Here is a 465,911-nt window from a genome sequence, read left to right as displayed (position 1 = left end):
CCTTTTTAAAATGTAAAAGCTGTACATTTCTGGGAAGTTCTGAATTTCTTTATTTCCTTTTTTCCTTCAAGCATTTTGCAGTGAGCTTCTTTTATATATAGCAAACAATTTGAAAGAATACAAAAAAATATGTGAAGTTCAATAAAAAAACTACAGTATAGCGCTGGTACAGTACACTAAAAGACTTTGATAAAAAGAAACAATAATAAAAGGCCTCCATTTTAAATGTCATTCATATATACCTTGTGGATGAGAGCTATATACTTTTACACACTTTTTTAGAGGAATAAATTATTGAATTACTGAAACTTTTGAGTGGCTTTTTTCCCTCCCATCCTACCTTTGTAATAAAATTATCAATGCTTATTTCAAATGTTTATGTATTCTGGATTGAACAAGATTTACCTTCCTTAGTAAAATGAGTAGATTTTTACTGCCCTAATCACCCCCAGATGTTCTGAAGTGATATTCTCATACTCAGAGGATCAAGTGCATTCCTTTTATAGATGGCAAGATTAATACTCTGCTAAAACATTACCACAACATTGAATTAAGAGCCCTGGTTTACAGTTCCTTAACTAATTTGAGATCAGATCCACTGGTGCCTCCCAACTCTTGGACTGTAGTTAAGCCTAGGACTAATTACAAGTTTGTACTTATTCCACTTCCCTTCTCTTTACAGCCCCAATGGTTTCTTTTTGGTGTTCCTCAGAAAAAGACCATCTCTCTTTGCTGGTTTCCTGGTTCAAAGGCAACCCCTCGAGTTGCTGACACTTAACAGCGTGCCATGTAGGACATCACCTAGAAACAGGCCCTCATCGGCTGCTTCACATCCACTGTGTTTTCTTCTTCTTGTGTCCATCTGATTGGAAAGATGACATGTGTGAGGGGGAGTCTCAAGGGTTTACTGTACTCACCTGGCAGATTTGACAGTGCATACAGTAATTATGTGAATAACTTGGAAGACCCTGCTTTTAATCTCCTCCCATCTATTAAGATATATACATTGTTCTGAGTATAACACTGTGTGATAACTACTGAGAGAACTCAGCCTTGGTTGTTTCCTATGTAAACTGGGAATGATGATCATACCATGACAGCTGCTTTGCAGACTAAACAACTAGTCTGTTTTATTGTACTGTTGCAGAAAGGATGAAAAAAGTGAGGCCAAATTTTCTGTTAAAAGATAATACTGATCTCTGTCTTGTCTGCTTACCACCACTGCTTTGTTTTATTAGAGAGGTTGTAGGTTTACAGAATAATAATGCAGAAAATAAAGATACATATATCTCCCACTCACCCACAGTTCTTTCTAATGCTTGCATTAGTGTGGTACCTTCATCACAACTGACTGGACAGTATTATAATTATATGATTTATCACAATCTAGTTTACATTAGGGTTCACTGTTTACATAACTATGTTTTTTTAAAGAGAGTTCATGGCATTGTAAATCTGCTTGCCAAAAGTACTTATTAAAGAACCATGCATTTCCCAGATCCTGTAACTGGGCTAGTCTGACCATTCATGTGTGCCTTACATAATCAGAATTAGGTGCACTTTTTACAAGCATTCAATTAGCTCATACATTGGGTGCTTTATCCAGCAATTAGCAAATGTTGGTTTTACTTAGCATAAGAATGTCAATTTTATAACCACCACTAGCGTACCAATTTGGCAACTATAGCTAAATCTCTGAGTAGAAAAAATTATTTGTTGGATCATTTAAATGTTTTGCAAATTAGGTATAGATAAATCTGACCTGGCATAAGAGAAATCATCTATGTGCATTGTTAAGATTCTGCTTAACACCAATTCATTCCCTTCAACAATGCCAGAGCATAGTTTTATGTTTCTGCTGTTCAGGAAGTCATAGTGGCAAGGGATTTGTTACCAACTGGTATCAAAGAACCAGTAAAAAAAAAAAAAAAAAAAAAACTTCATAAAAATGCAGTTTGTCAATAGAAGAGCATACCTTATAACTTAAATGCCGAAGTATGAGCCACAGACTGAAAACAATCATTGCTGCTTGTCATTTACACAACGCTTAAGTCACTACCTAAAGAAAATTTCTTAAAGCTTCTGAGTCCACCACATGCTAAAATCCTATCAAAATGCAATTTTTTTTGTTTTATTTTTATTGACAAAACTAAACAGACAAACACAAACATTCTTAACATATGAACATTCCATACTTGGTGTACCATCAGTGTGGCTCACAATGTCATCACATAGTTGTATATTCATCAGAATGATCATTCCTTAGAACATCTGCATCACTCCAGAAAAAGAAATAAAAAAACTCATACATACCATACCTCTTACCCCTCCCTCTCACTGACCACTAGTATTTCCCTCATTTACCCAATATATTTTAACCTTTATCCCTATTTTTTTTCTATACCCCTTCACTCCCTTTCATTGATCACTAATATTTCAAGTCACGATGCAAGTTTAATGTATCACCATGTTAGCCTGGTGTTACACAGTTCTCTTGCTTATATCCCCTTAACAAAAAGCTCACTTTCCCAGTAATCATTTCATGTCATCAATGCCTAATGAGACACCATTAGAAAATTCTGTTGTGCCGGGTAATTAATTACGTGGTTGTAATGTTTGCCCTGGGTATCTTACTCTACTTGGAACCAGATTACCAATCTTCCTCCACTTCATTTCAAATTGTCAGATCAAGTTTAAAAATGATTTTTGACACTTAGTGCTTCTGGTTAGAATGCCAAAGTAATGATGCATGTGAGAAGTAGAAGCTGATGAAGAAGTAGGTTTAATCTTCAAGAAGGAAGTTGGATAAAACTATGAAGTACTGATTTCCCTAGTAAAAGTTATTTCCTCGAAGAGCATAAGTTAACAGATGACAGGCAAACACAGAGACACACTTGGGTGAAGCCAACTTTTTTTTTTTAATCAAGCACAGAGGTGAGAAAAAGCACATATTATAATAATCAGCTGAAAAATGGCATTTATCTGGGCTGTGAATCAATGCTCTATTCATTGGTTTGGGTCAAAGCCAGTCTGTCACAGGGAGTACTCAGAACGGGCCAACATTCTGAAACTGGCTGCACTCAGCATTTTTTTCTGGTTGTTGCTAGCAGATTAGGCATGTTTCACCGTTTATCCTAAAACCCCACTGATATTCAGTGAAACTGGCCATCCTGGAGATAAGATTAGAGGGCTAATCAGTATATTTTTTGCAGTGGGGGGAAATCAATTTAAAATTTTTAACACGTAAAATAGTAACTGTCTTTTTTTAAAATTTGACCTCGGATGTTTTTCATAAGTGTTAACAATTTAGCCCCTCTAAATTGGCTGTGGAGGCACAGTTTAGGGGAGAAATCAAAAATTCTGTTTTGTACATGTTTGAGATTTTTTATTTGCCAACCACATAGAAAAGGTAATGGAAGACCCTTCAAGGCTCTTCTGGAAAAAAACAAGAATGGACATTTATTGAGGGTCGCCTGCATTCCATGTACTATATTTCCTGCCGTACATGTATTATTTTTTAAAATCTTCACAACAGATGAAGGTAAGTACCATCAGCATCCCCGTTTTACACATGAGGAAATGGAGACAAAGGGAGAGCAAATGATGGAAGCGAAAGTTGAACCTAGGAAGTTGATGGCAGAGCTGGGCTCAAAACCACATATTCTCTAAGTGTTAGGGAATTTGGAGAAAGCATAAAAGGTTCTTGAAAACTGGCCAGATAAGACAGTAGAAAGGGACCTATCTTACCATGGCTCAAAGCCTGCAGCCATGAGTTCTCCACCATGTCTAGTCATCAGTGTCTGGCTGGCTGTGTTTGTGCTACATAATGCTGGCAGGGTCCATGTAGAATCAGTCAGCCGACAGTACAGCATGGCCAAGGCCATGATGGATCCATAGGCTTCTCTGAGAGTAATGCTCTGAGAGTAAAGCTAGGGAAGGCTCCCCAGAAGCTGTGGAGACCAGAAAGCTAAGGCCTTATCTGTCAAGACTGGGATCAGAGTACCTCAAGCAGAGAGAACTTCCCTCATTGACCTATGAAGTGGAGACAAGGAGAGCAAGACTCAGGGTTTTCCAAGGTTTGCTTCCCAGTGTGACCCCGTGGAAAGAATTCCCTGTTTATTTCTGTGCACACCTCCTCTCTCCACAAGTGGCTTCGGCCTTGGTGTAAGTACAAAGAGATTGGACTAGGTTCTAGGCCTGCCCAGGCTCTGCATTGCCTTAAATAACTTGCTTCCCTTTCTGAGCCTCAGTGGACTGGACTGTTTTCCCTGACTCATCAGTGAAAACCTGAAATGGCTGCTCTGTGCCAGGGCAAGATGCACCTGTCCTTTCCAGGTACACTCAGCCAAGTGAGGGAGAGGTGAGGGGAAAAGCCAGACTACCAAGCCAGGCCTGACATGCAAAAAGAACTTCAAGTATGGCTTGGGAGAAGAGTCTGTAAGGTTGCCCAAGACCAGACCACGATGAACCTTGTTCTCTGCTGAGGAATTTGGATTTCATGATAACCACTACATAATTGGGAGAATGGATTGAAGAAGGGACAAGCTTGAGGCAGGAGGATGAGCAGGGAGGCTCTTGAGAGGTTCAAGTAAGAGGTAAGGGACTATATTGGAGAGGAATCTAGGTGTTGGCACCAGCAGCATTTGGTGATGGAGAAAATAGGTGTCCGGGATGTCATTGGGGCAGCTGGAGTCATATAGGGATCATTTGGGTCCTAGACCCATAAAGTCTGGGACAGAACCCAAATTCATGCCTGTCTGGTACTTTGAACTGTAAACCAGCTCCACAGTTTTCTCCTAACCTCCATCCTGGTTTCTAAATGCTGTTTGAACTATTCTCTGACCTCTTCCACATGCCCATTCCCTACCTTCTGGGCTATGTGCTCTCACTCTGTCTCAGGCCCTGGGAGACAGGCCAAATCCTCCTGGAGGATTTGAAATTTTCTGTCGTGTAGTTTATCCCCACCCCCCTCCACACACACACACAGTGAGGCTGAGGACTCCCCCTGACAAGTTCCTTTGAGATATTGGGAGCAGGCTAAAAGATGTCCATTTCCAGCCCTAGAATCAGCAACTTCTGAATGTCTAATTCAGTGTTCTAATTCAAGGAAATATGGGATTGAGGACTTTCTTCTCTATTCCAATCCCAGGGCAGGGGAGAAGATAGCATAACTATGCAGATCAGTGCCACTATAAATTGAGAATCCCAGGCCCATCCATGTTTCTCTTAACAGTTCCTATCCCCAATCTGCACCAAGGCTATTTCCCATCTTCTCAAACCTTCTATTCTGCCATTTCCAAATTAACATGCTTTGGCTGCCTCCTTCATAAGTACCCCCCCTCCCAATTCAGGCTCTCATCCACCACTCTGGACCTGTTGGTCCTTCACTCTGTCACTTACTGCCTCTCTGTTCTGCCAGTTCAACATGTCCAAGAATCTCCAAATTAAACCAACCAGCCCAGCTCCCTCACAGCCCCAGGCCCTTGTCTGGTTACCAGCTCGTTCCCTCTGCATTCCCCTTTTCACTCAGTCTAGCCTCTGTCCCTGCTCTTCCACTAAGATTGCTCTCAGGAGGATCACGAATAGCCTCCTTGGTACTACATCCATTGCACTGACATCTACCCAGTTGCCCAAGCCAGAAACCTTGGACCACCCCCAAGCCTACTTAATCACCTAATTCAGTTCATTCTCCTTTTTAAAAATAGCCCTTGAACCTGTCACCCTCTCTCCCTCCCCACTGCCAATACTGGGTGAGGGCCAATGTCACTGCTTGCCAGTACCTTTATCTTCTGCCAGTGGCCACAATCATTCTACACAGCAAATCAGACCATGTGTTGGACATGCTTAAAACCCAGTTTTCCTTAGAAGAGTCTTAATTCTTTCGTCTGGTTTACATCTCACTTCAGAAGTTGGCATTTGTTTTATATACACAATTTCATCCTTCACAACTGCCACCTTCCTTGCGATCTGAATTACTTTCAATTCCCTCTGGCCTCGAACTTTCTGCTTCTACAGACGCTACCTGGAACATACTTCCCCTCCCCACCTCTGATGGCTGCATCTAAGGTCTGGTTCTCCAGATCTCATTTGAAATATGACTTTTCCAAAAAGCTTTTCCTGAACCCATAAGCACACTGCACCTAACCTGACATAGAAGTTACCACACCGTGTTGTAATTGCCTTTTTCTCACCTATGTATCTCAGTAGACTAAGCTACATAAGACCAGGTATGGTGTCTGTCCTATTTATTGGGGTTTCACAATGCCTGGCCCAGGAGACCTGGTGACTTTCGGTGAGTGACAGGATGTAGGGGATGAGGGAAAGAGGGAGCGAGCGAGAAGTCCCAGACGACACTGATTTCTGGATTGATGAAGAGGAGGATGAACAGAATTTGAAAGAGGAGGAACTCAGTTCTGTGTGGACTGTCTGCAGACTTCCAAGTTGAGGTGTCTTGTAGGTCAATGGAAAATGGAATCTACAGCTATGATTTGGGTGTCATGGGGGAGGATGAAATTATCTAGCAGAATACATAGGAGGAGAAGGAATATCCCCAATGTTAACATAGTAATGGCAGTATGTACCTTGCATGTAACAAGATATCATTTGTAACTGCCTGCCCTATTACCATAGTAAATGTTGAGCTGAATTGGACAAATGTTTTTCAAAGCATAGTCTACTGACCCCCAGATCAATTACCTGGGGAAGGGAGGCATTTAATACAGATCCTGGGCCCCACCCTGATCCCAGATGGCCTGGAACAGAATCTAGGGGTAGCCTGGGAATCTGCGAGCTGTATGCTAATAAGGTCCCATGAGAGCAAGGATTCAGACTTTGCCAAGTGTGAAGAATGACTTACTGGTGAGAAATTGAAGAGCTGACTGCAGATGACTCAGTTGTGGTGACAGAAGGTAACATAGGAAGCAATTCTGCCCTTTGACAGAGGCAAGCTGATGGGAACTTGAGGGGGCAGAGCCCGTAGGACTCCAAGTTGAAGGAATGCGTTCACTCATCCTCTAGGCTGGTGTGGAAAGCCAGTTAATTTGAGTAGCTCTCCTAGAGGATAGTCCACTTTGTGGTAGGGATGCTAATTGAAGGAAGGTAGGCTCACGGTGGGTGTTTTCTCTCTGTATTGTCAAGCAATGGGGTCTGACACCTTAGGGGCACACAATCTCTGTTGACAGGATCATTGCATTTTGCAAACCTTTTATAGTTTTATTATAATAAAACTTATTATAAATTTTAGGTTGAGGTACCTGTCGGTAAAAGTGGCTTCTAGATTTATTGGGAATAAATGAATTCCCTTATAACAGGGAAGCTACCTTAAACTGAAGAGCAGTGTCCAAGGAAAAGGATGACAGCAGATGGACAGAATGCTCTGATTTCAGGTATTTCACTCTGGGCTTAGGAAGTGAAGGCAGCAGTTTGATTTCACATTATAAAATCATGAGAGAATGGGAATGGAGTTAGGGCTGGTGAATAAGAGGTCATTTTTTTTATTAGAATAGGTACATTATAAAGAAGAAAATAATTGTGAAATTTTGTGAAGTTTTTTTTAAGGTAATCACTAATAGAATTAGGAAATAGAGGTTTCTTTCAAAAATGTTGTAAAAAATAAAGCAAATAGGAAAGTCCATACACAAAAAGGCAAGACTGAAGAGTAAATAGAAGCAAATAAATATATGCATATATATATTTATAAAAAGTGGCTGACAAGTCAAAGTATAAAAGAACAGAAAATGCAAATGGCAAAAACTGTCCCATTCAAATGAAAATATTATTACTCTATTGAGAAATAAAATGCAGCAATTTGAAAATAAATGGTTGGTCAAACCTTAAACCTAAAGCAAGAGTACTGAAGAAAGAAAGAAAGAAATGGGAGCTCCTCAAAATTAAACACTTTTGTGCATCAAAGAACTTCATCAAGAAAGTAGAAAGACAGCCTACACAATGGGAGACAATATTTGGAAACGACATATCAGATAAAGGTCTGGTATCCAGAATTTATAAAGAGATTGTTCAATTCAACAACAAAAAGACAGCCAACCTAATTACAAAATGGGAAAAAGATTTGATCAGACACCTCTCAGAAGAGGAAATACAAATGGCCAAAAGGCACATGAAGAGATGCTCAATGTCCCTGGCCATTAGAGAAATGCAAATCAAAACCACAATGAGATATCATCTCACACCCACCAGAATGGCCATTATCAACAAAACAGAAAATGACAGGTGCTGGAGAGGATGTGGAGAAAGAGGCACACTTATTCACTGTTGGTGGGAATGTCAAATGGTGCAACCACTGTGGAAGGCAGTTTGGCGGTTCCTCAATAAACTGAATATAGAATTGCCATATGACCCAGCAATACCATTGCTAGGTATCTACTCAAAGGACTTAAGGGCAAAGACACAAACCGGCATTTGCACACCAATGTTTATAGCAGCATTAGTTACAATTGCAAAGAGATGGAAACAGCCAAAATGTCCATCAACAGACGAGTGGCTAAACAAACTGTGGTATATACATACGATGGAATATTACGCAGCTTTAAGACAGAATAAACTTATGAAGCATGTAATAACATGGATGGACCTTGAGAACATTATGCTGAGTGAGACTAGCCAAAAACTAAAGGACAAATACTGTATGGTCCCACTGATGTGAACCGACATTCGAGAATAAACTTGGAATATGTCATTGGTAACAGAGACCACCAGGAGTTAGAAATAGGGTAAGATAATGGGTAATTGGAGCTGAAGGGATACAGACTGTGCAACAGGACTGGATACAAAAACTCAAAAATGGACAGCACAGTACTACCTAATTGTAATGTAATTATGTTAAAACACTGAATGAAGCTGTATCTGAGCTATAGTTTTTTTTGTTTTGTTTGTTTTGTTTTGTTTTATATATTTTTTTATTTTTTATTTTTATTTTTTCTCTCTATTATCATTTTATTTCTTTTTCTGTTGTCTTGTTAGTTCTTTTTCAAAATCGATGCAAATGTACTAAGAAATGATGATCATACATCTATGTGATGATATTAAGAATTACTGATTGTATATGTAGAATGGAATGATTTCTAAATGTTGTGTTAGTTAATTTTTTTTTTAATTAATAAAAAAAAATGGTTGGTCAAAGATATAGCATTAAAATTCTAGTCAGAGGGGCCAAGATGGTGGCTTAGCAATGTGCGCGTTTTAGTTCGTCCTCCAGAACAACTACTAAATAACCAGAAACAGTACAGAACAGCTCCCGGAGCCACGATAGTGACCGGACACACAGCGTACCCCAGTCTGGACCAGCTGGACCGGCTGCGAGTCTCTGGAACCGTGAGTTCCCCAGGCCGCGGTGGCCCCACAGGCGGCTTCCCAGAGGGAAACGAAAGAGACTCTAACAGTAGCAGGGACTGAGTCCAACCAAGCACCAATTGTGGCATTAATAAACAAATTCTGACTACTAAAAATAGGCCCCCAGCTCAGGCAAACCTGGTCAAGGCAGAGGTCGCTTATTGGGCTAACTGAAAAAGAGGAAAGGGGATGAAATGGACGGTTTCTTGGCTGTTTCTATGGAGGCTTGGCTGCCTCTGGATTCAGCAGTGCGACTACTCAGGCTGCAACTGCCCCAGGCATAGGCAGAAACAGACTGCTTTCAGGGCTGTCTCCCACCTGTGCCTTCCCCAGGGGAGGGGTGAAGCCAAACTTAGGTGGAACCCCACTCTCAAGAAATTCAGACCCCAGGGCTTGGCAATTTGAAGCCATTAAAACCAGCCTACAACCTCTACTCTGTCTCTTCCACGCCCCCAGCAGGGAGAGCCTTCCAAAGTTAAAGGAGCCACAACATCTTTTGCTGGTGGGACCCGCAGGCAGACAAGTGCCACATACTGGGCAGGCTAAGAAAAACAGAGCCCAGAGACTTCATAGGAAAGTCTTTCAACCTGCTGAGTCTCACCCTCAGGGAAAACTGATGCAGGTGACTCCTTACCCATGATAGGAGGCCAGTTTTAGTCTGGGAAAACCCGGGTGGAGTCTGTAATACCTATGTAGACCCTCCTAAGGGTGGGGAGGGAAAAGGCACCTTACAAGCAGGACAAGAAAGAAGAAAACAAGAACTGAAAAATTACCCTCTGTTAAACAAACTTAAGCTAGAGACCCAGAAAAGGCTGAACTGAAGGCCAAAGAACAGATAGACAATAAACTCATCTAGCAAGAAAACCCTAGGTAAGATAAGTGAAAGCAATGTCCAGAATAAACTAATTAAGGTAATTAAATGTCTAGACGCCAGCAAAAAATAACAAATCACACCAGGAAAATTAAAGATATGGCCCAGTCAAAGGAACAAACCAATAGTTCAAATGAGATACAGGAGCTGAAACAACTAATTCAGAATATACGAACAGAAATGGAAAATCTCATAAAAAACCAAATCAATGAATTGAGGGAGGACATGAAGAAGGCAAGGAATGAACAAAAAGAAGAAATGGAAAGTCTGAAAAAACAAATCACAGAACTTATGGGAATGAAAGATACAGTAGAAGAGATGAAAAAAAACAATGGAAACCTACAAGGTAGATTTCAAGAGACAGAGGTTAGGATTAGTGAACTGGAGGATGGAACATCTGAAATCCAAAAAGAAACAGAAACTATAGGGAAAAGAATGGAAAAATATGAGCAGGGACTCAGGGAATTGAATGATAATATCAAGCACATGAATATACATGTTGTGGGTGTCCCAGAAGGAGAAGAGAAGGGAAAAGGAGGAGAAAAACTAATGGAAGAAATTATCACTGAAAATTTCCCAACTCTTCTGAAAGACCTAAAATTACAGATCCAAGAAGTGCAGCACACCACAAAGAGAACAGATTCAAATAAGACGTTCTGCAAGACACTTACTAGTCAGAATGTCAGAGGTCAAAGAGAAAGGGAGGATCTTGAAAGCAGTAAGAGAAAAACAATCCATCACATACAAGGGAAACCCAATAAGATTATGTATAGATTTCTCAGCAGAAACCATGGAGGCAAGAAGACAGTGGGATGATATATTTAAATTACTAAAGGAGAAAAACTGCCAACCAAGAATTCTATACCCAGCAAAATTGTCCTTCAAAAATGAGGGAGAAATTAAAACATTTTCAGACAAAAAGTCACTGAGAAAATTTGTGACCAAGAGACCAGCTCTGCAAGAAATACTAAAGGGAGCACTAGAGACAGATATGAAAAGACAGAAGAGAGAGGTGTGGAGGAGAGTGTAGAAAGAAGGAAAATTAGATATGACATATAAAATACAAAAGGCAAAATGGTAGACGAAAGTACTACCCAAACAGTAATAACACTAAATGTTAATGGATTGAACTCCCCAATCAAAAGACATAGACTGGCAGAATGGATTAAAAAACAGGATCCTTCTTTATGCTGTGTATAGGAAACACATCTTAGACCCAAAGAAAAACATAAGTTGAAAGTGAAAGGTTGGGAAAAGATATTTCATGCAAATAACAGTCAGAAAAGAGCAGGAGTAGCTATACTAATATCCAACAAATTAGACTTCAAATGTAAAACAGTTAAAAGAGACAAAGAAGGATATTATCTACTAATAAAAGGAGCAATTAAACAAGAAGACATAACAATCATAAATATTTACACACCGAACCAGAATGCCCCGAAATACATGAGACTCACACTGCAAACACTGAAGAGGGAAATAGACACATCTACCATAATAGTTGGGGACTTCAATTCCCCACTCTCATCAGTGGACAGAACATCTAGACAGAGGATCAATAAAGAAACAGAGAATTTGAATAGTACAATAAATGAACTAGACTTAACAGACATTTATAGAACATTACACCCCACAACAGCAGGATACACCTTTTTCTCAAGTGCTCATAGATCATTCTCAAAGATAGACAATATGCTGGGTCACAAAGCAAGTCTCAACAAATTTAAAAAGGTTGAAATCATACAAAACACTTTCTCAGATCATAAAGGAATGAAGTTGGAAATCAATAACAGGCAGAGTGCCAGAAAATTCACAAATACGTGGAGGCTCAACAACACACTCTTAAACAACCAATGGGTCAAGGAAGAAATTACAAGAGAAATCAGTAAATATCTCGAGGCAAATGAAAATGAAAACACAACATATCAAAACTTGTGGGACGCAGCAAAGGCAGTACTAAGAGGGAAATTTATTGCCGTAAACATCTATATCAAAAAAGAAGAAAGGGCAAAAATTCGGGAATTAACTGTCCACTTGGAAGAACTGGAGAAAGAACAGCAAACTAACCCCAAAGCAAGCAAAAGGAAAGAAATAACAAAGAGCAGAAATAAATGAAATTGAGAACATGAAAACAACTGAGAAAACCAGTAAAACCAGAAGCTGGTTCTATGAGAAAATCAGTAAGATTGATGGGCCCTTAGCAAGACTGACAAAAAGAAGAAGAGAGAGGATGCAAATAAATAAGATCAGAAATGGAAGAGGAGACATAACAACTGACCCCACAGAAATAAAGGAGGTAAAAACAGGATACTATGAACAACTTTATGCTGATAACACAACAATGTAGATGAATGGACAACTTCCTAGAAAGGCATGAACAACCAACTTTGACTCAAGAAGAAATAGATGACCTCAACAAACCAATCACAAGTAAAGAAATTGAATCAGTCATTAAAAAACTTCCCAAAAAGAAAAGTCCAGGACCAGACGGCTTCTAATGTGAATTCTACCAAACATTCAAGAAAGAATTAGTACCAACCCTGCTCAAACTCTTCAAGAAAATTGAGGTGGAGGGAAAGCTACCTAATTCAATCTATGAAGATCACCCTCATACCAAAACCAGGCAAAGATATTACAAAAAAAGAAAACTACAGACCAATCTCTTTAATGAATATTGATGCAAAAATCCTCAACAAAATTCTAGCAAATCGAATCCAGCAACACATTAAAAGAATTATACATCGTGACCAAGTAGGATTCATCCCAGGTATGCAAGGATGGTTCAACATAAGAAAATCAATTAATGTAATACACCATATCAACAAATCAAAGCAGAAAAATCACATGATCATCTCAATTGATGCAGAGAAGGCATTTGACAAAATTCAACATCCTTTCCTATTGAAAACACTTCAAAGGATAGGAATACAAGGGAATTTTCTTAAAATGATAAAGGGAATATATGAAAAACCCACAGCCAATATCATCCTCAATGGGAAAAACTGAACTTTCCCCCTAAGATCTGGAATAAGACAAGGATGTCCACTATCACCACTGTTATTCAACATTGTGTTGGAAGTTCTAGCCAGGGCAATTAACAAGAAAAAGAAATACAAGGCATCAAAATTGGAAAAGAAGAAGCAAAACTATCACTGTTAGCAGATGATATGATACTATACGTCGAAAACCCTGAAAAGTCCACAGCAGAACTACTAGAGCTAATAAATGAGTAGAGCAAAATGGCAGGTTACAAGATCAACATTCAAAAATCTGTAGTGTATCTATACACTAGTAATGAACAATCGGAGGGGGAAATCAAGAAACGAATTCCATTTACAATTGCAACTAAAAGAATAAAATACTTAGGAATAAATTTAACTAAAGACACAAAAAAAGTCAAGCTACACAAAGAAAACTGCAAGAAACTGTTAAATCACAGAAGGCCTAGATAGATGGAAGGGCATACCGTGTTCATGGATTGGAAGACTAAATATAGTTAAGATGTCAATTCTACCTAAATTGATTTACAGATTCAATGCAATACCAATCAAAATCCCAACAACTTACTTTTCAGAAATAGAAAAACCAATAAGCAAATTTATCTGGAAGGGCAGGGTGCCCCAAATTGCTAAAACTATCTTGAGGAAAAAACCCCGAAGCTGGAGGTCTCACGCTGCCTGCCTTTAAGGCATATTATGAAGACACAGTGGACAAAACAGCATGGTACTGGCATAAAGATAGATACACTGACCAATGGAATAGAAGAGAGTGTTCAGATATAGACCCTCACATCTATGGACATTTGATCTTTGATAAGGCAGTCAAGCTAAATCACCTGGGGCAGAATAGTCTCTTTAATAAATGGTGCCTAGAGAACTGGATATCCATATGCAAAAGAATGAAAGAGGACCCATATCTCACACCCTATACAAAAGTTAACTCAAAATGGATCAAAGGTCTAAACATTAGATCTAAGACCATAAAACAGTTAGAGGAAAATGTAGGAAAATATCTCATAAATCTTATAATTGGAGGCGGTTTTATAGACCTTACACCTAAAGCAAGAGCACTGAAGAAAGAAAGAAAGAAATGGAAACTCCTCAAAATTAAACACTTTTGTGCATCAAAGAACTTCATCAAGAAAGTAAAAAGAGAGCCTATACAATGGGAGACAATATTTGGAAACAACATATCAGATAAAGGTCTAGTATCCAGAATTTACAAAGGGATTGTTCAACTCAACAACAAAAAGACAGTCAATCCAATTACAAAATGGGAAAAAGACTTGAACAGACACCTCTCAGAAGAGGAAATACAAATGGCCAAAAAGGCACATAAAGAGATGCTCAACGTCCCTGGCCACTAGAGAAATGCAAATCAAAACCACAATGAGATATCATCTCACACCCACCAGAATGGCCATTATCAACAAAACAGAAAATGACAGGTGCTGGAGAGGATGTGGAGAAAGAGGAACACTTATTCACTGTTGGTGGGAATGTCAAATGGTGCAACCACTGTGGAAAGCAGTTTGGCGGTTCCTCAAAAAGCTGAATATAGAATTGCCATATGACCCAGCAATACCATTGCTAGGTATCTATTCAGAGGACTTAAGGGCAAAGACACAAACGGACATTTGCACACCAATGTTTATAGCAGCGTTATTTACAATTGCAAAGAGATGTAAACAGCCAAAATGTCCATCAACAGACGAGTGGCTAAACAAACTGTGGTATATACATATGATGGAATATTATGCAGCTTTAAGACAGAATGAACTTATGAAGTATGTGACAACATGGATGGACCTTGAGAACATTATGCTGAGTGAGACTAGCCAAAAACTAAAGGACAAATACTGTATGGTCTCACTGATATGAACTGACATTAGTGAATAAACTTGGAATATTTCGTTGGTAACAGAGACCATCAGGAGATAGAAATAGGGTAAGATATTGGGTAACTGGAGCTGAAGTGCAACAGGACTGGATACAAAAACTCAGAAATGGACAGCACAATACTACCTAACTGTAATGTAATTATGTTAAAACACTAAATGAAGCTGCATGTGAGAATGATAGAGGGAGGAGGGCAGGGGACATAAATGAAATCAGAAAGAAAGATAGATGTTAAAGATAGAGATGGTATAATCTAGGAATGCCTAGAGTGTATAATAATAGTGAAATGCACAATGTACAAATTTTAAAAATGTTTTTGCATGAGGAAGAACAAAGGAATGTCATTATTGCAGGGTGCTGAAAATAGATGATAATTAATACTTTAAAATGTCACCTTCTGTGTGAGACTAAAGCAAAAAATGTTTATCGGTTACAAAATTTATATTTTGACTACAGCATTTCCTAATATAACTCATATAGATAGTTTGATTGAATGTCATAAGAACTTGGAATCTCAGGTAGGACATGAGATTTTGTTGGTTTGTCCAGAGTGATGCCCCGATGAATCCCAGAGTGATTTGATCAGTGACTGGAAAAGTATTTGCAAGCCCCCTTCGGGGAATGGTGAGAACGGGGTAAAACTCAACTTCCCCAAGTTGAATTCTTGATGTTCTCACAAGCAGTGTGGACAACCAAAGCTATAGGCTGAGGCCCCAGTCTTGGGGGTTGTTCATATGAAACTTAACCCCACAAAGGATAGGTCAAGTCTACTTAAAATTTAGGCCTAAGAGTCACCCCCAAGAGAGCCTCTTTTGTTGCTCAGATGTGGCCTCTCTCTCCAGCCAACACGACGAGCAGTCTCACCACCCTCCCCCTCTCTGCGTGGGACATGACTCCCAGGGGTGTGGACCTTCCTGGCAACGTGGGACAGAGATCCTGGAATGAGCTGAGACTCAGCATCAAGGGATTGAGAAAAACCCTACCATGAGCTGAGACTTAACATCGAGGGATTGAGAGAACATTCTTGACCAAAAGGGGGAAGAGTGAAATGAGACAAAATGTCAACGGCTGAGAGATTCCAAACAGAGTCGAGAGGTTACCCTGGAAGTTATTCTTACGCATTAAGTAGATATCACCTTGTTGTTCAAGATGTAGTGGAGAGGCTGGAGGGAATTGCCTGAAAATGTAGAGCTGTGTTCCAGTAGCCATGTTTCTTGATGATGATTGAACAATGATATAGCTTTCACAGTGAGACTCTGTGAATGTGAAAACCTTGTGTCTGATGCTCCTTTTAGCTACTATATCAACAGAAGAGTAGAACATATGGAATAAAAATAAATAATAGGGGGAACAAATGTTAAAATAAATTTAGTTTGAAATGCTAGTGGTAAATGAAAGCAAGGGGTAAGGAGTATGGTATGTATAATCTTTTTTTCTCTATTATCGTTTTATTTCTTTTTCTGTTGTCTTTTTATTTCTTTTTCTAAATCGATGCAAATGTTGTAAGAAATGATGAATATGCAACTATGTGATGATATTAAGAATTACTGATTATATATGTAGAATGGAATGAAATGTTAATGTTTTTGTTTGTTGTTAATAAAAAAAAGTAAAAAAAAAAAAAAAAAGAATCCTCCAAAGGTTCCTCATAACAATGGGGATAAAACCCAAACTGCAGCCTATGTGGTTTGGCCCCCTCACAACCCTTCACTGCATTTCCTGCCTCTTCCTCCCTCTTGCCAAGTTGTAGCTTCTTTAGTCTTCCTGCCGACCCTGGAGGTATGCTCTTCTACCCGTGGGCCTTTGCACATCCTAAGCCTGCCACCAGAAATAATCACTTCTTCCCCACCTTCAGGCCTCCATCTGCCTATCACGTGCTCAGCAAGGCCTGCCTTACACATACAGTTTGAAAAGTGCACCTTCCCAGTTCCCATGTTGCCCAGTCCTTCCTCTGCTTTCTGTCCATCATGATTTAAATTTTCTTTTTGCATGGACAGGCAGTGAAGTCAAATCTGGGTCTCCAGCACGGCAGGCAAGAACTCTGCCTGCTGAGCCACGGTGGCCTGCCCTATCCATCATGATCTTAGCACACAATGCAGTCTACATATTAACTCAATTTCTTTCTTTCCCCTCTTGGACTTTAACTGTCAGGGATTCCCTGGACATGACCCAGGGATTTGGGTCTCTTCTTCACTGCTGTATCCCAAACATGTAGTAGACTCTGGAACAACATCTGGTGAATATGTGAATAAATTTGCAGTCCTTGCATCACACTTCATTCTGGTCCCTACTGCAAAGGCATCTTTACAGTGTGCTTATCTCTGTCCCTCCAGCCACCAGTTCTCACCGAGAGAGCTCTCTCTCCTACTAGAACATAAGCTCCCTGAGAATGAGGACTATACTTTCAACATATAGACCAGGGCCTGGAGAAAAGTCCTCAATTATTTTAATTAACTTCTTACTTTTAAATAATTTTAAGCAACCAAAAGTTTCATACATAGACTCCTGTGTACCCATTTATCCAGCTTCCCTATTGTTAATATCTTACACAACCATAGTTCAAGTCTTAGAACTAAGAAATTAACATTGCTAGCACATAAATATTACATAACTCCAAAATAAGAAACACTGGTACACTTACTATTCACTGAACTCCAGATTGTTTTTCAGAATCACCACTTTCCCTCTAATGTCTTTTTTCGGTTCTAAGATCCAATCTAGGTCCTACATTACATTCCTTGTCATGACTATTTAGTCTCCTCTGGTCTTCCTTTTTCTTTCCTATGTATGACACTACTGAAATACAATGGTCATCTATTTTGTACAGTATTCCTCAATTTGGATCAATCTAATGTTTTCTGGTAGTTAAACTGAAGTTATACATTTTGGGGCAGGAATACCACCAACATGATGTGTCCTTTTCAGGGCATTTGCATCAGGGGTATGTGAGGTCTCTGTGTCTTATGACAGGTGATGTTTACCTTGACTGCTTGGTTAAGGTGGTGTCTGCTGGTTTCTCCACTGTAATGTTTTAATTACCCCCCCCCAAACATTCTGGAGTGACTGAATGAATATCAAATACTACAGAAGCACAGATACATTTTTGCTACATCCCAGATTTTCCACCAGGGGGAAATCTTTACTGACAAATCTCTACGGGCATCTGGCTATGGTTTTGAAAGTAAAAGGTCCAAGACTCATTTGGAGGGCTGCTCTGAGTCCATTCTCCCAGGTGAGTCCCTCACTTGTGTGACAGCCCCAGGTGACAGACTCCTGGCGAGGCATTGGTACAGGTATGGGACAGTTCTTTTGAGGAATCTGCCTATTTTAGAGGAACACTGCAAATTTACAGTGTACAGAAGAGCGTACAGGGTCTCAGCAGCTGCCATGGTGAATGTGTATGTGTGTGTGTGTTGGGTGTGGAGAGTAAATGATGTTGTTTTCAATACCTGACCAGTCAGTTAGAAATTAAAAAGTCAATGCAAATGTCCTTCCTTTCATACCTCTTACTCCTTCCTACAGACATCATGATAAAGGTATGGGGAGGGATCCCTAAGTATGAAATGGTTCTTACAGCCAGGGAGATTTTAAGATTGAATCAGACCCCAGGGAAGTAGGGATATCATTCCTAATTAATTACATTTTAATTTAGCAGAATGCTTAAAAAAAAAAAACAGTGAAGGCTGCAGAGGGGCAAAGAAGAACTTTCTGGAGTGAAGGAAATGTCTATATTTTGACTGAGGTAGTTGTTATACAGGTGTATGTTTGCCAAAGCATAACAAATTTTACCCATAAAACTGATGTACTGTTTGAATATAAATCTAACCTCAATAAAGTTGACTTTTAAAAAGCAGATTAAAAAATTGGATACATTTGATAGCTCTCATGGAATAGTGATGGAAGACACCTCCCCAAACAAATCACAATGGCAGAGCTTTAAATATCCTTCCTAATTCTGTGTAGCTCCGGAACTCAATTCTGGCTTTAATTTTGCTCTGAGATCAAGAAGAAGATTAATAGGCACTTTTTAATGGTTCCCAGACTTATATCCCCTCTTTCAAATAAAAACAAACATCCCTGTCCTGCACTAGCCCCACACAGCCTTCCTACTCTAGTAACTGCCTTTCTGCAGCCATTTTTGGAATTGGACATTTGGGTTAGGTGTAGTCGTAGAGACAGCTGACAATGAAACCCTGACTAGCTGGTTATCCTTTTCCCGTCCATCCCAGCCAGGGAGACGGGGCTTAAAAGAACTCCTCTTGCCTTCCAGGGAACTTGACTCAAAGGAACACAGCCTCCAGGAGCTGAGATGGTTTGGCCATCACACCTGGCTAGAGGGACATTCATGCTGCCTTCCTTCTAGAAGGGAGAAGCCTCATGTCCCCACTGTTCCAGACATAGAACTGACAGTTCTCTTGTTCCAACCTACAGGGGCCAGAGGCAAAACTGCTCACTAAGAGGGGAATTCTTTGTCCAAGGCCTCTAAAGTTAATGAAGCCTGATAAGCTGAGGCTGGGATCAGCTCCTCCCTCTTCTTTCCTTGTTCATCAGTCCGTGGACTTTCACAGCCTGGAAATGAACCAGTCAACTGAGGGCAAGATATCAAACAGATTTGGTGCTTTCGCAATTTACTAACATGGTTTCTGCAGGAAAAACAATATTTGCTTAATGTGGGGTGCAGTTTGCAAATGTGTGGCCCTTGGGCCTAATATGGCCTGTGGCCACATGTGATGGGATTTTGACCACAGGGTATTTTTAAAAATGTCGGAGTTAGTAGCCAACACTTCAAAATTGGGATTGAACCAGACCCCATTTTTAAAAAAGCAGATTTCCAGCTTCACTTGAACAATCATAAAGCTAAATCATTCCTCCCTGCTTTAAGTGAAGACTTACAGTCTCCAGTTTGCCGCAATCCTTATCACTCCCTAATACTTTATTTTATTTACTTTATTCATTCACACTGTCTGCCTGCCCGTGGAAGTATATTAGTTTGTGAATTCCAATATAGGGCTACTTTTCCATGCATTTTCAGAGCTCACAGAGCCTTTAATGACAATCTAAGCCAGGGGTCGACAATCTACAGCCCACAGGTCAAATCTAGCACGCCACCTGTTTTTATAATTAAAGTTTTACTGGCACACAGCCTCACCCACTTGTGGCTGCTTCTGCATTATAACAGATTTGAGCAGGTGCCAAAGCAACTGTGTGGACCATGAAACAGAAAATAGTTACTATCTGGCCCTTTAAGAAAAAAGCCTTGCTGACCCCTAATCTAATTCAACCTTCTCCTTTTATAGATGAGGAAACTGAGGTCGAGAGAGGGGACAAAATGAGCTGAGTTCAGACTTAGGGGCTAGGTCATGGGCCTGAGTCGAGACCTCTTTCCACTAGATCCACCTTCAAGGGGTTCGGTCATTCCTCCCACACACCCTCCCTGTACCACCAGGGCCACCTGAGACGAACAGGCAACACCTGTGCTCTCTCACCTGGTAGGTATTCCTGATTCTGTTGGCTGCTCCAGCATTCAGAAGTACCCCTTCCCCAGCCCCCAGCCCCCAACACCTTCTTCACCCCTGAGCACCACAGGGCAGAAGTATCTGGTTTACATCACCGCTGACAATAGGCCCTCCACACCCGGCCCAGGCTTGGAGTTGTCTCTAAACCCTGACATCATTAACACCCCATCAATCGTGGGACGGCGGGGGCCCGAGTGGACTGGTGAGGCCTCCATCTGGAATTTGGTTCTGGCAGGGATCAAAGTCTGGCTGTCTGGAGCCCCGTGTTAGGGAAGAGGAGGAAGGCTGACCCCAGAACCGAGAGCTCTGTGCCCCCATGGGCTTGGTTTGTGTTCCAGTTGAAGGCAATAGGGGTGTCTTCAGGGCCTGGGGATCTTGGGCAGCTCTGCAGCTCACTCTGCCACTTTGGACAAGAACTTCACCTCTCTGAGCCTCAGTTTCCACATTTATCAAATAGGGATTATAATACCCACCACCCAGGGAGGGATCCAGAGGATGTGCAAACCCCTTAAAAGTTGAGTTGGATATGATGATATGATGTCTGAAATTTGTTTTAAAATACTCATGTTGGGGAAATACGTGTATATGGTGGGGGCAGTGTGTGAGGATACAGATGAAACAAGGATGGCAAAACACTGATAACTGTTTATGGGTGACTGAAACCTAGGAGTTCATTATACTCTTCTCTATTTTTGTGGATGTTTAAAATTGTTCAAAATACATAGTTGATTAAAAAGTCCATAAATTTCTGTAGAAATGTGTGGGGCAGTTATCTTGCTTTGTTTTTCCATTTTGGAAGACAGCGGTGTTGCCTGATTATAAACCACTAAAATGCCTCATACTCGTACTATCTTTCCACACTTGTGCTTACCTTGGGGTAGACACAGTAGAACTTGCCGGACAGTGTGTATGTGTGTGCACGAGTTTATTTAGCAAGAGAGTCAATAGTGAGTGAAACTTTGAAGTAAAGAGGACAGATGAAGAGCACCTTAGTAAACTGGAAGAAAGAGCTGAGGAAATACTCAAAACACCACCCAAAGAGAACAAGAGACAGAAAAGAGAAAAAAGGGGTGAGGAGATCTTGATGCTAGAATGAGAAGGCCTGTCAGCATCTGATAGAAATTTTAGCAAAAATGAACAGAGAAATTTGGACCGAGGCATTATTCAAATTGATGAAAGACATCAATTCGCAGGTTCAGGGTATACATATAATTCTATGTCATAATAAAATTGCAGAACACAAAAGCCAAAGAAAATTTCTCAATCCACTAAAGACAAAGACTGCCAACAAAGGTCTGATTATCAAACTTCTTGACAGCAATTACAGAAGATAAAACTTACTATCTTTAAAGTGCTGAGAAAATAGTAAATGATGACCCAGACTTCTATACTCAGTGAAACTATCACTCAAGACTAAGGGCCCAAACATACATTTGCAAATTCCCACAAATTCCCCCAAATATTCCCCCTTGTCCTCCTTTAGTCTACTCCTGCCCAAGCTTATCACCAAAAGACTTGTTAAAATAAATACTAATGTATACACTTTGGGAAGAGGGGAACTGAATCCAGGAGGAAGCAGTGAGAGATAGGAAGAAGTGGTGAAAAGGAACTGGTAAATAGGCAAACCTAAATGCACTAATGGTATAAAACAACAATTTGAGTGTTTTTGAGGATATAAACCACATGACAGGATAATCCAAATAAAAGTGTAAAAGTATTCTAGTCTTCATACTACCAGAAAGGAAGGTATAAAAGTTGATTAATTTTAGCATGAAGTCAAGAGGACATACTAAAATTGTAATACACACTAAAATAACAGGACCAGGATGTGTATCTTCTAACCCTATAAACTGGTGAAAGGGGAAATAAAGAAAACTTGAGTAAGGGAGGGGAGCTTAGAAAAAGCTTGGTAAATACTGCAAAAATAAGATGTTAGAAATAGAGCCAAATACATCCGCAACCACAATAAATTTATCAGAAATATCAATAAAAGGTATTGTTTTGTTGAATTAATAACAAAAATAAAAATAGTTATATACTGTTTACAAAAGAAAAACTATCAGTAAGGGCACAGAAAGACTAGAAGTACACGGGTAGAAAAATATAAGCCAGGCAAATACAAGCAGAGAGCTTGTATGACTATATTAATATCAAAAAAGAAAGTCTAGATGCGAATAGCACTGTCAGAAATAAAGAGGCTACAATATAATGCTAAATATTTAATTCATAGGAAGCACTAATAATCTTAAACTTGCATGCACTTAGTATATCCCAGATCCACAGTTATAGTGGAAGATTTTAACACTCCTCTCTTGAAATTGAGAGTAGAGACGGATTAAAAGAAAGAAAGAACACAGAATATAGGAGCAATACAATTAACCGCCTAGATCTAATGGACGTACATAGAACCCCACAATTACAGATTACACATTCTTCTGAAGAAGACATTTACAAAAATCAGCCAAAAAACCAGGCTGCAAAACAGGCGTCAACAGATGTCAAGGAGTAGGTGTCAGAGAGGAAGAACAAAGGAATCTAAGAACATGGCAACTTGAAAGTAGCCTCCTTTCCCTCAACTCCCAACTCCATTCTACAGAATTTGCCCCTCCTGGACTTCAACAACCGTTCACATCTAAAAGTTCACTGGGTGTGAATGAGGCCTGGGGCTCCTCTGGGATTCATCAGACAAGAATAATTTGGGACTTTTTCCTCCTATGGACCAGGCAAACACCAAGAGGACAGAGTCACAATACAGGAGCAAGACCAAGACAGCCTGAGATCCCAGGGGTCTCTACAGGGGAATGACAATCTGCAGGCTTCTGAGTAAACGGGAAAGGGGCTGAAAGGTCTCTGCCATACAGGAAACTCAACAAATCTGAGCCCTAACGTCCCAATGAATAATAAAAAAAAAAAACTCACCTAAGGAGCCCAGCAACGAGGGCTGGACAATCAGATCAGGGTCAAAAAATTCTGGCCTACAGGCCAAATCTGGCCCAACATCTGTTTTTGTAAATAAAATTTTATTGGAACACAGTCACATTTTGTTTTTGTGCTACAGAGATTATATGGCCTACAAGTTTAACCTGGCCCTTGACAGAAAAAGTTTGCTAACCCCTGAAATAGAACACATGGGGGAGACAGATGAATACTTGAACAAAAAACACCACCAAAAAAACCAAATAAACAAACAAACAAAAAACCCCACATAAATGACTTTTTAAACTAATATAATTTACAATTTTGGAAAATAGTTTTTATACCACCTAGGCAAGTTGAATATGGTAGACTATAAAAATGTCCACAGAATTCCTTCCATCCCTATATTATGATTTGCAATGTGATTTTTGCAGCTCTTCCTGAATCAATTTCCCTTCCCTTGAACCTGAACTGGCCTTGGGTGCTAGGTAAAATGCAGTGAGAATTCTAGCCTAGGCTTCAAGAAGCCCTGTAGCTTACTCTCTTGCTGCCCTGAGATAGCCATGTGGACAAATCTAGACTAGCCTTTTGGAGAGGTCATGCAGAGAATCAACATGTCCCAGCAAATATCTGTTAACAACTGCAGACCTCAAGGAGGCCTCCTTGACCATCTAGTCCCATTTGCAGTACCAGAGAACTGCTGCTCCTTCTGTGACCCCAGGTGAGAGCAGCCCAAAATGCTGACCTACCGAACTGTAAGTAAACATAATTGTTGTATGCCATTAGGTTTTGGGATGGTTTATTACATGGCAAAGTCTAACTGAAATACTGCCCATGTGGACTTCTACTTCTAGAGATATATTCTAGAGAAATTAAACTCAAGGACCAAGAAGTTTCTTTAAACATTTCATAGCATTCTTATTTATAATGGCTCCAAAGTAGAAGTAACCCAAATATCCATCAACAATAAGCTGTGTCATACAAAGAAATGTTATGTAGCTCTGAACATGGATGGGCTATGGCTAAATTCACCAACATGGCTAAATATAAAAAACAATTATTTAGCCCAAGTACTAAAGTCATTGGAGAATACATAAAATATGATTATATTCATACGAAATTCAATACTGTGATAATTCATAACACATAGTTTAAGGATAAGATACCATTCACATACATAAATATTTGTGTGTGTGTATGAGTATATATGTGTACATACGCATACATACACATACACCCACATTTATATATATATACAAACTATAATGAAAAATAAGAGGATGATTAACACAAAAATAAGAACACCTGGTAGCCATGTTTCTTCAAGATGGTTGTATAATGATACAGCTTTCACAGTGTGACTGTGTTATTATGAAAACCTTGTCTGATGTTTCTCTTATCTACGGTATGGGCAGATGAGTAAAAAATATGGATTAAAAATAAACAAATAATAGGGGGAACAAAGGTTAAAATAAATTGAGTAGACTGAAATACTAGTTAGTGGTCAATGAAAGGGAGTGGTAAGGGGTATAGCATGTATGAATTTTTTCTTTTTTTTTTCTTTTGCTGGAGAGATGCAAATGTTCAAAAAAAAGGATCATGGTGATGAATGCACAACTATGTGATGATATTGTGAACCACTGATTGTAACCATGTCAAGAATGCTTGTATGTCTGTTTGTTGTTTATAACAAAAATATTTTTTTAAAAATCAGAACACTCACAAAAGCCTTGTGGAGGTGCAGGTAGGAAGAAGATGGTATTGATGAAGAGACCAGAAAACGTCCAATATGATGGTATTATGAATTTCTTAAACTGAGTAATAAGTATATGATGGTTCATTTTATTATTCTTTAAACTCTACCTATATATTTTACACACTGTAATGAAGACCAATTAGTTATTCTCCAACTGTGTCCCTTGCCTCCTGAGCATGCACCTGACCCAGCTTCAAGCTATTGACTTTAAGATGGTACCCAGGTATCCCGACTTCCTGGGATTTCACTCTTGTGTTGTCCCCTCCTATGAATGTAGGCTGTGTAGTGATTTGCTTCTAATCAATAGAATTCTGTGATGACATCATACAAGATTGTAACCTCCATCTTGTGACCGTACTTTTTCCCTTCCTGGCTCTGATAAAGTGGGTTTCCATATTGGGAGGCCTGCATGCAAAAGAACTGAAGGCAGTCTCTGGCTAACAGCCAGCCAGGAAATGAGGCTCTCTGTCCCAGAACTGGCAGGAAACAATTCATTCTGCCAAAAACCTCATGAGCTTGGAAGGGGATCTTTCTCCAATCAAACCTTTATACATGACACCTTAACTGTGGCCTTGTGAGAGACCCTGCAAGAAGGGCCAGTTAAGCTGTGTCTGGATTCCTCATGCCTGGAGACTTTGTGATAATAACTTGCGTGCTGTATTAAGCCGCTAACTGTGGTAATTTGTTATGCAGCAATGGATAACTAATATAACAGCCTTCCTTGCAATTTAGTAAGGAAGGTTTGGACCATGGAATGCCGGTAGAATTTACAAATATCACCTCCAACTGTAGTCTATAAAACCACCCACATGCAACCCCACACATGCTCCTTCTCTGCTCACCTTCCAGCCAGGTGCAAAGGATCTAGGAGAATAATTTGAGGCCCTTGGGGAGGTAGAGCACAGGCTAGAAGGAACTCAAGGCCCTGAGTGACTCAACTTCAACTCTGATAAACACAAGAACCTTCGTTGGATTAAGCCACTGTAGCTTGGGGACTGTTATAGCAAGCTAATCAACTTGACAAGTTCACACACCCTTTAGTATGTGTGATATAGTATTTCAGTTTGCAAGCTGCCGGAATGCAATAATACCAGAAATGGAACAGCTTTTAAAAAGGGGTATTTAATAAGTTGTAAGTTTACAGTTCTAAGCCTATAAAAATGTCCTAATTAAGGCATTCAGGAAAAGATACCTTAATCCAAGGAAGACCAATGGGTCAGGAACACCTCTGTCATCTGGGAAGTCTGCTGGTCCCTTGCTCCTGGGCTCTATTACTTTCATCCTCTGTTCCTGTAGGGGTTCTTCACTTTGTTTCTCTAGAACTGGCTTCCATCTCTTGGCTATCTCCAGATCCTGGCTTTCTTAACATCTCTGGTGACATCTGCTGGGCTCCAAGCATCTCCAAACATCCGTGTCTCCGTTCTCCAACTGTCGGTATCTGTGTCAGCTCTGCTCTGAAGTTTCTGTTGGCTCTGTCATTTCTGTCATTTTTGGCTCTCTACAAAATGTTTTCTCTTTTAAAGGATTCCAGTAAACTAATCAAGACCCACCTGGAATGGATAGAGTCACATCTCTATCTAATCAAAGGCCACACCCACAACTGGGCAGGTCACATCTCCGTGGAGATAACCTAATCAAAAATTTCCAACCTACAGCACTGAATCAGGAGTCAGATTCAGTCTGTAGTCAACAGAAGACAGGAAAACACACAGTAAATACAGTATACACACAGTAAATATAGTATACAGTAAAACATGACTTTTCTGGAGTACATATTTTCAAACCAGCATGTATAGCCCAAGAGATGAAAGAACTAGAATTAATAAATCAATAATATAAATTTAAAAAGAAACTTTTTGGAGTCAAGATACCTTGACTACCATAATAAATACTTCTACAGATTATTTATAGGAAAGGATGATCATAGTTAATCCAAAATTAGTGGTTGGAAATGAAATGAAAGAAATGTTTCAAAGCACAGAGCAGTAAAGGGATAGGCGGCATGAAGGAGGATGTTAGGGGACTGGAGGTTAACTCTAGAAGACTGAATTTGTCAAGAGTTTCAGAAGGAGAAAAACAAATACATAAAATGGAGGAAATAATTAAATGATATTACAAGAAAACTATATCTGAACTGAAGAAGTACTTGAGTCTACAGATTGAAAGAATGATGAATTCCAGGTTGGATTGCTAAGAGAAAACAAAACACCCTAGGCATATACTGATAAAATTTCTAAACATTAAGGGTAAAGAGAAGAATCTTCTAAGCTTCCAGGCAGAAAGGAAAAGTTAGCTAAAGGTAATGAAAAAACATTGAGACTGGCATCAGACAGAAATAGATCTACCCATATCTGTGGAATTCTACATATGATGGAGGCAACTAGGCAATGAAGTGAAGATGGGGAAGGGGAATTTAATAAATTATGTTGAGAATATTGGCTTAACATATTGGGAATAAATGAAAGTGGATCACATTTACACCAGACATAAAAAGCCAAATATAGAAAGACCAAGCTCTTACCTGTGAAATGCAAAACCTGGTAACTTTCAGAAGACTGAAGACTCCTAAACTGGCTAAGCATAAAAAATTAATCAATCTTAACCACCTGTTTGATTTTAAAAAGACTTCATAGAAAAAGTGGAAGACAACTCTTTTACTGGAAGAAGATACTTGTAAGAAACAAAACGACAATAATAGTTTAGGATCCAGAATATACAAAGTAAACCCACATATCAATGAGACAAAGGCAAACAATGCAATGAAAAACTGGGCAAAATATATGAGCAGATATTTCAAAAGAGACGACACACTTTACAAAAGTAACAAAATTCACAAATTAAGACCAAATGTATACGCCATTTTACAACCACTAAATTGTCAAAAATTAAGAATTATGATAATACCAAATATTGGGGACTATATGGGTCAGGAGAAACACATATTTTTGGTAGAAACATAAATTGGACAACTGCTTTGGAAAAATAAGTGTAACTCTGATAAACTAGAAAGCTACAAGACAGCAATTGACAGTCTGGATAAAAAAGCAGAATATAATTTATGAAGCATCTAAACATCATGAGGACACAGGCTGAAGGTAAAAAGATGAAAAAAATATGCCAAGCAAATGCTAATCAAAAGAAAGCTAGTGAAAAATATACTTACATCAGATTTTAGAGCAAAAAGTATTTTTAATACTGATAAGGGTTGCCAAATAAAGACACTGTTTGACTCAGCAGAAATATATGAGAATTTTAAATTTATAAATATACCTAATAACAAAGCATCTAAGTATATAAAGCAAAAATTTGTGGAATAATAATGAGAAATTAAATAAATTTACAATGCAGAAATTTTAACCCATCTTTCTCAGTAATGGATAGCTCAATCAGATAATTAATAAAAAGATAGGGAATCTTACTTTAACATGCTTGCTTTAATGAACACAAAAAGAACCTTCCCGTCAATTATGAAAGGAAGCATATTTTTCCTAAGCACACATGAAGCAATTAGGAAAATTAATCACAAGACAGACCTCAAATCAAGTCTCAACACATTTCAAAGACTCAGTATTACACACAAGTCATTGACCACAGTACAATTAACTAAGTAATTAATAACGATAAAAAAATCCACAATGTAGAAAATAAATTCTATTTTTCAAATAACTAATGATCAAAGAAGAAATAATGGAGATTGAAACATTTCAAAATGAAAGATTATGGAAACACTGCATAGAAAAAAATGTGGTATACATTCAAAGAGAAATTTACAGGGCAATTTTACCCTTAAAAATCTGTTTTCAAAGATACTAATTGTCTAGCTTAAGAGATGAGAAAGGAAAAAAACCCACAATAGGACAATCCCCAAAATGGACAGAAGGAAGGAATTATAAATGGGAGCAGAAATTAATGAAACACAAAATAATGCTACTGGAAAGGAAAAAAAGATTCTACAAAGGTGAAATTGGTCAAGAAAATAAAAGAATGCATAAACAAAAATTATTTGGAATGTAAAGGAGGCTCAACGCCAGCTATAGCAGAGATTTTAAAAATAAAATTATACTATAAATAATTTTATGTTAATAAAATTGAAAAGTCAGATGGAAATAACAATTTGTTTAAAGAGATTACAACCATAACTGACTCAGGAAGGAAAAGGACCCTACAAATAAACCGAATCATTAAAAGATCTACCCCACAAGAAACACATACACAAGTTGTGGAGAGAATTACTGATTAGTTTCCGGAAATCTGTTTATTCAAAAGAAGATAATTCCTGGGTTTAGGAAAAGAGAGGTAATAGTCCCCAAACTATTTTATGAGTTTGTATAATTCTGATACCCAAGTCAAATAAAGTCAACAGAAGACAGGAAAATGTAGACACTCTTAGATAGGAAATTCTAAACCCAGTATTAATAAACCAAATATGTAAATACATACATACATGTATACATACACACATATATAGGTGTGTAGGTACATACAGAGAGAGAAAAAGGCTTTTCTTAGGAATGCAAGAAAGACAACGTTTTGAAAATCTATTAGTGAAATGAACATAGATTAAAAGAGAAAAATAAAATGATCATGTCAATAGTTACAGAAAAAGCATTTTAAAAATGCAATACATATTACTGACAGAACTCATAGCAAACTAGGAATAGAAGGGAAAGGGAACTTCCTTAAGCTGATAAAAGATGATGACCAAAAAGCTAGAAGAAATTCAGGCTTATGGAACACTAGAAACATTCAAGTTAGCTCAGACATAAATCCAGGATGCCTGCCATCACCATTCTCCCCTATACTGTATCGGAAGTCCTAGCCAGCACACTAAAACAAGAAAGAGAAATAAAAAATAAAATAAAATAAAAGACTTGGAAAGAAAGAAAGAAAACTCCCTTTAGTCAGAGACAACATGATTGTTTACATAGAAACTCCAAGCTACTTAAGACATATTGTTTGAATATTAAGTTATTTGCTACTTAAGACACACTGTTTGAATATTAAGTTATTTTAACAAGGGTGTAAACAAAAGATAAACATATAAAAACACTGCATATAAGCAAAACCTCTTAAAAATTAAACATTTAAAAAGATGATGTTTGCAACAGCTGTAAAAAATGTATCCAGAAATACATTTAACAAACGATGTGCATGACTTTTATGGAGCAAATTATTAGCTCTCATAAAAGACACTAAATAAGACCTAAATAAATGAAAGATGGACAATGTTCCTGCAAAAGACCACTTTATAACAAACTGTGTCAATTAACCCTATAATAATCTTCCATCACAATACAATTCCCCACCCCCTAAAAAGTCTCAGTGAGATTTTCTTTTAACTGACAAATGGAGTCTAAAAGTTATAGGATATTTTAAAATTGTGGGGCAGAGGGTCAAGAATATTCAAGACAAATTTTAAAGAAGAAACAGTATAGGGAGGACTTGCCCTAGCAGATATCAAAACATAAACAGAGTGACTATGGCCAATGGATAGACAGAAGCCAACGGATGAAAACAGCAATACCCCAAATTATTTCATTCGCATGCACATTCAGCAGAGGAACCGGTGCAGGAGATTTACTTTGGGGGTTGTCAGTATATTGATGGCATCTGAAGCCAAGCTGCTGGGTGTAATCACCCAGGGATGGACTGCAGATACAGAAGACAGCTGAGAGGTGGCCTCTTTTTGAAGAATATTAAGAGTTTGAGGAGATGAATAGTAAAGTACTCAAGAGAATGAAGAATTACAGGCTGCTTTTACTTAGAACACCATGGAGAAATCCTAGGTTTTTTTTTTTTTTTTTTTTTTTTACTAGCACACAGAATCTAAAATGGTGTTAAAAAAAAATACATCACCGCCAACTGAACTGATTGCAAGGATGATATAACGTTGGAAAATCTATTAACGTAATTCAATTTATCATTATCAAGAGACTCAAAACAGTAACTTGTAAAACTCGACATACACTTATGATTAAAACAAAATCCTCCTTAGCAAGCTAATATAGATAAAAAACTTCCTTAACCTGCTAAAGAACATTTACTCCGATCCTTATCACGGACAGAATACTGGTAAAATTACCAACGATAATTGTTTTAACCACTTTACATATACTAACAAAACCCTTCGAGTAGGTGCTATCATTATATCTACATTTTATAAATGAGGCAACCGAGGCACAGAGAGGTTAGGTAACTTGGTAAAGTGTTAAATGCAAAATCCTTTCGAAGCCACACAAGTAAAATCAGATGCAGGTGTTCAAGTTGGTGCTGGCGGTTTTAGCCAGCGCCATTTTAAATGTATGAAGATTCGAAAAGAAAAAAATACGCATTTCTCATAATTTTTTAGCTACATAAAAAATGCCAAAATAACCCACAAAAAATTATTAGGATAAAATATTTCAGTCAGGCTACGACATAACCAAATCGACATCACAAAACTCTATACTGCCTCTATACACCAGCAGTAAGTGATAAGAAAACACAACTAACAGAGACATTTACGGCAGCAATTAAAAATCGATAGTAACTTAAGATTTAAAAACCTGCAGATACAGATAACGCTCAAGGGAGACGCGAGAGACACCGGTAACTTACCTCAGACAGTCGGCGGGCTCGGAGCCATTTCCCAGCCTCCCTAGCAGGTACGCCGGGGTCACGTGACTAGTTCTGGCCAATGGGTTGTGCGCAGACGCAGCACGTTTCACTTTCTGTGCGCGGCAGTCGGGCGCTGGTGGGCGTCGTCTCCTGCCCTCTCTTCACCTGCGTTTAAAGCCACGTGTGCTGCAAAGTGTGACCTGCACTGTGGGGAGGGCAGTCTTACCTGCAGCGGACTTTCGGAGAGCCTGAGGGAGGAGTGTGTGAAGTCATCCATCTGTGAGGGTCTATTATTACCCTTCTGACACCCGCGAGAATTTCTGATATTAAACCAATTATTTTCTAAATTAAATGCATTTCCAGTAACAACTCAGCAGAGAGAGAGACTTTTCACTGTGATTCCAAAATTCTTTGGAAGGGTGTGGAATCAAGCCCAGTCAAGACAAGTTTTGAGGAGGAAGTCGAGAAGGAGGCCCTGACCGACCAACCAGGGTTCCGTGAAAACGCTGTGGCGTTGGTGCGGGGATAGACAAATGGACAATGGCACAGAACCCAGAGCCCAGCGCCAGACGCACAGGGGACGCGGTATATGACAGCAGCAGCCGTGGAATCACTGCTTAACCAAATCCATGCAGCCCCACATCCAGGCACACGCACATAAACGCAGATGGGAGAATTGGTTGTCCACGTGTACAAAAGGTAAATCTTCATCCTCGCCTTACATTGTGCGCTGCGACAAATCCCACGAGGAGAAAAGGCCTAAATGTGAAAAGCATTATCTTAAAACTGTTAGAAGAAAACAGAATATGTTTATGACCTTGGGATGGATTTCTTTAAAAATAACACCAGAAGTCAAGTCTGTATACTGACACTAACAATTAAAAATTTCTATAGAAAAAAAAACACTCCATAAAATGTGAAAATATCAGCGATAGAGAGAAAAATATTTGCAACTCACAGAATGGACTAAAAATTAACCTCTAGAATATGTGAAGAACTGAAAATCGTAAGAAAAAGTTAAAAAAAAAAAAAAAAGGTCAGTAGAAAAATAGGCAAAGGTTGTAAATAGCCAGTTCAGAGTGAGTAGCCTGATCTGTGAATATAAAAAGATGCTCAGTACATTAAAGACATGCAAATTAAAATATGATATCGTTTTACCTCCACCCGATTGGCAAAAATTAATAAATCTATTTATCCTGAAGTGTTAGGTAGTATGTGGGCAAACAGGAACTCTTAGAATAGTGGGAGGGTATATTGGTTTAATTGCCTTGAAAAGAATAATTTGACAATTTCCAGTTGCCTTGAAGATAATAGGGTTATAGGGGATGTGCAATTCACTTTTTTTAGGTCTTGCTAAAAGAAGACCCCACAGAGACATATGAACAAGGCTGTTTATTGCAACATGATCAGTAATAGTTGATCTAGCCACATAAGCAGAAAGAGATTTAAGAAGCATTAATTAGATTCACATACATTAACATATATAATTTTTAAAGTACGATGCTGAGTAAAAACAAACTGCAATGAAAATATGTATTCTGATGCCATGTCTTTGGATAAAATTTCAGAATGCACGAAACAATTATACATGCAGTTTATGGTTATTTGTATATGAAGCAAATTTACAAAAATGTATGTGAGATTGATACACACCCAAATTAGAAGACTTAGTACCTCTGGAAAAGAGGGAGGGTTAGAACTTGAAAAAAATAGAGCAAAATGTTCAACCTCAATTGTAAATGAATAATTGTCCATTCATCTGAGCCTGTGTTCAAAAAAAATATTTTTTAACTAAAAAAAATCAGAATATGACCCAGTATCCACCAGGAAGTGAATGGTTAAAGGATGGTACATGGAAAATTATGCAATCATGAAACGTGTTATTGTTATACATTGTAACATTGGAATATTCTTTAATTGCATATATGTGTGTATATATATATATATATATCACACTATATTTATGTATGTGTAGTAGGTAAAAACCTCATGCCTGTAAGAAGAAAAAGTCTAAAAGGAAATACACCAACAAATTGTCATCATTTCTGTCTGCAGGGTGGGATTACAACTGAATTTTGTTCCTTACTATCTCTTAGTATTTTCTGAATTAAAAACATAAGAAAAGAACACACTTTACCTCTGTAATTAGCAAAGGTAAAGGACAGAGCCTCCTACCCTCAAGGATTCTGTGATCTGATTGAGTACTCCCTCTTTGTCTTTCTCTCTCACACATATACCCTATTCTTTCCCAGAATCGACCCTGGGCCCTAGGTAACTCAGAAGTTGCTAACTCAGTCTGGGGAGAAGCACACTCCTTCACCTGTGTCTTGAGTAGCCTGTGGCATTTTGTGGGACAGAAGGAATCTGTGTGTTCCCTTTCTTCTCCAAATGGCCTCCTGTGTGCCCCGTGGATCAGAGGTAATGATCAGAGCATGGCGGAAGGAGTGTGGTGTGGAGATGGGATTGGTGGGACATGCTTGAAAGGCGGGCCGGTGCTATCTGTGCCTGGGGAGGTGACTGTTACGGCCCAGTGTGCCTGCCAAGTGCGCTCTGCCCACCCCCTCTAGGTGTGACTTCAGAGCCAAAGAAGGGAGCCCTCTACCAGGTATTAATGGGTTTAATGTTTTCCTCATTTCAAGTGCACATGACATGGAGTCCTTTATTTTCCAAAGGAGATGGTAGTGAGGCGAGAAGATATGAAGAAGGAGAAGGGAAGGAACTAAGGGGAGAGAAAAGGAAAAGGAAGTGGAGGAGGAAAGGCAGTGGAAAGGAAGAGAAGAATGAGGGAGGAAGAGAAGGAAGGGGTGGCTGGATGGGGCAGGATTGGCAGAGAAGGCTGGAAGAGAAGGAGGCTGAGACCTTCCTCTGGATAGTCTCCTCCCCAAGGGCACTTCATATTTGCTTTAAGTTGAGTGAGAATTTAGTTAGAAGTAAAGAAAACTCTGAAGAATTTAGGAATAGCAGATAAAAGGAGCAGCTACTACCTCTAGGACTGAGATAGAGTGCCCAAGGGAGCCTCCACCCTGCCGCCACCAACAGAGCTGAGATCCAGACCTTGTTGGTAGGGCACACCATTGCTCACAGGATGGCAGAGAAGCTGCTGTAATGCTGCCCCAATGCTGTGGGGCAGAACTTGCTGGAAAACCCCCTTTAGGGTGCCAGGGAAAGCTGTTATTGAAGGGTGTCTCATGGAGGCACTTTGGTACAAATCTGCCTGGAGGGGGATGATAGAAGTTACTGGCCACTGGCTTTTGCTGGTTAGCCTTGTATTGCAGTAGCTGGGAGCTGGAGAAAGTGCTTGTCCTGCCGGAGGTGGGCAGCAGGGGCACTCTAGAGAAGCCTGCTGAGCCAGCCAACGGCATGGGAAGCAAAACCTTTTCCTTACGAGGTCTCTCCAGCCCCTTCTACTGATGAAACAACATCATGACATCAGGCAAAGAAAAAATGTTTAAAGGACCCAGATCCTCTTTTCACGTAATAGGTAAAAAGGTGAATTTGGAGCCTAAAAAGTAAGTCAGTAACTGGCACAGACCATTTCTTTGACTTCTCAGCTTCCATATATTCCCTTCAGCACGTTGTTAGTGCACCTACAACCACAAAACGACTTTGTATTTCTACCTCACAAGATATGCAGCTCTGCTTTTTACAAGGATAATGCTCACCTTTTATTCCAAAGTGAGACAGTCCCAAGAGCCGTGGTATCTACAGGTGGCTATTTAAATTACACTTTCAATTCGGTCACAGTGCCACTGAACTTTCTGCTACCTAAAGGCTGGGTTGTACAGGTAACTTCCAACAACTTGTATATAAAATAAAAATAGGAAGGAAAGAAACGAAGAAAATGATTACCATAAAAGAAATAAATATGCATAACAAGCAAAGAGGAAATGTGCAAAGCCACTGCAGTGCTCATTTCTGAAATTTTGATCACGAGGCCATAATTAATATCAGTGGCGTCCTCCTCCCGCTATGCATTCTGCATTTCTTCTGCCTTCAGTCAGAACTTTGACTGGTTGGTTCTTCACCTGGTGGAGTGACCCAAACCTTCAACTGCTATAAAATAGTTTCCCATTAATCCTTACTATTGGGAATAAAAGTACAAAGAGGCACTGCAGAGAATCCTCTGGACTCCAGATACAGTCATGCTTGCCTCCATTGTGTGGAAGTAACATGGTTTCCCCTTGGTGATCACCACCAATTGCTCCATCTAGTAAATTAGCTCTCCCTCCATTTTTCATGTTTGCTTGGTGGCATAAGGAGTCCAGGATGTCCAGGTGGCAGTGTAGTCTTTTGGTTCACTGGAAGCACTGTGGTGTCATTGTATCTGCTGGATCATAAGGCCCAAGTTGTTGAGCTACTTGTACTACAGCCTGGACAGGTGCCCTCTCTTGTTCTGGTCCCCACAGGAAACTGGCAGCTTTGTGTGCATTCCTGTAGATGGGCCAAAGTACCACACTTAGATGTGTTCTATGCTGCCTCCAGAATCTACAAAGGCCTACCAAGGATTGTGTCTCTTTTGTAGCTGTAGGTGGTGTGAAATAGAGCTTGTTTTTCACCTTGGAGGGGATGTTATGGTCAGGAAGCTTTGTGGGGTTTCTCTGCATCTGCACAGCTTGTCACTTCTTTCCCAGCAGACTATTATCAAGGTGGGGAACACAGGAGATCAAGGTGAAGACCTCTCTGGACTATCTTATGACAGAGACCTGGAGCATTGATGTAGCTCGGGGGTAGCACTGGGAAGGTGGGAAGTTGGGCTGTTGGCCTTGCTGGGTTCTAGTGTCTGGTTCTCCTTCTACTTCAGTATCTAGTTTGGGATAAGCCATTTCACTTCTAAGCCTCAATTTCATCATCTATGAAGTGAAGGGTTTTATTCAATATTTGATTCATTTTTCAAACATTTATTGAGGACTTGTGAGGTGCCAGGCCTTCTACTAGGCATGGGGAATTCAGTGATTAACAAGAAAGACACAGAGCCTTTCTTTAAGAAAACGTATAGACCCAATATAGCCGAAGAAACCCCTGTTTGGCTTGGACAGCCTGGAAGTCTTCATATTTTAGCAGGTCATGGAGACTTTATCTGTTCAAAACAGCATGGATCCCTACCTAAGCCATAAATTATACAAAACATTTATTGTGAAATATTTCAGACCTACCAAAAAGTATGGAATATTATATACTGATTACTCATGACCACCAATACAGTTAAATCCTTCTCTCAGGTCCCATCTTCTCTATCCTCTCCTCTTTGCCTCTGAAGGTAACTATTACCCTATTTGTCTTATCTCTATACTTTCATTATATCTAATGCACCCATAAAAATTTCTACAGCACTGTTCTAAGTCATTATACTTTATATGAGTGGTAAATATACTAGGTATAGCCTTCTGCAGCTTGATTTCTTCACACAACACTAAGTTCCGTAGATATCCTTGTCGATATGTGTGGCTCCGGTTCATTTAGTTTTTAGTACCATGTGGTGTTGTGTTGTTTTAAGGTATCCAAATATATTTATCCATTCTCCTCTTTATTATGTTGTTTCCACATTTCAAGACTATTTCAAACAATGTAGCCATAAACTTTCTTCTACCTAACTTCTCTGGAAGTTTCTCCTAGATTATCTACCTAAGAATGGAATGGCTGAATCATAGAATGTTCATTTCCAGTTCACACGGTTGAGTTTTAAGGCTGTTCATGACAAATGACCATAAAAATGAGATGTGTAGCATCTTGCCCATGAATTTTGTTAATTAAAGTAGATCAGATATATTAAATCATCAAGATGATGATTACAAAATTTGGGTTAGAATTTGTACCGTCACTATAAGATTGTAGAAACTATAATTCAAAACCCTCTCTTAGCAGTTCGTGTTGCTTCTTATTTGGGTCACAGTAAAGCACCTATATAAATGTTCACCCAAGGTGACTAACCTGGTTTGCCCAGGACTGAAGGATTTTCTGAGATACTGGACTTTCAGTGCTAAAACTTGGACAGTCCCAGAGGAACAAGGAGGGATGGCCTCTCTATCTTTAGTTAACCACGTTGTTCTCTGCTTTTTGGCATGGTCCATGACTGTCTTTGAGGATAAATACACTTATAGAATGAAGATGAGGCACTAATCCTACTATAAAAGAAAAGAAAAAAGAATCTACAAGTTGGGTGAAAAGATCAGCGTGTTCAACTAAAATACTGTTCCTAGGCACTCCCATCGTGGAAAATCACCTTCTTTCTCAACAGAGAAATCTTGTTTAAAAAAAAACAGACTTACAGGCTCTTTCAGACCTTCCCTACCCAAACTTTAACAAGCATCAGAATCACCCGGAGGAAAGGCTGGTCAAACAGAGATTGCAGGGCCCCACCCTGGTGTTTCTGATTCAGAATTTGCGTTTGTAATGAGGCCCCAAGTGATGCTGACGTGCCTGGTTCAGGGACCCCAGTTGAAAACCCATGGACTAGAGATTCATTAAAGAATCTTGTGATGGGTTCTGGGATCCATATCTAGATTCATGCATTTCCTTCACCCTAAAGACCCCTTTTCCAAGTAGGAATCTCACAACCTACTGTGCTGCTTCAGAATTGCAATTTCTCTTCATTTCATCATCTAATCACACCCAGTTGAAATTATTTTAACTGCTAATCTCCCTCTTCCAAAAGCTGTCAAGGGAGATCATTAGCTTTGGGTCCCAGACCCAAACTGCAATGACTGGTGCTTAAAAAACCTTTGGTTTAATGAATCAGTGACTGTGGGGTCTGGTTCAGAGCAAGTTCTGAATGAGGATGATAAAAAAAATGATTATGGTGGTGGATAACTGCTAGCCCCACTCACTTGACCTAGGCAGGTGTGTCATGAGGATACTCTTGGAGAAAACTGGTCTAAGGACTGGGGTGAACCCTATGACAAAGGCGTATTCTCTCAGATTAATCTGCCACCAGGATTGTGGCATCTCAGTAGAGGTCCAGCTCAATATCCTGACTCATTCCCTCTGTGACTTGGCTTTTCTCTTCTACAAAAGTTGGAGTTAGGGATTGATTAGAACAGGTAATCTGTGGTGTGCTTTAAAGGATGCTCAAATATTTCCTTTACATTCCACCATTAGAGATTTATTCCTTTGGTTTTATCTTTTGGGAAGAATGGGAAGAGGGGGAGCAGCAGAGATTTGTACAAGTTTCTAGAAGCCTTTTCCAACCTTCCTAGTCTGGTTGGATGCTCTCATTTAATTAGGAGTGTTTAAAAGAATATGTCTCATTTGTTCCCCATGCCTAACACATCCTTGGCACATAATATATGTTCAGTAAATGTTTCTTGCGTGAATGAATGGATTCTTGTACACCAGTAGCAGATGCAGTTGATATGGTGAGGTGGAGAGAGTCCTGGACCCAGAGCCCAAAGACCTGGTTGTCTCACTCTGTAACCTAGAGCAAGACTCTCATCCCTCCAGGTCTCAGATTCCCTGTGCGATCAGTAAGGCTGTAGATGGTCTCATCTGGCCTTTGTTTGCTTTGTTGTTGTACCCCATTATGTTCCAGCCTGCTGGGCTTTTTTACTTCCTTTAATTAGTTAGGCACTTTTCCACCCAGGGCCTTTGCATGTGCTCCTTCTGCCGCTTGGATTATCCCCACCCCCACTCCACCCCTTCCCTGGAGGGTTTCTTCACTTCTTTTAAGTCTTCCAGAGCTGTCGTCTGCCTCGACCTCCCCAACCAAAGTCTTTCTGTGTCTGATCAAAGACTGATACAACTTGCATCTTTTTCTTTATTTGTCTGTCTACTTAACTGCTTATCGATTGACTTTTCCGGTGGTTTGTAAATTGCAGGAGAGCGGGGACAGGTTGTATATCAGAACCCTAGCGCGGCACCTGGCACATAGTAGGCGCTCAGTAATTCGTTGGATTGAACCATGGGGTGGAAGCAGAGGTTGTGTCCTTTCGCGGACAGCCAGCAGGTGTCGCCCCAGACTGGGAGGAGAAGAAGCGGGCTCGGACTGGCCGGCGGGTGAGTCTCCCGCCCGGCGGCCTCACCTGGCGGCGGCCCCACCTGGCGGCGGCCGCGCCCTGCCCGCGGAAGCCGGGAGCCCAGGCCCTGGCGTCACCTGGGCTATTGGCAAAGTAGTGCCCGGGGCCACGGAGAGGGGAGATGACAGGCGGGTGGCGACCTGCAGTGCCAGGTGAGGACCGGGAGTCCCGCCCCGCGCCTGGGCTGAGTCAGGCCTCCTGGCTCACGAGGGACGGAGGGAGGAGGCCAGGGCCTGGAACCCGAGGCTGGCGCTGGTTTCGCCTCTATCCAGCGGGGTGACTGTGCCCAAGCCCTTTTCCTTTCTGGGCCTGGCTTTCTGAATTTCCACAAAGTCTTCCTGCGAGCTGAGAGTAAAAACAGCTTTAACTCATCAAGCAGATTTTGACAAGCGTGTCCTCTTTGAGCCTCAGGATAACTCCCGAGGTTGGTAGCTTTACCATCTCCATTTTACAGAGGCAGGGAGAGAGGCTCGGAGAGGTGAGGCCACTGCCCCTGGGGCACACAGCATCCGGATAGCAAGCTGCAGAATGTGGAGCTGAACCCAGAGTTGCCTCCGGGGCCAAACTGTCACCCCTGCTCCTTCTGCTTGACTTCAATGTTCTTACTCTTGGAAGGCCAAATCCTTTTTAAAACTGAGTAGATATGACTAATTAATTATATTTATACCTTTAGTTTTTTTTCTACATTTTTTTTTTTTTTTTTTTTTTTTTACATAGGCATGCTCCAGGAATCGAACTCGGGTCTCCGGCATGGCAGGTGAGAACTCTGCCACTGAGCGACCATTGCCCACTAGCTTTTAAATTGTGGCAAAATATGCATAACACAAAGTTTACCATTTTAAAGTGTACAGTTCACTGACATTTAATATATTCACAATGTTGTCCAGCCATCACCGCTATCTAGTTGCTCAACTTTTTCATCAGCCCACAAGGAAACCTTGGATCCATTAAGCCATCACTCTCCATGCCCCCATCCTCTCAGCCCCTGGCAACCACCAATCTGTTGTCTGTCTCTACTGATTTACCTATTATGGTAAATTTAATTTAATTTAATTTTTGGTCCAAGACTTTCATTCTGTTCTAGGCCATTCTCGCGTCCTCAGGAGGCCAGAGAATTGGAATCCTCGGTTTGCAATCTCACCAAAGCATCAATAATTTTAAAAGCTCCGTAGATGTTTCTAATGTGCTGTAGTGTTTGAGAATCCCAGCCTTAGGGGCTTGTAGCTCACACAGGTCCTTGCATCCCTTTTAGAGATGGGAGAATTGAGGCCCAGAAGGAAAAAGAACTTGCCCGGTGACACTGGGATACTTGTTTGGAACCCAGCTGAAGTACCCCCCCCCCCCCATCCTATTGCTTCTCCAGGCATTTAACCTCCCTATGCCCCAGAGTCCTCATTTGTAAAATTGGGGGCAAGGTTGGAGGAACGTTTAATGGTGTCTACCTGCTAGGGTTGCTGTGCCAGTCAAAGGAGATTAGGTCTGTGAAGTGCTTAGCACCGTACTTGGTTTACAGCAAATGGCATCCCTGTATTGTGGCTATTTTGTACAGGGCAGGGGGGGACACCCAATGAATGGGACACCCAAATAACCATGAGTGCCTTGAGAATGGATTCTGGGATTCCTCTCTCTGTACCTGGCATTCAGCACTGACCCTGACATTTCATAAAGTTGTTTTCGATGTGGAAAAAGAGGCTTTTGACCAGGATCACTGCCTTTGTACAGGCTGGACCCCTTGCCTGGAATGGCCTCCCCTTTTCCACCTGCGCCAGCCCTGCCCAGGGTATTGAGACTCACTCCATCGAGCCAGCCAGGAGCAGTTGAGGGTTCTACCTTTAGACAGCTGCACGTGTGTACAGGGGCATGTTGTACCTGTGACTTGACTGCACTGTCCTTTCAGGGGCAGTGGCCGCGTCTTGTGTACCTTCCCTGGCATCAGGCACAGTGTGTGGCACATGGTAGTCAGCTGACAAATGCCACCTGAAGCGTTGCTTAACTTTAGCTCCTGGGGGCGGTTGGGGAAGGGAACTCTCTCTGCTCCTTGCCTTTCATTCTTCTTCCAAGTGTGCATCCCAGGGAAGAAAATAGTGGTGAGCAATCCCCTAGCTATCCTCTTGGTTGTTCTTGCTAATAAAAATCTCATTTTTAAATGAGAACCGGGTGGCAGTCCCTGGTCCCCAGGGAATTGTGATTGATCTCCACTTAGTTTTGGTAAACTTTTCCCCTTTTGTATACTTGGTTTGTGGGTAGATACGTGACCCCATTCTGGACAATGGGAGCACTGCTGGAGAATTCTGGAAAATATGCCACCTCTCCTCTCTTTTCTCTTCCTGGTGCTGAGCCAGGAAGCAGAGGTTGAGAGAATTGCGAAGATGTCCATCCAGAGCCCTGGCTTCCCTGAGTTGCTGACCAGCCCCTGACAGCCTGCTCTGAGTTTCTTATGTGGGAAAATCAAATCCCTATGGTTTCAGTCACCAATGGTGAGATAGCCTGTAATTTGCAGCTGAACACATTCCTAACCAATACAACCATTCCCAACAATTTAAAGACAGTTTAAATATTTAAACAATTCCCAAGTGTAAAGACAGAAGGAAGGACAGAGGCCTAGATCTTTTAATTGACCCCTTTTCTCCAAGGAGCTTGAGGCACATCATATCCCCTTGGAGTTTATTATCACTAGTAATAATAATATTGATAAAGGCTAATGATGTTGAAATGTCCTATGTGCTAGTGTATGTGGATTGTCTTATTGAATACTCATCCAATCCTGTAACATGAAAACCATTTGCCTACTCATTTTTACTAATGAGGAAATCGAGACTCAGGGAAGTCCAGTAACTTGATGGTAGGGGAGCTTTTTCCTCCTTCCTGTAGCAGATAAAGCCTTGCTCCCTGTGCAAATTGGTTCTCTGCTCCCATCCAGAACACTCCAGGCTGCCCCTTTATCACCCTTTTTCCCCCCTAATGTAATATTCTTGCACATGGTAGGTGCTTGACAAATGCCTTTGAGACAAAGTGCACTGCCACGCCTGTGGACATGCTACCCCCTGCATTTAGCTCTGCTGTCTCCATCACCCAGTCCTCCATTAACCAATATATGCTGAATAGCCCCTATATTTAAAGGTCTCTTCTAAACACCGTGTGTGTGTATGTGGGGGGGGGGGCCTTGGGGAGAGAGTGTGTTAGTGGTGTAGAAAATGTCCTCAATAAAAATAACGTCGTTTTCTGAGGGCTCGCTGAATGGCAGGCATTATGCTTTACATGCGTTTTGTTTGTTGAAGCCCTGTAACACCTCTGTATTTGGACCCAGGTCTGTCTGGCTGCAACCTGTGCTTTATCCAACAGCAGAGGGGTCAACATGCAAACCGTCGGTGGGCCCCCTAACCAAAGCAGAGATTCCTTTGTCCTACAGGGAAGATTCACTCTTCCCTGGGGAGGAGATACTTGAGCTGAGCTGCAAAGGCTGATGGGGGGGGTGGGGAAGGGACGCTCCCCAGGTAGAAGGAAAAGCATGGGCAAAGGCACAGAGATGGGACCACGGGTGGCTTCTTTGGGGAATAGGTATTAAAACTGGAAAGACAGACCAGTTATAAGAGTTTCTGATGAGAATGGTGGCTTAGGCCCAGTGAGGGCTACAGGTCTTTGTATGCCAGTCCCATTGGCTCCCCTCAAAGGGGCAAGCTATTGGCAGCACAGCTCCGTAGATGGAACTTGGTGGCCTCTTCACAGAGTGGAAATAAGAAGGGGCAGCTGTTAATTCCAGGTGATTGATAACATTTTTAAGAATTTACTGAGCACCTATTAGGTCCCAGGCACAGACTTTGATTTTGTAAAACTCACATTCCAATGCTGATAATGGGCATGAAATGGATCTCCAATGTCAACATCATCATAAGTGATACCAATTATTTAGTGCCTGCTGCGTGCTTTGGTGCTCTGTGCTTTACAAACATTTATCTCATTTTGTATTCCCAGCAGCCTGACAGGTAGATTATCCTCTCCTGCTTTTGCTCATAAGGAAAAGTTTCAGGGAAATCATATAACCTGCCCATGATCCTGCAGCTACTAAGTGGTAGAGACACTGGGACCCCTTCCTAGGACTTTCTGGCTCTAGAATTCAATTCTTTCTGTTACCTAGCTCTGCTATAGTATCAGGATATGCGAGTTTGTGGAGTTTCTAAGGGAAGGGACACCTGTGATCTGAGCAGTAAAAAGACATTGCTGAAAGAAGGAGATTATTGAACATGTTATTTCAGTTGCAATGAAAGTTAACAATATGTGCCAGCTAGGCTTGTGCATGCATTTCATCCATCCTATTTAATTCTTGCCTACCCTATGATATGGGTGCTAGTAGCAGCCCCATCTTACAGATAAGGAAACAGAGGCCCTGAGGGATAAATAACTTGTCAAGGTCACAAGCTTGTTGCGGAAGATCCAGGATGTAAACCCAAGTCTTTGTGGCTTCAATCCTGAAGCATTTTTATCGGGTGGGGGAGGAGGATAGCATTGATTTTTGTGTTTGCCAATTTCTGTGGTGTAAAGACTCCCACTCCAGTCCATTTCAATCTGTAAAGGTTCAATAACCAGTTCACAGAATTCCTGAAATCATGCTCCAGCACACTCCCAGATCATCTTTTGGATTGGAGGGGACCTCATGGGCGGTCAGCCTACCATGCTGTCTGTGCTTTACACACGGAAGCCCTAGCTGACTTAATGAGCATTTGGGAGTACTGTCTCATATGCTGCCCTTGGAGACACAAACTCCATCTGTGAAACAGGTCGACCATCCCTTCCTCTCCCATGTTTGCAGCTCTGGGCTTTGTAGCTGCTGTAGGCAAGGAGTCAAGTGTTCCCACAGGTGAACTCATTGCCTCATTTGGGTCACTTTGGGAAATTAGGCCAGGCTGGTTGGAGTCCTCTCTCAGCAACTCTCTTCCTCTCCACCCTTAAAAGCTTTCACCATGATTAGTTCCCTGTGTGCAGAATCTTGTTACTGTTCCACCAAGAGGACCTGTTCTGAATCTCCTACCTGAGATAAGAAGGCCCCTCTCGTTTAATCTCCCAGCTTAGCGGCCACATTTTAGTATTTATGAAAAGGTTTCCAGGCTTGGAGGTGGGCTGGGAGGAGCAGCTGACAAGGCTTGGCCTAGCTGGATTTTGAACAGTTTATCGTTGAAAGGCCCTTCCTGCCCATCAACACTGTGGGGCCTGGCATTATTTCTGTAGGTTGGGCTTCTCTTGTGTCTACCCCATGGGAGCCTGACAGGGGTCTTTATTTATGGAGAAACCCAGCTGGACATGGGGCTGATGGCTGGAAGTGGCACCATGACCAAAGACTGGCTGGTGCACGTCCCCACCCCCAACCTCAATTTACAAGAACATTTTCATACCTGTATCTATTGGCTATTTTCCTTTTCCTTTGGCAGGATCCATTGAGAATAGAACTGGGAGAAGGGAACCAGTGCTTCTTGAACCCCTATCGTGTGCCATTTTCTGGGTGAGTGAGGTTGGCTATCTGGCTGAGCTGGGTTTTAATTTTGTCATTGCTCCTTACATGCTGTGTGTTCCTGGTCAAGTCACTTAACTGCTCTGATGTCAGTATTCCCCTTTGTAAAGTGGGGAATGTAGGGTCTATATCAGGCTGTTCCAAGGCCTTAATGGGTCCTTAAAGTGCCAGGTAGTAGGTTAGTTCTCTTTCTTTAAATAAATTAATTCAACAAATATGTATTCATTATAACACTTGCTGGCTGGAATCAAGCCTTCTCTGTATCCAGGCCTGTAGGGAGAAGGCAGGAGAAATGGGCAGAGGCCTCCAGGCTCAGTTCTTGAATTCTTCTGGCTTTGCCCAGAATTGTCTAGATTTTGTGAAAGATCTATGAGAATATTGATTTCCTCTACATTCATAGCTGAAAGTGGGTTTTCAGACAATGATGTGATAATAGTAATGTGCCAGAATAAAGGAGATGAGTTCTTTTTCAAGCTATAGCACCTAGGATTTCTCCAAAATTACAAACTTCTATTAGGAAAACAATCGTACAATTTGATATTGCAAAATAAATGCTATTTTTCTACATTTGAAGATAGACTGCAAGTTCAGCTTTTTATCTGGTGTAAGGTTGCCAATTCTTCTCTGTGGAGAAAGATGGCTTTTATTCTGAGGCAGTGAATGTCCATTTTACTTTTCCTTTGGTGTTAAGAAATGCCCATTTTCTTATGAAATGGTGGTGATGACAGTTTGATTTTTTAAAATATATTTTTGAATAGGCAGGATATGTACATAGTTCAAAAGGGTAAACAGTTCAAGGTGAGTTTCCTGTTCTGTCTGCCCAGCTTCTCAGTCATCCAGTATCCTTCCCAGAAACTGACCGCTATGGCCAATTTCCTTTAAACCATTCTTGTGAGAGTCTAACCCATGCGATTTCATGGGTACAGGAGGAAATCACCCCCAAGGGCCCAAAATTGGCTCTAGGGCAGGGTGGAGTGGTAATTAAATGTCAATGTTATGTAGATTTTATAATTGTTATATGAACAGTGCCACTTAATGTTATATTTTGATCAGCTTAAGACCCAGATGTTGGCCAGGTACACCAAATATAACATTGTTCCAATGGGAAAACAGAATCTATGTTACAATAAAATGATCACTTCTGGTTTTGATGTCACCCATGAAGTCCTTAAACTGAGCTGCTTTTCTGTAGTGGGTATATGGGTGGGTGTGTGTTTGCACCAGTCACCCGTGATTCCTTTCTGGTCACCTTGGGACATTTTTGTGCATAGGCTGTCTTCATAGTGTGCTCAGTAACTGTGGAACTGCCTGGATTTTGACCTCAGGCCCATAACTGTGAATTTGCCAATGGTGATGCGCATTAGGGGTGGCATATACATGGCTTCCAAAGCTCCACGCTCAACTTCTTGCACCCAGCAGACACCACTAATCAATCATTGCACACTCTTTGTATGTGTGAGGACAGGGACGCAGATACCTACTCAACGTAGGGCTCCAAGGTTTGGGCAAGGGAGGTGAATGCCATTTGACATCACTACTATAATACTTAGTATTCTGATATCCAGACTTTGGGAGTTTATAGACCAGTATATTTTTCTTTAATTAGGGGAGCTACCTAAAAACAAAAAAGTTGTCAGCTCTTTGTTTTATTTGGAGACTGTATTAGCTAGGGTTCTCTAGAGAAAAATTTCAGAATAAAGGACAATAGGAATGTTTGGCTTTATTAAATTTTTTTTTCTCATCATTTTCATTTTGTAAATAAAATCTTCATTCTGAGTTGACCCCACTTGGTGGACCTCAGTGGGAAAAAAGGGAAAGACCATCACGGTGGAAATTATTTTCCATCGTAGGATTTTGTAAAGACTCATTTTTTATGAATGCATAGAAATTAAAAATCAACACCCTTACTGGGTGGACTGAGAACACATGTATCCCAGCTTCTACTAGAAGCTCACTAAAACACACTGTACAATAAGCTTTAAAACCACAAACCTCCAAGTTTAAAGAGAATGAGAGAAAACATTAGGTTATAAGACTAACTTCCACGGGGATGCCATTGCTCCAGGCTAGCCACCTTCTTGTGAGCTGCCCTATATGGAAGCCTAGCAATATATAAGATTCTACAAAGGTTCCATGCCCTAGGGTAACTTCGCAGAAACCTACAGCCTCCAGATAGGTCCCTATACCAGATAAGTCCTGAAACCTAGAGGGCCCAGCCTCACAAAAACATCAGCTAATTCTCTCTTCCTACCCCATGTTATTGACAGCTCCTTCCACCATGAAAAAGTTAGAATGGACATAGCCCAAATACCTCTAAAGAGTGAGATAGAAAGGTCAAAGATGATAGTGGAGTTACACAGAGAAGGTAGGGTTTAACAAACGAATATGATTGCTGAATTATTAAATCGATATTTCTTTTGGTCTCCGGTATCTTGGAGCAACTAGTAGTAAAAATCTAAAATTGTAGAATTATAACCCATGCCAAACTCTGAAATCTGTTCTACAACTAATTGCTGTGCTGTGCATTGTATATATGTTATTTTTCACAAAAAGGAAAAAGAAAGTCGATTGTGCTGATAAAAACATATTTATTCTTTTTAGCCTGCTATGTTCTGGAGCAGCTAGAAGGAAAAATCTGAGATGATGGTAGCCCATGACAAACTCTGGGATCTGTCCTGTAACTAACTACTTGTTGAAGAGTGCTTTGTAAATGATTACTTTTTTCTTTCTTTGCCTTGTATATGTGTTACATTATACAACAAAAAAAGTTAATAAAAAAAAAGCCTAGGAGGCCAGAAACTGGGTGTGACTTCCCACTAAAAGCCAGGGAGAAACTGAGGTCCTGAATATAGTGGCCCTTGAGGAATTGAATCCTGCCCTCAGCCACATGAGTGAAGGTGAAGTGGATTCTTTCCCAGTGGAGCTTGGGTGGGCCACAGCCTCTGTCAGCATGTTAGATTGCAGCCTTGTGAGAGACCCTGAGTAGAAGACCCTGACATAGGAACTGTGAGTCAGGACACTGTGAGATAGAAAATGTTTTAAGCCATTAAGGTTTGCGCAACTTTGTCATGTCGCAATAGATATCCAGTAAAAGAAGAGTGGGTAGGAGCTGACAGTATGCAAGCATTTGTACTGCAAGTTTTCAGAGTGGCTCTGAATTTGAGGCACCAGGAACTTCTGAATATGGGGATTTGGGATGGGACTGAAAAGAGAGAAATTAAAAGTTATATAAGGAGCAGTCAGACCTTCCTGATCCTCTCTCTAACCCTGCAAATCTAAGCGACTGCCCGTCTTCCACTTTGGCTAAAAAAGGAGAGGTACGCATATTGAGTTTGAGAGAGAGAAATCGAGCTGAAAGCATGAAACTTTGGTGAAAGTCTCAATGGTGAACTCTGAGTCCTTTGTCCTCTCCTTTCATTTAACCTTCCTTCCAGTAGCCAGAAATTCTCCTTGAGGAGACTGGGCTTACTAAGAGAAAAAACCTACAGAAAATGACTTTTGGGTATCCCCTAATAAAAGAATTAGCTTGTCACCTTATTACCTTTCTGTGAAACCCTCATGTTAAAGTCCTGTCTAAACATACTGAACTTCCAATCAACCTTTTAGTGCCTCATTCTTAAAATGACATGAAAGGATCAAAACTAACAAGTCAAAAAAAAAAAGGAACTTAGGGGATATAGATTATCCAGGAGACAGAGGAAATCTTCTGTAAACATCATCATTAACACCTTTAAAATCATGAAACAGGGACTGGATCTTGTAAAAAGAATCTTGGGACAGTGGGGAAACCAATTCAGTATGCTGAGCCCTTGTTCTTGGGGTTCATTTCTATGGAACTTATTTCTGCAAAGGAGAAGCTATGCCTACTTATGCTTGTGCCTAAGAGTCACCCCCAGAGAACCTCTTCTGTTGTTCAGATGTGTTTTTTTTCTCTCTCTCTCTAAACCAAATTGGCAGATGAACTCACTGTTCTCCCCGCTATGTGGGGCATGACTCCCAGGGGTGTAAATCTCCCTGGCAACGTGGGACAGAATTTCTAGGATGAGCTGGGACCCAGCATCATGGAATTGAGAAAACTTTCTTGACCAAAAGGGGCAAGAGAGAACTGAGACAAAATAGAGTTTCAGTGACTGAGAGATTTCAAACAGAGTTGAGAGGTTATTGTGGAGGTTATTCTTATGCATTATTATAGCTATCCCTTTTTAGTTTATGGTGTATTGGAGTGGCTAGAGGGAAGTACCTGAAACTGTTGAGCTGTTGCAGTAGCCTTGATTCTCAAAGATGATTGTAAGAGGATATAGCTTTTACCATGTGACCATGTTATTCTGAAAACCTTGTGTCTGATGCTCCTTTTATCCAGGGTATGAACAGATGAGTTAAAAAAAAAGGGATTAAAAAATAAATAAGTAATAAGGGGGATAAAGAGTAAAAACATTAGGTAGATTGAAATACTAGTGGTCAATGAGAGGGAGGGGTAAGGGGTATAGGATATATGAGTTTTTTCTTTTTATTTCTTGTTCTGGAGTGATGCAAATGTTCTAAAAATGATCATGGTCTTGAATACACAACTGTGTGATGATATTGTGAGCCATTGATTGTATATCATATATGGACTGCATGTGTGCGAAGAATTCTCAAAAATATTTCTTTAAAGAAAGGATCTTGGGAGAAGGAAAGTGAGGATAATAAGGTACAATAGAATACTGCTCAGAAATAAAAAAGAAAGAACTGCTGGTTCAGAGTAATCCAAAAATATGTTGAGTGAAAGAAGGTAGACACAAAAGAGTCTACACTGCACGAATCCAAGAATATGTTTTTATTATATTCGAGAATATATAAAATTAATCTGTGGTGATAAAAACCAAAAAAGCCACAGTGTAAAGGGGGTGGGATTGACTGAAAGGGGACAGGAGGTGGTGATGGAAATCTTCTGAATCTTGATTGGGTTTTGCTTATGTTGAAACAGTTTGTCAAAACTCATTGAAAAATTATACAGTAAAATACCTTTCTATTTTACTGTATGTAAATTTTTATCCCAATTAAATAACAGGCATAAAAACTGTGATTTCAGCTGGAGACAGCTTCAGTCTGATCCCATGGGGAGCTTTGGAGCATACATTGTACCATGGTGTCGGTCCCTCTTTGAGCAAGGAGGTAGCTGTTTGTACTCCGTGTCAGTGAGTTGGTCTTCTCCAGGGGCATGTTGTCTCCCATTTGGCTGAGGGCTATTATCTGGAGAAGGAGTCAGCTCTAAGTTTTTATCAGCCAACCATGTAGGAAGGATCTGGTGTATAGGATCTGTTGGCCCATCCACTACAGTCCACACCTTGCCCCGCCTGTTACATCATTCACTTTATCTGGGCATGGCTTCTCCAGGGTTCTGGTTGGTCACAACTTCAGAAAAACTTACAAGAGGAGGCTTAGTGGGAAGAACTGCAGCTTCTATTGCTATTGCTGATCCTAGGTCATCACTATTCGCCATCATCCCCCCTCCACCACTCGTTCTAGGTCCCCTCCCTCTCAGCTAGCACTTCTGCTAGTCTAAGTGACTGGCCTGATGGGATAACCCAGACCCCCATCCTGGAAGTGTCTGAGCCTCTGGTTCCCATGCCCTTCTCAGGCAATGGATACTGTATTGCCTGTTTACAATTATAGCCAGGCATGGGGGTACAAGAGATGTTCCAGTGAACCACTGAGTACCAGATTCCTCCCAGCTTCCAATTTGGAACTGCAGCCTTGCCTCCTTTTGATGATCAGAGTAATTTACTTCTGCCAATAGTGACAACTTCCTTGCCTTCTGGACTACTGGTGTGAGGTGCCTGCAGTGCCCAGAAGGAAGCCATACCTTTGAGTTTAAGTGGGATTATTATCATATCCTGTGGTGAAAGCGTCTTCTCACTGGGTACTAGGGCCTCTAGACCACAGAGCTCCATGTCACAGGGATGGAAAGTGAGCTGCCAGAGAGTGGAGGTGAGGAGAGCTGCCACTATAATGTCAGGTCCTGGAGGTTGGGTTCTGTCCGTCTTGCATGACACTGTATCTTAGATGCCTGGATTAGCACCTGGTACATATTTAGCACTTGATAAATATTTATTGACTGATTGCCAGAAACTTGTTTGTTTCTTTACAGGGTGTGTTTAAGGGATATCAAACAATATTCGTTTTCTTTATGACATCCAATTTATTTTATGATTGCAAATATTATACATGGTTGTCATAGAGTATTTAAAATACAGAGAAAGCAGAAGAAAAATAAACATCAACTGCAGATAGCCCATGTTAACCAAAACTATACCATAAACTTGGTGCATAACAAGGTTTTCAGACAGCTTTGAGCGGCACTGGTATTTCACAGAAGGTGCCCTGGGGGCTTTCTTGTCCATAAGGGGAAGAGTGTATCTCCCCAAGAACAGAAATCTTTATCAAAGCTATCTTTGAATAAAGTTTGAAAGAAAGCGTTTTGCAACTAATACAATGAAAAGATTGAAAACCACTCGTCTACACTGCAGAACTGACAGCTCTCATTGAACTGACATCCAATTTCATTTCACCATCAATAAATAGAGCAGATGGTCTGGAACCTACAATTGTGTTTGGCAGCTGCTGGCATTTGACCAGCCTCTGGTGTAGACCTCCTTTCTCCTCAGAATATCATGGGGCCATGTGACAGACAAAAGGAACTTTTTATTGCAAAAAGCCAGATGTGGCCGACTGGAAGAGACCAGTGGTGGTTGAAAAGAGAACCATGAATGAGTCATGTTCAATCATCTCAGACAAACATAAAAGTATATAAAAGATTAGTGCAGAAGAGAATTTATACTAGTCTCTGTGCTGTCTGGGAACATGATTTAGAATAAAAGAAGAAGAAGAAAATATCCCTAAGCCACCTGGAGCACTATAGTCAGAAGGCTTTTAGGATTTGGATTTCAATATCCATCACCATAACCTCTTAGATTATTTTTATTTTTTGAAAGCCATTTGGATGCCTATCAAAACAACCAGACTTGAGCACAACTTTACATGGTTCTGTTTCAGGCCATATATCAAAGACTGTGACTGTCCACATACTTACCAGCTCTGCAGCCACAGGAGTCAAATGTGTAGCTGTGTCTAAGACAGCACAACCATTCTCTATCCCTTTGGGTGTGCTGCAGTAAAAATGTATGTCCCTATTCCACTGAGCTTGGGTTTATTATCTTAACTGGGAAAACCCAGCTGGGCAAGGGGCCGAGGAGGTAGAATGGAGGGTTGACAAATTTGCCTGGTGTCGGTGTTTGTAATAAAGAGCTACTTTGTCGATTTGAAGGGTCTGAGCAATTGCTGCTGTTCTTGGCTTCCTTTGGGTTTGGCCAGTGCATCTTGACTTGGCAAAAAGTGAAACGCTGCTGCCCCACATCCTCATCAACACTTGGTATTGTCTGACTTTTTAGTTCTAGCTATTCTGGTGAGTATGTAGTGGTATCTCATTGTGGTTTTGATGGACATTTCTCTGATAACTAAAGAGCTTGAACATCTTTTCATTTGTCTATTGGCTTCTTGAAGAAATCTTTTGTGATATACCTATTGACCCAAATGTCCATTAAAGTAGAATGGGGAAAGGTGGTGGATTTGTGCACCAATGAAGTGAACCAAAATATAGCCACTCAACAGCAACATGAATGAGTCACATGCATATAAAGTTGCGGGAAAGAAGTCAAACTGAAAAATATATGCTCTATGTCCAAAAGTACATGAACCCCAGAAACAGGAAAAACTAAACAAGAGTGTTTGAACTCAGGATGGACAAAAGATTTCCTTGGTGGAGAAGGGAGAAGATTGTGATTGGAAGGTGGAATGAGGGGTGGGGATGTTTCAGAGTTGTGTGGATGTTCCATTTCCTGACCCGGGTGGTGGTTTGATTTGGAAGAATCTACTGAGCTGTAGACTTATGATTTGTACAGTTTTCTGTATGTGTGTTATATTTAGTAATAAAAGGAGAGAGAGAGAGAGAGAGAGAGATGGAGAGATAGTAAGAGAGACAGAAGGGAGAGACTAAAAGAGATGGAGCAGAGATATAGAGTCAGAGAAAGACAGAGAGAGAGTGAGAGAGCCAGAGAGAGAGAGAGCACAGAACTGTGGCTAGGGAGAGAGACCCTGGGGATGGAGCCTGACTGGGGAGGGGCTGGGGGGCCATTTTCCCTATCTTTCTGGCCATCCCATGGCCTGAGCACTGATGTTTTGATCCCATGTTTGACACCCCTTTCCCTCATGTTGTCCCAGTTTGGGCTCCCCAGGAAGCAGACTCTGAGATGTTTAGTATGCAGGAGGTTTATTTGGAAGCAGCTTTGGGATCAACACTTGTAGGAGGAGGGGAAGGAAGCAGGAGCAGCAGAGAGAGAGAAGGCAAACTGAGAGGCAGGCCCAATACCAGCCTCAGCCTCAAAATCCCCAAGTTGCTCTGGATCTAAAATGGCCTGTTGGCGTTTCCCAGCATAGATGGGACTGCTGGGCCTTCCTGCCCCAGCAGCTGTCATGCACTGGACGTGGGCTACCCAGGGAAGGAGCAGGGCCGGGGCGAGGTGGCCTTCTGCAGCTGAGAGCCCTCTGCAGACAGAACTCCCTGGAGGGGGGCCGGACTGTGTCCTCCACATGTGTCTTTATATGAAGGTCTACAAAACTCTTCATCCAGGACTGGGACTGGGTCAAGGGAAATGAGACAGGGAAGGCCTAAAATTTAAGAAGGCTTTTACTCTATGGGTTGTGCAAGCGCAGGGTGGACCCTGAGAGCGAGCACCTCCTTACACTTATCTCTTTGTTGCCTCATTTGCCTCACCCTAGCCCGAGCCCTGCTTCTGTCTGTTCTCTCCCTGGCACCTAGACTGATCCTGTGTCCCTCTTCTGTCCCAAACCATCCACAACTCCCATCTTATTCAGAATAAGAGCCAGAGACCATCCTGAGCCTCACAGGACCCTGGGCCTCCCCTACCTGTCTGCACTCATCTCTCTCTGGCCTCCTGCCTGTCTCTCTTCCAGCCACACAGGCCTCCTGGTCACTCCACCCTTCACCAAGAGTGCCCTCTCTCTTCTACTCCCCTGCTCTCTGCCTCAGATCTTCTTTCCTCAGATCTGCCCAGGGCTCACTCCTTCACTCCTTCAGGTCTTTGCTCAAATATCACCTCCTCTTTGGCCCCTTGATCTAAACTTCCAATCCCCACTCCCATCCCTGACATTAAATTTTTCTACACAATTTACCGTGTATTTTTCTCACTGTTTTATTTAATGTCTGCTTTCCCCACTTGGGTGTAAACTGCAGGGAGGAGGGGAGGAAATTTTATATACTTTTTACTTTGCTGGATTCCCATTGCCTAAAACAGTGCCAAGCACATAGTAACAACAACAAACAAACTCTGTTGAGTGAATGCAAAAGCACGCCTTTTGATGAAGGTGTTGTGTACTGCTCTTCTCCCCTCCCCTGGATAAATTCTGGCCCAACACCTAGAACTTAGGGTTTAATGAAAGATGCATCTTAATGTCCCCCTGTCTGCTCACACAGGCCCATCTTTCATGTCTCGACCCACCCCCCACCCCCAACCCCTTTCATATCCATTTTCTTCCTTTCTTCCATTCCTTCCCGCTTTTTGGTACTTGATGGAATCGCATTAAACTAATAAACCTTTCATTACTTGATTGTGCCGTAATTACACACACTAAGAGCCCCAGCTTGTTTTGATTTTCTGGGGACTTTTGGCCCGTGATGCTTTTGAACATTTGCTTTTATTCCATGGTTGCCACTTGACCCCCTGTTTTAAAAAGGATGAAAAGCTTAGGAAAACATCAGAAATATCCTTTTATTTTTCCTGCAATTGATTTGAAGGGTTTTATTTTGATTTTCCTTTTGGAGGGGGTGGGTGTTAAAAAGAATCACACGTTTCTAAACTGGCCACCAGGCCTTCTTAGATGGGAAGGAGATAAAGTAACCATTTACTGGGGCCTCTGGAAGAATCCTCACTAATGGGGAAGTTTATTAAAATCCCCCGAGCCACCACTGAGACTGGGGAGGTTGGGTAAGTGTTCCTTCACTTTGTTTCTATTGACACGGAGGTTGGATAAATTTCATGGTGGAGGCTGGCCTGTGCAGGTGTTTAGCAGCATTCCCAGATGCTACCCACCAGATGCCAGTAGCAGCTTCCCCTATTTGTGTCATAAAAAATGTCTCCAGACATTGCTGAATGGGCCCTGGGGTGCACAATCACCCCTGGCTGATAAGCACTTGGATTACATCAAAACTTGTGTGACAATTACAAAATGGGAAAAAGACTTGAACAGACACCTCTCAGAAGGAGAAATACAAATGGCCAAAAGGCACATGAAGAGATGCTCAATGTCCCTGGCCATTAGAGAAATGCAAATCAAAACCACAATGAGATATCATCTCACACCCACCAGAATGGCCATTATCAACAAAACAGAAAAATGACAAGTGCTGGAGAGGATGCGGAGAAAGAGGCACACTTATCCACTGTTGGTGGGAATGTCAAATGGTGCAACCACTGTGGAAGGCAGTTTGGCGGTTCCTCAAAAAGCTGAATATAGAATTGCCATACGACCCAGCAATACCATTGCTAGGTATCTACTCAAAGGACTTAAGGGCAAAGACACAAACGGACATTTGCACACCAATGTTTATAGCAGCGTTATTTACAATTGCAAAGAAATGGAAACAGCCAAAATGTCCATCAACAGACGAGTGGCTAAACAAACTGTGGTATATACATATGATGGAATATTATGCAGCTTTAAGACAGGATAAACTTATGAAGCATGTAATAACATGGATGGACCTAGAGAACATTATGCTGAGTGAGTCTAGCCAAAAACTAAAAGACAAATACTGTATGGTCCCACTGATGTGAACCGACATTTGAGAATAAACTTGGAATATGTCATTGGTAACAGAGACCATCAGGAGTTAGAAACAGGGTAAGATAATGGGTAATTGGAGCTGAAGGGATACAGACTGTGCAACAGGACTAGATACAAAAACTCAAAAATGGACAGCACAATACTACCTAATTGTAATGTAATTATGTTAAAACACTGAATGAAGCTACATCTGAGCTATAGTTTTTTGTTTGTTTGTTTGTTTTTTGTTTTTTTCTTTTTCCTTTTTTTCCTTTTTATATATTTTTTTATTTATTATTTTTATTATTATTTTTATTTTTTCTCTATATTAACATTCTATATCTTTTTCTGTTGTTTTGCTAGTTCTTTTTCAAAATCGATGCAAATGTACTAAGAAATGATGATCATACATCTATGTGATGATATTAAGAATTACTGATTGCATATGTAGAATGGAATGATTTCTAAATGTTGTGTTAGTTAATTTTTTTTTAATTAATAAAAAAAAATTGACTAAATAAATGATGAATGAATTGTTCCAAAAAAAAAAAACAACAAAACTTGCGTGACAAATGTTCACAGCAGCTCTATTCACAGTAGCTAAAAGATGGAGACAAATGTCCATCATCAGATGCACAGATAAACAAAATGTGGTATCTCCATGCCATGGAATATTATTCAGTCATAAAAAGGAATGAAATTCTGATCCATGCTGCAACATGGATGGATCTTGAAAACATGGTGCCAAGTGAAAGAAGTCAAGCATGAGAGGCCACATACTGTGTGATTCCATTTCCATGAAATATCCAGAATAGGTAAATCCATACAGAAAGAAAGTAGTTTAGGGGTTGCCAGGGGCTGGGAGGAGAGGGGAAAGGGAGGGTGTATGCTCAATGGGTAGGCATTTCTGTTTAGGGTGATGAACCAGATGAACCAGCGTTGATGTTCGAACATCATCATGAATAGACTTAGTACCACTAAATTGTACCCTTTAAAATGGTAAATTTTGTTATATATATTTTACCACAAGAATAACAATGAAAAGAACTCAAGTGAGCCACTTTTACTGGCAAGTTGAATAGCCATCCTCCAAGGCCCCTCCAAGGTAAAAGGTTTGTCCCTTGTGTCCCCTCTAGGGGAAGAAGTTTCTTCCCCTCTCCACACCCTGCTCCACCCCAGGGATAAGGATCACTGATTTGCATGAATCAAATTCTAATACACTGACTAAGGAACTCTTTCTCGGGCATGGGTATTGAACTGGGGAACTCTTTCTTGGTGATGGATACTTAAGGGGCTAATTTCAGTTATCTCTTTTTGTGACAAGAACTAGTGGCTTAAACGACACCAGCCATTTATTGGCTCATGAATGCATGATTTGGGCAGGGCTGGGCTGGGACCCCTCATTTCTGCTCTGCATGGTGTGGCTAGGTCCCCCCGTGAGGCCTTATCAGCTGGGAGCTTTGCTCGGGCTGGAATGTGTCCAAGATGGCATCCCTCTCATGTCTTACAGTTGGTTCTGTCTCTTGGCTGGGGGCCTTACCTGTTCCTTCACGTATTCTCTCTTTCTCTAGTAGTCCAGACCAGCTTCCTCACAGCATGATGACAAGGTTCCAGGACGGTGACCATGGACACCTCAGGCTTAGGCGCTGTAATTCTGACAGTGCCACTTCCACAACATTTTAGTCAAAGCACTTTCACCACAAGGCAAGACCAAATTCAGGGTGCAGGATTATAGATACCAAATCTCAGTGGGAAATGTTACAAAATACTGCTTGCATGACTTCCAATCCTACACAGGGATTAAAGATATCAGTGGGTGTGATGTATTTAGAAGAGCCCAGAACTTTTGGGCTAGATGAGATTGCTTGGAGGTAGGTCTTAAAATTAAATCCTCTGCTTCTTCCCCTGCGCCCCATCATATGCATCTTTAGTTCCTTCCTTGAGAAAGAAATAATGAGTTCTCTGCTTTTATTCAGCAAATATTTACTGAACACCAACTGTGCATCAGGTACTGGTCTAAGATTTGAAGGGGTGCAATAACGAACAAGTCGAACAAGGTCCCTGGCCTCAGAGCTTCTGTTTTAGCAAGGAGAGTCAGCCCATCAGCAAGTAAACCAGTCAGTCAGCAGAGTAATTAGAGAAGGTGGTAAAGGCTCTTCTGGAAATGGTGAGAGGCCGAGCTTGGGGACATCTGGAGGTAAAATACTCCAGATATGCGCAAAGACCTGAAGGGGAGAAGGAGCCTGGAATATTTCAGAAATAGCAAGAAGGCCAGTGGGTGAGAGGGGGAAATTAAGTTGGGGATAGGGAGGAAAAGTCTGAATCTCTGCTTAAGAGTCACATGGGAGGGAATCTGTTGAAATGCAGATTCCATTTCAGTAGTGCCTTACTTTCTCAGCTGCTAAAACAAATACCGAACAATGGGTTGGCTTAACAACAGGAAATTTGGCTCACAGTTTCAGAAGCTTCAAGGCTTGCTTCCTAGCCCAGGGGTCAGTATCTTCTGGCAGGCTGACGATCTTTGGGGCTCCTTGGTTTTTCTGTTCCATAACAATGAGCATGGCTGTGCCTCCTCCTTTCTCTTTCAGTTTGTATTGACTTCTAGCTTCTGGCTGTTCCCTGGCCTATTTTTCCACATCCAGATTCCTTTGCTTTAGGACTTTAGCCATATTGGATTGCAGCCATCCAGTTTGGGCACACCTTAACCAACAACATCTCTAAAGGTCCTGTTTACAGATGGACTCACACCCACAGGATCAGGGGATGGGACCTGAACAAGCCTTTTGTAGGGAACATGACTCAATCTCCAACAAGTAGGACAAGGCGGGGGAAGGCAAGACTCTTCGTTTCCAAGTCTCAAGGCTAATGCCAAGGCTGCTGGTCCCTGGACTGTACTTTGAGTAGCCAAGAACCTACTATGGGTCAGCAAACGATAGCTTTTGAGCCTGTCTGATCTGCCACCTGTTGTTCAGAATGCTGTTTGATTGTGCATAGCCACACCCATCCATTTATGTGTTATCTGGCTGTTTCTGTGATAACAGCAGAGACCACATAGCCCACAGAGCCAAAATATTTATTATCTGACCCTTTAGAAGATCATATAGGGTCTTGAAGGAGTTTGAATTTTATCCTAAATTTGAGGACAAATCACTGGAGGGCTCTAAGCAGAGGTGATGTGCTTCAAGAAGACCTCTCTGGCTGCAGTGTGGAAAGTGAACGCAGGAGGCAAGAGTCAAAGGAGGGGGGCCATTTGGAAGCAGGGAGTCTCCTGGGAACAACACAATAGCGGTATCATTTATAGTATATTCTGCCCAAACCCCATCTGTTTCAGATTTGCCTCACTTCCTTAGGTGGTTCTACTTCTTAAATTATGGAAATGTGAATAATTGCCATTCTTCGTATGAAGATTATGGAAGATTTTATATGGATTTATACAGATTGCCTATTTTTGTTTCAAGGATGATAAGCCTTTTTAAATTTGGAAATAAAATGTAATTATTATTGAACAACATTGGGGAATGTTTAGGAAAAGAAGGAGGATTCCAGTGAGAAATCTGCTGCAGTCAGTTGTCCTTGGGAAAGGAATGCAGGCTTGGACCAGTGTGGCTGCAGTGGAGGGGAAGATCAGATGAGTGCTCTTACGTCAAAGGTACCAAGTACTAAGTTACTGAGACTTAGGCTTGGGTTAGGGGATGAAATAAACAGAAAAGGCTTCACTTTTGCTTTTGGTCTAAGGCTCTTTCTACATGTCCCAGTCCTGTTAACTCGAGTTCTGCATTGGAGTTTATGGTCAGCTCCGCAGCCTTACCTTCCATGTGTCCATCCCATGCCTATAATCAGATGGTCCTCAAGGACCTCTGACTGGGACAGGATTCCAGTATTCCAGAATCCTGTGGCTAGAATATCATCTAGAAGTATCCCCACTTTCTCTCAATTTCCAGCACAGCTCATATAAATTCATGGGAGACACAATGATGAGCAAAATGACTCAAATAACAAAATGGTCTGTCTAAACCAGCAACTGTGGTGAGGAGAACTGGATAAAAAAGGTGGCACTATTATTGCTATTCTTCTCCTTGAGGAGTTTTACTGATAGCTTTTGCTTAACCTTGATTCTCAAGGAAAAATAGGAGCAAGGGATCACAGCAGGAGGTTATACAGTCGTTAGGAGGAGGAACTGTGAAAAGCAGCTCTTCCAGGTAATGATGGGAAGTTCTCAGAAATGACTGTGCAGCTGAATAGCTTCTCTTCTGAGGAAAACATGTCAAACCATGTAGCAAAGTTCTGGAAGAGGGTCTTTGAGACTGCCATCTTCCAGTCTGCTCAGAGAAACTAATGAGGAGGCTGGGGACTTGAGAGGGGACAGGACGTGCTCAAGGACACACAGGAAATTGGCTTCGGGGTCAGAAACAAAACCCATTTCCTCTGAGTCTTTGGCCAAGACCCTTACTACCTGGCTTGAGGTCATGGCTGGCTTTGCCTCCTGTGAAGATTGCAAACCAGTGGCCTTCAGATATGTTTTATTTGCCCCCTACAGTGGTGTTTTTGATTTGTGTGTTTTGATGTTGTTCATTGAGTTAGTTGCCTTTATTTTAAAAGGGGATGATTCTGCATAAGAATGTGGATTTATGGGTTCTCTTGGAAATCTGAAGGAGCTAGCACGTAGGTCCTCCACAGTCAGGTGGAGCTGAGCAGTGGCTGTACCCTTTAGAAGGGACATGCACTCTAATAACCACAGTCCCCCTTGGCTCCCTTCTCTCTTGTATGCAACTTCTCTGGTTCCTGAAGTCCCCTGAGTTTGCAGCCTCTAGTCTCTGTGGGATGCCAAAAGGACATGCTCTCTCACCAGACAGTTGGGCAAAACAGCTGCCCAATTTAGAAGAAAGAAAAACATTCATCCTGTTAGATATTTTCCTTGGTGTCGTGAGGAAAAAAAATTAGATCTCCATTGGCTTATTTCCTCGCACATTTCCTTACTTTTGAAAAGTTGTATCTTTCTGCATAGGGCAAGATGACAGATATTTCAGCATTGTGGGCCATGTGATCTCTATCACAAGTACTCAACTCTGCTGTTATATCATGAAAGTAGCCATAAAGAATATGTAAATGAATGGACTTGACTGAGTTCCAATAAAACTTTATTTACAAAAACAGGTGGTGTACTGGATTGCCCCTGTGATTGTGGCTTGCCAATCCCTGACCTAGACTCTCGCTACTCAAATTGTAGTCCAGGGACCAGCAGCGTTGGATTACTTGGGCTTGTTGGAGATGCAGCATCTTAGGCTGCCCCCCAAACCTACTGAACCAGAAACTGCATTTTAACAGACTCTGGGGTAACACATGTGTATATATCGAGCTTTTCTTCTCCATCCCTTACTTAATCTTACCACACTTTCCCTTTGATTTCTTCTATCCAGGCCCACTGGCCTTATGGCTAATTCCAGACAATTTGAGGAGAGAAAATAGTTTGGGTCAGTGTAGCTTTGGTCTCATGGGAGGAAGGGATGGCCATGACCATCTTCCTAAGGCCCCATTTGATCATATGATCCTCTGTGGTTGAGTCCCCTTCTACTGCTGACAGTGCTGCACCTGTTATTTGTGATCCTATTGGAGACAGATGCCCCCTATTCATGTGTTCTTGGACTGGTATTGATCAGAGTTGCTCCAGTGGACTGGTCTTGGAGCACCAGCCATAGAATGGCCAGAGATGCTTATTAATAACATAATTCCCAACCCCCACTCTCTGAGCTACCTAGTCAGGATCTTTGGATATGGGGCCTGAGAGGTTGCACTTTAACAAGCTCCTCAGGTAACCCTTGTTCTGCCTAAAGTGGAAAACCACTGTCCCAGCACCTCCTCTCATGGGGGTGTCATGTGTGATGGGCTTTAATGTCAGGCAGATGCATATTCACATTTTCGCTCCAGCATTTGCTGGCAGAGTAACTCTGGTTAGTTTTTCCTAGCTTGGGCAATCAATATCTTGGTCTGGGAAATGGAGACAGTAATGTGCTTGTTTTCTCCTGGTTGCTTCTGTACCCCCAAATCCATTCTCCACCCTGCACCCCCTGATCCCCTGCTCTGAGCTCCATTGGGGGAGGGGGTCCAATGTGGACTGTCTCAGCATCCCTTGCCCTCTGGCTTCTTGCTGGGATTGGCCAATGGAGAGCACTGGTGAAAGATGGGAGGTTAGAGGGGAGGAAGATTAGGGTGCTCTGTCTTCCAGCTGTCTCTCTCTGCGCCATGTGGTTTTGGGAACAGCTGCGTTCCTCCATGGGCCGTCACTCCTGGTATGTGGCTCATCTCCATGGGCTCCAGACCCCCTGGGACACTGTCCCTCCTTTTCAGCTAAGGGGTGGGAGAGGCTCCCCACTGTTGCTGACCCCAGGAACTTTAACCCCCTTACTGGTTCTTTTTGCCCTGCCCATGCCTGGGTAAAGAGACCCTTTATTAAACCCTCTTCCCTGAAATCATTTGAGCATGCTAACTGTTTCCTGTTGGAACTCCAACTGACATAAATGTACCACAAGTGTAATGTTCTTAACGTATGACCTGGCACTTAGCAGGTGCTCAATACACTTGTGGCTGTTAATATTATTATTAATATCAATAGTATCTTTAGTACTGTTATCTGGGTGTAACCATGACAATAGACTTTTCTAGTTGGAAAGGTCCATGGAAATAATTTCTTACCCAGTACTAAAAGAATAGCCCCTGGTCCATTTTCTTGAATAACTAGCTAACTAACTAACTAACTAAATTCTTGAATTGATAACCTGTCTCCTTAATATCTCCTATGGTAGGGTATTCACTAATAGATAAGGTAGCTTCTTATTTGACTGGATAACCTTAATTCTACCAGGAAGGTCTGCAAACATGGGGCAAGTTATGGAATGTTTTGCTGCTGAAGGCTTGTGTTCATGTGTGTGTGTAGTCCAAGACAAGAGTATCCAGGGAACAGTTCATAACAGAAGGTTGTGAACCAAAGACAACTTCTCACCCAAATAATCAACTCTCCCAGGGACCTCACAGAGCCCAGGAGAAAGCTCTCCATCCCGTGCAACTAGGAGCCTCAGAGTTAGTGAGATGGGAAAAGAGCTGGAGATTTGTATATCCCCCATGTCCCGAATTTTGTTTTCCAAATGAATGCTCTACTGTTGCTCTCACAAGATCTACACGGTGGATGATGGGCTGAGAAGGGGAAGTAAATAAAGAAACACACATATAAAATAAAACAACAGTGCGCCCAGCTGCTGGCTTCTGTGCCCCAGGTGCAAGGCCCCAGTGCTTCATCTTGCCTTAGGACTGCAATCAATGGAGTAGGCAGGAAATGAGAGGAAATTAATTTTTCCCCCCTCTTCTCTTTCCCTCCCCTGCCATCCCTCCTGTTTTTACACAAGGGCCTTTTAAGATGTTGGTGACTCTCTGATTACAGTGCAATAGAGGTTCGCAACAGCCTCTTCTTGGCTAAACTCCCTCTGCCCTTAACCAGGATGATTGGCTGGTTGCCTTGGTAATTGTCCTCATTCACTGGGTAGAAGCCACAATTATGGAGGTTTTTTTCTGGGTACTGATCCTCTTAGTGCCTTTTTCTTAGAAGTTCACGACAAGAAGGGACAAAGGATACCTAATAGATTTTATTGCTCTACTCCTTGGAGCTCAGGACATACGGATGTGAGCGGTGAGTGCCATTTAAATTGGTTGGTTCTGCCCAGAGAGAAAGCTTTAAGCTCAGGAGAGTGGCTGAGGTTCTATTAGCTGGAGGGCCAGGGCCAGAGAATGAACCCACAGACCCAATCCCTCTACCTCGGCTCATAATGGAAACCCTAGATGGGCCGGCTGGGTGGCACCTGGGGCCGAGGACTGGGGCACTTAACCTTTTGCTGATAGTCGAAGGAAATGGACATGTAACTGCTCTCTTGAAACTCCAGCATGATTCACGTTCAAGGCAGGAGAGCTCCGTGGGTTGTTGAAAAACCCATGATGGAAATGTTTTGGGCAGAGGCGGCTTTCCATCCTCTAAAGGAAAGCGGGACTCCATTAGGTGGGGTAATTGGAAAGAAGAAAAAGGGAAAAAGATGATAATTATGATGACGTCAATAACGATGGTCACAATAACCATTAATTTATCTGTAAAGGGTACAAAGCACTCACATTCCTTACTTCGGCTGGTCCTCACAATAGCTGGGGGGTTGTTAGTCCCTTTTTAGAGATGGAAAACCTATGTACAGAAAGACAAAGCAACTTGCCTATGTTAGAAGTGGCAGAGCTGGGATTCAAATACAAAGATGTCTGACTACTAGAAACTTCCTACCATGTGGCAACTCCTTTTCCTTAAAAAAAAAAAAAGAGTTAATTCTACGTTTGGTAGGGTAAAATGTGGAGGACTTTGAGCTGTGATTTTAAGAGTGTCTACCTCATTGTTGCAGGGGCTGAAGTGTCTTCAGTAGAAAGGCTCTGATCTTTCCTGCAAGGGGTCATGTCCATGGCTCTTTCATCCAGCCGACCAACTCTGTGTGATTGGTAGTAACTGTGTTCAGAAGGATTCTGATGCTGTGTCTGGATTTACTGAGAAAGGATGCCACTTGATTAGTAATGTCTACTATGAGGAACGTGTTTGCCTCCTTTGCAGGCTTATCGCCAGATTCCTTACTGTATATTGGTTCACCAGATTGCTTTTCAGGCATAACTATGATTAGAACACTCAGACCTACAACACAAGGTGGCTCCATTCTCATAACACAATTTGCAAAGTTCTTTTTATTTTGAGAGAATTTCAAACTTAGAAAAAAATTTCAAGAATGAGACTAGTTCTGAGAACATCCAATATGCCTTTTACCCAGGTTCACCTCTTCTTAACATTGAACTCCATTTGCTTTAACCCTTTTTTCCATCATATGTATATATAATTTTTTTTTCTGAACAATTTGAGGGTAAATTACATATAACATGTTTTTTTATCCCTAAATATTTTAGTGTATATTTTCTCAGAATAAGGATAGCCTTTTATGTAACCACATTATAGTTATCAACTTCAGTAAAGTTAACATTTATATGGTACTTTCAGCTTATCTACAATCTGTAGTCTATTTTGTCAGTGGGCCCAATAATGACCTTTTTCACATTCTTCCAGGATCCAGTCCTGCATCAGGTACTGCATTTAGCTATTGTGTCTCTTTAGCCTCCTTTTACGACATAGCCATATTTCACCATCCTGTAAATTTGAACAGTCCTAGCAGAGAGATTTAAAATAGCCACTTATTCTCAGAGAGGTTAAGCAATTTGGCAGAAGCCACACAGTAAGGATTTTAATCCTGAATTATCTGACCCTGGAATACTTCTTCTTTTTTTTATTTTAAACTTTTTTTATTAATTAAAAAAAATTAACAAACAAAACATTAAGATATCATTCCATTCTACATATACAATCAGTAATTCTTAATATCATCACATAGTTGCATATTCATCATTTCTTAGAACATTTGCATCGATTTAGAAAAAGAAATAAAAAAACAACAGAAAAAGAAATAAAACGATAATAGAGAAAAGAAAGATTATACATACCATACCCCTTACCCCTTGCTTTCATTTACCACTAGCATTTCAAACCAAATTTATTTTAACATTTGTTCCCCCCTGGAATACTTCTTAACCATGTATGCTAAATAATTCACATTTATATGGTACTCCAGGCAGATCCAGGTTTGGTGGGCTCGGAGCTTATACCATTTGGAGGCCCTTGTTAAGGGGAAGGATAAAGAATTATAAATATAGAAATAGGTACAGGAAAAAGATTTTTAAAAATGACCATTTATTTATTCAATATTTTTGAGAACCAAAAGGTGCTGGGGCTTAGAGAGATAAATGTGACAATTTTTGCCCTAAGTAAGGTGACATCAGAACAACAAAAGCTGCTGTTTATTGAGTACTTATGAACACTGTACATGCATTATCTCATTTGAACCCACAATAGTCCTATGAGATATGTCTTCATTCTTGTTTAGAGTTCTGGAAATTGGTGCTCAAAGATATTAAGCAGCTTGTCTAAGATCACACACCTGGAAAACAGTCAATATTTGCTTCCAAACATCCTATCTCTAGAAACCACACTTTCAACCACTGCATTATTTTGTCTTTGAGAAATAAATTGAACAGCATGGTAGAGATTGGATAAATAGCATATAAATGATTCACTGGTTCACTCATTTATTTACTTATTCATTCATCCACTTATTGATTAATTAATCAATCAATCAATTACTGGATTCATTCAGTCATTCATTGTTTGATTGATTCATCCATCCATCCATTTATTCATGCCCACTGTGGGCAAGACACTCTGCTAGGTGCTGGGGATATAATGGTGCAGGGCGAATAGAGTCTCCGCCTCATGAAACTTAACTGTCCATAGTAGGAAGACAGATAATAAATAAAGTATAATCAGTGTAATGAAAATAAAAGCATAGGGAATAGGAAACTCAGACCTCATTCAGCAGGTCAGGGTTAAATGCCCTGCGAAGTAGCATTTAAACAAAGTCCCAGAGGCTGTGTGGTAGTTAGCTTAAAGAGTGAAGGACTGCTTCTGTATAGGAGAAAGCCAAGCTCCCTGAAAGAGATTGCATGCAACCTGTTGCTTCACATTTGGGTGGGGTATGAAGATTCAGATTATAGGTGGGTGAAGTGTTTCCCACATAGAAGTAATGGCATCAGCAAAGGTAGGGCAGCTGGGGGAGTCCATCAAAGAGTGCCCCAAGAGTTCATCATCTCTGCTGCCTCAGCAGAGTTCACAGAGGTCGTCATGTCTCTGGGGTTGGTGATAGAGAGGCTGTGAGGTTAATACAGACAAAATGCCCAGAACATTTAGATCTTCAGCTTTTATGACTCAGTCCCTAAAGGTCTGGGTACCATTTTGGGCACGGAGCCTTCCTAACCCTCTGTTGACCCAGGTGCTCTTTTGAGTCCAGGGACAAATGCTCCGGTAAACTCATTCCATGAGAATATACTGAATATCTACTATGTGCCAGATGCTGTTCTAGGTGCTGGGATTACAGCAGGAAACAAAACAGAAAAAATCCATGCCATCTTGGAACTTGCCTTCTGCAAATTTAGTTTGTAATTTTCATTGCAAAAATGTGTTTGTGATTTACAAATGAAAGTCATTTGGAATCTGAAGCACACTCTGGTTTTTCCAGATTAAGCAGTAAAATCTTTGCCTGGCATGCAGGCAGCCTATAATCTAATCCAGAGGTAGGTCAGGTTACTACTACTCGGAGCCTCAGTTTCTTCATAGGTCAAATTATTGGGCCAGTTAAACCTTTAAGACCTTCCCAGCACTGAAAATCCTGGATTCTAGGAACCAGAAGAGCTGACGCACACAGGCGTCCGTGTTTACTGCTTTTGTTCCGTGTTTTCACAAGGGGCTCCGTGGCCCTTCCTGACAGTTCTGCCCGCTAAGACTAATCAGAATTCTCGTTCTGTCTGCCTTGGTTTTCTGCACTTTGACTTGCATCATAAATTATTCTTTCTCTAAATGGCAGGCGTAGGTAAGTTACCAAAAGGTCAACCAGAATCCCAATCAATCCCAGCTGCTTTAATTACTTTAGTGCTGTTTGGACTTTCGTGTGTAAATGTTGTGTCAAGCCAGAGGAGAGGCTCAAAAACCATTTGCTGCAAAGGTGATTGAATTTCCTTTAATGAAAGTTAATTGCATTGGCTTCTGTGTGTGTTAGGAGAACACCCATCCATGCAGACCTTAATATATGTATTAATCAAAAAAAGGTGATGTATTTGCGGAGGCATCACAGGTCTTCGACAAGCTGATGGCAAAGCATGAACCAATGCAGAACCAACGTACAACTAAGATTAAAACCAGATAAAAATCATCTCTTTGTTAAAATTGATCAGGTGTTTTTGTTCTCTACTCCCCCTTTTTCAAAGCTTCAGTGACGTTCTGGACATCGTGTTTCATCTCCAGTAAAACTTCAGAGATAAAGCTAAGTCTGGTGAATGTAATTCAACTTCTGTCCTACTTGTCTCAGTGTTGGCTGACTACAAGCTGGCTGGCGAGTGCAGAGAAGGAGGCTTCCACTGTCTTTGGCAAAGGGCCCAAGTCTTAACAGGTTTTGGGAAAGGTGAAGTTTCAAGTGGTGTTTTCTTTGCTCGTGAAACTGGGATTCTCACCCTCACTCTGTTGCTCCAACCTCTCTGTGAGAAACTGTGTCATATAATAAGAACAAAACAATAATTTATAATCATGTAATAATAACAAAAATAATCTAAGCTAACTTTTACAGCATTTTCACATGCCAGGCAGTTTTCTAAGCACTTCACATTTATTATCTTATTTAGTTCTCATAATAACCCCATGGGTTATGGATTTTTATTTTCCTTACTTTGCAGAAGGGAAAACTGAGGCACAGAGTGGCTACATCACATGTTTAATGTGTCCCAGCTCACAACAGGGCCCTAATAGGAACCTAGACAGTCTGCATTAGATGCTGGTAATAGTTGACTCATATTGAAATTTACTGAGTTCTAGGTACTGTAGTAAAGCACTTTATATTCAACAACCCTCACAGCAATGAAATGAAACTGGTTCTACTATTTTTCTGAATTGGTGCATGAGAAAATTGAGGCTCAGAGAAGTTAGGTCACTTATGCAAGGACACATAGCACAGCAGAGCTGGGGTTTCACTGCCATTTTGTCTGACTCTAAACTAGGGGTTTGCAAGCTACAGTCCTGGGGCCAAATGTGTCCTGCCGCCTGTTTTTGTAAGTAAAGTTTTATTGAAACGCAGCCACACACATTTTTAATTTTTTTACATTTTATTTATGGCTGCTTCCATGGCAGGGTTCAGTAGTTGTGGCAGAGATAGTCTGGCCCACGAGGTAAAAAATATTTACTATTTGGTCTGTGACAGAAAAAGTTGGCCAACCCCTGCTACAGATTTAGTGCTCTCTTGTCTCTGGCGATTCCTAAAATCTGGTGGTGAAGTCTGTCCTAACCCGAGTTGAAGAAGAAGGTCTCCTGGGAACCCCTGCCCCTCCTAGGGAATGCAGAGGCCCGGGCGGTTCTATCTGATCACATTGTGAGTGTTTGAATGCGCAAGAAGAAGGTGGCTTGAGTTAGAGCACGAGAAGGACTGGAATCCTTGGGATTGCTCTAAATGAGATGCTTATTAAAAATTCAGATTTTGGGTCCTGTCCTCATACTTGCTGAATCAGAATTTCTCGGGGTGGATCCTGGGGACTTGCATTTTAACAAGCTCCCTGGCTGCTGCCTGTGCTGCTGCTGTCCCCTGTCCCCAAGTGTGTGTGGTCTTGTGAGAATCACATATTGCAGGAGCCTCCTCTGAACAGTAGGAGAGCTGACCCCAATTAGTTCACAAGCCGTCATCCCTCCAGCTGCCAGGCCTCATCCGGCTTTCCCACTTTTCTGACTTTCTATCTCTGCCTTGGATTCAAATTCAACCCAACATCATTCCTGCTTCTCTAAACCCTTTGCCGCCCAGATTTGCTCTACCACAAACACCCAAAAGGAATTCTCTTCAAATAAGGGCATGAGACTTTCTTGTTTCCCCCAAAACACAAGTAATAGGGAATATATTGTAAGGGTTGATTCCCTGGGACCAGTACTAACTAGTTTACAGACCATTATCCCATTTATTTCTCCCAGCATCCCTATGAAGTTTATTCTGCTGTCAGAAGCATTTTATAGGTGGGGTAACTGAGTGGTGACTTCCCAGCCCCTGTCACACAGCCAAATCTGAACTCAGTCATGTTTGTGGCTTGACTTCCAGCCGCTATCCTTTGTCACCCTTAGAGGTGGACATGGAGTGATTTTTCAGGTTTGCCCTTCATTTTTGTGAGGCCCAGAACAAAAGAACAAAGGAAGACCCACATGCTAAATATCTGCAAATTTAAATGTTAAAGCTCAGGCTAATAAACTACATGCATCTTGTTCTGCTCTTATGATGTATTCACCTTTAAAATGACAAAATAAGTTCGATGAGTATAATGACGTGATTTTTCTATAACTGAAAATCAGCAAAATATCAAAGATGACTAAATTTAATTATTATTGTGCAACTCCAGGTGTTGTGTTGGTGAGCTGATGATGTTTGGATGAGCAATAAAATAAGGACATACATAATTCACAAATCTCCTTATTCACATCATAGAATCTATTTTCTCATTTCGTTTCAGTGCAGTGACTAATTAATTATACATTTATAATAAATATTTTCATATAATTTGTGATCTATTGATAATACCAAATTGAGAAAATCTTTCTTCAAGCATTATAGTTTTTCAGTAGTTTTTTCTTGAAATAATTATGTACTGATTTATTTTTTGGGTGTATAATTTACATGCAATAATACACACACATTCTAAATGTAACATTTCAGTGAGTTGTGACAATTAAGATTTTTTGGGGGGGGGAGTGGTGCATGGTCCAGGAATCGAACCCAGGTCTCCTTTATGGCAGGCAAACATTCTACTACTGAACCACCCATGTAACCAAGGCAATTAAGATTTTAATAGTTATTTAAAAATTAAAGGCAGGGCCATTAGAATGTGAGCTCCCTGAGGGAGCTGCTTTCAATGCTTGCTCGCCACAGTATCCACAGTGCCTTAGACAGTGTCTGGCATTCAGTAGATGTTGCTAAATGACTAAATGAAAGTTGGGCTCCAAGATGTTCTGCATTCTATGTGGTTCTCCATAATCTCAAATAGGGCAACTTCATTTTATAAAGTATTTCTAAGCAAAGTTCAGTCTCCTTTTTAGGAGAGAGAACGCATCCCATTAGGTCATGAAGTACCTGCTCATTTGCATTACAGAATGCAAATCCACACCTTTGCTCAGTGCCACCCAAAGACAGGGCATTGGGATTGATGGAGCTTCCCAGGTGGTGACAACTTGGAGGAGGATGCGATGCTATAGCCCTCCTGGACTGAAGAGCAAATACATCCTGTATGATGCACCAATGTAGAAGGCTCTGATGAAGAAATAGCATCCAATATGGCAGACAGACTCTAAAATGGCCCTCAATGATGCCTACCTCCTGGTATTCACACGCTTGTGTAACCTCCTCCCCTGAAGTGTAGGCAAGACTTGCGACTTGCTTATAACCAATGAAACATAGTGAGGTGATGGGATGTCGCTCCTGTTATTAAGTGACATAAGACTATAACTTCTGTCTTGTAAATAGGCTCCCCCATGCTGGTTTTGATGGAGCAGGCCATGTTGGGGAGGCCCACATGATGAAGAACTGAAAGTGGCTTCTGCCTAACGGCCAGTAAAGAACTCAGTTTTACAGCCCAAAAAGAATTGAATCCTGCCAACAACCACTTAAGTGAATTTTGGAAGTGGAACCTTCCCTAGTGAAGTGAACCTCCCCCCAATCCTGGCCAATGTCTTGATTGTAACTGTGTGAGAGACCCTGAAGTAGAGGTAGCAGATCTAAGTCATCCCTGAATTCCTGAGCCACAGATGTAGTTACTATGCATTATTTTAAGGCATTAAGTTTGTGGTGACTTGATACGCAGCTACAGAGAACGGATAGAGCCAAGGTGAGGGAAAATTACATAATAAGAGGTTTCATTTATGTTGATAGAGACCATACACTTTATGCACAATATTGTATGAAATCTGTACAACTCCAAGAAATAGCTGTTCCTATCCCCATTTTATAGATAGGTAACCAATACTCAGATAATTTAAGAGATTTGTCCAAGATCATACAGCTGGAAAGTAGAAGAGCTGGGATTTGAACAAAGTTCTGTCTGACACCAAAACTCTACCAGATTCAAATCTTCTCTAACATGTTTTATCCAGTTCCAGAAAGACAGGGCCCACAGTCTTTTTCTTGGAGTAGAGACCTAGAGTAATGAAAATATTATGGTGCCATTTAAATCCTGAGGTTTGCTGTTATGGTTACTTGTATGGTGTATTAAGGAGAGAATATACAATATCAAAATTAAAAAAAAAATTTTTTCCAAAAGTTTTTTGTGCCCTTGCTTTGCTGATTACTCTAAGTACTGCCCTTAATAATGTTTGTATTTACCAGTGTCTAACACAATTCTTGGCATATAGTCAGCAGTTAATAACACTTGCTGAATGAATACATGGAGGAAGTGTCTTCAGGACAGGTTGTTGCTAACTATATACAGGACTGGGCCATATATAATGGGCAGGAAATTGATTTAAGTAGAGGTGAATCTGTTCAGAGAACCAGGTCCAAATTTGGCCCTGAGGAATCCTTTCCAGATTGTTCAAATAAATGAGTCTGAAGATGGCCTGGAATTTATAAACTTCTAGAGAGCAGAGAACCTTTCTTTTAAAACTGAGTATACTGAGGCAGCCAACTCAATGGGAGAAAATATTTGGAAATCATGTATTGGATAAAGGTTTAATATCCTGTCTACATAAAGAAGTCATACAATTCAACAACAAAAGAACAAACAACCCAATTATAGAATGGACTAAAGATATGAATAGACATTTTTCCAAAGAGCAGATACAGATGACTAAAAAGCACATGAAGAAATGTTCATTTTCGTTAGCTATAAGGGAAATGCACATCAAGACTACAATGAGATATCACCTCATACCTCTAAGAATGGCTGCTATGAAACAAACAGGAAACTGCAAATGTTGGAGAGTTTGTGGAGGAACTGGGACACTTATGTACTGCTGCTGGGAATGTATAATGGTACCGCTGCTGTGGAAGAAGTTTGACTGTTCCTTAGAAAGCTAAATATCGAGTTGCCCTATAACTTGGCAATACTACTACTTGTTATATATCCAGAAAAGCTGAAAGCAGTGACACAAATAGACATTTTCACAGTGATGCTCATGGCATTATTCATGTAATTGCCAAAAGATGGAAACAATCCAAGTGTCCATCAACAGACAAGTGGATAAACAAAATGTGGTATATACGTGCGATAGAATATTATGCAGCAGTAAAATGAAATGAGGTCCTGAAGCATATGATAATATGGATGAACCTTGAGAACAGGATGCTGAGTAAAATAAGCTGGACACAAAAGGATAGATACTGTATGATTTAGCTATTATGACCTTGGTAAAGGTAAACTCAGAGGCTTATTGTATAATGTAGGGGACCTAGAGATACACAGAAGCTAGAGGTGGTGAATCGTTAGCTAATGAGATTGAACTTAAATGTAAGCGAATGGATAGAAGGGATGGTAGTTCATTAGTGGATTTATAAGTAATATCGCCATATTGAAGGTGAACATGATTGAAAGGCAGTGTTTAGAGCCATGTATCCCACTGATTAACACTACAAATATAAATAAGTTCTTTCATGAACTACTTCAATGGTATGAATCTTGTACAAAGAGTAAGTAATAGAGGGGTATGGGGGGAACCTACTATTATATGCTATGGGCTATGTTTAACAGGAAGACATCAGTAGTACCACAGCAATACCAGGGGTAGATAATTGTGGGGGAAGGACAAGAGTTACGGAGAGGTTTGAATTTTCTATTTGGTGAGGGTGTGTTTATCAGTTTTTTCTCTTGGGAGCAATGAAAACCGTCTAAAATTGAGTGTTGACGATTGTACAATTAAGTGAGGATAATGTGAAACATAGGTTATTTACTTTGGACATTATCCATGATGTCCAATAGGTGGAGATGGCTGAAGGATTCATTGAATGAGAAGTAGAATGGTAAACTGTGGTATGTACGTATGACAGAATAATGTGCAGCTACAGAAAGGAATGAAGTCATGAGGCATGCAATGAGGTGAATGAACCTTGGGGACATTATGTGGTGCAAAATAAGCCAGAAACAAAAGAACAAATATTATATAGTCTCTTTTAGAAAATACGTATAAGAAAATGGGGCCTAGATTCTAAGCTCTTTTAGCAGTCCCGTTTTAGTTCAGAGCTGTAAATGTTATTTCTAGATTTTGAGATGCTGTGCTATATATGTATAACCTGGAATCTCCCTGGAACTTTGGCTACCTGTGTGACACCTAAGACTCAGAGTAGGTGTTCTGCAGCTCTGAAAGTCAGCATTGCTGCATAGAAAAACTGTTACAGAAACTGAAAAAGAGATCAGGCTTCAATTAGAGATGAGAATGAAGCCCATCTGGTCAGATAAAAGGTAAATTAGAATACAGGGGTAAAGATGACATTGTATTTTAGAATTTCACATACTGTATGAGACCAAAGGAAGAGAGGTATTTTTGGTCCAAAACCTAAATTTTCTATAGCACACAATCTAACTCAACCTGTCTGGATAGATCATTTTAAAAAGCCAAACAATGAAGCCCAGAATGGAATGATGGTTTGCAATGCTGTATAGCTTAATGTAATAGCCAGATACATCCCAGAGTATATTGGACAGATAATGGAAAAGTATTGGCAAAGCCCTTGTGGGACTGGAGAAAAACTATGGAACTATTAAGCTTTATCACTGGGGAAACCCCTGATACTGTCTCAAACATTAAGGACACCCAAATCAATAGGCCACACCCTTGATCTTGAGGCTTGCTCTTATGAAACTTATTTCTATAGCGGAGAAGCTAAGCCTACTTATAGGTTTGCCTAATAGTTACTTCCAGAAAACTTCTTTTGTTGCTCAGATGTGGCCTCTCTCTCTCTAAGCCCAATTCTGCAAGGAAAATCATTACCCCCTGCCACCCCCCGCCATGTGAGACAGGACATCCAGGGGTGAAAGTCTCTCTGGCAGCATGGGACTTGACTCCCAGGGATGAGCCTGGCCTTGGTACCATAGGATTGACAACACCTTCCTGACCAGAAAAGGGGAAAAGAAATATAACAAAATAAGGTATCAGTGGCTAAGAGAGTTCAGATAGGGTTGAGAGGCTACTCTGGAGGCTACTCTTTCCGCCAGCTTTAGCTAGAGATTGCTAATTACCATGGTTTGCCAAACCCCAACCAAAACCATTCCTGTTAATCCTAAAAGAACACCTAGGACTTTATCTGAGATTCTATAAAAGTTTCATGTACTAAGATTACTTTCCAGAAACCTACAACCTCCAGATGGTTCCTAGGCCAGAAGTCCTGAAACCCAGAGGAGCTAGCCTCTCCAGAACATCAGCTAGTTCCATCCCTTATCCCATGTTGTTGACACCCCTTTTCAACATGAAAAAGTTAGAATGGGTAGAGTCCAAATACCCGTAAAGAGTGGGAGAAGTATTAAAGGAGAAGGAGGAGTTATAACCAAAAATAAAGATTTAACAAATGAGTATGACTGCTGAATCATGATATTGGTATTTTTTTAGTCTCCAGTGTCTTGGAGCAGCTGGAAGGAAAAATCTAAAGTTGTGGAACTATAACCCATACCAGACTCTGAAATCTGTACTGTAACTACTTGTTACAATGTGTACTTTGAAATTTATTGCTTATACATATATATAGGTTATATTTCACAACAAAAAACATTTTTTAAAGATAAACTGAATGTACTCTGAAGCCTATGTTCCTTAATTAGGCTTTGTATATTTGAATTGCTTTATATAGGCAAACATGATCCTGAGGCAACAAAGCTGTGAGCCAGTAGAGGGTTGGCTAAGTTTGATGGACACTCACCTGTAGGGCTCCTATAAATTCTTGTGTGTGGTGGACAAGAACTTTTACCAGAACTGGGGTTAGTTGGCCTGAGTTTGAATTCTGGCTTCACTCGTTACCAATTGAACAACTTTGAGCCACTCATGCAACTTTCTATGGGTATATTGTCCTCAGGGGCCGTTGAGAGGATTAAAAGTAGTAAGGCATGTCAAACACAGGAAATGCATACTCAGTGGTAACTTTTATGACTTGCTGCCACCCTGCTTCATGACTCTCTCTCTCTCCAATTTCCCTTATCCATCTGTCCTCATGAGCATATCCCCTCCACGTCCCATCAGCCCCTCAAGCTCACCAAGTGTAAACCTGAACTCACTTCTTCATCCCCAAACCTGTCCCTTTTTTTTTCCTTGAAAATTTTCCATCTTTATTAAGGATACTGACATTGATCTGGTCACCCAGAAGCCACAGAATCATCCATAACCCTTCCCTGCCTCCGCCTTCCACATGCTGTTTGCTTTTACAATTCAGCCTCTTGAATGTCCCCATTCCTTCTTCTCTATCACCATGGCAACTGTCCTGGCTGAATTTCTAGCCATCTCTTGGATAACACTCTTCTGATTATCTTTACCCAGCTTGCTATTCTACTTTGGGGCCCAGAGTTATCATTCTGAAGCTCAAGTCATGTTATATTATTCTTCTGCTTAAATATCTCAGCGACTTCCCTCCTGCCCTGTAGAGTTCAATAATCCTAGCAAGGGATGTGTGGTCCTTCACACTTATATCTCAGTTAAACTTCTCTCTCCCTCTCCCTCTCGTCCTCCCTCCTCCCTCTTTCTTTCTTCTGTTCCCTCTCTTAATTTGGTGTATTTTATATATAATTAAATGCATACATCTTATAACTTTGACTTAATGATTTTTGACAAATTTATACACCTATAACCCCTACTCCAATGAAGAAATAGAACATTTCCATCACCCCAAATGTTTCTTCATGCCCTTTTCCAGTCAACCCCACACCCACAGATTTCCATCACTATTGCTTTGTTTTGTCTGTTCTAAAATTTCATTTAAATGGAATCATACATTTTAAACTGTTTTGTGTCTGATTTCTTTCACACAACCTAAAATTTTGGAGACTCATCTATGTCATTGCCTGTATCAGTAGTTTCTTTTTACTGCTGAACACTATTTCATTGTATCATAATACAACAATTTGTTTATTCATTCACCTGCTATATTTGGGCTGTTTCCTCAGACTCAACTCTTTCTGTTCCATCCCCTCTAGTCAAGTAGAGTTTATTGCTATTCTCTAGAGATGTACTATGTTTCAAAGTTCCTCTCTCATGCCTGGCTGCTCCCTCTATTGGATTGCCTTTCCCTTCTTCATTTGGAAAACTACTTATTCCTCAAAACTCAGCTCAGATAACATCTAATAATAGTCTTTGCCTAAGTCATTTAGACTGTTACTTGCTTCCCCCTCTGCTAAAATATTTTTACATTGTTGTAAATGATCTGTGTATGCGGCTGTCTGTTTGATGAAGTAGTGAGCTCCTGGAGGGTAGACAGGATCTCTTTCATCCAGAACATTGTGGGTGCTTAATCAAGCTTGCTGAATGAATGCTATTCCATAGAGGGAGACTGGCATAGGAGTTATGAGTTCAGATTCCAGAGTCAGGCTGTCCAGGTTTTCTAATCCTATCTCTTCCATTTATGAGTTGTGTGATTTAGGCGAGTGACCCAACCTCTTTGAGCCTTAGAACTTAACCAATAAGGCTTTTGTGAAGGTTGAACAGTATTATTTGTATATAATGCTTAGCACAGAGCTTGACACTTGAAAGCACTCCGGAAAATATTGGTTGCTATTATAATTGTTATTTAAAAAAGTGGTGTTCAAGGACCGAGGAAACCAGTAATCCTAGTCTAAATTTAGGTAGGACACTTTCCACCTAGGTTCCTCGGTTTCTACATTTGTAAAATGAAGAGAATTTCTTCTTTTAAGATGCTAATCATCAAATTTCTTTCTGTGTTTTCTACCAGCTATAAAATATCCAGGTGCATTGCTTCTTAGCCTTTTGGCTAAGATCAAGTGTAAAATATCCAGGTGGTGAGTCATCAATCTTCTCTAAGTTCACCACAGTATTACTCCAGTCTGGCCAGTTTGGCCTGTCAGGGCACCCTCTCCCTTGAACTGTGCTGGGAAAAACAAACAACAAGCAAAATACTCTTTCCCTCTGTTCTAGTTTCCTGGCTGCTAAAACAAATACCATGTAATGTGTTGGCTTAATGGGAAGTTATTACCTCATGGTTTTGAGGCTAGGAGAAGTCCAAAATTGAGGCACCAACGAGGCAATACTTTCTCCCCAAAGACTGACATTCTGGGGTCAGCTGCAGATGATCCTCAGTCCATGGCTTTTGTGTCACATGGCAATGCATATGGCGGCATCTTCTCCTTTCTCTTCCAGATTCCCTAGACATCCAGCTTCTGGCTGCTCTCTGTGGCTTCTCTCTCCTTTTGATTTTAACACTGGAAGCCCACCTGATTCAGTGCAGCCACACCTTATCTGAAATAATTTATTTATTTATTTATACATGGGCAGGCACTGGGAATCGAACCCGGGTCCTCTGGCATGGTAGGCAAGCATTCTTGCCTGCTGAGCCACTGTGGCCCACCCTGAAGTAATTTCTTGATGAGATCTTATTTATAGTGGGTCTGAACCCATTAAAATGTGGACCAAGGCAAGAACATACCCAAATTTGGGTACCTAGTTCAACCTACCATGCCCTCCAAGCTGGGCTTCACCAAGCCCTCTACCACAGTACCTTTATAATTCCCAACTGCTAGTTTGCAGCTATTTCATCCCAGTATAGTGGACCAGAGAGACCTGGGTTCAAATCCCAGCTCCACCACTTAACAATTTGGATTACTTGGGGTGAATGATTTAACCTTTCTACATTTCATCTGTAAGGTGGGGATAAAAGTAGGTAACTTGAGTTGCTACATTAAATGAATTAATGCATGCTGATCGTTTAGCAGGAATGCCTGATGTGTGTAAGTGATTTTAAAAGGCTCTGCTTGTTTTAGTCATTACTATTCCATCTTGTTGGGTCCAAATCTCTCTTGAGGATTGTGTGGCTTCCAGGATTATGGCAGAATTTCATTTTGTTTTACTGCATCTGTTTCTCCAAAGTTTTTTCCAAGAAAATTTCCCCAGGACTGCCTCAGTTCCACTAAGGCCACAGTGGTTCAGGCAAGGCTTCTGATGGCGGGCTGTGGGCCAAGGATTATTAACCTTCTTGGGAAGGAGAGAGCATTTCCTAGAGAGGCTGACCTCTGAGCCACTGGGTCTCATTCTTTTGTAGGACAAAGCACATTGTTGGTGCACTTAGAAAACAACCCTCAGCTCTAGGTACTCTATTGGTGAGAATCCCAGCTGATCTACCTTTCTGGGCCCCAGTTTCTTGACCTTTTAAATGTCCTGGAGCCAGCCTGTCTGCTGCTAATGTCCAGAGCTCTGCTAATGGGTAAACAAGGCATTCTGATATAAGAATGATTGGGCAGATCCCATCAGAGAAGACTTTATATGCTTCGGTGGTCACCTCTGCCCCAAATAATGCTGATCGTTTTTAATTTAAAGGGGGACAGTTAGTTACCACCTCAAGAATAGGTAGTTGGAGCTTGAAAAAGATGCAGAGAATGTAAGGTCTATAAGAATGAGGAATAATTGTGGATGCGGAATGCTGGGAAATGAGGATACCTGCTTTCTCTAATTTACCTGGCTATTTTCTGAGCCACAAAATAGCAGATTGCAACCATTAATTCTGCAGGCAGTGACTAGCATCTTTGCATTAGGTGAGGAAACCATTTCCTGCCCAATTAATTTGACCTTCCTAGGGAGTCATCACTTTGATTCTTCCTGTATTTTCTATGGTGCCTATAGTAGACTATTATGTTCAGAAGGGCACAATAGATGTTTGGTGGATCTGGGTACTTATGTGTGGGGTCTGCCACAAAAGTTGGTCTATTAGGGTTCTCTAGGGAAACAGAACCATCAGGAGATATCTGTAAATATTATGAGATTTTACAAAAGTGTTTCATGCAGACTGTGGGATACACAAGTCCAAATTCCATAAGGCAGGCTGCAAGCTGACAACTCTGATGAAGGTTTTCGATAAATTCCCCAGGAGAGGTTGCCTGGCTGAAGTAGAAATGAAAATTCTCTCTTCTGACTGTTGAAGTCATCACTTCTCCTTGTAACGCCTTCAACTGATTGGGTTAAACATCTCTCATTGCTGAAGATATTCTCCTTAGTTGATTATAGATGTAATCAGTCATAGATGTAATCAACTTACTGATGATTTAAGTCCACAAAATGTCCTTGCAGTAATGGTTAGGTCAGTGCCTGCTTAACCAGACAACTAGACACCAATACCTGGCCAAGTTGACACATAAACCTAACCATCACATTTGGGTTTGGAGAGATGTCTTCAGAAATTGGTATGCTGAAAATGGCTAGCTTGATTTTCTTTTTTTTACCCTCTTCACTTTCTTCATCAAAGTCCTTTAACACTCTCCAAGGTTGAGGGACCTATTTTTCTTTTCATGTTTGTCCTACTACTCCCCAGCATAGATGCATCCAAGTGGAGTAAGTTGGGTTAGAATCCAGCAGATACATTTCTCTGAATGCCAGGTCAGAATTTAAGAATTCCCTCCTCATTGGGAGTGATGACAGCCCTTCTCAGAAGCTACTGTAGGTCAGAGCAGAACAGGTTTCTGGTGTTTGGTAAGAGGGAGATCCATAGAATACAGTACTTAAGACTGTGTGTGCTCAGAAGTCCAGGAACCCCGTGTTCCATTTCTGCTTTCATCACTTAATGTTCTCTGAATCTCATTATCATCATTTGGAAGATGAGGACAATATTACCCTCCTCACAGGGTTTTTGGGGGGATTGAATGAGGTCATCTACACTAAGTGCCTTGACAAGTACCAGCCACAAAATCTGTGCTCAAAAAGTGGTAGCTTGGTATAAAGAGTTGAGAAAAATATTGATAAAAAATAAATAATAGGGGGAACAAATGTTAAAATAAATTGAGTAGATTGAAATGCTAGTGACCAGTGAAAGGGAGTGGCCAGGGGTAAGGAAAAAAATAGGAGTAACAAAAGTTAAAATATTTGGGTAGATGGAAATATAATGGTCGATGAAGAGGAAGGTGTAAGGGGTATGGTAAGTGTGAGTTTTTTCTTTTTCTTTCTTTTTCTGGAGTGATGCAAATGTTCTAATAAATGATCATGGTGATGAATATACAACTATGTGATGATATTGTGAGCCATTGATTGTACACCAAGTATGGTAAGAGTGTTCATGTTTGAGTGTCGTTTTGTCAATAAAAATATTTTTTAAAAAGGTGGTAGCTAATATTACTTCATTATTATTTCTATTATTATCAGTCATTATTAATGCCTCTTTATTACTATTATTGTCACTTTGAATAATCTTCCTAGGTTAACAATCATGGTGGGTACATGAGAGTCATACCATTGGGCCCTTCTCTGCCATGTGGCAGCCCTGGGCCAGTAGTTGATAGAGGCGATGCTGCTTGAGTTCCAGGCAGCAGATGCCAGGAAAAGGGTGCTGACATGAATGGGGCAAACAGCCTATTGCTGGGGCTTAGTCTAATTATACCTAGCAGCTCTTTGATCCCCCTCCCCCAGTGCTTGCCCAAGGGACGACAGATCACCTTCCTGTCTTCTCAGTAATCTGTGTTGTGTCATCTCCAGAATCCTAAAATGTTTTCACCTCCATCCACTGCATTTTAGCAGCCCCAGGCGATCCCCCCCCACCTCTCAACACTGTTGGACTCGGAAAGGTGAGTGGTGGTATTTGGAAGATTATGACTGTGGATGGACTTAGAAGGAGAAGAGTTACTGAGCTCCTGGAAATATCCTCTGGGTTGGAAATAGAAAGATCAGGAATGTTCAGCTGTTCTTGGGTCACTTTGACCTCCTCCCAGGTCAGGTTGCACATGTGCTTCTCCCGGCCACACACGCCAGCAGAAATTAGATACCAGACACACTCCCCCACAATCTCTGAGTTCCAGACAAAACTCCATGCATGCTCACTTGATCCCTCCCAACACGTGTGTGTGCTCTTTCTCTCTCTCACTCACTTTCCTAGGTTTGGAGTCTTTTATATGTGGCACTTAGAACACTTAGAATCTGAAGATAATACCACTCATCTGCTTAAAAGTCTTCGCTGGCTGCCTATTGCCCATAGGCTCTTGTCCAAGTCCATTTCCATGGTCTACGGTCCCTGCATGAGCTGACCCCAGCCGTCCTCCTCGCCTCATCTCTCATCACTCTCACCTCACACAGGACACTCCAGCCAGAGGAGCTCTTTAAAGTTATTTTAATGTCCCATTCCATCTTGCCCCCAGAATGCTGACTCTGTTTTTTTGACTTCCTCATGTTTACTTCTTTCTTCTTTCCCATCCCATCTCTTTTTCCAAGAAGCATACCCTGATGCCCCACAGCTGGGAGAATAAGCCCTTCCTGCACGCTTCCATGACCCCAGGGGCTTTCTCTGCCCCTATGGTCTTGTCATTGCTAGGGAACTTGTGTATGTCTGCATCTGCATACCACCGAGGGTGTGCAGGAGGGGAGGGACACTGTCTGGCTTGTTCATTGGGGCCCAGTGTGGAGCAGATGCACCATAAATATCACTTAAAGGGTCTTGCACAACTCTCTTTACTTTTACATGCCCAATTTTTGCTGTCATCAAAACTTTCAGTATTGTTCACAAACCTGAGAGCACATAGTGGCATGGAGGTCCCAGGTTTTGAGGTTCCCCCAGCAGCTGCAGTCACCTAGTTGACTTTGATTTAGGACTTGGGCTGAGTGTCTTTTGTTTACCTTTCTAGTTCCCCTCTCTACTCTTCTCCAGTTTGCCATCCATGCTGGACAAGCTCCTGTGTCCCCTGGCTTTCTGTTGGGTTTAGCCAGTGGGAGCATCTGAGGAGGTTAGTGGAAGGCAGGAAAGTAGGTAGGGCATTTATTCTCCAGCTCCCTTTGTGTGGGGGTCACTGGGGTTGCTATGCCCCTCAACCTAGCATCGTAGCTCCTGTAGGACAGCCTTCTCTAGAAGGCTTCAGGGTCCACTCCCCCACTACCCTTGCTGTTTGGGCCTTGGGATTGTAATAGTTCCTCAGTGGTGTCAGCTCTGAGCTACTGAACTCTCCTTTGTGTTTCCCCATGCTCTGCCTGCAAAGCGTTCCTTAAATTATCCAGTTTGATTCTGTTACCTGTTTCCAAATAGGACGTTGACATAATAAAGAAGATAAACCCAATTGAACTTTGATGCCCTTAGATGGCCCATTTGGCCCAAATAGATGATTCATGCAACACCCTTTTGAGGCGTAATTCCTTTGGTTATTGTTTATAGCCTCAATATAATAATAGTAGCCATGTGCCAGTTTCTGTGCTCATTGATTAATATACATGATCTCATCCCATCTTCATGGCATTTCTGTAAGGTGGGTACCCTCTCATTTCCTTTTTGTGAGAAATGAGATTTTAAATGCCATTGTAGGGTAAATTCGGCAGAGGGGATAGGCTCAGGGTTAAGAACTTTGCAGATTGATCTTGTTTAGTCTTTGCGACCACCCTGGGAGGTGGCATCTTCTTGAGCTCATTTTACAGATGAGCAAACTGAGGCTCAAAAAGTGTTTTGATCTTTGTTCCGCTACCTATGTGGTCAGGAATGGAGGTGAGGATTCACCTATCTGTCACAAAGCCTGAGCCTTTGACCACTAGCATAATTGACCTCACTTCAAGCTGAGCTCTATGGAGACACAGGCTGGCCTCACCATGCATACCAGCTACACCAAGCATGAGAGAAGCACCCTGTTGACAGGGAGATTTGCTCATTTAGGTCAATTTGGCTGTAGGGTCCAGCAAGACCTCTTCTCTTCCTTTTATTTCCTCTCCTCCTTCCATGCCCAAGCCAAGCCCCCTCTAGTGCAAACTGCCCATTGCAATGGTAGCCCACAGTCCCCCAGATGGAGGGTCTCATCCCCCCTTATCTCCCCTGGAAGCCAGGGGAAATTTTTCTAGATCCCAAGACAGGTGGATTGAAGTGTCACCCCAGCAAGGAGGGCAGAGGCTGCATGGGGGCAGGCCTGGAAATGCTTGCCTGCTTTGAATTTCTGTAAATCTTCATGATGTTTGTGGATGCACCACAGATGCACCTCTCAGACCTCCAGCTACAGGGAGTGTGACTGTCCAAGGGCCTCAGCATTGCTCTGACATCTGTGCCGAGCTGGTGCCAGGCCTGGGTTCCCACGGCTGCCTGGCCGATGCCCTAGCCCATAGTGAAACCTAGTGCTCCTCTGACTGTGACTTTGGCTTGAGGACTCCCCAAGGGCCTTGATGATCTTTAGATTGCATTGCAGCCTAGATGCTTCCCCCAACCTTCCCTCCCTTCACCTTTACCCTGGGTCAGACCTGCACTGCCATCTCCAAGTCCCCCTGACTTACCCATTTTCCTTCCCATTTTCTCTTCCGCAAGCACCTCCCCTAATAAAATCCTTGCATGGGCATTCCCACTCTGGTGTCTGCTTCTCAGAGACCTTGGGCTAACGCACACAAACACAACACCTCAGATCCACTGGGGTTTTCAGAGTTCCTAGGAGACTCAACAGCAGCTGGGTTGGGGGCCAAAGGATCAGGGGTTGAAACTCTTTTGGAATACCTGGGACTTTCCAAGTTCCTATTTCCCATTTCCCCAGGAATAAAAGCTCCTTCCAGATTTCACCAGGTGAGGGGAGTGGTTTGAAGGGACATCTCAAAGGTACCCAAGGTCCCTTCAAAGAGGTAGGATAGCATGATACTGAATCCTGGTTTTGTTGTATACCAGCTAATTCAACCTCTCTGACACCCAGATCCCCTCTATGAAACAATGGTGACCCCTCCCGCTGCATAGGGATGTTAGGAAGATTAAATAGGAGCAGGTGTGTGATGTGCTTTGCATAATGTCTGGCAAATAGGAAGCTCCCAATATATGATGGCAATTTAGAGCCCTGACTCTTTTAATCACATTCCTAAAACATCTGTAGTTTCATAGTTTGGTTTGGTTTTTTTTCTTAGTGAGCTACTAACTTGATGGCGGAAGCTTCTTGAATTTCCTGGACCCATTACAAGGCCCCAGATACATAATCATAGATAGACGGTGAGAAAGCACAGGTTCAAGTCCTGATTCTGTGACGTTGGGGAACCCTGAGCAAGTTGCATTGATCTCTGTGCCTCAGTTTACTCATATGCAAGATGGGTTAATAATATCTACCTCACAGAGTTCTGGAGTATCAAAGAGGTGGTGTATTAGTTTCTCGTGTCTGCTGTAATACACTACCCCAAACTAGATGTCTTAAAACAACAGAAATCTATTCTCTCTGTCCAGGAGCCAGAAGTCCAAAATCAGGTTCCCTTTGAAGGCTCTAGGAGAGGATCCTTCCTGGTCTCTTCTTTTTTTTTCCCTACTATTTTTATTAATAAAACAACATACAAACACACAAACTTTCTTAACAGTCCCTACATGGTATACAATCAGTGGCTCTCAGTATCATCACATAGTTGTGTATTCATTGCCATGATCATTTTTTTTGAACATTGGCATCATTCCAGAAAAAGAAGTAAAAACGAAAAAACTCATACATGCCGTACCCCTCACCCCTTCCTTTATTTTAACCTTTGTTCCCCCTATTATTTGTTTTTTTAATCCATATTTTTTACTCATCTGTCCATACACTAATTAAAAGGAGCATCGGATCTAAGGTTTTCACAATCACACAGTCACATTATAAAAGCCACATCATTATACAATCATCTTCAAGAAACAGGGCTATTGGAACACAGCTCTATAGTTCAGGTACTTCCCTCCAGCCACTCCAATACACCGTAAACTAAAAAGGGATACATCTGTATAATGCATAAGAATAACTTCCAGGATAACTTCTTAACTCTGTTTGAAATCTCTCAGCCACTGATACTTTATTTTGCCTCATTTCTCTCTTCCCCATTTTGGTCAAGAAGGTTTGCTTAATCCCTTGATGCTGGGTTCTGTCTCATCCTGGGATTTCTGTCCCACATTGCCAGGGAGGTCTACAACCCTGGAAGTCATGTTCCATGTAGGAGGGGAGGGCAGTGAGTTCTCCTGCCATTGGCTTAGAGAGTGAGACCTCATTTGAGCAACAAAAGAAATTCTCTGGGGGTAGCTCTTAGGCCTAATTTTAAGTAGGTTTAGCCTATCTTTTGCAGGAATGTCTCATAGGAGCGAACCCCAAGATCAAGGGCTTGGCCTATTGATTTGGTTGTCCCCACTGCTTGTGAGAATATCAGAAATTCTCCAAATGAGAAAGTTGAATATTGTCCCCTTTCTCCTCATTCCCCCAAGGGGACTTTGCAAATACTTCTTTATTCACTGTCCAAATCTCTCCAGGATTTATTGCGGCATGACACTAACCTGGACAAACCAACAAAATCTCATGCCCTATTCAAGATTCCATGTACTTGTGTTATTAACTAAACTAACCATACAAGTTAAATTACTTCCTGGGCTCTTCTAGCTTCCTCTGGAAGGTTCCAGACATTCCTTAACTGGTGCACTATCTCTCTCCACTCTCCACCTCTATCTTCACACAGCTGTTTCTGTGTCTTTGTGTCTTCTTTTCTGTTTCTTATGGGGCACTATTGTTGGATTCAGGACCCACCCAATTAATCTGGAATGATCTCATTTTAAGATCCTTAACTTAATTACATTTTCAAAGACTCTATTTCCACATGAGGTCATGTTTGTGGGAATGGGGGGATGGGGAGTTGGTCATTTCTTTTCAGATGCCTCCTTTCAACCTACTGCAGGCAGAGGCTACAAAGTAATTATTCCAGTGCCTGGAGCACAGTGAGGGTTTAGTGAGAAACTATAGTTGCTATTATTAACCCTCCAAGATTAAGGAAACTTGGATCCCTGGGCAGTACTGCCTGAGTCCTGATCCCTGGCAGTACTGCCATAGAAATTATGGGTTTGCCGTCTTGGTTGATTTCGGGCAAGACTACCCACATTTGCCTCTATTTCCCAATTAGTCCTGCTCTCCTCTTAGCTGATAAACACGAGTAAACCAGGTCTTGCTTTAATTTGTGGAGAAATGGGGATGTTCTCCTTGCCTCCTCCTCTTTATCTGTAAAATGGGAGTACTTGCACATTCCAAGCACTGGAAGTTGCCTGTCTGTCAGTAAGGGACTCAGAAAAAAATTGACGAGTAATGTGTGGTCAGGTGTACGTAGAGCCAGAGGATAGTTCAGCCCTTTGCAAATATAATTGCTAAATAATAAATGCCTTTTATTTGTTTGCTTAACTCCTTTTATTGACTTGGTTCAGCGAGACCAGAGAGTTCCACATTCTTTAAGATATATGTTCCCTGTTCCATACCTTTAGAAATGTCTTCGTTGTTCAGCCTCAAAACAGGCAGAAAGTCTTTGAGTATAATTTCTGTTTCACCTAACTACTGTTGTTTTCACAAGATCTGGTAGCAGTTTTGTTTTCCTTATTTTGAATTGAACTTCTTGTCACTTTTTTTTTGACTTTTTTTATTAATTAAAAAAATTAACAAACAAAACATTTAGAAATCATTCCATTCTACATATATAATCAGTAATTCTTAATATCATCACATAGTTGCATATTCATCATTTCTTAGTACATTTGCATCGATTTAGAAAAAGAAATAAAAAGACAACAGAGAAAGAAATAAAATGATAATAGAGAAAAAAAAGACTATACATACCAAACCCCTTACCCCTCGCTTTCATTTACCACCATTTCAAACTGAATTTAACATTTGTTCCCCCTATTATTTTTATTCCATATGTTCTACTCTTCTGTTGATATAGTAGCTAAAAGGAGCATCAGACATAAGGTTTTCACATTCACAGAGTCTCATTGTGAAAGCTATATCATTGTTCAATCATCATTAAGAAACATGGCTACTGGAACACAGCACTACATTTTCAGGCAATTCCCTCCAGCCTCTCCACTACATCTTGAACAACAAGGTGATATTTACTTAATGCGTTAAGAATAACCTCCAGGATAACCTCTCGACTCTGTTTGGAAATCTCAGCCATTGACCCTTTGTCTCATTTTACTCTTCCCCCTTTTGGTCAAGAAGGTTCTCTCAGTGTCTTGATGTTAATTCTCAGCTCATTCTAGGGTTTTTCTCAGTTCTTTGATGCTGAGTCTCAGCTCGTTCCAGGATCTTTGTCCCACGTTGCCAGGAAGGTCCACACCCCTGGGAATCATGTCCCATGCAGAGAGGGGGAGGGTGGTGAGACTGCTCGTCATATTGGCTGGAGAGAGAGGTCACATCTGAGCAACAAAAGAGGCTCTCTTGGGGGTGACTCTTAGGCCTAAATTTTAAGTAGACTTGACCTATCTTTTGTGGGGTTAAGTTTCATGTGAACAAACCCCAAGACTGGGGGCTCAGCCTATAGCTTTAGTTGTCCACACTGCTTGTGAGAATATCAAGAATTCAACTTGGAGAAGTTGAATTTCTCCCCACTCTCACCATTCCCCGAAGGGGGCTTGCAAATACTTTTCCAGTCACTGATCAAATCATTCTGGGATTCATCGGGGCATCACTCTGGACAAACCAACAAAACCTCATGTGCTACCTGAGATTCCAAGTACTTATGACATTCAATCAAACTATCTACATGAGTTATATTAGGAAATGCTCTAGTCAAAATATAAATTTTGTAACAAATAAACATTTTTTGCTTTAGTCTCACACGTAAGGTGACTTCTCATCACTTTTTGATTTACATCTTTTTTTTTTGTAGGTGGTTAGATGTTAGCCTATGTGCTTCTTGGTTTGCGTAGAAAGGAAGATAAAGGAATGAATGTGCTGGTTTTCTTTGATCCCCGAGATCTCAAAGCAGCTATAAATATGGATTTGCTGGCCTGGCTGAGTTCAAAGACTTCCCAGTCCAAGACAACTCAGAAGGAAGACCAGATGAAACTCAGGAACTCAGAATTTGAAAAATAGTTACAATTTATCAAACACATTCTGTGTGCTAGGCAGGGAGCTAACTTCTCCCCATTGATCATTTTATCATCCCCAATTATCTGCATAAGTGAGAACACTGAGGCTCTCAGGGAGTTTAACATCGGCTTTGGGGGGAAAGTGTAAGAGACAAGTTAAGGTTCATACCCTACTTCTCCCATTTACCAGTCCTGGGAACTCAGGTCAGTAAATGTCCTGTTCTTTCTCTCTGTTACATGGGGTTAGGCCACCACCAGTGGTTGTGTGGTTAAAATGCTCAGTGTGGGGTGCACGGCTGGTTCACTGGTAGAATGCTTGCCTTCCATGCGGGAGACCTGGGTTCGATTCCCGGGCCATGCACCACGTACCTACCCCCCAAAAAAATGCTCAGTGTTCTGTATAGCACATAGTACATGCCCAGCAACTACCTATTTTTATTAGTGTCCATCTGCTATTAACTGGCATGATGGATAGTTGACCCATATCTGATTTGGAGGCTTATGACTGCAGTCATGATCCTGATCATATCTAACCTAAATTAGGTCCTCCTGCCTCCTCATGGCATCCCATATTTCTGTCTTCATGGCACTTGTTAAAGCCATGGTATATTGCAGTATATTTGCTTATTTGATGATTTATTTGCCTCCTTAGACTATATGTTCTTTGAGGGTAGGTACAGTGTGTCCTTTGCTCAACAAATATCCATTGGATGGATAGACGGTGCCAAGTTGCCTTTCCGTGTATCAGTGTGGGGTCTATGAATTGGGGAAAATATCCTTTCCTCAGAATAGTCCAGTGAGATTTATACACTCCACTTATATACCAAGCTAGGAATCTGACTGCCAGCCACACTGAATTCTGTCAGCATATCTTTACGGCGACTGCCTTATTGATCTCATATTTCATAAAGCCTTGTAAAGATAGCTAGGGGTCATTCACAACATATCAGAGTTGTCAGTTCCCCTTCAAGAAATTATTGGTATCACATTGCTATTGTTTTTGCTTCATTTGGTTCTTTTCTTCTGTTTCCTGGTTCATCTCCCTTTGATCACCGAGGTTGTACTCATGTCTGGATTGAAGAGTAGGGCAGTTGCCTACCTCATATCCATTGCCTGGCTCCCTTGCTAAGAGGATCCAGGTTTTTTTTTCAGGGAGGCAGTGAGCCTAGCCCCAAGCTATGGGTCATGATTGATCTAAGCTCTGTTTCCTAATTCTCTAGTCTCCCTTGCGGTGGGGAGGGTGTGTGACCTAATTTTGTCCAAATGTCTGTTGCAAAAGATCTGGGAAACATTTTATTCTTCTGGTACAAGGGGACAGATGTGGCACTCTTTTTTTTTTCTGTCTTAGATGTGGATATGATGACTGCAGCTGCAGAAGCCATTTTGTCAAAACTTAAGTCAGGCTACTGAACTAGATCATGCAGCTTACCACCTCCGGGTTTCTATTATGTAAGAAAAGCGAATCTCTATTCATTTAAGACTGTACTAAAATAATCAACTACTTGAAGCTAAAGGTATTGCTCATGAATAAAGGGGCTATTTCTAAACTTTTTGTCTCAAATGCAAAACAGAGTCCCAATATTTGTAGGCTTTTTTCCCTGACCTACTTCTTCTCCCTGCAAAGATTTGAAGGCTTTTTATTCTGTGCCAGGAATAAATTGCTGAACCCATTTCTAAGATAATATTGCAGAGGAATAAGGAGCAGAGATTCACCACTCAGAGTCTCAAAGCAGATCCAAGAGCCTTGAAATACACATGGTGTCTTCTGTTCAAAAACCACACATTTTCTCTCATTGATTTAGCACACCATCCATAACCCTTGGAAGGATGAAAGGGCCATATCGGTGCTGCCAGAACCGAGGCAGTGGTTCCAGAGAGTCCAGAGGGTTGAACTTAAGGCTTCCATCCCGTTCTTCAGGCTCAGAAATTTATGCCACAGTTTTGCAATACTGGAGTTTATTGAAGGCTGATTTGTGATTGCATGTAAGGAATCTCTAAGCAGTAGAGTTGTCTGCGTCTTTGACTGAGATGATGGACACAACTCTGAGCCTCTGAACTGCTGATACTCAATTCTTGTCTGTACACACCTTCATCACAGCTTAAGCACTGACATGGAATGATATGGAGTGTCGTGGGCAGAGAGGGGGTAAGAAGGAAGAACAGGAACTGTCAAGATATTTTCTGTCCCAAAGGAAACTGTCAAGTCATTAATTCTAAATGTTGAATACAGTGGAGCTTTCTCTAACAGAGTGGCTGACTTATGTCCTCTTTCCAGCCTAACTCCTTCATGCATTTCAGCATTTTTGCACATAATCAAACCCATTTAAACTCAGTTTTGTAGCTATAAATATTTGCTCCAAAACATAATCCTGTAATCCTAAAATATTTTCAGATTTCCTTCCCCCGCCCCAACACTGTTTCCTTTTATTTCAATGGAGATGGCACTTAGCATTGCTCTTTTTTCAGACTCCGTTTGCCATCCCATTTCTCCTTTGTACCATTTCAAGAAGTTTCTTGCTCCTTATCGTCCTTAAAAAATAATAGCAGCTAATTCTTATATATTCTTTACCTTACACCAGGCACTGTTGTAATTTCAATATATATATTAACTCATCTAATCCTCACAATGACATATGAGATTAGCACTATTATTTATCCCCACTTTGCAGAAAAGGAAACTGAGGCACAGAGAGGCTGAGTAACTCACCCAAGATCACTCAGCATGTAAGTGCCCAGGTCAGGATTCAAACCTGGCAGTTTGGTTGCAACTGAAGACAGCAATAACGACAGAAACAATAATTAGCAAGTTTGAGTACTTCATCCGTATCAGACCCTGTGTGAATCCTTTATGTATGTTTCCCCCTTAATCGTTCTGTAACCTTATGGACTATTAACTATTATTGCCACCATTTTACAGATGAGGCACCCGAGGCTGAATAATGTGTCTGAGCTGTTCACTTAGCTGGTCAATGCAGACAGTTTCCTGCTACCTGTTGACAGGAATGCTCTCTCTCCTTCACCCTCACAGCTTTGCCTGGGCTCATGCTTGCTCATTTGTCCCCTCTCTGGGGACCCTTCCACAGCGCCCTCCCTCACCCCAGATCTGTGTGTACATTACCATGTACCACAGCTACTAATTTCCTTGTCTGTCCCTGTCACTAGACTGTGAGCTTTCAATATAGCATATAGTCACAGAAAAACACATTATTAGAAACACCAAGAAGCATAAAGAAGAAAACAGAAATCATGCCAGGGCCCTGCTAACATCTCTGTATCTCTCTCTATTAAAAATATTTTTAAAATCAGTGTACAATTTAAATAGAGTAACCCTTACCTTTTTTTAGTGAATGGTTCTAGAACAAATGCATACCGTTTAGTAACCACTCTTCCAATCAAGATATCATATAATTCCATAATTTTTTTCAGTTAAAAATGATCAGAATGCAATCAAGGTACAGAATATTCCATCACTCCTAAAAAACTCCTTTGTTTTCAAACCTTGCCCCACCCTTAAGCCCTGATGATCACTGATCTGTGCTCCAGGTCATATAGATAGAACCGTGTAGTGTGTAACCTTTTGAGTCTGGCTTCTTTCGCTTAGCATGGTGCATTTGAGAATTATCCATGCTGTAGTATGTATTAGGAGCTCATTCTTTTTGATTGCTAAGTAGTATTCCTCTATCCACTCACCAAAAGGACATTTGGGTCATTACCAGTTTTCAGTGATTCCGAGTAGGCAGATGTGAGCTTTGTGTACAGATTTTTGTGTGAGCATAAGTTTTCATTTCTTCTGGGCAGACGCCTGGAAGTTAAGATTGCCGAGTCATATGGTAAGTGTATGTTTAAGTACAAGAGGGATTGCTCAGCCTTTTCCGTGGTGGTGTATCATTTTATATTCCCACTGGAGCTATGAGTGTTCCAGCTGCTTGGCTTCCATGTCTGCACTTGGTATTACTAGTCTTTTTTGTTTTTGTTTTTAGGCATGCTAAAAAGAGTATAATGCGATTTCATTGAGGTTTTGCATTTTCCTAATGCTGAGCTTGTTTGCCCTCCTTTTAATTTAAGTGTTTGTTCAGATCTTTTGTCCATTTTAAAAATTGGGTTGTTCTCTTATTGTTGAGTTTGAGAGTTCTTTATGTATTTATCCAGGCAAATTTTTAATGCTTTGCACACACCAGGTATACACATAATCTATATGTTGTGATGTATTAGTTCTATATTTGTAAAAAAACAGAAAAAAACAAAACAAAAACTTGATTTCCATGTACAATAAAATTTTGGTCTATGGTAACTTTCCTATTTAAAGTTGAAAAAAAAATTATCAGAATGGAACCATAACATATTTACTGTTTCATAACCTACCTCATATTTATACACATTATGATATGTATAATGATGGATTATACACATCATTTACCTGTCAATAAATTCCAGTCAAAGTGCTCCACCATCATTAAAGTGAATTTCTTGAATTTCTTGAAGGACTAACATGCATCCTACTCGACTTGAACCTTCAGGGTTCAATGTCTGGCACATAGGAAGTGCCTCCTAAATGTTTGTTGAATGAATAAATGAGTAAATGAATTTCCAGTGGACTGTAGGATGCTGCCTTTACCTTCTGCACACCTGGGCTCTTAGCACCCCTTGCCCTTTCCAGGTGCAATTTGCATTGTCCAGTTCTACACTTGCCACAATGACTAACTCTCCTTGCGTTTCTCTGAAAACCTGCAGTGACTTTGAAGCCGGTAGCCTGCAGGGTCAGAGGTGTGTTTCTCCCCACTTTGGACTCCTTCTCTCAAGGGCTTTCATTCCAGAGTGGGCTAAGTCAACTCTCTCCAGGTTTTATAAGCTGATAGAACAGGGCTGTCAAATGCTTTTTATGGGAGAAGAAACAGGAAGATGGTTTGTTTTGCAGACAGCAGATTATTGGGTAATTACATTTTTATAGAGCTGTTGTGGGACAAATCACGGCCCTGCTCACTTCTTTGATGCTAAAAGGCAGACGGCCCATAAAGATCAGAACAAGGGAAGGTGAAAGGGGTCAGGGACAGAAATGCCCCTTGGGGGTCAGCTTCTGCCTGGAAGCCCCCCACCAGGTGCCCCTTCAGGAAGTGTCCTCTTGCCTTATATTTTAGTCTGAGTCATATTCTTGTCATCTTCTCCTACCTTTTTTTCTGACTGCCAATTAGAAAAAGGGAATGAAGAGAGAAAAAAGGTAGGAATTGATAGGGCCACCCCTAAGGTAGCTATCACTCATTCACTCACTCACTTATTCACTCATTCACGCACTTGCACATTCATTTACTTATCCACTCATTCATCCATGCACACACTTATTCTCATGCATGCATTTAAGTGTTTGGCCTCTTGCCTAGGAGGATCCATTTTTTCATTCAATCAGCACATTAGTTGAGAGACTATTATATGCCATGTGCTGTGACCATAATGGTGAGCACAATGGATGTAGTGGAGAAGGTGGGCAATAAATAAAATGCAAAATGTCAGCTGTGATAAGTACTGGATGGGCGAGTGGGTGGGTGCATGAGAACCCATAACAAGGCAACTGGGCTTGTCAGAGCAATCAGAGATGGCTTCCCAGCCTGAGCCAAGGTCTTAAAAATGAGAGAGAGTTGGCTGAGCCGAAGGGTGGTGCTGCTGGTGTTGATGAGAAGAAGATATTCCAGGCAATGGGAGAAAGCCTTGCACAGGCTCCACAGAAGGAGAGAGCATAAAGCTTTCAGGAAAGGAGACAGCCAGGTCTAAGCCACCTTTGCTTTTGGGGAGGCCCCATCTTGGATGTTTTGCTCAGAGGTATGAACAAGAAATCCCTGTTTAGACCTCACTGTGGCTCTATTTCAAAGACAGTCTTCTTTTGCAGAAACAAAACTGCTCTTGGCCCCGGCAGAAAATTCAGAGAAAACCGTGTGGGTAAAAGTTCAGGGAAGAGCCAGGTGTAGCGGCCAGGAGTTAGTCTGGAGAGGGTCTTTTATTTCCTCTCCTGTTTTGGGGGCCCTGGAAGGTTCTAGTAAACTGTTCACTGTTATTCCTTTTGCTGGGAGGTTTAGAAACGGGCTTAGAGCCTCTATTTTTACTGTTCCCAGCTAGAGACAGGTGTTTCAACTGAAGCACTTTTTCTGTTTTTTAAAGATGACTGCTGTTTTCAAGGAGGCTCTGCCCATTGCTGATTTCCTGCTCTGCAGACAAGTACCTTTTGCAAGTTTGGTTTCTTGCTGGGACCCCCAGGCAGTCCCAATATGTCTTTCTTAGAGGCCCTTTCTAGTTTTTCTTTTGTTTATTTGCTGTGAGCTGCCAAGGCTCCACAAGGCAGCTTCCTCAAAGAAGGTTTTATCTCACAAAGTCTTTCCTTAATTCTTTTAGATACAGGCCTTCCAAAGGCCTCCAGAACTGCTGGGTCTGAGGTAGGCCCATAGTTCTTGCTGTCTTTACCTGTAGCTTTGGGGTTAGACATTAATGCAGCAGAGGTGCCACAATAGGATGAGGGGGAGCATATAGAGCAGGGGTTGAGGCGGGGTTCCCATGAAGTGTCAGCCCAAAGGGTATAAGCTGGGCTAGGAAATCAATGCATTGGCCATCTTTGGGGGGTAAGCAGAGGCCATTTCCCATACTTGAGGGAGTGGGACTAGGCCTGCTTATTTTTCCCTGCAGGGATCCATGCTCTATTCCCATGGCTCACGCTGTCCCCATCACCTGAAACACCCTCTCCTCCTCCCTCTCATCATAGCTGACATTCAGAGAGGGCACACGGGGTATGAGATGCTAATTATTGGGGATGTAGTGATGCATATCAAGGTTGCTTTTATCAAGCTTACATTTAAGAATGAGGGAGATGGACCAGCGAAGAATACACAATTAGCAGATGTGAGGGGCATTGGGTGGGGATAAGTGCTAGTGAGAAAAATCAGCAGGACAGGGAGGTGTAGGGGGTGATGGGGAGGGTGCAGTTTTATACAGTGTGGTTGGAAAGGGCTGGCTTGATAGGTGGCACTTCTGCATGCAAGATCTTTAGATAGCAAGAGGACATTCCTGGCAGAGGGAGCAAAATGTCCAAAGACTGGAAGCAGGACCCAGCCTAGTGCATTGGAGGCACAACCCAGAGGCCAGTGGACAGGGGTGAGGAGTGAGTGAGAGTGAAAGCATGAAAACAGAGAGGTAGCTGGACAGCCAGGCCGCCAGTCCTCCTGGGCCACTTGCAGTAATGATTTGGATTTTATTCCAACTGAAATAAGAGTTAATGGAAGGTTTTGAGCCAAAGTACGATGTGATTTGTTCATGTTCTAAAGGGATTACTGATTGCCGTAATTAGCATGCATTAGCTTACCTTTACAACAATTCTAGGAAGTGGTACTTTTATTGTTCCCATCTTATAGATACAAAAACTGAGGCACAGACTAAGTCACTTGCTTAGGGGGTGCAACTGTCAATGAGTGGCAGAGCCAGGCTCCAAACCTAGCTGTCTACTTCCAGGGAGCCTCCCCTGTATTCTCCAAGGCTGGGTGAGGAAACCCTATAAACTGAAACTTTCTGAGCCTCAGTTTTCTGTAAAATGATATCATCATCTTTGCCTTATTTAATGCATAGAGCAGATAGCAAAACCTAATGACATAATTTGCAAAATATATGATACTACTACTAAGTATTGTTATTAAAGCTACCTCCCATTTATTGCATACTCAAGGGGAGCCAATTCCTGCTTCTAGAATTTCATTTAATCTCTAAATCACTCTATGGCCAAGGTGCTATTATCATCCCATAGAGCCTGGTGCAGAGATAATGCTCAAGAAACTTTGAGTGAATTAAAAGAGATGATCCTATTTGATTCTTTTTGCTCCACTGTGCTTCAGAAGTGATCTGTTCTCAGTTTCTTCATCTCTAATAGATGTAATAACAGTACATGCTTCATAAACATCATCTGAGGTTGCCAGATAATTTACATATCTCTCTATATTTTCAGTGTGAGTGTTAGCATATAAAACCCTCTTGTTGTTTTCACTTAACAATGTACTCAGAAATTATTTCGTTTTACTACATAGGGACTACTTCATTCTTTTTCAGAGCTCCATAGTATTCTGTTTTACAGCTGTTTCATAATTTTATCTTTTGCTATTAAACAGTGCCTCAATGGACATTATCATGTACATGTCACTTAGCATGGATATGAGTGTCATGGTTGGGTAAATTTCTCAAAAAGGAGTTGCTGGGTCAAATTATATGTATGTTTAAGCTTTTGATAGACATTGACAAATTGCACTCCATAGAGGCTGTACCCGTTTACAGCCTCTACCAACAATGAGTCTTTGTCTTCCTGCTTGCCAAAATAATGTTTTATCAAAGTTTAAAAAAATATGATACCATGGGGTCTTAATATATGTATTGCTTTTTTACATACATTTTTTTACTCAATATTAAGTTGCAAACCTTCCTGTTTCAGTAAATATTTTTGGCAGAATCATTTTAATAATTAGACAATATTCCATTGTATGGATGCACATAGTTTATTTGATTAGTTCCCCATTGTCAAATATTTTGATTTTTAAAAACTGACTGAAAAAGAAAAGATTGATGAACCTGACTGTTAAAATTAATAATTTAATTCTATTCCTAAAATTAATTTTAAATTTACTCAATAAACACTTAAAAAGCTGAAAGACAAGTTATAGATGAGCAGAAAATAATTATAATACATATACATATTTATGATACATATAACTAACATAGCAGAGCATTTTCCAGCGTATGTAAAGAACTCCTAGAAATCAATAATAAAGCTCTGTGCCTACATACTGGGTGGCATCCAACTGCCAGCACCTGCACTTCTTTGCCTGAGGACTTTCTCTTACCACTAGAGTTTGCTTTGCCATCTGCATAGCAGGCTGAAAGTGTCAGGGAATTAACACTACTTGGAACAGTTCTTAACACTGGCCACTGGGAGTTGGTAAATTAACACCTAGCTCCCTCACTGCTTGGGTGGGTAACACTAAAGTGTGTGTGAGACGTTCTGAATTTCCCTGGAGTGATTAAGATCCGGTTATCCCCAGTGGTGGCTGGCTTGAAAATATACTTTAAAAAAAACATTTTTTTTTTGTATACTGTATGGTGGGGTCACCTTTCATTATTTTTTCCATGTAAATATTCCATCATTGCAGCATCATTTCTTGAATTTTTGTTTGCTTGTTTGTTTTGCTTATTTGTTTGTTTTTTGGGAAGTTCATGGACTGGGAATTGAACCTGGGTCGCCCACATGGCAGGCAAGAATTCTACCCCTGAACTAGCCTTGCACTCTCTGATGATACACTTTTTTTTTCTTCAATAATACACTTTTATTAGTTGTCTTTCTTCCCCACCTCCCCCCCAAACCACATATCTGATAAGGGTTTGCTATCTGGAATATATAAAGAAATCTTACAACTCAGCAACAAAAAGCTAAACATTTATTCAGTTTGAAAATGGGCAAAAGACTTGAGACATTTCTCCAAGTAGATATACAAATGGCCAATAAGTACATGAAAAGATGTTCAACATTATTAACCATTAGGAAATGAAAATAAAAATCACAATGAGAACTATGGTTAATAGTAGAATTATAAAAAATATTCTTTTATGAATTATAACAAATGTTATCACAGTAATACAAGGTATTTATAGTAGGATGGTATATGGGAACTCTGTATTTTATGCATGATTTTTCTGTAAACCTCTAACTTCTCTAACTAAAAGAAAAATCACAATGAAATTCCATTTCACATCCACTAGAATTGCTGTTGGTAAAAAAAAACTGGAAAATAACAAGTGTTGGTGAGGATGTAGAGATATAGGACACTCATTCACTTTTGGTGAAACTGTAAAATGAGGCAACCCTGTGGAAAAGTTTGGTGGTTCCTTAGGAAGAGATGTAGAAATGCCATGTGACCCAGCAATCCCACTTCTAGGTTTACACCTCTAAGAATTGAAAGTAGAGACTATAGTAGATATTTTCACATAGACATTTATAGCAGCATTATTCACAGTTGCCAAAAATGGAAGCATACTGAGAGTCTATCAACGGATGGATAAACAAAATGTGACAGGTACACACGATGGCTTATTATTCATCTGTAAAAAGGGATGGAAATACATGCAACAACATGGATGGACCTTGAAGACAGGGAGTTGAGTGATAAAAGCCAGACACAAAAGGACAAGTATTGCAGATCTCACTGATATGAAATAATTAGATTAAGTAAATTCACAGAGTGAGAAACTAGAGTACAGGTTATCAGGGACCAGAGTGGAAGTAGGAAATGGGGAGTTAATGTTTAATTGGAGCTGAGTTTCTATTTGGGGTGATGGAAAAGCTTTGGTAATGGATGGTGGTGATGGTTGCACAGCATTGTGACTGAAGTTAACCGACTGAATTGTATGTTTGAATTTGACTAATAGGGGACATTTTAGGGTATATATAAGATACTAGAATAAAAAAAAAAAACAGAACCATACATCACAGTGAACCCTAATATAAACTATGAACTCTAGTTAATGCTGTAAATATAATATTATTTTAACAGTTGTGACAAAGGTATCGTACTAATGTAAAGGGTTAATAATAGGCAAACCTGTAACCATGTTATGGGGGAGTGGGGGAGCAGATAGGGAAACTGTACTTTCTGCATGATTTTTCTGTAAACCTACAACTTCTCTAATAAAAAAAAAAAGGAATAAGATCGTTAAACGAAAACACTGACCAATGATAAGAATTTATCTTGAACCAATGATTATAATTCATCCTATTCTGTTCAAACAAGCAAGGAAAACTGACCCCAAGAGCACCCATGTTCAGAGACAATGGTGTTTACATTGTCTGAGTTCTATATCATAGCCTGAAGAGAGAGGATTTAAAAAAAATTATTTTATGTTGCTTTTAGTTGAGAAGGAATTTAACTCACAAATTTTTCCTTCCCTGGAAGAAAAAAGTCAAAACCCAAATGCCCATTAATGGGAAATAAACTATATGAGTGAGCATTGCTCTTCAATGCAAATTATGTAGCTGTTCAGAACAGCAAGTTAGATGTATATACATTGATATGCAAAGATGTCTATGATTCATTGTTAAATTAAAGAAGCAAAGTGAAAGATAGTACAGTTTATATGATCCCACTTTTGAAGAAAATTTTTTTGTCATTTAAAATTTGAGATATAATGTATTTAATATATTATATATGATTATATATGTATAAGTAACCATTTTTATTACATATACACAAACGTATATGATTATATATTTCTCTGCATGGGAAAAAAGCCTTGAAAGAACTTCACTCATATTGCAAGCAGTGTTTTCTCTATGTGATAGAATAAGGAAAATTTTCCATATTCCAAGTTATGTATATCTACATGAATTGAGTACTTTAACCAGAAAAAAACAATAAAGACGAAGAGCCAAAAAATTATATAATGATTTTACATTTATAAATAAATGTAATGTAGTAAATTGTTTTACTTCTGTAATCGTTTTAGACTCTGCAAAGTACATTCTCAATCATTTTCTTCTCAGTCCCTCGGTATGAATAAATCCACACTGCCTTTTAAAGTGTGTGGCTTTCATCCCGTAAAATTCACATTTGATCACCAATGATTCTTACACTTAAAAGCTCTTTGAACAGCATTTTTCTCCCTTTCTCCTTGCTTCTTTTTCCAGTCCCTTGGCCAAATCTGTATATTGCAGACTCAAGTGGCCCAAAGTTGTCTTTTGTTTTAAGATCACTTGCCGTGACATCCGATGTTCATCTGTGGCATAGATAAATGTCAACAGACCTGCTGATCAATTTGTAATATGCTGACAGGGTTCTGTCATATACTGTATGGTGAGAAACCTTCTGCCTCTGACATTTGAAAATCTGGTGATGTAGCAATTTTAGAAAACTGAAAACATGGATAACAGCAACAGGAAACTTCAAAACCAAAAATAACTCTATGTCTTGGACTATATCCTTCCTTGCCTTGTCTTGGCTGGAATGATTGCTTCTTACATGTCCCCTGGCAAATGGTTTTCCTGCTGACTTGATTTTGAGAGTAGGATTTTTCCAGGGGCTGAAATGGTGAGGAAAGCATGCTGGAGTCCTTTCTTCCTGTGAGCTGTGGTTTTGTGTGTCTCCCAGAGAGCTTGGCAAACCTTGGTGCTTAGAAAAATTGTTACAGATAAAATATGCTTTTGGAACCCCTCATCAGAGTGTGCCAGGTAGGCAAATTTCTGACTTTGTTTTGTAAGTTCTTTTTTCTCTACTCTAAACCATACAAAACATTTTAAAAAATCTCTTTATTGATTCTTTTTTCTCCTACCAGTTGGAACAGAAATGACTGTTTCCCACAAAGAGATGAAAAGAAATGTATGTCTCTGATTTCCTGGTGGTGTCCTTTTTTGAAAGTTTCTCCTGGTCCTGCAAATTCTCCTATAAATTGCAAAGGCAGAGCTGATTATTATTTATTATTATTTGGGGGGATGCATGGTCCAGGAATCGAACCCAGGTCTCCCACCTGTCAGGCGAACATTCTACCACTGAATCATCTGTGCACCCAGGAAGAGCTGGTTATGAGCCATAGTAAATCCTTAGTCTATTGAGCATATATATAAGTGTGCCTAATCCTGAGAAATAAGCTAATATTTTTTTTATTCATTTATTTTATTTTTATTATTATTATTTTGGGGGTGCATGGGCTGGGAATTGAACCCAGGTCTTCCACATGGCAGGCAAGCATTCTACCACCAAGCTACCCCGTGCACTAAAGCTAATTCTTTTAAACTTATACACTCATAACACTACTTAAAATTCAGTTATGCCCCAAATAAATCAAACCTGAATTAATTCTCTAAAACCAACTGTCAATTTATAGAAAATACAGTGGACAGAAGAACATGTTGAATGGCACCATGAGGATGCAGCAGCAAACTCCAGACAGTGGGATAGTCTAAAGGACAAATGACCTGTATAGGCAGAACAGTGGCCCCCCAAAGATGTCCATACTCTAATCCCTGGAACCTGTGAATATGCTATGTTACAAGGTATGGTAGATTGAAAAATGCCCCCCATAAAGACATGTTCAAGTCCTAAGTCCCAGACCTGTGGGTGGGAGCTCTTTTGTAAATAGAACCTTTGAAGAGTCTGTTTGGATGAGGCCAGATTGAATCGAGGTGGACTTTAATCAATATGACCAAATCCTTATAAACAGAGAGAATTAGGATATAATCAGGAGAAACCAGAGAAGGACAGAGAGAGAGAGAGAGAGCACCATGTGATGGAGACAGAGATGCAGCTGTAAGAAACCAAGGAACCCCATGGACTGTGGTGAGCCAGCACTAGAATGCTACAGATTCCAAGAGAAAGCATGACCAGGAGGGACCTTGATTTTGCACTTCTAGCCTCCAAAACTGTGAGCTAATAAGTTCCTGTTGTTTAAGCCCAACAGAGTGTATTTATCTCAGCAGTTCTTGCAAACTAAGACACATGGCAAGAGGGAATTAGGGTAGCAGACGGAATTAGATTGCTAATCGGCTGCCCTTGAGATGGGGAGACTATTCTGGATTGTTTGGGTGAGCCCATTATAATCACAGGGGTCTTTTTAAGTGAAAGAGGGAGGCAGAGGAGTCAGGATCAAGGACAAGTCAGGGTCTTGAGCCAAATGGCTTCTAGAACCTGAAAAGGCAAAAACAGAAAACAAGAACAGATTCTCCCCGGAATCTCCAGAAAGGAATACATCTGCACCAATGCCTTGACTTCAGCCCAGTGAGATCCATTTTGGACTCCTAACTTCCAGAGGTGTAAGATAATACATCTGTGTTGCTCTAAGCCCTCAAGTTTGTGATCATCTGTTACAGCAGCAATAGGAAACAAAGACGTGGCCTCATACTTCCACAAAGAGCACGTACACTCAATGTGGAGAATGGGGGTGGCACCGTCAGGGCCCCACCCATGCCCCTGGGCACCACCATGGCTTCTTCTGTCTCTCTGCCTGAGGCTGCCCTGTGGCTGCTGAAGTGGACTGGCGTGCATTCTGGGTAGGCCAGACGTGCTGGGGTGTTACTATCCCAGGAGCAGACTTCAGTGGACAAGGGTGGAAGTTGTTGGGTAAGTATGCCGGTCCCTGCCGCTTGGTGGGACAGCCCTGAAGTCTGTGCTATTCAGGGTCTCAGAAGTCCCGAGTGGGAGTAAGCCCTAATGGTCCAGATGGCCACTCTGGCTTTACTGGCGCCTGTTTCTTCTCTGTGACACTTCTCTACTCCCTCACTGTGCTACCTGGGATCACCTCCAAATTAAACTGTTTGCACTGAACACTGAACTGGATATTTGATAATTTTAAGAAATTGTTAATTTGGGGGGTATGGTGATATTATGAGTCTGGGTGAATGTATGTGAGTGTGTGTTTTTGTGTGTTTCATTTGAGGAGGATCAGGAGCGAGGGATCTGAGCAGGTGACATATGGCTGAGACCTGAGAAGGAGGTGACCATGCAAAGAGCTGGGAGAAGAATTCCAGGCAGGGGCATAGGCAGTGCAGAGGCTTTGAGGCAGCATGGAGCGAGCCTGGCATGTTTGAGAACAGAGAACAGACTGGTATAGATTGAGAAAAATGAATGAGGCAGAGTGTGGCTGGAGAAGACTGAGAGGCAGACAGGGCCAGAATATGATAGGGCTTGAAGCCACAGTGAGGAGTTGGATTTTATACAGAAATTTATAACACACTTAGTTGGTACCTCAACAGATGGCCAAATTGAATTAAAATGAACTCATAATATTCTTAGTTCTCATAATATGAACATTCATCAGTGTTCCCTATCTGAGTGAATACATTGATTAATTATGTGTGAAACAGGCACGTATATTCCAGGCACTGTTTTAGGCACTGGGAATACATTGGCAAGCAAAGCTGATTGTCCCCGCCATTATGGATTTCCATTCTAATAGGGCAGGGCCAGGCAGTAAACATGCGTGCAAGGGAGCATGTATCATCAGGACAGTGATGGTTATGGAGAAGAAGAAAGCAGGGCAAGGCAGGTGGCATGTGCAGAGTGGCACGTTGCTAATTGATAGCAGGAGGCCAGGGAAGGACTCCTGGATAAGGAGGCATTTGGGGCCTGAGGAAGGGATTGAGCCTTGAGAATATCTGGGGGTAGAGGCTTACAGGGAGGGGAGCTGGAACAGCCAGTGCAAAGGCCGAGGCATGGCTGGAGGGGAGTGAGCAGGGGGAAAGCCAAGGGCATTGAAACCAGAGGGTTTATGGAGGGCCTTGTAAGTTATGGAGGGAACTTGGGCCTTGACTCTGAGAAGGATGGGAGATGACTGTAGGTTGGAGGAGAGGAGTGACGAGATCTCAGGCTTACCAGGATCCCTCTGGCTGCCTGGCAGAAAAGACTGGAGTGGCCAGGTTGGAAGCAGGGAGACCAGCAAGGAGGCTGCTGCAGCGTCCTGGGCAGAGGTGATGGTGTCTCTGAAGGTGTGGCAAATAGTACCAACAGTAGCCCTGTCCCTGCCTGCATTCGTTTCTTGTGGCTGCTGTAACAAATTATCACAAACAAATTATCATAAACAAATTATCATAAACTTAAAACATTTGTTGTCTCACACTTATGGAGTCAGAAGTCCAAAATCAAAATGAGAGCAGGGCCAATGCTTTCTCCAAAGACTCTAGGGGAGAATCCTTTCTTATCTCTTCCAGCTTAAGGTGTCTGCCAGCAATCCCTAGCATTTTTTGGCTTGTAGCTGCATCACTTCAATCTCTGCCTCCTCTTATGGTCTTCTTCCCTAAGTGTCTCTTAGGGAAGAGACACTTCTCTTCTCATAAGGACAAATCATCTTGACTAATTATAACTGCAAAGAACCTGTTTCCAAATCAGGTCACCTTCTGAGGTGCTGGGGGTTAGGAGTTAACCATATCTGTCTGGGAGACACAATTCATCTCACTTCATTGCCTGAGTCAGAATCCCAGGATTCTGAGGAATTGGCTGCCCTTCCTCTCTTCCCACTCTGGCTTCTAATCAATCCTTAGATCCTGCCAGTGCTACCTCCTAGGTTCGCTCAGCTTCTCCACCCCTGGCTGCACCGTTCTAGGCCAGCAACCATTACTTTGTGCCTGGAAAACTTCAACAGCTTCCTGCCCCATCTCTCCCCCTCCACTGTGGCCTCCCATTTCAGCAGTAGGGCAGTTGTTTCCTAGTTAATATCTGACTGCCCCTTTCCCTTGCTTGAAACCCTTCTCTGTGTTCCTACTGCTTGGAGGAAAAAACTCCAAAGCCTTCACTTGACCTTCCAAGCTCTGCCAACTTCCAAGGTTTTATGCTTTCTATCCATGTTCATGTTGAGCTAACTCTCCCCCTCTTTCTCCATCCCAGTCCACTTGTTTCTCCTACAGGTTAGTAGACTTCCCCTACAAGTCTTCCCAGACTCTCTTAGAATTAGGTCAGACCCCTCTGCTTTATGCCTTATCATTTCAAGGAAATTTGTGAATATCTGTTTATTGTCTGTTTTCCCCACTAAACTGTTAGCTCTGTGAAGGCAGGGATCTCTTGTTTATCTAGGTATCCTCAGAGCCCAGCACCTCACCTGGCACATAGTAGGTGCTCAGGAAATGCTTGAATGAATGAATGGGCATCCCTACTTGATACAGTGTTCTCAGTGACTTATTGCCTTTTGGCCCTAGAAATGGAGATCATTCTTACATATTGATTGGTCCAGTATTTTGGCAGAAGTTTTCCCATTTTATGGATCCAATATACAATTACAGTTGCATTATTAGTTATATGATTATTTGTTCAATGACAGTTTCCCTCACTAGAATGTAAATTTTATAAGGGCAGGGGCTGTACAAGTCTGTTCATCATTATATCCCTAGCACACAGTGTAATGCCTGGCACCTTGGACGTTATCAACCAGACTGGGTAAATGAATGAATGAATGAATGAATGAACTATGCCAAAATCTAAGCAGGCAAGGTGCAATTTTGCCCACACCCTTATATATTTTTACATCCAAATCTTCCGCCTTGTATTAGTTACCTACAGCTGTTGTAATAAATGACCACACATTTATTGGCTTAAAGCAGCAAAAATATATTATCTCTCAGTTCTGAAGGTCAGAAGTGCAACGTGGTCTCACTGGGCTAAACTCAAGGTGACGGCAGGGCTGGTTTCTTCTGTATGGTTCCAGGGGAGAACCTATTTCCTTGCCTTTCTAGCTTTTAGGGGCCACCTGCATTCCTTGGCTCGTGACCCCTTCTCACTTCAAAGTCAGCCAGGGCTGGTCAAGTCTTTCTCACAGTACACCTCACTCTGACACTGACTCCCCTACCTCCTTCTCCCACTTTTACAGACCCTTGTGATCACATAGGGATCACTTTGATAATACAGGATAATCTCCCCATCTCAAGGTGACTGATTAGCAACCTAATTCCATCTGCTACCTTAAACAGTCCTCCTTTCCATGTAACATTACATGTTCATAGGTTCTGGGGATTGGGACATGGATTTCTTTTGGCAGGGGCATAAACCTGCCTATCACATTCCTCTACTTCTCCTAATTGGTCAGCAATTAGGAGCCTGCAGTCCTGGTGAGAGCAGTGCTTAGAGAGCAGGAGAAGAGGGGAAGAACCTTCGTCAGTAGGTCCATAGAAAGGTGGGGACACTGCTAGAGCCTTATACTCAGCTTGAAGAGTACCTTACTCCTTGCTTTGCCAACCCAGGATGCCTACTCCTTGAAGAGGACTGACAATATGTATGAATCGATGGCTGGGATTTATTTTCCCGCTTGATCCATCAGCTGGTCTCTCGTCCAGAGGTCACGTGGGCTCGCCTCCCCCACTCCCTACCTGAAATAAATGGAGCCTAATGGCCACTCAATTTGAGTCCCTTTTCCTTGATCCTCCCTTACCCACGCATCTTCTCGTTCAAAAATCAGAAGGGAGGAGGAAGAGGAGGGCAGAGTGAGTGGTGGGTGGGTCTGAGCTTCATGTCTGAGCTTCCCGCCCAGATGCCTGTTACCTCCTATGCTGCTCGCTCTACAGCTACATGACCATCTGCCTGTCACCTCCCCCTGGCCTGGCCCCCTCACCTGTAACTTGGGCACCACAGCAGCACCCACATCGTAGGCTTCTCGGGCCGAGTGAACAAGGGAGCCATTTGCAAAGTGCTTTGCCCAGTGAGCACTGCACATAGTAGGTGCTCAGTAAATGTTTGTCCTAGTTCTTATTGGTGTTCTTGGTATTGTAGTGACCTGGTTCACACCCCAGCTCAAAATTTCCCCCTCTCTCCAAAGTTCTTTCCCGGCACCCCTACCCTCTTCTGACCACAGCTTCACCTGCAGTTCCCCACAGCTGTCTGTACTTTCTGATTGCAGGCTGATGCAATTTTTGCATTGTCTCCATGCACATTGTACAGAGTGTACAAGGCATTGCCCCCCAATGAAGTGACATGTTCTCGGAAAGCAGGGACAGAGCCTTCAGATGCTGTTCTGGGATGCGAACCAAGAAGGTGTATGGCAAACACTGAACGACTGCCCTACTGCACTTCCTGCAGATGCCCTGGGCCCATCTCTAGGCAACTTCCCAACTCTGCTTGCTTTCTGTTTCTACTGAAGAGGGGCCTGGACCTGACTCACATTTACAGAGCACCCACTACTCTGGGGGTCCCGTGGTGGCTGTGATGTGGTCCTCCTGGGGAGGATGTGTGGTCAGTGTGGACAGCTTGGGAACCTTCCTAACAGGAGACCTGTTCCCATTTTAGGACTGTGAGGTGATGGGAAGGGAAGCGTTGGACCTCTCAGTCCTTAATAGGGAGAATCATGCAGCAGTGTTTACTTTATCCTAGGGCACCTCCAGGCATAGTCAGTGTCCTTCCAATCAACACAGCATCCAAATAATCTTCAAAACACAACCCTGACTCTATCACCTGGCCCAGTGGTGGCTCCTGTTTGCCCGTAGGATAAACCCGAGCTCATTAACCCTGATTTACAGGGCCCTCCTCCACCAGTCTCCTATCCAGCCCCATCTCTCTTGGCTCCATTGCTTCCTCTCTTTCTCCATGCCTCTCAACCTTAAATTCTGTCCACTCCTCAAGTGCACACTTTTCTTTCTCACCTCTGGACCCTCTTGTCTCTCTGCTTTTAGCATGGTTCTCTTCTGCTCTTTGTCTGGCCAACTCCCATTCATCTTTCAGGTATCAGCATAAACCTCACCTCCTCTTGGAAGTCCTCCCCATTACCTCCATGCCCGATGCCCCTCCTCTGTCCTCTGGATGCTCTGAATTCTCTTTATCCCAGAACTCACTATATCCATGTGATTGCCTCATCCTTGTCCATCTCCCCAAGAGACTGGGAGTCTCCTGTAGGCAATTTTACTTACTGCTGCATCCGTGGTGCCTAATGCATCTATCAGTTCATCATGCATACTTATAAACAAATGAATGAATGTGGAAATAAGGGAGTAAATGGATCCTCTGGGAGTCTCTGATTCTCCAGGAAATGCCAAGTCAATGTTGGCACATAAAAGGGAGAACGGGAAGAAGATATGTACAGGAGAGTTTACATTTAAAAACAAATAAACAAAACACATTCATCTTCCCTGCCCAGCACAGCTCTGGGCTGGAGGGGGACACAGTGGGCCTGGGAGGGACCCTGGCAGGCATTCTGCTGTTCTTGCCTGCACCCCCCTCTCCCTGGGGTCCACACTGTGGTGGGGCCCAGGCACCATTTTATTAGTCAAGACCTGCTGTGGTTAATCCCCTTAATCTAGACTTGCTTACCCATAAAGCCCAGACCTCAAGTATTGGATTTCCCTGATCAAAGGGCTGTGTGTGGGGGGCGCTGCCCAGGAGGGCTTGGCAGTCTCCTAAACAAGGTCAGGATGCACATATGTACCCCACAAAGATAGGCCGATCGATGGCTGGAGCAACCTGGAGTGAAATATGCCTGCTGCTTAAATGCTGCTTCTGGGATTTATAGCCGGGTATTAATCTGGCCTGCTTAATGCATTGACCTTTGCCCTCCAGCAATTCAGGGGATGGTGCTGGTGGGGCCAGAAGCTAATTCTGTGGATTAAAGCAGAAGGAGCCCCCAGCATTTGGAAGTGTTGGGACAGTTTAAGTGCTAACAAAATCTCTTTGCGTCTCTCCATCACTGTACTGGGAAAGGATGGGTTTTTCCAGCAGGCTGTTGCAAAAGGATCTAAGGGGAAAGTGCCGAATTATGGTTAAGAACATGCTTTTGCGAAGTGAAATCTGTTTCCCAGGACTTCTTCCTGGAATGCTCTTCCCTCCATGTGTCTTTCAGGTCTCATCTCGGATGTCACCTCCTTCTGGTTGTGCTTAATGCCCCTCATTGTGCTCCCCAGGTAGTGCTCACTTCATTGTCATCGTGATTTCTCCAGCCTTGTTCATCCACACAACTGTAGGTTGCTTGAGGGCAGGAGCTGGGTTGTCATTCAGCAACTTCTGCAGGTGCCAGCGTTTTATTATGATGCAGAGAGCTCAGCGCCTTGGTGGATAGACTTCAGGCTGTTGCTTAATCTCTGGGGAAAGCCATGGGGTGGCTCTCTTCAGCAGTCACTTCATCTTTCCCTTGCTGTGTAGCCGCCTTGAGAGAGACAGCTCTAGGGTTGGACCCTGGATGGCCAAAGTCACGTGTGTAATCCCATCCTTCTTGCCATTGCTGAGATTAGGCTGGGCGTGTAGCTCCACTGATCAAGTGTGAGTGAGTCTTGGGACTTTCTTGTGACTACAAGCCTATCTAGCCTTAGGATGAAGGTGGCATTGTGCAGGGCAGAGTCTGAGAAAGGAAGGGACTGGATCCTTGATGACACCATTGAGTCTCTTGACTAAGCTTTCCCTGAATCTTTCCCTTCACCTTTTTTTTTTTTTTTTTTGATGGAGGCTTTTTTTTTTTTTTTTTGATGGAGGCAAATGCATCTTTATTGTTTTCTGTTATTTGCAACCCAAAGATTCCTGAATGATACAGCTTGGAAACTGAGGTTCAGAATGTGGAACAGTGACAATCTCCTTCTATTTCTCAATTGCTAAGGGAAACCATTCTGGACCTGGAGTCTGGGACTTGAGTTCTTGTCCCACTGATGCTACTACCTCACTGTGTGAACACAGCATATCATATCTTCTCGTGGCCCTCTAAGGGAGGCCTCATTTCTCAAATACAGGGTGAAGAGAGAGGGGCTCTTAAAGACAGCATTTTATGACTCTCTAAATCTCCAAGGGCTTCATGGAACATATTGACATTAACATGCAAACAGAAGACCTCCTGAGGTCAAGGTAGAACCTAAGATGGGGCTGGAAAAAGCCCAAACTCTGCTTTTTGATTGGACATAAGGAGCTGTCTCCCTAAGTCTTCTGTAGGACTGGCCAGGCTCAAAGATGAGCTGGGACCTGCCTGTTGGTGGATGCGGTGTATGTCTGTGATGACCTTCTCTATGCAGTTCTCCAACAGTGAGGTTTTAATTGTGTGTTCCAATTGCTTCTGTAATGCCATTTTATCAGAGCTTCATACCTTGGAAAAGGCAGGATCTTTCAAGAAGGAGCTCAGTGGCTCAATAACTCTATCCTTTCTATTGCCCTTTCTCGCCGGGTGGTAGTAGTAGCTCTTTTTCAGTTGAGCTTAAGATGGGTCTACCATTTCAGATGCACTTGAGCTTATCTGGTGAAGGGAGTGGAGTGGCAGCTAAGAAGTCTGTTGGCTTGAGTGGCAGGTGCATTCTGGGAAAGGCTGGGAAGGACTGTGGTGCAATGCCTCGTGGGAGGGCGGAGCTGAATCTCACCTGGAAAGACAAGGCTATAGTGAATAATGGCAGGGGCCCTTTTCTCTAAAAATACCATCAGTTGGAGTACTCCCGTGACAAAGTATAGCACGATACCAACAATGACAACACAACTTTCTACATGAAACACAACCTCGACTCTACACATTGAATGCTCCAGAGCAGTGATCTACAAATGTTTTTGATTCTCTAACGCTGTCAGTAAAATTGTTTTGGCACTTGCACTACCAGTGCATGTGTATTGATATATGTTTAATTGTATACAGGAACGACTACTAATTAACTAAGCACTGTCTTAGTTTGCGGCCCCCTAATAGCAGAATCTGTGACAAAGACTTGCCTTCGGGCAGTTTGCTTGGAGGTGATCCCAGCAGGAGCAAGGGAGGTGGGAAGAGGGAGCAGAGAGGCAGAGTCATATTCAAATGGACCACGGGGTTTGATTGTGTCCTCCGGAATTGCCCATCCAGAGTCTGGGAGGCTAGGGCATTTGTCCACCTGCTTCTGCTTCCTGCCAATTGAGGGGCCATCAGTGCCCCCGCCCCATGCTTCCAGTCACACTGCTGTGGTTGAGCAAGTTCAACTGAAGTCAGGGTAGGTCCTGGGGTAGGAAGCAGAAAGTGGAAGTGTGTGAGTTTGGAGTGGGACACCGTCAACCAGAGCCTCAGCTCCCACACCATCACCCACCACAGTTGCAGCTGAAATCAGTGAGCTGAAATCAAAGATTAGTGATGCCAGCACATCTAGCACGTTACAAATGTATAGTATCGACGTTACAACACATATGTACAACTAGACATTTACAAAGCAGGACAGAAAAAGACAAATGTGCATGCTAGCTGTAACCCTTTCCCTGCTCCCCCATGGCCCGTCTCCCATACCCTCAGAGACTGTACACTGCAGCTTGGAGATCTGCTCTGAAGAACACTGTCCACTTTTGCTATTCTTGAACAGAGGCCCTGCCTATTTAAAAGTAGAGATATTTTTAAATTCTTTTTTGGGGGGCCCATAGAATGTTTAAAATATTTACCAAGCCAACACTCCATATCAGGGGATTTCATGGAACAATTCCAGTTGCCCAGTTAGCTTGAAAAAGTGGAAGGTCTACCCACACAGCTCCCACATATTGACTGGCAATAGTGGGGGGGAGGTGAGTTGAAGTGGCCCCTTTCAGATGGGGCACGTGGCTCCATCACTCCACTGTGTGTGCCTACGCATTTACACCCACATACCTGCTTCATTTGTTGGTGTTCCTTGACTGGTTTCTTGAGACAAAGGGATGGGACATGGAATACGGGAAGAGCAGTCTCACTGGGGGAGTACAGGCTCACCCTCCCCACGCTCTCATCACCTGGTGGAGAGGTGTGCTTGGGATAGGCATAGCTGGCTCCAGCATAGGTAGAGCTCCAGGACAGGAACTCTGCCCCCCTGTCATTCTACAAAGTATAGGGTACAGCTGGCTGTGGACAGATAGAAACTTTCTAGATGGAGGGAAGGGTTTGCTGGGGGAAGAAGCACCGTGATCTCAGATGACAATCACTTTGTGTAGTCTGCATTCAGGCCTGTAGCTGCTAGACCTGCACTGTCCAGTATGGTAATCACTAGCCACCGTGGCTATTGAGTCCTTGAAGGGTGGGAAATTCAAATTGTGATGTGCTATAAGTAGGAAAGACTGGATTTCAAACACACAATGGATTTCAAAGACTGACCAATGACGAAGATGTAAAGCATCTCATTGATTGTTTTCATATTGATTGCATGTTGAAATGATACCATTTCTCCTCTATGTAGAAGATGCTTTGGGACAGAAAGCCATTCATGGAGTCAGGCTACATAAGGAACTCCAAGAATAGAATAAGACAATATTGTCGAAAACCCACACAGTTTAGGTACTCAAAACTGATTACTCATTTTGAAAAAGAACACCACATCCCATGGATTAAAACAATTAAACCTTAATTTTTTAAAAACACTTAGTATGTGCCAAGTGCTTTAAAAAGACTCTCATTTAATCCTCCCAATAATCCTGTGAGACAAGAACTATCCCCATTTTATGGATGAGGCACAGAGAGGTTAAGTAAATTGTCCAAGGATGCACAGCTGTTTAGTGCCAGAGATAGGATTTGAACCATGGTCTGTACAGCCTCCCTAGAACTCATTGCTGGTGCCCCTATGCATCTTGGGCATAATGATACATTGGGAGACAATGTATAGTTTCTTTTTTTCAGGCTTTAAATGGTTTTAAAGTGCCAGGCAATATAATCCAGATGAATTTAGAGAAACCTTTACAAAACAATTTATAACTACTCTTCTCCATTCTGGGTCTGTGATGGTAAGGCTCCTGATGAGAGGCCCAGGGGTCCTGGGAGTGTAAACCCTCTTGGTTCCTGGAGGACAGCGTTGACAGCCAGCGCCGACTTCTAACCTCCTATCAGGCCCAGAATGGAGCAGTGGGAAGGCCTCAGGCTTTCAGGTCGCAAGGACAGGGCAGAAGGGGGCTGGGGAGGTGGGGGTGAAATGCCTGTTCTGCTGCTTAGTAACTTGGCAGGTTTGTAACATGAGCTAATAACTTGGTCCTCAACCCACATTCCTTATCTGTACATTGGGTTAGTAGTAATTTTTATTTATGGAAAGGATTTTTCTTTTAAAAAGTAAAGATTATATTTTCTTCATTCACTATTGATGAATCATTCCTCCAAAAATTATTTGAGAGTCCAGTATAGCTGGGGCACTATTTAGGTGTTAAAGATATAGCAGTGAACAAGGCAGACAAGTCCTTCATCTCAGGGAGTGTATCTTCTGATCTGGGGGGTTAGAAAATAAACAAGTCATAGATTCTATAGTGTAAATTAGAACAGGACAAGGAGGCTGGGGTAGGGTGCTTTATAAAAGAGGGTGGTCATGGAATTCCTCTCACATAAAGGTGACATCTGAGCAGAGATATGGAGGAAGTAAGAAGTAAGACATGCAAATCTTGGAGCAAGGGTATTCCAGGCACAGAGAATTGCGAGTGCAAAGGCCCTGGAGTGGGATGTGCTTGGCGTATTCAAAGACCAACAAGGAGGTCCAGCATGGCTGGAGCAGAGTGAGTGTTGCGAAGAGTGGGGAGATGGGCTTAGAGAAATCACTGGGACCCAATCATGCAAGGCGTTGGACACCGCTATAGGCACTGTTCTGGTTTGCTAAGCTGCCAGAAGCAGATGCCATAAAATGCATTGGCTTTAACTATGGGAATTTGTTAGCTTACAAACTTATAGTTCTGAGGCCATGAAAATATCCAAATCAAGACATCATCGAGACAATACTTTCTTCTTGAAGTAAAGGTTGCCAGAGACAAGAGACTCTTCTGTTTCATGGCAAGGCACGTGGCAGTGTCTGCTGGTCCCTGTCTTCCAGATTTTGTTGCTTTCAGCTTCTTACTTCTGTGGCTTTCTCTCTCTGTCTCTCTGAATGAAAAAGAGTTTCATTCTTTTATAAAGGACTGCAGTAAGAGGATTAAGACTCACCCTGAATGAGGTGGATCACATTTTAAGTTAAAATCCCGCTCGCCAAAAGATCCTATTTATAATAGGTCCGCACCCACAGAAATGGATTAACTTTAAGAACATGCTTTTCTGGGGGTACATACAGCTTCAAGCCATCACAAGGACTTTGGGTTCTATTCTGAGTGAGATGGGAGCTGTGGGAGGGTTTGTGTAGAGAGGGGACCTGATCTGACTTCCATGTTAGGGTGGCTGTGCTGAGAATAGACTGCAGAGGGTGAAAATGGAGGCAGGGAGGCCAGTTAAGCAATTATTGCAAATTCATGTACACTGAGTTATTAGTGATTTTTCAGGAAAACAGAAAGCAAAACACTATATTAACTGTATGCATCAATTTGCAGACATTTGGATTTCAGATTTTTAAAATATGATTAAGAAAATATGAGACTTTAAGTGCTGAATGGATTGGGTCCGTAGCAAACTTAATGTTTGCTCCCTTCATTTCTTTGCCGTGGAACCTATTGTAAGTCAATACTAATAACCATGTATCTGTAACATCGTAAGAGTTACATTTGCGTTATATGTATTAACTCTTTAGATTGAAAAAGAGAAATTATGAAGACCAGTTCACTGGAAGTAGAGTGCTCTGTGATGCATTCGTGATCATGGAATTCTGATTACTCTGATGTCCCAAACATTTGTGATGACACTTAACCCTAATGATGCTGAGATTGGAGTACAGATTACATCTTAAAAAGTCTGTTTTGACCCTATGACATTCCCTAGATCTTTCTACTCAAAGTGTAGTGTGAAAATCACTGGCATTGGTGTCACCTGGGATTTTGTTAGCGGTGCATGTTCTCAGGCTCCAGCATAAATCTACTGAGTCAGAATCTGCATCTCAGCAGGAGCTCCTGGAAATTTATGTGCTCAGTAAAGCCTGAGATGGGATGGCTTTGTCTGAAGGATTTCAGAACCATTGTTCTAGATTGATGCTTTTCAGTGCTGACTGCACGTTAGCATCACTGTGGCAGACAGATTCTAAGATGTGTTCCCCAGTGATTCTTGTCTCCTAGGATTTGCCTTGAAAGTTGGTGGGACCTGTGACTTGCTTGTAACGTAAGACTGTGGCTTCTGTCTTACTAGCAGACTCTCTCTATTCCTGGCATTAATGAAGAAAGTTACTTAATTGAGAATGCCCTGGTGGCAAAGAACTAATGGTGGCCTCCAACCAACAAGCCAGTAAGGAACTGAGGACTGCCAGAAATTGAATCCTGCTAACAACTGAAGCAGCTTGGGGACAGATCCTTCCCCATTTGAGCCTATAGATGAGACCTCAGCCTTGGCTGACATCTTGATTACAGTCTTGTGAGAGGTCCCAAAACAGCGGACCCAGCTCAGCTATACCTAATTCCTGACCTGCAGAAACTATGGGATAATAATTTCATGTTGTTTTAAGCTGCTAAATTGTGGTACTTTTTTATGCAGCAATAGATTACTATCAGAATCACCCAAGGAACTTAAACAAAGAAATATAATAACAGCTATCAACATCCATGACCAGTTCCAGCAGATTAAACCAGAATCTCCAAAGGTGAGTCCAGGCAATAGCATTTAAAAGCCCTCTCCAGCTGAGGTTGATGTGCAGCTGGGATTAAGTAGCCCAGTCTCAGATGCTGCTCTTGAAAAGCAATTTCCAGTGATTACAGGTTTACTGGCCACCCTCCCCTGGCACCCCCACCCCAACTTGTAGTCGTTCAAGCTTCCCAATGGCTTATCCCAGGTTAGCAGGCATTTAATCTTTTCTCTAGCTTTTTACAGTTGCCTCACTCTGGGGGTGGGGTGAAGGTTCCTGGTGCCCTTTCTGTCAAAAAGATAAAGGCCTTTGAGAAGATGGCGCCACTGCAGTGACGTGTGGTGGAGCCATCTATCCATGGGGCGGGACACCTTGGTGCAGTACCCAAGGCCCAAGAGGCTGGAGACAGTCCAGAGGGGCTTTGAAATTGGAGCTTTCATATCATATTCACACATCTGAAACGAATCAGAGGGCGAAGGACAACCTCGTGGTAATGGCCGAGAGTGTATCTGGCAAGAATGGCTGTCTTGGGGCCTGATGAAAGAAGACCTATGGCTACTTTCCTGTGGCATCTCTCTGGGTCTGGCCATTTGGGGGGTGGGTAGAAGTAAGTGGGCTGCGCTACTGACATCACTCATTCGGAATGTCAGGAGCATAACCCTGGAAACCAGATGTCCCCTGGCTGGCTGCTTTATTACTCAGCCTGCCATCCCCCTAGCTTATCCTGTGTCATGCTTCTCAAAGACAAGCAGTTAAGGGGCATGTTGGAGATAGGGGATTTATGGCTTGTGAAACTCAGCTTTCCTGGCCTGGATGTCCCCTGACCCTGCCTGTGGCTGTCAAGACTGACCTGTGGAAGGATAATGTTTACAAGAAGATTTCAGGGAGCAGGGCAAAGAAGATTTCCAGGAAGCAGGGCAAAGTTGGGTTTACACCTGACAACTCTGCAACCTTTAGAGCTGAAAAGGACTTGGAGCTCAACCAAGGGGATTGTTGAGTGAAGTGGTTTAAGAGTATAAGGTCAAACAACCAAGGGTTCAAAACCTTTCTCTGTCACTTGGGCAAGTGGCTTAACTTCTCTGAGTCTCAGTGTTCTTTCCTGTGTAACATGGGGGGTAACCAGATTGGGGATTTACGATGCTTGAGTGGGATGTAATATCTGCAGTGCATGGTATCTGGAAAGAATAAGTCACTATTAATGCGACTTTTTGTTTCACACCTAGAAGAGCTGAGGTGTTGAAGGGGGATACGATTTACAACACAATGAATGGACCTTAATGCAACATCTGGACCATTGTTAATAGTATAATTATACTAATATTGCTTCATCATTTGTAACAAAGTTACACACAAATACAATTGTTAATAACAGGGAAAACTGTGGTGTGTGTGTGTCTGTGGAGTGGTGATTCAGTAACTCTGTACTTGCAGCATGCTTCTTCTGTAAGCCTACAATCGCTCTAAATGAAAATTAATTTTAGAAAAAGAGGATATGACATCCTTGGGATATTTTTTGGGGGTGGGGAGCACATAAAATATCCCAGCAGAAGTCTGTCTGTCTGCCAGCTTATACCCTCTGTGAACAAACTGCTCTCACAGATTTAGGTTCATATACAGTTTTTCCCTTCCTGTTTAACCAAAGATCATCAGGTTATTTATTTCCTTCTGCTGTTCCGAAGCTATAAAAGTCTTCCCAGAATGTCCTGAGGCGTTGTCCCCCAAAGAATATGTCCAAGTAGTAACCCCCAGCACCTATGAATGTGGAAGTAAGGTCTTAGCAGATGTAATTAAGTTAAAACTCTTGTGATGAAATCATCCTGGATTTAAAACAGGCGCTGAACCTAAAGACTGGTATCTTTATAAGAGGAAGGAGAGGAGGATTTGGGACACAGAAGTACACACGGGGAGGCCACGTGACGATGAAGGCAGAGATTGGAGAGCTGCATTTACAAGCCAAGGATTGTTGGCCACCACCAGAAATGAGGAGAGAGGCATGGAATGAATTCTTACTCAGAACCTCCAGAAAGAATCAATCCTGCCAACAATTTGATTTCAGCCTGCTGGTCTCCAGAATTGTGAGAGAAAAAATTTCTGTTGTTCTAAGCCACCAAGTGCATGGTAATTTGTTATGGCAGCCACAGGAAACTAAGATAGTGTATAAGACATAATCCCTGCCTCTCGGGGTGGGAGAGCAGGTTGACACATAAACATGTGACAGTATGATAAGTGTTTCTGTAGACATGTCAACCCAGTACTGAGGGAGCAGAGGAAGGATACAAAACCTTCCTAGAGACAGGGCAGGAAGACTGCAAGGAGGAGGTGACTTTGAGCTACATTCCCAGAGGATGAGTTTTTCATATAGAGGAAAAGAAAAATGGCTCTAGAGGCTGGCCAGGGAAGAACACCATCCTAAGGCATGGAGGTTCTAAAGGGCATGACAGTTTCTTTGTGACTGAACAGCAGGGTACTAGGAGAAGGTGAGGCGGAGGAAAGGATTTCAGGCTGGCAAGGTAATTTGGATTTGATCTAGGTCCTAAAGAATGTTCCAAGGGAGTTTTTGTGGGTCTGTGGCAACAGTGAACCATAGAAGATTTTTAAACAGAGGAGTGATCATTCAGGTTTAATAGTTTCGATAGAAAAGTACTTTGTTAAAGGGTGTCAGGAAGTTTACAGAATTTCTAAGACAGAGGATCAGGCTTAGAAGTTGTGCAGTTTGAATTATATATGGCTGGGTTGCTCCTATATGCCACCATATTGAAATATGACCCACCATCTCTACCCAAAACACCTTAGCTGACAACATCTTCAGAGACCCTATTTACAAACCTATGGGTTTGATTCCATAGAAACAGGGTTGGGACCCAAACATGCCTTTTGTGGGGGACGTGATCCAATCCCCAGCAGGATCTTAGAATCTTTCCTTTTATTGACGCCCTCCCCCCTCCTCACCAGCTACCCAGAAAGAAGATAGAAAAATGGGTTTAGAGTGAGGAAGAGAAGCCGAGCCTGGGGTTCAAGCAGGGTATTCAAAATCAAGAATAAATATCAGATAGGCTGATTCTCAAACACTTAAGAGCACACCTAAACCAAATTCTTTACCTCTTTGAAAAGGAGGTCAAAACTTGTCTTGTGCCTTTTCTAACTTCCCCAAAGTAGTATCACACTATGGTTAAAAATTAGGCTGAGGAAGTCAGGCAGACCTGAGTTGGAATCCAGCCTTTCTACTTACTGGTTGTGCAATTTTATACAAGTGACTTAACTTGTTTGAGCCTCAGATTTTTAATCTGCTTAAAGAGAACATTAGCATTTGGCTTATTGCAGAGATTAAATGACCTGGCATCGAGAGTGTACCCAAAACAGTGCCTGGTGCACAAAGCACTCATAAAATGTTAGCCATGGCTGCCTTACACGCTTCTTATCCAAATCACTTCATTTCTTTTCTCCTTGGCGTGGGGGTGAGAAGGTGATTCATGCTCTTTCTCCCACCTGAATAGAACAGCTGGCCCTAGATCCTGGTACTCAGTGTTCTTTTATTCTGATCCCATCATGAGCCACTGCCATCCGTCCCCATCTCACGTGTAGCAGGCAGCTTCTTTCTCTGCTTGTTTGTTCTTTCCTGTTTGCCGAGAGTCGATGTCATTAGTTTAGTGCCGGCTCCCAGACTTCAGGACTGCGTTTCTGTAATTTGCTTTGTATCTATGCTACATGGATGCTTACTCGTGTTTGGTGACCGTGGTCTATTATAAATGACAGCTGAGTCAAGAGTATGCCCCCACTGACCTGAATCAGCCAAGGGAGGGTTTGAACCATCATTCTTTCCATAAATAGATGCTGAGCACATACAAAGTCTAGGAAGGAGGGGCATAAAGCTGACTGGGATAGGTCTCTGTCTTGTTTATTTACCTGCATAATTTGAGCTCTTTTTAAGGGCAGGGTTCACATTTAAAGTCCTGTCACAAAATCCAGTGCTTAGTGCAGTGTTAAGCATATAGTAGATATTTAATATGAATTTGTTTTATTCATTGTTAATTCAAGAATTATTTTGTAACTTACCTGCTGATTGCTAGGCTCTGTGCTAGTCATTGGGAATGTGGTGGTGAATAAAACAGGCATGTAAATCAGTAATTAAATTCAAAATGATAAGTACTGGAGGAGAGGTGAAATGGGACCATAAAGAACAGATTGGCCAACTCTATCTGGAGAAGCAGCAGAATACTTCAAGCATTTGAGTGCAGGTCTTGATGGAGGAGTGGAAGTCCATCTTGCAGAGAATGATAACAAGGTTTTCCAAGCAGACAGAACATGTGCAGAGTCTTAGAAGAGAGAAAGCACATGGTGCTTTGAGGAATAGCAAGTGGGTTCTTATAACCAGTCTTGAAAGGATAAGAAGGGGAATGAATCTGGAAAGGTAATCTAAAGGCAGTGGATAGCAATGGAAAGGCTTTCAGGGTATCAGGGTCAGATTTGTGCTATCTAAAGATAACTCTGGAGGTAGAATGGTGAATGGTAAATGGACTATTCTTTGACCCTCTTAATGGATGTAGTGGAAAATCTCAGAGACAGAAGAGCTTCTGTACATCCAGCAGTGTGCTGGTAAACTGGCTTTCCAAAAGATATAACAAAAGGACCCTGATTCATAGTGTTTGCCAATTTCCATGGTGTAAATACTCTCACCATGGCTGATTTCAAGCTGCCAACATGATGTCACTCAGTATGGCGTTGGGAAGAGTTGCATACCTTCTTGGTGAACATGGATGAAAATCTAAGAGCCAGAAACATTCACTACATTGCCTACAAAGCTTTTTTAAGGGTCCATAGGGATAGTATATGAGAATGGAATTTGGAAAGTTTGAAAAGGTAACCCAAATGTGATATGGTGCTGGGTGGTGGGTTCCCTAGCATTCAGTTTACTCTTTTTCCATTTTCCCACCAGTTTTACCCAGTGTTCCTCTGGGACATGTGCCCCCTCAGCCTCATTGTGTGGATGGAGTATGCCCCAACACCCAGCTCCAAGACACAACTGGTACAAGGCAATGACTGAATCAGAGCCTATAAAATGCAAGAAGACATTTTGGGAGGGGTGAGAAAGAGAGGCTTCCTTTCCCTTCTTAGGGGGGCACTAAAGGAGACCCTTCTTCCTCAGGATGGTGAGAAACCCTGTGGCAACCACATTGCCAACCTAAAGGGAGTTCCCGGAACCATCAGAAGGCCTTGTACAGAGTCCAAAGGTGAACCATAATTGTCCAAAGCTAACATTTTCCATGATGGAACAGAGAGTTAGAGAGGAATTGTTGGATCCTTGTTTTAAATGTTTGATCCTTATTTTAACTTGCCTGCCCTGGTATGGAATATTTGGTTGTGTGAACCAATCCCTTTTGGTTATGTGAATTTGAGTTGGGTTTCCATCCTTTATAGTTCATGGTATGAGAGTCTCCATCATCAGCACAACCACAATCACCATCGTGACCCAGTTCCATTTATGAATTGACCAATTCTGAACGCACAGCATGTCTTATAAGACCAGCCCAATTGCTACAAACATTTTAGTCCCTACAGTCCACCCCATTATTGGGCAGAAAAGGCTGTGAATCCACCCCACTGAGGTTCTAGAAGACATTGTTTGGGTTTAAATTTCAATCTTTACTTACACAAATAAAGTATTAGGATCTACTATGTGTTAGGCTCTGTTCTAGGGGTTGTAGATATAGCAGGGAACAAAATAGATGAATAAATCTGCTTTCATAAAGTACATAAGCTTTCCTACCTGTTGGATCCTTTGAGCTTCAGGCAACCATCTGAGGTGAGCAGGACAAGAATTAGTAGGAGTTAGTGATTTGATAGGGTATGGAGGGAGAAGAAGGAATTAAAAAAAAACACACAACAGGTGGTTTGATTGGATTCTTTATAACTCTGAAAGTCTTGTTACAAATTCAGAGCCTTGCCCTGGCTTCCTGGTGGGTGGGGTGTACCTCCTGCCCCTTGACTCTGGGCTTGGCCATGTGACTTGCTTTGGCCAACGGGATGCCAGTAGAAGAGCTGCATGTGGAGGTGTGAAGTGTGCTTGTGCACGTGGCCTTGCCCTCCTCCACTCTGGTGATTTGCCACGTGAAGATGAACCAGTCTAGGCAGACACAGATGATCTTGTCAAAGGAATGCAGTTTAGGACTGATGGCTTCCTGGTTAGGTACTAGCCATTAGACTATTTGTACCCATTAGGTTTTTCAATTCTTAAATCATGAGCTAAAGAGAACAAGAATCAGTGCAGTACATAAGTCTTTGTATCTGAGAAACAACTGCGACCTGGGCTGCAGAATGTGCCATCTGGAGCAGACCACAGGGCCTGGATGGACCTCAAGGAGGATGAAAAAAGGCTGGAACAGACCTGAACCCAGTTTACAGCCCAGAGTTAGAGTCTGGGGCCTGGACTGCATCCTAACTTGGCTAGTGGTAGTCACCTCACAAATCTTTGACCATGAGAATAAATGATTGATTGACCTTACAATCCACTGAAGTTTGGGATGGTTTGTTATGCAGCATTGTTGTGGTATAGCTAATGTATAGAGGTGGTTTGGGTCACTTGGGCAGTGGCTCTCATAAGCGGCACTGTTTGTTCACCATCCCTTGTGTGTTTGCTAAAACCCTCCACTCACCCACTCCGATTTTGCAATCGTGTGCCTGACGATGAACTTCGTAGAAGCTTAGCTCTCTTATTTCTTTTCCTGATAACCTCTGTACCCATGGTGAATGGGGCTTGTGATCATGACGTTGGAAACAGGACCTGTGGGATAGTGCCTTAGAAAAGCAGGAAGTTCTTTCCCTTACCACCTTTCACCCCACTTTTCTGCTTCCCATTAAGCCAAGTGATTTAGGGTACCTCAGAGCTTTGAGTGAATCAACATTTATTTGAGAGAAGGACACATGGATGGTGACATGTGGAAGAAGTTACTCTAACCAGACGTCCAGCATCGATGATGTCATTGAAATAGAGGAAGACAGAAGCCCACCAAACCAGCATGGGACGTTTCCTTTAGGAAACAGCATGCCCTGATGTATTGAGTGTCTGACTGTGTTCGGCATAAACACAGCTCTGCTTTCCTTTTTTATGAAAGCAATAAGCATTTATAAAATTCCACCCTCTCTACCCTTCACCTCACTTATGAGCCCTTTAGCTATAACCTTCTTGTGACCCGCAGCTTATATAGACCCGAGTCATTTTAAACTCAATCCAAAGTGAAACACGTTTTGGTCATGGTAAAATTAATTCCCTCCCTGCTCATTGGTCTGGGACCTCGTGGGGGAATCTGTGGCTTAAGAGGGGGGGCTCTGGGAAAGGAAAAGAAGGAGAGTTTTGTGAATAGAAAGAGGCTTCTAACAGGAAAGATTTTTATAAAGCTGCATTTGGGTACTGTTCAGTTTGGAAGGAATTTGTTGTAATGGCGATATAGAAATCTTTGAATGGTCACATAAATCATAGCTTCATGCCCAGCCAATCAACCTGGCGCTTTGGAGCACTCATTCGTTACTAGAAAGATCCTGTGTGGCTCCTTGGAAGTGAAATTGGAAAATCTGGCCACATTTGGGGGTGTGTGGAATGTCTTGAATTACTTCTCAAACATTTTAGATTTGATAAAACCCAAGACACGGCTTTTCCAGGCCCATTTCCCTTCTCCCCCACCTCCAGTAATTATTAAACCCATGTGTACATCAAGAGAAGTTTAATCCATGTGTTTCTGATTCATTTACACTTAACTCATCAAAATATTGTTTTTAAAGGGCTGTTTGTTGTCCAAAAAGCCTTTTCCCCTAAGCTTGAAAGCTTAACTTCGCAGAAGCAGGAAGCTGCTTTTTTGCCAAGAGTAAATGGGTGAGAAGTCCAAGGGACTCAAGCCTGAAGTATGTGCAACGAATGTTCAAACAAGTTTTAAACAGAGCCAAATCTACTTCTCTATCTCTGAGAGATCTCAAGAGAGCCATGGGGCGGAAGTTTCAAGGACCATCATCTTTTCCCAAACCGCATGAAATTGCATTCCAGTGAGAAGCATGGACAAACCAACAAGAAATACAAAATACAGGATGGAAGGGGGCTGAGGACAACGACCTTGTGAAATGAGAGAGAACTGCGTTCAAAGTTAGTAAAAGCCACATGTTTTATGTCCTAGTAAAATCGCTAATAGTGCTTATTTCAGCATTCCCTGCCTGAAGAGCTCACAGTATTGCATTCTGGCACCACACCTGGCACGGATGTCCATACTTCACATGTGTATTAACTCACTTGACACCCTGATGAAGTAGTGACATTGTTATCCTTATTTTACATAGGGTGAAACTGAAACATGAAGAAGTTGAGGAACTGGACCAAGACCATACAGCTAAGAAGTAAGCTGAGATTGGATTTGAGCCCAGTTCTCTTTGCCTCCAAAACCTGAGCCTTTAAGCGTCAGCTATACCATTGATGTCTAGTTTGGGACTAGCTCATTTGCTGCACAAATATGGATTCAGTCCTAACAGGCGCCAGTCACTGGGCTAGCCATGGAGATGTTTTTTGAAGGAGATGATGCATGGAACTTTTTCTGGTAGGAGAGGACCAATATAAAACAAATAATTAGTTTCAGCTCTGAGAAGTGCTGCAGTGGAAAAACACAGGTGTAATGAGTGAGGTGGGATACTTTCTAGTCTGGGGAACCAGGAAAACCATCATGGGCATGCAATCTTCTATCTCAGACCTGAAGGTTGGGAAGGTGTCAGCCAGGTGAAGGAGTGGGGAGTAGGAAGGCAGGTGGGGGAGGTGAAATCAGGCAGAAGCAGCAGCATGTACAGAAGCTTTAAGGGGGGGGTGGGGAGGAAGGAGCTTCACATTTTTGAAGAAGTGGAATCAGGGTATGAGGGGAGAGAAGAGGTTGAAGATGAGGCAAATTGAAACCAGACTCCAGAATCTCTAACATTTTAAAATTTTAGAAACATTGGCCTTGGGAGGTGGTGGGAAAGAATGGGTGAAGAACAGTTTGGAACCTACTGCAGTCATGCTGGATTACAGCTTAATTCTTCAGAGAGCCAATTATTCTTCTTAACAGGCCGCTTGTATCAAGTCAGTCCTCCACTCAGCAGTATTTGTTCATTCATTAAATCTTCCATTCTTTACAGTGTGCCGGGTTCTGAAACTCACTGTCCCACATGGTAGCCACTAGCCACGTGCAGCTGTTTACATTAAAACTAAACACAATAAAAAATTCAGTTCTTCAGGCTCACCAGCCACAGAAGCCGATAGGACAACCTATTGAAAAATGAGCAAGAGACTTGAAATGTATTAAATGACCAATACCTTTATGAAAAGTGTGCGATCTCGTTAGCAGCCAGAGAAATGTCAATTAAATCCTACTCACAGTGAAATCCTACTCACATTCGCCAGTGTGGCTCAAGTCAAAAAGACTGACAATACCAAGTGTTGGTGAGGATGTGGAACAACTAGCACCCTCCTGTACCGGTGGTGAGAGTGTGAATTGACGCAGTCTCTTTGGAAAGCAAAGATAGGTTGGTCATAGAATGTATTGTGCAAGCCAGTTAACTTTTGAGAATGAACGAGGGAGCCATTAGCTGGGTCAGCAGGCATTAACTAATACTATTGTGGGCCATATGGTTAATCTGACCAATGTTGACCATATTCATACATATGATCCAGCTATGTATGTGTGTATGTGTGTGTGGGTATGGAGATATTGCCAACCGAAGTGAGTGGGCAAATGATAAAATGCATGCATAATATGATCCCAGCAGGATAATTTGTAATAGCTCCAAACTGGCAGCAACTAGCAAAAATGAATGACCAGCAAAAGCGAATGACCCTTTGCTACATGTAACAACATGGATGAATATCAGGTACACACTGAACAAATACAACCACCACAAAACAAACAAACAAACAAAAAAAATCAAAGAATATAGAACTTATGATTCCATTTATCAAACGAAAGACAGGACTATTGTATTAGAAATTAGGGTGCTGGCTTCCTTTGGGGTGGGAGGAGAAGGTAATGATGGGGAAGAGGCTCTGAGGGCCTTCTGGGAGGGCTGGAAATATTTTATTTTTTGACTTGAATTGTGATTACACTGGTATCTGTTTTATGATAGTTGAGATATTCACCTGCATCTTTTGCTCTCTTCTGTATTTTTGCTGTGTTTCACAACTAGAAGTTAACATGGATATATTATCTGAAGAATGTCATGGGGTTACCAGGTTGTTACTTTGTCTAATAAGTAAATTTAAAATTTAAGAAGATAGTTATCTTCTTTCAAACCATCACTTCATAAGAGAAAAAAAATTAAGCATCAAAGGAGAAAGGACATAATCTCAACATTAAGAACAGCTCTTTAAACTGAATGAATTTCAGGCTTTGTAAAACTTTCTAGATGGACATTACTTTAATAATTTCACAGAGGAACTGGGAAAACTACCATAAGTAGGCACAGGGTCCCAGTGTGGCTTTTGGAAACCCCTGCTTTCATGGAGCCTGTTCACTGGCTCCTTATAACTAACAGCAGGGTTTCCAAAGTGTCTTCTCTGGAACTAAAGGAATCTTGAAAAATATGCAGGAAAGTTCTGGGGCTTAAACACGATCCAAGAGGTTCTTTGGTGCAGGACTTATCAGACCCCTTACTATGCTAAAGTATACTGTGACTGTTTAAGAGATGGATAGAAAATGCAGTATTTCTCAACTTTGCTGACAGAAGGGTATTTCTGTTGAACCTTATATAGGGACTGCTGGTCAAGGGAGCACAATTTGGGGGTCTTAGGTCTATTGCAGGAGTTGGGAAGCCCTGGGCCAGCCACCTGGTTTTGTAAATAAAATTTTGCTGAAACGCAGTTATGGCCATTCATTGCCTATTGTCTGTGGTTGCTTTTGCCCAATAAAAGCAGAGTTGTACAAATGTTAAAATAAATTTAGTTTGAAATGCTAGTGATCAGTGAAAGGGAGGGATAAAGGGTATGGTATGTATATATATTTTTTCTGTTCTCGTTTTATTTCTTTTTCTGTTGTCTTTTTATTTCTTTTACTGAGTTAATGCAAATGTTCTAAGAAATGATCATGATGATGAATATGCAGCTATGTGATGATATTGTGAATTACTGATTATATATGTAGAACAGGATGATCTATGTTAAGAATGTGTGTGTTTCTTTCTTGTCATATCTTTTTAAAAAATTTAAAAATTAATAAAAAAAAAAGCAGAGTTGTGTAGTTGTGATAGAGACCATATGTGGCCTGCAATGCCTAAAATATTTACTATCTGCCCATTTTCAGAAATAGTTTGCTGACCTCTGGCCCCTTTGACTGGACTGATGGACCCACTTCTAAATCATCATTTTTCTAGTCTACAAATGTATCCTCTTCTATGAAGCCATTCCTGATTATCCATATCTCTGCAGCTCAGGGGGTTTGCTTCCTGGATCCCCCATTGATTTTGCTTTGAGTCTCTTTGATGGTGGTAACTGCAAATGGACTCTGTATTACTTGGGACTAGATTGGTTGTGAATAACAGAAAAACCCATATTTTGCTTGTTCAAACAAGCTAGATATTTCTGTCTTTCACTGTTAAAAGTCCAGAGGTGAGCAGTCAAGTTTGAACTTGCTGCTTTGCCATAAAGGTTTCCTTTTTCAAAGTTACCTCACAGTCCAAAAACAGCTATTCTGGCTCAAGCCATCAAGCCATCATTCCGGCCAGCAAAGAAAACAAAACCACTTTTGCTTACATCACTTTGATCTTAATCAGAACTTAATTACATAGTCACACCTAGCTGGAAGGGAAGCTGAGAGATGTAGTTTTCTCTACCAGATATAATGTGCCTTAGGAATAAAGGAGACTAGGCTTTGACTGTGTCTGTTTCAACCCTGAACCTTAGCACATTACCTTTGGCAACAGACATCTGTGATTCCCACCTGCTTACCATCTGTTCCCTCTTCTGGTAAAAGTGCCCCAGTTTTACTTTGGGGGATCTACTCCTCTCCCATGAATGGAGATGTTAATCAATGTGCCATCTTCCTTTCTTCAAGGACTACACTTTTTCTAGGGATTTAGGTCTAGAGTGGAGTGATGCAAGGGCTAAAAATAGCTAGAGCTGACTGAGGGTGCCTTGAAAAGTGTGCATCATTCGTTCCTGTCCCCTGGCCACAGTGCTCTGACTCCTCTCTTTTCTGAGTCCATTCTTCAGGGTTTGTGAGCTAGCCAGGAATCTCCCACAAATGTCCTGTTTTACTTACGTTATCTAGAGTTGGCATCTGTTACTTAGAACAGAGAAAATCCTAATGAATATACTTGTACAGCCAGGGCTCAACAATGGGTGGATGGAATTAATCAGTTTGGAGCATTCGGCCCTCCCCTTGCTAGCTTCAGAAAATGGTCATGTTTGAACTGGGTCAGCACATAGATGATTTACACACATGAGGCATTGTTCAAAGGGCCAACTTCGGTGGAGGGAAAAGCTGAGCTCATGGGGTTTTAGATGTCACAACCCTGGTTCCACCAGCCTAAAAGGGTCTCAGGTTTTACTTGCTTGTCAGATTCATAAATCTGAGATGAAGACGGTCAGAAAACTCAGCCTGCTCCCTCGGGGCTCATGCAAAATATTTCCCTGAGATGGATTATTTATCTTTGGGTGCTCATCAGTCTGTGTCTCTGTAACGGCTGTCTCGCTAATGGTGGCATGCTTATTTCTGGACCATCAGAAGTCATCCTAAAAAGTGAGACCATTAGGCAAACCTGTTAAAAAATTTAATGCTTTCAAGGATTAGACTGCTACCTCTACTTTCCCTAATGTGAAACTGTAGCAGCTCCGTAATTTTTACCAGCCTCCTCCCAGCCACTACCAACACCACTTCATCTTAGACACTATGGGCTCTCTAGAAATTCAGCCAAATGCCAACTCATGAGCAGGCTGGGTTGCAAAAGTTTACTTTTGGAATGAAGATGCATTTTACCATTTAGACAGTATTCTACCTGGACCCGAGTAGCATGCATAGAAGGATCCCATTTTTGTTAAACCCACCCTCCCCAAACATACTTGCACTCACATGCACACTGCCACCCTCCCACACACATACCTTCACATATATCCATATATATGTGGTATATGTCTATGTATAGACATGGGGAAAATTAGAAGCGAGTCCACCAGATTGCTCATAGTAGGTAGCTTTGGGTAATGGAATAATGGGCTATTTCTCTCTCCATTTCTTATCTATGTTTTTAATTTTCCCTACAGTGAGCATTATTTGTGGTATATTTAATCAACAAGCAATGACATATTTATGAAAAGAGAATCTATGTTATCATGGGTGGTACACATCTGAGGACAATAGTATTCTAATAATTTAATTACAGTTAGTTTAAAAATATTAATATTTACAAAACCAATCAAATGTAGTGCTTGCTCTTTAGTAAAGTTCATTTAAAAATTGGTTAAATTTAAAATGGTTTCTGATATAGCCCTAGAATTGACGCTTCATGAATGTGGGGACTGGGTCTGGGTGTGGTATTCCCAGTATTTTCCATGTAATAGATATTTGGTTATGCAGGAAAGGAAGGGAGGAAGGGGCAGTGTGGTGTGAGTGCTTTAGATAAAAGGATTTTGATCTGAGCTCTGTCTTGACCAATCTGTGAGAACTTGGGCACTTGTTTCCCACTCAAACCATTTTTTTTGGTCTATAAAATGAGAAGACAGGACTACATTTTTTTCAGGTAGGTGTGGACAAACTCTGACTCTCAGGTCATATCTGGCCCACTCCTTATTTTTGTGAGTGAAATTTTATTGGAACATTCCATGCTCACACTTTTACATATTGTGTATGGCTGCTTTCCTGTTACCCCGGCAGAGATGAGTACTTGTAATAGAGAACTTATAATTTGCCAAGTCTGACATATTTACTGGCTGGCTTATTATGGGAAAATGTTTGGTGACTTCTGGTCCAGATGACTCTCTTTGGTGAATCTGTTTTGCCTTGGGTTTGGTTTTCATTTGCTGTGACTCTGTAACTTTTTATTCCCCCACCCCCAACCCCACCCTGTGCACCTCCATCCCAAGCCTGGTGGGGGTCAGGGAGGTCTTTGAATTTTCATGGGCCACCCCAGTGCATGTGCCATCTCCTTACTCTTTTGATCTGCTGCTGGAGGGTAGGCAGAATCAACCCATCTGAAGGGAAGAAAGAGTTCAAGGGGTGGGGCATGGAAAAATCCAACGTTTAGTGTGATACCACTAAAGTTAGAAAATTGCCCGAGTAATTGGTTGCCCCGTCAGCACCTTTGATTTGTAAAATACTCAAGCACTTCCTGTCCTGTCTCATATGCCACTTATGGATGTCTCTGAACTTATGGATGTCCTTCATCGATTCTTGGGAGCATTTTTCCTTCCTGTGCAAAATAATCATAATCATTTTCCTGAAGATGTTCAGGCGACAAGAATCCACCCTGCGTGTGTGTATATGTTTTTCCTTCTGATGTAGCATCCTGCCCTTGTTGGGCTCCTGAATTATAGATTATACCCTACTCTCTCCCTTTTAATTTGACCCATGGATGCTGAAACCATTTCAACTGACCCTGCACTTTTCCCACTTAGGGCTTTGTAGGCAAGACAGCCCTAATTTTCCAGACAGATGACCCCTTTCTGCACCAGCTGTGTCTAGTCCAATTCCAGGCCCTCCTCCCCACCAAAGATAACACTGATTTAGAAGTGTCCACAGCCTGGTTCCTCGGGGAAGAAACAGGTCCAAGGAGAACAAGCTGGTAATTTCCCCGCCTTCTGGTACATTATAAGGGCTTATTACAAAGTACTCTCCTCCTGCCCCCATTACAGCACATGAGCCATGACTCAGATCTAGCTGGTGGGGCTTAGTTTTCCTTGGAGGAGTAAGACCCTATTTGACTTTCATTTCTGGGATGAGCTGATCAGGAAATGAAGACTAAACATTTTTTAGTTTCATCCCTTCTGTGTCCTCCTGACTGATTAGCTCTTTCTAGATCCTCTTCTTTCTCCTAAAAATCTTGCCTTATAACCCACAAAGTCATTTTATTTCTCTGGAGCTATTAAAATAAGTTGGCATGACCTTGGCTGCAGTGAGGTTTGGAGGGTCCAGATGAAGAGGCAGGGAGGCCTCCTAGCAGGACATTGAGCTGCTGGGGCTTGACAAGGCAGAGGCATGGGGCTCTGCAAGGACAGGTGGTGACTGAAGTGTTGGTTATACAGTTTTGCTCCCCTGTTATAGGATGGATAATCCACGCCCTTGCCCTGGTAGGCAGAGACTTTCCTGCATTTTGTCTTTGTGATTGGCCATGAGACTTGCTCCGGCCAACTGAATGGTTGTGGGCCTGACCTGAGAAGCTTTGCTCAGCCAGACATGACCTCCTGTGCTCCAGTAATCTGCCATGATAAAGACAGGCCCAGATAGTTACTTCTTATTTAGCCTGGGTCCCAGGATGAGTCTCAGGAACAGATCATATGCCGGGAATGCCACAGGTCCAAGGAGAACAAGCAATATGTAGAGTAGAACTTAACCTACAGCTTGGAGCCTGAAGCTTAGAGACCAGCCTCATCAGCCAGCGTACAGCTGACCCACAACCCATGAGCAGGAACATAAATGATTGTTGTTTTTAAAGTTGGTATGAGTCTAAGATGACGAAGAAGATAACGTACCAATATTTTGCAACATCAGTTCAAAGCTTTTAATCTTTCTTGCAAGTATGAAATAAAATAATGGGTAGAAAGTATCTTGTAGAATGATGAATGTCAAGCTATAATATTCATGTGAATCTGTTAAAATGCAGATTCTGACTCAGTAGTCTAGGTGGGGCCAAGGATTCTGAATTTCCAGCAACCTCACAGTTGATGCTGCTACTGCTGATCTGTGGACCCCACTTTGAATAACAAGGATGACTCCCCTCTCTGAGAACACTAGACCCTCACTAGCCTCTGATCATGACAAGAGATAGACCAGGAATCCAAACCCAGGTATGCCAGGCCAGCCTCCATAGAGCGCTGGAAACTTCTGCTAGAGAGTGGGTTGAGGATGGCATATGACTGACCAGGTCAATGGTTCTTCTGTTCAAGCCACAGAAATCATTGAGCACTCACTGCATCTTTCAAGTCCTGTGATGATTCTACGTTTTGGCTGCAGGAGCTTTTGCATGACTTTGTTCCTGCTTGGGCTGTTTGCACTTGGACTCCTTGTCTGGAAGGCTCTTTCTTCAGATCTTCCTGTTGGCTAAACACTCACTAGTACTTTAGGTCCCAGCTCAAGTGTCACATCCTTTTAGAGATCTTCTGTATCGGTTGGCATTCTCTAGAGAAACAGAACAAATAGAGTATATGTAATATATTTTTTATTACATTTATATAATATTATATATATATGTTTTATTTTAAGACATTGGCTCAGATGATTGTGGGAGCCAGTAAATGTGAAATTGGTAGGCAGGAAACTTGAGGATTTCTAGGTTGCTGTCTTGAGGCAGAATTCATTTTCCTTGGGGAAACCTCAGTTTTTGCTTTTTAGCCTGCAGTGATCATATGAGGCCCACCCACATTATTGAGGGAAATTAGTCTCTTTTACTTAAAGATGTCATCCATCTACAAAATACCTTCACAGCAGCATTTAGACCAGTGTTTTTTTAGACCAGTTTTTAACTGGACGCCATAGCCTGGCCAAGTTGACACATAAAATTAACCATCATACCTCCCCTAATCATCCAGTCAAAAGTGTTCCCTACCCCATGCCCAGTTGCTGTCAACCACATCAGCTTGTTTTGTTTTCTTTGGAGCACTTTTTAAATCTTTGATATCATCTTGTTTATTTGATTATTTCCTGCTTTCTTCACTAGAGCACCTTCCCCACAAAAGCAGGTCTTTGTATGACCTATTCAGTATTGTTCCCCAGGGCATAATACAGGGCTGTGGGTGATGCTCAGTAAACGTTTGTTAGATGAATGAATGACCTAGAAGAAGGGTGTGCTGTACAGCTTAACATGGTAGTGTTTGAAGTATTTCCAATACTGTCTTTTGGCCACCCTTACCAACAGGACTTATATAGTGTGATGGTTAGGTTCTGGTGTCAGCTTGGCCAAGTGGTGATGCCCAGTTGTCTGGTCAGGCAAGCACTGGCCTGACAGTTGCTGCAAGGATATTTCATGGTTGGTTAATAAACCAGAAGGCTGGCGTATTAAATAATCAGTCAGTTGATTGCATCTGTGGCTGATTACATCTGTCATCAAGTAAAGCTTATCTCCCACAGATGACATAATCCAATCAGGTGAAGACGTTTAAGGGAGGAGAGACTTTTCCTCTGCTTCTTCAGCCAGTGAGCCTCTCCTGTAGAGTTCATCCAGGCCCTTCATTGGAGTTGCCAGTTTCACAGCCTGCCCTGCAGATTGCAGATTTTGGACTTTTCTATTCCCACAGTTACATGAGACACCTTTATAAACCTCATATTTACAGATCTCTCCTGTTGGTTCTGTTTCTCTAGAGAACCCTGACTAATACATATAGTATCTACTCATTTTCTGATGATGAATTATTGTTATTGGGCCAATAAAAGCTGTTTCCGTAAAGACCTTTGTGGTACAACAGAAGTGGCCGAGTCCAAGCTAATAGATATAATTGACAGCCAGGAAATCAGACAGGTATGCTTGGTTTCAATAGACTCTGACTTACTCAGGCTGACCCCGGATAAATAGGTTTATGATAGAGAACCTGTGGAATCCAGGAGGGCTTCTTGAGGAGGGGTGTAAGGTCTTCACAAGCTAGCGTTTACATTCTAGATTTCTACCATCAAGGTAGAAGGGGCCTCTTCGCTGAGCATCGTCTTCTTTCTGTCTCACTTCCAACTGGATTCTTCCTGATCTCTAGCAACACTTTATTTCCACCTTTTCACAAGCCTTATCTCCTGCTACTGTAATTGATTTTTTTCAACTGTAAGTTCCCTGGGGAGGAGAGTGGCTCACAGGACTATTTTCTGCTCTGCTCACCACTGCATTTCCAGAGCCTGGAAGATGCACAGTGATATCTTTTTGCTTAAGATGATCACCGGATCAAGTGCAGCAGTAGAGGTTCACATTTTGAAACTGAAGAGCCTAGGGCGCTACCTCCATTACCTTCATCTGTGAAACTAATAAATATTTCTTGAGTGTTTACTATGTGCCAGATAACAAGAAAGATAAGGACCCCGCCCTCATGAGGGTGCATTCTATTGGGGGAGACACAGAATATACCACAAACAAATAAAGCACATAGTTTACAAGATGAGATACTGACAAATGCTCTGAAGAAAATAAAACAGAATCATGTGGAATGAACATAGACATACATGGTTTGCTGAATGAATGAACGAATGAACAAATCCAAACTATTTGTTCTTAAGTGGCGTTTTCACTTTCAAGCAGTCTGTAAGTATGATGCAGAATACTCTGACATACCCATTGATTCAAAAATCTAGTGCTGCTTTTTTTTTAAAATATATTTTAAACTTGTTGAATAACAAATATCAGAAAAGTGCAAGTCCTAAGTGTAAAGCTTGATAAAATTTCACAAACTGAACACATCCAGCTCAAGACACAAAATGTTAACCAGTCCTTTGAACTCTTCACTTAGGCTCCCTTCCAGCCCTTATTAACACTGTCCTGCCATCTAACTCTTTAAACCGAAAGGGCAAATATTATATAGTAGAATGCTAAAATAACATGACCTCTTATTTACAGAGCACATTTTTGCAAACACTGGATCTTCCACTGTGACATTTCACCAAATAACATAGCTTGGTTCTGTCCCAGCAAACTTGTTAAAGTGGTCCTGTCCCCTCTCCTAACACTGGCTTCTAAAGGTCTTTTACTCTCTCTGGGCTAGAGCAGATAAGGAATTCTAAAGATACATTAAATACCAAATGCCTTGGCATTCTTCGTTAACCCTCTCTACCAGAGGAGAGCTGATTAGGATACTTAGTGGATTTCACTGAATGCCTTTCCCCCTTCAGTGTTTTTATGTTTTGTTTTTGCTTTTTAATCTTGGCTCTTAACCCTGCTTTGCCAAATTTTAGTAGAGATTGGTTGATATAGAAAGAATTTCAAATCAAATTCCCTACCTATCCAGAATCTAGGGAAAATTCTGAAGGATGTTTTGTTAAAAGCTGTGGGCTCATTGGTTTCCGTGGAGGGTTGGAAAAGCATGGAGGAGGAGCACTTATCCTGGAATCTACTTTCCTTCCCAAGCAGACTTGAGCCCTGCCATCAAGTCTTAGCCAGAAACCCCAGGGTTAATCTTCCTAAATGACAATTAGCAGGTGGGATGCTTTGAAATTCGCCCACCATCCCCATCCCCCTCGGCCAGACCTCTAGGTCTATAAATCTGCATTGGTACCTAAGGCTCTGAATATTCTTAATCAAGCTTGTTTCCTTTTTTAATCTCCAGGAGCGGCAATGATTTATAAGTAAGACTTCCAATTGGTACAGGAAATGAAATTCATCTCCCAAACCCGTAAGTGTGGTCCAAATCAATTGGCCACAACACTTTCCTATTTCATGCTCTGCCGTCACACTGATCTTTTAACTTGATTGTTCTGTTACCAAGTATTCACTTAAAAGCCTCTATTGGGTTCCTGGTCCTCATGAAAATAATATTAGTCCCAGCATAATGATTGTTATGGATAGGCAGACTGGGCTTTCAGATGGCAGCTATTGGAAATGGACAATTGGAGGTCTGAGAAAAGAGAGGGAGCTAGTGGAAACTTGAATCCTCCCAGGCAGAGGTTTCTAACCTGATGGATCACAGAGAAGATGTTCAAATATAGGTCTCTGGGTTCTACCCAAGCCCTGCCAAATCAATACCTCTGGGTATAGGAGACCAGAGTCTTGAGAGTCCTATAGCTAAAGCTAAAGGGTCTAGGGATACAGAGAGCTTCTCCATCAGTCCAGCGAAACCAGCGTGTTTGTTCCTTCTGCCAATATTTATAGAGCACCTGGTACGTGCCAGCAAACAGACAGACAAGAATCCCCAGCTTTGTGGATATGGCGGTGATCATTTACTGGGGAGAAAATAGTAATTATTATTAGCACTCAGTGAACACATGGTAGAATATTTTATTTAATCCTTACCATTGCCATGAGAAGGAGCTGCACACTCCTGCTTTTGGAGATGGGAAAACCATCTAGTTAAACTAGTTGGTCTAGTTAAAGTTGAGTTACCCAAAGTTGCTGGCTGATAAGAGATGGAGCAGGAGCAGAATCCAAACTCAGGTCTGCTGAACCATCCTGTTCTCTGAGAGAGTGAGCTGAGACTGCCCTATGACTAAATGCATGAGTAGTTCTTCTATGCAAGTAACAAGAGGTTACTAAGCATCTACTAGGAGCAAACCCCTTCCTCGGACAGAGACCTGAGGGTGAATGACATCTCACATGTGGCAGGTGAGAGAGGCTCGAGAAGCAGTACACAACAGTAAGAGCTGCGATGGGGTATAGACAGGTTGAAAGGTGGACATGGCAGGGGGGATGTCTACAAAGGCACTGGGGAGGAGGTGGACGAGGCTCAGTGGAAGGACTTGTGGAGCTGGACAATGAGGACTCAAGTGCACAGCAGCTCCCAGGTGCTTAGCCTGGCTGGAGGTAAAAGGTGCTGGTGAGAGGTGAAGTTGGAGAGGAGGCAAGGACCAGGCCATGGAGAGCCTTGTCGGGCCATGGTGTTCTAAGGTATATGGACTTTCCTGAGGGCATTAGGAAGGCATGGGATAGTCTGACAGCACCATACTTAAGTTTCAGAAAGGGCCTTCCCGCTGCAAGGGATTTGGCAAATGAGTTTAGAAATAGCGAGGGGGCCACTTCAGAGCAAGGGACACCCATCTAGGTCAGAGATGATGGATAGAGAGGCATGCTTAGAGCTATCGGTAACTCAGAAGCCTCACATGCACTGGACAAGTTTGGGAAGCCCCTCTTGGGAGAAGTGGGGATATGGTGGCACTCAGCTGGGCAGTGGCCTTGTGGGAAGACTTAGTTATGCTTGAGGGTCGCTTTTAGGAGTCCTGTGCCAGGGTGAGGTGAGCGGCTAGCTTGATGGTGTCAATAGCGATATCCTGGAGCCTTGCAATTGGTGTTAAAATCATATCCAGATAATTTGGAACCATGTACCACACATTACCCAGGCAATGGCTCCACTTGATGTGGGCAAACGGCCATGCACGAGGGACACACAGATTCCAAGGACCAGATATGTGGCACTCAGGGATTCCTGCTGCTATCAGGAGGAAGTGAAGTACAGGGTCATGTAAGCAGAAGAGCAGGTGTTAGCCCTGCTAATGGGTGCCACCTGTTGACCTTTGGGTGATAATGGTGTTAGACACGTGATAAAGACTTGCCAGGGCAGGAAACACCCTATGTTTACAGAGGGTTTTCTCAGCAGGGGTTCAAAGTGCAAATTGATTGTGTTAATTTGGAAATCCTCTGAGCAGCTCAGAAAGGTGAGGGCACTGCTGCATGAGCCCATATGCTATTGTTGGAGTGCTGGATGCCACATAATATCACATTATTGTCATATCACCATCGTCATCATCATCACCATCACTGTCTTCATCATCAGCTGCAGCTTCCTCACTGTCATTACACATCTTGAAGACTTCCATGGGCCTGGCTGTGCGAACCACTTCTCAGGCCGATATCCTTATGATGGCCACAAGCCTCACATTATCTGGCCCCTGTTTCCTCTCTGACCCCTTCCTTGCTCACTCTGCTACAACCACCATGGCCTTCTTGCTGCTTTTGACTAAGTTCCCAGCTCAGGACCTTTGCACTGGCTGTTCTCTCCGACTCGAATGCTCTTCCCTCACCTCCGCACCCCCTCAGCTTCTTCAAGTTTCTTTTCAAATATCACCTTCTCAGTGATACCCTGATCATCCTATTTAATATGGAAAATTCTCTCCCTCATACACACTCTTAATTTCCACTCTGCTCTTTTTCTCTCATAGTACTTATCGTCTTTGAACACTCAAAATAAGTTACTCATTTCTTAATGTCTGTTGTCTTTTCCCTCTGCTAGACTATACACTCCACAATGGAGGAGAATTTTATTGATTTTGTCTTCTTGTGTTCCCCATTGTGCAGCATTGTGCCTCGCAGAGAGTAGATGCACAATTATTATTTGTTGAATGTATAATGAATCTAATCCTCACAACAATGTTATACTGTTGAAGTTATTTAACCTTCTTTTATAGATAAAGAAATGGAAGTTCAGAGAGGTTAGGTCACTAGCCCCAGGCCACACAGAACTGCCAATTTGAGCACAGATCAGATTCCACAGAAGTTCTCACCCACCACTCTTCATTGCTCTGAATGGGTTGAATTGAGTGAGAGGCTTAGAGAGGTCACTTGGCCTATTTAAGATTACTCTTTAAGATAAAGAAAGAGATCCATGTTCCTGGAACCAAACCTCACCCATTTCTGTGGGCCCAAGTCTCTTCTCATTAGTAGCTTGTCTTTGTTGCACCATTTAAGCCATGGGTAAGCCAGCTGAACTGGAAATCCAAAAGGATCAGCAGATTTCAGGATATTAGGAAATGGGACACACTTCAGAGGAATATTAACCTGCCTTAATGATGCTTTATAGGGGTCACTGATCTTAGTCTCGCATCTTACTCACTTCATTGGACTCTAGAATTTTCCATCTGGAAGTCCCATACACTTTACTGCATTAATCTATTTATAAACCTTATAGATATGCTGTTGTTTTCCCTGCCAGTGGTGTTCTGTTCTTGACCTGGAAGCAGCCTTCTGATTTCTTTTAGAGGAGAGGGCACTCCTTTCTATTGCAGGTCATGTGATGTGGGGGGATTGACCCCCATTAAATCAAGGGCTGGGCATGAGACTTAGTCTGGTGAGTCCCTGGCTCCCAGCTATGGTTAAGTCGTGGGTTTGAGACATGAATGGTGCCAATGACAGTCAACTTTGGGACTCTGGCTGGAGCTCCCAGGAAAGAGTTTTCTCTTTCCTATGGATTTAGAAATTGGCAGAATGTGAGTCTGGAGCTGTTGGTGGCCTTTTTTTATTTTTTATTTTTGGAACCACATGTGGACAGCCTGTCTGAGAAGAAAGTCAACAGAGTGGGAGGAGGATTTCTGAGAGCTGGAAAGACAGATTGCCAACAACATCAAGATCCTGGATCCAGCCGTGCCTGTAACCAGACCTCTAAACTTTAAAGTGACGCTAGTCAACAAATTCTTTCTTCTGCTCAGACTGTTTTCACTTTGCTTTTTGTCACTTGCAATCAAAAGATTTCTACTTAATAAGAATGGGCGTGGGTTTTAAGCTGGAGTAATTATCAAGTAGAATTGTTTATGTACTAATACAGTTCAAATAGGAGAGGCCACTAAAAGAAAATAGGATGTTTCAGACCCTCTTTGATGGAAGTGACTGATATGCTGAGTCACTTTATTACCACTTATTTGAGCATGTGCTTTTATTCCTTTAAATGGGGCAGGAATGTGGTTAGCTGGAGCATTTATATTTCTTTGCATATAGGAATCCCTATCAGCAGGACTGGTAGTACAATGAGTTTGTTACCTGGGTCCTCTTTCCTCTTTTAGTACCTTCATTTCCCCTCCATTTAAACCTGCTATGTTCCATCTGTGCAGAGAACAGAATGTGTTCCCCAATCCTCCTTGCTTTGGACTGGCCTTTGTCTTCTGAACTTATTCTCTGTTCAGGAGCTTTAACTAATTCATGCTAAAGTGAAAATGACTATAAATCCAGTGTTTTAAGTATGACATCTGGATAGGGCAGTGCTTTAATCCAAAAAGAGGGGGAATTATAGGAAATGTTAGAGGATACTTGGGGAGAATTTTAAGGAGATGCCTTCTGGGAGGTGGGGAGTGGGGAGACTCCCAGCATGTTTACCCAGTCCACCTGAATGTGAATTTAACCCTTCTGTGGAGGAGGAGGATGGGGCATTTCCTAAACCTTGTATATAAAACAAGGGGATAAAGGGGCAACGGCATTCCAACCTGGCTCCCTACATCCCTTCCCATCCCATAGGACTGGGCACCAACATGCTTCTGACCAGGAGCCAAGAATAACCTGGCACATTGCCTAAAGGCTGTCCTCCCACCCCTACCCTGCAAGGACTCAGAGTACAGAACAATCCATGCCCTATCGCAGTTGTTTCCACCTAGCACCCGATAAGCTGGAGCTGAGTTTAATGAAAGCCCATCAGATGGGGACAGGTTTTCAGGAATGAGACGCCCCTATCGGTCCCAAGTGGGGGGGAGGGAGGGTGGTGGAGACAGTAGCAGAGTTAATGCATTGCTGGCCTAGACCCAGGTCCTGGCGGCCCATTCCTCTCAAATTCCTCTGTAATCAGCTAAATTAGCCCATTGATAGAACAGCTCATCAAGGGGCAGTTCTGAGCAGGGATTGATGGATGGTCACCTTTTCAAGGAGCTCCAGACTGGGGATAAATGGCCCATTTACTCATGAGGTTGCAATTGAGTGTTCTCCCTAAGTCAATATTTTTTCCTTTCTTGCCCTCACTCTTCCTGGTCTTGGGCAGAAAGAGGGCATTGCCACATCAGGTCCGATTCCTCTCTGAGCTTGAGGGCAAAGCTGGTGCTTAACCTGCTCCTCGCTGACCCAGCACAGGCATCCTCTCAGCAATGAAATCTGTCCTTCATAACTATCAAACATGCCCACATATAACATGAGAGGCACCTCCACATAATTATCCCTCAAGAAAGAAGGAGTTGCTCATACTTGGGTCTCGAGACAGTCTGGGGGGCACAGATGACGTCCATCTGATTTTTTTTTATTATTTTAACATTTGTTCCCCCTATTATTTATTTACTTTTAATCCATATGTTTTATTTATTTGTCCATAAGGTAGATAAAAGGAACATCAGACACGAGGTTTTCACAATCACACAGTCACATTGCGAAAGCTGTATCATTATACAATCATCTTCAAGAAACATGGCTACTGGAACATGACTCTACATTTTCAGGCAGTTCCCTCCAGCCTCTCTGTTAGGCCTTAACTAAAAATGTGTAAGAATAATCTCCAGGATAACCTCTCAACTTTGTTTGGAATTTCTCAGCCATTGACACTTCATTTTGTCTCATTTTGCTCTTACCCCTTTCGGTCGGGAAGGTTTTCTCAATCCCTTGGTCCTGAGTCCCAGCTCATTCTAGGATTTCTGTCCCATGTTGCCAGGAAGGTCCACACCCCTGGGAGTCATGTCCCACGTAGACAGGGGGGAGGGCAGTGAGTTTGCTTGTTGTATTGACTGAGAGAGAGAGGCCAGATCTGAGCGACAAAAGAGATTCTCTTGGGGGTGACTCTTAGGCCTAATTTTAAGTAGGCTTGGCTTATCCTTTGCAGAGTTAAGTTTCATATGAACAAACCCCAAGATTGGGGGCTCAGTCTGTTGCTTTGGTTGTCCCCACTGCTTGTGAGACTATCAAGAATTCTCCACTTGGGGAAGCAGAATATTCCCTCTTTCTTACCATTCCCCCAAGGGGACTTTGCAAATACTTTTGTATTCACTGTTCAAATCCTTCTGGGATTTATCAAGGCATCACTCTGGACAAACCTACAAAATCTCATGCCCTACTCAAGGTTCCATGTATTTATGGTGTTCAATTAAGCTATCCACATAAGTTACATTAGGAAATACATTAGTCAAAATATAAATTTTTTACAAAATAAACATTTTTTGCTTTACTCTCACACATAAGTTAAAGTTATAAAATATTAATTACCATCTCTTTTCAACACTCTGCATTATTGACATTCCTTTGTGCTTCCTCATGCAGAACATTTTTAAATTTGTACATTTAGTCACTATCATTATATTCTCTAGGCATTACTAGATTATACCATCTCAGTCTTTATCGTATATCTTTTCTTCTTATTTCATTTTTTCTCCCAGGCCTGCTCCCTCTATCATTCTCACATTCAGCTTCATTCAGTGTTCTAACATTATTGTATTACAGTTAGGTAGTATTGTGCTATCCATTTCTGAATTTTTACAATCAGTCCTTTATGTACAGTCTTTTTCCCTTCAGTTCCAATTACCCAATATCTACCCTATTTCTATCTCCTGATGACCTCTGTTTTTAACTGAATTATCCAAGTTCATTCATTAATGTTAGTTCATATCAGTGAGACCATACAGTTTTTGTCCTTTTGTTTCTGGCTAATCTCACTCAGCATAATGTCCTTAAGGTCCATCCATGTTGTTACATACTTCATAACTTTATTTTGTCTTACAGCTGCATAATATTCCATCATATGTATATACCATAGCTTGTTTAGCAACTCATCTGTTGATGTACATTTGGGCTGTGTCCATCTCTTGGCAATTGTAAATAATGCTGCTATAAACATTGGTGTGCAAATGTCCGTTTGTGTCTTTGCCCTCATGTCCTCTGAGTAGCTACCTAGCAATGGTATAGCCGGGTCATATGGCAATTCCATACTTAGCTTCCTGAGGAACCACCAAACTGCCTTCCACAGCAGTTATACCATTTGACATTCCCACTGACAGTGGATAAGTATGCCTCTTTCTCTACATCCTCTCCAGTTTTCTGTTTTATTGATCATGGCCATTCTGTTGGGTGTGAGATGATATCTCATTGTGGTTTTGATTTGCATTTCCCTACTAGTCAGGGAAGTGGAGCATCTTTTCATGTGCCTTTTGGCCATTTGTAGTTCCTCTTCTGAGAAGTGTCTGTTCAAGTCTTTTGCCCATTTTGTAATTGGGTTGTCTGTCTTTTTGTTGTTGAGTTGAACAATCTCTTTATGTATTCTGGGCACTTTATCTGATTTATTGTTTCCAGATATAGTCTCCCATTGTGTAGACTGTCTTTTTACTTCCTTGACGAAGTTCTCTGATGCACAAAAGTGTTTAATTTTGAGGAGTTTCCATTTCTTTCTTTCTTCAATGCTCATGCTTTGGGGTAAGGTCTAGAAAACTGCCTCCTATTATAAGATTTATAAGATATTTCCTTATGTTTTCTTCTAACAGTTTTATGGTCTTAGATCTAATGGTTAGGTCTTTGATCTATTTTGAGTTAATTTTTGTATAGAGTGTGAGATATGGATCCTCTTTCATTCTTTTGCATGTGGATATCCAGTTCTCTAGGCACCAATTATTGAAGAGATTCTTCTGTCCCAGGTGAGTTGGCTTCACTACCTTATCAAAGATCAGTTGTCCATAGATGAGAGGATCTATATCTGACCATCTATTCAATTCCATTGGTCAGTATATCTATATTTATGCCAGTACCATGCTATTCTGACCACTGTAGCTTCGTAATATGCCTTAAAGTCAGGCAGTGTGAGACCTCCGACTTCATTTTTCTTTCTCAGGATACTTTTAGTTATTCAGGGCACCCTGCCCTTCCAGATAAATTCGGTTATTGGTTTTTCTATTTCTGAAAAGTAAGTTTTTGGGATTTTAATTGGTATTGCATTGAATCTGTAAATCAGTTTTGGGTAGAATTGACATCTTAACTATATTTAGTCTTCCAATCCATGAACACAGTATGCCCTTCCATTTATTTAAGTCTCCTGTGATTTCTTTCAACAACTTCTTATAGTTTTCTCTGTATAGGTCTTTTGTCTCTTTAGTTAAATTTATTCCTAAATATTCTATTCTTTTGGTTACAATTGTAAATGGAATTTTTTTTCATGATTTCCCCCTCAGATTGTTCATTACTAGTGTATAGAAACACTACAGAGTTTTGAGTGTTGATTTTGTAACCTGCCACTTTGCTGTACTCATTTATTAGCTCAAGTGATTTTGCCGTGAATTTTTCAGGGTTTTCGACATATAATATCATATCATCAGCAAACAATGAGAATTTTACTTCTTCCTTTCCAATTTTGATGTCTTGTATTGCTTTTCCTTGACTAATTGCTCTGGCTAGAACTTCCAATACAATTTTGAATAACAATGGTGATAGTGAATATCCTTGTCTTGTTCCTGATCTTAGGGGGAAAGTTTTCAGTTTTTCCCGATTGAGCATGATGTTAGCTGTGGGTTTTTCATTATTCCCTTTATCATGTTGAGCAAGTTCCCTTCTATTCCTATCCTTTGAAGTGTTTTCAACAGGAAAGGATGTTGAATTTTGTCAAATGCCTTTTCTGCATCAATCGAGATGATCATATGGTTTTTCTACTTTGATTTGTTGATACGGTGTATTACATTAATTGATTTTCTTATGTTGAACCATCCTTGCATACCTGGGATGAATCCTACTTAGTCATGGTGTATAATTCTTTTAACGTGCTGCTGGATTCGATTTGCAAGAATTTTGTTGAGGATTTTTGCATCTGTATTCATAAGAGAGATTGGTCTGTAGTTTTCTTTTTTTGTAATATCTTTGTCTGGCTTTGGTATGAGGGTGATGTTGGCTTTGTAGAATAACTTAGGTAGCTTTCCCTCCTCTTCAATTTTTTTAAAGAGTTTGAGTACTAGTTATTTCTTGAATGTTTGGCAGAATTCACATGTGAAGCCATATGGTCCTGGACTTTTCTTTTGGGGGAGCTTCTTAATGACTGATTCAGTTTTTTTACTTGTGATTGGTTTGTTGAGGTCATCTGTTTCTTCTTGATTCAATATTGGTTGCTCAAGCCTTTCTAGGAAGTTGTCCATTTCATCTACATTGTCAAGTTTATTAGCATTAAGTTGTTCATAGTATCCTCTCATTACTTCCTTTATTTCTGTGGGGTCAGTGGTTATGGCTCCTCTTCCATTTCTCATTTTATATATTTGCATCCTCTCTCTTCTTCTTTTTGTCAGCCTTGCTAAGGGTTCATTAATCTTATTTATTTTCTCATAGAACCAACTTCTGGTTTTATTGATTTTCTTGATTGTTTTCATGTTCTCAGTTTCATTTATTCCTGCTCTAATCTTCATTATTTCTTTCCTTTTGCTTGCTTTGGGGTTAGTTTGCTGTTCTTTCTCTAGTTCTTCCAAGTGGTGAGTTATTTCCTCAATTTTTGCTCTTTCTTCTTTTTTGATATAGGCATTTAGGGCAATAAATTTCCATCTTAGCACTGCCTTTGCTGCATCCCATAAATTTTGATATGTTGTGTTTTCATTTTCATTCGCCTCAAGATATTTACTGATTTCTCTTGTAATTTCTTCCTTGACCCACTGGTTGTTTAAGAGTGTGTTGTTGAGCCTCCATATATTTTGAATTTTCTGGCACTGACTATTTTTGATTTCTAACTTCAATCATTTATGATCTGAGAAAGCGTTTGTTTGATTTCAATCTTTTTAAATGTATTGAGACTTGCTTTGTGACCCAGCATATGGTGTGTCCTTGAGAATGATCCATTTACACTTGAGAAAAAGGTATATCCTGCTGTTGTGGGGCATAATGTTCTATAAGTGTCTGTTAAGTCTAGCTCATTTATTGTATTATTCAAATTCTCTGTTTCTTTATTGATTCTCTTTCTAGATGTTCTGTCCATTGATGAGAGTGGGGAATTGAAGTCTCCAACTATTATGGTAGATGTGTCTATTTCTCTTTTCTGTGTTTTCAGTGTTTGCCTCATGTATTTTGGAGCACTCTGGCTTGGTGCATAAATATTTATGATTGTTCTGGCTCGGTGCATAAATATTTATGATTGTTATGTCTTCCTGTTGAATTGTTCCTTTTATTAATACATAGTGTCCTTCTTTTCTCTTTTAACTGTTTTACATTTGAAGTCTGATTTGTTGGATATTAGTATAGCTACTCCTGCTCTTTTCTGATTGTTATTGGCATGAAATATCTTTTCCCAACTTTTCACTTCCAACCTCTGTTTATCCTTGGGTCTAAGATGTGTTTCCTGTAGACAGAATATAGATGGGTCCTGTTTTTTAATCCATTCTGCCAGCCCATGTCTTTTTATTGGGGAGTTTAATCCATTAACAATTAGTGTTATTACTATATGGGTAGTACTTTCTTCTACCATTTTGCCTTTGGGATTTTATATGTCATATCTAATTTTCCTTCTTTTTACCTTTACTGATAGTTTTCATTTCTACACTCTTCTCCACACCTCTCTCTCCTGTCTTTTTGTATCTGTCTCTAGTGCTCCTTTTAGTATTTCTTGCAGAGCCAGTCTCTTGATGACAAATTCTCTCAGTGATTTTTTTTGTCTGAAAATGTTTTAATTTCACCCTCATTTTTGAAGGACAATTTTGCTGGATATAGAATTCTGGGCTGGCAGTTTTCTCTTTTAGTAATTTAAATATATCATCCCACTGTCTTCTTGCCTCCATGGTTTCTGCTGAGAAATGTATGCATAGTCTTATTGGGCTTCCCTTATATATGATGGATTGCTTTTCTCTTCCTGCTAAGAAATGCTATTCTTACTCCACAATTATTTTATTTAGACTAACAAAGTACTTATTGAAAGTGACTTTCATATCAAAGCTAGTTCTCCGGAGGCTTCTACCATTCACCTGTTCAGGTGAAAGAAACTTAATGGTTATCTAAGAAATCTGACTTTAGAGCTGCCAGCATTTGATGTTGTGTAAACAAGCTGTTTAAGGCTCACTTTCTAAATAACCCATAAGTAGTTATCTTGTAAAAATCATGATATGTACCTATGAGATGAAGAGGGAAAGAACACAACTTTCCCAATGTTATAAACTTTGGTACTTATATCTTGCTATAACATTTCCAGTGACAGCATAAATCATGGATAAAAAATAGCATCGTTCCTAAGCAGCAGAAAAAAGTGATCATAACATGCCCTGGGAACATTGTGTGAGATGGTAAAAGTGGCTTTCTTGAGATGTAGATGCAGGCAGAGTCAGAATAAAACTGTTGTATAATATGTACAAGTGGAAAAAGTAGATTTTTCGACACCACCATTAGTTTATATTACTTGTGATTTAAAATATGTAACAGTGAATGAATAAATCCCATATTATAAGTAAACATTTGACTCAGTCATCTATTTTCTGAAAGTTTGTAAACTCAAGTTGTTAAAAAATTATTTTTAGACTTTCTCATTTGGTAAAGTATGGACTCTCCTTCAATGTGGAGTCCACTTGCATTTATGTTGTCTCCTAATTAGACATTAAAGGCCTTGAATATTTCTGAAGGCACAGGGATGGTGCGGAGAGAGATTCAGATGCTTTTTTAGATATGGTCTTAGATTTAAAAGTGTTTAAACTTTTCTACTGTTTTTAATGTGCTTGGAAAAGCAAGCAAGAAAATGAAAGCACATTTATTTTGGGATAGCATTTTTCCCAAAGTGAATTCTGTTCTGGGATATGCTTCATAAGGCAAGGGTGCCATGATCAAACAAGTCTGGGAAACACTGCACTCAATATGCAGGCTCTTGAGGTGTCAAATGCACTTGGCATGTCAAAGGCTCTGACAAGTCCTGCAATAAGAGAACCTACTAAACAAAATTAATCGAACCTCGAACTCCCTCAAATTACCAGCCCCTGGACCTTTTTTCCTTATACTACACTTTTTATCACATGCACCCACACACACACACACACACACATCAAAATAATAGACTATCATGAACATTTCAAAGGGGTCACAAACATTAAATAATATACATAATTATTTGTTATTATTTAATTAGGAGAGGGAATCTATTGGGTAATTACCCCGGTGAGAGTTCCCCAGGGAAAAGAGTTCATCACTTTTCCCTATGAAAGAGCACATAGGTCATTACCATGTATTTTATGGAATACTTAGATATTGTGTCCTGATAGACCTGGAATCAAATCCTCACTTTGCCACCATGAACTGTGTGCCCTTGAGCAAGTGTCTTCACCATTCTGAGCCTCAGTAACCTCATCCGTAAAAGAAGACCATCCCGTACTTACCTCAAAGGAGTTCTGTGAAAGATGAAATGAGATGATGTGGAAGAAGTAGCTAGCATAGTGTCTGACACATAGTAAGTGCTTGAGAAGTTATGTTGCTTCTATCAACAGATGAATGGATAAACAAAATGCAGTATACCCATGCGATGGAATATTATTCCGCTGTAAATGGAATAAAATTCTGATCCAGGCTACAATATAGATGAACCTTGAAAACACCATGCTAAGTGAAAGAAGCCAGTCACAACAGGTCACATATTATATGATTCCATCTATATAAAATATCCAGAATAGGTAAGGTCCACAGAGACAGAAAGCAGATGGGCAGTTACCAGGGGCTGGGGTGACAGGCGGGGAGCCAACTGCTTAATGGATCTGGCATTTCCTTTGGAAGTGATGAAAGTGTTTTGGAACTAGATAGACACGGTAGCTGCACAATGTTGTGACTGAATTCAATGCCACTGAAATATACACTTTAAAATGGTTAATTTCATAGCATGTGAAATTATTAATAGCATGTTCTTATTAAAATCTTTCTTATTAAAAAGATTTCACCTTTATCAACTGAGAAAAAAGAAATTATAGCTGCTGTTTATTATTGCATTTCTTCTGTCAGCCTCTGAGCCCTTGCACATTTGCCCATTTGGCATCACTTCATTGGTTCAGCTTGAATTTAACTGTAAATAGAAAAGTCCCATGGGGATGACTTGGTGTGGCAACATCCAAGTGTCTCTCTAGAGCTTACAAATGATACTGTTGGAAACTTTCAAATTCATATGATTCCTTTCAGGAGAGCAGTCAGTTTAACTCATTTTAAAAATTTCATTTTATTTTAATGAGAAGAGGCAAATATATGCACATTGTAGAAATTCAAATGCAACATGAACATGTGAATAGTGAAAGGTTCCAGAGGTGACCACTCTGAAAAATTTGGCAGGTTTCCTCTAAACACTCTGCCATGTGATGATAATAATAACAACAAGCCTTTTTGAGCACTTAATAAGTGCCAAGCAAAGTGTAAATGCTTTCCATGCATTATCCCATTTCATCCGCATACCACCTTAAGGAAGGGATGGGTGCTAGGGTTTCACCTCATTTTACAGATGAGGCTATTGGAAGCTCAGAGAGGGTAAAAAAAACAAACAAAAAAGCCGAGTTCACCCAGCTAATGAGTAGTGAAGCTAGGATGTGAACTGTAGTTTGCTCTATCGTTCATATTGTTAATCACTAGTCCATGTGCGCTCGCGCGCGCACACACGCACACACGCACACACCGCTTTTCTATTACCAAATCGGATCACATTATCCCTAGCGTACTGCAACTTGCTTTTTCCTCACCAATATATTACAAATGCCCTTCTTTGACAGTACCTATAGATCCAGTTCGTTCTTTTTAACAGATGCACATATTCCATTACAGGGCTGAACATAATTTATTTAACCAATTCTCCACTGATGGGCATTGAAGTAGCTCTGTCCATTTGTGACCCTTCTTATCCCTCCTTGGCTCCAAAAGGGCCAGGCTCCCTCCAGCTCTGGCTTGTAAGGGGAGAAGCAGAGGAGAATCAACGCATCGTCTCCATCAATCTAAGCTCTGTGGTCTTTAAAAATACATAACCCAAAAAATAAGTCTCCATTAAACAAACTTATAAAATATGAATGAGTTGCTTAGCTTGCCCTCTGCCCAAGAGCATAAGGGTCATTTCCCTAGAACTTAGAAAAGGGGGGTCTGAGGTCTCTCCCCATATGTTTACAAGAGGGGAGTCAACCTGTCGGATATTGGGTCTCAGCTCCAATTAAACTGTGAACCTCAAATAGAAAGGACTCAAGTAATTTGACGCAGCTCAGCCAAATGTATCTGAGTGTGTGTGTCTGTGTACTTGTACTCATATCAAATCACATACTAAATCAACACTTATTCACATGGATCCTTGTAAATCAGTGGATTGAGTGGGCATCTGTAGAGCCACAGGCGGCTTTGTGGTTAAGGTCATGGCCATGAAGCCAGACTGCCTGATTTGGAAGCCTGGCTCTGCCATTTGTCAGCTGTGTAATCTTGGGCAAATCACTTTACCTTCTCTGTGCCTGTTTCCTCATCAGAAAAATGGGGAGTCCTTAACTTGTAGGAGGACTGTGAAGATTAAATGTGTTCAGATGGATAAAACAGTGAGTAGCACACATAGCACAGTATTGTATATAAGTTGCTGTTACAACTATGCATGTACTCATTATTGTAAGTCTTTTTTGATTTATACAAGTAATACATGATCACTGAAAAAACAGTATTGATTAGTAAGAATAGCAAACCACACTCTTGTTCTCTCCACTGTCCAGAGAGAGCCACTGTGAACATTTTGGTATGTAACATTCGAAACATTTCTCTTTGTGGGCATTCTCTCTCTCTCTTTTGCACATATCCCTCCCCTCCACCCACCCACCCCCACACACGCACTGACAATCCCACTCCTTCCAACACACACACCTATACCACACACTCATACCGGATATGTGATTTAATTACACAAATCTTTTATCTTATGTACTCTTGTATAACATGATTTTTTCACCTAACAAATCATCATGACAAGAACCATTGAACTGGGACAAAGTTTACACCAGGATATTCTCTGAACCAGGAATTCACAGGTACATTTTGTCTTGTGTGGTGACTCTGATCCACTGGTATTGGCAGCCTGGAAGGTTCAGTGTTGGGAAGGATTCTGAGGTCTATCTAGGCACAGTGGGAGTGAGATAATGTCTGCCATGGGTGCAGGTAGATTGCCCTTTGGGCTGAACTGAACTTGATCTGACCTGCTTTTGGATTTGGTTTGAGTCCAGCACATCACAGAGAGCTACATTCTTTGGTAGGCACTCTGGAATGTGACTTTGTCCCAGTGGTTTCTCTCATTTTGATCACAAAGGCTGGCCAAGCTAAGAGCAGTCTGGTCCTTCCTACTTGGGGAGAGGATGGACATGGGTGGGTCCATGTGGCTGATACCACTGGATGAAGCATGGGAAGATTTTGCTTTGAGATGATCTGTCTGGTTGTTTCAGTCACAGGTATCTCTCTTACCTACAACTGTCTTCACTGATTTTCTCCCCCCTGAAATGACCAGCTTCTGTGGGATTATTTGGCCATGATGGCTGGTGTTTATTCTGTGTGTGGGACTAGTGAGTAAGGTCTGATTTGAGGGAGTAGATGGAGTCCACAATATCCTTCCCTTGTTCACTCTTTCTTTTTAAGAGACCTAATCAATTTGCCAATTTTTAAAATTACATCCTCCATGATTTGAGCATAGGCGAGGGAAGACTTAGGAAAGTGGGCTTTCTGTATTACTCATTGTTCTAGTTTGCTAGCTGCTAGAATGCAATATACCAGAAACGGAATGGCATTTAAAAAGGGAAATTTAATGAGTTGCTAGTTTACAGTTCTAAGGCTGAGAAAATGTCCCATTTAAAACAAGTCTAAAGAAATGCCCAATCAAAGGCATCTAAGGAAAGATACCTTGGTTCAAGAAGGCCGATGAAGTTCAGGGTTTTTCTCTCAAGTGAGAAGGCACATGGCGAATACAGTCAGGGCTTCTCTCTGAGCTGGAAGGGCACATGGCGAACACGGCATCATCTCCTAGCTTTCTCTCCTGGCTTCCTGTTTCATGAAGCTCCCTGGGAGGTGTTTTCTTTCTTCATCTCCAAAGGTCGCTGACTGGTGGACTCTGCTTCGTGGTGCTGCAGCATTCTCTGCTCTCTCTGAGTCTCTCTCTCCAAAATGTTTCCTCTTTTATAGGACTTCAGAAACTAATCAAGACCCACTCAAATGGGTGGAGACATGTCATCCCCTAATCCAGTTTAACAGCCATTCTTAACTAAATCACATCAACCAGGGAGATGATCTCATTACAGTTTCAAACATACAGTATTGAATGGAGATTATTCTACCTTTAAGAAATGAGATTTATATTAAAACATGGCTTTTCTTAGGGGGCATACTTCCTTTCAAACCAGCACACTCATGTATTCGTCCATTCATTTCATTCCTTAATTAATTCAACAACTATTTATTGAGCACTTAAATGTACTAAATTATAACTCATTTTAAAAATGCAGAAAATGAGCAGAGGAAAGATTAAGAACTTTCTTACTTGTTTTAAGTTTAGCCCTTTTTTCTTAACTCATATCCTATTAATCTTTCTCCTCCTACCTTAAGCAGAAATGTTGTCATCCTCAAGACACGAGGAAGACACTGGCATTTAGAAGAGAATAAAACAACATGTCAGAGGCTGGAGGGGCCTGGAGATCAAATTCAATTCTCCAGTTGCCCAAATGGTGAAATGGAGGCCGCGTGAAGCTAAATGATTTGTCAAGGTCATACAAATTGTTAGTGACAGAGTGTGGGCCAGGAGCCAGGGGTGTTCATCCTTGGCTTGATCTCTTTCTCCTGTACCCCGAAATCAACTTCCTGCTATTTGGAACCCCCTAATATGTGAAAATCAGGTCCACTTCATAGGCAGCAGCACATTTATAAATAGTTGTATTCAGGACCTCTCCTTTTGAGAGAACTTGCTGCAATTCCCCTGAAATGTTTCCACCCAAAGAGTTTTTCCCGAAGAGATGAACTAATTTACATTCCCATCACCTGTGTATGAGAACACCTGATTCACTTTATTTCATTCTAATTGCGTGTATCCATTAGAAACAAAGCTTTGCTAATTGGATAGGGAACCATGACGTCAAAGTTATTTCAATTTTTATGGCTTTGGTTAACATTGTAGTTGTACATTTTCTAATATGTTTGTTGCCTATACATAGTTACTCTTTTCTTTATTGCTTATTCATGTCCTTTGTTCATTTTTCTATTGTGCTGTTTTAATTTTTCTTATTCATTTGCAAGTATACTGTTTTTTTTTAAAATCGTTTCCATTTCAGTGGTTATCCCATCAATTCTTTTCCTTCTAATTATGACTCTCTTCCTTATGGTTTCTTGGCTTAGACCACTGGGAGTTCTGTATTTACCTTTGCTTTGGATTTTTAAACTCCACGTTTTTGTATTCCTCGTTTTCTTTTGCTAATTGTTCTTTAGACTTCTCTTTGTTTTGTTTTTCTTTTATAAATTCCTGAGTTGATGTTCACCTCATTTATTTGCATCCTTTAAAATATGATAACGGTAGCATTTAATACTATGATTTTGTGCTTCACATTGCAGCTTTGGGCACTTCCTATGTGATTTCTTTTAAAATACAGTATTATTTTTACTCTCTTTGTTGTATTTGTTGGTTTTGATTTCCTCTTTATCTCAAGTTATTTGGGAGAGTGTCTCTAAATTTCTAAGTGGTCAAGGTTTAAAAAAAATGCTTTAAGAAGTAATTTCTGGTTTTGTGGCCTTGTGGTCAGACAGTTCAATTCTGAGCAGCTGTTCACTGCTTGACATCTTGAGTTCAGAAGCTCATGTATATGAGACAGCACAGAGGACGTCCTTGCTCTCTGGGAGTCTCCGAGTCAGAAGAGTGTCCAGACCGGGATGGAGGCTCATGAAACAGCTGAACTCCAGAAGGCTTATGTCTTTATCAGCTATGCATTCCAGAGATAATTGTTGAGATGTCAAGGTTAGAGGGGCACCTTAAGATTTTGCTCTCTCTTTTTTCCATTTTTCCATACATTTTAACACTGGAAGGTAGCTGGCATCATCTGAAGCTAGAATTTTCTCCCCTAGGCAGATGAGGATTTGAATGATACAGCACTTAAGGATTGCTCTGTGAAGGGATCTAGAGATAGAAGCATCTTACATCCCTTCTTGTGGTTGCCAGGCAAGACAGTTCCAGAATGGAGTATGTTTCTTGGAGACTTTACCTGGCCTTTTGCTGGGTCCTCACTGTGCCTCAGAAGGACTGTTGAATACATGGGAGCTCAGCCAGTTGACTAAAATGCCTTCTTGATTCACTGGAAATGCATGTTCCTGAGCATAGATTTTAATTTGAAGAAAAGAGTGTTGCACATTATAGAGTCCACTTTTTCAAAAAAAGAGCAAGGGAGAGATTTTTATTTCCATATGGATTATGTTAAGAAATATGTGTGTGACTATGCACACAACATACATAGCATAAGAGAGAGAGAAATGGCTCTATTATAGGAAGCCTCATTAAGGGGGCCTGGAAAAGGTTAGTCCATTTGCAGACTATACATCTTAATCTCCCACACAGCACAGTAACCTGGAAAGAGAGGGAGAATCTATGGCCAGAAAGACCCTGGCTTCATTCCAAGCCCTGGATCAAGTAGACCTTTCCTTTTCCCACCGGCGACCCCTCATTAGCACTATATATTAACCTGGAGAAACTCTTCTCTCAAGGGGCTTCAGGAAATGGGAGAACGTGGAAGCCAGCTCAGAGTGGCGGAGACCCGAATTCTCCCACTGGTTGCTGCTCATTTGCTTGCAGGTGCATTTGGGATTGGGCCCTTTGAAATAGGGCAGAGGAAGCCAAGAGCATGTTATAGCTTAAAGCAGTGCTGATAGGTTGAACAGTCTTTCACCTGTTGCTGGCTGGTTCCCATCTGTGTTAACAACTTCCAACTGGCCTCATTATTGGAGAAACTGGAGGCCCTTGGATAAGGGTCTTTGTGCCAGTTTTGCAGACACCTCTAAATCCTCTTCTGGCCCTTTTGAGATGCCACATTGTAACATTGAGGAGTGGGGAGAGGCAGGCATGTGTTGGCTTTGGGCATTCTAGGTTTGGATCTTTACCCAAAGTGTAATCTGTGACCGGTTTCTTACTTTCCTCATGTGAATATATGTGTGTGGGGGGTGAGGGGGTGAGAGAGTGGAAACAGCAATTTCACCTACTTCTTAGGGTCTTAAGAGAGAGGGAAGAAAGGAACATATGTCTTTTATGAAGAAACAGGCACTTGCACATGGATGCTTAGAAAGCACTTGTTTCCCTTCCTACCCTTCCCTTTGCCCCCCTTATCTAGTATCCCCTCTCCTGAGTCTTCTTTCCTGCCTTCCTGCAGCACTTAGTCTGTACTAGGCATTCAATCCTCAATTCCCGCGTCCCTTGCTCCCTAAACTGGGGTCCATGGACCGGAAGAATCGGCTTCTCCTGGAAGCTTATTAGAGCTGCCGAGTCTCAGGTGCTGCCCCAGATCTACTGAATCGGTCTCTATAGTTTATCATGAGCCCCAGGTGCTTTGCATGTGTTTCTAACATTCAGGAGACCCTTTCACTGAGTGCTTTCTGTTCAGGGGATTCCCATATACAAAATGAGGCAAGGAATGTGCCATTCATAAGGATTTAGGCACAAAGGGGAATGTGTTCTGGACACGTAGTGTTGGGGACAGCTGCCGTTAGTTCTCTCTTTGTGAGCTTTCAAGTTTTCTGATTACATCAAGAAGAGAGTCTCTATTTGGGGCTAATCTGCCCTAAATACTTTAGAGGTTGCCTGAATCCACAGGCAAGAGCAGAGCGCTTCCTAAAGGCAAGGCTAAGGATGTTCTTAGAAACTGAAGACAATTAAAAACGGGGAGAAGTAGGCCGGAGTCTTGAGAATGTTTGAAGGTGAGTGTCCTACACCAGATGTCTTCTTAAGTGTCTGTTCTCCCAGTTAAAAGTAAGCTTCTTGATAGAATGAAGCATGTATACTACTTCATTTCGTATGCACCGCTACCCTGGCCCTGAGGCATTTACAATTTGTGTTCCAACATCCATTGCCTTGGCCTAACTTTTAGAATGCTACAGCAGATAGGGGTTATTGGGATAATCAACAGTAGTAAACGTATTTCACACATGCTGTGCGTCCATTACCTGTGCCCTAGGCAGATATCACTAATCAGTGATTGTACTCTTCCACACTGCACTCAGATCTGGGTACAGCACCATAGACAAACACCAAATGATCAGAATTGGTTAGTTTTTTAACAGCACAGTCAGCTGCTGTCCACATCTCCTGGAGGCCAGCCCACATTTTTGGAAATCACCAAGAAGACAATTTGAAATATGGAATTACATCCATGATCCCTAAAGATGAATATTATCCAAAATGCATAGCATACCTTGAAATATTAACCAATAAAAGAAATAGACTCACAAGCCCTTATCTATAAAGTAAAAATTCTTAAAGTTCAGAAAAGTTTTTTCCTGTAAGTTTGGGGTCAGCTTATTTGGCAGTACCAGATCTGAGTTGACTTGAGGCCATTTTCAGTCTTTATTCCCCCTTAACGTGAGTAATCATCTGTTTTGCTACAAAACACTACTGTTTAATTACAGAGTACTAGTCCAGACCCCCATGGATGTTAAATACTATTCAATATACACACCGTATTGTCTTCCTAAAATCTTAAACAATTCTGATTTCTGAAGTGCATCTGGCCACAAGAATCTTAGATAAAGGATTGTGGATCTATACAAACAATTTATAAGCAAACAACTTTATGTATATTGTGGGCACGTGCTCAAAGGATTTTACTGTTAGGGTGTGCCATCAACATTGAGAGGTAATGGTTCTTGGTGACAGAGCATGAAGAGGAAGTGTCCTTGCCACGGGAGCTCACCAGCTGCCATTGTCATGCCCATCCACTGTAGATACTTTTTAAGTATTTTTTTGCAGTCCTCAGTGAAGTAGATTGTGACCATGTTTTTTTGATGCCTGATGTAGGACTGGTACAAAATAAATGTTCTATAATGTTGAACAAACCCATGAAAGAAGGAGAAAAAGAAGGAAGGATAGAAATGAGGGGTAACGAGAAGGAAAAAAAGGAAAAGGAAGGGAGGAAGGAAGAGAGAGAAGAAAATAAAGGATGGGTAGAGGGAAGGAAGGGAGGAAAAAGAAAAAAGAAAAGAGAAGGAAGGAAGGAATAATGAGATGGGAGGATAAAAAGGAAAAGGAAGGAAGGAGAGAAAGAAGGAAGAAAAAGAACAAGTAAAGAGAAAGAAAGGAAGATGGCTGATTTCTTTGCCTTGCAGCCTTTCCCATATGTATCTCTGAGGCTGGCATGTCACTGGTCCTGGGAGGGTGACCTGTCACATGGGGTGGATCACATGCAGGGCTCCCGGTAAAGGGAATCTCATCTTGGAGGGTGTTGTACATACGTGTACCTAGTCTGCTAGTATAGAATCTAAGATAATCTTCTGCTCTCAGTAGCTACCATTCATTTTAATCAAGCATGCTTGAGCCACATTTTAAAATTGTATTGGTCAAAATATTTAAAAGATGCTGTATCTGACAAGATCCATGGTTGGATACTGAGACAAGTAAACCAGAGTTTGAGGAAAATGGGGTATTTGCATTATACCTCCTCCAAGATATTTATTAATTACAAAGGGAAGTCTATGAAGAAGCCTGGTAGATACCATGTTAAACAAGGGTTCAAGGTTAATACCACCAGTAATTAGATATTACAACATCAAGAATCCCTTGAGATGATGCACTGAGAAGGACACATCATCATTTCTGTACTATTTTTGTCCAGAACATATCATCTCAGATTAATCATAGGAAAAATCAGGCAGATCCAAATTTAGGGACATTCTACAAAATAACCGGCCAATACTCTTCCAAAGTATCAAAAAAGACAGAGACCATTTCCTGGTTTTCATCTCTGAACTATTCTCACATAAGAACATAAGAACTATTCTTATATAACATTCGGAGAAGCTGGGTGAAGGGTGGATGGGAATGCCCTACTATTTTTGCAATTTTTAGCTGTAAAATTATTGAAAAACAAAAAGTTTAAAAGAAAGATACTGCATGTTTATTTGAAAAGCAAGGATCTTGAGAAACTGGATTTTTTTTAATTAAATATTTTTATTGAGAAATATCCATACACACACAGTCTAAACATATTATACAATCAGTGGCTTACAATATCATCATATAGTTGTGTATTCAAGACCATGAACATTTGCATCACTCCAGAAAAAGAAATAAAAGGAAGAAAAAATAACTCATACATCCATATCCCTTACCCCTCCCTCACATTGACCCACAGTATTTCAACCTACCCAAATTTTGCCCTTTATCATCCCCTATTATTTATTTATTTATTTTATCCTTTTCTTTACTCATCTGTCCATACTCTGGATAAAAGGAGCATTAGACACAAGGTTTTCACAGTCACACAGTCACATTGTAAAAGCTATATCATTATACAGTCTTCTTTAAGAATCAAGGCTACTGGAACACAACTCAACAGTTTCAGGTACTTCCCTCCAGCCACTCCAATATACCATAAACTATAAAGGGATATCTATATAATGTACAAGAATAACCTCCAGGATAACCTTTCAGCTGTTTGAAATCTCTCAGCCACTGAAACTTTATTTTGCCTCGTTTGTCTCCCCTTTTGGTCATGAAGGTTTTCTCAATCCCATGGTGGTAAGTCCAGGCTCATCCTTGGGAGTCCTGTCCCATGTTGCCAGGGAGACTTACACCTATGGGAGTCATGTCCCATGTAGGGGGTGGGCAGTGAGTTCACCTGCCAAGTTGGCTTAGAGAGAGAGGCCACATCTGAGCAACAAAAGAGGTTCTCTGGGGTGACTCTTAGGAATAGGCTTATCTTCTCCTTTGAAACTGGCGTTTTTACACACTGTTTGTGGGATGATGAATTGAGAAACAGATTTAGAGGCCTTGAGCAATATATATCAATAGCTTTAAACATGTGAACCCCTTTTGACCTAGCAATCATATTTCCAGGAATTGACTTCAAACAATAGCAGGACAGGGGTACGAAAATATCTGGACAAAGATGTTCATTGCTGTATGGTTTACAATATTGAAGAGTTGGTAACCACCTTAATGTCTATTACTGAGAATGGGTTAAATAAATAAATTATAATAAATTATTCTAAAAAATTATGGAATAGCCAAACAATGGGCAACTGCTCAATGGGTAATGTATGTTTATATTGTGGGAAAGAAATGCCTATCTTATATGTAAGTGAAAAATGAAGTTAGCAATAATATGGGAACTATACTCTTATTTTAAAAAGCCTTAAAATGTTGGACGTTTACATTAGGCTGGTAAGTATATTTAAGGGAGGGGGGATAAAGAGAAAATTTTTACTTTCTCTATTTTGGATTTTAACAACCATCATATATTATGTGGGGAAATGAAGATTTACATTTTTTTTATTTATTTTTATTTATTTTTTTATTTTTTTATTAACGGAAAGAAAAAAAAAAAGAAATTAACACAACATTTAGAAATCATACCATTCTACATATGCACTCAGTAATTCTTAACATCATCACATAGATGCATGATCATTGTTTCTTAGTACATTTGCATCGGTTTAGAGGAACTAGCAACACAACAGAAAAAGATATAAAATGTTAATATAAAGAAAAGAAATAAAAGTAGTAGTAATAGTAAAAAACAACAACAACAAACAAACCAACAAGCAAACAAAAACAAAAAAAACCCTATAGCTCAGATGCAGCTTCATTCAGTATTTTAACATGATTACTTTACAATTAGGTATTATTGTGCTGTCCATTTTTGAGTTTTTGTATCTAGTCCTGTTGCACAGTCTGTATCCCTTCAGCTTCAATTACCCATTGTCTTACCCTGTTTCTAACTCCTGCTGAACTCTGTTACCAATGACATATTTCAAGTTTATTCTCGAATGTCCGTTCACATCAGTGGGACCATACAGTATTTGTCCTTTAGTTTTTGGCTGGATTCACTCAGCATAATATTCTCTAGGTCCATCCATGTTATTACATGGTTCATAAGTTTATCTTGTCTTAAAGCTGCATAATATTCCATCGTATGTATATACCACAGTTTGTTTAGCCACTCTTCTGTTGATGGAGATTTTGGCTGTTTCCATCTCTTTGCAATTGTAAATAACGCTGCTATAAACATTGGTGTGCAAATGTCCGTTTGTGTCTTTGCCCTTAAGTCCTTTGAGTAGATACCTAGCAATGGTATTGCTGGGTCGTATGGCAATTCTATATTCAGCTTTTTGAGGAACCGCCAAACTGCCTTCCACAGTGGTTGCACCCTTTGACATTCCCACCAACAGTGGATAAGTGTGCCTCTTTCTCCGCATCCTCTCCAGCACTTGTCATTTTCTGTTTTGTTGATAATGGCCATTCTGGTGGGTGTGAGATGATATCTCATTGTGGTTTTGATTTGCATTTCTCTAATGGCCAGGGACATTGAGCATCTCTTCATGTGCCTCTTGGCCATCCGTATTTCTTCTTCTGGTAGGTGTCTGTTTAAGTCTTTTTCCCATTTTGTAATTGGGTTGGCTGTCTTTTTGTTGTTGAGTTGAATAATCTCTTTATAAATTCTGGATACTAGACCTTTATCTGATATGTCGTTTCCAAATATTGTCTCCCATTGTGTAGGCTGTCTTTCTACTTTCTTGATGAAGTTCTCTGATGCACAAAAATGTTTAATTTTGAGGAGCTCCCATTTATTTATTTCCTTCTTCAGTGTTCTTGCTTTAGGTTTAAGGTCCATAAAACCACCTCCAGTTGTAAGATCCATAAGATATCTCCCAACATTTTCCTCTAACTGTTTTATGGTCTTAGACCTAATGTTTAGATCTTTGATCCATTTTGAGTTAACTTTTGTATAGGGTGTGAGAGATGGGTCTTCTTTCATTCTTTTGCATGTGGATATCCATTCTCTAGGCACCATTTATTGAAGAGACTGTTCTGTCCCAGGTGAGTTGGCTTGACTGCCTTATCAAAGATCAAATGTCCATAGATGAGAGGGTCTATATCTGAGCACTCTATTCGATTCCATTGGTCGATATATCTATCTTTATGCCAATACCATGCTGTTTTGACCACTGTGGCTTCATAATATGCCTTAAAGTCAGGCAGCGCGAGACCTCCAGCTTCGTTTTTTTTCCTCAAGATGTTTTTAGCAATTCGGGGTACCCTGCCCTTCCAGATAAATTTGCTTATTGGTTTTTCTATTTCTGAAAAATAAGTTGTTGGGATTTTGATTGGTATTGCATTGAATCTGTAAATCAATTTAGGTAGGATTGACATCTTAACTATATTTAGTCTTCCAATCCATGAACACGGTATGCCCTTCCATCTATTTAGGTCTTCTGTGATTTCTTTTAACAGTTTTTTGTAGTTTTCTTTATATAGGTTTTTTGTCTCTTTGGTTAAATTTATTCCTAGGTATTTTATTCTTTTAGTTGCGATTGTAAATGGGATTCGTTTCTTGATTTCCGCCTCAGCTTGTTCATTACTAGTGTATAGAAAAGCTACAGATTTTTGAATGTTGATCTTGTAGCCTGCTACTTTGCTGTACTCATTTATTAGCTCTAGTAATTTTGTTGTGGATTTTTCCGGGTTTTCTACATAGAGTATCATATCGTCTGCAAACAGTGATAGTTTTACTTCTTCCTTTCCAATTTTGATGCCTTGTATTTCTTTTTCTTGCCTAATTGCTCTGGCTAGAACTTCCAACACAATGTTGAATAATAGTGGTGATAGTGGACATCCTTGTCTTGTTCCTGATCTTAGGGGGAAAGTTTTCAATTTTTCCCCATTGAGGATGATATTAGCTGTGGGTTTTTCATATATTCCCTCTATCATTTTAAGGAAGTTCCCTTGTATTCCTATCTTTTGAAGTGTTTTCAGCAGGAAAGGATGTTGAATCTTGTCAAATGCCTTCTCTGCATCAATTGAGATGATCATGTGATTTTTCTGCTTTGATTTGTTGATATGGTGTATTACATTAATTGATTTTCTTATGTTGAACCATCCTTGCATACCTGGGATGAATCCTACTTGGTCATGATGTATAATTCTTTTAATGTGTTGTTGGATACGATTTGCTAGAATTTTATTGAGGATTTTTGCATCTGTATTCATTAGAGAGATTGGTCTGTAGTTTTCTTTTTTTGTAATATCTTTGCCTGGTTTTGGTATGAGGGTGATGTTGGCTTCATAGAATGAATTAGGTAGTTTTCCCTCCACTTCGATTATGTTGAAGAGTTTGAGGAGAGTAGGTACTAATTCTTTCTGGAAAGGATTTACATTTTTGAGAAGCAAAGGCAAGGAGGATTGATGGGAACAAATGAAATTGGCCCCTCCTTCTGCTGCCTTTTCCAAATGGTACTTTCCAACTCTGATTTCATTCCCCACTTATCAGGCCCCTTATCTTCCATCATCAGCTGGAGCGGTGAACCCAGTAATGGGAGGTAATAAGCCCATAAGAAAAGCTGCAGAATTGCAGGTGCTTTCTGCTAACCGTGAACTCAGAACAAAGGTTAAGGTGTAGGTCTCATCTGGTAATCTTGAGGCAGGAAGTGGTCTGACCCACTTGGGTTGGGTATCTAAGTATGAGACAGCTGCTCTCTGGGGAGCCCCTGCCAGAGCCCATAACTAGGGCTCAAGAATTGGGATGGGAAATGGGGAAAGACTCCTAGATGGTAGGAGAGGAAGCAGGACTAGGTTTCCCATGATTCTGAATTCCAGGGAGGAAGCCTCACAATGATGTCTGCTCAGAGATGATGACTAGGGAATTTGGGGGAAGGATGAACTGTGAGACGGGATATTCAATAGCAATAGCTTACAACTGCCTATGTCCATGGCAGCTGATAAAGCACTGAAAATGAGGTAGCTGTAGAGCTTAGCTCATATTTGGTATTTGGACAAGTCATGGAATCTTGCTAAGCCTCAGTTTCTCCATCTGAAAAATGGGCATAATACACCAGCAAGTGGCTATGGTAATGTAAATGTAATAATGCAGGTAGGGCACTTAGCAATTGTGCCTGGCTAAGTGTCTCCAAAATGGTACCCATCATTTGTAGTTCTGTTACCGAGTAACTGGGTCCCATTGCTTTTCTCCCATGGCCCCAGTTAATGTGGGCTTCTCTCTTTTTCTTATTTTTACACCAGACTTTGACCCTTAACTATATACTACCTTGGCTAGTTATTTGTTTTGCATGTGGTTTCATCATGTCCATGCCATTGTGGGTTCTTTCTGAGCTGAGATCTGAACTTACATTTTCTTACTGTGCCCCTGATTCCAAGCATGGTGGTGAGCGCAGTAATCATTGATAAACTGGTTGGAGTTTTTCGGTTTCTGAGCCTTTCTCAGTGGGTGCCCAGGTCTGGCATCCAAGTTAGAGTGGAGTGCCTTCAAGCAGTGTTTTTCAAACTTTTCTCCAGAACAACCCCTTAAGAGTAGAGGTAGGGGCAGATGCAGGTTTTCTGGGGCTCAGATGTTGTATAATGTGGGTAACCCTTTTAAGAATACATACACAATATTATGAATATAGAATTGCTAGGGCCCTTCCCAGGGTCTTGGAAGGAACCTGTGAGTGTGTCTGTTTTTCTGTGTATGTGCATGTGTTATGTATTCAGGAGGTGAAGTGATACAAAGAAAAGTTGTCATGATCCATAGTAGTGTAAGATGTTAATAATAGGGGGTATATGAGAATTTTATGTATGATTGTTCTGTAAACCCACAACTTCTCTAATAAAAAAAAAAGAAAGAAAGAAAAGTAGCCATGGACTTGGCACTGAGAGAACTGGGTGCGGTAGATTATGTATTCATTATCTATTCCAGTGTAACAAATTACCCCAAAACTGCGTGGCTTTAAACAATAAACATTTATTATCCCAGTTTCTGTGATCAGAACACTGCTAGTGGCTTAACTGGGGGGCTGTGGCTCAGTGTCTCTCGTGAGGTTGCTGTCAGGAGGTCTGCTGAAGCTGCTGTCATCTGAAGGAAGGTTTGGCTGGGGCTGGAAGATCTGCTTCCGAGGTGGCTCATTCACGTGGCTGACAGTTTGGTGCAGGCTTGATAGACGGCCTCAGTTGCTCTCCACGTGAATGTCTCTATAGCACTGCTTGAGTGTCCTCACGACATGGCAGCTGGCTTCCCCCAGAGTGAGCACAGGAGGGAAACCATATTGTTTAATGTGACTTAGCCTTGGGAGTCGAGTTGTTATTTCCATCTCCTCTTCAGTCACATAGATAGGCTCTATTCAGTGTGAGGGGACTACACAAGGCCAGGAACACCAGAAGGCAGGTGTCATTGGGGACCACTCAGAGGCCAGCTACCAAAGGAGGTGGGAGACAATTTCTGGGAAGAGAGTGCAAATGATGAGGCAATACAAAGAAGCAGGGCCTGGTTGCCATCAGCTCATAACTACCTGTCTGGGGCTAAAAATGTGTGGATTATCTGTGGCTGATTATTAGTGTCCCTTGCTGGCTTTGCCCAAACATCTGTAACCTTTCTAAGCCAAATCCCTCCTCTGGGTCTTCCACCCAACTGAGTTCTGAACTCAGAGACTGAGATCCAGGGTTCAGCTCAACTTTGCAAGTCAATTTCTCCTGAGCCTGTCTTCCCATCCATTAAATGGGGGATAATCCTACCTTCCTCGCTGAGTTGTGTTGAATTAAATGCAGAGGGTGTTTGATAAAAATGAAAGCTCAGTCTAGGAAGGGATGAACTGGTGATTATTCACATGTCCTCTATTTTGGAAATACTTGGGTCTCAGTTCTGATAAACTCTCACACGTCTGCATGTTAGTCAGGTGAGGTCCTCTCATTATCAGCTGATGGGGACTCAGACAAAGTCAGCTTATTAATTTAGACTAAGAATATGTGACTTGGAAGATACTCTATTCCTCATTCTTCCCCCTCTTCTCCTGTCTGTCTTTCACTTTGGAGTTAAGAACACAGCCTTTGGAGTCAGACCAATCTGGGTTAGGCTGCCTTTTGCTCACTGTGTGATTTGAATAAGAGACATATCCTCTCAGTACCTCCATTTGCCCATCTGTAAAATGGGAAAAGTTAGAGAACTACCTCCTGGGCTTGTCGTAAGGGTAACAGAGATGGGGTAAATAAAGGTACCAAGCACAGAACCTGGCAAATACAATGTGCTCATAAATGTTAGTCATTTTCTCCTTCGTATATGTCTGGATGCATGTCTATCCACTCATGAATGGATAAAAACTACTGAAGAGTGTGTCTTCTGCCTCTCTCTCTACCTTCCCTGTTTTTCTGGGATTATTTGTCCACTTAAAAAAAAAAAAACTGAAAGTCTTCTTTCCGTGATGGGTATTGAGAACACAGTAAGAGAGAAGCAGGTGAGGATCCCAGCCTCCTGGAGCTTATAGTCTAGTGGAGAGAGAGGTGCCCCAAGAGGCAATTACAGTACAGGGCCATCTGTGCCCAGGGGCCAAAGGAACATGGGGGAATTCAGCTAACCTAATGGGGCGGAGGGGACTCATGGAGCCAGTGATGTCTGAGCAGAGCTATGAAGCTGAGGAGTTCACTGGAGAAGCTGAGGGTGGGCTTGGCAGGGAGGGTGTCCTGGGCAGTGGGGCAATGCAGACCTGAGTAAGGGGGCTTGCTCCAGGTTGTCCGTGAGCCAGGGGTCAGGCCCTCCTGGGCTCTGCCTGCTTCCACATTCATGCTGTCTTCTCCCCCGTCTCTTCTCTTCTCACCCTTCCCCCACCCCCACCACCTTTCCCCACTTTTTCCACCCCAGATCTCACAGTGAGAGTTGGATCAGCTCGGTTAGAAAATGTTGATATTCAGTGGTGGGGAAAACCATGCTTCATTTTTGCAGCCCCTGAGTGCTGAGCCCTGGCTGGACCCTGATTCTCTATGTGAGCTGATAAAAAAAGAAGAAACAGAAGACCCCATGCCTGTGCTCTTGCTGGGCCATCAACCTAGGATGCCTTGTGCTGCTTTGGGTCAAAATCTATCCCCATCTTCAAGGTCCAGCCCAAATGTCATCTCCTCTGTGAAGCTTCCCCTGATTCCCAAGATAGAACTGACCAATTGTTCCTCTACCACCCTGCCCCCTTCCAAAACCTTCTACCTACATTATAGCACTGGCTTCATTCTTCTGGGTGTTAAAGTAGAGGGGACAGAGTGCAGTGGCTAGGAGCCTGGGCCTCCGGGCCAGTCATAGGTGGAGTCTATATCTAATGTACTGTGTGATGTTGAGGAAGTCACCTAACTTCTTTGAGCCTCAGTTCCCTCATTGTTAAATGGAGCTAATTCTGTAGAGAAATGCTGTGTGTAAAGCATATTTAGCACAGTACCTGACATAAAGCAACCACCAAAGAACTAAGAAGTTCTATAACTGAGGGGTTTGCATACCTTTCCCTATTCACTGTGCGCCTCCCCTCCCCAAGAGCAGTGCCCATGCCCCACTCTCTTCTCTGTCACAGTGTCTAGTAAATATTTATTGGATTGAATCAGAAAGTGCCCCCTCTACTCAGAAAGAATCCTTTAGCAGCCTGCCGGGGGTGGGGTGCAGGGGTGGATGTAGGGGTCCTACTAGGGACTCTATTTCTTCATTCAGTAAACTATTGAGCATTTAATAGGCTCCAGGGATTCACGGATACATTAGCCCAGGCCACATGGAGATTATATTCCAGAAAGGAAGTTTGGTACTAAAAAATTACCCAAACAAGTTTTAAAATCCAATTGTGGTAAGTTCTGGAAAGGACAGGCACAGGGGCTACCACAGTGTAAAAAAGGTATCCTTGATTTAGTTGGGGGTGGAGGGGGAGCAGGGGTGGTCAGTGAAGGCTTCCCCAAGTGGAAGGGAAGGGAAGGTACATAAGATCTGCAAGACACTCAGGAGTCACCGGGGGTGGGGTGGAGGGGTGCGACATTCCACAGAGGGAATGGCATGGGAGGGCACAGGGTGGGACAGCTGGAGAGGTGGGCAGGAGTCAAACCACGCAGGTCCATGGGCCATGGAGAAGAGTCTGGATTTTATTTAGGGGGCGGTGGTCCCAGGAAAGGGCGCTGGAGGCTTGAGTGGGCACTCAGGGGCCTCCAGTCCTGCTGAAACTGCTGGAATAACCCTGGACCCTCTCCTACCTGGGACTTCTCAGAGAGATCCCTCGAGCATGGGAATTCCCACACAAGGCCTTGAGATGTGGCTATTAAACAGAATGTCATCATCCAGCCCCACGATAACATGAGCCACATGAAGATAGGGAGAAGAGAAGGGAGAGGTGAGAGAGAGCCCCTGGGGATTTCCAAAACTCCCGTCACCCACCAGGGAGAGGCTGGACCAGCGACAGAGTACTGAAGTGGAAAAGGATGGGTAATCATTGATTGACGGTGGCAGTGAGCTTGGCTCAGATCCCTAGTCTGATCTGTCCCACACAGGTGACCCTGGTATTACTCAACTTGTCCATGCCTCAGTTTCTGCCTCTGTAAAATGGCTTTAAGAATGGGGGGTGCCTCAGAGGACTGTTAGGGGAATTAGAGACAAAATCAGTAAAAAGTTCAGCACAATGCCTGGTGCTTGGTGGGTTTTCAGTAACTCCCCCGGCCAGGGAATGCAATTCCTGCTAAGAGAGAAACCCTGGACACCATGTCTGCAGTGTGTGGCTGCTGCTGTAAATATGCCATGTGCGAGCATATGTTCCATTTCTATCATTTATGCTTTGGAGAATATCATTTTAGTCTGAATCATGAAAGAACAATCTCCATAGTAGTTGATGCTGCTTCAAATCCCACTGAGTGGAACAGAACTTGGTCTCCGGCTAAGTCCTCCTTGTGACCCCACTAAAGTTCTTTATTCATTCCTACCCATTCCTTTGTTGTGCCTTGCTCCCTACCTGAAACAGCATTTCCTTTTACTCCTTCAGTCCAAATTCTGCTAATCTTTAGGTCTACCTTTAATCATAACGCTTCCCTGAAGCCTCTCCTAAATGTTCTACTTATTTATGCCTTTCCCAAAGCCTTCTATTTCTGTTACTGCATGATTTCAATTGTCTATATCCTGCTTCCTCTATTTGATCTGTGAGGGCAGAGAGATGAATCCTTCTTCATTGCTGCAAAATGGGGTGACAGGGGTTCCATGCCTCACATCCGGACAGCTTCATGTCCAGAGAGAAAAAGAGCTTTGTCCTTTATTGGCTTGATTTGGATCACATAGACAAGGGGTTGGCAGACTTTTCTTAAAGAGCCAGACAGTAAATAGTTTAGACTTGTGAGCCATATGATTGTGATCAAAACTATTCACTGCTGCTGTTACAGCATGGAAGAAGTCAGAGATAATGCATAAATGAATGGCACGGCTGTTGAAGAAAACTTTATAAAATCAGGTAACTGCTTCTTGGGCTGTAGTTTGCTGTGGACTCCTGGCTTAGGCCAATTAGAGCCCATCCCTGGAATGGGGTGGGGTCACTGATGCTTTCCAAACCAGATGTGTGTGGTAGACCCCAAGGAAATTCATGGTACTGCTTTACCATGAGAAAATTTAAAGGTTGGTGGGCAGTAAAAAGCGACAAACCGGCTACAAGGATCATTGCAAAATTAAAGTTCCCAAGCCATTCATCTCCTTCAGTGCCCACTTTCTGCTGAGCTTGGTCAACGGAAGGCACCAGCAGGAGACTGGAGGCAAGAGGAGAGACAAGCCCAAGCATTCATTCCTCATTCTCACTCCCTGTCTTATTGTGATTCTTGCAATAGTTGCCTGTCAAATGGCCACACTTCTTCAGCTGCTATGCTCACCAGGCTCCAGTAACACCATCCAAGCCTCAGGGTGGTAACAGCTCTCGACTGTCCCTAGGTGTGCCAACACATCTTTTCAGTTCCTTTAACCCTGCCCAAACCTCAGCACAGAGTCTCTTCATTCAGCTATCCTTGGGTGACTCTTTCAAGGGTGTCCCCTATTTCCTGCTGAAATTGTGACTGACATAGCGGCCCTTCCACAGCATCCAGTATACCTCTCTTCCGAGAAGCACCATTAAGAATTGTAACTAAATTGTCTGTTTAGGAAAACAGTTAAGAGTTCAGGCTCTAGTGTCAGGCAGACCTGTATTTGACTCTTGATTTGATCAATTATTAACCTTGTGACACCGGGCAAGTCATTTTACCTCCGAGACTCAGTTTCCTCATTTTAAAAATGGGGATAATGGATCTTACCTCCTAGGAGTGTTGTACCGATTAAATGAGACAGTACACATTAAGCTTAGCAAGTGCCTGCTGAATGATAAAGTCTGGCTCATGTTTGACAGCTATTGTTACTCTTATCATTACCCAGTTACCCGGCCATCTCCCAAATGTCCAGATAACAGTAATTATAATAACAAATGTTTCTTATATTCAGCATTTTGTGTTCTTGAATCCCTAACTGTTAGAGCAGGATCTCATTTTGATCTTTATGATATAACGAAGTAGCTCAGCAAATGTAATATCTCCATTTTATGCATGAGCAAGCTGAAGCTCAAAAGTGACTTTCCCAAGAGCATGCTGCTGGTAGCTGATAGAGCGAGACCCCTACCAGCATCTCTGCGCTCCTGGTGCAGTGAGGTTCTACCTCTGCCCCTCCCCACCCCCACTAAGGCTTTTATTTCCTTAGTTTAAATAAGACTTCATCAACTGGTAACATTTGCTGATTCCTACTGTGTGCCTGCCCTGCCCTAAGTATTTTAAATGGATAATTTCATTTCTCTCTCACCATAACCCAATGACGTAGGTTCATCTTTCACCCTACTTTAAAAACAAGAAAACTGAACCTCAGAGGGGGTAAGCCACTTGCCATAAGACAACTGAATTCTTAGGTGGCAGAGCCAGGGTTTGAACCCATGTCTCTCTAAATTGAAATGTGGTCCTCTATGGAATAAAATAAGAAATTTCCTCAGGAGAGACCTCAATTATTGTTGAAGGTTGAATTGTGTTCCCTCTGACACTTTAATTTCAGACATCTGGCCTCTAGATATGTGAGACAATACATTCCTGTGTTGTAAGCCACCAGTTTGTGGTACTTTGGTACATCAGCCCTCAGAAACGAATGCAGAAATTTTTTACTTGATCAACTCTGCAAACAACTTAATTTTCTTGAGTTATTCAAAATGTCTTTATTAATAATCCATGTGCTGGGTCCTGCGTTAGATGCTGAGGTCAGAAGAATGAAGCAAACAGGCCTGTCCCACTCTTGTAGCATTTAGAGGCCAGTGGGGGTCTCAGTAACAGTCATCAGTTTGGTGACAGTCCAGGCTTGAGTCCCCTGTGGCTGGGTAGGGACACTATGACAGCCCCATTGAACCCCAATGGGTTCTCCAAAGGAGGAAGGATTTTGTTACCAGAGAAGAGAATAAGGGGTGCTACATCCCTTTATGGATGCTTAATGCCATTGGGGAGAGGAGAAATCAAGGCTTCCCGAAAAATGTTGGAGGATGAGTAAGAGTTAGGCGGACACTGAATGAGCAAGAGGACAATGTTGTTGTTAGATCACTCCAAGGGAAGGGAACATCGTGATCAAAGGCCTGGGGGGGGTGGGTAGAGGAAACAAAGAATTTGGGAAAAAACAGAACATGGAGTAGAAGGGGTGGGAACGGGGGGAAAGAGAAAGAAAAAGATGAAGCTGAAGAGGCCAGACAATGAAGGGTCTTGGGCACCTTGTGGAACCCTTTGGACTTGATTGGGTGGACAATGGGGAGCCACTGAAGGTTGTAGGCAGGGGACATGAAAAGATCAGTTTTGTAGTTCAAAAATATGGCTTTGGGGAAGTCCATCTCATTTGTAGCCATATTCCCAGTGACTAGAACAGTGTCTGGCACATAGGGAGGTACTCAATAAATATTGGTTGTGAAGTTAGCCTAAGTACGGTGTGCTTTGAGAAGTACAGAATGGTCAACTGGCTTCTAATATCTGTTACTCTTCTTGACCAGCAACCAACCTGGAAGCAGGATTATCAGAACCTTTTTATCCCTCCCTCAAGATGAAAAGTTACACTGAGTGTATGTTTAAAAGTGTTTTTGATTTGGGGGTTCAATATTTCCTCTTAGGATCGAGCTTTACCTCTGAGCCCCAGTGCTTGCAAGGAAGTGTCCCATTTATCTGGATATATCTGGGGTTGACTCCAGACCTTCAGGAGTCAGAAAATTGACTTGACATATAAGAGCAGGAAAAGATGAGGGAAAATGTCATTTAAAATGATGGCATCCAAACTAATGTGTCATCACTGGAGGAGACCAGCTGGTGCAGTTAAAAAAAAAAAAAAAAAAAAAAGGGAGGGGCAGGTGAGCAGGGCCTGAGCATGGTGAGGAGTTTGGAGTTTAAAGTTACACAGATCTGAGTTCAAACCTCCCAGATCTGACACTTAAGATTTGCGTGGCAACTTAATTGCTCTGTGACTCAATTTTCTCCCCAGCAAAATGGACACACCTGTTTTATTTTTAGGGTTGTTATGAGGATTACATGAGATAAAATAGAAAAAGTGGTTAGCACCTGTAGCTGTCAGGTAAAGAGTAACTGTTACTTTCTTGGAAACACAAGTCTACATTGCGTCAATGCTTCAACCACCATATGGGTCAGGGATAGAGCCAGATGGGAAGAAAGTGGCAATTGGGTCTCTTTTCTCTCAGTGCTTCTCCTCCCTTGCCTCTTTTCCTCCCTAACCCTCTTTTTCCAAATCCTTTTAATGATTCTGTAATAGATGGTGGTGTGTTTGTGTGTATATGATGCAATGTGGTCAAAATTGTGCCGTGTGAGTCTAAAACTCTATTAGCCAGAACTCTGTTGATTGCAAGTAACAGAATTACAGTTCAAACACTTACTGATTCCAAAACTGGGAAGGACAGCAAGTAATCGGTGTCTGTCAGCAGCCTATAAATAGGGAAGGGGTTTGATCTCTAATGTTGGCTTCTTGGTCTGTGGGCCACATTCTCCTGTTTGACAGGAGGCTTCCTTTTCAGGGTGGGGTGGGGGAAGTGGCCACAGAAAACTCTAAGCTTCTACCATCTCAATTTAGAAATCCCAGAGGAAAAAGAAAGCCTCTCGCTTGTGACAGTAGAGCAGTGGAGGCCTCTGATTGGTCTATATTGGGTCACATGCTCACTACTTCTACCAATCAGTGGGCTGGGGGGGGTGGCTTACTATATATACCTTGATTGGCCTCTGTTTAGGTCAGGTGAGCCACATATCACCTGACTATCCTCACTGAGGGGATTCTGTGATTGGTGGTTCTGTCTGAACTGCATGGAGTGAGGGAGCAGCATCCCCTGAAATTCTTTTTTGTGTGAGGGGCACGTTTACCAGGAAAAAAAAAAAAAAGAAGAAGAAAGGAAGCTGGACAATAACTAATGTCACCAACACAAACATTTCCTTCTTTTTTTCTTCCCACCTTTTCTTCCACTTAGACTCGGTAAACACTGGTCCTGCCAGGACCTGCTAGATCTGTGGAGTGGGTGGAGGAGCATGGGTTTTAGGGTCAGAAATGACTGGGATCAAATTCCAGCTTTTTCTTCTGACTGGCTGTGTTACTTTGGGCAAGGTGCATAACGTCTCTGAACTTTGGTTTCCTCACATGTAAAATGAAGATCATATATCTACCTCATGTGGTAGTTGTGAGGATTAAATGAGAAGGGCTGCAGTGTACTGTAACTGGTATAATTAATAGTAGTTAATGTAATGGTAATTAATTAATTAATAAAAATTAATTGTTATTAATTATTTTTAGGGCTAAGGTGGCTGGGTAGGAAGAGGTTCCAAGAAGGGAGCCCAAGAGAGGCTCACAGTGTCCGCCACTGGATTCGAAATAATCTAACCCAATTCCTTTGTTTACAGATGGTAAACTGAGGCCCAATAAATATCATGGCCTGCGTTGGTTACATGAGGCTGAACAGAGGAACTACAGGAGACTGAGCCTGGAGCCAGTTAGCCTGGCCAAGAGCTTTCAGAAATTATGAGGCCACAAAAATGCTTTTTGGCTTGAAGCATCCAAATGGACCCCACCCATCTTGCTCAGAGTCAGGCCTCCTCCTCTGGCTACTGGACTAGGCATTGCCAGGCTGGTGAGTCAAATCTGTTGTTTTTTAATACTTTGTTTCTAAATGATTTAGCATGACTGAGTCTTTTTGTATGTAAATTAGAGCTTTGAAAACTCTGGTTTATGGCATGACCATTTCCCAACACCCATACAGAATGTTACCTCCCTCCCCTCTTCCTTTTCCTTCCTCTCTTCCTCTCTCCCTATGCTTCTTCCTTCCTCCCTCCCTTCCTGCATTTCCTTCTTCAAATTTAAACATACAGTGAATTGTACTAGGCACTGTGCCAAGGGTAGGGTCAAAGAATCACTCATTTGTACATTTACAATATTTTTCAAGTTCATTTTACATGCTTGACACTGTGCCAAGAACCCTGGGCACTGGGAATGAAGAGACAAAACACACTGGGTTTCTGCTCTTATGGGGCTTCCACAGCAGTATTTCCCATTCTGGAAACTGGATGTGTAGTCTGGGTTGAGTGTCTTCTATAAGAGAGGTTGGTGTAGGGTAAAGCTGGACAGGTGAGCAGGGTCTGAGCATGGTGAGGAGTTTGGAGTTTATAATGAAAGCAAGGGGAAAGCAGTGCAGGTTTTTTAACAGGTAAGAGTCACTTTCAGAGGAAAGTAGGCACTGCCCTTTCTCTGCCTTTTTAGTATCATCTACCATTACTCCTTCTATCAATCTGCGGGCAACAGAATCTCTGGCCTCTCAGTTTAATGACTGCTTCTACGTGCCGCCAGGTCTTCGCAGAAGCCTGAGAAATCCTTTCCCCATCTTGGCCCATTTAATTCTTCCTCATCCTTTAATGTTCAGTTTAAATGTTACTTCCTCTGGGAAGCCTTCCATGATTTCTATCCCCACCTTTCCCTAACAAACTAAGCAAAGTCACTGGTATATGCTCTCCAAGCATCCAGTACTTCTCCTTTGTCACAGTGATCACAATTGCAAAGAAATAATAAATTATGTAATTGTTAAATTTAGTTTTTCCTGGGAAACTCTAAGCTCCATGTAGGCAGGAGTTGGTCTATCTTGTTCTTTTTTATTTATCCAGCATCCAGGACGGTACCTGCCAGATAGAATGTATAATAAGTAAATATTTACAAAATTTAAAAATTCAAAGGTGACTGAGGCAGCAGTAGAATTCTCCCTTGCCATGCAGGAGACTGGGGTTCAGTTACCAGCCCATGCACCCCCCCACCCCCAAAATAAGGGAATGAGTAAGTGAGTAAATGAGTGAGGGGGTGAATGAATGATTGAATGAGTGAATGAATGAATGGGTGGATGAGTGAATGAATGGATAAATGAGTGTATAAATTAAATATCACCTACAATATCTGAAATGTGATGAGGCTGGGTATCCTAAATCCCAGCTGCTGGTACCCAGTTTTTATGTGGCATGGTAACTCCTTCCATCCTAGTTACTTAATAGTCTTTTCAGGAGGCTCAAGACCTTATGAATGATTTATTAGTCTTGTCTCCACTTGCCAAGTGGAAAATTGCTTTCATCCCTGTGTCTACTCTGATTGATTAATCATGGCTGCCTAGAACTCTGTGTTGAGGATGTTTTGGGTTGGGTGGAGAATGCCACTATCGGTTAGCAATGTCTGCCATGATACCTTAGGGAAAACAGCATTGATTTATTCTACTGGTTAGCCTTGGGTTCTTGGGGCAGATGTTCCCTGCAGATATGACTCCTTTGAATCCTGAAACCAAATTCTCTCTCGTTATTAAGAAGAATCAAGGCTCTTTGGGCATCTGTACTGACCTAAAATGTCAATTCTGCTGCTACTAGTGGGCATGAAATGTATGTTTTTCTTTTCTTTCTCTCATTTTCCAGAGTGGATCAAAAGCCTCTTGAGGGACCACTTAGCCCTATCTGGAAAACTAAATAGACAAATTCAATAGATTATGTTGTCTCTTGAGCTGAAACCAGCAAGTAAATCAATTCCCATAGGGAGAATTTCTCAATAGGCAATGTGGGACCAGATGTAGCAGAATCGCTGGGAGCTGCTAGTGAAACAGCCACTTTCTAGACCTCTCCTTCTTCCCTTACCTCTAAGTTAAGTATCAGGAGGTGGCATCATCCATAAAAGGCAATAAACAAAGTCTGTCAAGGACAAAGTGATTTCTCTGGCATCATAAAAGGAGTTGCAGGTGGAGGAGAGGCCTGGAGCCTGCTGGTTCTTGGTTTCTTTCAGCCAAGTCCTACTCCATTTAATTTTACCATAGGACAGTGGAAGGGACTGCGGACCAGCATTTCTAGTTTTAGCTAGGCTGGTTATCAGCACATGATTCTGGGGCCTTGGTTTCCTCGGCTGTAAACTAAGTATAGTAGTACCATCACCATTACCACCATCGCTGTTACTGTCACCATCATCTCTACGCTCTTCCGTACCACTTTGACCATAACTAGAACCTCATCTTTGTCATCACCATCACCATCACCACCATCCCTGTCCTACCACCATCACCATCGTTACCATTGTCTTCATCACCCTTGTCCTTGGTACCATTTGAAAACCACTGCTATTATCCAGATATTCTCTGAATAAGCATTTTCCATCCAGTTTCACAACAACCCTATAAGGTATGTGTGTATCTATTATTACTCATGCTACTATTCCCATTTTACTGGTAAGGAAACTGAGGTTCAGAAAAGTGGAGCCCCACTTGTTCCACTTTACAGGGAGTAGTACAGTGTGATTCAAACCCCAGCTGGTTTTGTTCTTAACAACTCAATCAGGAAGCCTTTCTCTTAAGATCCATTAAGAGATAAAAAAATAGGATTAAAAAATCCTAGTGTCTTTCAACTTTTACCATTCAGGTGCAGATAGAACACCTGATATTTTCTTAAAAACCTATGTTTCCTGGTAGAGTCCAGAGTGTCGAATGATGTTATTTTATAGAGTCACTTTGCCACTGTTAGAGGACTTCCCTGATTTTGTCCTGCGAAACCGAGGCCCAGAGAGAGACATATCTTGTCTTACATGGCAGATAAGGGTCTGTCTAGAAGCCATTCAGTTTTCCGCTAGATGGGAAGAAAATTGGCAACAGGTCCAGTGTGTAATTTTCTGTAAGCTTGTAGAGGAGAAGAATTGGAAAATAAGGTTTGGAATCCATGGGTCTGTTTCACAATCTGGCTGTTTCCTTTACTATTATCTTATCGTGGTTGGGTAGGCAACTCAACTCCCTGAGCCTCAGTTTTCTTACCTGTAAAATGGGAATCTTAGTACCGACCTCATTGTGTGATCGTAAGAATCAAATAAAATAATCCATTTAACGTACTTACAGAACCCAGCACATAGCTAAAAATTGATACATCATCATTATAATGTGGCTATGTCATTATTATGCAACATAATTTATAAATCCATATTCTATAGAACATATTATTGCTATATCTGGTATTAAATTAATTATCCCTCATAGCTGTTTTCTCTGGACATAATCTCCCTCCACTGGGAAAAAGAGGTCTCATGTAAAGGGAACCAAAAGCAGAATTTCCTTTTTAATCCTACCTGCATATTTTCAATGCAACAAGGTATTGCTGAAATTATGTAGCTAGGTGCTCTATGATTCCTCTGACTTCTGTCTGTGTACTGCTGAGAAATTGACTTTTTTCCCTCCAATAAAATTATTAATTGGTTGCCTTATTGACTAATTTCTAAGCACTCAGTCAAATTGGGTAACCAATTCAATTTGGACAGTAGTACAGTGAAAAGCTTTAGTTCATCCATTTTTCAATTTCATTATCTGGACAATGAAACAAGGCCTCATACTCTCGTCTTGGGTATGGAAAGTCAGGGGACAATAATTATTTAGCAGTTTTCTTTTTCCTTTACCTGACTTCCTACAACAGAAAAGGGGCAAACATTCCCTAGTTAAAAAAAAAAAAGTGGTTAAAAAAAATTTGAAAGCCTATCTCTATTGAGATTAAATATTCACTATTAAATGTCCACTCTGTGCTAGGTTCTTTTACTCATTCTTAATAATTATTAGGCATTTTTTAGACATTTCTATAATATTCCTCTCTCTCTCTCTTTTTTTTTTATGCTGTATGGCAGGGTCACATTTCATTCTTTTTCCATGTGAGTATACCGTTATTGTAGTACCATTTGTTGAATTTTTGTTTGGTTGGGTTTTTTTGTTTGCTTGCTTGCTTGTTTGTTTGCTTGGGGAAGTGCGTGGACTGGGAATTGAACCTGGGTCTCCCGCATGGCCGGCAAGAATTCTACCATGAACTACCCTGGCACCTCCCCCTTCTATATTATTTGCCACTCAGATATCAGCAATAGAATGATGGGAGCTGTCATAATGTATCTTAATCTCTGTGTTTTATGTAGCTAGCTACTTGCTTTTAAGGACTTCCATATCTTTTACAAACATCTTCTCTGACGTCTTCTAGGGTGGAAGGCAGCGAATATTGCTGCTGTTTTAAAAGGAGGGATACTAAGACACAGAAAGTCTGAGCTGTTTTCTAGAGAGTAACAACTAGCTCTCCAACCCTTGGCGTTGGCAGGGATTCTAAATCAGCCTTTGAGAGGAAAACAAAGAAAAATGTCTCTCGTTTTGTCGACCTGGCTGCAAGGCAGGTACTTTCTTTTCCCTTTCTGGGTGTGCTGATGGGGAAGTTTAGCTGTAGGGACAAGAGCAGATCAGTCCCCTATATTTCCCTATCAGACTCAGAATCGAGGAGGGTGACCCAAACTCCAGTTCCCTCTCTAAAGATCATCTTAGGGAGAAACCAAAACAAATACCATAGGAAGTTGGCTTTCATTTGGGGGACTAGGGGTATTGCCTGGCATTGCCACTCCACCCCAAACGTGTTTTTAATTTGGTTTTATTGGCTAGTGAAAAGAATCATTTAATAGTCAAGAGCCAAGCAGTGACAAAGGAATTCAGGTAAATTAGTTTCAGTTCTTACATGGACTGTCCTTCTTCTTTGGAATTTGAGCTTTAGAAAATAAAGCCTCCTTTACTACTTATTCCCTCCACTCACCCCCACCCCTTTCCCCTAAGCCTTTTTAAAAGGATTTTTCTTCCTCTTTCTAAATCTTTTCAAGAAAGAGTTTCTTTTCTTCCATACAGAGGGGTTGGGAAATTAAATTCACCCAAATATCCTAACATCAGTGCATACAGAAAATTCAATGAAATCCAAACTTAGGTGCATTAAAAAAAAATGTTGTTTTTTGCTTGGGCCCTTAAAGTATGCAGAAATACACTGCAAGAGCTTTAAATCCCGTTTTAATAACTAACTACTTACCCGCTGAAAGCCTTTACTCGCCACACCCCCTTTTCCCCTAGCCCCAAATGCTTAAAATGTAGTTAAAGTTTAAGCTTTTAGTCCCTGAAAGTACCAACAGTCGCCTGTACAGAAGCAGTGTCCATAAAATCTACAAGCTCAGTTTTCCATTACTCCGTTGTAATTAACAATCCAGCAGTAAATTAATGATCTGAGGTCCACAAATGGCGCAGAACTAGAGGGCTTAAACCTTTAGAAAGGGCTTGGCGGGGTGTTCGGTCACACAATTTGATTTTGTAGCTGAAATTTTCACAAACATGTGATATTTATTGTATTTCTAGGCACAGCCCTAACGATCTCCAGTGAGAAATCTGCCCACCGCTTTTCCATTTCATGCATCTTTTCACTTATTTTATATCCCAGATTTTTCAGAAACCCCATGATTCTATGATTTTTCTCCTCTCCTGTTAAATACTCTTCTCATCAAAAAAGGAATTCTTTTTCCCAGAAAGCCCATCAGTCACTGGGTTAAAATTCAATATACATATTTCAAATGTATATATTTCAGGTGATGTGAAACAAGGATCTGTAGAGAGATAAAACATACAGGGGGAAACAAAAGGAAAAAAAAATGGCAGCCCTTTTAAGGCCGGCTGATGTTTAAATAGCAGTTTGCTATTTAGACGTGAGTGGCCAGAAGTCAGGAAATTGGAGGTTCACCCAGACACTCTGGGCTCCTAAATCTGTTGTCGGCACAAGGGGTAAAATGGTATGAATTTTTAGCCAGCATCAGGTTTGGACTGTGAACTTCCTGGGTTTTGTTGGATCATGTCATAGTGAAACATTATATTCTTTGTCCCTAATATATTTCTGATTTCCTTTACAAAGAGCAAAAAAATATTTTTCCCACCAAGTTACAAGAAAACACACGTTATCTTTCCCAATAGGGCATTATCTATTATTGTTTTTTTTGAGAGCTAAAAAAAAAAACCCCAAAAACATGCACAAAAACAACCTTCCCAACCGGCATATCGTGCATTGTCAAATGAAAAAAACTGATTTTGATTTATTATTTCATGTAGATATTATGTAGATGCTTGTGTTAGCCATTTCCTGAGAAATATTTCTGTCTCTGAGGTCTTTTAAAAAAGCCGTATTTTAAGAGACACAGTTTTTTTTTTTTTTTTTTTTTTTTTTGGTGTGTGTGTCTGTGTGATGGCAGATGGGAGGGTTTTCAAGTTTTTTTTTTAATATTTAAGATGTATATTAACTTAAAAGAATTTACTGGGAAATTATGAACTTTATAAAAGGCAGGCATTTCTTGAGAGTCACTTGCTTCCAATAGTCTTTTTAAAAGGCATTTTTCTATTCTTTCTTCCTATAATTACAGAATGTTTTAAATATGAGTAATTATACCTTGATGTATCTCATGATTTAAAATGGACCTTTGAGACATGACAGTAAAGTGGTTTTTGCATTTTGTAGTTCAATAAAATCAAAAGCAGTTAAGAAAATAAGTATACAACAGGATTTGTTATTCTTTCAAAACCAGTCATAAATATAGACCTTTATTTTTTTGAGGGGAGAGTTGGGGTGGGTGAAATTTCAGATCAGAACGAAGTTATAACCCACATCAGGAAAATCGGCGCTTTAATGAGAGAAATGGAAAAGACTTAATCACCCAAACCCCTCCAAAGTGACACTTCAAATTACATCAGAACTCTACACGGTAATGCAAAATGAGAGCCTTTCATCTGAAAAATGAAATACTTAATGATTTCAAGGAGTTCATACCTTCCCAAATTTGGGATCTGTACAACGTGCTTGGATTTCTTTTATAACTCTGTAATATTTATGGAAATGATTCTTTCTCTCCTTTTTCTCCACCCTTCTTTCAATGTGAAGGTAATCTGTTTTCTCTGGAAGAGTTGGGGGTGGTAGTGAAGAGGAGCGGTGTAGTTATATAGAAAATACAAAATGGCATTTCCAAGCTATCTGAGAATATTCATATTCCAGAACCAGATCTGCCCGGAGGCAGAAGGCACGGCTTCAGATCATTTTTCTCCGCTGAGTTTTTAATGATTCAATGCATTTATCTCAAGAAAGAAAAAAAAGAAAGGAAAGGAAAAGAAGGAATAAAGGAAGAAAAGGGAAAAAAAAGGTTTACATTTACGGAGAGTGCTTAATGAACTAGTTAACATTCTTACTATCAGGAGAGTCTAAACCATTCATAAATAAACAATTTAAACCACTTTAACCCACATGCACACACTCTCTCTTTCAGTTCCTTTTAGCAATTTGGAGCATAGGAGATTAAAGTCTTTTGGAAATTTCCAAGGTCAGACCTCAACTAAAATAGGATTAAGGGGGTAAGGGGGGAAGAAAAAAAATGAAGAGAAGGGTTTAACTCCCCCCTTTCCTCTTCTCTTAACTATCTGAAATAAGTCGGAAGTTATTTCTTGCAATCCTTCTCTCCCCCAGCCAGTGGCAGTTCTTCAAAGGTTCTGAGATTGTTTACAATTTTTCCTATCCCCACCACCCCCCACCCAACCATCATCATTGTAAGAAAAACAAGTTAAAAAGCAAGAAAGGCAAGGGAAAGGTGTAAGTTAGGGTCCCTTCCAGGCGATACTCCAGGGGGCACTGTGACATTAAGAACTTTTGTGGAAAGCGGTTGTTAGTTTGATTATTACTAAAAGAAGAAAACTTCTCCAACTTTGCAATAATGTTCTCTTCAGATGTTCCCAACCATATTCCAACAAAGAGCATGAAAAAATGGAAAGCAACTATTTTCCCTTCTTTTTTCTGTTTTCCATATGTGATATTTAATTTCTCCACCAAGGACACACAACCCTCAATGAGAAAAAAGACGAAGATAAACATGACTCTCCCTTACATACGTATCTGGAAATGTTTCCAGAATTCTCTCATTCAATTTCGCCTGCCTTCCTTCGTTCCTTCCTTCCCTCCTTCCCTTCCCTCCCTCTGTTTCTTTTTCTCCCCTTCTTTATAAATATTTTCTGCCTTCTTTGACTTTTCCCCCTCCCTCTCTTTCTTGCTCCCATTCTATAAATGCTTTCTTTTTTCTTTCTTTTATTTCCATCTTTCTTCTTCCTTTCCTTCCCTCCCTCCTTCCTCCCTTCCTTTCTTTTCCGGTGCCTCCCTATAAGTAAATACGACAACACAAACGACATCTTTCGGTCTACCTTGGCTGCATTTGTTCTTGCTCTTAATTTGATCCATTCTTTTCAAAAGTCTTTCTGGATGTTGCTTGTCTTTTCATTCATCAGATTTGAGCTAGGAGCGGTGTCTCACAGTACATTTTGGTAGCTCTTAACAGTAATTATGTAGAAACTTCAAAGCAAAACTATTTGTGCTCTCTCCTCTCTCTCTCTCTCTTTCTACACACATACATACACACACATACAAATACACATACACATGCTCAATCCTAACCCCACTAAACCCAAACAAAAAATCCTTTTCAAACAAGGCAGAAAAGTGGGTTGAAGTTAGTAGCTGGTATTTTGAATGTACAATGATTGTAACAACCTCCTCAAATTTCTGGAGAATTAACAGAAGGACCCCGTAAAGAAAAAGAACTTCTTGTCTGACTAGTTTCAATTTTAAAATGCTATTAGATTATGCCTCAAAATTTCAACATTGTTGACCGGGGACAGTAATACATTCATAATAATGATAAAAAGAAAGGTCGAAAAAGGCATTTAATTAGGGACTGTCAGAATTTAATCTGAAGCAAACATATCTTTGTTCCTAAAGTAAATTCATTTGGTCTTGAGCAAATCTGCGCCCAAATTTGGAAAGGCTATTTTGTGGCAAGCAGCAAACATTTTAGTATCATTTTTTACATTTTAAACATTAAAAAACACACACCCAATTCTGGTTTTGTGTCTGCCTTAAATAATCAGGGTTGGGTCTCTTGGTTTCAAGGAAAAAAACATTCATTCACTAAAATAATGAATAGCTAAATTGGTCATTTCATTGACGAAATGTTTTCCAGGAATTTTGACTTTATTATAAATGAGGTTTTATCTCAGGAACTAAAAATACTAGAAAGGAAGGAACTCAATGAAGGGGCTGAAAATACTAGGAAATATGAACTGAATCCCCCTCTTGCAAGGACTGAAACTTGCAGTGCCTTGAAAGCCTGAGCAAAGCACAAACCGCAGAAGTATTAGAATCCCAGAGACTTGTAGAAAGCTTATACCCATCCAACCAGAGAAGTGACAGAGATGGTCACTTCTAAACATGGCGGATCAAAAAATGTATGTGTGAACGTGCAACTTCTGCTATTTTCCATGTGTTTGTTTACATTTCTGTAGATGATCATTTAGGAAAAATTTCCAAATGGTGTAATTGGAAGGATAATATTTGGTTTTTATTTATTATTGGCACATTTCAATGGGCCATAGGCTCTTTAAAAGAAAGGTACCCCCTTCCTTCTATTGATTTTGTCAGTTTGCTGTCTAATTTAAAACCTGAAGGAATTTAGGCAAAGTAAATGCCAAATAAGGAAATCTGCGCATGCAGTTTTCTGTTTTCTCTCTTGCATGGACAAAATTATTTGAAAAGGAGAATCCCCAATGTTCTTTCTTGATTTTAATGGACTACAGAAGTGCAATAGCCTGGAAAAAAAAAATAGACGAGCCTATTCATTAGATCGTAAATAGAAATGCTTATTTTCACGTGAAACGTATATCAACTTAATCAGATGATATATCTGCATTAGCTGGATTCTTTCTCCTTTGGAAACGGACTCTTTCATTTCAGATATTCTTGATTTTCTTTTCTTCTTTTCTTTGCCTTTATTGTGCTATGGTTTCATAAATTCACAGAGGATCATAAATCCCTATGTAAACCATAATGTGTTGATTTAGGGGGTCTGATTAAAAATGTGTAAGACCAAAGTTCCAACGTGTTTGTTATTATTCATGAATACGATGCTGCAAATAACAGTTAATAATAATAAAAGTAATTATAAGTGACATCAGTCTTTCTCATGTATCTGATCTTGCCTTTAAATAACTTTTAAAAAAGTGAAAGAGAAGGAGGCTTTATTTCTAAATTCCTATGCCCAACATTGGGATATTACTAGAATGAACAATTTTAAGTTTCCATGCCTGAAGTTCTTTCAGCAGCTTTGAAATGGGGAAAATATTTAGCACGTTGTAGTATGAGAAACAGGAAGTTTTCTTATCAAAATGGCCAGCAGGTGGCACTCCAGGCCCTGACTATGCTGATGGGCCTGACTTTGGTGCTGCTCTTGGTTTTTTAGGAGAGGATGTAGATAGGCAATTTGGGGTCGATTTTGGATAGTCACCAAGAGACATACAGAAGTAAGAACGTAATCTAGTCAGGGAACTGATTTGGTGGTTGCTGGGCTGACTTGCTTTTGAGAAGCTTGCCAAAGAAGAAGGGAGCCGTTTAGCTTGGAGTGGGTGTATTTTGGCACACCGCCACTGAGCAGAAAACAAGACTGTGATTTCCCAGGATTATCCAAATTCTTTCAGGCATTCAGAAACTAAAAATGAATTTTTTTTTTTTTTTTTGTTAGTTAGTGGTGGAATTACAACACCTTCATATATTCTGTGGTAATAAAAGTCATTTTGGGTTTTCTCAAACCTTTTAACCAAAATTTCATTGCGCATAAATGGTAATGATGGGATGCCTGTGATAAAAGGGGAAAAGGGAGATGACTTTGTGTCGTGTGTGGGCATTTCTGTGTGTGTGTATGACACTGTTAAAAATGGTGAGGGCCATTGGTCAGACAGTAAAATGATTGGATGGTGGGGCAACTGAGTAATATGAAAGGGATATGTATCATGAACATTTGGTTGAATTACCTGAATCAAAACAGGGAAAGCATGTACCAGGAAAATCTTATGCTTTTTATAGACATCTAAAATTATAGTTTAGATGTCAACATGCTATAATGTCTGGGATAATTGGTGGTTATAGAATCAATGCTACAGAACATTTGAAATTGGAACATTCCCCCCAAAAATGAGGGGTGTTTGGTCACCACGGTCTAGGGAAAAATGGGAAGGAAAGGAAGTTTTCATTTTCTTGGTGGCATCAAGGTCTTCATAACATAGCTTCCAAGTGCAGTAAAAACTTCAGTGAACTGGCACTTAGCCAGTCAGAGCCAAAGAGGCAAATGGCTAGGAAACAAGTGGCAATTGGTACTGTATTAACAATAGATATAATAAAATTTCTTCATGATACATCCCAGAGTCAGCCTAAACCAGTTCTTTTTCCCTTGTGCCTTTTCTGAGACCTTAAAGTTATATAATGTAGAATACTCTAGTTTTGTTTATTCAACTTTCTGTTTTGGGATTACAAAATCTGAATTAGGAAAGATGGAGGGCTAATCCAACTGAATTCACTCCAACACAAGGTTAATAATTGCTCCTGAAAGGTGCAGTTTAGTTAGTGCTTTGTTAGAGCCAGACTTGCTTGGGGCTTTACATGTATCATCTTATTTAATTTTCATGAAGACTCACAAGGGAAGTCTGGTATTATCCTATTTTACCCACAGGGTAACCCAGTTTCAGAGACGTTAGGTCACTTGCCCAAGATCACACAGCTTGAAAGAGGCAGAGCTAGAGTTCAAACTCTTGGGAGAGTGAGCCTCAAACTAGGATATTTAAGCATGATTTTCAAGCAGACATTTTGAGACAAGAAAAAATTTTCTGTTAATGAAGAAAATCCATTGAGCCAGAAGTTCCCTGGCAGTTTTCTTTAGAATGATGCATCAAGGAAGAGTGGTGGAAGATACAGAGAAATGGAAGTGTAAATTTACTGTCCTAAAGAAATGAATTTAGGTAAAGTCTGAGAGGAATCAGCGATTTCTGTACATCAGTGAGCTTTGCATCATGACTCTCATATGGCAGGAGAATTTTCAAGTCTGAATTCAAAGCCCATTTACCTGATGTGGAACAGTATGGAACCAAGTAAGCGAAGAGTAAGATGGAGTTTTTTCCTGGGGTTCTGAAATATGAAGAGAAAAGACTTTGCAGATTTTTAGGACTGCCACCTTCTCGCCCCTTGTCTTTATAACTCAGCCCTGGCTTTCTGGAAATTGCTGGGCAGGAATACAACCAGAGACCCAGAGCCAAGGTGAGAGAGTCCTCCTATCCAAGAGTCTCTGCCTTCCCATCTTCCTTGCCTTCTCTCCTAGCCCCAACTTTCTTTATGACCTTGAAGATTCCTTCCAAGTGGCTTGTCTTAGAAGCCAAAATTGCTGGATAAGGCTCTGGGGCAAAGTTAGCTTTCTTTGGGAACTGCAAGCAGACCTGTTTGGCTGGATTTGCCTTGTAGGTACAAGTTGATTTCCTTCTTGGGACAATAGTAGGGGAGATTCCATTTTATATGCATTTTTCAGTTGACAGTAAGTGTTGGAATAGGACTGCCTTTATTGTAATGTTCAATACACTGTAACCCAACTGTTTTAATAAGGAAGAACTCAGCTACTTTCTATTGGGATTCTATGCTCCCCTGACTCTGCTGTGCTCCATTTATTTATTTATCTGGTTCACTCAACAAGTGTTTGTTGAGGGATTATTATGTGCCATGCTCTGAGGTGCAATACTCAAGGGACTCAGGTTCTGGGAGGGACAATGGAGAAGTAAATAGACATTTGTAATAGTGATGTCAGTGCTAGTATTGGGTAGCTGTGATTGCACAGGACAGAGCACTTAATTCAGTCCTTCCAGAGATGGCTGGAGGGAGGGATCAGGGAAAGCTTCCTGGAAGAGGTGACATCCAAGCTGAATAGAATTTAGCTAGTAAAGAAGATGGGACAAAGTATATTTCAGGTGGAGGGAGACGCACATGCAAAGGGTTGGAGGTGAAGGGGAAAGCAAGATGCTGGAAACTGCTAAAAAGAATCTTTGGCTGGGACCCTGAAAGGCTGGAATTGGAGCCAGAGGAGTAGGCAGGGGTTTTGTGAGCCATGTTAAGGCATCCATTCATTATCCAGATGACAATGGAGAGCTATTGATGGGTTTAGGGCAAGAGGTTGACTCAACCAACTTCAGCTATGCCTCAGAGTGGATTTGGAAAATTGCGTTTTCTTCAAGGAGGATCATCTTTCTGAAATATTGATGACATCTCTATTCCATTACTACTTCTCTCCCAGGCTCTGGGATGCAGAGATTCAAGAGTGAAAATGGCACAGTATCTCGATTCAAGCTGATTTATAATAATCAAACCAAAGCTGAATACAAAGACTAGAATGTCCATACCAGTAACTGCAAAAGTCAGGAAGAAATAAACTCAATGAAACAGTATCTTATAGCCTTTTTCTAGTTCCATTTTGGGGAGGGGAACCTCGATCTCAGTGAGAAATTAATTCTTGGCAGTTCACAGTGAACAGCCTATGTTGGCAAAAGAAACATTTTGAAAGACACAGATTTCTTTTTCCCCCTCCCAAAGAGGAATTTACTCCACAAGCATCTTTTTTTTTACAAAGGGAAAAAAACATCTTGTATGTTGTGACCATTTTCTCGTCCATTTGGCTGTCCTTCCCCACTGGAAGTAATTGGGGGAGAAAGGTCTGCAGAGCATATGCTTTGATGTTTGGGGGCTGGGGGGAACCTTTTCAACAAATGTCCGCGGCAGCCACAGTGATTGAGAAAGGCACATCCGTTTTGGAAAATGCCTGCTAATTAAATGAGTGTTTTCAACTGGAAAGCATGTCTGAGCTGTTAAGATACATCCCGATGAAGTTGGAAAGAATGCTTTAGAAGTTGGTCTGAAATGGGCGTTTCCATGAGGTTTTCATGTACCATGGTCTCCTCTAGTCTCAGATACTATGCCTCATTCATTCATTCATTCATTCATTCGCCCATTCAGCAAATGCTTATTGAGCTCCTCTTTGCCAGGTGCTGTGATCGGTGCTCTGTACACTGGTGAACAGGGCAGTCGAGCCCCCAGCCTTGTGGAAGCTTGTATTCTAGTGGGCAGGACAGGTCGTTACTGAGAGTACTTTTATGTCAAGTGTTCTCATCCGAACACGAGACAGATTTGGGTCCCACTTCCGTCTCTCTTGTTTGTTGGTTGTGTGACCTTGAATAATTGCGTAGCCTTTTCCATCCTTGGTCTCCTCAAATATAACGTGGTCCTTAGTAACAGTACCTACCTTATAGAAGGAGAATGACTATTAAATTAGATATTGTATATAAAGTGCTTAGCTTGGTTTGATCCATAGAAAGGACTTGACATGTGAATTATGTTTATTATCAAGACCATGCATATTGAAGCATTTTTTCATAAAGTGAATTCATTCTCATTGTTAAAAAAATAAAAATAAATTCAACAAATATGGAAACAGCCAAAATAAAAAGTGGACAGCTTCTTATGTGCCTCTACCAGTTCCACCTCTCTGTTAATTAGCTTGGAAGTGACTGCCAGCTCTCTGGGGCTTCAGCACGGAAAGGAATCTGTTGACTTACCAGGCTAGGTCTGTCTTCATGCACAGCTACGTCCAAGGATCAAAAGAGATCACCAGACTCTTCATCTCTCAACCTCTAAGCTCTGCTCCTTTGATGTAAGGTTGTCCTTAGTCAGAACAACTTCCCTCCTAGAGGGAAGATAGACCCCAGCACTTCCAGACTCACCTCCTACCAGAGGGAAGGCAGCTCTTTGCTCACAATTCTAGGCAAGGCCCAGGGTTCACTTTGATTGGCTTGATTGAGTCACATGCCCACCTGAACCGTGTGGGGGATGCTGCTCTCTTATTGGCCAGACCTGGATCATATGTCAGTGTGCTGGTTTGGAAGGATGTATGAACCCTAGAAAAGCCATGTTTTAATCAAAATCCCATTTCATAAAGGCAGAATAATCCCTATTCAATACTGTATGTTTGAAACTATAATCAGATCATCTCCCTGGAGATGTGATTTAATCAAGAGTGGCTGTTAAGCTGGATTAGGTGATGACATGTCTCCACCCATTTGGCTGGTTCTTGATTAGTTTCTGAAGTCCTATAAAAGAGGAAACATTTTGGAGAATGGGAGATTCAGAGAGAGCAGAGCAGAACGACATGGCCACGAGAAGCAGAAGTCCAATAACCAATGACTTTTGCAGATGAAAAAGGAAAATGCCTCCTGGGGAGCTTCATGAAACAGGAAACCAGGAGAAGAAGCTAGCAGATGACACCGTATTCACCATGTGCCCTTCCACATGAGAGAGGAACCCTGACCGTGTTCATCATGTGCCTTTCCAGCTAACAGAGAAACTGTGACTGTGTTCACCAAGTGCCCTTCCACTTGAGAAAGAAGCCCTGAACTTCATCAGCCTTCTTGAACCAAGGTATGTTTCCCTGGATGCCTTAGACTTGCTTTAATTGGGACATTTTCTTGGCCTTAGAACCGTAAAACTCGCAACTTATTAAATTCCCCTTTTTAAAAGCCATTCTGTTTCAATGTATATTGCATTCTGGCAGCTAGCAAACTAGAACAGTCAGTCACTGGGGCTGAGGAGGGAGATGGAGCCAACACCATCCTAATCACAGGGTCTGAGCCTGTGGGCAGGGGAATTACCTGGAAGGTTAGGGGTTTGGCTGCCAAAAGATGGAGTTCTGGATTTTCAGGACCAATAGCCGTTGATCACATGCAACCCAGAGGTTACTTTCATTAACCTTTGGTGTGTGTACTTCCAGACTTTTCTCTTTATGTGTATAAAATCAGTTTTTCTCTTTCTATATCTACTGTGTGTACGTATCTACATTTTATAATTGAGTATGTGTATATATATGTGTGCAAATATACATGTATATATTCCAAAGTGAGAAATTTACTTTATCCGTTTAATATAGCATGACCACCTTGATACATATAGTTAAATTGTGTTATTTTAAACAAGAAAACAAAAATTTTAAAGGATCCTTGGAGCTCATTTAGCTCAAGCTCCTCCATTTCACAGATGGGGAGACTGAGACTGAGGCCCAGACCTGAGAATTTCTTGCTCAAGGTTACACATTAAGTGGCCTAGCCAGGTTTGGAAGCCAGCATTTCTGACCTTAAACTGTATTGCTTTCTCCCTCCTTATGCTCACTTCAAGTGGTCACAGTAATCTCAGGGCGGCTCAGGTCCATGAGGGAGTTTTGCACATGAAGTATTGAGAACACAAATGGGGAAAGCTGAGGTTTTCTTTGAAGGGAGCTTTATTTAGCTGACTTGTGTAGTGAGAGCTAACTCTACATAGTATTCTAGGGATGGTAAATACTGAGCAAGAGATTCCTTGAGAGCATGGAATTAAATGATAATTACTAGAGAGCACCACTATAAAAAAACCTTATCTATTGTTAAGTCCAAACTGATTTAATTAGTAGGTGAGGGGAATAATTAAGCTCATTAAGATCTGTAAAGAGCCAAGAGTTTCCTCAACTGGGAGCAGGGCCCTGAGATTTATCAATGAGAGAAGAGGCCCTTGGACCTGTGGTAGCTCATACACTTATTCATAAGTGCCTTCTAAATTAAAACCAAGACAAAAAATTCTGTTCCTCAGTCACACTAGTCCCATTTAAAGTGCTCAACAACCAAATGTGCTAGTGGCTACTTGTTAAACAGCACAGATAAAGAACTTTTCTTTCATTGAAGAAAGTTCCATTGGACAATGCTGTCTTAGACCAGTGTTTCATAAAATAGCATTAGCTCTCCACTTATATCTGATCATCTGGGGAGGTGGTATATACATAGTAAAATGAAGATACCTGACTTCACCCTAGACACACTGCAATAGAATTTGTTAGGAGGTGGGCTGGAAACTGTATTATTATCTTTTTTTTATATGCTGTGTGGTGGGGGTCACATTTCATTCTTTTTTCTGTGTGATTATCCTGTTATTGCAGCACCACTGATTGAAAGTTTTTTTGGGTAGGGTGGGGGAGTGCAGGGGCCAGGAATCGAACCCAGGTCTCCTGCATGGCAGGCGAGAATTCTACCACTGAACTACCCTTGCACCCCCTATTATTGTCTTTTAAAAATATTTCACCACCTGTTCAAGATGGCACAGTGAGATGCTTCAGGGCTCTGCCTCTCATCCCCCACTTCCCGCCTCCTAAATCTTTGACCAACTAGCAAGAACTGGCAGAAATCTTTTTCAAAGCTCCAGATAACAGGTAAAGAACTGCTGTAACAAGGCAAACACTGAATCAAGAAAAAGGCTACTAAAAACTGTTAGGCCCTCTTGTTGTCCCCACTGGCCCATCCCACCTCTCGCCAGCTAGGTGTGAAGCCAGCCGATGCTTTCAGCATGGATCCTTGATCTGGTTCTGGAGGGAGCAGAGTTGGTCCTCAGGCACATACTGGGAGCATGTGTGTCTGGCCCAGTCTGTGTGAGGGTGACCTAAGAGACTCACCATCCCAGAACTTACCCTGCATGTAGAAGGCAGCTCACAGACTCTTCTGTAGAGCACTGGGGGAAAGCAGTCAAGTCATGTTGCTGGTAACAAGGGATTGCTGGCTGTAGAGCATACTGTACTGTGCCCAGGACTGTGAGGAAACTGTTTCCTAGGGAAGAGTAGACATTTCTGTCCATGTAAATGGGGGAATTCCTAGGGCCACACATACATGCCGAAGAAAAGACACATATGCAGAAGGTATCAGGGAGCCCACATACAGGAGCTATACTCTAAATTCATTGTATGGATAAGCCCAGAAGGAGAGCACTTGCACAGGTCAATATGGAAAGGCTAGGGAAGATGATTTTTTTTCCTCCTCCTTCTCTTCATCCTCTTCCTTCTTCTCTGTCTCTTTTTCTTCCTCCTTTTTTTTTTTTACCTCCTGGCACTCAAGGAAGGTTCTGTCATAATATTAGCTGGATACAAGCAACAAGGCAGTGGGATGAAATTTTTAAAAAAATGAAAGGAAAAAATTGCCAACCAGGAATTCTATATCCAGCAAAACTGTATTTCAAAAATGAGAAATAGATTACGACATTCCCATATACACAAAAACTAAGGGAGTCTGTCATGCTAGACTGGCCTTGTGAGAGATGCTAAAGAGAGTTTTTCAGGTTGAAAAGAAAAGGCAATAGATGATAGATTGAAGCCACATGAAGAAATAAAGATCACTAGTAAGAGTATCAACATGGATAAATATAAATGCCAGTAATATTGTGTTTTGGGGTTTGTAACTCCACTTTTTGCTTTCTATGGAATCTAAAAGGCATATGCATAAAATGTAATGATAAACCAGTGGTCTTGGAATCATAATGCTTAAGCATTTGTGAGAAGAACTTCATAAAGGTGGGGGGATGGAGGGATCTAGGAGCATAGTTGACATATACTATTGAAATTAAGTTGTTATCAAAGCAAAGGAGATTGTTACATGTATTTAGAATGTTCTGTTTAAGTCCCATGGTAAGTACAAAGGACATATTGGGTAATATACAAACTCATAGAGGCAGAAATTAGGTTGCCAGGGGTGGGTAGCAGGAGGAAAGGGGAGTTAATGCTTAATGATCGAAGGGTTTCTGTTTGGGGAGATGGAAACATTTTAGGAATGGAAGGTGGTTGAATGTATCATGATTCTGTGAATGTGATTAGTCCTGTTTATTCTTGGGAGTGGTTGAGATGGGAAAGTTTAAGTTGAATATGTATTCTCACAATTTAAAAACAAAAGAAAAACTATAGAAACTATGACAAATAAATGCAGTACCATGTTTCTGGATGAGAAATAGCAAGGGAAGAAAAAAGGCCCAAAGGGATATGAAAAAATTGGAATATAAACTATAAGCTTTGTATCAATGTTAAACTTCTTCAACTTAGTGACTGCATGTAAGGTGGTTACATAAGTGAATATTCTTTTTCTTAGGAAATTTACTTGGCGGTATTAAGTGTTCAAGGAACAAGATGTGTACAACCCTCCATTCAAGTGTTCAGAGAATGGATGGATAGATAGACAGATAGTAGATAGATAGATAGATAGGTAGGTCGATGGAATGATACAGCAACTGTGGCAAATGTTAAAATTGGTGCATCTGGTTATCAGGCATAGGGAGGGGAGAAGGCTATGATGGAGTTCTCTGTATGGGATTTATATTAATTTTGTTACTGTTTGGTAAACTTCAAACAATAAAGGTGTAACAGTGTTAAAATTGGTGGACCTTGTGGGTTGGAGTTCTGTGAATGGGGTTTGTATTATTTTTGCAATTGTCCCGTAAGTTTGAAATTATTTCACAATAAAAAATTAAAAATAGGGAAAAAACCCACAAAACACCCACCAGATATGACGTGTTGGATTGGTGTACAAGGAAATAGGTGAATAGTATTTGGGGTCAGTTTCAGTTTGCTAAAGCTGTTGGAATGCAGTATGCTAGAAATGGGTTTTTTTTTTCAATGGGGATTTATTAGGTAACAAATGTACAGTTCTAAGGCCGTGAAAATGTCCAAATTAAGGCATCAAGAAGAAGAAACCTTCTCTGAGGAAAAGCTGCTAACATCCAGGATTCCCCTGGATACATGGGAAAGCCCATGACGATGTCTGCTGGTCCTTCTCTCCTGGGTTCTGTTTTCAGTGGCTTTTCTCTCAACTCCTGTGGGTCCTTGCTCATTTCTCCTAAAGAATTTCTCTTTCAACTCTCTCGATGTTTCTGTCTTTTATCCTGTCACAAAGGACTCTAATAAAGCATTAAGACCCACTTGAATGGGCTGGGACACATCTCAATCGAAATAGCCTAGCCAAAAGGTCCCACCTACAATAGGTCTGCCCTCACAAGAATGGATTAAAAAAGAATGGTCTCTTCTGAGGTACGCAATAGATTGACACCAGCACAGGCTTCTAAAACCCCATCATCACAGGATTTTTATGGACACATCTGTGATGAAAAGTTCATTTAAGGGATATGGTAGGCAGATTTAAAAATCGTAGAAAGTTGGAAAACCAGACCTAATCAATGACACTTGATTTTTCCCTCAAAATTTCCAAGCAACGTATTGCTGCTGTTCATGTTTAACTTTCTTTGCATCTAGAAATGGACAAAAAAATTTTATACCAACTTATGAGCATTATATGCAAAATTTGTTTTTATTTCCTTTATCTCACTTTTTATTTTTTTTCAAATTGTGGCCTGAAACAGTCTATAAAATATTCTACTTAAGCTACCCCTGACATTTCCCGACAAGATTTCATCCTAAGGATAAATTGTCTTTTTAATAATGTTATATTCATCCACCCATCATTTCATCTGTCCCTGTTTATCTCTTCATCTTTATCTTTCACCATTCTCCTGAAGGATGCTTATTTTTCATCTCACTTACCAGAATTCACCTGGTTCCGTCATCTCTCCACACTCCGTTCTCTCAGCCTGGAACATTCTCCTTCGACCCTTCTTTTTTTCTGGGTGGTAGTGGTGGGGTGGGTGGATTTCAAGGCAGCTTTATTTTCCTGATGTACAAAATAGGTAACATTGTCTAAAGGAGATTGAACATTGGGCTAGATATTAGAAGGCATAAATTCTTTTTTCAACCTTGAAATTGGCGCATTTTTAACCGCGGGAAAATTAGTTGATTTCTTTCTAAGCCTCTTATCAAATCTCAGTGATCAATTCAATTTATTTGAGACTGTAATCTCAAAGAAAGCGAGGGTCCTGGTATTTTTACCAATATAGCCTTGGCTGCAAATTTTTTTTTTTTTGCTTTATTAGAGAACTTGTGGGTTCACAGAACAATCCTGCATAAAATACGGCATTCCCATATACCACCCTGTTATTAACACCTTGCTTTGGTGTAGAATATTTGTTACAATTGATAATAGCACATTTTTATAATTGCACTATTATCTGTAGTCCATGGTATAACTTAGGGTTTGCTGTTTGTATAGTGTAGTTCCATGGATTTTTAAAAAAAATTTTCTGTTTTATCATATATGAATCTAACATTTCCCCTTTTAATCACATTCATATATATATATATTCCAGTGCTGTTAATTATGCTCACATTTCCTTATGTCTGGCTTTCTCTCATCCTTCAGGCCTATCCTTAAATAGCATTGGTTCAGACTAGCCCATCTAGGTGAAATCTCCCCGTCCCATTCAGTCTGCTATTTTCTGTCCTGGGACATTGCTACTTATTGTTAGTCTCTCAAACTTCTATGAGAGAGGGAACATGTTCTCTTTTATCTGCCAGTTTATCCAGTATTGGGCACAGTGCCCAGCATATACCAGGGCCTCAGAAAACAATGTTGAATATGTAAAAGGAATACTTTTAAATTCAACAGAATTTCCTGCTATATGTTAATCATTGCCTTAGACACTAAGGAAAGAGAGCAGCTGAGAGCAACATATTCCCTGCTTCATGGGAAATCCATCTGGTGTGAAGAGGATACATGACCACAGTAAAATATAAGATTGAGTGACTGAGGTATGCACAAAGTGCAGTGGAAGTCATCAATAGGGAGCATATCACTCTAAAATCTCATGGCTTCAAACAGCAATTGCTGTCATAGCTCAGGAGTCTGTGGGTCATTTGGGCATATCTCCATCTGGACCTGATTTAGATGATGAGCTTTTGAACTTTGAACTGATGCTGCCACGAGGTGATACTTTTGGGGAACTTGGAAGGGGTGAGTGTATTTTGCATGTGGGAAGAATATGAATTATTGGGGGCTAGAGGATGAATGGGTGGCAGAGAAATTCTTAGCTGCACACCCCTATCCCATGATCCCTGCCTCTCAGTGTTCACACTTTGTATAATCCCCTCCTTTTGAGGGTGTGTGGAACCTGTGACTTGCTCCTAACTGAAAGAATACAATAAAGGAGACTGGATACCACTCTAATGATTATATTTCATTATAGAAAACTTGCTCTAGACATTATGCTCACTGGCTTGATGAAGTAAAAGGTCATGATAAGAAGACTCAGGTGGTGAGGAACCGTGGGCAGCTTCCAGGAACTGTGTGTGGTAGTCTTTGGGAGCTGAGGGAAGCCTCTAGCTGAGAGCCAGGAAGAAGCTGGTGACCTCAGTTCTATAGCCACAAGGAAATGATTTCTTCCAGGAACCTGTGTCAGTAGATTCTTCCCAAGTCAGACCTTCATATGAGCGCACAGTGTGATTGACTTCTTGATTGCAATCTTGAGAAACCCTAAGCAGAGGATTTAGCTAAGCCATGCCCAGATTCTTGACACAGAAATTGTGAGATAACAAATGTGTGTTGCTTTAAGCTACTAAGTTTATGGTAGTTCATTATGAAGAATTAGAAAACTGATACAAGTTGTATTGCCATAGATGGGTTGCTTAATCTCTCTGAGTCTGTCTTCTCATAAAAAAGATAGGATAACAGTACTGAACCTCCCAAGTTTGTTATGAGAATTAAATCAGATAATGTAAGCTGATGTTCAGTAAATGCTTCCTAATGTCATCTCTAAAAATCCTGTCTTCTCGTCCCAGTACCATTCCACTTTAGTCTGTAGGACAAGTCATTACCTGAATTTGTATACAAAGATTTTGCTGCTTCTTGGGTGAGTCCTCCTGGTCTAGATCATAAATCTCCTTACTTAATGCCCTTTCTCCTGTGCTTCCGCCTGAGCGGATTCCTGGACATGAACTTTGTCTCTACCTTCATCTGTTATATTTATTTCAATGTTGCATTTTTCACTTCTAAAATTTCCATTTGGTTCTTTTACATATTTTATATTACTTTGCTTATATTTAAAAAAATCTATTCATTCTTTACAAGCATCCTTTCCTTTTTATCTTATTAAGAAAGTTATCATAGCTGCTTTAAAGTCCTCATATGAGAATTACAACATCTGGATTACCTCAAGGTTATTTTCTTTTCCCTCCAGAATGGGTCACGTTTTCCTCGTTCTTCTTTGTTAGGTAATTATGAATTATTTCCCTGATACTGTGACTCTTTTGTAGAGACTCTGAATTTTGTTATGTTCTTCCAAAGAATGTTTATTGTTTTTAGTAAGCAGTTATCTTGACTAGACTCAAACTACAATCTCTGCTTCAGCAGGAAAAGATGGCAGGCAGCTTAACAATATTTCAGTTGCATTAGCCTTAGCTACAAATTACCTTGATCCCCTTCATGCATGTATGCTTCAGCCCACAGAATTGGGGGCTTCAGTTCTCTGGTTTCTCCTTTCCAGGATTCCTCCCTTACTTTCTCGTGGCTGTGGACCTCTTTGGCTAAATTCTCTAGCTGCATAGGCCAGAAAGAAGATGTGTTTCTACTGGAGCTTCAGCCGTTTTGCTTCATGATGTAGCATAGAACACCCTGTTCTGAGGCCAAAGCTACAACAATAGCGAACTCATCCTACACCAGTCCCTTTGTCCAAATTTTGTCTCCCTTCTAAAATCTCCCTGCCTTTGTTCACTCTTCAGAACCTTCAAGTGTTTTTATTTATTTATTTATTTTTTGTTTAGAGCTTAGGGTTGTTATCTATAGGAAAGCGCTTTCTCTACCATACTGGAAATGAATCTCCTCAGCTGTGGTCTGTAGAACAGGGTCTCATGGTCTCTCCCTGGTTCTTGTCCTAATGACTAGGACCTAGACCTGTGCTCTAATTTCCCCATCAGCAGATACCTGGGGCTTGACCCTTGTCTCCCTAGCCCATCACCCACCCATCTATCCATACCTCCACACCCCAGCATTTATTGAGGATATGGGCAGCTTCTGACTTTCTGCTAGGAACAGGGAACAGTAGTGAAAGAGATGGCTGTGGTCCTTGATTTCATAGAGTTATTGTTCTTCTAATCTGTTCTGTTGAGTATCCATATAGGGCATGGGTTTTGGGAGTGGGAGAACAGGCTATTGCCTTTAAAAATGTTGCAGAAGTGAATTTAGGGACAATGGGAAAGTAGTTTCAATATATTGTTAAGTGGAGAAAGCAAGTTAGGAAACACTGGAAACAGTAGCATTTCTTTTTTGTGTGTGTGAAAGATACAATGTGTAATACCAAGTTAATAATTATGAAGGTATTATCAAGAATGGCTGTGGGCTAATAGCTATCTCATCATTAGTTCATTTAGTCATCATAACAACTCGAGGAGAGAAGAAGGGACTGCTGTTGTCCTTATTTAGCAGCTGAGAAAACCAAGTATCTGAGAGGAGTAAATGGAACCAAGACTAAAGCCAGGCAGTTTGCTTCCAAAGCCATTTGTTACCATGTTTCTCAGATACAAAAAAATGTCTGAAAGGAGATACACCCAGAGGCTCATGATGGTTAAGTGGTTATCTTAATGAGGCTGAATCATAGTCTTTTACATTTTCTTATCTATATTTGAGGATTTTTCTGCAATATGTTTTTGTTGCTTTTGTAATAAAAAAACATTTAATCTTTAGAAAGACAGAGACAAAGAAAGACAGAGATAGAGAGATAGACACAGGAAAGAGAGAAAGGGAAGAGAGAGGGAAACAGAGAGAGATGAGATATAAAGAGACAGAAAGACTGAAACTCCCTCCTCCAGTTTTGAACACCCTGAAAGCTACAAAGAATAAAAGAAGTGCCCCCTCCCGACTTCCAGAAAGACACCACTCCTCTGAAACTGAGCCTTCTTATTACTCCTGGGAAAATAAAATGTAACTCCTAGGGGTTATCTTTTAGCTAGCATCTTCTAGGGCTGTGCTTTCCAATATGGTAGCTACGCAGTGCATGTGACCTTGGAGCATGCAAAATGTGGCAAATCGAGTTGACATGCCCTGTAGGTATAAAATACATACTGGATTTTGAAGATTTAGTATGGAATAACAGAATCTGAAATACCACATTAGTTATTTTTATATTGATTACCTGGTGAAATGATAATATTTGGGATATACTGGGTTAAATGAAAATATTGTAAGCATTAATTAATATATTGTAAGCAATATATTAAGCAAAATATTGTAAGCATGAAATTATTGTAAGCAGTAAAGCTGTTTCTTTTTACTTTTTAAAATATGGTTAAGAAAATTTAAAACTACAAAGATGGCTCATGTTAATCTTTCTATTGGATTGTGCTGATCTAGACTTTCACACTCTCCATATACTGTAAGTGCAGCTGTACATTTATGTATAGGAAGATGAAATGATAGACACAGCCCAGCAACAACTTTCCCTTCTTTCCCTTTGGAGAGAAGTCTCAGTTTACCCTCTGCCACATCTTCCATGGTTGGAGGAGCCCCATCTATGGCTGGTGCCTTGTGCAGTGCCATTTTCGTTAGCACATTAGGAGACTTTGGGTACAAAGATCCCCCAATGTCGCCCCCATAACACCCAGCTCAGGATTGTGGGCACTGATGTATCCCGGGTGGGGCAGCCATTTCTCGGAAGCACCGAGTTGCCTCTTGGAGCAGACTCACCAGGTGATTCCTTGCGGCTCTGAATTCATAAGAGCTTCTTTAGAAAGCAGAAAATGTTTCAAGTGAGTTTGGAGAGATGAGTGTATTTACCGGAACAAATATTTTGCTCTTTGTCAGCCCTTGATTATATCTGACTGCACTTTTCTCTCTGAATTGAGTTGGGGAAAAAACAGTTCATTTAAAGCTTGAAAATGCCCATCTTCTCTTCCATTTTGCATTAGCCATTTTCTTCCCCTGAACAACAGTGTTTGTGTCTGCCTCAAAGCCTAGTTCTTCCATTCGTGTGTACCTCCTTTCCCTGGCTTTTTTTTTTCCTGCAGCATTCTTGCCTCTCTTTGGCTTTTGTTCTGCTCTGCTTTCTGTAAATCAGTTTACTTTGTTCAGGTTTTAATAATCTGTAACATCAGGGAAGTGCTTTCCCATAACAGAAACCTCATTTAATCTATATGAAATCTTTATGAGGAGGGTCAGGGAAATGAACTTCACATCTAGTCAACATTTAGTGAGTGCTTACTGTGTGCTGGATGTTGTGCAAAGAGCTTTGCCATCATGATCTCATTTAATACCACCCACAGCTTCATCAAGTAGGTATCACTCCCACTTTACAGATAAAGAAACTGAGGCTCTGAGCAATGAAATAACTCGCCCAGGGTCTCACAGCTAGTTAGAGACAGAGCAAAGATTTGAATCCAGGTCTTGTGACTCCAAAGTCTCTAATTTTAAATAGCTTCATGCTTTCCTCACTGGTTCATACCAGTATGGCAAATGAGGAAACTGAGGCACAAGGGAATTTAGGGTCTGCATCTGTGTGTAACCTTTCAGGTACAAGTGATAGTTAACTCAGCTGAAACTGGATTTCAAACTAAAGGGAATTTAATATAGTTGAAAGTTTAATATAGGCCTGGCTTCAGGCAAGTCTTGATTTGGGAGCACAGCAATGTGGGAAGAACCGGATTTTTTTTTTCCCCTCTTGTCATGCCTTTGCAATCTTGAGTTCTTGCTAAAGCTCATTCCCTTTATGGTACCAGAATGACTGCAGCAGTTCACTATCTTGTATCTGAGGACAAAATTGCCTCTGTAGGAGAGAGAGGAAATTTCTTTCCCACATACTCTAACCACTGCTCACCCTTGCTCCAATCAGTGTGCCTGGGCAGAATGACATAGAATGATTAGCAAACCCATATAAGGATGGTGCCATTTTTGTTCAAACCACGCAGTTGAGAACTGGGGAAGAATGGATGGAAATTTGGAATACTTTTCTCATTAGGTATGAGTGTACACACATTGATTCATTCAGCAGCCCTTTATGTGGTTTAATTTAGGGTGCTTGACCCTAACTCTTGCTACAGAACTCCCATAGGTCATTTTTTCCATTAGCATTATTTTGATAACCATTTAATTTCAGCACTGCTGCCCAGCAGAACTTTATGCAATGATGAAGATGTTCTATGTCTGTATTGTCCAATATGGTAGCCCCCTGTGGCTGTTGAGCACTTGAATGTGGTTAGTGCAACTGTGGAACTAAATTTTTAATTTTATTTAAGTATAATTAATTTACATTTAAATTTAAATAATTATTGCATATTTAAAATGTGCTTAGTGTAACTAAAGACCTGGATTTTTAATTGTATTTAATTCAAATTAAATGTAAATTTAAATAAGCTACATGTGGCTAATGGCTACCATATTGGACAGTCAGACCAGGAAACATGCACACTATTTCAATCAGTTGTTCAGCAAACATGGATTAGTTGACAGTTATGTTTATAGTCAGTATTGTATTTAATGCCGAAAATGTTATAATGATGATGAAGTTGGTGACACTTAAGTAGCCAGACATTATCCTAAACTCTTTGTGGATTAACTCATTTAATCTTCATTAACAGCCCTAGGAGCCAGGTTCTTCTACTATTTTCCCCATTTTACCTCTAAGGAAACTGAGGCAAAGAGAGGTTAACTAACTTTCCCAGGCTCATGCAGCGAAACCAAGATTCAGATCACCGAAGTCTGACTTTGGAGTTCTTGGTTTTAATCATCATACTATAAAAAAGACCTGGCCCCCATCCTCAGGGACCCTGCCCAGTGCCGTTGGAGTCAGGCTTTACCCGACAAGCCTCTCTAGGTTGTTCCATCTCAAATGAGCATCATGTTCAGCACTTCTCACATCGAATTGTTCTCTTCACAGGTTTGTCAGGGGCATTCTAATAGGCCCAGCTCTTGGACTCACTCTCTGAGTTGATTCCAGCGTGCACTCACATTTTCTCTGTGTTCCCACACAGTTGCTTGTTCCCGGAAAGCCCAGGCCTCCTTCCATCTTGGGTCCCTGTGACTTTATGCCACCTGCACTGCCCTTGTGTGGCTTCTCAATGTCCTCACTTCTTCTCTCTTGGCAGTCCATCTTTTCAAATATGACTCCAGCTTGTAAAGCTCTAGTTTATACCCACACATTCACACACACACACACTCACTTGCATATGCACAAACATACACATTCACCCAAACTTACACAACACATTCACACATCCACTCCCACATACGTTTGTGACCTCATACTTTTTCATATACATCAACTCACACTCACATACATATAGCATGTATGTATCGCAAACGCTTTTACTTACAGATCACACTCATTCACACACACAATTATATGCAAACACATTGCTCCTCTACATATTAATTTACACACATTCACACATTTATAATACAAGACACATAAATACACACATATATATCACTCATATTCTTATTTACACACTCACATACACTGTTTCATGTATATATACACATGCTGGTGGATTCTCTTTGTCACAGACACAGATTGGGGCCTCTTTGGCTGTCATTCATCAAAGAACCTGGCGGTGATTTCAGAAAAACTGAAATGAAAATCAAATCCGGTAATTATAGGATTTTGTACATGCACATTTTTTTTTTCTAGGCTAGACCTGGAAATAAAATGAGCCCAGTTGCTGAGAGCCTTTCTGGGGAGCTGGGATACAAGAGAGTGAAATGAAATCCCTAAACTGCTCTTCAGAAGTGCTTGCTGGAGGAGGAGAGGTGTGGGCACATGGCTTTGTGGTCTGCTCCTAGATCTGCCTTTATGTCTCTGTGCAGAGACTCGTGGTGGGGTTTTCAGGGACAAGGTGAAGGCCTTTTCCTTTCAAATTCTATCTAGAACAGCACTCTAAATATCATCCAGCTCACTTCACTTTGGAAAACATTTACTAAGTGTCTAATATGTGCTAGACATTGGATCAGCCACTTGGAATATAAAATTAGCTAACAAGCTTTCACGATTAGTGGGGGAGAGAGATGAGAATTAGCCAGGGTGTATTAGTTGCAAGGGGCTGAAAGGGAACTATAAATGCTGAAGTCAAGGGGAAATTTTGGCTTGTATAACTTAAACACCTATGGGTAGTTGGCTTCAGGCACTGCCCTGTCCAGGGACTCAGGCAGACATTATCACATAACCACACGTGCCGTGGTTGGGTAGAATCATTAGGGTCAAAGGGCAGAGACTAGATTGGGACAAGAGTGGAAGCTGGAAGGTCATTTTCAGGGAGAGCCCATTGCAACCATCCAGGCAGAGAAGAATGGTAGCTTGAATTAAGCAGATGCGAGGCTGGGGAGAAGTGAATGGATTTGACAAATAGAGTGTAAGGCAAATTATAAGGACTTGTGATGGAATGGATTTGGGTTGTATGGAAGATGGAGGTGTCCTGAGTTCCTGGCTTTTGCATCTGAATGGATGGCTGAGGTAGGGAATTCTCCTTACTTTAATTAAGAAAGTGGGTACAAAAATTATAACATATAAACTGTCGTCCTTTATAACTGCAATCTGTAAAGCATTTATTTTGCATCCTGAGAGAGGAATTAGAGTTGTGGGTGGGGATGGAGAAAATGTAGCCATTTACTTTTTCAAATTTGGGACCATGTGATTTATTTATTTATTTATTTGGTGAAAAATAACATGTTTACAAAAAAGCAATATGTTTCACAACAGTTAGTTGTAGAACAGATATCAGAGTTTGGTGTGGGTTACAGTCCCACAATTTTAGGTTTTTTCTTCTAGCTTCCCTAAGATACTGGAGATTAAAAGAAATATCAAAATAATGATTCAGAGATCATACTTGTTTGTTAAACTCTACCTTCTCTGTATAACTTCACCATCACCTTTGTTCTTTCTATACCACTCTTTAGGGGTATTTGGTCTATGGCCATTCTAACTTTTTCATGTTGGAAGGGGCTGTCAACAATATGGGGTAGGGTGATGAAACTAGCTGATGTTGTGGAGAGGCTGGGCCTCTAGGTTTCAGTACTTATCTGGTACAGGGACCCATCTGGAGGCTGTACGTTTCTGGAAAGTTACCCTAGGGTCTGAAACCTTTGTAGAATATCGTATATTGCCCTAGGTGTTCTTGAGGATAGGCTGGAATGGTTTTGGTTGGGGTTTGACGTTGTGATAGGTAGCAATGTCTAACTGAAGCTTGCATAAGAGTGACCGCTAGAATAGCTTCTCGACTCGATTTGAACTCTCTCAACCATTTATACTTTACTAGTTACACTTCTTTCCCCTCTTTTGGTCAGGATGAAATTGTTGATCCCACGGTGACAGGGTGGACTCATCATCCCTGGGAGTCGTCTCCTGCGCGGTGGGACTATGTGATTTTACTGCTGCCAATGTGTCAATTCTGCAATGACAAAAAAAAGAAAGGTAAGTTTAAGGAACCTCAGCCCCATAAACTTCCTAGTGTCTGCACTTGGGTACATTCTGTAATTTCTGTGAACCTCAGATTTCTTAATTTTTTTAGAGAGGGATCCTATTTACCATCTAGCGAAGATTAAATTAGATAATAGATGTGAAGTATCTAGCAAAGAGCCAGGCACAAAGTAGGGGCATCCCTAAAAATTTGTCCAAGTAAAGGTAAAGAGTTTGCCAATTCCTTATCACAGGAGAATCTGGGGACTTAATAGACACTCCCTTTTTGGAAGAGAGACAAACTGGGAGGTGGGGGGGTTGTTCATTTAGGGTAATGGTGGTTTGTAACTGGTAGCTGGAGCATAAGAACATCTTTCCTGTAAGCAGTGTTTTTTTTTTTTAGTGTGATGAATGCCTTTTGTAGTTTGGAAACAAAAATTCTTAAATGCATAAAATAAAATATGTAGAATTACAAAGGCAACCAATTATATTTAAGTTACTATATTCAGACTTTAAGATATAGAAATATATATGCTTGTAAATTAATTCATCAAACAACTAGGTCTAATAGTGGGCATAATTTCAGAATAGTGGTGAGCCAAGTATTATTTTGAGGCATTTGTGACAATTGAAGTGAAGTATAAAAATATTTATAATATCTGCGGGTGGAAAATTCACAGGTGACATTAAAATACCACTGTGGTTTGTTGTCTACCTTCGTTATTGAAAAAAATGCTAATTTTCATGAACAGTGTATGAAAATAAAGATGTAAATTTTTGGTCATCCAAGTGCACAGAGTCATTGAATTTCATGTCTCATCCCTTGATGGGGGCCATGGGTCTCAGGCTAAGAACACCTGAAGGGAATGGGAGGGCACCTGTCCACCACTTCCAGGAAAAGTGATTTTGTGACTACTGTAAATCTCCATGAAGTCAGTCGTATAAACTTGGAAACCAAAATTATACCTGTATATTTTTAGCTGTATAAAAAATGTTAAATTTAAAGTGAGAAGGTAAAATCTATGAGTGCTTTGGTGTAACACAAAGGATGGTGACATTTAAACTTCTCTATCTTATGAAGTTACCTATCATGTCCAGGAAATCCGAGCTCCTTCCTTGCCCAGGTATTTTAATTATTCCAGGCCTGTAGGAATTAAATTAGAAGAGGGTAGGATGTTAATGGGAAGGAATGTTGGGCTGAGGGATGGGAACCAGATTGTAGGGTAGAAAGGAGAAAGCGGTCAGCCGTCAGGAACTTCCACAGGGCAGGTTCTACAACTGAGCTGAATGCATGAGATAGCGTATGTAGAATTAGGGTTCTCAAACTCACATACCTTCAAGGGCTAGGCAGGTTAAATCAGTGAATGAGGGTGATTGGGTCTAATATAATATGGGAAGATGAAGACTTGGGAAAAGGAAAGTCATGATTCCCTTAAAAAATAAGAAACACCTATTAGCAAAGCACTGTGACAGCCAAACACAACAGATCTGTCGGCTGCTGGCCACTGGCGTGCACCTTCTGGGGCACCTGGCCACATGAATCCCTGGTTGGCAGAGGGGAAGTGGTTTGGCAGACCTAGCTAATGGAGAAGCTCTGAAGTAGTGGTATTGAGCACTTGAATTTGAACTCTCTAGAGCTGTGCTGTCCAGCACCGTAACTACTAGCCATATGTGGCTATTTAAATAAAAAAAAAATTGCTTCCTCAGTTGTGCTAGCTATCCTATTAGATAACACAAACATAGAACATAGAACCTTTCCTGAATCTCAGAAAGTTCTACTGTAGGGCAGAGTTCAGACTACCTGATTCTTAGTTAGGGCTTCCAACCTGGCTGTTTTTCAAGGAAGGAGTTTGCTTTTTTCAAAATTTCTCCTTGCCACTGTCAGGTATGATCTTCCCATCTGGTAGCTGGAGGATCTGGCCAGCCCTGGCTATAGGTCTCATTTGTTATAAGGGAGAAGTGGCAGGGCAGTCTCATGGCAACATTTGGGTGACAATCCTTGCCCTGTGTAGCAAAGAGGTAAGAGCTTTGAAACCATACAAATAAAGTTTTGAATCCTGACTGAGTGACTTTGGTCAATTACTTAATCCTTGGGAACCTCAGTTTCCTCAGCGTATAAACTGAGGATAAGAATTCCTGCCTCTCAAGGCTGTTGGGTGGTGTCTGTGAAATAACACGTACAGCATGTTGCTTTGCGCCTGACATAAAGCAAATGTTTAATAAATAAGAACTGTTATTAGAAGCCAGTAAACTGCATTTTAGTTCTAATGACAAAGGGATTTGATGAGATTTAGACATTAAAAAGTTTCTTTAGAAGAGATTTCTTAGAGGGAAGTCAGTTGATTGAGTTGTGTTTATTCTAGAGCAAGAATAGTTTGGTAGATGAAAAATGGCTACAAATTGTTTCGCTTGCCTTCCATGAGAGGTAGAGTCTACATCCCTGTCCCTTCAATCTGGGTGAGCTTTTGACACTTGATGAATAGAATATGACAGAGTAATGTTATGTCAGTTTGGGGGCTGGCATTAAGATGCTGGCAGTTCCCATTTCTTGCCTCTTGGAATGCTCACTCTTGATACCTTGAGCATCTGTGTAAGAACTCACACTACTTGGCTGGAGGGTTCACATGGAGAGACTTGGAAGACTATGTGGCAAAGGAAGGAGGCCCGGGTGAGACCTCCCTTGGGCTCCAGGCACATGAGTGAAACCAGCCTGAAACATCCAGAGCAGCCGAGCCATCATCTAAATACAACAACATTCCAGATGTTGGCTGCTCTGCCAGCCTGGTCCCAGAGTGAGCACATGGGAAGGGAACTGAGACCACAGCTCACCTTCAGTAGAAATGTGGTATGAATGACAAATAGAGTTTTGCTATTTTATGGCCCTGAAATTGGGGAGTTGTTTTTACTACAACAAACCCAGCCGTCTCTGACTGATACAGAAATGAGGCACTAGAACCTTAATGAAAGGAATTTTCATTCATAATGTAAGTAATTCTGGGATTTACATCATGATGACATTTTACAATAATCCCGTTGTACAGATCCAAATGAACTTAAGTTGGGAAAAAAACCTCTTCAGCTTTTTTGGAAGAGATTCCACCTAGTTCTTTTCATACCCTGAAATGGATTCTTATTGGGAAAAAAAAGGGCTTGATGGAAAGCATACAGCTTTTGTTTTGCAAAAATGAAACGGAAGTGGTATTACTATACATGTGAAAAGGAAATCTATGGAAACCACAGAGTGTTTTAAGAGGTTAAAGGTAAATGAAAATTGGCTTATTTTTTATCTATTGAGTAAACAAGGACTTCTTGAACCAGATTTGGAGAGTATTTGGTCACTATCCAATTTTTCAGAGATGTATTTAAAATATGGCATTAGGTTTAGAGGGAGGTTTTGTTTCAGTTTTCTCCTAAAAAAGAGCATATAGAGGCAGAGACTGGGCTTAGAAACTGAGAGTTTTAGATGTTTCAGAAGATTGGAATAAAACCCAGCAGGAAGATTTCTGAGGATCTTGAAATTAGGGGTTTAACTCCAATCATAATCTATGAATTTTATTTTTCCAATTTCAGAATTGCAATCAATGTTTCAAACTTATTTATTCAGACTTATTCAGACAATGTTTCAGCTGGAGAACCTGGAGAATAATGTTTTATGGGGTTAAGCAACTACCCCTAAGCTTCCCTGGCAGTAGCCATGTTGAGGTGTCCAGCTAATGTAGGAATTAATTTTCAGGTTCTTACAGCTTGGTTGTTGATGTCATCTGGTGGAAAGAAAGTGGAAGAAAATTCACAGTCTACCAGGTACTAGCATGGGCTTCTGTGTGGCGTGGGTGTTGTGACATCAGTGGAAATAAAATGTGCCAGAGCACACATGTGCAGAGCCATGGCCCAAGTGGCATTAATGGTTAAGAGCATAGTCTTAGCAACAGGCAGACCTCAATTTGTATCTCCATCTCTACCATCCATGCTCTGTGGGACGTTGCACAACTTTCATTACCTTTCTGAGCTTCAGTTTATTCATCTGTAGAATGGGCACACTGGTACTGTTTAGAATTGCTGTGAAGATAAATTGTGATAAAAATGTAAAGTTAGGCTTATCCTAACACACAGCGCATAGTACATGCTCAGTAAAAATGGATGATGATGATGATAAAGTGCCCAGAATGGAGACCTGTGGTTAGATCATGTCAGACCTGGGTCTTTGGTGATATAATTTTCCTCTGTGGGCACCATTTCCAAGGACATCGTTTAGATGGAATAATGACCCTTGAGATGCTGGGATTGAGAGTGGTATCTGGGATTATATTACCCAATCCAGCAGCTGTGGTGAAAGCCAGGTGCTGGCTTGCTCCCAACCTGAGCTTTTAACCAATAGTAAATATATAAATCATTTATCTCTTCTATTTAAGCCTTTAGTTTTATATGTAATCACTGGCTCCTTTAGAATAAGAACAGGTTCAGAAGCTTTGGGAGTGTTCAGAAACCAAAGTTCACATAGCTGCCAGTTATTCCATATACCATAGCCCTGTTTTCATTTGGACTATCCCCTGTTTGAGAACTCACAAAGTCTCCTTCTCACCCATTGAATCAAGTCCAAATGCCATGTCCTCACAGAAAATAACTCTGTGTGATCTACCCTAAGATAGCTCTAGATCTTTAGTCTTGTTGTATCATTCCTTTATATGCCCAGTAATCTGTAATTGCATGCTGGCACTCGTGCTACTATGTTCATGGCAGACATCACTAAATGATCTCATAAATCTTCTTCCTATGTCTTCTTTCTGTGCCCTCCTCAACACGGTACTGCGAGCAACCACTCCCAATTGATGAGGTTTGACATGTACGATAAAACTGACTTACTACCCTGACCTTGGAAGCTATCCTTTTCTGACTGGCCTAGGTTTTCTCCACACTTACATGCTTTTGAATGCTCACCCTTTTTCCCTGAATTCCATTCATAATTCAAGATTTGATGTAGTTCACTGAGCTTCTATTAATAGCTGCAAGATTATAAAATCACACATAGTGTTTTTTGAGTTGATTTGAATTCCTATTTGAGAGCTTTTCTTGATAACTCAAATTCAGTTGACCCTTCTTTGTCCTGGTCTCATATGGTATATCTTAAGCCATAAACTTATACCCATTACATTTTTTAATATGATTTATAAAAGTTTGTTTATCTGATCCACGAAAGTTTGTTTATCATTTCTCTACAACTAAATTCTTGAGGGTAGGAGCCAGATAGTTTTTGTAGTAGATAGATCTGAGTTCAAATCCTGCCTGCCACTTTTTAGCAAAATGGCCTTGAGAAAGTTCTTTACATCACTGAGTCTCAGGTCCCTTATATGCAAAATGAAGATGATAATCAAACCTATTGCCTGGGGTTTGTTATGACAATTCAATGCAATAAAATCCCTTAGCACAGTTTCTGAAAAATAATAAAGGAAAAAATTGTCCCTATTGTTTTAATTAGTATACCTTTTCATTTTATGTAGAGCACAGCATGGTACAAAGAGGCTTGGAACCAAAGTCCCAATTTCAAATTTAGGTTTGGCCATTTATTCTCTTGGAGAGGTCACTTCAGGGTCTTATTTTGCTCACCTATAAAATGAGGTTTATCCTCCCATGTTGGTTTGGAGTATAAATGTGATCATGTAGGTGAAAGAAGAGGTTCTATTTAAATATTTAGCAATAAGTATGGAGTGGGGTTGGACCAACTGGAACAGCTGTTGGACAGCTGTTGGCTATAACAACTAGAATGGCCTCTCTGAATAGCCACCCTTGGTGAAGGCGTTCAGGACAGTACAGAGTACTATCCAGATGTCAAGATCCTTTTTGTTGCCAGCCTATGGATAAGATGAGAATGGAGATAGATTCTCTAAATAATAGAGATACCTCGTAATGTATGGGTACCTAAAATAAGACTGGCTCAGTCTGACTCTTAGTTGAAAGCAACAGAATCCTAAATCAGTGGGATTAAGTGAAAAGGAATTTATAGGGAATCAGCAGTAGTATGAACTTAGATATGGCTGGATCCAGGGACTCAAATGATATAATCAGGATGTAGTTTTATTCTAGTCATCCTTTGGATCTACTTTCTGCTCTGTTGTCTCGATTCTCCAACAACCTTTCCCCTAGTGGTAACATGATGGGGTGACATTCATAGAGCCAGATTTATATGCTACCCTCTGCTAGCTTGATGTACACCATAAAAGACAGCTTCTGTCTTCTCAGTATGTCCAAAAAAAACTTACTGCTCTGATTAGCTGTCAGTTTCATCTTTCCATCCCTGAACCAACTCTAATGGGTTGCAGTGCGCTGTTTGGCAAGGTCTGTATCACATGCCTGTTGCAGGGATCAGAGGTAGGGTGAACGCCTGTCTTATTCATGTGGACTGGGGATTGGGTGCAACCCCATTGAAGGGCAAAGGGAGGCTAGCATTTTTTGTTAAAACAACTGTCCATTAATGCAAAAGAGCTAGAGAATTGCAAAATGGATCTGTCATTATCCAGGCTTGGTCACTCCCCATTCATCATGAATATATGATGCTCAGGTTAAAACAAAGAGTATTGTATCTGAATTTCTTCCTCTAAGAAGTGGCTGGTTTGTGAGGCTCTGCCTCCGTACTTTAATACCTGAGAAGACTGATCTAACAGCTACTTCCTTCTTGCCCGTGAAGGAAAAGATGTTTTCGGGTAGAGCATTGGTAGGACGTGGTGGCTGATTCACGTGGGTTTGGCAGTTCTCTAGGACTACATTTGCAAAGTTTTGGAATCATGAGGGAAAGAAAAAAATACAGTATGATCATCTAGGCACTTCTTTCTTTCCCCTTATTTTTCCTCAAAGCCCTGGCACTTTAAGGGAAATTTAATCCTTATGTTTCTGTTGAATTTGCAGTATACTTAGGGCATCAAAATGGAGCCTATAAAGAGCCATTTGATGTCCAGGAAGAATTATGAGCTTGCACGTAAGCCTCCTAAAATGTGTGTATGCTTATGCATGTGTGACTGAGTGAATGTGTGTGAGTGAGTGAGTTAGCACTTGACATTTATCCATTGAAACCTTCTTCCATTCTGTTGGGTTTGAACTCATCAGAAAGTGAGGTTCAAGCTTAAAGTTAGATAGAAAAATCTCCTGAGAGGCTATACTTCTTTCCTTCTTCAGAACCACACAGGGAATAATGTAAGTATATTGCTTCTTCCTTTAACATAGAATCATGGGTATAAATTATCACGTTTAATGACAAATTTGGATTGAGTTCATAGTACCCAGTCTCTGTTTTCTCATTTCCAAATCTGGTTTTCATGTCTACCTCTTCCCCAAATCTCTCTCCATGCAACCTCTGAGGACTTCCATGATCTTGCTGAGTCCAGTGGGTGTCGTTGTACTTGACCTTCCAGTGAGTATGGTTAATTATCATGTTTTGTGACCTCTCAGCAGCATTTGACACAATTAAACATGCTCCCCTTTTGTGGCTTGAGTAGCTTCATCATGTCCCATTTTTATCCTATCTGGCTTCTGCTTCTCCATCATATGCATTTTCTGCCTTCTTCCCCCAGCCAGTATTAGAGGTCCTTCAGGCTTAGTCATAAGCTCTCTCCTCTGTCTTCTCTTCCCTAGTTGACTTCATCTGCACCCATTGATTCTTCCAGAGCATATAACCAACTGCCTTCTAAACATCTCCACCACACTTGAGAATCTCAAAGGTACTGCAGACAATGAATTCAGGACTGAAGCCATCATCTCTAACTGTACCCCCACCCCCCACCATATTCGTTCCTTGGTGTCCCTGTCTTAGCTATTAATTAATTTTTTTCTTTTCTCTATTCATAACTCCACTATTCTAGTCCAGGCAACCATCATTTCTGGTCTGGGACACTGCATTTGCTTCCTAATTTGTCTCTCATGTCCATGCTTGCCTATTTTCATACTCTCTCTGCACTGCAGTCACAGGTATCTTTGAAACAGTAATCTTGCCATGTTACTTCTCGTGTAAAACTGTCGATAGTTTTCCATTACTATTAGGGTAAAAGGGAAGATTCTTTTCCATGTTTGCAAAACTATAGGAGAGGAATTATTCACCCTGACCTGCAGGAGGAAGTAGGCTTTTTTTGCACAGTAGAGGCAGGGAACTTAAATATGTGGGACTCAGTTCTGGTATTCTCTTGTTCCATTATAACTAATAATGGATATGTATATCAATCCTGACTTGAAAAGCACCAGAAATACTTATGGAATGAATGAATGAATACATAAATGAATGAATGAGTCTCACCTTCTGGGACTATAACATCCAATTGGGTAGTTACTCTAGGACTCAAGAGTAAACTTTTGGCCATAGGGTTTTGCTGGGATACCAGGACTCATTTATCAGCCCCAGAATTCTCTCCATTAACTCTCCTCTCTCAGTTCTTTGGAGTCCTCATACAAATAAAATTCTAGGATCCTTGTTGGCAATTTCATTTCTCAAGATTTGGACATAAAGATGAAGCGTCTCCAAGAACTCTGTCTACTGAGTCCTAGTTTTAGTGCCAAGAAAGACTTTTTAGGCCATCTAGTTCTTTAGACAGGTAGAAACATGAAACACTGGAGAGATTAGGTGATTTGTCAAAAGTCCACCATAAGGTATTTTAGAATTGACTTTTTTCTTAATTAAATTTAAATCTGAAATAATGATATAGTTGTTGTGGTTATCATCATTGCCATCATCATCATCGTCATTATTGAGTACTAGAATAATAGCATACTTATTGAGTCTATTTCAGACACTGTGCTATGCCTTGGAACTCATTTAATGCTTACAACAGCCCTATGAGGTCAAATGCATAATACGCATATGATCTCCAATGTCAGAAGTGGCCCAAGCTCACAGGGCTAGCATTTAGCAGGAAGATGAGAATGCAAGTCTATGTCTTCAGAATTGGAATTCCTAACCATTATGCTAAGGTCATGAGCAGCCTGAAACACCAAGAGAGCTACATTATTTTAGGTACTTTGTTTATAAAATTAAACTTAGTAGGAAAAAAGTATAGAATGCTTCCCCCCACTCCACACGTACAAAAATATCAAAGTATCTATCACACATTTTACATTTAACCAAAATAACCCACCAAGCCCTCCAGTTTGACCAGATGGGATTTTTGACACTCTTATTTCTTGAATTGGGGAAACTGAGTCTCAGGCCCCCAGAGGAGCCAGTGGGTATTGTTGGGGCTATCAGTCAGGCCCAGGGCGTCTCTGTCAGGGTTTTATTGAGCAGAGCTGCCTGCCGCCATATGCATTTAAATAATGAACAAGGATCAATACTTGTCTCTGTTCTTCTTGTCCACATTCCCTTGATGCTGGCCAGAGAACAGGAGGCCAGATTCACTATGAAACTTCACCCTGCAGTAGAAGCTTATTATAGCCTTGCTGGAATGAAATTTTCCTCATCCAGACCCATGAGAGATATTGAAAGGGGTGGCAGGAAAGGTCATAGGGAATCCACCAGGATCTAAATCTTGAATGCCAGTAAGCTAATGTGGCTAAGTTTCCATAAACAGCCATCTATCTATCAATGGATGTTTATTCAGCAATCAATATAAACCCAAACGTGAGGCAGTGTAGCCCCATAGTTAAAGGAATGGATTCTGAATCCAGGCAAATTTGGGGTCAAATTCCATTTCTTCCATTTACTAGTGTGGACTTTGAGGAAGTCCCTTTGCTTGCCTCCCTCCTCCCCTCCCTCCTTCCTTTGTTCTTTCTTTTCTTATTTCCTCACTTTCAGTTTGTGGATTTATTTGAAATAACTCACAAAAGGTAACACATAGGTACATGTGTGTGCATGCACCTACCACTCAGATCAAGATGCAGCACCCGCAGTGTTTACCATGCTGCTTCCCAATCCATACTCCCACCAAGAGATAATCACTACAATAATCACCACTCGGTCTTTTCTCCTCCATGGATCAGCTTTGCCTCTCCTGGAAAGTCACATGCAGAGAATCATATTTTATATACTCTTCTGTGTCTGATTTCTTTCACGCATGAGATTCATCCATGTTATTGCATGTAGCAATGGTTTATTTTTTTTATTTTGGTATAATATTCCCTTGTATAACTGTACCATGATGTATTCATCCACTCTCTTGCTGATAGATGTTTGTGCCATTCTCAGGAATTGGCTACTATGAATAAAGATACTATGAACATTTTTGTGCTCATCTTTTTGTGACATATGTATAGCTAGGAATGGGTGGCTGGGACATTTTGCTTCTGTTTTTGGAGCCTGAGTCTTCTCATTTAGAAAATGGGGATTATGAGGTATATAGTCTAACATATAATAATCACCCAATAAGTGTAGCAGTTATTCTAGTTAGGTATTTTAATGCCGTGAGATTAGAGAATGCTGTCTTTACCTAACCTCCTCCCAAAAGCCATGCCAACTCTTCATTTAACCCAGTCCAGACCACCCTGAAGCAGTCGTGTTGTGCTTGGTTAGGCCACTCTGGGCAGGTTCTGCCTGGAAAACGTAGGCACAGAACGCACTACCCCCCTGCCAAAGTTAACACTGGTGTTCTCTCACCGATATTTACCCAAGGAACACTTTCTCCTTCACCATTTGCTCTATTTCATCTGACCAAAGAGCAAATCAGGGTTTTACCACCTACTGCCAGCCAGCTTGCCTGCAACCCATGGTATCCAAAGAAGAGTCCTTGCATATATTTGCATTCTTTTTTGAATCTCTGTCATAAGATGATATTTAAATCAGCCAAATGAACTTCTAACATGTGTGAGAAACAAAGCCTGATGTGAAGGACGCTGAAAAATTTGGAGTGTCCTCGGCTTCCTAAGGGGGGCCCTTCCTCCTCTCCAGGCCTATAGCCATGTCTTTGCATCTACACGAGCAGAAACTCGGGCAGACCAAAACAGATTGTGGTTGGAGCTAGAAGAAAGCTTTAGAGATGCAATAAATCAAGGACAATTGTAAAGGTGCTTTGTGTTCTGGGATGTTGAAACATCTCTCTTTGTCTAATGGAACCTTCCCCCAGGCGCAGTTAACCGTAAGAATGGCATAACATGAAGAATCACTCTCTGTCCCATCTCCTTTTTCTTCTGCACATAATGCGATGATGTTTCATCTCCAAAAATAACCCACTGGGTTTGGAACCCTTTCCTTTCCCTATTAGGGCTCTGTGGGATTATTGGATTATGAAGCAACGGGCTTTTTTCAGGCTCACTGGCTCAGTTGATTGGTGGTAGAGGGCAGAAAGCCAAGGATAGCTGAAGCGCAAAGGATATTCCAAGTTAGACACAAATTTACTGAGCACTTACTTACTAAGTTCCAGGTACTGTGCTGGGTGCTTTACTTTCATGACCTCAACTCATTCTTATAAAATAACTCCTTTTCTCTTCCACTCCCCCCCCACCAGCCTTTTGAGATAAGGAAGCAAGGAGGTTATCACCCAAGAGCGTGCGGTTAGAAGATTCACAGAACTGAGAGAGAAACCCATAGTTCAGGCACTTAATCTAGAAAATATGTTGTTTGGAAATAATTATCACTATTGAAGTTTAATTTTGAGATTTCTCTGCTTTCTTGATATTTTTCACTGATGTTTATTTATTTTCAAAAAAAAATTATAATTTTGTTTTGAGAATTTTGCTCTTCCCCTTAACCCTAATCCAGTGCCTGATAAGATCCAATCTCAGGAATTTTGGCTAAACTAACCTTAAATTGATGGTCTGTAGAATAAAACAATGCTCACCTAGCCTATTTCTTTGTGCTTTCTTCTCGATTCCCATTGCCTTGAAGATTATAGTAGACATCTGTTACTTTTATTGACAGTCCTGCCTTTTGGGCTACCCTTCTATGCTCCACATTGTTCTGGTGGGGTGATGATTTCAATCAGGGGCCCTGTTCCCCTCCCTTACTCAGCCTGGCCCTTCGGATGTGGTATGTTGACTCAGGGGTGAACGTGTGCTCCAGGAAGGGTCTATTGAGTCTTTTGCTGAGGCAGGATGTATGCTGGGCGGGAACAGGCTTTCTTTCTTTAGAAATTATGAGCTTTAGAGATAATGTAAGCCTGGTGTTGTTGGAAACTCATCTTTGCTTTTATGTCAGTTGAGGCCAGGAAAAATAGAAAGTCAGTGTAGAAGAAAGAAGTTATGAGAGATGGAGAGAGATGAGGAGATAGGGAGGGAGGGAGAGAAAGAGAGAGCGAGAGTCATCAAAGTACATCTTCTAAAGTGAACCTTGGTATCAAGCTTGCCTGAAGCTTCTCGCACCCATGGAGAAATATCACTCAGTTCTCCTTGCCTTCAAAAACACGGTTGGAAACCTCCAACTACTCTACTTGGAATCTGCCCCAGTGTTTGCTCCCTCTGAGGTTTTGGGTTGATTTCAACACTCTCTCTGGGTTGATTTCAGCCAGTGGCTGAGTGTGGTAGGGGTTCTAGAGGAGAGCCATTTCTCTCCAAAGTGAGACTCTTCTAATAGGCAATCTCTGCTCTGGGGGTTCCCGTTGACCTCACTGCAACTTTTTTTTTTAGAGTTGCCCTATAATCTGATCCTCTTTCTGCCCAATCCTCCTTTCTTACCTCTCTCCTTTCCCAGGTGTCAGCAGGGTGTCAGACCTGTGAGCCTTTCCCTGCCTACTCTTGCTAACTCCTCTTTCTTTCACATGTGTCTCCCCAATAAATCTCTTGACTATCTAATTCTGTCTTGGCTTCTACTTCCTGGAAGACCTGAACTCACTCACTACCCGATTCCATTTTTGCTTAAGCTAGTTTGAATGGCTCTCTGTAATTTGCAACCCAAAGAATCCTATTACAGAAATGGAATCTAGTATGTAAAGATGCTTTGAAAACTATAAGGTCCTGTAGAGGTATAGGTTATAGTTAATATGATTCTCAAAGTTGTCTACTGAGAGTTAAATGACAAAACTATGAATAACACCTCTGATGGGGGTTGGAGTTTGCATTGTCATGGGCAACCCTTAAAGATTGACAAGAATTCCAAACTTGGAGAAGAAGTAAGGGTAGTGAGATGGTGAGGGAGGGACAATGCAAAGTTAGATCTGCTTTGGGTCTATCTGTATGGCTGCTGTCTAAATCCAAATCACTTGTCCAATATCTTTCTTGGATTTGAAATCCATTTATTCTATGCCTCCTAGACATTGTCACTTTAGGATATCTGTCAGCCACCTGGAATGCTCCAGGTCTAAAATGGAGTTTATTTTGCCCCATTCCTTCAGTTTTTCTTCCTACAATATTCATTAGCTCAGAGAATGATCCACAGCCAACTCAGTACTTTAGGGTTAAGTCTGGGAGTCAGCCTTGACCCCTTTTTCTTCCTCCTCTAATACATTCCAGCAGTTATAATTTCTCCTTTATTTAACTCCTCATTGCCTCCTTCCCTGCCCCCTAAAGAAGATGTGCAAAGCACCATAGCCTCTACCTTCCATGAAGAAGTTCCACCCAAACATTATATATTAATTTCCCTTTCCATTTCCCCTAGATCTGGAATCTTGTAGGTTTTTGTAAGTCATCATTCAGCTTAAAAAAATATTAAAAGATTGTTTATTTTAATTAAACTCAAAAGGTGGCTTATCCTAATATCCTCTGGGAAGGACCCCATTATATTCAGGAAGAAAGGAGCAGCCCTTGGAGAAAAATCAACTTCATGTGCCAAAGCAGTGTTTCGTAAACTTTGGAATGTCACGAACAATGCATTTCTAATACTCATTTGGGAGACTGAAGTCAGGTGACTACTTTTTCTTTTGGCAAGTTAAGAAATATTTTAAAAATTGTTCTCTGCAACTGCTATCAGTTTGTAAATGTGTAACTCAATAAACAATGTGACCCAAAAGTTTCAATTCTAAAGCGAAGCTTCTTTTAACGAAGTATAATTATACAGTGCTCCCTCATTCGTGCATTCCATTCTTAATTTATATTTTCAAGTGATATAAAAAAAGATGATCAGTTACTAAGCCCTGAAAACCCATCTTCTATTCCCTTTTCCCCACCCCAGTTCTCTTATACCCTAAACTCTCCTACACTTCTTCAGTCCAAACCCCCTCCTGTCCAATCCCTACAGGCCGTGCTTTGGTATGGGTTTTACTTTCTTCCTCCCGTTGTCGCTGTCCGAGTTCCCTCCCCCAGCTCATTTTCATGTAGAGTAGTTTAACCTTTCACCTCTTCAGTCTTTCTCCTCCTTCATTCTTTCCCTATAGATATTCTCCTCCTCATCTCTAGTTCAGCATGAGAAAAGCCCCCTTCCACACCCCCTTCCCCATTGTTCCAGCAAATGCAGAACCCCCAGGAAGGCAGGGAAGGAAACTAGCTGGGCAAACACTTTTCTGAATCCTTTTAGCTGGCAGGAGAAGGGATAAAGGCTGGTGGTTGGTAATCTGGGTTCTGTTGCAAAAGAGAGGGTCTTTTATGTATTATTTTTAGATCGATTTTTTTTTGGTATCTTTTCTTTTTTTAAAGATTGAAGTTGTAGGGGTATTAGGCTGGTATATGGGAAGAGAGGTTCTTTTAATAATAATAAGTATAGAAAGAACAGAACCTTAGAATAAAGGGCAGCCCTTGATACTGAGTATATAAACAACGCTCTACATTTTCCTTCTTTTTCACAGCTTGCCGTTGACTGATGGCAAACCTAGGGGCTTTCTGTTCCTTCTTCCTGGGTAGATTTTGCCCTTCCTTCCTAGGTATGCTGACTTACTAGTTAGCAGAGTCCTTTCAGGAAAGCTGAATGATCTTCCCCTTTGGGGTTAGGGAGGACTCGGCCGAGTCCTTTCATTATAGGAACATAGACTACACACTGCCTGGGAGCTGCTTAAGAAATTGAGAGGTTCAACATTCTGATCATATAATGGACTTCCTTTTTGGCCCAAAGACGGGGGTGCGGGGGTGGTGGAAATATATATATAAAGAAACTGAAGGTGGAAGAGAGCTTTCTATTCTTACCTGTTTGGACTTGTCAGTGCGCGTGAATTACAGTGTGAGTTCAGTTGTCCCCTGCTACAGCAAATGATCCCCTTTTCTTGAAGATTATATCTCTAATGAAATGCAGTTCCTTTGAACAGCTGATCATGTAATTTGCAGCGTTTGTTGTTTTTTTTTTTTGCAATGCAAACAAGATTTTAAACTTTCCAAATTCTTAATTTCTTCAGAGTTAACTTCTCTTATGCTTTCTTCAGGATAATGGGCTGTTAACTTACAGCTAATAAAACTGTTTTGGGGGAGGAAGATAGAGAATAAGACTCTTCGGTGATCCTGGATTCGATAATGTGATAAATATTTATTGAGAGCCCATTATATCCTAGGCCTGGTGTTGGCCACTGTACTCATGTGATTGTAATTCACCCTCCCAACAAAACTGAAAGACAGGTATGATTATCCACATTTAACAGATGAAGAAACGGCAGATCAGAGAGGTTTAGGTTCCTGCCCAGAGGTGCTCAGCTGGTAAATGGGAGAGCGATATCCAAACCCTTGTCTGTCTAAGATCCACATTCTTAAGTGCAGACATTATGCTGTGACCATCTTTCTGAGCAGCATCTGTTATCTCTTCTTGTCTTTACTTTACATTTGGTTTGGTTGAGACTGGCTTAGCTGACATAAAGGAAGCTGGAGATTGGAGAAAAATCTTACTACGTTGGTGTTATGTTTTTAAACGGTAGCCGACTGAAAAATCAGAGGAACTGAGTCCGAGTTTAAAAAAAGTTTATTGTCCTGGGGTGAGGTTCCCATGTCCAGGTGCTCAGGGTGTGGGCCTGGGAAGTCGCGCCCCCCTGGGGGCGGTGGGGTTAGATATAGGCTAGCTAGTGGGGGCACTGATGATGCCTACGGGGCCTCCTGTGGTAGGTTAGGAGTTTCTTGCACTTTAGGGCCAGGGGTATAGCTACGGGCCTTGGCCGGGGGGCATAACTATGGGCCACGTGCAGTGGGCATAGGTACGGGCCGTGTGCAGTGGGGGTCCTTTGTTTGTCAGGCCAGGTCCTGATTGGTTGAGTTAGAACAGCTGTATGCCCGGATGTGCACTAGTTTTAGTTCAGGTGGGGGCCTTCCAGCCAGAGGCTGCCGGGCCAGGCCTTACAGTTGGGACTTATGGACGGGATCACATATTGTGTTTCATCTCTGTAATGTTTGCTGTTGCATCCCATTATTTTCCTACTTCTCACCTAAACTCTTCCCTGTCTCCAAATTTTAGATTTTTCTCAGGAAAGGTGGTAATAGTGGTAGAGATGATAATGGTGATGGTGATGATGGTGTTGGTGGTGATGGTTATGGTGATGGTGGTGGTGATGATGATGGTGATGATGATGATGATGATGATAATGGTGGTGTGGTAATAATGGTGATGGTGGTGGTGGTGATATTGGGGTTGGTGGTGATGATCTTGGTGATGGTGATGATGGTGGTAGTGATGGTGATGGTGATGATGATGGTGGTAGTGGGGTGGTGGTGGTTTAAACTGTTTTGTGTTTTTTGTCTCTGTGAATCAGAAGTTGTTACGAGAAAGCAGGCCAAGGAAACCAGGCATATTTGGTCACAGAGGGATGGGAGTGGTGATGGTGGAGGTTTTGAAGGTGGCAGTGAGGGCGGCAGAAACTCTTGTGCAGTCAATTCACCCCAGAAACCAGATTTAATCGATGTAACCAAATAGTTGAGAATCTGGGAAAGTAACACATCTTCACTAGATTTCCAAGAGACTGAGGTAGAAGCTGCTCTAATTGGATAATTCATGGTACTTAATTATTCTTTCTTATGACAGATTCTCGACTCTGAGACAAGGAATGCAGATAGACTCAAAGTTGTCAGGCAAGTGTGGAAGGGAAGCAGGAAGAAAGCCTAATGAGCTCTTGCACATTCTCATGCTAAAGGCAGACAAACATTAAAGGCAAAGCTTTGTAATCGGACAGATTTGGGATAAGTTTTCAAACTAGTGTCATATCTTATCTAAACCTGTTTCCTTATTTATCAATGCTACTGAGCTCTCCAAATTATTATAAGGATTTAATGAAATAATGTACATAGACCTTTCAGCACAGTTCTGGACACAAAATATGCACTCAGCAATTAGTGTCTGATAAAGAAAGGATAATTAAATTAATCTTCACAACAACCCCAAAAATGAACCCTATTTTAAGGCTGGGCAAACTGGAGGCTAAGTAACTTATAAGAGTAGCTAACATTTATTGGGCACATTTATGTGCCAAGTTCTGTGCTAAGCATTACTTCATTAAATCCTAACAACCACCACGTTAAGTAATACCTTTATTCTCCCCCCTTTTATGGATTAGGGAACTGAGGCACAGAGGGGTTGAATAACTTGTTCAAAGTGAGATGACTGGTAAGGGTCAGATTCAGGATTTGTACATGGAACTTCAGAAAGCACATGCTAAACCAAAAATTGGAATGGCAGCAAGTCCTGTGAAGAGAGCATTCGTCACGTAGGGGTGGTGCTGGTTGGGAATCTGGACAGAGGATCACACGGATGTGACAGCCACCTCTGCCATGTCTCCTATCCGCGGCGCCAGAATTTGCACAGCAGACACATCCATGCTTCCAAAGCTTGCCCTTGACCATGTGTGTGGAGGCAGTTTCTGAGCCAAGTCTGGCTGTCTTGGCAGGGATGTTCATAGAGGGACGTCTTCACCCACACCCGGGAGGATGTGCTCTTTACACCCTTTGGGCTCCCAGAGCCCAGCTCCAATTGTATCAGTCATTTGCAAAAAGAAAAACAGAAAAAGTTCATGCTTGCTCTCTTAGGAAAAAAGCACACAGACCTCTCCCATCCATCTGTGACCAAATGTGCTTGGCTTCCTTGGCCTGCTTACTCATAACAACTTCTGATTCACAGAGACAAAAAACATAAAACAGTTTAAGGCATTGGCACACTCCGCTCAGCAATTCAGCTTATTCCTGAGGGAGCGTTCTTGGCAAGGGCCTCCTGAGGTTATCTTAGCTGGGAGGTTGGGAGGCTCACAGGAAAGAAGGAAGGAAGATTCTTTGCTTATGCTGTTCCCTGCTTGCAGAGCCTGAAAGGTATTTTTGAGGGAAATGGGTTGGAAGGATAATTATCCAGCTTGTAATCAAAGCCAGTTGTGGAGGAATAATGCATCGAGCCCCAAACAGTGGCCCTGTCAGCAGGAAAGAGCCCTCACCAACCAGTGGATTTATGGCAGGCCGCACAGAGCGGGATGTATATTTTGGCTTGTGCATCTAAGAGAGTTCAGTTTCTCCCTCTTCTTTTCTCTCTCTCCTCTGTCTTTAATCTTGACTTCAGAGGGGAAGAGTTGATTAATTTACTTGGAGTTAGAATCAGGGCCTGTTTTATGCCAGTGTGGCAGAGCTATAGGATTTTGTTCACCAGTGTGTCTCTGGTGTCAAGTATACTGTGATCAGTTAATGTTTACTAAGTGAAGGAAATGCATTTGTAAATAAGTATTAATAACTTATTATTAATAATAATAAAATATTAGCCAATATTTACAGAACTCTTTTGGTATGCCAAAACTCCATTTTGATACTTTCTATGTATTGTGTAGTAGATTCCCGTTATTAACCCTACTTCACAGATGATGAAACTGAGTTGTGGGGGGTTAAGTAAGGCCTCATAGCACCTGCTCCCAACCACAGTACCCTATTATGGGATGGATGGGTGGAATGCTGGATATTGGGATGGAGAAAGTGTCACCTGCAGAGAAATTTAAACCAATCCCATCTGTTTTCGGTGAGCTCAGAATTAAGCAGTGCATTTGTGGCAGAGCCAGTTTTTCTGACACATTGCCTTGTTTTCTCCGTGTCAGAGAAGTTTCTGAGCCCCAGAAAGCTGGGCATTCACATTTAAATGCCTCCTCACCAGATCTGGGTGCTCAGAGGGATCCAGAGATACAACCGTCACATTTGACACCAAGTAAGGTGGCCAGCCATCCTGTTTGCCCACCATGAGAGGGTTTTCCAGGATGTGGGACTTTCTGTGCTAAAGCCAGGAAAGTCCCAAGAAAACTGGGACAGGTTGGTTACCTTATTCCCATGTCACTCGCCAAATTTTCATAAATGGAGCACATTTAAACCTGTGTGACATAAGGCCACTTAAGAATGTCATCCAGTATAGCGCTGAGGACCTGGCCTTCGGCATTGGATGGGCTTGGGGTAGAATCTCACCTCTACCACTTCCTTATCAGCCAGTAATCTTGGGCAAGTTGCCACCTTTTTTGAGCTTCAGTGTCTTCATCTACAAAATAGGGATAGTGTTTAAATCTACCTCATAGAGCTATTGTGAGGTTGCAATGAGATAATGCATGTTAAGATAACTCAGCACAGGTTGTTGCTTAGAAAATGTGAACTCAAGTCCCTAACTGGGGCTCTTTCTATAGTTGAATGTCAAGAGTGGAGCCTAAAGTCCTGATGCTCAGCTTGCTGCCAGCTCATCTTCCCAGGCTTGTCAGTGTTATTGTCTGGGGTTGCAAGCTTAAATGCATAGAGGCACCGAGACCTAACTGAACCTCCTGTGTGCCTGATCCTCCCCACATGATGTTTAGAGCTCCACGTAACCCCTTGAGGGTGCTCTGACTCTCATCCCCATTTCCCAGATGAGACTGAGACTGAAGGAGGTAAAGAGGCTTGTCAAGGATGTTCTGGTGGTAGAGGCAACATTTGAACCAGACTCTTGTCATGAAACTGTTCACCCTTTTCTGATTGCATTGAATCCTTTTGGGTGGGTTTAATGTACATTACTTAACCTATTACCTTTTATTTTGCAGTAAGGCAGCTTTCATATTTTCCATTAAAAAAACTATTTCATATCTCTTGAAACACCCTGGGGTGAACCTCCTTTTCTCTAAACCAGAGATTTTCAACCTCAGCATTCTTGACATTTTGAGGCCGATGATTCTTTATTGCAAGGAGCTGCCTTGTGCACTGCACGATGTTTAGCAGCATTTCTGGTCTCTACCTACTAGAGGCCAGTAGCATCCCCAGTTGTGACAACTAAAAATGTCTCTAAATTTTGTAAAATGTCCCCTAGGTGGGTGGGTGGGGGGTAACACAAAATTGTTCCTGATGGTGAACCACATTATCTACATCTTTGTGTTTTGTTTGTATTTCCTGGCTTTAGGTGTTTGCACTGCACTTAAAAGTTTCATGATACATAGTGCTGTATTATCTTCCATAAAAGCTGTACCAAATTATAAGGTCACTTTCAGGGTATGAAAAAGCTCTCCCCACATACTGGCCAACGTCTGGTGTTACCCAGTAAATTCCTAGGGAATTCGTAAGAAGTATTTAAATACTTCTAGATATGTAGAACAGAGAGGCCCTTATAGATTATCCAAACTCATCATTTCAAATACGGGAAACTGTATATAGAGGAAAAATGACTTGCCCCAGCTCATACAGTGAGTGAGTAGTGAAGTTGGGACTCTGAATGGTGATGAATAGCAACTTGTAAATGTAGTCTGGCATTCCCAGAATTAGCCTTGATCATACCAAATAAGATTGATTCATTGAGGCAAATACTGTTTCCAAGACTTTTCTCCCAGGTGGTGTGAGATTCCATCTTTTTATTATCAGATTACTGTTACTATTGTGTTGGCTGGGGATCAAGACAGTTCTTTGGTGGCAAGGCAGAGAGTGATGTATGCTGGGCAGTTGAGGGCCACTTAGAGTTTATGGGCTTGCAGCCTGCCATGGACTGGGTTTATTGTCCTTTATAAATTCTTCACCATTTTCTTCCCTTTGAAGTCAGGAGTGATGGAATCAGTGGCCTAATTGATACAGGATGGGAGGAGGCAAGCGATGCTTGCAGGAGATAGGGCCAGTGTGTTTCTATAACTGTCTACAGTTCAGTTCATGAGCTCCTCAAAGAAGAATGATCTGTTGACCCCATTCAATTTAGAATTGGCTTAAATACTCCCTCAGGGCCTTCATGACTTAGCCCGTGTCTGTCTGTCTCTCTGCTTTACCACCTTGCACTCACCACATTGTAGGCACAATTGTCTTTCTTTTCCTTGGAGAGCCACATCCCTTCTAACTTCAGGACCTTTGCACTTGCTGTTCCCTCACCTGGATCTCTCTTTTCCCAGTGCTTTTCATGGTAGACTCCTTTGATTGTTTAAGGTCTTAGCTCATATGCCACCGTCTCGGCAAGGCCTCTGTGACCACCTTCTTGAATGAAGTGCCCCTCACCCCAGACACTCTGTAGCATATCAGTGCCATTCACCATGAGATTTTCTTGTAGGTTTACCTGTACATTACATGGCTTCCCTACCCAGGACAGGGAACTTGCATAGCTCATTCACAGTCTTATCTGCCATGGCTGGAACAATGTAGAGTACACAACAACTACTTGTTAACTGAATGAAATAAAATTAATAAGAAATGTAAGTCCCAGGGAGATATAATCAAAGCAGAAAAAGAAAATAAAGGCACAAAAAATAATCACAAGAAAGCAGATGTAGCCAGGAGAGTTCTCAGGAAGGAGCCACAGGACTCTGGGAAGTTTTCCTGCAGGGGACAGCATTGGAGCTGGACTTCAGGAATGTGGTGGAAAGAGTGTGTAAGACATTTTTCATCAGGGATTTGATGTGGGTTTGCTAAAAGACTAAGGTCTGTTATGGGAACCAGCATAGAACTATTGGTCAAGGAGGCTGAATAAGTAAGTGAAGCAGATGACCCTTGATCCTGCATGTGTCTATTGGGCAAGGCTTTGAGACTTTGTCTCACACGAAGATTTGAAAGGTGCATAATTAGGTGGTTAAGAGCAAGGCACCTCGTGGATTAGATGCAGGGTGTTTAAGTGGGCCGTTGAGTAGCTGTATGACTGTATGAGTTAGCTAGCGCTGTGTAACAGACAACCCCAAGTCTTAGTTGTTAAAACATACACACACACATACAATTTATTTAGCTCAGGAATTTGTGGATTGATTAGATGGTTCTGTTGGTTTTGATCTGACTCATTTGGGGTCTCTCATGTGTCTGTGGCCAACTGCTGGGTCATCCTGAACTTGGCTGGTCTAAGGTAGCTCACCTGTCAGCTCATCTGTGCAGCTCACCTTTGCCTTTGCTCCATGTGGTCTCTTATCCTCTAGCAGGCTAGCTAGGGCTTGTTCACGTATTTGAGCTGGCAGAGGTGAGAGAGAGAAAGAGAGAGCGAGAGCGAGAGTGAAAGCGAGAAAAGCTGCCAGACTTCTTGGCTTGGAGCTAGCACTTGGTCACTTCTGCCCCATTCTCTTAGCCAAAGCAAGTTACGGGGTCAGCCTTGACCCAGGGGGTTGGGAAATATGCTCCACTTTTTGACAGGAGTAGGTGCAAATCATGTTACAAGGTGTATGACTATAAGGAAGAGTAAAGGAGTTTTGACTGTTTTGCAATCTACCAGAGTCATTTTGAGTAAGTTTTTTTTCATCTGTAGACCGGGCTCAAGATAAGACATGTGTATTTGCTAGTGTAGGCCTGGTCCGTGGCAACTGGTCACCATCATGGCTGCAACATTTGTGCCAACACTATTATTACAGTATGTACATGCAGTCTTGGCCAGGCCCAAACAGAACTGAGTTAAAATTGCGATTACCACCTGTGTGAAATTAGGCAAGTCAGGTTCATTCCGGGTGCCATATTTCCGTAAAGTGGGGGTCATAGTAACTTCCCTGTCTACCTCACTGGGATACCATGAAGGTGAGTATGAGTGCTGCCATGAAAGCCCTTTGCAAATACAAAGCAAAATTCAACAAACATTTATTGAGCATCACTGTGTGCAGGCATTGTGCTATGCATTGCAGGTATACAAGTGAATCAGAAAGAATATCGCCTTAGGGTATAGTGGAGGAAATGGAATTTATAGGAACTCTATAAAACAGCATGGTGAGTTCTGCTATAAGAGAAGTATGTAATGACAATATAAATGATGATACTTATGCTTAAAATCATTCCTACTAGTTATGGATTCCAGGGCACTGATGTCTGTGCTAAACATGGGAGTTTCTTGAAATTGCAGTGAAGCACATAGGCTCTCCCTCTGCTTGGATTCTGGTTCTACTGTTACTAACTGTGTGACCCTTAGGAGGTGATATAACTTCTCTGAGCCTCAAAAGTGAGCATAATTCCCCATTTCTCAGATGAGATCATTGAAGCCCTGGGGAACAAAAACGAAACAAAATATTTCTGGCCAAACTGGGGAGGGGAGCAAGGAAAATCCCAGAGAGAGATGGATCTACAATCCCTTAATTATTCCCTCTCTGCCTGCTTCAGTGGGCAAAGTTTGCTGAGGGCAAATTTAACATGACTACCATTGTTGATGTGGAGGATGGACCCTAAGGTAACCCCCCCCCCCCACAATGAGTTATGACCTTGTATAATCCCCTGCCCTTGACCGCAGGTAGGACTTGTGACAGGCTTCAAACCAATAGAATATGGTAAAGATGGTGAGATGTCACTCACTCCCATGACTACATTATATACTATGAGACTTCATTGTGTGTCCTGCTGGCCTTGAGGACACTAATATGATGTGGACTCCTGTGGAGAGGCCACATGGCAGGTGACTGTGGGTGGCCGTCTGGAAGCTGAGAACCATAGTTCCACAGCTGCAGACTGAATTCTGCCAGCAGCCGCATGAGCTTGGAATCAGGCCTCAAACCTCCTGATGAGAATGCAGCCTGGCTAGCTGCTTGACCACAGCCTTGGGAGACCCTGCTAGGGACCCAGATCAGCTGGACCTGTGCTCCTGACCCACAGACACTGGGAGATCTTCAATGTGCATTTAAAATTTGTTGTGACTTGTTGCACAGCAATGGAAAACTCATAAAGATAGAGGTCTAGACATTATCTGTGCGGCACACATCAGTATTTTTTAGCCCTCCTGGCTTTTAGTTCCATTAACATTTCCCACTTTCTTATGCATTATCTCATCTCATAGGACTACGAACATGTATCCTTAAGCATCTCTGTGTCCTTGGACAAGTTATGAGATCTCTCTGGCCTCACTTTCCTCACCTGTGAAAGGGAACTGGATTCATTTCCAAGGGCTACCATAGTAGAACCGTGAACTAGGGGGCTTAAAACAACAGAAATGGATTATCTTGCCATTTGGGCTATGCTCCCTTTGAAGACTCTAGGAGAGGATCTTCTTGCCTCTCCCAGCTTCTGGCAGCCCCTGGTGTTCCTTGGCTTGTGGCAACATCACTCCTATCTGTGCCTCTGTCTTCATGTGGCCATCTTTTCTGTGTTTCTCTGTGTCTGTGTCTGAGTTTCTTTCTTCTAATAAGGACACCAGTCGTATTGGATTAGGGCCCATTCTAATCCATTGTGACTTCATCACAACTAATTAATTAACTATTTAATACATCTCCAAAGACCCTATTTGCAAATAAAGTCACATTCAAGGTACCAGGGATTAGGACTTGTATATACCTTTTTTGGGAGGATGCAATTCAACCCCCAACAAGCACCTCATAGAGGTTGTGGAGAATACGCAGAAAACAGTTAAAATGGTGCTTTGCTGAACAGTGTTGAAAACATGTTAACTATACCAGTTAATAGTATTGATATTATATAAATTATCTATGTAGCAGGTACTGAGCTTTGGAAAACCGAGGACTAAAGGTACTCAGTGGCTTGCTTAAGGTCCCAGATCAATTAAATGGCAGAGCAGAAATTTGAACCTGTCTTTCCTGTCATTCCCCTACTCCCTGGCCCCATCCTGGACTCTTTTTTCTATAATTCCAGATCTTTCTCCCCATGTGCTATGCTCAAACTCTTGACACAGTCATCTCCAGCTAACATTTGCTTCTTCCGTCTTTCCCAGATAGTCCACTGTTTGGGAGGTGACTGGTGATGACTCATGACAGTGCTCCTTGGCTGTCCTGCCATTCCTTTTGGACAGTTAAAGATGGACTTTGCTTTCTTTTGTGCCACTTCTTGGCCCAACAACTAGATCTTTCCCATTTCCTTTAGGATGAAGTCAGACTTCCTTAAGATACAGCATGGTCATCTCCCATGGCTGCTTCTGTTCACATCTTTGGCCAAGTGCCTCAGTTCTGCCATGCTCCTCCCCCTTCTTGTCTTTGTGCCTTGGCTCATTCTTTCCCCAGGGCCTGAATAACCCCACGTCCCTCTTTACCTGACCACCTGCTAATCATTCTTTAAGACTTAGCCCCACTTAAGGTTGTCTTCCAGGCAGAGTTTAATCTCCTCTCAGGACTCCTGCACCATGGGATTTATCAGTGTCTTTCTCTGAGCTCAAGGCAGGGACCAGTTCTTCTTTGTTTCTGAATCCTCAACACTTAGTCCTGTATCTGTTCATAGTAGGAGCTCCGTATATTTGTGAAAAGTGAATAAATAATGAATGAATGAATTGGAGATAACAATACAAAAAGTGTAAAGCTATCTACAACTGTGAACTGGGTTAAAGTCTGGATCATTATCTGTTTTTTTTTTAATCCCTTGAGCTTAGTACGGTGCTTAGCTCATTCATTGGATGGATAAAGATGCTAGTAACAAGAAAAGTCATAAGGTAATCCAGAACTATGAACACCTCAGTGGACACCAGTGGCCTTTATCTGTGTATTCCCTTACTTGGCACATAGTAGGTACTCAATCAATGTTTGTTGAATTAATTACTAAGTGTATGAATAAAGTAGGTAGCAGTGCAAAAAGCTGCTACAATGCAATTGAGAATTTTAAGTTCCTCAAGTCAAGGGCTGATTTATGGTCCATCTTGTATCCCCATCTCCTGGAGCAGGGCCTGGTACACAGTAGGTCTCAGGTTCCAGGACTCAATAAAGTTGACCATCAGCACTGAGCCAGTCAACCCAAATCTTTGATGCCTGAGCATCAAAGAGAACACATCTGCCCTTCATACTCCAGGGCTGGACTTTTTCTGCCTTTGCTACAATCTTTTTACTTCTGTGGTTTGAAGCCAGTTTCTTAACATTGTGTAAACATGGTTCTGTGTGGTGGAAAATGTATTTTAAAAATGTCACTAATTACCCAATAACCTGTAACCAGTCTTTCAGGGATGTAATTGGTCTGTCATGTAAATACCAAATTAGTGGCCTTGAAGAATGGGGTGGATGGGAGGGCCCTGTGTCCCGAGGCCTCCAGGCTACTTCTTTTTCCAGGCCCACTGGAGACATGGGGTCCCATGTGTCAGTGACCAGAGGAGGAGGGAATTTCTCAGACTGTGTTAGGGGCTCCAGCATGCTGGCCTCCTGGATGGGGGTGGAGCCAGCATGCATTCAACACATAGGGAATTCTCAGGCTACCAAGCTTAATGGGAACCAAGTGCCCCCAGCTCCTCTTCCTGTCCCTCTGCCCTCCCCACCCCCCAGCAGAATGCGCTCAAATGACTTACATATGTGAAACTCCAGCTCCCCCACTTTCCTTTTCTCCCCAAATAGACTGGTTGTTATGGTCCTGTCCTTACTAGTAGAACCTCTACAATTCGTTCCAAGTTATGGGAGTCTAGATGAAATAGGCAAACCTCGATCGATTCCATTTTACAAGATTAGAAATAACATCCCCACCACTCCATACTCTTCTTCCTCATTGGTACCCCAAACAACGGGATGAAGGATAAAAAGTTTTCATAACCAGATGAGAATTTGGGCACCAACTTTTATCTCCCTCCTTGGAAATTTCTTTTTATGACATCCATTTATGCCCTGTGGGGAAGACAGAAATATATCGACAGCACCTATTCATACGATGGTCATTACTTCAGAAATGTGGCAGGAGAATGAGCAACATCCACATCTCTCAAGCTTGTCCTGCTTCAAAGCTTTTCCCTGTAACTGGGCCCCTGGCTTGGGTGTGGGATAATTTTTAGGAGTCAGGGTTACCAAGTGGGGTAAATTTTAGGAGTCAGGGTTACCAAGTGTGGCCTGGGCTGGACTAATCTGGGTGGCTGGTGCTCAGCTTCCTTCTCATGGAAGTCATTCTTTGTGGACTTGAGCTGACTTGCCCCTCCTTGTCTTAGTGCCCTTTAGTTGCCATTCCAAAGCACCGTGTGCTGGGTGGCTTAAAGCAGCAGAAATCTTTTCTCTCACGATTCGAGAGGTCAGATGCCCAAAATCAAGGTGTCAGCAGGGCCAAGGGCCATGCTCTTCCCTCTGAAAGCTCTAAGGGAGACTTTTTCCTTGCCTGTTCTAGTTTCTAGTGGCTTCTGGCAATCCTTGGTATTCCTTGGCATCACTCTCCAATTTCTGCCTCCATCTTCATACGGCCGTCTTCTCCCTATCTGTCCATCCGGGTCTCTCTTTTCTCTTCTTATAAGAATATCAGTCATTGGATTTCAGATGCACCCTAATTCAGTATGACCTCCTCTTAACTTAACTAATTCTATCTACAAAAGATCCTATTTCCTAATAAGGTCACAGTCTGAGTTCCAGGTGGATATTAATTCTGGAGGACTCTGTTCAACCCAGTACAGTTGTAATAGTCTGTTCTCTGGGAGACCAGAGCAGACAAGAAAGCCTGTTTGAGCAGACAGCATGAAGCAGCTGGGCTACAGATGCTGCCTGGTTGTAAGGGTGGGATGACAACAGTTATCTGTCAAGTACTCCTGTAATTTAGAGATCTGGGGGTTGAGTAGACATTTAAATGCAAGTCCTGCCTCCTCTACTTATGAGCTGGGCGAGTTTGGTTGAGCCCCTTCCCTTACTGAATCTCAGTGTCCTTACCTAGAAAATGAATATAACAGTGGACCTGCAGATGAGTGGCTGTAATGATGGAATAAGACCTGGGGTCAGGCCACAGGGCAAAGACCCCACAGATGATTGCTAGGGTCTAGACACAAAGAGAGCACCCCAGGAATGATTTCTAGGGTCTGGCCACAAGGAGAGTGCCCCACGAACAGACATTATTACTTTTGGGGCTGTTTCCTCATCTGTGAAAGGGGGAAAGTGCACCTACCTCATTGGATTGTGGTCAGGCTTAAATGGCTTCCTGCATGAAAGTACTTTTCACAGTGCCCGGCACACTGTCGGTGGTCAGTGTGTGTTATTCACTGCTCTCCTAGTTTTACTTTGCGATTATTGTCATTTTCTCATGTGACTAATTTGGCCATGATCAGGGCTTGGAAACTGAGGTGCTAATGAATTAAGTGACTTACACAGCTAGGAAGTGGCAGAGCTGGGATTTGAACTCAGGCCCACATAATTCTGAATCTGTTCTCCCCTCTTTACCCTGCTTTCCTCTCTGGGTTCATGTAGAAGTCCTAAGGTTGGTGGCAAGTGGGTCACCAAGAAAAGTTAAAATGGCTCAGTCACAAGGAAAAGGGGAAAATGAACAAGAAAAGAACACGATACATGTAAGAGGGGAAACCCCAGGGTGGGTGTAAGGGTTGCTATGTCCGGGAGGCTGACATACACAAAGGCAAGGGGAAAGAAGCACAGCATAATAAAAGAAAAATATTTTAGTTCATTGCACTTAAAAGAAGTCAAAGTGATGAATTGGTTATTACTTAACCTGCCAGGCCAGAGGCCCATGTTTGATGCCCAGAGCCTGCTCATGCCAAAAAAAAGTAAACAAATAGTACTAATAAGAAATACTCAGTGGATTCCTTCTTAGATATCTTAAAAAGAGGTTTTCCATGAACGGGTAGAATCATTATTGATTGATTGATGAATTAATTTTGTATTATTTTAAAATTATCAAAGTGAGTTATAATTTTCAAGAAAAATTTGGAAATTTAGAAAAATAGAGGAAACTTTTAAAACCATCCATAATTTTCCTGCTTAAACATAGCTACTCTTAACATGTTGGATTTTTTAGGTCTTTATTCTCTAATAGTTAAAAAAGATTCCATAATTTTAATAACACTGTAAAGTAAACATTGTATCCTGCATTTTCCTGCAATATTTTAACATAGGCATTTCTGTATTTCTGTAATGTTATTTTTATGAGTACATTTTTAGTACCTGCTCAGTAACCTCTCAACTATGGATGTACCAAAGTTAACATAATTGTTCCTCTAATGTTGATATGCAGAGTGTTTCTAATTTTTGACCATTATAAATAACACTGCAATGAACATTTTTTTGTGCATTGAGTTTCTTTTCTTTCTTCCTATAGTCTTTCCTTCCCCTCTCCTCCACTCCCTTTTCCATCCCTTTCCTTCACTTCTCTTAAAGTTTGGCTTTCTTCATCGGATGATTTCTTACAGGAGAACTACTAAGTACAAGCTGTGGACTTTTCAAGACCCAAGTTACATATTGCTAAATTGTTTTGCAGGGTATTCCATAGAATGATGTCTTAAGATTTCTCTGATTTTTCAGTTTCCTAACTATGGGAACAGCTTATAGTCATTCTTCACCCTTTTATATAACAACATTTATTGAGCACCTACTTTGTGTGAGGATTTGGGGCTGTAGTCAGTGGGCCTTCCCAGTTGTGAACTAGAATTCATAATGAGTCAAAGATATGGCTGAGCTCAGAATTTCAACTTTTGCCAGGGAATGGTGTCTTTTAGATCCTTGAGAGGAATCCTGATCTTTGAAGGGAGATGCCCAGTGGTCCAGAATTTCCACGATTCCCATCCTGATATGTACTAGCACCAGGCTTCAGTGGGGCAAAAACAGCAAGTGCTCGTTGTTTGAGCTCCTTGGAGCAAATACTTAAGTGTCCGAGTAAGCATTAAAGCACTCTGCCTGCTCCCACCATTTCTCTCCAGCAAAGCTTTTATACGGAGCATGAGCGCCCATAAATAACAGACCCACCTATAAATAAATACAGCTGGGAGCCCACAAAAGCCCTTGACAAATGCTGTTTATTTAATTTCTCAAGTGTGGTCCATTTGGGATCCAATTGGAAAGGCCCTCTAAGCTTTTAAAAGGCCAGTTTATGTGCTTAATCTTGATTCCCTCTTTGAGGGGCCATCCTGTTATCTCCTCCACACCTGCTTAGTTTAGTAAAGCAGCAGGGTTGTCTATGGGGGCAGGGATTTGGGACAAAGAAGGATTTCCCAGGCCCTTCCCAATGAGGGACACTCAGTTCTGGACAGGTCAAAGTCACACCAGCATTACTAATCTCGCCCCAGTCTACCCAGACTGACCCATCGTCATTACTGATTTACTAGGTGGGAAGATCTGAATCATCCTTAACTGCCTACAGAGGAGTGAAAAAAAAAAAAAGCAGTAAAAGCAATCTGGAGCCAATGTGGGCCTCTTGCTATGAAGTATCTGAATCACTGATTATTTCAGAGGTAAGCAAACAGGGTAGCACATCACGGTGGGAAAACATGTTCTTATCAGCATCCAAATGGCCACCCTCACCCGTCTCCTTCCTGCCCCAGGGCCTTTGCTTATGCTCTTCCTTCTGCTTGAGATACCCTTTTCCTTACCTGCATTTAGCTGTCTTATGCCTGTCTTTCAGGTTGCAACTTATTTGCCTTTTCTTCTGGGGAGTTTTCCCTCCCTGATTATCCTGTTCCCAGTAAAAAAGCAGCCCAGTTTCCTTGTTACACATCCTTTTACCATCCTTTACCTCTTCTTTGTAACCGTATTCATCATTTCAATTAAATTATTCAGTGTGCAATTATTTTTGATTACCTGTCTTTTTCACTCATATCACACCTCCCTCCACTGCTACCCCCTAAAACTCAGCCTCTGTCCTCTCTCACTTGAGCACATGCAACAGCCTTCTCACAGGTCTCTATGTTTCCCCAAGCCTCTGCCCCTGCAGTCTCTGCTTGACACTTCAGCTAGAGAGACCCTATGAAAACCTAAGTCAAATTGTGTCCTTTCTCTCCCTAGAACTTTCTAGGGGCTCCCATCTCAGAGTAGAAGCCAAGGTCCTTACAGGCCCTCCAAGACCTGGCTCCCATGACTTCTCTGACATTGTCCCTCTGCTCTCCCTTTGCTCATTCTGTTCCTGCCAGACTGGCCTCTTTATGGTTCTAGAAGAGTCTGAAGCACTTTTCTTCTGTTCCTTTCTGCATGGAACTCTTCTCAATAGCCGCTGGGTTCACACCCTCATTTTCTTCAAGATTCTACTTAAAAATCTACTTATTGGAGAGGCTTCCTTGATCACTTTTGGCCCCTGTCCAACAATTCCTCTCCTCCTTGCCTGGCTTCATTTTCCCCCATAGCATGCATCGCCTCACCATTTCACATGTCATGTATTTAATCAATTCATTATTTTCTTATCTATTCATGCAAGCTCTTCAAGGGCAGGGACTTTGCTTGCTTTACTGCCATATCTCTACTGCTTCTATAGTTCTTTGCACATAGAGGGCACTGAGTGAGAAAATTCAGCATTTTGAATATCATATTTTGAGCAGTGCCAAGCCTTGCAAGACTTTGGCCACCAGGTAAGACAACTGAATTCATGAATGGGGCATCTGGATCTTGTATGAAGTTTATCAGCAGATATTAGTCCATCTTGTTTTTCCTTTTCTTTTTTCTGGCTATGGACAAGCCTATGATTTACTCAAGAGATACCCTTCCCAGGAAGGACCTGAGAGTGGGACAGGAGTGAAGTCACCTGGAAAATACAGAGCCCTTGAGAAGTGCCCACCCCTGGGAAGGCAGGGATAGGGGAGGGGGAATGCTGCCGCAGGTTAGATTGTCACAGAGCTCTGTGTTGTGTGGGTTGGTCTTTAGGCTGCCAAAGGGGCAGTGGGAGTTGAATCAGCCAAAGGCATCATCAGCACAAACTGAGCTGGAGTGTCCTACTTGGGCCATCAACAAATTCCATAATGAACTTTTACAATAGATTGCTGCCTGGGATCTTGTTTGCTCACATGAAAAAGTCCCAGCTTGTAATTTGTCCTAGCAGGCAGGATGGGACAGTGGAAAGAGTGTGGATTTTGAACTCAGTCAAAAGTTAGGTTCAAATCCTAGCTCTGCCATTCATTCATTATTTCCAGGGCCTTAGACAAGTCAAGTCACTTCACCTCTTTGAGTTCTATTTTCCTCAAAATAACCATACCTCCCTCCAAGAGTTGGCTTACCTCCAGGACTTCATCTGGCAAACCTCTTTCCTCACTTACTGTACTCTAGCCACAGTGGCCTTTTTTCTGCTCCTTGAGGGAGTCCTGCCTCGGAGCCTTTGTGCTTGCTCTTGCTCCTGCTAGAATATTCTACTCCTAGCTCTGCATGGATGGTTCCTTCTCATCATTCAATTCTCAGCTCAAATGCCAACTACCCAGAGAAGCCTTCCCAGACTGCGCTATCAAAAATTGTCACTAGCCACCTAATAGCTAGTTTATATTTTCCTTGAAGCATTTAACACCATCTAAAAGTGTCTGATATATGTATTTATTCACTCGTTTATTTTTGTTTCTTATCTTCCACTAGAAAGTAAGCTCCATGCAAGTGGGAACTTTGTCTTGTTTCTTCAACAACTAGAAGTGTCTGGCATGTAGTAGGTATTCAATAAGTATTTGTTGGAAGAATGGATAAATTATTTGCTATAAGGCAAAATGGGTTTTAGTAGAATAATTGCAAAAATAGCTGCAATTCTTCATCCATTCTGTAACCTTTATAATGTGACTTTGCAGCTCCTTTCATCAAAAGGTGGATTATTTGCCCACTTCCGAATCTAAACTGGGTTTGTAACTTACTTTGGGTCAATAAAATGCTGCAGAAGTGACAACATGCCAGTTCTGATCCTAGGCCTCAAGAGGTCTTGTATGCTTCTAAACTATCTTTAGGAACCCAGACTTCACTAGAGACATATGGTCCAGTCACCCATTACTCTATAAACAATGGCCAGCCAACAGCCAGACATGTGAGTGACGTCAAACAGAACCCAGCTGAGATCAGCTGAGCCTAGCCCGGATCAATAGCATCAACCAGCTGAAACTTAGGCTTGTGAAAAGCCACTGAATTTTGGGATAGTTTGTTAGGCAGCAATAGCTAGCTGATACATAGGATATTTTTACATATGCACATATGCATACACATATACACATGTATATGTATACATACATGGAGATAGATATAATGAATGGATTTATTGGTGGTGGTACTTGTACATTGGTGGTTGAAGGGGTCTTTTCCATCTGGGGAGCCATAAGTTTAACCATGAAATCTGTAGCCATATGTTGACCAAGAGATATGTGTCCCTAGTAGGCCCTGGGCAGCCCATTTCTGCTATTAGCAAATATCCCTCAAGCCTTACACTTGGTCCCTTGACCTCAAGGTCAGAAGAGAACTGAGGAGCCTGATGCAGACCTGGCTTTTTGTTTGACCTGAATAATACATGCATTTTCCTGTTTCTATGATGTTTTTAAGCTTTGATTTATGGCGATGAACATGCCCTTCTCTTTGCCCTGGCTTTTGTTAATGACCTATCATGAATTATACACGAAAGAAATGTTAAACGAGCTAATTAGGCATTAACCTTACATTATAGATCAACCACACAATTGGATCCTTCACAGCTACAAATGTGACAGCACAAAGTATTAAATATTGATGTTCCCAGGAAGGGCCAGAGAATGGAGGAGGGGAGTGAAATTAAGTAGGGGAGGGAAGTAATGAAGATGCCTCCTTGCAAAGCTTGCTGGCAGGAGGGGAAATTAGCGGGATGGAGTAAAACTTCCTGGGGTTTGAATCCTAATATATCCAATTATTTAGCTGTGTGATCTCATAAAATGAGGAATGAGGACAGCTCCCTCATAGAGCTGTAAGGAGTAAATGAGACACCATTTGACAAGGTCCTGCCATGTGCTACTAGCCCCCTGACAAATACTTTCTCTTCCTTTTCTTTTTGGAAAATTTGCCTTTTAATTATCTATCTACACCCCCCTGACACCCCACCCCCCACATCCCCAGCCACGTTTTAAAAGCAAATTATGTTTGCCTGGTAGAATCAAGTCAGCATCCTGAACATGAGTGATGCACAGATTAGTCAAGTCAAATTGGATAAAATCTCTTTAATAAGTAGCTGGGTGACTTTGCATAATAGTGAGAATGTATATGAAAATAGTACTTTGCAGTTTATAGAACATGTTCTTATCCATAATCTAATTTGATTCATAGAACATATCAGAGAGGTGGGGCAGGGCAGGCTTTATTTCCTTCATTTATCAGATGGGGAAATTAAGGTTTATGGAAGACAGATAACTCAGGGGTGGAGCAAGTAGTTGAACTTGGGTCTTCCAATTCCAAGTCTTTATCTATTATAACATTCTACTTCTTTCTCCAAGTCACTTCTTAGACACAGTCCTCAATAATAAAATTGGGATTTATGGGGCAAACCTGCCTACCCACACCCCTTCCCAAGGGAAACTGCCCTGATCTGAGTCCTTGTGGTGTAGGCAGCCACATTGTGTATCACATGACTCCACTTCCTTCATTCACCCTGGTCATGACTGATTGGATGTGAGGTGATTCCTAAGCAAGGCAGCCAATCAGACTGGGCTTATGGGCTGGGCCAATCAGACGACATCCCAGAAATTTGAACTAAGTGGAGCCAAATGTATAGAAGGGCTGAGGTGGGACTGGAGCAGACAGAAGTCAGCTTAGGGCAGTCTTCTGATGGAGCAGGGAAGTTATGGAGTTGAGGTTGATGAATCTGATTAGGAGCAGGCATAACAAGGGGGATGAAGGAAGGAGGGGCAGAGAGGGAGAGGGAAAAAGAGAAAGGAAAAGGAGAAGAGAAAGAGGAATGTAGGCTAGGAGGGAGGGATTGAGAAATTGCTTTGGGGCCTTAGATATTATAGTTCAATTTCCAGGCCCTGTATATCCTCCGCACTCCCCACTTTTGCTCTGAGTTATTATGAGGGGACTTGACAGTGATTTTCTAATCACAATGCTGGGCTTCCTGAGGTCTGCGTCTCTTTTTCCTTGGCACTGTGGTGAGGACAAAGAGGACAAGTTCAATTTCATTGAAAAGCATCTTTTGACCTACTGACCACCTGTTGAGTGGCCATGTGGAGGGGACAGAGGAGCTTAAGGAAGACTTCCCAGACCAGATGGAAGTTGAACGTGAGTGCATGCCTTTGGACATGTTTTTGAAGGAGCAATTTATTGTGAAAGGGAAACTGAATCATGACCCTATGGAGAATGGCTAGGTCCACAGGTGTAGGATGCCTCCCTACCCCTGTTCAAGAGGACACCAGCTCAGAAGATCTCCATGCTGCAGAAGCTCAGGTGTCAGTGTGGGGTGAGAGTTACACTTGTGCAAATGATGTATCGTGGAAGCTGAATGTCACTGCCGGTCATGTTACCCACTTGTTCCTGGAATCAAACACCTTGCTTGGACATGTGCCAGGAAGCATGGTAAGGAAACAAAACACTCATGGTGGTGGCACCAGTGATGTCAGATGAGATGTGGGGACTGTTGGATGAATTCTGCAGATCTGTAATCAGGGCCAGTCAGCTTCCTTCTGCTCCCCAGGCTGGCAACTGGGCCATGACTCAGTATTTCCACTGCAAAATCTGAAGAGGCCAAATACATTATATCCCAAGAGCTGATGCTGGAAAGCATTAATAGTGTGTTCTTGGATGCTTTGAGTTTTATTAAAACAAAAATGAATCTACATTAAGGAAAGTGGTGGCTAAATTTCATTTTATAAAAAATTACGGTGGTTTTCGTCCTTATTAAGGCTATTTCAGAGGGGAAAGTACATTTCAAACCACCAGGTTACCCTTATTATCTTTTCTTTCATTGCACTCTAAGTTAGTTAAGACATTTGGAGGGTATACTGAGTGGGTGTTCTTGAATACTTGTGGTGAGGCCAATACTTCTTACCTCAGGTGTATGGGAGAAGGGGAACTATATATATTCTGCATACTTCTAGAGGTTAGATTCCAATGCAGGAATGTAATGAGTCTTGATTCAAAGAAGGAAATGTAGAGGGTTTAGTAACTGCAGGTTGTCCTGCCCTTTGCCTTCTGACCTGCTGTCCTTCTTCCCTAAGCGGTCCTCCTGATGGTCTCCTTTATTCCTAACACCCTTTCCCAGTCACCTCTCTTTTCCTCTCCTTCCATCCTGCTCTACTTTTCCCCTGCCGCCTCATCCCCAGCCTTTCCTGCCTTCTTCAGGGAAGCACTTTATACTCACATTAGGGGGCAAGTATCATTCCACTGGAATTGTCCAAATGGCATTTGGCTTTGCTCTTTTAGCCCAGTTAGCCCAGCCATGCTGACCATAGCTAAGGACATAAGTGTTATCCATCAGCTGGGTACCTGGTTCTTGGGCAGGCAGGAAAGGAGAGACAGAATAAGGAAAAGGCATGGTCCCTTCTAATATTAGGTGACAGTCAGAGGTGGTCCCCAACAGGACACATACATTTTTAGTGGCATGGTGGAGGATGCCACTTAAAGCAGGCTGGTGGAGGAGAGAGAACTTTTGGGGTCACCCAGACAATGGTCAAATCTAGGCTGTGATCCTTATTTGCCTCAGCTTCTCATCTGGAAAATGCAGATGATGCTTCCTCTTCCCAGGACCATCTTGAAGATTAAAGGAAATAAGCTGTGCTAAGGCCATGCCATAGAGGTAGTGGGTGATTCTGAGTTCCTTCTTTCCATATGATGCACAGATCTTTAACAGCTTAGGACTTTAGAGACCGGAGAATTTAAATATCCAATTCTTCCACTGTGGTTTCTGCTAGAGAAGTATTAAATTCTGAAATTGAGCTGTGCTTCAGGAAGGGGCAGGGGGTGCAGTCCTCAGGTTTCCTCCAGGAACATCTTGTTCCATAGCCTGTACCTGGGGAGATCTGAATCTGTGTCCAAGAAGCTGTGTGTTCAACTCCAGGGAAGAATCTTCTTTTACATCCTGATATTCCTATTCTGGAATCAGCATCTTCGTTGAGTTGGAACGCTGCTTTGGAAACGCTTTGAGTGGAGTTGTTCTTTCTCTTTTTTCCCCTCTCCTTCTCCTTTATTTTCTCCTAGAAATGGGATCTCTCCTCTGCAATGGTAGGGAAACTCATTTTGGAAGGGTGGTCCATCTGGCAGATGAAGGAAGAAGAAAAGCCCTGGGTTCCTATGTCCTAGATGAAGACAGGAACTTTTCCAGATGTTAAGGCCTCTACTTACTTAGTCCTAGAAGATTTTCTTTTAAGCAGAGAAAGGCTGTGGTCCTGTGCCAGCGGCTCATTTGACAAACATTTTCTGAGCACCCATGATGTGCCAGGTCTTGATTTAGGCATGTAGATGTAGAGATGTCAGCTTGCTACTCTCATAATATTCAGGCTCTCAAAGAAGAGAGAGATACAAGTAAAAGGACAAAGACTTCCAAGGATAAGGTCACAGGGTCCTGTAGAACTGCCGAATTAGAATTAGAAAAGAGCCTGTAATTCAGGGAATCCTTCCTGAAGGAAGAGTGAGACCTAACAGCAGCCTAAGGATGCAGATGAAACAGCCAAATTAAGAAGTGCAGAGAAGGCATGCCAGGTAGAAGGGCCAGCATGTGCAAGGACCCGGATGTAAAAGGTAGTATGACATCTTGGGAATTACGAGCAATTTAGTAATTCTGTTGGGGAGGGGGAGTGGGGGATCTAGGAGATGAAGCAGAAAAGCTAAGCAGAGCCAGGTGATAAAAATGCATATGTGTTGTATTGAAGGATTGGATTTAATTCTCAAGACCATGGGAGCTCCTGAGGGAATTTTTTTCAGAAGAGAGACGCACAGTCAGATTCGCCTTTGGAAAGTTCCCCTGAGCTGTATTAGTGTTGAGGCTGATTGGAGGAGGAGGGTACAGACAGGGAAACCATTAAAAATAAAATTGGTACCCATATTTGGAGTCCTGTAATCGACAACAGAGGCTTGGCTCTGCGTATGGTTTAGTCAGTCAACTGCCCTGAACCTTATTAGACACCAACTATATGCCCAGCATGCCATCAAGCCATCTGCTGCAATTACAGGACTTGGCCCCAAGATGGCTAACACATGAGTGAGTGACTGCATACAGACATGATGGACGAGAAGGAGGGAAAATAGATTTGGAGATGCAGATGGGGGAGGGGTCGCTGGATGGGACAGGAGAGAGAGGTATAAAGGTCAGCTGGGGCTCCAGCTTGGCACAAAGATTTATAACCTCCCTGGCTCCTGCTCGCACTCTGCCTCCCCCTCCCTTTACCCACCCCCTTTCTTTTTCTGGCGGCATGTCCTAGAGACACACATTATCTCTATTAATACCAGCCACAAGGTCATTATTCAGGCACCAACTTTTCCTCCAGCATAAATATTTATACAAGACTGACCTGTGGCTGCTGCGTTTTCCTTTTATTTGATTCCTGCCGCCTTTTGTGTCTTCCTAGTCTGTCGGCTAACGTGTTTAGCTCCTCTGTCTGGAACCTTAGGAGCCAGCCAAGTCTCTGGAAATGGTGGGGGGGCGGGAGGAGATGGAGGGCAGGAAGGAGGAGGAGGCAGGGAGAGGACCCCTTTGCCTGACACCATTGCAAAGCCCAATAGTACAGATGTGAGGAACTCATGAAAGACCGTTTAGTAACAGGCTGGCAGGGCTCTAAAGGAAAAGACTGATAGTCGGGGTCCTTGTTTCCCTCAACCCTACGGCTCTACCTTCCCCTTTAAAAAAAAGTTTCAGAGTCAAAACAGACTTCCCGTGAAGCTGAAAAGCTTATGCATCAGGGCACCGAATCGACTCAAGCCCCTTCCAGAGCCCTGAGTGGGGCCATACCAAATTGTTCCAGTGGGCCTGTATTCTGAAAAATTTGCAAAAGTAAGATGTTTTTGTATTCTTTCTCTTAACAGCCACCCCCACCCCAACTGAATTCACTATGGATCCCCCAGACCTGTATCTGCCCCTGTTTGTGGCCATTTGAATTAAACATAGTTCTTTGACAATAAATATTGAGATGTAAATATTGCAAGAAATAGTAATCATAATAGTAATGGTAATACTACTAATAATAGCAGCTGCTATTCCAAGTGCCCACCGGTACGAGGTTCTTGTTGTTTAACCCTCACAATGATCCGAAGAGACAGGCATTACCAATCCCGTGAGACAGATGAAGAATTTAGGGCTCAGGGAAGTTGTGTTCAGCCCAGAGTCCCTCAGCTGGTAAGTGGGAGACCTAGGACTTGAAATCAGGACTGGCTGGCTATGCTGCCTTTAAACTGTAAAAGCAGGAATAATTGGGATCAAAGCATGGCATAGCTTCTATGCACCAGACATTGAACAAATGCATATTTTTTTCCAAGCCATCCATCAAACCATCCTGCAAGTTATGAGGACAATATTGGCTCCCTTCTACAAATGTGGAACCTGAGGCTTGGCGAAGTAAGTGACGTTGCTAAATCAGTGCAGGTAATACACCACAATTGGAGACCTGGTATGCCTGACTCCTTCCCCCACTCCATGATCCCAGTCATGTTTGCAAACCAGGGTTGGTATGCAGTGCCCACAAATGCAGAGTTATGTTTGTGGTGCAATTAAAGGTGATACTTTCCCTAAAATTTTCTTTTATGTTGTTTTGGCAATTTCATAAAGGAAGGAGGAAAAATGGATGTGCCAAAAGCTTCCTCCTCCTTCCTCTTTGCAGGTTGGATATGAATCCACGGTGAGGGCTCCTAGCCTTAAGCAGAATGTGCCCTGTCTCAGAGTGGGGACAGTCTCTGGTGAGATTGTGATGTAGGAGAAGCTGCTCGAGAGAAGAGATAAACAGCTGCATGAGCTTTGATCAAGCTTTACACTGGCCGAGTTATATTGTCATTTAAATGTATACTGGTCCTCAGACCTAGATGTCATTTGAATTATGAGGGTATTTTTTAAAAAAAGAATAGATGCTGAGTGTCACCCCCAGAGATGTACATAATTGTTCTGGAATGTGGCACCTGAGCAGCAGTTTTATAAGCCCCCAGGTGATTCTAACATGTAGCCAGGATTGAGAACCACTGTCCAAAGGTAATGAGTAAGCCAAATAGAACATGTTGGCTGCCATAGTCAAAAGATCCACCAATTTGCAATCTTACATAAAGATAGAATATCTTTGAGATGAATCATTACGTCCATCCATTCACCCATCTGCCTCCCACCCGCTCACACATCCATCCATGCATGCAGCTACCTTTTCACACATCCACCCACCCACTGACCCACACATCTATTTGTCCATCCCACCCTCCCACTTATCCAACCATGTATCTCTTCTTTCATCAGTCTATCCATCAACCCGCTAACCTTTCTTCCCTAGCTGCCTTCTCTATCTCTCCTTTCTTTCTTTCGTCTCGCTTTAATTCTGCCTCCTTCTCCTTCAAACCACAGCCTGGCCTGACCCTCAATGCCACCTTCACACACTCACATAGACTCAGCTTCTCCCCCTTCTCTTTCTCAAATGTTTCTCTTCCATCACTAAGGTGCTAGTAAGCCTCTTTGAGTGCCTGACAGAAGTTAGCCAGAGAAAGAAAAGAAATCTGTTTCTGGTTTTCCCTAGATGACCTTTCTTTCCAGAGGAAGTCTCTTATAAACACTTGCAGCCCTGGAGGACGCCAAGTCTTTTGAACGGCTCCTCCAAGTCGAAATGCAGTCTCAAGTGCATACCTGGTATGCGGTGATCTGGATCCATGGAGGGGTTTAAGTGAGGTGCTGACTGTGCAACACAGGCCCAGCCCCAGGGGATTTCTTCCTCCAAAACTGGCAGGAGTAGCAGGAATGTAAGGGCAGGACTACAAAGGCTATTCCTGAGTTTCTGATATGACTTCCTATTGCAATAGTTTTTCTTTATCCCAACTTCTGAAGCAGGGTTTCTTTTTCATCCTTGGTACTATTGATACTTGGGGGCCAGATAATTCTCGTTATTGGGGGCTGGCCTGTGCATTGAAGGATATTTAGCAGTATCCCTTGTCTCTACCCAGTAGATGCCAGTCGCACCCCCTCCCCCTACACTGGCTGTGATAACCTAAGATGTGTGCAGATGTTGCCAAATGTCTCCAGGAGGTGGGGGGCCACAATCGCCCTTGGTTGAGAACCAGTGTTCTAAGTTCGGACTTAATGTGATTGGCAAGATGTTCTCTTTGTTAGTAATGATTATTAATTATAGTAATAGCTGCCGATGTTATCACTATAGGCCCAGCATGGTATCTATCATTCTCTCTAATAATGACATGAGCAATGTAATAATCATAGTAGTGATAATTAGTACTGATAATGGATTTACATATATCTAGGATAGTGATTCTCAACCATGGCTGCATAGAGGAATCACCCAGAGAGTTTTATAGTTCACAATAATTAGGCCACACCCCACAGGATCTCTGGGGATGGGACCCAGGCATCAGTATTTTTAAAGCTCCCCAGGTGAATCCAATGTACAGCCAAGACAGAGAATCCCTGAATTAGGGTAACTTTATGTAGAGGTTTGCCCAAGACATTTATATCCATTGTCCCAGAATAAGTATTAATAGCACTTTTAGTGTCCTATTTGGACAATGGATTATGTAGTCACCTGCAATATATCTCATTCAGTCATCTTCCCATTTCTTGTAGTTATTGTCCCCAGATTTGACTATAAAGAGACCGAGGCTGAGAGATGAAATTGTTGGTCCAAATTTTCACAGCAGATGGGTGGCAGAGCCAGGAGTTGAACTCAGGTCCAGTTTCATTCCAGAGCTGGTGCTGCTGAGCCCTACACTATACCATCTCTCATACCAGCTTTAGTGGAGGGCCTATACTAGTCACATTAAGCAGATGAACTTTTGTGAAGAGTTGGTCAGTGATAAGTGCCTTTTTTCCTTTATAACAACAATGTTCAAACATTTCAAGATCCTAAAATGTCTTAAAGATCACCACATGCATACTTTTTCCTTCTTGGTAGTTTTTTTCTTTCGGTTCCTAAAAGCAACACATGGTATTAGTCAGGGTAAGCTAGGTTATGCTGTGGTAAGAAACAACTCTCAGTGGATTTAAAAACAAAGGAAAATATGTTTATTTCTTTTATGTTCCATGCTCATCTTGGGTCAGCACGTGAGCTTGCCTGTAATGCACACTCTGAGGGACTAGCTAACAGAACAGACCCAATCTCACATGTAACTTGTGTTGCATTGTCATAGAAATGTGACAGCTAAGAAGAGAACAGCATTGTTCTGCTAACAGCTCATTAGTCAGATCTAGTCATATGTCCCTACCCAAACAGAAGGGGGCCAGAAAGTGAATTTTACTTAGGTGCCTGGAAGGTGGGGAGCCAGAAACGTTGTCAACAGCACAGAGAGCTACCACCTACACCCTCACTGAAGAAACCTTGGAAAATGCAGAAAAACATAAAGACGTCATCCCACACATCACAACATAAACATCATCCCAATCCCAACTTCTGGAGATAACCATTGTTATGCTATTAATATCCTTCTAGTTTGTCCTTCTTTCACATACACTTATATAAACACCACACCCACTGTGATGATGGAATCATGATTATCTTTGCACAGACTTTTTTTCTGTTTAGCAATTCTTATGTTTTCTCTTATCCTTTAAGTATTCTTCAAATACATGATTTTGACAGTTAAATATTCCATTGTAAGACTATAACTTTAATTGGTTTTATATTTTTGGATATATCATTGTTTCCAATTTTCCTACAGTTCTTCAAAAGTCACCTTAGACAAAAATCTCTTTGTGTCTTTGATTATTTCCCTAGGTTAATGTTCTAGGAGAGAAATTTCTCATTTGATTGGTATAAGCATTTTGGATAAATTTGCTGAATTGTGCCAATTCATACTCCCACTAGTAATATGTGAGAATGCCTGGCCTTCTCTCCCTCCTCATTGCAAGTCATTATCATGTCTTTAAACTACTGCCAATTTTGAGAAGAAGAAAATTGTATTTCTATTTTTCTTTGAATTTATTCACTCGTGAGATTGAACTTTCTTTTTCATGTGCTTATTGGCTTTTTGAAGTTTTGCTTTTACAAATTGATTGTGCACGTGCTTTCCAATTTTCCTATTAGGGTGTCTACCCTTTTTATTCATTTGTAAATGTTCCTTATAAGTTAACCATTATAAATTAAACCTTTCCTATCATAACTTACAAATATTCCCCCAATTTTGTCAGTTGTCATTTTTTTCCTTAAATTTTTTCTGATATAACATGTTTTGATTTTTTTTCATGGAGTCACAGCCATTAGAATTCTCTATTATGGTTCCTACTAAGGCATAGAAGCCCTTCTCCACTTATAGAGCAGAAACTTTTTTCATAGTTAAACTACTCACATGAACTGTCTACTCCATTTGTAATTTAGCTGTTTGATCTTAGATGAGTCAATCTGTCTGTGCCTGTTTTCCTATCTCTTACCTGTAAATAAAATAGTATTGCTTCACAAGGTGAGTGAAAGATTGAGTTAATTCCTATAAAGTTTAGTGTCTAGCACAAAGTGAGCCCATAGAAGTCTTGGCCTTCTTATTATGGCTAATTTTTACTTTTTTCCTAATAATTAATCAAGTAGTCTAACATTATTTATTGAAACATCTGGCTTTCTAATTTGCTTGTCGACTTACCTACTTTCTTCTTATAAGTACCATGGTTTGTATTACTGTAGCTTTGTAGTGTTTTTTAATACTTGACAGTACCAGCCCTTACCTGCCTACTTACCCACCTTGCAATACCTTGTGTGCTGGTTTGAAGGGAAGTATGCCCCCTAAGAAAAGCCATGTTTTAATATGGATCCCATTTCTTAAAGGTAGAATAGTCTCTATTCAATGCTGTGTATTTGGGACTGTGATGGGATCATCTCCCTGGTTGATGAGATTTAGTTAAGAACGGTTGTTAAACTGGATTAGGGGATGACATGTCTCCACCCATCTGAGTGGGTCTTGATTAGTTTCTGAAGTCCTATAAAAGAGGAAACATTTTGGAGAATGAGAGATTCAGAGAGAGCAGAGAATGCTGCAGCACCATGAAGCAGAGAGTCCACCAGCCAGCGACCTTTGGAGATGAAGAAGGAAAACGCCTCCCGGGGAGCTTCACGAAATAGGAAGCCAGGAGAGAAAGCTAGCAGATGATGCTGTATTTGCCATGTGCCCTTCCAGCTGAGAGGGGAGCCCTGACTGTGTTCACCATGTGCCTTTCCAGATGAGAGAGAAACCCTGAACTTCATCGGCCTTCTTGAACCAAGGTATCTTTCCCCAGATGCCTTTGATTGGACATTTCTATAGACTTGTTTTAATTGGGACATTTTCTCGGCCTTAGATCTGTAAACTAGCAACTCATTAAATTCCCCTTGTTAAAAGCCGTTCCGTTTCTGGTATATTGCATTCCGGCAGCTAGCAAACTAGAACACCTTGGTTATTTTCATTATTTTGTTTTCATTTCTTTTTTAAGAATACTTTTGTCATATTTCAAAAGTAAATATCCTGTTGTATTAGAGAGGGTGAGGGGAGTTGATGGGTGTAATGGTTCTTTGAGAGCAGAACCAAAAGCTCTACAGAACATAGATGCTTGTGGAAGTTCAGCCTGCTTTTGGAGTAGTTAAGAGCCCAGAGTGTAAAGGCTGCTAGGAACTTCAGGATATCCTCTGGCCTGTTCTGGAGAATGACAGTTGCCAGACAGGTGAGGAATTCATTCAGTGTCACTTGATTTAGATCCCTGAAGGGCCAGCACACCATTGTATGATTTCCCTGCTACCGTTAAACCATCCTATTTCATGTGACCCTGTCTCTGGGAGGACAGTAAATGCACCTTTTCCTTGGCAGGAGCCACTTTTTAATCAGAGGAATCTGAGCTGGGAAAATTGAGAGGACATTCTGAGATGGTGGATGTCCATGCCTTTAAACAATTTTATCTCTTTTCTACAAATGACCAAGCTTGGGGCAGATGTTGGGTCAGATCCCGGTTCTATTCCTTGTTTGATGTGTGATCTGGGTCAAGTAACTTAACATTTCTGAGTCTCCAGTTTCCTCATCTATATAATAAGTATAATGGTATCACTTTTCTCACTGTGTTTTTTGGAGGCTTGAATGAAATGATGCATGGGCATGGCTATTATTATTGCTGTTGGTATTACTGTCTTCATCATAATTATGATTGGCAGTATAAATGATTATAGTTATTATTCTAATGTTTTCTTTCACAGAGGCCTTCCCCTGTGGGAGGTCACTAAGAGAGCTATTTGGAACCTTTCCATTTCTTTTCTGCAGCTTCCTGTGCAACCAGGGTGCACTGGAAGTGTTGGTCAATTTAAACCTTCTAGCTACATTCTTTTCCATGGAGCTGGAGCTCTTTAGTGAGCTTTTTTTTTTAACTCAGTGGCTGTAGTGGTTGAATAGTGCCCTCCCAATAAAATACGCCCATGTATTAATCCCTGGAATGTGAATAGGGCCACATTTGGGAAAACGGTCTTTGTAGATGCCATTAACATAAGGATCTAGAGATGAGATCATTTGGGATTACCTGAGTTGGCCCTAACTCCAGTGACAGGTATCCTTATAAAAGTGAGGCTCAGGGAGAGAGGACAGACAGAAGAGGGAGACATATGGATAAAAGAGGAGAAGAAGGCTATAAGAAGGCAGAGGCAGAGATTGGAGTGATGCTCCTGCAAGCCAAGGAATGCCTGGAGCCACTAGAAGCGGGAAGGGTTAGCAACTAAGAATTTTCCCCTGGAACCTCCAGAGGGAGTGCAACACTGCCAACCCCTTGATCTCAGACTTGTGGTCTCCAGAACTGTGAGAGAATAAATCTGGTTGTTTTAGCCTACCCAGTTGATGGTTGTTATGGCAGCCATAGGAAACTAAGACAGTGACCTTACCAGGAGCAATGTAATGAGTGTGATCTTTTCCCCATGGAAAAGATCCTGGATTGAAGAGCCGGAGACCTGGAATCTAGGTCTAGGACTATTACTAGCTTGCTGGATAATCATGAGCAAGTCTGTTTTCCTCTCTACATCTCAGCATTTCCATCTGTTAAATGAAGCGTTGGCTGATTCATGGGTGGTAAACTCTTCGAGGCCAGACATTTTATGCAAATGAGTGAAGGGGCCTGTGGCGATGACATAGAAGGGAGAAAGTCTGGGTAAACTGGGGTGCCCTCGCCCCTCTAAAGGGCAAAGCCATTACTCAGCTTCTGCCAGTTGCCGGCAAACAGAAATGCTGACACAACATTGCCAGAGCTCCTTATTCTTCAAGGGAAGAGAAAAATTGAGATTTTTTTCAATGTAAAATCTGATTTTTGAACGTCCGCAATTAATTCAGATTTCTTACAAACATGATATGGGCCAAACAAAACATGCTCACAAGCCAATAGTGACCTCTAATCTAGATCTTAAGGTCTCTCTCCAGTCTCTAATGGTGATTTTCTGACTTATGGGAATATACACTAGTTCTGGAGTCCTGTCCTTGGCAAGGCCAGAATGATGAACTGGGGGAGAGGAGAGGAGCATGGCAGGGCGAACTTGTGTTCTCCTTCCCGGACCTGAACAGGATACATTGCCGAAGAAAACCCAAGGACTTGGTCCACAGTTGCCAGTTTTGGTTCATTTTTTTTTCCTTCCCTCACCCTTCCTCACCAAACCGCTGGGTTTCAGGTAGCAGGCTTGACTTTTATGTGCAAAACTTAAGCCCCCGAGTCAGCCTAGGCTCCATGGTGCCCCATAAATCATAAGCTGTTTTTATTATTAATAATAAAATCCAGCTGATGCTAGAAGTGCTTAGGAAAAGTGGGGTGGGAAAAGGCAAGGCTTGAAAGTAGAAGAAGACTTTTCTTGCAGCCATGAGGCAATGGTCAGAGAATTAAAAATCCTCCGTATGAATGCAAGTTTACATTCTTTTCCACCCAGCAGGTGTTTATGGGGAACCTCTGTACAGTACCATGTGGATACTGAGGATACAAAAGTACATAAGGCAGACTCGTCCCTGCTGTCACAGAGTTGTGTCTGTGCAGAGGGAGGATGGATAATTTGGACAAGATTTCCTCAAGGTGTGGTGAGCACATTAACACAGCAGAATTTGTGGGTGAATATAGCTAGGGTAGGTCACAGGATCTGTTGGAGGAGTCAAAGAATTGTTCCCAGTCAGATCAACTGTCACAAGAAGGACACACAAAGAGCCAGACAAAGAACACAAGCTCGAGGCCCGAGGATCAGCTGAAGGTGATGGATCCAGGTCAGAGACTCCTGTATTGAAGAACCAGTGATATGATTAACTTCTCTGGGCGTCAGTATTTCCATCTGAAAAATGAGATGACTGGACTGAACAGTCTCTCGGGCCCTTTAAGCTCTGAAAGCTCATGAATCTTGGGTGAAAAACTGAAATTGAGATGGATTGGGACATTCCTCAGCACCTGCTCGGCCTTTGTCAGCCTGAATAATAACTTAAACAGCAGCCCTGGAAGCTGTTGAGAGTGGAACAAGACATTTCCAGCTGCCAGTTCCATCTCCATTAGTGCAGGAGGCACCGCTGATTGTGCTTTGAGAGTTGACAGTGGGCTAGAACTCTTCCCCTTTCTAATAGTAATAATAATACAATGACTATAGTATGTTTACAGTGGGCCAGGCATGTGTGCCCTTCATTTACTCAGCAAGTCTTTATCAACCATCTGCTTTGTCCCAGGCACTGTGCAAGGTTCTGCAGATATAATATTGAATGAAGTGGACAGAGTCCATGATGACTTGAAGCTTGGATTTTAGTAGGGGAGACAGAAAATAAACAAATGAGTAAATAAATTAATCAGAAAATATTGGCAAAGTAGACATGTGTTGATGAAACTAAACAAGGAAATAGAAATAGGGAGAACCCCATCAAGGGAGTGGTTACTGATGTCCTTCTTGAGAAGCTGACACCAGAGCAGGGACCTCAGGAGGCTGAGACATCTGTCAGGTGAACTCAGAGGAAGAGCATTGTAGGCACAGGTAACAGCAGGTGCAAAGTTTCTGAGGTGGAAGCAAACTTGGCATGTCCAAGAAAGAAAGGCAACGGGGGATGAAACTTAGTGAACAAGAGTGACAGTGGTTGAACATGGAGTTGGAGGGGGCTCAGGGTCAGAGTGTGGAGGGACTTTTCATTCCAAGTGCAATGAGAGCCTCCCAGTTGATGTCAATTAGAAGGATAGCAAGATCTGATTTATTTTTTGCAAAAGTAGCTTTGACTTGGTCAGAGTTTGGTGGAGGTACAAGAGGGGAAGCAGAAAGAACAGCTAGGAGCCTACTGCAGTTGCCCAGGCAGGAGAACATGGTGACTTGGACCAGGGTAGTAGCCAAGTGGTCATTTTCAGGACATGTTTCGGAGACAGAACTGATGTAATTTGCTGATGGATTGGCTGCAGGTAACAGGGTGGCTGGAGGAATCAAAAGCAAGGAGCCAAAAATAACCTCTATGTTTTTGACTAGCTTATAAAATGGATTTTCATATAAAATCCTCACAACAGCTCCTGAAGTGGACGTTATTATCCCCATTTTACAGCTGAGGACACTGAGGCATATCTAAGAGACAAATCCAGAGCTCAAACCCAGGTCTGTATCTCTCAGAGGCCATTTTGAAGTCACTCTGCTTGTTTTCTTTTCTTTCCTTGTTGCGTTGCTCAGTTCCCTCATCAGAGATGGGTTTGCCACCCAGGATCCAGTCCTTTTCCCCTGGCTTTGGGTGAGAGACCCGGTAGAGTTGGCTCAGCCTGTAACCTCTGAAATGTCAGATCCCGTAAACTTCCCCAAGGCAGAGAGCAGTGGGGCAGAAAGTGCCTCGGAACCCGCTCTGGGAAGTGTGTCTGACCAACTCTTTGAACATCACCCAGCATCTCTGTGCCCCCTGCTCCTCTGATGGCGTCTAGCTTTCTACTTGTGACAGCTTCGGTGATCTCCTGTGACAGGGGGAATATGCAGCCACAGGGATGCAGCTCCATGCCCGGGAAATGTCACCTCTGATTGATGTCACAGAAGAGAGAGAAGCAATTAAGGCGCCAGCCAGTTCTTGAAGCTTTGGCTCCAGGCAAACTGTGGGGTTACAGAGGGAAATGGAGAAGGAAGGAACAGAAAAGGGATGGTAGGGGGCAGAAAGCAGGGCAAGTGTGAAAAAGGTACGCTTTTTTTTACCCTTTCTAGGGTGGGTACACACTGAGTGTTTGTTGAATGAATAAGTGAAGGACTGCAGTAGATGCTGTAGTGTGCCATCCAGATGCCCCCTTCAGGACCAAGAGCTCATTCCTCCAGTTCAAGAGAATATTGGATGTTTATGGCTCACCGTTGAGCCCTTCTGCTGGAACTGCCTCTGGCTGAAGGAATCTACCTCGTCCAAGGCTATGCCCCTTCTCAATGGGCTGCCTACACCCATTGACTAAAAGCCCCTTCACCTTGGCTTGATTCCAAATGACTCTGATTGGCCAAACAAGCTCCAGAGTTCTCTATAGGATTGATTGTGACCTTTGATGCAGTACATCACAGACACCAAGTTCTCCCTTGGCCCAATCCTGTGTCCCTTGTTCCTTTACAGTTGTTGCTCCTGAAAGCACTTCCCAATGAACCCCAGTGAATCTGACCCAAGGCAAGTACCGTACTGATAGAAATATCGAAGTGTTTGCTTATTCTTCAGCTTCATTCTCCTTTTCAGATTCCACAAGGAAAAGATTCTTGTTGGCTCTCCTTTGTTGTGGAGAATTTGGCAAATGGGTGAAATGGAGAGACTTTTTTTATCTACACCATAAACATCCCTAAAGTTTAGCTAGGAGGAAGACACCCATAAAATCTGTGAAAGTGGAGTTTTAGGAATTTATTTCAAAGGGAGAGAGAGACTCTTTCCAGGTGTCACTCATATTAGAATGGAGGCTATTGAGAGGGGCAGGAAAGGGGATAAAATTTTAAAGATGTTTCCTGTGCGTTTGCAATGTGCCGTCCCCTCCCCACTTGGGATTTGCTTGAGATAGTGAGTAGAGATTTGAAATACTTTTACTTTGTTTTCTCACTTTAGAGACTTAGCCACCTGGATTTATTTGGGTTACAAATAGACTGATTGAAAAGGGCAGAGGTCATTTGGGACACTTTGTGTGACGGAGAGGAAACTTCAGAGGAAAACCAAGGTCATCCAAGGATACCTTAGGCAGCTTACAGGTAGACATCAAGAGAAAGACTAGAGAACCCCTATTCAGCCTGGCCAGAGAGGCCACGAATGCAACTATGGCTTGCCAAAGTGGAAATGAGCATCCAGTTGATGGCTACATCCAGGATGGCGAATGGTCTCATTTTAAGAGCTACCCAGATTGATACTGGCCCTTAGAGTGCATTCTTAGAATTCATAAACCCTATGCCTGCACAGTCAGGGTTGCTGTGGCCAGGATAGGAAGTGGGGGCATGCAGACTATTTGCTATCCCTGAGATACTTGGCCCTACTCCAGAGCTTGCTTTTTTAGTTTCAATTCTGCCTTTGACAAGCTGTTCCTTAGCAGTTTAGAGGTTGCTTCCCTTTCATGTGAGTCATTCTGGAAATGGGCTGAGTATGTTCTTTGTCCTGTTCCTCTAAGAAGAACATGGAGAGAGGATGATATGGTCTCTGGGTCAGGGTAGACTTGGTTTTGAATGCCAGGTTCTGCACTCAACTAGCTGGGTGACTCAAAGATGTGGCTTTCCTTTGGGCTTCAGTTTCCTCATTTGTGGAATGAAGAGCATCGTGTCTACTTGAGGTGATGATACAAAGATCAGAATTAATAGATACAAAGTAGGCCTAATGATGTCCACTGTGCATTTTGAAAGAAGTCTCTGTTTTGACCCAGTCCCCAAGATGTCAGACCATCTTTGTCCTTAGGATTTTCCTTCATTGTATCTTTAATTCATCCCCAACTGTAACTTGTAGCTGTGGTGGAAAATAACCTTGCCTCATTTTGATATTCAGATGCAGGTAAAAAAGTTCAGGTAACCTCCTTGACTTAATTGGCTTTCAGGAGTTTAATTTTGTGCTTCGCTTTGGGTTGTTTTCAGCCAAGTTCTTGGGACTTAAAGTGTTGTTACACTTCTTTTAAAATGACGTATGTCTCAAATGAATTCATGGCACTTCAAGGGTAGATCTAGGGGTTGATACATATTAATATATAATATTTTCTTGAATCAAGTCAGAGCTGGTAAGGAATATAGAAACCAGAAAGAGTGAGGGGGTCATTTGAAATTGCTATTCTTTTCAAATTTTATTCCCCCATCTGGATTCTCCTGCTGAGAAGTAGGCTGGGTCTCTTAGACCTAGAAACCCATGCCAGACAGCTAACTGAAGTCCTAGAAGTCAACTCCTGATGGTATTTGGCAACTTTGGGTCTCTCTAGGCCAAGGGTTTAGTGCTAAGAGTAATTGTGATTTATGCTCCTAACCCCTTTGGGTGCAAAATGGTTTTGATTAGATGCATACCATGTTTATTAAGTCTTGCACAAGGCAAGCTGGGGTCCTGACTGGTCTGCCATAAAAGGGAGGGAGATTTACACAGCTCCCTGCAGGATTCATTTAATCTCTTAGGGATTTACTGACCTTCAATTTGAACTGTTAAGTACTGTTTACACAGTCCCTAATTAATACAATACCAATGTAAGGTTGATTTTTTGCTTTCATTATGGACCTGCGAATCAAAATATAAAAAATAATCTTTGCCAAGCCACATGAGATTCAGGTAAAAGAAAGAACATCTGAAAGCAAAATGCCCATAGGAGTTGAAAGCCCTTTAGGAGTGACTTGATAGAAAAGAATCAATACATTTTTAGCATGGGCTTTAAAAAAACAAAAAACACCTGATTTGAGATTATTTGGATGAAAATTAGCTTTACAATTTTAAAACTTCTTACCCAGAGCTGGGAAAAAAGAGTCCCCTGAATTTTTTTTTTATTGTTGAAAAATTAAGGCGGTCTTTTATTTGCCAGAAAGAAGAGTATATTGTATCCTTTAATAGGGCCAGGGGCACATAACAGATCATTGTCTTTAGCTGTGATTTCAGACTACAGTACATAAACTCCCAGGGGAGTATATATATATATATACCAGGGGCTACATAAACCATGAAACATCTGCTACAAACATAATTTAAAAATTTGGGGAAAAACACATTTTTTAAAATTGTTGTGCAAAACACAGCAGTATAGCTCAGAAGTCATAAACTCAAATGCCCACAGGGTATAGGCAAATGTGAGAATGAATAAATCTGAGTGGGTTTGGGCCTTGATAAACCAAGGAATGTATGGTCCATCTGAAGTGGCACCACCTGCTCAGTTCTATGCTCCAAAAATGGTGTTGCATGACTTATTAGTAGGTGGTCACTCTTATGCTTGACTTTGGGATCCCTTCCTAAAAGAGGGCACCATGCCAACTGCTCAGAGCCTCAGCTTCATATTGGGAGAAGTGACTTTAAACTCTTTGACCCTATGGACATTGCTTCCAATTTCTGCTTGGAAACAGAACAGTTATTCCATAACTGCCTGGAGTTGTACAAAACAAATTCAACAACTGCCATAATTGAACAGGATGCCTGCATCATATCACTAAATGCCCCCCAATTATCTTGTGAATTCGTTATTATTCTTGCTCGACAGATATGGAAATTGAGGCTTAGCAAGGTAATCACTTGCTTAGATTACACAGCAAACCAAGACCCTAAACTCAATCTCATTACCCAGAAGCTGTGTGCTTGGTCATTTGTGAAACACCATGGAGATATTGGGGTGGACCCCCAATAAAGGTTTCCCTTTAGTGCGCACCTATATCCCAATTTATAGTGGAAGTTGGGAGTATAACTCTGGATTGCCACACCAATGTCTACTCATTGGTGTCTTCTCCAATAGAATGAATTACTCAGTAAAGGATGAGATATGGACATCAGTAATGGAGAAGGAGCCCCATGCATCACAATAGCATTCTCTGCACTCTGAGGCCCAGTGGTAGGTTTACTTTCCAAAGAACAGAAGGTATTTCAAGGTCAGTTGAAATGATGAGTTGAGCAAACATCCATTTTAGTGACCTTTGTGATGAACTTAGCTCTGGCCAGATAAATTCCAGGGCGGATATTCCCGTGCATCTACCCTCAGTGTCTTAAGGTTTCTGTCTTAGGGTGGCTTCTTCCAGAAGCATCTAGGATTTGAAGACTAAGTTTAATTGGGAAGTGATTCCAAGAAGCACTGGTAGGGGTGATGAGAAAGTGATAAGGATGTGTTAATAAGCAAGTTACAACTTTGGGCAATTGGGGCTCTATCCCACGGGGTAGAGTTGCCAGACAAGATACAGTACTTATCCTCTAAGTTACATTCATCATGAATTGAGGGCTACTCCTGTGTCTATCAGCTCCCTGGCACTTCTGGCCTGTCCTGCACAAGACAAGGCTCATTCCTTTGGCCAGAAAAAACCCAAACAGAAAGACACAGGTGCTTACAGCAGAGTAGTTCTAGGGTGAGATGAGTGAGATGCCAAAGGTGCAAAATTTGAGGAGAAACTCACTTTCAGGATCATGCCAGTGCAGAAGTAGCCTTTTTCCTTGCCGCTTGACCTGATGCTGTATTGTAGGAAGTCTTTAAGCAAAGCATGGAAACCTTGAGAGGTGAGGGATGTGGGTGAGGGATTGCAGGGCAGAGGATGCTGGGAGGTGGAGGATGTTGGGGGTTGGAGGTATTTTCAGGATTTTTTGTCTCAGAGTTACCAAACATCATAAAGATACACCTGTTTACACTTGACAAAGAGATTTCTCTTGTGGCCTTCTCATTATATTCCCTGGTCTTGCTTCTACTTATTTGTTCTTAATTTATTTTAACTTTCTGTGGCCCCATGTTGTCAGATATACCACAGCTCTGATAGTCATTTAACAGTTGTCTGATCCAGGAGTCGGCACTGGCAGCTCTTTGGAGGTACTTTGACATAGATGAAGAAGGAAGGCTTGCCCAACACCAGTGTCCCAGAGATTGCTTTCATCTGCTTTTGATTGAGAACAATGTGATGTATGGTGACAGGAACAAGGGCTAGTCCCTTTCTTTCTCCCATCCTGTTGTCCACATATTAGCATGTATTGAGTGTCTCCTTAGATCTGGATACTACACTTGATCATTTTATCTATATCAGAAATGTTGGCTTATTATGGGCAGCAAAGTGTTTTGTGTTATGATTTCAACTCAGGAGAAGGCATAGTTTACCTTGGATAGATTTTATAACATTTTACACTGTCAAATTTCCATGTTATCTAAATCTCTATTATAACGTCACTTATATTTGTTCTGTTTATCCATATGGTAGAGTGGTTTCAAGCATAAACTTTGAACTCAGGCAAAAATGGGGATGAATCCTGTCTGCAATGCTTACTATGTGTGAAATCTAGAAATTGGGCAAATCCCTTGGCCTTTTTGTGCTTCATGACCTTTCTGTAAAGTGGGGATGAGAACGATAGTCATTGTAGAGTATCAGGAGAATCGGGTTATGTTGCAGTAGCAACTGAGTCTCAAATCTCAGTGGCCTGAAGCACATGCAGGGGCCTCTTTTCTATCATCCTCACCCTGAAACTAAGAGCGGCCAAAGAACATTCACAAAAATGAAAGATATCTCAAGATGAGTTAGATCGATGAGTTGGATCAGCACCCACTTTAGTGACCTGGTGGTGAGTTTAATTCATCTCTAGATAGTTCTAGATTGAATTTGCTTGGTCTCCCTTCAGTGGATTAAGATTGCTGTTCTAGGTTGGGTTCCCCCAGAGCAACTGGGATTTGAGTGCAAGAAGATGTAAGGGAAAGTGATTCTAGGAAACACTGGTAGGGCACTGGGGAGGTGAGATTGGACAGGAAAGAAGCTAGTACAAAGTATATTAATGGGCAAGTATGGTCGAGAACAGCTGGGGCTCAATCCATGTCAACCAGGCCTCTACCAGCTGGAATGACAGTTGTCACAGTGGCAAGGGGAAGATTGAGTGCATCAGGGTCACACACCCAAAATTAAATGCTCTGGCCAGGCAGTGACAAGCACAGCTTTCTCTCACACCCCATTGGCCAGAACTAGTCACATGGCCAAACCCAAATGCAAGGGACATTGGGTAGTGCAATAGCCCTAAGGAAAAAAGGAAAACCAGAAGTTGTTGACCAGCACTTCCATCTATCTCAGGTTGTTGTGGGGATTCAGTGTGATAATATTTGTAATGCATATGGTATAGAATCTGGGATATAGTGAAAGCACAATGAATTTTAGCTCTTCTTTTAATTGTGATGATATGTGCCTTGTTAGTTAATAAATATCCTAAGTGATGGGGCCTTGTCTTACTTCTAATAATGCTAACACTTATTACTTCCGTATGCTAGGCACTTGGTCCAACAGCATCCTCACAATTTTGTGAGATAGGTAACCTTCTTTTTTTAAAATTTTATCTTAGTTAGAGGTTAAGTAAGCTTCTGAGGCTTATATAGCAAGGAAATGGTGGAGAAAAGATCTGAACCCAGCCGGTCATGTTTCAAAGCCCACACATCTGGCATTACTCTGTAGGGCCTCCTGTCTTTATGTTGCCAACATCGAGTACCAAACCTCAAACAGAATAGGAACTCCATGAATATTTGCAGGATGGAAAAGGCATAGCTTTTTTTTAGACCTTTTAAGTCATTGAATACTGTCCGTCTCATACTTCCTCTAGCTTGCATTCTCCCCAAAGATGCTTATGCACCCTGTTTTTCTATACTGTTGACCAACAGGGGCTTCCTCTTTCCGTTTAATTACTGAATGTAGTGTCAAGATTTGACATTACTTATCATCCACTTGTCTCTTAGGTCAACTTCTCTACTTGGTCAAATCCAGAGATTTCTCTTAATGTTAATACCAGAACACATTTATAAGTCCCACAACCCTTCTTGTTGTGAAAGGTAGGCAGAAAGTTTCAAAAGCTTCCAGGATATTAGAACAGACTCTTGAAAGTTTTCAGTGCTTACCATCACCTAATATTGCTGCTCTCTTAGGATTCTGATCTTTTTCTTATCCTAGCAAACTTAAAAAAAGTGGAATTTCATTGTGAGGGCCCTCTGGGAGTTTGACAACCTCTCCTTCCTTTGATTCAGTTAAAGGCTGAAAATATCAGCTGGCTCTTATCTGACTCCTTGGCTATTAACATTATGTTCTAAGGAAAGCCCCCTCCCACTTTGCAATTTTTTTTTTAACTTTTTTTTTTGGTTTGGTCATGGTAGAGAAATAAAAATAATTCTGAGGTTATCTGAGAGTTGACATTCCATACAATAGCAATAAGAACGTTTTCCAAATTTAAAACTCTAATGGAGGAAGTTGGTTACAATAGAAGCAACCTTTGACCCTGACCAGTCATAATGGTTTCCTGGATTCAGGGATATTATGGGCTGGAGCCAAGGGTTTCGGCAGAAAGAACACAAAATGTGTTAAACTTAGAACACAATGTGCGAGTTCCGGGTGGGGCTGTTGGAGAGACATCGTTCTTTCTTTCCAGTGAAAACGATTCTTTTCCAAACAAAAGATCTGGATCTTTCCCCTTGTTGGGCCAGTGCCCATGAATTTTTTCTGCTGCTCATTTGAAGAGGAATTTTGCATTCCTTGAAATATTGATAAATCTCAAGGTCTTCATTCTAGGGACCATTTCTAGGGAATATTCACACACACACACACCCTCAAATATTTATTGAATGACTGCTATTCAATAACAATAGTGCCAACCACTGTTCTAGACACTGAGTCTAAAATCTCTGTCCTTTGGAGCTTTGTTCTCAGAGAGGGTGTCTCAGCCTGGGCAATACTGACATTTTGGGCCAGATGGTTCTTTGTTGTGGTGTCTGTCCTATGCAATGGAAGATGGTTAGCAGCCTCTTTGACATTTATCCGCTAGATGCCAGTAACATCTCCCTCCCCAGTTACGACAACCAAAACTATCTCCAGACATTTGGCAGTGTCTGGGAGGAGTGGGGGAAAAATCACTCCTGGTTGAGAACCACTGTTCTATAGGGAAGGAGTATGCCCTGAGCTAATAAATAGGCAAATTGTTAAGTAAATGGGAGGTTGAGAAAAAGAGTCTAGGCAGTGGGGTGGGTATGGGAAATTGTAATTTAAATGATATGATTGAGGAAGTCCTCTTTGAGAAGGTAACATCTGACAATGACTTGAAGGAAGCAAGGAAGTGAGCCATGTGGGAGGGGGGAAGAACATTCCAGAATGAGGGAACAGCCAGTGCAAATGCCCTGAGGGTGCTTGGGAGATTTGAGAACCATCAAGAGGATCCTTAGTAGGCTGGAGTGGAAGTTGCTCGAGGGAAATGCTATGAGAGAAGACAGATAGATGAAGGGAAGTTCAGATCATGTAGCATGTAGGACCTTTGGGGCCATTGTTAGGACTTTGCTTTTCTCCCAGAAAAAGGAAGTCATTGCTGCAGTTTGAACAAAGACGTGAGATGATCTGTCTTATGTTTTATTAGGATTACTCTGGTCGAAAACAGGGAGTCAAGAAAGAACCAGGGTCCTCTCAAATCTAACTTTGATTTCAGGCACCCAAAGGGGAATGTCTCGTTTTGGGTGGGTCCAGATGTCTCTCGGCCTCTGCAGGCATCACCTTTCCCTTCCACAAAGACTTGTATACAGTAGTCAGCTGTAGCTGCCCCTGCATGATAGACTGTCAAAGAAAACTGGGACTTGAATTTGCCTTATTTTACATTACATTGTTAGACTCGGACCTGAGTTTTAGTTTGCAAACATGGTCTTCATAGGGGGGAGACAGAGACCCAGGTAATTATTTATAATACAAAACATGCGGTAGAAAGAATACTAAGAGTTAATGAGCACTTACTCTAAGCGAGATGCTGTGCTAATCTCTTATGCATTTTCTAATGTGATTCTAACATCAATCCTATGAAGCGAGTGCCCATCTCATTATTTTCCCCATATTATAGATGAGGAAACTGAGATTCAGAGTGTTTGGCTTCTCTAAAGTTGCAGGGCCTCAGGTCTCATTAAGCGGTGTGTGAGAGGGGTATATAGTGGATAATGTGGGAGGTTAAGGTTTCACAATTGCTGGTGTATCAGCTCATATTCACAAGCTTCCTGTTCCTGTCCTGGGATGCATCATAGGACCATTAGAGAGGAGTGATGGAGATGAATTAAAATTCGCTGGCCTCCAAGTCGGAACCTTGTCATCTAAAACTTGTCTTCCAGCCCCTCTTTAATGGATAGGGCTGGAGAACATTGGGATTCATAGCTCAGGCTCTAATATTGACAAACAGCTTCAAGTCCCGGCTCCACCACTTACGTCTATGATCTGGACCAATCTCTTTGCCTCCCTAAGCTTCAGTTTCCTCAAGCATAATAGCATAGATGCTGTGGATACCCCACCCGTAGCTCCTTGGCCCATTCCCAAAACATGTATAGCTCAGTTGGGCAATTCTAACATGTTCTTGTTCAGCCCTTCTGCCTGAGTGCTTTCTCTTGCAGCAGCCCACAGTGGGGCAGGTTGGAGGTGCCAGGGAGTTAATTCCCCAGGAGCAGCCTCATCCAACCAGGGATGAGATCTGGTGGATAACTATCCCACCTTCCTGTTGGAGATGATTCTGGTGGGGTGGGGGGTGGGGTGGGGGGTATCCTCCAATTAGTGACAGCAGCAACCACTCATGAATGCCACTGTTGTCATTGTTTACCTCCCTATCTCTCCCTGACTTGTGCCTTCACCATGCTTTCTGGGATGGCTTCCTAAATAAACAGCTTGTTTTAGGGAAGAAACCAGACCAAAACCTATCTCCTTAAGTTTTTGTGATGGTTGCGAGAATATTGTCAGACTTATAGTAAACACTGAAAAAAATGTTAGCTCTCTCAGTGATGACAATGTTGATGACGATGGTGATGAAACTAAGACCCAGAAGGGAAGAAGCAAGTGACTGATTGCGGGATAAGGGAGGTCAGGCAGCTGCCCAGCCAAATCTGTAGTGGATCCATCCCCTCTTCATGTTTCCCCACTACCTGAGTTCATGGAGATTCCTCCTGTGTTAATGTTCTTTTAGAGATAAGATGTCTCCTCTTCTCCTGTACTCTTTCTGAGAAGTTGTCACTCAACTTGTCTGCAAGAGTTTACCAAGCCCCAATTCTGTGTAGGATTTGGTGGGCAGGGCTGGGAATTATAACATGTGTTTCTTAAGTTACCTATCCTTTAAGATAAAACCCAAACCTATTCACAAAGGTTCTTCTTGCTATGTCATCTGTGGATTGCATCTCTGATCCTGCCACTGGACAAGAGGATACCTAGCCTTGTGGCAAGACTGCCTGGGTTGTCTTGAGACTATTTTTCAGCTTTCTGTGTGGAATGGCTTCTTTCTTTCCTTGTTCATTCACTGCAGAGAATGCCCTCTTGTTAGATCAGAAGCCCCAGAATTCTAAAGTAAAAAAATGCCATTATTAGTTTGAACTGCTGAAAACCTCTTGAATTCAACTCTGATACTCCCCTGCCTGCTGGTAAAATAATTGAAATTAACTCTTTAGAAGTTAGAGTGAAGAAATGTTAACATTTGGCTTCTGAGATATAAGAAGTCAGAGCTGGTAGAGACCTAAATGGCCATCTTTTCCATTGCTCCTTCATTTCCCAGTAGGGAAACTAAGGCACAAAACGTTCCTTCAGCAGGATGACTGCACACAGCTGGAAAGTAACATAGCCCAGACAGAACTTCGCTTCTCTCAACTCTTACTCCACTGCCTTCCTTGCCTTTATTATGACCCACCACTTATAAGTCAAGTCATCAGGAATTTACCAGGAGCATCTTTTGTTTGAGGTCAAATCTTTTTGTGAAATGAGTAGTTGCTTCCTCTCAGCATTTTCGTAAGTCTTGTTTTCATTTATCAGGTTAAAAAAAAAAAGTCTGAACAACCCTATGCTTTAAAATAATGAAACTGCAAAGAATTTCTATGTCATCTCAGTGTCACTAAAACATGACAAGCTACATGTTGAAATTAATGGTTGATTTTCATTCTAAATAAAATGTAATTCATTTAATTGATTCAATTAAATCCATGCTGTCTGAGCTTTGTTTTTTCCAAGCAAAAAGGCCAACCTCCTTGAGCTGTGACAGGTGGAAGGAAAGCCAGAGAGAGAGAAAAGAAAAACTATAGGAAAAAGAGAGCAAAAAAATAAAAAAAATCAGAGCACAAATACCTCAAAATTCCTTCTTCAGAAACTAGAGAGAGCTCACAGGGAATTGAAGAAAAGCCACATTTTTGGCATCATCTGAACATCAAATTTTTTCATTTACACTAGTTTATTTATATCTTACTTTATTCCCCAGAAAGAAGTTGAAGGAACAATGCCCTTCAGATAAGATTAATACACACATTTATTGATCAATTATCCTATGCCAAGAACTGCATATGTATATTATCCCATTCAATTTGTTTATCACACTAACTCTAGGAGGTAGCTCTTCTTACACCCATTCTAAGGATGAAACTACCAGGACCCAGAAATGTTAAATAGCTTACCTAAATCATACAGCTCCAAAGAACCATAATTGGGATTCAGATTCACAACTGATTCCAGTACTAGGTTGGGTTTTAAAAAACAGCATAAAATGCATAATGAAATTCATGAAAAGGTGGTCCGTAAATGTTAATGATGGTTTTCTTAGGACTCTGGTGTTTCAGATGTCTTTTACTTTCCTCATTATTATTTTATATATCTTCAAATTTCCTACGATAATTAATATTGGGTATATAACAAAGAAAAAAATCAAGACAACTTCCGCTAGGGGCAATGCACAACGACAGAGAGCATTAACTGAAAAAGGCAGCTTTTAGGTAGTAATTAATACAATTGTATATTATTCGTCATCACAGCAACCTCATGTGGTAGGTACTGATAAATCCCCATTTTACAGATGAGGAGCTGAAGTCTCAGACCTGGAAGTACTGGAGCCATTGCGTTTTTAAGTTTCCACTAATGAGTGTCCTCATAGTCTCACCATACACTGTCTTGGGTATAAATTATAAACCATGCTAGAAGCATACATTGTTATTTTCTCCCAGATTAATCACTGTCCAGGTCCCCAAAATGCCCCAAAGTTATGGAGTAAAAGTGGATTTTCTTCCCCATTCAGTTCACTCTTGAATGCAAATTTCTCTAATGTTAAAGACTGTCTTCTGGGTCTAAAATCAAAACAGATCCTAATTCCACTGTTCTGGGAAAACCATGAGGAAGCCTTGTTCTCTTAAACTTAAGTTTAAGTTTCCTTCTTAAGAAGGAAAACATTCCTACTACATCCCTTCCCCCCCCCCCCCAACTCACTGGCAAGTTTAAACCTACTCCAAAAACCTATTTGAAGCAATTTATTTGTTTATTTATTTTCTTTTTCTTTTTAATTCTTTTTTTCTCTTTAGTTTATTTTTTATTTTTTATTTTTTTTAATTTTTATTTGAAGCAATTTAAACCAGCACTCTGGATCTTCAACAATGGCTTGGAACCAGCTTCAGTAGGGAACTCATATTAGATAAGACTATAGAGGGAAATTGGGGCTGAATTTCTTAATTTTTTTGGATTCAGATCACTTTCACTCAGTCACCTTGGGAATTCTGATAAATTTAGAACCCCAAGTACAGAGCATGCACTTGGCGAGCCCTTAGCAATAACTAGCCCTCTGAGAGTTCACTGTGTGCCCTAGGCACTGTGCCACACACTTCATAGATGCTATCTCATGGAATCCTTCAGACCAGCCTAGGAGGAAGCATGAGCATCACCAATTTCCAGACTAGGAAACTGAATCTTAGTAGGTCAAGGAGCTTGGGTGTGGCAGGACCTGGGACTGAGGCAGGATCATCTCCCCTGAGTTTCAGAGCCCTTTTGTGTTGGTGCCCCTTCACCTAGGGACACTCAGAGCTGGGTGTAGATGAATTAGAATCACACAAATTAAATGTTCCCCTTACATATCTTGGAGGCATGGACTTGAGATATGCATTACTCTCAAAGGCAATGGCAATGTCATGGGAAGGGGTTCTCCCCCTAAAAAATAGTTCAAGGAGAACATTGAAGGGCAGTGGTATTCACACTCATTGAATACCAAGGATGACTGTTTTCTGTACCCTAGACTGGCTCCTGCAGATGGTATGAGCCTGAAAAAAGTAGTTTTCCCTTTCTGGGCTTCAGTTTCCCCATTAACACATGTTATTTTTCTGGAATCACCTGGGGAGCTTTCAAAAATATTAAAGTTTCAAGATTTATCTTTGATTTATAAATCCAAGTCTCCCAGAGAGATCCTCATTCATTAAATAATACACTTAACAGATGTTTACTGATATTTCCTGGGCACTTTTGTTTGAATGAACTGTTATATTTGTCACCATTCTATCAGGAAACAGAATAGCACGCTCCAGTTAGGATAATATGAGGATCATTTCATAAAAGACCTTTTCAAGGGTATGAGGGGGACATAGGGGATGGTGAAGTACCCAGCGGCTAGCAGCATTGCAGTTTACAACCTCTAGACCTTCAGGATTCTGGAAGTCTACCTGAATCTAGAAGGAGGGAGCCAGGGAGAGAAGAATTCCTTGAGAAGAGCTTGACCTTCATCTAGAACAGGTTTTCCCCACCATGGACATTTGGGGCCAGATAATTCTTTAATCCTTTATTATGAAACTGACCTGTACATTGTAGGATGTTCAGTAGCATCCCTGGCCTCTACCCCCTACCCAGCAGTAGCATCACCTTCCCAGTGTGACAACCAAATATATCTCTAGACATTGCCCAGTTCCCCTGGGGAAGAAGAGATAGTCCTCAACTGAGAACTGCTGATCTAGAGATGCAGTCATCTTGTGGTGATCCCACAGAGAAGGAGATGGCATCCCGTTCTCACACTTCTCTTTCTTTTCAGTCTTCTGCTAGGGTTTCCCTGTTGGCCAAACTGAACCAGAGCAAGGGAGTGCACAGATGCCCAAGGATGGGTCCCATATGCTGGGTACCTGGGTAACCTTTCCCTGCCCGCCCAGCCTCCCCGCCTCTCCGGGGTGTATGTTTTAAATCGTGGCTAATTCTTTGCAGCTTGCAGGTTGCCGCTTCCATTTGAGCAGACAGGAGGGCGCCCTGACACAGTTAAGATCACAAGCTTCGATAACCTGCCCTTCTGATTTATGATAGCCCAGGTTTCCACCATCACCTAATGAGGGGAACACGGAGTGTCAACCTGTTTATTAAATGCTCAGAACCATGTGTGAGCCGGGCGGAGGAAAGAAGCCAATCATATTTTCATTTATTCTACGTGTCCCCCTCCTGTTCGTTCAGTCGTTGCTCTCTTAGTCTGCCAAGGTCTTTCTTTTCATCTCCAAAGGGGAGGACTTTAGGACAGATCATTTGTGGAGACGGTCGAGCCTCAGTGTTTGCACTTTCCTACTGATTTCATAGGTGTTTGGAAGTTAATGATACTCAACACCTCATGATTCTTTCCTCTGTGTCAAACAAAGACTTGAAAGGGAAAGTGGTTAGAGGGGAGAGGAAAGGGGCTTGGGGTAGGAGAGAGATATCTCCATGGCTCCAGAGGTATTGGTGCACCTTAATGCAAATGGAAGATGGATTAATATTCCTGAAGTTGCCGGGGTTTAATGAAGTCTTAATTCATCTCCTTTAATTCCCTTTGAAATAAAAAAAAGAAAGAAAAAGTAAAAAGCAAAGTAATGAACAGCTCTGCTCCTTTAATCTCTGCTTTCTCTCACTCCATCCCCCTTTGCAGTTGGGTCACTGTCATATTGTTAATCTCTAGAGATTCTGCCCTGATTCCTTTCAAGTGGCATCAGCTCTGTCTCTTAAATTTTGTCTTCTGGAGGCGGCATAAATATTTCTGCTGTTTGAGGCCTGAGGCTAGATTCTGACCTTGGACATGGCTGGGGGAGGGGGTAGCACAGGGCGCTCTGAAGTTACTAGGCAAGAGGGGCTGTAGACAGGCCAGCCTAGAGACCTCCGAGGAGTTCTGAAATCTCACATTTGACTGAGGAACTTGGTGCATTAAACAACCTTTAGCGAAGCCACTGGTTTAAATTATTCTTCTATCCATGCTCTCTCCTGATTAACAACCTCATTCATTAAATGATACTCCTTAGTGCTTTTAAAATAACCTCTGGAGTAAGCTTGTGAACACTTTGATCTTTTCTCCCCATTCTTATTCAGTTCTTCTATCTTGCATCTTTCCCAGTGCCCAGCTTAGAATAGTTGCTGAGTAAATGTTTGGTTAAATGAATGAACAAATGGATGGATGAATAAACAGCAAAATAATCTTAGTTTTTTTTAAATTTAATTTTTAATTTTATAATGGGCATAAAGATAGCCTGAGCCATGACCAGAAGAAATAGCTGGACATATGTGGCAGAGGTGGGTGGTCATGTACCCCATATCTTACTCCATTTCCATTCTCCTTTTCTTCCTTACTAATAGAACTTCCACTTTTATTTAGCTGGACTCTGGGTACTTGAAATAAAGACACCATTTCCCAGCCCCTCTTATGGCAAGGTGTGATCATGTAAGTTTTGTCCAGTGAGATTTTAAAGTGGTAGTGTTATGGGGCAGCTTTTAATGTCTTTAAAACATTTTGCTGGAATGCAAACATGAAGACTGAAAACTTAAGCAGCCATCTTGGACTACGAGATAGGAAGCTAAGAAAAGTAGAACAAGAGAAAAGCAACTTGGTGCGTCCCTGTTAATTGTGAAACTCCCGTATTACACTGGACTGCCTGCCTCTGGGATGCTCTTAGGCGGGAGGAAAATGAACTCCCATTTTGCTTAAACCAGTATTTTGGATTTTCCATCACATGCAGACAAACCTAATTCTAAAGGATTCAGCAGAGTTGTGAGAACCTGGGCCTTAGGTCATTGATACTATCAGCTACTAAAGTTAAAACACCTTAAAGAGAAGACAAATGAGGATGTGGGGACGTAGGACAAATAACCCACAATCTACCGAATGATAAAGAAATATTGAGATTAATTAAAGAGAAATTAGTTTAAACCTTCAGTGAAACAGACATGGTTAACACTCTGCTCTTTGAGAAGTATATCAAAGAACCAGAAAAAATGTTGAAAGATGGAGATCTAGGACTGATAGATAGACAAATAAGATAGGGCATTTGCAGGATCAGTTTAAATATGAAGCAGCTAATGCAGTATTTGGCATATTGTAGTCACTTGGCAAATGTTAGTTTCCTTCATTCCAAGCTCCTGAAGCTTCTCAAAATGAGTAGAAATCAGATTCAGCAGGGCATATTACATAATCCTAAGGGGTTTGGACCTCTCCTGAAGCCACTAGGTAGATACAAAGAGGACGTAAGATTTCATTGCAATTGTCAATTTTAGAAGGATCCCAGGTTTTGCTCTGTGGGGAAGAAAATAGGGGAGAGATTCGGAGAGGGGAGGCCAGAAAACCAGTTAGGCAGCTGTTATAGGTATCCATGAGGAAAACCATGGTGCTCAGACTTGGAAAGTAGGGACTGGAAAGCCAGAGAAGATTTTGGATTTGAGTGAGACTTGGGACGTAGAATCCACAGGAGTTGGTAATTGATTGGAGGTTGTCCTGGAACAAAGGCAGAGAGGAAATCTCAGAAGACACCCAGGTTTTGGCTTGAGCTGGATTGGATGGTGACAACAGTCTCTGTGACAGCAAACACTGAGGGAGTGGGAGAGAAATACCTAGGTGGGGAGATGGTACGGGTCAAGCGTTTTGAGTTTGAAGTGCCTGTGAAACATCCACGTGGACAGGAGCAGTAGACAGCTGGCCTTATGGACCAAGAGGTGTGGGTCCAGCTTATTAGATATATCAGAAAGGTTGTCTGGCATAACGGATGTGGAAGCCATGAGCACAATCTTATGTGTGTGTCAATTAAATCCACCCTTTAATTCTGAATTAATTTTTAATTCGGAAAAAAGGAACCACAATGCTTCGTGATCTGAGAGCCTTTCAGGAAAGCAGGAAGACAGAAATGTGAGAAAATGTCAGTTATTTCCTAGTGTGGAATGGTATGGGAGCTAAGCTTGATCATTCATTCATTCACTCACTCATTCATCCATTCTACTATTCATTCCTTCGTTCTTTCAATAAATATTTATTGAATTCCTATCATGTGCCAAGCATTGTTCTGGATATTGGGGATATGGGAACGAACACAAGAAACAAAAAAATCTCGGCCTTCCTGGAGCTCAGTGTGGTGGACACTCTGGGAAAACCCACAGAGGCATCTCCCTGCCTGATGAACACTTCTGTTTTTCTTCTTGAGTCACTCTTCAGGGTGTACAAAGGCATGAGAAAGTGACTCATACAATTTGGAAAGATTTCTCACCTCAGAATAGCTTTGATTAATCTCACAAACATTTCTAAGTCCCTCCGATGGTTCACACACACCTTGGACTGATGGTGTTTGGGTGTAGGGAGAAAATATTCAAACTTCCAAATAAATATTTAAATCAGCCTTTTGAAATGTTATTCATTTTCTGTTTCAGAAATAGCGTTCATCCTCCATGAAATATTACCAAATAGTGTGTGTATATAATTCACAAACATATTAAAATGCATATAATTAAAATATACATATATATGTATATAAAATATACATGTATACATATATAAACACATACTTTGGGGAGGAAGAGTAATAAAAAACATTTTAATAATAAGGATAGAGAGACAGAAACTTTATATAAATTTATTTAACAATCATCAGCCTTCGGCAAACTTTTTCTTTAAAGGACCAGATGGTCAATATTTAGGCTTTGTAGCCATACGGTATACATCTTGACTACTCAGTCCTACCACTGTAGCATGAAAACAGCCTCAGGCAATGTGTAAGCGAGTGAGCAGGGCTGCACTCCGTGCAAAATGGGAGGTGGACTGGATTTGGCCCATGGGTCGTAGTTTGCCAACCTCTGATCCAGGTAATTATATGAGTAGTAAAAGGATAGTGTCTTCGCTAGGAGAAGTACAGGGTGCTCTGAGACATAAATCACTCTCTTTAGGAGGGTGGCTAGGGAGGACTTGCCTGAGGAACTGATATTTGCTGAGTTCTGAGAGATGAGTCAGTGCTAACCTGAGAAAAAGGAGTTGTGGGAGTGCTGTGGCTCCAAGGTGAAGAGGGCAAGAGGTGCCCTGGTGGCCTTGAACTCAGCCCAGGTGGCTGCAGTATAAAACAATGGCAGCTCCAAAGGGAAATGGGTCCATCTTGGACTCAGGAACCAAGGCCATGTGGAGCGATGGTACTGAGGTGTGAGATGAGGCCCAAAGTACTTTTCCCTAGCTGCATTTGCCTCTCGAGATAGGATCCAGGGCCAGGTTTCCATGAAGCAAGGAGAAGGAAGAATGACTTCTGACCAAGCCTGCTTGCTCCCCTCCATCGACACCCTCAAGCAAGAGAGCTGTCAGTTTATGATGCATCAAGGGCGTAAAGGACAGTGCCGTTCCTGCCTTCTCACCACATACCCCTTACAGAGGAGGCAGGTTACGTCCACCAGTCCTGGGGATGTCCCTCTATTTTATGATGGAAATAAAGCCTGCCCTTGGATTGTTGTCCCTTCACAGGTTGGCTTCAGGCAGGAAGAGAATGTAGAAGCTATTGCCCTGCTTCTCTTTTTTTATTCCATCACCCCATCTTTTTTGTACAATCAAGATTTTTTCCAGAAACTTAGGATCTTCCGGCTGAGTCTTTGCTCTGTTTTCATCTATTTGCTTTAGCCATGTGGAAGAAGGAAAATTAAGTGAAATTTTGGAACTTTGTGTCTTATCCCCGCCTCTTCTCAATCAGAGAAGCTTGTGGCTCTCTCTGCTAATAGTGATGTCTAGTATATTTGTGGTGTGGGTAAGGGTAGGTTTGCTCTCACGTTCACTCCCTGCCCTTTCCCTGCTCTGCTGGGCTCTGTATCGCAGGGAACTACGTGTCCCAGACCCTTCTTCCTGCTGGATGCGGGGAAGGGTTGGCCAATGGGAGGAATGGTAGAAAACTGGAGAGTAGAAGGATAGAAGCCAAGGTATTTCTGCCCCCTCTTTGCTTCCTGTGGCATCTCCAGTTGCTTCTGTCTCTTAGCTATGGCTCTGTCTCCCTCCCTGCATCATCCTAGTTCCATGGGCAGCCCCTACCAATGTTTTAGCACCTGCTGGATGCCTTAGCTTCTGGTTCCAATAAAATCACCTCTTCTCATCCCTCCAGCCTAAGGAGAGTAGCAGCAACTTGTTTTTGCCAATCTCTGGGCTGCTTTACCATTTCCTATTGCTCTCTACACTTCCATGTTCTGGATAGTCAAATTCCTGTATTGAACTCCCTCTGAAAGGACTTCAGTGGTGTCTGTTTTCTGATTGTATTCTAACAAACACATGTAGCATCTCAAAATTAAAAGGAGTTCTTTGTTCTATGATCTCATTTTTATTTTGACTTGTACAACTTCAGGGAAGATATCAAGGCTGTGGCTAGTATGCCCATTTTGCAAAGGATATTAAAAGAAGTAAAAATGTATTTCCCTAAGTCTTGGATTATGGCAGCATGACTTAGAGAAGGGAACTATATTTGTCTTTGTTTGAATCCCAGCTGCATAATTCTGTAAGACCTTGGATAAGACATTTCACATCTCTGAGCCTCTGTTTTCTTCATCTCAGAATTGATAATAATAATAATAGGGCTGTTGAGAAGATTTTTTAAAATGCTGTTATATAAAGCACTTAGCATACTGTTTGTAGAAGTGCATTAATGTTAGCAGTTGTAGTAGGAGCTCTCTTTACCATCTTCCAGTTAATGGATTCAACCCATAGCTAACTTTCTCCATTCAACCCATAGCTGACTTTCTCCATTGCAAAATATACTAACAATTGCCCAAGGCTTGTTGTATGCTCAAAGCTCTGGGATGTCTGTACACTTCTACTCTCAATACTTGAGAAACATATTTACTAGTAGTCAAGTCCTCCTGGTTCCAGACCTATTTGATTTAGTTATACTTGTTCGCAGAGCCAGAAGCTAATGCACTTAAGCTTCAGGATCCCTAACCTGCCCAGGCCCCTTCCAAGGGCCTTGAGGAAATCCTAGCTATGAGTTCACAAGGTCATCAGGTTTTAAAAATTTGTTCAGAAGTAAAATATTTTAATCATAATTGGTTAATATTCTTTTCACTCTCCCCAAATGTCAGGAATCATCAGAGTGACCATGAGTATTTTTTTGGATCCTGATAAGAGGATGTGTGGATTTGGAGATATCTTTAGATTGTGTAATGGGTTGTGTTCAGGTGGTTTGAAGTCATTTCTCTGTGAAGTTTTTCTAGCCATCCCATTATCGGAATGGCTTCCAGAAGTATTCCTGCCATCTTCCGTACCTACTCACTGATGTCATGACACAAAGGTGCAGGGTCAGAGAGCATATGACAGTAGGAATATGATTTATTGTGCCTGGCATAAGAGGTTTGAGAATAATAACAAAGAAACAAGGTTTGAAACATAGTCAGAGCTAGTCTCTGGGACATCCTCTCAATTATCAGACGTGTAAAAATGTTAAGTGGATAGTTCAGTTCAAGAGACAGCTAGTCAAAACAGAAGTTCTTTCATATTAGGAATATTCTTGACAATGCATATAACAGGTATAACATTAACAGGTATACATACCCCGTAGTTTTTCCTTTTTTTGATGGGAAGTATGTAAAATGGAATTTATCAATTTCTGAGATTTCAGGGCACAAACTATAGCCATACTTCAAATAGCAAGTATATCTGTGTGTAAAGTTGCATATTTTATGCATTCCAAATATAATAAAAGAAAATTTGATCAACCATACTAAAGAAAATACTGAATTATTGTTCTAGCATTGCTATAGAAAACATTACTGTGAAATTATTGCCATATAAAAAGTGATCAAGAGTTTGTAGTGAGTGATGTCATCAACATGGTGATGTAAAACATCCCCTGATAAAGCCTCCCCAGATATTAGGGAAAAAAGGACAAATTCCACTTGCTTAGAACTCTGGAGGAGGGTAGAGACTAGAGAAGGACTCCATAAGTGCTGAATCTAAGAAAATATCAGACAGAAAATTTCCATCGGGACCACCGGAATATCCCCTTCCCCTCACTCAGTCCTGCACAGCTTGGTTGTCACTCAGAGGCAGCTGCCTGGGTCCCTCCCACTGCAGACATAGACTATAGAGCTATTCCCTATAGCCATGAGTTACAACCCCCATGCATAGCTATGCACAGGGTCCTAAGTCCATGGAATCCAAGCCACTATAGAGTGCTGCATACACAAGGGCCGCTGGGGGAGGAAGAAAACAAAAAAAAGAGAGAGATCATGGTAGAACTACTGCCAAGAACTGTTGTGTCTTCGCTCAATCCAGTTTCTGTTGGCTGGACCACCTAAATGCAAAATGGACTCTTCTGAAATAGCATGCCTTTCTGGATTGATCCCATCTGACTCCCCAGAGCAGGATACCCTAACAGGGAAGAAACCAGAGGTGGAAAAGCCTCACAGGAGAAATAAAGGAGGAGGGAGTTAAATGGAACTGCTGTAAAATAGGACATGTCCCAGAAATGAAAAGTATAAGGAAAACAGGACACTCAGTGAGGGAGAGAATGTAAACAAATCATAGGAGCTGGGGAGACAATTCTGCATGAAACAAACAGAACAGAACAAGATTCTCAGAGAAGAAACAGAGGATAGAAAGCTTTCTCTTGAAAGTGGAACAATTGCACAAAAAGTGTAATCTTAAAAATTGCACCCCATATTCAGGGCAAGAATCAGATGAAGAAGAGCTGAGAAAAATCTGAACAGTTAGTCAAACATGGTTATTCTAAAGATCTAGAAAAACTTGGACTAAGCGTCAAAGCCTTAATACAAAATCAATCAACAATAAAACCCCAGATAAGTGGGAGAATTGGACCTTCAGAGTTAACTCATTAAAATAATCAGATGCCTAGACAGCAGCAAAAAGTTACCAGCCATACTAAGAGACAAGAAGGTATGGCTCAGTCAAGGGGACAAATTAAAATGTTGAGGCGACTCAGAAGTTGGAACATCCAATCGAAGATGTTGAAATGTATCTCCTAAATCAGTTCAAGGTAATGAAATAAATTATGGATAAAGAGCTAAAGTATATTCAGAAGACAATGTATGAACATAAAGAAGAATTTGAAAATGTAAGAAGAAACAGAACTTATGGGAATTAAAGACACAACAGTAGAGTTGAAAAAATGCACTAGAGGTATACAACAGCAGATTTAAACAGGCAGAATAAAGAAAGAATCAGTGAACTAGAAGACAGGACAATCAAAATCATACAGTCAGAAAAACAGGTAGTGAAAAGAATAGAAAAACTTGAGAAGTTTCTCAGGGATTTGAGTGACAGCATGAAGTACAGAAACATATGCCTCATGGGTATCTCAGAGGGAGAAAAGGAGGCAAGAGGGGCAAAAAGAATTTGAGGAAATAATAGTGAAAAATTTCCTAACTCTTAAGAAAGAATAATTATATATATCCAATAAGTACAATGTGCTCCAAACAGACTAAATCCTAATACACTTACTATGAGACACATACTAATCAGAATGTCAAATTATTTGACAAATAGCCTAAAACATCATAAAAAAGAAGAATGAAGTTGGAGGATTTTCACTTCCTGACTTTAAAGCATATTACAAAGTTATATAGTGGTCAAAACAGATGGTTCTGGCACAAGGAAAGCTGTATTGGCCAATGGAATCAAACATAGAGTTCTGAAATATACCCTCAAATCTATAGCCAGTTGATTTTTGACAAGGCTGCCAAGTCCACTTAATTGGGGAAGAATAGTCCCTTCAACAAATGGTGCTGGGCAAACTAGATATTCCCATGCAAAAGAATTGAAAGAGGACCCATATCTCATACCATACACAAGAATTAACTGAAAATCTATCGAAGACCTAAATATAAGAGCCAAGACTATAAAACTCCTACAAGAAAATGTAGGGAAGCGTTTTCAGGATCTTGTGGTAAGCAATGGTTTCTTAGACTTTCCACCCAAAACATAAGCAATGAAAGAAAAAAATACATAAATGGGACTTCTTCAAAATTAAAAACTTTTGCGAAGGACTTTGTCAGAAAAGTGAAAAGACAACCTACTCAGTGGGAGAAAATATTTGGAAGCCACATCTCTGATAAATGTTTAAGACTTAGAATATATAAAGAAATTCTGCAACTCAATGATAAAAAGACAATCCAATTAAAAAATGGGCTAAAGACTTAGACATTTCTCCAAAGAGAATATACAAAAGGCTAAAAAGCACATGAAAAGATGCTCAACATCACTATTAGGGAATTGCAAATCAAAAACACAATGAGGTATCATTTCATACCTACTAGAATGGCTACTACAGAAAAGAACAACAAACAGAAAATTACAAGTGTTGGAGAACATAGGAGAGGACATGATGAAATAGGAACCCTCATTCATTACTGGTGGAAATGTAAAATGGTACAGTCATTGTAAAAGACAGTTTGGAAGTTCCTCAGGAAACTGAATACAGAATTACCATATGGCCTAGCAATACCACTTCTGTAAGGTGTATACCCAGAAGAATTGAAAGCAGGGACTCAAGCAGGTATTTGCACACTGACATTCATAGCAGCATTTTTCACAATTACCAAATGATGGAAGCAACCCAAGTGTCTGTTAGCCACTGAATGGATAAACAAAATGTGGTATATCCATATGGTGGAATTTTTATTCACCTGTAAGAAGGAATGAAGTCCTGATGCACATGACAACATGGATGATGTTGTCCATGGATGAACCTGGAGGACATTATGTTGAGTGAAATAAGCCAGACAGACATGAAAAATACTATGTGATGTCACTGTTATGAACTAAATATAATAAACAAACTCATAGCATTAGAACCTAGAGTATTGGTTACCAGGGGATAGATTGGAGGTAGAGAAAGGGGAGTTGATGGTTAACCTGCACAGTTACTATTAAGGTTGTTTGTAAAAGCTTGGAAATGGATGGTGGTGATGGAAGCACATTATTGTGAATCTAATTAACAGCACTGAATTATATATGTAGATGTGGTTGAAAGGGGAAGTTTTAGGTTGTGTATGTTACTAGAATGAAAGGAGATAAAACATGGGCCCATATAACACGGTGAACCCTGTTGTGGATGTTGGGCTGGGGTTAACAGTACAGGTATAAGAATGTTTTTTCATGAAGTATAACAAATGTATGACACTAATAGAGGGTGATATAATAGGGTGGTATATTGGAAAATGCAACTAATGTAAACTATGGACTATATTAACATAACTATTTTTTTTAACTTTTTTTATTAATTAAAAAAATTTAACAAAACATTTAGATATCATTCCATTCTACATATACAATCAGTAATTCTTAATATATCACATAGTTGCATATTCATTTCTTAGTACATTTACACCGGTTTAGAAAAAGAAATAAAAAGACAACAGAAAAAGAAATAAAATGATAATAGAGAAAAAAAAGACTATACATACCATACCCCTTACCCCTCGCTTTCATTTACCACTATTTCAAATTGAATTTATTTTAACATTTGTTCCCCCTATTATTTAGTTTTATTCCATATGTTCTACTCTTCTGTTGATATAGTAGCTAAAAGAAGCATCAGACACAAGGTTTTCACATTCACAGAGTCTCACTGTGAAAGCTATATCATTGTTCAATCATCAGCAAGAAACATGGCTACTGGAACACAGCACTACATTTTGAGGTAATTCCCTCCAGCCTCTCCACTACATCTTGAACAACAAGGTGATATCTACTTAATGCGTAAGAATAACTTCCAGGATAACCTCTCGACTCTGTTTGGAATCTCTCAGCCATTGACACTTTGTCTCATTTTACTCTTCCCCCTTTTGGTCGAGAAGGTTCTCTCAATCTGTTGATGTTAATTCTCAGCTCATTCTAGGGTTTTTCTCAGTCCTTTGATGCTGAGTCTCAGCTCATTCCAGGATCTTTGTCCCAAATTGCCAGGAAGGTCCACACCCCTGGGAGTCATGTCCCACGCAGAGAGTGGGAGGGTGGTGAGACTGCTCGTCGTGTTGGCTGGAGAGAGAGGTCACATCTGAGCAACAAAAGAGGCTCTCTTGGGAGTGACTCTTAGGCCTAACTCTTAAGTAGACTTGACCTATCCTTTGTGGGGTTAAGTTTCATATGAACAAACCCCAAGACTGGGGGCTCAGCCTATAGCTTTGGTTGTCCACACTGCTTGTGAGAATATCAAGAATTCAACTTGGGGAAGTTGAATTTCTCCCCACTCTCACCATTCCCCGAAGGGGGCTTGCAAATACTTTTCCAGTCACTGATCAAATCATTCTGGGATTCATCGGGGGATCACTCTGGACAAACCAACAAAATCTCATGTTAACATAACTATTTTAATATTCTTTGATCAATTATAGCAAAGATACTATGCTGTTGCAAAGTGTCAACAATAAGGGGCTTATGTAGGAAAAATAGGTGGGTACATGGGAATGATTTTTTTGTAGACCTACAACTTCCTTAATTAAAAGATGATAATAATAACATATTTCATATGCCTGTGTATTGGGTGTTTTAAATGAAGTAATCCATGTTAATTGCTACACACCTAGAAGCTCTCAATAAATGCTGGCTACAACTGTTATAAAAAATATTAAAATTGTAAAAAAGTGCTATCATCAATTTTAACAAATGTTCCACCCCAATGTTGGTGGTGGGGTGGTATTTGGAAATCTTGTATTTTATGCATGATTGCACATAAACCTATAAACCTACAATTTCTCTAACAAAACAAAAATTTATAAAAAGAGTTGGTAACCAGAAGCTATAGGATTAAAAAGTACTTTAGTGATGGTAGAGATAGTTTAATAAAAATATTTTGAACTTTTTATCTGGATTTTGTGGTATTTATGTGTTTTCACCTTTTTAAAAGTAGAAACTTTAATTGATTTTCTCATTCTAAATAAATATATATTTTTGCATCTAATTTCGTATTTGTAATTTTATTTTCTTCTTCAAGAAGCAAATTAAATAAGCCTCAGGCCCCCCCAAAACCTGGTTCTACCCCTTCTTGTTGTTGTAATTGTGCAATTTAATACAATTTCATGTAAAGCAACAAAAAACGAGGGTATAAAGAAATAATTGCTTCCTTAAAAATAAAAATGCATTTGTTGTGTAAAAACTTGATTTGATTTGAGTTGCTAAAAGCCACTGCAGTTGAAGTAGGTGTAGATGAGAAAACCTTAAGAGATTTAAGGTAGAAGAAATAATAATCTGGAAGAATTCCTCTTTTAGTCTGTTTTGCAATAATTTTTAATTTCTCACAGCACCTTGAAGAAGCCAAAACTGGACACTCCCGATGAGGCCTGGGGACGTGCTTTTAAAATGATGGCAAATGGAACTCTAACAACAGGCTAGGAGAGGCTTTTACTAACTGACTTCGCAACACAATGCATTGGGCAGCCTATACTCTGTCCAGACATGGCAACTGAGAGCAAGCTTAATTGTTTTTTTTTCCCTGTCTGGTCCACCTACTTTCTTTATGGATAGGAAAACTGAAGCCCAGAGCAGCGAAGTGGATTTCCCAAGGTTGCACAGCCATCAAGTGGCAGAGCCAAAGTCCCAGGTCTCTGGATTCTCTATCCTTCTGTCTTTTACAACACTCAGCCAGTGTGTGGAGCTGGGAGAGGCGACTGGGAAAGGAAGTGGGAAGGCAGGCATTTTTAGACTCTCACATGCTTAACTTGTTAGAGCGTTCATGATGTCACAGTTGAGGAGGAAAAGGGGGAAGCCTTGGAAATCCTCAAAGACCCTCATGTGGCCCCGCTGCCAAATCTACTCTGTGAATTATTCTCCTGTTCTCTCACAGAGGCTGTGGTCTGAGCCTAAGATGAAAGGAGAGATGCCTGAAGGGGAACCTGACGTGATTCCCTTAATCAACTCTACCCCTTCCCCAGCCACATATCCCTGTTCCCTTTGTATAGAACTTGGTTTAAAAAAGAAAAAAAAAATTTCATCTGGGACTGGTTACTATGGCAACCACTTATGTTCTGGGTTACAGAGTCACCAGCCAGGAAGGAATCAGGAAGATATATGGAAACCATATTGAAGGATGCACCATATTCCTCGTGAGAAAAAGTTCTGACTGTTGGACGTCATTGTTCATGGCCAGCCTTAGTCCAACAAGGAGAACAGACCCATAAGGGTATGGGTGGGCTCATCACCTGGGGTCCTGGGGATTTGGCCTGGGTGAGGTATCTGTGGTAGAGTGAAGAGGGTCACCTCAGCTGGACTGAGTTTTCTTCTGTTCCCTTGTAAAGCTGACAGCTCCAGGTTCAAAGGTCAAAGGGCAACTGGGGAGGAGTCTCTTTCCTGTCTTGCAACGGCTTTAGGACACTGTGAGTACCTCGCCTGCCGAACCCTCTGTTTTCTGTTTGGAGGCTCTGGCTGCAGCCCAGGTAGGGATTGGCAATCCAGTTTTCTCCCATAACCCCCTGCCCTACCCCCCCCCCCAGCTCTTTAAATACCTTTGTTAATGCCTGAACCCCAGTAAGAGTTGCCAGTCTGGCCTTGGAGCCTGGGATCCACACCTTCCCCACAGGCCAAGGCTAGGAGAAATAGTCCCTGAGCTGCAGGCCTCTCACTGACTCCCCCTCTAACTAAGTGCACATGAATGGGAAGTGTATGTCAGCTGAAACCCAGAACTTCTGAAATCAAGGAGCCACATCAAACAGCCAGAGGGACCACAAAAAGGCGGGAGGGATGGGGGCTTTAATGGTCCTTTTACAAAGGTGGAATTCCTAAGCAATAGGAACTTGCATGCAGCCTGGAGCAGTTGCGTTTTAAAGGTTTCAGGAGAGAAGATAAAGGGCTGGAAGGGAGTTCCTTCTTCCACTTTCCCCCAGATTTATGCCAATGAGGCAACATTTCAGGTGCTCCATACATGTTTGTGAAATAAATGAATGAATGAGATATGACTTTCCCTATCAATATGCTTTTGAAGCCTATGGTCTGATTAATTGTATAATATGAATGGCAAGCAGGCATCAGAATGGAGAGTATGATTCAGAAGACATCCCAAAGGCTGCCCTTTCTCTGTTTCCCAAACTCCTATTTTGGAGAATATTCTTTAGAGCAGGGATAAAATGTTGAAAGCCTATAGGAGTCAGCCAGATGTGATCAATGAAAGAGGTGGATGGGGGCAGGGGTCAAAGCCATCTGAAGAGCTGGGTCACCTGTGAAGGGACAACAGCCACTGCCCAGTTCCAGTGAACCCCATGCAGGGTGGCAGGTCCAGGGTTGCTGAATCTTCTGGCTTTACAAGAGCCACCAGAGCTCCAAAATTTTATGTGAAATCTCTGACTTTTAAAAATATGGGCATCTAATTCAAATTTTAAAAGCTCCATATGGCCAAACTTACTCTCTTTTAAGGTTACATCTGGACCATAGGATGATAATTAGTGATCTTGGATTTAACATTTTGCTTCATCTGTTCATAAAGTATATGTTGGGGGGAATGCTCAACCTGGGTCACAAAGAGTGTCTTAGTTTCCTAGGGTTGCTGTTACAAAGCACCATTAAAAAGGTGGCTTAAAACAATAGCAATGCATTCTCTCACAGTTCTGGAGGCTAAAAGTCTGAAATCAGGGGTTGGCAGAGCCAGGCTCCCTTGGAAACCTGTAGGACAGAATACTCCCTTGCTTCTTCTAACTTCTTGTGTTTGCTGGCAATCCTTGGTGTCCCTGCTTGCAGATGCATCATTGCAACCTCTGTCTCTTCCATCTTCCTATGGCCTTTTTTCCCACCTGGGTCTCTCCTCTTCTTATCAGTATATCAGTGATACGGAAAGTGAATGGGTGTGGCTGAGACCCAGGATTTGGTTTGTGTGTGTCATAGAGGTTGAGAGGTCAGTGATGTTGAAGCTGGACAGCCCTGGGAGTTCTCTGAGGAACTGAGACATCAACCAAGGGCTGGCGCCAGGAGGGTTCTTGATTCAGTCACAGAAAAGAATTCAAGGACTAGTCAGAATGACAGCCAAAATGTTTAATAAGCTCAATGCTGGAGAGCCCTCAGAATTCTTGGAGAAGTCAAGACCTCCACCAGGGACTGATGCCATGAAGGTTCTTGACTCAACTGCAGGAAAGAACTCAAGGACTAGTCAGTGTGTACAGCCAAGACTCCAAAGACTAGCCGATGTGTACAGCTCAAAACTTTAGTGTGTAGTGAAAATACATGCTCAAAGGAAGATGAGTGCGGGAGTTCTCCAAAGGAGGAGAAACCCTCTGAGATTAGGATCCTTACATTATAAGGACTTGAAGGGGCCCTTTCCCCTCTGGCTATGCTAATAAGGGATTGATGAGCTATATTTTTCATTGGTTCTTTTCAGGTGCCAACCCGAGTGAGGGCTAGGTGTGCAGAGGCTGGGTGTGGGCCCACCAAAAGGACCTTTTTGTTATGGATTTTAGGGTCACTTTCCCCTTCCTCCTTCCCTTTCTAACCTGTGTCAGTGTGACATGAGCTACTGAAGGGCTGACATCTCTGGTATTGGTATGGTGTGCATGTGTGTGGTTTTTTGAGATGAAACAATTTTTATACTCAGTTTTCAACCAGATTAAGACAGGTTGGTTTGACTGATGACTGCAGGGAAAATTTGGAGCCTATCCTCAAAAATAAAGCTACAAAGGCCCTCTTTATGACCCAGCACTGATACTAATCTGCTAGGGTTCAAATCCTGGCTCCCCACTTACGAGCTGAGTAACCTAAGTCGCTTATCCTCCATGTATCTCAGTTTCCTTGTCGGTAAAATGGGAATCATCACTGAATATTAGTTTTGAGACCCGAGGGAGTTAATTCATATAACAGGCATAGAATGATGCTTTGTGGGTGCTGAACAGTAAAGTCTCCCTTTCTTTATTATAACCTTTCTTTTCATTCTCACCTTTGGGGCCAGACACACTCGTGATGTCTGATATGGGCCCTGGGAAAACAGTCTGTGAGTCAGGGATTTAAAAGCTCTTTTCCAGAGCTGAAGATTCTGATTCTTGGCTGTGTGGAGAGGAAATAAAACCCTGCTCTTCTAAATGGACTGGGAGGAGTATGAAATTACGGCTAACTCGGTTTGGAGCTTTTGTGTAGGGCTTTCACGAAGAGATCAACCATTAATCATGCACAATGGCTCTGACCTTGGGTGAACCACAGACTCTTGAACATGGAAGATTTCACTCCTGGGGGTCTGCAGACACAAAGATGTTCTGCTCACCGTTAGAGCTCCCAGAACCAGGGTGCAAAATGGCCTTAGGTGCAGTGGGCTTGTTTCTTATCCATAGAAACTCCCTTCTTTTCTTTTGTGGTCTGCTTTCATATGGAGCAGGTACAGCAGGGAAAAATAAAGATTTTGGAGGACAGGGTCAAATTAGTCTCTGGTATTTAATATCTGTGTGTGTGACTTTGGACAGCTGATATGTCCTCTCCTTGCTTCAGTGTTTTCATCTTTAAATTGGGCCTAAAAATAATGTCCTTCTCATCGATGTTGTATACTGATGAAGACATAGTAAATGAGATACCTACCCAACAAGAGTGACACTGAAGTGGATGTCCTTATTGTGCAGAGGAGTCCAACGAGGCTCAGGGAGGTGAAGTTGCTCACTCCTACTTGAGGTGTAGGCTGCTTAATCAGGGCTCTAGCACATGGCAAGTGCTCCACAGTAGATTGCTGCTGTGGTTATGACCTGAGAACTAGCCTTCCTCAGTGGCCCTACCCTCCACCCATAACAGGTGCAGAAGACTTCAGACCCTAAGAGAGAGGGAGTTTGATAGGTTTTCTTCCTTCTTCCTTCCTTCCCTCCCACCTCCGTCCTTCCTTCCTTCCTTCCTTCCTTCCTTCCTTCCCTCCCACCTCCGTCCTTCCTTCCTTCCCACCTCCTTCCTTCCTTCCTCCTTCCTTCCTTCCCACCTCCTTCCTTCCCACCTCCTTCCTTCCTTCCTTCCTCCCTTCCTCCCTTCCTCCCTTCCTCCTTCCTTGATGCTACAGATTCTGCAGGGCAATTAATGCTCCAGAATTCTCTTGGGATCAGGCTGAGCCTAGACTCACCTGAAACTATCTCCTTCCTTGACTTCCTCTACTACCCTGCCTTGCTTCCCCTACACTGGCACGGTTGTTCTCAATAAATCACTTCTACCTGAATCTTTGTCTCACGCTCTGCTTGTAGAGAATCTGTACTGACCTAAGGCAGGGGCCATCTAATCCCATGAGTGCTTAACCAACATAGAGTCCATGTGTTCACAGTGATGGAGATGCTCCCAATTTGCTTCTTTATCCTATTTTCTTGTGTTCGTACTGGCGTGCTGTGATGTCACATTGACACATGCTGCTGACCACTAACTTTAAATGGTAATGGGAGTTATAATATGGAATGTATGTTATAGCGTCAGAAAATATGTGTTTGAAGTCTGGCTTCCCTACATTATTATGTGCCCTGGGCAGTTTCTTAACCTCTCTGAGCTTCAGTGTTCTCAGCTGTGGAATGGAGGCAATGGTAAGGCATATTTCTAGTCATCCATTTGAAAAACACTCCACAACAGTGAACAGTTATCATTCACCATAAATATGGCAGCTGGAGATCATAATTGGAAAGTATTGATCTAAATTGCCATAGGATCTTTGAGATGTGGTCCTACATAAGCTCTTTGGCCCTGTTAGCTTCATATATGAAAAAGAAAAATCTATCTTTCCAATTCATAAATATCACCCAAAATTTAGGTTTAGGGTAACTCAGCCATCTTTGTTCAATGGCTTCAGGTACAACGTCACCACCAGGTGGTAGTGTGGTCTTAAATGTCCTAAGCAAAGCATATGTCTTGGGTCCCCAAAAGCTACTGTAAGGTTTTGTGATATAACGCATTCCATACACTCTTGCTCTCCGACAAAATATAATGAAGTCATGTAGAATTCTCCAATGAAAGTTGTATATTTGCCAAGATATTTTTAAAAATGCATTTGCCAAGTGACTTAGCAAAACTTTTTGAGCAATTGCAACCAGATTCTCTTGGAGCAAAGTGATAAATTGTTGAATGAGAAGCTTGGGAGGAAGTTTCCCAGATGAATTCTGAGGAAAGTTTAGTAGAGGAGACGTATAGAAGCCAGAACGTGGTGTTCTTTCTAAGGAAAATGTGTCACTTGTTGTCATTCTCACATCTCCTTTCTATCTCAAGCAGAATCTGGCCTACCATAGTTGCTCAGTAAATGTTCATGGAATGAATGAATGAATCAGTCAGCCCATACATTGCCAGTGAATGATTATGGACAGTAATGGCAGGCGACATTTGTGCTATCATATGAAGAACCTCCCCTAGAATGATTACAATCTCTAGCTTTTGGTGAAATTGAACTGGGTGAATAAGCAATGTTAATAGAATTGGGATGCCCACGGATCTGGGAGCTTTCTGTTGTGGCTGAACCATTTAAGGAGATAAATTATTTGGAAAATTCTGTTGTAGCTGTTAGGGACCTATCAGGTCCCTGAATAAAAGTCATTCTCCACTACACCAAGTGCCAGGGGAGGAAAAATATCTTACAGCCATCAATTTCTTTACCCCAAGATAACCATTTCCTTTCAATGAGCTTACCTAAGCAGACTCAGAATTCTCCTTCTGGACTGTAGCAATTTGGAGACCAGGCCAGGCCATCAAAAGCCACCTCACCAAAGGTCCAAAGATGACACCAGGGAAATAAACTGATAAGGCCTAGAGAAGAGATAGAGATAGGTAATTTGTCTCAAAAGCTAAATTATGTTCATTTTTGGTTTGAAGCGCCTTCATGGTTTCTTTCTTTCTATCTCCTGGCTCTTGATGTAGCAGAGAGCAACTTTTTTTTCATTGAGCCAGAGGTACCCTCAAATACATCTCGGCTGATTGAAGTTGAGATCCCCAGAAGCTAGGCCTGAGGAAAGGCAGAATTTCTCTCTCTTATCTGCTTGTATTAGCTAGGAATGCAAATGACTTCACTTACTAGGAAACCTGACTGCATGGCTTAGCTTGACTTGGCTTGGCTTGGCTCAGTAAACCAATGGAATTCTCTTGGGAATTTCTGTGATTCATTTGCTTCCCTTCAGAGTCGCTTCCTGCATTCCAGAAGGCAGAAGGTGGAAATGGGTAGGGGGTAGGTCGTGCTAGTCTCTTTTTTCAAGCAGAGACATTTCCAAATATCCCCCACTCCATAAATAGACTTACATATCTGTGCCCTCCACCAGGACTAGCCCACTAGCCCCATAGCTGCAAGGGAAGCAGGCAACCTGAGAATATGGATTTCCAGCCTCTGCAATGGGAGGCAGACAGGAATAAAGGAGTAGGGACAACTCTGGGGTCTCCAGTCAACAGTGTCAACCTGCTTTCTAAGGCTTGCTTTCAAGTTCCCATTTTAAATCTGGGGACCTATCTCTTACCTGATGGTTTACATCTGGAATGTCCTTATATATGAAATGATACCACCCATTTTCTACTGCAAGGGTGTGGCATGAAAATAAAACTCACCTCCACACATACAAGAGATATCCAAAGGCAATAATAGCTAAACTCTAATAAGGGTTTATATGTTGGGTACCTGTGCTAACCACTTGACGTTTAGTAAGTTTTAACAATCCTCACAGTGATCCCTTGTGATGGTTGCTACTAAACCACTTCCATTTTCCTGATGAAGAAGCCAAGTTTCAGAGGACTTGAGAGACTTGTCTCGCTTAAAAAGAAGCATATGTGGGATCTGAATTTAGGTTGTGCCAGGCTCTTAGCTGCTACAGGCATGTGCTCAGTCGGGTTCATTCGAAGTTGTCCTCTAATGTATAGTAAGAGGCCAGTGACTGCTTTCCCTTCTAATCACAGACATGCCTGGGGTCCCTACACTCTGCCCCTCCTTCAGAGTCTGTTAGCGCGATTCTTCTAGGCCTGCAGTAAAATGATATTTACGAGGATTTTTCTCTTTGAAGTGAGAGTGTTTGCGCATTCCACTTTGCAGCATGGGGAAAACAAGAGCTCCAGCGGATAAATAATTGCAGCCTTGGGGAAAGGGCATGGCGCCTGTGGATGCGCAGTCTCCGCTCTGTCATTCCAAGTCATCTTACACAGAAATATCTTTATTTGTGTCCTTTCAAGTGACTTTCTTTATTAGTGCCTTTCCTCTCTCCTATTCTATTTTTTTTTTTTTTTATTTTCATGGGCAGGCACCGGGGATTGAACCCAGGTCTCTGGCATGGCAGGTGAGAAGTCTGCCTGCTAAGCCATCTTGGCCCACCCCTATTCCTTTTATATACAACGAAACTGGCTGGTATTATTATTACTTTTTAGTGCTCCTTTTTGGTTAATGTTTCCTTCCACTTTCCCATATTTTTATTTGGATGTGGGGAACATTTTTCCCAATTTTCAGCATTTGGACTGAAAATGAGACATGAGATAGAATTTTGGATACGTGGCACTGCCACTTACTAGCTGTTTGATCTTGGGTGGGTGGCAACTTCTCTGAATATCCGTTTCCTCCTCCATATATTGGGTATGAAGATATCTACCTCCAGGATTTCTGTCTGTGTGGGGAATAAGTCACTCTAAATGCTAAATTTCATGAGGGATGATGCAATGTGTCTGTTCTTTCTAGATTAATGTAAAAATCTCATTGGTCCTCTCCCAGATTTAATATCTTCATATATATATATTTTTATATATCCTTCCATCTATCCTTTTGTCCATCCACCATCTATTTCTCATCCATCCACCCATCCATTACCCATTCATCTACTTTTCTGTGTATCCATCTAGCTATCTAGCTGACGTGGGTTCAAAATATGCTGCTTATCCTTTCCACTACTGTCATCTCATCAAGTCACCACCATTTTCCCACTGAATTTTCTAGTACTCTCTTAACTAATGTTTCTGTTTCCACCTGCATTCCGCTTTGGTCTGTTCTCAACACAGAGACCAGAATTACTCTTTTAAAACCTAAAATCACATCTGTTTTTCTGTTCCAGACCCTGCAATGGCTCCCCTTGTCACTCACAGTAAAAGCCAAGTGCCTCAGACTTCATCTACTTCTCTCATTTGTGTATGCTGTCTCTACTGTGGCCACACTGGCCTCCCTGCTGCCCCCTCAAACCTTCCAGGGACATTCCTGCACCAGGAAATTTACCCGTGCCCTTCCTTTGTCTGAGATGCTCTTCCCTGAGACACCTTTATCGATTCTCATTTCCTTTGAACCTTTTCTTAAATTTCCCCTCCACGAAATCTTCTGACAGCTCTATTATTAATGTCACCCCTTCCTTATCTCACCATTGCATACGTCCCTCTCTTGTCTTTATTTCCCTGTTAGCAATTAGTACCATCTAACATACTATATATTTTGTTTATTGTCGCTCTTCCCTATTAAAATGTAAGCAGGGATTTTCATCTTTTTTCTTCTTTGCTACACTCCCAGTACCACTTAGTAGATCCTCAAAAAAAATATTGAGTGCATGTACTTCTCTCTCTCTCTTTCCGTGTATGTGTATGTGTGTAGGAGATAACAGCCTCTATCACAATGTGGTCGGGTTTTGGTCGGGTTTTGTTGTCCCACACAATGTGTTTTTAAAGTGACCTCAGGTAAACCAAGGCCAAACTAGATCTAGCGAACTTGGAAAAGTGATGGTAATAAACAGTGAAGGCCAAAGGACTTACATTTTACAAGCTGCCCATCCTACTTCCTACTGACTAACCCAGTGTTTGATCTCTTTGCTTACTCATATCTGTGTCTCCCCCGAGGTTAAAATAAAGTAGACTAGTGAAGGCAGTCTATGTAGCTCACTCACCCAGACAAATCAACTCTGGGGGAAAAGAAAACAAGAACCGTTTGTGCTTGCCTATTCGTGAATGACTCAGGTTGGGGGGTCTCCTTGGATAGAGTTCACCTGATGGCCATTCCTGTTTTCTTTAGGCTGATACAGCTTTCAAGGAGACCCTGGAGCAGTGAATGGTGGATAAAGCCAATACTGCTGTTTACCCTTTCAAGTACTCCGAGACCCTAAAAAATCTTCCCTTTTTAATTCTTAAGAATGGTAATGGGGATGGTGTAGGGCAGGGGTCAGCCAATGTTTTTGGTAAAGGGTCAGATGGTAAATATTTTAGGCTTTGCAGGTCATACAGCCTCTGTCGCAACTGCTCAGCTTTGTTGTTCTATTGTGAAAGTGCCACGGACAAAAGACGTTAATGAATGGGCATGGTTGTGTTCCAATCAAACTTTATTTATGGACATTGAAATTTGAAGGTTGTGTAATTTTCACATACCACAAAATATTCTTTTTCTTTTGAACTTTTTCACCGTTTAAAAATGTGAAAGTTTCTCAGCCTGCGGCCTTGTGAAAACAGGTGGTGGGGCCACAACTGGCCCGCGGGCCAGAAAATACTGACCCCTGGTGTAAGAAATGGAATGGAGACTTCTTATCATTGGAACTATTGTGTGTGTGCGTGTGTGTTTACCATATAGAAATATTGATTTTTCACTTAAAACAAGTAAGTGTATGCTTTTTATAATACAGAATATCAGATGTCATGAAAATGTGTATTTTTCTGATGCACAATGTGTAATTTTTAAACTGGCTAAGATATTGTGTCAGATCAATTGATAACTGCAATGTATAAAACATATGAAACTAATTCCAGGAAATACCTTATATTTATGTCCTTGGGTCTGAATTTCTGAGCTCTCTGTGTTTAGGGATGGAATTTAGTTTATTCAAAGAGTAGCAGGTTATATATCTTGATGGCGACATTAGCTCAATATTTCGTTTCCTTTCTGGAGCAGGTAAGCCTTACAGACTGTTTTAGTTTGTAGCAATTACATTTGCTTATCGCTAAGAAGCAGAATTTCATTTGAAACAGTTATTAATGTCTAAAATTCACTTCCAGGAAATAATTTTGAACATTTTATTTATTAAAAAGAACTTGAGGTTTGTTCAAAGGCATCTATGTAATTTACAAAGTTCGATATTAGATATTTTATGAGGTAATATAAAAATGACATTTTCTGAGACCCTATTGCTTAATTGTACTGTTATGTTTGATGTCAGAATAAGGTGCTAGTCTGTATTTTGCTTTTATGGCACTAATCAGTAAGTTTATTAAAGGGGAAAAAAAACTAAACAGACCTTCCTCAAGCATAAATTTTTCTGGTTGTTTATGGATTTATTTTAAAGAAACATCTTTAAAAGATATACAAATTAAGCCACTTTAGTTACGTCCTTTTAATGGCTCACCTTTATGGGAGAGGATGAAATCTGAGAACATATGGAAAATCTAGGACTTATGCCATTGTAGCATAATCTTTTGGTGTCCTATAACAACTCCCTGGCATTCACTGTTCCAGTGCGTGCCTACGGCACCAACTGCAAGCAACCCAAGGCTCTCTGCCTGAGGGCTTCCTCTCGGCCTAAGTGAGGGGCAGACTCAAAATGCTTCAGAGTTCATATCCCAGGATCAGCCCTCTACCAAGGACAGATGGCAGTTGGAGGATAGATAGCCTGGCATCTTCACCCTTCTAGTGGCATAACTCTGAAGTTGTGATCGGTACAGTCTCCCCGAGTTCCCCATAGGATTGCCTCCCAGTGGCTCACAGCAACAGCTTACTGCACTATCTGTTGCTACATAACATATCATCTCCAAATTTAAGGGCTGTAAACAACAAATATTTATTATCTCACAATTATTATCTCATGATATCGTGGTCAAGATGTTGGCCAAGGTGGCCGCCATCTGAAGAGTTGCCTAGGGTTAAAAGTCCTGCTTCACAACTCATCCCCATGGCTGTTGGTAGGAGGCCTCTCTGTGGGGCTGCTTGAGCATCCTCGTGATGTGGCCCCTGGCTTCCCCCTGGGCAGGTGATTCAAGAGAGACAGAGACCAAGATGGTCTCCAGTTACACACCATTGCTTTTGCTTTATTCCGTTCATTAGGAGTCAGTCACTAAATCCAGCCCATACTCAAGGGAAGGACACTTAGGCTTCACTATAGGTACTTTCAATTGGTTTCCCTTCTCTTGCTCTCACACGCCTCTACCTACCCACTGGCGTTTTCCAGGATAACCTCACAGATAAACTGTCCTTGTCTTGGGGTCTGCTTTAGGTAAATATAACCCAAAACAGCTAACAAGAACAACAACAACAACAGACACTACCATTTTTTGAGTCCTAACTGTGTGCAAAGCACCAAATCAATCACAATTTCCAATAATAAGGTATTTTGTCTTTATTTTATAAACTAACTGACAAAGGTTAAATAACTCATTACTCAACGTCATTCAGCTAGCAAGTGTCAAAGTTTGGTCTGTATTCATTTATTCAACCGTTAGTCACTGTCCTAGACATTACAGATAAAACAGTGAATCACTGCAGATAAAATACATTGTACAATAACAGTTCATCCCTTCCAGGTGCTTACATTCTAGAGAGAGAGAGAGGCAATAAACAAGTTATCAAACAAATATAAAACTTTAAATTGCAAGAAATGCTAAAAGAAAAGGACTCAACCTGTAAGAGAGTCTAACTGGGAAATCTACTTTGGTTGGGAGGTCAAAGAGGGCCTCCTAGAGGTGGTGAGATCATTCTGATGCCTGAAGGGCAGCAGGGAGCCAACATTTGAAAAGTGGCAAGAAAGGCATTCCTGAAAGAAGGCAGCATGTGTTCCCTTAACACTAGACTCTGTTGCATCCCATCCAGTTCCACCAAGGATTGCCGGGTTATGATGGATTCCTAGGAAAAACGTCTGGGATGTCCTTCCCATACCTCATCACCCAATTCTTTTCTGGGGACCAGGATTCCCCTGGCCTGAGGTAACATCTTTGATGCAGAAAAGTGTCTGGGGGTTGGACCTTGAGCCACTCTGAAGACAGAAGCTACCCTGAAGATGGGAAGAGCTTTGCAGAGTGCCTTGCAAAAGATGGAACAGCAGGTACTGAGCACCTGCTGTGTACTGGGCACTCCTCTGGGCATATCACAGGTGCAAACCCAGGGAAACCCTTGGAGCGGCTCATCTCTTTCCAAGGGAAGAAACTGCAGCTCAGAAATCTCACACGAGGGACAAGTTAACTAATTCTTTAGCAGCTGCCATTTTTGTGGCCTGATGCTTTTCTTAGAATATGGTAACAGCTGTCCATAGAAACTAATGATTGTCCTTTCCTCCCAGTCTGGACCTCCCTTTTAGGGAGGAGGAGTAGTTAATGCAACATCAACAAACATTCTAAAATGTCTGTGTCTTGACTCAAGACAACTTTGTCTCTTTTTCATTTCAGTGCAGGCTGGTGGCCAGGGTGGGGAGGGCCCTGCTCCCCAGATCCTGCAAGACTCTAGGAACCTTCCATCTTGGGCTCTGGCTCCTTTTGTTTCCTTAGCCTCCTCACCTTCCTCTCCTCCTCTGCCTCCTTTTATTCCTCTCCAGTCAGAGGCAGTTGGGGAATGGGGAAAAGGTGCAAGGTGATTATGAGAGAGAAGTTTCTGTGAGGGCAGGACATGGAAGTGGTACACACCACTGCAACTGCCACTCATGTTTATTGGCCAAGAAACCAGTGACCCCACCTGCAAGGGAGGCTGGGAGATGTGCTCCCAAGAGGCGCTCAGTGGGATTGGAGAGTAGCCCACCCATCTCTGCCACATCTGACCACCCCAAAAGAAATGGCAATAACTGCAAACACCCTTCTTTATTGGGTCACTAATGTGTGCAAGGCACTTTTCCACATTCAGCCTTATTTTTTTTTTATCTTACAACAGTCTGAGGTAGCAATAGGAGCAAATGCATATGGCGCCAACTACAGTTGGCATTTAATCTGGAGATTAAATGAGTTACTCATTTAATCTCCAGAACAACACTGTTAGGGGGATACTATTATGATTTTAGAGATGAGGAAACTGAGGCACAGGGAGGTTCAGTCACTTGTTAAGTCCCACAGCTCATCAGTAGTGGGTTGCCTGGCTCTGGAGACCAGGCTTTCCCTCACAACCTTGTATTGCCTCCAGAAGGGAGAGATTATCAACCTTTTGGAGATGAGGAAACTGAAGTCTAGAGAATTTGAATCTCTTGCTTATGACCACACAGCTGGAGCCTGGATTTAACCCAGATCCCATGCCCTTTTTAAATCAAGCCTGAAGTGTGATGCCTGGGGCTGGCCTGGCCTGGCCTTGGTTTTGATCCTCCTTTGGAGGAATGAGTGCAACTGTGCTGTCCAATGTGATAAAAATCTCTGAAGCTGCTGGAGCTAGAGGCAGCTCTTCCCAGACCTCCCCCCCCCAAGCCCCCCTTTCCCGTCTTAATGAGCCCGGAGACGCCAGCAGGACGGCGGCAACCAATGGACAATTAGCGGAGAGGCCTGTCCCGCGTGGGCCGAGCCCAGCATCAGGGCCTTAAGTGTCTGCTTATTAAATCACAGCTCCGCCTGGAGCCAGCTCTGGCCCCCTCCTCCCCCCAGGACGCCACACACAGCCCTTTGCGGGCGGCCCCCTGGGATGCAGCTCGGCCCACAGGATCCAGGGAAAATACAACCAGAGAAAGACAGGAAGACCTTCCAGCCCAGCACAAAGGCCAGGCTGGGGTGAGTGGGCACATTCCTCTGCACACCAGCTTCCCCCATGTTAGGCCAAGCCCCTCGCCTCTCAGAGCCTCAGTCTCCTCCTCTGTATAATGGGAATGTCCCAGGATTAGATGAAATGGTGTATATAAAGGGCTTAGCATCTCACCTGGCTCAGCGAAAGGGCATCATCAATTCCAACAGCTCCTTATTAAGATGCAGATTCCTGGGCCCAACCCCAGACCTACAGATCCGTAGTTGGGAGCCAAGCCAATGGAGCCACACTTTTTGGGTTTCTCAGATGGGTCAGGTACACAGTAAAGGCTGAACATAATACTTTTGAACAGGGTCAGCAAACTTTTTCTCTAAAGGTTCAGATTGTCACTATGTTCAGCTCTGCAGACTTCTCACCTCTGCTGTTACAATGCAGAAGCAACCATAGATAAGATGCAGATGAAGGGGAGTGCCAGGTTCCAGTACATCCTTGATGCACACTGGAACTTGAATTTCAGATAATTTTCACATGTAATGAAATATTTTTTCTCTTTGAAATTCGTTTCTCAACTGTTTTACAATGTCAAAGCCCCTCTTAGCTCATAGGCAATATAAAAACAGACAGTGGGCCAAAGGGGCCCTTAGTTTTTTCTTGCTCTAAGATAGTCCCGTTGCTTAAAAACACAACATGCATCACATATGTAATTTTAAATTTGCTAGTAACCACATTTAAAAAAAGTAAATGAAATGTGAAATTAATTTTAATAATGTAGTTGTATTTTATTTAAGCCAGGATATCTAAAATATTATCATTTTAACATGAAATCAACATGAAAATATGAATGACATATTTTGCATCCTCCTTTGGGACTCAGTCTTTGAAATCTGGTGTGTTTTACTGTCATAGCACATCTCAGTTTAAGCTAGCACATTTCAAGCTCAGTAGCCACATGAGCTAATGGCTACCGTATAGACAGTATAGCTCCTGTAGATAATGGTGTTTCTGTCCGATACCTTTTAAGTCAGTGCAGTGACTTGAGGGTTTGGTGGTTTGGTCATCCTCCTAGTTCACAAAATTGGGAAAACGAGGCCCAGAGAGGAAAAGCAGCTTCCCTGAGGTCAGACAACAAGTCAGGTTGCAGTGAATACTTGCTGTGACTGCTCAGAGGTGAGGGGTCTATTTTGGGAAGAGCCAGAAAAAACCAACCCGCGAACCTCCCAGCAATTCTAGGAGTGCATGTGATTGTGGGTCACACTTTACAAATGGGGAGACTGAGGCCCAGAGAGATGGGGTCACTAGCCCAATGTTCCAAAGCTGAATAAGTAGCAGGAGAGGCTTTGAATCAGGTCGGGGCCCAGTGGCTGCATGTTTCCAGCTTGCTGTGTTGCCTATCTGGGAAACATGATACACGGCGATTAGAGGAACCATTTATCAAGCAACCAGTACATTCCAGACATGAGGCCACGTCTTTACATACAAGAAATGCAAGACTCTCAAACCCATCTTTGATCACCTGGATGCTGCCACATCACAAGCTCCCAATTCCTGAAGTCCTCCCACCTGCCCCTGGACACCTGATCTATCATCAGTTCATACCGCCACTCCCCACCACCCCCTTCGCCTCAACCTCTCTTCTGAAAGTGCCTTTCACTCTCTTGCATTACCTGAAATCCAGTTCCCTTCTTTGGCCTCCACTTTCCCTGCCACTTTCAAATGATGATGGTTTTTCCTCCCCTGCCCACTTCCTAATGGAACACAGGATCTTGTCCTTGTATTCTCCCAAAGTCTTCCCCTTTGAAGCCCTTGCCATTGCTCCAGCCTCCCTGAGACACCTTTTGGTCCCTGTCATACCCTCCATGGACTCACTTGTACTTACTTCCGTGCCCTTCCTCAGGTAAGCCTTGGTGATTCCAACATCCACCACACCACACTGCTCACGTCCTGGGCTTCCTCTCCTCCAGCAGTCTCATCCACCAACTCTCCCCACCTCTCCCACCCATGTGCACATCCATACCTTGTGATTCCCGAGAACTGCAAGTACTGTGATCTGCATGAACGGTGGAAAGCAGTTGACCACCTCGGCAGGATGAAACAGCTGGCTGCAGAAGTCATTTCCCACAGTTCACACTGTGTGAGCTTGACCTCAGATCTGACTTCACTAAGCCTCAGTTTTCCCATCCACACAGAGGTATCACCACATCTATCCCACAAGTTTCCACTTTTACTCAATCTGCTAAAACTGGCCACCATCCTCAGGACCCATCCAGGCTCTCTCTTCTGAGATTGTTTTATCCCCTCCTCATGAGCCCCTGGCCTGGCCCCTTGGAATCCTGGCCATCCTTGATCTAAGCCCTGCCTACCCTGAGCTCCACCTGCCAGTTGCTAACAGGGCCCCGGTGGGGAGTGACTTCCCCTGTTCTATGGGGTAAACCCCACCACCAGCTGCCTCCAGGAGGTGGCAGATGTTGAGTCCCCCAAATCCTCCATCGTGCAATTCCTTCATCCCTGCGGGCCAGGCCAAACCTGCCAAGGGCTTTGTCAGTTAAGGTGTGGACCCTGGTTCTGGCACAAACTGACTGTTTGAGCTCGCTCAGGCACTTCTTCACTCTGCTTGCGCTGCCCGTCTGTTAAGTGTACATACAGTGCTTTGGTCATGGGGTTAGAGTGAGAACGCATCAGAGACTTGTGAACAGACTCAGGTGGCCCCTCTTGAGGAACCCAAGCTTTAGAGGCAGACGGTCCTGGTTTTGAGTCCCAGCTCTGTCTTTTACTAGCTGCTGTGTAGCCTTGAGCTATCAACATCACTTTGCCAAGCCTGTTTTCTCTTCTGTCAAATGCAGATAAAAATACCATTTCTCTTATTGGGTGTCGTGGGAATTATTTGAGATGGGGTGTCTGTAGCAGAGAACGTGCTAGTGTTTACCAAAGGCCTTGCTTCTCTGTCTCTCCCTGAGCACACACCTAGACTACATTTCCCAGCCTCCCAGGCAATTAGGTGTGGGTCATGCAATAAAGTTCTGGTTAGTGGAATGTGGACCTTGCCTCTAAAGTCTCCTCACCACCTCCATACTTTTCTGTCTCTTGAAACCCGGATGCAGAATGTTCAGTGAGGACTCTTACGCCCTAGAGCTGTGATTCTCAAAGTGTGTCCCTCCCTGCACAAGCGGCATCAGCTTTTTCTGGGAATTTGTTAGAAATGCAAATTCTCAGGCCCCACCTCAGACATGCTGACTCAGTAACTCCAGGGCTGGGGCCTAGCAGTCTGTTTTCACAAGCTCACCAGGTGATCCTGACACATGCCCAAAGGTGAGAACCCCTGCCCTGGACGATGGCAAAGCCACAAGAGAGAAGGATCCTGGGTCCCTGATGCAGCAGAGCACCTCCCTGTTGACCCTCAGTTAAGCCACAGAGTCTTTGTAACAAGGGAGTTGCTTGTTACAGTGGCTAGTCTGCTCTGATTACACTGTATCTAAAGTAACAATCACACGGTGGATACTGAAAAGTTGGGGCCTGTTATTAGAGTGGTTATCACAGCTCTTCCATCCTTTCTCAAGGTTCAACATGGGAAATCTGGGTCAAAGCAAGGAGCCATACATTATGGGCACTTTCTGTAGTTGGCAGGAGAACACCCTACAATTGAGAATGAACTCCTCTCTACATTGCAGTGGCTGGGGGTGGGTGGTGGTGGGGTCTCACCCGCCCACAGTGACCTCCCTAGGCAAGGCAGCAGGAAGCCGGAGACAGGCATCATGTCAGCATCCTCCAATTAGCTGCCATCCCCTGACCCCATCAAGCTGGAGGAAGTGCTGGCGCTTTCCGGTGCTCAGGCCCACCTGCCTCGAGGGCTGGCAGGCTCAGCAGCTGGGGTGGTGGCACCTGAAGGTCCCGGCCTAACAGAGCCCCGCTTATTCGAGAGATCTGCAAAGGGTTAGTGGGTGGGGGGCCAGGCGGCAGGGCGGAAGTGTCGGCAAGCAATCACATGGGGTCAGATTGACCTTCGGCCCTGGCCCCAGAGGCAGAGTTGCCACGTGTGGGCCAGGAGTTCTGGGGAAAGAACTGCTTTAGCGGTCAGAAAATCTAAATTCAGGACCTCCAGTCTGTTTAGTTGAAGGGAAGGATGCAGGGTCTGTGAGGCTACCTTTTATTTTTTTCTGGGAAGGGGTTACGAGTGAGGGAGGGAGCTAGACAACATATGTACACCGCTGCAATACTCAAGATAACCTTGAAACCTGGGATTGTCTGCCTGGTACTTCCCACTCCTGCTTAGCATCGTGGAACAGTCATTGATAGTGCACTGATGCTTGAAATAATGCTAAGACCCCATGGCCATCGTTTCGTTGAAGACTCAGGACACCATAACTCTCCCCACTTCACTGTTGAGGAGATGGAGGCACAGGGACAAGCCGCCGCCTGCCCGGGCTCACCCCTGGGTGAAATGGTGAGCTTGAGATTTGAGCCAGTTAGGCTGACTCTAAAACCCCCATCTTAACCACAGTGCAGAACTGTCTCTGAATGGCCTCCGCTGGACCAGGCATTGGGGAGACACAAAGATGAAACCAGGATCCCTACACATCCAGGCAAGAATAGCACCTTGGCTTTATAACGTAGCTCAGAAAGGTAGGCCAGTTAGCATTGCCATCCCTGTACTACAGAGGGGAAGGGATGTGAGGCTAGTGCTCCCAGGTACTTAGCCTATCCATGGGGAATTGGGCTCTTCCCAGTTGACCCTCAGGGTCTATGGAAGCCATGAATTTGTGTCTTGCAGACCTGCAGTAGGAAGTGTCATGTACCTACTACCTGCAGTTCCAGCAGTGGGGCTGAGAGAGGCTGCACCTCTCAGGGGAGCCCCGAGCCAATGATGGAGCACAGAGGAATAAGAGGGGCTACTTCCTGAAAGACATGGGTTCTTCTGATAGCTGATGGTGGTTGAAGGACTGCCTCAGGGCTTTAGGGCCCTTTCTTAGACTACCCAACCTTCTCTCCCTCCTCCTCTTCACTCAAGGTCTGATGACTCTCCTAGCCTGCTCAGGCTCCCTCCTTATTTCCCTTCTCAGGCATTTCCCCAATGAAATCCTTGCATGTTTAATTCTGTCTTAGCATCAGTTTCTTGCAGGACCTGGACTAACACATGGACCTTTTACAGGGGATGAAACTGAGGCCTAAAGAGAGAAAAACTGTCCAAGGCCAGTGCAAGAGTGACCTGCGAAGCTGGGACTGGAATCTGGAATATTGGGAGGGGAGTGAGGAAGCCAGCTGTGGGGTGACCTGGGAGAAAAGCATTCCAGGCATGGTGGGATGGCCAGTACAAAGCCCCTAAGTCATGTTTGAAAGATAGAAAGGAGAACACACATCTGGTGAATGGTGATTGAGGGATATGTGGACAACAGATGAGCAGGTGAGTCAGGAGGGAGGTTGAATTTTGTTCTAAATGGGATGAGGCAGCACTTAAATATTTAAAGCTGAGGGGTACTGTGACATGACTTACTTTTGAAGTTAGTCTGGCCTTCGTAGGGAAAATGCACTGAGGTAGGGGACAAAAGTGGAGGCAGGGTCATCCTCAGGAGGCTGTCTTAGGCATCCAGGTGACAGGTGGTACTGGCTGAGGCTGGGGAGAATGGGTGCTAGCTATTAGGAATTACACTATTCAGAACTCGATGATTGTTGCGGATTTTGAATCATACTCCCCACAGGACATGTTCAAGTCCTAACTGTACTCCCCTCCTTCCTGTGGGTGTGGACTCATTTGTAAATGGGATCTCCAAAGAGCCTGTCAAATGAGGCCAAAGAGAATCAGCATCAGCCTTAGTCCAATATAACCAGAGTCCTTAAAAGCATAGGAAATTTGGGCATGGAAGCAGAAGCCACAGGAGGAGACAGAATAGGACAGATTGCCATGTGACAGAGGCTGAGATGGATGGCAAGAAGCCACTGCCAAAACACTATAGACTTGGGAAAAAGCATGGTCTGCCGGTACCTTGATTTTGGACTTCTAGCCTCTAAAACTGTGGGCCAATGAATTGCTATTGTTTAAACCAGTCAGGGTGTAGCATTTGTTATAGCATCCTAGCTATGGCATCCTTGGCAAACTAAAACAATGATAGGCCCAATGAAGGACTGGGTAAGAAAGACAAGTAAAGTGGGCATCCAGGTTTCTTGTCTGCTTTTATATTCATCCAAGAAATGGGCAGTGAGCACTGGGACTGTGGAATAGTGATGTCGAAACAGCCCTTCTTTTCAAAACTTGTATAGTTTTATAGAGAAATAAAGAAAAGGCACAATTTACTAAAGAAGGCAAAGCAGAAAGTGAAAGTCCTAGGTATCCATTTTACTGAATGTCCCCAGTACAAACGGGGAAGTAAAGCATTTTTATGCTTATAGTTCAGATGCATGGAATTGAGCCCAGGATTTTCCACCACTTGCTGTATCACCTTAGACAAGTCACATCGCCTCTCTAAGCTTCCTCTCTGCCTTCTCAGAGGCATTGTGAGGAGGAAGTGAGATAGCCCAGGATAGCCCGAAAGGTGGAACACATATCTAGGGTGTTTAAAATATTTATTTATTTATTCCTAGTTACTTGGAATTAGACTGTGCAGAACTCGATGATTGTTGGGGGTTGGATCATTCTCCCCACAAGACATGTTCAAGTCCTAACTGCACCCTCCTCCTCATGTATTTTTGGGGGTGGGGGGAGCATTTCATCAGCATTGTGATTTCACAGATTATATTGCTTTAAGTGAGACTGAAGGAAAAAAATGTTCAAGTCAATTTAAAGAAAACTGTTACATGATTAATAGTCCCGGTGGCGCCTGAATATTGTGAGAATGGGAAGGTGGTCTAGAGCCAGCAGAAGTTTGGGAAGCACCCAAATAGTGGGTGCAAGTGTGTTCAGCAGCTTCTGGTGCATGATGGGTGCTGTAGAAATGCTGGTCGGATCAGCGTCTTTGGAGAAGAGGCTCTCATGGCTTTTCGCTAACTTCTACCAGATCTCTCCTCTCGGCCCCCATTCTCCTCTCCCCTCCCCTTCCTCCAGCCTTTACAAGTTGATGAAGACAACTCTGCCCCCACCAGGCTTTGGGCAGGTCCCCGAAGAATATTAAACAAGATGAATATTTCATGGCCCTTGATTGACAGCTGCCAAGGACCTGTTGTGGATCTGGCGCCCACTTCTATTTAAGGAAGGTGGGTCGGTGGAGGAGAGGGGAGCAGGAAAAGCCCAGCAGCCAAGCCATTGATCCGCAGGGTCCAATCTGTACAGATGAAACGCTCTGCTCCCAGGTCCCAAGCCAAAGGCAGTAAGTAATGGGCTTTAAGAGGCATGGGGGCCAGTGGCGGTCAGGCCACCTAGTCCCCTGGGAGCCCATAGAGGCACCACCAATCCCCCAAGGACCTATTTCTCTGTCTCCGGCTGTGGCTCCTTCTGTCCTTATGGGACCAGCCTAGTCCTTCTAACAAGCCATCAAAGTGTTTCTGACGCCTCCAACTCATCGCCCCATTAAGGCCTGATGCTAAGTTCCCTTTGCCGGGGGGGGGGGGGGGGGGGGTCCCAGACGACAAGGTAGTGAGGCGCTTGCTGGCCTGGGGCTCTAGGGAGCTGGGTGAAGACCCCAGACAGCCTGCAAGTGACCCGTGGAGACAGCTGTGGTCCTGTGGAGTTCTCCCTGCTATCTGCTCCCTGGATGACAGGACTGGGGTTAGAAACGATTCTATCCATGGGGCCGAAATATGAATTTCAACCTCTTACCCCAGCTGTGCCTGCACCTAAAGCTGCTGAGCCCATTCAGCCCCACTTCTTTTCACCAAAGACATTTGGTACTGAGCCCTTCCAGCATCTCACTCTGGCTGGAAGAACAAGAATTTGTCTCCCCAGACTTAAAAATTTTTCAGTAACAATAAAAAGCAAGCAGAGTATCATAGTTTAGGGGTCAAGAGGGTGACTGGTGTAGGAAACAACAGTCTCCTGTTGCTGCTATAATGATTTCTACAAATTCAGTGGCTTAAAATAGTCCACAGTACCTTATGGTTCTGGAGGTCAGATGTACAAACGGGTTTTGCGGGCTAAAATCAAGGTGTTGGCAGAGCTGTGTTCCTTCTAGAGGCTCTAGGGAAAAGTCCATCTCCTTGTCTTTTCTAGCTTCTAGAGGCTGCCCACATTCCTGGGTCCATGGGCCCACCTTACGCTGACCTCCTACACTATGCTGTGCTTTCATCTTGACATCTCTTTCTCTGACTTCCCTGCCTTCCTCTTATAAGGATCTAGTGATTGCATTGAGCTCACCTAGATCACCCAGGATAATTTCCAAGTTCAAAGCCAGCAATGTAACATCTTCCAATCTCTCCCTGACTCTGCTTCCATCATCACATCTCCTTCTCTGACCCTGTTGTGGACTCTTGTGATGACATCAGGCCCACCCCAATACTCCAGGATGATCTCGTCGCAAGGTCCTTAACAAAATCACATCTGCAAGGTCCCTTTCTTCATGTAACCTAAAATAATCACTGGTTGCAGGGATTAGCATGTAGATGTTTTAGGGGGAGGCCATTGTTCTGTCTGTCACACACAGTCTTGGGCAAACCTTCAAGTTGCCAACCTCGGCTCTGTCTCTTGCTGACTTTGACCATGAGCAAGAACTTCATGTCCCTGAGGTTTGGCTTTTCTGCAAACTGGGGGCTGTAAGAGATGACTTCTTATAACAGATGAAAGGAAAATACATACTAAAGTTCTGGTGTTTGTAGGTAACTCGATACTCAGTGTATATTTGCCAGTTGGTGGGTATTGATGATAGCAACAGATTGAGGTGATCTTGTGCCCTGCCCTGGGGTATTGGGTCGTAGCTGATACTGAGCTTTCTGAAATTTCATTTTAGTCATGCAAGCTTTTGTCCAAGAAGTCAGTAGATATAATAGGCATTGCTCAGACTGAAAGGAATGTGGGGCCGGGTTCTCCTGGCCAGACATTGCCCCCACCCTGCTACTCCCAGTGCAGTCCAATTTGAAACCACAACTCTAAGGAGTAATGAGATTTCTGAGGCTTAGCTTTCTCACCTATAAAATGGGTATAATATAATCTTTCTTGCAGGGTGGTTGGGAAAACCAGAAACAATGTTTCTCTCAGTCCTGGAGTCAATAAATGGAATGTGGATGCTGTAAGCCTGACTCAGGGAAACACGATTCTGAGTTTTTCCTATCAAATTCCAGTGGACTTGTTTTGCAGACTCATGGTGTGATGGATGCCAAATCTCTACAAAGAAAAGAACAGGCCTGGAGGGAATAGTATTTGTCTCCCTTGAGGGGGAGGTCTTGGGTTCAACAGTAAGGGGGAAAGGTTTTCCATACTTGGCCCTGGAGGAGGGACAAGAATGAAAACGAAGTGTTGTCTTTGGTCACCCCCTTTCAGTGTAGTGCAGAGGAAATGGCCCTGGACTCTGAGGTCAGCTGCCTGTGGACAAATCTCTGCTGCAGGTTCATCAGCTGTGTGTCTTTGGGCCAGTCGCATCTCTTCTCTGAGCCTGAGTTTCCTAGTTGCAGTAGGTCATGAAGATCCCCCAGGGCAATGAATGTAAGGGCTTAACCCATGGCATGTGATCAATAATTATAAGTAATCACTTTTATTATTATGAGCCATCAAGTAGGGGGAACATCAAGAGTGAAAAATGATTCTAAACTGTTTTCTGTGCTAGAGAAATGCCAGGACTTCTTTTCCGTAATGCCTTGTGTATAGAGAGCAAAAACAACTTGCATCTCAAATTGCACAGAGAAAAGAGAACCCTGTCTTTTACATCTCTGTCTCTCCCAAAGCTCCTGGGTCCTCAAGTGGGAAGAAAAAAGCATGACTCAACCCCAGGCCTGCCCTTCAAGCCATCAGTCTTGGACTTCTTTCTGCTGATGACGGGGGCCAATGACAATTGAGTATATTTGTGCTCCGGCCCTAAGCTCCTCCTCATGACCAGGTGACTCCTGACCTTAGTGGGCAGTCCTGGGTGTTAAAAAATAATGAAGTAAAGAAGAAAATAATTAGGGCAGCCTGTTAGTTATCTGATAACATCACCTATTTAATGTCAATTAGTGTTTTTAACAACCAATTGCTATGCCATTAACTTACAATAGCAATCTTGGGGCCATGCCAGCACACTTGACAGGCTAGCTTGGGCAGCCTGTGGGTGCTGGGTGTGCAAAGTGGACTCAGATTGCAGACTGATTGCAAACTGGCATCACTTGAGCAGGGTGCAGGCCGCCAGGATCGGGGGAGGGTGCCTGAGGAGCAGGGCATTTCACTAAGTGGATATTTATAGCAGGGCTCTTGGAATAAATGATCCACGGAGAGGGCAGGAGAGGTGAGGTTGCTGGAGGTTGGCCAAGCCTAGCGTGCCAGTTTCTGCCAAGCTGAAATCTCAGTGACTTGGTCTACCCTGAAAACCTGGCTTCCCAGTAGTGGGAAAGAAGAGGGAAGCCTGCTAGGGTGTGAGGAGGTAGTAATTTTACTTCTCTGCTCTTTATACTCTGAAATGCAGCTCTTTAATCAATTACTTTTTCTCTGGGACCTTGGTTGTTCTTAATGTTTAAATGGGCGTAATAACCCAGAGGATAATAAATACCATGAACATGGTTTCCATGGCTTTGAATTCACTAGCTGTGGTGGCTGCCTCCAAGATAGCTCCCAGTGATCTAGACCTCCTGGTATTTGCAAGCTTGCATAGTCCCTTTCCACCTAGGTTACCAAGAGAATATTGTAGAAATAATGTTGGTGGCTACTGAGGCTAGGTCGTAAAAAAACTGCAGCTTCTGCCTCACCCTCTCTTGGGTCACTTGCTCTGAGGAAAATAAGCTTCTGTATTTTGAGGACGCTGCAATCGGTCCACAGAGAAGCCACCATGTGGGAAGTGAACCTCCTGCCATCAACTTGCCAACCAGGTGCATGTGCCATCTTGGAAGCCAATCCTCTAGCTCCGGTCAAGACTTCAAATGACTGCAGCTCTGGCCAGTAGAACCACTCAGCTAAGCCTCTCTTGAGTTCCTATTCCATAGACTGTGAGTTAATAAAGAGCCTTTGTTGTTATAGACCACCAAGTCTTAGGGATACCTGTTATACAGCAATAGATAACTGATTTACTGTGTATTGTCAGCTCCTGACCCAATGCCTGGCATGTGGTAGACCTCTGATGAACAGCTGTTTTATGTATGAATGTGTGGTGCTAGTTCATAAGATTGCTTTGTAGGTTAAAATAGATACTCCATGGAAGTCCTTAGCATGGTGCTGGACACAGAGTAAGAGTCTGATAAATAATTAGCATGATTATCATCATAATCATCTTCATCTTCTTCTTCTTCATTACCAATAATATTATTCATGTTGGTTTGGGCAAGGTATAAGCAGGAATTCATATGGAGGACTCCCAGAGAGCTTAAGCATTGCCTTAAGAGGAAGAATAAAGGGAGAAGCAGAACATGGGGATGGGAGGGCAGATTGAGGGAAAGAGAGAAAGAAAGGCTGGTAAAGATGGGAGGAATCAAAAGAAGCAAGGCTTATAGATGCCCCTTTGAGTCAGGAAACCCGAATCCATGTATTCACTCTGTCCTACCCATTGTGAGACTGTGAGCAAGCCCCTTTGCCTCCCTACTCTTCAGTTTTATCTTAGATGGAATTAATATTCCTTTCCCATCCTCCTAGGGCAGTATAGCACAAGGAAGAGTTTTGAGAGCTGGGTTCTGGTTCTGATCTTGCTATTACTTGGCCTAGGCCGATTACATCCCTCTCTGAACCTGCTTAGCATATTGTGAAATAGAAGGGGTGAGCTAGAGAGGCATGGAGTATTCTTTCAAATTTGGCATCCAATGGTGAACTGATTTTCTACATGGCGTGCTGGTGGGGAGCTGATGAAGAAGCTTTGATGAGACAGAGGAGGAGGTTTTGCCTGGGCAGGGTCTGTTCATAGTGGAAATTGGAAGAGGGAGGTCTCAACACAAGGTCTTGGTGCCCCTAGAGGTCTTCAGATCTATTGTGCTCTGAGACCCTGTATGAAAGGCAGGCAAAGGGACATAGTGTCCATTCCTTGAAAAAGGCAGTCATTTTGTTGGTCATGATTCAGTTCCATTTTGTTGGGCCCCATGCCCTACTGGTTGTTAAAGATTTTGTCATTTCTGCCCAGTAGGGTAGTTTAGGTAGAAGTTTTCTCTTGCCCCCATTTCTGTGGCTTCTCCATCTTTTGCTGACCTCACCACCTCTACACATTTAGAATTCATTGCCTCACGAGATGGTCGCTGAGCACCTATGGGGTGCTGGACCCTGGGAATTTAATGACGACCAAGACAGATACACAGCTGGTGCTCTCGTGAAACCTGCAGTTTTGCAAAGAAGGGTTTTCAGGTATTATAAGTATTGCAAATGAGATGCTATAGGAGTGGCTATCAGGGAAACTGGGAGCTGGGGATCAGGGACAATCTCCTCAGGGAAGAGCTGTTGAAGCTGAGAAACCTCTGGGTCTTGGCATTTGGAGAATGATCTGTGTGCCAACAACAACCCCCTTCAACAAACCACCACCACCATGGTTTATGGTCCAAGACATGAGAGAATCATGGAAGAGTTGGCAATACCTTGGATGAGGTGCCCTCATTCCATAAACGAGAAAAATGAGAACCTAAGAAATTCAAAGTCGTATTTCATGGCTCCGTGAGAACCTAAACTATTTAAGATGCAAAAGACAAAAAGCTCTCAAATTGTCCTGGGCCCCAGAGGGGATTTATTGACACATGTATCCAAGAATCTGGAAGTAGAGGTGATCTCAGAAGCTGCAGCAACTCAAATAATGGCACTGATGCCCACGATCTTCCTGCCTGTCTTTCTCCTGTCTCTAGATTTGGCTTTCCTCTGAGTTTGTCCTATTTTCCCCACCAAAAAATGGGCATTCTACCTACCCAGAACATGGACCTTGCATCCAGGAAGAGAGGAAAATGGCTGGAGGCAGTTCCAGACCTCACACATCCCAGCCTACTTGGCCAAAGTATATACAGCATCTCAGGGAAGAAGCTCATTGCTGGGTTTAAGTCATCATCCAATCACAGGCCAGGGGTAGCAGCCCCATCAGAACCACTTGGAGTGAGTGAGGAGTAGTATCACCCCCCCCCCCCAAAAGAGGGTGCTTTTATAAGCATGAAGGAGAAGCAACTGAACTGATTAAATTAACTGATCTAAATAAAACAATCAAAGTGTAACTCTACCAGGAGACCACTGCGTTTAATACTCACTCTAAGATTAATACCTGGGCAAGGAACATGATTACTTTGAGTCTTCCCTATCAAAACTCCTGATGATTTGGCTTGGTTAGGATACGATTGTTGTATATGAAATATGCGCATGTTTTATTTTCTGCTTAAGACAGATATTCTAAGGAGGGAAATTATTTTTTTAAGCCGGGTGATGGGTACATGGCTACTTGTCAAATTGTAATGTGAATCCCAGCTATCTAAGCACTGTGTTAAAATACAGATCTAACCCAGTACATCTGGGGTGGGGCCTGAGGTTTTGCATTTCTAGCAAGCTCCCACTTGATGCTGATATTATGGGTCCAGGTTCTTAGCTTTGTGTAGTAAGGCTATTTATTAATCTCATTTTTGGAGCAGGATAGCGGTGGAGGATAGGAGGAAATAGAATCGAGACAAAATACAGCCTCACACTTGATAAAAAATTTAGAGATCATCTTTCTCTCTGGAAGCTCTTGTCGAGTGGATGACGTGCAGCAGATACCAGCTTTTCCTGTGTCTTAACTGAGGGCTCTTTGCCAAAGCCACTGCTCCTCCCTTCCCATGGGCTTCTAATCTGTTGAATTTTGGTGAATTTGAAAGGAGCTCATTAAAGTTGACATTCACAGGGTCCCAAGAAAGAGTTAAAACCGCTGAGAAGCAGAGTCCGGCCATCCCAGGCAAGCACAGAGGAGGCTGACCTGGCTCCAAGGGTTAATACTATTTTGTTTTCTGGTACTATTTGTTATATCAGTTTAGAGCAGGCAGGAGGTCATGGGGGTTGGCAGCCCCCTACCCCATCCCCCATCACTCCCCTTCCCCCACCCCCACCCCCCCACCCCCACCCCTGTCCCCTCCATTTGCAGCCTCACCGCCCCTTTTAATCGGATGACCCCAGACACAGCTTTCCTTGGGATTTTCTTGCCAGTGCCTTCAGACGCGTGGCCGCCGACGCCAGCTGTCTCTTGGCCCTGGCCCTCAGAGGGAGGCGTGAGCTAAAAGGCACTTTGCGCGAGGGAAACCGTCCACTGCAATTTGTGCTGCGGTTTCTCTGGACAGGAGCAGATCAAGAAAAGGATCCTTTGTCTTCCTTGGCCTTTTCTTTCCTTCCTCATCCCCCCTGGCTTTTAAAAATTTGTTTCCTCTCTCTTCCCTCATTGAGAGAGAGAGTGTGTGTGTTTCCCTTATTATGATATATGCATATATGCTCTCCTTTCCTCCCCCTTTCTTCTCCTCTTTTTCCTTTATATTATTTTAAAAATTCCATCTCACAAAATGGTGGCAATGGCAGGGTACTTTGAGGCAGCTTGATCAGGGTTCACATCCCCGTCTGCCCCTGAATAAGTTCTGAGAGAGTTCTCTAACCTCTCTGATCCTCAGTTTCCTCGTGACATAACAGAATTTATAATTCCAACCTCACTGGCTCATTGTCAAGAGTTAACGAGAAAACATGTATGAAGTGTGTGGTTCAGGTACCTGGTCTGCAGTGGGTGCCCAATAAATGTTTGTTTTTCCAGGTCCCTGAGCCTTTTTTTCATTCCTTTCCTTACTTCAGTTGTGTTTCTTTTAATAACTTTTCCCCCTCATCCCTGGAAAATTCTTAATGGGTGGAAAATCACTATGCAAAAAGCATGGTCCTATCATAGTAAGGACATATTACTTAATATCTGTATAACCTTGATAGGTTACTGAACTTCATTTTCCTCCTATGCAAAATGGAATGAGAGTACTTCCCTTTTAGCGCAGTGATGAAGATTAAGTGAGATAACCTATTACAGAGCCTGGTAGCCAGGCATTGCTTATTCTGTCCTCTGTCACTTCACTCCCTCTCCAGACATACCTTCTGTCCTCTGTCACTTCACTCCCTCTCCAGACATACCTTCTATCCACTGCCATGAAACACACCATCAGTGCTATGTAGGCAGGTTACTTGTAAGTACTAATCTCTCTACTTAGTCATTCACTCATCCATTCATCTATCCATCCATCTGTCTGTCCATCCTTCATTCATCCACCCACCCATTTATCTGTCTGTCTACCCACACATCCATCCATCTATCCATCTATTTTGAAATAGTTGCATAATATATAAGTTGGCCTGCATAATGCCATACCATAAAACTCCATTCGATAACTCCAGAAATAAAGAGTAGAAATAAAATGACAACATGATTTGGAGCCATTCGACCCTTCCACCCAATTCCTTTATGGAAAAGAGGCGGGGATCTCATCTTGTGGACAGGATACATGTAGCTGAGTAGCTCAGTGGTTTCCAAATGGTTTTGCCAGAATCATAGGATTCTGTGGGTGTATGACAGGGATTACTTTAAAGTGGGATGGAGGGGAGTGCCACTTTAAATAATGCACCTACCCTTTTATCTTCCTTATATTGGTCTCTGTTTAAAATTTAACTTGAAAAACAAAGTGCTCCACTGCTAAGCATACTTTTTATTAAAGCACTGGTGTAAGCTGCATGTTTTAGATATTAAAGAAAAGTTCAGAAAGAGTGGTCTTCTACCTTCTTAACTACAGTATGTAAAGGTAATCTCTCACATGTAGATTCTGTAGCGTGTTTACAATTGGCCAGCCAGTGTGCTGACACTTAGATGGTTGATCTCCACTGAGCCTCAGAATGGCTCTAGGAAGCCAGCACTATATTTATCCCCATATTCCAGCTCCGGAAGCTGAGGCTCAGGGCCATCAAAGTACTGGCCCAGAGCAATACAGGGCCCAAAATAGAGTGGCGTGGTTGGGATTCAAATCCAGGGATTATCTCCAAAATGCTCCCTGTCTGCCAGAAAGGGACTACTTACCTGATAACATAGAGGCCAGAGAGGCACTAGAGAAGCCGTACCAATAGGCTTGTGTTCTTTTCTCTTCCTTGGACAGTTCTTTGTCCATTCTTTTAGGAATGAGCAGCAGAAGGGATTATGGGGCTCAAAAATCAAACCATCTAAATTGACAGATTCTGGGATTTAGAAAGGCCTGAATCTAGGGTTTTCAAACTGTGGTCCTCAGAGCTGGAGGGTTCTGTGAGATTCTTCAGAGGCTTCCATTGTTCATAACTGGAGTTCACCATGACAATTGAGATGGCAACGGCTCTGGTTTCATGCCCGTGGTTGGCCAGTTATTAATGACATAACCTTTCGGAAGTAACTTTCCCTCTCAAAGGCTCAGCTCTCATCTGAAAAAAAGAGATAGAAATAATGCCTAGGTCATGGGGTTGCTCAGAGAGTTAAATGAGAAAATGCATGTAAAATTTTAGGTGGAGTGCATAGCATAGAGCTGTCACTCAAAAATCCTAGCTTATCATCATCATCATCATCATCATTTGTGGCTCCCTGTAAGTCTGTGACAAAGTAACAGTAAAGCCAAAGAAATAGTTTGAAAATCAAGGACTCAGGCCAACCTGTATAGGAATCCTTTGGCCTTGACTGAAAGAAGATCATGATCAATCATTCTCCCCAGAAAAGGATTATTTTTCCGTGGTTTGTTTATAGGTCTTAAAACGACTTACAAGATTCTCTGGCACTGACTGATAGGGCTATAATAAACATATACATTTCACAGCTGAAGGTTGGGATTGGTCTGGAATCATGCTTCCTTTTTCTGTGAGGATGATCTGCAATCAGAAAATGTGGGTTTTCAGTTCCTTCCTTCCTTCCCTGGTTCAGAACTGTGTGTGTGTGTGTGTGTGCGTGTGTGTGTGTGTGTGTGTGTGGTGTGCTGGAGGGAGAAGGAGAGAGGGCCTGAGAGAAAGGGGAAAGAGAGAAAGAGAACTTGAATTAGCACAGAAACCTCTGTGAGCTTAATTCCCTTGCCTTTAAATGAAGCAAATGCTTCCACGTAGAATCCATCACAGGGCCTATAGAAGATGAAATTAGAAAAGAAAACATTTGTTGAGCGATTTCTACTTCCTAGACCAGATGCTTTCAGGGCATTCTCTATCTTTACCACAACTCCACAAAACAGATATTATTTTCCCAAATTTCAAAATGAGGAAACTGAGGCTCAGAGGTGCAGTAGCTTGCTCAAGGACATATAGTTGGAAAGTGTTATTTATTCCTATACCAGCTATTTATTCAGTGCTAGACTCTGGAATTGCATCCCTGTGTGTTTTCACCTTGGTTCCCAAACAAGCTAATGTGTAAACCAAAATGCCAGTTTGAGATGAGAATATACTTTCACTTTCGTGACTTGTCTTGTTAGATTAGTAGGAGTAGTATTAAAGTAATAGTGGTGGCAGTATTTATCTCAAGGGTGAAGTGAGTGAAGATTGCTTTAGGTGTGCTTTTAGTACTAAATTATACCACTATTGCCACTAGAAATAATTGCCACTATTTGTTGAGCTCTCAGCAGGTGTCAGTCTGCTTTTGATCTAAGAGCTTAAATGATCATCTCAAACCATGTTACGCATTAGGCACTGTTGTATCCTTATCTTACAGATGAGGAAACTTGAGGGGGTCCATTAGGGGACTTACAGAGCAACCTCTTGTGTGCTGTCCTAAGTGCTGTGGCAACGGTGGTGACAAAGACAGTGCTCCTGTCCTCAAGAAGCTTACATTTTATTTGGTGAACAGGTGGATACAGATACTGAACACAGAAAAATGTATTAGATTGTGTTAGGCACTGGTAAATGTTGGCGGAGGGGAAATAGGGTAATGTGATAGAGGGTAACTGGGGGGGGGCTGCTTTGCTTAGGTGTAGATATGGAGGTGACATTTGGGTCAAATTTGAATGATGAGCAGGAGGCAGTCTGAGAGAAGAACATTCTAGCAGAAGGAACTGAATGTGAAAAGGCCCTGGGGCAGGCACGGGACAAGCAAAGTTAGATTAAGTTATTCATGTCCTATCACCTGCTTTTGGCATTTGTCAGCCTTGGAGCTGACACCGTGAACCATCATATTCTGCTACTTCCCCATACATTCCATCAAAGGGCAAAGGATGCAACTATGACTTCTCCAGGTATTTTTAGGGAAGAATTTTCCAGAGCCATCATTTCTCAGGAAGCAAGAAGAACCCCGAGGATACTTGTCCCAAGAAAGAGCTGCAAAACCAGGCCTTAGATGCCCTGAGTTCTTGATCTGCCAAAACAGAAAACGGAGAGATTCATGGTCATGTCCACTACATAAGTGAGTGAGGTTGCCCCACTCCAGGGTGGCCGCCAATTGACATGCCTGTCTTCACTGAGAAGCACAAATATGAGATGGGTATGCAGTATTTACAGGTCAGAAACGGGTGCCTTTGTGGATTGAATTGTGTCCCAGAAAAAGATATGTTGAGATCCTAACCCCAGTTCCTTTGACTGTGATCCTGTTTGGAAGTGGCACCTTTGCAGATGTGAGCAAGTATGAAGTTATACTGACTTAGCACTAAATCCAGTATGACTGGTGTCCTTTTTTAGAAGAGCAGAAAGGACACAGAGACAGAGACACATAGAGGAGAAGCCCACGTGAATGTGGAGACAGAGATTGGGGAAGTGAGTCTACTAGCCAAGGAATGCCAAGGATGGCTGGCAACCACCAGAACCTAGAAGAGGCAAGGAAGGATTCTCCCCTACAGAAGGGGAGCATGGCTCTGCTGACTCTTCAGTCTGGGATGTCTGGCCTCCAGAACTAAGAGACAATAAATTCCTGTTGTTTTAAGCCCCCCAATTTGTGGCCATTAATTATGGCAGCCACAGGAAACTGATAGAGCATCCTAGAGTGTTATGATACAGTGCTTCTCAGTCTTCACCATGCCCTTGAATCATCTGAGGATCGTGTGAAAATGTAGATTCTGATTCAGTAGGTCTGAAGATACTGCATTTCTGAGAAGCTTCCACGTGAGCTGAGGCTGATGTTCCAGGGAACTTAACTGTAGCAAAAATATAAGACATTGAGTATTTGAGAACAACAAAGATGATTACGAAGCTGTGATTGTAACAGCCCTGCTTCTGGAGTTTCCAGCACTTACCAGAATGTCTTTTCATTTTGTCCTTACAGTCCCCCAAGAGTCAGGCATTACTATTATCCCTGTTTTACAGATGAGGAAACCGAGGCACTGAGACATTAAGTGTCTTGCCCAAGGTCACGGGAGGGGTGAGAATGGAACCCAGCCCGTCTGACTTCAAAGTGCACCATACCACTTGAGTCTCTTATTCCCCCTCCTCTACCTGGACGATGGAGTGTGGAAGCAGGCCAGAAGCTGCTCTCCAAAATGATTAGATTTCATGATTGGACTAACAGACTCTGTACTGTTTCATATTAAATAAGAGCACATGCGCGATTTTTATGCCCATATCTTAAGTGAGGATGTTTGGGGCCATCAATTACCAAGAGGCTCTGCCTTTTACTATTATTTTGGGGGGAATTTTAGGTGCCAAAGACGTCCCACCTGCTGTCTTGTATCTTTTGGGAATCTTGCAGCTCTCATCTAACCCAGTTCTCCAAGCACCTCGAACTCAGTGGTCTTGTGGATGAAAAGAAATATATTTGGAGCATTATGACCTGCCAGTTCTCGTGTTAGGTTCTGCTGGCCCAGCCATGGGTAACCCAGTGATGATTTCCACTTGAATGGGGTGTGCAGGCTGGTGAAAAAGCCCGATAATTGAATAAGTAACTCCAATAAAGGATGAGGGGGAAGAACAGGGTCATCTAGGGCATGTCAAAGGGACCCCTAACCTATACCTGGAGTGGATGTGGGTGGGGATTGGAGTGCTGAGATGATTTCTTAGACAAAGCAACATCCTCCCGGCCTGAGCCACAGGGATACTTGGCAGGAAAGCCTTGACTCTCTCAGTTGTCCTGCCTGCCTGATTCTATCAGCTGTACCCTAGTTCAGAGTCAAGTCTCACAGACAAATCCTTGTCACTCTCCCAAGGCACAAAATAATAATAATAAAAAACCTTCCAATAGAGCTTGCCCTTCCACCCGCACCCCCACCCGCACACCCTTTTTCAACAATAGGTACATGTTTCCAACCCAGTAAGACACTGCGAGGAAGCTCAGAATCATCAAGGATTCCCCTCTCCTCCCTCCAACAGCCGCACCCACCCTTGGCCCCTCCCCATCCTTCCTCCCTTCTCTCCTGTTTATCCCCCACCCCAGGAACTTGGCAAGCCATCTCGTCGCCAATCAATCTGTGGTGTAACAATTAGCACTTAGGCACCACTCATGCTAAACACACGCTTAGAAAACACTTAAAAAAAAAAAAAGGGAAGGAGGGGAGGGGAGTCATCAGAGGTAGAAGCTGGGGCAGCACTGGTGGGGGGGTGGCAGGGAGCGGAGCCAGGAGGAGGCCTGGAAGGAAACAGATCAATGCGCTGCGGAATGGAAGGCATCTAATACCCTATTATTGACGAGGCCAAAGCACTTTGAGGCGTGTTTCCACCATGAGCAATTAGTCTGCGAGACCACAGGAGTTAAGCTAACACTAGACGACCCCCCACCCCCCCCCATCTTCGCTTCCTCCCGGAGAGCACTTGGATGACACTTTCATTGGGTAGCGAGCCCCCCGCAACAGTGGCGCCAGCCTCCAGCCATAATGGGGCCCATCCGAGGAAGGCCAAATGCTTCAGCCTCCCAGAAGACCCCCTCGTGCCCCCCACCCAGCCCCAGCCCCCCTCCCTGACCCCCCAATCCCACTCCTGGTAACAGAATCCAGTCGACACAGAGTCTGTCTGCGAGCCTGCGAGCTGCCTAAATTGATTGTAATGGTTTTATCACGCACAGAAAGAGCTGGCTGTTTTCTCGCCTCTGCCGTCAGCTTTCATAAATGCCCGAGCCGGAGGAAGTGACTCTGCTGCAGCCGCAGTGGATCGGATGAAAGGCGACTTTTGTTTGTTGGCGAGAAGCTCTCAGCCTCTGCCGCCGCCAGTCTCCAGTCCTACCTGAGGCTGTCGTTTCTCTCTTGGCCCCATCGCTTGTTGCACACAGGAGATTTAGAGAAACCCCAGCAAGCAGTGGGAGTGGGGGTGGAGAGATGAGATTTTTTTTCCCGGGCCAGTGCTGGGTTCATCTGTCATGGCTTGAGTGTTGGGGGCAGAAGAGTCCAAGGAGGGGTTGGTCAGAGAGAAGAGTTATTGAGGATGACCATAATGACCATTAATAATAGTGAAGTTGATGAGGATAGTTAGCATTTTGTAAGTGCTTGTCAGGAGCCAGTCACTGAATTAAAGCACATTTGGTAGAACAAGAACAGCAGATAAATGGAGTTTTCTATATGCTCTTGAGGATTTCCTTCCTCTTCTTCTCCTCTCTCTTCCTCCCCTTCTCTCTATCCTTCTCTCCTGTTTCATGTTCTCATGCTTCCATGCAGTTCTGCATGAGTTTGGGATAACATATAAACTTTCCTATCCAGTGCAGTAGGAGGAACTGTGGAAAATTCTTAGCTGGAGATAAGTTCATTGTCCCCAACTAAAGGTGCCTACACCCTGTTTTTCACAAAAGGACACATGCAGTGGCTTTCACTATCCCCTTGGCCTCGGTGAGGATTTCTTGCCTGAATTCTGGCTGTAATCTGGGATCCCGCCACAAGCAGAAGGGAGAATATGAAGGATAAAAGAGAATGTGACCACAGTCTAGTTGGAGAAAGGGACAGGAGGTAGGATGGGGAAATGAGCCAGGATTCTACCTCATCCATGAGCAGGACCTAGGCCTGGGATGATAAACAGTCAAGTTAGAGCTCCATTTCTTCAGGAATAAAGTGGGAAGGCTGGGTCTTGATGCCAAGGGCCCATATATCTCTAAAATTCTAATATGGATAACCTAAAGTCCAGTATAGAAAGTGAAACTGAATAGCATTTCAAAGAAATGAAAATGGGGTGTTTGTTCCTGGCAAGCAGAGTCCTTAGTCTCTTCATAAGGTAGACTGCTGTTGCCAGAGTTGGTGTCAAGGCAACCAGGGAATTTGGAAGTGGAGCTGTCTCAGGAACAGGGCTGGACTGGAAGAGATGGGCTTGGATGATCTGCATACCAGTTTGGAAGGGGACACCTGCTTTTAGCCCAGCTTCCATCCTCAACAGTACCATTAGCAGCAGGGGTTCTATATGAACCAAAATGGTACTCAGATACTGGTTTAGGCAATGAACATGTCAGCTCTTTCCATCCCATGAAACAGTCCCAGGCATGGTTGAAATCAATTAATTAGCATGGAAGAAACGAGGCCATCATGCAAGATATATATGCACCAGTTCTTGTTAAGGAATAAAGCAGATTTAAGGTCCCCACATCCCATCTGCTAGACCCACCTCTGAATTCAGCTGCAGCTGTGGAGGAGACCCTGCAAGTTAGACTCAAAAGGCAGCATTGTGCCCAAGTGAGTGTCGTGCCCTCTATGAAGAGTAGACCAAAGGCCGGTGGGAGTTCAAGGTCCTTGGGGAGACCCTCAGTCAATGGCACTGGGAGCTGGTGGTTAAATTCCCCACCTTGATCCACTGGAGGGCCATTTCTGGGACAATTCTGTTCACTTCTTAGAGGTTCTAGTGGAATTGAACTCCCATTGCCTACAGCAGCCAACTCCTGTGTTGGCTTTTGCTTTGTGGCTCTTACTTTCCCTGCCCCCTGATCCCAAGGCCTGGATCACTTTCCTCTTCTCCCTTCCCTCCAGTAAAACTCCTTCTATCTAAGTCCTGTCTCAGGATCAACTTTTAGTGGCTTCCACATTAAGGCAGGGAGGGACATGGGAAATGGAGAGGTCCAAAAGTATTTGTTCCCAATCTAGGAATTATCTCTGACTCCTTAAAGAATTAGAAAAATAAAATATTTACCAGGAGCCAGTAAATACTGTACTATATAAAATCCATGCAGTATCTCTCTTAATCCTGCTTCATTCTACAAATTTGATATTGCCATATTAGTTTTGTCCCTTATAGATGTGAAAACTGAGGCTCAGTGAGTTTAACATGTCTAAGTGGCTGTTACTTTACAGAGTAAATCTGGATTTAAATCCAGTTCTGTGTAACTCAAAATCCTCACTTAACCAGTATACTAGGCAGCCTTGCTAAGAGATGTATACCCCATTCCCTCTGTGTAGAGGGAGGGTTGAGGCAAAATCTGAACAGTTCTTGTCATGGAGACTTTGGTGAGCCTCAGGGCCCAAACCTATTTGCTTTAGGGCCCAGCTGGAAAAGGGCGTGGAAAGAGAGATCATGAATAAACTCAGTCACTAAGTGCTCCCTGGGCTCTCTCCACAGTTAACTAGAGAAGCCAGTGGAATAGGGAATGATTCTGAGGGTCTACAATTTCACAGGTAGGGGCTGTTAGCCAGAAAAGTGTGGGTATTTAAATGAATGTAAACCTATCAGGGCCCAGACACTGGGGAAGCCTGGGGAGGTTGAAATTCTTTTCATCAGCCAATTCCGGCATCTCTTGACTGCGTACAGGCTCCCTCTCAGCCACATCTCAGAGGGAAGCATCACTGAGGTGTTGGGGGAAGGGCTTGGATAAGGAGGTCAGTTTAGAGGTGAAAGGAAGACAGGAAGGAAGTATGCATAGGTCAGGATTAGGACTTGGGAAAAACATGTGATTTCAGTTGCTTGTGGATAGTCGTTTAGCCCTGAAAAAGAGTGTCTCTCTGACCACATGACCTCCAGGAAGCCACACTCTCCATTGTATCTCCACAATGAACTTAGCAAGAATAAAGGGAATTGAGTAAAGAAAACAGCAAGGTTTGCAAGAAGTGAAGTCTTCTTCAAGTCTGTGAATAAATGCAGGGTCAGATTTCTCAGTGGAAAGGTGGAGCCTTTGGACTCCAAACTGTGGGCTCAGTGGACTCATTAAATGAATGCTGTGTGCATGCTGCTAACAGTCTTTTAAAACAATATAGAAACCTGGGATTTGAGGCATTTGTAATGTGGCTGAGGAGAGGAAAATGGTCTGTGAAATTATTAGGAGAAAATTGCAAAAGTGTGCATAATCAAGAACTGATGAAGTTCACACTTGAACTTCCAAGGAAGATGAGAGAAAAGGTGGAAGTATTGCTTAGACTCTTCTTAGGTTTCTAAGATAGACACATCAGATTAATTGAAGTCCTGACTGTCAAACCCACACCACACATTCTCTCCCCATCCATTGCCCATGGCAGACACCACTAACCTATCACAGTACTCTTTCCTTCTGAGTCCTGTCAAGGCCTCATTTCTCAAGACATGGCACTAGACAGGCACTACCAGAGGTGACATGGCAGGTGAGGTCTCCTGACCCTCCTGACCTTGTTTGAGAGGAATGCCGGGAAGTGTGGAAGCATAGGGAATTGAGCAGACCAGGATATAGACGAAACCTCATGGGAATCAGACCAAATGACTCATTTCCATTCAGGATACAGAGTAGTTTTAGTAACCTCCATTTCTCCCACATTTCCCATTCAAACTTGCAGAGAGAGAGAGAGAGAGAGGGAGAGGGAGAGAGAGAGAATGAAAGAGAGAGAGAGAGAGAGAGAGAGAGAGAAAAGGAGAGAGAGGGAGATCTGATTGGGATAATTTGTCATCAGCCAATATTGTGTCCTTTATAGGACAAAGATTATCTACAACACATCTTGAAGATGGTTGGCCTCTATAATGAACAGTCTTTTATCCTTTGCTTTTAGTTTAGATGGATTTCTTTCACTCAGGGATTAGGAAAATGTCCTAGTATATGGTCAAAGAGTAAATAATTTGGACTTTGCAGGTAATGCAGCCTCTGTAATAACTATTCAACTCTGTCATTGGAGTGTGAAAGCAGATATAGATAAGTAATGATTGTTGTTGTGTTTCAGTAAAACTTTATTTACCAAGACAGGTAACTGTGGCCCCCTAGTTTGCTAACTTCTGCTTTAACCAATTGGTTGAGACCAGGATAGCAAGATTTCAGAGGACAAGAAAGGCATGTTTATTCAGAAGGTGTAGTGTCCTTCTCAGAAGCAAACCATGGGCTTAGCAGGTTGAGTGTTTCATGGACTCTTTGGGTAGAGCTGAAGTCAGTAGCTGAAGCCATGCTTCTCAGGTGCAGGTTCTAAAAATTATCTGCTGTTTTATTGTAGCTATCTTTGCATTTTTTTCTGGTTTGCCTCCTATTGCCATATACTTTTAATATAAAACAGGAATGGAAAATACATGGCATGCACGCTGTATCTCCCCATTGCCTCATCCATAGTAGACATCACTAATGGATCAAAATGCTCTTTCTCACTGAGTCTGTACATGGCTCAGAATCCTTCTCAATGTAAAACAGTCACTACGAATCAATTAGAGGTGGCTTTCAAAATGAAATGGGTTTCCTATGATAGTAAATGGAAGAGAAGAGAAACAGAGGGATGACAAAAAGGTTTGAGAATAGATAAGTAAAAAATGACCTGCAAACTACAATTGGAAACTCCTCTATTCCTCTGGGCTATTATACTGCCTTATGTGATTTATGGTAGACAAGCCCAGGGCAGAGTAAAAAAACACCCTCTCCAAGTTGTCCAACATTATTCCTGTTTCAGCAAATGTTCTCTTATCGGTTTTGAGGGCTCTTGGAATCTGGATTAAAGCCACTTCCTGGGAGACCTCTTGCATGGAGCCTGGCAAATTTTTCCAGCTGAACTGGGAGAAATATCTCAACATAGATATCTGCAAGCCTTCACAAGGCTCCAGAGGTTGGAAGCCAGAAGTGGTGAGGCAGCCAGTACTTCCATGCATCAGGCTGAGAACCTGAATGGGCAGTATCAGCTAACTTCTTCCAACTGCTGGAAAGCTCTTTTCTCCAGGTCCACCAATGGGAAATGACACTGGAGGAACATAGTCTCTTAATGTTTCCCCTCACTGGTCTCCACCTTCCAAGTCATGTTGCTAAGAGGAGGAGAAGTCGGCTTTTAACACCATCCAGTGACCTTCCTTAAGTCCCTTCTCCTGGCTTTGATCTAACAAGGTGGAGAATAGGTCAGCTCTGGGCCGTGGAAGAATGAGAGGCCCTGTCAACAGGCTGCTCCAGCCACGTGTTAACAGGGGTAATCAGAGGCACGGCTGGCAAGGGGCAGCCAGAGAGCTCACCTGGAAAATATTTCAGGAGAAGCTGTCATGGGCATTCTGAGTGCTGACAAGATGTGTTGGAGAAATCCACCGAGTGCTTTTAGGAAGCAGTCATTTTCTCTCAGAATTGTGCTAGCTTTCTAGTTAGGGGCCCAGAGGGAGTTGACTGGCATTGAAAAATTAGCCAGAAGAATTGGAGCAGCAACTATGGAGCAATCAGCATCTTCGAGGCTGTAGCAAGGTCTTTTCCTAAATCCTCTTTGCTCCTGTTTTTCCCTCTCTGACTTCTCTTGTAAATGTAGCAGCTTTGGTATCTGTGTCCACCATTTGAAAGGTATGGTGCAGACCAGCCCCATCACTTCCTAGCTGAGTAACCTTGGCAGGTAACTCAACCTCTCTGTGTCTCAGTTTCCTCATCTGCAAAATGGTGATAGTAATAGGACATACCTTATAGGGTGTTTTGAGAGTTAGAGGAGTTAGTTTGGGTAAAGAGCTTAGAATCTATGATAACCGCTGTGGGATTCATTTGGTATATTTTTTTAGTCAGATTTATTGCTTTATAGTTTACATGTGGTAAAATTCACCCATTTTCAGCGTGCAGGTCTATGAGCTATGACACATGTATATGATTATATAATTGATGCTACAATTGAGATACAGGACATTTCCATTACCCCAAAAAGCTCTCTCATGCCTCTTCTCCACCCCAGCCCCTGACAGCCACTGATCTGATTTCTTTAACTAGAGTTTTGCCTTTTGCAGGATGTCATATAAAGAGAATCATTCAGCCTTTTGTGCTTGATTTCTTTTACTTTGCAGAATGAGTTTGAGATTCACCTGTGTTGTTTGTTCATTTTTATTGCTGAGTAATATTCCATTGTATGGATGTTCCACAGTTTGTGTATCCCTTTATCAGCTGATAGAAATTTGGATTGTTTCCACTTTTTGGTGATTAAAAATAATACTGCTATGAACATTCATGTTTGGGTCTTTGTGTGGTCATATATTTTATTTTCCTTGTGTCAGTACCTTGGAGCATTGGATAACATGGTAAGAGTATGTTTAACTCCCTAAGACTTTGTAAAGTGGCTGTACCATTTTGCATGTCCCACCAGTGACAGATGCACTTCCTCTATATCCTCACAAATACCAGATGTTGCCAGTTTTCTTATTTTTAATTTTGGCCTTTCTAGTACATGTATATTAACCTTTCATAGTGGATTTACTTTGAATTTCCCTAATGACTTCTAACAGTGATCACCTTTTCACATGCTTATTTGCCAAGCACACATCTTCTTTGGTGAGCTTTTGTTTTTTTCCATGAATGGGGACAGAGTTTGTACTAATTCACCCACTTTTCTGTTCTCAGTTACTCTAAGACTAGAGTTAGAGGTAAGTTCGTATATGTTTGTTTGGACTCATTCTGTCGTGCGTCCAACAGGTGGACCAACATAAATGAAAAGTTCGAGTTGGTGCTTGCTTTGGTTTCTTTCCATCTCTTGGCTCTGTCTTCTGCTATTGACTTCATTACTGGGTTCCAGAAGGCAGCCTCTGGTACCTCCAGACCCTTGTCTATTCTCCAGGAAAGTTGATGTTATGAGCTCCAGGAATCTCTCTTCTTCCAGGTTCAAGCCCAGCAAGAAAGAATACCTGCTCCTCTCCTACTTTCCCAGTGAGAGGTTTTTGTAGCCGATCAGGTTATATATCCATCAAAAAATCTGTTTCATTGTGGCCAGGGGTTTGGGGTGGAAACTGATGAACTGATTGACTAAGACCTGGGTTATATGCCCATCCTTGGAGTTAGGTGTAGGGACCCATGCTTGTTTCATGGGTTGGGAAGAACTGGATGCAATGGCACTCTTAGATTGATGCCTATGGGGCCTAGTTTGTATGTTTCAGAGGGCTCTGTTCTGGTCCTCTCTGGAGTTGTGTCCCTTCCCACAGGAGGGAAGTCCATGGGCTGAGAGCAAGACTTTTCTCTGGGTACATGGAAACCCCAAATTCCATGTTCTTATAGCCCTAAGCCTGTTTCCAGGGTCTATGAGGATGTCCTCCTCCTGGTCCTAAACCTAAGGGACAGTTATTAATGGGGTAGTGGGATGTGGTAGGGTTTGAATGTGTAGACTGGGAGGCCACATGTGGATAAAAGTGGGGTGGAAAGACAAGTGGGCATGCTGTTGGCCAGAGGCAGGCTTTCCCAATACTGGCATGTTTCAGGGGGAAACTCTGATAGGTCAGAGAACTTTAGACTCAATGCTACCTTTCTGGCTTCAGGTTCCTTTGAGGGATGTAAAAGACTGATTCTAGATCATGAGCCCTGGGATCCCCTGATGGGCAGAGTTGTCTACTGTGGATTTCAGAGAAGCCTTGTGGCTTGTGGTTTGTGCTCTGGCCCTGTGTATGGGTCCTCAGAGAACCTGATGTCAAGACAGTATGAAATGTGCAAGAATTTTATTTAAAGAAACACCTGTGGTAGTAAATAGGGAAGGAGCCTGGGGAGACTGTGGGAGGGTTCAGTTTGCGATGCAAATCTTACCCGCAGCCAAGAGAGGAGGGAGGTAAGATTGGGTGGAAGTGAGACTGCTGGGTAGTTTCAGGAAGCTAGGCAAAACTATGGGGGAGTCCTCCAGCCAAAGTTGGCTGTTAGTGGAGCCCTATGTCTCCCAGGAATGGTTCTACCTTAGTATTCTCGCCATCTACAGTCATTGTCTGGGTACTCTTGGGAAATGTGGCCTCTGAGCACACAGAAGCATGGACATCAGGCCAGGCATTAGAACCTTGGCCAATTGCATTCCTTGTATTGGAGGTCTGGAAGGCACATTCTCATGCCTGTCATACCCTGAGACCCCAAACTGTCGTAGGTGGACCTACTTTGATCCTTAAATAAAAACTCAAGGCAGCCACCGGAAGAATGGGAAATGGATACTGGGGAGACCTGCAAGACTATCAGTGACCCAGGGCATTGGGAATGAGCAAAACCGAGATGTTCTTGACCTTTGCTGTGTGTATGGCCCTGAGGTCCACTCAGGCAGGCAAATGAGAGCTATCAGTTGTCTTGATAAATGGCCTCCAGTTTCTGGCCTGGCCATCAGTGGTAGTTTGTGAAAGCTCTTACTCTCTTGTGAGTGTATGAATCACCTGGGGATCTTGTTAAAATGCTGGTTCTGCATTTCCAACCAGCTCCCAGCTGATGATCCTGGTCCAGGGGCCAGACTTTGAGCAGCAAGGATATAGATCCCTGGCATGTAACAGATACTTGATCAATGGCAGTTATGAGAACCATTATTTTTATCCTGGGAGAGGTCTGATCAGATCTCTAGTTCATCTCCTATACTCAGTTTCCCTCATTTACAGATGGGTCATTTCTGCCGAAGAGTTGCCAACTCTGAAACAATGAGGTGACAGGAGGTGGTGGGACAAGGGAGGCTAATGGCTGGCACCTGCTTCCATCGGCAGGTGTGGGGACAGCAGGACCAGCTGAAGAGGAAGCCTCTAATTGACCAGGGAAGTCGCTAGGTTTCAACAGGATGCAGGCAGAAGGCCCCATCAAGGCTCATCTGTGGCCTTGGGATTGTGCTTACAAGGAGCGAAGGAAAGTACAGCCAGGAAGTCACCCCTTTCCTCAGGGCTGAGAAGCAGTCCCTGGGCTTTCCATTACAGGTGCTCCACACTGTGTACAGGAGATTGTTCTCAAAAGCCCATGCATTGAATCTAATTTCAACAGCACCCGGCACTGCATTTTTTATTCTTCAGGTTTCTTTTTAGCTTTAATATTTCCCATATTAGCTTCCTGTGGCTGCTATAACAAATGATCACAAATTCCATCCCTTGAAATAATAGAAACTTGCTCTCTCAGAGTTCTGGAGACAAAAAGCCCCTAATCAGTTATCAATGGCTTGAAATCAAGGTGTTGGTAGGTCCGTGCTCTCTCCAGAGGCTCTAAGGGAGAACCCGCCCCTTACCTCTTTCATCTTCCAGTCTCTGCTGATACTCTGGTTTGTGACTGCATCACCACAGTCTCCAGGGTCAGCCTCTTCAAATCTCCCTCTGCTCATTGTCACTTGCCTTCTCCGAGTTTGTTAAATCTTTCTCTGCCCCTCTTTAATGATACATCTGATTGTATTTAGAGCTCACCTGGTTAATCCAAGATAATCCTCCCTCTCAAGATCCTTAACTTTATCACATCTGCATTGACACCCACCCTTTTTTTTTTGCCACATAAGGTAACATTCACAGGTTACAGAGATTAGGACATGAGTATCTTTTGGGGAGCCCTTTTTAGCCTACCACATTATTTATGTCCTCCCCATTAGACTATAAACCCCATGGGGACAGGGATTTTGTCTGTCTTCTTTGTGATGTGACTCTAGTTCCATATCCCTTCCTGACAAGCAGTAGATGCTTGACTGAGGTTATTTATTCGGTAAACTGAATCATCTGTGAATAAATTGATGAACCAAGAAGGAAGGGAGTTGCTATCTGAAGGAAGCCTGCACAGGATCTTTTTGTGAAGGATTACTTGATTATCTGAGTAATAGCCTTCAACTCATGCTCTGGAAAAAAGTGTGTTTTCAGCATCACAGTTTCTTACTGGCACCTGCCTTCTCCATGCAACATGGGATGTGGTACTTAAGAAAAGCAGCAATTTGCAAAATCAGAAATGAGCCTTTGCATTTTAGCACAGTGAAAATAAGAGCCTTTCACTAAAGTCACAGCCCTCAGACCTTTGTTTGTTTGACTAAATTTCATTGAACATGTTTACATGTGGCCAAAGAGAGGAAAACACACTCCTGAGTCCTGGAGGAAGACTGAGTTCAAAAAAAAAATCTCAGCTCTTCCGCATGCCAGCCGCCTGCCCTTAGGCAAGTTGCTTTTCCTCTCTGTGCCTCAGTTTCTTTATCTGTAAAATGGGACGGGTAACTATATTTACCTCACTGAGTTGTACTGGTGATTTAATCATGCGATAAGTGTTTGTTATGTGCCAGGCACTATGACCACTGTGTGAAAACAAGCACAGTCCTTCCTGCCAGGGGGTTAGAGTCTCTTGGAGAGTCAGGATGGTGAGAGCTCTGCTGGTCTGAGCACACAGTTGGTACTAAATAAATGTATGTGATTATTATTAATATTAGAATTAATTTGCTAATTTCCTTCCTCATTGTCACTAAATTCGCAATTGTGATGATTTTTTACACCTGTGACTTTAAGGAGGGACTTTTGCATCTTGGAATGGAGGGGTCAGTCTGGGATTCAGATAGAAAGAATTCTTATCATCACTGGCCAGTGTAGGCAGGAGAAATTGCCCTGGCTTTGGATTAGGGAGGAAATAAAAATGGCTAGATTGGGAAGGATAACAAGTGAGTGACACTAAGTGGGCTTATGTATTAAAAATGTTAGCCAAGTTAAAATGGGTGAAAATATAGACGTTCTTTGATCACATGTAGTTCAAGCCCCTGGAGAGAAGCAGTATACACTGTATTAGTGTTCTTTAGAGAAACAGAACCGACAGGAGGTATCTGTAAATATTATAAGATTTTATAAAAGTTTCTCAGGCAACTGTGGGGATGCACAAGTCCAAATTCCACAGGGCAGGCTGCAAGCTGGCAACTCCAAAGCAGGTCTTCAATTAATTCCCCAGGAGAGGCTGGCTGGCTCAAGTAGAGACAAAAAGTCTTTCTTCTGGCTGCTGAAGTCATCACCTGTCCCCTAAAAGCCTTCAACTGATTTGATTAAATGTCTCCCATTGCAGAAGACACTCCCCTTGTGTTCTGTAGATAGAATCAGTCATAGATGCAATCAACTCACTGATGATTCAAGTCCATGAAATGTCCTTGCAGCAACAGTCAGACCAGTGCTTGCTTGATCCGACAACTATGCACCATCACCTGGTCAAGTTGACACATGAACCCAACTTTCACAAGCAGGTTTTGTGTACTAGAGCAGGGACTATATGTGGCTTGAGCTGCTTTTGGATAGGTGAAACGAGAAGAACCTTAGTAGCATGGTTTGGGCAGAAAATGTCCTTGTCTCCATTTTTCTGGGTGATGACAGTACAGCTGCAGGTACCTAATACCTACTTTTACTGTTACTTCTTTTGTTTTCTTCTTCTCCCACTTATAAGTGGCAGTGCCTGTGTTGCAAAAATCAGTTTCAGAAGGGCAAGCCTCAAAATCAAGGGCTTGGCCTATTTTCTTGGGAGTCTCCAATGGTTGAGAGAGTACCCAGGGTTCCCCAGATGGAAAAGTTAAAAATTTTTTTTTTTTGCCTTTCAGACCCTCAAGGCACTCTACCAATACATTTTAATTATCAGCCTGCATCTGAGATGTATCTGGGTATTACTTTAAGCTGTTCAGAAGTACAGGGCCTCATTCACATTCTGATTCCTGCAGTTTGGGTTTATGAGTTAGCTCATTTAGATGAGCTATCCAGAAAGGTTGATTTAGATCGTGTGTTATAGAAAATTTATGTTGTAGACACAATAGAGCACACACTATCATCTTTTATCCTGTATTCTGGTTTACCATAGTCCCTGCCAGATGGGCTGTGTCTTGATCTCTAATTGAGGCCTGATCTCTTTTCTGGTTACTTTAATTGTTATTACATATAGCTGTATTAACTTTCAGGGCTGCAGCACAGCATTTCTGGTTCTAAGGTGTCACAGAGTTACTCGAAGTTCTAGGGAGAAACCCACTAATACACATACAGCTCCGTGTGACAGAATCTAGAAATACATTTACAGTTTCAGACTAAGTGTGGCTGCTATAAGGGTTTACAACCTAGGTTCCAATTTTCTCACAGGTATTTTAAGAAAATTGAGACCTTAGCATATCTGTTATTTTGTGTTCTGGCTTATTTTGTGCAACATATTCTCTCCAAGGTTTATTCAGTTCATTGCGTGCCTCTCAATGTCTTTCCTTTTTTATAGCGACACCATATTCCATCATATAAATATATCACCATTCACCATTCAGCTTCTAAGTCATTGTACCTTTTGGCTCCCTCCATCTATTGGGCATCATGGATAATGTGCAAAGTAAACAAACCAAATCTTACAGTATCCTCACTTAGTTGTACAATCAACAGCACTCTCAATTTTGGATAATTTTCATTGGTCCATAGAGACCAAGAACCAAAAAACACAGCCTCACCAAATATCAAATCAAAACTACCTCTTATCACTTGTCCCTCTTCCCCAATTAGTTGCCCCCATAGTGCTGTGCTACTGTTGATGTCTTCCTGTTAACTATTGGCCATAGCATGCTGTTCTAGTTTGCTAGCTGCTGGAATGCAATATACCAGAAATGGAATGGCTTTAAAAAGGGGACTTTAATAAGTTGCAAGTTTACAGTTCTAAGGCCAAGAAAATGTCCCAATTAAGACAAGTCTATGGAAATGTCCAATCTAAAGCACCCAGGGAAAGTTACCTTGGTTCAAGAAAGCCAATGACGTTCAACATTTCTCTCTCAGCTGGAAGGGCACATGGCACACATGGTGGCATCTGCTGGCTTTCTTATGGCTCTACAAGAGGACTCTCTCCAAAATGTTTCCTCTTTTAAAGGATTAATGGGTGGAGTCACACCTCCATGGAAGCTATCTGATCAAAAGTTACCAGCCACAATTGGGTAGGTCACATCTCCACAGGAACAATCAAAAAGCTCCCAGCCAGCTATATTGAATGAGGATTAAAGGACATGGCTTCTCTGGGGTCCACAACAGATTCAAACTGACACACATACACTTTCAGTTTTCCACCTATACCCTCTCTATTGACTATTTGTCCAATATCAACCTTTGAAATAATTCAGGCGAGAACTTATCATAGATTTGATCAGTGGGATAAATGGCCCTATATATCCCCTTTCAATCATATTCACCTTCAATATGGCAATGTTATTTATAACCCCACTAGTTAGTTACAATCACTTTTATCTATTCCCTTGCATTTAAGTTCAGCCTCAGTGGGTTACATTTCCCCTATCTCTAGCTTTTGTGCACTGCTAGGACTGCAGTATCTTACAGTGTAACCTCTAAGCTTACCTTTACCAGAGTCATAATAATGAAATCATACAGTCTCTGTCTTTTTATGTCTGGCTTATTTCTTGCAGCATTATGTCCTCAAGGTTCATCCACGTTGTCGTATGCTTCAGGACCTCTTTTCTTCATAATGCTGCATAATATTACATTGTATGCATATACCACATTTTGTTTATTCACTTATCTGTTGATGGGCACTTGGATTGTTTCCATCTTTTGGCAATTGTGAATAGTGCTGCTATGAACATCAGTGTTCACAAACATGTCTGTTTGTGTCACTGCTTTCAGCTCTTCTGAATATATACTGAGTATTGGTATTGCCAGGTCATAGGACAAATTAATATTTAGTTTTCTGAGGAATTGCCAAACTGTTTTCTACAGCAGCTGTATATTCCCACCAACAGTGAGTAAGTGTTTCAGTTTCTCACATTCTCTCCTACATTTGTAGTTTTCTGTTTGTTTAATCGCAGCCATTCTTATAGGTGTAAGGTGATATATCTCATTGTCATTTTGATTGGCATTTCCCTTAGAGCTAATGGAAATGAGCTTCTCTTCATGTGCTTTATGCCATTTGTATTGCTCTTCAGAAAAGTGGCTATTCATATCCCCTGCCCATTTTATAATTGGGCTGTTCTCTTGTTGTTGAGCTGTATAATTTCTCTATGTACACAGACTATCAAGCATTAATCCTATGTATGATTTCCAAATATTTTCTCCCATTGAGATGGCTGCCTCTTCACCTTTTTGACAAAGTCCTTTGAGGCACAGAAGCTTTTGATTTTTAGGGAGTTCCCATTTTATCTATTTTTACTTTTGCTACTGTGCTTTGGGTGTAATTTTTAAGAAGCTACCTCTTATTACTAGACCTTGAAGATGTTTCCCTGTATTTTCTTCCAGAAGTTTTATGCTGCTGTAATCCATTTGAGTTAATTTTTGTATAGGGTATAAGGTGAGGGTCTTCTTGCGTTCTTTGGCTATTGATATCCAGTTCTCTGATGCCCCTTTATTGAAAGGACTATTCTATCCCAGTCAGTGGTATTGGAAACCTTATTGGAGATCAATTGACCATAGATTTAGTAGTCTATCTTTGTCAATTCAATTACATTGGTCAGTTTTTCTGTCTTTCTACTTGTACCATGATGTTTTGACCATTGTAGGTTTATGGTGAGCTTTAAAGTCAGGAACTGTTAGTCCTCCCATTTCACTCTTCTTTTTTTAGGGTGTCTTTAGCTATTTGGGGTCTCTTTCCCTTCCAAGTAAATTTGATAACTAGCTTTCCCAAGTGTTCGGATTTTGATTGGTATTGTATTGAATATGTACATCAATTTGGGTAGAATTGAAATCTTAACAGCATTCAACCTTCCTATCCACAAGCATAGAATGTCTTACCATCTACTTAGGTAATTTTAAAATTTCTTTTAGAAATGTTTGTAGTTTTCTGTGTACAAGTCTTTGACATCCCTTCTTATTCCTAGATACCTGATTCTTTTGGTCACTGTTTTGAGAATGGATTTTTTTCCTTAATTATTTCCTCGGGTAGGTTATTACTTGTATATAGAAACATTACTGATTTTCATGCATTCATGTTGTATTCCTCTGCTTTACTTAATTTGTTTGTTAGCTCAAGTAGCTTTGTTGTAGATTTCTCAGGGTTTTCCAAGTATAGAATCATGTAATCTGCAAATAGTGAAAATTTTACTTTTTCCTTTCCTATTTGGATGCCTGATGTTTGATTTTAATCATGTGCATTTCCTCATTCACGACTGACTTCTCCTCAAGGTGAATTCTTCTTCAAATAGGACCAGAAAATCTTACTTCGGTGCAGATGGGGCTCTTGAAAATGCCTAAGAAGGTATCCACTCTGGGGTGTCCACAAAGATACCTCTGAAATGTAGGGCAATCTGGTGCCTGTTAAGTCAAACAAGGCAGTGCTTGGGGTCCTTGCCTTGTTTTCACTTTTAATTAGTTCTTTTTTTTTTTTTTTTGTCCTTGCTCCTGCTTCAGGAGTTTGCCTTGAGCCTCAAGTCCTTGCAGGGTGGAATTTCAACTGGATGGAATTGGGGCATCTCTGCCCACCAGCACCTTCTCCAGGGCCCTTGGGATTGAATGTTTGGCCAAGACCTTGTCCAACTGGGGCTTCTTGGCCCAGCAACCTTTACTCCTTTGGGGTAATAAATGCCTGACCACTTGTCCAAAAGCAGAAGTAGGGAAGTGTGACCTTGGCCGCATCACTCAACTTCTTTCAGCCTCAGGTTTCTAATCTGCACTGACTTCCTCTGAAATTCAAATGAGATAATATATATCTAGAGCATCTGGCACAGTACCTGGCACACAATAAGCACTCCTCTTTCTTCTTATTACAACAATATGTGACAGAAAGACTTGAGTTTGAATAGAAGAGCAGTCTTTTATTCTTTGGTCAGAAAGGGTGAATTCAAATCCTAGCTCTGCCTCCTATCAGCTGTATGACTTTGGACAATTTATTTGCCATCTCTGTGCCTCAGCCTCCTCATCTGTAAAATGTAGAGAGTTATTTAAGTTGAAAGATAAAGTGCTTAGAACCATGCCTGATGTGTACTTAGGGGCTCAGTTATTGTTTATTATTATTGTTATTTATGATTATTAATGTATTACTTGAAAGGTATATAGAGTATTGGACGCCACAGAATTCAATAAAAGATACTTAATGTCACCCCAGCAATTCCATAGGCCTGGAGAGCAAGAGTTAACCCCCCATTTGGGGAATGAAGGAGGTGTGGCCTGAGTAAGGAAGCTGAATGATTTGTCAAAAAAAAAAAAATCACACAACCTGGTGGTGACAGTTAAGGGCAGATAACTCTCCAGTTGTTGAACCACACTCCCTTACCATGGAGTGAATTATAAACCGTTAGGATTAGAGGGAAGCACAGATACTGTCTAGTCCAGGATTTTCCAGTCACTCAACCTTTCACTCATTCGTTCAATGAATATTTTTTAAGCACCTGCTCTGTGCCAGCCACTGTTCTAGACATGGAATGAACAAAACAGGTGGCATTCTGAGCTCATGGAGCTCACATCATAGAGGGGAGAGACAAAACAATAAACAAATGCTTGAAACATCAACAGCATGGACTACAAAAAGCCTCTTTTCATGAACTTGCTGGCCGTTTGGGTATCTTCTTTTGAGAAATTCTATTCAGATCTTTTGCCGTGTTTTAAATTGGGTTATGTGTCTTTTTATTATTGAGTTGTAAGAGTTCTTTCTATATTCTAGGTACAAGTCCCTTATCAAATATATGTTTGCAAATATGTTCTCCCATTCTGTGTATCTCTTCACTTTTGTGATTGCATTTATTCATTTATTTTTGGCAAGGGATATTGGCTTTCTGGTTAGATAAGTGATGTAAAATTTACTTTTAATTGAATTGCTATAAGTTAAAAAAAAAAAAAAGAGAAAAGTCAAAGCAGTGACTGGTCAGGTGAAATGCTTTTTTTTTAAGATAGAAAGACGGAGGCCCCAGAGCAGGCTGAGGCAGAGGTGGGGCCACAAATCTGATATCCTGACCATCAGCTTCCACCTCTCTCAGCCTTACCCTAAGCCTCTTTGTTTGCACAGGGCACGTGCATGCTGGCATTTGAGTCTAGCACATGTGCTCTCTGAGTGAGTGTGGTAGGGAGTGTCAGTGTCTGTGAGTGCCTGCAGACGGAGCCCGTGTTCACAGCCAGGCACGTGAGCAGCACACCTATCCTGTGAGTCTGTGAACTGAGTCCGTGGGTGTACCCCAGAACCCCAGTTCCCATTGGGGGAACTAGGAACACCTTCCAGCTGTTGGGTCTGAGCAAAAGAAGTGAAATATGGGATGTGTTAAGTTCCCTTGCTCAGGAAGTGGCTGACCTTTCTTTGACGTTGGCCTCCTCTGGGCTCCATCTTCATCTGTAAAGTGAGATGGACAAGAACATCTTCACTTTTTAATTTTTTGTATTTGTCTATTTAAAATGGAAATCATATATCACTATTCTATGAGGAAACCCAGGGCAGTCCCTGGGGTTAGACCAGAAGTCAGTAAAGTATTTCTATAGCCAGATAGTAAATATTTTCGGCTTTGTGGGCCATTGCTCTCTGTTACTACTCTTCAGCTCTGCCACTGTCATGAGAAAGCAGCCTTTGACAGGATGTAAACAAATGGCTGTGGCTATGTTCCAGTAAATCCTTATTTACAGAAACAGGTGCAGGTGGTATATGGCCTGCAGGCTACAAATTACTGACCCCAACTTAGACAGTCTCAGTTTATATCTCAGCCCTGCCACTTTCTAGTTTTATGCAAGTGACTTAGCCTCTCTGAATCTCAATTTCCTCGTCTGTAAAATAGAGATAATAATTGTACAAATTGTACAATCACCATAGGTTGTTGTGAGGATTAGAAAGACAATTTATTTAAAAGTTCCTAACATAGTGCCTGGCATGCAGTTAACATTTCAATAAAGGTTGGCTGTGATAGTGACAATTATTGTGTGTGTGTACATGCCTACATGCACGTCTGTATTCACTCAGTGTGTGTACTCAGCATGTATGTGCAATCTCAGCATATGTTGCAAGTTAGAGTGATTGTGGAGCTGAGCACAGAGTGTGTGTTGATGGATAGTAAGTGTGCACATGCATGTGAACTGAGCATAGGCTGTTGTCCACGGAGGACTTCCACGTAGAGCATGTATGTGTGCTAGTTATGTGCTGGACATTGGAGTCCAGACTTGAGTACCCAGAGTATGGGGTTTGTGAAATATCTGTATCTAGATAGGAAGCCGAGGGAAGGAGCAGAGAAGTGAAAACAGAGAGGCTGAACATTAAAGGAATTAGGGGAAAGACAGAGAAAAAAGGCTGGACTTTGAATAACTAAAGTACAGAGCAGAGGAGACAAGTTTGACCAAGATTTAACAGGAAGATGAGAGCAGGGAGGAGCCTGAGGCCCTAGGGGCTCTGTCTGTGGCAGGGGCTGGAAGGTTCCCAGCCTGGGCTGGGCTAGGGGCCGAAGCTCTCATGATTCTTTCCCAGGGAGGAGGAGGTGCCTGTTCAGCTTCTGCTTTGCCAGGTTAATCCAGGGCTCTGAGAGCCCATCCCATAATTTGAGAATGGAGTGGAAGCTACTCACTGTTTATTTGATTTCAGGCTACTTAATTTTGTCTCTGACCTCAGTTTCCCCATCTTTAAATGATGAACAGTAATAATTTGTAAAAGCTAATAACTACTAGTTACTCATAACGTACATTACAATGTACCAGTCCTCAGCACTTCATCTGTATGAACCCACTTACTCCCTACAAAAGCTCTAGGAGGTCGATGCTATTCGTCTCATTTCACAGGCAAGGAAACAGACACACGGTGAGGTTAAGCGGCAAAGCTGGGAAATCAACTCAGTTGATCCCAACTGAGGATGAACACTAGGACACTAATGATCCAAATCTTTCAGCATTTGCTTCTTCAACAAATAATTACCCAAATAATTCACTTTCAGCAATCTGGGCACATTGTAAGAAAGAAATATATATGGTTTTAGGAACACTGACAACCAGGGAACCTGACCTCACTTGCAGGTTGTGAGGAGTTGGCTTATTAGGGGAAGGCCTGTTATGATAGCTGATGCTTTGTACAAGCCATGAATTCTTGTATGTTTCTGGTTACAGCACCCCGTTTTTCACGCGAAAGAATTGAGGCCTGATGCTAGGTTGGGTGTGTCTCCTTCCTTGCATGATTTCTCTGGTCATGGGTTTTGGAAGACTGTTTTCCAACAAATGTTAAGAAGGGATCAGTCAATTGTTAGCTCATTGAATGACGTCCCCTGCTGATCTAGAGATGCTTCCTTGAGCTGAGGTTTAATTAATTTTGTAAATGCAGCCAGAGGAAAAAAGATTGTGAATGTAGCAAGGAACCACACAGAAGTGGCCACAACCTCCCTTGTAGCAGGGAGATGGAGCTCACCTTTCCACTTCACCGTTGTTGTAGTTTGCTAGCTGCCAGAATGCAACATACCAGAGACGGATTGGCTTTTAATAAAAGGGGGTTTATTTTGTTAGTTCTTCAGAGGAAAGGAGCTAACTTTCCACTGAGGTTCTTTCTTACGTGGGAAGGCACAGGATGTCTCTGCTGGCCTTCTCTCCAGGCCTCTGGGTTCCGACAACTTTCCCCAGGGTGATTTCTTTCTGCATCTCCAAAGGCCTGGGCTGAGCTGCGAGTGCTGAGATGAGGAATGCTGAGCTGCTTGGCTGTGCTACGTTGTGCTCTCTCATTTAAGCACCAGCCAATTAAGTCAAACATCCTTCATTGCAGCTGGCACACCTCCTAGCCGACTCCAGATGTAATGAGCAACAGATAAAGTTTACGTATCATTGGCTCATGGCCACAGCAACAGCACTAGGTGCCTTCACCTGGCTAAGTTGACAACTGAATCTACCTACCACAACCATCCACTGTTCTTGGCCTTTCCATAAATGTTCAGACAGACTGGCATCTGCAGGGGACTTGACAGATGTGGTGACATAAGGATGCACCTTGCAGGCCTCTGATCACTGGAGGCCCCAGCTGCTGTTCAGATGTCCATCACCCTGTCTGCACCAAGCCCACACTTCCCATGGGCTCCGCTCAGCCAGTGACAGTGTGTTGCAGGAATACAAGGCAGGGACATTTCTGGGAGATGTGGGAGTCCTCTGATAGCGACTCTGACTCAAGAACTCCACGGCTACTTTGCTGAACCTTCCTATAGCAACACACAAGTCTAGGACTCTCCCACATAACTGTCCCTCCCTCTCTCCTTCACTTGGGGTCAGACTTGATAGCTATCAACCATCTCCCTACCTTTCCTGCCCCTCCATCACATTATTTCACAGGCATGTCCCCTAATAAAGTCTTTGCACATTTAATCTCTTCTTGGTGTCTGCTTTGACTAACACAGCAGATTAAGATAAACAATATATCAGACAGGGGAGGAAGGGTACTGGTTTCCCTCTGTGCCCAATTCACTGACAAGGAAACCCTTGGATGGGTTTCCCTAAAGGCCATATTCATACCTGCAGCAAAAGCAGATTTTTAATGGTGACATTTGCCTTTGTATGGGCTACATGTGCAGCTCATGAATTTTATCTGAAAAGACTATTTAAAGAACTAGGTGCCCTTACAGTATTCATATGTCATGCTTGACCATGAACACTGGCTGCAGTCCTTGCTGGCTGAGCAAGTTGCTTGAGCAAACCATTTGCCCACGTTAAGTCTCTGTTTCTTTGTCTGTAAAATGGGGAGAGGGGGGCCTACCATTTTCTACAGCATAAGACAGCTGGAAGGAGTCAGTGATACAGTTCATGTAAATAGATTAGCAGAGAGCCAGGTGTATAGTAGGTGCTCAATAAATGTTAGCTCTTCTTATTGTTGCAATTAAATGTATTACTCACATTTTTCATCTTACTTCATTACCCCTCAAAATGTCCCATTGAGATAGGATGTCTCTTCTACATTTTACGGATGAGGAGACTGAAGTTCTTGAGGGTTAAAAAGTTGGGAATATACCCCAAAGAATTGAAAGCCAGGACTCAAGCAGACATGTGTACACCAATGGTCATAGCAGCATTATTCACAGTTGTCAAGAGTTGGAAACAACTGAAGTTTTCATCAACAGATGATTGCACCAACAAAGTGTGGACCGTCCATCCACAGGGAGATTATTTGACTTTAAAAAGGAAAGAAGTTCTGATCTACCCTGCAGCATGGATGAACACTGAAGACATGTTGACTGAAATAAGCCACACAAAAAAGCACAAATATTTTCTGTTTTGGCTATGTGAATAAGCAAATGAGAAAGAAAGTAGATTAGAAGTTACCAGGGGCTGGGTAGAGTGGGGAACAGTTACAGAGTTTCAGTTTGGAATGAGGAAAACGTTCTGGAAATAGATAGGGGTGATGGTTGAACAACATTGTCAATGTATTTAAAACCACTGAATTATACACTTAAAAATGGTTGATATGCTAAATTTATTTGGTGTATTTTATCATAATTTAAAAATGTAAACAATAAAAAAAAGACTTGTCCCAGCAATCAGGAAGGCATATAGTGTCCAGGTGTGTAGATGAGTGGTACTGGACGTCCCATTTTTATACATCACTTACTCTCTAGCCAAGAACATTCTCAGGTTGTGACTTTCACAGTTTCTTCTGGGGAGACAATGAATTAATAAATGACTTCTCGATTAAGCTTCCTAAAAATAGGTACAGTCTTGTGGAACTCAACTGTCCAGCAGAGCACTTGGGACAGTGTCTGGCGTGCCAAAGGACCTCAATTGAAAGGTTGATCAATGAAGGGATCCCTTCAGAATCAAGCCCTTGACCTCCCTAGGGAAAGACACTGCCGACGTCCTTTGCTTGCCCACTGCACAGACTCGATTGAGCAGTAAGTTCCATGCTGGCAGAAACTTTGTCTCTGGTTGACCACCACTGAATACCTCCAGTGCCTGACACACAGAGGGCGTCATGCATACAGAATGACTCAGTGGCTGCCTTTTGCATGTGGGGTTCAACGGGTAGCTCCCAAGAAGCTGATTCTAGGCTTCTGTGTTAGTCACAGATTTCCCAGACTGCCTGCTCTGCAAGGGATCTACTTTATTTCTCCACCTGGCCAGGTGCATTTGGCACCATCAGCACATGCCCAGTTCCTACCAAGGCTGGAGGTCAGTGGTAAAGCGACTGGATAGCAATTCTTGGGCATGCAGGAGAGGGACCCAGCTGGTGGTGGGCAAGGGGAGGGACTGCCTTTTCAGCCGACAGTCGTCTCAGATCTGCCAGTGCATTCAGATTCCAGCTTCAACTTGACAAGGACTTTCTCTTAGGCCTCTGGCCTCCACCTGGGATTAGCTTATAAGTGATCAAAAAGCACTTAAAGATATAAAACACTGTGTAAAGACGTAAATAATCCCCAGTAATTTCACAGGGAATTAACTCTCTCCTAAGGCCATTGGACCTTCCCTGCCCAGGTTGCTTGCTCGGAGCTGAGTAATCATGGTGTCAGCGAGTGTTAGATTGGTTAGGAACCTGAGAGAAAGGCTCTGGTCCCAGAGCTGTGTTGAAAAGGCGGGGGAGACTGAGGCACAGAGAGGAGGAGGGGCTGGCCTTTAACACACATCTTTGAGCCAAAACCGAAGTGAAAGTCCAAACTGAAGCTTAGACCTAGGAAGGTTTCTACTTTCTGTTTAAGTTTCTTGTTTCAAAGAAGATTTTTAAAGCAGTCTGAGCAAGGTCATGGGATGCAGGTTCCTGAGTGGGAGGGACCTGTCTCTGCCGTTTCCTTGCTGATTTATCTGGGATAAATACTCCCTCCTTTAAGACTCAGTTTTAATATCTCTGAAGTGGGCTGAGACATAAACGAAGCTGAATGCATTTTTGTAAAGATTAAATGAAATGTTGTGCTCATAAAAAGATGATCACATATTAAATGTCCAAGTAAATAAACAATAAATAGCTCTTATTATTATCTTCCACTCCTCCCCCAAACTGGCATTTCCAATCCATCATTCTGGTTGTACAGGCTGAATATTTGAAGTAATTTTTGTCTTCTCTCTCTCTCTCTCTCTCTCTTCCTTGATTGCTCCCCACAGGCTACCTGCTAGGAAGTCCTGTTGACTGTACCATAAAATATATTAGAAATCTTCCCCCCTCACCCATCCCTGCCCCTACCTGGTCCAAGTTGCCAGCCGAAACTCTTCCCTGTATTACCGCATAGAGCAGGCATCAGCAAAATACAGCCCATTTTGTATGGATCATGAACTAATACTACTTTTTACATTTTTAAGTGGCTGGGAAAAAAAAATAATTTTCATGACATGTCATCATGTGAAATTCAAATTTCATTGTCCATATAAAGTAGTGGACATGCCTGTTCATTTGCGTATCTCATGTGGATGATTTCATGCTACAGCAACAGAGTTGAATGGTTGTGACAAAGACCATGGCCCACAAAGCCTAAAATATTTACTGTCTTGCCCTTTACAGAAAGCATTTGCCAATCCCTGGTGTATCCTCTTCGCAGGTCTCCCTGCATTCTAGTTGCCTCCCCACTGCCTGGTCCCAGCATAGCTTTCTAAGTGACCCTTTTAATGTGTCGGTCTGACCATCTCCTCTCTGCTTAAAGCCCTTCAGTGGCAACCCAAGTCACTGAGAGTTAAAGCCAGTGTTCTCATGATGGGCAGCAAAGCCCAACATAATCACTGCCACCACCGCCATCCTCCTTCCCCTCTCGTTCCCCTTCTCCCGCTCCCCTTGTTCATTTTGCTTCTGCTACACTGGCCCCTTTGCCATTCTTTGAACAGAGTAACCAAGCCTCTGCCTTGACACCTTTACCCTGCCTATTTCCTCTTCTGGAAGACTCACGAAGCTCACTCTCTCTTCAGATCTTTGGTCAACTCTCACCTTCTCAATGAGGCCTCTCACAACCACCCAGTTCACATCTGTTCCTGCACATTTCTCCCACTGTCCTCCTGACCCCTTTTGCCCTACTCCATTTGTCTTTTTTTTCTTACATCACTCATCACCTTGATACATACTAGACAATTTACTAATCTATTTTGCTTATCATTTATTTATACTGTCTACCTCCATTAAAATGTGACGTCCCGAGGGCAGGGATTATCCAGATTTGTTCACTGCTTTTTCCTAAGCTGTAGACAGGGGCCAGCTTCATGGGTGTGTGACCTTTGCATTCGCCCAGGGTCCCTGCCCAGAAGGCCTCCCCACTTGACTAAATGCTCTGTTACCACTTTGAAAATCTTAATAATTTCCAAATAGTGGGTCTTGCATTTTCATTTTTCAGGGAGCCCTGGCAATTGCTCGACTGGTTCTGGCTGTAGAAGCAGGCCAGGCAAATAGTAGACCCTCCTTGAATATTTGCTGAATGAATGAATGAATGATCCATAACATAATTTAGCTCCATGACTTTCTTCCTGCTTCTCTGGACACTGTAGCCTCTTGCCCCTATACCTCCCCAACGTTTGCCTTTTGAACAAGTGTGTATTGATGTAAATGGACAAGGAGAGGAGTCAGTCCGGGGCTCAGGGAGCCGGGGAGAAGATTGCCTGCAGCAACAGAGAAGACACAATTACTCCAGCAACTGTCCACCCGACCGCAGCACAGAGCCTCCACTTAATGTAATTGAGTGTGAAGGCCGGCTGGAGACACAGGCGCCCCGCCGCCCCTTCTCCATAATATAGACACTATTGGTTGCTAATTGGCGCCAGTGGGCTGGTGCTAATTGTCCTAATGCACTCGGCTTGATGGAGGACGAGGCGGTGCAGGATGGGGGTGGGGGCTCCTTGGAAAATGATGGGGGTGGTGGGCGCCCAGCAGCGGCAGACGCTACTACACTGCTCGTAAAAGTTGGAATGGGCTTTAATTTTGCATCAAATATTTAAGCAGGTTTGGGGTGGGTATTGAGGGGGAGGTAGATGGATGAGCTTTGCTTGCGGTAACCCGCAAGGGGCCAGGGGAGTAGGCCCCCTGCCATCTTTATCAATGGGTTATCCAGACGGCTGTGTCCCCAGCTTTGTCTAATTAATTGTGTGAATTTCTAATGACCCTTTTAGCCCCCACCACCACCCCCAGCTTCCTCTCTTCCTCCCTCTTTCAGGCTGTTCCCTCTTGTTCTAGCTGTTCCTGTACACAGTGCTTTGGTGGTATGCATTGAACAGAGGGAAGTGCAGGGGGCTGCAGGGAAGGGCAGTAGCTGGGGTTCCCATTGCCAGTGGACCTTGAACTAGCCCTGTGGTCTCCGTGAATTTCACCTCCCTCCTTGGGACCTCAGATTCCCTGAGGAATGGTTGTTGGGCTAGTGTGTCTGTGTTAGAGCACTAATACACACATCCTCCCTTGTTGACACCCAAGATGCTTTTAGGGAATGTAGGAATATATAAGGTTAGGGTGTGTGTGTGTGTGTGTGTTATATAATTTGCAGCTAATTTTTTAGTGTATGTTAGGGGAAATATGTTCATATTACGTACAATACACACATTATATATATAAGTACACACACAAAAATTTGGTGTGCTGGTAAATGTTAACCACAAGCTCTCCAGAAAAAAAAAAAGAAAGCCCTAATTTGTGGCATTTGCTGACACTCCTGGTGTAAATACTCCCACCATGGTTGATTTCAAGCCGGTCTTGTTAAGTCACTGAACACAGAGTTGGGGAAAGGTGCACAATAGCGTGCCATCCAATAGTATTTCCACCCCGTGGATACAAAAGATGGAAATAACCCCACGAGCAAAGATAAGAGTGAAAAGAAGTAAAATAATCAGGAAGTGATGAGTTTTATCTGTAGTCTTTGTTTTAAAAATGAATTGTAAGTTTATCTAATATAATTTTAAATAATGGCTATGCTTAACAACTGGCTTGCAAAATTCCTGAATATTTAACAATGGCTCTCATGAGCCAATGTGTGCCAACTCAAGGACATCATTGCGTGTGTATCTGTGTGTGGTGTGTGTGTGTGTGTGTGTGTGTAGCACATCACCCATGAACCCCATGATTTCTCCAAGGGTATGCCATAGGACAAAACTTGACTAAAAATTATGCACTTTGAAATCACCTTAAAAGTATTAGTGAATATTGGCACAGGTATTTTGCAAATATACAAAAATCATGAAGTTTGTACTTAAATGATTAAAATTTGGAAAGAGGTTCTAGGTTCTTCCCACATGTCTCTGGCACATTTTTGCTAGCAGTTGAGCAAAAGCAGGAGTGATTAGGGTGGCCAGGGTTTGCACTCTTCACCTTGTTTGTTAGAAGGCATGAAATGGCCATTTCACGCTCTTTCCTTTTACCTCTGACTTCCTTCTTTCTCTCCCTCTTCCTAAACCAAAGGTTTGTAGTTTTGATGCCAGCATCCCTAAAGCTCTCTTCCTCAAGTTTCTAGCCCTTCCTTTAGCCACTCAGCCTTTTCTAACCTCTCCTTTCTTTGGGCTTGGCTGTGTTGCTGATTATACTCTTTGGTTCACAGTCCACCAAGTCTTACCTCCAAAGTGCCTATGGGAGAAAGGTGAGACTTGAAAGCTACACTGAGGCAGGGAGAGAGCAGGCAGGACCAGAAGCAGAAGTGGCTTAGACAAGGCATTTTGCATCCAGGGCTCCTTTCTTTTCTCCACAGACAAATCACAGCTACGTGTTTTGCATTGGATTTGTTCTATGAAGTGCTTATTGCTGATTTTCAGTTACAAATATGGATTCTGAGGTCACAAACTTAAATGCCCATGGAGGCAGGCAGGTATCATACTGGCAGTACCACCACTGCCAGAATTCTTCATAGAAGCTGAAAAAAGTTAATTTTAAAATGAACTTTCTTACACTAGAAATCACTGTAGAAACCAAACAGTATGTCTATGGGCTGAAATAGCTGGTGAAAATCTTAGGAAAAAAAAATAGGAAATGTAAAGAAGAAAATAAAACAACTCATCTTCCTGGCAACCAGAGATGGCATTTTGGTATTTGAATTAGGCTATCTATAACATTTTTTGTTCTAGCTTTGTTTTGTTGTTTTTAATCTGAATCTAGTACAAAAATTCTACCATGTGTTTGAAAAGCTCTTCATTACCATCATTTTTAATGATGACAGGCATGCATTGTATGAACAGAGCAAAACTCATTGCCCAGGTTAAAGATGGCCATGAATTTTTAGATACTGCTCCCATTGAGAGGTGGGTCTGTGATCCCACCCCTTGGCGCTAAATGTGTTCTCTGACTTCGAGCCATAGAATTGAGCAGAAGTGCTGCCGTATCTATTTCCTGTCCCTGGCCTTAAGAAACTGGCAGGTTCCACTTCCTGTCCCTTGGAACCCCTGTTCTTGGAGTCAGAAGCCACCATTGAAAAAGTCATAATACCCTGAGGCTACCATATTGGAAATATCATGTGAAGAGACCTCAGCCCCATGCTGTTCCAGGCTTTAACTTTTTGTTCATTCCAGCTGAGGACCAAGATCCCAGCTGAGGAGCAGGAGTTGACCCCATGGAGTTGTGCCCATATTACACATTTGCAAACAGCTAAAGAACTGTGAGTGCTTTAAGCCACTAAATTTAGGGATTTTCCAACACTGTACAAGAGAGCTAGAACATTGACTTAGAAACCCCCTGATGTTAGCAATTCAATTGCTTCCCATTCTTTACTCTTCAACTTAATACTTCAGTGAACATCTTTGTGTATTAATCTTAGTTCCTATTTCTGTAGGCAGAAGATTTGAATCAGGAGTCTAGGCATTGTTGGGCTCATGATAACTACTCTGCCAAATTATTCTCCCCAATAGCTGAATCAGTTTATACTCCAGCCAATGATGAATGAAAGTCCATCCCTTTGGGCTCTTTGCTTTATTTTCTTATTAATTATATGGATGTAGCTCATTCTGATAGTGGAAGTAGGAAGAATTGGAGGGGAGCTGCAGGATCCCTGTTTACTAAAGCTGTAAAAAGGATTTGCTGAGTTAATTTCTCATGTAAGCAACACTTCAGTGCCTGATCCTTATGGTTATCTCCTGCCTTAAAAAAATTCATAACTTTGGGTATATTTTCATTATATATTTTTTGTCATAATAACAATAAAAAATAATACAAAACAAAGCCGTCAGCCTCTCCCAGACATTTGATGCAAATGTGGGCTCCGTGAATGACAGTTTTATCTAATGAGCTAGGATTTGACAGATATGGCCTGGGGCAGAGGTACCCAGACTTTCCAGGGCTAGGAAGCTCTGGGGCTAGAAATGCCTCCCGGGAGAGGAAGTGACCGAGGGAGTAACCAAAAGAAAAAAAAAGTATTAAAAAATAAGGAAGAGCAGAAGAACCAACTTACAAGTGGACACTGGAGAGAAAACAGTTCTGATCTGCTCTTAAGACTTGTCTATACATCCCAGTGAAACCAGATTTGCTTTTATTATTAACATAACCTAAAACAATAGAAATATCATAATGTCTGGAAGCCAGGCACAGCGCCAGGCATGCATACCTCACTTGACCCTTTGATGAGCCAGTGAGGGATAGGATATCATTAACTCCACTGTCTAGATGTGGAAAGTGAGGCTCAGAGAAGTAAAGTGAGTTGTCTGAGGGTGGATGTTAGTTCCCCAACCCTGGATGCTGTGTGATGATATGAGAAGCAGGGTGAGATCTCCTTCCCTCCTCATTTCTTGTGTTTATTACTTTTTTTCTTTCCCCATCTTGTTTCTTCACAGAAGGGAGTGTTTGGTAATACAAAGAAAAGAAGCAGTAATTCAGTTTGCAAAATCATACATCAAAGCTACTCAGAACAGGTAAGATGCAAGATGGGCAATATAATTTGTGATGACCAGTGCAAAATGAAAATGCACGCCCTTTGGTCTAAAAGGAGGGAAAAAATGTCATTAAAGGTGCTAAGATATGAAGCTTTTTCTTCTTTTGTGGTCTCTTGACTTGTCCTGGTGGGTTTTTTTGTTTGTTTGTTTTGCTATTTAATTCATTCTAAGTAAAAAAAAAATTAAATTTTAACTTAGTAACAAGAATGGTACCCGTCATTTTTCTGTTGCACAATGCCAGTTTTAAATGCAAATATCCGAGCGTTTGACCCTTAGGCAAAATCACCAAAATCATATTTTGTGGCTCCTTCTCAGAGGGTACCTCAAACTGGCTAGAAATGACAAACACAAGCAGTACTCAGGAAAATTGGAGAAAGGGAGTCCAGGTCCCACTCGGCACTGGGTGGGCCCAAGAGTTCCATCTGTAAGCACAGGATACTTGTAGGGGGGCGTGTCTGGAGACCCTACTCTGCAATTGCAGGATGAGGGCTCATTCAGATCCGATGACTACAGGATTCTCCCCTCACCCTGCCAGTGACCGCCATCCATGGCACACATATGACACCCCCTCCCTAGTGCCATTGCAATTTCTGCACCCAAACATGCTAAATACCTGGACTGGGGTAGACAGAAGACTTGCCTGCTGTGTTGTGATTCCAGCCAGCCTCTCAGCGGGTGCCTGGTGATGCTACCAGCACAGAGGGAGAGTGGTCGTCCCCAGCCCGGCCTTGAGGTGCTACAGGGTGCACCATCCAGCTCACCTCTGCCTGTGCCCAAGCCCAGGCCCCCACTGGGAGTGGAAGCCAGCAACAGTTGCTGGGTGGAATAGGGAGGGGAAAGCAGAGGAGCAGCCTAGGGCAGCTCGATCAGGGAAGAGGACTGCTGAGAGCCCACCCCAGGGAAGGTGGGGAGGCAACTGGGCCTAGGATCCAAGCCTGCAATGCATGCTCCATCATCCCACTGGATTTCATTTAGAAAATACAAATTCAAGGGCAGACCACAGAACACCAAACCTGAGGCATGGGATGCTTCTGCATGCCTCCTGAAACTGTCCCTGGGTGGACAATACTTGCAAGAAAAAGTTTTATTGAAACTATTCTCTGGGTTCTCAGTCTTCGTATTCATATACTTGTAAGTTTTTTCCTTTTAGGAAAGTGGTTTACTTTCATGATGATCCGGAATATAAGAATATACTGAAAGGGTTGCATATGTAAAGTACAAGACAGATATCAATTTTAATAATACTGTTAATAAGAGTAAGTATCATCTATTGAGCATTTACTATTTGCTAAACATTGTTCTAAGGGCTTTACACAACAATCCTATGTAGGGGGTACTTTTATTAACCCATTTTCAGATGTGAACACTGAGGTTTAGGAAGGGCACAGAACTTGACTCGTGTGCCATGGATGAACACTGAAGATATCATGTTGCAAGAAATAAGCCAGAAATGAAAGGCCTAATATTGTATGATCTCACTAATATGAAATAATCAAAATAAGCAAATTCATAGGGTCACAAACTAGAAAATAGGTTACCAGGGAGTAGGGTTGGGAATGGAAGTTGATGCTCAAATTGTGCTTAGTTTATATTTGAGGTGATTGGAAGTTTTAATAATAGATAGTGTTGATGATAGTACAGCATTGTAGTATAATTAATCGCTATGAATTATACATTTGAATGTGGTTAAAAGGGGAAATTTTAGATTGTGTATATGTTACCAGAATAAAAATTAAAAAAAACACGTAAGACTGTACAACACAAACTGGGATCCCTAATGTAAACTGTGGTTAATAATACAATTATAATAATTTTCTTTCTGCAATTGTAACAAATATACTACACTAATGCAAGGTATTAAAAATGGGATGTGTGTGTGGATGTGGGAACTTTGTATTTTCTGCATGATTTTTTTATAAACCTACAACTTCTCTAATTAAAAAAGAAAACAGAATTTGACCCAGATCAGGCAGCGGGGAAGCAGTGCAGCTGGGATCATGACCTCTACGGTCTGGCTCTACAGCCCATTCTCATCCATTGGTCTACTGTGTCCTCATGAATGTTTGTGGAATGACTGAGTGATGTCCTCATCAGGTCTGGAATCAGGAATCGCATGTGAGGTAGAGAAACTCAGCATTCATTGTACACGCTGGGCAGGTTGTTCATGGAACACTGAGGCTCAGCAGGCTTCTCCATCTCTGAGCTGCTGGGAGAAATGTTGAGACAATCGAGGGATTTGATGGGCTGAACATCCTGACTTCCATTGTTCGGGAATAGAATGTGTGGCGGAAGAAAACAGCATCACCTCCCCGTCCCTAGAACAGGACAAGGGCCACAAATAGCAGAGGAAAGAGGGAGGAAGCCAGAGAAGTTTTCCTTGGGCTTTAGAGGTTAACGCTGATGGCTGGAGCCTCTGAGACAGGATTCCGTGGGCGACACAGATGCCTCCTTACTTGGGCAGCTGGGCCCACCAGGATATCTGAGTGCCTGAGACAGGAGACAGGAGATGACAGCAGCTAGTATGACCTGTGGTTGACACCAGCTCCCCTTCCCCTGCCCCTGCAGATGCCCAGATTAATCCTTTCCTAACTCACCTTCCTGCCCATGCATTTCCCATATCACTCCCTCTGGAGTAACCTATTATTATCTTAATTACAATGATAGGGATGACCATACACTCTGACTGTTACTGATTAGTGACCCTATGTCCTGCACTGAGCTTGCCAAGGATTACCTCTGAGTCTTTGAAGCAGCAAAATGAAGTAGATTCTACTATTTCCATTTTACAGGTAAGGAAAGCTGAGGCTTAGAGGTACTGTGACTTGCCCCATATCATGTGCCTAATAAAAAGCAAAGCCAGGACTTGAACCTGGGTCTTGTCCTAACTTCAGAGTTCATGCCCATTACAGTTACACCACTCTGCTTCCCAGAGGAACATTAGGAGCTGTTAAGAGTATGGCTTTTTTTAGGAATTTATTCTTGGCTTGGGTGACCAGCTGTCCCAGTCTGCCTAGGACTTAGTGATTTCCAGAACATGAGGCTTTCAGTGTTAAAACTGGGCTAGACTGGGGTAAACAGGACTAGTTGGTCACTCTACACCTGAATCTGCCACTACCTATCTAAGTGACCTTGGGCAAGTGATTTAACCTCTTTGTGCCTCAGTTTCTTCATCTGTGAAATCGGGACCATAATCATGACTCAAATGTGTGTGAAGCGTGGCTTCCTGGCTCATAGGTAGCATTAATGTGTTTGTTGTTTTAATCATTTTTGCTATCATTGGTTGTGGTTACCAGTTCAAAAATGTAGAGGCACTTTGAAGGTGGTGGGTCAAAGCTCAGGCTCTGCACAGTCCAGAGAACTCTGCTCCTCCTAGGGACTGGCCGTGTGGCCTTGAGCAGTAGTTGCTGAGTGGCTTGTCTCTGCCGCCAGATGGACTTAATGGCCCTCTTGAGGCAATGCAGGTACAGCTCTGAATGCAGCACCTGGCATGGAGCAACCCTCAACAAGTAGATGATAGCTCTTTTTTGTTACCAGCTGCCTTGCTGTGAAAGTGTCCTCTATCCCTCTGCTTCCGTCTTGCATTATGTTTAATCCTCCTTTCCTAAAAGGTCTCCAGGCATCACCCCACAGCCATCAAGGGGTGACTTTGAGTCTTGAGCCATATTTGTTTTTTTCAGCTCAAGGAGAAAGGATTTCAAGAATCCCACCCCAACTGCCTCTGTCCATGCATAGCGCCCACACCCTCCTTTGCTGGAATCGGGGCTGTGCCTGCCTTGGTTTGTGCTGCTCTAGGGGAGTTGAAGTCTAGGTGCTCTGTGGCTAAGGTCCCTGCTGGCTTTCTCCCAGTTGAGAAAGGGATTAGAACACTAAATTCTGGGAGAGGCAGGGCCCGTAGGCAAAAATTAAGTTAATTACCCATTTCTGACCAAATATATGGCTAGAGTTTGAGTTTCTTCGATGTGGTGTCGTTCAGGGAGTGGTGAAATCATTCGCTCATTCATTGATTCACTTCCTCATTCACTCATTCATTACCATTGACTGTGCCAAATCCCACATAGGCTCTGGAAATGAGGCAGCAGATGCCAGATATATCTGACTTGTAATGTGTACTTCTATTTCCACAATTAGAGAATTGGATGTGGATGTGTTAAGGATGAGGAGATAGAATAATCAAATGTCTCACTATAATATTTACTGTATTAATTTAGTTATAGAAACAATATTTTAAATCATCTACTACGTAAAATAATATATTGATTTAGAAATACTGCTTTTCCTGCCCTACCTAACCTTCACATTTCAAAAACTGCTTTCTTCAAACTCTTCCCATGCATCTTTGACATCTATTTCTTTTTCATCACTAGGCATCCTTTTTCAGGAATCTTACAGTGGGCCCAGAGTAGATCACCTTCATTTTCATCTACATTGTTCGAGACATGCCCCTTTTTCTAATATCTACATTATACTATCACTGGAAATTTTATCCTAAGCTTCAAGCATCTATCCATTCACTTCACATTCAGATAGAGTCTTTTCATTTATCCTGTAAATTTATGTTTGTTATCTCCAATCTTCAAATAATTCCTAACACCTGCCATTGGGAAATCAGAATCCTGTTAATATGTACTAAATCTGTCTTAGTAATTTTCTGCATACCTCTTTCTCTCTCTCTCTTTTTTTTTTTTTTTTAAGTTTTAAAAAAAATGTATGGGGGGGTAGTGAGCTTATTTGCAGAGTTTGGCTTAGAGAGAGACTGCCTCTTTCTTTAAATGTGTCCATCAGCTGACTTAAAAGTTTTCACAACTATCATTGATTTTGGTCAGTTCAGACTACTGTGTTGATTAAAATGCAGTAATTGTTAGCGCACCACTCTCCACACAAATATGAGAAGCTTTTTAAGACCTAGAGGGTCTTGGGCCAAATCTGCCCACTGCCTGCTTTTATCAATAAAATTTTATTGACATACATCTACAACCATTTATTTACATGTTTTCTATGCCTCCTTTCATACAGCAATCACAGAGTTGAGTAGTTGTGACAGAGACTGTATAGCCTGCAAAGGCTAAAATACTTACTATCTGTCCCTTTTGATAAAAAGTTTATCTACCCTTGAATTAAACTATTAGACAATTCCTCTTCTCTGAGGTATAATTTGGCGTACATGTGGATATGCACAAATTGTCATGATTAGCCTTAAACAATTTGATTGGAAAGTTAGCCTTTGGTGTCATTGTCGCCATCATTATCATTAGCAATAGTAAGAGCAAAAGAAAACTCAATAGCTATAATGACGACAAGTTCCTTTTGGTTATGCCATTAGTATGTAATATTTTAGGAAGAGAAGAGGCAGACAGAGTCTCTTCCTATAGTCGGGGTTTGCCCTGGAAAGCCTCTTGGAAAGTTTGTCAACTCCAGAGGTCTCTGCCTGAGGATGCAGGCAATTGGAATTCTTTTTCTGTCCTGAGTGTCCATCACAGACTGGAATGTTCCAAAGGCTAAGGGGTCAGGGGCTCATGTCTGGGGTCAGCCAGTTTGGAGGAACTCCCCTCACTTAGGGGCTACTGCTGGGTCCTTTGCATAGGTGATCTCATCTCATGCCCCAGTAACTCAGGAACAGGTAACGTCTCTGTTTAAGACATGGGTAACAGGCCCAGAGAGGTGAGGACTGTGAGGGTCAGGTATCAAGGGAAGGGGCAGGAAAACCTAGACTAAGAAATGCATCATTGGCAAGTAAATCCGGTGAACCAATGATGGAATAATAGTAGCCTGGGTGTCAAGCACTATGTTCAGGGTTTTATTTCCATTACTTCCAAGCCTCTCAGCAATTCTGTAGGAATTCATTTTGACCCCCTTTCTACAGCCCAAAGCCATATAGCTTTCTAAGGATCTCCTTCAATCCCTCGGACATCCCAAGATCTTTCTACTTCCCTCCCTTGTTAGTCCTAAGAACGACACCCTGTTTATTTTCTTTATAGCAGGAATCACAATTCATCAATATGTGCTTGCAAGTAAAACAATACCAAAACCTTATCTAGTGTCTGTCTCCCCCATGAGACTCTAAGCTCCACCAGGGAAGAGTCTTTGTTTTGCTCACTTCTGCATCCCCAGTACTTTTTACAATGTCTGGCACACAGTGGATGCTCAATAAATAGCTGTGCTGTTGTGGAATAAATATTAGATGCAGATTTCTACTATAGGGTCCAAATCTGATGGTGATATCTCAGAGGGGACCATGCTCCTGTGAGTTGTGAGACTAGGTCCCCAGTTCCCTTACTGTGTCAAGGAATGAGAATGATTCCCCAGTGCCATCACCACTATCAAAATAATAATAACAGCAACAACAACACAGCTCTCATAGAGCCTTCAATTACCCTGACAACTGTGCTGACATTAAAACACACAAATATCCCTTTTGTTTTTTATTCTCCGTGAACCATTGCGCTCCTCAGCTTTGAACCTCATTTTGAAAGCTTTCATTAGAAAGGGTTTTGAATGGGCTCCAAGGCTTCCACTTGGAAGACAGGGCTGGAGCCTGCATTTCTCCTTCCTGTGCTCCTGGTTCAGTGTTCTTGGTCAGGTATCAAGGGAAGGGGCAGGAAAGCCTAGACTAAGAAATGCATCATTAGCAAGTAAATCCGGTGAGCCAACGATGGAATAATAGCCTGGGTGTCAAGCACTATGTTCAGGGTTTTATTTCCATTGCTTCCAAGCCTCTCAGCAATTCTGTAGGAATTCATTTTGACCCCTTTTCTACATATGGGTAAACAGAGGCTCAGAGATGATGAGTGACTTGTCCAGGGTCACACAGCCATTGAGAGGCATGACGAGGATTTGAACATAGGTTGTCCAACTCAGAAGCCCATTCTCTTTCGGAAATGTGAGCTCCATCTGAGCCCGTTCTGCAGTGGAAAGAGTTAGTGCCTTCTGCCAGCTACAGAAAGACAGGAAGCATGAAATGAGTCTGAAGTCAGCCAGGGCTTCGCTTCACCTCCTTCCATAGAAGAGGAAGCTGAGGATGGGGTGACCGATGGAGCTAGGGAAGGCCCTTGGCAACCAGAGGTGTTAAAATTAGCCCTGTGAAATTTGGCAATCAGTAGAACAAACCCTTTGACCCAGCAATTCCTAGGCATTTCATCCAACAAAAATACTAGTACACGTAGGCAAAGTTATTTGTGTGGGGATGTTCAATGAAGCATTATGTATTATGGCAAAAACTGGACACAACCTAAGTGGCCACCAGAGAGGAGCATCTGAACCCTTGATGTGCTCATAGTACAGGCACTCCAGCTCTGAATACAAATCCATACCCCTCCACCTCCTAGCTGTGAGACTCTGATGTGGTCCATAACATGTCTGTTATAAAGACTACATGAAAACAGAAAAGTTCTGCATGTAATATATTTTATGAAAAGATACTGAAAAAATTAACAACACTGTTAATCAGGGCATGTGCCTAGGATGCTTGTAGATTTCTAGTTTTTAGTGTTTCATTGTTTGGACGTCTTCAGACCATGAAATTCTTATTACTTGTATGAGTAAACACAGAGTTTCATCAGCTCAGCTTTTGCCTCTCTGTTGGTTATATGTGGAGACTCAGACTCCCTCACAGGCCAGAAAAAGGGCGAGAAAGTAGGCTTTTCAATGCCGTCCTGCCTCGTGTCCTCTCACCTCCAGTCTGTCCCCTCCTTTCTGGTTCCCAGCTCTGCACTTTTACCTAAATCGCCAGTAGCCACTCACCTTCATGACAAAGTCTAAACCCTGTCAGGCTGACCTCACACATCTTTCCCATCATACTTTCCCATCTCCTCTTCGACCCTTAACGTGGGGCACTCATGGCAAAGGTCAATCCCTTGGGGAAGACTTTTTTTTTGTTTTTTTTGAGAAGGTAAAAACCCTTCTATGTCATTTTAAAACTCCCAAGTCCTGCTTACTGGCCACTGAATCCTGGAATGTAACTCAATACTGATGTAAGTTATGCAGAATGCCTGTTATTCATTTGCACTAACCCGTCAACAACTAATCTGATATGATTGGTAAAAAAGGAGGCATATACACATATCTGAATCTGCATTAGCACTCGAGCTGCCTTCACACTCTCCAGTTTAATTCAGCTTCCGATTTCAACTATCTGATGCTGAACTCTTAAGAAAGCCTTGTGGTTAAATGTGCACTGCCTAACTTGAGAATTGTGTAGATGGCAAGTGGGATAAGCGGTCTTTATTTGGTAGTTACATCAAGGGCTATGAGTCGGTACTTATCCCTGCGGTTAAAGGTGATCCTTCTTTCCAGGCAGAGTCACCAAGGACAACTGTAAAATCAGCAAAGGAAGCTAGAGCAGAACAACATAACGGAGCCAGTGTGGACACAGATGCTGTGAACCAGTGTGTATCCTCGTATTTCAGCAAAGGTACGCAAGCTAAAAAATTACTGACTGCTTTCCTTTATTTGCTTGAATCAACGGTATGTTTTCCCTCTGAAAATCTTTGCGGTGGTTGCATTTTGTTCCACCTGGTAAAATTGAAGGATGGATAGAAAAATTGAAAATGGTCCACAATCACATTTTTTTTTTTTCTGGAAGAAACCTTATACCTGATACATTATTGCTTTCTCTTCGTCTTGGCTTCCCCCCAACCCCTGAATATATAGGTGTTTGAGTCACTGTATTTCTGTTACAGTAGCCCTTATAGGTCTATGTGCAACTCTCATGTGTCCATTCTGGACTCTGGGCTGAACCCTCATGTGTTCATACGGCTCTTGAAAGGTCCATCTCTAAGTCTCCCACCCCCATAAAGGATGACAGACCATGTCCTAAAGACCCCAGCCCCTTCACCAGTGCTATAGGATACTGGGCATGTTTGTGCATGTGATTTTTCTCCTTTTTCCTCAGTGAAAGCCCTTCCCATCTTTTCTGTCTAGAAAATTCCCGTTTGTGCTTTGAGGCTCTTGCTCAGTTTGATGCCATCAGTGCTTTGTAAGCTCTGGCTGGGGATGGGGGATGCGATGGTGCAAATAACAGAGAGGTCACGTGGCCTGTACACTGCAGAGCTGGAATGGTAGTTGGGTCCTGTATGCTTAACCACTGGGCCCTTCTGCTTTGTATGCTGCTGGCATCCCTATATTTCCCCAGGATGAACTGGAGCCTGAGAAGCACGCTCTTAGCCATCTCGGCGATGGGAGGAGCCAGAGGAAATAGAGAGTCTCTTTGTTCTATCTCAAAGGCAAATAACGTGGAGTTCCCAAATTCTGGCCAATAAAGGCGAATTTGTTATGGGCACTTCAGAGGAGGCCGCAGTGGCTTTCCTGGTTGGGGGATGCAGCAGGCGTGAACCCCCCGGAACGGCAAGGAGAAGCACAATTACTGTTCTACAGGGGATTCACACTGTTTTAGAAACCCAACAGGCATTGAGAGGAAACAAGCAAAGGAGCATTACAAATTCATTACAGAAACTAACTGCTTCCATTTGTGCATGTGGCTGAGGGCTTGGTCCGCCAAGCAAAGTGCATAATTCCTTTGTGCATAACCCTGCCCTCTGTGAACCAGGCCAGGCCACACCTCATGGGAGCAGAAAGGCAAATTGCTTAAGACTAAGGGCCTTGTTTGGGGGAGGTGGTGGTTGTATTGGGGAAGGGGCATGGCCTGTCTGCCCTTGTAGGAAATGTGTCTCAAAAGAGTACTCGCTGCCCTGCGCAGCCATGTTTCATGTCCCATAAGCCCTGTTGGTATGGAGCAGGGTCACTGCTGTCCCAGTTCACAGAGTGACCAGAAACTGTGATAGTTTGGCCTGACTTGAATAGCTTACTAGACCAATCTGATTCCTGTTTTAGGAAACTGGGTTGGGAAAACAATCTGCTGGCCAGGGCAGCTGTGAGAGCTGAGTTGAAAGATCAGGAGGTAGATACCAGATTGGAATGGCCCATTTAGGTCACTTGCAACCAAAATTGTGAGGCAGTTGACCTCTGAAGGGTATGAAAAAAGAGAAGCAGAGGTCCATGATCGAGAGGTTAAGGAGAAAGAAGGATGGAAGAGTTCCTGATGGGCTCCCAGTGTTGCTCTCTCTTTAAAAAGTCCCCTTATCTAAATGTAACGTGAGGGACTCTCTGTTTTAACCAATGGGATTTTAAGAACATGGCAGCCATATTTTTCTAGCATAGGGATCTGTGAGCTCTTCATGGCCATGGGAGTCAAAGAAGAACTGTAAATACCGGAGACAGACTGCACATATAAGAAGCCAGGGGTGACCAGGACTGGGGAAATGGAGACCACATGCCCTGAATAAAGGAGGAAGCCCTTACTCAGCTCCAACCAACGTTTGCTGTGGGAAAATGTGAGCCCAGGGCTGCCAGTTCTCATTTTTTCAGGGACGCTGGAAATCTACATTTTATATGAACTTGCCTAGGAAATATTGATAAATGATTTTAAAATATTACTTACTTACCCTATGAATATTATTACTATGGCTGACTCTCTGCAATCTTTAATATAGATTATAGAATTTTCTCTACAACTGAGTGGACTTCAGCATATGGTATATGTGCCTGTGAGCTATTCATAGGCATTTAGTTACTGCAGAAGCAAAAGTTATTGGTTTTAAAGCATTTTCTCCCACTGTGTGGACTCTGAAACAGTATATTTGTGATTTTTCCATTGAACTGTATTTAATTCAGAGCTCTGTGGTTTAGAAATGTTACTCACATGTGATGAATAGGATCCTTATGAATGTAAAAAAAATTAAACTAAGTGTTTTGGATTATTTAAGACATAAAGCTTAGCCTGGAATCTCATATTTGATGCAGTGGTCTGTAAAGTCACCTGTTATGAATGGTGTTCTTTTTTAAATTAACCTATTTTGTTTATTGCTACCTAATTTGTTCCCTAGCAGTTTATAAGCTCACAAGTATGTATCTGAAAGCATCACAACTAATTTCTTTACAAATGCTTTACTTTTTACTGATTTTTTTCCATAACCTCCATTTTTCAGGATCTGATTTAATTAAGTTTTACTTTATTTCCTTGATTCTGCTGTTTTTTCTCCTTAGAGACTAAAAATTTCATATGGCAGTTTATTTGCTTACCAAGATGTCTGGGTGATGAAACATGGCCATCAGTCCCAGATGTAGAGCTGATCTGCATTGTTTTTAGCAACATTATTTAGTCATTAGAGTGTATGTTCAGAGACATATTTTCTGCACTGCGTTGTTGATGAAATCTTACTCAAGTTCTTGTGCCCCATATTTGCTATCTGTAAAATTAGGATAGTAATGTCCCACATAGTTGTTATGAAAGTGAAAATGGAGAATGAATGGGAAAAAGAAATGTTAAGCTAGGTGGAAATATCAGATTTGAGTTCAATATTGTAACTATTAAATTAAAAGTGTGTTTGCAGAAACTCAGGACATAGTATATATCTGCATGATTGCAAGTGATACGCTCTGCCAAGGAGAAAACTCAGACCAGCATGGGGAGAGAAAGATTTTCTATGAATGGGACAGTCAGAAAATCAGCAAATATTTACAACCCATAGTAGGTGGTTGTGGACTGTGGCCAGTCCTTTTGTGTGCGCAGGGAGTCCAAGGTGAATTATGACAGCCGTGAACCTGTCTTCATAGAGTTAAGGGTCTAGTCTGATCAGTGCTTTAATGTCGGAAGTTAGGGAAGCCTTCCTGGAGGAGGTAGGTGTCTTTTAACCTGTGACCTGAAAGTGACTTGGGCTTAGACGAAATGTGTTACATTTGAAGAGGTCGGAGGAGCAATCCAGTAGGTGGGAACAGCATGGGCAGTAGCTCACAAACAAGAAAGTCTTTGGTGTTGTATTAGTCATTCATTGCTGTATAACAAATTATCCCAAATCATAACATATCAAAATATAACAGCTGAAAATTTACAACAAATATTTGTTATATCATAGTTTCTGTGGGTTAGGAATCTGGTTGTGGCTTTGTCTTAAGCTCTCTAGACTACGGGCATGGAGGCATCAATTCCATGCCTCTTGGTCCTATCCTGACATAGACCTCTTGGTCCTCTACAACATGGCAGCTAGCTGCTTCTGAGGTTCAGAGAGAAGAGTGAGTGAAAAAGAGGGGAAAAGTACAGCGAATAGGAAAATAAATAAGAGAGAGAATGAGTATACCATGAGTGCCTGAATCTTTTTGTAATGCAGTCTTGGAAGTGACATCTCATCATTCTTGCCATGTTCTTTCCATTGGAAGCTAGTCACTAAGTCTACCCATAGGTAGAAGGGATTACATAAGTGTGTGCAGATCAATGGTTTTTGAGGTCATTTTAAGGACTTCCTACCAGAAACATACTCAGAGATTGAGCTTGGTAGTATATGGAGTATATTATGTGAAAGGAAAAGGGAATATGAGGCAAGACCGAAGACTTAAGCAGGGGTCAGACATGCAGGCCTGTAGACTATTTTAAGGCTATGGGATTTTATCCAAGAGAAATAGGGAAACTTGACGAGATTTAGGGAGGGCTGAGACAGGATCAGATTTACATTTTAGATAGGTCACTGGGGTTACAGTTTGAGAAATGGATTGGAGGGAGGCCATAGTTGTTGCTGGAAGACTATTGAAGTCATCCAAACAACCAAGATGGTTCCCTGAACTAGAGTGGTGGTCTAGAGGATTAAGAGAAGTGGAAGGATTACAGGGATATTTAGGAAGTCAGTTAAGCAGGGGTGGACTGATGAAGGTATGTGAGGAGGGTAAGTGAGGGAGAAGCAGGAGTCAAGGATAAGTCCTAGAATTCTGACTTGAATGATTCAGTACATGGTAGTACCATTCGCTGAGGTAGGGATCCGTAGGGGAGGGAGCATAAATCTGGACAAGGAGGTGTTGGGTACAATTTGGACATGCTGCATTTGAAAGAACTGTGGCACATTCAAGTGGAGATGACCAGTGGGTGGTGTGCTCTTTGGTTTGCAGGGCAGGAGGAAGATCTGGACTGGATGAAGATGGGAGGGTCACTAACATCTGGTAACTAATTGAAGCCATAGCACTGGGTGAGGTCTCCCAAGGAGAAGACTTTGGACAGAACCCTGAGAAACACCATGCCTGGTTTGTCTGATATGCCCTGCAGACATGGGACCCTGGGACAAGAACATTTGGACCCTGAAGCCAAGATGCTCTGTGGATTGGGTGCCATGTCACCTGCTAAAATGCGAGGATTAAGATCCATGGCCTCAGGCATTTTCTTGCTTTTGTAGTTTGCTGTGGAGCTTTGTTTTCTGAATTATACCATTACTGATTATTTGCAGATGGTACGCTGGTAAGCAGAGCAGAATTCTATTTTTCTTGGTTCCATGTTCATTTCTGCTCTCTGACCCTGTGGGTAGAATTGAAGGAATTGGGAAAAGATGAAAAGGGTTGGGGGTACTGGTCATTTGCCATTGAAGGCTTGTGTTTTACTCTGGGCTCAATAAACAACTTTTTAGGGTTGTTAAATGTTCCTTCACTTTGCGTCTCTGATGGGTTTGAGGATCAGTAGATAGAGACTGTTATTTCCATCTGCTTAAACTTAAGAGATAGTGGAACAGAGTGGTTAAAGGCATGAATCTTGGAGTCACTCTGCATGGATTCGCATCACAACTTGCTAGTGTGTGATCTTGGAAATATGAGTTAATTAAATCAATATATTTATGGCTCTGTTGTAAATGGGAAAATAATAGAACCTTTTTCATAGGGTTGCCATGATGGAACACTTAGGGCAGTATCTGGCACATAAAGTGCTATATAAAAGTTTGGTAAGTCAAAATAGACCAAGTATAGTATCGGATAACTTTTGGAGTGACTGCCGAGCCCCTGAGCCTTCTTTTCTAAGACGATGCCTCTCATCCACATGGACCTTAGCAGCCATGTCGGTATCATGTGACCCTGCCTCCCTGGCTGCAGCTGATTGAATCAGACATGAGTTCCAGAACCAAAATGTGCTCTACCCCTATTATTGAAAGCCCCTTCCAACATGAAAAAGTTAGACTGGGCATAGCCCAAATACCCCTAAAGCGTGGCATATAAAGATTAAAGGTGATGGTGGAGTTATGCAGAGAAGGTTGGGTTTAACAAACAAGTATGATTGCTGAATCATTATATTGATACTTCTTTTAGTCTCCAGTATCTTAGAGCAGGTAGAAGTAAAATCATAAAATTGTGGAATTGTAATCCATACCAAACTCTGAAATCTGTTCTACAACTAATTGTTGTACTGTGCTTTAAAATTTATTGCTTTTTTGTATATATGTTATTTTTCACAAAAAGTTGATTGTGATGATAAAAAAGTGTTTATTTCTCCTAGCCTCCAATGTTCTGGAGCAGCTAGAAGGAAAAAGCTGAGATGATAGTATAGTAGCTCATGACAGACTCTGGGATCTGACCTGTAACAACTTGTTGGAGAGTGCTTTGAAAACTATTGCTTTTTTTCTTTCTTTGCTTTATATATATGTTATATTATACAATAAAAAAGTTAAAAAATATATAGGGAAATGAAAAAAATAAAATGAGTATTTTATACACAGTAAATTAAAACATTAAAAATATTGAGAATTAAAGTGTTTTTTTTTCCTTTGTAAAAAATTTATCTAAAAAGCTGAATATAGAATTGCCATATGACCCAGCAATACCATTGCTAGGTATCTATTCAGAGGACTTAAGGGCAAAGACACAAACGGACATTTGCACACCAATGTTTATAGCAGCATTATTTACAATTGCAAGGAGGTGGAAACAGCCAAAATGTCCATCAACAGACAAGTGGCTAAACAAACTGTGGTATATACATATGATGAAATATTATGCAGCTCTAAGACAGGATAAACTTATGAAGTATGTAACAACATGGATGGACCTAGAGAACATTATGCTGAGTGAGACTAGCCAAAAACTAAAGGACAAATACTGCATGGTCTCACTGATATGAACCAACATTAGTGAATAAACTTGGAATATGTCATTGGTAACAGAGACCATCAGGAGATAGAAATAGGGTAAGATAGTGGGTAATTGGAGCTGAAGGGATACAGACTGTGCAACAGGACTGGATACAAAAACTCAGAAATGGACAGCACAATACTACCTAACTGTAATGTAATTATGTTAAAACACTGAATGAAGCTGCATGTGAGAATGATAGAGGGAGGAGGGCTGGGGACATAAATGAAATCACAAAGACAGATAGATGGTAAAGATCAAGATGGTATAATCTAGGAATGCCTAGAGTGTATAATAATAGTGAAATGTACAATGTACAAATTTTAAAAATGTTTTTGCATGAGGAAGAACAAAGGATTGTCATTATTGCAGGGTGCTGAAAATAGATGATAACTAATACTTTAAAATGTCACATTATGTGTGAGACTAAAGCAAAAAATATTTATTTGTTACAAAATTTAGATTTTGACTAGAGCATTTCCTAATATAACTCATGTAGATAGTTTGATTGAATGTCATAAGTACTTGGAATCTCAGGTAGGACATGAGATTTTGTTGGTTTGTCCAGAGTGATCCCCCGATGAATCCCAGAATGATTTGATCAGTGACTGGAAAAGTATTTGCAAGCCCCCTTCAGGGAATGGTGAGAGTGGGGAGAAATTCAACTTCCCCAAGTTGAATTCTCAATATTCTCACAAGCAGTGTGGACAACCAAAGCTATAGGCTGAGCCCCCAGTCTTGGGGTTTGTTCACATGAAATTTAACCCCACAAAAGATAGGTCAAGTCTACTTAAAATTTAGGCCTAAGAGTCACCCCCAAGAGAGCCTCTTTTGTTGCTCAGATGTGGCCTCTCTCTCCAGCCAATATGACGAGCAGTCTCATCACCCTCCCACTCTCTGCGTGGGACATGACTCCCAGGGGTGTGGACCTTCCTGGCAACGTGGGACAAAGATTCTGGAATGAGCTGAGACTCAACATCAAAGGACTGAGAAAAACCCTAGAATGAGCTGAGAGTTAACATCAAGAGACTGAGAGAACCTTCTCGACCAAAAGGGGGAAGAGTAAAATGAGACAAAGTGTCAATGGCTGAGAGATTCCAAACAGAGTTGAGAGGTTATCCTGGAGGTTATTCTTACGCATTAAGTAGATATCACCTTGTTGTTCAAGATGTAGTGGAGAGGCTGGAGGGAATTGCCTGAAAATGTAGTACTGTGTTCCAGTAGCCATGTTTCTTGATGATGATTGAAAAATGATATAGCTTTCACAATGAGACTCTGTGAATGTGAAAACCTTATGTCTGATGCTCCTTTTAGCTACTATATCAACAGAAGAGTAGAACATACGGAATAAAAATAAATAATAGGGGGAACAAATGTTAAAATAAATTCAGTTTGAAATAGTGGTAAATGAAAGCGAGGGGTAAGGGGTATGGTACGTATAGTTTTTTTTTCTCTATTATCATTTTATTTCTTTTTCTGTTGTCTTTTTATTTCTTTTTCTAAATCGATGCAAATGTACTAAGAAATGATGAATATGCAACTATGTGATGATATTAAGAATTACTGATTATATATGTAGAATGGAATGATTTCTAAATGTTTTGTTTGTTGATTTTTTTAATTAATAAAAAAAGTTAAAAAAAAAATCCCCCCCCCCAAAAAAATTTATCTAGTAGCTTGAATAATCCTAACTTTTGCTTGATCTGTAGTAAAAGGAAGCATCTTTTCTACTCCTTGGCAAGTATATATTTTTCTAAATTTGTATTAGTTTCCAACATTTTGTCCTCTGAGCTTTCAATGACATGAAATATCTCCAGGTTATTTAATGTGAAATTTTTGGTTGGCAGTCCTTCCTCTAAGACATTATCATCCTTTTTTTTGACATTTTCCTTGTTTTATCGATAAGTTCATCTTCCCTAAATTCCACTGACTACATATCTAGAGTCTTGCAAATGGGAGTAGTGTCAACATTTCCACAGCCAACTATTTCTTCTCTTAGTCCATTTATATTTTATTTTAATTTCTCTTCAGCCTTATCACTTTTGGCTCTTTGCTACTCTTTCATCTTTGTTGGCCTATTCCTCCTTTAGCTTTTTCCTTTGTGGAAAATGTCACATGGTCTTATCGCTAAGAGATAAGAAAGAAACACTATTCCATGTTTTGCTGTCCATACATGAATTGACTGACTGATGCCCAGTGACCAATCACCGAAGACTGAAAGAAGGGATATGATGTGCATCTGTGATTTACGCAGTGGTCCGTGGTCTGGAGAGTTAGCAGTGAAGTTTACACTTTATGCAATTGTTTATGATTAATACATCATGGTAACTAAATCTGAACAGTGTCATTGGGAGCCTAGTGCTATTTAAAATTTGTGATAACCGATATTTGCATATCGGAAGGATCAATATACAAAACAAAGAACTGTGCTACAATTGATGTCTTGTTTATATTGTTCCAGTAAACTGTAATCTCTTTGAAGGCAGGGACTAGGCCTTGTTTGGTTTTGTGTCTCCAGCGTTCGGCCCAGAGGGTGAAACAGTGTTGGTGCCTGGGAAACGTTCACTGAGTGAATGAATCGGTTAAGTCCCTCACTCAGAATCTCATATGTCATGAGTAATGTGTGGCGATATGATTCTACATCAGAATCAGGAGACCTGGGCTCCTTCTCAGTTCTGCCACTATGCAGAGTGCTACTTAGGGCTAACCCTTTTGTTCTTGGCACTTTCCCACCCATCAAGAGAGTGGAAAGGTTAGATTAGATTTGTATTTTGCCCTAAAAATGTTTCTCAGAACACAGAAAGATTCTGGGTCAAGTCATCTTGGAAATCATCACATCCTCTTTCTCTCTTTTGAAATTCACAATGTACTTTAGCAATCAAAAGGCTCTGAAAAGTCCTGTAATGAAGACACATTTCACTGTAAGAATAAATCTTCCAAACTCATTTGACTTTGCAGCCTTTTCTGAGTCTCTCCCTTTTATCCCCCTCTCCACCTCTATACCAGTTAACATCCAACACATCTGAGATTCTTTCTCTAGAACACATTTTGAGGCACTCTAGTACTTTTCAATTTTAGTATTCCGCACTTCTGGAAATCTAGGGAGGTACTGTTATATCTTACCTGACCCCTGGGCAGAAATATTCCCCGCTGCCAGTTGGCTGGAGAAGCAGCTTCATCTCCCTTTGAATGAACACGTGCAGAAGGGGTGCACAGTAGCAGCCAGGATGCAAGTGTTTCCCACACACTTCCCTCAGTCTATGGACCTGTAGCTCCACTGACAGCACAGGGGCCTGTCTCACACATGTATGCCCTACATAGCACCTTTCTATCTTGAAAACTATTTTCCAATTTAAAACATTTACTTGTACACTTCTCTCCTCCCCATTGAAGGCTGCAGAAGACATCTGTCTTTGTCTCAGACAGCATTTAGAGGTAGACCATTAAAAAGAAAAGCCTAGAATGTTTTACTTTTTGATGCTTCCTGGGAGGTTAGGGTTTCTATGGTGCATGCCTTTATTATTTTCATGAATCAGGATATATTTTCTGTAGCTATGTTTGTCCTCAAAGGTGACTTTAGTTGAAAGATATGTAGACATTTTCATGCCATCCCTAAAACGCATTTAAAACTCAGGCTCCTACTTTGAAGTGGGGATCAAGGATGGTTGAAGATGTAGGATATGAAATGGGGAGGTGGTCAGGGATGGGATGGATAAGGATAGAATTTAGAGTATAAATGTCAAGGATAGCCTGATGGTTTGAGACTGGTGCAAGTAAGTCATGAGATTAATATGAATTGTGTTGGTGGTCTTTGCATGCTGATAGTGTACAGTTTTATCCTGTCCCCAAAGAATGGAGCTAGATGCATTGGTGGGGATTGCAGCCTGCCTAGAGAAATATAGGTCAATGTGTGCATTGACTTTTCTATGGTCCATCTGGGTCTTGTGTGCATGCATAGAGTGTTCCACATTTTGATTGTATTTCCTGTTGGTGTGCATATGTGTGAGTATGTGTGAATCCACACATTTGGACTACAGTTCTTTGATCCTTAAATTTACTTTTGAACTCTTAAGATGCATATTTTTCCACAATAAATTCTTTCCAGACTTTTCCTGCTTGCCCAATTGTCAGATGGACACAAGTTGTCTAAGCTGCAAATCTTCTCAAAGGTATGTAGCCAGCAATGAAAATTAGGGTGGAAATAATGTTTCCCACCAAAGCCCACTTTTCACCAAAATGTAGCTTTGAAAGTCAAGTGTATTGGAGAGAAAAGAGTCCTTAAATGAAGGCCGGGGCTTGAACCCAGGGATGAAGGAAAAGACATTAAGCATCAGTGAATGGTAAGACCCAGGAGGGGCATGTAAATGGAAAAACACCCTGAGAAATAGATGTGTTGGCAAGAGGTCAACCCAAAGAACTAGAATGTCAGATCAACAGCCCCCAAAGCCTTCTGCAATAGGCTATGCATTCAACGTGTGAAATACAGATTCCAAGGCTCACATCTAACATGCTGATGACAGTCTCCAGGACTGGACCACTTTAGGATGAGTCTTCAGGTATCTGCATGACAGGAGAATTTTTCAATTAGAGTCTTCTAAAACTAGTTCAAGGCTCCTACCCACCTTCTTGCTCCTCATCAGACTCTAGGGCAAGAAACTCCACCCAATCATCAGAAGCAATTTTGGATCTGACCAGTGAGATTTGAGGGCACTGAGTGGGTTTCATTCTCTAGGACTGGAGATTTCAGGGCAGGGCAGAATTGAGGGCACCAGTGAGATTTGAGGGCACTGAATGGGTTTCATTCTTTAGGACTGGAGATTTCAGGCAGGGAGTCTGTCTGTTTTTCTTCTTCTCTGTTCTCTTTTATTTCTTTCTGGCCAAGTAGAACAGAGTTACGGTCTCTTTTGTAGAAACCAGTCCCCACCTCTAAATGCCCAGTGTCAGTTTGCCAGTGAGGTACTATGGAGTGAAGAAGAGCTGGATTGGAGGTTGACTTTGGTCTCAGGCTATTTATATAGCACCAGTCTTAGAAAAGGAGTCTTCCATGTGGTGTGACAGCCCAAATGACTAGAGCCCCCTGACTTGGGGTTGGCACCAAAGCATCAGTCAATAACATAGTGCTATTTTGCCTTCCATTTGCCTGCACTGTCCTTTGATTACACCCCCTTGGAAAACACTAGTTGTCAGGATTTAGGTATGTTCTAGTTTGCTACCTGCCAGAATGCAATATACCAGAAATGGAATGGCTTTTAAAAAGGAGAATTTAATAAGTTGCTAGTTTATAGTTCTGAGGCCGAGAAAATGTCCCAATTAAAGCAAGTCTATAGAAATGTCCCATCTAAGGCATCCAGGGAAAGATACGTTGGTTCAAGAAGGCCAATGAAGTTCAGGGTTTCTCTCTCAAGTGAGAAGGCACATGGCGAACACAGTCAGGGTTTCTTTCTCAGCTGAAAGGGCACATGGTGAACATGGCATCATCTGCTAGCTTTCTCTCCTGGCTTCTGGTTTCATGAAGCTCCCGGGGAGGTGTTTTGCTTCTTCATCTCCAAAGGTCTCTGGCTCATGGACTCTCTGCTTCGTGGTGCTGTAGCGTTCTCTGCTCTCTCTGAATCGCTTATTCTCCAAAATGTTTCCTCTTTTATAGGACTCCAGAAACTTATGAAGACCCACCCAAATGGATGTCCTCACCTAATCCAGTTTAACAACCACTCTTGATTAAATCGCATCTCCAGGGAGATGATCTGATTACAGTTTCAAACATACAGTGTTGAATAGGAATTATTCTGCCTTTATGAAATGGGATTTAGATTAAAACATGGCTTTTCTAGGGGACATACATCCTTTCAAGCCAGTGCAAGGTATTTCTGATTCTCTGTCTATAATATTTTCTAAATTTACCTACCCCCATTCTACCTCAGTTTCTATGGCAAGTATCCAGGAATTAGCAGGAAGGAGGACACAGCATGTAATGGAGGACTTACTATGTGCCTGACACTTTATAACATTTATCTTCTCTGACTTTCCCAACCTTGCCAAGTTTGCATTTTAATCCTTAACACTTTTAATAGAGGTAGAACGTAAAAGATTAGTGCTTTGCCTTTCTTTCAGGATTGGTAATGGCAGAGAAGGGGTTAAGCCTAGCTCTGTGTCTCCTGAGTACATTCTTTCCTGGACACAACCTCCTCTTGAGGGCAGCTTAGTGATGGCAGCCTCAGGTTGGCACCCAGCTAAACATGAAGGGAGATGAATAAAGGAAGGGGGAAACTCATGTGTCATCTTAAATATATCTGTGGCTGTTACAACACCTTTGGTGAGAATCACTCCAGGTCCCCTAACTTATAGTGTCTGACAGTTGGATTAAGCAGACCACAAAGTGACTCATGGGCTCTGGCCCTTGGGGAATGTTTGTGAAGGTGGAACAATGAGAATATTTCGGGTTTTCTTTGGGTGTTGCACCTCATACCACAGTGTCACCTGGTATTGACATAATGTCTTCTTGTCATGGATTGGGAAACACAGTTGTCATGGATTGGTAGTTTGGGGGAGAACTGGGAGGAGATTGGGAGTGTGGGTCTGGCAGGGGTTTTGCCGGGTGGGATAGTGGGGGATCAGGGTAACTACAATGCTGCTTTGAGTGTCTCCAGGTATAAAGGATACTACTCTATTGTTCTTTGTCTAGTCCTTCCTCCTCCGAGTCACCCCAGGATCTGAGAAATGCTTTTCAATCTCTTCCTTCCCCTATTAGGTTGGCTGTTTAGAAGTTTCCCAGAAAAGAGTTAAGAACATACTATGATATAGCCTTTGTTTTGGAAGTAGGATGGAAAGAGGTGGGACTTTTCTTGCCTTTGATGGCATTGCTTGGGAAACCTCAACAAAGACTTCCAGTCCACAGAATGTAACTCATGTGGAGTCATTTTGGTGGAGTGGTTAAAAACTTGCATTCTAGAACAGTGCTGTTTGTCAGAACTTTTTGCAATGATGGAAATGTTCTCTATCTGCATTCTCCAAGGTTGTAGCTACCAGCCACATATCAACATTGAACACATAATATATGGCTAGTGAAACTGAGAAACTAGAGTTAAAAAATTTTAAGTACTTTATAATGAAATAGGTGCATGTGGCTGGTGGCTACCATATTGGACAGCGAAACAATGGAGGGTACCAATTTCATGAGTCCTGTATCTGCTGCTTCATAACTGTGTTGCTTTTCACCATTTTGAGCCTGTTTTATCACAAGTAAAAATGAGGATAATGTTGATATGAATATTAAATGAAGTAACAAAGAAACAGAACTGGCAGGAGAATACACACGTATACACACACTCCTTTGTGCATACATGTACATATATATGTATATATATGTATTTACATATACACACATATATTTATACTTACACTCACATATATAAGATTTAATAGATGAATTGGCTCTCGTGACTATGGGGATTGGCATGTCTGAATGTCACAGGGCCATCAACAAATTGGAAATGGTGAAGTTGAATTCCCTAGAAAAGCTGGCTGCCTGAATTAGAGGCAGAAATTCTTCTTTTTGACTTCTGAAATCCTTAGTTCTGTCTTTTAAGACCGCCAACTGATTGGACATGGAGATCCCCATCATTGCTGAGGACAATCTCCTTTGTTGATTATAGAAGCAATCAGCCACTAATGAAAGCAACTGACTATACATGCAAACCCATGTATGAAATACCGTTCATGCTAACAATCAGGCCAGTTCTTGCTTGATCAAACAACTGGAACCTATAACCTAGCCAAGTTGGCATATGAAATTAAACAATATCAAAATGCTTAGCATGGTGCCTAGAACCTAAGCTTAACACCATTCTATCCATTTTTTTCTTGGAAGTAGAACTCCAGTATCTTTCATAAATCACTTGGTCCTGGGCTTCCCAAGAAGGTGGGTGCTTCCCAGCTCCAGCGGTGTGATGGGACTGGGTAAAGGCAGGTGAAGTGGTTGTGGCCAATGAGAAATACCACATGAAATGTGCTGGGGAGTTTCTGGGATGTTTCTGTCTCACTATTGAAAAGTCACACAGAGAAAGGTATGTTCCTTTTCCTATGTCTGGAAATTGATTTCCTTGATGCCTTGAGCTGAGTAACCTTTGGGAGCTATGACATGCAGCAGCTGTCCTAAGCCAGTGTAACAGTTCCCTCCTCAATTTTTTATTAGCTTTTGAATTTGAAGAAAAAATTTGAAGACTTTCATTTTAAGAACTATGAAAATTTTGCTACAAAAAGTCTTTATCACTGTGTTCTTAAATGAATATTAATTTGTAATATTTGTGATTTTGTGTTCTTATTCTTTTCTTTTCTCTTCTCTCCCACCCTCCCTCCCTCCCTCTGTCCTTCCTTCCTTCCTTCCTTCTTTTCTCTCTAGGTTGTTTGCTGCAAATGATGCATATCCAATTTCTAGCAAGTTCCAGGGACTTGATTATTTTGTTTTTATGCTTTCTTGTTTATAATCATTATCAAAATACCCAGGCTATTTCTCGCATTTGATCTCCTGTAAATCAAATACTTCTAATTTCTAATGATGCACATTGTTTTGAGCTTTTGCTGTTGTCTTTCTAGTCACTGCAGTCATTTGAAATAAATATTCAATTTCAGTGAAAAAAGAAAAAAAAACCTAAGAGGACAGGTTAACCCCTGGAGGATGGAAGAGCAAAAAGATAGAAGGAATCTGGTTGTTGACACAGTTGCACTCGTAAATTAACTGGAATCACCTTATCTTTGACGTGGTTAGGTCTTGAGTGTCTTTTATTTAGAGTGTTAGTTACCTATGGGCTAAAACATCTTCTTTGAAAATGGGTCAATGACCTTAAGACTCTCGCTGGAAATAGAGATCTTCAAGAAGTCTTTAATTTTCAACAAAGTGTCTATCTTTTATGAGAAAAGTGTCTATCTATATGAGAAAGATAGCCACCTTCCACTTTCTTCCAGAGATTCTTAGTAAATATGAGTTTTCCATATATAAAAAAAAGTAGAATGTACCTGAATTTCCAGTGGATAACCTAGAGGTAGAAGTGGTAATGTTGGGTGGCAGTGTGGAAAGGGTGCAGACTCAGAGCCAAATATGTGAGATCTAGTTCCAGCTTTTCTGATTATCTGCTGGATGACCACATGCAAGTCACATTAATTCTCTGAGATTCGGTTCTTCCTCTACAAAACAGGAATTCCTACTCTATTTGTTTTCAACAGAGTCACTGTGGGATCTGTAGGATAATATGAAAGGTGGTAAAATGACTTTGTTAACATTAACTCCTATTAATATATTGTATCATCATGTGTTCCCTTCTCCTTTTGATCCGAAGTGGGAAATGAATAAATGAGCAAATGGTAAAGGACTGTTGTTATATATTCCCTTGTTCAGAGATTAATGGTGGGCCATAGCTACATTTTACTAGTTCTGAGTTTTTAAGGCATGTGTTCAGAATTTATAGGAAGATCAGAAATGAGAAAACGATCAGAGCCATAGGAAACTTTGTGAGTCCTTCCAGCTCTGTTTCTCAAGTTGATGTATAGAATTAAAACTAAGTTGTAGGTGGGACAGAAATCCTGGGATGAGCTGGAACTCAGCATTAAGGGATTGAGAAGAACTTCTTGACAAAAAAGGGGAAGAGAGAAATGAGAAAAGATAAAGTGTCAGTGGCTGAGAGATTTCAAAAAGAGTTGAGAGGTTATCCTGGAGTTTATTCTTATGCATTATATAGATATCCCCTTTTTGGTTTGTGATGTATTAGAGTGGCTAGAGGGAAGTTCCTGAAACTATAGAGCTGTATTCCAGTAGCCATGTTTCTTGAAGATGATTGTGTATTGATATAGCTTTTGCAATGTTACTGTGTGATTGTGAAAATCTTGTGTCTGATGCTCCTTTTATCTATGGTATGGACAGATGAGTAAAAAAATATGGATAAAAAGTAAACAAATGAGGGGGAACAAAGATTAAAATAAATTGAGTAGATGAAATACTAGTGGTCAGTGAAAGGGAGGAGTAAGGGGTGTGGCATGTAGAATTTTTCTTTTTTCTTTCTTTTGCTAGAAAGATGCAAATGTTCATAAAATGATCACGGTGATGAATACACAGCTATGTGATGATATTGTGAGCCATTGATTGTACACCATATATAGGATGTTTGTTTGTCAAGAATGTTTGTATGTTTGCTTGTTTGTGTACAATAAAAATATTTTTAAAAAAACAAGGTTGTAGATACCACTTACCTTAGGGTTTTGGATTTTATAAAAATTGTACTACATTCTTTACATTGGAGGGTAAGACCATAACCAAATAATTCCTTTGTCCATCCTGGTGTCGATGTAAAAATTAATAGATCATGGATTTTTATTTTGCAAACAAAAACCAACAAACATAAATCTATAGGAAGGCTCACTGGAGAAAATCTAGACATTTGCTCTCATTTTACAGTAGGGGATACTGAAAAACTGACATGGTAAATTATTTGTCTAAGGCAATGCTTCCCAAACTTTGGACCAGGCATCAGAATCACTTGGAAGGCTTGACCCATCCCCACAGTTTCAGTCACTAGATATAGGGTAGAGATCAAGAATTTGCATTTCTAAGAAGTTCCAGGGACCATACTTTGAAAATCCCTCATCTAAGGTAATTCCACAAATGAATGATGGTGCTGGTAAGACAATCTTCCCGTTCTTTCATCCCACCCCACCTCAAGTGTTGATCCTACTCCTTTTATTTTTTTTTAGATTTTTTTTAAAAACTTATTTATTAATTAAAAAAATTTAACAAACGAACTAAAACATTAACATATAATCAGTAATTCACATCGTCACTTAGTTGCATATTCATCATTTCTTAGAACATTTGTAGCAATTCAGAAAAAGAAATAAAAAGACACAGAAAAAGAAATAAAACACAAACAGAAAAAAAAAAAGATTATACATACCATATCCCTTACCCCTCACTTTCATTAGCATTTCAAACTAAATTTATGTTAACATTTGTTCCCCCTATTATTTATTTTTATTCCATATGTTCTACTCGTCTATTGACAAGGTAGATAAAAGGAGCATCAAACACAAGGTTTTCACAATCACACAGTCACATTGTGAAAGCTATATTATTATTCAATATCCTCAAGAAACATGGCTACTGGAACACAGCTCTACATTTTCAGGCAGTTCCCTCCAGCCTCTCCATTACATCTTGAATAAGAAGGTGATATCTACTTAATGCGTAAGAATAACCTCCAGGATAACCTCTCGACTCTGTTTGGAATCTCTCAGCCATTGACACTTTGTCTCATTTCACTCTTCCCCCTTTTGGTCGAGAAGGTTTACTCAATCCCTTGATGCTGAGTCTCAGCTCATTCTAGAATTTCTGTCCCATGTTGCCAGGAAGGCCCACACCCTGGGAGTCATGTCCCACGTAGATAGGGGAGGGTGGTGAGATTGCTTGTTGTGTTGGCTGGAGAGCCTGCTCCTGTTCTTGCTCAGTCTCATCTTATGTCTTCTAAATTCTTGATTTCCATCCCTGACTTTGAAACTAACTTCCAGCACTAATTGGATCTTCCCAATCTGTCCTTGATTTTTCTGCATAATATTTGGCTTAAGGTCACATCCACCTCCACCCCACAAACCCATAGCCTTCTGCCTTCTTCGGTCTTGGACATGGATGCTGACTGCCTTTCTCTTTGAAACTCCTGCCCAGGTGGGGACATAAGGAGTGAAATGCCTGCTACTCTGCAGCTCCCCATGTTACCTACATCTTTCTGCTTTTCCAAAAGCAGCAGAAATGACTAAGACCCCTTCAGTCCAGCCCAGGGTATCTCAGAACTTCCAATGGGATGATGACAGTAGGTATTGTACTTTCAAAAGGAAGCTTTGAATTGGCAGAGAGAGACCAATGGGTTGACTTGATCCTTTTAACTTTCTTATTTCCCCTTGCTCCCATTATAATCAATATTATAGGTGCATTAATTAAGCACCCACTCTATGATTGTATCTTTAAACACCATCCTCTCCTTTCATCCACAGTCTCTCTAAGAGAGGTTTTCTCATGACCCTTATTTTGAGGTTGTCTCATGACCCTTATTTTACTGATAAGGAAACTGAAATTTGAGAGTTTAGAGAACATGAGCAAGGTTCCATGAGTAAGTGGAGGTCCAGAATTTTATTCCAGTTGGTCTGGCTCAAAACTCTTGCTGAAAACCACTTTACCATTTGTCTCCTCAACACTTCTGAATCTCCAGAAGAGCCTATTTATTATGCCAACTGATACCTCCAAACCCAATCCAGAAATGTCTCAAGGGCAAAGAGGAAAATTTCCTTCCATCTAGGTCCACTTTCTCTCTTTACTGTTTTGGTTCTGCTCCTTCAAACCCTTTGTCTTTCTCCTCCTAACCCTTCTCTTTACCCTTTACTAGATGACAGTGTTCCTCGTCTTTATGCTTAGGTGGCTGGTGACCCCTGACTTCCCTGGGTGTAAGTATATTGTGGGTGGGGGCTGGAAGCAGCTCCAAGTAATTAGGTTGCTTGGAGGTAGCCAGGGGCCAGACTGACTTTTCCCTGCCTTCTGCCTAAAGGACACTTGGGTTTTGAGGAAAAGAACAGGCCTTTAAATGGCCAAAGCATGGCCAAATCAGTGCTCATTAAAGTGAGAAATTCTCAAGGTCAGTTAAGTTTTCTGATGGGACTAGAAAGACAGGGCCCAAGATAAACAATCCATTAAGAATTTCCCTCTTTTGCTGGATCCTGAGAGCTGAGATTGTGCATGTGTATGAGTGGAGGAGCTGAGTATAAGAAGTGAGAATGCCTGAGAAAGATTCGTTGTTTATCTACAGGTTTGTCTGCAGAATATCTCAGGGTCACCATCCTTTTCTCTACATCCCAAAGGTTTACAGATATTCAGGAATTCACACTTGTTTTAATATCCAAGCTATAGAGACCTGGAAAGAATCTTAAATGCTATCCGTTTCTAAACTCCTCACTTTCTTAAAGACAGCAGAGATGGAAATTAAATCCATGACTCAAGACTTTCAAGATAGGATTCTTTCCAATGAAATCTTTTGACCTGTTCTGGACTATTTTCAACTCTGCCCTGATTCCCTAGGAGGCCTCCCCTGACCACACTCTCCCTGCCGGGGTTGGGAACATGCTTTCATGCTCCTATGCTCCTGAGTTTTGATCCCAGTAATGTACACTCTCTGTTGTACTTAACTATTTACTTGTCAGCGTCTGCCACTACCTTGATTTTCCCTTAGTGCAGAAGCTACTTTGCTTTACTCTTGCCAATGACATGCCGAACAGTGTTTAACAGCTGGCTCTCCGGAGGGACAAAAAGGCCTTTATTTGTGATGCTCGCCAGTTTCTGAGGTGTGAATACTTCCACCGGTTTGATTTCAGGCTACCCATGTGACAGCACTGAACACAGAATTGGGAAGCCACAGTAACACAGCAGTCTTATTTCTACTGTCATATTTCTACAATACAAATATAATAAACAAACATAACCTGAATAGCATAGATGATAGGAAAATACATAAAATAATTAGGAAGTGGTGAGTTTTGATATAATTTATTTACATTACTTAATATGATTTATTTCACTGTACATATATATAATTTAAATTTTATTAATTGTTGTATGTAGTAAGTGATTTACCAATTTCCTGAAAATGTAACAGTTGACTCCTGTGAGCCTTTACAAGCTGCCTCCTGTGCATCACTGGATTGCAAATTCAGGATATTTGTCACATAATAGGTATTCAAAACATGCTTCTGTTTTTTTCCTCTTTTGTTTCCATCTCTTCCCACTCTCATACACATGTTTCTCACCTTTTCACCACTTCCAGTCAAAAGCCAGATTTGGTGCAGAAGTATATCTCCATCTCTCTCTCTGTCTCTGTTTCCATCCCTATCATCTTATCTAATGTCTAATCTATGTCCGCATCTACATCTATGTCTACATCTCTATCTATATCATATATTTATCTCATCTATATAAAAAATCTCTATTTACATCCAGGTATTCTGTATCTATGTATTTATATATCTATATCTCTATGAGATAGGCAACTATCCAACCAGTTTGTACTGGTGAGGCCTTTCTGGTTGCTATAGTTTTGAAATATCATTGTACCACCTAGGAAACAGCTCCTTCCTTGAACCCCTGCGTGACCCCCCTGCTTCCCCTCTGGCACCTTTCAGACCACATCCTGAACCATCAACTCATGGGATAATCCCTGCCATATCAGGTGACATTAGGACCCAGGTTGAGCCAGTTTCAGCTTGATTCCTCAGAGTCAAAGCCATGTTGGTTGTTCTACTAATTATCTATTTCTGTGTAACAAATTACCCCAAAACTTTGTGGCTTAAAACAGCACCTGTTTATTATCTCATGGTTTCTGTGAGTCATGAATCTAGGCCTGGCTTAGTTGGGCTGTCTTTCTTGGGATCGCTTACAAAACTGCAGTCAGAGTTGGCCAGGGCTGGGGTCTCATCTGAAGACTTGATTGGGAAAAGGCCTGTTTTCAAGCTATGTGATCATTGGCAGGATTCTATTTCTCATGGGTTGTTGGATTGAGGGTATAATTTCCTCATTGGCTACTGGCTAGAGGCCCACCTTCAGTTCCCTGCCATGTGTTCTTCTTCAAATTGACAGAGCATGCAAATTGAGTAGGTGGGCACTTTGAAAGAGCCTGCCAACAAGGCAGGAGTCACAGTCTTTGTAACCTAGTCATGGACATGACATCCCTTCAGTATTGCCATATTCTGTTGGCTAGAAGCATTTACTCAAGGGGAAAGGATTCATAGGATTACCTGGGATTATACAGGAGGCAGGGATCATTGGGGCCATTTTAGAAACCTGTTGGCCACAGTGATCAAATGTTTTGAACATCACCCCACGTCTCATCTGCCAGACTCCATGAGGGCAGACATTAGGTTTTAATTACTACCATGTTTCTCATTCTCAGTGTCTGGTGCATGATTGATGCTCCACAGCACTGCTTTTATTCTTTCTCTGTCTGTCTTGTCTAATTCTCCCATTCCACTTTACATTGAAAATTCAGTATAGAAACAAATATCTTTTATGAAATGTATATTCCTGAGTCTACCAGAATCAAATTTACGGTCATTTCTTGTTTTGTGGGACCCCCACATCTGCCATTCCTTTGATTAACACAGTATAGCAAGAGCTGATTGTGAAAAGAATTTCCCCACCACCAGCCAGGTCCCTGGGACCGCAATTCACCAAAATACTTTGACAAAGTCAATGGACCTCTCTAAACACCTGACTCATGCCCACTGAGTAATTTGCTCACCTGGCACACTGGTCTCTGGAAAGACTCGTATAATTGAAATGCAGTTTTCCTCTGGAATTAAGTGGAAGAGACTCCAATGCTAAAACCCCAAGGAGCTAGAAACATGTATTTTCCATCACACCTTTGACTAAATTTCTATTTTTGTGTATTAAAATAAAACAGCCTTAAATGTCTGATCATAACCTAATACTGCAGCACAATTGCTTCCCAGACCTTGGGGGAAAATAATTTATTATTATGTTTCTATATAGCTCATAAAATGAGAAAATGATTTAATACGTAGAGCATAATCAAATTGTTTCGAAAGTTCCCAATTTTCACAATGTTTAAAAATATACTGTGCTCCCTAGTGTGGTTCCAATATCCTTTGACACTTTGAAAAGATTCTGGGGAATGTCACCGGGGATGGCTTGGGCTCAGGCCTCTCTGTGTTTCCCTACAGAGTTCCCAATGCTTCTGGGCCCTGGAAAGGAACCTCAAGCCACCACCTGGAGTCATGCCGCAGACACGTACTCTGTGACCTGTAATTGTCCCTCCAGGAAATCATCTCGCCTCGACTCACTTACCAAATTTCACTGAAACCCTTTCAAAGTCACGAACATTAAATTTGATTGTGCTCAGCATCTTTGGCCCATTTCTAAGGGCTGCTGGGGGAATGTAGGTGACATATATAAAATGCCTAGCATGCAACCATAGGTAATGCTTATATACTGCTTAGGAAGTGCCCATTTAAAGTATTTTTACATATTAACAGTTTGTTTTATTCTTAAAATAACCTTATAAGGTAGGACCCATCATCATCCCTTATTTTAGAGATGAGAAAACTGAGGCAGAGAGGTCAAACCCTAGGCCGTATTCTTAACCACAGTGCAATACTATATCTTCGAAGGCAGTAGTAATTCTTATTATCTGGAATATTCTTTAAGAGTATGGCAGACTTACCAAAGTGAGACCACCAGGATAATTCCCACACACCCACTGTGGATCTATAGATTTTACGCTGCATTTTCCACCGGTTAGATTCATGAGCTGCTGAATAACGACATCGAAAGAGTTCCAGTGTAAGTTAAGTTCAGGAAATTCTCAGTACCTTGGCTGAAAGTCTCCAAGAAGTTTCTCAGAAAGGGAACTTGTTTAACATTATGTAAGGCAGTGTTTCTTGTGCTTGGTTGTGGGTGGAATGCTTTTGTGTGCCATCTTGTCTATCAGCTTATCTCCCTGTGGGTTGGGGCTCCGCAGTCCATGCTGTGGGAAATGGCGAATTTTCCAGATGCCAAGGAGATCAAGTCCCTCCACAGAACACATTAGACTCACTCTCCTCCAAAGTCTTGCATTATGAACATGTATCTCACCCATACCAGGCCTCTCCAAGGTTAGCATAAGGCTATTGAAACAACATCAGTAAAAGTAAAAGCAACCATGGATGGAGCACTTTCTAAGTACCAAGAGCTATATCTAGGACTTTGTGCATTTTGCCTCTCATTCCTGAGCCAAATGAGATGACACTAGCATGGATTTTCCATAAGTCCTGTTGCTCATGGGCATAACTTCTGATTAATTTTCTCAGCAACGACCTTTTGAAAGGTTGTCGTGGAAATGTCCTCTGCAGAGCTCCTGCTCAGGGTAGTATAGTTGATGGAAAAACCTCAACGATTGCCCCTTCTGGATTCTCTAAAAATGGTCTATGCTGACAAGAACCCATTTCTCCTAGGCTTCTTCCAACCAGTGACTGAGCAAGGTAGGGGCACTAATGCAACCCATTCCTGCAGGTTACAGGACTCATCTACTGGGTGACTTTGGCTTGAGGTCTCCCCATCAGCCTGGCTGAGATTTTCTTAGAACTGCATTGTATCTAAGACTCTTTCTGCCTGGTCCTCCTTCTTTCCCCTTCTCCTTTCAGAGGCTTTAGACCTGCATTGTGGTCTGTAGGACCTCCCTGCCAGCCCTGCTTCCTCTTCTTAATCCTTCACATGTGTTTCCCTCAGTAAATCATTTTCAGATCTAACCCTGTCTTGGGGTCTGCTTCTCAGAGGACCCTAACCGGCACAGATGTGTATGTCCAAGCACCCTTGGTTTCTGCTAACACCTCTGAATTTGATGGCCGTGTTTCATACTGAGCTTCTGCTTTTGTGATCTAAAAAGGAGATGGCAAACTACAGCCCACAGACCAAATAGGCCCAGCTGCCTGTTTTTGTAAATAAAGTTTTATTGGAACACAGTCAGTCCCATTCACTTATGTATTGTTTACGGCCACTTCTGTGCTGCAATGGGAAAATTGAGTACTGGCAACAAAGACCATATGGTCTGCAAAGCCAAACATATATACTGTCTGGTCCTTTACAGAAAAAGTTTGCTGGTCCCTGGTCTAGAACAGCATATCTGGTTCTTTCCACAACATTTGGGTAAATAGCATGATCCCTGCCCTTTACCAGCATCAATTTCTTCAAGAAATAAGGAATCCAAGAATTGAGGACCATACTGCATTTGATAAATTATTACCAAATGCCCTCAGTGTAACTCAAAACACTGAAATAATATATTTATTTATTTAGCAGATGTTTCCTGGGTGCCTACTAAATTCAAAGTATTATGGTAGGTGCTGGATTGAGTAAATTTGTTCAATCCTTTAACAAAGATTTACAGAGCTCTAATTTTGTGTTCAGTGAGGCAGGAATGGACACCACAGAGGATCACATATGTCCCCATGCATGATCTCTCTGGGGACAGAAGCTATTGTTTACCTCCTCAACAGCCATTTCTCACTTTTTCTTGACGAATAGAACCATAGTTTCATTTGAATTGTCAATAAGCCAAGCTCCAGGGTAAGAAGATGATTGATCTAAGTTATTATTGGCAAACACCTTCCCCTATATCTAGAGTGAGCAAATGACTCAAGATCTTTCCAATAAGAAGTAAGGTGGATCTCAGGAAAGATTTTCTTCCCTAATAAAAGAGGTTTCCCATGGAAATGTATAACACAGTGAATCTTGTAGTGGATGATGTCTGTGATTAACTGTACAGATATTAAAAAGTTATTTCATGAGCTAGAGCAAATGTATGCCAACATTACAAGGAGTTAATAAAAGAATGGTATATGGGAAAAAAGTACCTACTGCAAACTGTTGACCAGAGTTAACAGTAATATTTTAATACTGTTTCATCAACAGTAACAAGTACATGACATCGATACTATGGGTCAATAAAAGGGAGGATAAGGGGCATGTGAGGATTTAGGTTTTCTTTTTATTTCTTTTCTGGAGTAATGAAAATTTTGTAAAATTGACCATGGGGATGTATGCACAACAATATGATGATACTGTGAGCTGGTGATTCTATACTTTGGATGGTTTGTATGGTGGGCAATAAAATTGCATTAAAAGAAGGGGGGTTGCAGGGAGAGAGCCCTTTTCCACCTGTCCCCTTTCTGCCCACCTTGGGCTTTATCTTATGGAGGCTTGATGCTAAGAGTAGCAGCAGCCATCTTGTGGCCATAAAGAGTAGGCCACAAGAATAATAGATATCACCCTGGCCCCTGCCATAATCAGCCACCGTAGTAACTCTGGAATCACCTCTGTCAGAGTCTTTGCCAAATGAGAAAAAAAAATGTATTTGTTTGAGCCACCATCAGTCAGATTTTCTCTTACTTGCATAACAGAGCACCCTCAGCAAGGCGCTCTGCCAAAGGAGAATACATTTCACAGAACCCCAGTGCCCAATTAAGCTACCCCAACCTTGTCACCCCTGAGATAAACTCCCCCTGAGATATACCTCCCCCCTCCATGCTTTCACTTTAGTCATGAAGATTATTCTTTTGTTGGACAAGCCTTGGCCCAATGATTCAGAATATAGAAAGCTGCCTTTCTATAGATTCAAAAGAATTGAAATCTGGTTCCCATTTGCATCTCAACACCTCCCTTTGCAGCCTGCAGCAGTGCATGGTACAGGCAGGTGTTGTGAAGAAACCCACCCTGCGCAAGCCCCTTTATAGCACAATAGAGACCACACAGCATGGAATGTGAAGATGATTTCAAAATCTTAGCCCCTAGTATTGGGGTGGGCATGGGGGTACTGAGATGGACATGGGATACTGGGGTGGGCATGGTATATTTGGGAGGAAATGGGGTAATGGGTGGACATGGGGTTATGGGGTAGGTATGGGGTGATAGGATGGGCATGGTGTACTGAGGTGGGCATGGGGTACTGGTATGGCAATGGGATACTGGGGTGGGCATTGGATGATGAGGGGGTTGGGATGGGGACCAGATAAGAGGAATGATGAGTTCTGGGGACCATTGGGAAAAGGATTAATGAAGTTGACTCATATACATTCTTAAAAGCTCAAATCACTCAAAAGCACAAGAAATTAACTGATGTATAGTGATGTTTTTCATTTTAGTCTTTGTTTTACAATTTCAACAGCAATCTAGTGAGGAAGGCATTATTATGGCCATTTTGAAGATGGGAAAGCTGAGGCTCAGAAAGGTGAGAAATTAATCACTTGCCACAGAGGTGGGGCTCAGATAGATAGAGTTCAATGACTCCAAAGCCCACATTTGCTCCACCATCCCATTTCCTCATGTGATCTGAAGGTTTTCCAGAGTTTCTCTCTTTTTTCTTGTCTCTTGAATCAAGAGGAACCTGAAACATTGAAACCACCTCTAAACCAATGAGCATAATGCTGTCAACAATAATGATGGCAATAAAATAATAGTAACAATGATAACATGGCTATAATTTATCAAGAGGCTAACATGTACTAGCCACTGTGCTAAACCCTTTCCTTCCATTCTCTCATTTACATACTCTCATAACAACAACCCAAGGAAGTGGCAATTATTAATTTAGACGAAGAAACCAAGGTTTTGAGAGTGTAAGGTACTTACCCAAGGTTCCAGGACTTGTAAATGGCAGAGCTAGGACTTGACTCAAGTGTGTCTGGCCTCAATCAAGAGACCAAGAGCATGGCATCTCCACTAGATCTTGCCTTTGAGAGAATGTCTCTCCTTGATCTAAATCTTCATTATAATGTTTAGCAACCTTTTGGTAATTCTCCATCTCCTCTACCCGAAATCCCTCCTGCAGCTGCTCATACCCACCCCCACTTCCTTTGCCCTTAGAATAGATGCCAAGTGGTCATATGTTCCTGTGAGGATCTGCCCATTTGCTGTCCTGGTGCTCAGCACTCGGCATGCCTTGGGCATACTGAAAATGGGAGTGGAGGAAGCAGAGAGTCCCTGGAGAGCCAAGAAGGGGATGTTATTAACTACAGGCTTTTCTAGGGGAGCCCGTGTTAACTATTAGGAGCCAGCAGGTCAAGTGTTCTAAGTTTTGCACATCTGGTCAGCAGCTCAGGTCATTGCTTGCAATTTGCAGCTGTTTTTTTTTCCTCTTACATGGAAAAGCAATGATGGCTGAATAGAGTTTTAAAGGACAGATGGCAGAATAGCACACACAACTGTGAGAAATAGAGGTACAGGCTTAGTGGGCACCCTGGCAAGTGAAGTAGAAGAAATAATTAGCTCCTTACTGATGTCTGTAGAAGTCTATCTGCCTTGTTTTCCAGGGGAAGATTTTGAATCAAGCTTGCACCCATCACATTCTGTTTCCATGCTAGATTAGGCAGGATGTCCTGTTTAAAAATCTGGGCTCTGGAGTCAGGAAAACCAATGCTTGAATTCTAATTCCTTCACTGTGTGTTCTTGAAAAAGTCATTTCATGTCCCTGAGCCTCAGTCTAGGCAGTCATAAAAGGGAAATATTCACAGCAGGTGACTTACAGGGTAGTTGTGAGGTTTGAATGAGATCCAGGAGGTGAAGCTGTTTGCTGAACTTTGGCATGGAGTAGGCATTCAATAAATGGTGGTAATCCTCGTTATTGGAAATTTTGGTGTAAAAAGATCACTTTATTGTCATCCTTTGGAACATCTCACTGCTCATTCCAGTCTCAGGAGAGTGCCTTCTCCATATCAAGGGTTCAATATTTGAAGGATTTTTCATATTTGGACATGTTTTGATGAGCATAAATACCACATTAAAGTCATTCTTAGAACAGGCAGAAATTATAGGAAAAGATCTAAAACTAAAAATAAAAACCTATATGTGTTGGTTTGAAAGGATGTATGGACCCTAGAAAAGCCATGTTTTAATCAAAATCCCATTTCATAAAGGTGGAATAATCCCTATTCAATACTGTATGTTTGAAACTGTAATCAGATCATCTCCCTGGAGGTGTGATTTAATCAAGAGTGGTTGTTAAGCTGGATTAGATGACGACATGTCTCCACCCATTTGGGTGGGTCTTGAGAAGTTTCTGGAGTCCTATAAAAGAGGAAACATTTTGGAGAATGAGAGTGATTCAGAGAGAGCCAGAGAAGAACGACATAGCCATGAGAGCCCACAAGCCAGCGACCTTTGGAGATGAATGCCTCCCACGGAGCTTCATGAAACAGGAAGCCAGGAGAAGAAGCTAGCAGATGATGCCATGTTTGCCATGTGCCCTTCCAGGTAAGAGAGGACCCCTGACCGTGTTCACCCTTCATGCCTTTCCAGATGAGAGAGAAACTCTGTGTTCGCCATGTGCCTTTCCAGATGAAAGAGAAACTCTGTGTTCGCCATGTGCCTTTCCAGATGAAAGAGAAACTCTGTGTTTGCCGTGTGCCCTCCCACTTGAGAGAAAAACCCTGAACTTCATCGGCCTTCTTGAACCAAAGTATCTTTTCCTGGATACCTTTGATTGGACATTTCTATAGACTTGTTGTGATTGGAACATTATCTCGGCCTTAGAACTGTAAACTTGCAACTTATTAAATACCCCTTTTTTAAAAGCCATTCTGTTTCTGGTATATTGCATTCCAGTAGCTAGCAAACTAGAACACCATATAATCCATCCATTCCTACAATGCCACAATGAACTTTTTGGCCTATTTTCTCCCCTCCCTTTCCTTAAGTGTAAAGGTAAAGTGCAAAAGGGCAAAGCCTTTCTTTACAGAAAGGCTTCTTTCTGTAAAGAGCCAGATTGGAAACATATTCTGCTGTGTAGAGTATATGGCATCTGGTGCGGCTACTAAACTGTGAGAAAGCATCTTTGCTAGTAAGTTAATGAGTAAGCCTGAATTTTGTATCATTTTCATGTGTCACAAAATGCTGTTCTTCTTCTGATTGTTTTCTTAACCATTTAAAAAATATGTAAAAAAACATTGTGAGCTCATGAACTGTACTGAAACAGACAGTAAGCTTCTTATGGCCTGGAGGCTGTCATTTGCAGAACTTTGGATCTTTGAAACTTTGGCTAAGTATTTGCATGCATTGACATAGATATTATAAATTTGCACTCTAACTATATGTACAGTTCTGAATCCTACCTTTTACACTTGGACATATGAGAGTTTCCACATGCCACCAAATAATCTGGAGGAACATGATTTTTAATGGCCTTTCAGTATTCCAGGACATAAATGTTCATTATATATTTTTAACAAATCCTTTAGTTTGCAGTGTAGGTTGTTTCCATTTCTTTGACTATCAAGGGTGTGATAAAATTTAATCTGTACCTTCTAAATGAAAAACAGGTTCAGTTACAAATGCTAAAGAATTCTACAGCATTGTTTTTATCCTAAACTAGATCAGTCCTCACCCGTGGGCATAGAAGAAAGAATGCTTAGGTTCCATCTTTCTCTTCAAACAATTGGCTGAATTGCAGGTTAACTTTGAGATGGGTCAATGGAAATCTGGATCATTCAAGATGCCTCCAATGAGTATCTTGGACTTAAACTTTATTGGTCTGCTCCCCCCCACCCCCCCAACCCAATTGCACCCATGTAAGCAAAGTCAGCACCAGATGACATTAGGAGAAACTGAAGCCCATAGAGGTTAAGAATTTGCTAAAGGTCACTCAACAAGCTGATAATGACCTCAGATTAGAATTCACAATTCCTGAGTTTCTGGGGTGTATTGGTCAAGGGATTTTACTAATAGGAGGATATGAGGTATTTTGCAGAAAGGAAACGATGGCAATACCAACATACATATATATATATATATATATATACATACACACATCATATGTATATATACATACAAAGACTCACATATATATATGCCATAATATGCACACATACACACACACACATATATATATACATGCGCATGTATACCCATGCATATGTATATGCATACATGCTCGGGTACACATGATATGAAGGAAAAAAAGAAAGAAAAATATTCTCTGGACCATACAGCCTGTGCTGATTTTCCCTGTTGGGATTTAGCTTAATTCAACCTTTCAGCTTGTTCACCATGTACGCCAATTTCCTCCTTTCCCAGAAACAAATCGAGGTGTCTCTTGAACTCATGTATACTCTTACTTCCCTCACCTCCCCATTTAACATTTTCCATATGTGTATTAGCCTAGTGGGAAGCCAGCTCCCTTGTTTTCCGAGATATCCGATGTCTGGGTAATGTTCTCGAGTGTTTAAATCTCAGCGGTATGAAAAGTCTCTCTCTTTTCCTTTTGCCCTTTCATAAATGGGGGCATTTGTTGGGAATCTCATTTCCTTTGTGTGTGAGTCCAATTCTTTTATTATTAGCTCATGTATGCAGCCAACAACTTGCTGAATCTCCAAAATCACTGTTTCCACCATTAGGAGGGAAAAAGATGCATGGAATACCATGAGATTTGGTTAATTGATAAAATCAGGGGCTGAGGAGTTCAGTTATTTGAATAGTTGGATATGGCTAAAAGAAAGATTTGTGATAGTTGACAGTTTAGAGATTGGGAAACTGAGGCTCTGAGAAGTTACATGCTTCCCTAAGGCCACACAGATTGTTAGTAAAGGGTGAGTTAAAATCAATGAGCTTAATTTTTTAACATTTGAAGTTAAAAATAAACTATTCTTACATTGTTTATTGAACTCAGAAATAGCAAACTAAACATTTCCATTATTCTTACTTTTATAGTCTTTAATAGACATTAGGAGCTTATTTAAATTCTAATAACATTGTTAATAAAGTTGAGGGCTCAAGTTTGGTGAGTATCTTTCAATCTTGTCCAGGAATTTCTCTGCTCATGCATCCTGTCTTCTTGTGAATGGGCTGGAGTCTCTCTAGAAGAATCTATTCCCGTGTGTGGATGCATCCATTCTTCCAACTTTTTGTCATTCAACAAATATTTGCCGACCATCTAGTATGTGCCAGTCACTAGGCAAGATGAACATATGCTATGGTGCCAACTCTAGCCAACATTTCTGATCAAATCTTGATTTAAAGTTTGCTCTCTCTTCAGTCAGACCCCAGCTGAAGTTTTAAAAGCATGGTCAACATCGCTGGTGCATGGAGACCATCTTGGCAAGGGAAAGTTGTAGTGAGCAAAATTTAGGCCGATGGCAAGGTTTATAATTCCTTGCTCCTCTTCAATCATTCTTCTGCCACCCTTTTAAACTGCTATATTGAAATATAATTCACATTTCATAAAGTTCACTTTTTTCCCCCCAAATCCTACTCCTTGCTACCTCCCACCATCCCTTGGTAACTTCTTATCTACTTTCTGTCTCAGTGAATTTACTGTTTTTAGTCATCTCTCATAAGTGATATGTCAGTATTTGCCTTGCTTAATTCACTAAGCATAATGCTTTCAAGGTTCTTCCATGTGCAACACATCTCATAAATTCGTTTTTTTCTTACAGCTGAATATTTCATTATATGTATAGACCACATTTGTTCATCAATTCATTTGTTGATCAACAATTGTGCTGATTCCATCTTTTGGCTATTGTGACTAATGCTGCTATAAACTTTGGTATACAAGTATCAGACCATGTTTTCATTTTCTTTGGGTGGATACCCAGAAGAGGAGGTGTTGAATCATATGGTAATTCTGTGTTTAACTTTTTGAGCAACCACCATATTGTTTTCACTGTGGTTGTACAATTTGACATTGTCACCAACAATGCATTAGAGTTTCAAATTCTCTGCATCCTCTCCAACACTTGTTATTTTCTGTTTTTTAAAATAATAGCCATCCTTGTGGGTATGAAGAGCCATCTCATTGTGGTTTTGATTTGTATTTCCTTAATGGCTGATTATAAAAGTACCTTTTCATATGCTTATTGGTCATTTATATATTTTTTGGAGAAATATCTATCTATTCAACTCCTTTGCCCATTTTTTAAAACATTTTTAATTGTGATATATAATGTATATACAAAAAAGTAATTAATTTCGAAGTACATTTTAGCAAGCAGTTTTAGAACAAATTTCAAAGTATGATATGGGTTACAGTTCCACAATTTCAGGTATGTTCTTTTAGCTGCTCTAAGACACTGGGAACTAAAAAGAAGTATCAATATAATGATTCAGTAGTCATACTGATTTATTAAATCTTGTCTTCTCTGTTACAACTCTTTCTTTTCCTTTGATTCTTCTCCCAATCTTTAGGGATATTTGGGCAATGACCATTCTAACTTCTTCATGTTGAAAAGGGGTGTCAACATTATGGGATTGGGGGATGCAACTGGTTGATACTCTTGGAGAGACTTGTACCTCTGGGTTTCAAGGCTTATCTGGTCTAGGAACCATCTGGGGATATAGGTTTCTGAAAAATAAACTAAGTAAAACTTCTACAGAGTCTCAAATAGAGCCCTGAGTATTCTTTAGGGTTTACTGTAATACTGTTGGTTGGGGCTTGACATACCATGTCCTTTGCCCATTTTTTAATTGAGTTTGCTTTTTTGTTGTTGCATTGTAAAAGTTCTTTATTTATTATGGGTCGTAAGTCCTTATCAATATGTGACTTGCAACTAATTCCTCTCATTCTGAAGGTTCACCTTTGACTCTCTTGATAATTTCCTTTGATGCACAGAAGTTTTTAATTTTGATAAAGTCAAATTTATCTATTGTTTTCTTTATTGCTCATGCTTTTGGTGTCTTATCTAAGAATCCATTGCCAAACCTCAAGGTCATAAAGGTTTTCCCCTATGCCATGTTCAAAGAGTTTTATTTAGTTCTTAAATGTAGGTCCTTGATCAAGTCAACTTTAAATTACTCCCAGAGCAACCCCTTGATTGCAGAGCTACTCCCAAGACCTTGTAAGCGACTTCCCTTATGCCCTGTTCCAAGGCAAAGGTCTTTGTTCTTTACTCCCATGTTCTCCTTGCTCTGTGCCAAGCATGGGGGGAAGAGCAGTGAACAAGCCCGGCCCCTGCCCTCATGGAGGTTACAGTCTGATAGGGCAGTCAGCCATTGTGCCATTTATTAAGTTACAGTTCCTCGGTCCCAAACCCACCCTTCTGCCCTGTGATGCTGGAACTGGGTCTCTGTAAACTGCATTCCCGCTTTGCTTGTGGCCCCCTCTTGGGTGGTGCCAGTGGGGAACAGTAGAGGGAGACTAGATGGCTGGAGGAGGGGAAGGGCTTTGCTTTTTCCTGTCTGCTTGTGGTTCCTGAGAACTCTGTAAGTCTTCCCCCAGCAGTGCCTTTCGAAGCAGCAGCTGAATCCTGTTTGTACTTTTTCCGATGGAGGTAGAACTGGTTTCATCAAATCCCCTTTGGAGATACCAACACTAGCCAACAATTCCTCCTCCTCGGAGGGGAGGGTTCCAGCCAATGGGGACCCTCACTGAACTCAGAAACCTCATCCAAGTTTGGTTCCACTGGGCTCTTCCTCTGAACTGCTAAGTTTTAATCATTCCAACTTCTTTCCTTTATTCCCAGTCTTAGGGGTGGCAATAGCTTCCTGCAGTTGCTCTGTCCAAGATGACTTAGTGAGGAGGCGGACGATGGGAGGTGTGCATGGAGAGGAAGGCAGGAGCCAGAGCATGGGGTGGCACGCAGGCCAAGTTAACGCTGGTCTTTTGCTGAAGAGAAATGGTTCAGGCACTGCAGGCTTCCAGAATGATCCACCTTGCCTTGAGAGAGAGAATAAGCATGATGGTTGAGTCCAGGCCAGTGCTAGAGACCAATGGAAATATAATGAGTCGTGCATGTAATTTAAAATTTTCTAATAGCTATACAAAAAAGAAAAGAAGCAGGACAAATTAAATTTAATAATGTGTTCTATTTAATCCAGTATGTCCACAGAATTCTCATTTTAACATATAATCAACATAAAATACCATTAAGAAGAATTTTACATTCTCTTTTTTCTTACTAAGCTTTCAAAATTCAATGGTGTTTACACTCACAGCACATCTCAATGTGGACTCACCACATTTCCAGCACTTAGTAGCCACGTGGGTTGTAGCTACCGTATTGGACAACATAGCTGTAGAGCTAGACCAGCTAGGTTCAAATTTCAGCTCTGCCACTAATTAGCTGTTTAACCTGGCTAAGTTCCTGCACCTCTCTGCTTCCTCATCTGTAAATGAAATGATAATAGGATATACTTAATAGGGCCCATTGAAAGAATTGAATAAGTTAATGCATGTAAAGAGCTCAAAATATACAGGAGCAATTATAATCATAACTATGTGAAGACAACCATCACCCTGCCAGGGATATAGGATATACATTGGAAGCACCAGGAGTGGTTGTAGGTAAACCAGTTAGACATTTCCTGCCAACATCTCCTCTGCAAAAAAGATTCGGGAACAAAGAGGAAAGGCTATTGTCAAAAATATGACTTGGGGCTCAGAATAACAGTTCACTCTGGGCCTGCAGAGGCAATTCCTTGGGGTCCTAGAATAGTTCTGAAATCAGGGATCCACTTCTGTGTCTGCCTCAGCCCTTTCTGGCATTTCAGGGGGACTCTGAAACTCATAAAAGGAGAAAATCTTAATGAAAACAAGAGCATACCTCATTCTTGGACCGAAACTTGGGAGGAAGTATTCCTGATTCACATAAAAATGCCAGAGGACCCTTTGAGTCAAATTCAATGAAATGCTGGTGGTAAATAGTTCGGGAGCTGCCAAGATGCCTTGCCTAATCCCAGTCCAAGCCATTTTTCTTTCTCTAGTGCGCAAGATTGGCTCCCCTGTTTGAAAGTCCACATAGCCATGAAGACTCTCCTTTCTCATCCAAGGATGTGCACACACAAGCCCGGAGCCCAGGGCCCTCGGGTCTTAATGAAAACATGGCATTTCCTAGGATTTGGAGGGAAAATAAACTTGCCTCTCTTCTTGACCCCATCTTGACTCCCTCCTCCCTCCCCAGGAGGTGATAATTACTGGAGGCTTAACACTTCTCCTGTGTCTTTATATTCCTAGTCTTGGGTGGGAGGTGACAAGAATTCTCAAAGCACTCCTGAGAGCATTTGTCCTGGGGGAAAGCATGAGGGGGTCTGGCAGGACTGAAGAAGTTCCTTGAGTCCTGACTGTCTAATTAACTGGAAGGAGGTGGACAAGGGCAGACTCCCTGGTATAGAGCTGTGGGGTCAGGGTTCCTTGCTGGCCTTAAATTGCACCGTTGGAGGCTGGGGGGTGGGTGGGGGTGGGGCTCAGGTCTCGGCCTGGGTGGGGCTTCTTAGAAAAGCAAAATGAGTTTTTCAATTTAGCTCTCCAAAATGAATGCCTGTCAGTGGGGTCCTTTGCTTGTTTTTCACCAGAACTTCTCTGACATTATCTGATGCCTCACATTCCTTTGGGCAACTGCCACTCACACTTGTTTCCCTTCATCAGTCCCAGGACCTTTGCATGTGCTGTTTCCTTACCCTTCTGTCTCTCTCCCTTCACCTCCCTACCTCTTCTCAGGTATCCATTAAAAATGTCACCTTCTCAATGAAAATTGAAAATAACCTTACCGTTAACCAATATGGACTAAAATAAATTTTGGTACAAGCAGAAAATGGAATGCTATGCAGTTTGATGATAAGATAGCACAGCTCTTTCCATATAACTAGAAAATGAAACCCAGGGGGAAAAAAGTTTAAAACTTTTTTTAAAAAGTATACATGGGAAGAAAAAATTATGTATAGGGTAGGCAACGATGGCTCAGTGGCAGAGTTTTCATTTGCCATGTTGGAGACCCGGGTTCGGTTCCTGAAGCCTGCTCATGCCCACCCCCACCAAAAAAAAGTGTATAAACTTGTTGTATAAAAAATACAAAAAAAAGTATTTTTACATAAACATACATACTCACACAGAATATGCCTGGGCAGATATACAACAAAATAAAACAAATGGTTATCATCTTAGTGTGGTGCAATTTCAGAGGATCTCTGTTTTCTTCTTTTGTAATTTCTGAGTTTTGTCCCAATAACCATATTACTTTTATAATCTGAAAACTAAAACAAAACACAGAAGCAAATGAGAAGCCATTCTGTTGTTTAAGTGTGCAGATTCTGAGGCAGATTGCTTCAGTTTGAATCCTGGTTTGCTGCTTACTGGCTTTGTGGGTTTAAGCAAGTGGCTTAACCTCTCTGTTCCTTCATCAGTAAAATGGATGTGGTATTAATAATAAGTAGCTCATAGGGCAATTGTAAAGATTAAATGAATTTATGTAAAAACACGTAAGAGTGGGGGCTGCGAGGGTAGTTCAGTGGTAGAAGTCCCTGATTTGATTCCCAGCCCATGCTCTTCCCCAAAAAACAAACACACAAGCAAACAAACAAACACAAAACCAAACAAACACAAAACCAAACAAACATTCAACAAATGGTGCTGCAATAATGGGATACTCATGTGGAAAAAAAATGAAATGTGACCCTGCTATATAGCATGCAAAAAAACAACAACAAAAAACACTTAAGAGTGTTATAGAAGTATTTGCTATTTTTTTAAAATATTGAAACACATAAGTATGTTACATATTTAAAAATATTTAAAATAGAAAGTAAACTCAAAGTTTAAATATGCATTATCATGGTAAAACATATACCTGGACATATACATAAACACATACATGCATCTATACACATAAATACATGTACCTATGTACACGTATAATATATATACACATGTACATTTTTTATATATACGCATATACACATACTACAACCTAGGTCTCTTCTCCCTGGTGCCCCAAGGGCACTGTCTACTCTTCAAACTATGTAATTTTCAGGATGCTCCTGTAAGTTGCTGTAGAAACAAACCCTGCAGACAGATGTCAGCCTGCCGCTGGATACCGGAACACCTAGGAGCTGTGAAGTGTCAGGTGCCAAGAGCAACTGCTCCAAGCTCACCCATGTGGCTGATGCTTTCTGATTGGTTTCCGTGATGAAGGAGATGGAAGGCCCAGGAGATGTGTGCCCGGGTGTTCCCCTGCCGAGCCCCGACCCCCCACCGGATGCACGCTGACTCGATCTGACAACTGGCTGAGCAGCTTTGATTAATTAAATATTTCACCCCAGATTTGCAAAATATCATCTCCAGCAAGTAAATGTAACGACTGTAACACCGGGCTAATTAGCCAAGCAGGTCACTGGGCTGGTGTGCTGAGGTCTCTGGTTAAATTCTTAGGCAGCGTGGAAATGATGGTTTTAGAAGAGAAGAAGAGTGTAGGATCCGCTTGTGGGTCATTTTACATGGACCTCAGTAGAAGATTTTCTTCTGGTCACTTTGAAAAATCCAGTTAACTCCCATATGTGGAAGCCTTGCTCTTTGCCAAGTACTTTCTAAGCATCACCCTCTCATTTGACCCTGTAAGTAAGAAAAGTGTTAAGACTTTTTTAGTTGTGAAGGCTAGACAACACACATCCAATTGACATGTGCCAAAAAGGCCTCAGTGAAAATTCTGTAATTGTCAATTATTATTGGCTTCTGAAATTGAAAAGCTTTGGGGGAAAACTTGCTTTGAGAATGTCTGGCTCTGGCTCATCAAGGTAATTGAGAAATTGAGAAAACTAAGACAGTGTGAGGTTAAGTCGCTTGCCCAAAATTATATGGGAAATAAGTTATGAATGTCTGCTTAGAATTCAAGCTGGTTTCCTTTCTAAGCCTGTGCTCTAAAGCATGACCGTGCGCTGCCTTCCTGCCCTGCACTTCGATGCCCGTCTGTTCTTGTGTTTCACTGTTGCTCTCATGGCTTTAGACAGTCTCCTGTTAAGCAGTGGAAAACACTGGTGGGAAGAACTTGTATCAGGAGTCATTTCCTCTGCAGGCATACCACATAGATAGTTATTTTAAAGTTTTATGAGTTTTTATTCATTTTATTTGTATGATAAAAGCAAATAGTAGGGGTGGGCCACGGCGGCTCAGCAGGCAGAGTTCTCACCTGCCATGCCAGAGACCCGGGTTTGATTTCCTGGTGTCTGCCCAAGCAAAAAAAAAAGAAAGCAAATAGTAGGAGTGCAAGGGTAGTTCAGTGATGGAATTCTTGCCTGCCACATGGAAGATCCGAGTTTGATTCCACCCCCATGCACTTCCCCAAGACAACAACAAAAACATTCAACAAATGGTGCTGCCATAACAGGATGGTTATATGGAAAAAAGAATGAAATGTGACCCTCCCCCACCACATTTCACAAACAAAATAAAAAGCACATAATAAACACATAATACTGACAATAAATGCCACTGCTACTTCTAGCCCAGCTAGCAGTTCTGCAACTAAAATAGCTAAGAGTTATCTTGTGCCAGGCACTAGTCAAAGCACACCTACATTTAATTGTCAAAGTGCCTCTATATTGAAACTATTATGCCCATTATGTAGTTAAAGGAACAGGTACAGAGAGGTTCACTGTTCTGTCTAAGAGCCTACAGCTAGGGATTCAAACCCTATTACTCTGGCTCCAGACATCTACCTGAAATTGCCTTTCTTTACATCAAGCTTGTGGTCTCATCGACATTGTTGGCCAGGATAAGACTAAGTTTAGCGGCGAAAAGGCGTAATTTATAGAAAAATGAAAGTAAATCTTGGTGCAGGTGCTTGGGCTCTGAGCATTGCTGAGGAGAGGCACCAGGAAAGACAGGCAGCAGAGGGTGGGCTATTCCCATTAGAAAGCTGTCTGGGTTCAGATCAACACATTCTTCAAGCAAGAATATTAACTCTGAGTCCCCTGTGTGGCCGTTGGCTGTGCGTGGGTCGCATTTGGAGAGTAACAGAATCCTTTCGGAATATATTTTGAGCCCATCATGATTTCCACATTCCCAGCAATGCATCCCTGCAGCCATTTTGTGTCTGGTAAGTTGTACTCATTTACTCTCCTGCTTAGAACAGGGTGGTTTCCTTACCCAACAAGGGCCACTTGGAGTTCCTTCCCTGATAATTCAGAGTTGAGAAAGAAGAAAAAAGATACATATTCCCTCACTTACTCACTTGCTCACTCACACACCTATGGATTGATCCATTCTCTTTTAGTGGTTGAACCAATAGCACATAAACCTTGGTGCTATGGAAAATCAGCCAGAGGCTGTTTGTAGTCAGTGGGAGAGAAGCAAAGCCAGCTGGGGGTAAAGAAGGGGTACCCATCTAAGTCCCCAAGGACCTTTTCCCTGTCCTAGTCCTTCCACAGTTCTAACTGCCTTCCAACATCCAGGTTCCCTGAGATCTCCTGAGCCTCGTATATTCTGCTCGAGAGACCTCAATCACATTTCTGTCTTGTAATTACAACCACATAAGTCTGACTCATCCACCTTGCTTCATCTTAAATGCCCAACTCCTCTGCCTAGATCTGGGTCAAGCCAATGGGGCAAAGAAATATTTGAGGAAGTCCCTTCAAAACAGGTCTTTCCTCTAACCCTCAGTCTCCTCTGCAACTGTGGTTTCAGACAGCAGCCCATGAGAACCCTTACCGTCAGGGCCAGGTGAATCAATGGGGGCTTCTTTCCCCAAGGTCAGCAACATCTGGCACCATGGTTTCCCTCTGTTAGCAGCCAAATTGATCATTTTCTAGGGCTGCCTAAGTAACGCCTATTCCCGAGCCTCAGATGTTCAGCGTGGAAACCTGTCTCTACCCCTGGAGGCCCTGGGGCCTTGTTAAGCATCTCTCTTTGGCTCAAGGAGTCAATGTCCAATCTCAGAAATGGCCCGTCTCACAATCCATCCGGGGGGCTGAGCAATATTAAAATCCCTGATGTTGCAGCTGGAGTCTCACTGTCTCTCTTTAGGGTGGATAGTTAAAAATTCATGTTATTTTCAAAGGAGAGAAGATGCTTAAACTGTTTTCTGATTTGCAAACGTTCTCTTTTTTGATTCAAAATCAAACTTTTGTCTAGACAGGCAAGGACTTTTTGCTGACATATCTCGCCAGCTCAGAAAGCTTGAGGTTTTCCAAATGCAATGCCCCACCCCTTCCTGGTCATGGTCTCCAGCACCAGGTTCTTTCTAAACACGTCCTCTGAGTAGTTTCGAGCAGAACTAACTGGGTGGAGAGGCCCAAGATGGCCATTGGCAGAGTCTTCCTTTGCCTCATCCGGTTTCCTTAATGAGTTCTCTGCACTGGCAAGCTGTGTAGACTGTCTGGCGTAGTTCAGCTATGTTGTGGGACTTGAAGCAGCTGATAAAGAACCCACATCACCCAGATGCTGCTACTGTCTCTCCTTCTTCCCCTTCTTCTTCCTTCTTGTCTTTTCTCCTATTCCTAGTAATGTGTGTTCATGGTAGAAAACCCAGAAATCAGATAAGCAATAAGAAGAAAATCAATGCTCCCCACCCCACCCCATAATCTTATCCTTCTAAACATTTTCTCTGAATATATATATATATGTATTTCCATATATAATCATACATAAAGGTATATAATAAATTATCCCCAAAGTTAACAGCTTAAAACTATTAAAAATATATATATACCTATGGTTTCTGTGGGTCTGGAACTTGGGAGTGGCTTGGCTGAGGGCCTTTCATGCCATCCAGTCAGATGTCATTGGGGCCAAATTCACGTGAGGACTGAATTCATCTGCTCCAAGGTGACCTCATGCACACAGCTTGCCCATCGGTGCCGGCTGTCGGCAGGAGATCTCAGTTCCTCACCATGGGGAGTTCCCTCTCTACAGTGCCTTTGCAACATGCAGCTGGCTTCCCCTGTAGCGAGTGGTCCAAAAAGTGGCAAAGCAGATGCACCATAGACTGTTATGAGTTAGCCTCGAAGTCATACTCCATGGCTTTGACCATATTCTCTTGGGCATGTAGAGCGGCCCTGCTACAACGTGGGAGGAGACTACCCAAGGGTCCTGAGCCTCAGCTCGCTGGGGGCCATCCTGGTGGCTGGCTACCATTATATAAATATCTCACATTAGATAATACCCAGGTATTCTTTTTTGTATTAAAAAAATGGCACCATAGTATGTATACTTTTTTGTGTGACTGGCTATTTTTAATATCTTTTCATCAAACATCAACATTTTTTGCTGCAAATAAATATATTTTTATAGCACTATCCCCAAGGGGGTGGTAGAAAGTGTGTGTTTGTGTGTTGAGGGTGTTTTAGGTTGTTACAATAGGTAGCTGGCAGACACTCTGAAATTGGTGGCAGGAGTCAGGGAAGATATTTGTGGTAAGCATTATTATTATTATTACCGCTCTCCTGTGTTTCCAGTTCTCTTCTCCTTCTGAGCATATGATGTGATTAGACTTTCCCACTCCCTTGAAATTAATTATGCCCATATGCCTTTCTTTGGTCAGTGAAATGTGAGAGGAAGTGGCAGGCAAGTGTCGTCTCCATGTGAAAGCATCTAATTGCCAGTGCTCCACTCCCCAGCGCCCTCTTGTCTTGCTGGGGCAGTTGTGGAAGCCTATGTCTAGATGGTGCCTTTGTCAGCCTAGGCTACTGAATATCAGTGATAAATAGATGCCTTCTTTGACCCTATGTAGCATGGACAAAAAATGAACTTTTGTTGTTTTAGGCCACTGAGATTAGGGCTGTTTTTGTTACTGTGGTGTAACCTGGGTCACCCTGACTAATACAAAGTCTCAGGTAGAAGTGCAGCCAGGTCTCCTTCTGGGTTGGTCCAGGGCCTGTCTGCTGTCAGACCCATTCCTAGCCTTTCCTTTGTCCTGATCTGCATCTCTGGGGCATCTGCCAGCCATAGTTCCTAGGCTTTTCTTCCACTTCATTTCCACAAATGGTCCTGGTAACATACTGAAGGGCAGGGATCTTTCTTCCCCTCCCCCTGGGGTTCAGGAAGTATCTCCAGCAGCAATGGCATCTTCTCTCTTTCTTTGGCTCCCTCCACAAGGCCTGCAGTGATTTCACCATCGGACAGGAGACCCCAACCTGAGATTTCAGTAACATCAACTCTTCTTTCTATCCCCAGCCTATGGATGGCAGTGGCTTCTTGCCATGGCTAATCTGTGGGTCCTCACCATCTCCTTTGGCTTCTGTGGCTTTTCTATTCTTGGAGTAACCAGTTCCCTGAATTGAAATCCATCAGCTTCAAATACCCAGAGTGGTTTCTGTGTCCATAGCTGAACCCTGGCTGACATGAAGGGTGACTCTGTGCCAAGACCTATGGAAACATGGGAATGGAGCAAAAAATGAGCCAGATCTGAGCCTGAGCCCACGAAGACTTAACACTACAGGAAGGGGCATTGCAGGGTCCTATGCCTGGGGGCTCTAACTTAGTCTTGGGGGTCAGGAAAGGCCTCCCTAAGTAAGTAGCATTTTAAAGCTGAGGTCTGAAGGCTAAACAGGATTTTGTCAGCACAGACAGGCATGGGGAAGGTTTCTATCATTGTCAAGCTGGGAGGCAGGGGCTGGCCCAGGTGAGGTCTTTCAAGCCTCTTTGTTGACTGATAAGGTTGGGCTGCTCACTGCCCTCTCTGTTTCCTGGCAGTTTTGCTCATTTTGCTTCCAGTGATTGATAGCCAGTTGCTCTCAACTGGGGTGATTTGAATCCAGCGGCAGACTTTTCTGAGCACCACTGGGCTCTGCTGCTGAAGTGGCTTTCATTCCAAGAAAGGATAACATAAACCACATTGGGTTCTTGGCTTCATCAAGAAAATACCTAGAGAATGTGCAGAGATCATCCAGAGAATATCCATCCATCCATCCACTCACCCATCCATACACCCACCCATCCATCCATCCATCCATCCATCCATCCATCCATCCATCCATCCATCCATCTATCCATCCATCCATCCATCCATCCATCCATCCATTCATCCATCCACCCTCTATTTTCATCCACATGTCCTGAGGCCCTGCTCAAAGCCCAGCACGCTGCTAGGCACTGGAGTGGGAGTGTGGGGCACATAATTCAGTAAATGTTCTTACCTTTTCTTGAAGAACTCAGTCTGGTGGAGGAGTGGACAATAGGGAAAGAAAATAATTACAGTGTTTCTCCCAAATCACATAGAGAAAGACCTGGAGGGGTCAAAAGAAAAAGTTTCTCAGAGAAAGCTACATGGAACAAGGTATTGAGGGATGAATAGGAGTTTACCGGGTGGAGGGAGATAGGGCACTCCAGGCAATGGAAATAGCATATGCAAAGGTATAGAGGTGAGCATAAAAACCATGTTATATACAGACTTGAGAGTTGAAGTGTAGGTACCTGGCTGGAAGTGTATGAGAAGAGGGTTGGAAGGTAGAATAGAATCAGATTGTGAATGGCTTTGAATGGCAGACCAAGGAGTCTGGGCCTAAGCATTTTAGGAGATTGGAGTGGAGATCTGCTGCATTTGGATCTGTAATTTAGAAAGACCAATTGGCCTTTTTTCACAAGAAGGATTCATTCATGCATTCAAACAATAATGACTGAGTGCCTCCTATGTGTCAGGCACTTTACTAGGTGCTGGGAATAGCAGTGAACAAGACAGACAAGGATTCTGCCTTTCTGAAGTTTTCCCTGTAATGTGGTAGAAAATAATAAATAAGCAAGCTAATGATATTATAGATGGTGATGAGAAGTGCTATTAAGGAAAATAAAGAGGATGGTGTGATGTTGGTTGCTGGGAACTATTTACATCATCCAGAACAGATCTTTGGGTGATCTGGGTGGAGAGATAACTTCCAAAAGTTGTTTGTTTGAGATGAAGCTATCATCCTTGGGAGGAGAAAGGTGGCGGCGGCGGAGGAGGAGGAGGAGGAGGAGAAGGAGGAGGAGGAGGCTGAGACACACAGGATTGAACACATCAAGTTTAGGCCATCTGTGGCAGGGCAGTACTGTGTGTTCACTTAATCTGGGTTCGTTTGTCTCAGGCCACATAGCTGGACTAGGTTCTCCACCTGCGGATAGGATCATGTGATTAGGTTCTTCAATAGAATGGGGCAGAAGTTGCACACACCCCTTCTAGGGTGGGCTTCTAAAATCTTCTCTCTGCTCACCTGCCAGTCAAATGCAGAAGATCCAGCAGAGGTCTCTGGTGCCCTAAAACAGGTTTATAGCCTCAGAACCATGGATAGTGTGGAATGGATAATTCTTTGTTGTGGGACACCCTCCTATGCCTTGTAGGATATTTAGCAGCATCCTTGGCCTCTACCCACTAGATACCAGTTGCCCCTGTGCCTGGTTCTGAAAACCAAAAATATCTCCAGATATTGACAGACTTTGGAATTACCACCAATCAAAGCTGTGAGAAAACCTGAAATGACCAGGAGATGAGATGAGATAGTGAGATGAGAACAGGCCAGAGACCTGTATGCTCAGCAATATGAACTTTTAAGGTTTGGACAAAGATGCAGGTACAACCCTCAGAAGAGGGTGAGGGTGGCAGGAGGACAGCCAGGGAAGGATGGTATCATGGATACCAGTGGAGGAAAGATTGGTGGCCTAGCAGGGAAGATGGCTAAGAGAAACTTGTTGGGATTGCTAGGTAATAGATGCATGTAAACTCAAACCTAGCGGCTTGGGAAAATAAATAACAACAAACATGGGGCAAAGATATCAAAGTTCAGGCAGCTGGTTTCCAGTCTTGACACATTCCTTTCTCTGAAGGCAAATCTCCCTCCTTTCACTTCACAATCTAATGGCATAGTCAGATTTTTTTTTGAAGTTTTGTCTCTTTGTCCATTAAAGACTATTACTTCCAGTTTTCTAGGATACACGAAGCAAAATCTATATAAGGCTTTAAATCTGGCTCCCACATCATGTCAGATCCAACACTGGCCCCCCAAGATAGGTGTTATATAAATAAAAAACACTGTCACTACAATGTGCTTGACAAGCATTTGATAAGGATCAGAGGAAGTGGGGAACCATTGGTGGCCACGGCAGTGGGGGAAGCTTGACTCTATCCTTGTGTTCCAAGAAAAGGTTGCAGAGGAAGCCATGTGGCAGAGACTCGCTGGGATGGTTTAAAAAATGAAGGAAATTCCCCATTTCCTGGTTGTAAGAAAATATGGGTGGAACAAGTCTTAAATGAGCTGATCATGGCTCGGACTTTGATGTCGGATGAATGACAATGATCTCCACTGCAGGAACACAATGTAATGAACTCGCCCAGCTTTTCCATGAAAAACAAAATCACTGAAGGGGCCTTGTATTGGAAAACAAAGGCTCTCTCACTTGCAAGGCCTCGAGGAGGAAGACTTAGAGGGTGTTCTTGAACTTTGGCTAATGGGAAATGAAGGCATGAGGGCTTCTGGGCCAAAGTAGTGGAGGAAGGGTCTGGCATCTGGATCCCCGCAGGACTTGTGTTGGCATCTGAGTTTTCTGGTATTTAACCTGGCAAACATTTGCTGAAAGGCCCCTATGTGCCAGGCCCTGTACCAGGTCCTGACAATACAGAGATCAATAAGAAGCTTCACAATCTAATGGCATAGTCAGAGCACTCGACCCTTTTCGCTCTTACTTCCTTTTCTACTTTATTCCTTCCTTCTTGCTGTCCAACCATATTTGTTGAGTGCCTGTTAAGTGCTGGGCACTGGGCTGGACAATGGGGACATAATAAGGGGCATGGCTTATATGGTTTAGCTTTCAAGCAGGCTAAAATCTAATTGGGAAGACAAAGCATTGAAAGAGCCACATGATAAAGCATTCTTAAGTGCTAAGGGGGTGATTATAGTAGAAGCATAGGAATGGGATGGACAGTGAGATTCGGGCAATAATAAAGTATTCAAAAGAGGTTGGATGATTCCATAGGGGTGATCAGGGATTATTTCAAAGACAGAGGAGATGATGATACCTAAATTGGGTTTTGAAGGGTGATGAGGAGCTACCAGATGGATGACACTGGGGAAAGGCACTCTGGGCAGAGACAACAACAGTGCAAAGGGTTGGAGACACAAAAGGCAATATTGATTTACTGGCAATTACAAATAATACAGAAGCACTGGAGCAGGAAGTTCAAGAAATGATTGGAGAGCTGCCTGGAATAATCAGGAGTCAGATCATGATGGGTCTTTTGGACCCAGCTGTGAAGTTTGTTCTAATGGTGATAGGGAGCCATTGAAGAATCATGAGCAGGGAAGTGATGTGATCAGGTTTGTGTTTTGGTAAAAGCACTCAGGCTTCCTTGAGGAGGATGAATCTGAGGGTGAGAAACAAGGAGATGAATTGGGAGACAGCACCCTAGATGCACCCAGCTGCCAACTTTGGCTCCTGGGGATGGTTCTGAGGTTGTAAATATGGAGTGATGGTCTGATTGCTTGCAACTCACCCACTGACTTCTCGCCTTGCCGCAAGACTGACAACAGAGGCTTGGAATTACTGCATTTCAATTATTACTGGGAAACTGCACATTAAAATATACACCCATGAGTCAGGTGGTCAAGGTCACGGCTGAGTAGTTTACTGGGGTCAAGAATTAGATCTGATACCCAACTTCCCCACTGCATAATGTGGCTTTGCTGGCATATATGGGTGCAAGGCTGAGTATTTCTGTCTTGAGGTACATGGAGGAGAAACGAACTTCAAAGGTGAAAGTTATCCTTTGGGTGCTTTGTGCATTGCACCTTCAAAAGGAAGCAGCAGCATAACCTTTGGATTAAAAGCATCGATTTTTTTTTTACTTTTTACATGGGCAGTCACCGGGAATTGAACCCAGGTCCTCTGGCCTGCTGAACCATCGTGGCCTACCCTGAAAGCATTGATTTTGATATAAAATAAATCCAACCTTTGTTAATAGCTATGCCAATTAGGGAAGCCTGCTTCCTTTTTTTGAGGCTTGGTTTCCCTCATCTGTAAAACGGGCACAAATGTGTTATGCAGTAAGTAAGTGCTCATTCAATCTTTCCTACTGTCATCAGGCATGTGTGGCCTTGAAAAATAAGACGTCTTTTTAGCATTTCTTTGAATTTCTTATTATTGCAGTCCCCATTTTTTTTATGTTACCATCACTTTTTTCTTCTTTGTTAAGTTTCATACTTTTTTCTTCCCTGCTGTGTTTCTATGATTTTAGTCTTCTTATTTTGCATTCCTTCCTTCATTTTACACCCTTCTTTGTGTGATCTTCTCTCTGGACATGCCTCATGCCCTGAAACTCAAATTCCTCTCTTCAGATTTGAAATCGACTTTTCCCAAGAAACAGCACAGCAACAGCACAGCGGAAAGATTAAGAATGTGTGTGGTAGACTCAAGCTTCTGCATTCAAATCCCAGTGCTGTCACTTTCTCCGTTTGCTTGAACTTTCTGTGCCTTGTTTCATCATATGTAAAATGGGAAAAATGACACCACTACCTCCTAAGGTTATTGTAAGTATTAGATGAGTTAATAATATTATATATAAATATTACTATATACTTTTGGCATATAGCAAGTGGTCAAAAAAATATCAGTGGGGATTTGATCATTTATTGACCCCTATTGTAGGGCAACAGGTACTCGCTCTAGTCCTTCACACTTCTGGTATCTCAGTTTCCATAAAATCCCTGCAAGGCAGCACCACAATGATCATTCTATATATGAGCAATCCAAGCCTCTGAGAGACTCTGTAACTTGCTCCAGATCCTCATCTAGAAAGTTGCAGGTCTGGGATTTCAATTGAGGTCTTCAGACACCAGGCTCAGGCTACGAGCCATCCTTGCTGACCTCCACCCCAGTTCCTTTCTGCCACCATTGAAGAAGGTCTGTCACATGCAAATGTACTAAGAAATGATGAATATGCATCTATGTGATGATATTAAGAATTACTGATTGTATATGTAGAATGGAATGATTTCTAAATGTTGTGTTAGTTAATTTTTTTTTAATTAATTAAAAAAAAAAAAAAGAAGGTCTGTCACAGTGCCTGTCACAAAGATCTAGCACAAAGAGGTGTTCAGGAACCATGTATTTATTGGGTGAACAAGCATTTGGCCAATGGTGGATTTTAGATGTTGGAGAATCTAAGTCGAAAATGTGCTTTGAACTTAAGGCCACATTTGCAAGCCAAGTTTTTAAGATTCCATCCAAGGAGAGCCTGAAGATCAGAGACGGTAGTTTTGTTTTGTTTTCTGGAAAAATGATCTCTAATTCCTGCATTTCATGCAATTTGCTCAGAAACTCTTGGAGTTAATGTAAAATTGGAACTCTGCAAAAACTTGGACTCTGGGCCTCATAGATGATGTCCAAGGAATCAGCTGGTTTAGGAGAAATTGACTGAACAAGTGCACTTGTCTGTGCTACCTGAGCACACTCCTTTGTTAGCAGAAAGAGGCACTTAGCCAGATTCGAGACTTTCCAGGACAAGCTGCCACATCATGTATTAATGGAAAGGTATTTGGGATTTTAAAAAGAATCATGTGTCCGTGACCAGCCTCCAACCTTGTCCAACAGAGTGTGTCCATAAGTTCTCCAAAAGACATGCCCCAGGATGTTTTTACCAGCCAACAACTTGAAACAGCTTACATATTCATCATCAGCTCAATGGATAAGTTAATACAGATGTCCTCACAGTGGAATACTAAACAGCAGTGAAAAATGAAATGCTGCCACATGCAACAACATGGATAGATCCCACAGACACTGTATGGTGCAAAATAATCCAGATACAAGAGAATGAAACTGTATGATCCCATTTATTTAAAAGTTAAAAAGGCAAAAATTAAATGATGGTGGAGTAGTAAGAATGGGGATCACCTTTGGGAAGAGGGGCTGAGCACCATTTTGTGGGGACTAGTACTATTCTACATTTTCATCCTGGTGATGGTTACAGGGAAACTTTCAATTTAATAGAACGTTGATATAAGTAATATCATCCTACTGGCAAGCAAAGCCCATCTGGCTGTGAGATATGGTCTTCTGGCTGCTATTTTGAAACTTTTGTTTGTCATCTTGGCTTCACTGCTGTCTATATGGCTTCTTCCTCCCCATCACTTTATACAGGGGAGGGACAACCATGTCTGCTTTACAGGTGGGGAAACCTACGCTTGGGCTATGTGACTAATCTTCCTGCAGGTCACCCAGGAGAGGCTAAGAGTGCCATTCCAAAGTCTTCAGTTTGTTATTCAGTCCATTCCTTCCTTTATCCTGGGCTTTTGTTCTGATTTCTAGCTTAATTGGCAAAGAGAGGCAGGAACTGACTGTCCCTGGGTTCATGTCTTGTCTCCACCACTTGCCAGCATATAACCTTGTGCGGGTAATTGTGCTCCTTGGTTCCTGTATCTCTAAAATGGGTATAATAATGAGAAAACATGTGAAAAATCTAGTATGTAACCTGGCCCATAGTAAACCTCCAATACATATTAGTGAATTAATGAATATTTAGACTATGCATTTATTTTTAAAGAAGCAGTTAAGATTTGGGTTGGTTAAAATATTCAGACTCTAAGTGTAGCTCTTTAAACTTAGGGATCTGTGGAAATGCTTGATGGGGCATGTTAATCCCTGATATTAAACTCAATGAATCGCACATATAATGCTCTTCTGGTGGAAAAAGCCCATAGCTCTTGCCCAATTTCTTAGAGGCCCATGAGTCTTTTGCTTCCAGCAAAGGTTAAGAGTAACTGCTTTAGATAAAACCTGATGACTTTGGCCTACGTTTTCTCAAAGAGAATTCCGTGGAACATTCAACAAGGAGGCAGACTTCAATAAAAGAGTTCCTTGGGGAAGTAAATTGTGATCAAACCTTATTTTCCACATCCCATCCTTAGAGAGGGATAAGATACATTAGCATATTAAAGACTCTGAGAAGCCCTGCAGCAAAGAAACCTTGAACATGATTTCTCATCCAGCATCTGCTTATCACGGAAAACATGATCATTTAAACTCTCTTAACCCTGCTTTTCTCATCTCACCACGTTAACATCTCCGAAGTGGTGTATGTGGTGGGATCCTACTTTGAGTCATGCTGGACTTGACCATTCCACTGTGGTTTAGACCTGGTTTTATTTGATGTCACTTTCTGTTATAGGATCCTTGGGTGACAACAGGATTCCCAAGTTGACTGAAAGGAGGAAGAAAATCATGCTGGAGTAAAGATAAAGATGTTAAAACTGACCCTGTATGTAATTGGGACAAAAGAGAGAGAGGTCCAGAGGAAGGAAACATGGTTCCTGCAACTTATACCGGTAGATATTTGAATATTTTGGCCATACAACCCAGATATATTAAAAATAGCTTGATATGCCCAAGCAGTTTGATCCTTGAATGAATTTTATATTTTTCCTTCATCTGGAGCAGAGTTTCTCAACCTCACACTATTGACACTGTCAGCTGGATAATTCTTTGTTGTGGGGCCTGTCCTGTGCATTGTAGGATGTTGGGCAGCATTCCTAGCCTCAACTCACTAGTTGGCAGTAACACCTCCCCAATTGTGACAACCAAAAATATCTCCAGACATTGCTCAGTGTCCCCTGAGAAGTCAAAATGACCCCTGGCTGAGAGTGCTGACCTAGATGGTAAGCTCTTTGAGGGCTTAAATAAGGCTCGTTCTACCTGCCATTGCCACTGTTCCTGGCTGATAGGACTCTGGTAAAAATGACTAGAGCTCACCAGGTGCTACAGAACATCAGAAGATGCATCTTTCCTCTGCAGGCCCCACACCCCACCTGGTGTCCCAGACATCAGTTTTTCCTTCGATAAAATGGGTGGTTCTCCTGTGCAGTGCAGCCATTCTGGTTGTGCAGCATGTTAATTTCCATTAATTACTTGTCTACATCTGCTCCTGACCTTAATGAAAACAACAGTCACGTAATAGTAAAATAAGAACTAACCTGTTGAGCATGTGAGGTGCACTAAGCCTCATGCTAAGCCCTTTATCAGCATTGTTACCTCCCTGAATTTTCATGACACATGCCTAAGAGGGAGATACTGTCGCTGCCCCTATTTTGCATATGGGAACACTAGCCTGGGAAGGAAGGGCGCCTGGCCAGGGTCACATAGGTTGTCACACAGAGGGAGCCAAGACTAGATTCTTAATGAGATCTTGTTTCCGAACTGGCACAGCTTCATGGCTTTCCAATGACTTTCCTTTCCCTCTTATTTTGTCTTCACATGATTTCTGGAACTGATCGTATTAGTCCCATTTCACAGATATGGAAACAAAGGGTCAAAAAGTTGCCTAAAGGATGTATATCTCCCTGGCAACATGGGACATGACTCCCAGGGATGAGCCTAGTCTTCGCACCATGGAATCAACAATGCCTTACCTGACCAAAACGGGGAAAAGAAGTGTAATAAAATAAGTCTTCAGCTGGCTGAGAGAGATCAAATAAAGTTGAGAGGCTATTCTGGAGGCTACTCTTAAGTAAGCTTCAGCTAGATAGTGCTAATTGCCATTCTATGCCAAGCCCGAACCAACAGTATTCCTGTAAATCCTAAAGATTACCCAGGGCTCTATAAAAGTTTCACTCACCAAGTTTATTTTTCAGACACCTAAACTTCCAGATGTTTCCTAGACCAGATAAGTCCTGAAATCCAGAGGTGCCAGTCTCTCCAAGAGCATTAATTAGTTACAATCCCTACCCCATAACATCGATAACTCTTTTACAACACGAAAAAGTTAGAATGGTCATTGCCCAAATGTCCCTAAAGAGTGGGAGAGGGATCAGAGGAAAAGGAGGAATTGTATGAGAGAAGGTAGGATTTAAAAATGCGTATGACTACTGAGTCATTATACTGATATTTGTTTTTAGTCTCCAGTGTCTTAGACCAGCTAGAAGGAAACACCTGAAATGGTAGAATTGTAAGTTTGAAAACAGAACGGCTTAAAACAACAAAACTTATTCTCTCACAGTTTTGGAGGCTAGAAATCCAAAACCAAGGTGTTGGCAGTGTCATACTCCCTCTGAAGTGTACTAATTTTCTCTCTTTTTTTGTAAGAACACCAGTCATTTGGGATTAGGGCGTACTCTAACCCAGTTTGGCCTTATTTTAACGAATAACATCTTCAAAGATCTTATTTCCAAATAAAGTCAACATTCACAGCACCGGGTTTTGGGACTTGAGCATATCTTTTAGGGGGACACAGTTTAACCAATGGCCTTAAATGACGATGATGGTGATGACCGATATCCTGTCGTGAGCCCTTAACTCGGTCACAGTTATGGATGACATAGGAGAGGGTGGTCCTATTACCTCCTCCTGACAGATAAAGAAATTGCGGTTACAGTGGCTCAATCTGTTATTGCACAGCTGATAACCCTGGAGTTGGGAATTGAACCCAGGCAGGTAGACACCACAGCCCACTCTCTTATGCAATGTCATGTTCATTCTCTCTAGAAATAGGCTCTGAAGGCAATTCCTGCACTTCGCAGACCACACACACTATCCCACTATCTTGAGAGAAACTCAGAGGAGGGCAGAAAGAGGAATATGTTCTGTATCCCAACTTCATTGTTCCTCGCTTGGCAGCCCCCACCCATTCAGGTAAATAGAAGGGATTCCGTCATTGTTTCTCCCTGCTCCTAATGACTTTTGTCTTTGTGTCTTCAGAGCCAGACCTCACCCCTGGGAAGCGGGCCTGTGGCCTGAGAGGCCCCAGCCGCCTCTGTGAACAATGGCCTTTGTTCTTCACACTTTCCCTATCAAAGCCTCACAGCAGGGATGGCCTTCAGAGGCGATGGCCGCTGAGATAATTCCTGTGCCAGAGCAGGGGGTGGGGGGCGGGCAGGAAAGGAGGGGTCAGGTGTGACTTTGACCCACTTAAGTGATGACTCTGGGGTCTGCTGTCCTCCCCTGCTGGTAAAGACGAATTCTTAGCAGAGGCTGTAAATAGCTTCAGGTTATTAACTCACTGTCCCTTGGGTGCATCGTTCTCTTATAATTTTCTGGGGGCTGCAAGTCTAGAAATGGTACTGGGGGGCAAGGAATATCAATAACAACGGTGATGATAATGGTGATGCTGGTTATCTTTCTTGTGGTTTTTAGTATGTCCCAGGCACTCTGTTAAGTATTACATAGACAGTAACTTATTTAATTCTAACAGTAGCCCAGGGAAGTAAAAACTAGTATCATTGTCCATATTTTGTCCAGTGAGGAACATAAGTCTCAAGGGAAACAAATAACTTGTCCAGGTTCACAGGGCAGGAACAGGAACCCAGGTCAACCTGACTCTAAAGCCTGTGCTGTTAATGAGTCTGGGAGGTTGAGCAGCACAAGAATAGACAGAGCAAGGGCACTGGGGCAGCCCACCTCAGTTCTGCTGCTTAGTCAAGCCATGTGACCTTGGACCGGAGGTCTCAAACCTCTGAGCCTCTTTTTCCTCATCTATAATAGGGGACAGAATGTATTAATGCTCACATACTAGTCAGGATCCCTACAGGAAGTAGAATCCCTCAGTGGGTGGTTCATTTTATAAGAGCTTAAAGAAAGGACTACTTATAGGAGGGTGGGCAGGGTGGAAGGAACAGACAAGGCTGCCAAGGCACCTAGAGACTAGTCATAGTGGGGAGCTGTTACCATCCCTAGGCTGAAGTAGCAAGATATAAGGAAATGAGGCTTAAAGGGCCCAGCGAGGGCTAAAGACCTGGTGAAAAAGCCACCTGGCAGGGACACAACCCCTTTCAGGAGACATGGAACCCAACTAGGGAGGACGCAGAGAAGAAGCACCCCAGCCTCTCTCTCCTTTTGCCCTCTGGTTTCCTGTTTGTGCTTCCCACTGGGAAGTCCAATGATCGAATCCATAGGGGTCAGCTACTGGGGCACAGGGCAGCACATGTGATGGAGCATAGTGACAGAGGAGCAAATGGAGAATAATCAGGGCCCCATCTTCAAGTGTCCTTATGAAGAATGAATAGAGTTATTTATGAACGGCCCCTGGTTCCTAGTTCATGCACAGTAAATCAGTTCGGTTTGTTAAGTGCCCATACAGTGCCAGGCAAGGCAAGGATACGGGAATACTTGTTGGTGCATGAAGGGCTTCCTTTTTCTTGAGAGGCAAAACAAGTTCTAGCAAAGTTCCTAGACACAAAAAGGATCCCATGGTAGTGTATTAAATGATCAATTTTAAATTTTTAATAGTTCATTAACTATTAATAATGAATTAAGAAATAGCAAAAGTCATTTAATGAAACTAGCTGATGTTAATTGAACACCTTCTATGTGTCTGGCCTGTGCTGAATCCTTCATTGTGGAAGAGCATAGAGCCATGTTTAGGCCTGGATGCATATCCTACCTACTAGTTGGGTGATCCCAGACCATTAATTCAACTTCCCTGTGCCTCAGTTTCCTTGTCTGTATAATGGAAATAGCATTATACCGACACCACATGGGGGTTTGGAGAGGATTACATGAGTTAAGGAAACTTTGTGTAGCTCTTAGAAGAGTATCTGTCCCTTGGGCAGTCTTCAGGAAGTGCTGGCTTTTTAAGAAGGGCTTACCTTTAAGAAGGGCTGTCAGGCAAATCAACTAGTTACAAAGTATGATGTGTTTTTTCTGTCCAAGGAGCAGATATTGGGGAACAGAGACAGGAAGTTTAAATGCAGTGGGTCAAGGAAGGCTCCCCTGAGGGTCAAGAGAGAAACTATCCGCAAGAGGCTGGAAAAGAGTGTTCCAGGCAGAGGAAATAGCAGGTGCTAAGGTCCCGAGGCAGAAACAAGGATCAAGATTTAGAAGCTGAGATCAGAGAGGTGGGAAGGCTCTTGGAGGCCAGTGTGAGGAATTTAGATTTTCTTCTGGTGAGAAGAGAAGCTTCTAGAAGGGTGTTAAACTGAGGAGGGACATGACCTGATGCGTTAACCTGGGTCCTCCAAGAAGCAGATCCAAGATCTCTTTAGGGGCGTGCTGTATGAGAGAAAATAGGGAGGGAGCCAGAAAAGGCTGTGAGAACCACCAGACAGCAAAGCAGATCTGAGTCCCAGTGAAGGAGAGGAGGGAAGGTGGGAGGGAAGGCTGCTGACTGTTGAGGGGAGGTTTACCAGCGCCACAGGGGAGTCCTCATGCTGTGAGAGGAGTCCAGGGTCTCCCAGAAAGGGGCCTGCCTTTATATCCCTGTCATTTTCAGGCATTGGTTGGGGGTGGCCCATGGGGAACGTGGCCTCTGAGCAAAGGCAGGGGTGGCTTTCTGATCACAGCGGCTGCCAGTTGAACTCCCTGCAGTTGTCCGTCTTCTCATGGCTGTCCAATTGACTTTGGACATGTACTTGGGTGACTCCTAGAAGACCTGCTAGGCAGGTATGTAAGGACCACAGTGATCATTGCTGGAGGCCCCATGAAGGATCCATGGGGATCCTCGTTGGAGCTCGGCATGCAGGCCAGACAGAGGTCCATACCTCCCAATGAGTCAAGCTCTGCCTGGCTTGGTTCCTGCCCACCCAGCCTCCCAGCACCCCCCCACAAATCCCCTGTCTCCCCTGAGGAAGTCAGGCCTGTAGCCTAGCTTCCTGCTATTATGCCATTTTTACAGCCTGGAGTTGATTTAGGTGTTACACTCTTGCTAAGAATATGCCTGACACTTGAAAGGAACCTTTATTATTGTCCTAATTTGTGAAGAATTAGTTGTTGCTTTTTTTTTTTTTCTTTCCCTTCTCCCCTTTTTTCTCTGCAGGGTCAGGCTGGAGCCGTGTTATTGTTGTTAAATTTAGATCTGAAGCTATATTAGGCCTGATCTGGTATCCCCCATGCTTTCACTTCTTAAAACAGGAAGGAAGGCCCCTGCCAAGGAGTTTCAGAGAATCAAGAAGCTGTTTTGAAAGCCTCGGTGAAGTGTGTTTAGGTAGAAACTGTTGTATGTGTTTAGGAGAGACTGGATTTGAAGAGCTTCTTTGCATGGTTGAATCAAAAGATTTTTTGCCCCCAGCCTTCTTGGAGACATCGGTGGGCCAGATCCAAACCAGTGGTGGGTTAGGGCATTGGATGCAGGCATGGAACTGCATGGGTTCAAATCCCCCCTCAGCCACTTTCCGGATATATGGCTTTAAGCAAGGCAACCTCAGTAGCTGCCTCAGTTTCCTCAACTGTAAAATTAGATAGCAATATTACCTGTCTCCCAAGCCCAGTGGGGGATTAAATATGATAGCACATGCAAAGTGTTTTGCATGGTGCCCTATACATGCTGCTTACTAAGTGTCACCCATTATTACTCTCTCTGGCTTTCCTGAGTAGTAGGGATTAAACTTAAATCATATCAAGCAAGTTCCTAGAGAAAAAAAGAAAGGACACCATGATAGAGCATTAAAATATCAGTTTTTAATTTTCAGTAGTTAAAAGAATTTACTATTAATAGCTAATTAAGAAATAGCAAGGTCATTTAATGATACTAGTTGACATTAATAGGGAACTTTCTATATGTTGGGCACTGTGCTAAATCCTTCATATATGAGAGAGCATAGAGCAGTGGTTAAGAGCATGGATTCTGGATCCAGATCCCCTGGTTTACAATCCCATTTCTGCCACCGAGCGGCTGTGTGATCTTCCGTAAGTTACTTTACCTCCTGGGCACACAATTTCCTCATTCTTACAATGGCTGTACGTTATTGATGCTGTAATGAGTTAATGTATATACAATACCAGCTTCTTAAAAAAAAATGCCTCAGAATGTGCCATTACCTACAAACTTATTTTATTTAAACCCCCAATCCTCTGAGAGAGATTTTTATTCTCCTTTTATAGATAATTAAGCTGGGACTTAGGTCAAGCAATTTGTGCAGTTTCACTGTTTTAGTAATCTGTTGCGAGAAACAAATTACCCTAAAACTCAACATCTTAAAACTGCAAACATTTATTATATTATCTCAAATGTCAGGAATTCTGGAGTGGCTAAGCTGTGTGGTTCTGACGGAGGGTCTCTTGAGGTTGCAGTCAGGATGTTGGCAGGGACTGAAGGCTTGACTGCGGCTGGAAGATCCACTCCCAACGTGGTACACATGCATGGCAGTTGGCAGGAGGCATGAGTCCCTCACCACATGGGCCTCTCTGCAGGGTTGCTTGAGCATCCTTGCAATGATAGTGATCCAAAAGAGAAAAAGACAGAAGCTGCAATCTCTTTTATGACCTGACTTAAGAAATGACGTTCAGTCACTTCTCGCCATATTCTGTTGGTCACTCCCTGAGACAGTGCGGGTGGGTCTCAAACAAGGGGTGAAGGTCAAGAGTTAGGGATCTTTGGGGACCATCTTGGAAGCTCCTACCACAGCCACAGGTAGGTAAGTGGTAGAGACAGGATTTGAATCCGACCCTGCCACTCTGCCTTGATAGGTGTACCTTGTGTCGATCACATGCTAAGGGTCCAGAGCTTTCAAAGAGCTCCCAGGACAGTAAAACCATTGACAAATAATGGAGTAATTCTGTCATGGGTAATTGGAGTCAGGATGTGGGCTGTGGGGACTCTGCCAAGGGGCTTCCTTTCTAGACAGCAGGGTGAAGACAGTTATTCTGGCTGAGAGGCTGGAAGAGAGCACTTGGGGAATGGGAAACAATATGTGCAAAGGCCCAGGGGTGAGAGGGGCAATCACTATGGATGGAGTTCTGAGTTCCCCTGGGGAGTGGTGAGAAATGAGGGTTGTGAGTCAGCCAAAAGAGAATGGACTTTATGTTTGGGGTAATGGGAGCTGTTTAAGGTTATGAACAATGGAGAAAAATGGTCGTGTTTCTACCAGCCACAAGAACTCTAGGCCTGGGATTAGAAATAAGGGTTCAAAAATCTTAATCACTCCCTGGCTGGAAGACCTTGGCCAGATCTCTTCTCTCTCCTAGTCCTGGGGTTCTTCGGAGCTGTAAAATGGGGATATCATGGGCTTGTGGTAGAGCCACAGAGGTGATAGTCTTGAAGACAATTGGGGAACTGTAAAGGCCCATCTGAAATCATTGTGGAGGTGCTGGGGTGGCCAAGGGGAGGTAAGTGATAGAGATGGCATTTGAATCTGGATCCTGAACTCTGCCTTGGGGATGATGAGTATGAAAATGAAAGATGCACTGACTTTCCCTGTCAGGCCCCTCTCCAGCCAAACTGTCCTCATGACTACATTTTTCCCTTGCCCTGGCCCTGGGGGGTGCTAGACTTTCGGTAGGTTTTGACTGGAAGGTTTGGAGGTAGTCCCTGCCTCTTAGGCTTCACCAATTTGAGAAAAAGGCCATATCTCACTGCAAAGCGCAGTACTGTCAAGATTTTAGAATTAGACAGCTCTGGACCCGCATCCTTGCTCCTACATGACCCAGGACCGTCAGTTAGTTCACAAGCCTTGGTTTGTTCATTTGTAAGATGGAGATGCTGATGTTAGCACCTTGAGGGTAGGGGCCTTGTCTGTCGTGTTTTTCATTGTGCCCCTAGTATCAGAGCAATATCAGCACATAGTAGTTGCTTATTAAATGTTTGTTGAATGAATAAAGGAATTCTCACTTCCTGGCTGTCTAAAAAATCAAGGTTCTATGTTACTGTGGTGATATCCAGCCTCTCTATCCCCTCCATCATTGTTCATGCTTTTCTTTTGTCCTAAAATTCCCTGTCCTATTACCCCATCCATCTAAGCAGGCCAAGTCTTCTAATCCACTATGTCAAAATGGCCCTTACTTCTAAGCCTCTTTTCTATGGATGTGTGAGAAAGGACCCCAGGGTCTACCACCTACTAGCTCTGTGACCTCAGGCAAGACAAATAACCTCTCTGTGACTCAGTTTCCTCATTTGCTATCATGGGAAAATATTTGTACCTATACCCATAGAAGAGTAAATGAGATTGTGCAGGGCACGTAGTAAGCACTCAAATGTATTAGCTATGGGTTTTGTTTTAGTTTTTTGTTTTGTTTTTTTTTAGGTGGATGGTCTGGGGATTGAACCTGGTTCTCCTGCATGGAAGGTGAGCTTTCTACCACTGAACCACCCGTGCACCCAGCTATGGTTTTTATTAATTCACAGTAGAAGCTGAAATCCTTCCTGTGTTACCACTACCTCCTATTCTTGCATCACCTTGCCCACGCCGGTCTCCTTGCCTTTCCCCACTCATACCAAACATACTCCCACCCCTGCAGATTCCTTTGCCAGGAGCTCTCTTCCCAAGATATCTGCAGAGCTCACTTCCTCAGTCCCTCTAGGCCCCTATTCTGGTTGTCCCCTTAGTGATCACAGCCAATAAGAGTGAACACTTAAATAGCATCCACTTCATGCCAATGACTGCTCTTTACTACTCACTGTACAGAAGAAGAAACTGAGGCACAGTTGTGTTGAACACTTTGCCCAGGGTCAACATTGTTCGTGAGTGGTGGGGCTGGGACTTGAACCCTGGAGAGCCTGGCTCCATAGCCTATACCCTTAGCCATTACACTGCATGCCGCTGTGGATGGGAGCACTCAGAGCTGGTTCCTAGAACTGGATCCTAGTCCTGGGTTTTGCTTCAAACTAGCCTTAAAGAGATTATGGCAGAGGCAGGTGGCTAATATCCAACGGCTTGACTATCTTTCCATGCACAAAGGAGATTAGGGCTTCAGGAGGGTGCAAAGTTGATTGGGATTGGCAGGTGGTGCCTCTCCTCCCCCTTCCCACTCCATTACTCTCTCCTCCGTCCCTGCCTTCTGCCCCCAGCCCTCTACCTGGACAGACAAGCAGGAGCCAGCTGTCTGCCAAGGGGGAATGGAGCTGAAGGAGGCTGCTGAGAAGGGCAGAAAAATGCTTCCTTCGAAGACTGTATAGATTTCCCCTGCACGGAAAGACCTCCCCACTCCCCCTGAAGGGTGGGGTAAAGCTTGAGCAGAGATAAAAATATCTTTCACCCTTTTTCATAATTCAAGAGCCTGTCAATCACTGGTGGAGACTAAGGCAAGAAGACTTGGCCATGGGGGAGATGCGGGTAGGTGTGTCTGAAAAAAGTAGAGGAAAGGATGGCAGTACTAACCCACTTACCAATGAATGAGCCAAATGGTAGGGCCAGATGCCACAGGAGGCTGGGAGACAGGTGACACTGCCGTCCCAAATGATCCTCACAGAAGGCAGCATGGAAGATAGGCAAACTGTCTAATAAATGAACTCTACACTTGGCTACATGTCGTATCCAACTGGATTTACTTGATTCAAGATTTCCTCCAAATCACTGCATTTGATTCTCACAAACCCCAAGCAGGTAGATAGGATTAGCTGCCTTTTTTTTTACACCTGAAACAAACCATGGCCCGAGAGGAGAGGCAGAGTCAGGGTTTGAACCCAGGTGGTCTGGCTTGAAAGCCCCTGCATGTCACCACTATGAAAGTCCACCTTCTGAAGATAGAAAACTTCCCACTCACCAATCTGCTTGCCCATCTCTAAAAATCTTTTCTCTAAATAGGAGCCCAAAGGTACCTCATAGGGACGACTTAATTTGTGTGTTGAGTATGTTTGCCTTCTCTGTCTGCAGCCACCAGTCTTGTCCAAGCTTCCATCTTGTCTTGCCCTCAGTGGGAAGCCATGGTAGCTCTTGCTGGGCCTCCAAGCTCTCACACCTATCTCCTCTGTGCTTATTCTGCACACAGCAACCAGAGTTACCTTTTAAAGAACATATGCTGGGCGGGCCACGGTGACTCAGCAGGCAGAGTTCTTGCCTGCCATGCCGGAGACTCGGGGTCGATTCCTGGTGCCTGCCCATGCAAAAAAAAAAGAAAATGCCAATTGGCTGCTTAAAATTCATTAATGGTGCCCATCATCACTTTAAGATTAAAATGAAAAACTGTACCTTGGCCTGAAAGATCCAGCTCATCTCACAGAGTAAGGCGGTCATATTTTTTTATTATGCTCCAATGCTTGGAACAAAGATAATAATTATGGTGCTCATAGTTATGGCAGATAGAGTCAGTGGTGGCCCCCACGATCCTGGTGGTCATGCCCTTATATAATTACTGTGGACGACACCTGTGACTTGCTTGTAACCAATAGAATTAGGTACAGATGATGGGTTGGCACCATGATAAGGTTGCATCAGATTGTAACTTCCCTCTTGCTAGCCAACTATCCCTTGCTGGTTTTGAGAATGCAAGCAGACAATCTGGGAAGGCCTGTGTGGCAAGCAGCTGAGGAAGGTCTCTGGCTGACAGCCAGCAGGAAACTGAGACCCCCACCCAGTCCGACAGGCTACAAGGAATGGAATTCTGCCAACAACCATGTGCACGAGTAGATCTTTCCATAGTTGAGTGTCAGTTCCATCTGACACCTTGATTGTAGGTTCGTGAGATGCTAAAGCAGATGACCCAGCTAAACTGGGCTTGGGGCTCCTCACCTGCAGAAGGTTTGGCAATTTGTTATATTTTTTTAGAGCTAGCATTATGGGATTTTGAGATCTGAAGTCATTCATTCACTTATCAACCTGTTTACTCATTCAGCAATTCATTTGGCCCTCACAATGTCAAATTGGAACTCAACTCTGTGTTTTACCCCTGTGTAATCCCAGACAAGTGCTTTAAGTCTCCAAGCCTCAATTTCCTCTTGTAATGTGGCGGGGGCAGATACTCAATGCCTGTGCCTTGTGTTCTCTGCTTTGTTCCCCTTCTTGTTGCCTAGCGTGACAGGAAAGATCAGGGTCCTTCCTCTATTCCTATTTGCTCTTTTGTCACTCCTAGCAGTGGCAGGGCTCCCTGACCCAGCAGGCATGGCCTTGGCCAAGTAGAGGAATGAACAAAACCCATAATGCCCAGTCACCCATGGCCCATCTATACTCCTGCTGAGGAGCCCAAGGCCAGATGCCTTCTTACTGGAAGTGTTTTGCCACCTTGACCCACAGGTTTCCTCAGTCCTCTTATCACTGGATATTAAGGGGATGGGAGACTGAATCAGAGCTCCTAAGTCTTGATGAAACAGAGATTTGTGGCCAAGATGTCTGAGGCCAGGGATGCTTATCTTCCCATAGAGGGGAGGGAAGAAAGGACAACCTTTATCACTGTCCTTTTCAGCCTTCCCCAGCTCCTCAAGGAGCCCTCCAACAGCTTGGGAGGATTCCTTCCAACAGTCCTCTGTGCTTGGGCTCCTACTGACCAGGAAGAAACTGCCACCCCAACCCCCAAGACATCTCAGCTGGCATTGGCATTCAGCCTGAGACTCAGAGTTCCCTGGAGGCAGGGGCAAAGGCAGGCAGAGGAGGTCTCACCCTCTGTGTGGCCATGGATTGAAAGATTGAGAGATAACTCTTAGAAATATCCTGTTTGCTTTCTTTCCTTGTCCACAGAGCATCTGTAAAAGAAGAAAGAGAACCCAAAATAAAAGCTCCCTCTGCCCCTAATGTCTCAAACAAGATGTTAAATAAAAAGACAGTAGGGTTCACGGATGAGATGGACTTGGATTGCAGTCTCGGTTCTGCAGCTCACCGTTACCTCTCTAAGCCTGTTTATCCAATGGTAAGATTAGGATAAGAAAGCCTACCCTAGGGCTGCTGTGAAGTTTAAGGAGATGATTGAACCATTGTTGACTATTGATAAATGTTGCTGAGAAGAGTAAAGTTGTTTATCCAGCAATTATTTGCATGCCCTATAATGGGCAAGGCACTTTGCCAGGTGCTTTTGAAATACATAAACTCATGAAGAGGAAGAAATAAAGCAGAGGAGAGTTTTTGAGGTGGTGGACTCTCGTACCCCCTAGACCTGGGTCTGAATCTCTGCTTTGCAACTTATTAGCTGGGTGTCTACCTCCATGGAAAGTCTTTTACACAATTCCTGGCACAAGGTTAAAGCTAAAAAAAAAAAAAAGAAAGAAAAGAAAAAAGATATCACCCATCCATTTATATTTCTCCATCCTCTATCCCTATAACTTTAGGCCTGGTCTGTGATGAATGATGCAAGGCTGTAAGTGGGTTGGCGATTCCAAGGATGAAGATGTTAGTTCTTCAGACGGATCAGGGAAGGCTACATGTAGAGGGAGGATTCCTACTAGGCAGGGTGTCACTGGACAATGTGGAGAGCTACAGAATGGAGGATGCAAGGGCACAAAGTCTATTCGTTTTCCCCATCAGCTTCGTTATTCTTCATAGTCATGTTCCTTGCTATGTTCCAGGTCCAGGGTTCTTGGCTTCTCCACTCTAACACTAAGGAACTCAAAGCCTAGAGAAGGCCTTTATTTAATGTCTTTACACAGTCATGAAAGTCAATATAGTATGGTGACCCCAGAGGCAGACTGCCACAACCCCAGCTGTGTGACCTTGAGCACATCACTTACCCTCCCAGCAGCCTCCTCTTCTATAAAATAGTGATAATACTACCTACCTCCAAGGGGTATACCAAGATCCAAAGAGGCAATCCCTGCCAAGCACCTGCCGAGCACCCGACTGCTAAGCATTTTCTGACTTGCATCTCCTCTGGGTGCTCCCCCTTCACCCCTGCTCATATGGACTTCATGTGAGCAGATACTAGGCCCAAGTCATCATGTCTCTCCAGCACCTGGAACCCAGCCGACACTCCATGCCTGTTGCCAAATGGAATCCGTAAGAGTCACAGGAAGAGGGATGGGGTGATGAGGACACAGGAGCCCTTAGAAGGAAGGGACAAGTTTAAGGTTGTTGTTGTTGGTTCTTCTGCAGGGCTCGAGGACTGGACTCTATTTCAGTGGAATCTGCATTCTTTTTAACCATTTACAAACATTATTCCAGGCTGGGATCTATAGGTCTCAGTGTTGCCAAGGTTGGGGGGTGGGGGGTGGGGGTGGCTGGTCCATGGCACCAAGGTATAAAGTGAAGGGGGCTGTTCTGATTGGGGGGCCAGTTCCCTCCTCCTGAATTGCAGCATGCCACTGATGAGGGAACAAGTCTTTGTTCTCTTAGATCAGTGACATTCCAGAAGGAGAGGCCAGTTAAATGGTGGGCAGGCAAGGACCCTGAGATCTCAGTCCTCTTTTCTCCTCCCTCCCCTCCCTTCTTGCCTCTTCCTGACCCGTTCCTTCCTTCCAATCTTCCTTTTCTCTCAGTCTTCCTCTCCCTCTCCCTGGCCCTCCCTCATCCCATCCCCCGAATGTTTGTGTAATTCTGAGTGCAGTTGCGTATTGCTTTCTTTACCTGTGCATGTGCGATGCCTGGACAGTTGGGGATTCTCTCTGTGTGTATATAAGCCTGGATGGCTATGTGTACCTCGTGATGTTGATGAGGCGTGATATATGTTTGTGCACCTGGCTGCTGGCGTGGTCTCCTGGGCCCCTGGGAGCTTGTGCGTGTCCGTATATGTGGAGGTCTGGATTTCCTGTGTGTGTTTACCTAGGTGTTTTAGTGTCTGTGTACAGCTTAGGCGGTTCCAATCTTTTGTGTGTTTACACCTAGATACTTTTCTGTATCTGTGATTTTTGCCTATACCCTAGATATCTGTATTTCTCTGTGAGTTTATACCTAGATGTCTGCATGCTCCTGAGAGCTCCCCAAAAGCTGAAATCCTCTGAGTGTACCCCTGGATATTTCTGTCTTTCTCCTTCTCTTCCTCTCCTATAAAGCTAGAGTGTTCCCAGGATGGCACATCCTTGAACTGTCAAAGTGATGCCCTCGGGTTACTCCCCCCTTCGTGATCGAGACCAGGTCTGTAAGCTTTTTCTTAAAGGGCCAGACAGTGAATATTGTATGTCTTGCAGGACGGTCACTCTCTCTTGCAGCTAGGGGCCAAAGCAGCCAATACATAAACAAATGACTGTGGCTGTGCACTAATAAAATTTTATTCGTAGACAACTAAAATTTGAATTATAATTTTCATGTGTCATGAAATATGCTTTTTGCAACCATTTAAAAATGTATAAACTATTCTTAGTCTTATCTTGTGGGCCATAGTCTATGTACATCTGTCTGGCTCCCCCTCCTGTAGCCTCTGCCTGGCTGGGGAGGGTCCTGTGTAAGGGGTGACAGCACAGTCCTTAATGGGCAAACACGCTGGATCTCAGAGCTCTACCCAGTGTGCCTGGAGACCAGCCCTGGAGCAGAGGAAGCTGCAGTCACTGTTTATGAATCCCCCTTAACCAGGCTTTGAGGCAGAGATGCTGACAGTTGAAGACCGGTGTTGAGAGTATAATGGGGCCAGCTGCCTGCAGTGGAGTCCCAGCTCTGCTCCCTACCAGCTTAATGACTCTGGGCATGTGACACTGCCTCTCTGAGCCTTAGTTTCCTCATCTGTAAAATGGAGCTATTAATTGTAGCTCCTTCCTAGGGTTATTGTGAAACATCAGAGTCCTAATAAGCAGTACACTTAGCATAATTCCTGGCAGATATTAAGTGCTCAGTTACATTGGCCATATTTATGATCATTCCTGAGTACAGTGAACCCCTGAAGAGGGGAGAAAGCATGTCTGCTAACTGGTCCTGGCCCCTATGAATCTGCTTTGCTGTGCTCCTCATGCTCTTAGGTTACTTTGAAATGTAACCCTGGTATTTCTCTTAGATTCCCCAGATAAAAACCTGGGTAATTACTGCCTTTATCCCTTTAATGAACTCTTCTAGCAGCTGTTGTTTAAATAATAGAGCAATTATTTGCTAGAAATACTGGCCTGAAGGCCCTTCCTCATTGCTGGAGTCTCCTTGTCCCGCTTTTCCAGGGTGGCAGATGGGGACACCTCTGAGCCCCTCCCACTTCCCAGGGAGGAGAAGCAGGGAAGTTTGGGTCAGTCTTGACAAAGATGCAGGTAGGTGGGGAGAGCTATCCTGGAATTTAGACTGAAGCCCAAAGAGCCACAATTCCAGGCTAGCCTATTAGCCTGTCCAAGGGCCTGGAGAAAGGCCTGCTCCTATGACCAGGGCTTCCTCTCGATGGCTCTTACCCTAAAACTCCAATTTGCAGGATTTCCCACACTAAGGGTTTAATGATATTCCCACATAACTTGGATTCTTTTACCTTGGAAATACTATTGCCCATCCTGCAGCAGGACCAGCATATGGGCTGAACTTTGCCATTTCTAAGCTGTATGGCTTGGGCAATCTAAGTTACCTTTCTTGAGTCTCAGTTTCCTCATCTGTTCAGTGGGCTAATAACTTGGAGAGTCCATTTTGCACAGCCTACCCAGATAAAGCTTCCCTCAATCTCCACTCCCCTCATCTGCCACTGTGTCACTGTCCTGCTCAATAACCTTCAGTGTCTCCCAGTGACCTTTGGAGTAGTGTCTTAAGTATCTTACCCCAGAATTTCAGGTTTTCCACTATCTGGTTTGGACCTACTTTTCCCTATCCTTTGCCAACCCCCTGCCCCATCCAAGCTGGTTTACTTGCTGTCGTATTCTACCTGCTGCATAGAATGCTTTCCCCACTTCTGCTCCATCTATCATAACTGAGTCCTACCTTAGAATTTACTAGCTGGTGTGAACTTGGGCATATTTCTTCACTGCTTTTGACAGACTTTTCATTTGTGAAAAGGGATCATGGAATGATATATTGAGAGTGCTGTATTGAGGAGTCAATGAAATAATACGGTTCAAGGGCAGAGTATAGTGCCTGGCACATGATAAGCCCACAGTTAGCTGCTGTTGTTATTGTTATTATTAAAATCCACCTCACCCTCTATCGTCAGCTCAAATACCACTTCCTTCACTGCTCAAGTTCATTTCCATCCCTCTTTCCTCAGCTCCCAAAGCACTATTCAGCAACTAGGCATCATGGACATTTTCCTGGCCTGCAAAACAGACCAGTGCTCTCTTGCCCTAGGGAGTTTTCCTTCTGAGCACAATTCAGGGTATTGATGATGACAACCCCCAAAGTTCTCATTAATGTGCCCTTGTTCCTCTGAAGTGTCTCTTCATGACCCCTGTGCCACCATCATGATTCAGAGCCTGTGCCAAAACATCCTGAATTCCATCTCTAGGAGCATCCATCCCTTAAGCAGGAAGGCCATGGTTAGGGTCTTCAGAAGAGACAGCAGAAACAGTCACTCCCAGGAAATTTTCTTCCTTTGCCAGATACTAGAGGGTGGTAGAAGGAAGTGGAAGTGTTCTGTGAAATATAATGCTTCTTCATATGGATACTCAGCTTTAGAGTCCACAAAGCCCTTATGCTCAAATTAAAATCCCCAGTTAAGACTCTAAGATCACTGTGAAGTGAGTACTGCTGAGCCCATTCCATAAGGGGACAATTTATGACAATTATGTCCCCAATGTAAAAAAGAAATTTATGACAATGTAACTGAGCACTTAATATGAGTGAGTGAGAGGTGAAGTGAGAGAGGTAAAGTGAATTGCTTGAGGTCACACAGCAGATAAATGACAGAGTGGAGCTTGAAGTTTTTTTTTCACTATAAATTTCATGCATTTGCAAATACTCTGGATTTCCTATGGCAGAAACTCTATTTTTTTTTTAGCTAAACACATGGCCACCTGGCATAAATGACTGCATTGGTGACTTCACTTGCATCCAGATATGGCCATCTGACTAAGTTCTGGCCAATGAAATAGAAGCAGATGTGATATCTGGAATGAATGGGATGATTAAAGGGAGCTGGCACAACTGGGAGAACTTTTTAAATCTTCTGCCTTTCCTACTTCTTTGGAGCTGCAACTTGAATATGAGGCTGGCACTGCAGCAGCCATTTTGGACCATGAGGCAAATTTGTGGCTTTAACTCATTCTAGAAAGTAGAGCAAAAAATTTGGTTCATGGGTCCCTGCTGTCATTACTCACCAGCCATATCCGCCCTGAACTGCCTACCTCCAGGCTTCTGTTAGATGTGAAAGAAGTAAGTTACCTTTTAGAAGTCATTGTCATGCTCAGTTTTTTGTGACTCGCAGCCAAGCCTTCTTCCTCCTATACTTTCTCTGACTCAGCCTCTGTTTATAAACTCAGTGTGTCTCCTTCATAGTACTCATCACTGTTGGAATACATTACTCATTTTACAATTATTATTTAGTCTATACCTTTCTAATAGTGTGGACAGCTCCATGAGAGCAGGGACTACGTCTTTATTTGCTGTCAATCCTTAACACTTGGCAGAGGGTCAGGCCAAACAAGACACTTGTGGATATATATGAAATAGACAAATATTCCTCAACCTGAGCCTCTCCACCAGATCCCAGTCTGTTAACCCAGAAAAAGGGGAACCTGACCTTTCCTCTTAGTCTCACACCCTGAAATTCCTTTCTCTGGTACGTTTCCAAATGTTGTCTTCCAAAGTTAGGACTTTTGGGATGAACCAGCCCCACCAGGGAGATCCAAACTTGACATACAGAAAACATGTTTTCCTGAGTCCCTAAATCTGTCCTATGTCTTCTAAGTCACCTATCTGCTCAGCTGTGAGGACAAATCCAAGCCAGATGGGAAAAGACAGAAGGGCCCAAAGGGAATGATTTCCTTTACTGACGCACTCCCAGTTCACCATTAAGAAGGTGAATTCGGGGCAGAGTGAGTGTAGGCAGAGCAGCATATAATTCATTGAGCTTGTACCGTTAGTGTCATGAGTGAAATGCAGTAGCTGGAGTCAATGCAATCTGCAGTCATTTCCTAGACCTTTGCCGCCAGAGAGCATTATTTTGACCTCTCTCAGCCTTGGTTTTCACATCTGCAAAATGGGAACAGTTATGGTTCCTACCTGGTAGGTTGGTTGTGAAGATTAAATGAAGGATTTGAGAGTAGTGCATAGCACAGAGTAAATTTTTCTAAACTGGAAACTGCTTTTATATTTTTATTTACTATAATCCATTTAGAGAAGCTTGCTGCTGTGCCTGTTTTGCAGCTCTGATCCCATTCTGGGGTTCTTGAAACCTTCCAGATGGGCTGAAAATTGACTGTGATGGATGATGGCGCCGAATTGGGAAGAAATAATTCATCCTCTACCAGCCATACAGATGATGTACAGTGGAAAGTGCTCATGTCTAGTCTCCCCCTCCCAATAAACTTCTCTTATTCTCTTAACAGGTGTTCATTATTCCCTTGCTGCACATTCATATAAGCAGGTCTGGCTTTATCAAAGAGCAAGGGGAGTGGGATGTTTGGGCTGGGGAGTGCATACAAGAGTCCTTTAACAGACAGAGTGGCTTTCATGTGGCCTCATGGAGGGCAAATGGCTAATCCTTTTACCAGGTTCTAAGTTGAAAGGACTGTGGTATAGATGGGAACTAAAAATCTATAATTTGCTTTGCATGTGCTGTTGTTTCCAAGTAACTCCTGCTTGCACTTCGCTCAAAATCAAATCCAAGTGGTATCCAATTGATACTGGCAAGGGAAAGTTGCCTCTGACCACCTTGGCATCCCCAGTAATTACTGGTGGTGGCCAATGGGAGTCCACAGCATTTAGTGAGAAAGTGTGAGCTACTCACAGCAGCCAACTAATTTGACTTGCTTTTGAGCACTTGCAAGTCACTTCTGGTAGACTCTTAGAAAAACCTGGGGACAGGAAGGCCTCCATGTACAGACAACCAAGCTATTGTTTGAGCAAGTGGGAAGAGGAGCCCAAGAAAAGTGGGGTTACTTTTGCTCATGAAACCTTCTTCGTCTCCTTACATACTAGGGAAACCTTTACACTAGAAATGTATAATTTTCCATTTTGCATAAAGCACTTTCTTTACCCAATTCTATGATTTTCCCAAAAGTTGATTCTGGGCAGAGATTTGAAAAGGATGTGCTAATTCTTCTGGGAATCTCCAAGTCTTGTGGAATATCCTAAACATGATCGCATCCATCCCTATATGAAGCAAGTGTTAGGGCAAATCTTAGGAACAGAGAGTTGAAAAGGAGCCTGGTGCTTTCTGGACTAGTTTGGCTGGAAAAGTTATTAAGAGCATGGAAGAGCTGCCCCACGCCTGACCTCTGTTCTCAACAATCCTGGCTCCACACAGGGTGGAGAAGCCACCCGCTGTGGAACATCAAAATCGCCACCTCTAATTATTGAGCCATGAGCTAACTTCCTGTCCTGGGTGGGTTTTCTCAGCCAGGAATCGTCATCCTGTCATGCTGAGGTTAGAAGAACCCAAATCACGTTCTTCATGGTGAGAACCCTGGGATGGGGCCAGATGACTGGGAGCTCCAGTTCTTCTCTTTAGTCCCCCCACATAGAACAGTTCTCAAGGGCATGTTCCATGTTTTCACTGCTTTTTATCTTTAGTGAAAAGTACACAGTAGGTGCTTAATAAAAGCATAATGGATGAATGCTAGCACAAATTAACCACCTTTTCTTGTTTCTTTCACAGACCTTGGAAGTGAGGGGATAATATAAAATATGGAGAATATCCATATTAAAAAGAGGTTCTGCTTCCAAGGTTTGTTCCCCCTGTGATTCTGCAAACACTCCAGGCATTCAGAATCCTTCTATCTGCTATTCCTTCTACCTATACACTCTTCCCACAAATATCCTCATTACTTATTATCTCATTTCCTTCATGTCCCTTCTCAAATACCAACTCACCAGAGGGGCTATTATGAATTGAATTGTGTTCACCCAAAATATGTTCAAGATCTAGCCTTTAGTCTTGTGAATGTGATTCTATTTGGAAACGGGATCTTTGAAAATGTTATTAGTTAAATTGAGAACAGGATTAGGGTGGGTCCTAATCCAATTTGACTGGTGTCCTTTTAAGAAGAGGAAATTGGGCCACAGTCAGTAGGAGACAGAGAGAAGATAGCCATGTTATGGACAGAAAGAGATTGAGTTATGTCCTGGGTTGGGGCCAGCCACCACCAGAACCTTATAGACTACTTATAGACTTTCAGAAGAAGTCTATAAGCTGCCCTGCCGACAGCTTGATTTGGACTTTTGGCCTTCAGAAATGTGAGACAAAACATTTCTATTTGTTAAAGCCACTCAGTTTATAGTACTTTGTTATGGCAGCTCTCTAGCAAACTAAGACAGAGCTTTCCCTGACCTAGGCATCCCCTCACACTATGAAATGTTTATGTCATTTAATATGTGAAACATCAAAAAAAAAAGATATGCAGAATATATGTAAATTAGGGAAGCCCAATAATAAACTAAGCACCTGTGAACCTGTCACTCAATTTAAGAGCTCACGTGACTGCCTCTGTTGGAACGGTCTCTGCCCACACCCACCACCACCACCCCTTGCCCAATTTAACCACTGTTGTGGATTTTCAACCCTTGTTTGGCTTTATGTTGGAGATAGAATTTATCACTGCCTTCTGTATAGTAGCTCTGTTTGTGCATTGACTGTCTTTCAACTAAAATATAAGCTCCACAGGGACAAGATTTTGTCTGTTTAAATTCTTTACTGTATTAAAATGCCTGGCAACAATAAATGTTCGATATTTACTGAATGAATGACTGAAGATATGGATGTTGGTTGTGGAAATTCTTTCTTATCCATGGTAGCAGTTGCAAGGGTGGGAGGGAAGGAGCTCATTGCAGATGGGCCCTTACATCTGTGGCAGAGCATGGGCTTGGGAAGCACACAGATTCAGCTCAGTATCCCTCTGGGCGCCTTTGTTGCTGAGTGATGTTGGGCAAGTTCGTTTTGATCTTCCTCTTGTGAAATAGGGGAGAACTGATTTCATCCACCCCATGAGGGAATCCTAATAAAACCTTTAGCATGGTGCCTCGCACACAGTAGGTGCCCAATAAACAACAGCCAGTTTTCATACCCTAGTTCTAGGCTGGAATCTTTGTTATTGTGGAAGACAAGAATCCTGTCTTGTTATATGAGGGAGTGTCTTTTTAATGTTTATGTGTGTGTATATATAGATATGTATGTATATATATATATATGTATGTATATATATATATATATTTTTTTTTTTTAATTTAAGGGAGTATTTTGAGTAGCACTTAAGGCTCACCACTGGCTCTATCCTCTTCTATAGGGAGGAGAATGAAGGCATGAACTCTTTCAACCAGCTCATAAGGCCCCCTAAGACCTGACCTCTCCCTTCCTCCCTAGCCTTGACCCTCTGCCCTTTCTCTGGCATCTTAGGGGTAGTCTACAAACTCATCAAGTTTCTGGGCTCCGCCTGGCTCCCTGGCCACTTTTTTTTTTCATATTCTTTTTTCCACAGTGCCTTTGACCTCCCACCCCTGACCCAACCCCCCAACCCACCCACAGGCATACACCCATTCTCTGCTTATCTGCTTTCCATCCTTGAATCTCAGCCTGGGTACCTCTTGGTAGCAACTCCCATCCTCTCCAATGTAATCTTCCCTGTTATACTGCATTGTATTTACTCTTTTCCTTTTCTGTCTTCTCTTCATGTGACACATACTTTTCCCTGAGCCTGCCTTTCATCTCTGTGTCTGAGCACCCAGCTCATCGTGGATGCTCCAGGAATGGTGTGGAGGGAATAAATGAGCTGTTTAATTTCATCATACAATGGGGAAGTTGATCAAGACCCCTGGAAATAAATTTTTCTGGCCTTAATATGAAAAATGGTTGTTCTACTACGCAAATGGTTTGGTTTTGGGCAGATGCTGGGAATCACAGGACCTTCTGATTTCTCTTTTTCTCTCACTTTCGTGCAGGAGGCTGAGAGCCAATATATGGCAGGTAAGCAGATCACTATGGGAAGTTTGTCAGCCTCTGTCCCCACTGTTTTGTGTCCTCACCTTTTGTGGTTTTGTCTCTTTTCAAGGAAAAAAAAATAGCTTAAATCAGTTTTACTTTTGGTTATTTTCATTCCATTTTATGTGTCTTTAGAAGTGATCTCAGAACCTTAGAGTGATGCATTCAATGATTTAGCCCTATGCATTGCTTTCCTGTTGCTGCAGTAACATGTTAAAACAGACTTAATAACTTAAAACAGCACACATTTATTACCTTTCAATTCTAAAGGTCAGAAGTCCAAAATGGGTCTTACGGGGCTAAAATCAAGGTGTCAACAGAGCCCACTTCCTTCTGGAGGCTCTAGAGGAGAATCTGTTCCCTGCCTTTTCCAGATTCTGGGGGCCACCCACATTCCTTGGCTCTTTACTGCACCACTCAGACCTCAGCTTCCATTGTCACATCTCCTCTCTCTGAGCCCCCTGCTCACATCTGCAAAGACCCTTTTATCATGTAAGGTAACATAGTCACAGGTTTCAGGGATTAGGATGTGGACATCTTCCCGTGGTTGCATTATACATTATACTGACTGCCACACCATCCAACTAACCACCTCGCTAATTAAGTTATTTCTGATATCTACACGATACCTGCCCATCTGAGGTTTTCATCAGGTAGTGTAGTTATTGTGTTTAAAGAACTTTTAACAGGAGCAACGATCAAATATGAGATGGGGTTTTGAAGTTTCTTCTGTGTCATTCCAAGGAAAGTGTGTTCCGTGTAATTCTAAATGAACCGAAGAAATAAATTCATCATGAGACCATGTGTCAGTGGCCTCCTTGCCTTCCATTCTGTGAATTGCTCAGCTCATCTCTTCTCCCTCCCCACCCTTTTCTTTAGCTTTTCCCAGGAGGCACCCAGCTTCTTAAGTGACCTCCCGCAGATCAAAACCTATGAGGTTTCCGCTGCTGCCCTGAAGCTGACACCTCTCCTGGTGATTTTGAAGCTTTGCTGACACCCCGTTTTAATTAACCATCTGAAAAAGTGTCCTTTTGGCAGGGAGTCTAAGGAATTTTGAAATAAGTTTTTGACAATTTAGGTCCCAAGGGGGAGCCCAGCTCGCCTTTCTGGTTTGCCGTGTTCCAACCTCCATTTGATGACTCTGTGAAAGTGTGACCTTCCCGGTCCCTGTCTGGCAGGGTGCTCGGAACAATCACTCCTTCTCCTTCACGATGCAATTTTCTTCTTATTAATTCTCCCCATCTTGCCCTCGGCAACACTCCTCCCCTTCCCTGCCTAGATTTACTTGCTTTGTTGAATCCAGTCACTCCAATCGATCTAGCAGATATTTCTGGATGTTGCAATCATATTCTAGGCCCCGATGGCAGCATAAAGCATAATAGGTCCTCTCTATTCCAGTAGCTCTCATTCCAGGCGCAGCTGCAATGAGGAAAACGGATGGTTCATTGAGAAAGCAAGAAAGCTTTTTTAAAAAACCCTTTGTTTATCTTAAAAGGTCCCACTCTTTAGCACTCTCTGTTGCCCTAAAGAGAAAATTCTGGGGACAGAGCCTGGCTCTAATACTCTGCTTCATCTATTGGCTGTGGAACCGTCACAGCCAAGTTAACTGAACTCACTGAAATTCAACTTCTACATCTGAGGATGAGGGTTTGAGGAGACACACACGTGCACACACACACACACACACACACACACACACGCATGCATGCACACACATACCAGGGCAAGGACAGGTTCCTGAAAGCAAAAATGTATTCCTGAAACTTGACATCTGCTACAAAATTCCTTTAAGTGAATACGTGCAGAGAAGTTTGGACAAGAGGAGAAAAGGTTATAGTCAGAATTAATGAGTTACGCTGTTTTATTACCATCTATGTACTGGAACTTATATTTTTCTCTGCCTCAGTTTCCTCTCCAGTGGAAAGGGCATAACATTTTCTTCACAGCCAGCTGGGGTTTGAATTAGTTCATATATGGGGAGCACTTAGTAGAATTACCTCGGAGAAATGATTGGAGCAACTGGTTAATGGGTACAGGGTTTCTTTTTGGGGTGATGATAATGTGTTAGAGCTACAGAAAGGTAATGGTTACCCAACATTGTAAATATACTAAATGTGATTGAATTGTTCACTTTAAAATGGTTAATTTTATATTATAGAAATTTTGCCTCAATTAGAAAAAAAAAAAGGACTCCCCCTCCCCTCCCCCCAAAAGAGTACCTGGCACATAAACAATAGCTATTATTATTGCCTTTATTATCATTAATTCTGTAAGATGGGGATAATCATGAGGGACCTATGCAATCTGTGTAAAGGGAATTCAATGAATTGTAACTATTATCACAAACAATCATTTTGTGCATTTGGACTAGACTTAAGAAAATGATATCTGGGTTAGTATGGAAGATATAGAAGATTTAAGTTTGCTAGCGGTGAAAATGTTCAGAAGGAACAAGAGGAGCACAAGTTTTCATATAAGTAGAAACTGACTAGTAGAGTGTACTTTAGGGCTGTGATTGAGGAGACCGAGTTAGACGCTGACACACAGATAAAGAATTACATCCGTGAGGGTGAACCTCTGCACTCCAGAAGATAAATGATATAAGTAATTAAAGAGAAATTGAGCTGATAGGAACATTTTGCCTTTTAGCTTATCATAAGCTAGTAGCTGCTTTTTCTCAGTCAATATTGACCTTCTGAATTGAAAAGTGAGAGTCTATAACCTCTTCCTATTGTTAATACCTCTTTTTTTCTGTACACTACACGTAAGCGGCCTATACACACAGGAACCAATACATTAATAGCTATAGCAATAGAAAATCAACAATAATCATTTATTTTTAATGGTCATCACTACTGAAACACCAAACAGAGCAATATGCTCAAGACAAAGAGAAACACTTAGTATGATAGATGTCTGTGGATAATTGATTTAGGTTAACAACTTCCTTTCCTAATGGTGCTAATTGCGTTAATCAACAGGCTGATTTCATCAGAGGTTTTCAAAAGCCCATCCTGGAGGTTGCCAGCTCTTTCTCTGGTTTATGAGTTAGTTTCCCAGCTGAGGACATGCAGGCTAGATTTATAATCAGCAGCAGAACTGTTTTAGTGATGACTTGCAGTCCAACCTATTAACCCATTCAGCAATTTATGCCTCCATTAGAATTCTTGGGCCTGCTTAATTATGTGGATGAGGTCTGGTGTAGTGCAGTTGGTGGTAGAGCTGGCAGTGGAGTTTTGGTTTGCCTAGTGTTCTTTCCACTGTAATGTACCCGTTTGTTTCATTTGGGACATTTATTCAGCTTTACTCTGTGTTGTTCCTGTGGGAAAATGATCTAAGCTAAACTAATAGACACTTTCTCAGGAATTTAAGTCTTGAACAGAGGGACTCAAGGACAAGACATTGATTTCAGTGTGGGTGTCCACGCAAACCTGTCAACCTAACTTTCAAGGCTTCCAGGAACTTCCTGGTTCCTGAACATTCCCTTCACCCTCTCAGTTTTCCCATAACCTTTTTTTTTTTTAATTTATTTGTTAATTTAAAAAATTCCCATAACCTTTTAATAGAGTTGCTTTTTTTTTGCTCATATTGTCCAGCTCTGCTTCTGTTGTTTGCAGTCAAACAGTCCTAATAGTTCAGTTTTCTGTCAGTCAGTCTGTCATTTATCTGTCTGTCCATCTATCTACCTACCTATTTATCTTTCTATATTATATGGTATCTTAATAATTTATGAATCCTCTATCATTACAACAGCTAATGTTTTAGCTGTTTTCCTATATATTCCAGCCATGGTGCTGAACCATTTAATAATTTTCTCATCAGAATGTCCCCAAAACATAAGAGGTAGATGCTCTCCCCCAACCATTTTACACCTCAGGAAACCAGGGCACAGAGCAGTGCAGTGGCCACACAGCTAATGGACAGAGCTGAGATTTGGCTCCGGGCAGCCTGGATCCTGGGTTCCATGATGCCCTGCTGCCTCCCAGACCTGCTCATTTTCAGAATGTAAAGAGCACGGAAAGAAGAAAGCACAAACCATTCATAACCCCACCATCTTTTGAGTAATTTGAAGGATTCCTATTTTGATCTATGGAATTAATAATAACTGTAGGTAGTATTTATTGTGTGTCCAGTAAGTGTCAGGCACTGTGCCAAATGCTTCATGGCATAATTTCATTTAATCCTCATGTCGAGTTTCTGAAAGAGGTGCTGCTGTTGACCCCATTTTACAGATACAGAGACAGACCCTTTGAGTCTTTTTTGGGTGTCCCCAGAAGTGATTCCTCCTGACCCAAGACAAGATTTCAAGTGAAAGTGGTTTATTTGGAAAGTGATCCCAGGGTACTGGGTGAAGAAATGAGATGGCAGGGAAGGCAGCCAGTACAGGGTGTTGTAGAACAGGTCACTTCTGTGGACAACACAGAAGAAGGCTCAGACCCACTGAGGCACACTGAGAGGGTTGGAGAGCACATACCATGCATAAGGGGAATGGTTCAGTCAGTGGTTGACAGCCATGGGGTAGGGGCATTCATTGAGGCCACTTCCTTCAGGCAGAAGAAGCCCTTAGTCCGAGTCCAGGGCTGACTACCAGAAGTCTGACCCTTGCGCTGAAGTATTCAAGGCCAAGGGGAAATTGGTAGGGCACTGATGGTGTCTGCTACGTTCAAGGTGATTAGGTTTCTTACTCAAGGTGACACAGCTGGTACCTGCAAGGAGGTCAAAAACCCAAGCCCTTGCTTGCTTAAATAATCCCAGAGAAAAGTCATGAATTCCCAATTCCCTTGCTTTGCTTGTTTCTCACTAGCCATTCTTCACTCTCTACCCTGCCTAGGCTTAATCTGAGGTCCTCCTTAGCATCAGCAATCCATGAAGGCCTCCTGGAAATGTATGATAAGAATCAACTATATTATCACAGTTTGTGTTTTTCTCCTGAACCAATTTCGGGGACTTACCTGAGCCACTGTCTCATATTCTGGTTCAAAAATGACTCCAATTCAGTTACTTCTCTTGCACTGAAGGCTAGTCCATTACTATTAGTAAGAATATTGATTTTTTAAAATGAGCTTATTTAACAGCTATTGAACGTCATGTTTAAATATTTACTCTGCACAATTCCAACCCGTTGGTCCTTCCTTGTTGTGACGTTGGATGGATTTTCCTTCTGAGAACTTCCAACCCAGCAGCTTCTCTGGGATAGAAAACTTCAAATATTACACAACATTAATTGTTATGTTCAAGAAGTCGGGAGTTTAGAGAAGGTGACTTTTATGAAAAGCTGAGATTTCACATGAGGTCTGGGTGCCTCACACAGCCCAATATTTTTGTGTGGGTAATTTTTTTTTTCCATTCTACATATGCAATCAGTAATTCTTAATATCATCACATAGATGTATGATCATCATTTCTTAGTACATTTGCATCTATTTAGAAAAAGAAATAGTAAGACAACAGAAAAAGAAATAAAATGATAATATAGAGAAAAAAATAAAAAATACAAAAAATATATATAAAAAACAAACAAACAAACAAAAAACTATAGCTCAGATGCAGCTTCATTCAGTGTTTTAACATAATTACATTACAATTAGGTATTATTGTGCTGTCCATTTTTGAGTTTTTGTATCTAGTCCTGTTGCACAGTCTGTATCCCTTCAGCTCCAATGTGTGTGGGTAATTTTTGTATCATAAAAATTTTGAATCATCCTTGGTGGCAGTTCATTCATTCAACCATTCATTCATTCATTCATTCACCCTGTGCCTACTATATGCCAGGCACACAGTGGTTTGCTAGACCAGCCTAGGGAAGGCAATTGCTTATTTTCTTGACATACTTCATGACCCATCATCATCTTAAATATCTCTTCTCATCCAGGTTTGAAAATATTAAACAGAGTTTCTTAAAAATCTGGGGGTCACAGATTCCTTTCAGAATCTGATGGAGAGCAATGACCCTTCCCATATGAGCCCATCAGTTTGCTTTCAGTTTCAGTATCATTACCTTTAGTCCAAGGGGTACTGAGGCTTCTGGGCCAAGACCCTGATACAATTGGGGAAGTTATTTCTGAAAGTTTTTGTTGCTTTCTCTCTTTTAACCAAACTTCATCACTCTTTCTCTTTTAACCAAACTTCTAAGAAAAAGTCACCTTTTCTTCCCCTTTTGTTATGTAAAATTTGAACAGGGTAAAGAATATTGGTTAATTAAAAGTTCTTTCTGCTTCAGAATTTATGTGTCTGTTCTTTGTGTTCCGTAGCTATTTATACGTTTACCTGACATGGACAACACAAAATTCCCCTCTCTACTTTGAAGAAAAGAGCCTGACTTTATTCTCAGAGGGAAAACACACCCAGAACCAAACCGTCACTCTTGATTCAATAGAATATTTATCTTAAGAGGCGAGAGATGATCCCCATTGGCAGTGAAGCCTTACTCAGAGTTAATCACCACAACCCCCACCAAGCCCAACTCATTGCTTTAAGGAGAACTAGCTGTAGTTGAAGGCAGTTTGGCATCCAGGATTCTGATTTTTTAATTGTGAAATTTTAAAAAAGTTTAGTGTTCAACATTCTGATGCAACATATAGTATATTTCAAATATATTTAAATTGTGAAAAACCTGTCAAATTATATACACATACATACCAGCTTATCAATAGATGCACATATATACCTTTCATTTGTTGAATATTTAATATGCATTATTTACCTACTTTATTTCTTTTCACTATTACAACAGCCATATAAAGCAGATATTGTCATAAGCCCCATTTTTCAGAAGAGGAAAGAGAGGTTCTGAGTGACCCAGGTAGAAAGTGGTGAAGCCAGAATTTGATCCAAAACATCTCGTTTGTTTGACACCAAATTGCATTTTTTTAAACACTATACTATTTCCATTACCTAGAGGCAATTTTTGTTAACTTTTGGGTGTCTTGTCTGTTATCTATGATTTTTAAAACTTATCTAAAATTCTGAAATTTTATTTTGCATTCTGTCTTTTGTCCTAGCATCAGAAGTACTTTTCTGTATGACATGAAAAGCTTTCTATATTTCTTTAATTATATTCCCTTAATTTCTTTTAACTTAACCATTCTCCTATAATGGACCTTTAGATATTTCCAATTTCTTATAAATAACACATAAGGAACATCTTTAAGCATGAAGACTAGCCTAGACTAATTTTTAAAATCAGGTGGAAGTATTTGTTTTGATTTTGGTGTGAATCAGGAAGGTTAAGATATTTTTCAGGTCAAGAATAAGTCTTTGAATTTAACCATACCTCTTTCCTAGACCAGTTTCTCAAAGAGGACTCTTAAAGATCCCTTTGAGCCACTTTTCTACATTGCCTAAGTGGGTTTTCATTTTATTTCATTTCATTTGTTCAACAACTCAAATGTTATTCTGTTTCAACATTTTTTTAATTGTGAAATATAACATATATACAAAAACAATAAATTTCAAAGTACATTGTAACAAGTCATTATAGAACAGATTTCGGATTTTGGCCTGGGTTACAGTTCCACAATTTCAGATTTTCCTTCTAGCTGCTTTAACATACTGGAGACTAAAAGAAATATCACTACAGTGATTCAGCAGTCATGCTCATTTGTTAAATCCTATCTTCTCTGTTATAACTCCTCCTTCTCCTTTGATCCTTCTCCCAATCCTTAGGAATATTTGGTCTATTCCCATTCTAACTTTTTCATGTTGGAAAGGGGTATCAACAATATGGGATAGGGGGATGGAACTATTTGATGCTCTTGGAGAGGTTGGCCTCTCTGGGTTTCAGGACTTATCTGGCCTAAGAACCATCTGGGGGTTGTAGAATTTTAGAAAGTAATCTTAGTGTGTGAAACTTTTGTAGAATCTCAGACTGAGCCCTGGGTGTTCTTTAGGGTTAACAAGAATGGTGTTGGTTGAGGTTTGGCAAACTGTGGTAATTAGCAATATCTAGCTGAAGCTTGCATAAGGGTAGCCTCCAGAATAGCCTCTAGACGCCATTTGAACTCTCTTAGCCACTGATATCTTAATTACATTTCTTTACCCCCTTTTTTTGTCAGGAAGGTGTGTCAATCCCACGGTGCCAGGGCCAGACTTATCCCTGGGAGTTATCTACCATGTTGCTAGATGTTCACCCCTGGATGTCATATCCCGTTTAGGTAATGATTTTACTTGCAGAGTTGGACTTAGAAAGAGAGAGGGGCTACAGCTGGGCAACAAAATAGATTTTCTGGAAATAACTTTTAGGCATAACTATAGGTAAAAATAAGCTTAATAAGAGCAAGCCTCAAGATCAAGGACTTAGGCTATTAACTTCAGAGTACCCAATGTTTGAGACAGTATCAGGGGTTCCCATGATGGTGAAGTTTAATAGTTCCACACTTTTCTCCAAAGTCTCAAGGTACTTCGGCAATACTTCTTAATTTTTTACCCAACATACTCTGGGTTATATCTGGGTATTATATTAAGCTATATAGAATTATAAACCCTTATTTCCAGTCTGGACTCCATGTATTTGGGTTGTTTAAATGAGCTATCCAGACAGGTCGAGTTAGATTATGTGCTACAGAAAATTTAGGTATTGGACAAAATAGGTCTCTCTTCCTTTGATCTCATATAGTAGGTGATATAAAATACAGACAGTGTCATCTTTTACTGTGTATTCTTATTTACCTTAGTTGTGTCCAGATCATCCTTATCTCTAATTGGAGTCTGATCTCTTTTTCAGTTTCTTTAACAGTTTTTGTATGTAGCAATGGTGACTTTCAGAGCTGCAGAATCTACCTCTGAGTCTTAGATGTCACACGTTACCTAAAGTTCCAGGGAAATACCAAGTTATATATATATATATATAGCACTGGATCTCAAAATCTAGAAATAATGTTTACAGCTCTGGACTAAATATGACTGTTATAAGAGCTTACAATCTAGGCCCCAATTTTCTTGTAAGTATCTTCTAAAAGAGGCCATGCAATATTTATTCTTTTGATTCTGGCTTATTTTGCACTACATAATGTCATCAAGGTTCATTGACCTCATTGTATGCCTCACAGCTTTGTTCCTTTCTGTAGCCATACAGTATTCCATCGTATATGTATACTACAGTTTGCCACGCTGCTTCTCAGTCAATTTATCCTTCAGCCACCTCCATCCATTGGGTATCATGGATAATATCCAAAGTAAACAATCTATGTTTACTTTGATAAGTGAGACACATTGTCCTCACTTAGTTGTACAATCCTCAGCACTTTCAATTTTAGACAATTTTCATTGCTTGAAAGAGAAAATAGAAAATCCAGACCCCCCAGAAAATCCAAACCTCCCTTAATTCTTGTCCTACCCTGACCCCCCGCCCCCTCCACCAAATTATTTACTCCTGGTATTGCTGTGGTACTATTGATGTCTTCCTATTAAAGATAAGCTATATCATTTTTGCCAGGTTGAAGCTATTATGTACCCCAGAAAAGCCGTGTCCTTTTATCGTCATTCAGTATTGCTGGTTGGGACCTTTCTAATTGTTTCCATGAAGATATGACCCACCCAACTGTGGGTGGTAACTTTGATTTGAAAGGAGATGTGTCTCTACTCCTTCAAGGTGGGGTTGCTTCCTGGAGCCCTTTAAGAGAGAACCATTTTGGAAAAAGCTTTAGAGCCACCAGAACTGACAGAGCCCTGGTGAAGCCATTGAAGAAGCCTGGAGAGAAAGCTAGCAGATGCCACTATATGCCTTTCCAATTGAGAGAGAAATCCAGAATATCATCGGCCTTCTTGAACCAAGGAATCTTTTCCCTGGAAGCCTTACTCTGGACATTTTATATTCTCACCTTAATTTGGACTATTTTTGCAGCCTTAGAACTGTCAACTTGCAACTTAATAAATTCCCCTTTTTAAAAGCTGTTCTGTTTCTGGTATATCACATTCCAGCAGCTTTCAAACTAGGACAGAATGCAATAGTAATTTTCCCACTATACTCCTCTATCATTGACTCTTTGTAATGTTGAAGTAGTTCATGCAAGAATCTATTTATATTTGTAGTGTTAATAGTTTGGATACATGGTTCTATGCAAACCCTTTCAATCATGTTCACCTTCAATATGGCAATGTTACTTATAGACTTACTAATGAATTGGCTGCACTTCTATCCATTCCCCTACATTTAAGTTCAGCCTTATTAGCTAACTTTCACCCATCTCTAGGTTCTGTGTGTCTCTAGACACACATATATATTCTACATTAGAAGCCTATGAGTTTGCCTTTGCCAAGGTCATAATAGAAAAATTATGCATTATCTATCCTTTTATGTTGGGCTTCTTTCACTCAGCATTATGTCCTTAAGTTTCATCCATGTTTTCATATGCTTCAGGACCTCATTTCATTTTACTGCTTCATAATATTCCATCATGTGTATCAATCCACCATATGTATATGCCACATTTTATTTATCCATTTGTCTGTTGATGGGCACTTGTATTGTTTCCATCATTTGGCAATTGTTAATATTACTGATATTAACATTGGTATGCAAATGTCTGTTTGTATCAATGCTTTCAGTTCTTCTGGGTATATACTGAGGGTCATAGGGCAACTCAATATTTAGTTTTCTAATGAACTGCCAAAAGGTCTTTCACAGTGGCTGTACCGTTATACATTCCCACCAACAGTGAATAAGTTTTCCAATTTCTCCACGTCCTTTCCAATATTTATAGGTTCCTGTTTGTTTAATAGCAGCCATTCTTATAGGTATGGAGGTATCTCATTGTAGCCTTGATCTGCATTTCCCTTATAGCTAATGAAAATGAGCATCTCTTTGTGTGCTCTTAAGCCATCTATCTGTATCTGCTCTTTGCAAAATTGTCTATTCATATTTTTGCCTAATTTTATAATAGGGTTGTTTGTTCTTTTGATGTTGAGCTGTATGATTTCTTTATGTATACAGGATATCAAACTTTTACCAGATATGAGATTTCCAAATATTTTCTCCCATTAAGATGGCTGACTCTTCACCTTTTTGACAAAGTCCTTTGAAGCACAGAAAAATTTGATTCTGAGGAGTTACTATTTATCTATTTTTTCTTTCATTGCTTATGTTTTGAGTGTAAAGTTTAAGAAGCTACCTCCTATAACTAGGTTTTCAAGATGTTTCCCTGTATTTTCTTCTATGAGTTTTATGGTACTGGCATTTATATTTAGGCCTTTGATCCACTTTGAATTAATTTTTGTATAGGTTGTGAGGTAGGGGTCCTTTTTCATTCCTTTGGCTTTGAATATCCAGCTTCCTCATGCCCATTTATTGAAGAGACTATTCTGTCCCACTTCAGTGGAATTAGGGGCCTTGTTGAAGATCAATTTAGATTTGGTGGTCTATCTACACACTCTCGATTTGATTCCATTGGTCAAAACTTCTATCTTTGTGCAAGTACCATGCTATTTTGACCACTGTGGTTTTGTAAATAAGCTTTAAAATCAGGGTGTTTGTCCTCCCATTTCGTTCTTTTTAACTATTTGAGGTCTATTTCCTTCCAAATGAATTTGATAACTAGCTTTTCCTAGTCTTCAAAGAAGGTTATTGGAATTTTGATTGGTATTGCGTTGACTCTGTAGATCAATTTGAGTAGAATTGACATCTTAGCTACATTTAATCTTCTTATCCATGAGCAGGGAATGTCTTTCTACCTATTTAGGTCTTCTTTGGTTTCTTTTAGCAATACTTTGTAGTTATCTGTGTACAGGCCCTTTACATCCCTGTTTATTCCTAGATACATGGTTCTTTTAGTTGCTATTTTGAATGGATTTTTTTCCTTACTTGTCTCCTCAGTTAGGTCATTGCTTGTGTATAGAAACATTACTGATTTTTGCACATTAATCTTGTATCCTGCCACTTTGCTGAATTTGTTTATTAGCTCAGGTAGTGCTGTCATAGATTTCTCAGGATTTTCCAAGTATGGTATCATGTCATCTGTAAATAATGAAAGTTTTACTTCTTCCTTTCCAATTTGAATGTCTTTTATTTGTTTTTCATGCTTGACTGCTCTAGCTAGAACTTCTAGTACAATGTTGAATAATAGCAGTGTTCTGGTTTGAAATTATGTATATACCCTAGAAAAGCCATGTTTTAATCCTAATCCCATTTTGTAAAGGCAGCCTTTTCTTCTAATTCCTATTCAGTATTGTATGTTTGAAACTGTAATTAGGTCATCTCCCTGGAGATGTGATTTAATCAAGAGTGGTTGTTAAACTGGATTAAGTGGAGGTGTGTCTCCACCCATTTGGGTGGGTCTTCATTAGTTTACTGGAATCCTATAAAAGAGAATGACAAGAGAGAAAGCCAGGAGATTCTGAGAGAGCAGAGCAACACAGCCACGAGAAGCAGAGTCCACCAGCCAGCGACCTTTGGAGATGAAGAAGGAAAATGCCTCCTGAGGAGCTTCATGAAACAGGAAGCCAGGAGAGAAAGCTAGCAGTTGACGCTGTATTCACCATGTGCCTTTCCAGATGAGGGAGTAACCCTGACCATGTTTGCCATGTACCTTTTCACTTAAGAGAGAAACCCTGAACTTCATTGGCCATCTTGAACCAAGATATCTTTTCCTGGATGCCTTAGATTGGAATTCCTAGAGACCTGTTTTAATTGGGACATTTTCTTGGCCTTAGAACTATAAACTAGCAACTTATTAAATTCCCCTTTTTAAAAGCTGTTCTGTTTCTGGTATATCACATTCCGGCAGCTAGCAAGCTAGAACAAGTGGTCACAGAAGGCATCCTTGTCTCAGTTTTAGGGGAAAGGCTTTCAGTCTCTTCCCATTGAGTATGATGCTGGCTATGGTTTTTTTTCTTATTGAGGAAGTTTCCTTCGATTCCTCCCTTTTGAAGTGTTTTTATCAGGAAAGGATACTGAATTGATGCTTTTTCAATATCAATTGGGATGACCATATGATTTTTCCCTTTCAGTTTGTTAATGTGCTGTATTAGATTGATTGATTTTCTTGTGTTGAACCACCCTTGCATTCCTGGTATAAACCCCACTTGGTTGTGATGTGCCACTTTGAAAGTATTATGTACCCCAGAAATACCATGGTTTAATCCTGATTCAATCTTGTGGGGCAGCTGTTTCTTTTAATCCTGATTCAGTACTGTAGGGCAGAAACTATTTATTAGATTATATCTGTGGAGATGTGGCATGCCCAAATGTGGAATGTGGGTGTGACCTTTTAATTAGATGGAGATATGACTCTACCCATTCCAAGTGGATCTTGATTAGCTTACTGGAGTCTCTTTAAAAGAGGAAACATTTTGGCGAGAACTGAGAGCTGACATACAGATCTGCATTTCTCATCACAATTCATTTTTTTTTCTTTTTCATGAAAAATAACATACATACAAAAAAGCAATAAATCTCAAAGTACATAGCAACAATTAGTTTTAGAGCTGCATGGGTTACAGTTTCACAATTTTGGGTTTTTATTTCTAGCAGCTCTAAGATACTAGAGAGTAATAGAAATAGCAATATAATGATTCATCAGTCATACTCATTTGTTAAATCCTACATTCTCTGTATGACTCCACCATCATCTTTGATCTTTCTCCCAGTCTTTAGGGGTAGTTCAGGGTTTCTCTGTGAAGTGAGAAGGCACATGGTGAATACAGTCAGGGCTTCTTTCTCAGCTGGACAGGCATATGGTGAACACAGAGTTAGCTGCTAGCTTTCTCTCCTGGCTTCCTGCTTCATGAAGCTCCCCGGGAGGCGTTTTCCTTCTTCATCTCCAAAGGTTGCTGGCTTGTGGGCTCTCTGCTTCTCGTGGCTATGTCGTTCTTCTCTGCTCTCTCTCTGAATCTCTCATTCTCCAAAATGTTTCCTCTTTTATAGGACTCCAGTAAACCAATCAAGACCCACCCAAATGGGTGGAGACATATCTTCCCTAATCCAGTTTAACAACCACTCTTGATTGGGATACATCTCCAGGGAGATGATCTAATTACAGATTCAAACATACAGTATTGAATAGGGATTATTCTGTAATTACAAAATGGAATTTTGATTAAAACATGTCTTTTCTAGGGTCCATAAACCTTTCAAACCAGCACATGACCTATCCTGGAGAACATTCCATGAGTATGAGAGAAGAATGTATATCCTGGTATTTTGGGGGTGAAATGATGTATTCTGTTAAATCTAATTCATTTATCAAATTGTTTAAGTTCTCTTTTTCCTTGTTGATCCTCTGTCTGGTTGTTCTATCTATAGAGGAGAGTGCTGTATTGAAGTCTCCCATTATTCCTGTTGCAACATCTATTGCTCCCTTCAGTTTTGCTAGTGTTTGCCTCATGTACTATAGAGCTCCTTTATTAGTAGCCTAAACATTTATGATTGTTATTTCTCCCTTCCTTCACTCTTATGATGTCTTTACATTTAAAGTCTGTTTTGTCTGATATTAGTATAGCTACTCCTGCTTTTTTTGGTTATAGCTTGTATGTAACATCTTTTTCCATTCTGTCACTTTCAATCTATTTTTATCTGATTTCATTTATAAAATCTGCTGGGATGCAATATATCAGAAATGGACTGGTTTTTAACTTTTTTTTCCTTTTTTTTTGCATAGGCAGACACCAGGAATCGAACCCAGGTCTCCATCATGACAGGTGAGAACTCTGCCTGCTGAGCCACCACGGCCTGCCCTTTTATGAAAAAATTTTTTGGGGGGACTGGCTTTTGAAAGGAAAATTTATTAAGTTGAAAATTTAAAGTTCTAAGGCCATGAAAATGTCCAAATTAAAGTGAAGCTATAAGACTGTCCAAACTAAGGCATCCAGGGAAAGATACCTTAGTTCAAGAAGGCCAATGACATTCAAAGTTTCTCTTAAATCTGGAAAGGCACATGGCAATGTCTGTTAGCTTTCTCTCTAGGCCTCTTCAGTGGCTTCCCCAGGGCTCTGTCTATTCTGTTGGCTTTGTCAGTTCTGGTGGCTCTAAAGCTTTTTCCAAAATGGTTCCTTCTTAAAAGGCTCCAGTAAGTAACCCTGCCTTGAATGGGTGGATACACATCTCCATGGAAACCATCTAATCAAAGTTACCATCCACAGTTGGGTGGGTCATATCTCCATGGAAACAATAAAAAAGATCCCACCCAGCAATAGTGAATGAGGATTAAAGGACATGGCTTTCCTGGGGTACATAATAGCTTCAAACTGGCACAGTATCCTTGGGTCTAAGATGAGTGTCTTGTAAGCAGCATATAGATGGATCATAGTTCTTAATCCATTTTGCCAATCTATATCTTTGAATTGGTGAATTTAGTCCATTAACTTGCAAAGTTATTGCTGTAAAGGCATTTCTTGAATCTCCCATCTTATCCTTTTTTTTTTTATCCTTTGGTTTTTATTTGTCATATCTATATATTCTTTTCCCTCTGTCTCTTTTTATCCTTTATGTTACTCTTACTGGTACTCTTCATTTCTGTGCCCTCCTCCAGATCTCCCTTTCCTGTCTTTTTGTTTTTTCAGTTGACAGAGCTCCCTTTAGTATTTCTGATAGGGCAGGTCTCTTGTTGGCAAATTCTCTCAGCCTATGTTTATCTATGAAAATTTAAGTCTCCCTCACTTTTTAAGGACAACTTAGCTGGATGAAGAATTCTTCATTAGAAGTCTTTCTATTTCAGGATCTTAATATATCATATTAATGCCTTCTCACCTCCATAGTACCTGTTGTGTAGTCTGAATTTGATCTTATGTGGTTTCCTTTGTATATGGTGAGTTGCTTTTCTCTTACCACTTTCAGGACTTTCTGCTTCTCTTCGACATTTGACAGACCAATTAGTATGTGTCTTGGAAAGATGTAGTACATCTTTGATTACTTGGTTTCCAACTTTGATTAGATAGCTTCCATGGAGATGTATATCCATTTATTTGGGGTTCTTTGGGATTCTTTGATATGCATATTCATGTCTTTTGTAAGGGTTGGAAAGTTTTCCATCATTATCTCCTCAACTAATCTTCCTAGCCCTTAACTTTTCTCCTTCTCAGACACTGATGATTCTTATATTTATGTACTTCATGTTGTCCATTATTTCCCTGAGATCCAAATCCAATTTCTCCATCTTTTTTTCCCATTTCTTCTTTTGTCCATTCAAATTCAATTGTCATGTCCTCTAGTTCACTTATTCTTTCTTTTGCCTCTTCAAATCTTCTGTTGTGTGTCTCTAGTATATTTTTAATTTGGTCTACAGTATCTTTCATCTCTGTGACACCTGCTATTTTCCTATTTATTCTTTCAAGTTCTTCTTTATGCTCTTCTAGAGTCTTTTTTTTTAAAGCTTTAACTTTTAATTTTTTAATTATTTTTTTAAATGCCAAAAAACACCAAACAAATGCAAACATTCATAACTTTTGATCATTCCATTCTACATATATAATCAGTAATTCACAATATCATCACATAGTTGCATATTCATCATCATGATCATTTCTTAGAACATTTGCATCTATTCAGAAAAAGAAATAAAAATAAAACAGAAAAAAATTCATACATACCATTACTCCCCACCCCTCCCCCTCACCGATCACCAGTATTTCACTCTAAATTAATTTTAACATTTGTTCCCCCTATTATTCATCTTTATTCCATATGTTTTATAGAGCCTTCTTGATAGCCTTTATTTCATTAGTCAACCCATTGAATTTCTTTACAAGATTTGCATAAACACCTTTGATTAGTTGTTCCAAATTCTGTCTCCCCAGTGCTCTAATTTGGTCATTTGGCTGGGACCTATCTGCCTGTCTTCATATGCTTGTGATTTTCTGTTGGCTTCTAGGTATTTGGCTATCTTGATAGGGTTATTTTGAAGGTTAATTTCCCTCAGTTGTCTAAGGTTTTGGATTTCCTTTGAAAGTCTCCTTTTGCATATGTTTTGTCAGTAATTCCCTACCAAGCCAAGGCTTGAATCTCATGCAGGTAATGCAACTCTACTTGAGGGTCTGCTTAAAGCTAGACAGATAGGCCATTTGCTAGACTGCACTTTATGTTTCTTCCCAGCAGATGGCATTCCTCTTCCCCTCAGGCCCACTTCTCCCTGACTGTGGCAGCTGGGTGAGCTGGATGGAGATGTGATGCAAATCTAGCCAGATCCACTCATCCCGGTACATGCTGAAAGTCTCCAACCCTGGGGCTGTGGGGTGGCAGTGTGTGCCTCAGTGGTGATTCTTCTTGTGGCCCCAGTGGGTCTGGTGGCTCCCAGGCTCCTACTTGGAATGACTTTTGGCTGTGGGACTGGGTATTTCAACTGCTGGTATGGGGTCGCAGAGTGTTGAGTGTGGGGCAGGTGAGGCATGGGGCAAGGTGAGGGATACAGGGCGGGATGGTGCCTGAGGCACAGGAATGCATGTGTGCAGGGGCCATGCAGGTGTAGGGGCATGGGGTGGGGCATGGATTGCTTTCTTGTCCCCTCCTCTCTGTCTGTACACTCCTGAGGGCTCCAGGCCTTCATATAGACAGGCGAATGGTAGGCTGTATGCACTAGATGAGTGGTCTCTGTGCACACAGAAAGCAGGTTTACTGGCTTCCAGGTTCCCCAAGGGAGCTCCCAGCTGCAGAGCTGAGGGCACTGATCTCCCAAGCTTGCTGCAGGGACAAGCACTTTCCTGGGTGCCACGTCTTCTGCCCTGTAGAGTCATGACCAAGCACATTCATCCTGTTCTCTGCATCCCAATTCCTCTGCTTGCTTTTTCATCCAGGATTTCACTATATACTGTAAAAGACCCTCTCCAGTCACTTGTACCCTGGAACTGCTGTCCTGGTCATTTTTCTGTCACTTCTCTAGTTGTTCCATGGAGCAGGGTTGAAATGAGCCTATCTTACTCTGCCATTTTCCCAGAAATTGGCTGGCTTATTTCAAATGTTATTTTTAAAACATTTGAAGTATGGGCAATCCTATACCATCTGTATATGTTAGAGAACTGGTGAGAAAATAATCCTAAGAAGCAGAAAGTCCAAACCTATTTCATAATTGGCTTTGGAATATGTTATACTAATCAGAATAGCAGTTCTACCTTGTAAATTGAATTTAACTAATAATAAAATGACCTGGCATTCTCCAAGTATTTTCTGATTGCAAATAGGTCAAGGATTGAGAGATATTTGCTGGGTAGCAAAAGCCAGGCCTTCTGGGGATTGCTTTAAGTGCTCTACCTTCTCCCTTATCACATCATTTGTTAAACTATATTATAGTTTCCTGTATACTTGTCTTTATCCTCCAATGCATCAGGAATTTCAGGATGCCATGAAGATATGTCTAGTACACTGAGATATCCCCAGAACTTACAATAATATCTGGTAGTTATGCAAAATATTTTTTTAGAAGGAAGGAAACAAATGAACAAACCAGTCGTAGCCAATCTTGCAAAGTTATACTTGGGGAATGACTTTGCTTGTTAAGGATCACCATATGCTAGATGACTTTTGAACACATTCTTCAAGTATCATAAGGGAGAACTTTTTAGAAATATAGGATCTGTGGGAAATGTGTCTGACTAACAGAAGGGCCCTGGGACATGAACGACATGGCTGAAATGAGTTCAATCATGCTTTTAAATCACTATATTAAAATGGGACTAATTCTAGGACCACTTGGAGAAGATGGATTTAAACCTGATTTGGGGAAATGTCTACCTTGTCCAAAAAATGAAAGCTACCATATGTCTTTCTTTGCCTATAAGAGGGAGTCATAGTCATGCAGGAGGCAGAGCAAGTCAGGCAAGCCCCTTTGCAGAGCACTTTCTTTTCTGTGAAGCCAGCCATGAATTACAGGCTATCACAGAACACACAATTTGGTCTGGCTCAAAGCCTTCGCTTGCTAGGAGGGGGCACCCTTGGGTTGGCTTCTTGTTGCTCTGATAGCATTGGTCTGATCTAACTGTGGAGTTAACTGTTGGCCTTCCTTGACTTCTCAGTTTGTTTTCCATCTTCCGCACCTCTCACAGGCCATGAAGGGCAAGGATTAATTTATGGTGCTATGAAATGTGCTGGTCTTATCAAGGGATTACAGGTTAATATCCACATGCCTCATCTCCCTTACCTTTGGTCCCGGAGACTGTGTTTACAGTGCAGGTTTGAACTTGAGGGAGGGGAACAAGTGAGGAAGAAGGCAATTAAAAAGACTCCCAGTTGCCTGCTGACCTGTTTGAAGCAGGTAAGACTGGCCCAGGAGTGGATGCAGAGGGGGCCCTTCACCCAGAGCCCTATCTCCACAGGGAGATAAATTCACAGTTAATAAAGATAAGGGCTTGCATTGGCCACCCGCCACGCAAAGCCAACTGTGACTAATTCTCTTACTGGGAAATATTGGGGTCAGAGAGGATTTGGTATGGTAGGGCTGGTGAGGAAATGCTGGCCTGGGTAGAAATGGCTTTGAACCCTGCCTCTGTCACTCACCAGCCACAGGTCCTTGGGCAAGTGTCTTTATTTCTTTAGGCCTAAACCCAATGAGCCCCCATTTTCTTCTCCTTGGGACTCTTACGAATAGGAGTTTTAACAATGCATGAAACATCTAATAGTGAAAGGCACACAGTATGGTTCAACCAATGTGAAGTCCCATTTTCCTTCTTTGACTGTGACTTTGAAGATCAATTGATTTGGCATACTTGTACTCATTCATTCATTAATTCATTCAGTAACCACATTGAGCATTTGCTAATTATCAGAATCCAGTTCAGTATAGAGCATATGGCAGAGAAACATCCAGTGCAAAAGTTGCCCTTATGAAACTATGGTCTAATGAGGGAGAGAAATGTTAACCATGTTTTGAATACTTGGTACATGCAGTGCTTTTCTGTTACTTGCTCATTGAATCTTCACAACTCTTGAGGTAGATGTCATTGTTTTCCCATTTTATAGATGGGCAAACTGAGGTGCAGGGTCAAATAACTTAGCCCAAATGCTACAACCAGTAACTGTCAGAGTATGCTGGAATCACTGGAATGTACCAGAGGGAAACTATTAAGCATTGCTCTTGGAAATTCACCCTTTTGGGAGCTGTTGGCAGTATTTGGCTGATCCCTCGATGCTCCAGAATTTGTGGTCTGTGGACCAGCAACACTGACATTACCTCGGAATAGTTTAGAAATGCAGAGTGTCAGGCCCCACTCCAAACCTGTAGAATCAGTCTCATTTTAACAGGGCCCCAGGGGATTTGTGTGCCTATTGAGATTTGAGAAGTGCTGGACTACATGACTTAGGTATCTTCTCTGTGGCACAACTAAAATAACAGCTAGAAGGAAGCCGTGTAGACTTTAATCACCCAGGTAGCACCATGTATAACTTTGAACTAAGTATGTTAGGAGGAAGGGAGAACCCATGTGACACCAGCAGAAAAGTAGCCTATGCACTCCTAAACTGGTTTGACTCCTCATTTCTTCAACAGCCTCAGGACTCTGCCAACCCCACAGTCTCCCCTTGAGTGATCGATGGGTCATAAAGCCTCCTTGGCATAGATGCTTCTTCAGGAGGAAGATTCCAGGTCCCTGCAGTAGACCATAGGCCTGAAGCAGAGTTTAGGGCTCTGACTTTTTAATTAATACCCCAAAGATTCTGGAACTGAGGGTCTTCGGATCACACAGTTTCAGAAACCTAAACCAGGGTCACTCTTCACCCTGTTTCTTGCTGTGGCATGCCTGACAAGAGATGTGGACTTGCAGAACACACCCTGCTATGGGCATGGGTAGGATTAGGGTTAGTTCCTGGTAAATAACTCTGCTCCCTTTTCCTTACCCTAATGGACTTCCTTACCCAGAAATGCAATAGAGAGTGCTGTTATTACATGATAACCATAGATCTTTTTTTTTTTTTAAGAATATTATATAAAGGATCCCTCAGCCTCCTCCAATGGCTTCCCACCCACTTACAATAAAATCCCACTTCTTTCTAGTGCCTCTAAGACCTTATATGATCTGCCTTTTGCTCCCTTCCTTTTAGATCTAATTCTCTACTGGTCTCTCAGGCTCACTCAGTTTCAACCTCACCAGCCCCCTGCCACTCCCCAGTTCTATCAAGCCAATTCCTATCTCAGGTCTGTACACTGGGTGTTACCCAGAGCTTCATATGCATTCATATGTCACCATTCAAATGTCACCTCCTTAGATACCATCACTAATTCACTCTTCATTTTCTTTACAGTCCTCATCACTGTCTGCAATGTTGCAGTTCATTTAGCTGTTCAGTTATGCCCTCTGTTTCTCTCTGTTAATGCCACTTTCATAAGAGCATCAGCTTTGTCTGGTTTGTTTACATCTGCATCCCCAGGATAATGAAGCGAACTTGGCACATAGGAGATGCTCAATAAACATTTGTTGGATGAATGAAAAATCCAGGAGCCTATTCTAAATTTTTATGTAAATTATTCCAAAACTTTTGCAATTGAACTCTTGTTAGAAATAAATTATGTCTAACACCCCACTATGGATCACAGCTCTTCAGCATTTCTCTATCAACTAGTTGGTGGCATGTGCCTTAGAGGGTTGAGATAAGAGAGACCAACTTTACCAAGTGTGGTAGTTTCCTATTGCTGCTGTAACAGATTACCACATACCTAGTAGCTTGAAACAACACAAATTCATTATCTGGAGGTAAGATATCCTAAAACCTGGGTGTCAGCAGGGCTGCCATTCCTTCTGGGAGCTTTAGGGCGTATTCGTTTCCTTGTCTTTTCCAGTTTCTAGAAGTCACTGGCATTCCTTGACTCCCAGCTGCATCACTCCAACCTCTGCTTCCATCATCACTTCTCCTTATCTGACTCTGACCCCTGTCCTACTCTTCTAAGGACCCTTGTGACTACATCAGCTCCACCTGGATAATCCAGAATAATCTCTGCAGTTTGAAATCCTCAGTTAAATCACATCTGAAAAGTCCCTTCTGCCATGTAAGATAACATGTTCACAGGTTCTGGGGTCGAGGATTTGGGTATCTTGGTGTGGGGGGTGGGGGTGGGGGGAATTATTCTGCCTTCCAGACCACCTTTATCAGCCCAAATTTTTTAAAAAGGTGATTCAAAGAGTTTCTCCTGGAACTGGTATCAGTTGTCAGGAACCACCATTGCTCCTTCTCTGGGCCACATGTCTCTTAGTCTCCTCCGTTTCATTTCACCCGAGATCCCTCCCTCCCTCCTTTTCTGTTCCATTTGTTCTGAGCTGGCAAGAAGGATCCCAGGGAAAGCAGGAAGTAGTTTGGGAAAAACAACCTGGCTTAGAAGGCCGGTGAATGACACCTCCCCATTCCCAGGAAGTGTTAAGCTGGCTTCTGAGAACCACATCTTGGTGGGTACCATTTTCTCAGAGTCCAAGGAAGGCAGACTAAATTTCTGACTGGATGAAATAGATAGTCTAAAACTTAATTCTGGCTCTAAGACCTTATGAAAGCTTAAGACCTTACTCACAAATCCCCACAGTTTTAAGGCTCCAGAACCTTCTTGAACTTAGACAATGTTGTCTTGTCAGAGTGGAGACTCTCAAAGGACCAGGTAGGATTCGCGGAGAAAAGGGTTAATCCTTTTCACTGTCAGGTCACCTCTCTTCACTTCTCTTCATAATTTCTAAGAACTGTGGTCAAAGAGCGTGTGGGACCTGTCTCTAGGCGTTCTGTCTCCTGTTCATGGTGCTATTATGCCCTGATTATTAATAATTGATTTATACAGCACCTTTTATGAGCCGGCAAGTGCTTCTACAATCGGCTGTTGTGTGGACACACGCATCACTTCACTTCACCCTCAATGATAAGCTGCCACCTCATGGGGTGGGAGGTGGTGGCGGGCGCCAGCCTCCTTCGTGGCGCCGATGTGACGAGGAGACAGTTTGTTGCAGGAAGTAGGGCTGTACTTTATCTCCTCTGGGTGGGGTAGAGGCGTGGGTGGGGGCAATCCTAGGTCTGTTATTCATGAGGCAAAGGATCCAACGGCCAAGGAGTCTAGCCATGGAGGCACCTTTTGGCCATGGGGCAGGGTCACTTTTCTTAGTTCTGAGTCAGACGATGTTTTTTTATTTTTTTTATTTTGGCATGTGCAGCCACTGGGAATTGAACCCGGGTCTCTGGCATGGTAGGTGAGAACTCTACCTACTGAGCCACCGTGGCCCAACAGGCAATGTTTTCGTTTCCTAACTGCCAAACTAAATATCATACAGTAGGTTGGCTTAAATGATGGGAATTTATTGGCTTATGGTTTTGAGGTTAGGAGAAGTCCAAAATCAAGGCATCAGCAACATAAAGCTCTCCCTCCAAGACTATTATGTCCCGGGGCTGGCTGCAGACAATCTGTGGCCCACGGCTTTCCTTTCACATGGCAGTGCACATGGCTGCTGTGTCTTTTCCTTTCTCCTCCAGGTTCCATTGACTTCCAGCTTCTGACTGTTCCCTGCAGCTTCGTTCTGTCTGACTTTCATTCTGTGTATAACATAATTGGATTGAAGCCCAACCTGAGTCAGTGGGGCCACACCGGAACAGAAGTAACATCTTAAAGAGATCTTGTTTACAATGGGTACACACCCACCAGAATTCAGAGCAGGATCAATAGCATGTCCACACTGGGTGTACAATTCAATCCTCTCATCCCATTATGTAGATGAGAAAGAATGAAAGAGGCCAGTGGCAGGGATGGGGTAAAACCAACCTGTTTGTGAGTCATGTCAGCATGTGATGTGTGGCTGAGTGTCCTTGTTTCCTCTGCCCAGGAGAAACAAGAGGTGGGGGGGCGGGTCATCTGAGGCTCCAGTCATTTGCTGCCACATTTTGTTGGGTTTTGGATGTTCATTCATCTTACATTTTGAGGCACCCTACTTTAATTTTTGGAGGGAGTTGAAATTTTGCAGAGAACCCATGTGCAGATCCTCGGATGTAATTCTGCCCATGGTCTACCTGTTTGAATTCATTTAATAGCTTTATTGTATTTTTGAGAGAATCAGCATCGCATAGTGTAAGAACTTGGACAATGCATTCAGTATAGTTTCTGCTGGCCCATATGAATACCGGATCCATTACTAGCTGGGAAATCATGTTGAAAGGCCACGTCATCTCCCTGAACCTCATCTGTAAAAATGGGGGCAATCGGCAGCATCCACTCACAGAGGTGAAGTATGGTTCCTGGCATACAGTAAATGCTCCCTTAGCTCCTTGTTATTTTATCCACATGACCATGGTCATCAGCATCTCCATTGCTCTCATCAAAAGGCACTGTTCTCTTAGGAGAAATGGAACTTCTCAGTAGATCAAAATGGAACCAGGTTTCACAGAAAGGAGGGATGCAAAAGAGAGAGAGAGAGAGGACCTGGTGTTTGTTCAGACTATGATGTGATGTGTCCTAGGAGTTCAGTGGCAGTAGTGTTTAGGGGGTGGGGGGGTGAGGGACAGATTCACCCAATGGTAAAAGCCAAGTTTATATATGAATTGAAACAGTTGGCCATACTTTAACTAAAAATAACATCTTCAAAAGGTCCTATTTATAATGGCTTTACAGCCACAAGAATAGATTAAGAAAACATTTTTCTTAATCTATTTCTTAATATGTCCCTAGGTTAAGATTAAGAACATGTTTTTCTGAGATATATAACTCAATCCCCAACAGAGGTCCTCCTTTTAATTTAATTAATTAATTTTTAACTTTTTAAATTGTATTATATAACATTAACAAAGCAAAGAAAGAAAAAAGCAATAGTTTTCAGAGTACTCTTCAACAAGTAGTTACAGGAGAGATTCTGTAGTTTGCCATGGGCTACCATACCATCATCTCAGATTTTCCTTTTAGCTGCTGCAGAACATCACCTCCTTTTTAATTTAATTTTATTAGAGAATTTGTAAGTTTACAGGAAAATCATGTAGAAAATACAGAGTTCCCTTGTACCACCCCCTACACAGTTTTCTCTGTTGTTAACACTTTACATTAGCATGGGTACTTTGTTACAATTGGTAAAACAATGTTATGATAACTATACTATTGGCTATCATCCATTATTCTGGTAATTTATTTACAACTTAAAATTTCTTGTTTTAATCACTTTTAAATATAAGTTCAATGGTTTTAATTACATCCACAATGTCATGCTACCATCACCACCATCCATTGCCAAAATTTTTCCACCACCCTAATAGAAACTCTATACCAATTAAGCATTAGCTCTCCATTCTCTACCCTGACCTAGTCCCTGATAACCTGTATTCTAGTTTCTGACTCAATGAATTTGCATATTCTAATTATTTCATATAAATGAGATCATAAACATTTATCCTTTTATATCTGGCTTGTTTCACTCAACATGGTGTCTTCAAGGGTCATGTATCAGAACTTCATTCTTTTTACATTGGAATAATATTCCATTGCTTGTATATATCAAATTTTGTTTACATTCATCTTAGGTTGCTTCCATCATTTGGCAATCATGAATAATACCACTGTGAACATTGGTGTGGAACATCTGATTGAGCTTTCAATTCTTCTGGATAGTATATACATAGAAGCATGATTCTTGTGTCATATGGCAACTCTATACTTAACTTTCTGACAGTGTGTCAAACTATTTTCCACAGAAGCTGCACCATTTTACGTTCCCACTAACAATGAACAAGAGTTTTTTTTATTTCTTCACATCTTCTCCAACACTTATTTTCCACTTTTTAAAATAATAGCCTTCTGGTGGGTGTGAAGTAGAATCACACTGTTCTTTTGATTTGATTTCCCTGGTGGCTAATGATGTTGAGCATCTTTTCATGTGCTAATTGCACATTTGAATATCTTTGGAGAAATATTGCCCATTTTTAAAATAATGCCCTTTTTTTTAATAGTTTGTCTTTTTGTTGTTGAGTTGTAAGATTTCTTTATATATTCTGGGTATTAAACCCTCATCAGATATGTGGTCAACAAATATTTTCTACCATTCTGTATGTTGTCTTTTTGCTTTCATGATAAAGTCCTTTGCTGCACAAAAGTTTTAAATTCTATTGAAGTCCCAGTTATCTGTGTGCTGGTTTGAAAGTATTATGTACCTCAGAAAAGCCAGGTCCTTTAATCCCGATTCAATATTGTAGGGTGGAAACCTTTGATTAGATTGTTTCCATGGAGATATAACTGTGGGACTTTTGATTAGGTGGTTTTCATGGAGAGGTGTCTCTGTCCATTCAAGGTGGGTCACTTACTGGAGTCCTTTAAGAGGGAACCATTTTGCAAAAAGCTTCAGAGCCAACAGGAGACCCAGATGTTTGGAGATGCTGAAAGAAAACTCCCCTGGGGAAGCTGTTTGAAACCAGAAACCGAAGGAGCAGCAGACACCAGCCATGTGCCTTTCCAGCTGTCAGAGGTGCTCTATACCCATTGGCTTTTCTTGAGTCAAGGTATCTTTTCCTAGATGCTTTAGTTTGGGCATTTTTTTGGCCTTAGAACTATAAACTTATAACTTAATAACTTCCCTTTATAAAAGACAACCCATTTCAGTATTTTGCATTCTGGGAGCATTAGCAAATTAATACAATCTGTTTTTTTCTTTTGTTGCTCATGTTTTTGATATGAAGTCTAAGAAACTGTTGCCTAACAAAAGGTCCTGAGGATGCTCCCTTGTGCTTTCTTCTAGGAGTTTTATAGTTTTTATTCTTATATTTGGGTCTTTAATACCTTTTGAGTAAATTTTTGTATATGGTGTGAGATAGGGTCCATCTTCATTCTTTTACATATGGATATTTGGTTTTCCCAGCATCATTTGTTGAAGAAACTATTCTTTCTCCATTGAGAGGACTTGTCATCCTTATCAAAAATCAGTTGGCCATAGATACATAGGTTTATTTATGAATTCTCAATTTGATTCTGTTAGCCTATATGTCTTCCTTATGCCAGTAGCATGCTGTTTCAATTACTACAGCTTTGTAATAAATTTTAAGATTGGAAAGTGTGAGTCTTTCAACTTTGTTCTTTTTCAAGATGGTTTTGATTATTCTGAGCACCTTATCCTTCCACATAAATTTGATGAATGGCTCTTCCATTTCTGCAAAAAGAAGGCTTTTGGAATTTGATTGGAATTGCATTGAATGTATAAATCACTTTGACTAGAATTGACATCTTAACAATATTTAGTCCTCCAACCCATGAACATGGACTGTCCTTCCATTTATATAGATCTTCTATAATTTTTTTCAGCAATATTTTGTGGTTTTCTGTGTACAAGTCCTTTACATCCTTGATAAAATTTATTCCTTCATGTTTGATTGTTTTAGTTGCTATTTTAAGTGGAATTTTTCCTTGATCCCCTCCTCAGATTGCTCATTACTAATGTGTAGAAACACCACTGATTTTCATGTGTTGATCTTGTATCCTGCTACTTTTTTTTAACTTATTATCTCTATTAGCTTTGTTGTAGATTTTTCAGGACTTTCTATATGTAGGATCATGTCATCTGCAAATAATGAAAGTTTTTACTTTTTCCTTTCCAATTTGGATGCCTTTTATTTCTTTTTCTTGGCCATCTATTCTAGCTAGGTAGGTGCTATTGCAAATGGATTTTTTTCCCTTGGTTTTCTCTTCATAGTGTACGTTACTAGTGTATAGATATACCACTGTTTTGGGCATGTTGATCATGTACCTTGGCACTTTGCTGAATTAGTTTATTAGCTCTAGTAGCTTGTGGATTTTTCAGGTTTTTCTCTATATAGATCATGTCATCTGCTAATAGGGAAAATTTTACTTCTTTTTTCTGAATTTGGATGACTTTTATTTCTTTTTCTTGTCTAACTGCTCTAGCTAGAATTTCCAATACCATGTTGAATCACAGTAATGAAGAAGGCATATTTGGCCTGTTCCTGATCTTAGAGGGGAAACTCTCAGCGTTTCACCATTGAGTATGTTGTTAGCTGTGGGTTTTTCATATGTGCTGTTTATGATGCTAAGGGAGTTTCCTTTTACTTCTAGTTTTCTGCGTCTGCTTGTTTCTTTGTTTTTTATCAAGAAGTGGTGCTAGACTTTGTCAAATACCTTTTCTGTGGCAATTGAGATGATGTTTTTTTAATCCTTTGTTCTATTGATGTGTTGTATTACATTAATTGATTTTCTTATGTCAAACCACCCTTGTATACCTAGGATAAATCTCATTGATCATGGTATATAATTCTTGTAATGTGCTGCTGGATTTGGCTTCTACTATTTTGTTGAAGATTTTTGCATCTATATTTGTAGGGGATATTGGTCCATACTTTTCTTATGATATCTTTATCTGGCTTTGGTATTGGAGATTGGCTTCATATAATGAGTTAGAAGTGTTCTGCCTCTTCAAGTTTTTGAAAGTGTTTGAATAGGATTGGTGTTAATTCTTCTTGGAATGTTTGCTAAAATTCACCAGTGAAGCCATCTTGTCCTGGGTTTTTCTTTGTTGGGAAGTGTGTTAGCTAGGGTTCTCTAGAGAAACAGAATCAGCAGGAGATATCCGTAGATGTAAAATTTATGAAAGTGTCTCGTGTAACCATGGGCATGTAGAGTCCAAGGTCTGTAGAGCAAGCCACACGCTGGCAACTCCAAAGAAGATCCTCAGTGAACTCTCAGGAGAAACTGGCTACACAACCATGGGAATGGAAGAGTCCAAAATCTGTAGGGCTGTGAAGCTGGTGACTCCAATGAAGGGTGTGGATGAACTCTACAGGAAAGGTTAGCTGGCTGAAACAGAAAGAGTGACTGTCTCTTCTGAATCCTCCTTAAAAGTCTTCCAGTGATTAGATTAAGCATCACTCATTGCAGACGATACTCCCCTTAGCTGATTACAAATGCAATCAGCTGTGGATGCAGCCAGCACAATCATGATTTAAGTCCATGAAATGTCCTCATAGTAACAGACAGGCCAGCACTTGCCCAAACAGATGACCAGGTACCACCACCGGCCAATTTGACACATGAACCTGACCATGACAGGAAGTTTTTGATTAATAATTCCATCTCTTTACTAGTTATTGGTTTGTTGAAATCTTTTATTTCTTCTTGACTCAGTGTAGGAACAGGTCAAAGAAAGTGTGTATTTCATCTAGATTGTCTAATTTGTTAGCATACAATTCTTCGTAGTATATGATTATAATCCTTTTGATTTCTGTGAGGTTAGTAGTAATATTCCTCTTTTAATTTCCAGTTTTAATTATTTGCATCCTCTCTCTTTTTTTCTTTCTTAGTCTAGCTAAGGGCTTGTCAATTTTACTGTTCTTTTAAAAGAACCAACTTTTGGTTTCATTGATTCTCTTTGGTTTTTTTTTTTATTCTTTATTTCATTGATCCCTACTCTAATTTATATTATTTCCTTCCTTCTGCTTGCTTTGGGTTTAGTTTGCTCTCGTTTTTCTAGTGACTCCCTCTGTGAGGTTAGGTCTCTGATTTGAGATCTTTCTTTCCTGAGGTAAGCATTTAGAGCTATAAATTTCCCTTTTAGCACTGCCTTTGCTGCATCTCATATGTTTTGATATGCTGTATTATTTTTTCATTCACCTGAAGATATTCCTAATTTCCCTTCTGATTTCCTCTTTGACCCATTGGTTAAGAATGTATTGTTTAATTTCTGTATATCTGAATTTTCCAGTTCTTCCTGTTATTGATTTCTAGCATTGTTCCATTGTAGTCAGGAAGAAATACATCATATGATTTCAATACTTTTAAATGTATGGAGACTTGTTTTGTGACCTAGCATGTGTTATATTCTGGAGAATGACCCTTGTTCACTAGAGAAGTTGAGAGAAATTTTCAATATGTCTGTTAAGTCTAGTTGGTTTATAGTATCGTTCACATCTTCTATTTCATTATTGGTCTTTTCTCTATATATTCTATCCATTATTGAAAGTGGTGTTTTGAAGTATTCTACCATTAATGTAGAACTTTCTATTTCTTCCTTCAAATCTGTCGTTATTTGCTTCATTAGTAATAGTGTGCTTCTTTGTCCCTTGTAACATGTTTTGATTTAAAGACTATTTTATCTGAAAATAGCATAACCATTTCAGCTCTCTTTGGTTACTATTTGCATGGAATAATTTTTCCATTCTTTTACTTTCAACCTACATGTATCTTTGAATTTTTAGTGAGTCTCTTACAGACAGCATATAGTTGTCGTGTTTTCTTTTCCATTCTGTCAACCTCTGCCTTTTGACTGGATAGTTTAATCCATTTACATTTAAAATAGCTGATATTATTATCATTATTTCCACTGATAATGGAGAACTTTCTTCTGCACTTTGCTATTTGCTCTTTGTAAGTCTTATACCTTTTTTTGTCTCTCAATTCTTCTGTTAATACCTAATTTCATATTTGTTTGATTTTTGTAGTGTATTGTTTTTAGTCTGTCCTCATTTCCTTCTGTGTATATTTTTCAGATATTTTCTTTGTTGTTACTATGGTGCTTAAATTTAACATCTAATATCTATAATGATCCCGTTTGATTTGCTACCAATTTAACTTAAATAGCAACACAAATATTATTCCTGTATTCCTCCAACCCCTAACCCTTTTATTGAACTTGTTACAAATTATAACTTTATACATTGTATTCCAAAACCATAGATTTATCATTACTTTTTATGCGTTTGTATTCTAGAAGCTATAAGAAGCACAAAGTGAAGTCACAAACAATATCAAATATAATAGTACTGTGTTTATAATTACTCATATGATTAGCTCTGGAGCTCTGTATGCCACTTTGATCCACTGCCTGGTATCTTTTCCTTTCAGACTGAAGAACTTCTTTTAGCACTGCTTGCAAGTGTTTTCTTGATTCAGCACTCACCCAGTTATTTGCAACCCTTTAACTATTTTCTGAAGTTTTGAGGAAGATGGCTCTGCCAGTTTTTGCTAGTTGTTCAAAGATTCTGTGAGGGGGGTACAGAACCCTGGAGCATCTCACACTGCTATCTTGATAACCCAGATGATTTCCTTCTTTTAGTTTTTAATTATATATATATGACATACTTCTCCTGAATATACTTCAGAGAGATTTATTTCGGCTAAAAGATTTTGGACAAATTTTTGTCTCCAAGGCTGGAAAACAATCTAGATTTTTACATTTGTTTTTCATGCATCCCACCTTTTCATACATTGATTTCTTTTTAAACTTGTATACAGACTTAGCACCAGTTCTAAATTATTGCTATTTTGTCTGGAAGTATTGGTCTGAGATTTTGCAGCTATTTAAAGTGGCTTCTTAAAGGATAAGTAATGGAGAATAGCTATGTTACAGTTTGTGATAATGTTAATACTGTACATGATATTGTCAATACGGTAGTAATGCCAATTGTCCATCATGGGCTACCATTTTGAAAGCCTGTCTCTGTACCCTTCCCTACACTACATGTGTCACATACATTATCTGAGTTACTCCTCCAAATAGAAACTGAGGACTATTTGCCCAGTGCCATATTACTAGAATGTTGCAGAGCCAGCACTTTAATCCAAGACTAACCCTCAGAACAAGGCTAGGGCAGTCACACTGTCACCCCATATGTATCTGCTAAACCCTCCTTCCCATTCACATCCCAGATTCTCTTGGAGTGGCATGGGTCACACTCCCTGTCAGGGAGCCAGGGTTGCCCTGAGGAGTTGGAGGCTGAGACCCAGAACACTTAACAGTCCTTCTAGTCTTCCTTTTGGAAGGCTACTGAGTGAAAGAATGGCTGTGCCATGGCTCAGGCTCTGCCATCTTGGTGTTGAGTGACAGGAATGGATGGAGGGGATGAAAGTGAGTCTCTGCCTCAGGTCTGTTCACATGAACCTTGACCCCTGGGTGCTGGATGTGGCCATGTGTGGTCAGTATGTTTTCACCCTCTTTGGACACATGCACATACATGCTCACACAGAGACTTTTGCATGTGCATGTATGCACAGTTTTCCTACATGAAGGACTAGTTGAGGGACCAACCATTCCAACTTGCCCTACAAAGGCCTGGCTTTATCACTGAAAGTCCCACATCCTGGGAAATCCCTCAGTCCCTGGTAACCTGGGATGATTGGTCACCCTAAATTGGTCCACTTGCTTACATGGAGACAGATTAAAAGGGAAGCTAAGTTCAGGGCTTCAAAGACAAGTGTAACCAAGTGGTGCAATGGCGGTGCAGTGGCAGAATTTTCACCTGCCGTGCCAGAGACCCAGATTTGATTCCTGGAGACTGCTCATGCCAAAAAAAAAAAAAAAAAAAAGTGAAAACTGAGTGTACCAAAAAGCAAATAGAGAGTGGCAAAGTCTATTTTGACTATCTTTTTAAAGAACCCTTATTTAAAAGAAAAACTCAACTATGTCTTCTTTAGTAAATCCAGAATGTTAATTCACTACTTCAAGAAAATTTAATTGACTAATTGAAAAAAAGCTCTGCTCTACCATTACTCAGGTAAATAAGTGCAATAATAATACCTATCTTTTGTGTTTATGCCTGCCAGGCTCCTTGCTCCTTTCTTTGCATAGCACATAACTGAGTTTCTACCACCACCCTGCAAGGTAGGAGCTGAGGAGGAACAGATGAGAAAACTGAAGCTCAGACAAGTTAGCTCACTTGCCCAGTGTCACAGCTAGGAGGGGTCTGATGTAGGCAGGTGGCTTGGGTGCTCACCCAGCCACCATCCACTCAGCATAATGTTCCTCAGGTAGCTATAGCTGCTTTGAGAAATGAATATCTTTGGGCCAATCATGTCAGAGCATAAGCTTCCTGAGGGCAGCTTCTTATTCCTAAATATGTCCTCAGAGAACCTAACAAATGGCCTTAAATATAGAAAATGCTCAACTAATGTTTGCTAAATTGGAGGGAAGTGTCTTTTAAAAGACCCTGAATCCAAATTGTCTTTGCACATATCTGCACTATCATATTTTGCAGAACTTCTGTTTCAAATGGGCTGTTTTCTTTATTTCTCTACCAGAATAAAAGAGATTTTTAAGGGTGGGCCACGGTGGCTCAGCAGGCAAGAATGCTCACCTGCCATGCCAGAGGACCCAGGTGCCTGCCCATGTTAAAAAAAAAGAGAGAGATTTTTAATAATTTCTGTTTCCCAATTGGGTTAAAGCTCTTTGAGGGCAGTTCTGTGCTGTGCCATCACTGCTGGGTTCCAGATGTTAGCTTCGAGCTTGACACATAGTAGAGATTCAATAAATGTTTCTATATGAAAGGATAAATAAATACAGGCTGCCCAACAAAACATCACTGAGTAGAGAGTACTACCCTGATCCTAAGGAAACTTACCTGCCCATTTTTCAAACAGCACATGAGCCCTGTTTGAATTCAGCAATTTGATTCCACAGGGGTCAAGCTACTTTAGCTATGAAAGATCTGCCTCTGCATACCTGCTCCACAGGAGAAGACAGCGCTAACACCCTCTCCATCTTCTCTTTAAGCCACAGCCACAAGGAAACCTCTCCAATCAGAAGAGCCAGCAGCTCATGGGGATTCCAGTTTGGCTCACAGGGACTATCTCTAGAGGAAGAAACTATTGAATAATAAAAACAAACATATACATAGCACTTTGCTATTTCCCTGTCACTATGCTGAAATGGTTCATGCAATTAACCTAATCATACCTCACAAGGACTCCAAGAAGTTGGCACTGTTTTAACCTCCAATTTACAGATAAGAAAATAAAGGCATAAAAGGTTACATAATATGCCCAAAGTCACAGATCTTGCAGGTCTGGCTGAAAAGCATTTCCTGCAGCCTGGAAAGCAGTGTTCAGAGAATTACTTCTTGGGTGTTCATCACCATAAATGTGACAACATAATCGTTATTGTGTAAGGGGCTGGTAATTTCCAAAAAAAAAGGACCTGTTAACTCAAATGGCATAATAATAATAATAATAATAAATGCTAAGAGCTGTCATCATTGAGCAGTCCCTAAATGTCAAACAACTTGCAGACATCTGTTTTATTTGTACAAGGAGGTAGGTGCTATTGTATGATCTCCATTTCATAGATGAGGTAACTGAGGCTGAGCAAGAGACAGTGACTTATCCAAGGTCAAACAATAAAAGGGGTGGAGCTGGGGTTTAGCCCAGAACTTCCTGACTCCCAAGCCCATGCATTCTCCTAGGAACACCAGGAAAAGTTTCGAGTCAGTGGGTGAGAATTCCAGAGAACTTCAGGAAGTATTGCATTTTCAACTTCCAGCAAAAGTAAGGCTGTATAGGTAGCCAGAGAAGCAAAGTCTGGAGACTGGAACTCTGAGCTCTGAAGGTATAAAATTTCACCCAGTATCCCACTGTTTCCCAAATATACCATGTGACCCATGGTCTAGGACCTTGGTTTATGCTGTTGCTTCTGCCTCAGTGGCTTTTCACTGTCCTTCACCTCCTGTCCCCACTTGTACACCTAATTCTTTATTTTCATGACAATTCAAATATCACCTCCTCCATTATTTCCTCATACATCCCCACACTCTGTCTTTTCACCTCCAATAACTCCCAGTATCCTCCTCAATTCTATCTACTTCTAGTCCCCTTTATTCTAAATTCACATAGTGGAGAGAAGGAATGCTACTTCTCCAAGATGTTCCTTGAACAGAAGAGTTTCTCGAGGTCAGATATATTGGGGAATCCTGCTAAATCTATCCAGCTTGGAGAAATTTACAGATGTGCATTAACAGAGTAAAAGTTCTGAGAAGTCCTGCAGTAACATGTTGGGCAGTAACATTCTGTTTGTGGAGCACGTTGTTGTAGTGATTTATTTATAGATCTGTCTTTTCTACCTAATTTTAAGTTCTCTGCAGAGACCCTTTCTTTACCATCTCTACATCTCCAACATCTGGGTTAGTTACTATTTGTTGAGTTGAATTAAAGAGAAATTTCCACAGACAAACTCAAGCAGAAACAGAGTTATAAGATCCTGTATGCAGATACCACTTAGAAGTAAAATTATCCCCCATCTCCGTCCTCACCACCCTATTGGGCATTTAGCACCCTTCACCTTGATCAAATAATAGGCATCCTTGCCAGCAGTCACAATAATGCGGGTGCCCCAGGGATGTGACAACTCATGAAGATCACTGTCACCCTCATTTTAGCCTTTCTTTCAAAGTTCCCAGACTTTGTCTTTCTGAGCCATCTCCAGAACCTTCCCAAGGGGGCTTTTCCTTGTCCTTGTAAACTAGAGATTTATGTTCTGCGTGTGAAATTTTCCCAGCTTAGCTGAATTCTCAGTTTTATTTTCCTTCAGGCGGAAGTATGTTAAAGTGGAGTACATTGGAGAAAGTGCTTTGTAGTGAGATTCTTAGACTAGTTCTTACCTGTGAAGGGTAATTTGGGAGGAAATGAGGTAGTAGAAAAGATGTTTGGTTTCTGGAATCAGAAAATACTTGGGTTTGTCTCCTGTAGCCCTGCGACCATGGGCAAGTGGCCTACCCTTTCTGAACCTCCCCTGGGTTCTTACCTATAAAGTGGGAGTGATGATACGTATCTTGTAGTATTGCTGAGATGATGGTCATTATTATTATGAATTGTCTTCTCTTTGACTTCTGACACCCATCCTTGCTGAAGTCTGTCTTTCTTCTCAGCACCTTCTTGTAACCACCCTTATACCTCTTCATTTTTGGTCCTTATTTTGACCTCATCTTTCCTGCAGCTATTTCAACTTCTTAACCTTACCTAATTTCTTTCCTCTACTTGTATTCCATCCTACAAAAGTTGGGTGTCCTTATGAATCTAATCTTATCTAAATTTGGTCTGGAATTTTTGTTTTTGTTTTTCAGTTATATTAAGATATAGTCACAAACCATATAATTATCCAAAGTGTACACACTGGTTCACAGTATCATCGTATAATTGTGCATTCATCACCACAATCAATTTTTGAACATTTTCATTACTCAAAAAAATACATATAAGAATAAAAATAAAAATGGAAAAGAATGCTCAAAACATCTAATGCCTTTTATCCCATGTGTTGGTTTGAAAGGATGTATGTACCCTGAAAAGCCATGTTTTAATCCTAATCCCATTTTATAAATCCAGCTGTTTCTTCTAATCCCTACTCAGAACTGTATGTTTGAATCTGTAATTGGATCATCTCCCTGGAGATGTGACTCAATCAGGAGTGATTGTTAAGCTGGGTTAGGTGGAGGTGTGTCTCCACCCATCTGGGTGGGTTTTGATTAGTTTACTGGAATCCTATAAAAGAGGAAACAATTTGGAGAAAGCTGGAGATTCGGAGAGAGCAGAGAATGCTACAGCACCAGGAAGCAGAGAGTACACCAGCCAGCGAATTTTGGAGACAAAGAAAAATGCCTCCCACGGAGCTGGAGAGGAAGCTAGCAGATGACACTGTGTTTGTCGTGTGCCCTTCCAGCTGAGAGAGAAACCCTGACCGTGTTCACCATGTGCCTTTCCACTTGGGAGAGAAACCCTAAACTTCATTGGCCTTTTTGAACCAAGGTATCTTTCTCAGGATGCCTTAGATTGGACATTTCTTCTATAGACTTGTTTTAATTAGGACATTTTCTTGGCCTTAGAACTGTAAACTAGCAACTTATTAAACATGGCTAATTGTCCCCTCAAGGGCACGGTAACCCCCTGTTGAGAAATGCTATGCTATACTAATTACTATAAAAAATCTTAGTGACAATGGCAGATTTTCTAAGGAAGTAAACAGTAATGAAATTCACTGAAAAATTAATTATGTGTGTACAAGGGAAAACATATGCAAACTTGTCAACATGTTATCTTCCCCTGCCCGCCCCCCAAGAAAAGCCTTGGTGAAAAAGACTTTATCAGTGAGTACTTTATCATTTTCTACGTACTTCTAAGCTGATCACCATCCTGGTTTGCCCAGGACTGAGAAGTGTTTTGAGATGAGAGACTTTGCTGCTAAAAATGGGAAAGTCCCAGGCAAACCAAGATGAAATGTTCACTCTAAAATATTCCTGTCATAAGAGAAGACTGTATGCCAATTCAGCATGAAAAAGAGAAATCACAGGCCACTTATGAATATAAATGAGAATACAGTAAACAAACTAATACTGAAGTCAGAACACTTGCTATGTAAAGGTAGTGTTTTTATTTGTTGGTTTGCTTAAGAAGCTTTGTTCAGATAAAATCACTTAGAAAGTCACAGACTGTATTTGGATAAAAAGAGATATAATTTGTTGTCTCAGGGGTGGTGCAGGCAGATCTGTCCTGCTGGGGTTCTCTCACCCACCAACTCTTATCCTCACCTACTTCTTCCCTAAACCTACTCCCACATATTCCCCAAAGGCGCTTCCTGGAAGCAACCCCCAGTATTTTCTGGAGTGCTGTGGGAAACCCTATCAGCAGAATAACCACCATGGTGAAGGAGTGTTTATCCCAGGAATAAAAGATGGTCTAAAGGAAACACAGGGTTATTTTGATGAAGGCCAAAAAAAGATATTTGATAAATACAAATCCTTGCTATTTCAAACAATTTAATTTCATTAAATTAGAAATAGGAGTATTCTCCACTAACATAATACTAAATACCTTTTTCAAAGCAGTTGCAATCATCACCCTTAGTGGAGACCTTCCCGTTGATGTCCCAGTAAAATCAAGAGTATGGATTCCTAATGGCTATTCTGTACTTTAATCCTTTTAAAGAAGTTTTGCCAATGCAATAAAGCAGGAAAAACAAAAAAAGACATAAAATGGACATGAACTGAATATGGAGAGAAAAAATATAATTATCATTAGATCTGATTGAAATAATGGAAAATTTTAAGAAGTAATAAGAATTTATAAAAGAACATCAAAGTCTTGTCTAGTTTTTAAAATCAACCTACTGAAATTCTAAAAAGATTTTAAAATAACTCATTGAACTTAAATTAAAATTATATGAGAATAGCCATAAATTTTTATGGGAAAAAAGTCACAGTTCCAAAATTTAAAATATATTACAAAGCTACAATGATTAAAACAGTATGGGCATAATGCAATAATAGACAACTAGATACATGGAATTGTATATTAAAGTCCATAAATAAGTCCAAACATAAAAGTATTATCAATATCATTTATGATAAAAACAGCAGTTCAAATCAATGGAGAAATGAACATTATGTGGAAAATGATGCTGTGAAAAATGATAAACTTAGACAAAATAAAGTTAAATGCTTACCTTATGACATGTGGCAAAATGAGTGTAAATGCATTTAGTCATATGTAAATATTGAAGTTATAAAATAATTGGAAGGGGATATAGATGAATATTTATCTGAACTCTGGGTGGAGGAGACTTTTCTAATCATAACAGGAAACACAAATCTACAAATGATATATTAAACTAAGTAAAAAATTAAAATACAAAAACCCCATAAAAATCGAAAGGAAGATGACTATAAGGGATATATATTAATGAAAGTAAAATGATTATTGATTTTATTGTATTGAAAAGGCATTATAAGTCAATGAGAATGTAAATGTACAAATAGAAAAATAAGCTAAGGATACACATAGTGAATTTCCAAAGGAAAAATATAAATGACCAATTAAAATTATTAAGAAATAGTCAACAACACTTATACTCAGTGCAAATTTAAAATAACCATGAGATACTGGATTTTGCTTATCATATGGAAAAACAATAGAGAGTAGTAATTGTTACAGTGATAGGGAAAACATTGCTAGTTATGTATATACAAAAATGGTATAAGGAAAAAAGGAAGTTTTCAGCATGAAAGGGGAAAAAAAGAAATTAGCTATCTATCAGTAGATTCTTTAAAAAATCTTGGTAATGCTGCATAAGGAACAATTATATATAGTGATTAAAACCATGGTCTCAAAGAATAGGCAGAAAATATTATGATAGAAAAACTGAAAAATAAACTTATAATCAAATAATCTACAGAGCTTAAATACTGCTTTTGCCAAAATCCCAAATATATATGTATCTATACCTCAAGGAAAGGAGTGGAAGTTTGGATTGGTGGCTTTTATTTTCTTCTTTGCACATTTCTATATTTCCCTATAGAAATTTTTTCTATATTCATATGTGTTATTTCTTTAATCCTAAGGAAAACATATTAAACATATTAAATATGATAAAATAATTTCAATCTAGCTGATCAAAAAGCTGACTTTTCTTTGAACTGAGTTCTTTATTGTTTTAACATACCACTATCCACCTATTTGTCTTTCAAGACTTATCAAAACTGTAGGTCAGTGATAAACAGAACATTTAATGGGGCTGAAGTGGGAACAAGGTGGTTCAGTTTGGATTTAGTACTGCACTCTCATTTCCTCTTAGAATTCAGATTTCTCTGAAAGAAGTGAAGAGTGGCTACCATTGGCAAGTAAGAGCGAGTGGTATAACTGTACGTGAGGAGAAGCCAGCCAGTGGGGAAGATCCACAGAGATGACCATTTCCACTACCCCAGCCCCGCTTCCTCAAATACCTTGTCCAGTGGAGGTCCCAGTCAGCAGGGGGAGTGGAGAGGCAGTCACTGCTGAGAGAGAATGCAAACCAACAGCAACAGCAATAATAAGTCCTGTTGGATTCTCCAAAGGTACTGAAGGTGTTTGGGAAAGATTCATAGAAGAAGTGACTTTTGAGCTGGATGTTGAAGGGTGCTGAGGAACTTTCCTTGCAGCTACTGGCAGGGGCCCGGGAAGGGCATTCTAGCTAGTGGGAAGTGCTCATGCAAATGGCAGGGGATGAGGAAGAGCCTGGTGTGTTCAGGAAATGGCGAAGAGCCCCAGTGGCAGGGGAGGTTCTCCTGGAGGAGTGATGCAAGGTGAAGACAGGGACTCCGGCAGGACCATATCCTGAGGGCTGGCACTACTTGTCGAGAAGAGTGGCTTTTCTTGAGCAGCCATTGATAGGTTTTAAATATGGAAGTGGTCAGACTTCCTATTGTTGCCCTGAGGAAGCTTTAGGAGCAGGAAGTCAAGACGTCCAGGGCAGGTATTTTAATTTTATTATTGGTTTAATTCAATTCACTGGAAATCCCAGCTCATATACTATAAAGAGGTTAGTTAGGACCAGAGTTGAGGTATAGGGCTCAGAAAATGCCTAGCCTTGGAATTGCACCAGAATAAAAATGTCTCTTTGTTCCATCATATATCAGTGACGCATTGTGGCAGAGACTGCTGTGTGTTTACCCAATTCTTTTATTTTCCTCCTGGGCACAAGTTAGACTACATTTTCCAGTCTCCCTGGGAGTTAGATGAAGCCTGGTGTTGAGTAATAGATAATGATATCCTCAGCTTCCAGGCCTGGCCCGAAAAATCTCCCACATCATCCTCCATGCTGTCTTTTCCCATCCACTGTCCAAATGAAGATGACTCCAAGGCCAAAAACAAAGGCAGAGCTACCAGGTGGCAGGAGCCTGGGTCCCTAAATGACTTTATGGAACCAAGCCCACACTGACTAACACTGTACTTAGCTATTTGCATTGTAGTAGAGAAAGAAACTTTTAGTGTGATACAGCCCTGAGACTGGAGAGTTTGTTACAGGAGCTAGTCCATTTCCCCAAACGATAAATGCTTCACAGTTGTCTCTGTATCCTTGACATAGTAGAGAAACCAACCAAACAGCTTGGTAAAGTCCAAGAAAATGTACTGAACTATGGAGGGGAGCAGCACTAAGAGGACTCGGAGGGGGGTCATCTTTGAAATGAGATAGGAAGTCCCATCCTGCAGGGCTATGGTGAGGGTGCCACAACATCATGTATGTAAAGCACCGAGCATGAGTTATAGCTTCAAAGAATGACTTAGAGGAAGTTTTTTGGAGTCAGTAACTTACTCCTCAACACTGCTATAACTGGGAATAATGAGAGTCTCCACTGGGGAGAGGTTTTCTAAGGATTAAATGAGATAATGCTTTCAAAGTACCAAGCACAGGATCTTCCATATCATTCGGCAGTTGCTATAAAAGTAAGTATTGGTTCTTATTCTACTATCAGTGTAAGAAATGTTTGAGCCCAGAGAGCAGTCGGTTTTAGGAGGAGGGCATTTCAGGCTGGAGGGGGATGATGTAAGCAAGTGTGGAGGCTGAAATAGGCTGAGGAGCTTACAGAAGAGGGATGGAGACTCTGTGCTGGGAGGGGTGGGAGCCAAGATGAATTGGGTGTGCAGCGGCCGAGCTGAGTGGAGATGGGGGGTGGGCAGTTACTGACGTCAGGAGGTGGAGTTGAGAAGCTCCGTTTATAGCCTAATGATCACATCTGTCCAAAGCGAGGCCAGTTCATTCCACCTGCCACCGGGCACACTTCTCTGCAGCATGCTGGCGCCAAACCATATCTCCCTAGCTATTTCTAAGGAGCTCAAAGGGCTTTCTGGAAGTTATCTGCCTGCCTGTCCCAACAGCCCTGCATTATCACTCCCATCTCACAGATGGAAAAACAGGACACTAAGTGGTAAACCTACTTACCCAAGGTCAGACTGTGAAGTCAGTGACCCCGGTAATCAGTTTGCAGATTTCTCAATCTCCTCCAGGCTAGCTTCGGGCCATGAAGGAGACTGCATTTCTTTTTCCTCAAAAACAGCCTCGAAGTATCCGATTCCTAATGAAATGTAACTATTAGCTAGATCTTGATCTCTTACAAACAAAAAAAATTGGTTTAGAGACTAAATATTTTCTTAGAAAAACAAAATAGGTGCTGGGTGACATGCTACGCTTTCATTCCTTGCATTTGTTATACATTTTTTCAAACAAACAAAAAAGTTGAAATAATTCTGCAGTCAATATCTGTATACTCCACCAGCTAGAGTCTACAATGAACTTTTTTTTTTTAATTTTATTTTGTTAGCAAAACTACTGCCAAAGAGGTAAAGGTCTTTTCAATGATAGTCCAAGTAAGTGACACTATTAAAAATCTTAAAATATCTCCAAATAATAATAAAAGGTTTTAAAGATAATCTTTATCTCTCTCAGTTCCTCACCATTAGACTGGAATACTTTCTAACAAAGGGAGATTGCAGTAGATTTCAAGAAGGTTTTTACATATTGCTAATAAATTTGAGCATGTGTCATTAAAATAAAATGTCATGATATTTCACTATATTATTTTTTTAATCCCTATCCCTCTTAAAAATTAAAATAAACAAGGCATAAGGTATAGGAAGCATGGCCTTTAACTTTCGAATAAAAAAATATTTTAAGTTTCTCCACGGGGAAGAGTATATGGAATCAGAAGATTAAGCCTGCGTGGTTAGGGGCTTGAATTGACTGAAGAAATCTTCATGTTATGGGTAAGGCCCAGAGACACAAGTGACTTGCCTAAGGTCACATAGCAAATGCCTTTCAAAGAACGTATTAAACCAGTAACTTCTTACGCTGGAAGCGGAGTTGTTGGGAAAGTACTCACCTAGCTCCAGCATTATCTCAGTAACAGGCTCCTCTCTTTCCAACCCTTATGGAGGCTTCACCACCACACACTCTACCTTTATTTATGGGGAGATACATGCTCAAACAATACGCTGCTACTGGAGTGAGTGCCAGAAATATCCCTTTTTGGGAGACTAGAGGGGAAAAAAATTAGTTGAGGAATTGGATTGAACATAGATCTGAATTGTCTGTTAAGACACAGCTTCTCCTGCCCATCGAGTGTGCTTTGGGCATGTCCTTTTCTGTCTGCCCAGTGGCTTTGCCCTGGACCTAGTTCCCTATATGCCCATGTAGGCAGCTTCTCAGCTCCATACCTGTTCACATCTGGGTTTTACCTGGATGCACCTCCTGATTGGAAGAATGAATAAATAAATAAATCCCAGTGACACCAGTCCTCTCTCTGTCATCCCTACTGGATTTAGCCATATGGCAAAGGGGCTGTGGTCCCACTGGGATCCCTGCTGTCCTCTCTGGGGAGGTACCTGGCATTGGTGGCAGAGTATGTGCATCTTTAACAGGAGCTGGGACACACCAAAAAATCCAGAGCCCTCTTTTGACCCCTGAAGCTGCCTCAGGGCAACCTCTAAACTCCTGGCAAAGATTTACACTGCAGGATGGAGGCAGCGGAAACTCAGGTCCCTGCTCTGTCAGTTTTTCATCTTTGGCCTGTGCAACCCCGGGAGACTTTAATCTCTTAGGCGTCAGCGGGGATTCTGCCCCCTGCACTAAACTCATTTAAGGGAGGGGGTGCATATTAATAATGAAGATAACCAAACAGCTCAGGCTGTGATATTCCCTGACCTGCCCCCAGGCTGGCCTTAATGACTGTTTGTGAAGTGCCTGGAGAGCCTCAGATGAAAGGCATCCAGGTGAGCACAGCCCTGCCCACCTCTGCCAGGACACCTGTCTGAGAGCCCTGCCCAGCGTCCAGCTGTTCCCTGCTCTTGCAGTCTGAAGAATGGGGACTCTCAGAATGGGGCAAGCAAGGCAGGGGCATAGGGGGCGGGGCAGAGAGACAAGGAGGGGGCGATACAGGTAAAGGAGAGAACGAGGGGATGAGGGGGCAGAGAGAAAAAGAGAGAGATGGAGGACAGAGAGAGCGACTCAGAGAGACAGGTGACAGAGAAGGGGGATTAAAGACACAACGACGTGGGGGGTGGGAGAGATGGTTATTAAAGACAAATATAAAGAGAGAAAACGGAGACAGAGGCAGACACAGAGAGACAGACAGAGACAGGGGCAAGTCAGAGACGTTAGGGACAGACACAGATCGGATCTAGAGAAAGCGCAAGGGGAAGAAGCCCTGGGGGGCCGAGGCCCGCCCCAGCACTGCCCCCCACCCCCACCCCCACCCCCACCCCTCGCCTTCCCTTATCAGCCGAGCAGCTCGGCGCGCAGGCGGGCGGCCTTGGGCGCGCGAGGCGGCGACGGCGGGGCCTTATTGCAGGTGCGCTGGCGCCTCCGAGTCTGCGGCGGCCGCTCCGTGGCC

At 41.8% G+C, this 465,911-nt stretch overlaps 3 long non-coding RNA genes across 5 annotated transcripts; 2 read left to right on the top strand and 1 right to left on the bottom strand.

Moving 5' to 3' along the window:
- The first annotated feature begins 40,626 nt into the window (after positions 1-40,626).
- LOC143682270 (uncharacterized) lies at positions 40,627-232,954 on the top strand. Its single transcript, XR_013175061.1, has 6 exons — positions 40,627-40,668; positions 45,335-45,405; positions 172,175-172,401; positions 187,727-187,951; positions 202,516-202,642; positions 232,695-232,954. It is a non-coding gene; the product is annotated as an uncharacterized LOC143682270 (long non-coding RNA).
- Positions 219,880-221,866, bottom strand: LOC143682269 (uncharacterized). The gene is made up of 2 exons (XR_013175060.1): positions 221,786-221,866; positions 219,880-220,467 (listed from the first exon to the last, which is right to left on the bottom strand). It is a non-coding gene; the product is annotated as an uncharacterized LOC143682269 (long non-coding RNA).
- Positions 232,955-251,324: 18,370 nt separating the features above from the next.
- On the top strand, positions 251,325-408,658 carry LOC143682268 (uncharacterized). 3 transcript variants are annotated; one of them, XR_013175058.1, is made up of 7 exons: positions 251,325-251,527; positions 251,941-251,991; positions 278,450-278,593; positions 278,709-278,846; positions 341,394-341,471; positions 349,782-349,899; positions 408,586-408,658. It is a non-coding gene; the product is annotated as an uncharacterized LOC143682268 (long non-coding RNA). The 3 variants fall into 3 exon arrangements; XR_013175059.1 differs by lacking the exon at positions 251,325-251,527 and having other exon boundaries at positions 251,602-251,991; positions 278,709-278,786; XR_013175057.1 differs by lacking the exon at positions 251,325-251,527 and having other exon boundaries at positions 251,602-251,991.
- Positions 408,659-465,911: the final 57,253 nt, after the last annotated feature.

This window comes from Tamandua tetradactyla, chromosome 5 (genome assembly GCF_023851605.1).
Source record: "Tamandua tetradactyla isolate mTamTet1 chromosome 5, mTamTet1.pri, whole genome shotgun sequence".
Taxonomy (NCBI): domain Eukaryota; kingdom Metazoa; phylum Chordata; class Mammalia; order Pilosa; family Myrmecophagidae; genus Tamandua; species Tamandua tetradactyla.
The sequence above is the reverse complement of the archived record's forward strand: the minus strand, read 5'-3'. Positions and strand labels throughout refer to the sequence as shown.